Source organism: Dromiciops gliroides, chromosome 5 (genome assembly GCF_019393635.1).
Source record: "Dromiciops gliroides isolate mDroGli1 chromosome 5, mDroGli1.pri, whole genome shotgun sequence".
NCBI classification, from domain to species: domain Eukaryota; kingdom Metazoa; phylum Chordata; class Mammalia; order Microbiotheria; family Microbiotheriidae; genus Dromiciops; species Dromiciops gliroides.
The window spans coordinates 63,315,007-63,891,722 of record NC_057865.1 but is presented as its reverse complement, the minus strand read 5'-3'; the positions used below and the strand labels follow the sequence as shown (position 1 = coordinate 63,891,722).

At 37.7% G+C, this 576,716-nt stretch overlaps 1 protein-coding gene across 1 annotated transcript; it reads right to left on the bottom strand.

The window, feature by feature from the left end:
* Positions 1 to 94,884: 94,884 nt before the first annotated feature.
* On the bottom strand, positions 94,885 to 536,756 carry GPR158 (G protein-coupled receptor 158). The gene is given in 12 exon segments (XM_043967006.1): positions 94,885 to 99,884; positions 102,476 to 102,622; positions 108,649 to 108,754; positions 116,344 to 116,482; positions 135,059 to 135,297; positions 175,474 to 175,499; positions 175,501 to 175,587; positions 276,444 to 276,512; positions 316,426 to 316,631; positions 344,873 to 344,975; positions 505,684 to 505,789; positions 535,437 to 536,756. Coding segments are annotated over 12 exon segments (3,588 nt in total). The 5' UTR covers positions 536,318 to 536,756; the 3' UTR covers positions 94,885 to 98,405.
* Positions 536,757 to 576,716: the final 39,960 nt, after the last annotated feature.

Sequence of the window (576,716 nt, the reverse complement as noted above, 5' to 3'; positions counted from 1 at the left end):
TTTTCAACATTCATTTTCATAAGATTTAGAGTTGCAAATCTTCCTCCCTCCCTTTCCTCCCCTCTCCACAAGACAATAACCAACCTTATATAGGTTATATATGTACAATCCACAAGTGCTCTTTTTATCAGTTTTTTTTATCTGGGAGTGGATAGTATGCTTCATCATTAGTCTCTTGGGATTGTCTTGGATCATTGTATTTCTGAGAGTAGTTAAGTCATTCACAATTGCTCACTGAACAGAACAATACTGCTGTCATTATGTACAATGCCCTCCCAGTTCCGTTCACTTCACTATACATCAGTTCATATGAGTCTTTCCAGGTTTTTCTGGGATCATCCTGTTTGTCATTTCCTATAGCACAATACCATTCCACTACAATTATATACCACAGCTTCTTCAGTCATTCCCTACTTGATGAAAATTCCCTCGATTCCCAATTCTTAGCCACCACAAAGAGTTGCTATAAATATTTTTGTACAATTTTCCCCCGTTTCTCTTTTTCACAATTACTACTGTTAACTGTTTCCCTCCATCCTATTCCCTTCCCCATGATATTTACTCTATTGTCTATCTTCTTTCACCCTATCCCTCTTCAAAAGGGATTTGTTTTTGTCTGTCCCCTCCCCCAATCTGCCCTCCCTTCTTTTACCCCTCTTTCCTTATCTCCTTCCTCTCCTATTTTCCTGCATGGTTAGATAGATTACTCCATCCAATTGAGTGAGTATATTATTTCCTCCTTGAGCCAATTCTGATGAGATTAAGGTCTTTCAGCCAATTCTGATGAGTATTAGGCTCATTTACTGCCCAGATTAAATAGATTATTCCACCCAATTGGGTGTGTGTGTTAATTCCTCCTTGAGCCAACTCTGGTGAGATTAAGGTCTTTGAGCCTATTCTGATGAGTATACAGTTCATTTACTGCCCTGCTCCTTCCTCATCTTTTTCCTCCACTCCATAAGCCCTTTCCTGTTTCTTTCATGTGGTGTTTTACTCCATGCTCCCTCTGACCTTCCCCCTCCCCCAGTGCATTTCTCTCACTCTTCGATTTTACCCTAAAGATGTCATCATGGGGCAGCTAGGTGACACAGTGGACAAAGCATCCACCTCTGACCCAGAGGGACCACAGCCAAAACCCAGCTTCAGACACAAGACAGTCAACTACTGCATGACTCCAGGTATATCCCCCAACTCTAATTTTTTATGGTTCTTTAGGATCTTGTATTTGAAAGTCAAATTTTCCATTCAGTTCAGGTCTTTTCATCACAAATACCTGAAAGTCCTCTTTTTCATTGAAGTCCTTTTTCCTCTGAAAGATTATACTTAGTTTTGCTGGATAGGTGATTCTTGGTTGTAATTCCAATTCCTTTGCCCTCTGGAATATCATATTCCATGCCCTCTGACCCTTTAATGTAGAAGCTGCTAGATCTTGTGCTATCCTGACTGGGGCTCCACAGTACTTGAATTCTTTCTTTTTTGGCAGCTTGCAATACTTTCTCCTTGACATGGGAGCTCTGGAATTTGGCTATAATATTCCTGGGAGTTTTCATTTTGGGATCTCTTTTAGGAGGTGATAGTTGGATTCTTTCAATTTCTATTTTACCTTCTGCTTCTAGAATATCAGGGCAATTTTCCCTGATAATTTCTTGGAAGATGATTTCTAAGCTCTTTCCTTGATCATGGTTTTCAGGTAGAACAATAATTTTCAAATTATCTCTCCTGGATCTATTTTCCAGGTAAGCAGTTTTTCCAAGAAGATATTTCACATTGCCCTCTATTTTTTTTTTAATTCATTTGGATTTTCTTTATTGTGTCTTGGTTTTTCATAAAGTCACTAGCTTCCATTTGTTCAGTCCTAATTCTTAGGCAATTATTTTCATCAGAGAGCTTTTCCATTTGGCTTTTCAAGCTGTTGACTTTTTTCTCATGTCTTTCCTGCATCACCCTCATTTATCTTTCCATTGTTCCTCTACCTCTCTAACTTTATCTTCAAAGTCCTTTTTGAGTGCCTCTATGGCCTGAGACCAATTCATATTTTTCTTGGAAGCTTTAGATATAGGGGCCCTGACTTTGACATCTTCTTCTGAGGGTGCACCTCACTCTTCCTTATTACTTAAGAAACTTTCTATGGTCCTCACCTTTCTCCATCTGCTCATCTTGCCTTTCTTTCACTTGACTTTTAGCATCTTAAAATGGGGCACTGTTTCCAGGCTGCACTGTCCCAAGCCTCAGGAGGTCCCAGGTGGTATGATTTAAGGAAGAGCAGGCTCTTCACTCATATGGTCTGTTCCCTCCTCAATAGATGACCCCAAACCAACTTGATAATCAACCAGCTTTGTGTGCTGTGGTTGTCAGCTTTGATGAGCCTGTGCCTCTCCCCCATTTGGGCCACTGCTACTCAAGCCTATCTCCTGGTTCCCAGCAGGGGTGAAAAACCCAATTCCACCTCAGCACCAGCAGAGACCCCTATAATCTCCTCCCTGCCAAGGGCTCAGCCCTCTCACTATATTGTGAGCTTAGTTCTAGATGACACTGGTGCTGCAGCTGATTCAGAGGCTCTGGGGGTCTCTTTCTCTGGTGAGGCCTTCCTGGGACTGAATCTGTGTCAGCATGACTGTGGGGTTGGGCTTCATTCCTGTCTCAGCACATCAGCTCCCTCCTTCTGACCTTGCAAGCTGTCCTTGGTTGGAAAATGATCTCAGCACATTCTTCTGTGGATTTTTCTGTTCCAGGAATTGTCCTATGGTATTTTTTGGATATTTTTTGGAATGGTTGGTGTCATGCGTTTGAGAGCTCACTGCCTTTCCTCTGATATCTTGGCGCTGCCCTGCAAGTTATGATTCCTTTTTTACCAAAGTAATATGCAAGACAATGTTACATCATGCAGAGATAGGTTGCCTGGGAGAAAGAGATGTTTGGGTTCAAGTTCTACTTGAACACTTAATGTGTGAGATTGGACAGGTCTCAACTTCTCAGTGCTTTAGACAACTGTAGTTACAGAGGAAATGCCAGCCTTCATTGGGAGAGAGGGTTTCCTCACCTAGGAGATCTCAAAACTAATGAAATTGGGGCAGCTAGATGGCACAGTGGATAAAGCACTGGCCCTGGATTCAGGAGTACCTGAGTTCAAATCCTGCCTCAGACACTTAAGACTTACTAGCTGTGTGACCCTGGGCAAGTCACTTAACCCCAATTGCCTCACCAAAAAAAAAAATTTTTTTTAGGGGCAGCTAGGTGGCACAGTAGATAGGGCACTAGCTCTGGAGTCAGGAGTACCTGAGTCCAAATTTGGCCTCAGACACTTAACACTTACTAGCTGTGTGACCCTGGGCAAGTCAATTAACCCCAATTGCCTCACTTAAAAAAAAAAAACTAATGAAATTACAGGTCCAGTTCCTATCCTTGGAAGAACAAAAGTATATTGGAGAAGCCTATGTGCTTGTCTTGTGCTAGGAAGAAGAACACAGCAATAAATACTTCTATAGATAAATTTATCTCAGAATCCTCCCCAAAACTATTTAGAACTTTGTTCAGATGAGTTATCAACTAGAAACATATTCTTTGTTTGGAGGGCTTGAGGGCAAATAGAGTTGATGCCCAATTTTTCTGCATGAAATTAGTTATCAAGTACAAAGAAGGGCTTTTGAACTCCTGAGAAGATGAGAAGCGATAGTCTGAATGTAGCAGTCCTCTCTTCTTTATCCTCTAATATCCTGGTTCTTTTATAATTTTATTTTGCTTGTTCTGGTTGCCTTGGGAGGGGGTGCAGTTTATGTGAGTTTGGTTCAGGTGTTTATGACATAAGAAATGAGGAGAGGAGAGGGCAATTGGAAGTTAATTACTACTTGAAGGAAGAAGGGAAATAACTTCTCTCTTTTTCTCTCTACCTACACTGCAAAGAATTTTCAATATAATTCTTTTCTTTATAGTTTCTGTTACTAGGGCAAAGACTCAAGAAAGCACTACTGAACAGGATCATTCACTGTATAGAATTGTCTGTAGCAACAAAATTGTTTCTATGGATCATTAGTTAAGACATGGAAACAACTTTATTATCTGAAGCACAAAATCATTCATTCTACTTTTCATGATTCTATTTCTGTCTCTCAATTTCACTTTAACCCTGACTTTTTAGGATAGTTGTAAGCTTTTCTCACTATAATTTGTAGAGCACTGTTGTAGTAGTAGCATATAATAGATAACAAATATATGATGGATTTGATAAGCCAGAACCTTCTGTTCAAGAGAGAGATTCAGGAAAACATCAACAGCTTTATGTCTTTGTCTCAGTTCTGCCCACACTCCTTTTCAGACTGCACTCCTGCTTCTTGGGATATTCTCTACTATGCCACAAATACCTTTTCACCATTGAAGTTCATTCATGCCATAGACTTCTCACCTTGAAATCTTCCTATGCCCTAGTAGCCTCTTCCTTTGATTGGTTGGTTCATCTAATATCCTCCATTTTAAGGAGGCCAGCCATGTCTTCATTCCTCTCCAGGTTACACTCTCAACTCCCTGGACTTTCTCTACCCTGCCTTTTATGTGTTGTCTTCTTCTATTAGAAGGTAAGATCCTTGAAGGAGGGACTATCTCTCTGATTTATTGATGTTTCTATCACTTAGTACAGTGCCTGGGATATAGTAAGCATGAAAGAACTACTTGTTGACTAGATAAAAGTATACAGATAAGAGTAGCTTGTCTAAAAATGTGTTAATAATCCATATGATCCACCAAGGGCAGCTTAATTGTACTGTAGTCTATATTCATTGTTGTGACAGTTAGCAACAAACCATACAAATTGGTTTGGCTGGGTTGTAGTCCATTGGCTTGGTTGGTTACAGATACTGTCATTATCAATACAAGTGTACTGCCCCTTCAATTCTTAATTGGTTCTGGGATAACATGATTTGAGCCAAAATGACATTGCAAGGAACAATATATTCTGTAACAACCAAGTTATAAACAGAAAAAGAAATATTACTGGGCAGCCAGAATTCAGAGCATAACATTTTTTCTCAGAGATCTGAATCTATACTAGACCTAGGATGGGATTGGATAGATATTTTGGGATCCTTATAAAAAGGTAGAACAGGGGCAGCTAGGTGGCATAGTGGATAGAGCACTGGCCCTGGATTCAGGAGGAACTGAGTTCAAATCCGGCCTCAGACACTTAATCCTTACTAGCTGTGTGACCCTGGGCAAGTCACTTAACCCCAATTGCCTCACCAAAGTGGAAAAATAAGGTAGAACAATAGTAAGGGAAGGTGGACAGGGAACCTAGTAAGATCAGGGATATAAAACAAAGAATCTGGCAGCATAATGAAAGGATAGGGAAAGCTGGCTGGAGAATGTAGGAACTCTTCCTTAGAAATTATGAACTTTTACTTTAAGACTTACCAAGAAGGGGCAGCTAGGAGGCACAGTGGATAAAACACCAGCCCTGGATTCAGGAGGACCTCAGACACTTGACACTTACTAGCTCTGTGACCCTGGGCAAGTCACTTAACCCTCATTGCCCCACAAAACAAAAGCAAAAACAAATACTTACCAAGAGTAACTCTATTGTTTATACTCAGGAAAGGTACAGTTCAAATCCCTAGAGGAACAACAGAGCATGAACAAAGTACTCGACATTGGTGCCATATTAGGAAGGAAGACACTTGAGTACAATTGGACCCTGGGATTTTAGGAACTAAATTTCTCCTAATCCCACTTCTTTGAGGAGAAATAGAGAAACCAAAGGGATAGCGAAATTTAACTTGAAGTAGCTATGCTAAAAGGTTTTTAAGCTTAAAAAATATTTCCCTTTATTTTATTTTATTTCAGGGCCATTCAGCCTAAGGTCCTCATCAGATTTTTTTTTAATAGTTATATCCTACTGTTGGATCATTTTGATTTTGTAGTCAACTAAACCTTAGGGTTTATTTTGTGCTGTTCCTCAAAATCTCCAATCTAATTATGAAATTGATTTCTAGAAAATCTAAATGTGGGGTGCCAGTTAAATTTCATGTTGATTATTTTGGTCCACAATCTAAGTCTACTAAGATGTATTTTTTTGCCTTGTGATTTTTTACCATTCAATACATTAGCCATTTCCTCTTAGTGTTGTAATACACAGCTGTGATGCTCATCATTCCTTTATCTTCATTAAATACGTTGCTCACATTTTTCAAAGGTTACCAGAGAACAAAACCCTCTGAAACAATACTAGTGATTGCCCTCTAGGTTAATATTGATTTATTTGTCAACACTCTGAGTGTGATTGTTTAGCCAGTGAAGAAACAACCTCACTGTATCATCATCAATACTTATTAATTTTTTGTCTCATTCATACAAATAACATGTTTTTCAAATGTTTTAATCAAATCAAATTTATTTTACCATATTCCTGATCAATTAATTTAATAAATGATTCAAAAGGGGAAGTGAAGTCAGTTAGTAAACTCTTATTGGCTTTTAGTGATTACCACTTAAAGTCCCCCAAAACCATCTATCTAAAAATGTTTTGACATTTTGTGAAACCTTTTATCTCATCAATGTGAATATGCCTTTTCAACAGTGAGGGCTACATCTCTGCCTTCCTATTCTAGATAGACCTTGTCCATGTTCTTCCATAAACTCAATAATCTTATGGCCTTGCTCTACACATGACGTATATACTAACATGGTATGTGACCTATCCATATGTTATTTTTCACTATCACTACCTGATTGTTCCATCTCTTTTTTTTTTCACTTCATCCATTTCATTGATGGTATTCTTTATGTCATTTCTCCTGGGTAGCTCTTTATTGGTAATATGCTATAGCTATTCATGTACACTATGCACTAGAGGAAACAGAGACAGTATACTTTGGATGACCCACAACCTTAGTTTTGGGTTGATTATGGTATTCCATGAGAATAAGACATATAGCATCATCAGAAAAGTATTAACTTTGTTTCAGGGAAAAGCTTGAGGGTCATTAAAGGACAGAACAATATTCAAAATATAATTCAGGGGTGGCTAGGTGGCACAGTGGATAAAGCACTGGCCGTGGATTCAGGAGTACCTGAGTTCAAATCCGGCCTCAGACACTTGACACTTACTAGCTGTGGGACCCTGGGCAAGTAACTTAACCCCCATTGCCCCTCAAAAAAACAAAAAACAAAAAAACACCACCACCACCAACAACAAAAAACACAAACAAAATATAATTCACTTTAATTTCCTATGTGTTATTTAAAATATTGTGGAACTAGGCTGGAATTTCTATAATATTGCTACTTATAAATTAAAGGCTACTGCACCAGTTTTGGCGGTAAGCATTTATTATTAATTAAGATCACACATTAATAAAATATTGACCATGTGTCTGTCTGACTTCCCCATTACATACCCAGCATGGAGAGAGTAAGAGTCCCAGGAAGTGGGCCAGGGAGACAGAGCCAGGGTAAGAGAGCAAGAGCCAGAGAAGCAGAGAGTACATGTCCTCTAGCCCTACATTACCTAATGAGGAGAGAGAGTAAGAATCCCAGGAAGGTGGCCAGAGAGAGAGCAAGGGTCGTGCTCCCAGGGATTTTTATCCTCTTTTTTGGTAGAGGCAGGTCACCACACATTGATCTAAGCTAATTGGTTAGCATCATTCAGCTCCATTGATTGACATGACTTGGGGGGTGATCTAGAGATCAAATTCCAACCAAGAAATGTGCTTCTTCCCTTAGCTAATCAGAAAGGTCAGTCTGAATTCCTTTTGTTCAGCTGAAGGCTCATCCCAGGTTGGTTTCAGAGGAAGGAGAGAGCAGCTAACATGAACAAGTCTGGGTTTCTCCTAGAAATTCATTATTAATAATTATTTTCTCACACCTCTTATTTATTTATTATTCACTATCCATACACATTTTAAAATATTATTTTGAGGGGGCAGCTAGGTAGCACAGTGGATAAAGCACCAGTCCTGGATTTAGGAGAATCTGAGCTCAAATCCGGCCTCAGACACTTGACACTTACTAGCTGTGTGACCCTGGGCAAGTCACTTAACCCTGATTGCCTCACTAAAAAAAAAATAAATAAAACAAAAAATTAAATAAAAGCAATGCCATTTTTGTTGTAGTTTTTGATCCATAAGTGTCTCATTGCATTTTGATCCTGAGCCTGGATCACTGAACTGGCCTGAACTTGTTGTGACTTAGAATTACTAGGAGATATATTGGTAGAGAAGGACTTTTTAATGATGGAACTTTGCTGAATCATGGTGGGTTTTTTTAGTAATCCACAAACAAGTACAGTGGGATTTTGTAATTTTACATCATTTAATGAATTGTTTTAATGTAAAAAATGTGGCCTGTTAAATAATATCATTTGAGAATAATTTGCCTATTCCCTTCCTATATTCTTTTTAAAGATACCGTCAATATGTAAATACATTATTCTCATAAATCTTTTATAGGGATGGGAGAGTAGACATATGAGTCAATACTTACAGATATTGTCTAATTTTTTTATTAATAATTAAGTACAAAACTTTGCACAGGTATTTGTCATCTTCCTCTTTTTAGATCCATGGAGAATCCATGCCTTCAATACCCTAAAAAATATGGTGACTGCCACATAACCTTCCTTGGTGTCTACTTTGCTTAATTCCACTTTTTTACTTATCTTTTTTTCTGCAATATCATTTTCATTTCTTTATAAGGCAGATGCCTGATTGTACTGTTAGAGGCCAGTTGTGGTATTTCTGCTTATCATTGTTGGAGAGACTACGTTGTCATGGTCTTCTAGACAGATCTTTTACATTTTTTTCACCCTGTCGTCTTCCTTCCAATTTCACTCTTAAATAGTCTCTGGAAGATCAGGATTGAGTCTTTCACTAAATATTCTGTAAACTTATTTTCCCTTTGTTTTTTTCTTACTATTCTATAAAGTGACATGATATGATATACCGCCATCCCCCACCATAAAGTTTTACAAATGACTTTATATTCTAAGCTAATGTTGTCCTTGGCTGCTCTATCTTTCCTCTTGACAAAGGTATCAATTTTTGCTGGCAAAGACAGTCTTCCTAGTCTCTTTTCGTCTTCTTGAGGCAACTGAGTAACAGTGTCAAACTTCCTTACAAAAATGATCAAGAATCAATCAGTGAAGACTTAAGCAAATTGAATGTGCTAGGTACTATAGATACAAATATAATGAGATAATTTCTATCCAAGGAGCTTACATGCTAATGACGGAGACACAATTAAATTGGAAGTCCATGTCAATTCATGTTGCTATAGGTCATCTTTGTATTGAAGTCAGTGAATGTTGTTTTAATTTGAAGGGTTTCACTGCTTAGGGGATCAGCATCAATCTCACCAGTTTTTGATATTCTACTTTTTTTGTAAATCAAGACACTTGCACGTTGCCAGGTTTCTGGTGACTCCCTGGGCATCATGATCTCTCTCTCAGACTGCTGAAAATTGAATCTGTGACCATATTAGAACATTATTTCTGTACCCTAAGGGGATAAAGAATTATCTAAACCTGATGATCTGGAATACTTTAAAATAGCTAGTTGTTCAAAGAGATAACATGGAGTTGGGGGAAGAGCATTAGTCTTGCAAGGTCACAGAAGTAGCAAGGGCAGGATTTGAACTCAGGTTATCCTTTTTCTTTGTCACTGGGATTATTTACACTTACATCATCAATCTTAATTTATACACAAATAATTTCTGTGTGCACATAGATATATTTCATTTATAATATCAGTTTGTTTTATTTTCAGGCAAACTCTTTAGTTGTTGGCAATCCTGAGGAATAAATCTTAACATCTTAATAAAGTTCTGCTGATCCCTTTTTCATACCACTCCCATTCAATAAGTTGTCATGTCTTGTTAATTGTACCTCCATGATATGTCTTGTATCAGTTCCCTTTCTCTGTTTATATAATCACTCTTTATCATCTCTCACTGGTACTAGTGTAATATCCTTCTAATTGGTCCTTTCGTTCTTCTATTTTCTTACCTCTTCAAACCATTCACAGGTCTTAAAATTTTCTTATAAACCAGGCATAACTGGGGTAGCTAGTTGGTGCAGTGGATAGAGCATCTGGAATCAGGAGGATCCCAGCTCAAATCTAGCCTCAGACACTTACTAGCTGTGTGATCCTGGGCAAATTGTTTAGCCCTGATTGCCTCTCCCCCTGCAAAAAAAAAAAAAAAAAGCCAACCAAACAAAAAAACTAGGTATGACCATGACATTCTTTTGCTAATTTTTTCCCCCAGTGGCTCCTGATTGCCTATAGGATAAAATACAAACTCTTTACCTGGTCATTCAATATTCTCCACAAATGGTCTATTATCTAACCCTCCAGTCTTATTTCATACTATTTCTGTTTTTGTTCTGTCATTTTGTGTCCTGTCTGACACTTTATGACCCCATTTGGGGTTTTCTTGGCAAAGATACTGGAGTGGTTTGCCATTTCCTTCTCCAGCTTATTTTACAGATGAGGAAACTGAGGAAAACAGGATTAAGTGAGTTGCCCAGGGTCACATAGTTAGTAGCTGAGGCTGGATTTGAACTCAGGAAGAAGAGTTCTGCTCCTGGGACTGAAGGGGCACTGTCCCAAGCTTCTTGTGTCAGGGGCTGTAGGACCTTACTTTTTGCCTACTGCTGCACTAGTGTTGCCCTGAGGTCCATGGGAGATCCTCATGCTGTGGGGCTATGGTGATACAATGGCTCATTTGCTACTGTGCTGAAGAAGTGGGGGGTGTGGCTGGCACTGCTTTGTTTGGCAGTGTTCTGGCAGCTCACTTGGTGCTGTGCTGAGATATGTAGGAAGTCCCAGCACTGGCATCTACCTATTTGCTCAGAGATATGCTGAGGCATGTGAAGGTCTTCTTGTTTGTCTACTTGCCTGGCACCACATTGCAGCTAAGGGTCTCCCACTGATTTGCTGAGGTGAGGTCTACTGTTGGCTTGCCAGGATGCTTCTTGTCTTGGGATGCATTCCCCTTTTACCCAAGTAAGATAGCACTTTCCTGCCAACCCTCCAAGCTTCTTGGGCTAGAAGATTGTTTCATCTTGTCTTTTTGCTGATACTGCTGTTCCAGAGTTCATTTGGGTGGTGGTGGTAGTAGTGCTATTTTATAGTTGTTTGGAGATGAATTTGGGAGAGTTCAGGAATTTTTCTGCCTACTCTGCCATCTTGGCTCCTGAAAATCCAAATTCTTATATTATAGCAAAAATTGGGTTACTATTGCATTTCACGAACTAAACATTGCATTTCCCACATCTGTATGTTTGCACAAGAAATTTCCAAAGGTTGAAATGCACTCCTTCCTCAATGTTTTCCTAAATCTTTGTTTTCCCAAAAGGGTTAACTCAAGTTGAACAAGACATTTCTTAGCTCCAGTTGTTTTCTGTGGCTGTCCCCCAAGCTTGGAATGCTTTTCTTCCTCATCCATGCCTACTTGCTTCCTTTAAGTCCTAACTAAAATTCCATTTGCTACAAGAAGCTTTTCACAAGCCCTCTTAATTCTAGCGTGTTTCCTCTTTTAATTATTTCTTTTTAATCTGTATCTAATTTGAACAGATTTATTTGTTTGTTATCTCCCCCATTAGATTGTGAAGTCCTTGAGGGAACAGAATGTATTTTGCCTCTTTTTCTATCTCCAGCTTAGCACAGTACCTAGAATACAGGAGGCACTATTAAGTGTTTATTGACTAATTGACAGGTACTGCCTTCTCAATAAAGTCTACCCTCAGGCCCCCTCTCAAGTTGTTACTTCCTGCCTTCTCAATTTTCATTATAAATAACATAACCCCCTTCCTCAAATAAAATAGAAGTATTTTATGAGAACAGGTTATAATTTCTGTCTTTGTATTCCTAGTGCCCAGCACAGAGACTTGGATATAACTTTTTAAAAATTAATTTTGTTTAATTTTAGTGGATTAGCACTGAGTCCAGGCATATATCTTCCTGTAATTATGAGTACACTTCTAGCATACACCATCATCAATCCCAGATGGATTATCCATGATAACATCACATACACCTAAAATTCTAACAATACTACAGGTAATAACAGATCCTGAAAATGGTAGACTTTGAGCAGTGGACTGACCAGATAAAACTTGGTCTATATCAGAAAGAAATCTGTCACTGAATAACACATGAAGCCCAAGGGAGGCTCAAACACATCATTCATTCATTATTGTGCTTGTAACTGCAGGATGATTAAAGGGAATCTACTTCACTGGAAGTTGTCAGGAAGCTAGAGCCTGCCAGCAGGGTGTTTTGATGTGTCTTTTGTCCTCCCCTCTTTTTAAGCCTTTTTTTTTTTTGATGCTATGAATCACCTCCCAGTGGACTCTTGATCTTTCTCTTCTGAAGTCCTTCATTAGCAACAGTTTCCTTTGCTTTACATTTCTCATCCAATCACATTTCTCTGACTGTGGGCAGGGAAGCTTTGTATCCAATGCTTGCCCAAGATAAGTCATTTCTGGCCATCAGACCCAAATTTTTAAATATTGTATAACTTTTTAATTTAATGTTGAATAGAGACACGAACAGGGTTCTCCTTCATGTGGACTCTTGTTTCCTGCAACAAAATGGATTCCTTACAAAAGGAAACATATGTAATCAAAGAAACCCTAATTAATGGATCACAAGAACTATTTATCTTTCGTATTTCTGTTTGTCAATGGAAATTATATTTTTTCCTTCTCTGGCATAGGCCACTGATTTCATTTTAATAGCAAGGTATTTAGTGACAATATCCTACTGACTCCAACTATGAAATTACTTTTTGAAAAGTTGATATGAGTATCTTCAATAGTTTTTCCTAAATTCTAAATAGTAGCTATAATGTATTAAGTGCTTTACAGAGTTATCATATTTGATCCAAACAATAACCCTGAGAAGTGATTATTATTATTAGCTCCATTTTACAGTAGAAGTAACTGAGGCATACAGAAGGCAAGTAACTTGCCTGGTGTTACACAGATAGTGTCTGAGGACAGATTTGAATTCAGGTTTTCCTGACTCCAGGCCCAATACTCTACACATGGCAGCACTAGATACCTCTAATGGGAATTCCCATTTGATTAATCCCCTATAGCAATACAAAGCAGCACTTATTTTGCAATTTTCAATCTTAGAGAGTTCCCTGGGAAACTGAGTAGTTACTTGACTTTCCCAAGGTCATATAGTCAGGGTCTGTCAGAGGCAACATATATTCTTGCTAAAACTATGCTGGCTTTTCTGTGATTGTTGCTTCCTTTTCTAAATGATCACTAACCTTCCCTTAAATAAACACTCTGTATAACTGCTAGTAATTGTGATCAATTTCATTCACCTAGTCTTTGAAGACTCCATTTCATTTTTCTTTTTGTTGAAAAGATGAAATATTTGCCTTTTTAAAGTTTTGTGGCATCTCTTCCACTCTTCATATTTTTTCGAACAACACTGACAATAGTTCAGCAATCACATCTACTTATTCTTTCCATACAGTGGGAAATAGTTCTTCTTGGCCTTGTGACTTGAACTTATCAAGGGTAATTAAGTATTCTCTTATGATCTCCATACTTATTGTGGGTATCTACCTCCCATTATCCAACTCTGTTCTGCCTTTTTGCCCCAGAGATTATTTTCTCTGGCAGAGAAAAAAGAATTTAAGAAAAAATTGAGCAACCCTGCCTTGCATGTATCAACTATTATAGTCCCATACACCTTCAGCAATGCCCCCATCATTTCTTTGATCCTCCTTTTTCCCTCTATATCTATCATAGTTTCTGGATTCTGCACTTAACACCCAAGACATGTTTTAATAAAATAAATTTTAGGGGGCAGCTATGTGGCATAGTGGATAAAGCACCAGCCCTGGATTCAAGAGGACCTGAGTTCAAATCCATCATCAAACACTTGACACTTACCAGCTGTGTGACCCTGGGCAAGTCATTTAACCCTCATTGCCCTGACCAAAAAAGAAAAACCAATAATAAAATAAATTTTACTTGAACTTCTGCAAACAATCTGCAGGCTGAAAACTCAAGATCGTAACCTTGGTGTCCATGCTCTCAATTGACCTGTGGTCTCCAGGTGTGATTACTATAGTGGATCTTTATAATGGGACAGAGCATGAGGAAAGCCAAGTGAAGAAATATATTCTGTTCTGTCTGAAATGCTGGGTTCTTGGAGGAAAAAGAAAAAGAAGTTATGAAAAACACAACCATCAGCTAATTTGTACCCAAGGCTAGAATATAAAATTTTGGACTACTCTCCCTTCCTATTGCTATGGCATTCTGGGGATAATAAGTGATAATACTTTCTATGTCTCTTCCAATTCCAAATCTAAAGTAAGGTACTCAGTCACTTCATTTTTGTTGTGGCCCTAGTTATGTATGTCATTTCTAAGAATTTAATATCTATTCAAGAAAGACAGTATTTCATAGTGGACAGAGGACTGAACTTAAGAGGTTCAAGTGACTAATTTTGACTTTTAGCTGCATGACAATAGGCAAATCACTGAACTTCACAATGCCTCCAGACAATTCCCTAAGTGGTTGATCTCCATGGGGGAGAAAAAGTTTTCATATGTGATTTCCTACACTGATAAAATCATTAATTTTGTTCCCCCCCCAAATAAACTTGCTGAGGAACAGAACACATATATATTTTAAACACTGAGAATAATGGAAAAAAACAAATGCAATGCAATACCTCCAAGCTTCATTTTGTTAACTTAATTTAAAAAAAATATTTGAGTTCCAAATTCTATTTCTCCCTCTCTACCTCCTTTCCCCTCTCCCTGATGTGGCAAGCAATCAGATATAGGTTATATATGTGTAATCATGTAAACCATTTCCATATTGGTCATTTTGTATAAGAAGACATGAATAAAAGGAAAAAAAAGAAAAAAGGAAGTGAAAAGTAGCATGCTTCACTTTGTATTCAATCAATATCAGTTCTTTCTCTGGAGATGGATAGTATGCTTCCTCATTAGTCCTTTAGGATTGCCTTGGATCATTGTGTTGTTGAGAATAGCTAAGTCAGGGGGCAGCTAGGTGGTGCAGTGGATAGAGCACCAGCCCTACATTCAAGAGGACTTGAGTTCAAATCTGGCCTCAGACACTTGACACTCACTAGCTGTATGACCCTGGGCAAGTCACTTAACCCTCATTGACCCACAAAAAAAGGGAAAAAAAAGAAAGAATAGCTAAGTCATTCACAGTTCTTCATCAAACACTATTGCTGTTACTGTGTACAATGTTTTCCAAGTTCTGTTCACTTCACTATACATCAGTTCATGTAAGTCTTTCCAGCTTTTTCTGAAATCATTCTGCTTATCATTTCTTATAGGACAATAATATTCCACTAAATCATATACCACAGCTTGTTTAGCCATTCCCTAATTGATGGGCATCCCTTTGATTTCCATTTCTTAGCCACCACAAAAAGAGCTGCTATAAATATGTTTGTCCAAATAGGTCCTTCCTCCCCTTTTTGAATGTCTTTGGAACATAGAAGTGGTATGGCTGGATCAAATATGCACAATTTTATACTCCTTTGTGCATAGTTTCAAATTGCCCTCCAGGATGGTTGGATTCATTTACAAGTTGTAAATCCACCAACAGTGAATTAGCATCCCCATTTTCATACATCCCTTCCAACATCCAACATTTTCCCTTTTTGTCATATTAGCTATTCTGATAGGTATGAGGCAGTACCTCAGTACCTTAGAGTTGTTTTAATTTGCATTTTCCTGATAAATAATGATTTAGACCATTTTCACCATATGACTACAGATAGTTTTTATTTCTTTGTCTGAAAACTGCTTCTTTATATCCTTTGACCATTTATCAGTTGGGGGAATGACTTGTATTTTTTATAAATTTGACTTAGTTCTCTATATATTTTAGAAATCTGGCCTTTTTCAGAGATACTTGTTGCAAAAATTCTTTCCCAGTTTTCTGCTTTCCTTCAAATATTGGTTGCATTGGTTTTCTTTGTTCAAATGCTTTTTAATTTCATATAATCAAAAGTATCTTTTCTTTTTTTTTACATTTTTGTAATGCTCTTTATATCTTCTTTGGTCCTGAATTCTTACCCTGACCATAAATCTGACAGATAAACTATTCCATGCTCTCTTAATTTGCTTATGGTATCACCCTTTATGTGTAAATCATGTACTCATTTTGACCTTACTAAACTTAATTTTTAAAGAAAGATCTGTACTTTTCCATCCTATATTACCTTGTATCTAGTGTGGCAGATAGTCAGATTCCTCTTGCTTCCCATAGACCTTCTATGTTTTATAAACTTCAGCAAAACATGCATTACTGTGGTATAGAGACAGAACTTATCAGCAATTTCTATTTATTCAGAGATTTTCGACTCCTCTCTGAATATTTCCTGCCCCTACTTTAGTGTTCTAACTGGAATATAATACTATACACACACACACACACACACACATGCATATATATTCAGAACACTGACAATCCAAGTGAAATAGATGAATATTTTAAAAAATTAACTTCCTAGATTAACAGAAGAAGTAGAATACTTAAATAAAGCTATCCTAGAAAAAGAAATTGAAAGAACCATAAATGAGCTCCCCAAGAAAAAAAATTCCCAGGAGCAGATGGATTTATAAAAAATACCCAGGAACAGATGAATTATACCAAACATTTAAGGAACAATTAATCTATCTATATACTATAACGTATAAACTGTTTGAAAAAATATACTACATAAACTATTTTAAAAATAGGTAAAAGTCTTACCCAATTCCTTTTTTGACATAAATATGGTTTTAATACCTAAAACAGAGAAAGACAACTATAGACCAATTTCCCTAATAAATATTGGTGCAAAAATATTTAGATATAATACTAGCAAGGAGATTACAGAAATGTATCACAAGGATCATAGACTATAAAAAGGTCAGATTTATACAAGGAATGCAGTACTGGTTCAATATTAGGAAAACTGTCAGCATAGTTGATCATATAAAAAGCAAAATTCATATGATTATATCAATAGATACAGAAAAAGCTTTTGACAAAATACAACACCCATTTTTGTTAAATATACTAGAAAACATAGAAATCAATGGAGCCTTTCAAAAATGATAATTAGTATTTATCTAAAACCAAAAGCAAGCATTACATGTAATGGGGATAAACTAGAAGCCTTTCCAAAATATTGGGATGAAACAAAAATGCCCATTATCACCTCTATTATTCAATGTTGTACTAGAAATGCTTGCTTTAGCAATAAGACAAGAAAAAGAAATCAAAAGCATAAAAATAGGCAACAAGGAAAGAAAACTATCATTTTTTGCAAAAGATAATGCTATACTTAGAGAATTCTAGAGAATCAACTAAAATGAATTGAAATAATGAATAACTTTAGCAAAGTAGCAGGGTACAAAATGAACCCACAAAAATCACCAGCATTTCTATATATTACAAATGAAGGCTAGTAGCAAGAGATAAAAAGAGAAATTCCATTTAAAATAACTGCAGACAACATAAAATATTTGGGAGTCTACCTGCCAAGAAAAATCCAGAAATTATATGAACACAATTACAAAATAATTTTCATACAAATAAAGATATCATAACAACTGGAGAAATATGAATTGCTCATGGGTAGGCTGAGCCAATATAATAAAAATGACAATTCTACCTAAATTAATTTGCCCATATAATGCCATAACAATAAACTACCAAAGAATTATTTTATGGATTTTGGAAAGGAATAATAACAAAACTTGTCTGGAAGAAGGCAAGGTCAAGAATATCAAAAGAATCAATTACAAAATAGTAATCATGAAAATAATCTTGTACTGTGTAAAAAAGAGTGGTAGATCAGTAGAACAGATTAAGTGTACAATATACTGTAGTAAATGACAATAGTAATCTAGTGTTTGATAAACCTAAAGATCCTAGCTTTTGGGGGAGAAAAAATCACCACTTGACAAAGATTGCTTGGAAAATTGGAAAGTGGTTTGGCAGAAACTAGTCATAGATCACCTTCTTACTCTGTATGCCAAGATCAAAATGGTCACATGATTTAGGCACAAAGGATGAGATAATAAACAAATTGTGGAAACATGGAAAATTGTATCTGCCAGATTTATGGAGTAGAGAAGTGTTTATAACCAAACATGAAATAGGATCATGGGAAGTAAAATGGATAATTTTGCTTAAATGAAATTTTTAAAATTTTGAATAAATAAACCCAATATAGTTAAAATTAGAAGCAGGAAACTGGGATAATTTTTACAATGTTTCTCTGACAAAGGCTTCATTTATCAAATATATAGGAAATGGAGTCAAATTTTAAAAATAAGAGCCATTTCCCAACTAATAAATGGTCAAAGGATGTGAACAAGCAGTTTTCAGATGAAGAAATTAAAGCTATCTACAGTCATATGAAAAAATGTTCTAAATCATTTTTAATTAGAGAAATGCAAATTAAAATATCTCTGACATGCTACCTCATACCTATCAGATTGGTTAACATGACAGAAAAAGAAAATGACAAATGCTGAAGGGGATATAGAAGAATCAGGACACAATTGCACTGTTGGTGGAACTATGAACTGGCCCAGCTATTCTGGAGAACAATTTGGGACTATGCCTAAAGCGCTGTGAATACCCTTGAACCAGAAATACTACTACTATATCTGTATCCTAAAGAGGTCAAAGAAAAAGAACGTGTATGTACAAAATTATTTCTAGGAGCTTTACAGTGGCAAATAATTGAAAACAGAGGGGATGCCCATAAGTTGGGGAATGACTGAACAGTTTGTGGTACATGATTTTGTATAAGATGGTGCTATAAGAAATGACAAGTAGGATTGTTTCAGAAAACACCTGGGAAGACACATATGAATAGATACAAGTGAGTAGAAACAGGAGAACATTGTATACAGTAACAGCAATATTAAAATGATAATCAGTTTTGAAAGTTAGCTACTCTGATCAATACAATGATCCAAGACAATTCCAAAGAACTCATAATGAAAAATGGTATCCACCTCCAGAGAAAGAACTGATGAACTCTGAATATAAATTGAAGTATAATTTTTCCTTTTTCTTGCTTTCTTTGTAATGTGGCTAATATGGAAAAGTGGTTTGCATGATTTCACATGTATAATTGATATCATATTGCCTGCCTTCTCAATGGGTAGGGAAGAATGGTAGTGATGAGGATAATTTGGAATTTAAAGTTTTTTTTAAAATGAATGTTAAAAATAAATTATATGTGCATATATACACATGTTATATACATCATATATGTATGTATGTGTGTATATATGTATGTGTATGTATATATGTGTATGTATATATGTATATATGTGTGTGTATGTGTGTGTGTGTGTGTGTATATATATATATATATATATATATATATATATATATATATATATATATATATATATATATAAAACAAATGTATAGAACCAGCTGACACTAAGCACTTCCCAGACTTCCCAAATATGGATGGCAGTAAAAATACAATTTTCAGGGAACTTCTAGGAAATTGGTTAGAGCTGGGTTAGCATCATAGGATGTTATTATTGCCAGCTTCTAAACATGGATATATCTCTAATTTCATCACAGCAGAGAATTCTCAGAATAAACTTCCTCTACTGATGTAGAACATCATCAGAGAATGGATTTGTGCCCTGAGAATTTAAATGACTCAATCAGTGCCACAATGCTAATACATGTCTTAGATAAAACTTGAATTCACATCTTCCTGTCCCTAGGGCTGGTCCTCTATGCTGTATGCAATATCTCAATTAATAGATTATTAAAATGTTACCTCTAAGAGTGTTTGTATACATTACACTCAAGCACCCTCCTTTTGTAACCATATTGAATTTTACTTCAAAATGACAATCCCCAGTTTATGATCTTCTTAGGTATTCTTTTCTATGTCAAATCCTTTGTCTCTTTCACCCAGGCCCTTCTTTATTCTCAGTGCTTGTGACATCCCTGCCCAAGGCCCTGTTCTGACCTTTCCCCAGAGGAAGCTGTCATTACAACCCACTGATGACTCATCTAGGTGACTTTTCACCTCAGGCTTTCAAGTTTCTAACCTGGGAAAATAAATTATGTCCTTCTTCCATGAAGGGTAGCTTCTTCCTCTTTAGCCTTGTCAAAAAAGAATTTCTCCTGGCTACATCCATGATTTTAAATAAATTAACCATATTTCTTCAGAGAGGAGTAGAATTGTCCCATGGGGTAAGATTGAACTGGATCTCTGGTGGAAATGGATGGAAATGTTTGGCAACTCATGGTCTCTTTCACAGCCTTGATTAGTGTTGTGGTACCTGGGAAAAGTTTAGTGATGAAGACAGTATTGTATAGGCCTAGAGGCTCCTGCTAGGAATCCTGGAACATGCTGCCATTGCTAATGACCTCAAATATTTGGTGTGGTGGAGACCCTTGAGCCCAACAGAATGAACTAGGCAGTCTACATGCACTATAGTGCTACAGGTACCATATAGTGCTATAGTTTGGTAGTAGGTAGGGTGTGATCATGATGAGACCTTGAGTGATGGTGGCCTAGTACCATCAAATAAATGGGTATGCATGTATAGCAGGAGGTCTCAGTAGAGGATTATGGGGACAGTGATGAATAACCATGAGAACAACGGATAATTAGGTTGTCAGAATAATTCTGCTTTCCCCAATATTAGCACTCTGGGGCAAATTCTCAATTATCCCACTCAAGTTATCCTTCTGGCCTCTTTGTGGGATTTCTTATCCTTTTCTTTACATAGGCAGGGCTTCTGTCTATGCCATTTTAACTCAGTTCTGCTATGACCCAATGCAGAGGGATAATTTTTCAATGTTGCATATGAGACCTAGAAAGATTAAAATATTCACCATCTGTACTCAGCATAAAATTAAGTGGTGCTATGGTGATTATCTTGTTCATTTAAATCAATTTTTATAGCTAATTTTGAAAATCCAGGCCCCAGAGTGGTTTCTTGATATGAATTATTCAGTTGACTTGTCTATACAACTTAACTTAACCATATCATTTCCAAATCTTCTTCCCCTTTTTTCTACTATATATGACAAGAAGACTAAACAAAGCAGAGAAGAAGTTTACATACTTCCCTTTTCCCTCTGAAAGGTGAGATACTCTCATGAATGCTGACTTTTTTCTTTTTTTTCCATGGAAAGCTAGACCAAATCTTTAGCTTATACCTTCAAACATACGGCAGACCAAGATGTTTAGATGGGAAGAGTCTTTTCCCTTGGCCTTTTGTGCAATGCTAGCCTCATGTTCAAAATTCACCTCTCCAATCAGTCAATAAAGACTTATTAAGAAACTGCTATGTGCTAGATACTGTTTTAAGCATTGGAGATACAAAGGAAAGCTAAAAACTCTGTTATCAAGGAATTCACAATCTAATGGTGGAAACATGCAAATAACTATGTACAAACAAGTTATATACAAGATAAATTAGAAATAACCAACTGAGGGGGGTGCACTAGAATTCAAGGGGGGGACAGCTAGATGGCACAGCAGATAGAGCACTGGCCCTGGAGCCAGGAGGACCTGAGTTCAAATCCAGCCTCAGATACTTAACACTTACTGGCTGTGTGACCCTAGGCAAGTCACTTAACCCCAATTGCCTTACACACACAAAAAAAAACCCCAAAACAAAACAAAAGGAATTCAAGGGGGTCAGGCAAGGATCATTTCTGTATTGTGAGGGACAAAATTATATATACTGAGCATTATTTGGGTGAGTAGCCTTAATATTGGGGTCCCAGAAATATGAGTGACCGTTTTTAGGTTTAATCTCCCCTCTGAACTATTCTTTTTAGATATTTCTCCCAGGCCAATATGAAAAGAACCTCTAAGCTTTAGTTCACAAAAGGATCAGATTTTATTACTTGGGAATTGATTAAACAACAAAGGTGAAACTAATAAAAATCAAAGATAAGGAAATGGGAAAATAGAAATATGGATAGATCTCTTAACTCTAAGCTTAACCTATTTACTCCCAGATCATTCCCAATTAAGCTGGTTCAAAGGAATTTAGGGTTTTCTGTATTAAACTCACCCATGCCTGACCAGTTTGTCTAAAGTTGCTCGTACTCCACCAACTCAAGGGCCTGATTGAAAAGACCAAATTCCGGAAGCCCCTAGCTTTCCAGAAGCAGCCTAGGGTCCTGGAAGTTCAATCTTTCCTCCCCCAAAAGGGGAGGTCCTTCAAAAGCTGCCTATGGAGAGTTCTCCTTCTGACCTTAGTAGCATGCACAACCATGGGCTGGGCCAGGTGTGGCCCCTCCCAAATGATTCAACTAAAACTTGCAATGTTAATCTTTACCACAAATAATTTTTACCACAGTATTAAAAGAATTACACCTTTGAAAAACTCTTATTCTATGAGATCATCACTCACTGAAAGGGTGCAAAGAGATGACTGGGTCTGCCTAACATGATCTCATTTCTATCTTGGCATATAAATAATCCTCACCCATTTAATAGGTTTGCTAAATTCAGGTTTTTGGTAGCTATTTCCTTAAGGTGGGAAACATCTGTGTTTTTATTAGTAAGATAATTATAGGAAGTATATCATTTTCAAATTAAGGACAATAAATTGATTCTTAACATTTTGTAAATTCTTCCACAGTCTGGTAATAATTGTACTCATTAAGGATAGTCCTTCTCCCTGTGCTATGGATCACATTCTCTCTAGACTACTCCAGGACCTAGCACCAGCATTCATCCTCCTCTTTCATACATCTTCAATCTTTTCCTTTCCCGTGACAACTTTTCCTCAGTCTACAAACTTGCTTGGGTTTCCCTGGCATTAAAAAGTCTCCCCAATCCTCCTCCACATCCAACTGCCATGTCCTCACTTTATTCTTCCCTTCAAAGTTGATTTTTTTTTTGCAAAATGTGTCTATACCTTATACATTTGCTTCCTTACTTTCCATTTTTCCTGAACCCCCTGATAACAGTCCCCTTCTCATGAGTTCCCCCCACCTTGCCTCTACTAAAACAACTTTGACAAGAGTTGCTAATAACCTCCCAATCAACAATGACATTTTTTATTTCAGTCCTTGTCATCCTTGACCTCTTTGCCATATTTGAAACCACTTTCCACTTGACTTTTCTTTAGCCATTTCTCCATTGGTTTCATATACTACACTTCTTATATCTACCTCTACACTTTCTCGTTCTGTGGCTTTTCATCCTTTTTCAAATGGATGTTACTCTATTAATAGGCAGTTTTCAAAAGAAATCAAACTATCTATAGGCATATGAAAAAATGTTCTAAATCATTTTTGATTAGAGAAATGCACATTAAAACATCTCCAACATACAACCTCAGAAATATCAAAGGGGGCAGCTAGGTGGCGCAGTGGATAGAGCACCGGCCCTGGAGTCAGGAGTACCTGAGTTCAAATCTGATCTCAGACACTTAACACTTACTAGCTGTGTGACCCTGGGCAAGTCACATAACCCCAATTGCCTCACTAAAAAAAAAAAAAAAAAAGAAATATCAAACTGGTTAAACATGTCAGAAAAGGAAAATGACAAATACTGGAGGGGATGTGGAAAAATTGGGATACTAATGCACTGTTGGGGGAATTGTGAAGTCAACCAATCATTCTTGAGACAAATTTGGAACTATGCTCAGAGTGCTATAAAACTGTGCATACTCACTGTCTCAGCAATATCACTACTAAGTCTATATCCAAAAGAGATTTTAAAAAAGGAAAATGAACTCTATGTACAAAAGTATTTCTAAATAGCTCTTTTTGTGATGGCAAAGAATTGGAAAATGAAGGGATATCTAATCAATTGGGAAATGAGTAAGGAAACTATGGTATATGATTGTGATGGAATACTAGTGTGCTATGGAAAATGATGAGCAAGATGGTTTCCTAAAAACCTTGGAAGAGCTATATGAACTGATACAAAATGAAGTAGAACCAGGAGAACATTGTACATAGTAACAGAAATATTATACAAGGATCAACTGTGAACAACTTAGCTATTCAGAGCAATACAATGATCCAAGATGATACTGAAGGACTAATGTTCAAAAATGCTATTCACATCCAGAAAAACAAATAAAACAAAACGGATGGAGTCTGAATGCAGTTCAAGGCATACTTTTTTAAACTTTATTTTTCTTGCCTTTTTTTTTTCTTTTGGACTGTGTTTTTGGTCCATGACTAAAATAGATATATATGTATATGGATGTGTATATATGTATGCATATATACATGTATGTATATATGTATACAATACATGCATGCATACATACATACAGATATAAAATAGATGCTTCTCAAAGATCTGCTACTGGACTTCTCTATGTAATTTAGTAACTCAATAATTTAGTATTCAAATACCACAGCTATGCAAATGACTTCCAGATCTATATATTTGGTTTCAACTTTCTTTTCTGAATTCAAGGCCTACTTTTACAGATGTCTACCTAGATATTTCCACCTGGATGGCCCACCAACATCTCAAGTTCAAGTTGTTCAAAACAAGTTAACTATCTTTCTACTAAAATGTACTTCTCCTTATTTCACTAATTCTGCAGTGCTATATTACCACTTTCATTCTGTTTCTCATGCTTGGAACATGTGACTTTCCTCTATTTGTCACCTTCATGTATATTCTTATATGAAGTTGCCATTTTCCCCTCTGTACTACTTATCACAACCGTCCCCTGCTCTTACTATAACAAATGTGTTATGGGCCCTCATTGTCAATATTATGTTAACAAGAATATTAGATTTGGATACTGAAAAGCTAGACTTGAATCAAGGTTTTGCCTCTGACTGGCTTGTTTTCTTTGAAAAATTCAATTTACAGGGGCAGCTAGATGGCGCAGTGGATAGAGCACCGGCCCTGGAGTCAGGAGTACCTGAGTTCAAATCCGGCCTCAGACACTTAATACTTAACTAGCTGTGTGACCCTGGGCAAGTCACTTAACCCCAATTGCCTCACTAAAAAAAAAAAAAAGAAAAAAAAAAGAAAAATTCAATTTACCTTTAAAAACCCTATTTTTCCATATGGAAAATGAGATGTTAAATAATTTCAAAAGTCTTTTCAGACATTAAAATCCTACAATACTGTCACTACTGCAATAGTTTCATTAGAGGTCTTTGCCTGGATTTCTTAGGCCTTCTAACTTCAATATAGTGTCATCTTTTCACATATTATCTTCCATTACACTTGTTTTATTCTGTATATGCTAGACAAGCTGGACCAAACTGTGCCCCCTACCTGAGTATACATGATGTTTTCTCATTTCCATGATTTTGCACTTGCTGTTTCTTGTGTCAATGCCTTCCCTTCCCTCTCTTTCTGAATTTCTATCTATTCCTAAGACCAAATCAATGATAGTTTTTCTACAGAGACTTCCCCAGTTTACCCAATCTGTACTATATTTTCTCCAACATTCTTATTTTATAATTATTTTTTATAATTAACTAATGTATTTATGGGCAGCTAGATGGTATAGTGGATAGAGTACCAGGCCTAGAGTTAGGAATACCTGAATTCAGATCTGGCCTCAGATGCTTACTAGGTTGTGTGACTCTGGGCAAGTCACTTAACTCTGTTTGTCTCAATTTCGTCACTGTAAAATGAGCTGAAAAAGGAATTGGCAAACCACTTCAGTATTTTTTTAAGGGCAATGAGGATTAAGTGGCTTGCCCAGGGTAACATGGCTAGTAACTGTCAAGTGTCTGATGCCAGATTTGAACTCAGGTCTTTCTGAATCCAGGGCTGGTGCTTTATCCATTGTGCTACCCAGCTGCCCCACCACTTTAGTATCTTTGCCAAGAAAACCACAAATGAGGTCACAAGAAGTCAAGCATGGCAGAAACAACAGAATGTCAAAAAATGTATATATCTATATATCATATGATATATTTATATAGTAGTCCCAAATAGACTGTGAAAACAGGAACTAGGTTTTTTTTGTTTGTTTGTTTGGGGGTTTTTGCCTGCATTTGTATCCCCAGAATTTGACATAGTTCCTGGAACACAGTAGACACTTAATAAATGCTTATTTATTGAATGCCTGCACTGTGTTTGTCTCTTATCCTTTAACAGTCTCTATGAGTTAAAAAATCCTGATGTCTAAAAAGTGCTCCCTAGCACCTAGGACAGCTACCTGTATACATAAGTAATGTTATTGAAGGAAATGGTTTATTTTGTAAGAATCTTATCTGGGCATATTCAGGTGAACTAGTCTTATGATGTGTTTTTAAATGCACACTAAAAACTCAAGTCATTTTCTTCCAAATTTTGTATTTTTTTAATGTTAAACTAAAATTTAAGTGGAAAATACTTTCCTATAAAGCAAGTTAGTTAATGCAATTGATCATATATTTAGAACTATAGATGTCCTGAAAGGTAATCAAGTATAAACTTTTCATTTAAAGATGAGGAATTTAAGGTATAGAGTTATCATAAAAATTTTTTCAAAGTTACATAGGTAGTTAGTAGCAAAGTCATGATTTGAACCCAGACTTTTCTAATTCTGGCAAATTCAACTATCTTTTCACTTTGTTGTGATTGTAAAATAATTGCCAGGAGGTAGATGTTTAAAAGAGAAGAAATTTTCTACTCTTTGGAGTGTGGGTGGGTGGGAGGACTCTGCATACTATTTTTATAAAAAGTTTTAGAAGCTGTCTACTCCTGTGTGGGAAAAGAGAGGTATTGTTACTCAGTGGAAAGTGCAATAGCTCTAGCTTTAGAGGGACTCAGTTCACATTCCATTTCTAATGCTTATTACCAGTGTAACCTTGGGCAAATTGCTTCAACTCTCAGTCTTCCTTTCTCCATCTATAAAATGAGAGGGGGTACAGCTAGGTGGCGCAGTGGATGGAGCACCGGCCCTGGATTCAGGAGGACCTGAGTTCAAATCCAGCCTCAAACACTTATCATTTACTAGCTGTGTGACCCTGGGCAAGTCACTTAACCCCAACTGCCCTGCAAAAACAAACAAACAAACAAACAAATGAATGAATGAATGAATGAATGAATAGATGAATGAATGAATAAGTAAATAAATAGATAGCTAGATAAGTAAGTAAATAAATAAAATAAATAAAATAAAATAAAATGAGAGGGTTAGAGTAGATAGACTCTAAGGTCCCTTTCTGCACTAGTTCCACAGTTGTATGATTCTATGATCTGATTCTTCCAAATCGCCCTGCTATTGACAGACCTTGCAGTTCTCCCTATTACCCACTAAGGGATGCTGCTGTACCAGGTTAGAGACACCAGGACCAATAGAGAAAGTTAAGGGAAATCAGTGGTGATGAACTCATCTCCTCTGTGTCTCTTTCCATTACTAGGAATGGCTTTTCAATTAAAACACAGGACATAGATGGCCATCACTCATGGGCAGGTCTTTAAATGTGTGTTCCTGAGGCAAGGGCAAGGCAGGAATAGAGCTCTTTATTTTGATGAGGTCACTGCATCATGGAAGGAATGGCTAAAAATAGGCCTGGACAAAATCGAGAATAGGGACTTAGCAGATACTCTGAGCCATTTTTCTTCAGAAATATATTTGTCTGCTTCCCACTCTCTTCCATGCCACTCCAGGCCATTAGCAACTCTATTTTTGTCTTCACAGAGTCTTCATTTCTGACCAGCCCATTTTCCCCTCCTCTTAGATTATCTTCTGAGGGCAGAGCCCCTGGGGCAAAAGCTTTGACATCATAAGTTATTTTTATCACAGTAGATTGTAATAACATAACACTATATATTTTGTAATAACAGAATAGCCCCAAAACCAACAATAACAGCAACAAGAACAATAACAAAGCCACTTCCTCAAAAATGGACTTTTTGTTCTCAAAATGCCTTTCTTGATATGTTATTTACAGCAAGATCTCCTCCAAGAATTATTTTGCTAATGGGACCTAGAATTGATTAGGCCGCGCAGCAAAATGTAAATAACTGAATTGGTGAATGGACTTGCAGTCAGGGCATAGATGTCTCCAGGTGGGGCAATGTCCTGAAGTACCTGAGTATGCCCACGTTCTTTATTTAAAGTTTGCTAAAGCAAATATAAACTGCCCTTAGCACAGCTCAGTAGATTCTTCATCAGAGTTCATGGGCTTACTCATTCATCCTCTAGGAAAAATTGAACCAGGCTTTGAATAGATGGGGTAGACAGCTATCCAAGGGTTACAATTTTCAGGATAGTGAAGGGCTTTATACCATTCCATGTGAGGAGCTGGTGAAAAAACTGTGGATGATTGGTCTGTAGAAGAGAGGAATGACAAGAGGGGGAGGAGGGAGAAATGATGGCTATGTAAAGATACTTGTCATATGCAAGAAGGATTTGACATATTCTCCTTGGCCTAAGAGGTACACTGCCAGGAGCAATTGGTGGGGATTAGTTGCAGTGAGGAATTGAAGTTTGATGTTAGGAAGAAAACAATTTCTTCAAATTGAGAGTTTTCTAAAAGATGAAGGGGCTACCTCAGAGAGGTCATAGGAGTATCTTTAAGCAGAGGCTGGAAGACCACTTGGATATGTTTTGAAGGTGATTCCTTTGCAGGTGGAGGTTAGATTAGATGATGCTGAGTTACAAAAACTCTGAGATTTTGTGATTTTTGTGAGTCAAAGTGATTGTGCTACTTTTGAATCTCATAATAAATCCTGAAAGGTAGGGATCAATCAATCAACCATCAATAAGTATGCGAACACCTACTACATGTCAGATCCTGGGCTTGACACTGGGGATATGAAGACAAAAAGCAAATAATCCTACTCAGAATGAGCTCACATAATTACCATATGTCTTCATCCTGCAGGTCAAGAAACAGACTTTAAATGATTTCTCCAAGTTCATATGGCCAGGAAGTTATGGAAAGAGGAATCAGATACAAATGTCTATCTCCTCTTATTTTCAGTTCTACAACATGAAACATCTTGACTTTGGATTACAAAGTGCTCTGAGAGGAGTAATATTAACATATCTCCAGCCAGCAACATCTTACCTTGTCACCTGGCCCTTTCAGGGAATACAGAAAACAGGACTGGGAAATTTTGATGGAGGAAGAATAAAAGTTCAAAGGGTTGAATGCCTTGTAGTATGGAGGCACAGGGCACCTGGTGAGGAGATCAGATCACCTGCATATAGAGGATAGACTATGGAGGCATTGAATAAAAATTGCCTCCTTCATAATTTTGACTAGGCTGAGCCCTACCCCTATTTACCGAGGAGCACTTTTCATGATACCTTCTATTTCCTGTTTAAAGAGGCGAGATGGTAAAGTAGAATGAGCTCTGGATCTAGAGTCAAAGGACTCCAATTCAAATTCTGGTTTTGCAATTTACTAACTATATGGTCTTGGTATATTCTCTAAGTTTTAATATTACTGAATGCAGGTTTTCTGGCTCCAAATATAGTGCTCTTTCTATAACATTGTGTTATGAATTTCCTTGGGCCCATGTTTACAACAAGGTCAATGTATGATGTATAGGAAGCCATGCTTAGAGTGACTGTCATTGACAGGTCCTTCATTTAGTCATCCTCTATCTTGTTACTTTAAGTCTATATCTTTCCTAGAAGATCAGCAGAAAAAACTCAGAAGGCAGATGTATTTTTTAAAAAATTAAATGCTTCCTATTCTTCTAATCTAGACCAGCCTAAGAAAGTTCTGTAAAATTAGAAATTCTCACATAAATGAGGATTGAGCCATATTTAAGATTATTATTTATTTATTTTTGGTGAGGCAATTGAGGTTAAGTGACTTGCCCAGGGTCACACAGCTAGTAAGTGTTAAGTGTCTGAGGCTGGATTTGAACTCAGGTCCTCCTGATTCCAGGGCTGGCGCTCCATCCACTGCACCACCTAGCTGCCCCTCAGGTTATTATAAAAAAGAAAACTCTAGTGATATTCTGACATATGCATATAAAACCAGAATGCTATCTGGCATACATTATTTCCCCTTATGTTGGAAGAAATACGTTTTCATGAATCACTGAGGATAGTGTGCCCACAAAATAGTACAATGGGTGAAGCTGTGAGTGCCTGTGGGACTAGGTGATATGGAGAGGTAGGGATGTAACTAGAGGTTTTCAAAAATTCATCTTCTAACTTGTGAAGTAATTGGCAAAAAAATTCCAAAATATATTTAGTCAATATTTTTCCTATATAAAAATCTGTTGGAGAAGAAAGACAGAGGGCATGAGCATACACACAAACACACACACACACACACACACACACACAAGTAAGTTTCACAATAGGGAAGAATCTAAACGTGAATTCTCATCCACTTCCTGGCATTTCATGTGTTTAGACTTTTAACGTGCCACAGAATTATAAAGAGGAATTCTGTAAATTCTTACCAGACAGCAGAGGCTGCCCAATCTTTCCCCAGCACTATTCAGTCCAAGCACATTCTCCAACTCTTGCTTGCTCTGCTCTTCTTTCAACTTGCCAGTGAATAGTTATAGTTAAAATTGTTTTACTGTAGCTAATCTCTGGAAATTCCTGGGTTTCAGCCCAGAAATTTTGGTCCATGGAGCTGCACCCTTGAAAACAAAAACAAAAGCATGGCCTATCAGACCAGTCAGTAGAGTGTTTGGTGATTCATCATCATATATTAAGCACATAGATATATAGACTGTAAGCTTATACTTTATACTGATTAATGCAAACCAATCAAATGATCATAAATCTAGAACTAAAAGAGATCTCAGACACCGTCTAGTCCATTTCCCCCAATTTCAGCTTTAAAGCTGAATAAATTAGAGGTCAAATGAGGTGGTGACTTGCCCAAGGTCACATAGGAACTAAATGTTAGAGATGTAATTTGTACTGAGGTCCTCTGACTTCAGGGGTAGTGTTTCCCCCAATCTAACATGTTCCTTTTTTGAACTTAGGTCAACCTCTAGTAGGATCATAAGTTCATAGATTTAGAGTTGAAAGGGACATCAAAGTTCATCAAGCCGAATCACTTCAGTTTATAAATAAGAAAATTAAAGCTCTGGATTGTCTGGTGGGATCATAAGACTTCATCCTTCAAGGAAGCATAGAGGGTACTAAGTCTGAGGCTCTGATTATACAGAGGAAGACACTGGAAGGGAAAGTGGTTTGCATCTAGTCATAAAAAGAAAAGTTCATGCAACCTACCTCCATCACTGCATTCCCATGAATATAAATCTGTCATCTGAAAATCTTTATAACACCCAGTAGTTCAAATTCTAACTCTTTCACCTACTATGTGGTCTTAGTATAGTCTCTGAGTTTTAATATCATCAATCTAGGTCATCTGACTCCAACCCAATGCTTAAAATACCATGATATGCATTTCTCTGCCCATGTTGTTGGCATGGTCTAAATTGTTGTAGGTAGTTTGATAAATAGATGGGTAGGTGAATAGATAGAGAGATAGGGATGATAGATGGATGGATTGATGGATGGATGGATGGATGGATAGATGAATGAATGGATGGACAGAGAGATGACTAGATGGATAGATGGATGGATGGATGGATGGATGGATGGATGGATGGATGGATGGATGGATGGATGGATGGATGGATGGATGGATAGATGGATAGATGAATGGATGGATGAATGGATGAATGGATGGATAGACAGACAAGCATATATGTATAATAAAAGCTAGAATACCAGAGGCAGCTAGGTGGCATGGTGAATACCATGCTAGACTTAGAATCAGGAAGACCACTGTTCAAATTCAACTTCAGACCAGCCTCAGTTTTTTCCCCTCTAAAATGAAGGGCTTGGACTAGATGACCTTTAGGGTTCCTTTTGGCTCTAAATTCTATGATTCTACTGACAACTAGATGGCAGAGTAGAGTCAGGAAGATCTAGTTGTGTTACCCTAAGCAAGTCACTTCACATCTCTAAGCGTCAGTCTTCTTATCTAGAAAAGGGGGGTGATAATAGCATCTACCTCATAGAGTAGTCATAAAAATCAAATGCCATAATATATGTAAAGTGCTTTGCAAAACTTAAAACACTGTACAAATGCTAGCTATTACTGAGCACAATCATTCTCTAAGTCTATAATTCTGGCTCCATTTCTCTGCAATAATATAGTCTTTCAATAAGATCTGGAACTCAGCTGCTATCTGAATATAGATATTTATGGTATTTCCCAGCAAGAGCAATGGAGAATTGTCATTTCCTGAGTCCTATCCCTGGAACATAATCTCAGAAATAGAGAGATTCCATTCTGTGGAGGTCTGGGCAGGTAGAACAGGCTATTTTTAGCTATGTGTCATGTGGTAGTGGTACCAAACAACAGTGTCTTCCCCAATGTACAGACTTCAGGTACTTTATTCAAACAAGGGACAGCAGTGTAACGATTGGAATGACGCCACCTGCTGGAGACTTACTGTAGAAGAGTTCTGCCCATGAAGCAAAGGTCTTTGAGGGCAAGACCGGGCTAGTGGGAGGAGGAAGGAAGAGACTGGCGCTCGGTCTCAGTCTCTTTCCTCTGGACTCTGGTGGAGAAGGGAGCTAGAAATGCGCTCTCCCTTTAATAGATAGGAATCTAGGCCTTTCTCTCTCTCTTTATCAAATTCTTATTCTCCTTAATAAATGCTTAAAAGTCTAACTCTTGCTAAAGTTTATAATTTATTGGCGACCACTCATTAGATATTTTAGACAGACTAGCTAGAATTTTAGCCCTTAACAGCAGTCAGCCTACTTATTTGTTGCCTGGAGTCTCAGTGCTTCTATTGTTGCTTCCTTAGCTGCATCTTATCTGTTATGGATTTCTGACCGATTTTCCTAACTCTGTGGTTTGGGTATAAGACATAGATGACACAGACATAATCCATATTTCCAGACACATAGTCGTCTCTTAAGAGAAAACAACTATATGACATTCATGTTAATATAAAATGAAAATTAAAAAATGATCCTAATAATGATAATTATTAAAAACCAAAAATAGATATACCTGCATGTATGCATTCATTCATGGGAACACACAAAAACTTACATGCACAGAGAAAATTATAAGGAAAGGGAGAAAAGAAAATTAACTTGAGGAGACAGAATAACATGAGACCTGTGGTACAAAAATATCACCAGATTTTAATTGAGAAACTCAATATTCTTTCATCCAACCCCTCTACTATTTCTTTCATTTGAGGGTAATGTTGGTTACCAGGAGAAAGATTTGGTTTCATCCTTTGTCTTCAATATTCAATCAACCAATTAAGTGCTTACTCTGTACCAGGCACTGTGCTAAGTGCTGAGGCTACAAATAAAGCCAAAAAACTAGTCCCTAATTTTGAGGAATTTACATTCTAATAGAAGAGATAATATGCAAACAAAATGTACATACATGATATATGTACATATATAAACATATGCATATATAATATGTGTGTGTATAGCTATAGTTAAAAGGAGAAAATCCCAGTGGAAAAGCAGGTACTTGTTGGGGGCGAGGCAGATAGGAAAAAGGGAAGGGGAAGAAAGAAGCAGGAAAGACCTCATTCAAAAAATGGAATTCAAGTTTGAGACTTGAAGGAAGTCAAGAGGCAGAGGAAGGAGGGATCACATTCCAGAGATGGGAGACAGCCATTGAGGAGGCAGGATATATCATGTTCAAGGAACAGGAAGATGGCCATTGTGGCTGGATTGTAGTATACATGAAGGGGAATAAAATGTAAAAAGACTGGAAAGGCAAGAATGGCTCAAGTTGTGAAGGCCTTTAAATGAGAAAAAGAGCATGTTCTATTTGATTCTAGAGGCAACAGGGAGACAGTGGAATGTATTGAAACATAGTCGTATCTATGTTTTAGGAGTGAAGGGTGGACTAAAAGGAAGGCATATTTGAGGCAGAGAGATAAACCAGAAGGCTATTGCAATAGTTGAGACAAAGAATGATTAAGATAAGAACCAGGGTAGTGGCTATGATACTGGAGAGAAGAGGACATCCATAGAAATATTGCCAGGATATAAACAATAGCATTTGATAATGGATTGGAAATGTGAATTGAGTGTGAGAGAGGAGTCAAGAATGACATAGAGGTTGTGAAACCAGGGTAGATTGTGGTGCCCTCAACAGCAACAGGGAAGTTGGGAAAGGAGGAGAATGTAGGGGGAAAGGTGTTGACTTGTTTTGGAGATGTTGACTTTTAGATGCCTACAAGTCATCTAGTTTGAGATATACAAAGTCAGTCAGTACTATGAGCTGGCTGGAGCTCAGGAGAAAGTTAAGGGCTGCATATATGTGCATGCATACATACATACAGGCATATGTATATCTCCTCTTCATAGAAATGATCATTGAACTCCTGACTGATGAGATCACCTACTGAGGTAGCATAAAAGAAGAGGGTCCAAGACAGAATCTTAGGGACAGGATAAAGAGACAGAAAAGGACATTGAGAAGGATTAAACAAGTACAAGGAGAATCAGGATGGGGTAGTTTCAGGAAAACATTAAGAAAACAGAGCATCCTGGGGAATGGGATGATGAACTGTGCTGCAGTGAGGTCAAGAAGGATGCGGATTTTTAAAGCCTTTAGATTTGGCAATTTGAAGTTTATCAGTAAATTTGGAGAGTGCATTTTCAGTTGAATGATGAGGGCAGAAGCTATATTTCAGAGCATTTAGAATTGAGTAAGGGAGAGGAAGTGAAGCCACCAATTATAGATGACTTTCTCAAGGAGTCCAGCCAAGAAGGGGAGGAGAGATATAGAATTACAGGTAGCAGGGAATGTTGAATAAAATGAAGTTTTCTTAAGAAAGTTGGAGATATGGGAGTATTTGTAGGCAGCAGAGAAGGAGAGTGTAGATAGCAAGAGATCAAATATTAGCGAGTTACTCAGGAGAAAAGATGGAAAAAATTCTCAGAAGGTGGGGAGGAAAGGGAACAATGGTGCTCTTAGAGATGAAAATACTCTCTTTTCTTATTTACCTCACTAACTTTCCTAATGGGAATGTGGTCTTGGACTTCTGAACAATATCACTCTAAATTATAAGGGATTTGGTGTTTCTTTGCTGTTTATTTTGAATTCTAATAATGTAAATACCTTTTAGTTTGAGGTTCAAAGAATCAGGCTCATAGAATGCCAGAACTAGGAAGGACCTCACATATAATATAACCCCAACATTCCCAACTTGCTAGATGAATGAAGAAAGCAAGGCTCAGAGAAGTTTGACTTGCCTTATGTCTAATTCTTTATTACTATAGAGCAACAATACTCACAGGGTCCTAACTATAGAGTTAGAAGTTAGTAGAGGTCACTCTCTATTTGCTTTTTGGATGAGGTAACCAAGAGCTAGAGTTCAAGTGATCTGTCCAAGAATAATAGGTGTAGGAAGTGGCTGAGGTAGGATTCAATCCCCTGCTCTTGGGGCAGTTAGATGGCACAGTGGATAGAGCACTGGCCTTGGAGTCAGGAGGAACTGAGTTCAAATCAGGCCTCAGATAACACTTGGTAACTGTGTGATCCTGGACAAGTCATTTAATTCTGATCCTTTCCCAAAACAGCAAACCAAACAAATAAACAACAACAGCCATAGTCTCTCAATTCAGATCCATCACCGATCACTTTTTTCCCATTGAATTACACTGCCTCAGTTAAATTTCCTTTAGAGCAGCAAATAAGTATAAAATAAATAAAAAGAGAGGCACCATGGATGGTGAATGGATGGGATGCTGGAGTTGGAATAAGACTTGAGTTCAAATCCTCTTTTAGACATTAGTTGCATAATGTTTGGCAAGTCACTGCTCTGTGTCTTTTTCTTCATCCATAAAGTGAGGGGATTGAAATCAGTGACCTCTAAGAACCTTCCCAGATCCAAGATCTTATGACTTGTTACTAAGTGCAGAGCACTAACTCTCCTAGGCACTGGTAGGGATGCAAAATTTAAATAATACATGACCCTAGTCCTTGTCCTCATGCAACTTGTAGTGTAGTAAGGGGATAAGACCTATGAGTAGATATAGTTATTATAAAACAGAGTCACAGAATAACAGAATCTTAGAGTTGTAATACATCTCAGAGACCATCTAATGGATCTGGTATTGGAACAGTAATAACTTGTATATTATCCTAGATGATTAGTCATCTAGCTTCTTCTTAAAGACCTCCAGGAATCAGCTAAGTTTATAGTAGTGAATTCTGGGGCTGTCCATCCCACTTTGTAATTTTTATTAATCCATCAATCAATAGGCATTTATTGGGCATTTACTAGGAGCCTGGTATTGACGTTAACACTAAGCATACAAAGGAGAAGTAAATCCCTGTCCTCAAGGATCTTACATAAAATGTATTATATATTTATACCCCTTCTGTACTATTCCTTCCCCTATAAAAATACTTTGAAATATGTGCTTATGGGTTTAATCTCTAGAAGAGAGGCTATTACCCTGGATTCTATGGTAACTCTGTGAATGGAGATCTACTATGATAGTTTCATAGCCCTTAGTCATGTGCTTGCTAAGGCATTTACTAAGGTGATATGCTAAGAATAGTTGGCACAAAATATTACCAAAGTCTGGGGCACACTCCTACAATTCCATACATTGTCCATGGGAAGAATGGGTTTACTACCATGTGAGGAACATGTGTGGGATACAAATATGACAGTCACTTATAAATCTTTGAGGTACACAAGTCCTGTCTTTAATCCAAAGCCAGTACTCCATTTTGACACAAAGTGGTCTTATTCCTTATAGTTAAGTCTTCTTCCTCAAGTACCTGTCTTTTATCCTCAGTGTGTCTCTCTACTCCAAGTATATATATTATCCATTCTATCACCCTCTGCTACTCTAACAGATGCCATAGCTGCTATCTTGCTGGCCTCTTATAGCTTTAGGAACTCACAAGGTCACCAGCTGGACTTGTCCATTCTGAAGTAGTTAGGAAATATTTTCTTTACATCAAGCTCAATTTCTGCTCATTGCTCCTATTCTTTTTTCCCTTCTGAGGATAAGCAGAATATGTCTCACCCCTTTTCCATATGACACCCCTTCAGATACCTGAAGTTAGCTTTCTTGTCTTCTCTTATCAAAGCAAAGCATCCCTAGTTCCTTTAAGTGATCTTTTCATAGCACAATGTCTAGTCATTTCATAATCCTTATCACCTTTCCCTCAGTTTTCCACCTCAGTTTATTAATGTCCATCTGCATTGAGATCTAGAACTTAACACAATATCCCTAATGTGTTTTCACCATGGATGATACAATGTGATAGTCACTGTCATTCTAGACAATACATCTCTCTTGACTCAACTTAAGATCCTTTTAGCTATTTTTGTGGCTGCCATGTTATCCTCTAGACTAACACAGTCTACCAATCCCCTCAGATTTCTTTTTATACCAACTATTATCTAGCTATTGTTCCCCCATTTTTCTTTCTATTTCTTTCTTTTCTCTTCCTTCCTTCATTCTTTCCTTCTTTCCTTCCTTCCTTCCTTCCTTCCTTCCTTCCTTCCTTCCTTCCTTCCTTCCTTCCTTCCTTCCTTCCTTCCTTCCTTAATTCTTTTTGTACACAATGACTAAAATAAAAATGTTTTGAAACTCAGAACTTTTAAAAAATGTTTAAAAATTGCTTAAATATGTAATTGTGGGGGAAATAAAATATTATTTAAAAAAGAAAAAAGAAGTTTTTGCTGACATTGACCCTGAATTATTCTCATTACAACTTCTACCTTTAATTTACCTATTCTATAAATATCCTTTTGAATAAAGTATGACCTTCCATAGCCCTTAGTCATGAGTTTCCTCCCACCAAATCTCAGTGATACTCGTGGGGGTCAAGTTTGCATTAAGACATCTTGTTCCATTTGTTTATCACCTAAAACTGGCTATTAGCATAGCTATTTGCGATGTGTTTTGTCACTCAATCTTTCTTGGTTTTTTCCTCCTTTCATGTGTCTCAACTATTATTACTTTTTCATTTTTTTGTGGCTACACTCTATAGTAACTAGCTATATCACCAATATTTATACTAGTTCACTTGTGGGGACGGCTGACCACGAAGAGGAAAGCTGAACCTCACTTCTGATCTTCCGGTTGGGTAAGAAATTTCCCCTACCCTTTAAACTGCTAAGTACTGGTGTACTGGCTGTGTTTTCCTTTAAATTTTTTCGAATGGACCTTTTAAACTCCCTAATTATCCTATTTTTGATTTTAGTCTGTTTAACCAGACAAATGGGAGATAAGATCATGTTAATGCTTTGTTTTTGTGGATTTTCTATTTTTCTTTTTATTTTTGTTAAAAGAGCCAGCAACTTACTCACACAAGGAAATATCTCTCCCTCTCCCAACCATGCTTTTTCAGAGAAACCTGTAGAGATTCCCGCAGCTTTTCCCAGTTCTAACACTAATTGTTGCTCTAATTTTGCATGCCTGGAGGCAATGACCCACCCTCTAGAAGCTTTTAATCCCCTAGCACCTGGAGGCAAAGTGGGGGAAGAGGAATCCAGGCCTGAGTTCAAAATCAAGTCTGATTCAAATTGCTCTGGTCCCTCCCCTCCTCTCCAGACCCCACCCTCTACTCCTCCCATGGCCAAGTCCATTGCTTCCCCTGCCTGGGAAGTCCAGAGAACTGATGCGCATGCTCAACTTTCTCTAACTACATTTGCAGCTTCAGGCTCAGCCCTTCCCCAGCCTGGCTGTGCTTCTGAGACAACCTTAGAAAGCCCTTTAAATTCCAGATATACTCGTTTTGTTCATAATTTTGCTAACCTGCTTTTGTCTTTAATTAGTAATCTTATAAAGCATTTGTATGGTGAAAAGACTGACAGACAATATAGAGGGGTTAAAGAAGAAAAACTTAAGCTGAATAAGAATGACAATCATCACCATAGTTCAAGACTCCGCTTCTTTTGCCATGGAAGGGTATATATTGTACAGAAATGTAGAAGTAAGCAGCAAGGTACTGATATGAGTATTGGGGATTTTAGATATCGGAATCAAAAGTGTTCTAAATTCACTCAGATTATTAATAGTATCAGTTCAGAGGTTACATAGGATTTCTATGCTATTATATATACATTTTGAAATTAATGGTATGGGTTTATTTTCATAGAGATTTTCATGCTTTTGAGATTGTGTCTTATACTTAGTTTCTAAAACAAGGAGAATATTTGTAAAGCTTTTTATAGTCATATGATCAAGTTTATATTTTATAATACTCTTATTAATATTAAGTTCATATTCATTTAGATTTCCCTAGTTTGAATTTCATTGTCTTTTATTGTTCCATGTGTATTTTTTTCTATTTATTCATCTCTAATTTTGAAACATTGCAAGATGGTTTTGATTTCATAATACAATGTTAATTCTAGGAGTATTGTGCTCCCATATTCTGAGTTATTTGTTTTTGCTTTTTTTTCTCAACTGATTATTTGATCAAACTCTTTAAAGCATTTCCCTGGCAAATTGTTTGCCATGGCAAGTGTAAATTGATTCTAGAAGTATTATTTTTGATAAGCATATTCCAAAAAAAAAAAAAAAGAGGGGAACATTTGTAAAAGTTTTCTTTTTTCAAAAAAAAAAGTTTTCTTTGAGATTGTGTTGTGCTTTAACTTGTATTTAAATATGTTCAGATTTTTCAAAAAAGTAATTGTATACTAAGTTAAAAAAAGGGGTATTATTTGAAATTGTTGCATAATTATATATTGTGTTCTGAGTCAAGATGTATTCACATTTTTTGCAATCATTTATTATCCTCAATTTTAAATCCATATGAGACTTGGATTATGGGAACTTATCATTTAAGACATTAATTGCCTTTATTCTGAGTTATCAGATGCCAGTTGGCCAAGATGCCATCCAATCACAAGAGGAATACATGCAAGAGCAGACACTGAACTGTCACATGAGGGGAGACATGCATGAAGTCAAGGTATGGCCGAGGGAACGGCTTTTGACAAATGTTGAGGTTGGATTCTCTTGGTTTAATATTTTATTCTCTTTTTCCCCACAATATTGTACAGATGGCTGGAAGTATTCATCCCACCCATCTCACTTCTACACCTGGCTTCTATGCTCCCTCCTATATGCCTGATGCCATGGACATCTCAATCCCATGCATCTGATTAAGTCTGACTCAGTTTCCTCCAATATGTTCGGTGGCATGGACATATATTCCATCCACCTATTTTAAGCCTGGCATACTGCATGGACAGTACATATTGCTCAAGTGTGGGAATGCTCATATCCCATCATTTTTCTGTTCTTTTATGGTAACCCCCATAATTATCTCAGATGTCATGATAAATAACAGTGTTGAATTTGGCCTTGACATCTGTTACCAATTATATTAGGTTTTTTTAATTTCTCATGATGGCATGAGGATAATTAGGCAGATGATGCAAAAAGTGATGAAACAACGATAAAAATTATTTTTAAAAATTAATATGGCAGCAATTGTCTTCTCAATTACCCTCCATAAGGGGGGACTATAGTAATATTATAATTTTAAAGAATGGTTCAATTTTTGTTTTATTATATGTTTCATGTGTAACAACTAAGATTCTGAATTCCCTTAGACATGTTTTTGAGAACTTTCATTGTTTGATTTGATTATTGATAAAGCTATTTTAAAGTTGTGTTAAGCTCAATTTTGTAGGAAGTTTTCCTGGCTGATTACCAGCATCCACACATCAACCCCTGAAAAGACTTCCATTCCACGACTACACCTAGAGGACATCTGGGAAAAGACTTTCAGAGACTTTAAATGAACAGTTTTGATTTGTTGTTTTTGTTGTTTTTTTTCTCTTTCTGTTATAATATACACCATCTGTAACATGTATTCTCTGCAGAGGCCCTCCCTTTGCAAGACTAATGTCAAAGCGTCGGTTCATGAGGACAAAAAAAAAATCGCCCCTCTGGACAAAACTTTCCTCTCTTCCTTTTCTATATTGTTGTTCACATATTATTAGTTAGCAATAGTTATTATATTCTTTTTACTGTTCCGTCAAGGAAACATTTTGTTTCTTGAGGAACAACAGGGGGGACTGTAACGATTGGAATAACGCCACCTGCTGGATACTTACTGTAGAAGAGTTCTGCCCATGAAGGGAAGGTCTTTGAGGGCAAGACCAGGAGTCAGGAAGTGACGCGGACTAGTGGGAGGAGGAAGGAAGAGACGGGCGCTCGGTCTCACGCTCTTTCCTCTGGACTCTGGTGGAGAAGGGAGCTAAAAATGTGCTCTCCCTTTAATAGATAGAAATCTAGGCCTTTCTCTCTCTCTTTACCAAATTCTTATTCTCCTTAATAAATGCTTAAAAGTCTAACTCTTGCTAAAGCTTATAATTTATTGGCGACCACTCATTAGATATTTTAGACAGTTTAGCTAGAATTTTAGCCCTTAACAATTTGAAGGGTGTCTGGTTTTTTTTAAATACTGTGCTTCATTCGGTTGCCCTATGACTTGCCATCACAGAAGAAACCCACTTTTAAAAATGAGTTCACGGGATTATGGTATTGTTTTTCTGTCATTTTCCTTCTGCTTGGCATCTTTGAATGCCACTTTCTAAGCTGCCAAGATTTTGGTCTTTATGTGGCCTATGAAGAATTTCATTCATTAAAATGTATCAAATCATGAGCAGCATTAAGATGGCATTAAAATAAAGTGTGACAAAAGGCAGCAGTCATGGTATAAACTCATGATGCGAAATGGATCCTATATTGGGACCAGAAACAGAGAATCAGAGTTGGAACATCAGAGGTGACCTAGTGCAAATCACGAATGAGAAACCCCTCTATAATATATCCAGAAAGTTAGCATTCTGTCTTTTTTCTGAAAGGGAGGAAACACTACCTCCTGAGAAAGTCCAAGGTACTTTTTGACATTTCTAATTGTTATAAAGGGTTTTCCCCCCTTACATTGAATGTAAATTGATTGCTTTGCAACTATCACTCATTGCTTCAAATTCTCTCCTCTGGGGCCTTGCAAAATGAATCTAATCTCTCTTCCATGTAATAAACCTTAAAAAGTATGAAGAAAGTTATCATGAACTCTTTAAGTATTTGCTTAATCATTCCCATTTCTTTCAATGGATCCTCATTTGGCATTTTCTCAAGACACCAAAGGTAAAGTATGCGTGTATGCACATGTATATGCATATGCATATGTGTATCTATATATCTATATATATGTGTGTGTGTGTTATATATACATATAACAAATATACATATACAGTCTATTAATTAGAATTTAACTTTCTACAGAAATATTCCAGTCTCTCTTGTTCTGAAATATAAATCTGGAAAACATGAATTCACACATGACTACAGATTTTCAGAGAAAGCATAATCTTTTGGATGTTTGTAATGTGAATATGGGCCAAATTGGGTTGGGTACATATTTGACTCATACTTAAAATCCATTTTAATCTTGTGTCTTCTCAGGCACCAGAACCAGTGTGGTGTGGTAGACAGAGCCTTGGGGTTTGGAATCAGGAAGACCTGGATTGAAATCCTTCAGCTTTCATTTATTATCTGTGTGACCTTGGTCAGTCAACTAATGTCTATGTACCTAAAGCCATTGCCTAAACTTGTCTGCTAAGTATTAGATGGATTGTGATCACAGATACTTTATATTTGTCATATTCTATCTCTTTTGATCTTTCCTTGCTTCAAGTTCATATCATCAGAGGGGTATTATCAACCAAGACCTGAAGCACTGGACCTGAAGTCAAAAATGGATATGGGTTTTGATCTCACTTTTGACCCTTATTGTTTGCATAACCATGGCCAAGACATTTCAACTCTTTTATCATGTTTCTTTATCTCTAAATGGATGTAGCAATACCTATAGTACCTACCTCATAAGATGATAGTGAGGCCCAAATGAGATGAGATATATAAGGTTCTTTGCAAACCTTAAAGCACTATACAAATGTTAGCTACCAGTACCACCAGCACTACCATCAGTGTTGTCATCATGTCAGAACAGAAAGTGGTCTTTGAAATTATTTTATCTAACCCCTGAATTTTATGGATGAAGATAGCAACAAAGTGACTGGACATGTGACTTGACCCACAAGGAGTTTGTAGAAGTCCCAGAATTAGAACCTGGATCTTTTGCTCTTTTCATTGAATTACATCAGGCTGGGAACCCCAAGAAATAAATCTTTTAATTAGTCATTTTTTAAAAAAAGTAAGATCTCCTTCTTATAGTCACCCTGCCTATATTACTACTTCCCAAACTTCTTGTTAATAGCAGCCTACATTCTAGCCATCACTCTCATTTTAATACCTCCTACATCTTTGGATTCCAGAGTTGGTTCCCCCCCATTATGATAGCTTACCTTTTACCACATCTTGCCTGGGCCACCATGATATTCTCTGGTCATCGCCATAAAATACACTTCTCTCTTTCTAGAGCCCCTTTATGAGTTGTTTTCTGTAATTAAAATGAAAATATAAGCTTTTTGAGGACAGGGGCTGTCTTGTTTGCTAATCCCTAGCATTTAGCACAATGCCTGGCACAAGTTAAGTGCTTAATACTCAGCCTATCAATCAATCAATCAATCTGTCTATCTATCGATCTATCTGTCTGTCTGTCTATTTATCTATTTATCTATCTATTATCTATCATATATATGCATCTATCTTTCTGTGTGTGATGTTTAAAATCTAAATTGTGGTCGCCTTGAATTAGAAGCTTCAGCACCAGTCTTTGGGCATTAAACATTTATTAAAGCATAGAGGTATTCACAAGTTCAGAAGAAAAAAAAAAGTCCTACCTAGCCTAGAGTTCCATCCTGGTTGGGTTCTTCCTGAAGTCCTCCTCCAGGAGCCTGCTTTAATCAGGAACTCTCTCCAGCAAACTGATCGTGGAAGCTGTTTATAGGTCTGGAACAGAGGCGGTCCTTACACACTGCTTCAAGCTGATTGGTTGGCATCATCCAAATCCATTGGTTCTGAAGGTGTTCTCAAGGTGTGATTACAATCCAGTTAACTTGAAGTAGGCTAATCAGCAGTTAATCACTCTCACTTGATTCAATCAGTCTAGATTAATCTTCAGGTGGGTCTTTGAGTATCTGCTAAATCTCATTATTTCATCACATGTGGAAGCTAGGTAGTACAGTGGATAGAACACTGAGTGGAATCAGGAAGACTCATATTCCTGAGTTCAAATCTGTCTTCAAACACTTACTAACTGCATAACCCTTGACAAGTCATTTAATCCCATTTGCCTCCATTTTCTCTTTTATAAAATGAGAAGGAAAAGGTAAACCACTCCAGTGGCTTTGCCAAGAAAATGGGGTCATGAAGAGTTGGACATGACTGAAAAATGACTCAACAACAACAGCAACAACAAAATTATCTATATATCTGAGTTTCTAGCCTCACATGATGATTATTATAGAACACACACTGACCCTATGCTCAAAGTTGCCCAAATCACATGGGAATGAATAAATACCTCCTTCAGAAAGGAGCCTGCATTCTATATTATTTCAGTAATACAGCTAGATGTCAGATATACTGGGTCTGACAGATGGTGGAATGGAATCGAATCTGGGTCAACTTTGGTTATTTTGGCCTTCTTGTTACAGTCTTCTAATAGATGAAGTTTCCATGGGAGAAATGGATATTAAAAGGGAAATGGCTGGATACCAAGTGGTACATCCAGAATTAGAAAGGAAAGAAATTCTCTGTTTGGGGCACTTGGGGCCTGTGAAAGAAATAGTACAAGTCACCAAAAGTGAATCAGGTTCTGCCTGTGTTAATCATCTCCATTAGTGTAAGAGCCAATTTATTTGAGCAGAGAGCTCCTCTGCTATCAAGAGGAGGCTCTTTACTTCTCTGAAGAAGTCGTGTCTAGGGGGCAGCTAGGTAGTGCAGTGAATAAAGCACCAGCCCTGGATTCAGGAGGACCTGAGTTCAAATCCAGCCTTAGAAACTTGACACTTACACACTAGTTATGTGACCCTGGACAAGTTACTTAACCCTCATTGCCCTGCAAAAAATAAAAACAAAAAAACAAAAAGAAGTTGTGTCGGGGGCTTACTTTATTCCCCTAATCACAAAATGGCAGTATACAGGGTTTGGAGCAAAGGAGGCAACTTAATATAGTAGAAAGAACATTTACCCCAGAGTCAGAGGATCTGGGTTCAGAACCTGCCTTGCTACCTGCATAACTTTGGGTAAGTCATTTAACCTCCATGGGTCTCAGTTTCCTCTTTAGTAAAATGAAGGGGTTCGATTAGGTAGCCTGTGAGACCACTTCCAGCTCAACATTCCTTCTTCTTTAAGATCCTCTGTCCATATTATTCACAGGTTAGTCATTCTGGCACTTCATCAGAAATATTAACCTGGAGGTGGATTTTATAATATTTGGGTATTCTAAGGGCCAGAATATTTGCATTTTTCATGCTAATTCCATCGATTTCTGGCTCTCTAGCCCCTTGGCACTAATATTTTTGGTTGGAATATTCTTGGGCAGTCTTTTTGCACATATAATTATAATAATTGACATTTAAGCAGCTCTCAGAGATAGTGAAGAAAACATAGGATTCTGAATAAGGAAGACCTGCTTTAGAATTCTGCCCTAGACACTATGTACCTTGAGCAAATCCCATCACCCTCTCTCAACTTCAGTTTCCTCACCTGTAAAATGGGAATGATAGTGATACCTACCCTGCAGGGTTGTTGTGGAGATCACATGAGTTAATAACCAGAAAGTGTTGTATAATCTTTAAAGTTTAACACAATGTTAGCTATAAATTATATGTTGGTTTAATACTTGCAAAAAATAACTTTCTGAAAATTATTTCATGTGGTCCTTATGAAAACTTGGAAAGTAGGCACAGTGTGAGATTATTATCTCTATTTTATGGGGAAGGAAATTGATGTTCCAAGAGTTTGAGTGATTAATTGCTCATGGTCACAATACCAATAAATATTAGAGGCAGGATTTGAACCCAGGACTTTCCAGACTCTATTCAACAGCTCTTTTGACAAGGATTATTCTGACTGTCATTAATTCTGACTACTATTATTCTGACTACTATTAATAATTCTCCTCCTCCTCGGCCATCGTTGTCATCGTTGTCATCACTAAAGACCTGGGAGTTGTATTTCTTCCCAGATCAGGAAAAGAAGAAGCAATTATGGGAGTAGGAATGGAGGGAGGGATTTTCTATAAAGTGGGAGTCTAAAAGTGATCTTGAGAGAGAGAGAGAAAGTACATGGAAATGAGGGTAGAGATAGAGCTACATAGAGCAGCCATGAGGCAGTGCCGTCATTAGTGACAACATTGGCAGTTCTTCTCAAACCTACATTTGCGGGAGACTGGAGGGGTAAAAGCTACCAGGGCAGGCAGCAAGGTAGAAGACATTTTTTAAAATTGAAGATATTTGCTCAGAGGATAGGAATCATGAAGAAAAAAAAGCTAGCTAGCATTTATACAGCCTTTTAAGGCTCATTCTTAGAATGATGCTTGTAGGTTAGAGCTATGACCATTTTCTTTATACAGATGAGGAAATTGAGGCAGACAAAGACTTGCTAGGGTCACACAACTAGTAAGTATCTGAGAAAAGACAAAAAAAAAAAACCCAGCAACCAGATACCTTGAGGGGAAACTGGAAGAACTTTAGGTCCTTATTCCCTTCTCTTTAGCTGGGTGTTAACTGGTGTCAAAAGGTTGTTGTTCATTTATATCTGACTCCTTGTGACTCCATGCACCATAGCACACCAATACTGTCCACTTTTCTCAGCAAAGATACTGGAGTGCTTTACCATTTCTTTATCCAGTGGATTAAGGCAAATAGAGACTAAGTGACTTTCCCAGGGTCACACAGCTAGTAAGTGTCTGAGGCTAGATTGAACTCAGGTCTTCCTGATTCCAGTGCTCTATCCTCTAAGCCACCTTACTGACTCCAATGTCAAAAGGGTTCCAATCCTATCACCACTTCTTACATGTGTTCCTTTATTCTGCTAAAGCTTCATTGGACTGATCTCATTTTCTCATAAACACCTGTGGCTAGTCCCATCCTTAGCATTTCATCGTGTTTCTGTGTGTATTGCATGAAGATACAGAACCTCTCTGGGGAACACATAGGGAAGAGTGACTTTTCCTAACAAAGGGCTTATATCCTAACCCCTTGCACACTGTTAGGAAAGTTCTTCTCTCTAACAGGGGCATCAGCATGAACCATTCATATGTTTCACAACTACAGTTCCAAAAGCAGAATTACTATGAATTACTTTTCAATATGCTCTTATCTGACTACATACCTACCCTAGTGATACCTAGTGTTACACTAACCCATGTGCATTCCATTTTATACCAGAGGTAGAGCCTATTGCCACTGAGAAATGTGAAAGGCTGTCATTTGGTGTTTAAGTAGAAAATGAAAATATTATATTTCAAAATATCTCTGTGGATTTTTCCTTTGGGGCCCCTTTGCAGCCTAAGGCCCCCAATGACTCTTTGTCCTGCTTTGGGCTAAGAGAGGGAGAGAGGGACAGCTAGGTGGTGCAGTGGATAGGGCACTAGCCCTAGAGTCAGGAGTACCTGAGTTCAAATTTGGCCTCAGACACTTAACACTTGCTAGATGTGTGACCCTGGGCAAGTCACTTAACCCCAATTGCCTCACTAAAAGAAAAAAAAAAGTTAAAAAAAAAAAGAATGCTAGGAGAGGAGGGTCTACATTCTCTGTAGTGTTTAGCAAGGCCCATGTGTAAATGGAGGTTTTTTTTTTGCAGGACAATGAGGGTCAAGTGCCTTGCCCAGGGTCACACAGCTAGTGTCAAGTGTCTGAGGCTGGATTTGAACTCAGGTCCTTCTGAATCCAGGGCTGGTGCTTTAACTACTGTGCCACCTAGCTGTTGCCCCCCCCCCCCCAGCCAATCATATCCATATTTGATGCTTAGAATGTCAATGAAAATGGAGATGATGTTTTGGGTGCATTTCCTTCCTCTGCCTTTTTATTTCTTATCCTGCAGTCATTGCTTTCCTGATCTAAGCCCTCTGGACTCAAGTTTGCATTTCCTGCCATGCTTTTTCTAGTCCACAGAGAAAATTCTTATCAATAGGGATACAAATAACCTGACTTCCCTGACCCTAGATAGGGCGATTTGCATTTCCCTGAAGCTCAGACCACTGTGCTAATTCAGCTGACTCTGCTAGGCATCTCCAGTCACATGTGGTCTCTTGGCAGGAAGCCCTGAGGTTACTGTGCTGTAGACTTATGCAAGTCAAGGACCCACCTCTTTTGGGGTCTAAGACCAGATCACATGGTAGAAGGAGGGAAGGCTTTCCAGAAGAAGCTGCTTCTTCACCTCTCTTAATCACTGTAACCAGCATTTACACAGTGCTTTAAAGTATGCAAAGCATTTGACATACTTCCCCACTTTGATCCTCATAACAACTCTGTGAGGTAGGTGCTATTGTTACCTCCATTTTGAGATGTGGAAACTGAGAGATGTCAAGACACTTGCCCATAGGTCACATAGCTAGTAAGTATATGAAGCAGGCTTCAATATCTTTTTATTCCAAATACAATTCTCTATTCACCATGCCATCTAATTGCCACTGCTTTTAGAAATGAAAGACACAGAGAAGACTCTCTGTAACCCACACTATAGCCTAAGTACTAGATTTCTTTGGGGACTTTAGGTCATGTCAATTTTGTTTTCTATTTGCAGCAAACATGCCTAAAAGCTACTGAGGGACCAATGGATATGGATTCTTAACACTGAAATATTATTAAAAATAGAAATAGGATCCAGACCTATAATTTCACTAGTATAGAGAACTCCCAGGTGAGGAAACTCTACCAATGTAGGTGAACACTTTGTGGTTTCTAGACTTAGAGAGTGGCTCAGAGCACTGAGAGTTTATGTGACTTGCCTAAAGTTAGGCAAGTTTATATTGTAGATGGGACTTGAATTCAGATCTTCTAGGCTCCAAGGCCAGCTCTCTAGCCACTGGGCCATGTTGTAATAAAAATACAATTATAGGGGGGCAGCTAGGTGGCATAGTGGATAGAACACTGACCCTGGATTCAGGAGTACCTGAATTCAAATCCAGCCTCAGATACTTGACACTAGCTGTGTGACCCTGGGCAAGTCACTTAACCCCTGTAACCCCACGCAAAAAAAAATACAATTATGTTATTCACTTTCTACTTATTTCAGGATTTTAGTGTCAGATCTTAGGCTCATGGGCTGCTAGCTTTTTTTTCCAAGAACTAAGAGGAAGGGGGCAGCTAGGTGGCACAGTGGATAAAGCATCAGCCCTGGATTCAGGAGGACCTGAGTTCAAATCCAGCATCAGACACTTGACACTAACTGTGTGACCATGGGCAAGTCACTTAACCCTCATTGCCCCACCAAAGAAAAAAAAAGAACCTAAGAGGAGTGAGGCCATGATGGAGGTACATCCTGCCCCTCCAAAGCACCTGCACTTGCATTTTGCCTCAGCTCTGCTGCCTGAATATCTGCCCAAGTTGGCCGTTCTGCCCTGTGTCTTATTTATAGGATTGTTAACCTGGAAATTAAGGAAACAATCAATTTAGGAGAAAATAAGGTCTTTAATCGGGGCACAGGAACTAGAGCTCATGGTATCACAAAGCTCAGAAGCTAGGAATACCCAAAGATGGGAACAGAGGACAGGGTTTTTATGGGGTAACAGAACAAAAGGGAACCAAAAGATTGCTCCAGAGTGACATATAGCTATTTAATATAAATGAACCTTTGACAAAAGAAATAATAGAACTGCTCCTAAGTTAAGTATAGGCGTTACTGACTGAATAGAAACTACTTAATGTAGGTGGACCCTTTTTACATAATAACATAAAGTCCGGGAGTAAGGTGGGGAACATTGGGAGGGGATAAGTTGCTTGGGGGAAGGTCCATAAGTCCATCAAGAGTCTGGAAATGGGGCAGCTAGATGGCGCAGTGGTTAAAGCGCTGGCCCTGGATTCAGGAGTACCTGAGTTCAAATCCAGCCTCAGACGCTTAACACTTACTAGCTGTGTGACCCTGGGCAAGTCACTTAACCCCCATTGCCCCGCAAAAAAAAAAAAAAAAAAAAAAGAGTCTGGAAATGACCGTTAGCCACAGGCAATTCATTTGCCTGGGAAAGAGGGGACTGGGTGGGGAATCAGTTCTCAGTAAATCTTGCAGTTCTCAGGATCATACATCTAGAGTCATCTGGTCACAACACCCTCATTTTACAAATGAGGAAACTGAGGCCCAGGGCAGTTAGCTTATTTGCCCAGTGTAGTCACACAGGGAGCAAATATCAGAGGGAACATTTGAACACAAGTTCTTTAGCACCAGAATCATTTTTTCCTCACTATGCTAGGCCTAGCTTGCTTGGTTGTTGTGTGATCTTACTCAATAGCTGCGTTTCTGCTTTGCTGACTATTCTCTTCACCTGGTAGTGTAATTTCTGTTTAAAAGTTCTTTCCCACACTGACTCCAAATCTAGTGCTTTATCCACTATGCTGGATTGCTTGCCACTCAACAGTCTTTGAGATTGAGATAAGGGTTTGTGCTTAGGCATAAGATCTGAAGTCAAATCTATAGAGCATATTATTTATAACTCCTCATATCCCTTCTTAAGTGAACTCTATTCCCTATCTCTGAAGTGTCACAGGTCACTATTATTTATGGCATGGGGCATCTATGAAAATGCATAGCAGATATGTGCTATATCCATATGAATTGTAGATATCTCTAGATGTGGCTCAAAGGTGACATAGATATATACAATGTGAGGACTGAATTGACCTTGCACTGAGGAGGAGGACAGTTTGAAGACAATTATCATATTGGTAGCACGCTCGATGGGGGAAGGAGTAGGTAGGCGCCAGGACCGATATTGAGTCTAAATGTTCTTTTCTCCAGTCTCCGAGAAGGGCAGTTGGTCTAGAATTATATCTACCTGCCCCCCTTGAAATATTTGAGTTCCTCTGACTGTAGCATGGTGATCTCACCAATTTAAGGACTCTATTTGGTGAAGAATACCCTACCATGTTGGAATTATTAAAAAGTAAGGCTACTAGAGTCACAGAGATTACACAAGCTAAGTGAAAATAAGAGAAGATTGACACAGTGGTTTATATCTGTAATTCCTTCTCCTGGGGAGGCTGAGTCTGGTAGATTGCTTGAATTCAGGAGTTATGAACAGAGTAGGGCTAAAGTCAATGGGATGTCTATGCTAAATTTGATGCCAATATGGTGAGACTCTTGAGTATGGAAGGACACCAGGCTGCCTAAGGAGAAGTGACCCAGCTCAGGTCAGGGCACTTTATTTGTTTTTTTATTTTTGTTTTTGGGGTTTTTTTGGTGGGGCAATGGGGGTTAAGTGACTTGCCCAAGGTCACATAGCTAGTAAGTGTCAAGTGTCTGAGGTCGGATTTGAACTCAGGTTCTTCTGAATCCAGTGTTGGTGCTTTATCCACTGCACCACCTAGCTTCCCCAAACAGGGCACTTTAAATCTTCTGTGCCAATTAGTGTTGGGTGTTAAGGGCTAAAATTCTAGCTAAACTGTCTAAAATATCTAATGAGTGGTCACCAATAAATTATAAGCTTTAGCAAGAGTTAGACTTTTAAGCATTTATTAAGGAGAATAAGAATTTGGTAGAGAGAGAGAGAAAGGCCTAGATTCCTATCTATTAAAGGGAGAGCACATTTCTAGCTCTGCTCTCCACCAGAGTCCAAAGGAAAGAGAGTGAGACCGAGAACCAACCAGTCTCTTCCTTCCTCCCCCCACCAGCAAACATCACTTCCTGACGCCAAAGAAAAGACTCCTGGTCTTGCCCTCAAAGACCTTTGCTTCATGGGTGGAACTCTTCTACAGTAAGTCTCCAGCAGGTGGTGTTATTCCAATCATTACATGGGTTTAGGCCCATGAATTTTGCCACTGAATATCCAGTTTAGGAAAGATAGTGAGACCCAGTTACAAAAAAAAGAAAATATGGAGTTTAGGAATAGGGGGAGCTTTCCTTAGAATAATAAACAGTATCTACCTAAAGCCATCAGCAAGTATTATATGCAATGGAGATAAATTAGAGGCCTTCCCAATAAGATCAGGGGTGAAACAGGGATGTCCATTATCACCCCTATTATTTAATATTGTCCTAGAAATGTTAGCTTTAGCAATCAGAGAAGAGAAAGGAATTAAAGGAATTAGAATAGGCAAGGAGGAAACAAAACTATCACTCTTTGCAGATGATATGATGGTATACTTAAGGAATCCTCCAGAATCAAGTCAAAAATTACTTGAAACAATTAACAACTTTAGCAAAGTAGCAGGATATAAAATAAATCCACATAAAGCATCAGCATTTCTATACATGACCAACAAAGTCCAGCAGCAAGAGATAGAAAGAGAAATTCCATTTAAAGTAACGGTAGATAATATAAAATACTTGGGAGTCTACTTGCCAAGAGAAACCCAGGAACTCTATGAACGCAACTACCAAACACTCTTCACACAAATCAAATCAGATCTAAATAATTGGAAAGATATCAATTGCTCATGGATAGGCAGAGCTAATATAGTAAAAATGACAATACTGCCTAAATTAATTTACTTATTCAGTGCCATACCAATCAGACTACCTAAAAATTATTTTATAGAGCTAGAAAAAATAATAACAAAATTCATCTGGAAAAACAAAAAATCAAGAATATCCAGGAAAATAATGAAAAAAAATTCACAGGAAGGTGGGTTAGCGGTACCAAACCTGGAGCTTTACTATAAAGCGGCAGTCATCAAAACTATCTGGTACTGGCTAAAAAATAGAGTGGTAGATCAATGGAATAGGCTAGGCTCAGGAAATGCAGTAGTAAATGACACTAGTAATGTAGTGTTTGATAAACCCAAAGACTCCAGCTTCTGGGATAGGAACTCAGTATTTGACAAAAACTGCTGGGAAAACTGGAAGATAGTATGGCAGAAATTAGGCATAGACCAACATCTTACACCTTATACTAAAATAAGGTCAAAATGGATACATGATTTAGACATACGAGGTGATACCATAGGTAAATTAGGAGAGAAAGGAATAGTATACCTATCAGATCTTTGGAAAGGAGAACAGTTTTTGACCAAACATGAGATAGAGTATATTATAAAATGCAAAATGGATGATTTTGATTATATTAAATTAAAAAATTTTTGTACAAACAGAAGCAATGCATCCAAAATTGGAAGGGAGGCAGAAAACTGGGAAACAATTTTTGAGGCCAGTGCTTCTGATAAAGGCCTCATCTCTAAAATATATAGGGAATTAAATCAAATATATAAGAATCCAAGTCATTCCCCAATTGAGAAATGGTCAAAGGATATGAACAGGCAGTTTTCTGATGAAGAAACCAAAGCTATCTATTCCCATATGAAAAAATGCTCTAAATCTCTAATGATTAGAGAGATGCAAATTAAAACAACTCTGAGGTACCACCTGACACCTATCAGATTGGCTAAAATGACAAAAAAAGAAGATAATAAATGTTGGAGAGGCTGTGGGAAAATTGGAACACTAATGCATTGTTGGTGGAGCTGTGAGCTGATCCAACCATTCTGAAGAGCAATTTGGAATTATGCCCAAAGGGCGATAAAGCTGCGCATACCCTTTGACCCAGCAATTCCACTTTTAGGTCTTTTGCCCAAAGAAATCATGGAAGGGGGAAAGGGACCCACATGTACAAAAATATTTATAGCTGCTCTTTACGTGGTAGCAAGGAATTGGAAGTTGAGGGGGTGCCCATCAATTGGGGAATGGCTGGACAAGTTGTGGTATATGAATACAATGGAATACTATTGTGCTATAAGAAATGATGAGCAGGAAGAGTTCAGAGAAACTTGGAGGGTCTTACGTGAGCTGATGATGAGTGAGATGAGCAGAACCAGAAGAACATTGTACACAGTATCATCAACATTGAGTGTTGACCTACTGTGATGGACTATATTCTTCTCACCAGTGCAATGGTACAGAAGAGTTCCAGGGAACTCATGATAGAAGAGGATCTCCAAATCCAAGAAAAAAAAAAGAAAGAAAGAACTGTGGAGTATAGATGCTGATTGAACCATATTATTTCTTTTGTTTTGGGTGCTGTTGTTATTTTTTTCTATTTTGAGGTTTTGCATCACTGCTCTGATTTTTTCTTTTGTAACAGGATTAATGCAGAAATAGGATTAATGTTATTATGTGTATATATATGTGTGTATATATCTATATGTATATGTATATGTATATAGATATATAGATATAACCTATATCAGATTACCTGCTGTCTAGGGGAGGGGGGAGGGAGGGGAGGGAGGGAGAAAAATCTGAAATTGTAAAGCTTGTATAAACAAAAGTTGAGAACTATCTTTACATGTAACGGAAAAATAAAATACCTTATACATTAAAAAAAAGAAAGAAAGAAAATATGAAAGGAGAAGCCAAATTTGAAAAAAAAAAAAGAGAGAAAAGGAAAGAAAAGAAAAGAAAGCACCAACTAGGGAGATAGAGAAGGTCCTGTAATCAACATCCATTTAGTGGATTTCCAAATATGGAAATATAAGTAAGAACAATGGCCCTGCTGGAGCCCAGGGAGCACAGGAAGGAATATTGTCAAGGCATCCCAGAACATAGGACTCTGGAGTCAAGTTTAGAGGATTTAATAGAGTCCAGCTTTCTCTGAGATGTTAGAAAATGGATATTCTGATCATTGATTGTGTGAGAAAAGGAGCTGGAGACCAGTTGAAAGCTTTCTCCACCCCTGAGTCCTTTTTAAGTTTTCCTCAGGTTTCTATATCATCATTGCCTCCAATGAAGAGGTATAGGAAATTATGTTTATTTGTGTATGGAGCAGAAGATAGCCGTACCTCTTGATTCCTTTATTTTTACTTAGATTTTGTTCATGTCTTTTTTGTTTGTTTGTTTTTTGTTTTTGCAGGGCAATGAAGGTTAAGTGACTTGACTAGTATCATACAGTTAGTAAGTGTCAAGTGTCTGAGACTGGGTTTGAACTCAGGTCCTCCTGAATCCAGGGCTGGCGCTTTATCCACTGCGCCACCTAGCTGTCCCTCATTCATGTCTTAATAAAATGCCTTTCTTTACTTTGGATCAATGTATCTCTTATGTAACCTAGCAATAGAGTATATACTGAATAAAGCTTCTTCCTATGATGTACACACTTGATTCCCCCAAATATCCACACTTATCTTGGGGTAGTGAGAGGTTTCAGAACTGTGTGGCATATATACTATGCTTATAATTATAACCCTTGATTTATGCCTAAAGCTTTTGGAAAAAATTCTCCTTGGTGGTGAGAATGTTAACTCAACAATATGTACCTTAGGAGGGGCACAGTTAGCATGAGAGGTTGGGAGAGTCATTCTTCTTTCTAGCTTGCTTCAAAAAAAGATACACCCATTTCCTGGCCTTCAGAGAGAGAAATGTAGAGGATTCAGTGCCTCAATATGATCCCAATTTCCACTTTGCCTCCTTAGTGACATTAAGGAGTTTCTTATGAGTGAGATTAATCTCTCAGTCTCTCTCTCTCTCTCTCTCTCTCTCTCTCTCTCTCTCTCTCTCTCTCTCTCTCTCTCTCTGTTGAGCTGAGATATTTTGCTACTACTGGGAGAACCCTTTCATTCTGTGTATATTCTAACCTATAGGACTTCTCTGATATATCTGCCACCTTTTTGGATAAATGGTTTCACTTGCTCTTCACTATATGTGGAGGTCTTTTGTGTAACCAACATTTCATGGAAATGAACCAAACCTTCAAGTACAGGCTTGAGGGCACTCCCCCTTTAAAGAATAGCAATCAAGAAAACAGCTTGAAGCTAAGAAATAATCAATTCCCCTAGGCTAGCAATTTTTAGAGAGGCAGACAAATACCTTCTTAGAGAGATAAAAATGGCTATGTGAATCTAGTTTGGCTTCTCTTCTGAGAAGTGAGCCAGCAAAAACCTTCTCACAGTTACATTAGTGGTTAAGGAACAGTAACGCATGCATTGAGAAAGCTTGAGATAATTTCAGAGCTTTACATTTTACTGCTAAAACAAAACAAGGGAGAGAAGTAGAGACTTCAGTCCTTCAAAGAGCCATATTTTTGTCATTAATGGTACCCTCTTTTCTTTATTGTAGCCTTTCAGAATCCAAAATAAATATATGTATGTGTATGTGTATATGTATACACACATATATGTATATGTGTGTGTGTGTATATAAACCCTTGGGGGCAGCTGGGTAGCAAGTCACTTAACCCTCATTGCCCTGCCCCCCCAAATACACACACATATATACACATATATGTACATATGCATGCATACACATACATTTACATATACATACACACAAACATATATATAATGTGCTTCTCTGGGCTTAATTAGGCTTCAGGTGACAGACAATTTGTCACCAGGCTTATATGTGAATTTTTCCTGATTTAGTAGTACCTGCCAGAGTTTGTGAGGTTTTCCTCCATTCCAGAAGCTTTAAAAAATCTAGGATCACTTCCATATTGCCATGAGGCACCTGGAATAAAAGTCAATTAGTGGTTATTTATGTTATAAATAAATAATATATAATATGACATCACAATATAATATATAGTATTATAATGTATAATATAATACACAATATATGATATTGTGTATCATATTTTACATAAATATATAATATGATATTTATGTTATAAATAAAATGTTATCACATTTTATTTCTGTATTCTGAGACAAGGATTACATGACAAACTACCATCTCTGAATTCCCGATCATGAGGATAACATTATAGTCAGTGCTTAGGGATATAAAATAAAGAATGCTAACAGTAAGGTCTTTCAAAAGCACCCAGTCCAAGCCAATATTTCATTCATTATTTTCCAAAGTCTAAAAATTTAGTAAGTAGTAGGAGGTAGCTAGGTGGCTTAGTGGATAGAGAACTGGATTTGGAATCAGGAAGGTCCAAGTTCAGATCTGACCTTAGACCTTAGACATTTACCATCTGTGTGACCCTGGGCAAGTCACTTAATCGCTGTTTAATACACCAGAGAAGGAAATGGCAGACCATTCCAGTATCTTTGCCAAGAAGACCCCATGGACAATATCAGTGTGCTATGGTCCATGGAGTCACAAAGAGTCAGGTATGACTGAGTGACTCAACAGCAAGAATTTAGGAATTGAACTTTAGTTCCCTAATTCCAGATCCCAGAGTTCTTTCAATGATGCTTTCTTTTAGTTTTCAATGCAAAGTTGGATTATTGATGTGATGTAGGCAAAACTCCAATGTATCATTAATTGATACATAATGTGTGATATGTGCCCAATGAAAGGAACCTTATTACAATCATCCACTTATAATTTTTTTTTTGGCAAGGCAATGAGGGTTCAGTGACTTGCCCAGGGTCACACAGCTAGTAAGTGTCAAGTGTCTAAGGTTGGATTTGAACTCAGGTACTCCTGACTCCAGGGCCTGCCCCTCACCTATAATTAATAGTATGAACTATATGATCAGGAAAAGGAGACACGTTCTTAGCCTAGGCAGCAAGGAATTACCAACAACCTATAGAGGAAGCTGGTTCCTAGCCCTTGATATTCCCTTGCCAAGTACCACATCTCCACATGGCTTGCTTCAATTTCTCCTGGGACCATTGGCAGTTTTCTCTGGAAATGGAATTCCCATAGAAAAAACTAACCACCTCTACAATGTAGACTAGAAACATTCCTATGTGTTAAACAATCTACTAAATGTAGGGGAATTTTAAACTTCTACTAAATGATATTCCAAATTTGTTAGGGACCATGATTCCTGGGGGCTTTTTAGGCCTTGGACAGAAGATGAACCTCATAAAGTAAAGTTTCAAGTTTGTTTAAGAAATAGAGAAATGTAAAGGATACAATCTTGCAAAAAACAATTAAGTCAGCAATAAGCATACACATATAAAAATGACTTTTCTATAATAAAAATAGAATCCTTAAGGAAAACCTAAAAAGACGAAAATGCAGTTATTATTGTAACAATTGGAATGACACCACCTGCTGGAGACTTACTGTAGGAATGCTCCAACATGAGAAGAGGCCCTCTGAGGGCAGGACCATGCGTCTTTTCTTTGGCATCAGGAAGTGACATTTGCTTGTGGGAGGAAGAAGGGCGAGGCTGGCGTGCTTGCTTACTCTCTTTCGTGTGGACTCTGGTGGAGAGTGGAGCTAGGAATGCTTTCTCCCTTTAATAGATAGATGAATCTAGGCCTTTCTCTTTCTCTTCACCAAATTCTTATTCTCTTTAATAAATGCTTAAAAGTCTAACTCTTGCTAAAGCTTATAATTTATTAGCGACCACTTTTTAGATATTTTAGACAGTATAGCTAAAATTTTAGCCCTTACATTATCTGAAAGAAAATGAAAATAGATGATTTGTCTTGGACCCAGTTTGGCATACATATATACATACATACATACACACACACATACACACACACATACATACACACATGCATACATACATACAGGAAGCTATTTGGACTTCCAAATTCCTAGAAGGGAGAATGAAGAAATATGGAGGAAATGGAAAAAGGAATAAAGAGAGGAAGAGGGAAAAGAAAAAGAGCGCAAAGTCAGACCTCCGCTTCTTACCTACACTCCAGACTGGAGAAGAGTCAAGATAAAGCAATGTGAGGCCATGGTATTCCTTTATGTTTTCCCAGAAGGGAAAAGATCTAGACTAGAGCATAGCCCACATATTACTATCCTGTTCCTAGCCAGAAAGGAACCTATTTGCCTCCTTCCTCTCAATGGCCCCCATGCTACCATTACTAATACTTTTGCTCAAATAGGGTCACAGATTCCTCATCAGATGTTCCCTCCTAGGTCTTAGGGGCTGTTATTCAGTTCTACCCACAAGGGTATTATACCCTCCTATTGCCAAATGCCAATAGAAGGAGGACAGCCAACACCCAAATCTGGTTCCTCAAACTAGTTCTCATGACTCACTGGTGATCAGAATCATGAATTAAAAATTACCTCACCTATTTTATAATGGAAAATCTCCTCCTCCATCCTATTACTCCTTTGGGAAACATTCTTGTATTTTTGAGAGGTAGTTAGGGATACAGAGAATTCTTCTGCCATTCACTTCCCATTCAAACAGCCAGAAGGTGCCAACTTTCAACTAAGGTACTGTAAGGACTTTAGGTATTGAGGAGACCTTGTCATCACAGTCGCTGCCAGTATATTATGCATGGATGGAGTGGAAGGCCAAGATATTCCCATTATTATGCCCCCAATAAAAGTGAACAGAGCACCCCTTCCCCTGCACTACCAGCCAAGCCTTGGGCCATGCCAACCTTGCAGCCAGCAGCTGAAGAAAATGTGGCCTTGTACCACTTGGATGAGCAAGATGCATTGGCTAGAAGCTAGAAGCTGTGATGTTGTGGATCAAGTGGGTTCTCCCTTTGAGCAAAGAACCTAAGGGTGTGATAGAGATTTTTAAAATCACGGACTCCTAGAACTAGAAGGAACTTAAGAGATTATGTATTTAGTCCAATGTCCTTTGACAGATAAGGATGTTGAGGCCCACAGAGACAAATTGATGGGTTCACAGTCACATAGTGAAATATTGGTAGGAGAAGGAAGAAGGAGGGAAGGAACAAACATTTATTAAGCATTATGTGCTAGGCACCATGCTAAGTGCTTATAAGTATCATCTTTTATGCTCCTCACAACAATCCTGTGAGGTAGGTGCCATTATTATCCCCATTTTACAGATGATGAAATTGAGGCAGAAATAAGTGACTTGCCCAGGGTCACATAGCCAAGAAGTATGAGGCTGTATTTTAATTTAAATCTTTCCAACTCCAAACCCAGTGCTCTATCCTAGTGTGCCACCTAGCTAGGTGGCGAGGAATAGAGATATTTTCTTATTCATAAGTCAGCACCTTGTCTACTATAAGTGCTATAGGAAAGGGTGGGGGGCAGTGGTGTTGGCATAGATGATCTAGGACAAAACTTCTTTTGGGGGGCAATAAGGGTTAAGTGACTTTCCCAGGGTCGCACAACTAGTACATGTTAAGTGTTTGAGGGCAGATTTGAACTCAGATCCTCCTGAATCCAGGGCCAGTGCTTTATTCACTGTGCCACCTAGCTGCCCCCTAGGGCAAAGCTTCTTAAACTATAGGTTGCAACCCCATATGGGGTCACATAACTGAATGTGGGGGTCATGAAAAATTTAGCAGTATATGTTTGATTTATATATCTATTTTATATACCTATTTACCCAGGGTTCCATAAAATTTTCTCAGATGAAAAGGGGTCATGAGTGGAAAAAGTTTGAGAAGCCCTGATTTAGGGAGCTGGCTGGTACAGTGGATAAGGAGCTATACTGGAGTCAGGTAGAGCTTAATTTGAACCATACTGTGTGATTCTGGGTAAGTCACTTAATCGTTCATAAATGCCAATTTCCTGATTGGTAAAATGAGGATAATGATAGCACCTACCTCATAGGATTGTTGAGAGGATCAAATAAAATAACATATAAAGTGCTTTGCAAACCTTAAGGTACTATGTAAATGGGAGCTATTATTATAAGAAAGTGATCTCTGAGGTTTCTTTCAAGTCTAATGATATGAGACCAGAGAAGAGACAATGCCACAGTAGTGTTAAGGGCTAAAATTCTAGCTATTCTGTCTAAAATATCTAATGAGTGGTCGCCAATAAATTATAAGCTTTAGCAAGAGTTAGACTTTTAAGCATTTATTAAGGAGAATAAGAATTTGGTAAAGAGAGAGAGAAAGGCCTAGATTCATCTATCTATTAAAGGGAGAGCACATTTCTAGCTCCGCTCTCCACCAGAGTCCAAAGGAAAAGAGCCCTAGTCAGAGCGCTAGGCTCTTCCTTCTTCCCCCCACCAGCAAACATCACTTCCTGACGCCAAAGAAAAGACTCCTGGTCTTGCCCTCAAAGACCTTCACTTCATGGTGCAGCTTTTCTACAGTAAGTCTCCAGCAGGTGGTGTCATTCCAATCAAATACAGTAGTAACTCCATTGGTTGGGGAAGGCTTCAAGAAAGAGATGAAATCCAAGCTGGACATTAGGTATAAGGGATAGGGTTAGTTATTAGGCATGTGATTTCATCTGTAAAAGAGACTTCTGGATGAGGGACCTCCCTCTATCAATTCAGGTTGGCCCCTTTTCTACAATTTATAGACTTCCCTCTGGAGCACTAAGAAGTTATGTGACTTCCTGTCCAGAATTACAAAGCCAAGGCAAGACTTGGACTCTGGTATTCCTGACTTTGAGGTCAAAATGCCATGTACTGTGCGGTACTGCTCCTCCCTCTCTCTTGGAAAAGTGGAAAGAGATCAAACAGTCAGACTAAGAAGGGGGAAGAAAATTGTCCTTTACTATCATTAAATGGTTAAATATCCACATTCCCACCATCGAATGAGAGCCATGAAATTGGCCTTCCCTGGATAAAATGGTAGACCTCTGAATTCATGAAAGGGACACAGGGCAAATAAAACTTTAATCAGTATATAAACTGCATTTTCTTTCTTTCTTCTTCTTCTTTTTTTTTTTTAGTGAGGCAATTGGGGTTAAGTGACTTGCCCAGGGTGTCACAGCTAGTAAGTGTTAAGTGTCTAAGGTTGGATTTGAACTCAGGTACTCCTGACTCCAGGGCCAATGCTTTATCCACTGCACCACCTAACTGCCCCTTAAACAGAGCATTTTCAATAGCTATATTACTATTTCACTTTTCATTAAAGTGACTGGGCTATTTCTCCACTTGATTTAGAGGAGATTTTTTTTTTTTTTTGCAAAAGATAAGCTCCAGACAAAAATATTCTGACCTCCAATAGGATTAAACTGTAATCTCTGTTTAGAACAATTCTTAATTCTATCATGCAATTGAAAGAAAATTAGCATGAACAATTTGAATTAATTTAGGATAAGCTTAATTCCATAACTTTCCAAATTTGTGTCACTTTAAAAGGAATCCCATCCCCCCCCCCCCCATTTCTTTTCTCATCTCTGCAAGGAGTGTCTCAGCAGAGTTGCCTGGTTACTCAGAATCAGAGACTCCTTGAAATGTCTGTTGATGAAGGAACAGTCACAATTTGGCAATTAGAGCAGCTTGATTTGACATCTAAATGTAGAAATCTTTAGGAAAAAAATAACCATTTAAAGTGTTGCCATGTACAGAATGGAGTGGGAGAGAGATTAGACTGTGCATAATGACTGACTACAGTGCTCTTGCTGGGAATATGAAGATGGCCAGCAGTATAGAAGCTGCATCATTAATAAAGCTTTTAGGACTTAATTTCACATCTGCTTATAAACCACCACGCTGATGATATATGAATTTCTAATATGATTGGAAACTATTTCCCTTCACTGAAAAAAATTCTATGCCAATTAGCAAGGTAAAAAGCATTCTATTCAGTTGGCAATTCAGCCCTGCAGGTTTGAGCTGATTTAACTCCACAAAAATAGCTCCTTTTGAGCAAATTGGGTTAGTTTCTGCCTGGCTCCACCCCCATACCAGACACAGAGATGGTGGAGGAGTCTCATTGTAGGGGGAAAAAATCCCTCCCACACCTGCATATCTTTAATGCTCTGTGCCTAGAAGAATGAAAATAGGCCAACCAAGCTATTTTCTCCCAGCTGGTATGAATACCCACCTCATGGACCTCTTTAATTCCTTTCCCACAAATGTCCCACCCCAGCTCTTAGCAAAAGCTCCACTGCTATGAGTTAAGTTTGCTTTTGGTTTCTCTTCATTCATGCCCCCTCAAAGTTTTCTTTATCTTTCTTCCTTAAAAAAAAAATAGTATGGGGACAGCTAGGTGGCACAGTGGATAAAGCACCAGCCCTGGATTCAGGAGGACCTGAGTTCAAATCCGGCCTCAGACATTTGACACTTACTAGCTGTGTGACCCTGGGTAAGTCACTTAACCCTCATTGCCCTGTCCCCCCCAAAGAAACAAAAAAGAAAGAAAAAGACAAATGTGGCTCAGAGGGTTCCATAATTTCTCTATAGTATGTTGGAGATGAGAGTTGGTTTGGAACTGGCTCAGTGACTGAGCTCAAGAATAATCAAGAAAAAACAAAACAAGTATTTTACCTCATATATTCAAAAAACAACTTATGAAAATTATACTCCCATAGAGTGAATAGTGTCTAACTAATTTCAGGGTATTATAACCACTTCCCAAATGAAAAACAAAGGTTTGAATTTTCAACTTGTTTCAAGGGGAGAAGTGATCATCTATATTCATCGATAGTAGCATTTAATTCTTCCCAGGTAGACTTTTGGCCCAGTCATCTGCCCCCAGCTCTACTTAAATCTAGGCAGCCCCATGCTCTTGTCAAATTCTGTGCCAAATTCACAGAATAGATTCACATTTATTGAGAATAAAAAGGGGCCTATTTGCTGCTTCTTACAAAAGTGACAGAATCATTCATCAGAATCTAAAAGAGCAAATGATAGCCATTAACCTTAGGATCACAGTAAACCAAGTGCCAGAAACTGTACTCTTTTTATACTGGGTTAAGAGACACAGAGATGTGGAGTCAGTGAAAAGGTGTTTAAAACTAGAGTGTGAAGACAATAATGATTCCTTACCTGGGTGCTCCCACGGTATCCCTCTTCACTGGGTGCTGATGAAAAATTACCCATCCCTGTGTGGTGCCACACACCTGTAATCCCTACTGAAAGAGGGGGTATTGATTGATGAGGTTGGTCTAAACCTCACTTCCACCAGATTCTTTTCAGTTTTCTCAGTAACTTTTGATAAATAGTTAAAAAAATGGAGCGGTTGATCAATAGAATAGATTAGGTACATAGCATACAGATGCAACAAACCTACCAGCATAGTGTTTGATAAACTCAAACATCCATAAGTTTAGAAAATATTTTACTCAATAGGGAAATATGGGCCAGAGTTGTAAACAGAAATAAATCTTTAGCTGCATTTAGCTTTATAAATACCTGACCTGTCATATCCCCAAAGTCTTCCAGAGGAGGAAAGACTGCATTATTTAGTGTCATCCCAAGTCATCACAATTGATAATATTGGGGGAAAGTCTCAGATTTGTAAAGAACATTTTCCTACCAATTTCTACTCCCAGATTCATAAATAGGATAGAAAAGCCAGGCAGGGGTTTGTCAGAGGGCACTGACACTGAGAGGGTCTTCGTAGCATTTCCTTCAATAGCAAAGAAAGACATGAGCTTAGCAACAAGTTAGCAAAATAGAATGTTTCCTGTAGTTCCCAGCCACACCCATGTTGAGCTGCCCTACAATCCACCCTACTCTGCTTCCCCACCCCAACAGTCCATTAACAGCCTTGCTTTTCTCAGGATCCCCTCTGTCCCCTGCAAATGAAATGGCTTAGGTGCTAAAATTTCTAATTACAGTTCTGACCACCACACATTCCCCATGGAAATCATGGGCATTATTGAATCCATTGCTCTTGCTACAGCAAAAAGAAAGTGAAGCTTCAAATATCATTGTTGGAAAGTGCGCTGACTTTTCTTTCCAAGGCCTACTTTTGACAAAGGCTAGGGAAAGGACATTGCTTTGGGTAACAGAAATAAAACCACTTATGTTAGCCTCTCAAGAGCCTTAACAGACTTAAGATTAGAAATAACATGGTCTAGATTTGAGTAGAAAATATGAAAGATGAATCAAACATCTGAGTGAGATCCAAGGAACTTTTGCCCAGTAGCAAGCTGAATTCTCAGGTAGGGTCACAGATGGGTGAGTCAGAATCTGCCAGTTCTGAGGTCAGAGGTTCTCCTTTCTCCATAAGCTCATGTTTGTCAACTGGACAGATACACAAAGTGGAGGAGATCCACCCCAGAGGATGTAGGTTCCAGGAGACACTATCAAGCTCATCAAAACCATGGGCTAATTTTGTAGGACACACGCATACTATATATATATGTATGCATATACACATGTGTGCTCATTGTGTACATGTGTATTGTATATGTGTAAATAATACATAAATTTGTGTTCATCTACTCCAGGTGGATGAATCTTGTGTGTGTGTGTGTGTGTGTGTGTGTGTGTGTGTGTGTGTGTATGGGATGGGTGCCTTTCACACTTATGTAAAACCTAGGAACTCCTTATAAGAAGAATGCATTTAAAAATGTGTATGTAACATGAACCTCAACGATCATTTATATGGGACTCTCCTCAATAGAAGAGAGGGGCAGGGAATCAGTGCTCCATACTTTCATAAGAGCAGAGCTGAGTGTAAAGAGCAGTTGTTTCTGCTCTGGCCCAAAACTCTGAAGGTCTTCCCCTCCCACAAGGATTCTTTTATGAAGGCAAACAAGGCCATCTTTTGCTTCAAATCTTCCCTAGCCTTCAATAACTAAATGGACATTGCCTCAGACAAACTGAGACCTGGGAAAGACCCTAGTTTAAAAAGGCCAAGGACTCCCACTGCATCCTGGGCCATCTCCAGTTCTGATCTATGTCTTGCCACTGGACTCTGATGACTCTGGAGGAGAGAGTGAGGCTGATGACTGCACAGCCCTGCCTCACTTAAATACAATTCACTTGAAAGTTGAGGCATCATCTTCCTGACCTCATTGGTCCTCTTTGTGAACAAAGGACAAACAACAACAGCAACCTGGATGAGAGGTGGAGCTGAAGAGAGCTGCAGAGAAGGGAGTGTTCGAGAGAAGTGTGATCTCATTCTCAATAGAACATGTTGGTTTCTTCCCAGAGCCTTTCTCTCCCTGAAGGAACTGATATGTCTTCTCCCTTGAAGCTGGAAGCCAGATGAGCAGAATCTCTCTTCTCTAGCTCTCACAAGCTCTGCCCTGTAATCACTTTTCTACCAATGAGGAGAGTCTCATACAAAAGGCCTTTGAGACTTGGGTAACACTTTAAAATGTACTACATATGGCTACAAAGTAAGCCAATTAAAGTTAATTAGAATCATCCATATTACAGACACACATATGTATATTGTAGCTAGGTGGCACAGTGGATAGAGCTCTGGCCTTAGACTTAGGAAGACTCATCTTCATGAGTTCAAATCTGGCCTCAGATACTTACTAGCTGAGTGACCCTGGACAAGTCACTTAATCCTCTTTCTCATCTGTACAATGAGTTGGAGAAGGAAATGGCAAACTACTCCAGTGTCTTTGCCAAGAAAACCTCAAAATGGAGTCACAAAGAGTTGGACACCAGTTAAATGACTCAACAACTATACACATATGTATGTATGCATGTATATGAATATATACACACACATATATATGCATGTTCATAGACCCCACATTAAGAATATTATCTGATAGATACAGCCTTAATTTATAATTTCAAGTATTATTTTTATGCCTCTAACTAAAATTCCCGAGGATTTTGGCGCCAGGATAGCCTAAACAGACATGGGTAATCATATCGTCCAGCCTTTGAGTGGCACGATCCTAAGACATGGAACAGACCATTCTTTAGGTGCTGGACTGATTCAGAGAGGGAGAGGGTGAACACTCAGAGATATGGCCCACATTCACCTGTCCTCAGCTTGACATCTCCATTCTTCTACCAAACACAGATGCTACCAGAAAGTACACAACACAAGTAAAGACATCTCCAGAATACTGTGTGGCTGCAAATGTCACAATTTCACTAACATCTCAGGAAGGAGCTCAACCAGGAGAAAACATGAGACACTACATAAAAGGCCCATGCCCAGAACCTGAGTCCTGAGTCTCAACAGTCCAACAATGCCCACCATCTCATTTAACTTCTATCCCTTAAACTCTTCATGCTCTGTCTACTTTTTTTTTTTTTTTTTAGTGAGGCAATTGGGGTTAAGTGACTTGCCCAGGGTCACACAGCTAGTAAGTGTTAAGTGTCTGAGGCCAGATTTGAACTCAGGTATTCCTGACTCCAGGGCCAGTGCTCTATCCACTGCGCCACCTAGCTGCCCCAATGCTCTGTCTACTTTTAACCACAAAAGAGATTTTTTGATTATAAAATCACAGAATGGTAGAGCTGGAAGTGGACTTAGTGGCCATAGTGAGGCAGTATAGCATAATAGAAAGGATACTGGTTCAATGGTCAGAGGATCTGAGTTCAAAATCTGCCTCTGATGCTTCCTATTTGTGTGACCTTAGGCAAGTCATTAAAATTCTTGAAAACTGAGATTTTTCATCTACAAAATGAGAGGACTACTTTAGATTGCCTCTGAGATTCCATACAGATTCAAATTGATGATACTATGCTCTATATGGTATTACAGCACAGAGAGCATTAGACTTGGAATCAGAAGATCTAGGTTCAAATCCTTCCTCAGATGCATGACCCTAGGCAAGTCACTTAATCTGTCTCTTTTCTCACCTGTGAAATAGGGATAAAAAGAGCACCTACCTTAGAATGGTGTTGTAAGGATCAAATGAGATAATTTGTAAAGTACTTTACAAACCTTACAATGCTACATAGATGCTCACTGTTATATTATTATTACCTATTATAATTGAAATAGAACCTAAACAAGAAATAGTTGATATAGTTCACTGGGTTTCTAACAAAGTATTTGATGCAATGTCTCATGGTCTTTTTTATGAAAATGAAGAAGGAATATGTACTAGTTAGTAATACAAGTAAATAAACTTGAAACTGGTTGAATAGTGATGCTCAAAGAGTAGCTATTGGTGGTTGAATGTCAATGTTTCTGAAGTTATCCAACAGAGTGTCCCTGACATATCTTCTGAGCCTTCCCATCTTTAACACATCTAACAGTGAATTAGATAAAGGGTATACATAGCACTCTTATCAGAATTACAATTGATTCATGCTTGAACAGAGGCAGGGTTGGGATTGATAAAGACTAGAAGGTAGAGCCTTGATTTGAATCTAATAAGGCAAAATTTAATATGGATAAAGGTAAAATCTTACATTTGGGTTTAAAGAAATCAACTTAATGGTAGTATAAGATGGGGAAGGAATGGTTAATTATCAGTTTGTCTGAAGAAAGGTCTAGGGGTTTAGGTGGATTCTAAGTACAAGATAAGATAGCCAAGTGAAGCAACAGCCAAAAAAAAGGCAAGGTGGGCTGCCTTAAGAGAAGCATATCTTCCAGGAATAAGGAGGAGGGAGGTGTCACAATACACAGAGTGCTGGGCCTGGAGTCAGGAAGACATATTCCTTAGTTCAAATCCAGCTTTAGATACTTACCACCTGTGTGACCCTAGGCAAGTCATTTACCCCTGTTTGCCTCAGTTTCCTCATCTGTAAAATGAACTGGAGAAGGAAATGGCAAACCACTCTAGTATCTTTGCCAAAAAAACACCAACTGGGGTCATGGAGAGTCAGACGCAACTGAAGATCAACAAGGACCATTATACTCTGCCTTAGTCAAACCCCAGCTGGAACGCTGTGTTCAGTTCTGGGCAGAGGAAGGCTGTTAATAACATTTACCAATTATCTAATGGACATTTCATTGCCATCTCAAACTCAATGTCAAAAATAGAATTAATTATTTTTCTCCCCAAACCCAACTCATTCTGAATTTTCTTTTTTCTGTTGAGGGTATGATTATTCTTCTTGTCACCTTATTGTCATCTTTGACTTCTCACTTGCTTCACATAACCAATCATTTGTTAAATAGTGTTTGTATCTCCATAACTTCTCTCACCCATGTCCCATTTTTTTCCACTAAGAAAAAAACAACTCTATTTTTGTCCCTCATCATGTCTTGCCCAAGCCATTGCTATAGTTTTAGAGTTGATCTCCCTCCTTCAAGTTTCTCCCCATTCCAATCTACCTTCCATATAAGTGACTCTTTTGAAGTTCAGGTTTGTGTCACCCCACCCCCAACTTGACTACTCACTTGGCCATCAATGGCCCCCTACCCTCTATGTTCAAATATGAAGTCCTCTGTTTGATATGTAAAGCACTGGACCACCTGGTTCTATCTTATCTTCCCAGTCTTATTACATGTTGCACTCTTCCTTGCACTATGCAATCCAACTCTACTGGCCTTGCCATCCCTCACACATAGCATGCCATCTCCCATATCTGTACCTCTCTGCTACTTGTCACCAAATCTGGAATGCTCATCCTCCTTAGTTCCAACTTTTGGAATTCTGAATTTCCTTCAAGACTCACATTAATCATCCTCTTCTCTATGGGGACTTTCTTAAAGAAAAATGAGCTGAAATACAAAGCAAACATAAGGTAACCTTTGGGGTACTCAATAGGGAGGGTTTTATCACCTGGGGTGGGGAAGAAGGTGGGCTTTCAGTTGAGTATTGAAAAAAGCCAGGGAAACTAAGGAGAAAACATTTCAGGCACAGGAGACAACCAATGACCCAAAATTCATGTTTGACTTATTTGAAATTATTGTTGACAAGTCATTTCGGTCACGTCTGACTCTGTGATCCCATTTTAGGTTTTCTTGGCAAAGCTACTGGAGTGGTTTGCCATTTCCTTCTCCAGATCATTTTACATGTGAGGAAACTGAGGCAAACAGGGTTAAGTGACTTGCCCAGGGTCATACAGCTAGTAAGTGTCTGAAGCTGGATTTGAACTTGGGAAGAAGAGTCTTCCTGACTTCATGCCCAGCACTCTAGCCACTGAACCACCTAACAGCCTATTATTTGGAATACATGCCATATATGGTCCAGAAAACTCCCCCACCCTTAATGAATTTGAATGCTTCATGATGGGCAAATTAAGATCCTACCACACACTTCCCAATTAAAGCAAGACTATTTATATCTTTCTGAAATTGGAAAGGTGAGGAGAGTCATCAGGGCAGATCATATGGAAGCTGATTTTATTTGAGGACACTGGATTCACAGTGTAATTAATATTCTCTTTATCTTTTTTTTTTTTTTTTACAATTTTGACTAGTAGGACTTATGTTCTCCGAAATCACATTCTTAGGGAAAGCATATTGAAACCAATCTGTTGTGAGAATTATTTTCTGTCAGAGAAGGTACAGTATGTATAAATGAATGTACACACTGCTAATGACTTATTTAGGTACTATTGCCACCTTTGAGAATAGAATTGGATTTCATGGAGCATCTTCCACAGTGAGGAGACTCTTGAGGTCCATGTGGAGCAATGAGATGGTAGAGGGAGTAGTTTGGGAGTAGTACTCCCAAATCCCACCACCTCATGCTTTTCTTTTTAAAGTGGCAGGGATGCAGTAATTAAAATGGCAGCCAAAAGAGAAGAATTTGGGAAATAACTCCTCACATAAGCTAAAACCCTCTGAAGTAAGAAAGGAGGGCTGAATTAAGGATTCAATCCCATACTTATTCCCCAGTCTGCCCTCTGTAACCCCAGATAGGCATCTAGGTGGATCTATCTCTTCCCTCTCAGCTATGACGTCATCCTCATACTTTCCCTAGAGTAGTAGAACCTTGAACTTGCCCAGTAATAGGATGGAGTTGTGGAAAGGGACCAACTGTATCTAATAGAGAGACAGGCCCAGCAAAGCACACTGGTCTTCTGGGTCAAAGGAAAGAAAAGGTAGTACAGTGGAAAAACATGATTAATGTGAAGATTGAGGACCTCCTTTTGCTATTAACTCCCATTGTGACCTTGGGCAAATGACTTCACTTCTCTGGGCCTGAGTTTCTTTGTCTGTAAAAACAAGTGAGGGGGGCAGCTAGGTGGCACAGTGGATAAAGCACTGGCCCTGGATTCAGGAGGACCTGAGTTCAAATCTGGCCTCAGACACTTTACACTTACTAACTGTGTGATCCTGGGCAAGTCACTTAACCCTCATTGGCTCCCCCCAAAACAAAACAAAACAAAACACAACAAGTGGGTTGGACTAGATAAATTCCAAGCTGTCCTTCAGCTTTAAATTTCAGCTTCAAAGACTGGTTGTGTGTATCTCTGATAGGCAGTTATTATATGGGATAAAGGGGTGTTCAGGGAAAACTAATACCTCTCTTGTGAGGGCTACTGAAGCTTCTTCAGGGCTGCTCATCTACCTTTGTCTGGGAAAGATGGACACTATACAGCACCATGCTAGGAAACTGAGTCTCTTACGTTTTAATTGTCTTAAGAAGATTCTGAAGATCACCCGGCAAGATAAGGCCATGGACACTGAGGTACTTTCTCAAGCTGAACTGCCAAAAATTCACTGCAGAGAGCACAATTCTCATGGACTGGCCACATTGTTCAAATGTCAAATGTCCATTGGCTTAAAAGACTATTTTATGGAGAAGTCACATAAGGCAAGTGCTCACACAAAGATCAAAAGAAGCAATACGAGGACACTCTCAAGGTCTCTCTGAAAAGCTTTGCCATCAATTATGAGACATGGGAGACACTGGCACAGGACCACCCAGTATGGCATGCCTTCATCAAAGGAAGAGCTGCGTTCCATGAGCAAAGCAGAATTTCAGTAGCTCAAAAGTAGCATGAATGCACAAATTTAGAGACATTTCCACTCCAAATACTCATATGGACTATTTGTGCCTGACCTGTTGTAGCGCCTTCTTGTATTGGTCTGATCAGCCCCAGTTAGACACATTGTACTTTTACCCTGACACGATGATGTCATTTTGGTCCTCTTCAAGAAAAAAGGACCGCAACCCACCCACCAACTGATCTTGTATATCTATGTATGTGTCTCTTCCTCTTATAGAATGTTAACTCCTTGAAGGCAGGGACTATTTTCACTCTTGCTTTGTATCCCCCTTGTTTCGAACAGTTCCTAATACAATGGAAGGTGTTTAATAAATATTTGTTGAATCTTCTTCACAAAATAATGATAGATAGATAGATAGATAGATAGATAGATAGATAGATAGATAGATAGATAGATAGATAGATAGATAGATGGATGGATGGATAGATAGATGGATGGATATATTAATAAATGTGGATGTGGATTGGATAGATAGAGATGGAGAAAGAAATACAGATGTGGATATGGATATAGATATAGATATAGATGTGGATATTGATATAGATATCGACATATGGAGAGATGATATAGATATAGGTATAGGTATAGGTATAAATATGATATTGATATAGATCAGTATCACATAGATGCAAATTGAGAGTTTAACTTCTCCTGTTTCCCCATATATTCTGAAAGGACTTGGAAAGTGTCGTCCTGTCTTCACACTGCATCAGTGGGGCTGGGGGAGAAGGAAACAATTGCAGACATCATAAAGCTTTGCATGGTAGGTCCATTCTGCTCTCCCCTACCTCCCAACAACTAAAGGGCAGAAGCAGAAATAATAACCAGCATACAAACTGTGAAGGATCAAGGATGGGGGGAATGGGCATGGGGTTCCTGTGCTGGGACATCTGAATTTTTTTCCCCGGCTAATGGGCAGGACTGAGAGATTACAACCATCATGGCCTGCATTTATTCATTTAGAAGATAATGATAAACAGGATTGCAGTGGCATTGGGCATCATTAGGAATATAGACCTCCTAGACAGCTAGGGTTCCAACAGTGGTTAATATTTCAATTTCCCCACAGTAGTGGTATGAGGAAACTGAAATCCATGCTCTCAAACTGCTATTCTTTCTGTTCCCTTGTATAAGACATCCTATCTGCCCTCAATGTTTTTGCAGAAGGTGTTCCTCATGCCTGGAATGTTCTTTTTCCTCAACTCTGCCCTTTTGACCCTGTAATTCCTGTCAAAGCTCAGCTTGTGTCACCTTCTACTGGAAACCTCCCCCCCCCCTCTCTGCTTCTCAGAGAGCTGGTGATCACTAACCCTTAACTTCTGCTATTTAGGTAGTAAAGTGGATAGAGTAGTGGACCTGGATTTAGGAAGGCCTGACTGTTATTCCTGCCCCAGATACTTATCTAGCTGTATGACTTAGGGCAAATCATTTAACCCAGAGGAGCCTCAGTTTCCTTATTTGTAAAATGGGAAAAATGATAGTGCCAACCTCATAGGGTTGTTTTGATGAGCAATGAGATAATATATGTGAATTGCTTTGCAAATTTTAACTGTTGCTTTTGTTGTTACCTCATGACATCTCTCATTTCTGTACAATCAGGGGTGCCATCCATCATTGCTTCCCTCTTCATCTCTGCCTTTCAGAATCTTTCCTTCTTCCAAGCATCATTTCACTTCCATGTACCTTTGTTAATCCCTCCAGATGTAACTGATAATAATAAATATCTATGTGATATTGATCTATCTCAACATCATATTTATACCTATACCTATATCATCTATCTATATATCTATAACTATAGGTAGCATTTACATGGCAGTTTGAGGTTTGAAAAAATATTTTACAAGTATTATCTTATTTGACCCTCACAAGATGCTATTATTATCCTTGTTTTACAAATGAGGAAGTTGAGGCAAACAGGTTAAGTGACTTGTGCAGGATCACAGAGCTAGTAAGTGCCTAAGGCCAGATTTGAACTTATCTTCCTGACTGCTGGTCCAGTGCTCTATCCAACATACTATATGAATACCACAGAATTTCCTAGAATATTTTGTCTATAGATCTCCTTTCAGTTTTCATTCCATACATGGCATTTTAATACTACATGTTCATGTCATGCTTAAATTATAATAAAATGTAAGCTCTTAAAGGCTGAGATTGTGTCATGTTTTATTTGTAATATCCCCAGCATTTGGCAAAGTTTCTTGCATATAACCGGTTTGGAATACATTCCTGTTGGATTTGTTGTACTTAATTGGTCTCCCCAACTTGATCATTGATTCCTCAAGAGACAGAGACTATGTCTTCTAATTTGTATTCTGCATGACCCCTTCCTGGGACAATGTTCAGTAAACATTTGTTAAGCTGCACTTAGACAGTATGGGGGATGATGGAAATTCTTAGGATGTTCACTAATAAGCACAACATACTTGTTAGTCAATGGAACACCTTGCATATTTTAGATAACTTTCATGGAGAGAAAAATAGGAGAGAGTTATTCTCCCTTCTCATTATTGAAAGTACAAAGAGATCTTTCATAGAAAATGGTCAGAAGGCATTTTAAATTCTCTTTTCAGAATGGAGGCTGTAAATCATCCCTAGGCTTTCCTCTAAGAAATATTTTCTGTTCCCAAGGGCATTCGAGAACAAAACTGATCTCTCTTCTTTGGAATATGTTTCATTCAGACATCCTCATAAAAATAGAATTTGTATGCTTATTTGTGAGTCATTTTCACCTTTGTAACCTAGAAATACTCCCTGCCCCCCTCCCAAGTTTCCCATTCTCCTCTGAGTCACCATTCTCCTTGGTACTGAACATACTGAATGCATATGGTCTTGTGTCACCTTGAACCATCTAGGTATTAGAAAGTCTAGGCATGAAACACCAGAAAACAGCTGAAAGAGGAGAGATTAAATGAGTCTGCCTTTGGATCATTCTTTGTCAGTTAGATTTCAAAATGTGTCATGTCTTCATGGGACTCGATCCCAAGCATCTTTTATACCAATTGGTCCTTTAAAAAAACACACAAAAAAATTCCAGCTATTTCGTTAATACAGAGATTGTGACAGATTAGCTCATGCTTGGGGTATTGAGGTTAAAAGCAACTTCAGGATTTATTTATTTAATGTTTCATTTTCTTCTCTGTTGCATTGTCCTCAAGTTCTTTTATGTAAATCTGTCTACCCATAAATTAGAAATTCCTCAAGTATCAAGGGCCATGTCTGCAGTACTCAGGGTGTCTTGCATTAAAATGAGCACGAGGAGGTACGCAAAAATACTTGTTCCTTTTACAGAATCACGTCTTACACAGTGCTTTTAAAAAGACATAATGTAAGCAGGTGTAGGTTGGCATATCATCACCACCATCACCACCACCACCACCACCACCGCAGCTAGTGTTTATGAAGTGCTATGTGCCTGACATTGTTTTACAATCATTATTTCATTTGGTTAGTCCTCTTGGCAGGTAGATTTATAGCTATATAGACTTATAGTCATGGAGACTTATGGGTGACAGGGACCTGAGAAGTCATCTGGTTCAATACCCTCAACTAGTAAGATCTGAGTTGGGATTTGAATACAGGCCTTCCTAATTTCAAATCTCTTGCTCTTTTTGCTAAGCCATGATGCCCCTGACAATAGCTATCTCTGCCCCAACTTTTCCTCAGTTCTTTCAAGCATATATTGTGGGGGCACCTAGATGGCACAGTGGTTAAAGCGCTGGCCCTGGATTCAAGAGTACTTGAGTTCAAATCGGGCCTCAGACACTTGACACTTACTAGCTGTGTGACCCTGGGCAAGTCACTTAACCCCCATTGCCCCGCAAAAAAAAAAAAACAAACAAACAACAAACAAACAAACAGACAAACAAACAAAAAAAGCCCATATATTGTGCTTCCCATTCATCTCACAACCCTGGCCATTCTTTTTGAGGTGGACTTGGATTTTTCAGTATTCAGCCAAATGATTTTCTTGCTAGCTCCCCAACTAGAATGTGAGTTACTTGGGGGCAGGTGCTTTGTTTTTCCCTTCTCTTGTGTATTCAGGGCTTAGCACAATGCCTGGTATATATTAAATAATAAATTCTTGCTGAATGACTGATATTAAAATATGGCCCCTAATACTATACCTAATTCCTCAAATGTGTCCTTCCCAGAACATAGTGATCTTCGCTTATCCTTATAGTCTAAGGTTTCGGTGACTTTTCTCTTTTTAGAAGCCATGACACATGTTTGGCTCACACTGAGTTTCAAGTCAATGAAAATTCCCATTTTTTATATGAACTACTGTTCCATCCCATATTTACAACAGCCTTTTCATGGGTTTCTCATTCCCTGCAGCTTCTTAAAGGTGTCTGACATTTGTCCTCTGGTTAGAATTATTTTGTGTTCAGTTCATTTCTGACCCTTGGTGACCCTATTTGGCAGAGATACTGGAGCAATTTGCAATTTCCTTCTCCAGCTCATTGTACAGATGAGGAAACTGAGGCAAACGGGGTTAAGTGACTTTCCCAGGGTCACATAGCTAGTAAGTGTCTGAGGTCATATTTCAGCTCAGGAAACTAAGGGTTTTTTTTGTTTTGTTTTGTTTTGGTTTTTTGGGTTTTTTTTGCAGGGCAATGGGGGTTAAGGGACTTGCCCTGGGTTACACAACTAGTAAGTGTCAAGTGTCTGAGGCCGGATCTGAACTCAGGTCCTCCTGAATCCAGAAGCTGAGTCTTCTTAATTCCAGGTCCAGCAGTCTATCCACTATACCACTGTGTCTGTAGACTTAAACTCATTTTAAATGGCTTCAAATTCTCTTACAATTGCTTCAACTACCTTGGACTTCAATATCTCCTAGTTTCTTTTAAGAGCATAGGTTCTGAGAACTCATTATTTCCTTTCCCTTCCAAATGAATGTGCTCCTTCCCCCTCCATACTGACCAAAACCAAGATATTTACTCCCTAAATGCCACCAATACTCTCAGGTTACTGAAAGAAGCTTCCTAAAAAAAACCAACCCTTTATTCCTTCACTTTACAGGTAATGAATACTTCGGGTAATTGAGCTCTTTTATTTTGGCCTAGTGATATTGCCTGACTCACACTGGATGATTCTCACAGGAAGGCCTGATTTTATCTTTTGACTAGAACTAAAAATAGAGCCTTCAGGGTCCTTCCTGGCATTTCAGCTGTTACATGCTAGATAAACCTGGGCATTGGCATGGCTCCATTAGGACCTTCAGAAGTGGTGGTACAGTTGTATTTTTTCCATTTTAAAAACAAATTGAGGGGCAGCTAGGTGGCACAGTAGATAAAGCACTGGCCCTTGATTCAGGAGGACCTGAATTCAAATCTGGTCTCAGTCACTTGACACTTACTGGCTGTGTAACCCTGGGCAAGTCACTTAATCTTCATTGCCCCAGGAAAAAAAAGAAAAACAAATTGAAGCATATAGGTGGTCTACAATGACCTCACTTTCCATGGTCAGAATGTTGTACAACTGGAATTTGGGGGGAGGGGGTTGTCATGTTTATACCAATCTGAGTTCCCAGCCTCATCTTAATCTCAACTGGCTAAAGTTCACACAATGAACTGTTATCTTGGATGGTCCAGGAATGGAGGGGTCAGAGTAATCAAATATGCCAACTGGGAAAGATGCCATATCCATCACATGTGACTCTCCAATAAAATACAATAAAGAATTAATACTCAAAGTATGCTGGGCAGCTTAATCATTCATTGATGAGTCTGAAGACACTTTAAGACGATACAGTGACTTAGGGCTATTATCACATAAAGCAATTCTCTTTGTACTACCAAAGAGATTGCCAATATCTAGAATGTTGGTTAAGAACTCGGGTGATTTTTGCATAGAATATATCTATAAATATATGTGCATACATATATCACACACATATACATACATATAAAGACACAGAGGTTTCTATATGATGGAAATAGTAATTAGGAATTAATAAAAGGAATGCAAACACAGCTTATTATCCATGTGACCTCAGACATCCACTAAACCTTCCTAGGTCTCAGTTTTTTCAACTATAAAATAAACAGGTAGGACTTGATGACCTGAGAGTTCTGTGAGGGCCAAATCTAATATATGGAAAGTTAATTGACTGACTTGCCAAAATATTGGGGTCCCAGAAATAATTAATTTTAGCCCTTACAGTTCCCTTTCAGCCCTAGTTCTATGATTGAGCATCTTTATGATAGCTTTTCCCTGAAACATGATTTTTTCTCCAGCATAATGTCTTTCAATTTTGACACATTTATTTCAGTCATCTATGGGCCTTTTGAGTTTATCAGAGGAAACACACACACACACAAGTTTGGTTTAGAACCTAGCCATTGTCCATCACACTTTAGTCTGTAATATTCCTGAATATGTACCCCCTTTGGGGGACATTTTAGTGGTCCAAATATGTGAAAATCAGAAGGTGCAAGCTAAAGATTGTATGGTGGATGAATTCTGGAATCTCAGAGGTTGAAGGAAACTCAGTAACTATCTAGTCTAACCTATACCTGAAAAAAATTGCACCAACTGCAGCATACTCATAAATTATCACCTAACCATTGTTTGATGACCTTCACTGAGGGTAAGCTTATCATTTCCTATGGCAGTCCATTGCACATATGAATAGCTCTAATGGTTAGGAAGTATTTCCTGACATCAGTCATAAATTTGACTATTTGTAGTATCCATACATTGTTCTTGGTTCTGTCCAATGAGGCCAAATAGATCAAAGTAATCAATCCATTAATCAATCAATCAACAAGCATTTAGTAAGTGCTTTCTATGTGACAGGCACTGTGCTAAGTGCTGTGAATACAATGAAAAAAAAAATTAAATCCCGCCCCCCCCCAGTAAATTACATTCAAATGGGGGAGACAACATGTAAATAAATATGTACATTCGTAGAGGATAAGGTCTTAGTACCACTTGCACATAGCTCTTCATATACTTGAAGACAACTATCAAGGGGCCAGTAGGTAGCATAGTGGATAGGGCACTAGACCTGGAGTCAGAAAGAATTGAGTTCAAATCCAACCTTAAATTCTTACTAGCTGTTTGACTCTAGGCAAGTTATTCAACCTCTGTTACCTTCAGTTTCCTCATCTATAAAATGGGGGTAATAAAGTATTTACCTCCCAGGGTTGTTATAAGGATCAAATGAGATACTAAGTGTAAATCAATTAGCATAGTGCATGGCATAGAGTAAAGTGTGATTATTATTAAGCCCATCTCCACCCCTGAATCTTTTCTTCTCTAAGCAAAACAATCTTATTCATTTCAACCAATGCTCATATGCCACAAACTCAAGGACCTTCATCATCTAGGTTATCCCCTCATATATGCTCTCCTTCTTACAATATACTTTCTAAGTTGTGGTGCTAAAAGCTGAAAATAACTGAAGTAGGGTCTCAAATTTCAGCTCCTAGATGCACTTCAGGGTTCCTTCTGCAGAACAAGGGTATTATTACACAAGGGAATAACTCATTTTGTCAGGGCATTGTGCCTTTTCAAATAAATCATAAATGTACTGTACCATAAAGAAATTGATCCTAGAAATAATTTCTCCAGTGTTCTGGGTGGTTGTTGTCCTTTGTTCTCAAAGAGGACCAAAATGACATCACTATATTGGGAGTCAAGGAACAGTGTGTCCAATTGTGGTTTATCAGACCAATATGAGCTCAGAAGGCTCTACCACAGGTCGAGCATGAATAGTGCATATGTACATTTGGAGTGGAGATGGCTCTAAATTTACTCATCTAATTTTCTGGTCTTCATAGAAATGCATCAGATCAGTCTCTTCATAATCTTCCCAGCAGATGGTCAGGCTTTGAAATTTTATGGTATGGATAGTATATTGGTCTTGGAGTCAGGAATTCATGGCTTTTACTTCTTGATTCTGATTCTGGTTCTATAACTTTGGGCAGGTCACTCTCTTACCTGGATCAATTTTTTCTTCATCTGTAGTACATTCACACACACACACATACATATATTTTTAGTTATTAATTTCCCACTTACATATAACCAGACATTTTATATTCCTATACAAAAAAATGGAATTGTTAGGCAGCATGGAATAGTACATAAAATGCTCTACTTAGAGTCAGAAAAGACCTGAGTTCAGACTCTGCCTCATACACATACTAGCCATGTGACCCTGGGCAAGTCCTCAAGCTCTCTTTGCCTCAGTTTCTTCATCTATAAAATGAGGGAGTTGGGCTAGGTAGGATTCATTCTAGCTCTAAATCAATGATCAGATGAGAATGAAAATTCAACTCCCTACAAGAAGAATTTTTATCATTTATTCCTCATGGTTTATTTAAAATATATTAATACTTTTAAAATGTCTCATTAAAAATATCATAGAGTCTCCTCATGAGTTAACATCCTCAAAAAATTAAAACTTTCTTTTCACAAACCTCTGACATTTAGCATCTCCTTCAATCACAAATGGAAGTAACTGCACATTATTCTGAGAAGGGCTTCCATTTTTGACATTCACGTCTCTCTTCTCTGAATTTACTACTCAGTGGAGGCAACAAGGTTCACATCCATCACTGCTTCAAGCTACTATCACTCTTAACAGCTGTCTATTGCATCAGTTGAGTGTTGCCTTTTCTGTTCTCTTTTATCTGTCCTTTCTCCTATGCTTCTCTCTTTGAAGGATTTAACATCTATCCACTGACATAATTTTCATATCTATTGGCAGTCCATCAAGGTACAGCTCCCTTTCATGCCGTACCTTTTTTTTTAGGGGGGGGGGGGAGAAGGAGTTGGTGGTATAAAGGAAATGGTTTACCAGACTAAACAAATCACATTTAGACTTTGTCAACCTTCATGACTTTTCTCCACAATGCTGAGTGCTTTGTGCTTCTGGATTCTCAACAATCCCAGGAAGTTGAAGTTCCTAGGTGTCTAATAACTAGGTAAACTAGGGTGTTACTATAAGTAACACAAACAAACCAAAATAATTGTTAGTTGTAGCAGAAAAGAATAGTACAAAGAGGGTGAACGAATGGTAAAATGCTCATTCTGAGGAAGGATTGGAAATAAAATAGAGGCACATTTTTGGGGAAGTTAAGAAAATAAATGGAAATGAGAAATGAATCATTCACACCTATTTAAATTAAATTCAGGCTGAAAATAAAACAATTAGATGATGGTAATTTAGTTGTTTTCTATGAGTCTCAAAATAAGAATATAAGAAGTCACTTGGTAAAACTGATAATGGGGTGGGTGTTATGATATTGTGAATATATAATGAAAAATCAGGGCTCATAGTGGCTGTTGCTTTTAATAGGATACACTGGTTAGAAAAAAAATTGAGAGCTCAGAAGAACTGCTGAGCTGCATAAGCTTTCTAGGCAAGAGGAGATATATAAATTTTAGGTTAGAAGACCAACCCAAAGCTAAAGAAAAAGCCAGAATCCCAAATATGGCACTCTCCTAATAGCTCAGACTCAGAAGGAAAAGATCTTCAAATATCACTTGGTCTGGAGTTTCCTCCAACTTTATTTCAGTCTAACTAGCATTGTACTAATTTGTGTACATGCCATACCCTTTCATTAGATTTTGGGCTCTTTTTGGAAAGAATGTCACTTTTCTCTTTCTCCCTGTTTCTTCAGAACAGGTCTTGTAAGAGTAAGCACCTAACCTAGCCTCCGTCAAACTATGTAGACTATCAAGGCTGATACAAGAGTAGGTCTTCAGAAATTCTCATGGCCATCTCGATTAGGTAATGAAATTGAAGTTTTAACAAAATTGTGATGTCCTTTCTAGGTTATTAAATTTATAAACTGGGTCAGAGCATTTTAAGGTTTTAAAGTTAAATAATCTCCTTAGGTGTCAGTTTCTTCAAATAAAAATGAGAATATGAGAAGTATGAATGGACAGATCTACAAAATCCAATGAGAATTCCTAGTACATTCTTTTACACAAAAGAAGAATTCAGATGAATTTAAAGAAATATCAGATTTATCATTACTAATCTTGATTCATACCAGAGGATGCATGACATCCCCCAAATTAGAAAAGCACTCAATATAATACAATATATAAATTTAAAAAATTAAAAAACACATGTAATTATACCTATAGGCATAGAAAAAGTCCTTGATAAACTCAAGACACAAACGCACTACAAAGAAGAGTTAGAAAAGTATTTTTCTTTAACATAATAAAGGAATAACTCAAGAATTAACATAATATGCAATGGAAAAACATTAGAAACATTCCCACTGAAAATGGGTATAAAATAAGTGCATCTGTTTTTATTTGATGTAGTATTAGGAATTATAGCTATTAAAATTAAGAAAAGAAAAAAATCTTAGTGTGATTAGTATTGGAAATGAAGAGATCAAAATATTATTATTTCAGATGACACTGGATTTACAAAATTTAATTGTCTCCAATTAAAATTAATGGATATGATGAGTTCAACAAGATCACAGGAAATAGGATTAACACACATAAATTGCATTCTTATGTGTTACTAATAAAAATCAAAATGCAAAATAAAAATAAAGCCCACTTTTTGCAACAATGAAAACCATCAAATGATTGTGAATTAACCTTCGTAGAAATACACATGAATAAAAGCAAACTATAATGAGTGAAATAAAGGAAGACAAATAATTGGAGGGATAATCAATGTTCATAAATGGGTCAGATGAATATAAAAATAACAACTCCTCCCAAATAATATATCCAGTGCAAGAAAAGATTTAAATTTTTTTTCTAGTGGTTTATTTTATAGATCTGGATAAAATCATAATAAAATAGAATTGATCTTCCTCAAATCTCTCCCCCTCTCTAGTCTATCCTGATGTAGCTGCCACAGTGATATTTTGAAAACACCCATCTGACGGTGTCATTACTCTCTCTCAGAAGGCTCCAGTCGTTCCTTATTGACTCTAGCAAAACAAATTCTTCACAACCTGGTTCTAGCCAAACTTTCTGGTCTTACTATACACTATTTCCCTTCAAACACTCAAACATAGGATCTAAAATTGCCCATTTCTTACTTGTCATACAGGTCAATCTATTTCCAATCTCTGTATTTTTGAACAGGTTGCTCCTTATACCTTGAATACATTTTTCATCATCATCTTTTCATTTCCCTATTTCCATTCAAAGCTTGGCTCACCTCCTATAAAAGATTTTTCTTCATTCTTCCTATATGCTAATGCCCTTTAAAATTACTTCATATTGGAAGAAACTAGGCATGGACCAATGTCTTATTCCATATACTAAAATGGGTACAAGATTTTGACATAAAGAGTGATACCACAGGCAGATTAAGAGAGGAAGGAATAGTTTACCTGTCAGATCTATGGAGAAGGGAAGAATTTATGACCAAAGAAGAGATAGGGAACATTATGAAATGCAAAATGGATTATTTTGATTACATTAAATTAAAAAGGTTTTGCACAAACAAAACCAATGCAACCAAGATTGGAAGGAAAACATAAGGCTGGGAAACAATTTTTACAGACAGTGTTTCTGATACAGACCTCATTTCTCAAATATATAGATAACTGAATAAAATGTGTAAGAATATATGTCAAGGGGCTGCTAGATGGCGCAGTGGATAGAGCACCGGCCCTGGAGTCAGGAGTACCTGAGTTCAAATCCGGCCTCAGACACTTAACACTTACTAGCTTTGTGACCCTGGGCAAGTCACTTAACCCCAATTGCCTCACTAAAAAAAAAAAAAAAAAAGAATATAAGTCATTTCCAAAATTTTCCAGCTGAGAAATGGTCAAAGGATATGAACAGGCAGTTTTTAGATGTAGAAATTAAAGCTATCTATAGTCATATAAAATATTCTTAATCATTTTTGATTAGAGAAAGGTAAATTAAAACTACTTTGAGGCACCAACTCATAGCTATCAGATTGGCTAATATGACAAAAAAGGAAAATGTTAATTGTTGAAGAAGATACAGAAAAGTTGGAACACCCATGCATTGTTGGTGGAATTGTGAACTGATCCAACCATGCTGGAGAATAATTTGGAACCATGCCCCAAAAGCAATAAAACTGTGCATACCCCTTGACCCCGACATGCCATTACTAGGTCTACATCCCAAAGAGATCATAAAAGGGGAAAAGGACCCATATGCACAAAAATATTTATATTTTTTTTTTGTGGTGGCAAAAAATTGGATATTGAGGGGATGCCCATCAATTGGGGAATGGCTGAAAAATTTGTAGTATATGAATATAATGGAATACTATTATGCTATCAGAAATGATGAGCAGGCAGATTTCAGAGAAACCTGGAAAGACTTACATGAACTGATGATGAGTGAAGTGAGCAGAACCAGGAGAGCGTTATACAGTAACATTGTGTGATGTAACAGCAATACTGTGTGATGATCAACTGTGATAGACTTAACACTTCTCATCAATACAATGATCCAAGACAATTCCAAAAAAATCATGATGGAAAATGCTCTCCACACCCAGAAAAAGAACAATGGAGTCTGAATGCAGACTAAAGCATACTATTTTCACTTTTTTTGTTTCTTCTTTCTTGTGTTTTTTCCCTTTTGCCCTGATTCTTCTTCCACAACCTGACTAATGTGGAAATATGTATAACCTGATTGTACTGTATAACCTATTTCAGATTGCTTGCTGTTTTGGGGAGTGGGGAGGAAAGGAAGGAAAGGAGGACAATTTGGAACTTGAAATCTTACAAAAATGAATGTTGAAAGCTATCATTGCATGTAATTAGAAAAAATAAAATAAAATATTATTGATAACTTTAAAAAATTACTTCATACTAACTTCATATATATTGTGTATTTTCTTCTATGTGTTGATGCTTTCTATCTAGAAAGAATTAAAGGTCCTTGAAGGCAAGTACTGTTTTATTTTTTGTATTCCCAAGGACCAGCACCATTGATAGAAAAATATGTAGACAAGTTATCATGTAAATGAAGAAAAATGGTGTTTAAGATGGTCTTTGATCCCCAGATTTTTTATAATATGTAACAATAATTTTTTTTCATCCACAATATTTGATACTCAGGGGGAAAAAAGCATAGAGAAATAGTCTAATGGAATAAAATAGATATAGCTGGCACCCAACCAAATATGTACCAAAAATAGTGTTTGATAAATGAATAGAAAATGAGAAATAAAGAGAACATTCATTAATTAACAAATGTATTTTGGAAAAGTAGCCATTTGAAAGGAAATGGATTTAGACTCATATCTCTTACCATGTGTCCCAGTGAATTCCTGCTACATGACAAACTTAAGCTCTGAAAAAAGGAACTATACAAAAAACAGAAGAAAACCTAATAGTGTAGTAACTGCAATTGCCAGGGGACAGAGAGCTTTTTAATTGTCTGACAAATAGAAGGAATTAATAGAGAAAAAATGTATGATTGATTACATTTTAATATAAAAAATAAAAAACAATTCTCCATAAAAACAATGCAATTAAAATGAAAAGAAAAAGAGAAAATATTTATGGAAATATAATAGATAAAAACTTGACATCTAAAATAGATAAGAGGGGACAGCTAGGTGGCATAGTAAATCAATCACCGGCCCTGGATTCAGGAGGACTTGAGTTCAAATCCAACCTCAGAAACTTGACATTTAACTAGCTGTGTGACCCTGGGCAAGTCACTTAACCCTCATTGCCCTGCCAAAAAAAAAAAAGGTATTTATAGAAGAGGGCTTGGGGTACTGAGAGATTAAGTGACTTCTCCATGGCCATATACTACAATGTACCAGTGTCAAAAACTTGAACCCAGATCCTCCTAACTCCAAGAATAAACCCTCACTGCCCCTTTGGTATAACCATATAAAAGAAAAGGTGAATAAGAATGAATGGTGAAGGGGTGGCTAGGTGGTGCAGTGGATAAAGCACCAGCCCTGGATTCAGGAGTACTTGAGTGCAAATCTGGCCTCAGATACTTGACACTTACCAGCTGTGTAGCTGTGTGACCCTGGGCAAGTCACTTAACCCCATTGCCCCACAAAAAACAACAACAAAAAAAGAATGAATGGCGAAGAGCAAATTCTGATGGAGACTAAAAAGGAATTCCTGAAAAGATTTTATGATGTTTTATGTATTAGATGAATTTAATGTAAATTGTTATAAGGTAAGTTTTATTAATTGTATATATGTACTATATTAATGATAAATCATTTAAATATATATCAGCAACTGATATCAGAATATTTGGACATATGGTATAAAGAAATGAAATCATTCAATAAACATACTGTCATTTCATTACTTCTGTTTCCTGAATTTGGGGTTGGTGAAAGTTACTTTAGGTAACCTACCAATTTAATGCCCTATATATTTTCTTATCCATTGTTAGGGGCTAAAATTCTAGCTAAACTTTCTAAAATATCTAATGAGTGGTCGCCAGTAAATTATAAGCTTTAGCAAGAGTTAGACTTTTAAGCATTTATTAAGGAGAATAAGAATTTGGTAAAGAGAGAGAGAAAGGCCTAGATTCCTATCTATTAAAGGGAGAAAGCATTCTCAGCTCTGCTCTCTGCCAGAGTCCACAGGAAAGAGAGCGAGTTAGAGCGTCAGGCTCCCCCTTCTTCCTCCCACAAGCAAACGTCACTTCCTGATGCCAAAGAAAAGACACATGGTCTTGCCCTCAGAGACCTTCACCTCATGGCGGAGCTTTTCTATAGTAAGTCTCCAGCAGGTGGCGTCATTCCAATCGTTACACTCTTCATTAATTCTTCCTCTAAATTAAGGATTCTTAGCCTAGGGGTCCATGAATGTGTTTTTACAAACTATTTGTATAAGAGATAGAGACAGACAGACAGACAGAGACAGAGACAAAGGGAGAGAGACAAGGAGACAGAGACACAGAGAAAGAATTATGTTTTAAAAGATTCCACAATTCTGGAATTAATCAGCTTTCATTCTACAGTTTTGTTCTTAGCCTCTTCCTTTGACACTGCTATTAGCACAACACCATCCAGATTCCTATTTCATTTAGAAGAAATGATGGGAGTAATGAGAAAATTTATCCTACACACAACTCCCATCATAGCACAAGCTACCAATAACCCAGTAGGAATGGCTCTGTTATTTGGAGGTGGGAGCTACCTCACCCTTAATTGAGATTCAAACACACTTGAGTTTGAAATACTTTCAAGGTATAGGGAAAAGTATGAGAAAAGGCATATGGGTTGGGGAATTTCAGAGTTTGAATGAATGAAGGAAGGAAGGAAAGAAGTAAGTAAGGAATGGTTATTAAGTACTTACCTGTGCTCAGTACAGTGTTTAATACTAGGTACCAAATAGGAAAGTGAAATGCTTTCTGTAATCAAGAGGCTTCCACTCTAAAAGGGAGAGACAACATATATAAGAAAGTAAAAACATAAAAAGAATTGCATGGCCCAGTAGTACTTAGGTGCAGAGAGGATGGTAAAGGGCAAGAGTCTGTAGGACCCAGGAGGATTCAGAATCAGGATGGATAGCAATTCCCAGGTACCCAGAAGGTACAAAGGCAGGGCAGATGGGAAGGCCAAGTTAGTGGTTGATGGCACCATAGTTTTGTGAATGGTAATGCCAAAAGCTCATCCCTTTGTCCACCAAAACTTCACATCACTTAGCATCTCCTGTTGAAAAAGAAGGTGAAATATTCTTTACTGTGGGAAATCTTGACTGACAGACAGTTGTAGACAGTCATCAGCATCTGTCCTGTTGCCATTGCTATCCATCTACCCTTGCTGTCCCACCCTTCTCAGGAAAGACTAGGGCTGCAGCCATTCTTCCACCCACTCACTCCTACTATAACTGAGCTTTCCCAAATGCCACAAGAAGCCTGGGTGGTGATGGTAACAGTGGAAACTGAGAAGTAGGAAGAAGCCACGATGGTGAGGTTGAGGTAAGTGCTGCTGGGTTCCATGGGGTTGAGGTTATAACTCAGGCTGAAATCTGTTACTATTACCATAGTCATTCCCTTCCTCCCATGGGTAGAACAACCAGCTGCTTCTACCAGCAGCCCTCTCAAAAAAGTTTGGGGAAAAAGTTGTCTCATTTGGTGAAATGTAGAATAAATGTTGGGGGATATTGTGAGAAAGGCAATGTGATGTCAAATTTTGCAGAATGCTTGAATCCCTTATATGTAAAAAAGGGCAGAGTAAACAACTGGAAACAAAATGGGTGTCCCTTGATTAGGGAGTGGCTAAACAAATAGTCACGTATGAAATAATGGAAGAAACAACGTAAGAAACAAGTACAAGTAATTCAGTAATTCAGAAAAAAAATAAAATTAGCAAAGATTCATATGAACTGATTCTGAGCAAAGAAAGCAGAACCAAGGAAACAATATACAACTTATTTCTATCATGTAAAGGAAAAGAATAGAAAAAATGTAGCTATATTCAGATTGATACTAGAATCAAGTTTAATTCAAAAGGTCTTAATGAAACATTTTTTTTTCTTCTTAAAGAGATACACCTTCAGATGTGCTGATGTATTTATTATTGTTTAGGTGATAATCCTTGTTCTCCTTCAAGGGAGTGAGGTGCTGGAGAGAATCCTGAGTTGGGAAGTAGCCATTAGTTTTTAAAAAGTATTGAAAGAGCATTTTTAAACAAGAAAGTTGTCTTTATGCCGTTAGAAATTTGTCTCTAAAGTTCTGAGAAAAGTTAAAAGATGAAAGTAGAAGGTTGAATCATCTGATTGAAGACAATGGATGAAGAATTGAATGAGATTCCCAATGATGATGGTATTAAGAAAGAGAAAAAAAGGACTAGAGATAGATCCTGTAGGAACAAACACATGTGTGTGTGTGTGTGTGTGTGTGTGTTCTAAAGGAGACAGAAGAGATAGAAAAATAAGGAAACTCGTAGTTTTCTAATGCCAATAAAGGAAAGAAGATTCAGAAGGAAGGTGATAGTCAAGATTGTCATATACTGTAGACATCAAGGAGAAGGACTAAAAAAAAAACCATTGAATTTAGTGAAAAGGATATTAATGGTGGTTATAGAGACAGCAGGTCTATTACACTGAGGGTAGAAGTCAGATTGCAGGAGGTGAAGGAGGAGAATGGGTTGTAAGAAAGAGGAAATTTTGTACATAGTTATCTTGTTCAACAGTTTTGCAAATGAATGAGAGGAACCAAATACAATGGTATTGGACTGAGCAAAAGTCTAAAAGGAAGGTTTTCACAGAGTAACAAGTGCATCATACCTTTCACATGGGGCATGTAGACATATACTTATTTTCTGAGCTGTCTTGCTCACTACAATCTGATCTCATATTGTCAGGTCTAGGTTCCCAGAAAAGGCCCACCAAGCAGTAAACACTCAAATTCTCTCTGGGTGCTAAGGATGACCTTCTAGAGGTAGAATATATCTCCCCATTCACCATTTAGCTCATAAGACTCAACAATGTGTTTACATTTACATTAACCCAACCACTCACAATAAAGAACTTTTTAGATCTTAACAAAATGACTACTTAACAATAAGACAAAATCATATCAGATTTTATATATTTATATATTAAAAGGCATTTGTAGGAATAACAATTATATCAAAATTTATAAATAAACTTGAGTAACACTCTCCCACCAACATTATTCAGTTTTTGTTAGGGAGAGAGGGCACACACAGAAAACTGCCAAGGAGGCATGTGAAGAAAAATCAACTCTAGAACTGTAAAATTTTGAGTCCTCATTTTGTCTCAGGAATTTTCCATAAAACTTATTTGATAAATGTAATTTCTTTTTTTTTTCTTAAATTTTATTTTGCAGGTCAATGAGGGTTAAGTGACTTGCCAAGGGTCAGACAGCTAGGAAGTGTCAAGTGTCTGAGGCTGGATCCAGGGCTGGTGCTTTATCCACTGCACCACCTAGCTGCCCCTGATAAATGTAATTTCTATGTTAAACAGATGTTTCTACTGCTAACCTAACCTATACTGATCTACAATGTACTTGACAAACACCTCACTGGGCATGAGGTCTCACTCAAGCTATTAGATCAGCTGAGTGACTTCTCTGATTCCAAGATATTATTCTGCTTAGCTATATTTACTCTGCAATGAAAATTATAGTATATACCACTTGGTATACATCACTTACCTGATGCAGTTCTGAAACTTGTCCTTTCTTATTCCTCCTCTCTTTCAACCTTCCCCCTTCTCTCTCTCTCTCTCTCTCTCTCTCTCTCTCTCTCTCTCTCTCTCAGCTTATTGTAGTAGCCAAGTTTCTACCTTCTACCTATAATCAGATAATTTCTATTTTCCTTTAATCATAAGACATTTCCTTTAGCCATATATCTTTAGGATACTCCAGTGTGTCACATTCAAAAATCAATGAACACCTTCTCTGAGTAACCTTTTTCTTAAAACTCTGCAACAAACTGCCCCCATATGAAAGGGAAGTATCTTACAATAGAATTGGGGGAAATTGAGAATGTTTGTTGACAGAAAGGAACAAGTGGAAAGGGAGAGATTAAAGATGTTGAGGTGTTGGAGGAAGGGAGGAGAGAGACAGAGCGAGAGCAAGAGCGATAGCGAGAGCTATAGCGAGAGCGAGAGCAAGAGAGAGAGAGAGAGAGAGAGAGAGAGAGAGAGAGAGAGAGAGAGAGAGAGAGAGAGAGAGTGAGAGCGAGCGAGAGCAAGAGCAAGAGAGAATCATCTGAGTAATATCCTGATTGAAAGAAGAAGGGATTGGATATCAAGGATGCCAGATCCAGGAACCAGCCTTAGCAAAGAGTATCTATATACATACATACACACACTCACACACACACACACACACACACACACACATATATATATATACATATATATATATTTTTTTTTTCCCTCTTATGGCCTTCTAGACCAGAAGCTTGTTCCTAGGATATATGATATATTGGAATCAGAAGGGAACCCTATGCAAAAATAAAGTTTTTTATTCTAATTTTAATACCTTTACTGTAGCCATCCACTCCATATATTTTTTTTCTTTTCTGTTCCAAGGGAGATATGCTCATTGTTTACATGGCCCAGGGTTTCATTCAGGGGTTTGCAAATGAACAGGCTCTGCTGTGTACTGTTTGCTTTCCACCACCTCCTTGGGATCAAACAGAAATGAAGATTTCTCAAATTAAACATAGCCTTTTGAAACAGCAGCTAACAGCCACCACCAAAGTAAATATGCAAGAGGAGTAGTGTGGTATTTGGGTGGCATTTGGGCAATGTGGAAGGATTTGGGTTTGCTCTTTTCATATATAGTGGAATAACAAACTATAAAGAACATTCTGTGAAGGCATACTAGGCAAATCCCAGGAAACCTTGGGCAGCTTTAAACTGATGTTATTTGTTTTTCATGTTTAAACAAAGTAGGATTTTTTTTTAATTATGGAGAAAGGTCCTAGTAGACAGCCTATACTACTTGCATAATTTCTAAATGATGCTCCAATATATGATGCAGCATTATTTCATTTAACAAAAGATCTTTGGAGTTGGGTATGAGCAGATGCAGCTGCTGAGAATGTGTGGCGAGCAGAATGTATCTCACATTATCAAGACTTCCTGAACAGCTTATTTATTAAGCCTGATATTGTTTCTTTTTAACATTAAAGATCTAATTCTATAGTGTCCTCTCAGTTCTTATCCCAAACCATCTGTACTTGAGCATTTAATTTTGTTTTTGTTTTGGGGAAAAGTATTTTGGATGTTTATTTTAGTTGACCATAATCCGCTTAATTGCAGCTGTGTGGACATGTGCCTCTCTTAGGTTGACATAATGAAAAATCATCTGAAACATAAATACCTAGCCTACTGCAAGGAAGAAAGAGAGGATTACATGTTAATCAGTGAATAAAAACTGGTTGGGTGTTCACTATGTGCTAGGCATCATGCTAAGTGTTGGAGCTACAAAGACAAGGATGAAACAGCAGTCTATCCTCAAGGACCATACATTCTATTAAAGGAAAAACATTTATGAATATAGGTGTAGCACCTCCTCAGGTTTACTTTCCAAGTCCCTCTAGAACTTGCAGGATAGGGTTTTATTTTCTAGCACTATGGCTCACAAACCCCCTTCCATTGCACTCTCCATCACCAGCCACTTAATGGTTAGTTGTCCTTCATTCTCTAAGAGGACCAAAATGATGTCACTGTGTTGGGGTTAAGGTACAGTGTGTAGGGGGGCAGCTAGGTGGCGCAGTGGATAGAGCACTGGTCCTGGATTCAGGAGTACCTGAGTTCAAATCCGGCCTCAGACACTTGACACTTATTAGCTGTGTGACCCTGGGCAAGTCACTTAACCCCCATGGCCCTGCCCCCCCCCCAAAAAAGGTACGGTGTGTAGGACTGTAGCTGATCAGAACTAAACCAGTTACTTAACTATTAAGTATCATTGCTATACCTAGCACTTACATAGCACTCTTAAACTGGTGCTTCTTAAACTTTTCCCACTTGTGACCCCTTTTTGCCTGATAAAATTTTACATGACCCTGGTATATAGGTATACATAACCTTTTACTATTATTTTTTTTTAGTGAGGCAATTGGGGTTAAGTTAATTGGGCTGTGACACCTAGCTGCCCCTAACCTTTTACTATTACCAATTTTTCATGATTTGCACATTCAGTTAGGGGGTTGAGACCCATATTTTAAGATGCTTTTCTCTAAGATATGCTAAGAACTACGTATCTTATCTCATTTGATCCTACAATAATTCTGTGAGGGTTGGGAAGGAAACTAGTCACATGCAAGGATTAATTTAGCTAGCTTCTCTCCAGCTTTCCAATAATCAAAACAGTAGCCTTATCTCTGAAATAGTGGGCTAAGTAAGAAGAATGAAATTCTATGAAGAAGAATCAACTTGCAGGGGCAGCTGGATGGCTCAGTGGATAAAGCACTGGCTCTGGATTCAGGAGTACCTGAGTTCAAATCCGGCCTCAGACGCTTAACACTTACTAGCTGTGTGACCCTGGACAAGTCATTTAACCCCCATTGCCTGCAAAAAAAAAAATGCAAAAGAATCAACTTCCACATTTATCTATCCTCTACCAAATCACCATATATGTGCCTAGTTAATTTGCAACTTGCTTAATTTCTCCATCTCTAATTACAGTTTCAGGTGGGGAGGATAAAAGATTGAGAATTCCTTTCTAGACAATGTGATGCTGTTGCAACCTGTAATATGTTAATGTTGAGGCAATGGATCTACTGCTTGGAACAGGAAAGGAGAGGTCAGAAGGCTCCTTCTTTTGTGTCTGCCTTTTGACAATAGCTTAAGGTAACTCACTTACCTTCATTTGGTTTCAGTGGTCTCTTTAATAAGACTGGTATTGATGGAACTTACTCTTTCAACTACAACTTGGAAAAAGTAGTGAGAAAGGCGGTGTTAAATGTGAAACTTTCTCACAACTAGATTTTACCTTCCTTATGTAGAATACTGTTTCTCTGGTTGCTTCATTCTTACCAAGGCAACTCCTTCACATTTTCCAAAAAATTCCTGAAATGCACTTCCACCCTTGTAACTTTAATTTCCACCTTTATACCATCCTTTATAAACATACGAATCTTACAATTTGCCTTTCTTATCTATTACCCCCAAATATACTTATGTCACTCATTATTTCTTACTATCCACCTTAGCACCTAGTATAGTACTTGTAAATATAATAAAAACATTTATTAAGCACTTCTTTTATGCAGAGTACTAAATTGGTGTTTTGGGGAGATGGAAAGAAGGAAGGAAAGAAGGAAGGAAGGAAAGAAGGAAGGAAGGAAGGAAGGAAGGAAAGAAGAAAACAAGCATTTGTTAAGCATGAACTTGACACCTACTATGTGCCAAGCACTATAAACACTTGACAAATATGTCATTTCATCTTGACAACAAGCCGGGGAGGTAAATGCTTTTATTATCTCCATTTTTCATTTGAGAAAACTAAGGCAGACAGGTTAAGTGATTTGTTCAGTCACACAGCTAGTAAGTGTCTGAGGCCAGATTTGAACTCAGGACCATAAACAGAACATTGAAAACCCATGGGACCTTTCACCTTTCCACAAGGACAGTTCCAGAAAGCATGAACTTGAAAAGCTGGAAAAAGAAAAGGGAAAAAAAAGAATCCCATAATGTCCCTGAATTGCCATGGGCAGAGTTAAACTTAAGCAGTAAGCTGAGAAAAGTTATAAGAGCCCGAGTCCTCAGGACTAAAAAGGAAAGGTGTTCCACAAAGTTTCACCCCAAAATGTGATTAATCTTATAATTGTATAGATGGAATGAAACACACTATTTATTTGAATGTCTTCATTTTACAGGAACAAAACAACTCAAGCCCAGTGAAAAGGCAGAACTAGGAGCCAATGGTTGAAGTGCTATGGAAAGTCTAGATCTTGGTATAAGAAAAACTTCCTAATAATTCCAGACATATATGCAAGTAGATGAATTGGCTGCATCAAGAGGTACTGAATCCTTCAGTAATGGACACCCAGTGAAGGTACCCATTCCATAACCATTTGTCAGAGTTGTTGTAGAAGTAGTTCTCAGTCAAATACTGGTTGGCCTAAATGCCCTTTGGGATTCTTTCTGTTCTGAGATTCTGTGACAAGTTAAATGCTTGCATACAACCCTACGTGAATAGCAATGAGGTGAAGAACGAAAAGGAAGCTAGACAGCTTCGGTGGCCTTCCAACTTCTGCCTTTTTTATACTCACTGAATGTATTTGTGTGTGTGTGTGTGTATATATATATATATATATATATATATATATATATATATATCAGATATATTTATGCTTGTGTAATGGTACATATCTGCTTATACTGATCTACATGTATTTTTTGACATATTGACATTTCTTCAAACATAAGGGCACAATTCCAAGCAATTAAGAAACTAAAATAAATGTAGTAGGTTGTCTCAGGGGTATAGTGAGTGTTTTGTTATTGAAAGTTTTCTGGCTAAAGTGAGATAAACACTTATTTGTGATGTGATAAGGGAGAGTCATACCTTCCATAAGACATTGAATTAGATAGTTCTTTTTTTTTTTAATTGAGGCAATTGGGGTTAAGTGACTTGCCCAGGGTCACACAGCCAGTAAGTGTCAAGTGTCTGAGGCCGGATTTGAACTCAGGTACTCCTGACTCCAGGGCCAGTGCTCTATCCGCTGAGCCACCTAGCTGCCCCACAATTAGATAGTTCTTATGATTCTAAAATGCATTGAGTTCATGATCCAAAAGAAAATGGTAAAATTCAGTTAGGGCTCTAAATCCCATATCTAATGAATCCAACTAATATGGCTACTTAGAAACCCCTGCATCCTTGTCATATCTGAAGCTCTGGCATCTTGTACACACAAGCAGAATTGATTTCTTCTGAAAGATATTAAGTGACTTGCATGGGGTTAAATAGGTGGTATCAAAAGCAGAATCTGAGCCCAAGTTCTGACCCCAGAGTCAGTTCTGGGCACAAATGGCCATTAACCTCAATCCCTGTGTTTGCTCCACTATATTGTTTAGATGGAAAGAAACTTACTTGATAATAGGCAGGCACATAAAAATGGACACAATCCAGCTTAATATAAATGTGCTTTATTGCAGAGAAGTTATATTATTTACATGCTGCAACACATCACAACATAAATCTACCAAATATTTCCTGTTGGATGCTGTAGGTTGCCAGATAATAGTTTTAGAACCACAGAATAAAGTGAATAGACTTACAGTGATATTGACTCTACAACTCTCAGTAGCTATGATGCTAGAAGTCAAACGGCAGTGTTTTCAGTCCTACCTGTCATTGCTCGCATGCAGAAACCTAAGGAGCAAATACAAAAGTGTTGTCGATTTTCCAATCCATATGGCCATCAAAGCGTACGATGGGTTGAGTAATTTATTCATGTCTTAAAGCATTTAATTCTTGCATAAAACATACAAGTCTATTAAGGTTGGCATAAATCTATTTACTCATAAACCTGGATTAGAAACAAAGGAGTGATGATGCAGCCCATACATGCACAGAAGGACAACCTAACAAATGTTTGTAACCTTGGTGTTTGTTGACTTCTTGTTTTGATTGATTCTGATAGTAAATGCTTTAACAATTCTAAATTCTAATTCTCTTGGCTGAACATTACACTGTTGGAGAACAACTGTGGGTCAGAGAATATCACATAGGTCTAATTTAGCATGTCTCTAGACAGATCAATGATGCTTGACTTCTTACTTTTTGGAAGATAAGTTGTAATAAAACTGAGGCATATGAGAAATGACTCATTGGGCTCAAACCCCACTAGCCTAGGGAACAAATGTAACTTTTAAAAAATAGTACTTTCAAGATCCTCACAAGGGCATATCTTGAGTGATATAGTGTGGGGGAAGGGACCGTGCTATGGAGAAAAAAAATAGATTCTCTTAAATTCCACTTGATCTTGGCTTACCAACCTGAGTAAAGCAATAAGCAGACAAATCATCATACAGGGCACATGGATAGTGTGTAGGGTAGTAGAGAGGTCCCTACTTGAGACTTATTCCTGAACGAAAGAGCTGGGGAGATTTTAATGGGAAAGGAAGAGAACACGTGGCTCCTGTGCCATCCCTTTAGGGATAGGCTTCTCCAAGGGCATCCTGTTTCCTGTTTGAAATTCCTTTGTTCCTTTCTTCGTCTTCAATTTTGTCCACATTCCCTGGCTAAATGAAACCCAATCATTTGAGTTAGAAATGAAAAGGGCAGAGTAGGCACTTGACATACTACTATGTTTGGAACAGACAAGGTGATATCTGTTAAATTTTAATTAAATTAAAATACATTTTCAAGTTTTATTTTTTTTTGTAATAAAATAACGCTAAACCTATATGGGAAGCTACCAAGGTCATCCTGGCAGCCAGAAATCAGACCAGAGCCCAGACAAAGCAACTGCGTACTCAAGACAAGGTTTGAGGATTATAGCTGGCCTGTCGCTTGGTGTTAGTCATTCAATCAGCCAACAAGCATTTACTTATTATGTGCTAGACACTATTGCCATCTCAAAGTAACTTTGAGCCTTCAGTATAACACATGGGACTTTATCATAAAATAAACCTCTACATATCCTAGAGATCAATTTTCTGGCATTGAAATATGTGCATTCATAAAAATAATATTATAATATCCCTTTTTGCCCTTCCATACATGTTACACCCTAGGCAACTATTTGACTTGCTTAGCCGCCTCCTGGAGCTTAGCAGCCTAGTGTTTTCAGCACTCCCCAATCCTATGGCCATTAGAAAAGAATGACTTTTAGAAAACATGCCAGTGGAATGTTTTGTCTTGAGGCAGGGCTTTTTATTTTTAGCTCCAGTACAGACATATTACAATGGGAAGTCATAAGGTAGGGAACTTCCTCAGTGTTTAAGAGAATGAAGGACCAACCTCACCTTGTAGAAATTAAAGTAGGGTTCTGAACCTAAGATTGAACTGAAAAAGTGATGTTCCTGGGGCAGCTAGGTGGCACAGTGGATAGAGCACCGGCCCTGGAGTCAGGAGTACCTGAGTTCAAATCCGGCCTCAGACACTTAACACTTACTAGCTGTGTGACCCTGGGCAAGTCACTTAACCCCAATTACCTCACTAAAAAAAAAAAAAAAAAAGTGATGTTCCTACCTGAACAAATGAGGGAGTCTAAGTAAATAAGGTAGAGGAATTGACTTTACATTCAATATGCATAATTAGAAAATATTCATTAAATGATCTAGATGCGAACCCAATTTTTCTTAGCAGTTCTTTAAAAAAATAATCCCTTGAAAGCGCTCTCAGGGAATACCTCCCGATGTCTTTCCTCTGAAAAGGCTGATTTTCTGGTTGTATAGAATAGCTATAACTAGAATAATATCATTCCTTAGACTCTTCTCTTTCAAAAAAATAATTTAAAGCATATTTTCCTCATCCTTAGCTCTTCCTTTGTATAGGGATGCTAAGTATGAAATACTGAGAAAAATAATAGTGATTGAGGATTAACCAGAACAACTGGTTTAATGTCTGGCTTGTGACAAACAATGGATAAGTTGTCCTTAACTCATTGAAATACACAGCTAAGTAGGACCACTTGATCTCCAATATCAATAGAGCTTCTGAGTGCTAACATAGAAGTGCAAAACAGGTAACTTTTCTTGCATAAAAACCTTGAATAATACCATATCAAACTATGAGGTGAAATAATAGAGTCAAACTAAAATTCACAAGATAAATCACAGCCAAAACCAAAGAATTTTCTCATACCAAATTATGGCCTCCCAAGCCAGGGAAAGCTTACTGAACTTCTAGAAATGAACCAAAGTTGTAGATAGCAGGTATGTTGCAAGTTGCAATAACAATTGAATATCTGAAGATTGCATAAATGTGTTGTTGTGTCACATAATATCAAAGTTATTTGCAAAAATTATACAATCTGGAATGCTTGAATATGAGACACAACAATGTACTGAAACATACATTTATAAGAAAATGACAGCAATCAGTAATATAAAATGTATTTTTGGGATGCATTAAGTTAGCAGTGCTATCAAGGTTAAATGAGTAAAGTGAAAAGTTCATTTCAGTCAGCTGCTCAAGGATACAACTTTTCTTCATTTCTTCATTTTTTTTTCCAAACTCTTTCTGTATAATTTAGAATTCCCTCCATTTGTTTCTTCAAAGCTAAATTTCAATGGGTGATGGGGAAGGGTAACAAACATTTCCTTTAAATACATAGTATCCCCCAAAATCTTAGTGTTAAAACCACTAAGACTTTTGGGACGTCTCATATTTGCAACTTTTCTCTATATTATTAAATAAATTACTTTTTCGGGGCGGGGGGGGGGCGTAGAGAGAAGTGGGAAAGTTGTCACTCTGCTATTTGTTCCCAAGGTATCTTTCAGATCTCCAACTCCAAACTCGTCTACCCTTGTTGCAACCTTATGGTTTTCCATTGTCCCTCCTTGATGAACAAGTGCTCCTTGGGAATTCTCAGACCCTCCTAATCTTTTTTGGATGTTGATATCAGGGTTTCTTCCTTTCTCTTTTCCTTTTGCACAACATTCCTTTATGGGCATTCTACACTATAAAAGTGTCCCAAACCTCTTATTTGCGGGCTGTTGGTGTTTTATTTGCACTTAAAGCAGAAGAGGCCAACAAGGCTACGCTTCTCTCGGCATTTGGTAAGCCTGGGGTCTCATACTCCCAGGGACACACCTCAGCTCGGGATGTTAAAGGCTGCTGAAAGTTATTACTTGAGTTAAAAGAGGCAGATGAAAGCACATTTCCCTCAGAGGAAGATGGCATTTTTTTCTGGTCTCCTATTTGGTTGGTATTTTCTTTCTCTGCTTTTGATGCTACAACTTTGGAGGGCAGTTCATCATATTGACCTACACAAAGCTTGGTTGAAGGATGTTGACTGCCATTCTCTCCTTTCCCACCCCCAGGGAGAACCTGAGTCTTAGCATTCAAATGCTGTTTTTCCTCTTCAAACACATACTGTTCTGGGCTCTCCCAAGGGCACACCTCAGCCTTGTCAATGCTTTTCTGATTGGATGGCTGATAGCCTTCATTGGGCTTAGGCTTGTGCTGAGATTTCTCCTTTGGGTGGGGAGGTGTGTTTTTCTCCATTTCAGAAGCTGCAATAGACACATGTTTCTGAACTTTTGATTCTGAAGGCACAGGACCTGGTGTCAAGTCATAAAGCTCCCAAGGACACACTTCCCCAATGTCAAAGTTATCCTTTAACAAGCCTGGGCCTGTTTCAGAATTGGTAGTGGGTGCACTCACCCGGTGTTGTTTCATAATTCCAGATTTGGGGGGTTTCCTTGGCTCTTCAGAATGAGTGGAATTTTTCCAGGCAGAATCTTTAGTCTCTATTTTATCAGGGTTGGAATGTTTTCGGTTGAACTCTTTGCCTTTGAGTGGTGGTTTGGGGGATCTGTCATTTTCTTCCAGGCCTTGAACTGATGTTTTCCCAGTCAAACTAAGAGTCTTCTCCTTGGCACTTGCTATAACACTGAGGGACTTTTGTAACACAGATGTTCTTGGATTTCCAGGCTTCTTCTCTGAACTGAGGTTGTGAGCACTTGCTGACTTACACACCAATGGGACTGACTCCGTGGATGAAGCCTCTATATTTTCTGTAATCCGCTTGTTGATTTTTTTACCTGGAAGGGAGTCCAGCAGAGAGTTCTCTGTGGTCTCTACTTCTTCATTTTCTGTTGGTATGCTATTGGACTCTTCTGACTGGTCTCTAACATGATCATAAGTGCTGTGGGACTTCTTTAAGGAGAAGACACGGTTTTTCAGAGACTCTTCCTTGGCCTTCACAGTGGCACTGGAGGACTCTTGAGGGTTTTTCCTCACAATGATGGCATTTTTGGTTGCATTGTGGTCCATGACCTCCTTATCCTCCTTAGAGCACTGTCTGCTAACTGTTTCTGGGATCTCAGTGATGCGCCTCATGATGGAACGGCCAAGGCCCTTTTTTGAGCACCGCTTTTTCTGGAGGTGTGGATTATTTGTAATCATTTTCTTCCTCTTGTAGATTTCCAGCTGGGCATAGAGTTTCTTTAGTTCATCCTGAGAAGAGAGAAAAGCCAGAGGGTTACAAAATGAAGAAATGATGACAGTCAACTAAAAAAGACAGTAAGTGTGAGTCAAATTAGATTGATCTGGACTTTGTAAGAAAATTACATCTACTGAGTGAAGTGAGCAGAACCAGGAGAACATTGTACACAGTAACAGCAACTTTTTATGATGATCAGTTGATAGATTTGGCTCTTCTCAGCGGTGCAATGATCCAAGACAATTCCAAAGAATTCATTATGGAAAATGTTTTCCACGTCCAGAAAAAACAAACAAACAAACTGTGGATTCTGAATGTAGATTGAACCATACTGTTTGTACTTTTTGTTTTTGTTTTTGTTTTTTTACTTCTTTTTTGATGTTTTTCCCTTGTGTTTTGATAATTCTTTCACAACATGACTAATGCAAAACTATGTTTAATGTGATTGTACATATATAACCTATATCAGATTTGTTGCTGTCTGGGGGAGCGGGGAGGGAAGGGAGAAAAAATTTGGAACTAAAAATCTTACAGAAACAAATGTTGAAAACTATCTTTACATGTAACTGGAAAATAATAAAATACTTTTATGATTAAAAAAAGAAAATAACATCTAAACATATCATGTTATTCCTTTTTTTCTACATGGTTCCTTTTATATATTCCTTCTATATGGTTCTATTACACATTTGTGTTCAGTTAGAGACTGATCTTCAAGAGAGAAATAGTCCAAGGCCTTACATGACACATATCCTGTACTCACTTTTCATTGAGCACTTACTTTGGATTACTATGGTCAAGATTGAATCTGAACCATCACATTATGGACTTTATTGATGACATAACCAAGCACTTCTTTGGATAAATTATGAAATTATTCAGAAAGTGGTTCCCAAGATGTGAGATTTAGTTCAGACTGAGAAGTTTCCAAAATAATATTGAGTAATTACACAACAGATTATCTGCCCAGAAGGAAGATTCTTCACCCAGTTGTCATAACCTGTATGTCATATCAGTTCTTAATAATGTAGCCTTCTATTTTACCTGCCTGATGATGAGATATAATATTTAATACAATAAGATATCTACTGACATCTTTCACCTTCACATCCTATCCATCCATTCATCCATTTACCCAGGTCATCTCATTATCTCTCTATTGCCATTAGTCTGCTTGTCCCTATCTGGCCCAGTGCTCCTCACATTGGGCCAGCTAGGGAGGATTTTCCTGAATCCATGCCTTAGGCTATTGGAAAGTTAATCCATTCATTTTTAGTTCTCCTGCCTAGGGCCCTATCCAATTTTTTGGTGGATGAATGTGTTCAACCTGGTCCATTATGTCTATAGCCTGGTCCTAAACATGAAATGAACCATCCAGACATTTATCAAGGCCATTTCACCTTCTCTTTGCCCCCACATTCCCTCTTTTCCCCTCCACAGAACAAAATGTTCTTCCTTGACCACTTCTTGCTATGTGTGTTGTCTTCCCCTATTTGATGAATAAGGTCCTTGAGACTGGATCTCTTTTTAAATCTTTCTAATCCCCCCCTTGTTTAGCACAGTGATTGGAACAGAATATATACTTAATAAAATTAATGTAACAATAAAGTAGCATTTTCTAAAAAATCAGCAAGCACCTATTAGGCATCTTTATACGCTTTATGGTCTAGTCAAACTGGCTTTATGAGATGTTTTTCACACATGACACAATTCCCATCATCCTTTTGCATTGGATATTGATCATTCCACTTTGTATCTGCTGCTCTGCCTGGTTTCAACTCCATAGAGCATTATGTCCCTCAGCCAGGTATGCCCTAGAGTCTCCTCCATTGTTTCCCCAGCTTCTTTTGTGTGTTGTCTCTTTGTAAACTCTTGGAGGGCAGGGATTGTCTTTCTTTTTATTAATTGCATTCCCAGTGCTTAGGACCGTGCCTGGCACATAGTAGGTGCTTAATGAATGTTTTCAGAGTTGGATTGAACATCACTCATGAGTGAAAAATGTTCTGCCTTCTCATCTCTACCTGTTAGGATTTTTAAACCCCTCCAAGGCTCACATCAAATGCTTTCTTCTGTTTGAGGCCATCACTGCTAATTTCTTCCCTCTGTCCCCCATTACATCTTCCCCAGTAGAATGTAAGCTCCTTGAAGGAAAGGACTGATTCACTTTTGTCTTTGTACAGTTATGCAGTAGGACTTCAAAGTTTATTGATTAATTGATATTATGTGCTGGGTATTATGCTAGATGTCAAGGATACATAAACAAAAATTAAACAATCTCTGCCTTCAAGGGTATTATATTCTAATAATGGTTATGTGTACATGGATAAATTTCAATGGTCAAGTCTGATAAAATATTTGTCAATTCAATTAAAACCAGTTGGTCTGTTTGGGGACTGACTAGGTTATTATAATGATTTTACCCAATGACAGAGCTGGATTATAATACAGTCATATTTACAATGAAAAGGATTCTTTCTTTAGAAATTTCTAATACATATACATGCAAATAAATAGACATACATTCTTTCCTTCTTGAATAGAGATTGGTGCTTGTCGTATACACTGACTTGGTATAAAATATGGAAAAGAAAAAGATCAGGGTTACCCGGATATCTTCAGGGTCCAAGCTGTGCTCACTCCAGGCTGAATTGATACTACTATTCAAGTAGGATCCTGACCGGCCCATGTCAAGCTCATCTTCATATGCTTCTGTTGCTATATCATCTCTTGGATTATTGCTTGAATGTGAAAACTGCAACAAGGAATAAACACGAACTATTGGTGTGAATCCAAATTGTGAATCCAAAGTTCTTCGAAAAGTTGGGGTAGTCTATATTGGAAAAGAATACTGATTTGGAGTCAGAGAACCTGGATTTGCATCAAGGTGGTGAAGGTCACCTGTGTGTCTCTGGACAGGTTGCTTCACCTTTCAGGTTGGATTGACCCCCAGGAGTCCTTCCAGCTCTAATTGTATGTTCTTACAGTCCTCCAAAATGCAATATTTCTGCTTAGGTTCCTCAGGGTTGTCATTGTGGTATGATGGAAAGAGCACTGAAAATTGTTTCACAGGGCCTGAGTTCAAATGTCGACACTGTCCATTAGTACTATGTGAATTTGGGCAAGTTACTTGGTATTCCCACACTGATGAAAATTTGGTCCTTGATGTTCATCATTATTGTGAGAGCCTTATCTAAGCTTTTTGTGCATTCCCTCTTACAGGTTCTTAGTGCTCTTATTTACCCAGGGCTTCTTGTCAGAAGAATAACAAATCTTATAATTTACTGAGATGTTTGTGGGAGTTAATGATAATATAGTCTCCCTCTTAGGATTTGTTGTTATTGTTTAGTCATTTTCAGTCACGTCCAATTCTTTATGCTCCCTTTTGGGGTTTTCTTGACAAAGATACTGGAGTGGCTTGTCATTTCCTTCTCAAGCTCATTTTACATATTTAACAAGGTTAAGTGACTTGCCCAAGGTCATACAGTTATTGTGTCTGAGGTCAGATTTTAACTTAGGTCTCCCTGACTCCAGGCTGGGCACTCTATCCACTGTACCACCTAGCTATCCCTCTTAAGAGTGTTAATGTTTTAAGTAATAGCGGAAAAGAAAACTAAAGGAATGAATGCTTAATGTTGAAATTTCAGATATTGTGGTCCCTGAGGAGGGGAGATATTTGCAACCATAAGGGTGATCCTACTGTCCTTCAAATTATGTCATGTTGGTCATTATGTATATAACTTGAGTTTAACATCAGGCCATAACATAGAGTTTTACCAAAATGAAGGACAAAATATATCATATTACATCTATAATCCACAGCTGTGGTGCAAACTGCATTCAAATATCTGCATGTACATTTAGTACTGCTGGCCTGGAAGTCCATGGGAAATGGTTCCAATCTTGGTTTGGCTATTTGTGTTATCTGGAATGAGTCACTCTGTACTTTTTTTTTACTAAATTCCACATATAGGGTACTGTACTAGTTGAGCTCTCTCTCTCATTGTCCCTCATTTAATTTCTAAAATTCCACAATTCTATGCAAAACTCCAATCCTTAAATGTAGCTGTACTTGTAAAATGTCTTAGCCAAGCCACAGACTAGAAGATAAAGGTAAATATTACATGAGATGTTAATGTCAGGTGAAACCATATTAGTAAATCTTTATTGAGCATTTATTGTTTGGTGACCATGGGCCAATGAGGGTTTTTTTTCTAAGATATATTTTCTTTTTTTTTTTCACCTTTGTTTTTGTAGGGCAATGAGGGTTAAGCGACTTGCCCAGGGTCACACAGCTAGTTAAGTGTCAAGTGTCTGAGGCTGGATTTGAACTCAGGTCCTCCTGAATCCAAGGCCAGTGCTTTATCCACTGCACCACCTAGCTGCCCCCTGATAGATTATTTTCTAATTTAGAAAGTCTGTGATTCTACAGTATGTGCTGACTGGTTGTGAGAGAATAGGAATGAGTAAGTAAGTGAGTAAGTGAGAAGATTTAGAAGAAAATCAACTAAAACTACTATGAATTCTTTTTATGTGTCTTCAATTAATGAATGGAATTTAGATTTAAAAGGAAAAAAAAAGGAAGTTCAAAGTATGCCAGAGAAGTCACTAACAGAAATATTTTAAACATACAGTGTATGCACATAAATACCTACATAAGCAATAGGTATTGTAGACTTGTAATGCTGTATTTTTTCCTTTTCTTTTTAAAACATTTTATTTTATTTTTAATTTATGGAATAAAACATGAATTCTCATAACGGAATAATAAAAAGATGATTGCACATGAAACTGCAAATCTATTAGATACAATTTGCTATTCTTTTCATATATAGTATGTCTAATTACATAGAAGATAGTGATGGGATGTGATTTTACTGGTAAAGGGAATTCCTAGGTGATGAAACCCCCTTTATCAATGTAAGATGGCACCTTATCTACCACTTATTCTTAGAAAGTTCCAGAGGGCACACAGAGATTATTGCCCTGCCTAGTGACACACAGCTAGTGTGTCTCAGAGGCAGGAATTGAACCCAAGTCCTCTTGGCTTGAAGACCAGCTTTCTACCCAATATGCCATGCTCATCATGTATTATAGTACACTGGATGCAATGGATCCAACTTTTATTTATGGAGAGGCATTGTGGCATAGTATATAGAGGGTTGGCCATGGAGTCAAGAAGATCTGGCTTTGAAGACCTGTCTCTGTGCATATCAGTCATCTAACCCTGGGTAAGACTTAACCTATCAACATCTGAGGCAAATCTCTAAATTGTAAACTATTAGGTTATGAAGTTATAACTAAGATTTTAAATTATAGACAAGTTGCCAATCTTCATTGGTGAAAGGAGTTTTCCCATCACAGGTCTATACAAAACGGGAACAAAAAATCTCCATTCTTTAAAAGATTTAAAAATCAGCATCCAAATTGCACCATGATAACCTCATGAAACTCCCACTGAAGTCTTGGGAATGAGTAAGTAGCCTCAGAGGAATCAAAATCCATTAACCACCAAGCCAGTCTTGGAAGTAGGAACCAATATGTAGCAACAAAAAATTCAGCCTCTTGTCTTTTTCAGAGAGAAACAGAGTATAGAGAATGGGTCCAACATTCTGTTGTTTCCCAGGATAAATTATTACTCATCTTGGGCTTAGTGTACAAAGCATGATTTGCAATGCTGATAGTATTTCCCAAGTCATCCAGTCAGAATAAAATCTCAATTCCCAAAATGCCACTACATTTTCTGGGAAGAAAAACATAAATGACAAAATATCTTACCATCTAGTAGTAATATTATTTTAAAAGGAAAAAATACCAATTAAGGAAAAGGGATTTTAAAAAAAGAAAAAAGGATTTGAGAGCTAAGGGACAGGCTACCTTTTTATCCTTAAAAATGTTCTTGGCATTTTTAGAGAATTTACACTGAGTATATACTTTATTCCTACCAATTAATATTACTGGGGTTGAATATTGGAAACAATTGTTGAAAGGAAAGATGTAAAAAGACTTGCATCAAGTCACCCACCTACACAAAACCCATCACCTGCTCCCCATTGCTCATGGGATAAAACCCAAATGCCTGAGTCTGATGTGGATTTGGGCAACCTACTTTCCCTATCTCATCTTTGGCTGTTCTACATCACCCTTTAGTCCAGACAGACTGGTCTCAAAATCTCTGGACCTTGACTTGAAGTGCCTCTGCCCCTTTCTTCATATTGCTCCCCTGCCGTCCCACACTTCTCAACCTCTCTCATCCTTTAATCCCCAATTGAATGGAGCCTTCCCTGAATAGCCTGCAAGGATCGAGCCCTTGTCTAAATTCCAGTATCACTTATCTCCATATGCCACTCATCAGATGTATAAGCTGTACACTGTACTGCCATGGACTTTGTTATTTTTTTTTAATGTGTCCATAGCTTGTCTTCTTAGCTAGTTTCCCAAGGACAGGATTATGCTTTATATGTCAGTCAATGTGTCTATCTCAAAATCTATTACAAAGCATAGTCACTGGGTTGTGATATTAAGGATCTCCAGAGCTTGGAGAACACTGAATCCAAACCATGTCTTTTACAGATGGGGAAATTGAGGCCCAGGGATGTTGTGGCGTCCAAAATTGCATAGTAAGTTCTAGAAGCAGGATTTGAACCCAGATTCTCTGACTTATGAGCCAGTATTCTTTCCACTGGCCTACACTATCTCCACATAGAATAAGCTAGAAAGGACTTTTGAGGTCATCCAGACCAATCCTTTCATTTTATAGCCCAGCAAAATGAGGACCAGAAAGCTTCAGTTTATTGCACGAGGTTCAAATTCCATAGAAGGAGGACATTTGACTCCAAATAATACAGCATTCTTTCCAACTATGCCATGCTGCAATTGTCACTCAAAAACCCCCAGTCATTGATTGACTGAACAAGGTAGGAAAAATCCTTCTGCATTTAGACAGTTGTACAGTATATTACTTTTTATAGAATCATATATTTACAGCTAGGAAGGTTCTTACAGGTCTCCTCATCCAATTTCCTCATATTAGAGAGAAAACTGGAGTTCATAGAGGTTGTGTGATTATCCCAAATTGACACAAGTAGCAGATAGTAGAACTAAGGTTTAAGTCTTCCTACTTCTTTCTCCTTCCATCACACTATGCTAACTCTTCTTTATACTCTGGTTAATGGAAGAATAATGTTTTATTCAGTGTATGAAGTTGCTAGTGTTAAGGATGAGAAGGACTCTTGTTTTTCTCTTATAATTCACTCTGTTCCCCAGCAAACTGAGTTGCTTTGAAAACGTGAGATCTCCTTGTAGTTGAAAACTAAAAGAATGGTCATATAAATCTATTGCTGAGTAGACATATTCCATAATATTCTGAAAAATCTTGTCTTGCTTCTAAATTCATAGCAATTCTGGGAAACTGGATTAGAGTAGGGTTTTAAATAGAGGGAAACTCCTTTGTAATACAAAAATTGGTAAATATAATAATGCTCACCCTAAAAAAATTTAACAAATATAAATGTGCCTTAAACTATAGAAGGCTAAATGTATAACTAATCATTACAATTAGTTATCTGTGCTACATCCTGCTTTTTTCTTAATCCGTGTGGGAACATAATTTGATTAGGCATACATTTGAGCTCTGCTCATAAAGTTATGACACTAATTTTTATAAGCCATATGTGAAAATCAATCTTACTAATTTTCAATTACAGTCTACACAGTACATATACTTATGTATTTCAAAGTTTTATACACTTTTATTAATTTATTTATCTATCTGTCCATTTATTTTAGTTGTTTACCTATCTATCATCTCTTCATTTATCTATCTATTTTTTAATTTGTTCATTCATTTGTTTATTTTTTCAGGGCTGTGAGTGTTAAGTAACTTGCCCAGGTCACACAGCTAGTCAAGTGTCAAGTGTTTGAGGCCAGATCTGAACTCAGGTCCTCCTGAATCCAGGGCTGGTGCTTTATCCACTGTGCCACCTAGCTGCCCCTTTTATATACCTTTAAAAATAAATATTAAGAACAATTGTTATGATAATAGACCAAGACACAAAAAGTAAGGAACAGAAATGGATTTTTAAAAACACCATGAGAATATACTTTTGGATTTTTCAAATCCAGATATGAATCCCAAATGTTCCAATCCAGTTTTAAGTCATGGTGGCTGCAGAGATTAGGGATAAGAAATTAATGTTCTAAATATCATCTCTATTAGAACTGTACTGTGGGTTCTTGAATGTTTTTTTTTGTCTGTCCAACTTCCCTAAGTTAAATGGCATAACAGTGCTGCATTTCAGAAATCCTGGACTCATACCCTGGCCTCTTCTGAGAGTAGTTCTGTATAAATATTATTATGTATATTGTTTACATTTATTCTTAGAAAAATGTCATCATTCTAAACCATAAGAGATAAGCAAAAGCTCAAAAGGATTCCTAGAAATAGCTCTCAAAAGTATCTCAATGACTAACCCAGAGAGAATTCCCTGGAATCCACTCAAATTTAAATATAACAAGTCTTTAAGATACTGGAGAAGTCCTTGGCAAACTAATTTTAGATTTTATCAAAGTAAAAGTTTTTATAAAATCATTTTGATATTTGGTCAATCCAAATGTAGTCAGGTCTCTAGTTTATAGTGGAGAGAATTTTTTACGTAATCCATAAAATATGATTCCCCACACACACCTTTTTCTAGTTCTACATTTTAATGAGAAAAAAAAAAACATTCTAAGTTCCTTCAAAGGAGTGTTTTGCCAGAAAAAGAGAAATTAGAAAAATACCTTTGGAATCAAAAGTAACCCAATGGTGACTGTCACAGTCAAATGGGTATGTGCAAAAAATAGCATCAGCATCCAGTCGGACTGAAGTTTTGAAGCAAGAACAAATCTGAAATGAGAATGCATAAAGTTAGCAATTACCAAGATTATGATGTAAGAAGCTAAGCACTTCAAGACCTTTCCCCCTCTATCTGATCTATAAAATTAAATTCATGATGGAGTCTACTTAACAAAGATTCTGATGTGTACTTTCTCATCTTAGAATGACAGAGTTCATCAAACATGAGCATATTTGCAGATTTTTAAAAAAAACAGGAAATCAGAATATTTTACTCAACTATTAGCCCTTACAAAAAAATGATGAATTCACATTATAATTTGCCATTAACTTTCCAGAAGATGCTATTACATTATGGCCCAGTTGCATCTGCAAAGTGAAGGTGGGGAACAAAAGAGAATCCAAATGAATTACGTATTATTAACTGATGGTTTTAGAAACTCCAAAATGAGAGGCTTTCATGGATGACCAATTTTAGAATAAAGCAAATCCAAATAACTCCTTGATTAAAATATTCTTTACTAAATTAAAATCATTGAAAAATGCTAATCAGAATAAAGCAGGGAGAGAGCTGGTGGTTATCTGCATTTGTGTGTTTCCCAAGATTTAAATGGCAACCAATGTAATGGATGAATGGATGTACTACTTGTTTGCAATTTGCATGATTTTTTTTTAAAGTCCACATTTAATGGGATTTTGAGTACTTCAGTTAACCAGGTTTTTAATTTCAATTTAAATATTTTAAAACAGATTTTTCCACCAGAAACATATGCAATTATGATCCAGGAAAGACCTACTGAAGACACTGGCTTGTGTACAGTATTGGCTACAACAATTCGGGAAAATTCTCAAGTTAAATCTACGGTTGCAAGTAGAAAGTAAAGCTGATTACTAAAGGCCTATTGCCCTTCTTAAGTAAAATCAGAATGGTTTGAATAATATTAATTTTTTCATTGTACTTCCCCTTTTAATATTTCTATATACATCCCCAATTATTCAAGAAGGTTGGGTATAATAAAATTCCGATGGCCTTAGATCCTAGGTATTCTTTTCAGTGACAGAGTGATACCAATTTGGGCACTTAGGGAAAGAAACAAAAATATTTTCAGGGCAAGCAGCCTTATCAGGCCCTCACAGGATTACAGGATCTTAACTGTGGAGCTGGAAGGGACCCTACCTGACCTCTAGTCCAGTTTCCACATTTTATAAATGAAGATACTGAAGGAAAGACAGGGAAAGGGCCTTGCACAGCGTGACACAGGAGCAATTTCCCCCATCCTCTCATGAAATAAAGGGCACGTGACCCAAAGCAGACTGAATATTTATTTTACTCCATGCAGAGATGAGTTATTTCTTACTCTGTACTGTTACCATGTGAGTCTGCTGAGTAAGCTCACTTCACAAAACAGTGTAACCCAAATCATTTTTAGAAGTCATAATTTCTATTGATACTAAGGAAATAGGGAAGACTTGTCATTTCATTAGAGTACGGAAGAACTTGTATCGAAATTCTCTCTATCCATGAAGACAAACTTGTAATTTGTAATTTATAATTTTAGGGAATTGCCTGGGCTACTGACAGGTTACATGACTTACTGATATTTCCACAGCTAGTATGTGTCAGATATTGAAGTTATTCCCATGTTTATCTGAGGCCAGTGCTCTATCTACTACATGAGGTGGCCATGGCACTGGAGTTATATTTGGTAACAGAAACTGCCAAAAATGTACAACTCTAAAGTTGCTGAAATTTAACTTCTATATTCATAATAATAACTAGCATTTATATTGTACTTCAAGGTTGGCTAAACACTTTACAAATATCTCATTTTATCCTTATAACAATGCTGACAGTTAATTTTTTACTCCATTTGTACAAATGAGAAAAGTGAGGCAGATAGAAGTGAAGTGACTTGCCCAGGGTCACACAGCAAATGTCTAAAGCCAGATTTGAACTTCAGGTCTTCCTAACTGTTGGTGCAGTTCTCTATCCACTGCACCATTTAGATGCCTAGTATATGTATTTATGTTGCAGGTCAAGCTGATAAAATTTCTGATACTGAAGACAATGAGATTACAATTAAATTCTTAAACACTCATGGATAAAGATATTCTCTAGTTTTGCATACCAACGGAAGTAATAAACAATAAACATTTTTAGGGAAAACATATCTATATATGTTTGTGTGTATATATGTGTGTGTGTGTGTGTGTGTGTGTGATTCTTCATTACATATTAGTTCATATATCTTTAAAAGGATAATCTCAAAAAAAAAAGAGTCTCATACAAATATCCTTGATGTAACCAATAACATCATGAGTCTCCTTTTGATGATGATGAGACTTTGAACCCTGCAGTCTAGCTAGAAACATTTCAAGTTGGGGGTAGCTAGGTGGTGCAGTGGATAAAGCACCAGCCCTGGATTCAGGAGGACCTGAGTTCAAATCTGGCCTCAGACACTTGACACTTACTAGCTGTGTGACCCTGGGTAAGTCACAACCCTCATTGCCCTACCAAAAAGAAAGAAAGAAACCTTTCAAATCAAGATTGGCTCCAGTCATAAATTTTTGAGCTTCACTTTTCCAACTAAGCTGCAAATATTTGCAAGAGACCTGCAGTTTATCCTACTCTGGGGGTTTGGCTGAGAGCCCAAACTATATAAATGCTTTTGTTATGGTGGTAAAGGGATAGGAAAGAAAAATAGATCTCAGACTTCCCAAAGTTAAGTAGGATCAGTGCTTCAGAGGAGAATAGGCCGAATAGAAAAAGGAGGACAGGGTGTGTCATGGTTTTCTCCATTCTTTCTGAAATAAGAAATTTGATCTAGGATTGTCTTTCTTCCCATGTATCACACATTTTGAAGAGGAAAAATTCATATAAGATTTGAGGTTTGAATAGATAGTCATGGTAATGAATTTTAAAATAGATCCCAAAGGAATACATGTTTTGGTTATATTGAAAGAAAATGAAATTGTGTCCATTATATTGGAAACACCATTGAGTCATACTTAATCCTTAGGAAAGATGACTCAGATGGAAGGAACAGATTTCTTTTTTTTTTTTTTTGCTATCTACTTCTGTTGTAGGGATGGATTTAATTGATCAAATTGATTGTGAGGCATCCCAAAGAATTACAAGACTCAGTGACTCAGTTTTCCAAGTTTTATTAAAATACTGTGAGGCTACAGGGAGACCACCAAGGAGAAATGTGTCTCCAATAGAGAGAGGAAAACGGTTATATTTATAGTGAGAAAAGTAGGTTACTTCCTCATTATCTTATTCTCCTCCTTAGGGAGGTTCATATCCTAATTTGGCATTCTTTGGGTCCTAAGTCATCCTCCAAGGTGGGCCCCTTTTTTCACTAGGGGAGTGTTTTGGGGGTTTAAATGTCATAAGGTGAACCTAGGACACATTTGTTCTTTCTGTGCATGTTCATAAAGATATGTGTAGAATTGTCAGACCCCAAGAGTCTCTGTTTAGGATATCTCTTTACTTTAGGATCTAGTTTCTAGGTGCAGTTTCTGTTTCCTGTCATCTAGGAATATTAATGGCTATTAATGGTTAATGGTACCTGGTTATTGGCTCCTTAAGTTTCTGTTGATGGTGTTGTTTGATAGTACCCCTCTGGTTACTCAGGTCTTAGTTTCCCTGTTAATCCTTGTAGCTACTATTGATCAAATCTTAGGTTATCTGTTAACCCTTTTAACCTCCTCCATCACTTCCTATTCTGGGACTTCACAGAAGATATAGGTATGGCCTATGAGTAGTATATCCATCCACATGATAAAAATGGCTATTTAAACTCACATAGGTATATAGTCATTTTCTTAAATTATGACTTTCATATAACACATAATACAAGTACAATCAATGTATCTAATTTATTTTGGTGTAAAATACTTTTAATTGCTTAGACTGACTTGCTTTCTCATGAATGACATTAGGCAAGTCGCAACTTTCTTGACCTCTTTTTTATGTGTAAAACGAGGTGAGAGTGGACTCAAATGATCTGTTTCCTTCTAGATTGAAAGCTCTGATCCTATGGGGGAAAAATAATCAAGTAGTAATCATTTATAAAAGACCTTCTATGTGCCTAATACTATGTATAAAATGAATATTATATGTGAATGTATGTTTCCAATATGAGAATAACTAATTCAAGTGAATGAATCTCTGAGGCATCTAGCCTGAGATGTGATCCAATGAAGTCGTTAACATTAAGTCAGTTAAATTGAGAGTTATAAATGCAGAGCCTTTTCCTTCATTTGATGTCGGTTTGTCAAAGCAAATATCCAAGCTTCCCTTTGGCTATTTAGCATCTCACTTGCTGACTACTGTGGTGACATGTTTCAACCACTGCTGCAGCTCTGCCTGGCAGGGACTGGAAAGATGTGTTAGCTATACAGTTCATTTAAGGACATGTGGCCTTATTAGTCTAGGAGTCTCTGAAACACATTTTTAAAGTATTGATCAACTGTAGAAATAAAAGGACTGAGTGGTGGAACTAAAGCTGGAGAAGACAAGGTCCACCCAAGCTCTGCAAGTGTAGGGGACTGAGTAATTTTAAAATTTTGAACCTCCAGCACCTAGTACTGTGCCTTAATAATAATAGTTGGTAATAGCTACAATTTATATGTTAGTTTATTATGTGCTAAACACTTTACAATTACTATCTCATTTGTTCGTCACAAAAACCTTATGAGGTAGGAGCTATCATTATGCCCATTTTTATAGAGGGAAACAGAGGTCAAGTGACTTGTTCAAGGTCACACATGGGTCTTTTAATTTTTTTTTAATTTAAAAAAAAATTTTTTTTCCCCCACACATGGGTCTTTCTGACTCTGGGCCCAGAGCTCTATCCACTACACCAAATTAGCTGTCTGATATATAGTAGGTGTATAATAAATATTCTTTACCTTGAACAGCAAATCACTGGTTAGAAAAAGAAAAATTCTATCACATGGCATTTTGGTTTATATATACCATGCAATTAGATATATCAAAATTACTTTTAATAGAATTGGTGGGTGATTTTTAGTGCTATGCAATAAAAAACTCAGAGGCAAGTTAAGAAAGCACAACTGTCGGCATTGAACAAAACATGATCCACAGAATCTTAGAGCTTTTAGGGAACTTTAGAGATTATCTAGGGCATGGGCTTCTTAAGTCAGTGCCAATTAATTTGTAAATTTGGGTTCAGATCTGGCTTCTGATGCTCATTTGCTGAGAGACTACAGCAAGTCATCTAACATCTCTAAGCCTGTTTCCTTATTTGTAAGTGAGAAAGTTGGACAAGATATCCTCTAAAGTCACTTCAGTATCTAAAAATATGATACTATGTTTAATAACCTTCATCTTTAAAGTCTCTTCCTTTTCAGCTATTTCTCTATTTTCAAGATATTTCAAATGATGAGAAAGACATCTTTCTTATTTTCTCTACCACTTTCTGTCCTTCAAAGTTGTGATGAGTAAAACTAAATATGTGGTTGCCCTATTCCTGTCCCAAGTGTGGGGAATTTTAGCTGGGGCTTATCATATAGTTGTTACTTAGAAATTAGAGGCTACTGCACCAGTTTGGGGGCAATAAGCATTTATTAAAGTATATTAAATATTAGTAAAGAGAGACATGAGGAATTCAGAAAGTTTAGAAATCCTACATACCTAGAACAAGGCACACCCCCACCACCTTGGAGTCTTGGGCCAAAAAGAGCAAGTTCCTATGCCTGTGAGAGCTGAAGCTACCTGTGGGTCTGGAAGAGGCAGTCCCTACACAACACTCCAAGTTAATTGGCCATGTGGTAAAATAATGAAATTTGGCAGACTGATTGGGATGGGCCACACCTGGCCTATCCTGAGTGACATATGCTGCTGATGTCAGCAGAAGAAACCACTCTCCATAGGCAGTTTGTAGGACCTCCCCTTTTGGGGAAGGGAGAGTAAAAGCTTGCTGAGGGGTGCTCAGTCTCTTTTCTGGTCAGATGAGCTGGTGGAAGCGGACGAAAGAGAGGCTTTTCTTGGCAGTTTATCCTGTGGACCCTGGCTGCATAGCTGTTTCCCATTGAAGCTACAGACCCCAGATGGTGAGTTAATAAATGAGCCCAGCTCTTTGGAATTAGCTGAGCTGGAAGCGAGTTTGGGGATTGTATAGGCTTTTTGTTAGAGCTAGGGGGATTATCCATTTTTCTTTTTCTCTATTCCCTTGTCTTTGACTTTATTAATTTCAACTTTGCTGTGTATTTTATTCCCATTAATAAAACCTGATTTGTGTGTGGAAAAGAGTCTGTTAATCTCCTTTCTTATTGGCCTGGGAGAAATATCTAAAAAGGCAGTTCGGAGTGGAGGAAGTTTTGGACCTAGAGGTCCCTTCATTATTTTCTGAACCCCAATATTAAGGCGAACCACCCAATTAACTCTCTACAGATTAAATTTGGTCCCCACAGCCAAGATCATCCCAAATCCATTGGTTCACTGGATTTAAGGGCAGTCCATGAGTAGATCATGCTGAGGTCAGAGTTCAGATCCTCTGGCTGGAACAAAGCTTTCAGGTAGGTGTGGTTTTGAGTGAGGTAACTTTCTAATTCTGGGCTGACCTTAAGAAAGATCAGGCCTGGCTCTATTATTAATAGTTTTTTCACAAAGTAAAGAATTGGGAGCTTTTAGGCAGCTTTGCAACAGATTCATTTTGAGTCCTACATTGAAGCTTGCATTCATTTTTTTTTTTAAATATTGAGCTACTATAAAAACATATACAGGGACAAATCCTAATAAAACAACTGATAGAAATCTCCCTTTGTTCATTTCACCATGAACAGTTCCCACCTACCTCCCTTTTATTTTCACCACTGTAAAAGTGACATGCAGTACCAAGGGAAAACTACATTCTCTTATAAAAGAAATGCATGTATCCCTGAATGAAACTGTACACTATGTTCAGCTCAGAAGTCCTAACTCTGCAACACTAGTCCATTCAAACACTTAATGAGATATTCTTTTCCACAGCAATCAAATACACTCAAACCAGTGTGTGTGTGTGTGTGTGTGTGTGTGTGTGTGTGTGTGTGTGTGTGTGTGTGTGTGTGTGTAAAAACTTGTTGAATACAATTTGGGGGCTACAAACCAGTATCCAGAACACACATAAAAACAGACAACAATAGTTCATCTACATCAACCTGAAAATGTTCATTAAATATATTGAACCATTGGTTTACATACATTTTAAATCTAGAAAGAAACTCAACAGAGGTTTTGAAGAGGAAGGTGATAATGTACACAACAGGGGAAGCTGATTAGTTAGAATAGAGAGTATAATTATATTGTATGCATTGCCCATTTCAATGGAAAGAAAAATTCAAGCAATTCAATATATTGGGGTAGCTAGGTGGCACAGTGGATTAAGCACTGGCCCTGGATTCAGGAGGACCTGAGTTCAAATCTAGCCTCAGATACTTAACACTTAGTAGCTTTGTGACCCTGGACAAGTCACAACCCCAATTGCCTCACCAATATATATATATATATATATATATATATATATATATATATATATATATATATTCTTAAATTATTCCATTAGGAAAGCTATTCATTCTTTGACATTTAAATTAAACCAAGATACAGCAGAAAAAAGTAAAACACTTGCCTAATTGTATGGAATATAGCCGAGATAATGAGCTCATTGTGAACTGCAACAGCCATATAACGTGGCTCATGAAATGCTGATGGGACTGTCCGAACTGCATAGCAGAGATAAACACCCCACAAGAGGAATAAAAATTCAGCTGTGAGAAGAACAGAAAGAAATAATTTGCCATTAGTTTTGTAAGATGAAGCAGAAAGTTAAGTTGAAGTTACTCAGCAAGCATTTTAAAGTGTGTGTATAAGATATATACTACTCATTGGAAAAAGTCGTAAGTCGTTCCATTCACATAGCTATGATGTGGTCCTAATAAACTTTTTTTTCACCATTATGCAATAGACCATCAATTTTTCTAACGGGATAATCTTGGTTTATTTATTTACCCAGGACAGTAAACCCCACAGATAGACCATCACTTCTTATCAGATAGAAAGATTATGGAAATTGGAAAATTGGCTGTGGATGTCCTGAGAAGTCTGGCCAAATTCTTACCCAAGTTTGTTTAAGACTGCTGGTGTTAGGGGCAGCTAGGTGGCAAAGTGGATAAAGCACCCACCCTGGATTCAGGAGGAACTGAGTTCAAATCAGCCTCAGACACTTGACACTTACTAGCTGTGTGACCCTGGCAAGTCATTTAACCTTCATTGTCCCGCCAAAAAATAAAAAGACTGCTGGTGTTTATAATACAAAAGAGGCCTTGGATAACTCTGATTGGTCAAGTTAAATAATAATCAAGTCAGTCAATTTGTTAGGTTGAAGTTTTTTAAGCTTATGCCTGATTTGCATCAACTCATCACTATAGCACACTGAGGATTATGAAGTACTTTTCTTGTAATAAACTTCTTACATAAAAAAGCTAGGATTTTTAAAAAAATCACTGAAACTGAATTTTGCAAAGTGCAAACATCCTGAACAAGAATCCCTTTTGCAACATTTCTAACAGTTAAAGGAACTTTCCATTGCCAAATAGTAAATAAACCACTGGTTATTTTCCTTAGTCTGTCTTCAGTATAAGGACTTTGTAGAGAAGCACAGCAATAATCGACAAAATAGTCTGCAGATAGAACTCTGCTACATATTATAGCATTCTCTATACCACAATAGGATTTCAGTTTCTACCAGCTTCTAGGGATTTGGAATAATGCCTAGCATATTCAGTCTTTGTTTAAAGATTCCCAGGGAGTCAAAACCTACTATCCCCCAAGCAATCCATTTCATGTTTGTAGATAGCTCCAGTCATTGTAAAGTTTCCATTTAAATAGGGACTAAATCAGCTAACATGACACATATAAGCATAGGGAAATATATAGTATACATACTTTAAATACTTAAGGGAATCTATGATCTCACCAATGTGGGTACATCCTCTAAAGGGGACAGATTATAACCCATCTCTGCTTTAATTTTACAGATAAGGAAACTGAGTCATGGAGCAGTTAAATGACTTAAATATGGCTGTAGAGCTAGTGTGAGAGCTAAGATTCAAATATTGGTCTCTCCTGATTCCAAATCCAGTATTCATTCCACTGTGCCATATTTTGTTAACTTACTGATGATAAATAATTGAGGCTGTCTATATGGCAACAAAGAAACATTAAGGTAGGAAACTCCCACTCAACGCAGCAGAATATTCTGGTTTTGGGGGAAAAAATCTTCATCTTATTTTTCATGACTTGAATGTTGAAATACTGATCCCCATATCCATGAGCCAATGCTTATCACCTGCCAGAACTCTGGGGTGCTTTACTATCACATAGAAGTCAGGGAAAGTTCTTCCATTTTCTGGAAATTCACTAAATGGCCAAAGGGGTTGGGTGATAATATGGAACCTTGACCCTGAGCAGATACTGAAGAAAAACAGTCTCACTGAGATTATTCAGTGAGATTGTGTTTGTATCAAGATTACCCTTTATGCATAGGCTGTGCTCCACTGGGTAGAGGGACTCTCAAAGGGCTGTCTCTCCCAATTTCTCCAATCATCCAGGCTTGAAACCTCAATTATATCTGACTCCTTTCTTTTTTAATATGCAAATCTAATAATGTCATCCTTTGAAATAGGAATATTTGGTCATTCTTCTCTATTGCTCCCACTCCTAATCAAATCCTGATTTTTACCCTCTCGCTTTTTCCTAGTGGTTCTGCCTGAACCAGCTCTTCCCCCTCTAAGCGATCCTGCAGACAAGCTTAATATGTCTTGGAACATCTCACTGATCATCTTCCTTTATATCTTTCCCTAGAGTTTTCCTTTCAAATGGGTTAGCCTCTGATTTGGTTCCAAAGTTCCCACCTACAAACCTTTAGCTGACCATTCTCTGAAACTGTCCCAGCAAGAAACATACACGAGTCTATATGGCTGACTCAGGGACTTTCTTAGGTTAAAAGTCTCTGTAGCCAATTGCCTGGATGACTTGGTTCAATGCAGACTCCTGCCTTGACTTGCAATATCTGAGAATTTCCTGGATGCTGTCTACTTGCCTGCATCCTAATGGTCAGATCCACTCTGACCCAGTGCTTCTACATGTCAGCAATTCCTCTTTCTTACTTATCAGGTAAATAAAGTCACTTCTTCACATTTCCTTAGAGGGTTAATATATATTCCAAAGATCATAACTCCATTATCCTCATACTTAACTAGACTAGGTGGCCATAGTATAGTGCAGGGCTTCTTAAACTCTTTCTACTCATGACCCCCTTTAGCCTAAGAAGTTTTTATACAACCCCAGGTATATAGGTATATAAAATAGATATACAAATCAAACATTTACTTCCAAATTTTTGTAACCCCCACATTCAGTTACATGACCCATGGGGTCATGATCCACAGTTGAAGGAGTTTTGGTATAGTAGATATGTAAGAATCCTCAGAGTTAGGAAGAGCTACATTTGAATCCTGCCTCTGACACATAATAGTCACAGACAAGTGATTCACTCCCTAAAACTATCTTCAGAGCAAATGCCAATCTGCAGAGGTAGAAGGACTTTTCCCATCAAGGAGTTCCCTATGTCAATGACATCACAGTTCATGGTCCAGGGAGATAATGTGCTAGACACTATTCCAAGTACCCAGAAGTTGGTAAACACTGAAATCCAACTGTGGTATAGAAAATGCTATAAAATGTGGCAGAGTTACATTTGCAGACTATCTTCTGTCAATTTTTGCTGTGCTTCTCTATAAAGTCCTTATACTGAAGACAGACTAAAGAAAATAACCAGTGGGTTATTTACTATTTGGCAATGGAGAGTTCCTTTTAAAACATGCAAGAACAAAAAAAAAGATTTCTCATAATAGTTAAGCTCAACATTAAAATCATTTCATTAGTTACACCAAACAATGCATTCCGAGAAACAATTTATTGTTCAAGGTAGCAATTAGATAGACAATGTAATATATAAAAGTTGTACTTGAGTAAAAAAAATCAGTTTCATATAATTAACTTCAGACTAACACTGCAATTTGTAAAGAAAATATGCAGATGTTACTAAATTTTGCTGTATTATTATGTGGGAGTCAAAATATGTGTTGTGTTTCTGTTTTAAAAAATAATCTTAACATTTTTGGTGTTAAATCATCCTGATGTGTGGTTTGGGTATGTTAAAAAGAAGAAGTGAGTTTATTTTTAAAGATGCAAATGAGGGTATGGGGAATACCTCTGTGAGGGGGGGGGGTTATTTTTAAACTACAAAGAATTATATGCTATTTTAAAAATAGCAACCACCACCATTTTAAAATTTGTTTTTCAATTCCATGAACTGAAATTTCAAGTCATGAGGAGACAAACTGTGCCATCCAATTAGTATTGGTCTTTGACCTGCCTCATATACTCCAAGTTCCTGACTGCAGCCATTTTAACAGGGAGGATAGAGAGTCTCATGCATCAGAATCAGAAGAAAAGCAGTAGTAGAATCTTCCTATTGTAGTCCATATTGTTCCAGCAATGGTGCACTGTGGTGTATTGTTATATGGGAATTCTTCAAGAGTGAAAGCTTTGGCATTTATCTCATTCCTCTCAAGTCAGAATACTACCACTACCACCCTGACCATCGTGTTCCCCCAAACCCTAATGAAGACAGTCCAGAACTCTAAACCCAAGAGTGTCCTGAATGACAATGCTTCTGGTCCATATCCCTTAGCCATCACCTTGGGAAGCATAGCCTATAAAATGCAGCCTATTGTCTGCTCCTGCAAATGTGACAGTCACATTTATTGAAGACAGAGAAAAGACAATTCTTGCCACCAAAGTTCTTTGTTCTGTCAAATGGATGGATATCAGAAACTGATATGATTTTATCAGTGGAAATGACATTAAATAAAATACATTGCCACTTACTTTACTACTTTGACATAAGGATCATAGAATCAATCCAACTTGCAGGTGGATCCTTCCATGTGTATTCTTTTTCCAATTAGAATGTGAGCTTCTTGAGAGCAAGAATTGTCTTTCCTTTCTATTTATATCTTGACCTAAGGCTTAGTATAGTGCTTTGCACATTGTAAGTTCTTAACAAATGCTTCATTCATTCATTCATTCGTTCATTCATTCATTCATTCAATCATTCAATCACTCAATTATTCAATCATTCTCAAGTGATATGCCAAAAGAAACTTTTAGCAGGAACCTTTAGCCTTGCTTTGGTGAAGTGGATCATATGACTGGGCCTGAAATGAAGATATGAGTTCAAATTGTACCTCTAACACTTACTAACTGTGACCTTAGGAAAGTTACTCAACATCTCTGAGTCAAGTTTTCTCACCTCTAAAATAAAGGAATTGAAATAGATGGTTCTAAAGTTCCTTCTAATCCGATATTTATGAATCCAAAATCCATTCCTTAGGTATTTAAAACTTTTTACTCTTTTATCCCTATACATTTTCTCCTTGGAGGTTATAAATTGGGTAACTGAGAATTTATTTTTTTTAAAAAAGGTTTTATATTTCATATGAGAAGTTTTTAGCCTTTCCTGCTATGGAACACCCAGAAGCAGTATCACATCATGGTTAGAGAGCTAGACTTAGAGTTAGGAAGATGTAGATTTGACTCCATTAGTGGGCATTTACTAGCTTTGTGAACCTGGGAAAATCCTCTAGCCTCTTTCATCTTCAACTTATTCATTTGCGATATTTAAAAAGGTTCAAGAGACACAGTTTCTGAGTAATTTAATTTTATTACTAAGGCCAGCATGTTATTAATAAAAGGATGTCATTTGATCATTTCTTTTAGACCAAGGCAATTATGGCAGAGGACACACAGTTTATGTACTCTTCCAGTGAAGGAGTGTTGTTACCCATCATCATGTCACCCTTGGACAGAGAAAATCTGTCTTTACCAGATCACTCTTAGCCTTGGGTTATCTAGCTAAAAGGATGTGTCTCCACTTAAGCTTAAGTAGAACACAATGGCCTTCCCCATCTTAGATTAAATTCCTTATAAGTTTGGGTAGAATCTGAGGAAGATCAACTTCATTAAAAGTAATGTCCTTCAAGATACTGAACTGATACAAAATCAGGAATTTGGAAGAAGGGGAGAAAAATGAATAACCAAGATATTGGTTCTTAATAATAATTTCTTAAACATTTGTAAAATGAGGTAAAAAAAATCTTTGTAAATCAAAGTGCTTAATACATGTCAGCCTTTATTATTACCTGTTTTGATCCTTGTCAATAGACAAGGTAAACTGAAAGTTGGGCCACAGAGAGAAATGAGGTTTGAAGTAGCACTTCAGATTTTCAAATAAGGAAGTCACTATGCTTACTTGTTATACAGGAAAGGCTACATTTAGCAAATATTTTTAAAAGCTTAAAAATAATAGAGGATTTCACAAAAATCTTACATTTTATTTGAAAATTTCTAACATCTCTTTATTCTTTTAATATTGGGACAATGTTTAGTCTCTCTTGTCTCTGTCTCTTTCTCTGGATCTCTCTGGCTGTCACTCTTACTTGCTACCTGTTGCATTGTCTCTTCTCTCTCTCTCTCTCTCTCCCCCCACTCTCATATATGTATACAAATTGTTGTTGTTCAGTCATTTTTCATAGTTGTCCGACTCTTTGTGACCCCATTTGGGGTTTTCTTGACAAAGATACTAGAGTGGTTTGCCATTTCCTTCTTCAGCTCATTTTACAAATGATGAACTGAGGCAAACAGACTTAAGTGACTTGCCCAGTGTTACACAGCTATTAAATGTCCAAGGCCAGATTTGAACTCAGGGAGATAAGTCTTCCTGGCATACATATGTGTATGTATATATACATACACACATTATATATGTGTATACACATATGCATACACACACACAATCACTCAGATTCTCAGAGTTAGCAAGAACCTTGGAAGGTGTCAAGTTTGATCTTTACCTGAACAAAATTTTGTTCTACAACCTCCCAAACAAGACTTCATTCATCCTCTGCTTGAAAATTTCAAGTAGTGGGGAGTGAACTGCCTACTAAGACAACCCATTCCATTCTTGGAAACATTTGTTAGATTGCAAACCCCTTGTGTTTGGTTTAATTTTTGTATTTCCAATATATAATTTGACCACCCATTTACAACAAATACCAATTAAATATTTTTGAGTTGAATGAAGTTGAAAAGAAGTGAGGTTAATGTGTGAAATTATATGGATAAAAAGTCACAGATAAAAATTCATAAAGAAAAATCTAAGTCCTTTGTAGACCAAAACTAATCTATTCCCTCCCAATGCTGATTGCATAGTGCTTACTTACATTAAATTTCATCCTGTCATAACACAGCCTGATCTTCTAAGGTAATTATATTTAAATCTTCAGGAACTGATGCTATTTTAGTTTTTCCTTGCATAACCAAGTCTGTTACCTTATTTTTCAGTCACTTTTAAACACTGGCATACTATCTAATTAAATAACTGAGCAAACCACTTTTGTGCTTCAAAAATGTGGTATTTGTGGAAAGAGAGAGATGAGAGTGTCAATATGGTAAGAAAAAGCAAAGATAATGTAGTCTCTTTTGGATTTTTGGTATGAAAGGGAGCTGTCCAAAGAAGCTAATTAGTACTCTTGATTCTGAGGGCAATTTCTCTTTGCATTTACTTAAAACACAAAAATGTACTGATATTCCTAAATGTAAGGGAAACCTAAGACTATCATACTTGATTCATTTAGTTATCTCTTAGTCTTTTCTATATCTCTTGTTTATCTTTCTAATTCAATAAATATAGGTGAGTGGCAATGGTGACCTAAATTCAAATTGTAATTTATGATTCTAAGATCATGAGAAATACTCACATCACAGTGAAGATCTCACTGCCATAGAAACACTGCAAAGATTGTGGCTGCATGAATATGATAAACCTGGGGATTGGGATACTACTGCTAAACCATCTCAGTGGCCATAATGCTTGATTTCTTTAAAAAAAACACACTTAAATATTAAAAGATATAAATGCGGATTAAGAATATTTTGCCAAACTATGATATCAGTGTATGTGAAGAGATAATTATTTAGTTCCATGGAAAAATACAAATTGAAGTACTTTTTCTCATAAGATATGATAAAAAGACAAGCCAATATGTTCCCAGACTATTTTTATCATATTTCACTCTTATGTGCTTATGATATTCTAAATCGCATATTAAATCTATGTTTGTGTCTTACCTCCCCTATAAGACTGTAAGCTATTTGTGGGCTGGAGCTATGCCTTCATTTTTCTGTCTCTTCCCACCCCTATGACAATAAATTGCACAGCATAATACTTAATAAATGTTTGCTGAGTTAACTTCGTATGGAAGACACTATCAGGCAGTTTATGTCACATTACAATGTTATATGTATATGCAGGGTTTGGCTGATAAGTATGGTTAGTTAGGCACATGTATATCCTGGGGGAAAATGGTAGGACTGAAGCAAAAGTCTTTCAAGAAGATCTTGTTAGGTTCAATAGACAAGGTAAACTGAAAGTTGGGCCACAGAGAGAAATAAGGTTTGAAGTAGCAGTTAAGGCAAGCTCTGAGGAACAAAATCTTGGATTTGTTTGAGGAAATGTCCCTTTTGGCAGAGTTGGACACTTGAAACAATACCAAAGAGTGTTGCCACATGATTGGGGACTAATATTATCAGGATAGAGAGTATCTGTCAGAATTGGCCCTGACATAAAACCAAGAAGAATTCCTACCAATTTGAGAACTAAATTCAAAACCATGGACAGATCCAGGAGTTAGTCTAAATCTAGTACAAAGCAAGCCCAAAGAAATTGTGACTTGTGCATTGTCATACAGGCTGTAAATGTCAGGGTTTGAGTTCTAGACCAGCTCTCCAAATCCAGTACTCTTTTAAATATACAACATCATTTCAAACTTTCTTCTTTTAGAGCAGAATAAGATGAAAATGGCTTCTCTATCAGGTTTTTTTTGTTGTTGGTGGTGGTGGGTTTTTTTTTTGTTTGTTTTTGTTTTTTTAGTGAGGCAATTGGGGTTAAGTGACTTGCCCAGGGTCACACAGCTTGGAAGTGTTAAGTGTCTGAGGCTGGATTTGAACTCAGGTACTCCTGACTCCAGGGCCAGTGCTCTATCCACTGTGCCACCTAGCTGCCCCTCTATCGGTTTTACAAGCTCAATTTTTAATGGATTTCAAAGAAATCTTACTGATCAATAATTTAATATTACAGAGGTTCAGCTTTTTCATATGTAAAAATAGGTGTATTAATGCTGAAAATACCTAACTTACATTCACAGAATTGTTGTGAGGAAAGCACTTTGCAAATATGAGTGCTACAAAATGTGAGTTACTATTATGAGTATTACTAATGCTAATTTAAGTCTTTAGATTCTGTTGTGATCCATAATCATCACAAAATATATCATGACACTTCAATGAAATCATAAAAATATCATCAATTTAAAAATTTATTCATTTTAAGAATAGGACTCTTAGGAAGAAACTACTAGAAAGGTCCAAGACACTCATAGAATTAGAATACTATGAATATAATATGCTACAGGAAAAGTTTCCCAGTATGCTTCCCAAGGAACTGGGAATTTAAAAGGGGAATATGGATTCAGTCATTAAAACATTCATTTGTATCCTCAGTGCTTAGCACACTACCTGGCAAATAGTAGGTGCTTAATAAATATTTATTGATTTTTTTGATTGATTGATTTGAAATTGTTCGGTACCTTTTACTTTAAGGGGAAAATGGAAGAAAAGTTTGAGCATCCAATCAGTGTCCTCTAGCCAATTGTACCTACTGCTAGTGGGCTATACTAATTATGTAAGGAATGAAACTTAACAGTAAATTCAGACTATACAGAGTGCACTGCTAATGAGATACTTAAGTGTTATCTATTAGTTCTTGCCAGGAGGAAAAGGTTTTTTGCTTTTTTACAAAATTGGTGGTAAGCATAAACTGTTTATGATGCAAGCAGATGGCCAAATGATTTTTACTCATCAAAATGTATTCCAATTTGTTCATTTTCCCTTCAGAATTTCTCTGATCCTTAACATTTTTTCTATATTTCATGGAAAGATCTGCTTTTTCGGAATTTGGGGTATAAAAATGAATTGTTGAAATTTAATACTATGTAGCACTGAAATGTTAATTGCCGACTTCTCATGAACAATGCCTTCTACAGAATGGCAGCATACTAAAACTGATAGAGAAGCCCTTGTTGTTTTAGCATCATAGATTTATATGATTTATCATATATCATATGATTTAGCATCACAGAATGGACCTTAGAAGTTACCTTGACCAAACCTTTCCTTTGATAGATGAAGAAACTAAAGCCAAGAAAAGTAAAGTGACTTCCTCAAGGTCACACAAGTAGTAACTGACAGATCCATAATAGACCAGCTCCTCTTAACCTTGAGGTCATTAGACAACTGTTGTTCTATTAATGAAGTCATTATTTCCTTTAACTTGAAGAGTAGTTAGAGGAATATTCCCACAGGAAATAGTTTCAGGGTATCAAAGAGTAGGCAGAGTTGTATATTATAAATTAATTGTTACAATATCTTGGTGTGCTAATTGCTATATGCTTTGCTGCTAACACATTTTTTGTGAACAAGTCTCCTGACTATTTGAAGAACTAGAATTATCTCTTCTATTCAGTGTATTCCTCAACTAGTATAATTTACTCTATACCAAGAAAATAAATTGCCAAAATAATATTATTTTATTTTTTTTTTTAGTGAGGCAATTGGGGTTAAGTGACTTGCCCAGGGTCACACAACTAGTAAGTGTTAAGTGTCTGAGGCTGGATTTGAACTCAGGTACTCCTGACTCCAAGGCCGGTGCTCTATCCACTGCGCCACCTAGCTGCCCCCAAAATAATATTATTTTAAAGTTAAGTACGTAGAGTTTCATGTCATGTATTTGTACTCAAAATTATGATAACAAAATGACATCTCAATATTGTTTAAATGTTGGACTGAAAAATGAATATATAATGTCCTTTATCCAGAATCTCAACTGTCCAGACTGGTCTGACCACATTTAGGGTACAATGTTCAAGGCAGGACACCCTATTTTAGGATAAGCATTGAAAGCCAGAGAGCAAAGGAAGGTGAACCAGGATGGGGAGAGGCCTAAAAATATAGAGGAAGTTCTCCCCAGGAAACCAGGATCAACCAACCATCCCAGAGAAGGCTGTTAGTCTCCGAAGCTACTAGCCCTGGCTTCCTACCTGACTGAAGACATTTGGCAATACTCTTTTAGCACAGACTGCATAGGAAAATGTTATGGTAAACATGCTACTTAGGGAAATATGTATACAAGGAACTGAAAGGGGGCATATGCTACATACTAGAAAATGTTAAATTCAAGGAAGCTAAATGTAGCATCATTTGGATGCTATCTTGATGGAAATAGGACAAAAATGGAAAGTAGACTGCTGTGTGAATGCATATATATTACTAGCACTCAGAGCTGGTCTTCAGAAGACTCAGAGTAGGAGGACAACTATCACATGTGATGGAAGGGGTGTGTAAGGAATTAATTGGGATTTGGGGTTTTCATAACCCTATCTTTGCTTCATTGTGGTCAGACTAAAAAGAATGTAGGCTTGAAAAGCCTGGGGGAATATGGGTGTGTACTTTGAGAGATAATTGAACAAACAAGAGGAACTCTGACCACAGGGAACATTTATTGAAACTAAGTAACTATGCCTTCCTCTAATAGCTTTCCCATGCCCACATGGGCCTGGCTAGATTATAATGGGGACAGCTCATGTGGGTGTGCTGAGCCAATCGGAGACTCAGCATGGCTAAGAACTGCCCCTCCCCTTCCTGTGGAAAGGTCAGTTAGAGATACATTTGAGGTTCAGTTAGAGGGGTTAGAGATTTAGTGAAAATGCAGTTAGTTAGAGAGGGTTCTGAAGGAAACAGGGAAGGAAGGCAGACATTTAGAGGAGCTGCTGGTGGTTGACCTTTGGACAAAAACAGAAGAGACTGCACAGCTGATTCTCCTTAAAGCTACAGATTTCAGGTGTGGTGAGTTTGGTATTTTTAGGCAAAGCTACCTCTTTGGAGTTGACTGGGGTGGAAGCAGGTTTGGGTATCTGGGGCCTTTTTACCTCAGAGATTTATACATTGTTCCTAGTTTTATTAATCTCACTTGTGTGATTCAGATATTGTTTTAAACTTGTTCCCATTAATAAACCTCTTTGTTTTTTGAAAGAGGCTGTTTCTTTCCTTACCCCAATATTAAGGCAGCCACCCAATTAACTCTTCCATTACTAAATGTGGCCCTTACAGGTGCTAGGTACGGTGTGCCCCAAATAGCTCTCTACCACTTGCCTCTTCCACTCTCCAAGAAGCCTGTATTAAATGCAAATAAGGTCTCATAAGTAAACCCATTAGTAAAGACTAATTTAGTAGCTAGATGAAAAGAAAACCATGTTGAAATAGAATAAAATACAAGAATTTGGGATGGGGGAGATATTATCATGGAGTGGGGGGAGGCAGAATGAGACCAAAGACAAACTTTCCTTAGGTTCCAATTTTGCTTGGTTTTGTTGGTTTCTTAATTGTCTCAGTTCCAAACAGTTTGAAAGTTCTCTGTGGAGTAGATAGAACTGAACTCACAGAAGAATGGAAGAGACCACTCACTTCATTAAAGGACCATAATAGCCTCTGATTATGTTTTCCTTTGGTTCTGAATAACTCTACAAAAATGAAAAAAGTCTTCTCATTTCCCTTTTGCTGGTGGCAAAACACCAATGGCCTTCTCTGGAGAATTCGATTTCAGAGGGATGTGAGTCAGTGAAGATAGGCTTTCTCTCACTGCCAAATCCTATTGCCATCATTCTAGTTTCTTGTCTTTTCCCAGGGCCTTGGCTTCGATTTCCTCATTACGTGATCAGCACAAATACCAGTGTCATGGTAGCAGCATAAACAGAATGAACTAGACCAGAGCATCTTAACCTTTTTCCACTCATGACCCCTTTGGACCAAGAAATTTTTATGCAACCCTGGGTATATAGGTATATAAAACAGGTATACATAATCTTTTACAGTTGCCAAATTTTTTGCAACCCCCATATTCAGTTATGCAACATCCATATGGGTTCGTGACCCACAGTTTAAGAAGCTAGGAACTAGACTCTACTGGGTGTTCAGCCAACATTTGCTAAACAGCTAATAGAATGAAATTAACAGTGTTGGTTTGGTTTGATATGGTTTGGTTTTACATTACTTTAGCCTGAGGTTTGCTGATACTTGGACCTAGCTAATCATAGTAAAGATTTAGTTCTAGGGCAGCTAGCTGGCATGGTAGATAAAGCGCTGGCCCCGGATTCAAGAGGACCTGAGTTCAAATCTGACCTCAGACACTTGACACTTACTAACTGTGTGACCCTGGGCAAGTTACTTAACCCTCATTGCCTTCCCCCCCCAAAAAAAAGTCTTTAAAAGGGGGCGGCTAGGTGGTGCGGTAGATAAAGCACTGGCCCCGGATTCAGGAGGACTTGAGTTCAAATCCGCCCCCAGACTCTTGACACTAGCTGTGTGACCCATGGTAAGTTACTTAACCCTCATTGCCCTGCCAAAGAAGAAATTAGTTCTATATATGTATTATATGCTAGGAATAGGGAAACCTTTAAGTGAATCTCCATGAAGGCTGCATCTTGCTCTTGACAATTTCATCAAACCAGCAGTACAAAGAGGAGATCATCCCACTGTTCATCTACACTGTTCAAAACACAAGAAGACTTTAATTTATCAGTGATATCCTAAAGGGTCATAATATGGGAATAGTAGTCTAGAAAAACCTGGTTTTGTTGATTCACACTATCTCTGTGTTGTCACTAAATCTTTCTCTCTCTTTTTCTTCTCAGCATCTGGGAATATTTAGCTGTACACCTCTCTGTCTCATCTACTGTATCCAGGGTTTCTTTTTTCCTTTTTTTCTCTTCAATCTTACATGTGATATCCCTTTCTTTTTCTAGCTCCCCAAATTAGGTCTTCATCTCTTTCTTAACCAACCCTACAAAAATAAAACATATCAAACCCTAAATTTTATTTTTATTATTTTCTGCAATTATTTGATTCATCCAAATGCTACTAGGTTAAGTCATAAAACTGTTTTCAGAATAGAACACTTATGTACACAAAAACCTGTCATGTTTTCCTTCTCTCGACTGAACTGAGTTCAATCTTTGCCTGGCTTCCATAGGCCTCTGTGATAAACCACTGCCTTTTCTTTTTTTTTTTTTAGTGAGACAATTGGGGTTAAGTGACTTGCCCAGGGTCACACAGCTAGTAAGTGTTAAGTGAGGCCAGATTTGAACTCAGGTACTCCTGACTCCAGGGCCAGTGTTCTATCCACGGCACCACTTAGCTGTCCCACCACTGCCTTTTCTAATCCATTTATTTACTGTTTTTTCTCTGCCTCCAAGCTTGGCTTTAGTCAGTGTTTCCTCTGTCTGAATGACCATTCAGCTCTATGTCTTTTGTTTATACCATTTCCATCACTTACAATACTCTTTTTCTTCTGGCAATCTAAATTTGACCAGTCAAAGTCCAGATTGAGTACAACTTCTGTTGTCTCTTTGGTTTATATTTCAAAGATTTTACGCAGATCCACTTGTTTTTTTTTCAAACCAGAAATGCTTGAAAGTCTTATGTAGTATCATAGATCCACTTTTTACTCTGTGGCCTTACATTTGGTTTTTAGGGTATTTTTTGCAAGGCAATGAGGGTTAACAGAGGGTCACACAGCTAGTTAGCATCAAGTGTTTGAGGCCAGATTTGAACTCAAGTCCTTCTGAATCCAGGGCTGGCGCTACCATCTAGCTGGCCCTGGGGTATTACTTTTTTTTGGTTTGTTTTTTTTTTTTTTTGGTTTGTTTTTTTTTTTTTTTTTTGCGGGGCAATTGGGGTTAAGTGACTTGCCCAGGGTCACACAGCTAGTAAGTGTTAAGTGTCTGAGGCCAGATTTGAACTCAGGTACTTCTGAATCCAGGGCCGGTGCTCTATCCACTGCGCCATCTAGCTGCCCTGGGGTATTACTTTTAAGTGGAAACTTTTGCCTTTTAGAATATCATGTTCCAAAATGTCTCTTCTTTAAAGTGGTTTCAGCATAGTTCAGGGAGTATAGGGAATCTACTATTCAGGTAAACTTTTCCCCTTTCTAAACTATATAGAAACATTCCATTTGTCCCCTTGAAGGCTCTAATTTAATTTTTTTTATTCTTCAGCTTAATTTCTTTTAATCCTTCTTGAAGTCTTTGTGGCTAAAACATTATTTCCTCCAAGATTTTACTTGTATTTATTGTAGAGTTACTGTTGTCTTCTGGGATTATCTCTTGGGCTTCTCAACCCAGAGTAATTTTCATTGAATTTACAGTTTTCTTCTCTTTACTCAAACCACTAGTCTCAATTCCTAGATTCTAACTTTGGTTGTATTATTTCTTTAGTATAGATATTACAGATGTTGTATTTCTGAATGAGGTAGCTGGGATCAGGCTTTGCCTTTTTGCAATTCCTGGCTTATAAACTTGTTTCCTCATGGTCCAGTGTGACTGCTGGCCTCATCCCATTTCTCTCTCCTTATCTATGTATTATCCTCATAAGAGAGTAGGTCAGTTAGATGTTGGAATTCAATCTGGTCTTGGGCCTCCTGGAAGGTACCCCAGAGCATGAGCTGCTTGGGATATATTCTGGCCCTTTCATCTGTTTTAGTCTCAGTAGCAGAGCAGCCTTCAGGCCTCTTCAAGGGCCTCTAGGGACAGGTACAATGATAAGACCATCTTGTGAACAAGTGACTAGATGTTGGGGTTCTGTCCCTCACTCTGGCTCTAAAAGATCAAAACCAAGATTGCACTGGCTTCAGTCTCTTTATATGATATTAGCTTTTTCTCACTGATCCCTGCAGAGGGTGTCTCCTCCAAGCACTTGCAGGCTTCTGGCTACATCCTTACAGTGATAATAATAACATAATTTATATAGCACTTTAAGCTTTATGAAATATTTTGCACATTTGGTCACATTTGATCCTCTTAATAATCCTATGAAGCTGGTGCTATTATTATACCCATTTTAAGAATGAGAAAACTGAGGCTGACAGCAGTTAAGTGACTTGTCTAGGATAACACAGCTACTAAGTGTCTGAGGAAGGATGTTAATTTCCTGAATCTCTTTCCTTTGGGCTACCTAGCTACCATTTTGTTCAACCCTGAAGTAGATGGAAGTGCTTCCTGGTGTTTCTCTTTAAATTTCTTGATCATTGATTTATCTGCTGCCCTTTTAAATATTTATTAGCATGTTATTGAAAGAGTTGGAATCCCTCAGGTGATTTCACTTCAACTTCTTAACTAGAAGTCTCCAACAAGCTTCCCATGAAGCCTTCTTTGTCCATTGCAGTATATACTGATGATGTTGCATTTTATTCTAGTATTGCACTGATAGTCAATGCCATGTCAATTAGCCCTTAATTATGCTCTATTTAGTTTACACATATTATTTTTTCTCCATAATTAGATTACAAGTGCTCCATATAGAAGGAATATGTATACATACACATATATCACTCATAGCTCCTAGCACAGTGTTATAATACATAGTAGGTTCTCAATAAATCCTGATGATTAATCAACCAGTGCTTGTTGATTGAATAATTGATGTTCCTAATTTAACTGATGAATAGAATGTTATCTATTTATAGCTTTTAAAAATACACCAACAGTTACTTTAAAAATTGTTGTTTCAACTGAATTCTTTCCAATGGGCCAGAATATATTTTCCCTCACATGACTGTGTATTATATAAATATAGATACATCTTGTTTTATGCCTTCTGAAAAGTTGATTTTTCAGCATTTCTGTAATTCAGAATTTCTTTTACTATTGGTTCCACCCCATCCCTTTTCCTGTGATGGGGAGGAGAGTTTAGAGTCCCTTAAGAAGCAATCAAATTGGAGGTGCAAGGTGGCATAGTGGATAAAGCACCAGCCCTGGATTCAAGAGGACCTAAGTTCAAATCTGGTCTCAGATACTTGACACTTACTAGCTGTGTGACCCTGGGCAAGTCACTTAACCCCCATTAGTGCTTCTCCCCCCCAAAAAAAAAGAAGCAATCAAATTCCTAACCTGGTTGCTTCAAGCCTCAGATCAGGGACTACCTTGTATTACAGCTCTTTCTTGATTCCCCAAGTATTAATAATCTCACCTTCCAAAGTTATATTGTATGTAGATAGATAGATAGATGAGAGAGATAGAGAGATGAGAGATAGAGAGATGAGAGATAGATAGATGAGAGATAGATAGATAGATGAGAGATAGAGTTAGACACTATCAATATATGTATTATTTTCCCCAAGTAGAAATATAAGACTACTTCCTCTCTTCTTTTTGCCTTAGAATTACTTCCTCCAACACCTAGTATAGTTCCTTGGTCATAGTTGCTACTTAATTGAATTCAAATTTTAGTAGCATGTTCCATGATAGAGGTTGTTCCCCCAAATGATCCAGAGTGTATTTCCAAGATACTTTCAGTAATTTAAATCTCTAAGAAATTTAAAAAATGTGATATAGAGAAGCTATTTCTCCCTTCCAATTCCATCCCCAATCCCTCTGATTTCCAGAACTCTGTGAAAACAGAAAGAAAAAGAAAGATAATATAGGGTCAAGAGTCTGTCTGGAATTGTTGTGTGAAGATCAGCAGGTCATTTCTAGAGAGGAAAAAGAGTTCCTTTCCAGTGGAATTTCAAATTAAGACATTGATTAGCATGAAGGGAAGTACTCTCAATTCAATACACATTTGTCAATAAATGTGGGAGGAAAAACTACAGAGAAACCAGAGTTTTATGCTTTACACAAACATGCCCTTCATAATGGAAGACTTTCTTTATACTACCTTCTACCATAGAAAGAAATAATAAAATTTATAATTTTCTTTCATTCCTTGTAGGGCTTCTGGACACATGAGATTAAATAAATCCAATATCTGATAGCAGTAATATAAAATTCATGGCTTTTTTAAGTCTCTAAAGATTTCTTTTTCACATTTTCATAAATCTGGTACTGCCTGAACAACCTGTATTTACATTTTCACCTCAAGCCAACACATTAAATATAAATGGTTCTTCTTAAAGTTCAGTTATCCCCCCCCCACCCCCACCAGCCAGCCACACACAGCTGCTTTTGGCAAATAGTATGACCTTGTTGTTTGGTATCATACCCTCAGAAAGTCACTAATGTCTTTACAATTTAATATTGGTCAAACATAAGTTTAGCAAGAAATTTCTCTTTGTTCGTACTGTTGGACGATAAGATCTTTTGCTCAGCAGACCACAATAGTGAACATTAATCATGAGAAAAATACTAGTATGGTCCATTTCTTCCATTCAATAGATTAAGCTGAGGGTATGCTGCATGCTTTCCACTTGTCTGAACAAAATAGGCTCCCTGTAACACTGTACAGATAGCTCTTCTAAGTTAAGGGGCAGCATGGAAAAGAAAATCCTTCATTGGCATAAACTGGAAGTTTAAAGGTCACTACAAAAGTGTTTCCATTTTTTCAAAGTCCTTTCTAACTGATTTAATTCTACCATTTCCCCCTCCTTAGGAATGCTATTATGATTTTGGGGGAGAAGTATGCAGAGAATTGATTTTTTTTTCCTTCCTTCCTTCCTTCCTTTTTGGGAGGCAATTGGGATTAAGTGATTTGCCCAGAGTCACACAGCTACCAAGTGTCTGAAGCTGCACTTAAACTGAGGTCCTCCTGACTCCAGGGCCAGTGCTCTATCCACAGTATTTCCAAGTTGTACCCAGATTTCAATGGTATTGAGAACTCATAGCTCTCATTTGACCAATAAAGAGCAGAAACTTTTCTTCAACTTATAATAATAGAGAGTACATGTCAAAGGCAGTATTTGAACTCAGATCTTTCTAACTTGGAGGCCAATCTCTCCATATATTATATCATGCTATATAATGTTAAAAATAAAAGTTTGTATCCTTCTGCATTATTTTAATCTGTACTCTTATATATATATATATACATATATATACATATATATATGTATATATATATATATATATATATATATATATATATATATATATATATATATAATGGAGTGACCTTAAAGTCTCTTTGTAAAATAGTGAATAAGCATTTAGCTATCAAACTTAATTATCTATGAGATCACATTTCTTAATACTACTAACAAGTCGTCTTTCATCTTTTGAAAAAGAAACAAAGGAGGGGAGTAAAATTTTTGAAAATAATCATATAAAACAGTAACATACCAATTGCTGTCATGTAATCCCAGCGGTCTATGAGGCACATGTTAAAGATGAGGTGGTCTGATGTTCGCCCCTGTCCAATGAGTGAGATGTGCCTCTCCAAATTTTGACAGACAGCTGAAGTCCAACCAATGAGAAACCAAAATACTATCAGGAGAATTACTGCCAGCATCCTCATGACTCGACCACCGGTCATATAGGGGATACGCTGAGCTGTTCGTGAAAGGAAAACCTTCAAAACCCTGGAAAAGCAAATGATAGCAATATTATATGGTAAACTATGCCCCAAAATGCAGAAATTGGGTGGCAAAAAGACTTTCTAGAGGAAATTAGGATTATGGGATTTAAAGCTAAGAAAGATTTTAGAGATCTAATCCCATTCTATTACAGAGAAGAAAACTGGGGCCAAGAGAGGCCAATTGACTTGCCTAAGGTCACACATCTGACTAATAAATAGCAAAGCCAGAGTTCAACCTAGGGCTTTCTATCTCCAAATCTAATATTGCTTTTACTACATGCTTGGCTATTTCAAAAATTAAGGACCACCTCTTCAGAAGAAGTTTGCTGTTGCTACTTTTTAATCCAAGTAAGATAAAATATGAAGACTTAAATATCTCTCATTACATTTGATTCTGATTTCTTTTTTTTTAATAATGAAATAGGGTATCTTGTGGGGGAAATTTTAAAGTATGTCACAGACTTCCTTTTGTATGTTTTGTTCCTTCAGGCAGAAGATACCAAGAACTTAGACAAATTCACAGGCAATTATTGACACTTACACAATTCTTCTGATTATAATATTTTAAACAATGGAACATTGCTTTCTTGGATTTTTCTCATGTGCACAATTATATGCTGCCCCAGCCTTTTGGCCCCAATTTTTGAGAGCTTTCTGAAACTCATTCACAAGATACTCCTTCAAGAGCATTTTACATTATTGCCAAAAAACAATTATGGAAACAGTCAATGGTCTATTTAAACACTAACTTTGTGTAATAGACTATACCATTAAGAAGCTACACTGAATCAGCACACAGATAATTGGTTCTTTTTCTTCCCCTAGGAAGAGTTCTTTACTCAATTTAAGGAAGGAATCAGTTGTGTTACCAAAAAACCCATTGGGATCCTTCATTTGAAAAGCATCAAGTCTCCTTTCCAGATGCCATTACTTTTCTGTTCTCATTCAGTGCAGGACAGTTACATAGCTTCTTAGTCTAGCTGCTCTGTCTCCTGAACACATCACACCTGTGAGTCACAACCCAACCTGCATCTCTTTCCCTAGAGACTTACCCAGATACCTTTCAATGCTCAGATTGTGGAGTGAAACCACAAATAAATCAGGTTAAAAGAGAGGAGGAAGAAAAGGAGGTACTTTACAAATATAACATCTGAAGTGTCTTAACAAGGTTATGTTTATCCACTATTGGCAAATTAATAGATTGTGCCTATGTTAATTCTACTGGATTCAACTCTATAGTTTATTTAAATGGTGGCCATGGGACATGAAGGGATGAATGTTAGCTCATCAAAATGGTATTTGTCGAATCTAAGAAAATAATATTTTATTTGCCATTTATGTTCTTAGGTTTGCTAAACATTCATTTTGTAGAATAATGAAGCAATAAATCATTATAACTAGCATCTCACATGTATCATTATATTATTTTTTCTTTAGCTATTAAAGTGTGTTGGAATTTAAAAGCTACTGAATGGTTAAAAGGGGTCTTTATTCTTTTCAAAACTATCTTAATATTTGGCATGTCTTTGATGTGGTTGTCACACTCTACTTTGTAGTAATTTCTTTGTGTGTATTTTTCTCATTACCCTTACTAGACCATGAAAACCCCTGAAATCTGAATTTCATGCGAGCAACCCCCAGGGAACTATTATATCCAAGTTTTCTGTTCTTCTGGCTAAATGTCTCTAATTCCTTCAACTGACTCTTCTGTCACATGAACTACATAGGCCCTCCATCACCATAGTTACTTTCTATTAGCTACTCTCGGGTATATCAATGTCCTTCCAAAATATGGTACCCCAAATTGAAAATAGCAGTCCAGAGTTAGTCTGACCAAGACAGAATATCTACCAACTAACAAATATTTCTTAGGTACCGACTATATTCTCAATGCTGAGCTAAATACTATGGAGGAAGTGCTTAATAAGTATTAGACATGTTCCTTCCCTCAAAGAACTTCCAGTCTAGTTGGGGTGATGAGAATGAAACACATGAAATAAATGACAGGAAGGAGGGAAAAGTGGACATGATGAAAGAGTCCTTGCCAACTCTGATGTACAATATTGCATAGAGACAGGGATCTCTACCACCTCCAAACACAACAGCACACAAAGCAAATGCACAGAGATGTCAGGAATGCAGGGCAGTGTTCTGGGCTTACCTGCCCCCTTCAGTTATGGTGTAACAAAAGTATTTTCAAGCAACACTTAACACATCTCACACTTAAAAGACCTGGACTCTAGCAATGGTTTTGCCAATAACAAGTCATGTGAATCTGAGCCGGTCAGTGAATCAGAGAAGGAGCCCTGAAAAATGTCTATTCTGACTCCTTCATTGAATAAACAAAGAGGTCCGGCAGATCTGTGCTGTCTGCAAAATGACAAGAGGTGTTGGTAGCAAATGTGGAAATAGAATTGAAGTTTTTGGACTTGTAGTTGAGAATTATTTCCCTCATTCAAACCACTTAAGAGCTCAAGGGCTTGGTTTCCTTATTTGTAAAAGTAGGATGCTAATACCTGCCTTGCTGAGGTCATGGGACTGTTGTGAGAATCAAATGAATTAGTATCACATTATTAGAGTTGAAAATGACTTTTAATATCATCTAGTCCCATTTCCTTATGTTATAGTTGAAAAAACAGAATCAGAGAAAGGAAGTAATTCTGCTGTAAAACACAACTATTAAGTGACAGAGCCAGATTTTAAGCCCAGGTCTTCTGAATCTCTTAACTCTATATCAAATATTGCTCTCCTTACAAGCTCCTCATGAAATTAAGTCAAAACCAATCAAATATGGAAATTTAAGATATCTCCAAAAGGGCTTTGGGGTTATATCAGTTGTTCATCTCCAGTGCCCTCACTGTTCTGCCCAGATTGTATTATAAGGACTTTTTGAAGATTTGTTCTTTTAGGTTCAACATCTGATTTCATCTCTGAATTCTTAGAAACTACTACAGTTCCTTGGACATGACTAGTTATTAATATGCATTTGTTGAATTTGAATATCATTGTTAATAGAGTTTTGGAAGGTTTGGAGAATACTTGTATATGTTTGCTTTATCCTTAAAAAAGTAATAATCTCCCCTTTCTAGATATTCTTCCCCAGGGAGCACTGTTAGCCCTTTCTAAGTCACTACTTTTGTCCATTTCTATCAACTCCCTCTCTCACTTCTCTTATCTTTCTAGTAAGTTCTCAAGTCGCCTCTCCCTCCACATTCCTACCCTGCAAAGCAGTTGCTACTTGTACTCTCCTTCCAACTTCCATTTCTCCCTTCCTTTCTCAGTTGATTCCCCAGTCTCATCTCTATGTTTTAATGGGCCTCTTACTCATATGAGTAGAAGAGGATGGACCTCCACAAAGGATCACAAATTAGCTCTTGAAGGAGCACTGAATGTCATCTTGACCAATGTCCTCATTGCATAGACCAGGAAATTGGATCCCAGAAAAGGTTAACTGATTTGTCCCAGGTCTCTGACCTCCAAAATTACTTTTCACTTTTCTAATTTCATTGATATTTCATTTGATTGATTCATAAAGCGGACCTCCCCTTGCCGACTTAAATCTGAGATCTATTTGGGCAGAGGACAGAATCTGTTGCCTTACTTAGATGATTTTGCCCATTGCTTAAATTTTTCAGACAAGAATTTGTGAACATATTGGGGCTTTATAAAGAACAAATATTTATTTCCTTATAACTTTTTTATTTCCCTTCAGCACAAAATAAATTGCAGTTTTCTTTCCCTTTTTTCCATCTCATAATATCTAGAAAACAATATCCATTTCCTCTCACAAAAATCCCCAGAAAGTCCATAGTCATAAATGGCCAGGGCTTTGATATTTACATCTGCAATATTTTCTGCGTGTAAATCTCTACTAGCAAAGAGTGAAACCTCCACTCCCATTCCTACCCCCATGCTTTCTCATATTTTGAAATGCTTCATCTTTCCATAAATCTTCCACAGGGAATTCAACACACACATTGGAGGCCTTCCTCTTGTTGTTTTAATATTAAATCTTGCAACAGCACAATGCCCCAGCCATCCATCTGTTCTCACTCTCCCTACCTGTCAGTTTAATCTTAGTCATCTTTGCCTGTAAAGTCCCTTTCAGCTCTGAGATCTTGTGATTCCTAAATGATTTTCTAAATGTTATTGTAATTGTCCCTAAGATTAAAAACAATCCTGACTGGAATTTCAAGTCCATTAAAATCTGTTGCTAAATGCCTACCTTCCCCCTGCAAACCATGATTTTATTTTATTTTTGTTTTTATAGGATTTTTAGTTTCAATTTTTTCTCCCACTCTCCCTTCCCTTCCTCCTCCCCAAGATGGAAAGCAATCTGATAAAGTTTATATATGTACAATCACATTAAGCATATTTCTGCATTAATCATGTTGTGAAAGAAGAATCAGATCACAAGGGAAAAACCTCAAAAAAGAAGGAAAGGGGGACAGCTAGGTGGCACAGTAGATAAGGCACTGGCCCTGGATTCAGGAGGAACTGAGTTCAGGTCTAGCCTCAGACACTTGACACTTACTAGCTGTGTGGCCCTGGGCAAGTCACTTAACCCTCATTGCTCCGCAAAAAAAGGAAAACACCAGCCAAAAAGTAGAAACAGTATGGTTCCATCTGCATTCAGAATTCACAGTTCTTGGGGCAGCTAGATGGCGCAGTGGTTAAAGCACTGGCCCTGGATTCAGGAGTACCTGAGTTCAAATCCGGCCTCAGACACTTGACACTTACTAGCTGTGTGACCCTGGGCAAGTCACTTAACCCCCATTGCCTGCAAAAAAAAAAAAAAAAAAAAAAGAATTCACAGTTCTTTTTTCTGGATGTGGAGAACATTTTCTATCATGAGTTCTTTGAAATTGTTTTGGATCATTTCACTGCTGAGAAGAGCCAAGCCTATCACAGTTGATCATCACACAATGTTGCTGTTAACTGTGTACAATGTTCTCCTGATTCTTCTCCTCTCATTCAGCATCAGTTAATATAAGTCCTTCCAGGTTTCTCTGAAATTCTCCTGCTCATTGTTTCTTACAAAATGCCTACCTTTCTAAATTGATTTCATCTTACTCTCCCTTGTATACTTAGAGTTCTAGTCAAATTGGGTTATATGCAGCTCCCCCAGTATGATATTTGATCTCTTATTGCCAGACCTTTGCAATAGAACCCATAACCAGACCCATGCCTAGAACACAGAAACATCTCAATTGCTCTAGCTTCTCCTGCCCTCCCTTCCTCAAGAAATTATTTTGTATATAATTTTCTGTGCAAATGCATATGCTGTTTCCCCTTCAATAGAAAATAAACACTTAAAAAGGAGATGCTGCTTCCTTTTTGTCAAAGTATCCTTAGTACCTCAGTACCTATCTTGGCATGTGGTATGTAGAAGGTGTTTAATCATTATTGTTTGTTGTTTAGCCCTTTCAGTCACATCTGACTTGTTGTGACACCATTTGGGGTTTTCTTGGCAGAGATACTGGCATGGTTTGCTATTTTGTTCTCCAGCTGATTTTATAGATAAGGAAACCTAGGCAAACAAGGTTAAGTGATTTTCCCAGGGCTGCTCAGCTAGTAAGTGTCTGAGGCCAGATTTGAACTCAGGAAAATGGATCTTCCCAATTCCATACCCAGGACCCTATCCACTGAACCACCTACCAGTCCTTATATTTAAAAATAATAGCTAGAGGGGCAGGTAGGTGATGCAGTGGATAGAGCATTGGCCCTGGATTCAGAAGGACCTGAGTTCAAATCCAGCCTCAGGCACTTAACACTTACTAGCTGTGTGACCCTGGGCAAGTCACTTAACCTCAATTGCCTCACCAAAAAAAAAAAAAAGAAAGAAAAAAAAAGAATAGCTAGAATTTCTATAGTGCTTTAAGGTACACAAAGCATTTACAGATAGTGTTTCATTTTCTTCTCATAAAAGTCCTGGGAAATAGGTGCTATTATTATCCTCACCTTGCAGAGAAGGAAATGAGGTTAAGTGACTTGCCTAGGGTCAAACAACTAGTAAGTATAAGATACCAAATTTGAACTCATGATTTAAGGTCTAGTGATCTATCCTAGTGTCTCACAAAAATATGCCACCTAGTTTCCTTACAATAATGTCTGTTGAATGTTTAATGAAATTTTAATGAAACATTGAGCAAATCCATCATTTCATAGTTCATAGAATCTTACATTATTTTAACGTATGCAAAGGAGATTGCTTTAGAAGAATCTCCTGGTTCTACATTTTGCTGTACCAAATCAGCACTTTTATGGAAATAGAACAACAATGGATTTAAAAAGGTTTTTAGATTCTCCACATTGGTCCATTATTTGTTTGACTATATGTGTATATGTATACACACACATACATATACATATATTCTGTAGAAATTATGATAGTCTATTACCCACTTCATGTTTTTATTAAGGACAACTCTATCAATGTGTGCACAGATTAGAGAGGATATTAGGAATATAGATTTAAAGGTAGAAGACACTTCAAAAGTCAGTTATTCAAATTAATTCATTTTATGTTTGAGGAACTGGAAACCTAGAATGGTCACCTGACTTTCTTAAGGTCATACAGACCCAGATTGTAAGTGGGGATAAGGAAGTGACAAGGAAGACCTAAAATTATCTTTTCTATGTTGGTGATTTTCCCATTTTTAAAAACAGGTCATTGATTGGATTTCTCTCCAGTGTCACGTCAAAGTTTGTCATTATAAAAAATCAAGTGAAAGTGCTGACTTTTGGAATCTTCTCTAAGATACATGGAAAATCAATCCTGTAGTAGTATCTTTAATTCTGGCACTTCCAACGTGATTCTCTGGCTTTATATTTTTAGGTCAAGTCGCTCTTACCCACTTCACCTTACACAGTGCAGTCCTTTTTACTCTCTTACATAATATACCAGGGACTGAAGTGAGAAAGTCCCAATGTGTTAGGCTTCTGCATCATAGATGATTATATCAATGATTATATAATCCAAACCCAACATTTACAGATGGTGAGACCTAAAGCAAAATAGGTTTATTAATCTGCTTAAGGTCATGGAGTTAGCCAGGACTTGCATTCACATGCTCTGGCTCCATATTTGATGTACTCTTCCAAGCTGTCTTCTGCTGTGGACTGTTACTTATTCTTCCTCTTTAAAATTTCCACATTTCTGGGGGCAGCTAGGTGACACAGTGGATAGAGCACTGGCCCTGGATTCAGGAGGACCTGAGTTCAAATCCAGCCTCAGACACTTAACACTTACTAGCTGTGTGACCCTGGGCAAGTCACTTAACCCTCATTGCCTCACCAAAAAAAAGGAAAAAAAAAAGGAAAAAAATTTTCCACATTTCTTAATTAATAGAACACTGAAAAGAGGAAACTCTTTTATCTGGCAACCTCTTCTTTATCTCCCTGTTATCCTAAGTCCCATCCTCACTTACTGGTTTACAAAATGAAGTTGCCTGTAATGAAACCCAACTCCTTGATCTCCATTTCTTTGCAAAACAGCTCTTGGTCTGAGAGTAGGACTGATCAAGTACTTTATGGTTCAGATCTCAAAGAGCAACTCATTCAAACAGTCTTGATCCAAGTAATTCAGACAAGAGAAAGAAATCTCCAACTTCTAATAGGTTTACCAACTGGATACCATAAAACCAGACCAAAGATTGCATAATCAAAGTACCATTATAAAGGTAACTTTGGTTCTATACCAACTGGTTAGGTTTGTCTTGGTTAATTAATTAAATTATGATGAGCCAACATTTTAATAGGGAAAGTGTTTTGTTTTGTAATCTTACCTGAACTATTTGGAAGAGGGTAGAAACTAAAATTTTTTCATATGTACCATGGAATTTATCAGCTTGTTTTTCTTGTTTGTTTATTTAAAATTGGATAACTGTAATTGATTTCCTTTGTAATATTATATATTTTATTTTATTCACTTAAGAATATTCTGAGAAGGCATCCACAGGCTTCACAAGTCTCTCAAAGGGGTCCATGACACAAAAAGATTAAGAATCTACAACATGTTCAGTGAAAATATAATTACCAACAAAAGCTCTTCTTGAATATCTACTATATGGTACTGTCCAAAGCAGTATAGGTTTTGAGAGGTGAATGTGGGGAGAAGAGAGATACAAAGAAGCACAATCTATAATCTGTGCTCTTCAGGAGTTTACATTCTAGTTGGGGTTATAATAACATGTGCCCTAATATTTATAACACAAAATAGTATAGGTGGCAAAAGTAGTATAGGCAGTACTATCAAACACATTCTTCTGTCTTATGTTTCTATTTGTATCCCCAAAACTTAGCACAGTGATTTGTACACAGTTGATAAATGCTTCGTTCATTCATCCATTCATTCAAAGGCGGTAATTCAGTTTAGGGAATTTCTAAGGTTTGAAGGATTTACACATTTACTCTCCTCTCTAACAGTCTTTAACCAGTTACTACAAAAGGCAGCTCATCAGTGGCAACTCTCTAAAGACCTGTTTGAGTTGTCATGAAGACCCCATGATCACTTATTATATCCTTCCAATTTGAATGTATTTAAAGTAAAGTCTTCCTGTCTCTAAGCCCAATACTCCATGCCCTGTGCCACCCAGCTGCCTAAGGTTTCCAGCTGTTTTCTTGGCTGGGCTCAGCTACGGTTAGTTAAATCAACATACACTAAGAAAGACACCTTGGCAGCGGGGGATCATATTTAAAGAAATTTTAAGGGTTTATTCATTTATTTTCAAAGCCAAATTAAGGAGAAGATGAATAATAAGGATTTACTGTTTCTATTCTTTAATCCTATCAGAGCATGACTGAATCAGTTCCCTCTGAGTAAGAGGCATCAGACTAGTTCTTTTTTTTAATGACTTTAAAAAACAAATTTCCCCAGCCACATGTTGAGACAATTATTTTTTTTTTCAGACTAGTTCTTGATAAGAAATGGGCCTGTGAGAACTGTATCATCTGCATCATCCAGCAGATCAAGCAAATCCTTGACATTAAAGAGTATTCTCCATAGGTCTATTAGGGAGAAGGGAAAGGAATAAACTAAGTGCCTACTATGTGCCAGGCACTGTGCTAAGCATTTTATAAATGTTATCTAATTTGATTTTCACAACAACCCTATCAGATAGGTGCTGCTATTATCATCTTCTTTTCATAGTTAAGGAAACTGAGGTGGACCCAAGTTGTGTAATCTATCCAGGTTCATAGAGATAGTCAGTGTGTAAGTCTGGACTTCAACTCAGGTCTTTCTGACTCCGGGCCCAGCACTCTATCCACTTAACCACCTAGTTTTCTCTCTTATATTCAACTTTTCTAAAATTTCATTCAGGTCACTAAATAATTATTAGAAAGACAGTGTGAAAATAGTGCTAAGCTTAGATCATAGGATAGATCATAGAACTGGAAGGGAAAAAAATCTTTGAAGTCATTTAATTAGGTAATCTGTCAATAAGCAAGTGCATTAAGCCAGACACTGTTAAGTACCAGGGATACAGGGAAAGGCAAAAACAGCCCCTGCCCTCAAGGAACATACATTCCAAATGGGGAGACAACACATAAATAGCTAAATACTACAGGTGAAGGGTAATCTGAAAGGAGAAAGTAGGAACAGCTGGGAGGAGCAGCAGCACAGTCCTTCCAAAGGTGGGATTTGAGCTAAATCTTGAAGGAAGTCCAACTTCCTTGTTATAAAGATGAAGAAATGAAGAAGTAAAATTGATTTGTCCATTATCACATGGGTAACTACTGGCATGACCCAGTTTTGAGTCCTGTGGTTCCAAGCTCATCTATTTCCTGTTACACCAGGCCACCTGCCAAATGGAATAATAAGAACTGAGATGCTCTTCTCTCTGTGCCTTTGGGCAAGTCACCCAAGGTTGGGTGCAATATTGCACTTTCCTATAAAAGTTCTATATTGCATTTCCCTCATCTATAAAAGGTAAGGATCACACACCACATACTAAGATACATGGTTACATGATTTAGACATAAAGGGTGATATGATAAGCAAATTAGAAGGGCATGGAATATTTTGCCTGTCAGCTTTATAGATAAGGGAAGAATCTAGGACCAAACAAGAGACAGAGAGCATTAGAAGATGTAAAATCAATCATTTTAATTATACCAAATTAAACCAGTTTTGCACAAACAATAACCTTGTATCCAAGATTAGAAGGAAAACAAGAAACTGGGGAAAATTTGTAACAAATTTCTTTGATAAGTGCTTCATTTCTCAAATATATAGAGAACTGAGTCAAATTTATAAGAAAATAAGTCATTCCCTAGCAAATAAATGGTCAAAGGATATTGTAAGAAATAAAAATATAGGACTTTCCCTTTTGGTGAATATATGAAGGATTTATTACATTCTTGCAAGCATGGGCATGCACTATAAAAGAGACGTATGCTTTGCCACAACAAACTTCTCTTTTTATCCCTAAATCTAATGCAAAGTTCCTCCCCTCTTCATCATTGGTTGAGGACAAAGAGATGCACATTCTTCCAGAAATATCTCTATTTCCCCCCAAAATGTCCCTCTTCTAGTTTCATACCACACGTGAATTAAAATGAGCCTTCTCCCCTCCCCAGAGGTGTTTCAGCCAATATATACAAACTAATTAAGCAAACACAGCCCAAACCAACCAGACTACTGCACTTGAGGCCTCGATACCCTTCTTGACTTGAGATTAATATCCTTTTGTCTCTGGTTGAGAAAACAGCATCCTGTCTCCAGTTGAGATCAACATTATTTTGTCTCTGGTTGAAACAACAATATTCTGTCTCTAGTTGAGATAACAGCATTCTGTTTTTATTTCTCTCAGATATGAACAGGCAGTTTTCAGAAGAAGAAATCAAATCTACCTTTTTTGTGGTTGTTACTCAGTCATTTAGTCATGTCTGACTGTTCATGACCCCATAGCCAACAAGCCCTTCTATTATTCACCGTCTCCTGAAGTCTGCGCAAGCTCATTTTCATTTGTTTTGACACTATCCATCTGATCCTCTTTTATCCCCTTTTCTTTTTGACTTTAATCTTTCCCAACATCAAGGTCTTTTCCAATGAGTCTCATCTTCTTATGTGGCCAAAGTATTGAAACTTCGGTTCCAGTATTTGACCTTCCAGTAAATAATCTGAATGAATTTATTTAAGCATTGATTGATTTGACCTCCTTGCTGTCCAAGGGATTCTCAAAAGTCTTCTCCAGCACTACAATTTGAAATCACTGATTCTGCAGTGCTCAGCTTTCCTTATAATCTAACTCTTACAGTCATGCATTGCTACTGGAAAAGCCAGAGCTTTGATATCAACCTTTGTTGGCAAGGTGATGTCTCTGCTTTTTAGTATGCTGTCTAGATTTACCTTCATTTTCATTCCAAGAAGCATGACTTTTAAAATTTCATGGCTGCAGTCACAATCTGCAGTGATCTTTGAGCCTAAGAATATAAAATCTGAAACTGCTTCCATTTCTTCTCCCTTGATTTGCCAAGAAGTGATGGGACCAGTTGCCAATATGTTAGTTTTCTTTTAATGTTAAGCTTCAGGCTAGTTTTTATACTCTCTTATTTCACCCTCCTCAAGAGGCTTCTTAATGCTTTTTTTCATTTTCTGCCATCAGAGTGGTATCACATGCATATCTGAAATTGTTGATCTTTCTCTTGGCAACCTTAATTTTGGCTTTTGATTCATCCAGCCTGATATTTTGTATGATGTTTTCTACATGAAAGTTAAATAAATAAGGTAACCATATCATATTCCTTTTCCAATCTTAAACCAATCAGTTGTTCTATGTTCAGTTTTAACTGTTGTTTCTTGGGCCACATACAGGTTGCTAAGGAGAGAAGTAATGATCTTGTACTCTCATCTCTTTAAGGACTTGCCATATTTTGTGGTGACCCACACAGTCAAAGGTTTCGGTCTAGTCAATGAAGCAGAAGTAGATTTTTTTCCTGGAACTCCCTTGCTTTCTGCATAATTCAGTGAATTTTAACAATTTGGTCTATAGTTCCCCTGCTTCTTTGAAAATCAGCCTACTTTTCTGGTAATTCTCAGTTCAGATATTGCAGAAGCTTAGTCTCCAGGATCTTAAGCATACCCTAAAATGGGTGCAATTGTTTAGTAATTTGAAGAATCTTTGGAATTGCCATTCTTCAGGATTGGGGTGTAAGTTGATCTTTTCCAATCTAGTGGACACTTTTGAGTTCTCCAAATTTAATATGGAATACAATATTTAACAGTAGCATCTTCTAGGATTTTAATCAATTTAGGTGGGATGTTGTCACCTTCACTATCCTTCATTCTTCAGGATATCTGTCTTTAGAACAGTACCTGCACCATAATAATAATTGGTGATATTAATATCTTTCTTGTATAGTTCTTCTGTATATTCCTGCCACATCTTCTTAGTGTCTTATATTTCTATTAAGTCCCTAACATTTTTGTCTTTTGTCATATCTCCTTTTGCATGAAACATTACCTTAACATCTCTATGCAGTCAGTTAAAACAAGACCTCATTACCACCTGACACCTATCAGATTGGCTAATATGACAAAAAAGGAAAATAATAAATCTTGGAGAAGCTGTAGAAAAATTGGAACACTAATGCATTGTGGGTGGAGCTGTGAACTGATCCAACCATTCTGGAGAGCAATTTGGAACTATGCCCAAAGGGCTATACAGCTATGCATACCCTTTGACCCAGCAATACCACTATTAGGTCTTTTTCCCAAAGAGGTCAAAAAAAAGGGAAAAGGACCCACATGTACAAAAATATTTATAGCTGCTTTTTTTGTGGTGGCAAAGAATTGGAAATTGAGGGGTTGCCCATCAATTGGGGAATGACTGAACAAGTTGTGGTATATGAATGTAATGGAATATTATTGGGTGGTAAGAAACAATGACCAAAACAAATTTCAGAGAAACCTGGAAGGACTTACATAAGCTGATGCTGAGTGAGATGAGCAAAACCAGGAGAACATTGTACATAGTATCAACAACATTATGTGTTGATCAACTGTGATAGACTTGATTCTTCTCAGCAATACAATGTTCCAAGATAGTTCCAAAGGACTCATGATGGAAAATGCTCTCAAAATCAAAAAAAAAAAAGAAAAGAACTGTGGAATCTAGATACAGATTAAACCATACTATTTCTATTGTTTTTGTTGTTGTTTTTCTTTTTTGAGATTTTTCCTTTTTGCTCTGATTCTTCTTTCACAGCATGAATAATGCAGAAATATGTTTAATGTGATTATACATATATAATCTATATCAGATTGCTTGCTGTCTTGGGAAGGGGGGAGGGAGGGAGAAAAATTTGAAACTAGAAATCTTATAAAAACAATGTTGAAAACTATCTCTACATGTAATTGGAAAATAATAAAATAATTTTATGAATGCTATAGGACCTAGCACCCCAGAAGTTCTCTGGGGTACATCAAAGAACCTTCTCCTTGAGAAACTAAACCAAAGAACAGACAGACCAGAAAGAGAACAGAGTTAGCTCCGGGACCATCATCCTTCATTCCACTCTCCCTCAGCCCTGGGGAGATAAGATTAGGTGTGGCTGCTGCCTTTGTGGCCTGAGGAGCAGAGAGATGACTTGAGAGATTCACAGTCACCCCTCACCCAAACCCTCCAGACACCACCAGTGGGGGATGCTCCTCCTTCAATAAGGGAACTTTCCATAGTCAGATGATCACCCCCATAAGTCCTCTATAAAAGTATCTGCCTGTCTCCTGCTCGAGGAGATTGGTATCTCAGAGCCACGCTCTGTGCCATGCCTTTTCCCCATGAGAAATCCAAGGATTTCTCTCTTGGTTTCCTTTCCCCAGTCCCTAAATAAACTATTTATTATCTTATTCTATTGGATTTGTGTACAAGAGGGTATAATTCTTTAAAGAGGAATTCCTAAGGACCCCAAATCCCTACCCCTATCCCAAAACCCCTACCCTATTGTCTCCATAACATGAAAAAAATATATGGAGCTCTGAAACCAACTTTGGGGTGGGGGTGGGAACAAGACCTCAGGATGACTATGGCTCAGATCATAAGCTTCTTATTCCAAAATTTACACTTAAATTGAAGGAAGTAGAGAAAACATCAGACCATATAAGTAGAGCAACAAATAACATCCCTTATGAATATGAAGCAGAACTTATGAATAGGTTAAGGGATTACAACTGGTGGATTGAGTGCCTGAAGAACACAGTTCCCAATATTGTATAGGAGACATCAACAGCAATAACAACAAACATTCCAAAGAAAAAGAAGCAAGAAAGCAAAAATGGATGTTTGAGGAGGCTTTACAAAAAGCTGAAGGAAAAAGGAAAGCCAGAGGGAAAGAAGAAAGGGAAAGATATACTCAACTGAATGCAGAATTCCAGAGAATAACAAGGAGACATAAGGTTTTCTTAAATGGACAATGCAAAGAAGTAGAAGGAAACAATAGAATGGGAAAGACAAGAGATATTTTTCAGAAAATTAGAAATATCAAAGGAATATTTCATGCAAAAATAGGCATGATAAACCCTACCTATAGTCATATAAATTGCTATAAATCACTGCTGATTAGAAAAATGTGAATTAAAATTATTCTGATGTACTATCCCACATTTCTCAGATTGGCCATTATAACAGAAATAGAAAATGTTGAGGAGTTTTGTGGGGAAAAAATGGAAACTTATGCATTGTTGGTGGAGTTGTGAACTGCTCCAACCATTTTAGGAAACAATTTGGAACTATGCCCAAAGTGTTATAAAACAATGCATACCCTTCGACTCAGCAGTACCACTACCAAGTCCGTACCCCAAAGAGAACAAAGAAAAAGGAAAAGGACCTATATTTACAAAAAATATTTATAGCAGCTCTTTTTGTTGGGGGCAAAGAATTAGAAATCAAGGGGATGTTTATCAATTTGGGAATGGCTGGACAAGTTGTAGTATATGATTATGATGGAATGCCCTTCTGTTATAAGAAATGATGAGCAGGGGGCAGCTAGGTGGCACAGTGAATAGAGCACCGGCCCTGGATTCAAGAGGATCTGAGTTCAAATCCGGCCTCAGACACTTGACACTTACTAGCTGTGTGACCCTGGGCAAGTCACTTAGCCCTCATTGCCCCGCAAAAAAAACCCAAAAACAAAAAAACTTACACGAACTGATTCAAAGTAAAACAAACAGAACCCAGAGAACATTGGACACAGTAACAACAATATTGTATGATGACTAACTGTGAATGAGTTAGACATTTTCATTAATATAATGATCTAAGACAATTCCAAAGGACTTGTAATGAAAAATTCTATCTACTTCCAGAGAAGATTTATTTTTTTTTGGTGAGGCAATTGGAGTTAAGTGACTTGCCCAGGGCCACACAGCTAGTAAGTGTCAAGTGTCTGAGACTGGATTTGGACTTAGGTCCTCCTGAATCCAGGGCCAGTGCCCTATCTACTGCATCACCTAGCTTCCCCCTTAAAACATATTTTTTAAACTTTATTATTCTTGGGTTTTTCTGCATTTTCTTTTGTAACATGACTAATATGGAAATGTTTTGCATGATTGCATTGTGTAAGCTATATCAAATTAATTGCTTTCTCAATGAGGGACAAGGGGAGGGAATGAGGAAGAGAATATGGAACTCAAATTTTTTAAAGATTTTGTTTATATGTAATTGAGAAAAATCATAAAATTTCAATATGAAAAAGAAAGGTAAGACTAGATTAGTTCAAAGGTCCTTGCCAGTTATACTTTGTTCTTCTGATGTTAATGATACTCTGTAAATTTTCTGAATTATGATTTATGAACTATGGCATAGGATCTGGTCCTTGTTAGTGAGTTTACAGTATAATAATAGAACCTTATTCTATAGGGATTTTTGATTGGCTCAGCTCCTTATATTCTAAAATGAAGTACAACTGTCTGTATATGCTGCTACACATGTTCACTTTAACAATTTTCATTATCATAATACTTAGGTATAGGGGCAGCTAGTTGGCGCAGTGGATAGAGCACTGGCCCTGGAATCAGGAGGACCTGAGTTCAAATCTGACCTCAGACACTTAACACTTACTAGCTGTGTGACCCTGGGCAAGTCACTTAACCCCAATTGCCTCACTAAAAAAAAAAATACTTAGGTACCTAAGGCTGAGTTGCTAGTTCTCTAATATGTGCATACTTGAGCTCCTTATCAGCAAACTGCCCTTTTCTGGAAGTTACAAAGCTTTCCTGTAAGTCTTTGAAAAGAGCCCATACAAGTTCCTTTATAATATGAGAATTTTGAGCCTTCAGTTTTAAGTGTCAGATATGAAATTAGAGAATTTTCGAACAGGCAGGGAGATTAGAGATCATCACATAGAAAGCATTAATTTTTCATGTAAAGAAACTGAGGCACAGAAAAGAGTTTTAGGTAAGTGATAGGCAAAAGTCCTGTAGTTAGAGGCAAAGATGAGACTAGAATTAACAACTCTGAACCCCTAATTTAGTTCTCCTGACATAAAACCACAATGAAATTCCCAACTTCTTTGGGTCACAGTTTCCCTAATTGTACAATGAGGAATTTGGACTAGATAACCTTCCAGCTATAAATCAATGATACTCTGATCCTACAGAACTTTCTGATATGTTTTTGCACAATTTAATGTGTTTACAAGAGCAAACAGACACACAAACACATACATACCAATCTAGCATGTCAAAGCCTTACTATTTTCCCCTATCTAAATGCATCTATATTATTATTATTTTTGTTGTTGTTGTTGTTGCTAAAAAGGAGCAGAAGGATTTCTACTCACCATCCAATGGTCTATTGCAATCCTGTTCCTTTCTGTCCATTTAAACAGTAATAATCAAAGCCAGACAAAAGGCAGCAGGACCCATATCTGACCTAATGTCTATTAATCTCTTAGGCTTCAGTGACATTCATGAAGATTAAGTGGGAGTGTTAAATGTTATCAGGTTATGATTATCCTGTTGTAAAATCTACAGCCACTCAATTCCTCACACTTATCAAAAGAGCTTTTAGAAAAGAACAACACAAAGGGGACTGAAGGTCATTGCCTATATCAGGCAGTTTATCTACATTAGAGATCCACCAGGCTGCCAATCTACCTAATTCAATGAAATCGTTATCACTTTCTTTGAATTTCACTTTTGGAGGAAAATTGAAGAAAATATTTGATGATTGGATAAACTGTTTGATAGGCTTTATCATATATATGCTCAAAAAGGAAATTGTTACTCCTTGGACAAAAGTAATTTTTATTTTCTCCATGTGAAAGTTACAGAAGATTTTTTTTCTTCTGTGTACATTAATGTTTTTACTATGGGTAAAGAGGGCAGGAAGAAGTCACACAATGACGACTATCTCTAAAAATTTATGTTTGCTATTTTAGGCCAATAGTGGGAGAAGTTCATTATTACTTGATTGAAGGGTGAAGAGTTGAAAGCAGGAAGGAAAAAAGTATAGGAAAGATCATAAGTTCCCTTTGAAATGTGCAGTGGAATGAAAAGGAAAATTCTAGAATGTGAAAGAGGCAAGGGGCCTTACAGATCACCTGAGCTAATTTCCTTTTCCAGTTTTATTAACTAAATAATTAAGGTCTGAATGGGGTTATGACTTGCCCAAAGCCATTGGTTGATGGAAGATGCTAATTCTTGGTGTCCACATTATACCAAAATTCAACTTGATAGTATCTGTTTCAGAGTAATTCACTCCAAGTCTATTGGCTTCTCTCTTTCTTTAATCTTTCTCCTCCCATCCTCAACCCCCTAATACGCACTCTACCACATCTGTCTCCCAATTATACTTCTTTTCCTCTCCATAGCCACCTGTCAAGGTTTCACCCATCTTTTGAGATGCAGATCAATGCCATTTAACCTTCATTTCCTTATAGTATTAATTTTATTTCTATGTGTTAATACAGCTTGTCTCCACAATTAGAATATAAGCTGGCTGAAGTCACAGGCTGTATCTTGGTACTTCTTTGTCTGTGTTTTCCACAGTACTCAAGGAGCTATCATACTTTCTCTCTCTCTTCCTTCATAGACAATATAGAAAAAAGCTGTCTACAAAAGCTTCCTCCACTTTCTCACTTCCCACTTCTTCCCCATCTCTTTGTAATCTGACCTCTGACTCTACCACTGTAATGAAATTGCTTTCTCCGTGGAAAGAAGACACCTCTATGTCCTGGACTATCTTCTCTTTTCCCTCAACAATCACTATCCTGTTAACATAATCAACTCACATAGATCTAGTTAGTATCTGAATGTAGAGAAAACCCAAGTCTATTGTCTCTAAGTTGCTAAATCCAATGAATTTTTTTTTTTTGGTGGGGCAGTGAGGGTTAAGTGACTTGCCCAGGGTCATACAGCTAGTGTCAAGTGCCTGACCAGATTTGAACTCAGGTCCTCCTATTTCCAGGGCTGGTGCTTTATCTACTGTGCCACCTAGCTGCCCAATCCAATTAACTTTTTTTTGTGTGTGTGTGAGGCAATGGGGGTTAAGTGACTTGCCCAGAGTCACACAGCTAGTAAGTGTCAAGTGTCTGAGGCCGGATTTGAACTCAGGTACTCCTAAATCCAGGGCCGGTGCTTTATTCACTGTGCCACCTAGCTGTCCCCAATCCAATGAACTTTTAAAAATTTTTCATACTTCTTGACCTTCTTACAACATTTTATCTGTTGGTCAATTTTTTTTTTTGGTGAGGCATTTGGGTTTTTATTTTATGTTTTATTAAATTTTTAATTTAATTTTTAATTAAAAATTGATGCCTTGGGGGCAGCTAAGTAGTGCAGTGGATAGAGCACCGGCCCTGGAGTCAGGAGGACCTGAGTTCAAATCCAGCCTCAGACACTTAACACTTACTAGCTGTGTGACCCTGGGCAAGTCACTTAACCCTCATTGCCCTGCCAAAAAAACCAACCAACAGGGCAGCTAGGTGGCACAGTGGATAGAGCACCGGCCCTGGAGTCAGGAGTACCTGAGTTCAAATCCGGCCTCAGACACTTAACACTTACTAGCTGTGTGACCCTGGGCAAGTCACTTAACCCCAATTGCCTCACTAAAAAAAAAAAAAAACCAACCAACAAAAAACCATAGAATCAAAAGGAATAAAAATAAAATGCAGAGTAGCAAGGAAGGCTACTCTTAAAAAAAAAAATTGATGCCTCTTGTTTTTGTATTATCTTTATTTTAGAACATAGTCCTCAATTCTCCCTTTTCCACTGATATATCCCTTGTAACAAAGAATTTTTAAGAAAGAAGAAAAAAGCAAACTGGTCAATACCTTAACTGAATGTGAAAGAACATGCAATGGTTTTTTTTGCCCAATATCACCCAATTCTACAGAGAAGGTAGAAAAATACATTTTCTCATCTTTTTTACAGTGCCATGCTTGGTCAGTATAATTAAAGAACTCAGAAGAGTTTTTTCTGTATATATTTTTATTATTGTCATAGTGTTTGTTTTTCCTACTTCCTCATTCTGCATCAGTTCATCTGTCTTCCTAAACTTTTCTGAATTCTTCATATTCATCACTTCTTACTCCCTCCCTAGGTTTTCATGACATTATCTCATGGTTCTCCCTCCTACCTGTCTGACCATTCTTTCTCAGTCTCCTATCCTGGAGCATTGTCTGCTCCTCTGTTGTCTATGACTAGGTATAACTCTAGGTCTTTATCCTGGGCCATCTTCTCTTTTCCCTTGACAATCGCTGTCCTGGTGATCTCATTTGCTTCCATGGGTTAAATTATCATATCTATGCAAATAAAAACCCAAGATATAGATAGATAGATAGATAGATAGATAGATAGATAGATAGATAGATAGATAGATAGATAGATAGATAGAGATAGATATCTACCTCTATTACTCTCACCTCTTTCCTGAGCTACCCTGCCAGAAATATGCAGGGTCAAGATAATAGCCAAGCCAGCAGGTAGCTAGTGCAATATTTGGCTAGTGTCTGACCTACAGTAGGAAAAGAACAAAGGAGCCCCTGAGAGGCAAAAGACAGGTTTTTCAAAAACAGTTATTGTAGAGAAATTGATAGTGCCTGGTTGAGGACTGTCAGGATCACAGCAAAGGATAGAGAAAACTATGGGTTTGGAAGTTTTCAAGGATAAGAAAACTGAGAAAAGCATGAGGCCCAAACATAAAATGAGTGACCAAAAGACTGAGCCCAAACCCAGGAATTCCTGTAAAGTTCAGAGCCTTATTGTAGCCAGAGTATACAGAACCAAGCAGGACCTGCCCACTCTACCCAAGAGTGTGGGAAAGAGCAGAATCTAACTCGGGCACAAAGTGCTGATTCAATGACTGAGGCAAAAATAAGAGAACAGAAGAAAATGCTGAACAGAATGGGGAAAAAATACTGTGAAGTGAGAGAAGTCCAACAGAAAAGAATAAATCTGTAAATTCAACTACAGTCTCAGAGAAAAGAACAACCTGATCATAAAGAGTACTTCTAAGAGCATTTGGAAGAGTATTTGCAAGAGATTTTTAAAAAAAAATGTAATAGTAAATGAAATATCACCTACCTCAGAAGGTTGTTTTGAAGGTCAAATGAGATAACATGGGTAAAGTGATTCATAAACATTAAAGTGCTACATAAATGCTTCATACCATTATTATTAGCCAACTAACTTTCCCCTCTCCTTATACAGTTACCAAATAATCATCACAGTACAAAATCTGACCAAAATATCCCCTGCTCAAAAACTCCAATACTGACTCTAAGATAAAATATAAATAATATCTAATATGGATTCTGCTCATTCTAATTCCAGCACAGAACTAATGGAGTATTCAATAAGTATTCTAAGGGAAAGTTGAGAAGAACTTTGAAGAGGGAGTCTTGGCGTTCTAATCAAGCCATAGTCTATGGATGATGTGCTGATAGTGGCCCCAGGCTGGCTGATAGCACCATTATTGAAATGAAGCAATTAAATGGCAAGCTCAGAAGGTTGTAGCCTTCATTAATTGCATATTTTCCTATAGCTTAGAACAAGTCTTAATGTCAAACATTTTGACTTAAGATGAAATTGATCTTCTCTCAGCATTATCAGAATTTATAGTTTCTTCCTTAAGAAATGATAGATAGATAGATTGATCGATGACCCAATGATGTTAATACCTATTCTCCATGAAGACCACCAGGGAAAGTATTTTTATCCAGTTTCCTGGCTAACTGGTATTTTTAGTCTAAATTAGACTGTTTCTGGTATGATGAATGAAAAAGTTGCTTCAATTTCTAAGGAATGACTTAATGTTACCTCCTCATGGCTTAATCCTGAGTACATCAAAACAGTACATTTAATTACCTGGCCACTGGCCAGAGCACACAGGATCTCACCTCAAATCCTATTCTTTGGAAACATGAAATCACTATTCAGCTTGAGTACAAGGACAAGGGAATTAGCAAGACCTATTTAATTCCCCAAGACTATTCAAACAATGAACAGTTGTTCTTAAATTTTCTGGGCTATCAGTTATCTTTTAAAATCCATTAAATGCCTTCTAATTAAAATTGTAAACAATCCAAATTTATATGCATATATGCATACATGTCTATATACCACACATACATAATCTTCATTACATATAACAGGTTGAATAAGGGGAAATCAGCTGATCCAATGTATTGGAGCTCCTCCCATGGAGTTGAGTATGGATCCTCTCATTGGTAGTCAGCACTTGATTTCAAGAAGATCCCATCTTGCCAGTTTGGAACCACTAGCAGCACATCATCCACAGGCTGTAGCTTTATTAGAAGGCTAAAACTCCCTCTTCAATGTTCTTCTCAACTTTCCCTTAGAATACTTATGAAATATTCCATTAGTTCTGCATTGGAATTCAGGCTCCAATCAGGGGTTCTTAGCCTTTTTTTATGTGTCATGGACCCCTTTGACAATCTTGGTAAGTCAGTGGACCCATTCTCAGAAGAATATTTTTAAGTGCATAAAACAAAACACATAGGTTTACAAGGGAATCCAATTATGTTAAAGAATAGATCAACTTTTTTCAAGTGTATAAATTCCAGGTTAAGAATCCCTGCCTTAAATGGAGTTCACCACTCATTTTGGGTTGCATTCCAAGCACCCAGACTTTTACAAAGAAATAAATAGAGAAAAAGTTGCTTCTCTTCACTTCCCCTTATAGTTTACTGAGTGGGCAACTCTTTCTGACTCAATCATCAATCATCTTTGATGCAGTTACATAGTCAACAGGGTACAATAAATGATTTCTGCATCATCCCAAAGGTTGTCTTTCAGTACCAAATCAGTGTATATGATCTCTCCCCAAAGAACTAGAGCATACATTCCCAACTCCTTGGCAGATACCCCGGTCCAGCAGGGGGGCTCCCCTGATCATTCATGTTGCACTCTCCTGATTACCTCTATTTCATATGAAAGAGGTGCTAATGATAAATATTCTTAATGAGAAATGAATCACTGAACCAGTTGGAAATTCTCAGAAAGAAGGAACATTTAATTGTATGCATCAGCTCTTTAAATCTTCTAAGGACAGTATTGTACAGGTTATTTCCATGAGCACAATCAAAAATTATTTCATATAGGGCTACAAAATTAGAAATGTATAGACTTCAGGCAAGTGAACTATTTCTTACCAGGTAATAGATACAGTCAGCCATGACCTTTATGCTAATCCCATTTTCTTGCTCATAAGTCTTGATTGTATAGAGGAAAAGAAATTCATTTCCATTTTTAAAAGAAGCTTTGTCCACATAAAGCAAATAATTTCAACAGAGAATGAAATTAGGGATGCCAATAATCTTACTAAGTTATCAACTGTGCTACCACCTGAGGTTAGATAACTAAAATAGGTGTCGAAAAGTCTGTCCAATAAAGCTTATGCATTTGTTTCATAATATGATAAAGTAGGGGGCAGCTAGATGGCACAGTGGTTAGGGCACCAGCCTTGGATTCAGGAGTACCTGAGTTCAAGTCCAGCCTCAGACACTTGACACTTACTGGCTGTGTGACCCTGGGCAAGTCACTTAAGCCCCCCCCCATTGCCTGCCAAAAAAACAAAAACAAAACATAATATGATAAAGTAGAAAGAATTCCCTTTTAGGATTCAGATAACTTGGATTTAAATCCTGCCTCTGCAATTTACAACCCTTTTGACCTTGTGAAAGCCATTTGACTTCTTTCTTAGCTTCCTTATCTATAAAAAATAAAGATACTAAACTAGATGACCTCTAATGTCCTCTAATGTCTGCTAGCTCTCTATATGATTCATATGTCATCATTCAGAACCTCTTTACTTTTACTTTACACACTGTTTATAAACCTGTTCTACTTCAAAGAATTCTTAAATTAGCCTCTATGATCACAAAACACATGTTCTATTTCTCCAATGAATCTACTCTGCATCCTCACTATTACATCTTATTACTTGATCCCACTCATTTCATTCAATCGATTACTCTTCTAGATTTCACTTACCTCTGATTTCTTTCCAATACCTTAGATTTTCTTTTTAACGATCTCCCTATTCTGTGAATCCATAGCCCTAAATCACTTTAATCTAACATTTCTCCTAAACTACTAAATTTTTGTAGAAATTGCACATCTATTTAAATTTGGCAAGGCTCTTACTGGTTCTCAGCAGTCCTCTTATTGACTCCCTATTACATTCCCCATGTGGATTGTTCTGGACCTTTCCCATTTGCCTCATTCTTACCCTCCTCCCTTGATTCTCAGTATATGTATTTACCTCCTACTTTTACTGAACTTAGAAGAATTTAGCAGGAGCTTCTCAACTCCCATCCCACACCTCACAACTTGTCTGAATCTAAAACTATCCTTCTCTTGCCCTCAGGAGAGGTGATTGTCTTCCCTTTCTAGACTCTCAAAACAAATTCCAACTACTCATCCTAACATAAAGGAAAAGGTGGGAAAGCGGATACCCAAATGGGACCTGTGTGAGGAGACAGCCAGGAAGTGGCATGGAATCCTGAGATCTGGCAAGTACAATATACGTTAACCACTAGCTGGGACCCAGAGTGAGAGTCTAAATATTCAGTGGGTTGGAGATGGTTGAGGAGCAGGGCAATGGTAAGAAGGTAGCAGGGGAAGGCAGGGGAGATGAAGAAACTGAGGCCCATAAAGACAATCATAGGATCATAATGTAGAACTAGAAGGGACCAGAGAGATCTCCTAGTCCAAAACTCCTTCATTTCAAAGTCTAAGAAACTGAATTCCAAAGAAGGTAAGGGACATGCCCACCATCACGCCGGTAGCAAGTGTTGGGGGTAAGATTTGAACCTCATCCCTCTGACTTTTGAGCCAATGTTCTTTTTCCCATGCAGCTCTAGTGTTTCGAGAGGACTCTGGTAGATCTGAGTTTCTCAAAGATGCCATGAGATCAGCATACTCGGAAAGGTGCATTACAGGGGATAGTCCCATAGCTTTTGCATCCATGTTGGGGCTAAAACAATGCAATGTTTCCTGTTGTATTTGAAACTAGCCTTCACTATATTGCTGAAATCAAACAGGTATGAGAGGCAACATGGTCTTTAGGAAAGAGAATATTAAGACTTGGGTTCTAGTCCAACTCTGCAATTTACTAACTGACAAACATATTATCTTAACAAAGGCATTCACAGATTGGTTCTATCATTGATTCTTTTTTGTGTGTGAGGCAATTAGGGGCTAAGTGACTTGACCAGGGTCACACAGCTAGTAAGTGTCATGTGTCTGAGGCCGGATTTGAACCTCAGGTCCTCCTGAATCCAGGGCTGGTACTCTATCCACTGAGCCACCTAGCTGCCCCCTCTATCCTTGATTCTTTCAGAAATCTTATGTCCCTGTATATGTCTGTGCCTGTGTTCATGTTGCAAAGAGCTTTGATGTAATGATGGTAAGAAGGTATATGTATATACAAGTGTATAGAAATAGATACACACAGATGTATATCATATGTCAATATGTACATGTGTATGTATTCATATGTATATATGCATATGTGTTTATGTGTGTATACATAAATATATACACAGAGATGGATATTATATATAGATGACATATATACATTTGTTGTTGCATAGTCAATTAGTCATGTCTGACTCTTCATGACCCTATTTGAGGTTTCCATGGCAAAGATACTGGAGTGGTCTGTCATTTCCTTCTCCAGCTCATTTTACAGATGAGGAAACTGAGTCAAACAGGGTTGTGACTTATCCAGAGTCACACAGCTAGGAAGTGTCTGAGGCCAAATTTGAACTCAGGTTCTCCTGACTCCAGGGCTGCCACTCTATCCACTGCAACACCTAGCTGTGTATATATGCATATATTTTATCAAACAGAAATTGGTGGTCATCTGCTCTAATCTCTAGTTTAATTCCTTTTCAGTTGTTGCATTATTATTTGATTCTATAAGTGTGAGGAGGAGAAGAAGGGAAGAAGTCCTTAGGATTCCAATGATGAAAAAGTATGGCTATGATGGTGGGCAGTCTCTGAGTATTTCCCATCCTGGTATGTCTGTTTCTGTATGGCATACCTTCTCTTCATGGCATGTATTCAGAGAGGTATTAAGCTGCACATTTTCCACTAGATATATCAATAAATGACATATTGGGTAAAACCAATGGTGACAAAATTCAGCTTCTGACAGTGACACTAAAGGATAATTTGTGAAAGAGTGTGGTTGTCTTGTATAATCTTAATTGATAGAAGTCAGGTATGGCATCCAAATTTTTATTTAAGAATTTGTCATTTGATAAAACCAATGCAACCAAGATTAGAAGGAAAGCAGAAAGCTAGGGGAAAATTTATAGTTGTTGTTTCTGACAAAGGCCTAATTTCTCAAATATATAGAGAACTGAGTCAAATTGATAAGAATACATCATTCCCTAATTGAGAAATGGTAAGGGATATGAACAATTTTCAGATGAAGAAATTAAAGATATTCATAGTCATATGAAAAATGCTCCAAATCACTATTTATTAGAGAAATTCAAATCAAAACAACTCTGAGGTACTACCTCATACCTATCAGATTGCTAATATGACAGAAGAGGAAAATGAAAATGTTGGAGGTGCAGAAAATAATTGGAACACTAAGGCACTGGTGGGGGAGCTGTGAACTGATCCAACCATTCTGAAGAGTGACTTTGGAACTAAGCTCAAAGGGCTATAAAACTGTGCATACCCTTTAAACCACCAATACCACTATGAGGTCTGTATACCAAAGAGATAATACAAAAGGGAAAAAGGACTCACATGTACAAAAAACATGGCAGGGGTTTTTTTTATGATGGTAAAGAATGGAATTGAGGGGAATGTCCACCAATCGGGGAATGGTTTGAACAAGCCATGGCATATGAATGTAATGGAATACTATTGTGCTATAAGAAAATGATGAGCAGGCAGATTTCAGAAAAAACCTAGGAAGCCTTAATGAACTGATGCTGAGTGAACTTTGTTGAACTGGGAGACCATTGTACCATAATAACAGCATTGTGCAATGATTAATTGAGATAAAATTAGATCTTCTCAACAATGCAATCATCCAAGAGAATTTGAAAAGACTCATTATGGAAAATGTCTCCACATGCAGGAAAAGAATTATCGAGTCTTAATGTAGAATGAGGCTAGTATTTCACTTTTTTCTCCTGTTTTTCCCTTTTATTCTGATTATTCTTTCACAACATGGCTAATGTGGAATATATATAACAAGATTGTACTATATCAGTTTGCTTGCTATCTTAGGGAAAGAGAAAAAGTTGGAACTCAAAATCTTACAGAAATGATGTTGAAAACTATATTTACATGTAATTGTGGAAAATAAAATACTATTAAGATAGAAGAAAAGAATTTATCATTTGAGGCAGTCAATATGGCAGAGTAGAAGGAAGCAGTGCAGCTGAACTCCTATCCACATCTTCTCCAACAGATCCATAAAATATAACCGACAAATCATGATGGAGAAAACAAACAAACAAAAAAATCAGTGAGTCCTTTTCCAGGCCAGTTTCAACAAAGTGAATGACAGGGAGGGCTACAGACACTGAGGCCATGATCAAGGCAGGAATATGTGGTGAATGTAGAATTACATTGCCCAGGGAGAGGTTGTGCATCAACACAAAAGGAGGTCCCAGAATCATATTGGCATCCTCAGACCCATACCCTGGCACTACAATTGGGACCGGTGCCAACTGGCAGCTTTGTTGCCTGCTCCCCAACCCTGGGTTGCAGATTTTGAATAGAATATGAAGAGGATCTAGGGGCAGCACATTGCAGCAGTGGTATGCTTTTCCCAAATAGGGAGATCCTGGGTGGTATACTGAGAAAGATGGACATTTAAAAGCCTGCAACATTAGTGATATGGCTCAGATATCCAAGTCTGGAGCAGGGTCTCACTTCCAGGAAATCCATACCAAAGGGCATCCTACAATTTGGCCACTTTGAACCAACAGGGTTTTCCAGTTAACTGAGAGGAGCAAAGTCTAGCAGAAAGACCTACACCCAGGTCAAGAACTTGCAGAGCTCAGATCAGGAGAGCAGTAATCATACTTTCCCTTGAATAAGACCCCTTTGAGATCACTTGGGATCACTTTGGGAAACCTTGTAAGTCTCCAACCTGTCCCTGAGATCCTGGAATAACACAAACATCTACCCTAAGATGGCAGCAACAGAAGCAGCCCAGAACTTCCTTCCAGAATTGCCATACAGTCCAGCTCTAACATCAAGTACAAAGTCAGGAAATAGGCTGGAATAATGAACAAATAAAAAAGGAACCACATGACAATGAGCTATAATGGTGGCAGGGATACTCAAGACATAAATATCAAAGAGAATGACTCTAAAACATGTAAAAGCAATGCTTAAGAGAAAAGCACAGCTTGGGCACAAACTCAACTAGATGCCTGGAAGAGAAGAAGCAAGAACTAAAAAAAAAATTCTCAGTTCTTCCTGACTCCAAGCCCAGCACTCTTATCTACTGCCCATCATAACTGTCTTGAAAGAAAGTTTTCTGTTTTTGATCTAATATTCATCTTGATTACAACCAGCATTTTTGCCAGGGAATGCTTTTGGGAAAAACTTAATAATTAGAGTCCCTACCAATACTACTGCCATTTACACTACAGTCATACCCTGATGATTCATCATAGCATAAACGTCTGTCAGTACAGAGCAACCCTGGCAAGTTCTAACAAAATTAAATCTTCCATTATGGGCTTGGGCATAGTCAACATGATTTTTTTCACTCTATCATCTCCCAAGATTTCCTTCTTTGCCTCCTTTACTCCCTGACTTCCTGTGGCTATGCAATCTCCTAACTATATCACCTTCCCATCAGGTAATTGATTCCTGGAGATATTTATGACCTAATAGCACTAATATCAGCCACTTTGAGGGAGAAATTCATCTCCATCCACAATGTCCTCCAGATTACCTTGTTTATGGGGCAGGCACCTCTAAGCAGTATAGGGGAGGGTGATATGCATTCCACTCTAATATATGCTCTGGGACATTTATACCTTTCTCTTAGAAGATTGATTCATAGTGTACAAGGCATAGCCATTTTTCCTGAGAGATGAATTACAGTTTAGCACCGTAGGAGGTACAAAAATAAAGAGTTCTTGTATTTGTTCTACCACTCAGGAGCTGGATAACTATGGACAAGTGACCACTTCTCTAGGAATTTATTTTATCACCTATAAAATGACAGGACTGGATTACATGGGGCTTAAAGTCCCTTGAAGTTGGGTCATTCTATGATTTTGTCATTCTTAAGAATTTCAAATGTGCTTTTCTATTGAATTTTTAGGAGAAACGTGAGGTTACTGGGGGTCTAAAAATATAGAGCTTTCCTTTGTAGTCTCATTTTTCTACCAAGTTTGAAAAGCAAAAAAGACCAAAAATTAGAACACAAACAAAATTATCCAGAATGTCCTTTGTGATGCTACTTTGCTGTAGAAACTGAGCTATAGGGGGCAGCTAGGTGGCACAGGTAGATAAAACACCAGCCCTGAATTCAGGAGGACCTGAGTTCAAATCTGCACCTCAGACACTTGACCTTACGAGCTGTGTGACCCTGGGCACAGTCACTTAACCCTCATTGCCCTGCAAAAAACAAAAAAACAACAAACAAACAAAAAAAAGAAACTGAGCTACAGATGAAGCAAAGGGATTTTGAGAACTATGCTGGTGGTGGCTGTCCATTGTACTTCATGTCTAGAAGGATCTGGATCTGTCGCAGATGTCACATAAACCCAAGTGCATATTCCATCAGTGACATTTAGCGTCCATGAGAGATACCTCATTATTTACATGATAAGAGAAGACCCTGGAGACAGGGTTAAAATACTGGTTTTGTAAACTACGAACGCCAGCTCCTTTGGACATGTGAATAAAGATGTTGATCGCAGACCCCTGTTTAACACAGTTTTTTTCTAGTTTATATGTGTTATAAATGAACTCAAGCAGAGTAAATTAGAGTCAAGCAACCTGATGGCATCATTAGTAAGAATGACCATCTCACAATATGGCCTAGTTAGAATGTAAGCTCCTTGAGAGGAGGGATCATTTTAGCCTATATCTGTATCTCTATTGCCTTACTGTCTTTGTCAAATGGTAGGTGCTTAATAAATACTTTTTATTGATTGATTCTTTACTCTCCTGAGTCATAAAACCAAAGGGCAGCAATATGCACACCAAGGAATTGTTTAACTCATTTTGGTGTCAGGTCCTTTCAAAGGTGATGAAACCCAGATCTAAGTCTTTCTCTAGTCTGATCATATTCCTCTCCCTTTTGCCTCATTTTAATGTACAGGGCATAGGAACTTTTGCCTTGGTTTCAGAAAATCAGGACAAAAAATTGTGATTCTGCCCCTGCCTTTACATAACATATACAGTATTAGATTCAGTTGGGCAGCTAGCTGGTGCAGTAGATAGAACACCTTCCTTGTAATCAGGAGATCCTGAGTTCAAATCCTGCCTCAGACAATTACTAGCTGTATAATTCTGATCAAGTCACTTAATCTTGATTGCCACCCCCCCCCAAAAGAGGATTAGAATGTAAATCCCAAGATTCTCTGGTTCAAATCCTAGCTTTCCTACTTCTGACCTATGTGACTTAGGAAAAGCGACAACCAGCCTCAGGCCACAACTTTTGTTCTGATGTTCTGCTCCTAAGGCAAAAATTTCTGGGTCCTGTACATTAAAATGAGAGATCTTAGGAGAAAGTAAACAAGAAGAAAAATACAGCAACAAAATATAGATTTTTAAGTATGAGGAAATCATTAAAAGCAAATTACATGTAAGAAAGCAATATATCATAATGATATAAGTTAAAACAGTATATCAAGAACAGGAAATGAGTTCTTTTTTGTTTGTTTACACTTCTGCTTCCAAGGAACATTGCTTAATTGAGAGGTTCCTTGTTACATTCAGGCCTGATCTTGTCTGTTAAATGAAAGTTGGTTGCATTTTATGTGTGCCCTTGTGTTTCCTAAGTTTTGTTTTTCACAAGTAAGTCAGCCTCAATAAATATTGTCAAGAAGTAATGTCTCTGATAAAGTCAGAGGACTGTATTTAAACAAATAACCCCAAGAAGATAAATGTGTATAAAAATACAATTAATAATTTGGTTTGCTTTGAGAATTTTGTAATTAACATATAGCTATATATTATTCTGTAATTTAAATCATATTCCATAAGTTTCCGAGGGAGGAAAAAATTCCTATTCCAGAAATTTGTATTTCTTGGTAGTTATTAGTGAGTTTTACTCTGAAAAAAAATTAATACAGAAATATTGTCAGATAGCCAATTGACTCTATTTTTCTTGAATACCTCAGTTGGTTAGTAATACATAGATAGAATATACACATACATATAAGAGTTTGGTGACTCTGACCTCAATTCTATGAGTGTTGAGGGGTACAAATCCCAACTTGCCTATGCTGTATAATCCCGTGTGACTATTATCCTTTCCCTTCCTTAAATATTTTATAGGAGGTCCATCGGTATTCTAGAATTCCTCTAGAATCCAACCTTATGTCTTCTGATATTACACAATGCTAGGGCAGCCTCACTACCTGTCTATCTTGTTATCTCTAATTTTCACTAGATCCACCTCTTCTCTGTAATATCTACTCATAGCTACAGGGAGCCAAGCATAAAAGTATATCTATTTTTTCCACATGACAAGCTACTCTTCTAGTCTACTATTTTTCTAGATTCTGACTCTACATTTAGTTTTGGTAGTTATCCCTTTTCATATCCTGGCCCTTACATATTTAACAAGCAGTCTATCTATATTTATATTTATTCATTGATTTAACAAATTGAATAGCACAGGTGAGGCACAGATCCCTGAGCGATTCCACCATACACATATCTCTAAGTTAATGCCAGCTAACCAATAATGATTCTTTGGGACCAGTTTTTCAAATGGATTCAAATCCACTTAACTGTACTATCACTGAGCCTTTATCTATTTCCATGTTATCCAAAAGTAAGTATAATAGACTTTTATCACGTTTTACTACAAAATCTCAGTATATCATGCACATCTACTGGTCTTAGGTTTTATTTTGATTTGTTTTGTTTTGTTTGTGTGGGTAGAGATAAGGAGGAGGGAAATAAGACTAGGTCCAAATCTATGATTCTATTTGTGGAAGGAAATCCTGGTGATGCAACTGCCTTTACAGGTGCAGTAGTACCCGAACAGCACTGTTCTGCAACTTAGTCTTAGAAAATTTTCTCTGTAGAGAAGATGTTGTAAAATTGGAACACTAATGCTCTGTTGGTGGAGTTGTGAGCTGAGCCAACCATTCTGGAGTACAATTTGGAACTATGCCCAAAGGGCTACAAAACTTTGCATACCCTTTGATTCAGCAATATCACTACTAGGTCTGTATTCCAAAGAGATCATAAAAAAGGGAAAAGAACTCACATGTACAAAAATATTTATGGCAGGGTCTTTTGTAATGGCAAAGAATTGGAAATTGATGGGATGCCCACTAATTGGAGAATGGCTGAACAAGTTGTGGCATATGAATGCAATGGAATACTATTGTGCTATAAGAAACAATGAGAAGACAGATTTCAGAAAAACCTGGAAAGTTTATATGAACTGATGCTAAGTGAAGTGAGCAGAACCAGGAGAACATTATACACAGTAACAGCAAACATTGTGAAATGTGAAAACTATGACAGCACTTAGTTCTTCTCAGCAATACAATGATCCAAACAATTCCAAAGGACTCATAATGGAAAATATTCTCCACATAGAGAGAAAGAACTATGAAGTAGGAATGAAGATTGAGCATACTATTTTCACTTGTTTGTGTTTTTTCCCATTTTAGTTCTGATTCTTCTCTTCACAATATGACTAATGTGGAAATATGTTTAACATGATCATACTGTATAACCTATATCAGATTGTTCACTGTACTGGAGAGGGGAGATAGAAAGGAGGTAGGGAGAAAAAATTTGACCTCAAAATCTTACAAAAATAATGTTGTAAACTAATCTTGATATGTAATTGGGAAAAATAAAATACTATTAAATGGAAAACAAAAAGAAAATTGCCTATGAACCTAGCACTTCCTGACTGTGAGCTATCTCTCAGATACTATGCCACACTGGCCTTTTAGTTACCCTGTGAAAAGAGAAATGGTGTTGGTTCGGGTGTGACGTTTTCTTGAGGAAGCCATCTCTTGTGATCATTGCTTCCACTTATTCTATTGTTCATGAACCACCCTTTTAACAAATACCCTCTAGAATTTTACCAGGAATAGAACTCAAAGCCACTGGGCTAATAGTTTGAAAACTAAGATAACCTTTAATCTTCTTCAGCCCTGCAACTTTTCAGTGGTACAGTGAATAAAAGTGGGTTGGGCCTGGAGTCAGAAAGATTTGTAGTCAAATTCAGTCTCAGACACTTACTAGCTAAATGGCCCTGGGCCAGTCACTGAACCTCAGTTTCAACATCATACAATATGGAGATAATAAAAAACACCTACATCTCAGGGTTGTTGAGAGTATTGAGATAATATTTCTAAAGTGCTTAGCACTAGTGCCTGTCAATAGATATGTATTATATAATGTTAATTATTATCCTCAGTATTAATTTATTTGGTATTGGTGACATTAGCCATATCACTTAACCTCCCCACCTAGAAAACTCTCTCAAGACTATAAACTGGAAAGAAATTACCATATCTCCCTTCTGAGTTTCTATACCAGAAATTCCCCTACGCAAATAAATCTTTTTAACCTCAGTTTCCTCATCAAATTGAAAAGAACTGGACAACATAGCATTTAAGATCCTTTCCAGCTCTAACTCAGTAATCCTTTTTTCTATCACTCTCAAGTTCAAAGAGCCCAACTCATATTACAAAAGAAAAACATGAAATGAAGCCACCTACTCTGTGTCAGTCATTATGTTTAAGTGCTGTTTTTCTTTCTTATAATTTTTATGTAATTTGATCTTTACAACAATATTACAAGCTAGATAGTATTATTATCCTCAGTCCTACAGTGAGAAAATGGAGGCAAACAAATATAAGTGACTTGTCCAGGATCATATAGCTAGGAAGTTTTTGAGGCCAGATTTGAACTCAGGTCATCCTCACTCTAGACCCAAATCTCTATGCACTGTAACATCAGCTGCCTCATTGTTGATGACTGTTTTACATCCTTCCAGTCTTATTTCTGATTTAAATATATCCATATTTATATGAGAGTTTATTATTTCATACAAACCCTGGATTCCAACTTTCCCCTAATGTATGGTCATTGGTTCCACATATCCTGCACTCTTCCCTTACCAGGGAGAAAGCAACAATTTCAGGTTCAATAGAAGCACACTGAATTATTCATAGTGGTTGCTACTTACTATGGGAATCGGGCCAACCCAAGAGACTCTCAGCCATTTCTTGTTTTTGTGACTTTTTCATTTGGTATTGTATAGAAGCCTTTGGATTTATTGATCTGGAAGACTCCTTGGTTTGGAGGAGAGGAGATGCGACAGAAATATAGATTGCCAAAGTGAAAAGTGGGAGAATAACTTGTGTAAACAGATGAGGCTTCTGAACCCAGTCAATGAAATCACATCCTTGATTAAGAAAGGTACCTTTAGTGAAACAAATGGTACCCTCCTTCTTTCTTTACTTAGTTCAGTTTGTTTATATAATAATAAGTCAAATACTTGACAGAATAGGAAATCAAGGTAGAGACATGTATCCAATAACTTTTACAAAGCCATAAATAGTCAAGGCAAAAGTCAGATCTGCAGACTTGCTTCCAGTCTAAGCCTATACTAGGATTACTAATAAAAAGACAGAACAGTAGAATGAAAAAAAAAAAGTCTGGAGATGTAACAACCCATTTGTAAGGCTTTGGTTGACTGCCTACACAGGGACTGCGTCTCTAAAGACCTTGCGAGTTTAAAAAAAATTTTTTTTTAATTTTTTTAATTTAAAAAAATACCTTGGGAGTTGTTCCAAATGTGGGAAGTTCTCCATGTGGGAAGAATGAGATTAAGTGAGTTAACCCAAGAGCTGAATTGAGGATGCGGTTCTTCTCTTTACAGAGGAGTTTTAGGTAAATCTCTTTTATGTGGGAGAGGAAAGAGAACACGGAGAAGAGACAAGGGAGGTGGTGGGGTGAAACAATAGCACCAGTGTTTGTTGGTCAGTGACATCTACAATTCCCTTTCTTAATCAAAGCCTCCAATTGAAACCAGGTAAAAAGAAGCTCTAAAAGGACAAGGGAAGATGTATATATGGCTGTTTTGTTTGTTCTTGAATCAACAGAAAAGCAGACACAAGAAACCAGTGTTCCTTACCCATATCCCCAAATCCAATGGTTCCAATGTGGGCTTGTTTTCTAACCACGTTCTTTCATTCTTTTAAAGTTTCATCTTACTGAGATCTATCTTAGTTCCCATAAATACCTCTGGTGTTTGATTCTCTTTGCATTTCTCCATGGAGCATCCAACAACTCTAGGAAACCACACAAGTAAAAGTGACCTTTCCTAGGGATGGGCTGAGATCCCAATCCCATCTGTTTCCTGTCTAATTAGGAGTACCATTATAAACCACCAATACACTACAATTCCAAGGGCTGGATTACTAAGGACTGGGGGCCACTTTGAATCTGCCTCAATATCTAGGGTTCAACTTATATTCAGGAGGCCTAGATTTGAACACTAGCCTTATGATTACAGATAAAGTGTTTCATCTCTCTCAGCCTCAATTTCCTCATCTATAATTTTGGACTACTAGCATATCAACTTCCAGGATATTATAAAGTATTCTGTAAACCCGAAAAAGCTGTGCAAGAAATACAAGTTGTTATTATTATTTATATTAACAATATTTGCAGTTGACTTGCATTTTTACAAGGAAAATTAAATTATGTCACTTAGGGAACTAAGTGAGATCATTTAATTTTCCTTTTAATTTTGAAGGTGAAATGGCATGATTTCCCCTAAGAAAATTTCCTGAGAAATTAACTCATAGCTCAGGACAACTATTCTTGGTATATCATCTGCTTTCCTTCAAGAATCAATAAGGAACAGAGAAAGAATTGATGGAGTTTGAATACAGATCAAAGCACACTTCTTTATTTTCTTTATTTTTCTTGGGTCTTTATTTTGGTCTATGGGTTCTTTTACAATGTGACCAATACGGAAATATGGTTTGCAGGACTACACATGTATAACCTATATCAGAGAGGGAGGGAGAGAATTTGGAACTCAGTCTTTTAAATGAATGTTGAAAATTGTTTTTATGTATAATTGGGGGAAAATAAAATACTATTTTTTTTTTGGTGAGGCAATTGGGGTTAAGTGACTTGCCCAGGGTCACACAGCTAGTAAGTGTTAAGTGTCTGAGGCCAGATTTTATTTTTTTTTTTAAAGAATTAATAGGGGCAGCTAGGTGGTGCAGGAGATAGAGCACCAGCCTTGGATTCAGGAAGACCTGAGTTCATATCCGGCCTTAAACACTTAACAATTACTAGCTATGTGACCCTAGGGAAGTCACTTAACCCCAATTGCCTCACCAAAAAAAAAAAAAAATTAATAGGGAGAAAAAGGCAATTCCCTATTAGAAAAACTCATAATATACTGGCTCACTGAGTATATGAAAAAAAAGTTCTGGACTTGACTCAAATGACCTCACTGGTTCTAACTCTATGATATTGGGCAACTCATCTGAGCTTTCCAAGTCTCAGAGATGTCACCTGAACATGAAGATAGTTGTGTCATAGATTCAAATGAAACAATGGGGATGCCTTTATAGGTATGAGTTGAAACAGATAATCATCAATAAGATCCCTTCTAACTCTGAAATTCTTAACAGAAGAACAGTTTTTTTGAGTCTAACCTTCTGTAAGCCTTAAATTCTATACACGAAATCTTTGCCAACCGTAGCTTAATTTCTCCAATCTTCTCCATGGGCATAGTACCAAATATGAATTATTTTATTTTTTTCCCTTTTCTGTACTTCTCCCAGTTTTTATTCCCTCACATGTTTTAAAGCCCTGAACTAGACCCCTATAGACAAGGAAAAGTAAATCTAGGACTTCAATGTGAAGATCACCACAAAATACTTCAATGAACAATATTCTCAGAGATATGCAAGAGTAAAGACTTATAATAGCAGTACTAGCCTTGCCTCCTTACTTACTTACTTGCTCATTTACTGGGGTAGTAGTTCCCTTTGGGAAAAAATAAAAATTAAAAGATGCACATAGATTGAAGGCAATTTTGTGCAATCTAATCATTTTGGATACCATGTCTGACATGAGCCACCTGTTGATTGTGAAGTTTACAAACTCAAATGAATTGTTTTTCAATTAAGTAAATCCAAGTGGCATTGAGGCTGTCCCCTAGACATATGGTTTGGAAGAAATACTGAGAATAATTCAGTTCATTAAATAAAAGTAAGTTTCTGCTCTGTTTAAGCCTTCAGAAGGATAATTCTTCACTGTAGTGTTTTCCAAAGGACACACTGCCACAGGGGAAACACTTCAAGCTTTACTTACTCATTCAGATTTCCCACTTGAAAAGGGCTTAGAATTCTAATCCTAGTATAAGAAAAGAACTATAGATCATATAGCTCAGAGTAAGAGAGAGAAAGGTAAATGGCACTACTTTTTATTAAATTGTCTACAAGGTTTTGTTCATGTTCTGGCAAGGACTAGTCCTTGGGAAAAGGGTTTCTAGGTCTATAGATAGCATTTTCTTTTTAATGCCCACCATAAACTCTCCTATATTGCTAAACTCTCTTCCCAATCTGAAGTGCCTATTTTATGTTTCTAGTGTACCTCACCACCCATACTACATTTCAATTTAAGTTTCCATGGCTAGAATAAAAAAACCTTTAAATATTGGTAGGAGGAAATAAGAGGGCATTGAAGAAGAATGGGGAGGCAAAAAAGAAAACCAAATGGCAAAGGTGATCGAGAGTAGATAAATCAATGATTTCCAGGGCAGGTAAAATGGCAAACCATGAATAATAATTCTGAAGGCAAATCCTAGTAATTAAATTCACATATAAAATGGGTATAGGATGGTCAATATCCTAAGTATTCTTATAATCTGATAATAAATGTTTATTGATTGATTGATTTGATCAATGTTGTTATCTGTTCCCCCCAAATAAGTTCTTGTCAGTCTTAAAGAAAACTATACTACTTACAAGGAGAGATGGAGATTATACATTATGTATACACACATGCATGTATGCATACACATGTGTGTGAATACAAATACATGTATATATGTATACATGTATGAATGCATATGTACGTATATATTCAGAAATCCAGGATGAACAGTCACATGAGCTATATATAAACATGTTATTGAAATATCACAGAAATGCATTAGCTCAAAAAAAATGGAAGAGAACATCAACAGTCAAAATTTAAAATACTGACTTGTTCAGGATTTCTCTATAGGAATGTGGTATTTGCTTATACTGGAAAAGCCTATACAATATGTTCTTTCCATGGCTTACATCAAGCAACTCGTTGTAAAGACAAGTACAGAAGATGGAAGCAAGCTCTAATATTCAAGGAGATAACTATAAAAATATGGCAAAGTCCTAGAAAAAAAATATGATTGATACTCCAAACCAACTGAGTACTGGTGATAAAAAGCTAAGGGTCACTCAAAAGGCTAATACTCCTATGTATGGCGCTCCCAGCACTTAGAGCAAACTTGTGGTGGAGGAACCATGGACCAGGGTTGCCTCACAGTACAGACATTCATGGTAGGTATAATGTGATTAGATTACCACAGTATGGAACAAAATGACACTAATGAGATCACAAATTCATTGTATTATCAGACTACTGATAAACTGAAAAGGATAAGTGACAAGATCTTTAGGGACCAGAGATTCTGGCCTACTGTGAGTGTGTTAAAGAAGTCAATGATATTTAGCCAGAGAGCAAATAATAAAAAATAAAAGAGGGGGGACAAACTAGCTTCCAGTATTTGAAGGGACTTGTCATGTGTAAGAGGATTTAAACTTCAACTGTTTGGTCAGCAAACTTAGGAAAAAGGCGAAGAATTTTAAAGGGGCAAATTTATGGCTCAATATAAAGAAAAGGCTTCTAACAATTATACAATTTTCAAAGTAGAATAATGTGATATGAGGCATGAAATGCAATAGTTTGAACTTAGATACATCTTCAACAGATCAGTCAGTCAATAAACATTTATTAAGTACCTGCTATGTGCCAAGAACTATGCTGAATGGAAGGGATACAAAGAGAAAAAGGCAAAAGACAGTTTCTGTCCTCCAGGAGTTCAAATCACCTAAACCTTCTGCAGAATGTTGTTGCTTTGGTTAATTGCTTCTATAACTCCCCTGTATATTCTTTTTTTTTTTTGGTAGGGCAATTGGGCTTAAGTGACTTAGTCACACAGCTAGTAAGTGTCAAGTGTCTGAGGCTGGATTTGAACTCAGGACCTCCTGAATCCAGAGCTGGTACTCTATCCACTGTGCCACCTAGCTGCTCCTCCACTGCATATTCTTTACCAAAAAAAAAAAGAATAAATGATCTAACCTAGGCAAACAGTTTTTGGAATTTTACCTTTCCTAATATTATCAAGGTAAAAACCTTGGTAATCCAAAAATCCCATGAGGATTGTAAATGTAAATGATTACTCCTTTTTTTTACCTTATTTTTTAAAAATCAGTCAGCAAAAACAAGTACATATGCTACTCAAATGTAAAAAGAAAATTCTGTTTATTCAGAACTTGATGAATAAATTTCCTTGTTAATATAGGTAAGCTGTACAGAGGTGAAATTTGGCTCAAGGCAAATAGAGCTTTGTCTCAGAGTGAGGAAATCCCCCTTACAGTGACTGTAGTTACTGTATCTCATGGTACAGTTATCCTGCCAGCCTACAATCACTGCTATTTCTTTCTCCTAATCCCCCATGAGGACAAAGACTAGGACTTTCCCCTTATCCTAGTACTCATGATTGACTTCCCCTTGAAGTACTATCATCCCTTCCCTTGAAATGATTTGCCTTTGGTGAAAAAAATCTCAGTTATGGATCTACTTTGTATGAGCTCTTAACTTTTTTCCTAGTTCCATAATATACACAGTCAAAATGAAATAGGCCAGATTCTTTTGGTTTTGGCAGGGAGGGGGGGGCAGGGCAATTAAGGTTAAGTGACTTACCCAGGGTCACACTGCTAGTAATTGTCAAGTGTCTGAGGTTGGGTTTGATCTCAGGTCCTCCTGAATCCAGGGCCATTGTTTTATCTACTGTACCACCTCACTGCCCCCAGTAGGCCAGGATTTAGAGTGAGAGGAGCTGTTGTTTAAATTCTAGGTCTAGATATTTATAACCTATGTGACCTTAGCCAAGTCAATTAATATTTCTGTACCCCAGCTTCCTAATCTTTAAAATGAGGAGATTAGATTAGATGACTCTAGAGTCTCATACCTTCACTATATATGCATCCATTTTAGTAAATATTCACACAAAAATACTGCCTAGGGAGATTTTTGTTATATTCTGCTGTTATTTTCATCAGAAAAGCTTGAATGAAAATGAATCAAGTCATCATTTAAATTCATGACACTATAATAGTTAGATAGCAAAATCAGTTTCCAATCCATACTGAAATAAGGCACTGGGATCCTCCCACAGCAGGGGAAAGTAATAAAATTTGAAATAACCTGTGAAGCTTGAGAGTCACAGTTCCAATAAACAGTAGCAAAGCCCAGAAGAGCGAACCCATCTTAGAGGAGTGCGAGCGAAATGTGCCTGTGCTCAAAATATAAAATGATAACCTATGGGGGAAAAAAGAGAAAGATCAGACCTTCAGATCAATTATGTAATGGAAAGAAAAAGGCTGATGGTCTGGCCACAAGAATCAATAAGCCACGATGTAATGTCTTAGATGAGAATCTGCAATTGAAATCAATAGCACTTCAGACTCAAATCTTACATGCAGCTATCAAGATAATCTCTTTCAAGTATCATTTTAATCATTCACAATCCCTGTTCAAGAAGCTAGTGGTGGCTCCTTATTGCCTGTCAGTTCACATCTAAGTCCCCAAGTTTAGCAAAGTTCTTTCAGCAACTCTCTGGAGCAGTAGAATAGAAAGCAGCATTGAATCTGGACTAGACTTTCAGTCTAGAGAGATTCATGCTCAGATACTTGCCTGCTAGTTATAATTTATCTAACAAGGGAACAAGTCTGTCTGTCTGTCTCTCTCATCTCTCTGTGTGTCTCTCTATACTCTGTCTCTCTGTCTGTACTGTCTCTGTTCTGTCTCTCTCTTTTTTTTCAGGTTAATGAGCGTGATTAAGTGAGATTGCCCAGTATCACACAGCTAGTGTCAAGTGTCTGAGGCCAACATTTAAAACTCAGGTCCTCGTGAATCCAGGGCCAGTGCTTTATCCACTGTGCCACCTAACTGCCCTCAAGGGACAAGTCTCTTAACCTCCCAGGACTCAGTTTTCTCATCTGCAAAATGGGAATGACAACAACAACAATTCCAGTGCTGGAATGAAGTTGCACTTAATAAATGTTTGTTGCTTGCTTGCTTTAATTATTTCACAGGTTTGCTATGATAAGGAACATATCATGAAATGAGATAAAATGCTTTCCAACCTTAAAACATGACACAGATGTCAGCTATAATTATTATCACCTGTATGAATATGAGACTCACAGACAGAGTGGGAGAGACAGAGAAGGGTTCAAAGACAAAGAGATCGTTATGTACCTCTCACTGTATTCGGTTCTAAAATTTGATGATGAAGGATTTATAACTTTATTAGTTTGGGTACACCCTCTACCAAATACCAACAGATCATAACATCTCTACAACTTGGTAAAGATCTTTGAGATTTGTCATGACTACATTGTGATTAGACTCAGGTTAGCTGGAATTCACTTAGACAAGAGAATTTTAGTTTATTATCAGACCCATGTTAAGTGTTATAAGAGAAACAAATTAAATTGAAGGTGTAAGTTTTACCTTCAAAGTGAAATCAGTCTAACTTGGAAGACAAGTTATACATCTTATCTAAGAAAATCTTACAAAACAACATAATCTTACAAAACACTAGAGGGTACTGTCCACAATATGTATAAAATATCCCCATAATAGTTGAAGGATCACAGAGTTAGGCAACTCAAGGAAACAATCCTGAGGAATAATCTATATCTGTTTATATATTTATATATATATATATATGTCTACATCTATATCTACAACTATATCTTTATCTGTATTTACCTGTGTTAATACCTACATGTTATGTCTGTGAGTTAATGATGGCATAGAAGACAGAGCATCAGCCTTAAAATCAGAAGGACCTAAGTTCAAATTTTGCCTCTGAAACACACTAGCTGTGTGACCTTAGGAAAGTCATTTAACCACTTAGTGTCCCTAGCAATTCTATAATATTATAAACTGCAGAGGAGTTAACAATCTGAGTCAATGGATATTGATTCCATCTCTCTCAGCTACTTTAAAAAATGCTGAAAAAAAGCTTTCTTTTAATTAAAGAAATTTTAGTAGTGCTTTAGCAGAGGGAACATTTGAAAGAGATATTTCTATACTTCATTTCTTATTTTCTTGACATGTCTCTACCAATCCACCCAACCAGGTCCTTTTTCCTTTAAACAAAAATTACTTTGCAAACATCTACAGATTACCCTTATTCTATGGGAGGTCTCTTGTAACAATATGTAACCCAAACTCCAATGCCCATTGGCACACGACTCTCTCCATATTGGTGGAGATAATTGTCCTATGCCCATGGGAAGGGTGGGGTGGGTGGAGCAAAAGGAAGGAGAGATCTCTTCAGGTTTTTCTGGCTTGCAGGTTTAAGAGAGAAGATGGAGAATTCTAACCTTTGAGCAGAAGCAAAAAGGAGAGGAACTGGAAATCTCCATGTCTCTAGCCCCAGTTTGCTATACTAAAGACTTCAAGGAATGTCTACTTTGGGTGAGATCTGGGACTCTCTTGGTTGAGTTGACGTACCTTGCTCCCAATGAGAGAATGCTTTCATTCTATATAAACATACATACATACTTGTATATACATACATATATACACAGACATATATTCTCATATGTATACTTTCTCTGATTTCTCTTTTTGCTATTGACTTGGATACAAAAAGATATGGATAAAAATATTAAATGTTAATATTTCCAACGTGTGTCCATTGTGAAACTGTTATTTAGGGGGAAGGAAGACAAGCCTTGGATATAGAGCTTTGGGTCCTCCCTTTCCCCATTAATAAATAATAATTTGTAGCTTAACTTGAACCTTAAAATTATATCCTCTAGAAAAATAACATTTGAGAGCAAATAGATATAGTATCCCATTACACCCTCTCTGAAGAGTGCCAGAGTGGCCAACCTCTCATACACATATGCAGGCATGTATACATACATACATACATGTGTGTCTGTCTATATGAGACAGGCTTATTACAAAAATAAAACCAGAAAAACTAACAATGTTGTAAACTTATCTGAAATGTAACATTCCACATCTCTAGGACCCCTTACCTCTCTACTTTTAATTGCTTTTTGATGAACAGAAATTTATTTTTCTCTCCTCCCCTACCATCCAACCCTTTAAATCCTTAAACCATTTAACAATTACTTCTCAATGAGGCCCATTTTCCCTATCCAACTCAACTTCTTCACCACTCTTTATCCTGCGTGGCTTGTTCTTCTCAATCGTTTGCTATATCTGGAATGTCTCCTATTGTCTAGCTCTCTCCTAAAATTTATTTACCACTTCGGTAACTGGTTCAAGACTAGCCTTCCCTAGAAAGCCTTCCATGATTCAACCAAACTGACCCATGTCTACTTAGTTTTCTCTCAGGCTATATCCTCACAGCTTACGAATAAACAGAACCCTCCCTATAGTTTTACATCGCTTTGCAAATATTCCCTCCATATTTTCTGCATTGTAGGTAGGTCATCTCTCCCAACTAGACTGATAGCTCTCTGAAGACAAGAACAGTACCTTCACCTTCATTGTGTCCCCCTACAGTACATAATATCCACCAAACAGTCAGTGTTCAATGGATGTTCCTTGGTTAAATTTTGAACAAAAGCCCTGATTAGTTTGACAGGAAATCTTTGAGGGGCCAGTGAGATAAATCTCAGCAGAGTTGTCTAAAACATTGTCATAGCAAGAAAATAGACTCTCTCTACTACAGGGATGACAGTTATTTAAATTGTTTTTATATCATGAGTATGTATATTAAGTTAAATGAAATAGAATTGGGAAATATGATCTTTTGCTGAGTAATTTTCAGTCAGGTCTAACTCTTCATGACCCATTTGGATTTTCTTGGCAAAGATACTAGAGTGACATGCCTTTCTTCTCTAGCTCGTTTTATAGATGAGGAAACAGGCAAACAGGGTTAAGTGATTTGCCCAGGGTCACATAACATGGTCACATACCACATAGGGAAAATATGTAGAAATGATTATTTGGGGGGTTTATTAAAAATATATGTAACAAGTATATAGTAAATCTATTTTAAATAATAAATAATATAATAGTATAAAATATATTTTAAAATATATTAAAAGTATATAAATATACACTAGCTCTTTTATGGGCAGCTAGTGGCACAGCAGATAGAGTATCAGGTCTGGAATCAGGAAGATTCATCTTCCCTAGTCCAAATCTGGAATCAGACACTTATTAGCAGTATAAGCCTAGGATCACCAAGAGTCAGGCATGACTAAAACAACTAAACAACAAAAATCAATTTTACAGATGAAGTCATTCCCCTGAGTCCAAGGACATACCGTGAATGACATTCCTAGTAATTCTATTATATATTATTTTCCCTTAATTTTCTATCAAAGATTTTGGCATTAATCCCAGAATTAACTCTACAAGGGGGGAGGAGAAAGACTTGGGAAACCTGTAGGTAGAGATCACAAAAGAAGATCAAAGATTGGGCTCTAGGCATAAGAAACTGACAATCAATCCATCAACAAGCATTTATTAAGCACCTACATAAAGTTGCCTTCGTATACCCCAAGGCTCCAAATCACTCAACTTCTATGTTCAGATCCTTTATTTAAAAAAAAAAGCCTAAAATACAGATTTTATTTCTATATTTTAAAATTCTTCTAACTTGATCATTTGGGTTAAATCAAGAATTCCTAGAAACTTGTTAATATTAATCACCTTCAATGAACAAGTTATAATCTTTTTCCTAATATTATTCAGTTTTAATATAACAACTATATTTCTCATTTGTTTGGCTTTATTTAGAGGCTCTGAAAGTCACATATCTATTGTTTTTTTTTTTAATTTTTGTGGAAATTAGGGATTTAATCTCTATAGGAACTCCTAGAGTGAAATGTGTTTTCACAGATGCAAATTGGCAGTTAGCTTGTGACCTATAACCTTAGAGATGCCATGGAGCACTGAGAGATTCAATGACTTGCCCATAGTCAGAAAGTTATTGTAGGTCAGAGGAAAGATTTGAACCCAAGTCTTCCTAACCCCAATGTCAGCTTTCAATCTACTACACTGTGTTGCTTCTGTTTGATGCTAAAGGACTTGTTGTTCTTGTTTGCCCTTCTTTCTGAAAAAGGACCATGACATCAGGGTGATGTCATGACTTGCAGTGAATTGGATTTAAGTGAGGGAGGGCTGTGCAAAGTCACAGCCTCACTCTCTCCTCCAGAGCCATATGGGTACAGTAGTGAGATATATATCAGGACAACTAGAGATGCCCAGTATATTTTTGGCAATTAGGGTTGTGACTTTCTCAGGGTCACACAGTATGTGTCTGAGGTAAAATTTGAAATCAGGTCCTCTGACTCCAGGGCTAGTGCTTTATCCACTGTGCCATCGAGCTGCCCCTTAAATGGAAGGGGAAGAAAGAAGGACTATGAAGGATTTAGAGAAAGTAAGTTGTGTTATATTCCTCTTGTGTTGCTCATAAGTAAATTGATGAGCTTCTCATTCAGTAAGAAATACCAGGTTGGAAGAAACAGAAGATCATCAAGAAGGGAAGGAAAAGATGAAAACTTTTGGTAGGAGAAGAAAAGTATGGGCAGACCTAGAAAAAAGAGACTCTGAAAATCAGCTCATGCTTCACTCCCTGTAGGAAAGAGCTTCTAAAGAAGCAGGTAGAATTTTTTTTAAATCAATGGAAATAGCCTATTGATAGACATTATTGAGCATTTAGTGAAATGGAACATACTTAAGTGTATGCGAGTTTTTGGTTTGGTTTACTCTGAAAAGTATTGTTATTAATTACATTCCATTTTCCCTGTGAATTATCTTTTGATTACTCTAGCCAGAAAATTTTTCTTCCTTCCATTAAACTCACATGACTTTACCACTTAACACCCACTACTTTGTATTGTAATACAGATAGGTACGTGTCTAGAGATTGCCGATTGGTGCTGTAGATAGAGTGTGTGTAGAGTTGGTAAGGCCTGGGTTCAAATGCCCCCTTAGATATTTACTAGCTGTGTAGCCCAGGACACTCCAAGAATAACATTCTTAGTAATCCTATTATATATTATTTTCCCTTAATTTTCTAGAGATAGTCTATCAAAGATGTTGGCATTAATCCCAGAATTAATTCTACAAGGGGAGGAAGAAGACTTTGAAAACCTGTAGGTAGAAATCACAAAAGAAAATAAGTGACTGGCTGTAGGCATAAGAAACTAACAATCATTCCATCAATAAGCATTTACTGAGCACCTATACAAAGTTGCCTTTGTATATTCCTCACTCAATCTCAGTTCCCTCATCTGTAAAATAGGAATAATAATGATACTTATCTCTCAGGACTGTTGTAAGGATCAAATAAGGTAACAGATGTGTTTTATAAACCTTAAAGTCCTATATAAATACCAAGTGACATAATATATTAACATATTGTACAATATACAAATCTATAGAAGTTAATCTATACAATCTATTAGTTATATGGGACTTTATATCATATTATATTAATCATGTGCTATACTATATTACATTGTATTATATTATATTTCATTTTAATATATTTCATTATGTTAATCATTTTACACCAATGACCTAGATTAATTTATACTATGACATTATTACATAATGACGTTGTTATTGTTGAGTCATTCAGTTGTGTCTGATTCTTCATAACCCCATCAATTATACTGTCTGTAGGGTTTTCTTGGCAAAGGTACTGGTGTGGTTTGTTATTTCCCTCTCCAGTGGATTAAGGCAATCAGGGGTTAAGTGACTTGCCCTAGTGTATGTCCGAGGCTGGAATATTATTGTTATCATTCCTCAAGTGCATAAGCTCCTAAAGGGAGCTTTTGTCTTAATCTTATTTGTGACCCCTTAATTCCTTGCACAATGATGTGACCCTATGAGTATTTCTCAAGAAGTAACTCAGATTTTAGTTAATTCAATAAGGGAAAACTAATTGTATAGATACCTTGGATCTGAGGCTCACTATTTGGGATCATTCTATGAGGGTCTTACTGCTCAGCTTGTATTGGTTCACTGCTACTTTGAGGCCACAGAAGTAGCTTTCAGGTGAAAGAAAATTATTTGTCTTTAAGACCCATTGCATTGGATGGCAGAATTATGACAACTTTGTGAAGCTTTGCAAAATGTTAAATGAGAGGCAGGGAGGAATCAATGATAAAAGGATATAAAAGAATGAAGGAGGAATGAGGAGGAGAAACAGGAGAAGAAATGAGTGGAAGAAGTGACTACGTGAAGACAGTAGAAGAAAAAGAGCCAGAAAGAGAAAAGAAGGATGAAGGGAGTCCCTGATCTGATTGATTTTATATACTATAATTCTTTCACAGGAAGAGCTGATTTCATATATATATGCATGTATGTGTGTATGTTAATGTATATGTGCGTATATGTGTACGTATGTATGTTTATATATGCATGTGTGTATACATATATACACACAAAGGGCTGGATTCAAAAGAGATATACCTTCATTTGCTCTTTCAACGCTAAATAGTAATAATAGCTATAAAATATTATAACCTGGGAGCTTTAGAATGCACATGCAATGCTATATTATTCAGTTTTCCTAAGAGGGTTCCTAAGTATGGAAGAAAAATAAAGGCATAAATGACTTGTTTTGTTAAAAAAGAAATTCTGGAAGGTGAGGGAGAGGGAGAAAGAGAGGGGGAGGGGGAGAGGGAGAGAGAGACAGAGAGACAGAGACAGAGACAGAGAGAGACAGAGAGAGAGAGAGAGAGAGAGAGAGAGAGAGAGAGAGAGAATGAACACAAAAGAGTGGACAGGAGAATGTGAGAGGGAAACAGAGAGAGAAAATGCTGGTGGACTGGAGAAAGAATGGATTCCCCAAGTGTTGGTAATTAATTCTTTCCTGAAAAGAGTTGAAGAATCACCTACTAAGACCTTGAAATATGTCTAGGTTCTGAGCCATTAGTTCTAAGAATGAGATTTCAGAATTAAAGACTAATGTGTCTAAGTGTCTATATTGAATTTTTTAGTTAGATTCAAACACACACACAAATACAAATGTACTGGATGAACACATGCATGTATGATTTACATATGTGTATTATATGTGTATGCCTGTATATACACAGACAAATGCACAAGTATGTATATAAACATAAATGTATATGTTTATCACAAATATTCACAAGTCACTCTCAACTTTAATAGCAGAAATTGAGTTGCAGACTTACATTTTCAGACAATTTTTTTGGCATGGAGAAAATTAAATCAAGGGCTAGGGATATCATCTCATGTTCCTTGCTCTAAATTTTTGATTCTCCCGAGGATAAATCTGAACTACACTTTCACCCCCAGTTACAAAAGTGTAGTGTTTTTAAGTTGGTTTTTGAAGTCTGCTTTGACTCTGAGCACAATCACTGAGGAAGAAGAATCTAGAAGCAAAGACCATTAGGTTTTTCTACAACAGTGAAATAAGGAAATTTTCTAAGTAGAGCAATAAAGTGTTCCAGTGTAGACACGGGCCTGGAGACATGCAATTAAACAGTATTATCACTTTTCATTGGCAAGAAAGGAACATTATCTGGGAGCTTCAAGATGAGGGATGCCTAGGAAAAAAAAGGAGTCCAGGGGCTTAGCACATCACGAGATTATTTTGTCCTGTTAGTTCGTATTGTTTTTCAAACAACTGTAGAGTTTTTCATTTAGTTCTCTTATTTTAAGGAGCCAGGTAGGGAATTCATGGAATGGAGCCTGCCAAACACCTCTACTTTTCTAATAGTTCCTAAAGTGATGTGTCTCTGTTGAATGAAACTGGTTGTAAATTGCACCACTTTTATATAAAGTGAAATTTAGAAGTTGTTACAGGCTCCTAGTTTTCAACCAGAAGATCCTAGGAAAATAATTTTTAGCTATTAATTTGAAGGCATACTGGGCAAAGGGAGTAGGTCTTGAGTGAACCAGGGGCTGCTAAGAGTTGCCTCTTTTTTCGTTTGTTTGTTTGTTTGTTTTGTTTTGTTTTTGGTGAAGCAATTGGGGTTAAGTGATTTGCCCAGGTCACACAGCTAGTAAGTGTCAAGTGTCTGAGTCCAGATTTGAACTCAGGTCCTCCTGAATCCAGTGCTGGTTTTTATCCTCTGCACCACCTAGCTGCCCCCAAGAGTCGCCTCTTTTGATTATGGTACTTGATGGATGGATTCTTACCAAATGGAACTTTGAAAGCTGTCTAGTTCTTTAGGATCTGGGGTTGGGGGATCATATATCTAGATCTGAAGCAAACTCAGGGACCATACAGTCCAACTTCTCCAAATTCCAAATGATGAAACAGAGGCTTAGAGAGGTTAAATTACTTGTTCAGGTCACACGAGTAGGTAGTAAGCTTCTCAGAGGCAGAGACCATATTTTCCTGTGCTTAGCCACAGTAACTGGTATATAGGAAGCATTTAATAAATGCATACTGAGGCACTGACAGTTGGTTTTAAACTGGCTTATGGGGACATCCCAGGAGATACACTCAGTCTCTCCTGAAAATTCCTGAAAATTCAAGAGCAACTAAACATTTGGAGCAAATAGAGGGCAAGGAACCCTCCCTCCACCCCCTGGAGCTGAAGACAAAGTGATTTGAAGCAACACATTTAAAAGAAATCCCTTCACTACTGGCTGAGCCAAGGAGCTGATGACTAGCTGGATCTTTTCAAAGAAGTGACATCTTCTATTTCCCTCTCCTTGTTTTGACTCTCCCGTGTTGTGTGTCTGTTTCTAGAGTCCCTATTAGTCAGATATGAAAATGAACTCTTCTCTTTCCTCCTACTCAGTGCAGGTCCTATACAGAACATGATTCAATGAACCAAGCTTTTGTCTATGCCTGTGGCTGCCTTTTCATTTGGTATTCCTACTCTTGGGTTAATGATACAATGATCAACATCAATGTGGATGTCTTGAGACCTTGTTAGTTCAAGAGGTTTAGACATCCTGAGATCACTGAGTGAAGCTGCCTGCTATTGAAGGAACTTTTCCTCATCAGAGAAGATAATCACCAGTAATAAGAGCATTGGCCACAGCCTTGACCTTTTTTTTTACCAACAGCCATGTTTGAATTGCACAGAGCCAAGGGGAAATGTAAAACATATAATCAGCTGTCCTGCAAATTGGTTTATGTTCTATTGAGGCTTAAGTACTGACATCCCAGTTTACAATACAATTGGTTATGTATAAGTCCTTGTTAGTTACTTATAATATATTTATAAATTATACTTACATATATATATATATATATATAATATATATATATAAATTTCTAATCCTTAGAGGTCAAATTTCTGAATTCTGTTTTAAATTATTCTCCCAAATTCATCCTGTCTTCCCTGTTTTACATTTCTTCTGTGTATTGGAATAGATACCTGTAAAATACCCAATTTGTATTGTACATTGAGTATCCTTTAACTTCCCACTTTGGAGAGAACAATAGATGTGAGCAAAACCCCAAATTTTAAATAATTATTTTTCTGCTGCTCCAGTGTTGGGAACTTATGAACTGAAGTAAGTGAGGAAAGGAGCCTAGCCCCTTCTCATTGTATAACAGGATACCCCATATCTGAACCCAGTCTGGACTGTGTACCTCAGTCCAGAGCAGATGGGCCCCTTCCACAGAGGAAGTGGATGCCACATCCCAGTTCCTGTGGAGCCAGACCTAGTTCCTTACAGCTAGAGAAGTATCAGAAGCAGGACTTGAACCTAGGTTCATTGACTCCAGCTCCAGTGTTCTTTCCACCATACTACCTTTAAAGCATCGGAGGATTAATAATAATAATAATAATAATAGTTTATATTTAGATAGCACTTACTATGTGTTAGTCACTGTGCCGAGTGCTTTACAATTATTATCTCATTTTATCCTCACAACAACCCTGAGAGGTAACTACTATTATTAGCCTCATTTTACAGATGAGGAAACTGAGGCAAGCAGAGGTAAAATGACTTGTCCAAGGTCATACAGCTGGTGTCTGAGGCCAGATTTAAAGTCAGGTCTTCCAGACTCCACATGTGGCACTGTATCTATCTGTCCCCTACACACATAACCCAAAGGAGGTAGAGAACATGGTTCTTGAGGGCCTAAGATAAGGAATAGATTGTGACAAGCAATTTAAAGGGAATGAAAAGGACAAATTTTGGGCTTTGCTATTTAAAAAAAATTATCAACCTATGTTACCTCCCTTCTAAATATGTGGACTACCTGGGAATGTTACATTCAAATTGGATGGGTATTCTTAAAATTAAGGGGCAGGACAGAAAGGGAATCCTTTCAAGGATTGGCTATATGCCTTTTCAGTAGTGTTGTGGGAAAAATGAAAAGCCAGGAATTAAAAGAATAGCTTTCTAATCTCTCATTGTATGACTTTAGACAAATGCCTTAACCTCTTTGAGACTCGATTTGCTGGTTCCTAAAATGAAAAATATTGTATCATTTGATCTCTACAGTTGTCTCTGGATCTAAAAGTCTACAAATTTTCTTCTATGACTGAGGTTGGCATATCATCCATTGAAAAAAGGGGAATGAGAGGAGGTAGGTGGTGCAATAAAGTATTGGCCCCAGAGTCAAAAGTACCTGAGTTCAAATCTGGCATCAAACATTTACTAGTTGTGTGACCCTGGGCAAGTCTCTTAACCCCAATTGCCTCAAAAAGAAAAAAAAAAGAAGGGGAATGGATTGGAGAACACAGAGAACACTAAGTTTCCTGGTAGCAGAAGCAGAGTTATTACTATCCTTTTGTAGAGAAGAAGGCAGGGACTCTCCTTTTAAATGTATGAAAATATTTAGTTACCACTCACATCCCTAAAGCCAATGGAAATAAGAAATAGGAGAAAGAATTCCATCCTTTCCATATCCCTGTTACTATCACCTGCAAAATTGTATGTCATTATCCTAACTCTCAATACATATTTGAACCTAACTCATAATGATCCTCTCCACCTCACATCCCTTTCCCTTATCATTTGGGGGATTTATATATATATAAACACATATATACATGCATGTATATGTGTATGTGTGTATATATAAATATAAATATTCTGTGTGTATATATGTATATATAAACACACATATATACATGCATGTATATGTGTGTGTGTGTGTATATATATATATCAAACACAACTTAATTAAAATCTCCAAAGGGCAGATAGTTGTTCAAGGTTTTAGCACCAATCACTCCAATTATCTTGCTATAAAGATGATCCTGGCCCTCCTCCAACAAAAATGAATTTTTTTTAAGTCTTCTAGGTACAAGTCACTTGACTAGATATATACAGTCTTAGATGGGTCACTTATGCACTTATTAGGTACCTATTGTCATAGATCCAGAGCTGGAAGGATCAGAGGTCATTTAAGCCTAAACTTCTCATTTTAGACATAAGGAAGCTGAGGCCTAGAAAAGTTAAAGTCCTTGGGAAAAGTTGCTAAACCCCAAGTCCTCCATTTTGTCACCATCTATTGATTGTGTCCTCAAGCCCTTGAAGTCTTGGCATCATATTACTTTAACAACTGTCTCAAAGGTAAGCAATGTCCTCTGTATTGGCAAATCAAAGGACAATAGGAGAACCTTAGGGAAATTTAGGAATTAGCTACTCTAAAGCTATGGACTGAGAAAGAGATCCAGGAAAATAAAATGAACTTGCAAAAAATAAACAAACAAAAATCAAACAAAATAAAATGAACTTGCCCAGGATCATATGGGCAAGAAGCAGAAAGCCAAATTCCAAACCTAAGACTTGTAACTCCAAGTCAAGTCCACTAAGTTACAATAGAATCTCATGTTTGAAACTTTGGACTTATCTTTGTCTTTTCATTCTCCCTTTTCTCTCATTTCTAATCAGTTCGCAACATAGTCAGCAAGACCTGAGTTCAAATTCTGCCTCAGATGCTTACTAGCTATATGATGTTGAATAAGTTACAACTTCTCCCAGACTCAGTTTCCCAAAGGGTTGTTGAAAGAATCAAATGGGATAATACATATGGAAAGTCCTTTGTAAACCTTAAAGCATTATGTAACTATTGTTCTTTCTCCAAATCATCTTTTATGTCACCATTGCTTAAATCTGGTTATGTCATTCCTCTACTAAAAAAAAGTCTTCTTTGACTCTACAGTGCCCTAGAAAAAAATTCAAATTCCTTTGCCCAACTTTTTATAATCTGGAACTCCCCCTAATTTTCCAGTATTATCACATATGATGTTGCTCCAAAAGGTGTGGATTATACTTCAGCCAAATTATCAGATCTCTCAGGATATGCCACTCCTTCAGGCTTTTTTTTTTCCCTCCATTTTTTTTTCTGCGTTTTTTTTCCCCTGGCTTTGCCTGTTGGATTCCTACTCCTCATTTAAAACCCAATGCCAATGCCACCCCCTTCCTGAAATCTCTGATCTTCCATCATGATAATAACATTTCTTTGGGCTTTACATAGCACAAATCTATAATATCTTAAGGAAATATTGTACATTACTTATTTATTGCATTGCCATAAACTCCCTGGCAGAATTGAAATACAATGAAGGGAGGAAACAGGTCTTATCTAAATTCTGCAACTCCCCTACCACTCAGTAGCAGGGAATGCTGTATAGAACAAGTATACATTTCTATTTTATAACAATAGAATACAATACAATTATAATAGAATATATAATAAAATAAAACATTATAAAATTTTTATTAAAATTTTGTTAAAGCCAGATGCTGCTTTTTAAAAGTTCAGTTTTTTCAGTGAATTTTTGTACTTCTTTTACCATTAGGCTAATTCTGTTTTTTAAAGTGCTATTTTCTTCATTATTTTTGGTGTCTCTTTTACCAAGCTATTAATTATCTCTTTGTAATTTTCCTTCCTTGCTCTCATTTCTTTCCCCAACTTTACCTCTACCATTTTTACATTTTTATCGCTTTCTTTAATGTTTCCAGGAATTATTACTATTGGGCATGGGTCCAGTTAGCATTTTTCTTTGAGGTTTTGTTTGTAGTTGTTTTCACATTGTTGTGTTCTGAGTTTATGTCTTGGTCTTTTCTGTCACCACAGTAGCTTTTTATGGTCAAGTTATTGTTGTTGTTTGCTCATTTTTTTAGCTTATTTCTTGACTTTGAATTTTATATTGATGTTAGACTCTGCTGTCCTGTGGGTAGGGAGGCACTGTGCCAATTTGTACTACTGTTTTCAGAGCTAGTTCTGAGGTTCTGAAAGTTTTTGGTGCTTCCAAGGTGATGTTATCCTTGGAGAAGTGTGGTCACTGCTTTCCTGGTCTGCGTTCTGGTTTTTACCCAGGAAGGGCCACTGGTGCCCTGCAGCCACAAGTACTAACATTTTCTTTGTCTTGGAACTGTGACCAGGGTCCCTGCTTCCTTGTGATCAATCCCCAACACTTCTCCCTGCCCTGGAACTGCAACCCAGAACAAGTATGGACAAAACAATTGCCGCCAATCAATGCTGATTACAACCAGGTGTACACAGTGTCAGCTAAGAGTCCTCTGTAGTCTCTTTCTGACCAATATTATGACACCCTTACTGTCTCTGGACTGAGAACTTTAAAACTTGCTTCTGTGGCTGCTATTGTTGCCACTATGTATGGGAGATCTCAACTTTGGTGTCCCAAAATTCTGCTGACCTCCTAAATTTTCTTAGCCCAGAAAAATGTCTCATCCTGACCTTTTGTTGGCTCTGCTGCTCCAAAAAATTGATTTGAGGCATTATTTAAATTTGTTTGGAGGGGAATGTTGAGAGAATACAGCTGGATTACTTTTCTACCCTGCCATTTTAGGATCTATTTAATTTCTGGGGTTATGATTTGAAGGAAAGGACAATATGAGACAGAATTAGGATCACAATAAATACATAAAAGGAAAATTAATCCACAGAAGCTCTGCCCCTTTAACAGAGTCTGTCTTATGAAATGGTTCATACATAAACTGGGACTTATTGTACATAAGTTATGTCTGGTTATATCCAAAGAGATTAATGGTTCATCAGCTGTAATTTTTAAAATATTACTTCATGGAACAAGAAGAGTAATATGATATAAAGTGGGCTGGGAATGACTAATGAAGAACTGTCTTTTTTTTTCCTTTTAGGTTAATGTATTGATGTTTAAACTTTGATAAAGAAAGAACAGGAAGGAGAAGGGTTGTGGCAGAATTTTAGGTAAATCGATCTCCTTTTAAAATTGCGGGCAGGGTTGAAGTATGCCAGAAGACACTTAGCTGTGTTCAATGGCCTATGGGTTACTCTGGATTGTTTTAATGGGGGGGGGGGGTGTGAGTGCACAGAAGTAGCATCCTAGAAACTCTAGAAATAACTGGCATCCTAAAAATTAATCCAGTTTGTTCAGCATTAGTACTCCAACCCAGCCTGCAGGAAGAACCTTCAGCGAGTCTAACCATGAAAAAATAACCTATGATTGAAAAGGGTTAAATGAGAAGGGAGCTAATGCTAAATGGGGCAACTCAGTGGCATATTGACTAAAGTATGAGGCTTGGAATCAAGAGTACCTTATTTTGAATCCTACTTCAGATACTTACAAGCTTTTTGACCCTGGGAAGTTATTTAATCACATTGAGGCTCAATTTCCTCATCTATGAAATGGGGATAATAATAGCATCTACCTCACAGGGCGGATCAGATAAGATAATGCATGTTAATTGCTTTACAAACCATAAAAGGCTACGTAAATGTTGGCTATTATTATCATCACTATTATCATCATTATTGCCAAAGAAAGAAGGGTTGCATGCTAAAGGCAAGGGAAACTCACTGGAAGAAATGCTAAGGGGAGAAAAATATAATGCATAAATACATTAATATTTGCAGGACATAGGAAAAGGACTTGAAAAGGTCTTAACAAATTGGAATAACTCAAAGCTTCTGAGGAAAAAGAAAGAAATAACACCACACATTCAATGTAGGGGGAGTAAGACTTATAAGAGGGAAGAAAAAAATTTTTTTTCATGCTTCAGCACTAGTACAGAAATAGAAAACAGACCTGGAAACATCATGTCTTGCTGACACCCACTTGTGACAGGTCTATCATAGCAAACCAGAGGAAGAGCCAGTAATAGCAGCCAGTGATTCCTGTAGTATTAGGAAAGGCTATATCATTTAAAAATATGATGAAAAAGTGGGAAAGGTGCAGATAACCAAAACAGGGAAAATGAAGCATTACAAAATAGGCATTTCATAAAGTGCAGTCTTTCTGTCCACACTGCCTGATGCTTCTATCTATCCCGACGTTGTGTCTGTTCTGTATACCTATGATTCAATGGCTCGTTTTCTCAGGGAACCTTCTTCTCATGTTTTCTTTGGAAAATAATATCCTTCATTATCAGGGGTTTTGACCTAGAGTCCATGAATTTTAAAAAATATGTTTCAATATAAATGTCTCCTTTTTAAATGTTATGTATTTTAAACTATCACCCTAAGGAGAGTTTCATTGACTTCACTAGACTGCCAAAAAGGTCCAAGACACAAAAACTGTTAAGAATTTCTATACTATAGAGACCAAACATGCTCATTAATGAAACTCTATTTAGGTACCGATTCTTTTTGGGTTTTGGGGGATATTTTTGTTTGTTTGTTTGTTTTTTGCAGGCAATGAGGGTTAAGTGACTTGCCCAGGGTCACACAGCTAGTAAGTGTCAAGTGTCTGAGGCCGGATTTGAACTCAGGTCCTCCTAAATCCAGGGCCGGTGCTTTAATCACTGTGCCATCTAGCTGCCCCCTTAGGTACCCATTCTTAACCATCCCTCCACTAGTGCAAGAGTAAGAAAAATGAATATGATTTATTCACTTTCTATGGCAGGACCATAAAGATTCACTGCCCCCAACCTTTACTTCTCATTATTTAATTTGAGAACAAGCTTTGGGTGATTCTCCCAGATGTTTTAAAAAATCTTCCTCTCAGTGGCAAATTATCATAACAAACATGGAATTTTTATCATTAGGGAATCTGCTTTGCTAGCCTGACTCAGCCTCTGAGTCACTACCTCACCCTACTTTGAAAGGGCACATTTCTGTATTCAACTTCAAATAAAGGATATGAAAATAAATATCTAAGTTTAACTGTAGGTTGCCATATAGGCTCTGCAGAATTTCCTTCTTGGTGATCAAGGGCAAGTAGCTTTTCTCAATATACAATTTTTCGCCCTCCCACTACTTAGCCTTCTACTCCAGATTCTCTTGTTCAATCCACAATAACTATTGAGGAAGAGGAGGAGCAATCTCCCTTTACATGAATTAACCACTTTCCAGACTCTGCCTATCTTATCCCTGATATTCATATTTAGGTTTGGGCATTTTGGGGGTTTATCCTTATACAGAGGCCAATGAGACATTTGATTCAACTGTGTTGGTGCTATGCAGAAGTGAGAGACAAGGAACTCTGATCAAGATGAAGGAAACCATGGTAAATTTATACTGATCTCTTAAAATCTCTCTTTCATGGAAATGGAAATGAGCAAGTCAGTGTGTTTTCAAAAGTAGGAAGAAGGTACATTCTGAAAACTGGCCAGTAAGCTTGCCTTTGATTTCTAGAAAATTTCGAGAATGTCTTCTCAAAAAGTGGCTTATGAGTAATTAAAACAGAAAGTAGTGATCACTATAAGCTAGCATGGTTTCATAAAGAACAAGTCATTCCAGATTAGTTCATTGATGTTTTGAACAAAGTAACTAGAGAAATAGACATAGAATACCTGGGTTTCTACAAACCAAATGTCAAAGTATTTTATGATACCCATGTTGAAAAATAGGTAAGAAATAAATGAAAGATAATCCAGGCAAGTACATTTAGAACTGAATCCTCCTCTCTCCCCAAAGCACATATTAAGATCAACTTAAGAGAGAGGTCTTTTGTGGAGGGCCATAGAATTTTGTCCTTAACCATGTTGTGTTTGGTGTTTTTATCAATATCATGGATGAAGCTATAGAGAACATATTTTTCAAATTGATGGATGATGGGGTGAGAAAGGAGGTCATAAGTTTTATTTTTTTCTTCCAAGTATTGGGTATCCTCCTCTCTTTCAGATATCTTAAGAATTAATTCTTCAACAAAGTCAAATATGATTTTCAGCATGGACTGTCTCTATGTATACTTGGTCTAATCTAGCTCTTCTCATCACTGTTGCATTTACAGTTATTTTTATTTTCTTATGCAGTACATGGGGAACTATAATGTTAAAGTACAAAATAAGATAACCCCTACTGTCTCTGAATAAGAAGAGAATAAGAAGTTGTTAAATAGATATTGATACATCTATTTCATTTTCAGATAGTATCCTCATTCCAGTTTCATATTTATACATTCTCTAGATGATGAGACATCTCTTCCTAAGCTTTCTGTAAATTTATATGTCACTCCATGGTATTTCACTGTCTTATGAGGCAATACTGCACATAGTCTTCTTTCATCTTCTTTCCTAAGATTTTATATATGAATTTATATTCTAAACAGTGCTGTTGTTGATTATCATATCTCTCCACTTTTCATGTTGTCTGAGTCATTGTGGCAATTGATTTACGTTAGTTAAACTTCCTTAGGAAATACTTCTAGTCTACATTTATATCTGTTCTTTTAGCCATTTCTCAGTTTTAGGTATCATCATGTTTTTTTAATGTCAGGTTGGGATTGCTTTATTTACATGCTGCATTTTCTAATTTTTTTTCTTATTTGGTGTTGATTTTGATCTTTACTCTAAGAAGCTGATGATTTAACTATACACAGACAATTGATTCAGAAATAACTCATCATAAGAAATGATCAATTTCCTGTTTGTTAAACTATAATTAATTTCCTTGTCTAAAATATTATTTGGGACATGCCATCTCTTCTGGTTCTGTTCTTAAGGCAACTATAATACAGAGGTATCTTGGTTTAGTATATTCTATACACATTTGACCTATCTCATTTCTTACACCCAAGATCTTTGTCCAGGGGCCAGTGAATAGATATATTGCCAGAGAAAATGAATCATATCAGTCTTTCAATTCTCACTATAAATGCTACCAGAGCAAAAGAAAGTTTCAGATAAATGAAGGATGGCTTTATAGTTTTCCTTGGAGAGGCAAATAAAATGATTTGTTGGGAATGTTTTTATTGCATGTCCAAAGGATACCAGAAACATCATTTAATTATATACTCGGGCATCTCAATTCACTATTAATATAATTATTTGTAAAATTGGCCTACCATGAAGGCAATTTTTTAAAATGTTGAGTTCCAAATTCTTAGCCCCCCTCCTGTCTCTCCCCTCTCCTTCAAAAGGCAATCTGATATCAATTATACATGTGAAGTTATATAAAACATATTTCCATATCAGCAATGTTGCAAAAGAAAACACAAAAACAAGGAAAATAAATTATAAAAATATATTTCAATATGCACTGAGTTAATCAGTTCTCTCTCTGAAGGTGAATAGCATTTTTCATTGTAGATTCTTTGGAATTGTCTTGGATCATCATTTTGATCAAAGTAGCTAGGTCCTTACGGTATTGCTGTTCATGTTTACAGTGTTCTCCTGGTTCTGTTCACTTCACTTTTCATGAGATCATAAAAGGCTTCCCAGGTTTTTCTTAAACCATCCTGCTTATTATTTCTTATAGTACAATAGTATTCTATCAAATCATATACCACAAGTTATTCAGCCATTCCCCAACTGATGGACATCCCCTCAAATTCCATTTATTTACCACCACAAAAAGAGCTGCTACGGGGCAGCTACATAGTACAGTAGATAAAGCACTGGCCCTGGATTCAGGAGGACCTAAGTTCAAATCTGGCCTTAGACTCTTTGACAGTCACTAGCTGTGTGACCCTGGGCAAGTCACTAAAGCCTCATTGCCCCACCAAAAAAAAAAAAAAGAGCTGCTAGAAATATTTTTGTACAAATAAGTCTTTTTTTTTTTCCTATTCTGTGATTTCTCTGGGGATACAGACCTAGTAATGGGATGACTGGGTCAAAGGGTATGCACATTTTTATAATTCTTTAGGTAGTTCCAAATTGTTTTCCAGAGTGGGTGGACTAGTTAATAACTCTACCAACAGTGCATTAGTGTTCCAATTTTCATGAAGGCAATTATTGATTATATGCCAATATTTATTACTGTGGATTATGAAAGTAGAGAAAATCTACAACCAATAAGAAATAAACAAAAAATTAATACAACCCTCTAGTTAAATTGATGCATATTTTAGTTCCTGGTGATGTCCTAGTGGTATAGGGAATGACCAAAAGAAGCATAGAAAAATCTGGCTTAGTGAAGTGACAGCAAATGCTTATAAAAACCAGTGTGAGACCAGTGCCATACTGTGCTTTTCATGATGGATGTAGGATATAACAGGCTGAGTGTTGGTGTTTCCCTTGTTTCCAAGGAAGTATTATGCTAAAGGGAGGACATTTGAACTCTCATGTAGGCTCCCAACTAGGCTCATCATTGTCTGGAACAATGTGAAATGTGCCAAATTGACTTGAGTGGGCACTTTGCCACTGTAGCAGATGGTTATTTCTACATGTTTAATACACGCACACTCTAAGGCTATAATATCCTCATGAATATTTCCTCTAAACTAGTTAGGTACAATGAAATTGAGCTCCATCCAGGTATAAGCAGTGCATACTAAGGTCTATGTTTACTTGCACAAGATATTGTAAAATCATATGACTAATTTTCTTATGTGGAATGAAACTTGGTACTAAAGAGAATTCCAAAACAACAGTGAAAAAATGCATTAAGTAATAGTATTCATTCCAACGTCAACCGTTATTCAAATGTATATTTGTTATTGATTTTTAGTCATATTATTTTTGGACATAACTTTTAAAATGGCTACTTTGGGCATTTTAACATTAATATATTTAATATAACTGAACATATTTTTGGCGGTGGGGCAATAAGGGTTAAGTGACTTGCCCAGGGTCACACAGCTAGTACATGTCAAGTGTCCAAGGTCAAATTTGAATTCCAGTCCTCCTGAATTCAGGGCCAGTGCTTTATCCACTGCATCACCTAGCTGCTCCCAAGTCAATACATTTTTGCCCAACTCTTTTTGGCATCTGTCAACAAGGAGCTAGATTCTTGATGGAGATTAAAAACAATGTAACAATACATTACATATAGAGATATACACACATATATATCTATGTATATGTGTATGTATACACATACACATACACGTATACATGTACTCATTGAAGCAGAGGTTACAAAGATGGTAAGGCATCTGAAATAGCTCCTAGAAAGAGTTATCTTCTCTTGTTGTCTCTATCTCCTCAACATTCACGCACTTCTCAATTCCTTACCATCAGGTTTCTGACTCCACCACTCTATTGAAAATGTTTTCTCTAGGTTTGCCAGAAATATCTTAAATGCTTAACATTATGATCAGTTCTCAGTCTTCATTCTCCTTGACTTCTCCGCAGCTTTTGACACCATTAATCAACTGTGCTTCCTTGATACTCTCCTTCCTTCAGTGATTCTGTTTTCTCTGTTATCCTGTTATCTATCTGGTCATTATTTCTATTCTTCTTTGCTTGTTTGCTATTCATCTTGTGAGAAAATAATGGGTTTTGGAATGCCAGAGTGCCCCCCCCCCCTTCAAGAGGATTATATTAAGATTGATTGGATTGACTTTGCTGATTGACTCACTTGAAGTTGACTTGATTGAAACCACACCACCTGAGATGCTGGCTCTCAAGGGGTGGGTTCTCTGACCTCAGGACATTCTGCTCATGGACTGCCCTCAAGTCTAGTGAACCAATGGATTTGGGAGATGCTAACCAATTATCTTGAAGCAGGGTATAAGGGCTGCCTCTCCTCCAGACTGAGAGGAAGCTTCCACTCTCAGTTTGTCTCTCAAACAGGCTTGTGGTAGAGGACTTGGAGGAAGAAGCAAGCCAGGCTGTAGCTCTAGGCTGGATAGGCCTTTTCTTAACTTTCTGACCCAGGTGTTCTCTTTTTACTAAAACTTGGTGTGCTTTAATAAATGCTTAATGTCCCAAAACTGATGCTAAAGCTTCTAATTTATAAGTAACAAATATATTAGAACCCCCAGCTAATTTTCCCTAAACTTGTGACAGAAAGGTGAACACATTAAATTTTACATGTCGCAATCTCATGCCCTTAAGTGTGGGTATTCCTCAAGGCTTGATCTGATGTCCTTTCTGCTTCTCTAATGCTAACACCCTCTCTAATGGTAATCTTATGGATTTAAAAGAATCTTTGTATACAAAACCCAAATCTATCTATCAATCATCTATCATATATATATATATATATATATACATACATACATACATACATACATACATAAACACACAGAGCATTTATTAATAACTTACTATGTGCAAGGCACTATGTTGTAGTGCTGGGAATATAAATATGAACAAAAGAGATAGTGTCTACTCTTAGGAAGATAGTACCTACCCTTATATTCTAATAGAGGAAATAACACATAAGATGGAGTGGAAGAAAGTCCAGGGAGAATACCAGCCTGGGGTAAGGTAGAGGAGAACCAGGGTATAAATGAAAATGAATGACCTGAGAACTTCCTAAAATCATGTACCCAGATAATAACTGGCCAGTCAGAAGAACAGACTGAATTTATCTCCTAATCCATAGTCCCACATTTCCAATTTTCTTTTGGATATCTCTAACTGGTTATCTCATCCACCATCTCCAACTTAACTTATTCAAAATGAAAATTTTCAGCTTCCTCCTTAAACCTGTCCTTTGTACAATTTCTCTTTTTCTGAGAAGGTACTATCATCCCTCTTAGTCTCATCCCTCTCCAGGCTATATAACACAAAACTACCAAAGTATTTTTCTATACCTCATATTGGATCCCAGTATTCCCTTCCTCAAAAATCTTCAATGGCTGACTGTTGCTCAAGGATAAGATGCAACTTCTTAGTATGGTATATAAAGCCCTCTACAATCTGCCTCTAATCTACCCTTCCAGAATTATTTCACATTACTACCCTTCACATATCAAATGTTCCTGTTAAACTAGACTACTAACATTTTTTTAAGTATGCCTTCCATCTTATGCCTCTATACATTTACAGAAACTTTAATCTATTCTTAAGCTATATTCCCTACGCATCTGTACTTCTCTAAATCCTCATTTTCCTTCAAGGGTTCAATTGAAGTATTATAATATTGCTTCATCCATGAAACTTTCCTCCATATATCTGTTCCTTGGGTTGTTGATGTTCCCTTCATTCTTATATTTATCTTTTACTGGATTATCAATTTATATATTATATCTCTACTAAGAAAATACCACTGCCTTCAGGGAAAAGACATTTAGGGTCCCTAAATGTGTTTTGTTTTATTTTAGTTTGTATCCATATAACCAAGACTAGGGCCTTGCTTGTGATTAATGGCTAATAGACATTGAATTATATTCAATTTGTCACACATTTCTTATAATTAAGATTTAAATAAGGAAAGAGTATAGTAGGTCACCCTTCAAGTAATGGTTCCTGGCTCAAGATTTCTGATGCTAAAGTGACCGGTTTTTAAGTTTTTGGTAGTAGTTCATGATTCTATTTAAACTCTAAAACAGATTGTATGAAAACTCATAGAAATATAAGTAAAGATGGAGGGAAATATTGGCATATAGTATTCTGGTTGGGGGGTTGAGTGTTGAAAATATTTATGTAAAAGGCACATCTGGTAGCACTTAACTAAAATTCAGCTCATTATTATATAGACTTAAAAATAATATGGATCAAATATGTGATATATTATCAGTCTTTGCATCTAACATCAATACTATAAAAGAGTACCTATGCTTTTCCCAATTTTTTTTTAAAGAAATGATGGTCAGTCTAATCTGGTCTGACTGATTTAATCCAAATTTAAGATATAACTTAACAGTACACATTGGTTCCAACCAGCACAAACCATTTGAGTTGAAATAAGCTCAAACTAGTTCTAAGTATTTCAATCCAAGTCAAGTCAGTCCTTACTAGTTTATTTCAGACATGCTCTAATTTTATCCAACTACAAAAATACAGGTCAAACCAGGGATATTTGAGTTAATCTGTGTCTGACCAGCACAAACTAGTTCTGACCAAACATTTCTTAAACCATCATTTCCTGGTTCAGTCTAGTCAAAGTAGCTCAAACTGTTTCTAGGGGCAGTTAGGTGGTTCAGTAGATAAAGCACCAGCACTGGATTCAGGAGGAGCTGAGTTCAAATCCAGCCTCAGACACTTGACACTTACTAGCTGTGTGACCCTGGGCAAGTGACTTAACCCTTATTGTCCTGCAAACAAAAACAAAAACAAAAACAAAACAGTTTCTAGCTCGTACAAACAGGTTCTGAGCTACTCAAATAAATTCCAATCAGCTAGACCCAGTTGAAACATTTCCAAATATCTGAAGTATGTATGAGCAATGTGAACATATTCCAACAATTCCAACTGTCTACAAATAGGTTCAACCAATTCTAGCCAATTCAAAATGATTTCAATGGGGGGGGTGAGGGGGGGAGAAGAGAGAGAGAGAGAGAGAGAGAGAGAGAGAGAGAGAGAGAGAGAGAGAGAGAGAGAAGAAGAAGAAGAAGAAGAAGAAGAAGAAGAAGAAGAAGAAGAAGGAGGAGGAGGAGGAGGAGGAGGAGGAGGAGAAGGAGGAGGAGGAGGAGGAGGAGGAGGAGGAGGAGGAGGAGAAGGAGAATGGAAGGAAATGCACAGTTAGTAATCATAACTGTAAATCTGAATGGAATTAATTCACCCATAAAACAGAAGCAGATAGTAAAATGGAATAGAAACCAGAATCCAACAATATGTCATTTACAGCACTTGAAACAGAGACACACACACAGAGTTAAAATAAGGAACTGGGACAAAAACGATTATGCTTCAGCTAAAGTAAAAAAGGAGGTAGCCAGTAGCATAGTGAATAGAGCACTGAGCCTGGAGTCAGAAAGACCTGACTTCAAAGGAAGCCTCAAATACTTCCTTACTGTGGGCCTCTGAGCAAGTCACTTAACTTCTGATTGTCTGACAAAATGGATCCACTGAAGAAGAAAATGGTAATCCACTCCAGTATCTTTGCCAAACAAACCCTAAATGGTGTCACAAAGAGTCAGTCACAACTGAAACAACTGAACAACAACAAAAAAAGGAAGGTGTAGCAATCTTGATCTCAGACAAAGCAAAAATAAAAATAGACCTAATTAAATGAGATAAGCATGGAAGCTACATCTTGCTAAGAGGCACCATAGACAATGAAGTTGTGAAAAAATAATTATTAATGATGGATTTCTAGGAGAAATCCAAAAGCTGCTTTCCACCTCCCCAGCCTGGGAAGAGCCTGCAACTTAGCAAAAGGAATGCAGATTGACCTTCCTGTCTTCCTAGGGAAGTCATGTCAATCATTGGAGTTGAATGATACTAACAAATTGGCTTGGATCAATGTGTGGTAACCTGCCTCTACCTGAGAGAGGATAAAAATCCTTGGGGAGAGGGGGGATCACTCTCTCTCTTGTTGCACTTGTCCCTGATATTCGTTTACTGCTTCTCTTACCCTGGGGCTGACTCTCCCCAAGTCCCCCCACCCCCCAAATCCAAGCTGGGTGTACACAGGGTCAAATTAATAATAAATGGTTGCTGCCAAGACTGGTGCAACAGCCTCTAATTTATAAGTAGCAATATATTAGAAACCCCAGCTAAGTTGCCCAATAACTTAGATAGAGACAGGCTTCCCTCCAATATTTCAAATGACACAAAGTAATATCAATGTAAAAGATATATGTACCAAATGGCATAATGTTGAAATTCTCAGAGGAAAAGGTAAGTGAATTACAGCCAAAAATAGACAGTAAAACTAACTGCTGGGGGACTTCAACTTTCCCCTCTCAGAGTTAGATAAATCTAACTGTAAAGTTAATAAAAAGAAATTTATGTGATTAATCAAACTTAGAAAAGGTAGATATGATGGACCTCTGAAGAAACCAAAAGGGAATAAAAAGGAGTATATCTAACCTTCAAAAAATGATTATATGTTAGGGCAGATAAAACTCACAAACAAATTCAGAAAAGAAAAAAAAAATGCCCCCTTTTTTTAGACCGTGATGCAATAAAAGGTTGTAGAAACACAGATTAAAAATTAATTAAAACTAAATAATATAATCCTGAAGAATGTGTAGGTCAAAAAACAAATCATATAATCAGTAATTTCATTAAAGAGAGTGACAGCATCTATTGTTATAATCATATGATTTTGTTTTTGTTATTGATATGGCCAATTATGCTTATGGTTTTCCTAATATTGAACAAGCCCTGCATTCCTGTTATAAATCCTACTTGGGCATAGTGTATGATCTTTGCACTATATTGCTGTAATCTACTTTTTTAGTATTTGATGTAAAATGTTTGCATCAATAAACATCTAAAAATTGGTCTATTCTTTCTCTGTTTGTGCTCTTTGGGGCTTAGGTATCGCAACCATGTTTATGTGACAAAATGAATTGGGTAGAATTCCTTCTTTACTATTTTTTTTCAAATCATTTATATAGTATTGGGATTAATTGTTCTTTAAATGTTTGGTAAAATTCATTTGTAAATCCATCTGGTCTTGGGAATTTTTTCTTAGAGAGCTAGTTTATGGCTTATTAAATTTCTTTTTTCTAAGAAAGAGCTATGAAAGTATCCTATTTCCTCTCTCAACAGTTTATGGTTTTATAAATATTCAACCATTTCACTTATATTGTGAACTTTACTGGCATAAAATTGGACAAAATAGCACCTAATAATTTCTTTAATTTAATCTTCATTAGTTATATAGATGAAATTTTCAAATTTTCACTTTTTATATGGGTAAATTTATTTTCTTATTTTTAAAAATCAAATTAAGCAATGGTTTATCTGTTTTTTTTTTCATAAAACCATCTCCTAGTTTTATTTATTAATTAAATGATCTCTTTTTTTTCTTTAAATTTTATTAATCTTTCTTTTGATTTCAGGATTTCTGTTTTGGTGTTTAGTTGGGATTTTTAATTTGTTCTTTTCTCATTGTTTTAGTTGTTTGTCCAATTCATTGACCTGTTATTTCTTTCTTTTATTGATGTATGGGTTTAGAAATATAAATTTCCCCCTAAAAACTAGTTTGGTTATTATAAAAAAAAATTACTATTGATAATCTAGTCTGGAAAAATTATGTAATTGGATTTATGAAAAATTATGATTGTATGAAAAATGATAAGTTTTAGAAAATTATAATTGGGTCGTAAGTCCTGTTGCGGTCGCCATTTATTGTAGAAATATTTTAAATGACTGGGGCTAATTTGGGGGGCTAATGCTGACTGGAGGACTAAACTGGGGACTGTTGACTGTTTGGCTATCTGACTGCTATTAATTTTATGTGGGCTGTTTATAAAGTTCCACCACACTGCTGCACTCCCAAATTGATAAGCAAAATATTAAGAAGCCTCTTAACTAAATAATCAAAGCGGAGTTTATTTATGAGATACTTATTAAAATTAAGAATACAGGGAAATAAAATGTACAACCTGACTGCATTGCAGTGCATCTCTTTCCACTGCGACTTTTTCCCACCTGCTGCACTTTGAACTTTTTTAATACCATAAGGGCCTTAGCCACCTCTCACCTCAGGGTATTTTCACTTGCTCAGCTACTTTCACTAACTCCGCCTATACCCTTTCACTTCGTAAATCCCCCTGCTTCTAACTTTCCTCTCCTTACTGCCACCACTAAACCCCTGTGTTTCTCACCGACCTTCTGTCTGTCTGCTCTGTTTGCCCTCTGTCAGTTTGCCCTCTGCCTCCTTCACCACCCCTCTAATCTTGTCTGCCTCTCTTAATCTTATCTGTCAGCCTTTCCTCCTTGCTCCTAGTCCCGCATTACTGTTTTTCTCCTCCCCCATCCTCTTCTCAGCCCCATCTCCTTGTCCGAACCTTTCTAAACTCATCAGCCGCCCCCCTGAGTCTAACTCCCAGGTCCATATATACCTTTTCTTCTATCCACTCAAATCTCGGGGCTTTTTGCACCCACACACCAAGCTAATCTGCTAGCCAGGGCTGTGGCTGGTGGGGAGGGGGGGGGTGTGCCTCAGCACAGGCTATCTGGGATCTTTAGCTCTGCTCAGGTCAGAGGGAGCTGGGGGCTTTCCCCCCCAGTTGTCTGACCTGGCTTCTTGTAAAACCCATGGGGCTTTTTGGCTCAGCTGAAGCGGAGGGGGAGGGACACCAGCACCTCCCACACAGAAGAGACCCTGAGGGCCTAAGGCTTTCTAATCTCAGCCTAAAGGTAGGGTCCCCAAATCAAAATAAATTTCCACACTATGATCCCATGAATGCTAAGAAATAGAGTGGAGGATCAGTGGAATAGATTAGGTACACAATACATAGTAGTAAATGACCAGAATAATCTAGTGTTTGAAAAACCAAAAGATCTAAGCTTTGGAGGCAAGAACTTACCACTTGAAAAAAATTGCTGGGAAATCATTTTTGCAGAAACCAATATCTGATACCATATACCAAGATAAAGTCAAAATAGGTAAATGATTCAGACATAAAAGATGATATCATTAGTAAATTACAGGACCATGGTAAAATTTACCTGTCAGATCTATAGATAACAGAAGAGTTTGTGACCAAAAAAGAGATAGAAAGGATCATGGGAAGTAAAATGGATAATTTTGATTACATGGAATTTAGAAAGTTTTACACAAACAAAACAAATGCAACCAAAATTAGAAGGAAAGAAAGAAACTGGGGGAAATTTTATATCAGCTTTTCCTAATAAAGGCTTTACTTTTCAAATATATAGGACACTGATACAAATTTGTAAAGAGTCATTCCCTAATTGACAAATAGTCAAAAGAAACAAATAGAAAGTTTTCAGAAGCAGAAATCAATACTCACATGAAAAAAATGCTATAAACCACTATTGATTAGAGAAATGCAAATTAAAACAACAATAAGATAGCAACTCACACCTATCAGATTGACTAACATGACAGAAAAGGAAAATGACATACAGGAAGGGATATGAAGAAAAAGGACAATAATGCATTGTTTTTGAAGTTCTAAAGTAGTATAATGTTTGGAACAAACTGCCTCAGTTTACCCAAATAACTCGAGGAGACCGCCAAATCAAGCAGAGACAGATTTATTACATCCTCATAAGGACGGGCAAAACGGCAAAACCCAATTACACACTGAAGTCTTGCAAAGATATGCCCAATCTTTTAGGTTTTTATAGTAATCTTGAAAAGGACTGTCCCCACATACACCTAGGGTGGATGAGCTCACAATCTAACATCCAATCCTGTCTCACCCAAGGTGCATGCCCAGCTCGTGATCCATGTATGGAGACATGTCCAAGAACAAAGGGGAGAAGGGGAAGGGGTAAAAGTCTGAGGAATGTCAAAGAAAGAGGGAGGCAGAAATCACTCCCTTATCTGACTGCAATTAATCATGACAGGGACTGGGGTTTTGACATGTGAGAGGAGTAAGCTGACTATTCGGAGACACGATTTTTATGACAGGCCATAAACCAAGGTGTCGCTGGCATGTGGAAACTAAGCAGAAGTAAAGTAAATAGTGCTAATTGGTAGAACTGTGACAAGTAATAAAACTTACTGGGGGACTGGATATCTTCCAGACCCCATCCCCAAAGTTTACAGAACTGTCCCAAGTCCATTATCTCAACAATAAAACTTAAAGGAGACAGTGAGAATTTGACAAGCAATTAACTTTTAAGCAAAGCGAGAAGCTATTGGGGGGGGGAGGGGGGCAGGGCTAGGTATCTTTCATACTCCATCCTCAGAGTTTAATCTGACTCAAATCCATAATTGTCCCACACATATAACTATTCTGTAGAAAAATTTGAAACTATGCCCAAAGAGCTAAAAAAACTATATATACCATTACTCAACAATACCACTAATACATCTGTATACCAAGGCAATCAAAGAAAAGGGAAAAGGACCTATCTATATGTATACAAATATTCATAACAGTTCTTTTTGTGGTGGAAAAAAATGGGAAAGCAAGTAAATGCCCATCAGTTAATTAATGGCTGAACAAGTTCTATATTATTGTAATGGAAGATAATTGTGGTATAAGAAATGAGAAGCAGGATAGTTTCAGAAAAATCTGGGAAGACGTGAAATGATGCAAAGTAAAGTGAGTAGCACCAAGAGAACATTGTAAACAGTAACAGCAATATTATAACAACAATCAACTGTGAAAGACTTAGCTTCTCTACCCAATACAATGATCCAGGACAATTCCAAAGTCACATGATGAAAAATATTATCTACCTCTAGAATTAGAATTGATAAATTCTGAGGACAGGTTGAAGCATACTTTTTTATTTTCTTTATTTTTTCATGCTTTTTTTGTAATATAGCTAATATGAAAATATCTTTTTGAATAACTTCAAATGTAAAATTTGTATCATATTGCTTGCTTTCTTGATTGGTGGGGGTTGGTGAGAGTTGGAAAATTTGAAACTCAAATTTTTGAAAATGAATGTTAATATACACACACACACACACACACACACACACACACACACATATATATATATATATATATATATAGAGAGAGAGAGAGAGAGAGAGAGAGAGAGAGAGAGAGAATTAATTCTTGTTTTTGGTTTTTTTGCAGGGCAATGAGGGTTAAGTGACCTGCCCAGGGTCACACAGCTAGTAGGTGTCAAGTGTCTGAGGCCGGATTTGAACTCAGGTCCTCCTGAATCCAGGGCCGGTGCTTTATCCACTGCACCACCTAGCTGCCCTGGATTCAGGAGGACCTGAGTTCAAATCCGGCCTCAGACACTTGACACTTACTAGCTGTGTGACCCTGGGCAAGTCACTTAACCCCAATTGCCTCACTAAAAAAAAAGAAAGAAAGAAAGAAAGAAAATTAATTCTTAGCTCACATATATTTAAAATGCATTTTTCCTTTCTATTGCTAGTTGGGACTATGGGTCACATTCTCTCTCTCTCTCTCTCTCTCTCTCTCTCTCTCTCTCTCTCACACACACACACACACACACACACACACACACACCACCACCACCACCACCACCACCACCACTACAACCCTGTCCTATTCCCTTAAAGGATTAGGACCTTTTCTATTGCTCCCTTTGTTTATATTCCCCACTGCAACTTTCCTTTCTCCTAATCCTTTTAATCTGATCTTCAAATGTAAAATGTGTTCCTTCTTTGGTTTTTTGATATGAACATCTTTGTTGCACTTATATTTCATATAAATACCAAATAACTATATGGGCATTAGTGGAACCTCTTATCCTTACAAGTCTTGAAAGGTTTGAGTCAGTCACAAATTTTGACACAGCATGCTCCAAAGAAAGCTGGGAGGGTGTACAGACACACTAGATGCTATAGACACCCTGGGGCATCCTTGTCACATTCCCTCATCCAGCCCAGTCTTCAACCAAGGACATATCTTTGCAAGAGCAATCTCTACAATTCAACAGTGTAGTTTATGAATCATAATGCAAATAACTCAAGCTAACCAACCCAGAGACAATAAAAATAATGCCATAAATGGCATTTGGGCTCCTACTTTTGCATGATTTTCCGAACACTAGAGCTGCTTTTGATGGTAGCTAAGTTGAAGAGATAATTGCCAATGTTCAAATATAGCTGAAAATATAAACAAAGCTATGGGGGCAGACATCAGCAATCTAATTAACCAAAACCAGCAACTTCAGTTTATCCTCATTCTTTTCACTAACACACTCAGATGTCAGCACTTTTCATCCTATAGACAAAGAATAGCAGGGAAATCATGATCTAGAAGGTTGTCATAGCAGACACTGAACTATCTTCTCATTCTACTTCTGCTTAGAGTGAGAAGATCAAGTAGACTAGGTATTTCCCATAATTCCAGCCAACCAGGTCTGTTTAGGAGTATGAGAAGCCACCGCTGCTCCCCCTCCCCAATTCTAAGCTAAAATCATATATTTTTTAAACTCACAAGAGTAATTCAATTCCACAAGCAGTTATCGAGCACCTGTGTCACACTGTTCAAGTGCTATGGGGGATATGACATATAAGACCCTGTCCTTGCCCCATAGAGTATCATTCTGAAGAGATATGGCATCCATATGAGAAATAGAAATGAAATTATTAAGAAAATATTCATGAAAAATTGTGATATAGACATTAAGTGTGATGCTTATTCCTGAAATGGAGGAAAATCAACAAATAAAATCACCTAGGGAATTATAATTATTTCTAGGGATGCTAAGTTAAGGATAAGTGTTAACAGAAGCTTTTGAGGCAGTTATATAGTGTAGTGGATAGAATGCTGGACCTGGAATGAAGAAGAGCTGAATTCAAATCCTGCCTCAGACACTTGGCGCTTGACCCTGTGTGACCCTTGGCAAATTATTTATCCTCTATTTGCATCAATGTCCTCATCTGTAAAATAGGAGTCATAATAGCACCTATCTCCCAGAATTCTTGTGAGGATAAAATGAGATAATATTTCTAAAGCAACTTGTAAACCTTAAAATAATAATAATTATTATTATTCTGTACATGCTAGTAATTTAATCACTCTATGGGCATGAATAATGAGATATGAGGTCTAGTTGCTCTCATTTTTAAAAACTAAATTTACAATTTTTTTTAAAAAACAAGAGTTATCATAAAAATACATAGATTTGGAAACACAAAAGGAACAAGATTTTAAAGAACAAATATCAGTCCAGATATATATGCTTCCTTAAATTTCTACTTTTTCATATCCTGGACTAAACTTGGTAGTATTTCATTTGATGCTTAAATTTAGGTAAGCCCTTAACTAACACTCCCTCTCTCCCTCTCTCTCTCTCTCTCTCTCTCTCCCTCTCTCTCTCTCTCTCTCTCTCTCTCTCTCTCTCTCTCTCTCTCTCTCTCTCTTCCAGGCAATGAGGGTTAAGTGACTTGCCCAGGGTCACAGATTTGAACTCAGGTCCTCCTGAATCCAGGGCCTGTGCTTTATCCACTGTGCCACCTAGCTGCCCCACTTAACTCTCTTTTTGATAAAATCCTCTTGTCTAATCATTTTGTTTTGTAATTGTTCCTTCAAGTCAGTATAGATAGGAAAAAAAGCTACTGGAGATCTCCAACCCCTATGATCCACATAAGTCTAGCTTAACCTTGTGGTGATTAAAATGTAAACTCTCCAAGTAAAATGCAAGCTTTCTGAGGGCAGGAACTGTTTTTTAATTGCCTCTCAAGTGCTTAGCAGAGTTCACAATACAAAATAAGTCCTTAATGGATACTTCCTTATTGACTTTCCATCTGAAGTTTTAAAAGGCAGAGAAGTTCACAAAATATGTCAACCACAGAATAGCTTAAGAATTTCAATGCCACACAGTTTGGTTTGTACATATTCCTTTGTAAATAAAGCCCAGAAAACATCCCTGTGGTCACTGAATGTGTAGAGACAGGAGGATAAAAAGGAAAGGGATTATAGATGCCAGAATCAGGTATTTATTTATGATTTGTGGTGACAGTGAGAAAGGAATTAGAAGAAATTGGAGATCAAGTACAAGACTTCTCAGGGTCTCAGAGACCAGACAAAGTCAGCGAGCTCAGAGCCTTAAAGTCTGGGTCATAGACTAACATAAATTTGTAAATAGGAAAGGAGGAAGTATGGGGGCAAGAGGTCCAGGATCCAAGCCCAAAAGCCTGGATCAGAGCAGAGGGTTTGGTGTTCTGGGAAGCTTGTGGGAGAGGTCCGAAGCTTTCTGAATGGAAAACAGGACTAAACCAAATTTTTATCTCAAACACAATCCCCCTGCAACTTCCTTCCTAATTATCATGAGGATTCTTCAGAGGAGAAGCTTAAAAGTCACCAACATGGAAAATGTTCTCTCTAAACAGAAGCTTAGATTCTATTGAAGTGCTATCTGGCAGCAGTATGAGAACCTTAAGGAGTCTCCTCTGGGTTTATGAGCCAGTTCTAGGCCTTGTTTTTTTGGTTGGTAGACAACACAGTTCACAGTGTTACTACCTGCATGGTAGTCATCACACTGTTCTGTTATCTGCAAGTAGCAACACCATAGCCTTTGTCTCTGTGCACATGAAGGTCAGGAATAACAATCAGTCACTCGTTAAGCATTTATTAAATACCTAGTATGTGCCAGGCACTCACATACAAAGAAAGGTAAAAGTAAGTCTAATGGAGGAGACAACATGTAAACAACGACCAACAAAAAAGCTAAATATAGGCTAAGTAGGAAATAATCCACAGAGGGAAGGAAACTAGCATTAAAAGGGATTGGGGAAGCCTTCCTGTAGAAGGTGGGAGTTTAGTTGGGACTTGATAGAAGCCAGAGGAGTCAACAGGCAGAGATAAAGAGTGAGAATATTCCAGGCAGGAGGAAAAGCCAGAGAAAATTCTGGGAACTGGGAAATGAAGCATCTTGTTCAAGGAAAAGCAAGACAGCTAGTGGCTCTGAATCGAAGAGTATGTTAGGGTAGGGGGGAATGTAACATGGAAGGGGCTAGGCTAATAAGGTCTTTGAATGCCAAATAGAAGATTTTGTAATTGATCCTAGAGGTAAGAGGGAGCCACTGGAGTTAATGAGTAAGACTATAACAAGGTTGGGCCTGAGTTTTAGAGGGGAAGAATGTCACTGAAAAGACTGATGTGGGACTCACACTCCTTTGCCATGTGCAAAGTTAATGCTCACTCTCTCCTTAAGGCAATATATGTGGCCCTATTTTCAGAGCTTCCTAATGTTATAGTTTACTTTTAATAATAATAACTAGTATTGAAATAGCACTTTAAGGTTTACAAAGAGCTTTAGATCTTATCTCATTTAATCCTTACAACAACCTTGCAAAGTAGGTGTTATTATTAGCCTCACTTTGCACAAATTAACTCACTCAAGGTCATAAAGGTAGTAAGTGTCTGAATTCAGGATTTAAACTCCAAGTCTAACCCTTCTCTCTATTTTATGTTCCACCTCTTTTCTTGCTTTCTGTACTAAACACTGAATTGCTTCCAAAATTGTTGTTGTTGTTGAGCTCTTTAAGTTGTGTCTGACACTTCATGACCCTATTTGGGGATTTTTTTGGCAAAAATATTGGAGGATCTTACCATTTCCTTCTCTAGATCATTTTACAGATGCGAAAACTGAGGCAAACATGGTTACATGAATTGCCCAGCGTCACAAAGCTAGGAAGTGTCTGTGGCCAGATTTGAACTCAGGAAGATGAGTCTTCCTGATGTCAGGCCTGGTACCCGACCCATAGCACCACCTAGCTGCTTACTTGTTATCAGGCAAGCCTTTCAATATGCAGCTCCATGATGCAATAGCTTCTAACAAATGATGGTAGCGCAGAATCAGTGAATGACATTGAAGGAAACACTGTATGACCAGATGAACTTTAGTCATAACCTTAAGACATGGGTTAGTTGGACCAAGGCATTCTCAAGTGGTTCAATTTCATCCCAGATTTCATCCTGCTTTAATTCAGTTTCCCTCAGAGATTTAAGATTAATTCTGATCTACTCTGCAGCAGGCTTGGGAGGTCAAAATAAGACTGAGGTCCCACAAACTTACCTCATAGTAGATTTTTTTTGGGGGGGGGGTGAGACAATTGGGGTTAAGTGACTTGCCCAGGGTCACACAACTAGTAAGTGTGTAAAGTGTCTGAGGCCGGATTTGAACTCAGGTCCTCCTGAATCCAGGGCCAGTGTTCTATCCACTGTGCCACCTAGCTGCCCCTCATAGTAGATTTAAATTCCTGAGAAAGGTCCAAAACAGGTCAAATTAATAATACTCAGGAATCAATCCTAGGTTTAGACTGGTCCTTTTATGTGTTAATTCAGAAAACAATAGAGAGGGCTATCCTTGCAGCAAGTCCAGGGATGAGGATCTTTCAGAAGGTCTTCAAGATTCAAACTATTTTCCTAACAGTACCAAGAATTTTTCATTTCTAATATGGCAAACATTGATAGATATAGCCTACAAAAACAAAAGTTCCTGGGGGGAAGGGAATCTTCAATAATTTTTAAGAGTGTGAAGTGATCCTGAGATGAAAAATTTTGAGAACCTGATTACATAATGGATAACACACTGGGCACAGAGCTTACCCTGAGCCATAGGCTCAGCTCTGCTACTATCTTGCTTTATAACCTAGGTTAAATCACTTCATCTCTGGATCTCATTTTCTTTACTGATAAAGTGGAGATAATAGGACATGCTTTGTCCTACCACCCAATGTTGCTTTGAGGATTAACTAAGATAATGTATGCAAAAGTTCTTTGTCAACTCTAAAGTGCTGATACAAATATCAGGGGACATTTTCACTCATGTGACCAAGCCTTTGTAGCATGCATAGTGATCACAGAACATCAGAAATGGAAAAGACTTTAGAAATCATCTAGTCCCATTCTCTCATTTTACAGAGGAAAGAAGTAAGGTCAAGGAAAAGAATGAACTTCTCCAAAGTTATGTCAGAAACAAGTCTAGAACTCAGATTTCCTTATCCTTGGCCCAATGCTCTTTCTGTGGAGAATCTTTAGGCCATTATTTCCCTTTCTGGCTTATCTTTTAATAGATTAGTAACTTTTGAAAGTTATAGTTCTTATAAAAGGATGCCTTGCACTCAGTAGATAGCTGCCATTTGACTCTTAAATCCCAAAAAGCAATGTCACACACACACACACACACACACACACACAAGCATATAATGGCAATGGAATCTTTTAAACACTCCTTTTTTTTCTTGAAGCCTCTTAATAATTTTATTTTACTACCTCATCTTATTCTTCACCAATAAGTATTATATCAACCAAATACTTCCATAAATAAGTGGTCTTATCAGTGATATTATTAATGGAATTCCTCCAATGGGGCTGATCTCAATCTGCTCATGCTTGACCATCCTATAATTCTGGCCTATTTTCCTTGCTAGAGCCCTCATAATCATCCTACCCAAAGAGGCCTTCTTCTTTTAACAAGTGTTCAAAAAAGTCAGCCATGACTACCAACCTAGGGTAGAAGCAAAAAGGCTGGTGATGTTTCAACAAAACTAATAAGAATGAGGGCAAGAGGGGCGGCTAGGTGGCTCAGTAGATAAAGCACTGGCCCTGGATTCAGGAGTACCTGAGTTCAAATCCGGCCTCAGACACTTGACACTTACCAGCTGTGTGACCCTGGGCAAGTCACTTAACCCCCATTGCCCCGCAAAAAAAAAAAAAAAAAAAAAAAAAAAAGAATGAGGGCAAGAATCAGCCTACCAGTGTAGTACTCAGGATATCAATCCGTCATCCCTTGCTCCCCAGTTCACAACCTTTTCCAGTCAATTATTTCCTAGAAATATCTTTTGTGCCACTTCTTTATATGCTGCAGTTGACTTTGTACTTTCTAGTCAACTCCCCATTGCCCTTTGGTGACATAGCAAGTTGGTAAATTTCAAGGCCATGGCAAACCATACAACACAAGGGCCTCCTGAATTAGTGTTTTTAAATCTAACGGTACACATGCTTATACAATGTGGCAACCACTGCCTAGTTTCCAAGTGACAAATTCTTTCACCAATATTTGTATCCCTTCCATATACCCCACAGAGCACAGGTAAATTTTATAGTACAGCAGGTCAACATATTATTCCTAGTGACTTGTGGAACAATATGCACTTTTGCTCCTTTTCTATGAAGGGGTAGGAATCAGCAGGAAGCTTTAGCTTTGGCATTTCTGCTTGGGGGAATCAGGCATCATGGACACCCTAGTGACCTAATGTTCTATGGAATTTTACCAGTTGTTCCTTTCATTTAGACTGTCTTGCAACAAGACAAAGGGGTGGAGTGGGGAGGAGGGGATAGGAGAGCATGGATTCTTCTGTCCAGATTTCTTAAACTCCTGTCCTTTCCACTTTTCTTTCTTTCTTTTTTTTTTTAAGTGAGGCAATTGGGGTTAAGTGACTTGCCCGGGGTCACACAGCTAGTAAGTGTCAAGTGTCTGAGGCCGGATTTGAACTCAGGCACTCCTGACTCCAGGGCCAGTGCTCTATCCACTGTGCCACCTAGCCACCCCTCCACTTTTATTTCTTCCTAGTAGTTGTTTGAGAAACACTAATCTGTTTTTGGGATTGATGGACTGAATATCACTGTTGCTTGCAAAGTCTTTCCTCATTTTTAATTCTGCCTGTGAATATGGCCCTGTGCCAAACACAGCTGGGTACCTCTAAGCAAACTGTTTTCAGGAGAATAAAATGTCCAAATGATTCCTGAATTAATTTGAACCCACACAACAAGCTAATTTTTTTTCTCCCACTTTCTCCACCTTGCAGCAGTTTCATTTATATGCCAATACACTGCCATGTATGATAACTCTGCAGCTGTGGACCCTACTCATTTATCAGTCACTTCATGCTGTGTACCTCTCCAAGATGTAAAAGCATATATTTGTCTCAGTGTAAACCCAATCAAGGCTACGTGTAGACAGAAGCAATAAGCAAAGAATGGTCCACTGCTGATGTATTGTCTTAACCAATTTTGTGTTACTTAAAATAAAACTCCCATTGCATTAAGATCGACCAGTGGATAGAGACCACTGCCAAGAGGTCATGTAGTTGAGTTCTGAAGCAATTTAACAAAGGCACTGTCTGATTTCAGGATTTCCAAGGGACAGAAATACAATCTGAGATTCCAATTCTTCCTTCTGTTTCCACACTCATCTAACAATCTTCAGGTATTTTTAAAAAATCAAAGGACACAAATCACAAGAAAATGCTACCACAAACTTGAATAAAACAGCAATACCAGGATTTCCTTCCTCAGTCACTTGCAGAGCAAATGGACCAGGAGTCCTTTTTTTTTTCTTTCATGGGCCCCTTTGGCATTCTGATAAAGCTTACAGACCCCTTCTCAGAATAACTTTAAAAATCATAACTGAAGGCAATTCTAAATAGTACCTAGATGTTAGAGAAAATGAAGAAGATTTTTTTTTTCTAATTTAAGCTCATGAGACCATAAAATCTATCTAAAGACCCTTTGGAGGTCCACAGACCCTAGCTTAAGAAGCTTTTATGTGGACTTTAATTTTATAATTACAAATTAAAACTTTTACACATATTCTTTGGTCTTGCTCAATCATTTCAATTCAATTCAACAAAGATTAATTAACCATTTATTGTGTGAAAGACTACTATGATTAGCCACAGGGGCCAGAAAGACAAAAAAGAAAAAAAGAAAAGAAAAAAGAAATGGTTCCTACAATCATGGAATTGCCATTATGCTGAGGGAATGTATATGTACCTTAAAGTAATACAAAGTCATCTCAAAAGGGAGGGAAGGAGAGAGGGAGAGAGGGAGGAAAAGAGGGAGAGGGAGGGAGAGGGAGAGGGAGAGGGAGAGGGAGAGGGAGAGGGAGAGGGAGAGGGAGAGGGAGAGGGAGAGGGAGAGGGAGAGGGAGAGGGAGAGGGAGAGGGAGAGGGAGAGGGAGAGGGAGAGGGAGAGGGAGAGGGAGAGGGAGAGGGAGAGGGAGAGGGAGAGGGAGAGGGAGAGACTGAAGGTGGGAGGTAGCACCTGAGCTGGGCTTCAAAAGATGCTAAGGATTCTAGGAGGTAATGATGAGGAGGGAGTGCATTACAGAGATGGGGAATCCCTGCTATGAAGATATGATATTGAGAAATGGAATGTCATATAAGGGGAACAGCAGGCACTTTGCCAGCAATAGAGAGAGCATAAAGGGAAGTAATATGAAATAAGACTGAAGTACTATATAGGAAGCTGATAATGCAAGACTGAGTACTAACCTGAAAATTTTGTTTTTTATCCCTAGAAGGAGAGATTTACAGATGAGGATGACTTTTAAGGTCATCTAGTCAAATTCCCTCAAAAGGATTGTCACTTGTTGAAACAAACACAACTGTCCAGTGTCAGAGCTGGGATCTCAACACAGTACAACTGATTCTAAATCTAGAGTTCTTTCCACTTTGTTGTTCAGTCATTCAGTTGTGTTCAACTGTATGTGACCCCGTGGACTTTCGTTCATGTAGTTTTCTTGGCAAAGATACTGCAATGGTTTGTCATTTCCTTCTTCAGTGTGCACCTATTTTGCAGATGAGGAACTTAGGCAAATAGGGGTTAAGTGACTTGCCCAGTATCACTTATCTGATAAGTGTCTGAGGGAATAAAGAAAAATGTTCACATGTGAAAGAGATTGTAAAGGTAGAATTGACAAAATTGAGCAACTGATTGAACATAAGGTGTGAGGAATAATAATGTGGGGTCAAGTATGACTCCAAGGTTGTGAAGGTGGATGACTTCAAAGATGGTGGTAAAATATAACCCCCCCCCACAAAGATGGGGGGGGAAATACAACGAATTCTATGACAGATATGCCAAAGAAAGGGGTAAAGAAAGAGACTGGGGAGATATGTAAGAAATAATAAATCTGAAAGGAAAAACACAAAGGAAACTTATCTCTTAGGTGAAAGGTTGGAGTGCAGTGCTTTCTGTATGCCTTAGTTCACTTGTCACTCAGAAGGATCTCCTTGAGTGGGCTATCATTCAAACAGATGACCTAGTCCATAGGAGTTCCCTGCTGTTCACAGCCTAGGAAGACCTGACTGCAGCTGGCTTTGCCCTATAGTCCTGTCATGGGATGGAGTAGGAATAGAGAGCTTTAAGACTACATTTGGGAAAGTAAATTGCCTCCTCAAACTCATGATGAATGTTTTCCAAACTCCTGAAATGCCAATCTGTTTGTGGAAATAGATTGCTCCAGCTGAGTTCTACTGACATGAGAATATTATGGGAAAAGATGGAAAGAGAAAATGAACCACATGTACCATATCCACTTTCCCCCGCTTTTCTTCTGAGTCCATAATCTTCAAGCTAAAATGAAAATTGTCTCAGTTAATTTAGACATTTCTACGCTTCCCATTTCTCTGTCTTCTTGTGAACTGAAATCTGTGTAAGACAAGTCTAAAATACCCCAGTTACCCTAAAGTAGCTGTTTTTCACAAACCCTGAGAATTATCTCAAGTCCTCAGGGCAATAGTCAACATGTGGGCACATGTTGTACCCATGCAGGCACATTTCCAATGGATTTCTAAAGGCTTCCTCACTGCAAATGGTCTCAACTTGTTGAAATTTGATGACTTTGGACATACTGCTTAAATATGGCATTGCTATTCTGTACTTTTTTTTTTTTTAGCGAGGATATTGGGGTTAAGTGACTTGCCTAGGGTCACACAGCTAGTAAGTGTTAAGTGTCTGAGGCCGGATTTGAACTCAGGTACTCCTGACTCCAGGGCCGGTGCTCTATCCACTGCGCCATCTAGCTGCCCCTATTCTGTACTTTCTTAAAGTGTGGAGTCACCATATCATGTGGGTGAAGATGGATTAAAATTCTAAGACATGGGGACTCTCCCTACCACCCACTCTGAATTAAGGAGTCAAAAATGTCCATATTGCATGCTGTGGGTGGGTTATTAGTCAAATTTGATGTCCACCTCCACTACTAACTACCATAACCCAGATCTCAAAGGAGGAAAGGAGCCAATTACAAATACTGGACAGCAGTAGGTGAAACTAGATCCAATGTTGTACAAATGTCTGTAGATTTACCTTCAGTGTGTCACCAAAACATCTGTGGTTATATGAAGCTGTGTCTTTTTTACTTTATTCAAAAGAAACAAAAACTTACCCAACAACCTAAATCTTGTTTTTTCAAATAGCTCCAAAAGTTCTGAGATGCCCTCTTTATCAGATCAAAATGACCAAGAGTTGTCATCAAAGGACTGTTTTATATTTGTTTTGTTATTTACTATGAGATTACTTGGAAGAAATCATTTAATCTTTATGCCTCTGTTTCCTCATCTGTACAGGGGGTGAGAGGGTGGGGGGGGGGGAAGGGGTGATGGGAGTGTCCCCAGGCATCCATGTGCTCAGAGAAAACATTTGATGAAATGCACCGAAAAACTGATTTGTGTGTGAAATCTAGCCATAGATTACAGATAAAATGAAGAGTTTAGGTTAGATGATCTCTAGAGACCCTTCCTAATGTAAATGCTATGATTTTATGAACCTCAGTGACAATTAACAGTGTATGAGCACAGACATGACCTATATAGAATCATACTAATAGTTTCTTAAAACTAAGAAGTAACCTTAAGAGGTCATTTAGTATGACCTATACCTGAAACATGAATCCTCTGTACCATAATGATTGTCCGCACTGTAATTAACCATCTCCATTTATGGAATAGTCACTACTTAAAACAATCCATCCTGCTGTTGGACTTTTACTGATCACTGGAAAGTTTCTCCTTATGTTGAAATGACACCTATATCCACATAAATTCCACTCATCGATTGCAATTCTGCCCTCCATAGTTAAGCAAGTAGAAGATCTTTAAAATATTAGACAGCAATCATGTCTCCCACAATCCCTGGCATGTCTTCTTTTCTCTGATCAGAAATCACTAGCTTCTCATTTAACTTGATTTTGAATTCTCTCATTATATTAGTGGCCCTCTTGGGAAGCCAAGCCAGCTTTTCAACATCTCTCCTAAAATCTGATATCTACAACTGAACACAATAGACCAGGTGTGTTCTGACCAGGTTATGGGATAGTAGTGCTGTTCTTTCCATTCTACATATCATTTTTTTTCTAATAGTGCCATTTAATATCACATTCACTTCTTGGACCATCATGTTACACCATGTACTCATACAGCATGTACTCAGGGCAATTAGGTGACATAATGGATTGAGTACTGTCCTTGCAATCAGGAAAACCTTAATTCAAAGTCAGTATCATATGTGTGTGTGTGTGTGTGTGTGTATGTGTGTGTGCTATGTGACCTGAACAACTCACTTAACTCCTCATCTGTAAAATGAGGACAATCATAGCACCCACTTCATTGGCGTTTTTTGTGAGGATCAAATGAGATAACATATGTAAAGAACTTTGCAAATATTATATGTAGGTGCTAGCCATTACCAGTATTTTAAACCCAGCATCATCTTCACATGGTCAGATTTCTAGCCAACTCTTCCTCATTCTATATTAGTAAACTTGTTATTTTTTAATCAAGGCATGGGACTTTATGTTTATCCTTTCTAAATGTTATCATATTAGATTCAGTCCATTGTGGATCTTTTTTTGCATGCTATTTATGTCATAAAGTCAAGTCACTATAGTTCCCAGCCTTGTGCAATCTGCTGATTTCATAAACCTGCCATATAGGAGTTATCCTACTCGTTATCAAGAGACATCCTAGAGACATCTTTTAAGGTTGGATCCAGTTAGTTCTGAATCTGCCTATTATGAAATCCAGCTCTCATCTCTCTCATCCAAAAGGCAAAGTGAGTCACAAAAACTACTGTCAAACACTTTGTTGAAATTTTGGTATAGTATGCCTCCAACATTCCTGGGATCTACCAGTTGTAAGGGGCTAAAATTCTAGCTATGATGTCTAAAATCTACTAAAATCTCATGAGTGGTCACCTTAAATTAGAAGCTTTAGCAAGAGTTTAGACTTTTAAGTATTTATTAAAGGGCATAAGAATTTGTTGAGGAGAGAGAAAGAGACCAAGACGCCTTCATCGATCTATCTAAGGGAGCCAGCATCTCTGCTCTACTCCACACAAGGTTCTGGGCAAAAGAGAGAGCCCTCCTCCTGGGCTTCCTCTTAAAACCTCCCACAAAAACGGAAACAGGGCCATCCATACACACACACACAGCTCCAAGCTAATTGGTTGGCAGCCCTGATTGACAAGTTCCACAGGTAGTTCTACAGAAGTGACATCTGGACGCCAGGTTGACCTTCAAAATCCCAGAAAAGGTCACTTCTGGACACTAAAGCCACATGGCTTGTCCTCAGGCCAGAGCTCACAATGTTCCTTCCAGCAGGGGGCATTATTCCAACTCTCACAGTCTAGAACGATGGTTCTCAGTCATTTGGTCTCAAGACCTCTTTACCACTCTTAAAAATCATAGAGAACCCCTCCCCCAAAGGATTTTGTTCATATCGGTTATACCTAGTGACATTTACTATATTAGAAATTATAACATTTTATGAAATTTATTTTTTACCTCACAACCCCTCTTAAAGAGTTTCACAGACTCCAAGGAGTTCCTGGACTATATTTATAAAGCTGCTAATCTAGAACATACTCTCTCAAAAGAGGAAATGAGGTTAATTTGGTATTTCTTTAATGCATATTGGCTTCTAGTAATCACTTTCTAAATGATCTAAAACACTCCTTTTAATGATCCATCTTAAAATTGTTCAAATTGAGAAACATTGAGCATATTGGACACTAGTTTGTAATAGCCTCCTTGTTTCCCTTTATTAAATAAGGAGATTTGAGCATAGCTGTTCCTGAAGAATCCATGCTATTCTTCTCAAATGGTGTCTAATATAATTAACAGTAGATCACTGGTTATGTCAACCAGTATGCCGGCCTATAATGTGTTCTTAACATAGCTATTTGGTTTAAATACTGAACTTTCAAACAGATAAAAGTAATCTTGATTTTGTTTTGATAGTTTGGGAGCTGAAGAAAACCCTTTTCTTGAAGAAAAGCACTTTACCTTCCCAAGAATATTCCACCCCCTTCAATACCAACAATGGGAGCTTAAAATTCTAGTTTTGGGAGGCAGCATAAGATTAGTGGGAAAAGGACCAGAAGTGATGTCTAAATATGTGGATTTAAACTCTCATTTATGAGCTGTGACACAGTGGGAAAATTACTTAACTTCCTTAAGATTCAGTTTCCTCATTTGTTTAAAAAAAAAAAAGATATATGGATGACTCTATAGAAGAGAGAGGGATACTGGGGAAACCTATAGTAATGAAAAACAAAAGACATCGATAAAATTTTGTTAAAAGATATAAAAACAAGCTTCTAATCTCTTAGGGTTGTTATGAGAATCAAATGAAATATAACCTATGTGATATTTAACACCAATTCAACTCAATTAACATTGATCAAGCACCTCTTTTACACAGGACCTGTCCTAGGTACTGAGAAGCATAGAGATAAAGAGAGGGTAACTCTTCAAGCATTTGAGGATCTAACAGAGGAGAGATTATAGCCTATTCTATTTGTCTCCCTTCTTTTCCCTGTTAGTGGTCTTGCTTCCCTTAACCATTCCCCACCCCCCTATAGCATGCCATACTCTAGAACCGTCCATCTCACTTATATCTTAGCCCAACAGAAGCATGCTATGTATGGCTCTCCTGTCATACCTTAGCCTTAGACAGTCCATGTTCCCTTAGTGACCTGATTCCTTAGCATACAGAGAAATATAAAATCCCTATTGGACTCAATCACCTTCCCCCTCATTTTTGTCTGCCTCCTCAGCTTACTCCAAAGCTCTCTTCTGTCTCATTTCATACTGGCATCCCTTTGTTCCTCTTCATTGCTGGCCCCCAAAGGCAGATGTAAGCACCATGGATTCCTAGGCTCAGAATGAAGGATCTCTTCAGCTCCATACACTAACCACAGTCACCTCACTGAGGAAGGGGTTATCATCCAAGTGAAATTCAATATATCTTTTCATACAACAATCTGTGAATTTATTCATGATAATGAGGTTCAGAGGGGAAATGAAAACATTAAATCCACTAATAATTTGAAATTCTCCATTCAGCCTTCACTTTTATTCCCCCATCCCCAGCTCCCACAACACACATTCACACCCAAGCTTTTCCTAGCACTTACTAGGAAGCTGGGAGTAAAATAATGATTGGTGTCCCTCCTCATTTCCTTTGCAATGCTCAGAAGGTATGGATGATGACAGAAAAAAATAGTTTCAAATGAAAAGAAAGAAGCAATATCATAAAAAGACAGGGCAAATCAATCAAAAGTCTGGGTAACCAGCTTCTGAAATATCAAACATGCCTTGAACCTCTTTCTGAATCTCGAGCCATCATACAACCAAATGTTTTGAATGGTGGGAAGGATTCCAGGATATTCCTCTGATTTTCTTGTGGTAATTTTAAATATAAACTGTGCCCCAATCTTCTTGCTTCCTATAGGAATCAAAAGAGCAATGAATTGCAGATACTGGTTCAGTCAATCAGTATCTCAACAAGCATTTGTCATGCCCCAAGCACTGTGCTAAGTGCTGTCAATGCAAAGGAAGACAAACGCATGGGCCCTGCTCTCAATGAAGTGACATTCTAGTTGGAGAGACAAGATGCAAAAACACAAAAGCAAAAACAACTCTTGCTATCTTCACATATGTAAGAATAATCTAACTACAACATATGTACAGTATAATGGAATGTCTTTTCAGAAGGAAGGCACTGGAGGTAAAGGAGGAGCAGGAAAGCCTTCCTAAAGAATATCAATTTGGGGGGGGCATGGGCAGGGCAATGAGGGTTAAGTGACTTGCCCAGGGTCACACAGCTAGCAAGTGTGTCAAGTGTCTGAAGCTATATTTGAACTCAGGTCCTCTTGAATCCAGAGCCAGTGCATTATCCATTGCACCATCTAGCTACCCCCAAGAACATCAAATTTAAGCAGTCTTGAGGGATCCCAGAGGAGCAGAAAGAAAAGTGGAGGAACAACTGGATTCTAGGTATGGAGGAAAGGTGATGAAAAGGCATGGAGTCAGGAGATACAGAAGGTCAGTGCTCCTAGATAGTAGTGTATCATGGGGACAAATTCTGAAAGAATTAGAGAGGTGGGAGAGAGGAAGTTGTGAAGGGCTTCAAAGACTAATCTGAGAATTTTATATTTGATCCTGGGGGTAAAAGGGAGCTGCTCAAGTTTATTGAGCAACAGGTACCATAGCATTTCTACACTTAAGCAGTGAGGAAATAAAAATTAACCCCCCTGGCAGGCAACTTATTCTCACTATACTTCCTAAACAATATAAATAAGAAATGGTTCAAAGAATCATCCATAAAGTGTCCGACTGTTTTTGTTTTGTTTTGTTTTTGTTTTTGTTTTTGTTTTTTCCGGGGCAATAGGGGTTAAGTGACTTGCCCAGGGTCACACAGCTGGTAAGTGTCAAATGTCTGAGGCCGGATTTGAACTCAGGTCCTCCTGACTCCAGGGCCAGGGCTTTATCCACTGCGCCATCTAGCCGCCCCCAGGTTGTTTTAAAGTCAAGCCAATAATAGCCAACATAAAGCACAATATTGCTTCGAGGTTTATAAAGCACTTGATGTTGATGATAATGAGGAGGAAGACTGGCATTTTCTCTAGCACTTTAAGGTTCACAAAGAACTTTAGAAGTATGGCGTGATTTGCTTCTCACAATAACCCTGGAAGGTAGGTACTATTATTATTTCCATTTCACAGGTGAGAGAATTGAGGTTGGAGAGAGGTCAAGTGATTTGCTCAAGGTCAAACAATCAATAAATGTCAGGACTCAAACCAACATCTTTCTTAATTTCCATTTTAGTCCCCGTTTCCCATGATACCATGCTTCCTTGTGTTTTTAAACCCATAGGTTCATATTAAAATGTCAAAATTCAAATAACTAGGGGCGGCTAGGTGGCACAGCAGATAGAGCACCAGCCCTGGATTCAGGAGTACCTGAGTTCAAATCCAGCCTCAGACACCTGACACTTACTAGCTGTGTGACTCTGGGCAAGTCACTTAACCCCAATTACCTCACACATACAAAAATTCAAATAACTGTATTTAGTGCTAATGGGGCATTGAGATAATTTAGTTTAGCCCAATGACTTTGTAGATGAGGAAACAGAGGACCAGGAAAGATAGATAACTTGCCCAAGGACACTTGGGGAGTAAGTAGCAGAGTCAGAATTTACACTCAGGTTCTTTGATTTCAAATCCAGGGTTCTTTCCTCTCTGTCACCCCTCCTCTAGCAATCATCTCCCCTTTCAAGTGCATTTCCAATCTGTCTCATAGATTCCTTTCCCCCACATTATGTTTTATTTTTAAAAATTATTGAATAAAACAAACATTTCCATAACATAGTATGATAAAAAGATGATTGCACACGAAACTACAAATCTGTTATCTACAACTTGCTATTCCTTTTAAATATATAATAAAGTTGCCATGTATATTTCTTTTTCAAATCTTCCCTCCCCTCATTCTGGGGATGGCTACCATGAGACACAAATAGGTATGTGTGTATAAAATTATTCTGTATATACTTCTATATTTCAGTTCTTTCTTGGGATGAAGATAGTGTCTTTCTTCAAATGTCTTTTGTAGATTATTTCACTATTTATAATAGTCAACATGACTTAGTCACTCCAAGTCATTCTTAAAATAATATTGATGTTACTATATACAGTGTTCTCTTGGTTCTGCTCATTTCACTCTTTATTATTTTTTTGCAAGACTTTCCATGTTTTTCTAAGATCATTTCACTCATCATTCCTTATAGCACAGTACTATTCCATCACAATCACATACCACAACTTGTTCAGCCATTCACCAATTTCCAGTTTCTTGCCACTGCAAAAAGAGCTGCTATAAACATTTTAGAACATAAATGTTCTTTTCCTTTGTTTCCTACTTGTCTTTGGAAATAGACCTAGGGCTGGTATTGCTGGGTCACCCACCTTCTTATAAACATTTTCACATATTCTCAGCCCTTAAAAACAATAAAATATTCCCTTGACCCTCTTCTTGATTCAGCTATTGTCCTATTTCTCATCTCTGTTCTACCAGTAAACTCTTGAATATTTTTCTCTACTCAGTATCTCTACTTTCTCATTACCAACTCTCTATTCAAGGAACATTTTGGCTCTTGTTTCAAATGGTGCTAATAATACTTGAACTGCCTGGACAAAAGTCTATTCCCAGTCCTGACACTCCTCAATCTTTGTGCATCCTTAGACATTGTTTGACACTCCCCTCTCTTGGCTTCCTTGAGACAAAACAGTGGAGATAATGTTATCTCTAGAATAATAGGATTTGGGTTCAAATGCTCCCCCTGATGCTTACTACATGGACAACTATAGGCAAACCTGTGGACCCATTTTCTTATTCATTAAAATGAAAGAGTTAGACGAGATGTTTTCTGAGGTCCCTCCCAGCTCTAGAACAAAAAAATCCGATGGTTCTCCTCTTTACTGCTCTTTTTCTGGCTTTTCCCCCCATTCTCTTGATTTTTGCCATTTCCCTGACCACTGGCTGGAAGGGATCCATGTTTGATCTAGCTGTCATCATATCCACAATTTTAGAGCCTTCAGACTCAAGTGGTAAGCACTCATCCGTAGGCTCAGTTCCCTATCCTGAAAGGAATGTTGGACATCTAAGCACTTTCTGAATAACCCCCTGACCCAGATATTGAAAATCCGACAATCTAAATGAAGCCACAATAAAACAACGCTGTATGCAGCTAGTGTGGGAGAAGCATTTGCTCTGACCTAGCCTGTCACACTGTGTTTAATCTTTCACAACAGGCTGGTCTGCTCTGTCTCCAGATGGTTCTCCTGAAAGGTAAGAAGAAAGAAAACAAAACAAAACAAACAAAGCCCCCCTACCCAACCTGTCCTTCCACATGGATTTAGATAGAGAACCCTTTTGGAAAACATTTCTTTCAGTAAGCACCCTCAGACTATCCCCCTCCATGAGTGACATTTATAAAAAGCAGCATGGAGCCTATCTCAGTAACACAGAGATAAACTTGGATAGCAAAGAATGGAGCTGGGTGGCATAAAAGGACAGGAATGGGGTGAGTAATGCTGGATGCAGACTGAAAAGGACAAAGGGAGAGGAGCCCAGGGCCTTCATTACCATTGTCTTTGAAATCTCTTCCCTGGCAAGCAGAAACCCAAAGCTGAGCTCTTCAGCATTGCTACAATAAATGAACCTGTGGTTACATAGAAAACACACTCTTCCCACCTCCATTTCATTAAATGGCTATTTGTGTTGAGGCAAAGCTAGGAGACTTCTTAGGGACACGGACACACACACACACACACACACACACACACACACATGTGAATAGGATTCAAAATTCTGTTTTAATTCCACTAAACAGTCAATTTGGTTTGGTTGGTTGTTTGGGGGTTTTTTGGTGAGGGGATGGTAATTCAATGCATTTTCAGTATTTGTTAAAGGCAGTACATATACAAATTCAGTAATTAATTAATCCCAAATTGAAAAACAGAAACACAAAAGAAGACATTTACCTGTGGTCTACAGATTTAGCTTTCTGACCCATATAAACTGCAGACATCACAAACTGAGTTTAATCTGGGCTCCCACCTACCTTGCTGGTCTTTTTATCCATAGCCCCTTCATGCACTGTCCTAGTTAAATCAGACTTCTTGCTCTTCCCTCTAGTCTAAGATATTATTCTACTTTCCTCCTCCATGTGCCTTTTGCATAAGTGGTTGCCCTGACCTGAAACCCATTCCCTCCTCACCTTGCACTACTAGAATGCTTCACTCAGGTGCTACCACTTGGAGGGAACCCTTGCTCAATCCCCCAAGGGATGAGTATTCTCCCTTTCTTGAAATACTTTTGGATTACTTTTCACATATTCTGTATTTACTTACTTGGGGACATGTATCCCTCTAGTGGAAGGAATCCTTGAGGGCAGCAAAGGAGGCATCTTGGTGATAAGAAAAAAGAACTGGATTTGGAATAACATGAATAATGCTTGAATCTTCTCATAGTTCTGAATCCATTGACCACTTGCATAAACTTGAACTTCTCTCCTGGCTTCTGTTTCATTGACTGTAAAATGAGGTTATAGCCTATATGGTCTCAAAGGTGCCTTCTAGCTTGGAATCTTTGATGCTATGATTCCTTAGGAGAGAGGGATATCTTTGCACCTCTGTTCTTGGAACATCATTTCTCAATCTAGAAGCATTTATTCAGTAAGTCACTTTAATTGCTCACTGCTCTCTAAGAGTATAAGTTACAGAGGAAATACTAACTGGCATTGCTAGAGGGAGTTTCTTTACCTGAGAATTCCCTATACTAAGGAAATCACAGGTCCATCCCTATCCCTGTTTATATCCCTATTCCTATCCCCAACCCTATCCCAATGTAACAGGCACTGTGTTAGCCCCTGGGGCTACAAAGTTAAAAACAAGTAGCTCATATTCTACTTGAAATTGAATTGAGTTTCCAGTCACTTGTAATAAGGCATGTCATTATTGCATGACCTTAGAAATCGTGTGTCTGTAGCCCTCTCATTTGAGATGTCTTAGTTCTTTGCTACAGTTTATCTTCTTGCATACTCATCTCCATAGTGTATCAGCCAAGAACTGTGAATGTGATATGTGACCCAAAAGTAATGTCATGGGGAGAATGGGGTACAGAGTTCGGGTTCGGGGTTGGGGTTCTTAGGAATTCTTCTTTGAAGAATTACACCCTCTTATGGGGCAGCTAGGTAGTGCAGTCGATAAAGCGCCGGCCCTGGATTCAGGAGTTCCTGAGTTCAAATCCGGCCTCAGACACTTGACACTTACTAGCTGTGTGACCCTGGACAAGTCACTTAACCCCATTGCCCCGTAAAAAAAAAAAAGAATTCCACCCTCTTGCACACAAAAGCAGTTAGAATAAGATTCATTTAGGGGCAAGGGAAGGGAATGGAAACCAAGAGAAATCCTTGGACTTCTCATGGGGAGAAAGGCATGGCACAAAGCACATGGCTTTGAGATACTAATCACCTCAAGCAGGATACTGGCAGGTACTTTTATAGAGGACTGATGGGGGTGACCATCTGACTGTGGAAAGTTCCTTTAGTGAAGGAGGACCATCCCCCACAGGTGGTGGCTGGAGGAGTTGGGTGAGGGGTGGCTGCAGATCTCCCCAGCCATCTCTTCAGGACACAAAGGAAGCAGCCACACCTAATCTTATTGCTCCAGGGATTCCAGAGACTGCTTATCTCTCTAGGCTTATCTGTCCTCTGGTTTAGTTTTTCAAGGAGAAGGTTCTTTGATGTGCCCCAAAGAACTTCTGGGGTGCTCTGTGCCCATAACAGTAACATTAATTTGTGGCATTACTAATGAGGGAGTAACATGGAAATTAGTCTCATTCCTTTGCGGGCCACCTACATGACAGAAACAAATCCTGCAACCTTAATGAGTAGTCCTCATCCCTGAATATCTCTTTTAACTGGACATAACTGGACTAAAGAGGTCTGGCCCAGAGTGGCACTAACGGTGTAGTAGGAATTCTACTTGATTAAGATGTAAAGAACCAGATTCGAATCATATTGCTATTTGACTTGTTATGTGACCTTGGACAGCTCATTATACTTCCTTGAATTTTAATTTCCTCCTCTCTAAAATGAGGGACTTCCATCAGAAAATCTCTAAGGTCCCTTCCTAGGCAAACATTCCATGATGCTATGTAACCTTTTAAAGTCCTTTCTATTTTTGTGAATCTATAAACTCATATTCACCTAATACTCTAATGAATATGGAACAGTTATCCTCATTCCTTAATAAACCTTTATTGAACACAGAGAGATGCAGATTGTATCTATATAAAGCCAAAAAGACCACTACAACAATTCAATGCAATGACTGTCCCTACTGGGATACAGTCTTAGTTACATAATAATAACTACAAAATTTACTGAGAACTGATTACCCCCCCTCCCCCCTTCCCAGACAAATTAATTTCCTGGGGCTAACCAGTCTTTGTCAATTCCAGACTCATGATTGCTTATGGATCTCCCCCAGACAAACTATCCCCTCCCAAAGATTCCCAAGCTTACTTCCAGGACTTTAGGTTATTATGTAAAAAGATTCATTTACATTAAATAGTTTCTGACTGTGAGAAACTTACTTTTCCCAAGGGCAGTTTCATAGTTAACTCTGTTCCGTTACCTCATAAAAACCCTGTCCTCCTTCCCATCTTTGGGTTTTCCTAGCTTCTGAGCTTTGCAATACCAGGAGCTATAGCTCCTCTGCTCTGATTAAAGACTTTATTTCTCCTATATTGATTGTTTCTTTAATCTCCAGGTTAACAATGCCTAATTTCATAAAGTAAACCAGTCACATAGATAGGATAAGAATTGCGAGCTCCTTGTTTCTAATAGACTATTCTTTTACCAGGGGCTCTGACTTTTTAGAATGAATGCATGCTTTGCCCACATAAGAATTGGGGGATAGCCACAGAACAGTTTGCTTACAAAGTTAGAGCTTTTCTACCTAGAGAATGAACAAGTGAGGATGTCATTCTTCCAGAGAGGAGCTGACAAACATTTCTTAAGTGCCTAATATATACAAGGTACAAGAAGACCCAAATAGGGGCTAAAGATGATAACCTCAGCCAGTACTGGCTGGAGATACTGGAACTTCCTAAGACACAACCTCAAGGCTCAGAGTCTAGGAATTAGGGTCTAGAGCCCATAGTGGAGAGAACAGAAAGTGATGGGTTTGCTTTGATTCTGTGCACATCTAAGAAAATAACATGCCTGTGACCCATTATGACTAGATAATTTGTACCCTGAATACATTTTTTTATGCTGGGGGGAAATTTTAATTATGTACATCAAATGTGTGATGAACTACAATGGATGAAATAGGAAAACCCTGCTGGAGAAAATAAAACGAGTGAGGAAAATACTAGGAACCAGGTATGAGTTCATTGAGGAAAGCAATTGCCCTCCTTTTTTCCCATGTGTTGAGTGGCATTGAAGGAGTGAGTTTTCAAGAACTATTTGAGAACTATCAGAGATGTAATGGGAAAACCAGCTGGGATTTGATGTTATAATCTTTTTCAGTATAGTTATTTTGGGAAATGATTTTCATAAGAAGCAAAGGCTTACTCAGTTCTCAAATACAGAAATGGATCTGTAATCTCCTCAGTGTGGCTATCCCCGCCAAAGATATAGAAAACAGATCATTCATACCTACCTGCCCTTTCTGAGTGATACCTGTACATGCCCTATGATGAAGGGTCCACACTTCCTCATTTTCTCTTGGTATCTTATGAATTCAAATGGAGTACAGGGGTGAGCCACTGGCTATTTGTCACTCTTACCACAGGATCAGTTACTATCTTTCATGTATATCTTTCTCTGCTATCTTTCATACCATTTGAGAATTATTTGTAATGTCATGCAGCCAGCTCACACCCATTAAGCAAACTCTTCAATTCCCTTTGGGTGATCATTAATTTTTTTTTGTTTTTTTGTTTTTTTTTGCAGGGCAATTGGGGTTAAGTGACTTGCCCAGGGTCACACAGCTAGTAAGTGTTAAGTGTCTGAGGCCGGATTTGAACTCAGGTACTCCTGAATCCAGGGCCTCTATCCATTGCGCCATCTAGCTGCCCCCTGATCATTAATTTCAATCCATCAGAGACATAGTTTACCATGACTACCAGACAACTACTGTGTGAATTTTCAGTCTCAGGAATAAAAAAGAGAGGGGGGGGGTAAGGAACAAGCCCCAACAGGATAATTGTTTCATGTTTGTTAAGCATCCTTAGATCTAAACAAAAAGTGGTATAGCTGTGACAAGCATTGTATTCCGAGTTTATATAAACATCATTTCGAGACAACAAGGTGAGAGGGACATATGGATATGACCCTCCACTGAGATGGAAAGTGCACCCCCCTTCGGTCTAGTGATCTGATCTCAAAGTCTTAAAGTCCCTTAAAGCCCCCTATTTCTCTCTCTCTGTTTTTTCTCTAGAGAGAGGCAATAATGGGAAGCTACTATCCCCCTTTCTAAATATAGGCATATCAACTTAAAAATTGCTTCATAGGGTCTGCACTGAGACATTATGTAGATATGATAAATTGTTGCTGAAACATGAAATTTTGCAAAATAACCTATGGCTGAACCCCTGAGGTTGGGGCACTCTGACCCAGGAGAGAGGGACTTATCGCTGAACATCCCAGGAGAAAGATTTATTGCTGAACCCAATTACCACATTTTGCTCAAATTAGATGTCTGTAAAAAGTATAAAAACTGCTTGATTTCTAATCCCGGTGTGTCACACCTCCTGGTTGTCCCAGTGAGTGTGGTAAACCTTTCTTTCAAAAGAAATAAAATCACTGCTTCGGCCTCCTTTCTCCTCGAGTCTCTATTACAGGGGTCAGTGGGTGTACTTCCCATCCCACTCAAAGGTGTAATAGAGAACCATAGGTGACTCCTGCCTTTGAAACATACTGGCAATTTGGTGCTGGAAAGTCATTTAGCATCTCTAAGACTGTAAAGTGCCTTGGTATTTCTTCATTGGCAGTTCCTGATAACAACAAGGGTCACAAATCTACTCCAAAGAAAAAAGGCACCCTGCCTCCGCCCCCCCCCACAACCCCACAAAACTATTATCAAGTTGCTTTATTTTCTATTTAAAATCCCATTTGTTTGAGTTTAAAAACAAGTAAACGACATAATATTTCCATAGATTTTATAATCTAAAAAATACATATATGCTTTCCTTGTAATAGGGCACTGCTATCCTATAAAGTAGCTTATTAGGTAACCCCAAATTTACTGAGAATTGACTAATCCCCACCTACTCTCTCCATTCCCAGGCCAATGAATTGCCTGGGGCTAACCAATCTTTGTCAATTCCAGACTATTGATTGACTTATGGATTTCCACCCCCCCCCCAAAGATTCCCCACCTTACTCCCCAGACTTTTCTTATTATGTAAAAGTATTCATTTACATTAAGTAGTTTCTATTTAATTAAGTAGCTTCTATACTTAACTCAAGGGCAGTCTTATAGTTAGTTCCCTTTGTTCCCTTACCCCATATAAACCCTGTCCTCAGTTCTCATCTTTGGGTATTCCTAGCATCTTGCTTTGTGATATCAGGAACTATACTGCCCCATTAAAGACTTTATTTTGTCCTATATTGATTGTTTCATTAATTTACAGGTTAACATAAAATATCATTATCTCCATTTTGCAGATGAGGAAAACAGAATCAAAAAAGGTAATTACTTGTCTATAGATATATCATTAGAAAATCAAACTTAAATCTCCTGATTACAGGCCCAGTAATTTCCCAATCATGCTAAAGCTTCTATGGTTGATAAAGATGGATACTTAAGCCTGAGATATCATTTTGCTCTATATTCACTGTTAGTTTAGTTTTATTTGTTCAGACCTGTGATCTCATCACTACAGGGAGTTCCTTACTAGGAACAAAAAGGATTGGCACTTTCTCCTTGGATTTAAAACATTGCCTGGGGCACTGAAGTGTTGAATAATTGGCCCAGAATTGCATTGTCTCAATTTTACAATACTACCACTGAATTGAATTTGCAAACAGCTATTGTTCCTGAATGAAAAGTAGTACAGAAAATTCAGCACCAAGGTAAAATAGTGTAAAAATTTAAATTCATTGTCTACATAAAAACAAGAAAAATTATTTCAAGGGATGTTTACACCATTGGTGGGGAGCACAAGCAAAATGATCAGCATGATGATAATGGCAAATTTTATGCCAATATGTGCTGCAAAAGATGATGTGGAAATGGAATTCTATGAAGATCTTGACAAGATTCTCTCCAAAGTTAACAGGCACCTGCTATGTGCCAAGCACTATACTAAGAAATAGGTATACGCAAACCAAAGAGATCAAAGGAAAACGCCTATATGTACAAAAATATTTATAGCAGCTCTTTTTGTGATAGCAAATAATTGGAAATGGAAGGATACTCATCAATTGCGGAAAGGCTGAAAAAGTTGTGGTATACGATTGTGATGGAATATTATTATGCTAGAAGAAATAATAAAAGGATGGATTCAGAAAAAAAAATACAAAAACCAACCCTGAATAGACTTATATGAACTCATGAAAAATGAAGTGAAAAGATCTAGGATAACACTGTACTTAGTAACAGTAATATTACAATGATAATCAACCAGGGAAGACTTAGCTATTCTGATCAATACAATGATCCAAGATAATTCTAAAGGACTGGTGTTGAAAAATGTTATCCACATCCAGAGAGAGAGAGAAAGAAAACTAATGGACTCTAAGTGCAGATTGAAGCAATTTTTACTTTAAAAATTTTTTCTTGCTTCTCCTCCCTCACACATACACACACACACACACACACACACACACACACACACACACAATAGCTAATATGGAAATATGCTTTCCATGACTCCATATGTATAGATGAGTTTCTATTTCTTTTTTTCTAAATGGGTGAGGGAGATGGTGTAAGAAGTATCACAGGGGAAATAGGTGTTCTTAGGTATTCCTCTTTAAAGAATTACACCCTCGGGGGCAGCTAGATGGCGCAGTAGTTAAAGCACTGGCCCTGGATTCAGGAGTACCTGAGTTCAAAGCTGGCCTCAGACACTTGACACTTACTAGCTGTGTGACCCTGGGCAAGTCACTTAACCCCCATTGCCCCGCAAAAAAAAAAAAAAGAATTACACCCTCTCCCACAAAAATCCAATTAGAATAAAATGGGCTTTTATTTAGGCACTAGAGAAAGGGACCAAGAGAGAAGTCAAAGACTTCTGTTGAGGGGAGAAAAATGGCTTAGAGATCACATGATTCTCTGAGGCACATTTCTCTTCAAACAGAAGAAAGCCAAAAGCTTTTATAGATTGTAGATGGGGTGACCACCACCTCACAATGGAAAGTTCCCTTTGGAGGGTGGGAAAGCTTTCTGAGAGGCTGGGGGTTTTTCTTTTGGAATGATAGTTCTGACCTCTGGAGTTATCTCTGTCTCCTAGCTCAGGTAGTAGCCATGTCTAACTAACTGACTTTCTTGCTATAGAATTTAACCTCCCCCTACTTCCTAGGTGTGTCCATCCTGATAGCTAGTTGGCCAGTTTCCCAACTCTCATGTCAGAAGAAAGAGAATTTGGAGCTGAAAATATTTTTTTAAAAGAACCAAAGATACAAAGAAAAGCCATAAAAAATTCTTTGTCCTCAAGGAGCTCACAATTTAATGAGAGAGACTACATATGGCTAAATACAAAAAGATATAGATAGAATTTTTAAAATCATAAGTGTTTTATTTTTTTCCAGTTATATGTAAAGACAGCTTTTAACATTTGTTTTCATAAGATTTTTAGTTCTAAATTTCTCTCCCTCCCCCCCTTCCCTCCTTCTCCCTGTATGATATGATTATGGATTTGAGTCAGATTAAACTCTGAGGATGGGGTCTGGAAGGTACCCAGCCCTGCCCCAGTATAGTTTGTTTAGAAGTTTATTGCTTGTCAAATTCTCACTGTCTCCTTTAAGTTTTATAGCCAATTAACAGTATTTTTACTTCTGCTCAGTCTCCCCACTTGTCAGCTACATATTAATTTTGTCTGCAACCCATCATGTGTCAGAACCCCAGTCAGTGGGTCAGGGAGTTTGCCCACCAATTCAATACTCGGGACTCAAGAAGAAAGGACGGGACTCAGCACAGGATGCAGCAATTGAGTTGAGACCAGATGTTAAGTGACATTGTTTTTTTTTCTCAGAGCAGAATCCCCTTGACCCTAGGGTCCCAACAATGGATTATTCTTTTCTTTCCAACATAACCGAAGATAAATTTTAACCCTGTCATCCTTATCTTTAGAGACAGGGGCCTAGAGAGGGGAGTCAGTGGGAACTGTGAGATGTGAAACATCTGACTCTCACTCCCCTGTTTCCTTTTCCTTTGGTTTGACCTTGTTCCCCCTCCCCTTTTTCCCCCTTGTTCCTGGAACATGTATGCATGTCTCCATACATTGATCACAAGCTGAACACGCACCCTGGGTGAGACAGGATTGGATGTTAGATTGTGAGCTCATCCACCCTAGGTGTACGTGGGGACAGTCCTTTTCAAGATTACTATAAAAACCTAGAGGATTGGGCATATCTTTGCAAGACTTCAATGTGTAATTGGGTTTTGCCCGTCCTCATGAGGATGTAATAAATCTGTCTCTGCTTGACTTGGTGGTCTCCTCGAGTTATTTGGGTAAACTGAGGCAGTTTGCTCCATACATCCCCAAGACAGCAAGCAGTCTGATATTTTATATATGCACAATTACATTAAACATGTTTCCACATTAGTCAAGTTGAGAAAGAAGAATCAGAATGTTATGGGCCCAGAGCACTGGGGTGCATCAAAGAACCTTCTCCTTGAGAAACTAATCCAAAGGACCGACACACCTAAAGAGATAAGTAGAACCAGATCCTACTGAGCTAGCTCTGGGACCCCCACCCTTAATTCCAGTCTCCTCCACCCCTGGGGAGATAAGATTAGGTGTGGCTGCTGCCTTTGTGGATGGAGGAGGAGAGATGACTTGAGAGATCCTCAGCTACCCCTCACCCAACTCCCCCAGCCACCACCAGAGGGGGTGGTCCTCCCTTAATAGGGGAACTTTCCACAGTCAGACCACCATCAGAGCTCTATAAAAGTATCTGCTGGCCTCCTGCTGGAGGAGATTGGCATCTCAGAGCTATGTTCTGTGCCATGCCTTTCTCCCCATGAGAAGAAGTCCAAGGATTTCTATCTTGGTTTCCTTTCCCTTGCCCCTAAATAAACTACTATCTTATTCGATTGGTTTTGTGTGCAAGAGGGTATAATTCTTTAAAGAGGAATTCCTAAGGACCCCAAACCCCTACCCCTTTCCCTAACCCCCTACCCTATTTCCCCCATGACAAGAACAAAAGGGAAAAACCGCAAAACAAAAAACAAAAAAACAAAAAAAGTTGAAACGGTATGGTTCAATCTGCATTCAGAATCCACAATTCTTTTTTCTGGATGTGGAGAACATTTCCCATCATGAGTTCTTTGGAACTGTCTTAGATCATTGCATTCAAGCTAGATAGAATTTTTTTTTTTTTTAGTGAGGCAATTGCGGCCAAGCAACCTGCCCACGGTCACACAGCTAGCAAGTGTTAAGTGTCTGAGGCCGGATTTGAACTCAGGTACCCCGACTCCAGGGCCGGTGCTCCATTCACTGTGCCACCTAGCTGTCCCTAGATAGAATTTTTTTAAAGAGATAATTTCCAAGGGAAGGCTTTAAGAAGGAAAGAAGGAATGGGAAAGACTTCTTGCAGAAGACTTTAGCTGCAATGTGAAGGATATCAGGCAATCCAGGCAGCAGTGATGAGGACAGAGAAAATTCCAGGCATGAGGGATAACCAGTGAAAATGACCAGAGTCAGGAGATAGAATCTTATAAGAAACAGCATGGAAGCTAGTATCACTGGATCACAGAGTAGATGGAGGGGAATTAGGCATATATAGAGGAAGGTGGTTTTTTTGGGGGGGGGTAGTGGAAAACAGACAGCTCTTGTTTAGCAAAAACCAAAGCTTGTAGACTGCTCAGAAGCCTCACATTTATACATCATGAACACTTTCTCAAAGTATTGATCATGGTGCATTCTGAAGTACATCATAAAACCTGAAATTGACTATATTTTAACAGACAGGAAACTACAGGTTACTGATATAGGAGTCAGATCTGAATTAACTCTGGGTATAGTCAGACAATCAACTAGTTAGAGCAAAGATGGAAATCAATATCACATGATAAGAGTGGACATGAGAAAATTATACTGTGAACTATTGCAACGGTTTCAAAATGACTTACTCAAATGAGACCCAGACCAAGAAATAGAAAAAAGCAAAGAAATTCATCTTGATTATCACTTCTTCCTATGTTTTAGTGGTGCAAGATAACCACTATAATAAAGATGACAAAATAACCCAGAAACCACCTTAGCCTATAAACAATTACCCTTCTCACCAAAGAAATTTGACAGTCATAGATAACGCTGGTTTAGAAGATTAAAAGTAGTATCAGGGGCAGTTAGGTGGCACAGTCGATAGAGCACTGGCCCTGGGTTCAGGAGTACCTGAGTTCAAATCTGGCCTCAGACACTTAACACTTACTAGCTGTGTGACCCTGGGCAAGTCACTTAACCCCAATTGCCTCACTAAAAAAAAAAAAAAAAGTAGTATCAACACTTTGCAACTGAAGCAAAAACAAGATATTAGGCATGAAACCCAAATAATCTATATCATCTCAATATCATTCACAGATGTAGTTGGCAAGAGGACCACAGACATGAAATTGAATAAATTGTCAATGTTTCTATAATGATCTATTTTTCATCATTAGCAACAGGGAAAATACCACATTTGGATCCTAACACATCAATATCTAACGTTATACAAAAAAATTAGAATGGCTCTTAGACCCATTGAGAAGAATCTAGACCAAGGACAAACTGAAGAAATATGTTCTGGAGAGGACACAATATTGAAGTTACTTAATAATTTATCTCAGGGTGGGGAAGAAACTGAAATAAAGGAGAAAATAATAAATGATATTAACACTGAGAAAATATAACAATGAGAATATTGAGAAAAACAGATTTGTATCCCTACTTTCTAATCCCTTGGAAATCTCTATGGAAATAAACTACATGTATATCAAGGGTAAATCAGTAGAAATGTGAGAAGGGAAAATGTAGAGTTTTGCAAATGATTCTCTACAGCAGACCACATTTTTACAAGTACAACTGACTGAAAGGTGAAGAGAATGAATACAAAATCCCACTGAGAAATCCCCCTGAATTGTCCCCTTTAGAGAAGTTCTCCAGGCTTGTTTGCAGATGTTACTGAATTGATTTCATCAAGTTCCAGAAAATGCCTGGACCTCCTCAATGAGATAAAGATTATTCTTTTAAAATAGTGCTATTTCATTAGTTTTCCTATTACAGTCAGCACAAATGCTGTTTACAGATGGTTCCTGATGGTAATGTGCTCCCTAGGAACATTTGAAATTTTTTTCATTTTCATCCATACAAGACATGACAATGAATGGTGGTCATTTTTCCTGAATTAGGGAAAATTTGGAATATTTGGAGATTCTATAGAACTTGTCATAATTGGAGGGAAAAGGTACAGAATAAACTCTGCCTCAGTGGATTGTAATTAGACCTAAACTCTACACTTGATGAAATTTGTTGAATTTAAGGTGAACTACTATAGTGGATTTTTGCTGAACCTCCTTCTTCCATTAGTAACTTTACTGTTGCCTCTAAATACCACTGGTAGGTTTATGTCCTAAAGACATCCCCAAAAAGAGAAAAAAGACCTAATTGTACAAAAATATTTATAGCAGCTCTATTTGTGGTGGCTAAGAATTGGAAATCAAAGGAATGCCCATCAATTGGAAAATGGCTAAACTGTGGTATATGATGGTGATGGACCTGGAAAGACATGTATGAAATGATGTATTGTGAAGTGTGCAGAACCAAGATAACAGCAATATTGTTTGATGAAGAACTGTGAATGACTTGACTATTCTCATGTGGCTAAGATTCTAGCTATACCGTCTAAAAATCTGAGTAGTCACCAATAAATTGGAAGCTTTAGCAAGAGTTTAGACTTTTAAGCATTTATTAAGGAGCATAAGAATTTGGTGAAGAGAGAGAGAGAAAGAGGCCCAGATTCAGCTATCTATCTCAGGCCATCAGCATCTCCTGCTTCACTCCCCACTGAGGTCCTCACGAAAGAGAGAGAGAGAATGAGCCTCACCCCTTCTTTGTCCCACAAGCCTCCTGTGAAACTGGGAACATCCCATCTATACACACACACACACACACACACACACACACACACACACACACACACACACACAGCTCCAAGCTAATTGACTTGTAGCTTTGATAGACAGTACCCATGAGCAAACATCACTTCCTGATGCCAAGGAACTGACCTTCCAAGCCACATGGCTTGCCATCAGATGCCTTCTCCTTATGGTGAAGCTTTCCTACAATAACTCTCCAGCAGGTGGTGTCACTCCAATTGTCACACTCCACGATACAATGATCTAAGACAATCCCAAAGGACTATTGATGAAATATACTATCCACCTCCAAAGAAAGAACTGATATTGATGGAACAGATTGAAGCATGCTATTTTTCACTTTCTTTCATTTTTTTCTTTTAATCAAGTTTTCTTGTACAAAATGATGAATATGGTAATGTTTTATATAAGCATACACGTATAACCCATATATGATTGTTTGCTGCCTCAAGGAGGAGGGAGGGGAGGGAGAGAAAGAGGGATAAAAATTAGAACCCAAAACAATAAATAAAAATATTACATTTTTTGAAAATGGACATAGATTATTGAAGTAGAGGGATTCTCTTTGTTAAAACACCATATTTTGTTGAAATTTTATAATTTCATTTATCTTTCCTCATTCCTAATATTTCAAACTCCCCATCTCTTATCTAAAGATTTAAAATCACAGAATAAGAAGTGATCTCAAAGTTCATCTAGTTCAAGCTTCTCATTTTACAGATGAGAAAACAAGGAAGGTTGATGACCTGCCCAAGCTCACCCAACATAAGATGCAGCATTTGAACCCAAGTCCTTTGATCAGTCAGTGTTCTTCCCCTTGAACCACACCGTCTTGCCTATTCAAAACATTTCAAAGGTAAAAGAAAACTTTAGCAATCATCTGGTTAAATATCATTTTACAGGTGAGGAAACTGAGGAATGGAGTTGCTAAATGACTTTCCCAAAAACACAAATGGTGAGCAAAGTTGGGAGAAGATCCTAGGTCTCCTAACCACTACTATGCTTCTCTTTCCCCAACACATATCCCTTATTTAAAAAAAAAAAACCTTGACATTTTACCAATTTGCTGAAATGTAGAATTTAGTTTTAGTGTAATTTTAAAAAAATAGAATGCATGAGAAAATGAGTGGAGCTGAGAGAAGTAAAAAAAAAAAAAGAAATCCCACATATCAGCTATGCCACAGGGTCTCAGCCTACACAGCAGTTCTTAATAAAAACTAGAAGTTTTGATGCTGTTGGAAAACTGAAATAACCCAAACTACTTGAACTGACATTCTCAAAATTCATATGAGAAAAATCATCTTCGGTCCTGACCATTCTTGTGATTATCTAATTGCCATGGGGCCAAGCATACTGAAAGACAATAACTAAAAGGGAGCACTGACTGAAAGCTTACAATTAAATAACAATGACAGGCATTTTTCACAAACACCATCTGCATTTTGAGCTGAACAATAAGGATGCTGCTCTCTGCCCAGCTTTATTACATTAATGTAGCCCCAGTTAGAATTTCAAAGATACTTTACTTGGCTCAATTCCCTGGGCCTCTGACCAGATGAATATTCTTAAACCTACCATATTCTAACCACTAAATTAGAGCATCACATTTGCAATAGACTTTCACCAGAGCCATAGTCAACCTGGGGTGAGTAGGGATTTGCCCCAGGAGGAATGAAACTTAGAGGATAACCATTGGCATCCAGCATGGGGAGAATGCTTAATAGTCTGTGCAACAGAAAGTACAGTGGGCAGAACAGAAATGTCAAGGCTCCCACCTCTTCTGGTGATCTAGCACTGCTCTATGATCTGGTAAAGTCAGAAACATATTTCCCATAATACTCACAATGATGACTTCGAGAACCTGTAAAATCTCCAAGGACCATCTGAATCACAAAATATGAATGCAAGTGTATAGTTTTATTGTTATTTTATTCCCAATCCTTGAAAATTGGGCATCCAAGTAGGGTATGTAAATATTTATATAGCAATAAGCTTAATCCACCTTTTAAGACAAAATTCTTTTTAAAGTACCTCTCAATTCAATTTCAATTTCTGTGTGTTTCCTTCTGTTTTTGCATGTGCATTTATGATGTGATATGTGTGGGCATGTGGAGAATGGATCTGTTATTTCATCAGTATATGGATCTCCCTATAATAAACCTCCACTACCAATGCAGATGTGCAAAATTATCTTAAACATATAGTTTTAGACTCCTGGAGCAGTGAGAGGTTAAGTGACTTGCCTGAGCTCACATAAAGAGTTTGTTTCCAAGCTGAGACTTAGACTTGGGGATTCCTGACTCCAAGGCAAGCTTTCTTTCCACCACACCTTGATGTGTCACCATATGTATGTGTGTGTTCCCTGCCATTTGAGACTGAGGGGCTACAAATAACTGTTATGGAAGTCTTCTGTTTGGCTGAGGAATTGAAAGAACTAAAGACTCAAGAGGGGTTGAATTGGGGTAAATTGTTAGTTGGGGATTATCTTCCCACCCAGCTACCATGTGTCCATAAATGCATGATACCTCTGGTTTTTTTTTTTGCCACTTAGGTTTATTCTTTCCTGACCTTTAGGGAATAAACATCTGTAGTTGGAATAGACCAGATTATAGCTTTTTGAGCTTTAAAGATCTGAAAAGCTATCAGAGGTCCCCTTAACAACCAAAGCTAATGGTAGAGACAACCAGAGCTAGCAGCAGCAGTGGTTGAGTCTGGGGAAGAGCTGGTTCTGAGAAACAACTCTTCTGATTTTGAAAAAAGCTTTTCAATTTCAAGTAATCAAGGTTATCTATTTTATCTTTTGAAATTGCCTCTATCCCTGATCTGGTTAAGAATTCTTCCCATAACCATAACTATGAAAGGAGTACAATCTGCTGTTCCATTTTTTTGTGGCATGATTTTCAATATCCAGGTCACATTAACACTTTGAATTTATTGTGGAAAATGATATAAAATGTTAATCTAAGTCTAATTTCTACCAGAGTGCTTTCTAGTTTTCCAAATAGTTCTTATAAAATAGGGAGTTCTTTCCTTTGAAATTTATATTTCAGATTTATCAAACACTGTGTATTTGAGTTCAAATATTTCTGATTCTTCCTCATCTAATCTGTTCCATTGATCTATTTTTCTGCAATAGCTTTCTAATTGGTCTTCCTGCTTCCAGACTCTCCCCTATGCAATCCGTCATACACAACAGGGCTGCCAAAATAATATTCTGTAGGCAAGTGACCAAGATGCTCCCCTGCTAAAAAACCTATAGTGGCTGCTCATCATTTCTAAAAACAGGACAGAATACAAAATAACAAGCTTGGCATTTAAAGACTTGAAGGGTCTGGTGCTGGCTTACCTTTTCATATTTATTTTATATTATTCTCCTTCACATATTCCAAGTTTCTAGCCATGCTGGCCTCCTAGCACTTCCTACATGCCATCTTGCATTTCCCTGACTTTACAATATCCCCATGCCACCCCACCTCTAAAAATCTCTAGTTGTTTTCAAAGATCAGTTCAGGTGGCACCTCCTACAGGGGCCCTTTGCATAATTCTCTCCAGGTGTTGGTGCCTTCTACCTCCAGAATTTAGCTACTATTGATCTGTTTACATGCAATCCTTCTGCACTTGTAGTATACAAGCTCTGTTGCTAGGTTGTGGGGTTTGTCCCCCCCCTTTATCTCTAGCACCTAGGACAGTGCCTTTCCCTCTGAAGGTATTAAATAAATGTTTTTACCCCACATTGAGCAGAAGCAGGGACATTTTCAAACTAGTTGGACAGCTTGAATTATCTGGCTATTATTGAATCATTTTCAGTTGTCTGAACCTGGGGTTTTTGTGGCAAAGATGCTGGGGTGGTTTGCCATTTCATTTTCCAGTTCATTTTATAGGTAAGGAAACTGAGGCCAAATAGTGGTAAGTAACTTTGCAGAGAGCCACAAAGCTAGTAAGTGTTTGAGGCCAGATTTATCACAAAGATGAGTCATCCTAATTCCAAACCTGTCAATCTATCCTAGCTGCCCTCTTGAATTATTAGAAAATGAATAAGAATCATATGCCAAAGGTGACACTGACCTAGCCAGATGATAATGTCTACAATTATGGTTTCTTGGAATTCTGCAAATGAAAAGAAGAAATCAAGGGGAAACAAGATACTTTGGGAAAGGAACTGAATTAATCCAGATCTAGGCTCATTTCCTATCAATTTGATTCCAGGTGAAATGGGCCACTGATGTACAAAGATGTGATTCAGCAAATCAAACAGACAGATGTCCCTTGACTGACTTCATCTGAACAAGCTTTTGCTCTTTACTGCATTTTCTTTGCCCCACCTAGCCCTGAGACAAACACCTGAATCATTCAGAACCCACGAGGAGGATGCCTTGGGATGGTAAGCTGGAGCTTCTCCATGGAAAAGGGGATGTAATAAGCAAATCTGCAAACTAAAAAGCATACCAGTCATGAATATCTCAGTGCCAGTTGCTTACTTCTATTTGAAAGAAAGAAAGAAAAAAGATTTTTCTACTGCAGTTTTTGTCAAGAATTGCCAGGCTATTGGAAATTTCCACCTGGCCTACTAAATATCTGCTCCTACATATCATGAAAAACATACTTGAAATTAATCTAACACCTCTCTTCCCAGGAGTCTGAAGCCTTTGGAAAAAATGATGCATTCATTTTCACAGCTTTTAACAAGGTGAACAGGTGGGAAGTTGCCATCCCCTCTCCTTATTTGGGGGTGGAAAGCAACCCTGGATTCTGAAATGAAATAATAAAGCCTTGTCTTTTGTCTAGCACTTCCTGATTTTCAGCATGCCTTTATATATTTTTTCACTGGCTCCCTACTAGAATCCAGTGAGGTAGGTAGAGAAGGTATTATGATGAATCTTACTATGGCTTTTATTTCTAAAATAGTCTTACTCTTATTACCTTTATTAGGCAAATAAGGAAAGGAAGGTACAGAGAGGTAAAAGCTACTTGTTCAAAGCTACTTAACTAGTTAAGTACCTAGCAAAGATTAGCATAGTTTCCTTGTTCAGCTCTTCCTTTTTCTATATCTTGTCTCCCTCATTATTTTAAATTAGATGCTAAGGAGGAAGAAAGAGGTCAAGTAAAGAGTTATCCCAGAGAGATAATGAATCAGGGGGAATCAGTGCAGCAGGTTGGAAGCTAGGCAATGAATCAAGGAAGCAGTCAATAGAAGAAAAAGAGGTGTTTACTCTGCTGGTCCTAGAAAAAATCAACCCTAGTTTCCCAGTTCCTTGCTATTCCTTGGTCAAGACATTTTATCTCCTGACTCCAGGCATTTGTCATTGTTGTCTCTCCTGGATGGGATACTCTCCCTCCTCATTTCCTCCTCCTAAGTTCCCTGACTATCTTCAGGTCCCTAATAAATTCCAACCATCTACAGGAAGCCTTTCCCATTACTTCTGGATTCTAGTGTCTTCCCTCTGTTGATTATTTCCAATTTATCCTATAGCTTGTTTGTACATAGTTGCTTGAATATTCTCTCTCCAATTAGACTGTGAGCTCCTTGAGAGCAGGGACTATCTTTTGTCTTTTCTCATACCCCCAGTGCTTGGAACAGAACCTGGCACATAGTAGATGTTTAATAAAAGATTATTGGCTGACGGTTGAATGTTATATAAGCAGCCCCTCTACCTTTATCAAGCAAAATAGGTGAGCCTACTTCCACACCCATTTCAGGCTTCTCTGTTATGATAACTTTGCCTGATCAAGCATCCTTCTGTTATATGCTTTCATGGAATTTCTTTTATCTAAAAACATGAAGGGTAGAACAGGACTTTTAAAGAATGGAATGTCTATTGAATTGGAGATTTGCACTGATCTAAGTACCTGTATTTCCTCCATAGTCCCTTGGTTATAATTAGATCTACATTTTAGTGATTATTCTATAGTATTGGGTGGAACACCAGCTCACCCAATGGTCGATCCATATGCTCTTTAATTGGCTAAAAATGAATCAGAGAACTCTGATTTGACTCAGATGGACATAAATACTCTCAAAATGGTTTCCAGAAGCACTTGTTCTTCAAGGAGGAAGATCTCAGAGATCATCATTTCTACCCTTCCCATTTTATTGATAAAGATATCGAGGTCCAGAGAGGTTGTGTTTTGCCTACAGTCACAAAGCTACATTGGAATAATATTCACTCTTCCTGAAAGAAGGCTGGGGAGCCCTTTACTGATTTAGGTAGCCCATATAAGCTCCAAATGAAGTGAGGAGTTTCTGGAGCTCAAACATTGTGTTTTCCTGAAATAAAACACCATGCTGTTTAAACATTGCCCAACAAATAGTATAGTTTGCCAACTATGATGAGTAAATTTTACTTTCCAAGTCCTATTTAAACAGTGTGAGCCAAGAAGAAGGAAAAAAGGAAGAATAAAAGTCAAAGGAAAGAAACACCTAAATAGCTACCTTAATGCTCTAGGAAAGTTTCTATAAAAGGGAACATGGCCAACAGCCTCTAGAACATTCTGAATTCCTCCACCCCACAAAAAATATATTAAGAAGTTCATTAACAGACATCAATTCAATCTAGGGCTCAAAGAACCATTTTGACAATCTATATTGAAATGGTAATTAATTGTCAAATTTCCACTTAATTCTGTGCTTCACAGAAATTCCCTAAGTATATCTTTGTACAATTACTTCCCACTAAATATACATAGCCTGAAACATTTCTAGAGTCTCATTCAGTAGAATTTCATGAGCAACACCAATTACCAATGGTCTCTGATTAGTTGGTAATAATTGAACCCTGAATAGTATGCAGAAATAAAGGGTATAATCATAAAGCCAGACAGAGAGCACATACCATACACATACACATACTATAGGATCATTATCATAAATGCTGAGAAGATACAACCAATTATTAATGTGTCAAAGCTTATTTGCAAGAGTGCCCAACACAAGATGTTCATTCAGGGATTTCCCTTGAGGTACTATGTCTTTTGGAAGGTACTGAAGAAGAAGAAAGGGAAAGCATGAGAAAACAAAAATCACAGAAAGCAAAAGTTGGAAGGCATCTTAGTGATCATCTAGTGCAGGGCTTCTTAAACTCTTTCCACTCATGACCCCTTTTTACCCAAGAAATTTTACTCAACCCCAGGTATATAGGTAGATAAAATAGGTATACACAACCTTTTACTGTTGCCAAAATTTTTGTGATCCCAATATTCAGTTATATGAGCCCATATGGGATGGTGACCTACAGTTTAAGAATCTGGGTTCTGGGGCAGCTAGGTGGCACAGTGGATAAAGCACCAGCTCTGGATTCAGAAGGACTTGAGTTCAAATATGGCCTCAGACACTTGACACTTACTAGCTGTGTGACCCTGGGCTAGATTCTAGTCCAACCCATACACAAATGGAAATCTCACTATAACCTAGCCTTTTCCACAGAATTATCTAGGAAGTTGGCTCTTTTCCAAAACCTAACACATGAATTAGGGTGCACAATAGGTCTAGGCCTAGGAAAAATAGGGTGTTTGTCTTTAGAATCACCTGTCTATCCCATCCCCTGTGGGACCTGCCCTCTTTATGGATATAAAAAGGCATGCCATGGTCTCTAACTTTTCAGGGCTTCCATAGGGCAAAGCCATAACTAAAGTAGAGTAACTCAGACTTTGTACCAAGGCATTGACATATGGCATGGCAGGGGTACATGAGTGGGTGGGTAAGGAAGTGCTACTCCTCTCTTGGAACCCACCATTCCCAAGTTTGAGAATCAACCTTCCCAATTGCACCTAACCAAGACACAATGTTTCCATCACAAGTCACTAGACCTAAGGACTCAAAACATATAGGACCCCCAGTACTGGAGATAGGCAGCAAATACTGATCTTTCCTACAGTGATCCCAGGGTCTGTCCCCTCAACTTTTGCAGAATTTTTTCCAGGTTCCAGAATTCCTAGCTACAGTTCAGTCCCTAAGTAGCAAATGTGTGATATAGACAAAATTCAAGTACTGATCTATGTGCTAGACTCACCTCTACCCATTTCCCTAATTAAAATGTGCCTATCCCATATCTCACTCTCTCCAGGCTATGTTCTCAACTAGCTTCCAAATTGGCATATGGTCTGACAAAATCATCTGCCCAAAGGTATTAATTACTAACAGGGACATCATGAATATTAGAACTGAAAGGGATCATTAGGGTTAGCATTTCTCTCTTCTATGAACTCTAGCAGGGTTGGGTGGTTTTTTTTTTTTTAACCTCTTAAGAATACATCTCATTCTACTTTGTATTACAGTTATTTATGTAAAGTCTCTATTTCCCTTTTCAGATTTTAAGCTTCTTGAAGACAGAATGGATCCTATTTTTCTTCATATCTCTCTCGTTTCTTTGCACATAGAAGGATAATCAGTCAATAAACATTTATTAAGTGCCTACTATGTGTCAGGCATGGTGCTAAGTGCTAGGGATACAAAGTAAGGTAAAAAGACAGTCCCTGTCCTCAAGCAGCTCACAATCTCATAGGGAAAGATAACAAGTAAATAACTGCACAAACAAGCTACACATAGGACAAATTGGAAATAGGCCCAACTCCTCCTCCGGGGGCACAATGAACTCATAGAATATGAGAGCTGGAATCAACCTTAAAGAGCATTTAGCCCAATTTCTTCATTTCCAAAATAAGAAAACTGAGGCACTGAGAGAAGTAACTTGTCTACAGGTAACTAGCAACAGAGCTACATGATGATGTCTTAAATATATTTTATTAATTGTTGAATCTAGTTCAAATACTGATTCCAGAGACTCACATAATAACAAGAGATGAGATTAGTACCCTGGACTTCTTACTCCTGGGGCAGCATTCTTCCTATTATAAATTGCTGGCTAAATGCTTCACTACTCCAAGAATATTTACACTTCAGTTGGAGTATTCCCACATTCATAAATTATAATCCAAAGGAATGTATGGGCATCTAGGTAGCACAGTGGATAGAGTGCTGGGTCTGAAGTCAGGAAGACTCCATTTCCTGAGTTCAAATTTGGCCTCAGATACTTGCTATCTGTGTGATCCTAGGCAAGTCATTTAAACCTATTTGCCTCAGTTTCCTCAACTGTAAAATGAGCTGGAAAAAAATGGCCAGCTATGCCAGTATCTTTGCCAAGAAAACTCCAAAATAAGGTCACTAAGAGTTTGGAATGACTGAAATGCCTGAACAACAACAACAATGACAACAAGAAAGGAATAAATACCCAAAGGTATAATTTCAAGTCAGCTAGCATTTATTAAGCACCTACTATGGCTATGGTAAGAGAAAAAAGCAAAAAAGCAACCCCTGCCCTTAAGTAGTTGCTAATTTAATTTTAGGAATCATATAGTCAGTACTAGTGAAGATACTTGGGGACTATAGGAGTTTTTCTAGTACTTTCAAATAATACTCATTCCCTGGTTGTCTATATCTATGCAAAAGGTTAATCTTAGAGTATTACATCATAGCAGTAGATATTTTCAGATGATGACCATAGGATCAGAGACATGGAGCTAGGAATGCAAAGATAGTGCTCTAGTCCAAACCCCTCATTACAGAAATGAGGAAGTGAAACTCAGATATATTAATAGACATCCATGCCTAGATCATACAAAGTAGGAGTCAAAATTTGAATCAGGATCCTCTAACTCCAAACCCAGTCTTCTTGCCACTGCTCCAAGGGAACATTACAATAAGCAAGATAACCATGTGGTAAAAACTGTATTGACCAAGTACTTTTCTGTCACATGTCATGCCCACATGGTATTGTAAACTCCAAGGCATTGTATTTTTTTTTTCTTTTCACAAAGCTCTACATCTCCTTTGTTGAGATTCAAATAGGAGTTCTTCAAAGAAGTTTAGCCTGGTAGAATATTGTTGTCATTACATGGTCCTTAGATGTTTTCATTTTTCTTTTAGATTTAACACTGAGAACCCTTCTACTCTCAATTTTAAGCATCACACTAGAAAAAAAAGTTTGCCATTGTTGAACCATGTTCACTGTCTAATTTAGCTTTTCTCCACTTTTCTTCATTTGTGTGTATATTTATATGCATACATTCAACTGGTTACTGAAAATGTGTGAAACTAAATGTAGGACAAACAAATGCCATCAGTCTTCCATCTGTTAATCTCCTCCCTCTGTTGAGTTAGGTCTTAACTGACTGACTTCAGCTGAGTTTCATCTTTCACCTTCTTCCTTGAAATAGAGTGACTATACCCAAGTATTAGGGGAAGGGGATAGGTTTGAATAAGTCGATATTATAATGTTTGCATGTATTTGTGTCAAAGAAAACATTTTTTAAAATCATAATTAGAAAGAGATATGTGAAAATACCATAGTATTTTACTGTATTTTTTTTGGGATCCCCTCCCTTAGGGAGAGAAGCTAAATTATTGGCCAAAATATCCTAATTTAGAATTCATAAATAAGAATAAATTATAACAATTTGTCATTAGTTTAAGGGTGCATCATGATGCCAGCAAAAGTATAGGGATAGAAGGACAGGAACATTGGGTTCCAAAGTTTGCAACATGGAAAGGTGAAGTTGTCATGCTATGAATACCATTTATGCAGAGGGCAGAACCAAGGAGAAGGGGCAGAAGGTACTGAGCTACAATACTTAGATAGACTGAAGTAGAAGAGAAAATTTCAACAACAAAGTTAAAGCAGGTAAGTAGATTCTGACCAGGAGAATTTGTTTCAGGAAGACTACTTTGAGCAATAATATAAAAGGTCAAAGGGATCTTGTTGCTGTTGTTGTTATTGTTGAGTCATTTTTCAATCATGTCCGATTCCTTATAATCCTATTTGGGGTTTTTTGGCAAAGATACTGGAGTTATTTGCCATTTTCTTCTCCAGTTCATTATACAGATGAAGAAATTGAGGCAAATGGGGTTAAGTGACTTACCCAGGGTCATACAGCTAGTAAGTGTCTGAGGCCAGATTTGAACTCAGGAAGATTTGTTCCTGGTTTCAAGCCCAGTGCTCCATCCACTGTACCATCTAGCTGTCCTAAAGGTATCATAGGATCACCAAATTTGGAGCTGGAAGAGACTTTGGAAATCATTCAATCCTACACTCTTATTTACACATGAATAAATAGGAAGCGAAATGCTTTCCCCCAAAGCCACACTATTCTATAAACAGAAGAATCTAAATTTGTTGGGAGAAAGGAACTTAGTCAATGCAGTTCAATAATTTCATACTATCTCTCCTGTGAGGATTAGGGTTTGGAGTAGAATGGTTCAATCTATGTGCTTACACACTGTCACTAGAGAGAACATGCAATCTTCCAGAGGGCTGGAGCATGGACATGTTTTAGCACAAATATTCTTCTGGTGGTGGATATTATGGACTATTGCCATCTCTGAAGCTGCCCATGCAAAGGGCAACAGAAAAGAACATGGTGGTTATAAGAAGCCTTGAACACTTTATAAGGAAGGAATAAAACAGAAGAGGCAACATAAAGGCTGCCATCAGGAAGAGAAATATGTAATGGGGAAGAAAAGATAAGACAGTCACATAGCAAGAGTTTGAATCCTACCTCAGATACATTATAACTATGTGATGCTGGGAAAATCTCTTACCTTGCTAATCCTCAGTTTTTTCTTTTTTTTTCTTTCTTTTTTTTTCTTTCTTTTTTTTTTTAGTGAGGCAATCGGGGTTGACTTGCCCAGGGTCACACAGCTAGTAAGTGTTAAGTGTCCGAGGCCGGATTTGAACCCAGGTACTCCTGACTCCAGGGCCAGTGCTCTATCCACTGCGCCACCTAGCTGCCCAACCCTCAGTTTTTTCATCAGTAAAATGGGGATAATAATAGCACCTACCTCCTAGGGTTATTGTGAGGTAAAGCACTTTGTAAATCTTAAAGCATTATTTAAACAGCATCTATTATCATTATTGTATAATAATAATAATAATTATTATTATTATTGGCAGGGCAATGAGGGTTAAGTGACTTGCCCAGGGTCACATAGCTAGTAAGCATCAAGTGTCTGAGGCTGAATTTGAACTCAGGTCCTCCTGAATCCAAGGCTAGTGCTTTATCCACTGTTTTTTTTTTCCAGGGCAATGAGGGTTAAGTGACTTGCCCAGGGCCACACAGCTAGTACGTGTCTGAGGCTGTATTTGAACTCAGGTCCTTCTGAATCCAAGGCCAGTGCTTTATCCACTGAGCCACCTAGCTGCCCCTGTTTTTATTATTAAAAAGCCCCTTTTTCTAAAAACAAAAAGTGGTAAGAATTGAGGAGAACCTGGGTTCAAATCACAGTTCTCCCCCCTTACATTCTGTCTGATTGATCAAGTCCTAAGGATCTCTCTGTGCCTTAGTTTCATGCTCTGTAGAATGGGAGGGTTGTACCAGAGGATTTTTAGTATTTCTTCGTGCTATAGATCCTATGCTCCATGGTATAATGGCTAAAGATAAGTGCCACCAGAAGTCAGAGATAAAATTTAGCAGCAGATATTTACTATTCTCACTCCTTGTCCATTAAATTAAGAGAAGACTAGACTCATCCAGAAAGTGGATCCAAAAAGTCTTGTATCCCATCTCCCTTTTCCTTGTGAAAGTGCATTTCTCAGCCACTACTTCCTAAACCCTTCTTTTAAACCAACTAACCATATAGTCCATTGGCCACATGTGAATCTATGTTATCAATGTGTTCTGAGTCCAGAGAAATATGTTATATTGTACCCAATATTAAGACAGGAATGTGAGAGGAATCTATTGAACAGATACAATTGTTAAATACAGGTTTTGCGCTCTCTCTCTCTCTCTCTCTCTCTCTCTCTCTCTCACTCTCACTCTCACTCTCACTCTCACTCTCACTCTCACTCTCACTCTCACTCTCACTCTCTCTTATTTACCCAAGCCTATGCCTTTATCTGTCACAGAGAAATAAATTGGCCAGCCAGCAGCAAGTGCATTCATGTATGCAAAAGATCCTGGATGACTCTGCACACTCCTCTTGGGGATAAAGACTAATGGATGCTAAACATAAGGGTGACTGAAGCTGCATCTCAGTCTACATCAAGGAATGTGCCATTGAGTGATTTGGAGGGGCAGCTAGGTGGCACAGTGGATAGAGCACTGGCCCTGTAATCAGGAGGACCTAAGTTCAAATTTGGCCTCAGTCACTTAACACTTACTAGCTGTGTGACCCTGGGCAAGTCACTTAACCCTAATTGCCTCACCAAAAATTTTTTTTTTTAAAAGAGTGATTTGGAGAGCTGAAAGCAGAATCTCTCAAAATGTCTTTGATATTCAGACTTTCAGAAATACTACACTTAAATCTTTACCATGTTATCTAAGCATGAGTAGGTATTGTGTCGATGTTGTTGTCTTTCCTTTAACATCAAAAATGAAAATGTCATAAGGCATCTTCTCTCTAACTCTGTAGCATCATGGCTAAGAGATTTACTAGGATAGTGTTTGCTTTCACATACATATATGTGTGACTTCCCACATGTGAAGGCAAATACCATTTTTATTAAGTGTGTTATTAAAAAGTAATCACAGGGGGCAGCTAGGTGGCATAGTAGATAAAGCACCAGCTCTGGATTCAGGAGGACCTGAGTTCAAATCCAGCCTCAAACACTTGACACTTACTAGCTATGTGACCTTGGGCAAGTCACTTAACCCTCATTGCTCTGAAAGAAAAAATAATCACAAATGTCAATAAAATTAAGTAAACTTGCTTTCTAGAAATTAATAACAACATTAATGTCAACAATTTAACATAATATTATTATGATATAATAGCAATGGCTAACATTTAGATAGCATTTTAAAGTGTGTAAAGTACATTGAAATTGTTATTTTGGGGCAGCTAGGTTGCGCAGTGGATAGAGCACTGGCCCTGGATTCAGGAGGACCTGAGTTCAAATCTGGCCTCAAACACTTAACACTTACTAGCTGTGTGACTCTGGGCAAGTCACATAACCCCAGTTGCCTCACTAAAAAAAAAAAATTGTTATTTCACTTGATCCTTACAATGAATCTGAGAGATAGGTGTTATTATTATCACCCCATTTTAGAGATGAGGAAAGTGCAGCAAACAGAGTTTAGGTGACTTGCCCAGAGTCATGCAGCTAGTAGGTGTCTGAGGTAGAATTCAAACTCTAGGTCTTCCTGACTCCAGATCTATCATTCTATGGATAGTACCACAGAGCTGCCACAATCTAAACTAATTCATTTCAATTCTCAAATTAGAACAATTATTTTAATCACTTCCTATAAATATTATATCAGAAGACTTTACCTATTCATTTTCATTTTTTTCCTTGTGAGAGAAATTATTATTTCTCTTTCATACTTAATAACCAATTATTGAATTCAGGACCAATGTCCCCTCCCTTTTTACTTCCTCATCCAGAAAGCAACTAATGTGTGAAATCTTGGGCAAAGACTGTAGAGCTTGGGCTTGAGAAAAAGTGGAGTCTCCCTTTTGTCAGAAAGGTGATATGGAAATTAATAAGTCTCTTTGACCAAGACTTGGGTGATCCAAGTCACTATCTCAAGGACTGTCATTGTAATATATCCCAGCCTTTCATTGTAATATTCATTCTCTCATTCATTGTTAAATAATCAGAATTTATTGCCACCCTCAGGAACACTCACTCTTCCAAGGGCATGTAAAGTATAAGCTCCCCACTACAAGGGGTCTTTGGCATTTGAGAATGCCATTGACCTCTTTTTATTAACAAACATGGTAACCTTATTAATAAAATTATTAAATTACCCAGAAACTATGTCTCTCAAACTTTTTACATGTCACACTTGTAAATGCCTAGAATTCACAGGTACTCTGTTCTGCTGTTTTCTGCTTTGTAATATTTCAAAAAGGTCTTTCCATATTTCTTTATATTTCTCATATCTGCATGTCTTAATTGTAATATAATAGTCCATGTGCCATTATGGAAAGAGCTGGCTCTGCATTGGGAGAAACTTGGTGCAACTCTTCCCTCTGATACTACTTATGTGACCTCAGACATTGGTTCTTGGACAAATCATCAACCTCCCTAGTAAATGAGGGAATTGGACTAGGTCCCTTCCTGCTCAGATCTAAGATCCTACACTATTGCCTTAATATACCATGATTTATTTAACTAGTCACCTATTATTGACCATTTAGCTTGTTTCCAGTTTTGTTGTTGTTATTGGTATTTTGCAATTACATAGGGTGCTGCTCCGAAAATCTGAGGCAAAGAAGGTTTTTTGTTTGTTTGCTTTGGTAACATTTTAGGGATTTATTCCCAACAATGGAATTATTGGGTCATTGGCTTTGATTACTAGTATAACTTTTAGTGGGTGCTATAATATTGTTCTCAAAAAAATTCAATAAGCAAAAGAAAAAACACTCAAATTCCAACTGAATTTCAAAATTATATTCAAAAACATTGTAGCTACAAGGAAACTTAGTTCGATGCCCTCTTTTTTTCAGAAAAAAAGATGATGTGGCCCAGAGAGATGTAATGACTTGCAGGAGATCATACAACCAATGAGATGAGCCAGGTCTCATAAAGAGGTAATTTTGGACACCCCTTCCCCACCCCTCTCTCATCAAGGATGGGTATGGAGAACAGACAGCAACTGGATCTGCTCTTTGATAAGTATACAACAGAGCAACTGAAGCCAGGAGAACTATTTGATAAAAGCTCTTGCTTAACTTTGAATGATATCCCATGGCCTTGAGTGACTCTTAGAGACGCATTAATTCAGCATGTAGCCATCAGGAGCCTGGGGTGCTTCCCCAGGAGAAAGGATGATGGAGAGCTTATAGGGCAAAGAGGTGGAATATCAAGTAGTAATGGAATCTGCCAATCTCAGCCATAGCTAAAAGCCATAAGGCACTTTTTACTTAGGAGCCTTCAAAACTGAGCTCATCCTGATCCTACAATTGCTAGCATTTATTCTCTCCCAACCTCAAAATTTGTTTTGCTTATAGTTTTCATATATTTCAGGCATGTAGGTGGTACAACAGACATAGTGCTGGACATGGAGTCAGGAAGACCTGGTCAAAAAACTTAACTAGCTACGTGACATTGGGTAAGTCACTTAACTGTTGTCTGCCTCAGTTTCCTCATCTACAAAATGGAGATAATAATAAGACCCAACTCCCAAGGTTGTTCTGAAGATAAAGTGAGATAAAAAAGCATTTTGTAAAGTACTTCAAAAACCCTAAAGCACTATATAAATGGTGGTTATTGTTACTATTGTCTTTATGATGATTTTGCATATGCATATTGTTTCTCCTGAAGCCCAGTGAGGGTACAGGCTTTGTAACCCCAGTACTGATACATCAAAGAACCATTTTAATTTGATATGGCCCATCCATCTGTGGATGAATGATTTTTATGAGTATTGCCTTCCCCAGAGTGTGAGCTCCTTGAAAGCAGGAATATATATTTTTTTCTATATGGTGGAGTTGTTTGGAATGAAGTTTTTATTTCATAAATAGGATCTTAACTCTGCAATGTAGACAGACTTGTGGAAGGAAATGAGGAGTGAAATCCAAAGAGAATTGCAGAATCTGAGAGCGGAAGTATTACAGGGCTTGAAAACAGATGAAGATGGAGATGGAGGTGAGGTGGGCTGCTATCCCCAACCACATAGGAATGATTTGTGGTTTAAGACACACACACACACACACACACACACACACACACACACACACACACACACCCTAACAAAAAAACAGAAACAAAACCAACTTCAGAGAGCTGTCCACAGTCAGGAAAGAGGATCTTTTTGCTGGTCTTGATACTTTGCCATGCCAGGAACTAAAGCACTCCTTAGCTTCAACAATGTTTATGCCTTCTTTCACCAGGCCAAATGCCACATTTGCAATCCAACCAATCTTGGAAGCCTATTTTTAAAAAAATTGAGAGCCATTTGTTTGGGGCCCAGCACTTGCCATGGACAAGATGCCAGGAACAGTATGCCTCAGAATTATGTTCTCATCTGCAAATTTCTCCCCATGGATGGATTTGCCACCAGTTCCATTATGGCCTGTGAAGTCATCAGCTTGGCCCATGAACTTGGAAATAATTTTGTTAAGGCAGAATCCTTTATAATCAAATCCCTTCTCTTGAGTGCTCAGAGCATAGAAGATATCTGCTGTCTTCAGAAACTTGTCTACAAATAGCTAGAAGATAATTCAGCCAGGGCTTCCTTATCAATAGGAATGTCAAAGTACACAATGAGTTTGGATTTGGCTGCAGGTGACTGGGCTGAGAGAAGCAGCAAAGGTAGTTGAGGCAGTGGCAGCTTGGCTTTATCTGGAGGATCCAGCCAAGTCCCAGGCTTCAGGGGCTTAGCAAAGAGTTCCCATATAATCAGTGTTTAATGAATCTTCCTTTCTTCCTTCCTTCCTTCCTTCCTTCCTTCCTTCCTTCCTTCCTTCCTTCCTTCCTTCCTTCCTTCCTTCCTTCCTTCCTTCCTTCCTTCCTTCCTTCCTTCCTTTCCTTCTTTCTTCTTTCTTTCCTTCCTTCCTTCCTCTCTCTCTCTCTCTCTCTCTCTCTCTCTCTCTCTCTCTCTCTCTCTCTCTCTCTCTCTCTCTCTCTCTCTCTCTCTCTCTATTTCTTTCATAGAGAACTACCAGTGAGGAAATATCCCTTACTAGTGTAGACAAGTATTTTAATAGTCTTAGAGATCTGCATGAAACATCAAGAAGTGACTTGCCCAAGAACACACAACCATGGTATGTCAAACATAAGACTTGAACCAGGTCTTCCTGATTATGAGGCTATTTCTCTGTCAGTTGTTCCCCATCTGTAAAATGAGGATACTAATAACACCTAACCCCCAGGATTTTTATGAGGATAAAATGCCTCCTGTGGCACAGAGTAGGAATTGAATGTTTGTTGATTGATTGATTGATCTAGTGCAAGGACTCCCACACAAGGACATCATCACCATAAGTATGAATGTCTTCCTACACAAAGCACAAAAATATTACCAAGATGCTTCCTAACTCTAACCTGTCAGCATTTAGACCCTTTAGCAGATAGGAGTTCTTCACCTTTTTGTGTATTAAGAGTTCTTCATCTTTTTTGTGTATTAGGGATCCCTTTGGTTGTCTGGGGAAGCCTGTGGACCCCTTTTCAGAACATCCTCAACTGCACAAAATAAAATACAGATGATTGTTTTAAAATAATTATACCAAAATGTAGTAATCAAAACATTAAAAACAAAAATGAAAACCAAGTTTACAGACCCAGGTTAAGAATCCCTGGATGAATATTCAAAGATAGCAGTGAGCCATCAGTGTTAGTAAGCAGTACAATACAGTTCAATTTTTTTACATTTCTATCACTACAGTTGATGAACAGAGAATTGTACTCCTACCATAAAAAAGAAGAAAAATTAAATTCCTTTTGTCTAATATAAAGAATGAATAAAAACTTTTCTTTTATTAGTAGTGGGGTTTGAATGAAAATATCACCTGCTTTCCCCTGTGTCTTTTTGTTGAGACGGCTGAGGGAGAATAAGAGATGGAGAGAGAACAAATGCACATTAATAATTCATGTTTACATAACTTCATACAAACAGGAAAAGATCCTCAATATTAAATTTTGGTTTGGGATACGGAATGTGCCTCGATTCAGATATATAAAAAAATTTGGTATAGTACTTCTGATATTCTCAATATTATGCATGTCACAGGATATAGTTGCCATTTTTTTCCCTTACAAAGATTTATATTGTGGAAAGGTGTTCATTCCCAATAACAATTCATACCCTGTGTGAGGTGAACTAAAAAGAACAACTCTGCTGATACACATTTCATTTATGCTATTATTTAATGCATTCTGGGAAAGCTTTTGTTCCTTTCCCAAAATTTGTTTTGACCTTTCTAATCTTGGCTTTGGGTTCAAATGCTTTTCTTCTGATCATTTTTGTAGCTGGCTCTAGATCTGTTTTTAGCTCTATATGAGTATTGTTTCTTTATCTTTCTCCTGTTTTGCTCATTTTGTCCACAAAGAATGTATCCATTTTTTTTCAAGATATAGTCCATTAGAGACAATACATTCTGCAGCCCTTGAGATTGAACATATGATTTGTCTTGTCAAAACAGTGTCATACTATTTCCCCTTAAGAATATTTGAAATCATTTATACATACTTCAAAATCCTCTTTGGGAACTTCTCAGCAGTCTTGTGCTGGGAATTATTTCTCTGCAATGTTGCTACCCTGAACTTGCCTTTGCATACTAACACTCATCACTCTACTTTCATATCTTTACATGACTCTCAAATATTTCTTTCTAGGTACCTTGATGTCTTAATCTCAGCTCTAAAGAGTATAAACTACTCCAAACCTTGGGAATCCCCTTTGACTCCTCTCACTGACCCTGGCTTCTTTGACATTCCTTTCTTCTGGTTATCCTACAATCTGTCTGACTTATCTTTAACATTCCCTTTTGTTGAGTTGTTATCACTTTCCCATTCCCTAAGGATGAGTGTCCACCAAGGCTCTTTAGTTATCACAGATAATCTTCTTCCTAACCAAAAGACCAATCAATCCTAACCCAGCACTCAAGTTTTTTCTAGACTCTTAATGGTAGGGAGGCATTTGGTATAGAGCAATAGTCTCCAACATTTTTATCATGATACACCCCATCAGCAACAAATGGTTTGAGAGGGGCAGCTAGGTGGCGCAGTGGATAGAGCACCGGCCCTGGAGTCAGGAGTACCTGAGTTCAAATCCGGCCTCAGACACTTAACACTTATTAGCTGTGTGACCCTGGGCAAGTCACTTAACCCCAGTTGCCTCACTAAAAAAAAAAAATGGTTTGAGCATGAAACTACAGTATGTGTATGATTATGTCATATGCATGTAGTATTATACTACAAGTAGACAGATCGTAAAATGCACACAAAAATACAAATTATAAAAAGGTGAGGTAAAATTTGACTCCCTGAATAATTATACAAAGATAAAAGTGGGCCATCAGCATTACCAAGTAGTTCCATACATTATTTTTTTTCTAATTTTTCTCATTACAATTAACTTTCTTTGGTATCTTGCCTAGTGCTTTGAATGTATTAGAATCATGGAATGTTAGAACTGGAGAACATTGAGCCCAGGGGTTCTAAATCTTTCTTGTGTCATAGGGTAAAGCACATACCTTCATTCTCAGGTACGTCCTTTTCTTTTCTTTCTTTCTTTTTTTTTTTTTTGCAGGGCAATGAGGATTAAGTGACTTGCTCAGGGTCACACAGCTAATAAGTGTCAAGTATCTGAGGTCAGATTTGAACTCAGGTCCTCCTGAATCCAGGGCTGGTGCTTAATCCATTGCACCACCAGCTTCCTCAGGTACCTCCTTTTCAAAAATAATTTTAAATGCATAAAATAAAATACAGAGGATCACAAAGGATACCAGCTATGTTGGGAGTATAGATAGCAAAATAGTTTTAAAGTTCATCTCTCTCAGTTAAGAATACCTGGACTAGAAGATATTTTTAGCTCCCTTCTAGTTCAATATACTTTGACCCAAGAATTTGCTTGCTATGAAACCATGGTGAAGTCACTGAATTCCTTGAGTTTCAACTGTAAAATGTGAATAATTGTAGCTGTCCAGCCTTCTTCATAAATCCTGTCTTGAGAGTCAAATGAAGAAAAACAAATGCAAAGGATATTTTTTTACAGCAAAGCCTTATACAAATATAAAATATTATTTGTAATACTATTTTTTTAAAATATGGGCACCTTTTGTCTTTGGAGAGAAATGGGCCTGGATTAAGAATTTATTTACTATAGTTTCAGAAGAAAAATTTATCCCTTTCCCCTTAGGGAATTTCTTAATTTTTATCTTTAGTGTATTTGGACATTATTATTAAAGAAAGAACAGGAAGACAGAAAGTCAGCCAGTGTCACTATCTTGCAAACATCAAATGAGTTCACTTCCAATGGGGGGGGGAATACTTTTGATATCTTGGCTTTCAAAGGTCCTTACCAGCTTTGAAATCCATCAATGAATCTCATTCTGAAAGAACATTTATCTGTGTTTTGCTTTTCCAAGGCATTCCTTGGCACAGTGGGAGATAGAACTGCAATATAACATCTCTCATATTCCCCCTAATTTACTACTCAGCCCCTTCATTTTTTTGTTCATGACAGATTTAAAGTGAAACTCCATAAAGACTGAATAGTCTCTCTATGATGCACTTAAAAAAGACTGCCTGATGTCACTCATCTCATTTTTTCTTTAGAGTATGCTATATTTCTCAATGGAACAATAACAAAATAAAATAGATTATTAGGCAACAATATTCTGGGTCACTTGTCACTTAATTTAAATCCCACATGGAAATGATTTTTTTTTAGTTAGTAGTTTTACTGTTTCCTTTAGATCTGTGTTTGGTTTGAGGTCCTTACCTATAATATACTCAAGATCTTTTATTATTCTTGGGAAATTAGGGGGCTTCTTTAGTTACCTGGGAGGGAAGAGGAAAGAGAAGGGAAAATTTGCATCAAGTCAGGGAGCACCCACTTCTGTCCCAGGGTTTAAAATAGCTTGGACATGTTTCCATGGGCTGGAGAATTTGAATAATCACATTAAATCCAAAAGTGGGATTATACATATCAGTGCAGTTACCATCAGGCAGAATAAATTAGGGAAATCTTTTGAAAGGATGGGGGACTTCAAAAAGAAACTAAATATAAGGGGCAGCTAGGTGGTGCAGTGGATAGAGCACCGGCCCTGGATTCAAGAGGATCTGAGTTCAAATCCGGCCTCAGACACTTGACACTTACTAGCTGTGTGACCCTGGGCAAGTCACTTAACCCCCATTGTCCTGCAAAAAAAAAAAAAAGAAAGTAAATATAATAGATTTTTTTAATATAATAGATTATTAACATGAACCTTTTAAAGGCTTCTGTGAGGATCAAATGAGATAATATGGCATTGTTCTAGTGTCTCTCCACACACACAAACCCCCCTAATTTGTCCCCCCAAATAATTTGAAGATACATTTCTTATTGTTTGTCCCAGGACTATTGTATACTCCTTTGCTTGCCCCAAGTGCAAAATTTGCTAGTTATAGTGGTGGTCCCTGGACAAAGAGCTTGCTAGTTATTCTTTTGTTTTTTCAGGGCAATGAAAGTTAAGTGACTTGCCCAGAGTCACACAGCTAGTAAGTGTCAAGTGTCTGAGGCTGGGATTTCAACTCGTCCTCCTTAATCCAGGGCCGGTGCTTTATCCACTACACCACCTAGCTGCCCCTTTGCTAGTTATTCTTAAGCAAATAGTATTTCTGGAGCTGTCCAGCCCTCTTCTCATAAAGGAATAATATCTTTGCAAAAATAATGATGGCTAGCATTTATATAGAGTTTTAAGGTATAGGAACATCTTTGTATTTATTACCTTATTCGATACTTACAGCAACCCTTTGAAGTAGAAGCTATTATTATTCTCATTTTATAGATGGGGAAACTATTATTATTCTCATTTTATAGATGGGGAAACTGAGGCTGATAAAGGTTAAGTGGAACAACTTCTTTTCTACTTATTTTTTCTTCTCCTGCCTTTCTCATATTCTATCACAGAGTTAATCTAAACCACCCCTTTTGTTACTCCAGATTTTTCTTGAAGATTCTTCCAATGTAGTTCATGTTTAGAGAAGTTATCTTCCTATTTCATGAGCAAAACACTGAATTTCAAATGAAGTCCCTCAGGGACAGTGTCTTCCCATGAGAGAAAGACTTATTTCCTACTTTTCATATAAAAACATAATGGTCAACAAGGGTGGTCTTGAATTCGAAAGCCTAAAAATAAAGGATACAAGTCTCACAATCTTTCATTAGTTATTTGCTAGCATGTGACACAAGAGAGCTTTCTAATATGTTTTCACATAACTTGAAACATAGGTGTAGATTTAGGGGGAACCTCAGGGGCCATCTAATTCAACTCCTTCATTTTACTGAGAAGCAAACTGAGGCCCAGGGAGGTTAAGTGACTAGGCCTGGGTCTATATAGGAAGGACCAAAGGCAAGATTTGAACCCAGGTCTGTTGACTTCACCAGCAGGGTTTTTGCCCATTGTGCTTAAAGTACATTGGAGCCAAGAATTTGATGTCCCTTTTCAATATGAAGTGAGACTCCATAACCTTCCCCATTCTAATCAGGGCCCCCTTCATGAAAAGGCTAGAGTCATCTTTATGGCTGGGCAGTTGACTCAGACTTTGTCCCCGTGGACCTAAATTCAGCACTTGCTATTCATCTGTTGCTTAGAAACAATCAAGTTTAGAACAACTGTTTAGCATTTACTTAGTAGGAATAATTAGTTAAAATAAGAAGCTACCAGATGTCTCTCTTCCTGACACTTCCTTGAACAGCATCCTCTATAGCTTCCTCCCTCCCGTGGCACCCTGACCAGGTGACCTCTGAAGCAATGCCTTCCTGGTATTCCAGGCTCTTTGCCTATGGATGATGAGTATCAGATCTTCCTTTCACAAGGCGGTGTCCTAACTGTCACCCTGTTCCACTAAATTTGTCCTTTGAATTAGAGCTAGCCAGTGATGCTTTATAGAGAGTCCTTGTCCTGAAGTCAGGAATACCTGAATTCAAATCCAAGCCCAGACACTTACTAGCCACATGACCCTGGGCAAGTCACTTAATCTCTGTTTGCCTCAGTTTCCTCAACTGTAAAATGAGGATAATAATAGTAACCTACCTCACAGGATTATTGTGAGGATCAAATGGGATAATATTTGTAAAAAGCATTTAGCACAATGTCTATCAAACAATAGGTTCTCTATACAAATATTTGTTCCTTTCCCTTCCTAAAAAATTAAATAAAAATAAAAGATGATCTGAAGGCACATTTCTTGACCTTGCTCTGGGTACATTTTTTGTCCTCCTCTCATTAGGATTATCTGTTTTGTGAAGAAAACAAAGTCAACAGTCATCATCAACTCTTTTTAAAAAAATTAATATAGTGTGATAAAGCATTAAGTTTTATGAGTCAGACTCTACCATAAGGAAGAAAGCAGGGCAGCTAGGTGGCACAGTGGATAAAGCACCAGCCCTGGATTCAGGAGGACCTAAGTTCAAATCCAGCCTCAGATACTTGACACTAACTAGCTATGTGACCCTAGACAAGTCACTTAACCTTCATTGCCCTAAAGAAAGGAAGGAAGGAAGGAGAAAGAAAGAAAGAAAGAAAGAAAGAAAGAAAGAAAGAAAGAAAGAAAGAAAGAAAGAAAGAAAGAAAGAAAGAAAGAAAGAAAGAAAGAAAGAAAGAAAGAAAGAAAGAAAGAAAGAAAGAAAGAAAGAAAGAAAGAAAGAAAGAAAGAAAGAAAGAAAAAAAGAAAGGAGAAAAAGCTTAGGGAGGTACATAGAGAGTTGGAATCTGAGTTGACATTACCTCGGTTCAAGTCTCACCTGTGACAGGCAATACTCTAAGATTCTAAACTGCAGAAAAGGTGCTGATCTGAAGTTCCCTATACAATGTAATCAGAGCTTCAGATTTTTTTACAGAAAGATGTCAATCTTAAAACACAGTCAAACAAATGCACTTTTCCTTTACGTGTTTGCTATTTAAATAGATTTTTTTCAATTTCATTGCAGTGTGAACAGTTCATCTTTTCAATTTATGTCTTCATTCTACTTCTCATTTTTTACCTGCTGTCCTACTCTCATCTCAATATTACTGAAGGTCTTACACACAAAAAGTCAGTGATTAAGCTAAAACACAAGGATGTAAGTGTTCAAGAACTTTGAGTGTTCAAGAACATAGGTGTGAGCAGTAGATTTTTAAAAATAAACCTATGGCTCTGCAATGTGAGCATTTGGTCCTATCTAACCAGATAACCAGACTATCAAGCAGCTTTCTGCAATGTGTTTCCCTTTCCCCCTTTCTAGAATTGTGCTATGTGTTTTCTCCCCACTTAGAAGAAGCTCTATTAAGGCATAACTGTCTAGTTTGCTTTCATATACAACCCTAGCTCCTTACACAGCACCTGACACATATTAAGAGTTTGCTTTATGTGTCTACAGTGAGGGGATAGAGTAAGACTCAATGGTATGCCACAACTAGTTTAGATGCCAGGATTGGGAACTTCAGCCAATAGCAATCTTGCCCACAAAAGTTGAGAAGAATTATTTTCCTATGTCATAGAAGGGCACATTGGATTAATCCCCAACAGGCAGGCCAGATGACTGTAGGATCACAATTTCATGCAAAGGCTGGAAAGGAATTTAGAGGGAACTTAGTCCAATTCTCTCATTTTACACATGAGGAAATAAAATCACAGATTAAATAATTTGAATGACTAAAGCATTAAGTTTTTACTACTGCTAAGTGCTAGGGATATAAACAGAAAAGACAGTCTGCTCTCAGAGGTTCACATTCTGATGGGGGAGACAACACATGGAAGCTTTCAGCTATAAGTCAGATGGAAAAGTCCCGTGGTCCTAAGGATGCAGAGGCAAAGATGATGTTGATGCTGCTTCTTTAATATAATTCCAACTGGTAAAATAATGTGCATTTCAGGTTGAACGGTGTGACCAATGCCAAGGATTTTGAAAACAAGAACTTTGTTTGCTAGGTCCTCAATATATCTGGCAGTAGCACCTCCAGGATAGTTGCCAGGCTGCATCTCCATAGGAGTTGTTTCCCAGGATGATAGATGAGGGAGTTATTATTCCCAAGACTCTTGGGTTCAGGGTGCTTCACTCTCCCCACAAGAATATCAGGGAAGATGGTGGCTAGGGTGGCAGTAGTGCTTTGACTGCTCAGCATGTTCTGCCTCCTGTCTCTCCCCCAGGATGCCTTGTTGCATTAGCTGGCCTGGCTTGCTCTTATTGGTGGCAATGCATGAGCAGTTGGTGGGGATGGCTGGCCCCATCTCCACAAGAACCATCTTCCTGGGTAATTATTGTGAGGACTGAACTGGAAGAAGGCCCTTTGGTGCAGAGGAGTGCTGATACTCCCAGGGCTCTTGTTCCTTCCAGATTGCTAGTGGCAATTGGTCAGCAGTTGTTGCTGCTGCTGGTGGTGATAGGGAAAGTAATAAAGTGAGTAAGAGAAAACCCAAGATAGGAACCTAAATCCTCAGACTGCAAACATTGCTCCAAAAATACTGCCTCTCAATATTAATCAGCATGATTTTATGTTACATATTTAGCCTTTACAAAAGATCAGCATGAGAACTATCAGTTTAAGTAGTGTTTCTCTGCTCTCTGTTTCTTAAATTGCTATGCCTTATTTTGCATTATTTTTAATTTTATAAGCCAATCCGAAATCCTTCAGGCAGCTGGTGGTTCATAAATCTTACATAACCAAATAAATAGACAAATAATGGAAAAACAAATAAATAATCAACTGAGTCAGCCAACTCCTTCCTGTAACATTTATAATTCATGTTAGTTGTCCTTTTTGTTTAAAGTTTTAGGTGATAATTTGTTAGTGTCAATAGAAAATAATCATTTGTCTGAATAAAAAGTCTTTTTAATCATTAAACAATACTTTAAAATTCTGGATCATTGGTATTGGGGGCATGAGATTTAGCACTTGAAGGAACCTTTGTGTGCTATCTTCCATCCTGTCCATTAAGAGGTATTGGTTGTATTTAAGCCACATCATCATCATAAATCTTTTAGTCAGACTTCTTACTGTTTTTTATTGTTTGTTTTGTTTTCTGTATAACTTTAAATGCTAATAATCAAGAATGTTTTCAGAAAAAATAGAAAATATTGGATGCTAGAGGGGAATGTGGGAAAACTGGGATGCTAATCCACTGTTGGTCAAGTTGTGAACAGATCCAACCATTCTGAGAAGCAATTTGTAACTATCCCCAAAGGACTATCAAAGTGTGCATACCCTTTGACCCACCAATACCACCTTGAGGTTTATATGCCAAAGACATCCCAAAAAGAGAAAAAAACTATTTGTGCAAAATATTTATAGCATATCTTTTGTGGTGGCTAAGAATTGGAAATCAAAGGAATGGCCATGATTTGGGGAATGGTTGAACATGCTATCGTGCATGATAGTGATGGAATATTATTGTGCTATCAGAAATGACAAACAGGATGATTTCAGAAGGTCCTGGAAAGACATATATGAACTGATGTATAGTGAAGTGAGTAGAACCAGGAGAATGTCATGCACAGTGAGAGCAATATCATTTGATGAAGAATGGTGAATGGCTTAACTATTCTCACAATGCAATGATCCAAGACAATCCCAAATGACCAATGATGAATCATACTATTCACTTCCAAAGAAAGAACTGATATTGATTGAACACAGACTGAAGTATGCTATGTTTTCACTTTCTTTCATTTTTTCTTTTATTCAAATTTTCTCATACAAAATGACTAATATGGTGATATTTTACATGATTGTACATATATGACCTGCATCTGATTGCTTGCTGTCTCAAGGAGGGGAAAAGGGTAGGAAGGAAGGAGTAATAGAATTTGGAATTCAAAACTTTAAATAAAAATGTCTATTATTTTTAAATTATTATAAAAAATAAAATAAAGTCATAAAATACATAAGAATTCAAAGAAAAAAAGAATGTTTTTAAGAAAGAAATTATTTTTCAAAGCAATCTCCTTCTATATGTTGAGTATATTGGAATCAGTGATCTAATAAAAGAAATTCAGAGCCAGCCCTTATCTGATGGTACCAGCTTCCTGGGCTCACCAACCCTCCCTTCCTAACTGAAGTGCCAAGGGACCTAGGTTGGCTCAACTCTCCTCTTAGCACATTTATCCATGAAGACAACATGGTATAGTTCAGTAGTTCTCAAAGTGGGGTCCCAGGACCTCTGAAGGTACCTAACCTTGCATGAGGTCAATATTAGTTTCATAATAATACTAAGATATTTTAATTTCTAATGTAGTAAATATCAACAAATAAAACATGTATAAGTAAAAACACTTTGGGGGGGTCCTTAATAATTTCTAAGAGTATAAAGGGGTCCTGAAGCCAAAAAATGTTTGAGAACCATTGGGTAGTGGAAAGAAAAATCAGCCTGGAATTCAAAGCATCTGGGTTCTGTTCTTAAAACATTAATTAGCTGAATGATGAGTCTGGGCAAGTCTTTTGCCTATTTGCTGAAGGATTTTTTTTCCTGGATTTCAATTTTCTCTTTTGTAAAACATGATAATGAGGCTACATGACTCCTAATATTACTTTGCATATTCACAGGGCTTCTTATTTGTAAGACTCAGTATAGTAAACTAAAGGAGTAGCATAGGGATAAAGAAGTAGGGGTTCCTTTTAAACTTAAGCACTCAGCAGAAATGCAATCAAATCATTTAATATTCAAATAAAAAAATGAAGCCTTCAGTAGAGCTGCTATTTTTAACTGGTCATCAATGTAATACACACACACACACACACACACACAAACACACACACACACACAATAGCTCTAATGAGGTCTGCATCTAGTTAACATTTTTCTGACATACCCAATACCTTCTAGCCAATTTGATTGGTTGAGTGGAAAATGGTGAATCTGATCAAGGCAATGAAAGAGGACATGAGGTTCTGGACATCTTAACAACCTGAAAAATTTTCTCTCCCAAAATGTTTCTTTACTATTATGGAGACCAAAGAAAAAGAGTACTGAAAAAATAGATGCTTTTCTCTTCCTTTTAAGAAATACCAACAAATTATTATGAGATAAAAATATTAATCACTTTTTCAGAATTATATAGGACCATCAAACCATAGCTTTCTTTTGAAATTCTCTAAGAAAATGTTTTAAGTGCTTCAACTCTCTAAGGCACAATTATAAAAATGCTAAATTTAGCCAGACTTGTCCTCATCTGCACAAATGGTGATAATCTTACATTCAGACCCTCCAATGCAAGCATTGTTACAAAATAATAAGCAGTATTAAATTATTTTTAAAACTAACTTCTTGCATCAGTAAGCAATAATAAGCAGAATTTTAAAAATGAATAGTGTAATGAATAACTGAGCACCCACAGAACAGTATATAACCCCTAAACTTCTCAGAGAGCACTATCATCAGAAAACACTCTTGCCATGAGAACAGTTCCAATTTACTCTTTGATTTTTTAAAATACAAATTGTAATTCCCAACATAATTTACCCAGACACCACCATTATGTCATACTGGCAACAGACTTAAAAAATAAAGTCTTTCCTAATCTTCTCTCCCCTCAATGCTTCCCCACACTGGAGTGCTGTTAAACTCAAACAAGATAATGTATGTAAAGTACTTTACAAACCTTAAAGTGCTATGTAATTGCCAGACATTGTTGTTGTTTTTACTATCATTGCTATTATCACTGCTCCTAGTCACTAAGTGACTTCATTTCCTGAACCATGTTCACCACCTCTACAGAGCCCAAGCAATACACATAGAGTAATACAAGGGTGTGTTGGGAAATATTTAATCACACAATGAAACATTAGAACTTGACACAGGACTAATCACACAGTGAAACCCTAAAGAACATTTTTTTTTTTACTTAAACTCTTGCCTCTCTTACTTAAATGGATATTTTCCTGTTTTCTTTTTCACCATTGTATACACAGTTTATAACGTCCACTTACTAAAGGAGAGTGCCCCCTTTAGCCTCTGTTAATGTGTCACTCAATTTCTTTTCTCTCTTTTCATGTAAGGAAACAATGTTTCTTCATGAAGCACAGTGTGAGAATCAGGGTGCCAACCCCTGTTGAGAAAGACAATGTAAGAACCAGGGTGACACCCCCCTGAAAAGAAAGCATGTGACTAGCATCTGGAAGCTGCCTGGTGTCTGGAAGTTACGTCTATTCATAGACCACCTGTAAGTCATGTCAATAAATCGACCAGCCAATTAGCTTGGAACTGTGTGTGGGGACAACCCCTCTTCTGGTCCTTCAGGAAGCTTCCACTGGAATGGACTGAGGATCATCCTTTTTTGTTCTGGAACAAGCTTGTGGTGGCAGGGGCAGGCAGAGTAGACAGATTTCCTAACTTTCAGAACTTCATGTGTTCTCTTTGGAAGTGTGAGCTGTTAGGTGAAGGTAAGGTTTTCTCTCTGTCTATCCTGCATAGATCTGAGCTAGGTTTTTCCAATCTTTAAGAGATCTGTTCTCACACTCTCTCTCTTCACTAACTTCTAATACACTTTAATAAATACTTAAAAGCCTAAAACGTTGCTGAATTTATCAGTAAATCTTAGCTAATTTCTCCCCCACACTGGGGTCAGGTAAGGCAATCACACATTAGATTTCATACATCACAATTTGAATTATAAAGCCCAACACAACTAAGATCTAATCTACCTCTTTGGCCTGATTATATATTATTCCCCTTCATTGAACTCTACAATCCAACTGCACTGGTCTTCTTATTGTTCTTGACGTGGGACATTCTGACCCCAGCCTCTGTTTTTGCACTGACTTCCACTTGCCCACCCCAACCCCTGCCTGGAAGGCATTTTTTCTTCCCTGCCACCACTTAAAATCCCATCCTGAGCTTCTTTCAAGGTCAACTAAAGCACTACCTTCTAGGTGAAGTCTTTCCATATAAACCTGAGTTACTAGGGTTTTGACATTTCCCACTAACATCTTCATTTTGTGTGTAACATATGTATGTATGGGTATGGGTATGTATATGTATTGATGTGTGTACATACACACATATATAATTATATGTTTTATAACAATTATATAGAATACATATTTGTGCGTGCTGTGTATGTTTGATATATAATGTTTTATTTGTATATGCTATATATGTGTATATATCATGTATGCATGCTTTATATACACATTTTACATATGTATATATAATTGAAATGTACATGTTATCTCATGAAATAAAACATAAGTTCCTTGAAGGGAGTGTCTGCTGCATTGGTCTTTGAATCCCCAGTGCCTAGCACAGTGCCTTGTGCATGGCAGATGCTTACTTAGTGCTGACAGATGCAATGATTGAATTACCCCTTTTCCAGATTTCTAAGAGGATATATTAGAATCATTCCTATATAGTATAGTGGAAAGTGTTGGCTCTGGCTATAGAGGATCTGAATTCAAATTACACTCAAGAAAATCAGTTAACTATCTCAGCCTCAGTTTCCTCATCTGTAAAATGAGGCCAATAATAGCACCTGCTTCACAGGGTTGCTCTTAGGAACAAATGAAATACATCTTTAGAGTGTGTTGTAAAGCTTTAAATGCTATATGAATGCTAGCTGCTGTCATTATAATAATTCAAAATTAATAACCATTCAATAAGTAGAGAAGGTAATGTGCTAGAGATTGGTAATAGAAAGACAACAATGAAACAGTCACTGTTCTCAGGGAGTTTATACTCTATTTGAGGAGACATCTTGTGTATGTGTAGGTAGGTAGATAAGCAGATAGACAGACACACACACAATATAAAAATAAAGAAATGGTGTCACTGGTAAGGTTGCTAGCTCTGCAGATGCAGGTCTCAGACTCTCCACATGTTAAGCAAGGAATATATGAATTGCTTTGACAAAAATTTAGAGAACGATAATCAATCATCTGGTAATGACTCTGCACTTAGTTACTTAGGCTGCTTTTTAGAAGACAGAGTAAGCATTGTGGCTGACATACAGTAGATACTTAATATATAGAGAAATTACCCTTTTCTGGGCACCTAACAATGTTCATCAATCTCATCTTTACAAACTACAGTGTCTTATGTCAACAGAGCTACCAAAGACTTGTCCAATAACATGTCAACAATACCACCATATCTTTCTAGTTTGGTAGGTTCTGCCAATGCTTTTGTTGCACTAGCACTGGCCTCCCAAACTCTTGCCATGGTGAAGCATTAAAGTAAGATTTTAATGGGCGCTGACTATCCATACTTAACTTCATTACTTTACTGGCATGCCCAATATAAGAAGGAGGTATGCCAAACCCATTTTATTATCCCTAGCATAATAGAGTAGGGCTAGGGAAGAGGAGCAGACATTATCAAAAACAAACAAACAAAAAAATCTTTCAATAGCATAAGATCATTTAGATTATTTAATTCTTGGAGAGAATTTATAATACAATTCAGTAAACATTTAAGTGTCTACTTCATGCCAAGCATTGTGCTAAGCAGTAAGGAAACAAAAAGAGGCAAAAGACACTTCCTGCCCTCAAGGAACTTATAATCTAATGGGAGGCAGGGGGAAACACAACATACAAATACATACAGAGCAAGGCATAGACAGGATAAATATTAAATAATTAAAAGAGGGAAGGTACTGAAATTAAGATGTGGTTAGGGAAGGCTTCCTTTGGAAGGTGGGATTTTATTTGGGACTTAAAGGAAGACAAGGAAGTCAGTAGTGAAAATGGAGGAGGGAGAGCATTCCAGGCATGAGGGACAGCCAGAGAGAATGCCTAGAGATGACAAATAGAGTGTCTTGTTCATGGAACAACCGGGGGACCAGTGTCACTTAAACAAAGATTACATATCAAAGAATAATGTGTAAGAAGATTGTAAAGGTAGGAGGGTACTGAGTTATGAAGAGCTTCTTTCTTTCCTTCCTTCCTTCCTTCCTTTCTTTTTTATTCAGGACAATGAGGGTTAAGTGACTTGTCTAGGGTCACACAACTAGTAAGTGTCAAGTGTCTGAGACCGGATTTGAACTCAGGTCCTCCTGAATCCAGGGCTGGTGCTTTATCCACTGTGCCACCTAGCTACCCCATGAAGAACTTTCAATATCAAACAGAGCTATTTGTATTTGATCCCGGCAGCAATAGAAAGCCACTAGAGTTTATTGAGTAGGGTGAGTGACATGATTGGACTTTTGCTTTAGTAATATCACTTTTGTGGCTAAATGGAGGATGGATTGCAATGGGGACGGATGAAAGAGGTGGATGAACTGGAAAGCTAATTCAATAGATCAGTGTAAGGTGATTAAGAGCCTACACCAGAATGGTAGCAATGTCAGAGGAGAGAAAGAACTATATTCAAGAGATGCTGGAAATGTGAAAGCAACAGGTTTTTGGCTACAGCTTGGATATGGGGGTGAGAAATGGTGAAGAATCCAGGATGACTCAGGTTGTGAGCCTGAGGGACTAAGAGGATCTAGGTGTTACCTAAATCAATGAGCCCCACACTGACAAAACTAAGGCTTGCAGAGTGTGTTAAGACAATGGTTTAGCAGATAAACTGATTGAATTGACTGGATTAATGGCTGGCTTCTAGTTAACTAGATTCAAAGCACATCTGGCCGGTACTTGAGAGTACTTAAGAAAGCATGGTTCTCAGAAGCTAACGATTTTGAACTTTGACCACCTTTTGGCCCAGTCAACCAATCAGCTTGAAGAGCCTCTCATTTCTGGGAGGGGACAGGAAGAAGGAAGCTGAGCCTGCACAGGGAACTCACTCATTTTGGCTTCGAGACATCGGCTTGGTGGCAGGGAACTTCACAGGGGAGTTTGGGAAGGCAAGGATTTCAGGCTATAAGAAATCTGTTCTCAATCTTTCTCTTTCTTTTACTATCTTTCAATAAATGCTTACAAAGCCTAAACTCATTTACCAGTGATTTTAGTCAGTTTCCCCCCAAAACTGGGGGGGGGGCAGATTAGAACTCACATTTAGAAATTTAAATTATACAAGAGAATCTTTGGAAAGCACTTAGCATAGTGTTTGGCTCATTGTGAATGTTTAACAAATGCTTGTTCCCTACCTTCAGTAGCTGGGTATGCATGCACATGCATGTAATCCCTGATATCAGGTTAACTGAACTCAGGAACTCTGAGCTGCAGTAGAGCTAAAGCTGATCAGATCTCCACCAGATCAGATAAGATCTGACACCAGTATGGTGAGTACTTGAAAGAGAAGTCACCAAGATGCTTAAGGATGGATTAATTGATTCAAGTAAGAAGTAGAACAGATCACAGTTTTGTCAGTCAACACTGAGATCAGACAGAGAGTGGCTGTTACACTTCCAGTTTGGTTGAGAGGGGCAGGTTCAGTCTCTAAAACAAATAAAACAACAAACTGAGGGTCAAAGGGATGAAATGACTCATACAAGATGACTCCTGAACTCTGATGATCTCAAACTATCTACATCTATCTGTCCCTTGTCCATGGACTGCTCTAAAAGCACAGCAGCAGCTCTCTCCAATGCATTGGAGACATTTCACTTATTCTCTTGACCTTATGTGGAATCAAATAAATGGCAGGGGGTCTCCAAAAGTTGGCTTTCATTTTTACTAAGTAACTGACACATATTTTATAATTCTGCCTGGCTATGTGACCTTAGGCAATTTATTAAACTGCTCAGCTCTCTGGGTTAGTCTCTAAGACTATAAATTGCAGAGAAAGTTCCAACCTACCCAGTAGAAGGAGCTTCCTCATCTAGGAGGTCCCTATACCAATGAAATAACAGATCCAGGACCTATCCCTAGCTTTCACTTCTCTGATGGTCTCCATTATGCCTTGGGTTACAAAAAGAGTAAATGATTGAGTTGAGGTTGTATCATAAAAATATATAGATATTCAGGGATTCTTTGACAGATACTGCTGCCCATCATACTTATCAACACACAGAGGCATTTTAATAACTGGTTAATTATCTTCTCAGAGCACAGTCCTATGTAACACAAAATCCAATTGGGCATGAATAACATTTCTAAAAATTTGATGTAGAACAAGGTAAGATGGATTCAATTGGAATTTTTACAATATGCAAAGGGGAAGGTAAAGATTTACACATCAAAGAACTGGCATCAGAAAGGGAAGATCTATATCAGTCAAGTTAATAAACTGATCAGCAAATAATGAAGCTAAAGCTGATATCTCCATCTGGAATTTTACTAACAGGCAGAGCAGGAGCTAACCAGATAATGCCAGGTTTATAACTGACATCTCATCTTAATTAAATAGACATAAAAAAGTAGAGCTAGGAATTCTTCTATCACTAACTTGAACTAAAGTTTGATGCCACCACTCAATTCTGCAAGCTCCATCCTCGAATGTGAACAGTGGTCTTTTTAAAAAGGCAGCAATACTAAAATTTTCTTACAACAGTACAAATGGCCAGCATCCTGTAGGGTCCTACATCTTGTTTCTTAATCCAGTACTAGCTTCTGTTTCCTCAATCTATATTTCTGGAACCAGTTTCTCATTTTTGTTTTAGCCCTGTAGAATTTAATGCCTAGAAGAAACCTTAGTACTATCCAAGTCTGAACTTTTTGATTGATTCTTGTATTCCTCCTGTCCCAAGGAAGGACTAGATCACAGATGTGCAAAACTTCAGAAATAAGAATGATTTTTACATTTTCAAACACAATAAAACTTTATTTAGAAATTAAACACCATTGTTGTGGCTTACAAAAACAGGTGGCAGTTAGATTGCCAACTCTTGATCTAGGCTTTCACCAAATAGAAAATTTGAAATTTTACCCTATTCCATTTAATAATATGAATTAAGACTATTCTTTCTTCTGTTCCCCAAAAGTTCTTTTTTTTTTGGCAGGGCAACAGGGGTTAAGTGACTTGCCCAGGGTCACACAGCTAGTAAGTATCAAGGGTCTGAGGCCAGATTTGAACTCAGGTCCTCTTGAATCCAGGGCCAGTGCTCTATCCACTGTGCCACCTAGCTGCTCCTCTCCAAAGGTTCTTAATAGGTTTAGTTCTTTGGGAAGACATTTGAAGAGAAGAAGAGATGTAAGCCATGTCCTTATATCCTACCTGAAGGTTACCTGGCAATAACTTAAAGACATGGAGAAGAGAGCTAAGTTATTAAGAGACAGTGGGCAGTGGGTTCAATAAAAAATCAATACTCTGAAATATCCTAATGTTCTTGTTGGCAAGATTTGTTTGGTAAATATTCAATTACTCATTATTCTCTGTTTCTCTTGGTCACATTAAAAATTATTGAGCTAAAGTGCTCTTCTCATGATTTCTGCAAGCTTTCTTTTCCTTCCTCCACTATGATGTTCTTTCTCATTTATAGTCATTGACTTAGTCACCAAGACCCCAGCCGCTACTACATTCTCCAAAATGGATCCAGTTCTTAAGGATCTTTGATCATGACTACAAACTTCAGTAGGTCTGCAGCTTCGAATTCTTTCAAGTGTCTTTTTTCTTAAGAGAAGCTTTTTCAGTTTCTGCAGGCTCCAGACCTCAGCCAGGAAAATTTGGGGCCTGAATCCATTTGTCTTTCGAGAGGGATAACCAACAATTGGCTTTTATTTTGCTGTAAATTCGATGATGCTTCACTTCAAATCAAACTTAGGGAGATGATTTCACTAAGGCACCATTTCCCAAATGGAAACTAAATCAGTTAAAATAAATCCAGGATCCTTTTCTGTTTAACTGGTGTAAGGCACAACCCACAACAAATGAGCAACTCTTTGTGATGCTCTTGGAAATATGTACTGGCCCATGGAATTTAGGGTATGTTCAATGTGTCTGTAGATAAAGTTCAAAATCAACAGCAATGACAATGACAATGATAACAACAAAATCTTTTCAACAGTCATTAAAAGAATAGTAATAGGACAGCAACCTGTCACAGGTCAGTTTCTATCTCTGTAGCATATAGAGTAAGAATTAGAATAATCCCAATGACCAATGGTGATGATGTCAACAACAATAGCAGTGTAGTACCATGGAAAAACCATTGGATTTTACATCAGAGCATGTGGGTTCAAACCCTGCCTCTTGTTTTTTTTTTCCTTTCCTGACTATAAATGTATGAATGTTTGCCTGCATTACCTTGAAGAAATTTTGACTCAAAAACATGTATACTGGTGCAGCTATGTGGCTCAGTGGATAAAGCACCAGCCCTGGATTCAGGAGGACCTGAGTTCAAATCTGGCCTCAGACACTTGACACTTACTAGCTGTGTAACTCTGGGCAAGTCACTTAACCCTCATTGTCCCACAAAAAAAAGATTAAAAAACCCCCACATATACTGACCTCCACATCAAAATTTCCCATTTTATAATTTAGTCAAATCAATGTAGACAACTACATCACTCAGCCACATTCCATTTTTTTTAGTAGGAGCATTAGAACTTTCCATAAAACCAGATCCTCTACTTGTACCAGTATCAGCAGTCCCATTCCCTCCATTCCCCATTTCATCTTGCTGTCCCACTTTCTAACCATCTTGGAGTTGAGAAGCACCAAAGACCTTTCAATTACCAGACTATTCAGAAATCCTTAGCAGGATCCCCATGACAAAATACAAACTGTGCAGTATCATTTTAATTATTTCACTCAAGCCAGAAACTTTGTTTCTTTCCATGTAATAGCTGGTTCTTCATGTTCTCACAAACTGATGGGTATGTATCCAAAATTAAAAAAAAAACTAAAATGAAAACTATAATGATAATAACAATAATAGTAATGAAATGGAACAAACCATTGTAAATTAAGAGTAAACCTGAAGTGGGATGCAAGATCTGGGATCCAGATTCTGAGACACAAGGGCTGTGTGACCCTAGACTTATCATCATTTAACCTCTCATTGTAGTAAAGTCTAAGGGTATAAGGTATAGAGCAGGTACTCAAGTATATTATTAGAAATTCTTTACCCAAATGAAGTCAGAGGTCCAACCAAAAGTAGTAGCACCTTTCTAGAGTACTTTAAAGTTTGTAAAGAACTTTGCTTATTTCATCCCAATTGAGATTCACATTAAGTATTAGAACAAAAAAGTAAAAACAATGATCATTCCTTCTTAGTTTTTCTTTTTGTTTCCTGGTTCAAATTCCTTTAAATGAGCATGGCAATGTCTAAATGAGCTTGGCAATGTCTAATCCTAACTTAGGTAGTCATATATAGGAGATGTTGATATTGACCTAGAAGAAGAGTCCAACTGATAACAACTGAAGAGTTACCAACCTACCCTTATAAGGAAAAAGGTTCAGCCACTGGTCAATAGGAGCTAATATGATCATACTGTGGTCTTAGAGAGATGGGCCCCAAATTACAAGTCTGAAATAATTCCCAGCAAAAATTACAGAGACCAGTAGGTGCCAACTATTTTAAGATCTGCAGAGCAACGCTCAGCTGAGACAAAGTCACCGATTATCATCAGACCAATAGAGACATATAGAGCAACATGCACAATGGATATGCCATGTAACAAACAGAGAAATAACCACCTAAGACTACCTGCCTCTGTCTAACAGCCACCACAAGACCAGTGAGGCCATGGTCCCAAAGGAAATGCCATCCCTAGTAGGACACAGGATCAGGGGGAGAAGTGGCCCAATCAATGATCAGAAAACATCAGTGGTCCTACAGTAATATTCAAGATGTGAGCTACCCTCCTCACAGGCCACATATGACCCATGAGTATATATGCATGTGTCCTTCATGTGAGAGTTCCATGTGAATCCACTTTCCTCTGGCATGTTTATTTGGGAGAATCGTGCCTAAGGTTTATTGGGGAAACATTCTATTATAACTTTTCTTACGATACCATTTGATGAAATGCATTTGCTTTTATTTAATTGCATCCTCAGGATGACTAGAGAAAAAGCAAAACTGTTGATGGAAGAATCTGTGAGCTACAGTTTGGAGTAAATGCAGACCAACAGGATTCCTTGATTTGAGGGTAGATTATCTTACAGTCTAATATACAAAAAAAGGAGGACCAAAGGTTCTACATGTATATGTAACCATTAGCATATTTAAAACCAGCATCTTTCATCATCAACATTTTAATACTTCATGTTTCCAATGCTAAGTGAAATGTCCAATTAATTTAAAATAATAATGTTATAGAATCATGCAACTCACTGGAAAGTACAGTAGCAGAGACCCAAAAAGAATTGTTTCCAAAAGGATCAGTCCCGATGCTCTGATGCTCTAGAAAACATAAAGAAAACCAAAGGATTTACTTGTGATGTTACATATAGAAATACATTATGTATAGAACTCAAAGGTGAGCTCTACAATGTCATTCTTCCACAAAGTAACAATAGATCACCTTTCTATAGTACCTTAAGGTTTGAGAAGCCCAATTCTCACAAGAATATTGTGAGCTCTGCCAAATAAGATAGATGGTTATTGCCATTTTATAGAGTGAGACAGAGTCATTGTTTCTTGCCCAGGGTCACTCAGCTGCAAAAGGTCAGAGCCAGGAAATGAATCTAGGTCTCCTGATTCTGTGTCCAGTATTCTCTCCGTTGGAGCATAGTCATTTAATATATTGAAATGATTTGTATATAGGTGAATCATCAAGGAAGATTTTTTTGGGTGGGGGAACTTGAATGCAATGCTAAGGATTGTGAAACCTCACAACTCCATCTTAAAATGCAAAACCAACAATGGGGAAAGCATGGGAAAAAGACTCTGCAAGGCACTTCAAAACTAAAAATTTTATTAAAAATATGGTACTTGACCCTATGTTTCTAGAATCTGTCTAAGCACATTTCTCCTGTTCCAATTATGAGCTTTATCCCCAAATCATTTCCCAAACATCTGATGAATTAACATGAGGTAATGACATGATATTGTCTTAATGATTTCATTTAACAGCTCCCTAAAATTTCATCCAACACACCACATGTGAATTTCAAATTTCATTAAATAGCAAAGTTACCTCTTTTCCCTTACAAATACACATGAACTTTACTCTCCAAAGGTATAAGCTGATAGAAAAATTAAAGGTCTCAAGTATTTGAACTCTGGTTAAGCATAAGAGTACTTAAATACTTTTAACCTTTTTTTTTTTGCTAGATTCAAACAGAAATAGCTCCCCACAGCAGTGTGTTTAGAGCCATGGGGCAAGAAAGAAACATGGGATTTATGTTCCAAACATAAAGCTTGTTTCAGTAAGTTGAACTGTTATTATCTAGTAAACATGTCAACAAAAACCAAAAAATATATAATCACAGCATTCCAACTTCCTTGTATTTTCACAAGTGGGACACCAAAAGTGACTTGTCTGTGGTTATAGGATCAATGATTTATAGACAAAAGAGACTTTAACAGTTTTCTAATACAAACATCTCCTTTCACAATGAAGAAAACTGAACCCAGAGAATGTGACTTACCTAAGGGCACATATATAGTGACAAGCAAATCAATTCCTGAAGCAATGTCTTACTTTAAAGAAAAACCTTTCAAAATAGCTTAAAATTGAAGAAAGAGAAGGTAGCAGTGGAAGAACCAGGCTACTATGGTTCATTAAAAACAAACAAACAAACAAAACCAAATACAGTTAAGTAAGAAGGAAAATAAAATCTCACTTCCTCTTCTGGAATACTGAATTTGGACATTGTCAGATTTCCATATTGGCTCCAATTAGTTCTGTAGAATGTCTATCACAGAGATCAGGGGTTCTGAATTATTGTTTTATTTAAGCAGTTATTTTTGCTTTTCTTCTGGTCTTTAGACTGTAATTTCCAATATGGCAGTCACCCTGGAAAGTATCATGTGGTGTCCAACATAATTTATTAAATATAACTATCATCTACAACCTATTAGCAGAAAAGCAAAACAATACTTGGTTTATCCTGAATGTAAAAAGTACTGGGAAATTTTTTCCCTTAATTCAGCGAAATTTTGGAAGCATTTCATGTGAAATTAAATGTACTATCTTCTAAAAGTAGGGTGGTGCCTAGAACATTTTGTTTTTGAAGAAAAACATTGGCCAGATGCCATCTATAAATAAAAAGTAATACTACAGTAAATAAAATGAATACAGAACAATCTCCAAGTAAAAGAGTAAAAATAGGCATTGGTACCAGGTAGGAGAATATAGAATATGAGCTCATAGCTTATAAAGGGGCCACTTAGGCAGCAAGATGTTACAATGAATGGAATGTTGGGCCTGGAGTCAGGAATACCTGAGTTCACATCCAGTCTTAGATACTTTCTAGCTATGTGACTCTAGGCAAATCACTTAACTTCTGTCTGCCTCAATGTCCTCAACTGAAAAATGAAGATTTTAATAGTCTCTCTATGTCCTAGAGTTGTCTTGAGGATCAGATGAGATATTTGTAAAGCACTTAGTATAGCAACTGATACATATTAGGTGCTTAATAAATGTGTATTCTTTTTCCTTGCCCACTATTAACTAAATAGTCTTTGAAATACTTGAAAGCCCGAACAGTCACCAAATACAACAGAAAATAAGCATCCACTGGTGGTACAAGGGTGGGACCACAAGAACTTTATCCTTGGGTACTGATATTTAGAGCAAGTTTAAGCACCAAATCAATTAAACTAATTTTAAAAAAAAAACCAAGCTACTACATGTCAAGCTTCCTCTCAGGCCTGTTCATGTGTCAGGTGACTTCCTCTACAGTCTGACCCACAATCCCCTTTGTCCTTCCACCCTCTTGGTAGCAGCTCTCCAACAGTCACTCTGGTATCTGTCTCCCCCACTACAGAGCAATGTCTTGGAGTAATTCAACTCAATTCAATTACCTTTTGGACACAAATTTCCATTTGTTGTTCTGTGACCATGAGTGTCCCCTTCCTCTGCATTTTATTTTTACTTTTTGGACACTTGCAGATGCAGTGGACTTTAAGCTACCACATGTCTACAGCAGCAGCCCACATAATTACACCAACCCTCTATACACATATTGCCTTTTCCTCAGATGTTAACATTACCTAAGACCCAACTGCTTCATTCATGTGAGGGGAGAAGGCATCACTACTTATATTATTGGTAATTTGATAAGTAGTTTCTTGCCTAAGGGTAAGAACCGTTTGTAAGAAGCATTATGTTCCCAAAATGCCTTAGATGTAGGCTATATTTACAGTATTCAGTAAGGTAGTGGGGTTGAACTAGATGACCTATAGGTCACTTCTAGCTCAGAATCTATGATCTTATTCATCAGTGATATAGGCAATTATGAATAATAGCATAACTTCCCAAGAGTGTGCAATTAAAGGTCCCCTCCTATTCTCACCCTGCCCCACCCTCAGTTACCCTTTACATAATCACTGATTTTCATATTTTATTTGATTTCAGAGTTACAGAGAAGAGGCAAATTGCAATAGCCCCTGGAGAGGAAATAAGGTATAATTCACACTAAGGAAACTAACAGATATCAATTGTTTCCTTAAAGGAAGATTAGATGGGAGAGGAAGAAGCATGGGAGAATCTAGAAAGGTAAGCCCACAGGACCAAAACCTCAAAATATACTTGTCAGTTTTGCCTTGAATAATACTGTTGATGTAGAACTATTTTCACTAACATACCAGACTGGGAAGGATTCAGTCCCCCTAGATTAACCTAGTAGATGATCTGTACTCAAAATTATATTTTTGAAGTGATATTAACCATCAAGGCCCATGATATTCAAAACATGTGTACACTAGCACACACCTACCTGAAATATCTTCACGGCAGTAATTTAAATACCTTCTATTGACAGAGCACCAAAAACAATACTTTTGAAATACCAAAAGAATATGGCGTGGCATACATTCAAGCAGGAAGGTAAGTAGCACAGTGGGCAGAGAGTACCAGGCCTGAAGTCAGGAAGACCTCAGTTCAAATCCATCCTCAGATATTTCCTAGGTATATGATCCTGGGTAAGTCACTTAATCCTGTTTACCTCAGTTTCTTCATCCATAAAATGAGCTGGCAAAGGAAATGGCAAACTACTCCAGTATCTTGGCCAAGAAAAGCCCAAATGGGGTCATGAAGAGTTGGAAATGAATGAACAACAAGGTTCAAGGGATGCTTAGCTAAAAGGGACATAAAGATCTAAAGTATTTGAATACTTTCATTTTATATGAGGAAACTGAGCCCCAGAAAAGTTAGAGAATTAGTCCAAAGTTGAACAACTGGTTAATGGTGAAGCCTAGATTAAAATCCCATGTCTCATTATTCAGAACAGATGAACACCATAGGAAAAAAACACTGTTTCAATTCTAGGAATAGTCATTTCATTTTAAAAGTAGGTAACCATTTAAAAAATAGTTTTATTTATTTTTAGTAGGTAACCATTTAAAGAAGATATTTATGCAAACAGCTGTTATTCATAAAGTGATTATTCAATTCTTTTCTCCTGGAATGGGGAGCAGGGAGAGTGAATTACACTTCTCTCATCAGGAAAGAGCCTTAGAAGTCAGGAAGTCCAGTCTCATTTTTTGATAGATAAAAAAGATGAGACCCATAGAATTGAGTGACTTGCCCAAGGTCATATAGATTATAAGCAGAGGAAAAGTCAGGGCTCTCTGCTTATTAGTCTCATATTCCTCCCATTGTACCAGACTACTTCACTACCTGTAAGTCAAAGAATCAATCCAATTATGAAATATTTGACTTTTTTAAATGGAATTACCTCAAAAGCAATTTAAAAATTCCATAATCCTTAATATACAAATTATAGATGTTGTAGAGGAACAACTTGATGTAGATGAAGGAGTGAATCAGAGAACCAACAAGCATTTATTAAGCCCTTACTGTTTGCCAAGCAGTGTGCTAAGCACTAGGAATACAAATCCAAGCAGAAAGAAAGAGGATCCCTGCCCTCAAAGAACTTACATTCTAAAGGTGAAGACAACACTTAAGAAGAAGTTGAAAGAGAGAAAGAGAGAGATGAAGGTACACTGTACAGGATGTGATAGAAGAACCTGGAGCAGTCTGCAGAGTATTGAGATATGGCTAGCCCGAGTGCCCTCCTTAAATGGATTTTCTGGAGGAGCCATCCAATAAAAGGGAAAAAACCACATAGTGGAAAGAACTTCAGAGATGTATGTGAACTCTGGGGCTAGAGTAAGAAGTCTCTGGAGTTGGTACAGACCATGCAGAGTAGAAGAGTACAAACTAAGCTTTGGGAGCATTAAGACCAAATGCCAGGAGATTCATATTTGAGTTCTGGCTCTGCTCTTACCTAGCTGTGTAACTCTAAATAAGTTTCTTTCCCTTTCTAAGATTCAGTTCCCATATCTGTTAAAAAAAAAAATTGATGGATTCAGAAGGACCCGAGTTCAAATCCAGCCTCAGATACTTGATACTTACTAACTGTGTGACCCTGGGCAAATCACAACCTTCATTGCCCCAACCAAAAAAAAAATGAGAGATTGGACTCTAAATTATCTCTAAGATCATTTCAAGGTGGATTACTTTTTGATTCTTACCTGATCAGATGAAAGGTAGTTAAACATTATCTAAAAGGGCAGCACAGAGAATGAGCCAAGTGAGAGGAGAAGGAGGGCAAAAGAATAGGAACATTGAGGGCTATATTTCCCCAAAGAATAAAACAGTCTTCTATAATGTCCTTGATTTCTACTGGGAATATTTCACAACTTCTGGTGAAGAGAAGACTTAACTTATTGTTTTTTCTCATCTCTGGGGAATCATCAAATATCTCTGGTGAAATAATGCGACTTTCTGAGAATTTTCGATTAACACTGCCTGGCTAACTCAGATTCTTTTGGTCTAAAAAGGAAAATACTGGCAATATTTTAGTTTCTTCATATCCTATAACTTGAAAATGTATTTGGGGGCAGCTAGGTGGTGCAATGGATAGAGCACCAGCCCTGGAGTCAGGAGTACCTGAGTTCAAATCTGGCGTCAGACACTTAACACTTACTAGCTGTGTGACCCTGGGCAAGTCACTTAACCCCAAATGCCTCACTTAAACAATAAATAAATAAAAAGGAAAAAAAAAAGAAAATGTATTTGACTAAGGTTAGAAAGCACTAGACTTAATACAGAATGAGGTAGCCTATCATGATAAAGCAAGATTCTCCAAATCTGAATCATTTGCAGAAAAAAACAACTGCATTAATAGAAAGTGAATAAGCAGATGTGATGCATTTTTTTTCCTTCAACTGGATGGGAAAGACACAAAAAAGAGACCATAAAGGAAACTAGCTACCCACATGATGAAAGACTAACACATCAAAAAGCTGGATGCAAAAAGAAGAAAAAATTGTCATGAAAAGAAGTTAGGAGTTGGGTGGTCTCTGGAGACTGCTGTTCAGCATTTTTATGAACCATCTGACAGATGGGTGAGTACAGAGAGTTGGCAGACTTTGTTAAGCTATTTAGTTCTCAGAAGCACTACGGGGGAAAGCTGAAGAACCAATCAGAAGTAGATAAGGAGGTCAAAGGACAACCACCCAAATTCAGCATGTGGTCAATTAAAAGTGGCCAGACATTCTAGTGGGTGTGCAATCATTTCTATTTTTTCCAGAAGGTATTTTAGCATGAAGAGGGTCATCATAGTTGTGGCATATGGTCAGGGCAGAGAATCAAAACTAAAATAACATCAGTTTTCATTCCATATTTAGGTTCATAGAATTATGAAATATAAATGCTTTCAGGAAACTTAGGAATTGTTTTGTCTAACTTCTTCAATTCCCAAATTAGAAAACTAGGTACAAGAGGACCAAATTAGAGACCCAGAAAAAGGAAAGGACTGGCCCAAGGTCATGTGGGTGCTTACCATATGTTACCATTCTGTGTAACTCAATAAATTAGTTGGGAAGCATTTATTTAAAATATACTGACTACCTAGAAGTATGCCAAGTGCTGAGGCTACAAAGACAAAAATGAAACAATCTCTGCTCTCAAGTTCAATACAACATGTGCCCATACAAGTTTTTTAAAAATATACCAAAAAAGTACAATGTAAATTTTTAAAAGCAAAGCTGATGATTAGGTATGTGTGGGAGGGAGCAGACCACCTCAAGTCTTCTTGTGAATTCTTCACAAGGGTGCTATTTACCCAACATACTACTGGTATTCTTCTGGAATTTGAGACATTATGGGAATTGCAATGAAATACATGGAAATGTATGGCCATCTGTGATCATTTACTCTGTCACTTTGATTGGCCTGTCTTCTCTTCAAATTCTATTACTTTTAGATGATATATATATATATTTGTTTTTATTTATTTTTATTTTTTATTTTTAATTAATAAAAATTTTTATTTATACTTTTGGGTTCCATTTTATATTCCTCCTTCCCTCCCTACCCTCTCCCCTCCTGAGGTGGTAAGCAATCAGATATGGGTTATACATGTATGATTATTTAAACATTATCATATGAGTCATTTTGTATAAGAAAATTTGAATAAAAGAAAAAATGAAAGAAAGTAAAAAATAGCATGCTGTGTTCCATCAATATTATTTCTTTCTTTGGAGGTAGATAGTATGTTTTATCAATAGTCCTTTGGGATTATCTTGGATCATTACATTGTTGAGAATACTTATATCATTCGCAGTTCTTCATCAAACAATATTGCTGTGTCTGTGCACAATGTTCTCTTGGTTCTGCTCACTTCACTATACCTTAATTAAGGTAAGTCTTTCCAGGTTTTTTCTGAAATCCATCTCCTCATAATTTCTTTTAGCACAATAATATCCCATCACCATCATATACTACAACTTGTTTATCCATTCCCCAATTGATAGACATTCCTTTGATTTTCAATTCTGAGCCACCACAAAAAGAGCTGCTAGAAATCTTTTTGTACAAATAGGTCTTTTAAGATAATATATTTTAAATTGCAATTGGTGGGAAATTCTTCATACCATTGAGCTACAGTATTTTTGTTCTATCCCAAGTCTTTATATGACATTTGGGTTACAATCAGCTTTAATGCTTGAGAGAGAATAAATATATTAAATCACTAAGAAAGTATTGGTGTTAAAAGGTGACCCTATGTTTCAGAAAAAAACTAGTGGTTATTGAAAGCACCATGATTTTGTAATTTTTAAAATGCAATTTTATCTACTTTCTACCTCCTATTCAATTCTGGGTCCACTTCATTGCTCAACTTCATTGTCTATCCAGAATGTATTGTATTGGTGTGTGTGTGTGTGTGTGTGTGTGTGTGTGTGTGTGTGTGTGTGTGTGTGTGTGTATACATACTAAAGGACAAGCTTGAAGAGCTATGAATCCAATTGTGTAGCATAATCTGAACAAAAAGCATTCTTCCATTTTCTTCTTCTTTTTCTCCTCCTCCTCCATCTCATTCTCCTCTTTTCCTCTTCTTTCTCCTTCTTGTTCTTCCTCTATTTAGGCAAAACACTTGAATGATTATAAATTTCATGTAGAAGTCACTGAAATAATATGAAGCTTGATGTAGTTAGCAGAATGCATATATGATAGAAGTACCTGGAAGACCTCACTATCTATATTGAAAACCATTCTTCAATTAAAAAAACCCTCTGTGGTGGATATCCTCCATGATGATGACAAATACCATTATCAACCTCATTTTTCCCCTTTTTATACCTTCCCTGATGCTATTAATCAAAGAGACACTGAATCAAATTCTTTCTGTTATATACTTTAAGAAATTTTGTATGATTCCAAAATAGGTATGGGGGAACTCTAGTAGCAGCTTTAGAGCAATGTTTTTCCTGTACCAAATCAAATATATGTTTGTTTTATTAATCAACAAACAAGAGCCACAGTGATATCTTTTCTGCCTTACATCTCTCCAACAATTGTATGACTGTAAATATGTTGTCTGTTATAGAATATAATTTATCAAAGCCTACTTTGTCTCTTCTTATACCTTTAAAAATGTATTGATTGCACAAAGAAATTGTATTTTGTAGATGGGAAAATAGGTTCAAGAGTTGCTTCTTGTTATTTTCTCAACTGTCTTTTTTGGTATTAATAACATCTGCGATTATTTTCAATAAGTTTAGTATCTTCAGACTCAGTCTCTCAATTACCTTAAAATTATATCTCCTTTGGCATGAATCCTATGTATATTCAATTTAACCAATGTATTCTTCTCATTTTTGTGCTCTTTAGATTATGCCTCTTTTCTCATAGAGCACATCATAGAGCTCACTGGGAGTAGCTTCATTGTTATTGAGGAAGAAAATAATTTGTTATAAAAAATAGACATATAATTTCCATTTCCCACTGATTTCTTGTCCTGCTCTTAGTTTCTTCCTTAAATCCTAAGTGAATTTCTTGAAAAGTTTTCCTTAAAATTGTTTTTTATCCTTCCATTGCTTAGTATTTTATGAGGTGATACTGTTCATAATCTTCCAGCACTCTCCTTCATAAAATCTTGCAAACAAGTTTATACAAAAAATTTATATTTCCCTTTACTGTCATCTTTGCCCTCTTGACAAGGAGATTATTTCCTGAATGAGGCTGTTTCTAGGTAACTCTTTTATTCCCTTCATGATGGTAATAGATTTATACAAGTTAGGGAATGTCTGTGTCAATATCTATTCATTTGTCAATTTTCAGCAATAGCTTATTTAAATAGGTCATTTTGGAGCTGCTTTAATTTAACTCCATGCTGTCTCATCTTTATTATTTATTCTTAGTTTGTATTTATTTTACTCTTTAAGAAGTTGATAGATTGTTCACACACCGATTCAAAAATCATTCTAATAACAATAATCAGTAATTTCCTCCCTGTTAAAATATAATCACCATTTTTGACACTATTTGGTGGTCAACATGTTCAGACCCTCCTGACTCAATAAGTGAAAAAATATTTGAGATGTTTAGGTGTGAAACTTTTATATACTCAACAACTTTTTCAGCTATTTCTTAATCTGGACCCAGGTTTTCCAACATACTTTTTTATTTTTGCCACTTTCCCTATATCTGTCTTTGTGCTGAAGTTACAGAGTATACAATTATATTGATTTAAGTTGAATGTTCTTATCAAATTCTTTGTTGACTGTTCATCCACTGCAGGAGATACTGAAGAAAAAAGTCATAGTATTCTTTATAATTTTTTGCAAGTGCTCATCATGAGCCCTGTAGCATAAGATGGCCAATCAGCCCATGAAAGAATATGCCTTATTGCCTTTTGGATTGGTAATAAAACTGAATTCTATGAACTTTAATCCTATAAGCTTTCTTTCCATCTATTTTTTCCATATAAACATTTTATTATTTTCCAGTTACATTTAGAGATAGTTTTCAACATTTGTTTTTATAAGATTTCTAGTTTCAAATTTTTCTCCCTCCCTCCCCAAGACAGCAAGTAATCTGACATAGGTTATATATGTACAGTCACATTAAACATATTTCTGCATTAGTCGTTACGAGAAAAGAACCAGAGCAAAAAAGAAAAACCTGGAAAAAGAAAAACAACAACAAACAATAGAAATAGTATGGTTTGATTTGCATCCAGATTCCACAGGTGTTTTTTTGTTTTGTTTTTGTTTTTGTTTTGGTGGGGCAATTGGGGTTAAGTGACTTGCCCAGGGTCATACAGCTAGTAAGTGTCAAGTGTCTGAGGCCGGATTTGAACTCAGGCACTCCTGACTCCAAGGCCAGTGCTCTATCCACTGTACCACCTAGCTGCCCCTCCACAGGTGTTTTTTTTTTCTGGATTTGGAGAGCATTTTCCATCATGAGTCCTTGGAATATAACTTAGTGCTGCTCCTCACATATGGTATTCCATCTCCTGACTCTGTGTCCTTTCAAATGGCTGTGCAACATCCTGAAATGTTCCTCTTCCTAGCTTCAAAATACTACTTTCCCCATCTTCCTTCAATACAGCTCAAATCCCACCCTTTTCAGGAGTCCTTCCTTGCTCCTCTCCCCACAGCCCTTCTATCATACAATTATTTTTCATTTATACTCTATATAACTTGTATTTGCATATTCATTTGCAAGTTGTCTCCCTCATTAGAATGTGAGTTTCCTGGCAGCAGAAAATACATTTTTTGTCATTCTTTGTATATCCATTGCTCAGAACAATCTTTGGCACATCATAAGCACTTGAGGCAGCTGGGCAGCACAGTGGTTAGACTGCTGGACTTAAAATCAAGAAGACCCAAATTCAAATTGGCTTTAGACATTTAGTAGTTTTATGACCATGGCTAAGTCACTTAACTTTGGTGTGCCTCAGTTTCTTCATGTATAAAATGGGGGTGATAATAGAACCTACTTCTGAGAATTGTCGTGAAGATCAAGTGAGACAATATTTATAAAGAACTTCACAACCTTTAAAGCACTGTGAAAATATTATTTGCCACCATCATCATTATTGTTATTATTATAATTTTCTTGTTTATGGGTTTAAACATCCATTAGCAAATCACTTTTTTGTCTGTTTTTTTTTTTGTTATGGTTTGTTTTGTTTTTGCGGGGCAATGAGAGTTAAGTGACTTGCCCAGGGTCACACAGCTAATAAGTAAGTATCAAGTGTCTGAGGCTGGATTTGAACTCAGGTACTCCTGAATTCAGGGCCAGTGCTTTATCCACTGTGCCACCTAGCTGCCCCAGCAAATCACTTTTTTTTAGTCTTCTCTCAAAAAAGTCATCATATACATATTAAGAAAAAATTAAAACACCAACAGCCCTCCAAATTTATAGGACAATTATTGTGCATAGTTATATATTCTTTGCAAAAGCACCTACAAATATCACCCAAAATATCTATAGAAACAAGAAACTGACATAATGTCTGATAAGAAAAAAATGGCATGGTATGATAAAAAAAGTCTCAGTGGTATATGAAGCAAATGGTTATTCAGTGATAATTTCTAATTTTTGAAAAAGCTTCCCCAAAGCACCATAACATTAATAACACCTTTATTGATTATGAAAAAATTTTTTATTCAAGCTCATGTATCATTCCTCTATTGCAAATATATAACTATTCTATATTTAAAGGACAATTGATTTAGCTTATGTTATGATTCCAACTCACCTAAAACCTATTATATCTCCTGAATAGAATTATGTATGGTTTCTAAGTCAAGTGAATTGCACTTGAACTTTGTATTAATCACTTTATCTCCATGGATGACATTATACAGCTCCACTTAAAAATACATCAAACATCATAATCTCACAGAAACTTTTTCAATTACATCAAAATGTCAGGTGGATTTGATGAATATACAATTCTTAATGTGCACCAAAGAAAAATAGAGAGTAAAGGCTTTGAGCTTGAATTCAGAGGCCAAACAGAACCAATGGGTGAAGTTGAAACTGACTAATTCCTTGGTTTTCTTCATGCAAAATACAACAAGCATAAAGTTACCAAGACAAAAGCCATGGCAGTGTTTGCCAAGAGACTTATTGGTATCCTGAAGTCAAAGCTCAATAGGATTAGCAAGTTGAGAGCAATGATCACAGTTACAATATTTATATTATCATATAGTTTGGAAGAGTAAAGTGGTAACTGACTTAGAACATAATCCAACTCCCCCCCCCCCAGTATATTAACAAAAAAGGGCCTTATCACTCAAATACAGATAGCTTTAGAAAGAGTAATACTTCCTTGTCAAAAATAACGGAAAATGACTCATAGATATTCTCAGATAACATAATAAGTGAGTTAATAAATTACAGAAATACTTCTTGAACAAAGAGATGCCACTTCACAGATCAATAGTAAATGTGGCAATCAGCAGAGTTGTATAGGTCATTTGACATATTCAATATAAGCAATACTAGTTTCCCTCAAGAAAGAGTCTTTGAAAGAGCTAAGATCTAAGAGCCAGACTAAAAGGATGTCATGAACAATGTCAAAATGACCTTAACCAATTTTATATGATAACATGAAGTATCAAAAAGAAATGATTGAGGGATACATGTTTCAATGTAGAATTGGAGGGGCAGCTAGGTGACACAGTGGATAAAGCACCGGCCCTGGATTCAGGAGGACCTCAGTTCAAATCTGGCCTCAGACACTTTACACTTGCTAGCTGTGTGACCCTGGGCAAGTCATTTAACCCTCATTGCCCGGCAAAAAACAAACAAAAAAAAACAAACAGAAATGGAGCGGTTTATGAATGTAATTCAGTACCAAGTAATTGTCATCAGAGATTATGACAAAGTTTTTTCTGAAGGAATCTGGCTTTATAGGTTGATGAAGATTTTTTAAGGAATTGGAAAAAGCCGTGCAATCATTCAAGTTGCGTAATCAACCAATATGAATACCTATTATGTGGCATGTATGGTGATGGGGGCTGAGAATACAAATACGAAGAATCAAACAAATCCCAAATTTCATGAAGCTCAAGTTCTAATAGGAGAATCCATAAGTGCTTATAGAAATACACAAAGTAAAAATTTTATATAAACATATACAAAGTAGTCAAATATGACTGTAGTTTAGGAGTATAGGCCCTAAAAGTTGAGGAATCAGAAAAAGTTTCATGCAGAAGATGGTACATCTTAAAGGAAGAAAAGGATCATCTAAGGCAAAGATAAGGAAGGAATGTATTACATGCATAAGAGATGACCAGTGCAAAGGCATAGAGATGGGAGATGGAATATTATGTTTGAGGAACAGAGAGGACAATTTGGCTGATCATAGATTAGGAAAGAGGGAAGAAGAATACCCTTAATTTCTAGTTCCTGCTTTCCTCCAAATCCAAATTACCTTGTATTTATTGTATCTATACATGTGCAGATGTTATCATCCCTGATAAAATGTAAGTTTCATGAGGGCAGAAACTATTTCATCTTTGTATTTGTATCCCCAGAAACTAACACAGTGCCTGAGATGGAGTAGATGCTTAATAAATGTTTGTTGATTGCTTGATCATTTCTATTTGAGCTCCAGCAAACATAAAGACTAGATTTAAATAACAATGATAAGTAAAAAATTATTTGATCCTCTCAATTACCTTATAAGAATGGTAACAAAGATGTTATTATTACCATTTTACAGATGAAAGATCTGAGGTTATGTAACTTGCTCATGGACACATGATTTAGTAAATGTTGGAAGTATAATTCAAAAGGAGGATAGGCTCTATGTGGGACTAAATCAAATTACATTAATTTCTCTTGAAATTACCTTAATTTCTATGATGACTATAATTAATAGAACCTATTTAAAGTGAAGAAAACTTCCAGTTTATGACAGATTAATGGGACGATAGATGAGTCCTGTTGGATAGATAGGCATGGATTGATTGTATTAATGCATTGCTGGAGGAAATGTCTAAACCAAGAAGATCCATTTGAGGCCTTGAATATTTACATAGTGATAAAGCAATATATAGGACACATACATTTCCCACATTCACCTGACTGTTAGACCAAAGAAATAGTGATGGGGTACCAAAGAAGCCTATCCATCCTTCCTGCTAAAAGGATACACAATCTCACCGCCCCCCTCCAAAAAAAAAACAAAACAAGCTCACATAAGTATTTTTCAAGAAAGAATCTTTTAACCAAATGTGAATAACTGTCTAATCATAGTTACAGCATCTTTCTCCCTCAGCTGGCTCCTTGAACCTTTTGGGATGAATCTAAATAAGTAAATTTTTTCTCTTTTTTCACCTTTTTTATTCTCTTTTAGGCAGCAGTTTGAACACTAAGGAAGCTGCCAGATTTCACAGCATGTAGTGTAGGTGGAACACTGGGATCCAGGGTATCAGAACAACAGTTCTACCCTCCCCTTGGTCTGCCTTCCCTTCATTGTTAGTCTTTCTTTGTTTCTTGGCTATATTTTTAAAGCTGGAAGAGGTTAGAAATGCAGAATAGCAGGTTTAGGGAATAATTACCAAAGGAAGGAGGATGTGAGCAGCCCTAGGCTAGATTGTGAAGTAGAAGAAAAGGGTTTTTAGTATCTCTAGTTTCTCATTCTGTCCCCTTTTCCTTTTTTGGAAGCAACTCTACCTTCCTCTTTCCTCGAGTGCAAAATGCCTTCATGTTTCTGTCAAAAATCTACTCTCAGAGAAGGACCTGATAAACACATTCTGACAAAGATATAAATGACTGATAATAACTCAAAGGGTTATTCCTCCCATGGAGCATTTTCATTTTTATGTAAATAATGACTTAATTAATACCAAGAAGATCTTGCTGAAATTTCAAACATCTGCCAATAACTAGGACAGAAGACCAGTGAGGCTCCCCTGTCATCCATAAAAACACCAAGAAACTGGTCAGTTTCCTATTCTATTTGTTAGTCAGCCTTTGTTCCTTGCAAGTCTTAGAGTGCTATGCAAATGTCAGCAATTATTGTATAGACTTTATTATGCTGATACACAAAAGCAAATATACTTGCTGACATTTATATACATCTATTTGCAAATTGATATGCTGACAGAGTTGGTTCTTCATTTTAACAAAAATATTAAAAATATGATTTTACATAAAAATCATTTAGAGGAAGGATTCACAATAGAATTCCTATAGCCAGCTCTCATAGATTTAAGAAGATTCTCTCTTTAAGAAACAAAAATCAGGGGCAGCTAGGTGGCACAGTGGATAAAGCACCGGCCCTGGATTCAGGAGTACCTAAGTTCAAATCCGGCCTCAGACACTTGACACTTACTAGCTGTGTGACCCTGGGCAAGTCACTTAACCCCCATTGCCCTGCCAAAAAAAAAAAAAAAGAAACAAAAATCTACATATTCCAGGAAAATACTTGATACCTAAAGCAAAGCATACTTGTAACTATGTTTACACTTGAATCTTTGTCTATTTTTCAAAGTGGTTTAGAATGTCATAAATACAATTTAGGATCCGGAATGTAGGGGATGGGGTGTGGTCCAGGACCCTGATGTTATTGACTAGGAAATTCCAGTAGGTAAACTCCTTCAGCAGTCATTATTACTTTGTACTTTTAAGGAGTTGCCTGAGGCATTGTGAGGTTAGGTGACTTGCTCATATTCACATGACCTGTATGCTTCAGAAGTCAGACTTAAACATAGGATTCCTGACTCCAATGCTGGCCCCCTCTTCTCCAAAAACCTTCTCTCTCTCAGATTGCAAAATAATACCTAGAAAACAAGAGATTCTGATGTGTTTATCTACATAAATGAACAACCTGGAGGGAGCTGTCAATGTCTAATCTTATATAGAATAATCTTTCTCTCATTGAATTTTATTGTTTTGGTTTATATTTGAAATGACACAGTTGGTGACCTTTCCCCTTGCAAGCAACTTCAGATTAGGTGTTAAATCTAAAGATTTTTCCATCAAAAAGGATTAGTAAAAATAAGGAAGGTTAGACTACTTCACCCCATTTGTCTTAGCTTCATTTTCTTAAGCAATGTTGGTGGACACAAATTCCTGTTTTCTTTATTGCCAGTACAGTAAAATACTGTCTTTCCTTTAGCTGCCACACAGTGATGCACTATAAAAATCAATATATATTTCAAACCTATTCAAGAATTCTTTCAGCGGACACATTTTTTTTTTTACTGTAACCTAATATAACAAGCAAATAGGCTGGAACTCAATTTGAACATGCCAATTATGAAGTCATTAAAATAGAATGTTTCTAGCTTATTTAATTAAAATTACTGTAATCACACATCTAGTCATTAAATATGTTTAATATAAGGTAAGCTGATCACAAGCTTGATGAGATCTAAAAAGGTCTAAAATCCAAACCAAGGACAAGATGATAAATTATTTTATGATTTCCAAAAATCATGAAAGAAGGAAATTCGGGGGGGGGGGGAAGAAAGAAGTTCAGAAAGAAGAAAGGGAAAGGGAGATGGAGAGAGAACAAAAGAGGAAAGAGGGAGGGACTGAAGGAAGAAAGGAATGATAGATAGAAGGAAGGAAGGAACAAAGGAACGAACGAAAACATCCATTAAAGCTTGGTTCAAGAGAACCTAATCTTGAAAACAACTGTTCGGTTATTTGTCACTACCCCTATATGTTCATGGTCCAAAAGTTATAAGAGAAAAGGCTGTTCTCAAAAATCTAGTGCAAAATTTACAAGTATTTTGTCACTCTGTCTCAGGTTGAGCTGTAAATAGAACTGAGTATTTATTTTAAGGCATTTAAGCATTTGTTCTCCTGATCCCAGCCAGAATCAGGCAGGAAAAGGGACATAAAACTAATGATTAACTCTTCTTGTCAAATACCTTTTAAAATGCACTTTGATTTAGATTCAAGGTTTATATGAAGACTTATTATAGGGTTGACTTTATCCATTCCTATTCCTGAAAATAATTCAATACCAGGATCATAAGTAATCATGTACTTACTATTTTGGGAATATGTACTTTTGATGAATTTATGCTACATTATTTCCTCCAATAATGGTAACTTCTCAGCTGTAAACATGGCAAAATATCTGAATGGGTATGGATAAAGATTGTTTTATTGAATATTAGTCACTAATAAAACACCCAAAGTTTGAGTTTACACACCAAGTACTTTAACTTACCTTCCAGGTATACTAGACAAGTCATTCAATCAATAGCATTTATTAAGTGCCTACTACATGCCAACCACGATGCTAAGTGCTCCTGGAGGTGATAGGAAGTCATTGGAGTTTATTGAATAGGAGGGTAACATGATCAGACCTGTGCTTTAGGAAAATCATTTTAGTGGTTGAATTGAGGGTAGATTGGATTGGGTTGAGATGAGACAAGAAGAAACATTCAGTTTGTTTCTAAAAGTAGTTTGGGCCATTAAAGTAGCTTGATATTTGTTAAAGGCAATCCATCCCATTTTCCTCCTCTTTAATCATAAATCCAAAGCAACTCATTGTCTATTTGTACTATGAAGCCCTTCTTGATCACTCTTAATTCTAAGGTCTTTCCTCCATTGATTATTTCCAACTTATTCTATATATAGACTGTTTTGACATGGCTATTTGAATATCATTTCCTTTATTAGATTGTGAGCTTCTTGAGAACAGGGACAATTGTTTACTTTTCTCTTCATCCCCAGAGCTTAGCACAGTACCTGGAACAGAGTAGGTTCTTAATAAATATTTATTGACTGACTACCTACTCATGTATATGTGTTTATACATTTATGTAAATTGACATGTGTATATATGAACATATGTACATATATACACACTTGTATGTGCTCTATACATAGACAAGCTCTAATTATGCCTCATAATCTAAGCAAGTGACATCCCTCATCCACTTCATTTTTCTTGTGTGCATGAGTAAGCCAAACTCTTTCAGATGGTCACAGACCTACTCAAGAAAGCATTACAATATTCCAGGGCTTGATTCAACCAGCATGACATCATCTACTGAAAGAGGCACCAGTAAAACCTCAAACTCTATAGAGAAATCCTCTTCAGAGAAGTCTTTGCACCAGAACTGCTCCATCACAGTGACAAACACATTTACTGAGTATGTCTCCCTGATTTTTGTCTTGCTTTATTATTTATGAGTTTATGTTATTTATGCATTGTTGGGTCTCTTTTTTTCTCCCTGTGATAATAATTGATTTACAGTAGTTAAACTTCAGTATGGTATTTATTATGGTCTATATTTATATTCTTTCTTCTATCTGCTCCTCATTTTTCAGTATCAATTCCTCATTTGAATAGGTCAGGATTGAGTTGTGTCAATTGTATATTATATCTTTTTCTCATTTTTGTTCTTCTGGCTTTGTATTAATTTGTATCTTTTCCCTAACAAATATGTGGCCTGAGTGTACAGAGATAGCTAATTTGGGAATGCCTCCTAACTCAGTAATGCCAGTATGCTCAGAAAATCATACATGATTATCTCTCATTAAATTTTTCAAGGAGTCTCAGGTTAGTATTGATGTCTGTGTGGGAGACAGCTTGTTGGAAGGAAACCTTTAAAGCAACATTCTGCTCTACTAAATCAAATTCCCTTTTTATAATCAACATACAGCCAGAACTGATGGAATCTTGTATTCTCTGCATCTTTCACTCAAACCCATCATAATAATAATGTGGTCCCCTGTGGACCCTCACTTGTGAAAACCTGCATTTTCCATACAAATAATTATCTTCATTAAGGATCAACTCAATATACACATAGATCAGAGGTGTCAAACTGCAAGTAGGCTGCAAAACTCCAGTGTGGACTAGAACTAAATTAAAGTGTAATTGAGATATGTGTATCAAAATAAATAAAAATACAACATACATAATGTTAATGTGTGCTTTTCTAAGTCAGTATGCTACTGGTAAGGATCCATTTCTCTTTGAGTTTGACACCATTGCTGCAGATAATTCTTATTTTAAAAAAATTTTATATAAGTAGCTAATAAATATTTTCCCTTATTTTTATCTTCTACTTGTGAATCAATCTTTCAATATCTTCACAATTGTGCTGCTTCCATCATAGATGTCCTGCATGTACACATGATATAATCCTGCTGATTTTCCCATCTTTATTCTCTTTTAGGGTAATTTCTTTCTTTATGAGTACATCTGGAATTGTGTTGTTAGAATACAAATAGAATGGTTCTACTATCCACCATGATAAATACAGTTTATTATAAAAAAAAGTTTGTAGATCTTTTCCCTTTTTTCTTTATTATTTTCCTATTTACACCATTAAATAACTTTGGCATGACTTCGTTTAGCTGGGTCTCTCACTAAAATTTCTTCAGACTGATTTTACCCTTGATTACATCTCTCTGCTTTATGATATGCCAAAATTCACAGTTCAGTTTAGAGACTAAATTGGTATTACCTTTGATTATTACCCCAACTTGGGGAATAAGTTAAGTGCTTATTGACTGATGTGTTTTTAGGCTCTTTTTTTCTCAGTGCGGTAATAATTGATTTACATTAGCTAAACTTCAGTATGATATAATTATGGTCTGTGTATATGTTCTTTCTTCTGTCTGCTACTCATTTTCAGGTTCAATTCCTCATTTGAGTAGGTCAGGATTTAGTTGTGTCAATTGTGTATAGTATCTTTTGCCTATTTTTGTTCTTCTAGCTTTGTATTATTTTCTATCTTTTTCCTAGCAAATTTGTGGTCTGATTGTACAGAGATAGCTAGTTTGGGAATGACTCCCAAGTCAGTAATGTGTCTGAGGTCGGATTTGAACTCAGGTCCTCCTGAATCCAGGGCCCATACTTTAGACACTGTGCTACCTCCCCGCCTCCCCACCTCAGCCACCTATAAGCAATATGGTAATATACCAGTCATTTATCCTTCCTGTGCCTCAGCTTGCTAATCTGTAAAATAATTGAGTTGAATTTAGTAGCTTCCAACATCTTTTCCAGCCTTAAGCCTATGACCCAATGATCCTCTGGGAATTTGGAGGGTCTTATCAAGGCCACCATGTAATTGCTCTTCTTCTTCATCCTCTGTAGCAAATGGACAATGGTGTGTAAGCTGTACTTATTTTCATGGTGGTCTTTCTGCAGAAACTGATCATGAACACTATAATCCAAAGTGACCAAGTGTCCCAGGCAATTATATTCCCTGTGTTGGGAGCATGAAAAAAAAAGTTCTACTACTTCCTTTTCTTTCTTCTCCAAGGAAAACTTGTGAGCCATTCTATCATTCAACTTCCTTCTTTTTTTTGTTTCATTATAGGGAGAATGGGAAGAATTAAAAAACAGTCTTACCTTTAAAAGTATGTCACCTTGTTCTCTGAACGGTGATCTCACATTAAGAGTATAGCACTCAAGTTAAAATGTATCAATTGTCAAAAAGTCGTGTGATACTTAGCACCCTCTTCTCACTTTCTGACTTCTAGGCTACTGTATTAGCAGAAGACAGCACATGGGACCAGTATTGTTTTCTAGATCACTGATGAAGTAGCTTGTTGAGAGACTTTAATTCTGAACTGGCAATATTCCTCCTTCCCTCTCTACCAACATGGCTGTTCCCGCCAGGGAGGATAAGGGACTTGCTCAAAATCATGCACATAGTAAGTGTCAAAGACAGGATTTGAACCCAAGCCCTCTGACTCATGTGCCAGTGTTCTTTCCACTGTTACCACACTTCCCTTCATTTGCTGTTATTTCAATTCATTTAGAATTCTCTTTGGAGTAGCCTGAGGGTAATCAGAATTTGAGAAATTAATATCTATTTCAGCCCTTGTTCATATGCCTTCTTGAGATTCAGTGGAAAGAACAATGAATTTGGAATCAAAACCTGGGTTCAGTTCCCAGATCTGCCCCTTACTGCCTATGGCACCTCTGCTTCACTTCTATGAACCTCTGTATCCTCATCTATAACATGAGGAATTTGTACTGGGCAACCTCTGGGGTCCCACCCAACTCTACAATGGTGTAGACCTATATGAGTTCCATTTCTCTATTCCCGAGTCAATCACAGTCACATAACCACATCAAAAAAGTGTTAGTGACTCTACAGTGTAAAGATAAGAACAAGAGAGATCTCCAACGTCCACTTTCCAGGGATATGGGGCACTGATCTCTTTTAGTGTTTATGTCCTTGTGTGGTGCAGCATTACAAACCACTGCATTTGAGATCAGAAGACAGAAGGGTTTAATTCTCTAACACATCACTGGCTATATGATGAGGAACAAACCACTTAAACTTTGTGAGTGTTATCTGTAACATGGGGAAGGGAGTGGTAGGGGAGGGAATAAGCATTTATGAAGCACTCACTATGTACCAGGCACTGCGCTAAACACTTTAAAAATATTATCTCATTTGATCCTCACAACAATCCTAGAAGGCAGGTATTATTATTATCCTCATTTTATATTTAAGGTCACTGAGGTAGATAAAGTTTGCATGACTTGCCCAGTCTCACATAGCTGGTAAGTTTCTAAAACTGTATTTGAACTCAAAACTTCCTGACTCCAGGCCCAGTCCTCTATACACTGTGCTACCTAGCTACCCCAATGAGGATTATAACATTCATGGTGCCTAATTCATACAGCTATCAGAGGAAAAGCATTTCAAAACTTTTGTTTCTATGTAGTCGTTTTTCAATCCTACTCTTTATGACCTCTTTTGAGGTTTTCTTGGCAAAGATAGTGGAGTGGGTTGTCATTTCCTTCTCTAGTTCATTTTGCAAATGAAGAAGCTGAGAAAATATGGTTAGATTTCTTGCACAGGGTCACACAGCTAGTGAGTATCTGAGATCAGATTTGAACCCAGGAAGATGAGTCTTCTTGACTCCAGGCTCTATCCACTATACTACCTCCCTGCCCTTTAAAATTTTAAACTTTTATTTAAATCTGAATTATTATCACTACCACTGTCCCCATTTTATAGATCAGGAAACTAAGACTCAGGCAAACTATAAGAGATTGGCTTGTGGTCATATGGTACATGACAGAAGTAACATTTGAACTCAGGTCTTCCTAACTCCGAGTCCAACATTGCTAAGTCCATCATTTCAAATGGAAAAGCCTATCTGGAAGAATCAGAATACAGCTCTTCCTGACTCTATGCCCAGTACCTTATGTAATACACCACAGTGCCTTTCAGAAAAGCCTTCAGACATGGCCCCATCCTATTTTCAATGGTGAAAAGGAGGTCACATGTTTTAGAATTAGAATTCTAGGTCCTGTCTATTAAGAATTCATGTCCTGATACTAAAAATAGTCTCCATTACTTAAATGTCAAAAGTGATCACATTGGCATATCATCTCCTGAAAAGAGAAAAATTCACAAATCTCTCAAAGACCTTAATATGCACTGCAAGCCATTAGTTGTGTAAATCAAATGTTTTCAAGGGGGAAAATTAAAATTTAAAAAAAAACATGTAAGATAAAATTAACTAGAAAGGTAAAGGGGATGGGTAATCAAGCATGAAAAAGATTTCACTTCTCTGTGATCTCTGACAGCTCAGAAGTCACCTCTCCATTAATTAGCATTGACTTTTTGAACAACTTACACTCTTGGAAACAGTGAAATAAGGGTTTTCTTTATGTTTCAAAAACTGTGAAGAGATGAGAAATAGAAGAAACTGGTGGGAGAGAGCTAGAAAGCTTTGACACCATAACATTGCCATCCCCAATAAGTGGAACTTTTTAGCTTTTGGCAGAATTCCAAGGGATAAGGTGTCACCTGTGAGCAACATGCAGGTGTTGTTACAGGAAGTTGAAAGGGGTAAAGATGACACAACACTTTGTCTTCCTCTTTTTCAACTATATCTTCTAATTGCATTGTAATAAGCAATGACAAATGATCAAGAGACCGTCTGTTCATTTTCATTGTGATACTTGGAGGGAGAGGGACAAAAACAAGCATCCTCTATTGTTTTGGGAATCTAGCTTGGTCTCTCTTCTCTGAACCTAAGAAGTATGGTTAGTCCAGGTTAGTCCTGGAGAATAATGACAATGTTCACCCCAAGTCCTGACTCAAAATTCAGTATAGTTATGTCACATTTTGTTCCAGAATACCATTTTCTGATGGCTTCTCTCCATTTTAATTGATTGCAGTTTGGAGGAAGAAAGAACTACAGAGAGAGTGGGGAAAGGAGGAAAGAATCCATAAGAGAATCATTCTTAGAATGGGATTCAAGAAGAATTCATCTACTCCAGGGTGATGGAAACAAGAAAAGTTATAAAGAACAAGATGGCATTCACCATAAAAAATAGTATTATATAGTATACTTTACATATGTAGTATACTTTACATGTGCATTGAGTTGTTAGGAGAGAACAACTATGCATGAGACAAGAAGAGAAAAGGGTCCACCACTGGAAAGTAGATTATCACTTCAGATCTTCAAGATAAGAACATCTTTCACGGTTCAGCTATTCACTTCAGTCCAGATTCTCTTTACCCTGATTTCAAAGTCCCCTCTAATACTATTATTCTGAAACCACACAAGGAGAACAAAATGCCTCTCCAAAGAGAAGACGGCTAATGGTCTTGGGACAATGACAGAGAGCAAACAACCTCTCATACCCTCGAGAATCATCTTCTGAATTCTGGTTTAAGAAACACTCATCTAGAGAAGCAGCAAGGTATGGTAGAGGGAAAGTAGACTTTGGAGACAGGAAAACCTGGGTTCAAGTTCTACATTGAATATGTGCTGGATGTGGGACCTTGGGAGAATCTGCTAACCTCTCAGTGCTTCAGGCAACTTTGCCTCCCTTGGCCTCAGTTTCTTCATCAGGAAAAATAATTGATGTTGATACTAAAAGGATGGTAACATTCCACTGTCCTCTTAGTATCATAGTTTAGCTATAGCAGAGAGAGAGAGAGAGAGAGAGAGAGAGAGAGAGAGAGAGAGAGAGAGTTTGTATACTACTCTTTATTGATTTTAGATATTTTGCCTTTTGTGTTTTGATATTAACTGACCCCTCTATGATCTCTTCCAGGTCTAAATTTGAAATACTGTGGGCTTTTGAAGAGGATAAGTTATGGAACAGTTGCCAACTTGTGTTGGTAAAGGAGGTTCCTTGACCACAAGTCTCTTAAAATGATGAAATCACCAGTCAATATTTAAAAAAATTAAAACAATGACCTAAATAGGAATTTAAGAGATTCCAAAGTACACAAGATGGCAACATTCTTTCAACTCACACTTTTGCTGAGCAAGATCCTCTCCCCAAACCACTGAAACAGCTAAAAAGGACTATAAATTAGTCATGGACCATGAGCCTAAGGCCCAAGAGAAAATAGATTACTATAAAGCAAAATGTTTAATATACATTCATATTAGGATACAAAACAGTCATACTGTTAGTTTTTTTAATTATCAAAAACATCATCACCAGGGTTATAGATGACTACAGGGAGGTCTAGTGAACATAGAATAAGCTGGTAGTTTTTCAGAAGTAGTTGAGGGGGTGGGGACAGCTAGGTGGCGCAGTAGCTAAAGCATCAGCCCTGGATTCAGGAGTACCTGAGTTTACTTGACACTTAATAGCTGTGTGACCCTAGGCAAGTTACTTAACCCCCACTGCCCCGCAAAAAAAAAAAAAAAAAAAAAAAAAAAAAAAAAAAAAAAAAAAAAGTAGTTGGAAGATTTGGATTGGCAAAGCTACATGTTTTAGCATGGTAACAGCCAATGTAAGTTAAGGACAAAGGGATGCAGGTTCCTTCTACCTCTGAGGTGCTGTGATAGGGTAAATACACAAAGTTAGTACACACTTAGGGGTCTCCGCTGACTAACTAATATAAATCCATCTTTAATAACAAAAACAACCCTAGCACTTATATAGAATTTTATTTACTTTTTTTTTGTTTTTGTGGGGCAATGAGGGTTAAGAGACTTGCTCAGGGTCACACAGCTAGTAAGTGTCAAGTATATGAGGCCAAATTTGAACTCAGGTCCTCCTGAATCCAGGGCCAGTGCTTTATCCACTGTGCTACCTAGCCGCCCCCTACTTTTATAGCATTTTAATGTTTACAAAATTCTATACAGATGTTTCTCATTTGATCTCTTCAACAACCCCTGAGGTAGGCTCTATTATTATTCCCATGTGAGGATATGGGAATGATAATATTTTAGGTAATAAAATGACTCATGGTAGGGGCTCAGACCTGGGTTTAATGTCCCTTCACCATCTCAGATGCTTTCCTATTTATTTATTTATTTGTTTGTTTGTTTTTATCTGTCTATCCATTTCTTGGTCTGTTTGTTTATTTATTTATTTATTTATTTATTCATTTAAGTGAGGCAATGGGGGTTAAGTGACTTGCCCAGGATCACACAGCTAATAAGTGTCAAGTGTCTGAGGTCAGATTTGAACTTAGGTCTTCCTGAATCCAGGGCTGGTGCTCTATCCACTACACAACTAGCTGCCCCACTTTCCTCTTCATGTATATCTTACAACCTCCTTTCTAAAATGTGATGCCCAGCAGTAGACACAATACTTCAGATGTATTCTGTACAGGGCTTTCTCCATCTGACTGTATTTCTGTTCTCCTGGGATCTAATCTGGTATAGCATTTTCAGCTGAGGGCATGCTAAAGAGATCAGAATTCATGTATTACTATTTTTTGAACTTAGGCATTCTATCTTTGGCTATTAATAGCATATCATTTGAGGACCTTAGTAATCCTTTTATTTACTCAGGACCAGGGAATGCTTCTCAATAGACTGCTGGCTATGCATGATTAGCTCAATGGTTGGCCCTTCGATCCCTTCATTCTTTCACTTCTGGGAAGGTATGGAGAACAGGGGAACATTAGACTTCCTGGTATACATAGCACTTTCCACCAACAAGGCAGGCAGGCCAAATGTCTCTGGCTCAGACAAATTTGGAGGGGGGGGAGGGAGAGAGGGAATGTGTGTGTATATAGATAGATATAGAGACAGACAGACAGACACAGAGAGAGAGAGGCAGAGAGACAGAGAGGCAGAGAAAGTTGGGGGGGGGGCAGGCAAGGAGGGTTAAATGCCTTGCCCAGGGTCACACAGCTAGCAAGTGTCAAGTGTCTGAGACTGGAGTGTATTTTTTTAAAGTCCAAGTTTGCTTAATTCATGCTGTAGTTGAATTATAGTACTAAAAGCTGGATGGAATGCTACCACCCTTTTGGTACCATGGAAAGAGCACTGGGTTTGGAATCTGGGGTTCTGAGCTTGAATTCCAGCCCTCAGTGTCCTTCCTGTATCCCTTTGGTTCTATCATTTAATCTCTCTGGGTCAGAGCTTCCTTATATGTAAAATGAAAGAATTGGATGAAATGACCTCAGTTTTATGGGAAAACTTGCTCAAAGTTCTAAATGGGAGTACCACATGCTCTTCCCCTTCTCCCTTCAGTAGGGACTCTATCTTCAGCAAACTGAAACAGCTCTGGAGAGACTTTGGGACAGTGGTAAAGAGGCTGGAAGTGGAACATATTTGGAGAGAGGACAGGTTGGGGTTACACTGAATCTTTATTGGGCTGGGAGATTGGATACCTTGTATCTGAAGGGAATAGGTAGCATGATCTCCAATGGCTTTCAAGGGTACAAGCAATCTAGTAGAGAAGACAGACAAAGAAGCAGATATCAGAGTGGTGATTATTTTCCCTGTCTATATGAATCAGGGTGTGTGTTAGGTGAGAGGAGATGAGGGGAATTTCTGCAAGTAATGGCTTCCAGTAGTTCAGAGATTCTTAGAAGGTCAAGAGTAACAAGAAGGACTGGGATTTTGTGGGAAGGAGAATCTTGGAATCAGAAAGAGGAGGAGGAAAGTAGTAGCAGTGTATACGTATAGCTTTTTTCTCTGGCCAGTGTTTGCTGAAAAATGCTTGTGTGGTTATTTATTGATTCCAATAATATTGTCATGACTGCAAATATTTTGGAGACTTCTCATTGGGATCTGCATCCAGAACTTATAATACATTATTTTGACTATCCTACATGAGAGAGAATCTTTTCTTTTGTGGGTAGATTCAATTTTCAGGAATAGAAAAGTCATTCAGGACCAGGATGAGTGTTGGAGGGGGTCAGGATAATATGTATGATAAAAGTGAATGTTTCTGCTTGGATAAAAAGTGAAGCGTGACCATAAAGTCACAGTTCATCTTGCATCACCTATACACTGACAACAATGATGATTCCCACAAAGGATTAAGCAAAGGAAAAAGAACCTGACCATAGACAGCTACTTTGGTATAAAAGAGTCCAATAGATGTTGTGAGTAATGCCAGCATCACTGGAAATATGTAGAACATTCCAAAGTAGCTATTCCGAGGGACCTCTGTTTATTAGGATGTAAAATTTCTGGTGTGCTTGTTAAAAAGAGCACTTGCAGAATTTCATTACTTTATAGTGACACCTCATAATTAGCTAGCAAAACACCCCTGCTACACCATTATATAATACGTCTTATTTGCTTAGTTTGGAGAACATCACTCTGTTTTAATTACAAGAGTCACCAATGGTTCACAGTGTGCTCTTGGGCACATCTCAGGGCATCCATTTTTCCATTTGTTTCTGAAAATTATTGTTTTCCTTCTTCCATGGGGATGAAGGAAGCCTCATATACATTAATATTGCAAATGTATTTAGAGACTTTAAAGGAGAAAATTCCTATAAATTGTTTTTTAAATCAGCACATAATAAAAGGGCACTTGTAACATTTTTTACACTTCCTCAGGAGAAATGAATTCCTATATAAACACGAACATCATTCATTGCCCACATCAGTACTTTATTATTTAGCAGGCTATTCTAGGGTTTGTTTTTGAAAATAGACATAGGTAAGACTCTTTTAGAAATATGTAAACTATTGCATATTATTAGTGAATGTATATTTAAAAGGAAGATGAGAGCTTTTTGAAAGCATTTAAAAATGCAAATGATAAGTATTACATCAAAACTTTTATTCCACAAAAATATAGCTTTGGATACATTAACAAAAAATAACTCACTTGGATGCACCTAAAATTTTACCTATTGTCTTTCCAATTTGAATTTAAGTTCCTTGATGGAACGGGCTGTTTATTTTGCCTTTCTTTGTGTTTAATAAAGGCTTGTTGACTGGCTGACTACATGCTACTGAGTTTTGTTGGAATGAAAATAAACACTTCTGAACCATAGAATTCTCAGGAAAAGGATGGAGTTTCAGTTCTCAGTATACACACACACACACACACACACACACACATATATACATACATGGATATGGATATGAATATGAATATGGAGAGAAAGAAAGAGAGAGAAAGATTGAGATAGAAATAGAGATAGAGATATCTGTTATGTGGTCTATAAATGCTGAATGCTCCCCATAATTTGTAATTTGAATTGTTGCCACCATCTAGCATAGACATCTAAATGGAGCATGAATTCCAGAATAATAGGCACTCTTTCTTTCCCTAAGGAGTATGACTCCTCTTCAAATGGCATCTCAAACACTTAGAAGCATACCAAAGGGATTGTATCTATATCCCATCTCCCTGCATGGCATGCTTAACAAGAATTTAAATTTAAGCCATGGCAGTCAGTGGAATGAGAAAATCTGGTCATTTCCATTCAGGTTATTAGATCCAAACAATCTTTGTATTGGCCATTAACTTTACCAGGCTGTCTTCTACAAAACCATAATTAACATTAGTGCTGATGATGACAACTTAGATTTGTGTTGTGCTATAGGGATGGAGATGGGAGACCCATGATAACATTAGTGTAGGAAACTCAGTGAAGAAACTCCCTTTGCCAGCACATTTGGACATCTCTCTCTGCAAGGCACAGTCACAGAGAGTTGCCTTCATCATTGTCTCCAGGAATTCATCACCCTGTAAGATCTGATCAACTCTGAAAATCACACTTTTTCAGTAACCCCTAGGGATCCTCCCTCTGATTGGAGAGCGTGGAGGATCAACACTGGAGACCTCCTCCCAGATCCTCCACTTAAGCAGGGGTCCCAGTTTATCATCTGGTCTGTAGGACTTCAATATCCCCCCACCCAAAGTACCTTCTTCCCCTCCCCATTTTTAGCTTCTTTTTACATGTTTTTAGATTCTGATCTCCTGGATTGTTTCCTGTTTCTTTGTATCTTCAGTGCTTAGCACAGTACTCAGCATATAGTAGGTGCTTAATAAACGTTTATTGACTTACTGGAGAATTAAGAGGTTAAGTGATTTGCACAGGTATATGCAGTGTATCAGAGGCAAGACTTGAATCCACTATGCCAAGATATCTCTCATGTAGCACTTTAAGGATTACAAAACATTTCCCCTACAACTCTATAAACCAGATAGTATGAGTATTATTATTCCATTTTACAGATGTGGAAACTCAGTCTCCAAAAGGTTATTTGTTTTGCCTATGGTCAAACACCAGATATCCAGTATTGGAAACAGGATCCCAACAAAAGACTGACAATTCCAATTCCAAAATTCTTTCTACTATTCTACATGATCTCTATAAAATGGTTGGAACTGATTTCTTCACAGTCTGTCGCCAAATTTGCCTGTATTTGAAACAAGTTTAAACTAAAGAATTACCTGCTTTATTTTTGAGTGAAGAACAAAGCTGTGCTCTCTCTGTCACCCTGACGATGGAATGCTTAGTCACCAGAATAGATTAAAATGTCTAATTTCTAATAATAAAAATAGCTTTTAACAACATAAAATCTGCAACACAGAGATGAGGTGAGTGAGCTCTGAAAAAGGCAAAGATAGCATTTGAAACTCAGAACTTTCTCTTACCAGAATGAATTCAGGACTCTCTTGGGCTTTGCTCCATTTAACACTGGCAAAATGATAATTTATTGATGAAAATAAATGTGTGTGCATGCATGTGCCTATGAATGTACACACACGTGCATGTGGTGGTGGGGGGGGGAGGTTTGGGGGTGGAACCTTTCAAAAAAGATGAAATTACTTTGAGAGTAACTTAAACTGAATACCTTTGGGGGAAAGAAAGGGAAAATGAATACAGATTGTAAGTACTAAATTTCATTTGAAATACACTTAGGTTTAAGCATTTGGGGAAAAGCACCTGTCACAACACATTTTAGATTATGTCAAGCTCAAAATATTTGAGGACAAGGTAGCAGATCTTGCAAAGGGATGACAGCCCCCAGAATCATACCCCTATTGGAAATGTCATGTGCTAATCTGAAGAACGCCTGGATATTGATGTCATGTTTTAGGAAGAAGAATGATCACAGAGCAAAATTATGAAACAGGCCAAAGGTGCCTCATCATCCCTTGAGTATCTGAAGTTCATAAAGTGTTCTTAAGAGGCAAAGGGTAAAATTATGATGTTTGAACAATAGCCAAGTGGGTTGATAATTTGGGATATGTTTCTCTCTAAATTATGTCACACTAATCCCTATAATTTTAAGGCTGCCATTTTTAGAGTCACAAAATTATTTCCCTAAAGTCTCGTCATGGCATGGAGGTTAACCTCAATTATTGAAGGTTATGCCAGTAGATTATAGGTCCTTTAAAAACTGAAAAGTTTTAAGCATAACTTAAAGGCAAATTGTATACCTCTTACCCAAGAATCAACCTGTTTGGCAAAGCCAGAAACCACGTTGACCACAAAGTAATGAATTTTTCTACTGTGCCAATACTCAAAGATTATCTACCAGTTTGCAAAGGTGCTATAATTTGCATTAGTGAAGGGAATGCTCATACTGTTGAATTCATGGCTTCTTAAAACACTAAATATTAAGTGCTAGAGATGATTATTTGGCAATAATATGGTGGGTGCAGTCCCAACTCATTATTCAAAGTTATGTCCTAAATGAAAAACTTTAAGGAAAACAGAAGACATTCAAATAAATACTTCATAGGACCACTACACTTTAGAGTAGGAAGAGACTTGAAGATCTGAGTTAAAATCTGGTCTCAGATATTACTAGCTGTGTCACCCTGGGCAAGTCACTTAACCTCTGTTTCACTTAAGACACTAGAGAAGGCAATGGCAAACCACTCCAATATCTTGGCCAAGAAAACTCCCAATGAAGTCACAAAGAGTAGGACGCAACTGAAAAGACTGAATTACAATGATAAGCTCAAGGCAATCAACCACTTCATAAGGATTTGGTAAGTGCCTCTTATTTGTTAGCCACTGTGCTCCCAGGAGATCAAAAAATATTTTGAACAATGGCAGATGAAGAAAACTGAGGCTCAGAGATTTAGTGATTCATCTAATGTCATACTGGTAGAAAGAAGATATGGGATTCTGATTCTAGAATTCATCTCCTCTGATTCTAGTCACCTTTCTACTATACCATGCTTCCTCCTCATAATGAGACAGAAAACTGGATGTATCTGTCATAGGACTAAAATCCAACATAAAACCTAAAGAGCAACTTGGGGGGGGGGCAGCTGGGGGCACCAACCATCTTAGCTGTATCCTCTTTATCCTCTTCTCTAAGAGGCATGCAGAGAAAATGCAAGTGAACATCTGGCAGCTAACTTTGGCACAAGCTCCCAGGAACAAAATTCATAAACCTTCAGGGTTGGAAGCCCTGTCCTGATTAGAATATAGTCCAGAGAAAAGTTTTCAAAAATAAGAAGGAAAGACAATTAAAACCAAGGTGGGTTTTTTTAATAGCAAATAACACAACTAAAGAATTTTGTTTGATTTTTGCCTTCTCCATTTCAAATGTTCATTCCTTATGCAAAGAATTAGCACTTGCCTTTCTAAGCCATGGCTTTGGCTAGTCCTAACTTTAAGAATCTGTAAGAGGGGTCAGGTAGGTGGCACAGTGGTTAAAGCACCGGCCCTGGATTCAGGAGGACCTGAATTCAAATCCAGCCCCAGAAGCTTGACACTAACTAGCTGTGTGATCCTTGGTAAGTCACTTAACCCTCATTGCCCCCCCCAAAAGAAAGTAAATAAACAAATAGATGGATAAGTAAATAAATTAATGACTGAACAAATGACTGAATAAAAACATCAATAATCAAATAAATGGATAAATTATTAAATAAATGTTTTAAATGATTGCTAATTGATAGCATTTATATATTTGATTACTGTGCTGTTTGGAAAGAAAATTAAAAATAATATCTTCTTTTATCCTCACTTCAATCCTGCATGGTAGGTGCTATTATTATCTCAAATATACAAATGGGGAAACTGAGGCAGAGTGACTTTCCCAGAGTCACATAGATAGCAAATGTCTGAGACTGGATTTAGATTCAGGTCTTCCTGATTTCAAGTCTAGCACTATGTCCATTAGACCACCTAATGTATGCAGGACTTAAAAATAACAATTTCAAAATTTAACGAGTTTAACAAGTCCTCCTTTCGGAGAGTTCAATTATCCTTTAATCAATAAAACAGTGCCCCTTTTTATATTGGCAGAATTTTACTTAGTAAATAAAAGTATATTTCATGTTCAGCTAGAAACTCCAACTCTGCTCAAGTCCTGCTGCCTCACTGTGATGCAGAGATAACTGTGGCTTGCTGAGGGTGATGCCAGTAGAACAAAGGCTGTGGTAGGTGTATTCGATCAAAAAAGGCTTCATGTACAGGCCTGGCAATAGGCTACTGGCCTCTGGTCCAAGGATCAACTTATTGTTTTAAGAATGACTTTGTGACAGCTAGGTGGCACAGTGGATAGAGCACTGGCCCTGAACTCAGGAGGACCTGAATTCAAATCTAGCCTCAGACACTTGACACTTCCTAGCTGTGTGACCCTGGGCAAGTCACTTAACCCACACTGTCCTGAAAAAAAAAATCACTTTGAGCAAATAAGTCATTTTGACTATTATAAATAGTCAAATTAACTGTAAAGGATATATGAAGAAAGACGCTATCTGCATCCAGAAAAAGGGCTGATAAATAGGAGGATATATGGAATAATTTTACATAAATATACACATATATATGTAAAATTATTCTATATATCCTTTTATTATATATGTATGTATGTGTGTATACATATATACATACATACATACATACACATATGTGTGTGTATATATATGTATCTAATGGCAGCCATCTTTAGGAGGAAAGAAAAAAGGGGGGCAATTTAATGATAACTTTATTGTATTTTTTTTGGTGGAGCAATGACTTGCCCAAGGTCACACAGCTAGGAAGTGTCAAGTGTCTGACGTTGGATTTGAACTCTGGTCCTCCTGAATCCATTGCCAGTGCTTTATCCACTGAACCACCTAGCTGCCACTATTCCTTTTTTTTTTTTAAGGGCAACGAGGGTTAAGTGATTTGCCCATGGTCACACAGATAGTAAGTGTCAAGTGTCTGAGGCCACAACTTTATTGTATTTTAAAAAGGAATGGGGGAAATGAGGAAAGTCAGAGAGTACAGTTATTGGTGCAATGGGGAAATTAATTGAGATGTCCTTACTGAGAATTTGGTCTGATTACTATTTTAGTTTGATTTCCGCTCTCAGAGATAGAGTTGGAAAGAATGGATAGAACGGTGGAAGGGGGAAAGAATGACAGGCTATATGTGGCACAGAGATCATCAGAAAGGGGCATGGTTAAGCCTAGAACAGGGCATGATAAAGTGAGATGCTCATCAACCAGAGCCAAGAGTGGGACCCTCAGTTCTAAATAGAGGTGGAGGCTAGAGCTGTAGGTAACATACATCTTAGATGTGTTGGTGGTGGTGGTGGTGGTGGTGATGATGACTTAGAACACTAAGAACTTCTTAAGGTGTCAGGTTTGCCTTTTTAGGGAAGGTCTCGGGCTCGCAGACCACAGAGGTAGAAACAACAATCCGTCTACAAACCTCCTTCTCGATGGTATATAGATTTCCTAATTAAAGTGAGTACAAATTCTTTTGGGTTTGAGATTGTCTGGGTAATCCTACTCTCATGAGTTTTTGATGTAAATAGAAATACCAGAATTCCACACTTGGAATCACCTTTCCAAAATTCACTACCTCCCTGCCAACAGCTTCACCAGCTGGAGTCCCAAAAGAGATGTCAGCCTTCTTACCTGGAGTTTTACTTAGCTTATGTTCTAACAGCTGGAGCTACAGGGATGGGTCAATGAATAGCAATTACTACCTAGTTCTTGGTTAGGATAATCAAAACCCTCCACTTCTTTAGTCCTAAAAGAGAGTGGAGAGTGGACTTCAGCATCATGTCAAGGTCAGCACTGCCACATTCATTCTGTTGGAGCAGAATGAAAGTTATTGCTTGTACCATTCATACTTGTCCTATCCCCAGAACAAGTTTATTCCTTCTATCCAAATATTCCTACCCCTCCTGGAATCTATTGTCCCACTTCCTTACTGCTTTTGAGTTTGAATAACTCAAAAAGAAAAGGTAAAGATAAACAAAAGGAAACAATCTTAATAGTGAAATAGTACACACAAATTATGGTGCATATTACTTAGGACAAAGGAGGATATCGGGTTAGCAAAATCATTTCATTGTTTCATTGAAATACAAAACAAATTATAAACCTATTAGTGGAAAATGTTGGCATCTCCATCTGTGTCATTAGAGTGGATATTAAAATGTCATCATTTACTTTTATAGAAATTAATAAGAAAAATTAAATCTCATATTGTATTAAAAATCTCATTTTCCAAGCCATAAATGATCACTGTTGGCAGATTTTTTGTCTATTAAGACCTAATTTAAGAACAAAAAACAAAACTAGTTACTTGGTGAAAAAAAATAGAATAGTAAGACAAAGCAGACAGGGCATGTTCACATTTTTTGTCACAATCAAATCATTTTTTTTAACTTGTAAACTCGAAAAGAAAGTGTTAAATTAACTCAGAAGAAGCCCAGGAAAAGATTATTTTCAGAAATGTAATAAATTGCTATTGCTCACAGTATATGTCCCTTTTATTCAACATCTAGTCCAGAAATAAATTGTGCTAACACCTAACATTATTAAGTTGTTAGAAATCATGCACTTGCTTCTGAATAACTAATAGAAAATATGTTAAGTGTCATAACATGTGGTATAAAACCTGTAGAAATAATTTCAAAATATTTAATACCAACATCTTATAAATAAAAATACAAATATTCTTTTCCTTACAAAATAATTACTTTGCCAGAACACCTCCTTTTCTCAAAAGACACAATTCTCTATCTACAATTTACTGACACATCTTTCATCCAAGGCTACTGGGATAAACGCATGTCATTAATGTATCTATCATATTTAGCCAAAATTTAGAAGATATATAGTGCTCTAAATTTTACAAGGCATTTTATTCAGAATGTTATTGTGAATTAGGCAATGTAGGCAGCTAGGTAGCACAGTGGAGAGAGTGCAGGGTCTAAAGTCAGGAAGGCCTGAGTTCAAATCCAGCCTTAAACACTTAACAGCTATATGACCCTGGGCAAGTCACTTAACCACTGTTTGGCTGTTTCCTCAATGATCAAATGAGGATAACAGCACCCACCTAACAGAGCTGTTGTAAAGATAAAATGAGATAATATTTGTAAAATGCTTAGCACAGTTTCAAGAACATAATAGGTGCTCAATAATCAATAAGTAAACATTCATCAATAATAATAAATACTCCCTTCCCTCCAGTTCCCTATTATCCCCACTTTACAGCTTAGGCAATTAAGACTTCTATATGCTATTATCTGACTCCAGGCCTTCAATCCCAAGTTGTCATGAATAGATTTCTATTTTAAATCAACTAGGAGTTACCTACAGGATGAAGACTTTTAAATGAAGTCAGAGGGAAGTATTTATCAAAGTAGTCAAATGTCTTTTAGCCTCAGAAAGGAATTCAGAGAACATTTCACCCAACCTCCTCTTTTCAGAGATGAGAAATCTAGGAGCCAGAGAAGTCAGTTGATTTATTCAATCATACAGCTAATCATTGCACATTTCTCTCCTCCCCAAATGAAACTTCTTTAATGCCTCAAAGATCTGTAATTTCATTCATGTTTTTTACTTTTCCCACCAGGGACTTAATAAATACTGACAGAATGGAATTTAATGCAACTCCATCTATCCCATATGAAGGGGGTCTTTATGAATTGCTGCAGTCACAAAAAATCATCACCTGGTCCACACCCCATTGGTGGCTAAACTCTAAATTTAACAAATCACTCTCATTCCCCCATTCTTCTTCCCCTACCTATGGCTGATCTCTTTATACCAAGCACATAGCCCATCTGGAAGAGATATAAGCCTTACCAGCCCTCTGGCATAACTTTCAAGAACACAGGTCATCTCAGTAATCTAAACAATCATACATAGTAAGTCTTCAGTAGAAGCTTAAAATAAATCTAATTATAGTATCGAGCTCTCAAAGGCTTCATTTCATTTTACAGGTTAAGATACTGGAAACTGGAGAAGTTGTGACTTGTCCAAGGTCACAAAGTAGTAATAGCAGCGCTGAAATTTGAACCTAGGTCTGCCAACTCCAATATACGCCCTGTATTATACAATGTTGACCCTGGCAATACTGGATTAATTTTTTCCCACCTGTCACCTGTTAGTCACTTTACAAGACTGTATAAAATTTAACATGTATTTTGTTGCAAAGGAATACATAAATAAATAAATTAATGAAAGAACAAATAAATGAATAAGTGAATAATAAATAAATGAATGAATGGATGGACAGTTAAATGAATGAATGAATGAGTGAATAAATAAATAAATGAGCAAGTGGGTGCATAAATGAATAAATTAATTAATTAATGAGTGAATGGATGAATAGATAAATGAATGAATGAATAATTGAATAAACAAACTAATTAATGAATAGATAGATAAATAGATAAAAAGATGAATGAATAAATAAATGGGTGGATCGATAGATCGATAGATCGATAGATCGATAGATCGATAGATCGATAGATCGATAGATCGATAGATCGATAGATCGATAGATAGATAGATAGATAGATAGATAGATAGATAGATAGAGATAAATGAAGGGCGAGTCTTCATTAAATGAACAACAATTTGCACTTCCTAAGCAGCTGAGAACCTAATTTTAATTTACCCCTGCATGCATCTGGTAATGATACTGTCTATTTAAGATAGCTATTAAAAGTCTATATCATTTACATAATGGGAAAAACCTCATTGCTTCTCAGGGGAGTTCTCTTATATTAACATTAGGGTCCATCATAGATGCCAATTCCAAGAGTTTTTCTCCATAATGGAAATACTTCCTAAATTCAAAGAGCTTTATAATTTGAATCAATTTGAACCATTTTCAAAAACAATGAAAGACTATAATAAATTCAGTAGGGCAGAGGGAAGAAAACTTTTGACTGCTATTTTCTCCCAGAATTTTAGGGTTTTTTTTTTAGATTTAGAATTTTTATTTATTCTAAAAAGACTCTCACTATTCTAACCCAAAACTTCTTACGCTGTGGGTCACAACCCCATATGGGATCATATAAGTGAATGTGGAGGTCATGAAAAATTTGACAACAGTATATACCTATATACCCAGCATCACGTAAAAATTCTTGGGCAAAAAGGGGTCGGGAGTAGAAAAAGTTTAAGAAGCTCTGTTCTAACTGACAAAGGCCCCAAAGTTTACAAAAAGAGTGACTGGCTGGACAATGCTATTTAGAGAGCTGCTCATTTCCATGATATGCAAATACCTATGGTGGCAAGCATACTCCAGAGAGTTACAACCACAGGCTTATTGTTCATCTTGTTCTACATGTCCCCAGAAAAGATCCCATTGGTTAATATCCAGAAAAGTCAATAAGAGTACTATCTGGGATTACTATTATCTAAGACACTAGAGCAAGATCTCCCCAAATTCTCCAAATACATCTTCCCAAAATACAGATGCTCAAAGTACATAATTATCCAGGTACCATCTTTAGTGATGGCTCAGTGAGTTCCTAAAGAAAGGATGAGAAATAGTTGTTGGAGAAGTTGTGGAAAAATTGGAACACTAATGCATTGTTGGTGGAGCTGTGAATTGATCCAACCATTCTGGAGAGCAGTTTGGAACAATGCCCAAAGGGCTATAAAGCTATGCATACCCTTTGACCCATCAATACCACTTATTAGGTCTTTTCCCAAAGAGATCATAAAAAAAGGGAAAAGGACCCATATGCTCAAAAATATTTATAGTTGTTCTGCTTGTGGTGGCAAGGAATTGGAAATTGAGGGAATCCCCATCAATTGAGGAATGGCTGAACAAGTTGTGCTATATGAATGTAATGTAATATTATTGTGCTAAAAGAAATGATGAGCAGGCGGATTTCAGAGAAATCTGGAAGGACTTACATGAACTGATGATGAGTGAGATGAGCAGAACCAGGAGAACATTGTACACAGTATCAACAACATTACGTGTTGGTCAACTGTGATAGACTTGATTCTTCTCAGCAATACCATGGTCCAAGATAGTTCCAAAGGACTCATGATGGAAAATGCTCTCCAAATCCGGAAAAAACCATCAACTGTGGAATCTAGATGCAGATTGGACCATACTATTTCTATTGGGGTTTTTGTTGTTGTTTTTATTTTTTGAGGTTTTTCCTTTTTGCTCTGATTCTTCTCTCATAACATAACTAATGCAGAAATATGTTTAACGTGATTGTACATATATAACCAATATCATATTATTTGCTGTCTTGGGGAGGGGGGAGGGAGGGAGAAAAATTTGAAACTGTAAATCTTATAAAAACAAATGTTGAAAACTATCTCTAAATGTAACTGGAAAATAATAAAATGTTCATATAAAAAAAGAAAGGATGAGAAACACACCGATTGCTTTTCACAAGTGAAAATGTTAGTTATTTACTTGGGTGGAATAATCCATCATGGCCTTATTTCACTGAACATGCCAGCCAGTATGCACTGAATATATAAATAATATATAAAGGGCTATTAATATACATATATGCATTTGTGTGTATACACATGGAGTTGTGGGGATCAAATGAGAACATATTTGTAATGCATGTAGCATAGTATCTAGCAAATAATAGGCATTTAACAATATACAATCAATCAATAAATCTTAATAATAAATGATTTTTCCCTTCACTTCCCTAAATATTAAACATATACTCAGAAGTATTTCTCTAGAAATGACATTATCTTTAGAGGGAAGCAGGAGGAAATGAGCATTTTAAATAGACCTACTATGTGCCAGGCAATATGTTAGGCACTTTGAAAATATTATCTAATTTGAGTCTCACAACAACCCTGCAAGGCAGGTGCCATTATCCCCATTTTATAGTTCAGAAAACTGAGACCAGCAGAGGTTAAGTGGCTTGCCTAAGATCACTTACCTTGTAAGTGACTGAGACCAGATTTGAACTATGGCCCAAAAGAGAGGGAAGTCTTTTGGGGTCTGAAGCAATCCAGTTCTTGTTAAATATGGGTAAATGCTTAAGACAATAAGACTTTAAGGAATTAATGAAATATTATTGCATTAATCATATTCCGGCTGGTAAGTAAAAGGAAGGATGCCTAAATCAGTCCAATTGTATGTGGTATTGTAAGAAAGGGAAAGGAGCAGCTGGTGGTGCAGTAGATAGAGTGCCAGGCCTAGAGCCAAGAAGACTCATCTCTCTGAGTTCAAATCTGGCCTCAAACACCCACTAGCTATGTGACCCTGGGCAAGATACTTAACCCTGTTTGCTTCAGTTTCCTCATGTGTAAAATGAGCTGGAAAAGGAAATGGCAAACCACTCCAGTATCTTTGTCAAGAAAATCCCAAATGGAGTCATGAGGAGTTGGACAGAATTGAAAACAACTGAATAAAAAGAAAGGGGAAAGAATTGATGTGCTTTGTTGTAAAATACTGGGAAGCAAAAGATATATAAGATACTGGGACATGCCCCTACACTTCTCTGCCTCCCCAACTACCAGTCCCCCATATGGATTGCTCCATGGGTATTTCCAAGTACCTTTGCTTTGCGAAAGTGGTAGACAACCAACATGCTAATGAAATCAAGCAGCATACACAGGATTTGGAAGGAGAGAATGGCCAGCCGTAAATACTTGTCCTCTTGGGCAGAGCAAGGTCTGTCATCAGCACAAAAGGAGCAGCCTTCCCTGCATGGCAAGCAGATGTGGACTTCCTCCAGCTTCTCATCCCCAGGAAAATGATGATCTGAAAGTTCCAGAAGAGACAGAGTTAGCAGTATGGCAGATCAAGTTAGCAAGGGAACCCAAGTTTTCCACCCCTTCATTCCTGCCCCTTCTTATCCATTAAGACCAAAATCAGGCATGCTACTCCCCAAGAACACTCTGGAGTTTCACCCTAAAAGAATTCATTTTTCATTATTATTTTAAATAGACCAAATCTGGGTTTTCTCATTGTCTCCCAGTTGTCTTCAAATGGGTTTCCAGAGTGAGTGAAGATGATTGGCAACATGCAACAAAGGAAAGAAAATTCCCAAGGAAAGGATGTTGCAAGACATTCTTTCCTCCCAGAGTCCTTCCTATCCAAGGCCTGGGAGAGACTAGATATTTAGTATTTACTTGCTCATTCATTCATTCATTCATCAAACATTTATTGTTTATCAGTGAATGAATGCTTATTAACCAACTGATCAAGAGCAGGGAGTAAGTAAGGGAGCCGATTATGCCCACATTGCAGCCAAGAATATCCCATGCTGCTGGAGCTCCTTGACCTACATGGCACTGAATCTGAAAGGAAGCTTTGATTGCTCTTTAATTCAGAAAAAAATGCCATCAACTAAGTTCATTAGTTCTAAATTGGATAAAATGGTACTTAATCAACACTTGTTCACTATGCAATTGCCTGATGATGGTGTATCCCTTGCCGAGAGCACAGTCCATACTTATGGACTATTCATATAATTCCCCCCTTTGCTTTCCCAAAGAACACTTCCCGACTATAACTGACTGCTATTGATCCTCAGAATACAGATTCTTGTATCTCAGTTATCTAACAAATTCTAGTCTTGATCCAATAAGCAGTGAAGCTTTTAACTGGTTTTAACTGGTATCCTACATAGTTCATTAATATCAAATATTCAAAAACACTTTGCATGAAACATACACAGAAATGTGTCTGTAGCAAATATAACACACAATAGAACCTTAGAGCATTTAGTAGTTCCAAGAATGTTTTAACATTTAAAAGTAGAATAATAATTTTTTTCAATAATAGTAATTCCCTCTATTTTCCATGTTTAACATATGCTCTTCTCCTTGTCCCTTTCCTGCAATTGTATATAATAAAAATTACTTTGTATCAGAATGTTTGAAACTGCAAGGTACTGGTGTTACATGGGGAGATACCAGAGATTGGGATGAATATTCACTGAGTAAAGACCATGCTCTGGAAATTGTTTTTAAAATGAAGCTCCAATATGCATGTATTTTCCTGTATTTGTTCCTTTTTCTAAGAGTTTAATGCACCTGAAAATACCCTGGCTCACTGATGTTTTGCAAACAAAGCCAAATTTGCCTTTCTTGCATTTTTGTAGGCATGACCCCAACTCTACAACAATGACTTTCTAAAATCCATGGACACTTCAGGAGATAAGCAAATCCATAACTAAAAGTACAAAGAATTTTGAATAGATTGATAGATAGATAGATGGATGGATGTATAATGGATGATAGATTAATAGATGAATAGATAGATGGATGGATGACAGACAGATGAGAGAGAGAGAGAGAGAGAGAGAGAGAGAGAATGCATTTTAAAGTGCTTACTACATGCCAGGCATTGTGGTAAATGCTGGTAGTAAACATACAACAAGAAGAAAGAGAGACCTCACACTTAAAGACTTATATTCTAATGGGGGAATATCACACATACACACACACACACACACACACACACACACACACAGGATCTAGAAAGTGAGCAGGAAGATACTTCAGGAGGTGTCATAGAGGCCTGACCCCCTGCAAGATAGGGCAAAAAGCTCGCCTATCAGAGTTTAGGATTCCGATGGGGTAGAGTCCACTGGAGAGTTAGGGACATTAAAATGGGAATGACCAATTTGATCCAACAGGAACTTAATACTTATCATGTGCTGAGGCCAGAGCCAGGCACTGAGTATATTTATAGAAAATTTAAAAGGACCATTGGGAAGGACACAGGGTCATGTTTTCTCCATTTTTTATATTCTTAAGCCATTTTTCCTTGCTTTGTATTATTTGACATCTCCACCTTTCCTAATATTTTTCATATTTAACATTCTCAGTGACATTACAAGTTGTATGCTATGTTTCACATTGGGTTTACTCTGCATTTGCATAGACTTCCATTTCCATGTAGGGCTCCTGGTTGGAACCCAGTTGACCCTGCATCATCTGGAGGCAAAACAGAGATTCAATGTTCACTTTCACTTATGTTCATCTTGGGCTGTTCCCTTGGATAATAAAGAAAGCTCAGCAAGGAATTGCCAGGGTATAAGAGGTGGAAAGATATCATGGCCTATTTGAGAATTTTTTAAAAAAAGTTTTGCTCATTTTTATGTGTAAAGTATAGCCTAGAAATTTGATCTCTGTCACTTGAGATGTAAAATTGGCCGGTCTCCTCATGCGGCACCCTCCCTGCCATTTTCACCACAAGGTTCTGAGTGAATCCTAGAGTCAATCCCCAGTGTTTATAGCATTTCACCCAAACAAAGACATTTTTTATTTTAATAATACTAGTCAGCCTCTAGCAACAGCTTTAATTTCCTTTGTATTTTTCTCAGACTTTAGAAGTATCATATCAGGCCTTTGCAGACCTTTGAATGAAAAATGCACTGATAGAATATTTTCTTCTTCCTATTTAAAGTTTTTTGGTAATTCATTCCTGAAAAAAAATCATCCCTTCCCTAGATTCCTACTTCTGTGTCAAAGATATAAATAAAAATAGTTCCCTCTCAGTATAATTTCTAGTCCCCACTATATGTCTATATACCTATTATCTTTGAATAAAACAGCTGATAAGCAAACAGTCCTGTCTCACTCACTAATCATGTGAACCTGTGCAAGTCACTTAACCTCTATCAACCTCAGTTTCCCATCTATTAAATGGAGCTAATAATAGCACCTACATCATAAGGTTTTAAAGGATCAAGTAAGTTTTGCAAGTCTTAAGGTACTATTTAAATGCTAGCTATTATTATTTCCAAAATCCAATGTCTTTGGTTTTTGAGGGTGTAAAATTAGCCAATCTCAATAGCTGAGGTTCTGGAAAGTTCATGTGGAGGTCAACTATAGATGTCCACTTCTCAGCCTAATTGAGTATGGGCTGGGGGGAAGGGGGAAGGTCAGAGAGACCAATCTAAAAGCAGTTTTATTAACATAGCATCAGTTATAACCTCACCAAGAAATGATGGCCTGGACCCTGGCTTATTCAGAATAGATCTTGTGAGTCATTTCTCCTTTTCCACACAATAAACATAATAATACTTACAAAACACACAATAACATCATTCACATCCCCAAATTCTTCAAAACTTTGTAAGGGTCTTAGACTCTTCCACAATCCTAGTAGTGTACCATCACTACCTGGACATTGCTTCAAAGGCATCCCACCCTCTTATATTATTGCATAATGGAAGAAAAAAATCACCACTCCCAAACTGCAAGTGAGCATTCAAGCAAATTTGATCAGATTTGTCTCTTCCTCAGCTTCCCCTTTTCTACAATGAGCATCAATCAATCAATTACTATTAAATGCTGGCTGTAGACTAGAGATTGTCAAATGTGGGGGTTACAATTTCTGATGTTTAAATCAAACTTTTGCTGCCCTTAAGAGGAATACATTCTGTAAGGAGAGAGAAGAAGACCTACACACAGATTAAACAGATAATGTGACAGATAGATGATAACTAGATGATTGATAGATAATAGAGAAAATATGTAGATACAAAAGCAATCTAAAATAAACATGGTTCTCTTCTTACACAGATCACCCATAATACAACTTTTTAGGCTTAAAACATATCTGCACAACTACTTTCTTTGCAAGTACATTAATTCTATGTCTCTTTCCTCTTGGGACATAAACAGAATCACGTTTTTAAGGAACAAGAGTAGGAAACTGACTTTAAGCTATCTCTTTCTAGATTCATTCTTTTGGGTATGACCATGACTGCAATCTCTTAACTGTCAGGGCTACCCCAAAAAGCCCATAGACCCACAGGAATAGCCGCTGTGTTATCTGAGAAAGTCACATAAACAAAGGGGAAACAAACCACCAACCTGAAAGTCCTGATAATGGGACAAAAAAAGAAAGATGTGTCTACTGCCAGGTTTTTGTCAATTCAACCATGATTTTTACATTGTTGACAGTTTTTAGGGGATCTTTATAAAGTGCCACAATTTTATGCAAACCTTCTTAATATTGCAGGGAATTTCTCCTTACTTCAGATCAGTTATTCATTTCCATCAGCTTTGTGATGGAAAAATATGCATGCAACAGAGAACCAGGTAGAAAAATATCAAGGAAAACAATTTTTTTCTCTCTTTTCCCAGATTAAATGCTACTCAAGTAAAGCAGGTTTTCTTTATTTGAAGTTAGAAAAAGAACATCCCCACTCCCAAATTTCTATCTCTGACACTAGCTCAGCTGACTCTCTTCCTTTTTTCCTCTTACTAGGAAAGCTTATTGTCAAAATCAGTTCTAAGCACCATTTCAAGATCTACACCCAGATCTACATTTCTCTCACCATCTCAATATGATTCCTTCTATAGTCCTAATTCTGGTCTCCTGTGTTTCTGGATCCCCACCATTCCTTAATCCCAAGGTCCTTGATGCAGTAGGGAGATTTATCAAGCTACCTGAGATCACATAGATGATAGAGGACACTGCCATGGAAAGCAAGAGGACGTGTGACCTAGTCCACTTCTGCCTAATGTTTGACATCTACCTCCAAGAAACCCAGTAAAGCTTAGATAGATACAGGAAGTGACATTATTCTGTTAGCCTTTTGCTGAAAGTTCCATTGTCACACTGAGAAGCCATTGACTAGACCTGACTTAGTTTGCCCCTCTACCTGGCACTCCCTAGAATTTATAATCTCTAATTCTCTTAATTTTCATATGTTGCTGGGTTGCTCTGCCAAAGTTTTAGGTTGCTTTTTGTCTTTCTATTTCAGTGTTGGGTGTTCATTTGTTGTGCCCAAATGAACTATAAATGCCTGAAGGTCACAGACCAAGTCTTTTAAGTTATTTGAACCTGTCTTGTCTCTTTTCCCTCTCAATAGCCCCATACAGTGCCTCATATTTTGTCCCAGAGAGTACCATTTTAAGTTCAGAGAGAAAATACAGATAGGCAAAATTGTGAGATATATAATGCAGTGCCTCAGATCTAAGCCAGTCATTTACCCTGTCAGACTCAGTTTCCTCATTTGTAAACTGAGGGGACTAATACACTACCTATCTCACAGGGCTGTTGTGAGCAAGGAATTAGATCATTTGAGTCAACATTTATTAAGATCACAGAATTGGCAGGGTCCTTGGTGGACAAAAAGTCCAACTCCCAGAGGCCTAGGAAGATTGTGACTTACCCAAGGTTATATATGGAACTAATTATCTGAGATGGGATTTGCTGTCTCTGAAGCACAATGCACGGTACAAGGCAACATTGGAAAAGTACTTACCTTCAAAGAACTTTTATTCCTTTATCTAATTCACTTTATAAAAATATAAGGTGTTATGTATTCATGAAGATGATGATAGTTTATGATATTATCTTCTCTTCCCTTCTTCCTTTTTCTTTTTTTGTGAGGCAATTGGGGTTAAGGGACTTGCCCAGAGTCACACAGCTAGAAAGTGTTAAGTGTCTGAGATCAGATATGAACTCACATCCTCCTGACTCCAGGGCCAGTGCTCTATCCACTGCACCACCTCTTCCCTTCCTCCTTAAAGAAGAATTAGAGTCCAAAGCATTGACTACTCTCAGACACAAATATCTTTGCCAGCTGGCCTTCACTTCTCTAGAATATGTTTAGGAATCTTGTCATCTGTCCCAAAGTGATTTGGCTAAAATCCAAATGTTACTAAGGCACTGGATCTTTCTCAGGTAGTACAGAATTCAATGTGTCTATTCATAAGAAATGTTTCTATTTATAATCTAATAGCAGCAGGTAGAAAGGAAATTTTGAAAATGTTTCTGCCACTGACTTAGCTGTATGAAATCAAGTGCAATTATAAATCATTCTGATACTTCTGCTTCCTAATTGGAATAGTATTAATTTCTAGAAGTATTCGAAACCCATGGTTGAAAGGTATTTTGTAAAAGTAGGCTAGGACCTCATGACATGCTGGCCTTTCCACAAATGGTTGTCTCTAAGCAAAAATTGGATGGCCATTGGCCAGATATGCATGAAAAGTACTGTTGTTCAGGTGGGGATCAGTCCCTATGGACTCTCAGGTCTATTTCAACTCTGAAATCTAGAATTTTGTGATTATTCATTCTACTGAACACTAAGAAGTGGATATACAAATGTCAAATGTTAAAATATACATATTAGTAGATATACTTGTATATTTTATATAGTCTTGTTTTGTATATTAAATACATTTGTGTTGCATGAAACTACAAAGATATAGTTTAGATAGATGCAGGAAGTGACATCATTCTTTTAGCCTTTTGCTGAAAGGCCCATTGTCAAACTGAGAAGCCATTGACTAGACCTGACTTAGTTTACTCCTCTACCTGGCACTCATGTGCAGCATTAAAAAATTATTTGATATGCGATCTGGCTCACTCCTCTTTAAGAGAAAATGCAATTTCTGGTTTCAAGGGGAACAAGAGGAGGTCTATGACTAGATACCTGTTTCTTCCTTCATCTACCTTCAGGAGAGGCTTGGGGCTAGAATTATATTTATCGGAGCAGCTAGGTGGCGCAGTGGATAGAGCACCAGCCCTGGAGTCAGCAAGATCTGAGTTCAAATCTGGCCTCAGACACTTGACACTTACTAACTGTGTGACCCTGGACAAGTCACTTAACCCCAATTGCCTCACCAAGAAAATAAAAATAATTTAAATAATAGAATTATATTTATCTTCCATACTTAAGAAAACTCTAGTCCAAGGGTATAATACTTGAGAAAGGGAGTCTCAATATATATACAGATACACAATTTTTCATTACTCTTAAACAGAGCAGGTAATAGTTTGCTATCCCCTGCTTAACTCTCTTCCTCCAAATGCTATTTACACAAAAGACTTTCATGAATAATGAATATCAAGTAAATCTATTTATCCAAGCAGAACAGTAAAACAGAAAGGGAAGCTATATATATTAGAATAGGTCATGGTTTTCAACATTTTTCTGAGTCATTGAACCCCTTTGGAAATCTATTGAAGTCTATGGAACTCTTTTCTGAATAATGCTTCTAAATGCATTAAATAAAATAGGATTATAAAGGAAGCCAATTGTATTGATATATAGTTATAAAAATATTTTTAATAAAAAACAAATTTACAGACCCCAGGTTAAGAACTCTTAGAATAGGCCAAAGAATAAACAACAGTAAAGGATTTCTACTACAGAGAAATAAAATATCTCAGATCACCAAAGAAGAGGGAATGATCTCACCAAATAGAGTACATTTTCTGGAGTTAAAAATACTGTCAGTCAAGGGACATTCTGGGGCCTAGCTTCTCCACATCTGGCTCTAGGGATTCCTATTAGCCATTTAAAAGTTTGCACATTATCTCCCTTGACTCATCTCTCCCCAACTCTTTCTTGTAAGTGTCCTGCAGTATCTCTTCTGGGTGCCACCCCCTGCTGAGAAAGACATTGTGAGAACCAGGGCAACACCTCCCTGAAAAGAAAGCATGTGACTAGTTTCTGGAAGTTGCCTGGCATCCAGAAGTTACGGCTATTCATAGACTGCCTGTAAGTAATGTCAATCAATGCTACCAGACAATTAGCTTGGAGCTATGTGTGGGGACTGCCCTGCTTCCTGTTTCACAGGGGCTTCTGGGAGAAGCTACTGAGGATCACCTTTTCCTTCTGGGACTTTGGGTTGGTGGCAGAGAGAGAGGAAAGGAGATTGGCTTTTCTTGCTTTACTGTACTCCATGTGTTATCTTTGCTCTTTAATAAATGCTTAAAAGCCTAAACTCTTGCTGAATTTATCAGTAAATTTTAGCTAGTTTCCCCCCAAAAAAAACTGGGGGGGGGCAGGTCAGGACACACATTAGATTTTAAACATCACAGTTGGCAACCATGATGGGATTAAAGAATCTACTAATCACTACCTGAAAGATATTCCAAATTGAAACTCACAAGAATATTATAGTCATTTCCAGAGCTCCAATGTCAAAGATAAAATGCTCCAAGCAGCCAGAAATAAACCATTCAAATGCCAATAGTAGTAGGCAGTAAAAAAAAAGGGGGGGGGAGGAAGTCTAAAAAAAAAAAGCAGTGGTCAGAACCAAACAGACTTAAAAGAAGGAATTGTATAAAGAGAGATAGACGAAAAAGAGAAGAGAATTGGATAAAGGGAAATGTACAATTAATACTCATAACCGTGAATATGAATAGGATGAACTCACTCATAAAATGGAAACACAGAGCAGAATGGATTAGAAACTGGAATCCAACAATACATCATTTAAAAGAAATACACTTAAACACACACACACAGTTAAAATAAAGGTCTGGAGCAGAATTAATGATGCTTCAACTAAAGAAAAACATGCAGGGGAAGCAATCATGATCTCAGACAAAGCAAAAGCAAAAATAGATCTAATTAAAAGGGGTAAGAAGGAAAACTACATCTTGCTAAAATGTACCATAGACAATGAAGTAATATCCATGCTAAACATATATGCACAAAATGCCATAGCATTCAAATTCTTAAAGGAAAAGTTAAATGAACCAGAGAAAATACACAGTAAAGGTATACTAGTGGGGGACCTTAACTTTCCCCTCTTTGAGCTAGATAAATCTAATAATGAAATAAATAAGAAAGGGGTTAAGGAGGTAAATAGAATCTTAGAAAACTCAGCTATGATAGATCTCTGGAAAAACTGAATGGGAATAGAAAGAAGTATACCTTTTTCTCATATATATATATATATATATATATATATATAGAGAGAGAGAGAGAGAGAGAGAGAGAGAGAGAGAGAGAGAGAGAGAGAGCACTTTTGAAAAACTGACTATGTATTAAGGCATAAAAAACCTCACAACCAAATGCAGAAAAGTAGGAATGTGAAATCATGAAATAAAATTATATTCAATAAAGAGCTATAGAAGCATAGGTTAAAATTAATTGGAAACTAAATAATCTAATTCTAAAGAATGAGTGGGTAAAAGAAAAAAATCATAGGAATAATCTATAATTTCATTAAAGAGAATAACAACAACAAAATCACATTCCAAAATTTCTGGGATGTAGCCAAATCAGTACTCAGAAGTAAATTTATATTTCTAAATGCAGACATCAATAAAAGAGAGAAAGAACAAATCCACTATATGACTTTTAAAAATGAAAAAAAACTAATTAAAAATCCCTAATTAAACACCAAAATGGAAACCCTTAAAATTAGAGAGATGAATAAAATTGAAAGTTTAAAGAAAAAAGACCATTGAACTCATAAATAAAAATAGAAGCTGATTTTATGAGGGGGTGGGAAATAATACAGATAAACCAGTGGTTAATTTGATTTAAAATAGAAAGAAGAAAATGAAATTAACAGTATCAAAAATGAAAAGGGCAAATGCATCATGAATGAAGATGAAATGAAAGCAATTATTAGGAGCTATTTTTCCCAAGAATATGCCAGTAAAACTGAAAACCCTTAGGGGCAGCTAGGTGACACAGTGGATAAAGCACAGGCCCTGCATTCAGGAGGACCTGAGGTCAAATCCATCCTCAGACACTTGACACTTACTAGCTGTGTGACTCTGGGCGAGTCACTTAACCCTCATTGTTCCACAAAATAAATAAATGAATGATAGATAGATGGATGAATGAATGAGTTAATAAATAAACTGAAAACCTAAGTAAAATACCCAGATTAATAGAAGAGGAAATAGAACACTTAAATAACCATATCTTTAAAAAAATAAAAAAGAAATTGAACAAACCATCAATGAGCCCTCCCAAAAAAATTTCCCAGGACTAGATGAATATACAAATTAATTCTACCAAATATATGAGGAATAATTAATACTAATACTATATAAACTATTGGAAAAAATAAGTAAAGGAGTCTATAAAATTCCTTTTATGATGCAAACGTGGTTTTGATATATAAACTAGACAGAACAAAAACAGAGAAATAAAACTATAAACCAATTTCCATAATAAATATTAATGCAAAGATTTTAAATAAAATACTAGCAAAGAGATTAAAGCAATATATCAAAAAGATCATACTCTATGACTATGTAGGATTTATACTAGGAATAAAGGATTGGTTCGATATTAGGAAATCTATTAGCATAATTAACCATATCAATAGCAATAACAAAAACAAAAAAATATATATGATTAGAGTATATCAATAGAGCAGGAAAAGCCTTTAACAAAATATAACACACATTCCTAGTTTTAAAAATATTTATTAGAAAGCACAGAAATAAATGTATCCTTTCTTAAAATGATAAGGAGTATGTATCTGAAACAATGCCCCAAGAGCTATAAAACTGTGTAATAAACTAATGGGTCTATAATCTCAAAGAAAATGAAAAAAAAAAGCAGAAAGGACCTATTTGTACAAAAAGATTTATGGCAGTTCTTTTGTGGTGGCAAAGAATTAGAACTGAGGTGACACCCATCAACTGGGGAAGAGCTAAACAAGTTGTGGTATATGATGGTGATGGAATACTATTTTGCCCTAAGAAGTAATGGCATGCATTATCAAAACAATCTAGCACTGGCTAAGAAATAGAAGGGTGGATCAGTGGAATAGAATAGGTATGGATTACAATATAGTAAATGACCATAGTGATCTAATATTTGATAAACCCAAAGATCCAAGCTTTTAGAACAAAAACTCATTATTTGACAAAAATTACTGGGAAAACTAGAAAACAGTGTGGCAGAAACTATGGATAGACCAACATCTTATACTGTATACCAAAATAAGGTCAAAATGGGTACATGATTAGGGGGTAGCTAGGTGGCGCTGTGGATAGAGCACTGGCCCTGGACTCAGAGGACCTAAATTCAAATCCAGCCTCAGACACTTGACACTTACTAGCTGTGTGACCCTGGGCAAGTCACTTAACCCCAATTGCCTCCCCCCTCCAAAAAAATGGGTACATGATTTACACATAAAGGGTGATATCAAAAACAAATTAGGAGAGCAAAGAATAGTTTACCTGTCAGATTTATGGATAGGGGAATAATTTAAGACCAAAGAAGTTATAGAGAGCATTACAAAATGTAAAAAAGATAATTTTGATTATATAAAATTAAAAAGCTTTTGTACAAAAAAACCCCAATGCAACAAAAATTATAAGGAAAGCAGAAAACTGGGAAATAATTTTTGTTTTTGTCAATGTAATAAACATTTTTATTTATAGTTTTGGGTTCCGATTTTTGTCCCTCCTTTCCTCCCTCCCTTCACCCATCCTTGAAGTGGTAAGCAATAAGATATAGCTTCTACATGCATGATTATGTAAAACATTACTATATTAGTCATTTTATATAAGAAAACTTAAATAAAAGAAAAAATGAAATAAGTAAAAAATAGCATTCTTCAGTCTGTGTTCCATCAATATCAGTTCTTTCTTTGGAGGTGGATAGTATGTTTCATTGATAGTCCTTTGGGATTCTCTTTGATCATTGTATTGTTGAGAATGTCTTTTACAGAGGGAAAGAATTTTTGAAATAAGTATCTCTGATAAAAGCTTCATTTCTCAAATATATAGAGAACTGAGTCAAATTTATAAAAATGCAAGTCATTCACCAATTGATAAATGATCAAAGAATATAAACAGGCAGTTAGACAAAAAATCAAAGCTATCTGTAATCATATGACAAAATGGTCTAGATCACTATTGATGAGAGAAATGCAAATTAAAACAACTCTGAGGTTCTACCTCACACCTATCAGAATGGCTAATATGACAAAAACAAAAAATGTTTGAACTTGGAGGGGATGTGGGAAAACTGGGACGCTGTTGGTAGAGTTGTGAACTGATCCAACAATTCTGGGGAGCAATTTGGGACTATGACCAAAGAGCTATAAAACTCTATACCCTTTGATGTAGCAATACCACTCCTAGGTTTATATACCAAAGACATCCAAAAAAGGGGGGAAAGGACCTATTTGTACAAAAATATTTATAGCAGCTCTTTTTGTGGTGACTAAGAATTATAAATCAAAGGAATGGCAAGCAATTGGGGAATGTCTAAAAAGTTGTGGCATATGATTGTAATGGGATATTACTGTGTTATAAGAAATGACAATCAGGATGATTTCAGATAAACCTGTAAAGACTTACATAAAGCGATGCATAGTGAAGTGAACAGAACCAGGAAAATATTGTGCACAGTGGCAGCAATATTGTTTAATGAAGAACTGTGAATGACAGCTTTTTTCAGCAATACAATCCAAGATAATCCGAAAGGACTAATGATGAAGCATATTATCCACCTCCAGAAAAAGAACTGATATTGATTGGATAAAGACTGAAACATACTATTTTTCTCTTTTTCTTTCATTTTTTTTCTTTCATTCAAGCCTTCTTATATAAAATCACTAATATGGAAACGTTTTGTATAATTGTACATGTATAACCTGTATCTGATTACTTACTACCTCAGGGAGGGGCAAGGAGGGAAGGAAGGAGGGATAGAATTTGGAACTCAAAACTTTAAATAAAAATATTTTTTTAAAAAAGAAATAATAGGATGGTTTCAGAAAAATCTGGGACTTATATGATCTCATGCAAAATGAAGTGAACCAAATCAGAATATCATACACAGTAAAAGCAATAATGTAAGGATGATCAACTGTGAAAGACCTAGTTACTATGATGAAGATAATTATCCAAGACAATTCCAAAGCACCAATGGTAAAGAATGCTATATAGCTCCAGAGAGTGAACTGATGAACTCAATGTATATTAAATCATGTTTTTACAATTTATTTTATTTTTTTCTGTGTTTTTGTTTGCAATATGGCTAATATGAAAATATGTTTTTATAATTTCCCATGCATAATAGATATAAAATTTATTGCCTTCTCACAGAGGAGGAAATGGGTGGGAGGTGGGAGGGAAAGAATTTGTAAGTCAAATTTTTTAAAAAATGAATGCTTAAAAATTTTATCTGTAGTTGAGTAATTTTTAACAAAATAAATACAAACATGTTTTTTAAATATCTGATCAATACAATGACCAGCTACAATGCTGTTGATGAATCAGTTGATCCACCTCCTAAGAAAGAAGTCATAAATTCAAGATGCAGGAGACATAAATTATTGGATGTGGCCAATGTAGGGATTTGTTTTGCTTGACTATTCAAATTTGTTACTCCTGTTTTTCTTTTTCTTTTTTTTTTAAATGAAGTATGGAAAGGAGAAAAGATAAATGATTGTTAATTGAAAAGTAAAAAATATGTATATGTACTATATTCATATATAGAATATGTATACATGTATCTATGTTTATATAGCTATATACATAGATATAGATATTTATATATATCAACCTCAGAGATTGACCCTCTATCACTCAAAAATTTCTAAAGGCTTTGAAGTCTTTGAATCAGATTTTAAGTGTCTGTTTGGGCAATTTCATGGCTTATATTGTGCTCCTCACCCAAAAGGCTGGTGCTGAATCATTACTCTGTGTGATTGGCCTTTCTGTCATGTTGGTCCTGGAAACACACTAGAAAAAAAGAATTTGTGATCAGCTGCATCTCACCTCCTGCCCTTCTCGGAAGCCAACCCTTCGTCAGTCAGGTGGCAACATGAATTTTTTTAGTACATAGTCTGCTTCCTTATTTCTGGTGATGAGGTTTAATAGTTTATTTTGGTGGTTTTCCAGAAATGGTGACAATCCTTCAAATCCAGACAGTGTGAAGATAGTTTCAAAAAGTAGTGACTTTGAGGGTTTTTCTTTCCAGAATACATCATCAACCAAGTTTCTACCATATTTATAAATAATGCCCTCAAGTTAACTGCATGTTCAGAGCATTTCCAAGTCAAACAACATTGGTGGAAGTGGAGGTGGTTTCCATTAAAGCTTCTTAAATTCAAGCAGCTTGCAATCTCACAGATTCAATACTTCTAGGATTTGCCTTTCCTTTGGGCTCGTACATGTCATTACTTCTTCCACCAATAAAGTGGAAATTTCTGTAGAACTTCGTGAATGGTCTTTGACCGATGTTGTGGAAGAAAAACTCATCCCCTTACAGCAAATCCAGTGATGAGTATCTTACTTATTTTGCTTATTTACCTTGGCTGGGCCTCAAATAATAGATATAAAGTCTATCACTGCAATCACATTCAGAGCTTTTCTAGCTTGATCGGCCTTCACAGATTGTGCTCTACTAGAATAGACGTCAAGGATCCCAAATGTCATCAATGCAATCATGATGCACCAAAGTAGAATTTTACTAGTTTCAATCACCCACCATCCACTTTCTAGGTATCTCAATAAAAATTGTCCCTGACCCATAGCAGATATGGATGGTTGTTACCATCTTAGCTAACTCTGACCAAACTATACTTTCGGGAAAAATACCTAATCATTTTAGGGAATGGAATCAGAAATAATTTTGTATAATAACAATTCTTCAGGGAAATGGAGAAAATGATTCCTCTCCATGAATTTTCATAGCATAGTAGAGATAAAGCCTTGTCGTATTCCCACACCTTCTTCAGCTGCCACTACCACCTGTTCTCTTCTCTCCAATCCTCCTACATAACACTAAATTCCAGGCAGTGGAAGAGAGAATTGGGGGCAAACAAAAGCTGTAACTCCACCTGGAAATCACAACAATGGCATTTAGTAGAGCAGTAACTCTTAACTTAGAATGTTGGAGCCTTAAAGGAAATTTGTTTGCAGAATTTGGAAGGAGAAAAAGAAGAGCAGATCATTTGTGATCTGCAAGGCCTCAGGTTCTAATGCCTGCTGATATATATCAGTATCTTTATTAACCCAAGAAACATCCTTGAAAGGCATATCATGGGTCCCCAGACCTGATAGCAACACAACACATCCCTATAGTATACAATAATCCTGAAAGAAGGGATTGCCCCTCATTCTGAAAGGCTTTGCTTACATCTTCAGTAAAAAGTAGCAGGGGGACAGGATATACAAAAATAACTGAAGGTGGGGACAGCTAGATGGCACAGTGGATAAAGCACTGGCCCTGGTTTCAGGAGGACCTGAGTACAAATCTGTCCTCAGACACTTGACATTTACTAGCTGTGTGACCCTGGGCAAGTCACTTAACCCTCATTGCCCCACACCAAACAAACAAACAAAAAACCTGAAGGTAACCATAGGATATGGGTATGACAGTGACTAAAGCCCATGGGTAGTAAATCTAGACAAGATGAGGAATTGGGGTCTATCTTCCTGGGTGTCAGTGCTCTGGATCAAAGCTCTAATCATCCCTCCCTAGTTAACGTGTCTGGAAATCAGTCCCTATAATTTCAGCCTCATCTCTAAAGTCAAACCTTTACTACCTAATGTTCTAGATTTTAAAAGAAAATTAAGGCTCCAAAAAACATCCAAATAACGCCATAGGAAAATGCCCAGAGCAGCAAAACTCACAGAAAAATGTGCTGAAATCATCTTCTAACCAAGAACAGCTTGGAAGGTTAGAAAGAGGGAGCTGCTGTGCTAATACAGGAGTCGAGCCCAACACCACAGTCACCCTGACGCAGATCCAGTCCCAGGAAGGCGTCACCAGAGAAGCAGACCCCCAGAGCCTCTGAATCAGCTGAAGTACCAGTGTTGTCTGGAACTAAGGTCACAGTCTGGTGAGTGGGCTAAGCCCTGGGCAGGGAGGAGACTATGCTGGTGCTAAGGCAGAACTTGGATTTTACACCCCTGCTGAGAACCTCCTGGGTCTGGTAGGCTTGAGTAACGGTGGCCCAGGTTGGGGAGGGGCACAGGCTCCATCGGATCTGACAACCACAACACACAAAGGTTGTTGATTAGCAAGTTGGTCTGGGGTCATCTAAGGACCAAGTGAAGAACCTGATTCTCCTTAAATCATACCACCTGGGACTTCTTAAGCTTGGGATACTGAAGCCTGGAAACAGTGCCCCACCACTTTAATGAGCTAAAAGTCAAGTAAAAGAAAGGCAAGATGAACCAATACAGAAAGGTGAGGACCATAGAAAATTTCTTCAGTAACAAGGAAGAGCAAGGAGCACCCTCAGAGGAAGATGTCGACATCAGGGCCCCTATATCCAAAGCTTCCAAGAAAAATATGAATTGGTCTCAGGCCATAGAGGTACTCAAAAAGGACTTTGAAGATAAAGTTAGAGAGGTAGAGGGAAAAAATGGAAAGAGAAATGAGGGTGATGCAGTAAAAGACATGAGAAAAAAGTCAACAGCTTGAAAAGTCAAATTGGCCAAATGGAAAAGGAGGTACAAAAGCTCTCTGATGAAAATAATTGCCTAAGAATTAGGATTGAACAAATGGAATCCAGTGACTTTATGAGAAACCAAGACACAATAAAGCAAATCCAAATGAATAAAAAAATAGAGGGCAATGTGAAATATCTTCTGGGAAAAACTGCTGACCTGGAAAATAGGTCCTAGAGAGATCATTTGAAAATTATTGGTCTACCTGAAAACCATGAACAAGGAAAGAGCTTAGACACCATATTCCAAGATATTCTCAGGAAAAATTGCCCTGAAATTCTAGAAGAAGAAGCTAAAATAGAAATTGGAAGAATCCACTGATCACCTCCTGAAAGAGATCCCAAAAGGAAAACTCCTAGGAATATTATAGCCAAATTCCAGAACTCTCAGGTCAAGGAGAAAATATTGCAAGCTGCCAAAAAAGAAAGAATTCAAGTACTGTGGAGCCCCAGTCAGGATAGCACAAGATCTAGCAGCTTCTACATTAAAGGACTGGAGGGCGTGGAATATGATATTCCAAAGGGCAAAGGAAATGGGATTACAACCAAGAATCACCTACCCAGCAAAACTCAGAATAGTCTTTCAGTGGAAAAAATGGGACTTTAATGAAAAAGAAGACTTTCAGGTATTTCTGATGAAAAGACCTGAACTGAATGGCAAATTTGACTTTAAAATACAAGACCCTAGAGAATCATAAAAAATTGGAGCTGGGGAACATACCTAGGGTTGTACAGTGGGCAACTGTCTTGTGTCTAAGGCCGGCTTTTGCCTGGGATCCCCCTGGGTCCAGGGGTGATGCTTTGTCCACTGTGTCACTTAGCTAGGTGATGACATCTTTAGGGTTAAATTGAGGGGTGAAGGGAATTCACTGGGGAAGGGAGAAGGGCAGAATTGAAATCCTACATGAAAGAAACAGGAAAAGGCTTATGGAGTGGGGGAAGAGATGGGAGAGGAGCAGGGCAGTAAATGAATTTTACACTCATCAGAAAAGGCTCAAAGACCTTAAACTCATCATAGCTGCCTCAAGGAGGGACTAACACATACACACATACACACACACACACACACACACACACCCAACTGGGTGGAGTAATCTGTTTAATCTGGGCAGTAAATGAGCCTAACACTCATCAGAATTGGCTCAAAGATCTGAATTTCATTAGAATTGGCTCAAGGAGGCTCAATTGGGTGGAGTAATCTCTCTAACCCTGCAGGAAAATAGGAGGGGGAGGGGATAAAGAGAGAGGGGCAAAAGAAGGAAGGGCAGCTTGGGGAAGGGGACAAACAGAAGCAAATCCCTTTTGAAGAGTGATAGGATGAAAGAAGATGGATAATAGAATAAATATCATGAGGAAGGGAATAGGATGGAAGGGAAACAGTTAACAATAGTAATCATGAAAAAGAGAAAAGGGGGAAAAATTGTACAAAAAATATTTATAGCAACTCTTGGTAGAGGCTAAGAATTGAGATTCAAGGGAATGTCCATCAATTGAGAATCAAGGGAATGATGGAAAAAGCTGTGCTTTATGATTGTAGTGGAATGGTCTTGTGCTACAGGAAATGACAAACAGGATGATCACCAAAAAACCTGGAAAGACTAATGAACATCGATGTATAGTAAAGTGAGCAGAACTGGGAGGACATTGTGCATAGTGACAGCATTATTGTTCAATGAGCAATTCTGAATGACTTAACTACTCTCAGCAGTGCAATGATCCAAGACAGTCCCAAGGAACTAATGAAGAAGCTTACTATGCACCCCTATAGAAAGAACTGATAAAAAGAACACTTGTGGATTGTACATATATAATCTGGTTGCGATCTTGTGGAGGGGGGAGGAAAGGGAGGGAGGGAGAAAAATTTGGAACTCTAAATCTTATGAAAATGAATGTTGAAAACCACCCTTATATGTAACTGGAAAATAAAATAAATGTTTGTTGCTATGAAAAAAAAATTAAAATTGACTATTAGTGTAAATACCCCATGTCATTTCTTCCCATGTATGTTGAATTTCCCATTTGAAAAGAAAGGTGAGTAATTATCAGTTGCTGCTTGGAATTCATAAAACTCTGATGGACTAGCCTTGGAGAGAGAAAACAGCTACTATGTTTTTAGTACTTCAAAGCATATACTTCAAGGACCTAAATCAGAGATTCCTAAATTTTCTTGGTTCACAGTTTCCTTAACATCTCAGTAGTTTTTTTCCACAGTACTCCTAAATCAAAAGAAATACTTAGTGTTTTCTTTTACTAAGTACTTAGGTACAAAGAAGATTATACATTTTTATGCCCTACCAATTTAGTAGCCAATTTGAAAAACTAATATAAATAAAATGAAAGACAAACACTATTTTTATTTCATTCTTAAATAACCATACTTACTCATGGGATTAATGTGCCTTTTGGGTATTACAGAGCTACTGAAACCCTGGAACCAGACTGGACAATGTCACCCTCATTTCCCATTCTATATTGATTTTCATAAGGTATTTGCTTTTTATCACAGCAACTGCTCTGAAAACTGAGCTTCACAAACATATGATATCACAAATGAAAACATTTAAGAAGTTACTGATGGAGCCAAAAGTACAAGGAAACAAAAACACATCTCAAGCATTCAAGACTGTGATAAGTTGACTAACTGAAAAATAACAATAATTGTTAGTTATCTGGTACTTGATAAAAAAAAATAAAGAAGTGAATGAATAAAATAGATTAGATAATCAAAATTTAGTAATAACCTATTTTTCAAAAAAACTAAAAAGAATACAAACTAGAGAAGGGAGTATTTGACAAAAAAAAATATTGCTACAAAAACTGAAAGACAGTTTGTCTAAATATAGACTTACATTAGCATTTTAAATTTTCTACTTCAGTAAATTCCAAACAGGCAAGCTAAATATAAAAACAAATATAATAAAAATGGAGGTTATATCTTTTACAACTATGGATAAGGAAAAGATAGAAGAGATGATAAAATATAAAATACAAAATTAACAAGGGAAAAATCTTAATCACAAAAAAAGGTTAGAAGAAATTATAAGATATAAATAAATTATCTTATATAAAATGTAGATGTTCTTACAAAAAAATTAAACATAACCAGAATCAGAAGAAAAATATGGGTTGGGAGAGGTAAAATGTTGCATAAAATAATTCTGATACAAATCTTACATTCAAAATTTATGAGGAATTGATAATACTAGGAATTTACTATTGCCCAATAGACAAGTGTTCTAAAATATAAATGGTTTCCAGATAAGGAAATATGAACTTTCAATTACAATCTGAAGAGATGATCAGAGAAATGAGAATGAAAACAACCATGAAGTATTAATTTTCACCTAATAAGGGAACAAAGATGTCAAGAGATGGGAAAATTCCTTGCTGGAGGAGCTATAGAAAGACAGGCCATATTATTCATGGGTAGCAGAACTTTGAAATCTGGAAAATGATACACACGTTTTCAAGAAAAGGTACTAAATTGTTCATACTCCTTGACCTAGAGATTCTATTTGGGACTATATCCCAAGAAATATATTGACATAAAAATATCAGTATGAGCAAAGTATTTTCAGCATTAGTTGTCATAAAAATGCTGAAAAAATATCTCCAAAATTAGAAAATAGCTGAAAAACTATGGTATACAATAGAATATGACTGTCCCAAATGGAATGACAGATTTGAAGAATTTAGAGAAACAATAAGAAGTCATATATGAAGTGATACAAAGGAAAGAAGGCAGAGTCAAAAGAAAAGAGTGAAAAATGACTATGCTAATGTAAATGAAAACAACAATGCAAATGGACACATAAATGGAAGAAAATTCAGTTAAATGACAATGGACATTTTTGGTATCCTACCACCAAAGTTAAAGGATATATTTCTGTTTCTTTGGAAAGCATGTGTTATGTCAGAACAAAATCATTAATAAATTTAAGGAGAAAGAGATAAAAAACCACATTCCTTTGAGTCCCCTTCTCCAAAATCAATAAAGTCTGAATAAAAAGAGCTACTTTTATATTTCATATTAGTTGACCAGCCACTGCAAGAAAAACCAAACTATAGTTAAGACATCACAACATACCTACAGGTATTCAAAGATACAGAGAATCACCAAGTAAATTCCAAAATTCTAATCCTAAACTTGTTGAGTTCTTTGGATCTTGAAAAGCATTTCCCCATTGAAACAGAACACCATTTCTACTAAACCTCTAGAATGTTATTTGAAAGGTATTCCACTGGTAATCATATAATGGGATAAAATGAACAAAAGTAGAACAGAATGTGAAGATGTAGATAGACAGTACCACAGGAAGGGGTATCCACAGTGATTCATCAAAGTAGGAGTAGAGTACTGAGATCTTTTCAGAATATCTTGTTTTTCTTTCCATCAGGGCTCTGCTAGGTACCTGGCTAGCTAATTTGATATAATTATTTGGTTTCAGATATTAATAACTTCTCATGGACTCAGTACCATTCACTTCAATCAACTTTCTCAGCTCCCAATCCTGGCTCTCTTTACTATGCTACTATTCTTCTTCCCTGTCTACAAGAATTATTGAAGAAGTAACCTTTTCTTAGATGTTTATGTAGTTAGATGGATGATTCAGAACTGGTTGAATGACTGGGCCCAATGAGTAGTCTTATTAGAAGGTTTTTAGTGGAATGTTGAATTGCATAGAAAAAAGTTTATGTGGTCTTCGGCTTCATTGAGAGGTACAGTGCACAGGAGATACATATAAAAGAAAACAAGGCACTCCCTGCCCTCAAAGAACTTAAATTCTAATAAGAGAAAATACCCAAAGGCAGGAGAATGGTGAAGAAACTACAGAGAGTTGATGTGGTGGCCTGGATCCTAGCCATTCAAAGCAAAAGGCTCACTCATCAGATCTATGAAGCAGACAGGAGTGGAGTCCTAGTTTTTGTTTTGTTTAGTTTTTTGGTATGGGAGGAGAATGGCTGGAGAGTAATGACAGTGGTGCAAAAACTAGGTGAGATAGCCTTGTTCCTTAGTACATAAGGCAAAAAGCTCACTGATCAAGCCCATGGAGAACCATGGGTAGTAACATGGTCAAGGCTGTGGTTTAAGAATACTCATTTTGTCAGCTGTGTTGAAGGAGAGTTGATGCAAGGACAACAATTAGAATTCTATTGCAATGGTCTAGTGAAGAGATGAGAGGAAAGCAATTGGGAATGTTTAGCCAGAAGAAGAGATTGAAAAGGCAAAGAATAGCTGTGTTCCAGTATTGGAAGGATTATAATGTACAAGAAGCATTAAAGGTATTCTTCTTGACCCCAGAAGACAAAAGTAGGAACAGAGAGAGGAAGTTTGGGGGGCAGGGGAGGAGAGGGGGTAGGCATTTTTCATTTTTCACCTGGGTGAGAAGAGAAACCTACTAAAATTTAGAGCTCTACCAAAGAGGAATGGGCTTCCTTGAAAGCCCAAAAGAGGAATAGGCTCCCCTAAGGCTAGAGATCTTAAACCAAGACCTAGATGAATACTAGTTGGAGGTGTTGTAGAAATGTTCATTCTGATTGCAAGTCAAATCAATAGCTTCTGAGGTACCTTCCAATCCTAAAATTTGTTGTGATTATCCATATAACATACATCAAGACCATATACTAACAAATGAGAGTTAAGTTTCCAGAGGAGCACACAAAACATTCATTTAATCCGTAAGGTAGCTAAACTATAGTACTAGATTGAGTTCTAGATCCTGGGAGCAGTGTCACATAGATAAAGGGTAGGAAAGGGAGATTATAGGCATTCTCCCATTTCCTGGCACATGACCAGCCCCAGTCGAAATTTGGCAATAAGTAAAGTTTGTCTTTCTCATTTCCCTGGCTTACTTTCTGTGAGCCTCTCTCCAGACCAATTCCAGATGCCAAATACCTGAATACTGATCTAAGTCCTTCATTGCATTGCAGCACCTGACCTAGGCCAGTCCTACCTTCCAAAGTGTTCCAAGCTTCAAAGTTGGCAGCATCCCTTATCCTCCCATCCCCCATCCAAAGTCTCACTCCCTCGATACATAGGAATTCAGACAGTATAAGAATTCAAAATCCATACAATGAAAGGGATGATTTTATTTAGGGCTGGGGGTAGGAAGGGAATCATTACCTATAAATAGGTACCTAGGAATCCCATCAGCTGGGTCCATTTTTCACAGGTTCTTCCCTTCCTTGGTTTCTAAAACCAGATTCTTCAGAGTGGATGATCTTTACCTTTTTGTGTAATGGGACCTTTTGATGGTCTAGTGAAGACTATGGACCCCTTCTAAACATAATGTTTTGGAAAGAAGGTCATAATTAAAGGAAAAGCTAATTTTCAGTTAGAAGTTAGTGAAAATAAAGATATAACTTTATTTCCCATTCAGGTTCACAGACCCCCTGAAATCTATTGCATATGGCACAGGGACTTCAAGTTAAGAAACTCCACTCTATGTGATGAAATAGTACTGAGCTGTAAGCAATGATAAGCTGGTTGATTTTAGAAAATCATGTAATAACTAATATGAAATAATGAAAAGTGAAATGAGCAGAACCAAGAGAACATTGTATACAGTAGAAGTTCGAAGAACAACTGGGAATGACAAAGTTATTCTGAGTATTATAAATATTCAGATCAACTAGAAAGGACCCAGAGAGGAAGACACTGTCCACTTCCAGAGAAAGAACTAATAAATAGAAGTATGCATAGGATGGTTTTACATATATAAATATATATATATATATATGTATGTATGTATCTGCATATAGATATAGATAGATAGATGTGTGGTTGCATATATGTACATGTCAAATGGTGACCCTCTGTAGCACAGTGTGAGGAGATAGAGAGGGAGACAGTTCAGAACTTAAAATGTAACAAAAATAAATAAATAAAACTGAATTTTAACAAAAGAACCTCTGCTCTAAAAAAGTTTCACATTCTTTCCCAATAGCTCCTATTACTGTGACAACTGGGTCAGGGAAGCTATTTGTATGTATCAGTTGCTTGCAAGCCAGGTATGTTTGTAAGACACAGACTACCTTGAAATATATACCAGTTGAAACCCAGCTAAAAGGCAAATCAATCTGGATTCCAGTATTTCCCCTAGAAAAGTAAGGACATTTCCATTGAAAACTGAATTTATCCTGAGACAGATAGGGACACATGAATAAGGTAGGGTTGTCACAAGGCAGTCCCTCATTAACCTGGGAGTTAACAGTCCCAATTGGAAAAGACATCTGTATATCAGCACTCAGTCATTCTGGAATCCTGGTGCTATACACATGTCACATTCCATTATCTTAGCCATGACCCACAAGTTTAGGAGAGCTGCCAGAAGCAAGGTCCCTAAGCTGCAGGTACAATGTTTTAACATGTCATTTGAACATATCTTTAATAGTTTACACAAAACCTTTGGATCACAATAGCCCTAGAACTGAATAAAGGTTTTAAGTCATTCATCTTCACATTTTTAGCAAAGGTCACTAGAGTAATATTCCCCACATGTCTAAGGAATTTGGGGCCATATCACATCTTCTTTTACTTGGACCCAGAAAGGTCAAGCACAGGGCTGGTTCTATGTAAAACAACAGTATAGACCAGGTTTCTCTTTCCAGTCTTAGATTCTGGCAAGCTGTGTAACCTTTGGACAAGTCATTAAATTCCATCAGTCTCAGTTTCCCCATCAATAAAATGAGACCCATAATACCCACCTACCTACCTACCCACTAGAGTTGTTGTGAGGATCAAATGAGATAATATCTGTAAAAGCACTTCACAAACCTTAAAGAACTATGTAAGTGCTACCTATTATTTTTTCCTTATGTTCCTTTTTCTATGGCCTTCCTCCTCCCTTTTTATACCTCATGTGAAACACAATACTGTCTTCCTGTTGTCTCTCTGGCTGTTGAAGGGCTTCATGAGAAAAGGGAGTGTGGAGGGTTTAGAGTCTGAAAGACCTAGATTAAAATCCTATTTCAGACATTTACTAGTTGTGTGACCCTGGAAAAGTCACTTAACCTTAGATCCCTTATCTAGAAAATGGGAATAATTATACCTGGGATAACTCACAGGATTTATGTAAAGATCAAATGATTCCATAGAATCAGAGATTCACAGCTACAAGGGACCTTAGAGCTCACTCAGTCCAACCCCTCATTTTACAGATGAGAAAACTAAGGCCCATAGGTGAAGTGATTTGTCTGACTAGTAAGTAGTTGAGTCAAGACTTGAACTCAGGTCCAGTACTGTGTCATGTTCTGCTCCATCAATGTCAGTTATTGTTATTCGTTATTATTTTCATGCTGCTGCAAAGCTTTTTCCTTTAAAGTGTATTTACCCTGTATTTCTTTCCCTTAGGGCTCTACTAGGTGCCTGCTAGCTAATCTAAAAGTTAATGGAAATTGAGGAGTTAATGACTAATGACAAAACCAGTTCTTTTCACCTCTAGGATCAGAATTCTTAGCTTCGGATCCAGCATTAGGCTCACTTTATCAAGCTGCTTCTCCTCTTTCTTGTATGTGAGCCTGATGGAGTGGGAATTCCTTCGAGTCCAGAGAAGCTGACTTTTCTCAAATCCTTTAGGCATGAGATTCTGAACCTTCTTTTTATCATGGATCCTTTTGACTGACCGGTGAAGCCTATGGAGCCCTTCTCAGAAGAATGGGTTGTTGTTTTAAATACATAGAATAGAATGCATAAGATTATAAAGTAAACCAATTATACTGAAATATAGTTATCAATTTTTTGTTTGTTTGTTTTGGGGTCTTGGGGGGATTTTTGGTGGGGCAATGAGGGTTAAGTGACTTGCCCAGAGACACACAGCTAGTAAGTGTCAGGTGTCTGAGGCTGGATTTGAACTCAGGTCCTCCTGAATCCAGGGCTGGTGCTCTATCCACTGTGCCACCTAGCTGCCCCCAATTATCTATGTTTTAAACAAACTCATAGACCTCAGGTGAAGAATTCTTATGATAAACCTTCTGAAACAAGTCCTCCTCACTCAGAGGAAAAGAAAGTAGATCTCTAAACATTAAATAAGGATGGTGATTAAAGAACAACCAGTCAATTCTAATGGCGTTGAAATCTCTCTCGCTTACTCTTGCTCTCTGTCTCTGTCTCTGTCTCTCTGTCTCTCTGTCTCTCTGTCTCTGTCTCTGTCTCTGTCTCTCTCTCTCTCTCTCTCTCTCTCTCTCTCTCTCTCTCTCTCCCCCTTCTCCTCTCTTCTTTTCCCTTTTCTGCTCTCTCCTCTCCTGTCTCCTCTCTCCCTTTACCTCTCTCTCAAAAAAGAGCAGTGTACTCCCCACATGGGATGTCTGAGATGGCACTTGTATAGAGAAGTATTCTTTTTTATTAAACTTGCCTGACATTAATGCCTGGGACATGGCAGACACTTAACAAATGCCTGCTGGTTGAGTTGTGGTTGCATGCCCCAAATCCAAGGAACAAAGTTAAAATGTATTCAAATATTATTGCAAGTTCTTACATCTTTGAAAGGTTGTGGAGATCAATAAGACTCCCCAAGGTGAAGTAGGCTTTGAACATATATAAATGTGTTTCATGAATCTCTGAGGAAACTGCTTTAGGATAGCTGAATCCCTACCACATTGGGAATTTGGGGAAAACATTTGGTTGGACCACTTAACTTAATGACTCCATGGGGCCATAGTTGCGAGAGTTAGAGGGTGTTTTGAATAAATATAAGAGGAGAGACAGAGGAGATAGGAGGTGGAGAGGGAGAGAATAATGAGATAAAATAATTCATTCTAGTTGTTAAAAAAAAAAGACAGGGTTGGGGACACCCATCCTCTAGACCAAAGAAGGAGTTCTTAGCCTCAGGTGCATGGACACTTAAAAATACATGGAAAGATTTCAGAGGTTCTAGGAACCTTGATGAGAGGAAATTACATTAATTCTCAGAGGGGTGTACTGGAGTTAGGGAAGTAGAGAAATAGAAAAATCCTTAGGAAGAAAATAAGATTTGAGCTGAGTCTTGAAAGAAGCCAGGGAATCCTGGAAATAGAAGTGAGGAGAAACAGCATTTCAAGAACTGGGGACAATCAGTGCAAAGACAAGGAGTATGGAGATGCAGTGTTGCATGAGGAACAGCAAGAAGTCTGGTGTAGAAGACTAGAAAAGTAGGAGGGGGCCAAACTGTGAAGGGTTCTCAAATGCATCATATCCAAGACAAAACCCATTATCTTTTTCCCAAAACCTACCCATCTTCCCAACTTCCCTATTAATGTTGAGAACACCATCATTCTTGTAATTACCCAAGTTCAGAACCGTAATGTCATGCCAGGCTCATCCCAGGATCATCCCTCTTATTCACCCCAGATATTAAGTGAGTTGCCAAATCTTGTCATTTCTACCTTTCCAAGACCTTTCAGGTCTTCCAGACTCCAGGCCTGACACTCTATTCACTGTACCACCTTGTTGTCCCAATCAATCCTTAAGTGTCCTCAAAATTCAGTGTAATCTACATCTCCCATTGTTGCCATCAACCTTAATATACTACATGGAAATGGTTATCTCTAAACAGTGACAGTCTAACATCTACTCCCTCTTTCCCTTTGTATATCTCTCTGTGACACACTCTGTAAAGGAATACAGTAGCTTTTCCAGGGTTTATTGATAAAGGTGAATATATTAATCCCCAAATAATATACCAAAGTAAGTTAGTTAGAACTTAAACACACAAGAAAACAATCTGGTTTTAGGCTTTTCAGCTTCCTAAACTAACCTTAAAATCAATTTCCTCAGACATAGCTTGGCCCATTACCTTTCCTAGGTTAGAAGGGCCATGCTGATGAATCTTTAGAGGTTCCCTTGTGACTTCTAAAGAGAGTAGTGCCTCCTACCCAAGAATATTCCATTCTTTTGCTGGATTGCCTCACCTCAGAAATTAAGAATTTAAGATTAAAGCACTAGAAAAGCTGAGCAACCAGGAAAGAGTATATCTTTGCAAATATGTAGGAACTTCATGTACTATTACTATTGAAATATCATTAAGCAAAGTTAATAAGATAGAAGCATATAGGTGAAGTAATGTAAATTTCATACATTATTTAAATTACAATGCTGAAGTGTTAGGATCTTCTTAGAGATCATTAAAAACTCAAATTAGCAAGCAATATGGCCATGACAATAAAAAAATTCCAGTTTTCCTTGACTCAAAGCAGAGAGCATTCTAGCAGTAAGACAAAGGCAGACCTAGTCCTAAATCTGGACAAATTTCTTTCTCCAACTTTCTCTCCATAGGGAGATTATAGACCCCAAGCTTCCAACCTGCACTAATTTTCAAAGTGCCCTGGGTCATGTTATCTATTTCTTGATAGTGCAAAATGTCTCTTCAGTGGTTATTCTTTATTAATCTCTATTTTGAAACTGTAAAGAAGACACACAAATCCTTTCTTACTTCTACTATATTTTAAATAGACAAAAAGGATTTAAACACAAGCAAACAGAAACCAAAGGACTCAATTTGCACTAGAAAAATGGCAAAATAAATTTTAAGTTTATATTTGTAGCAAAATCTCCCTCTCCTCCTCTATGAGCCAACTTCCCCCCACCAAATAAAATGATGTCCAATTTTTTTTCTTCCTAAGGAAGCTAGGTTTCTTTTCATGTTGTTTTAATTTATTTATAAATAAAATATACTTAAAGCAGGTATGTTTTATTGAGTTCTCAAGAGTCTCCTGAATGACAAACCCCAAGCTAAAACTCCTTAAGTGATTATATAATTCCAGAGTTGCAGGCCACTGGGAATTTACTATATAACCCTGACAAGGATAAAGGGAGGATTGAATTATTAATGTTTTCCTTTTTAAAAAAAATATACACAAGTAAAAGGCACTTACTCTGAAAGCTGTTCACTGAAAAGACACGGGGATGATAGAATCCTGCTTTGCAATTGCACTTATAGGCTCCAAGCACAAATCCAAGGCCTTTAATTGGTATGCACTGTGGGAAAGAGAAAGAAAGCAATTCAGATGATCATAGTGTTTTATGGCATAAGAATACATCAATTTCCACTCCAGCAAACATAAGCAATGCAGAATTTTTGGAAGATGGAGCATTTGTTTCTTGTTTTGTTTTAATTTGATTTTGCTTTGACATTTATCCAGTGAGCTTTACCTGGAACCACTGTGTTTTGTTTCTATTCTGGAAATTTTTATTTCATACAATTGACATGAGGAAATAACCTCTTTCTTAGCTTGAGATTTCACCAATTCCTTCTATAATCAAGAGAGTTGTCCTCTCTCCCATCCAGCATGGTCCCTCTGTTTCTATTTCTGTTTCTATCCAGAGGCAATATGAACTAGGTTATAAACATGTTAGTTTTGCAAGGTTGGAAGAGTCCTTACCAGTCCCCTAAGCAATCTTGGTTAGCAGAGATCACTAGAGCCACAGCAAGGTCTGAGGGGGCAACTTTGAGGCATGACCACCTTGATCCAGTTCAAACATGGATTAGCTAGTTAGTTAAGATACCATGTCCTATAATAAGATGGACCAGCTGAGCAAGGGAACAACTTGTACACTGACTGCTGGCACCATGTTGGAAGCACACTTGGTAGGGGCTTCAAAAAAAGAAAAATAGGATTCCTAGGAAGAGCATTTGTGTACTGCCCCTTGGTCCCACAAGTTCTTCCCAGGTGCATCTGACTACCTGTAGCTTTTAAGTATGAGCCCATCTTCCCCAAGAATCAAATTGTGCATAGGGGAGATACACTTACACTTGCTTTGAGAAATATATTTGTTCTCTCCTTGTCATACTTTTCCAGGAAATATCCTTTTGTAAAATCTAATTTATATCAACTGATTAATCATATTGAGGAAAGTGGATTTCATGGGAGCTCATGGGTAATTAGGAATCCAAGTTCCTCAGAATTATCCAGTGATAGAACTCTGAGGGGAATTTAGTCAAACTACTCTCTGGGAAACCAGTCCAGCCATAGAAGTAGGAAGTGAACCAACAGATCAAAGGATGTTACCCTTCTTATTGAGTTAAGATACATTCTCAAAGTAAATATTATTTGTTTATTCATTCATCCATCTATTTATTTATTTATTCATTCATTCATTTGTTTGTTTATTCATTTATTCATTCATGTATTTATTGGTGGGGTTTTTTTGTTTATTTATTTGCTTGTTTGTTTTTAAGAATTATTCATGTGGAGGCAGGCAAAGCCACTGCTAGTCAGTGGATTACATGATTAGAGATGTAGAAATCATAGTTCTGTCATCACCTGAGACCATCTCACCCTGGAACATATCACCAATCTCCTTCTACTGGTGAGGCACTCCTGGACCTCCATTTTAGGGAACCAGCCAACCCCTCATTGTCCTCCCAGCTCTGCTTCTGGCTTTCCAAACCTCAATACCATGTACCCACACAAGTATCTTCTCCTACCTAATCCACTTTTTAACTCTTGTTTTTGGTGTGTTGTTTCCCCAAACACACTTAGAATATAAGTTCCCTGAGAGCAGAGATTTTATTACTTTTTGTTTCTATTTTTCTTCCCAGTGCTTAATGCAGTGCCTAGAACATAGTAAGTACTTTTTTCATAAGTACTTAATAAATATTTGTTTCCTTGTTGCCTTGCTGCCCTCCTTTGATACAACCAATCCAAAATGAATGGATGACAAATTGAGAGGCATCATGGCATAGGGGAAAGAGTGGTGGATTTGGATTTGGAGGATGCCAGTTTGAATCCTTTCTCCAGTTGTATGACCTTGGGCAAGTCACTTTATCCTTCTTGGCCTGTTTCCTTAGCTGTAAGATAAGGGTGTTGCAGTGGCTTTACCCATGAGTTCCTTTCTAGTTCTAAATCTAAGACCCTATGATTCTATGGCTTAGATTAGACAGGGGAAAATAGCTAAATCAACAAATGAAAGGTTCTAAGGACCTAATGATAGCTTTGAGGTTTACAAAATGCCTTCCTCATAGAATTCTTGTTAGGAAAGCAGACTTAATTAGTACACAAAAGCAAAAAGAGCAGCTTTACTACCCAAGCATAAGTGATCTGAATTAAGACATACATCCTTCAGGAAAGAGAGAACTCATGGGCTTACAAAATTTGAGGAAGCTGTTCTTCTGGAAAGAATTTGGGCTTTAGAATCAGAGGACCTGGATGAAGTCCCAACCCTGCTACTCTGTAATCCTAGGACAAGTTATGGACCCTCTCAGTTTCCTAGTCTGAAAAAATCCCTTTTAGCTCTAAATTCTATAATATAATGGAGAATATAATATAATATAATAAAAATGACAATTCTACCTAAAATAATTTACTCAGCATCAGACCATTTAGACAACCTAAAAACTATTTTATAGAGCTAGAAAAAAATAATTAAATGGATAACAAGCTAGTAGCAGAAATGGCAAGCTTCAAAGAACTAAATCTACCATATTTGGATTCCTTTATATCAAAAACCTAATCAATTCCTATATACAATAGAAAATAAAAAAGAATAAAAAATAAAATAACAATAAAATAGAACAATAACAATTAAAAAAGAACAAAGTCCTCTATAACAACATGGTTGTTCTATGCTCTCCACTCAACCCCACCTCCAGCCATAGGGGTCACACAGTGTCAATATCCTTCCTTAAATATAGCGAATCTAAGACAATTGAATAATCTAAATGTGGTCTGATCAGTACACAGTAGAGTGAGACTCTCAGCCCTCTTTCTAGAGATTTTCACATTTTAATTGAGTCATTGCCATTGTTTAAATGTCTCTATATAATGAATACCCAGGCTACTGTGCCACTGAGTTTCATTTCCTGTGCCATAGGTTGCCAACCCCTGGCATACATAATTTACAACAGCATAGTGTAAGAACTATCAATCAGCAAGATTCATGTGGAGATGCTAATGAACAACAAAATTAATATGAAAGAGTTGTTACAAGGAGAAGAAAAAGTAAAGTCTGGATTTTTCATTAATTAATTCAGCCAAATAGAAACACCTAGAAATTCCTGCTATAAGTCTACCTGATCATCCCTGCTTTGTACATAATCAATATTTAGCTATCAATGAACTCCAACTCATTTTTCCTACTCCCAAATAAATGGACTCCAATAATAAGCAAAGGGACAAACAATACTATGTTGGAATGAGCCATGGTCCCTGCTGCTGCACTAGGCTAATTAACTATGCCTCAATACTTTCTCATATGGAGAGCAATAATATAAAAATATGTCATAAAAAGTACAAGTAGTAAGCAGCTGGGTCATTATTAGCACAGCAGGAGAAGTCAGGCAACTGAAGTTCAAGTTCAAGGGCAGGAAGGAGTAGGTAGACTTGCATTGATTGGAAAGTTCTAGATGCTTTCACCTTTGGTGTTGATCTTTTTAATTTAATACTAGTCCATGTAGATTTTTAGCTGTCAAAGAGAGAAATATGGTGGAGAAAGAAAATATGTATCTGGGTAGGGAAAAGAAGAAAGAAAGAAAGAAAGAAAGAAAGAAAGAAAGAAAGAAAGAAAGAAAGAAAGAAAGAAAGAAAGAAAGAAAGAAAGAAAGAAAGAAAGAAAGAAAGAAAGAAAGAAAGAAAGAAAGAAAGAAAGAAAGAAAGAAAGAAAGAAAGAAAGAAAGAAAGAAAGAAAGAAAGAAAGAAAGAAAGAGGGAAAGAGAGGGAAGGAAGGAAGGAAGGAAGGAAGGAAGGAAGGAAGGAAGGAAGGAAGGAAGGAAGGAAGGAAGGAAGGAAGGAAGGAAGGAAGGAAGGAAGGAAGGAAGGAAGGAAGGAAGGAAGGAAGGAAGGAAGGAAGGAAGGAAGGAAAGGAAAGGAAGGAAAGAAAGCGAGAGAAAGAAAGAGGGAGAGAGGGAAAGGGAGAGAGGGAAAGGGAGAGAGGGAGAGGGGGAGAGGGGAAGAGGGGGAGAGGGAGAGAGGAAAAAAAGAAAGGAAGGAAGGAGGGAGGGAGGGAGGGAGGGAAGGAAGAAAGGAAGAGATTTATAAAGCACCTGCTATGTGCCAGGCACCACAAATATTATCACATTTGATCCATTCATCAACCCTGGAAAGTAGCTTCTATTATTATCCCCTTTCTACAGTTGAGGAAACTGAATCAGACAGAAAGTTAAGTGACTTGCTTAGTGTCACACAGATAGTAAGATTTGAACTCAGATCTTCTTGAGTCCCTAGAGCTCTATCTACTCCACCACTAACATACATCAATGAGGTCCAGATGGGGGTCCTTAGTTGCTTTTCCTTTTGCATCCATGTTAGAACCTTTGGAGAATGCTTCAGGAAGGCATGTTCTGTGTTCTTATAACCCCCAGTTAATTGCCTGCCTCCCCAGAAAAGCAGCACTGGACTTTGGGCATAAAGAGAGAAATGAGATTGAGGAGTCTGACAGTCCACATTTATGTAGCATTTTAGAGTGTACAAGGCACATTACATACATCATTCATGTGATCCTCACAACAACCCTGTACAGAAGTCAGGGCAGGTGTCATCCACCTTCTACAGACAAGGACAAGAGTCCCAGAGAAGCTCAACGACTCACTTAAAATCACCTAACAAGTGAGTGGGAGGAGCAGGACTCAATCCCACCTCTCCTGACATGAAATCCAGGGCTCCTCCCATAATTCCACACATAATTTCACTAGCTCTTTCTACAAGATGAACCAAAAAGCTGCATCTGTTCCTCCCCTTTTCAGGGAGAGACTAGTGATAAGATCTTAGGTAATCTTGCTACCAGGGTAGGCTAGTTCCTCTAGAAACACTTATCAAGGGACTGCTCGTGACTCACTTTCAAGCTATTCCAGAAAATAAAATAGTTTCCAAAAATCAAATAAAAGTTGTAATCATGAACAAATCTGTATATCCAGATACTTGTAATATATTCTTCAGTTCCCCTTCTGATCAAACAGAGCCAAAAAGAGAGGAATTTCTGGTCCAAAGGCCCAGACCTACGGGTAAAGCTATCCATCAATCAGCTTCAGTAGTGATGGAGAGGGATAGAAAGCTCTTGGGAAAGTTTTTTGCTCTAGGGTCCAGAATTTAAATCTAAACAACTTCTGAATGCCTTTTCCAAGGTGAATTAAGTTTTGATTCATTCACTCTGAGAGAGTCATATGCCTACAACATATTTTATGATTAAAAGGAGAATTCTGCTGGTTCTTGCTCATGGAAAAAGAAATGACAGCGATGATTCTCATTCATCAGGCTCACTAGGGGAGTTTTACCGTGTCAAAGCTTTACCATGGGGGCAGCTAGGTGGTGCAGTGGATAGAGCACCAGCCCTGGAGTCAGGAGTACCTGAGTTCAAATCTGGCCTCAGACACTTAACACTTACTAGCTGTGTGACCCTGGGCAAGTCACTTAACCCCAATTGCCTCACTAAAAAAAAAAAAATTAAAAAAAAAATTAAAAATTCTCGTCTCCCTTCCTGCTCATGAAATGAGTCATATTCAGGTGGAAAGAGATAGTAAAGAGGAAATACACTCTTTGATGCTTTCTTTTTTGGTTGTTTCAGTCAGGTCTAACACTTCATGACCCCATTTGGGGTTTTTATTCCAAAGATACCAAAGGGGTTTGCCATTTCCTTCTCCCGCTCATTTTATACATGAGGAAACTGAGGCAAACAGGGTGAAGTGACTTGCCAAGGGTTATAAAGCTGGTAAGTGTTTGAGGTTGGGTTTAAACTCAGGAAAATGAGTGTTCCTGACTCTAGGCCCAGAACTCTATCCACTGCACCAACTAGCTGCCTATTAGGCCTTAGTAGACAGTTTTAGTAAGTTTTTGTGACGCAAAAAACATTTGTCATCTGCTAGCTAACCCACTTTTTGGTGATGAGTCTCTGGAATTTACACACAAGAAATAGCTTTCAGATGACTTATAATCTGTTTTCAGGCCATACTTCTAGTCTTTCGAGCTTGGCAGGATCTGCCAAAATTTGTGCTTCATTGACATACCTTGGAAAACCAGAGTTGTCTTTGCCAAATGAAGCTCTAAATAGTAGGAAGGAGAAGGAGGAGGAAGATAGGAAGAATAACTAGCATACTCCTCCTAACATTTATGTAGTGCTTTAAAGTTTTCAAAGAGCCTTACCTATAGTATTTTGTTTGATTTTCATAACCATTTTATGAGGTAGGTGCTAATATTTTTTTCCATTTTATAGATGAGGAAAATGAAATTGATTGAGTTTGTCATTTGTTCAGTCTAAGTAGGATTTCAGTGAAGGAAATTCAGGGCATTGTTTGAAAAATCTCAGATGACTTTAAGTTGCCTGACTAATCTTGGGCACTATTATTTTCCCCTTCAAGGTGAGAGTTAACCCCATAACAGAATAAAATCTTGATCTCCAACTCCCCAGATCTTTCTGTGATTCCAAACATTTAAGCTTCCTTTCTGAGTCATGATTGCAGTGATGAGTCATGTTGCTGAGGGAATATCATGCTGTTTTAAATAATAGTATTAACCTCTAAATTTCAGTGAAACTCCAAATTAAAAGTATACCACTGAGATTGTAGTTCCAGCCAATAAATCCTTTGTGGTGGGAGTATAATATATGTGACTTACTACAAATTCTATGTGTTGAGCTCACAACAGTTGGAGCTCATTAAACAAGGTGTTGATTAATAGTATTATCTTCATTAAAAGTAAGAAAGAGTATGTCATCAAGGACAGAGAGCCAACATCAAAGTCAACAAGATGTAGGCTCAAGTCCTTCAGATGACACATGATAATTTTATAAATTGAAAATTAAATTAAATAATGAGCAAGACTTATGTACAGACCAAGATATTCCCTAGCAATCCAGGCTGCTACTGAGATTGGCCATTTAGGCCCCATTTAGGTCATTAAAACAGCAAGCCTGGCCATGTCAAGAAAGCCTCTGTCCAATGTAAATAGCATTGTTAATAAAAATGATCAAAGAAGGACAAAAATCTTAGAGTGTTCCCTAACTTGTATAATCAAAACCAGGTAAGTTCAGAAATCTGTCACTAGTTTTAGGGTTACCTTTAATTATGACCATGAGTGTAATGGGGAGGTAAATAACTTCACTGTTATATGTATATGTGTGTACATTCAATCATTTTTTTGTTTGTTTGTTTGGGGGGTTTTTGGGGGGGGCAATGAGGGTTAAGTGACTTGGCCAGGGTCACACGGCTAGTAAGTGTTAAGGGTCGGAAGCCAGATTTGAACTCAGGTCCTCCAGAATCCAGGGCCAGTGCTTTATCCATTGCACCACCTAGCTGCCTTCACATACAATCATTTTAAAGCTCTTTAAATTCGAGCTAATTATTATATTTTTTATACTCTGCTATGAATCTATTTGTACAACTAGATGGAAGATGACTTGTTGGCAAATAACAACAATATTGATTTAAGCACATTACAATTATTCCAAAAATAAATTGAGACAATATGGATAAATAATACTATCAATCACAAGATTCATCTTCACCAGGAAAAAATGGATTTAGAAGGGGAAAAAAATGACTTTTTTCCCTTTTCTTCTTTTGGTACTCAAGGAAATTAGTCATTCTGGATTGCTGGATTTCCTGGATAGCAGAGGATTTATTTCATTAAGCAACATATTTTTAAACTATTTTGGTTTCGGGTTTTGGGATTTGGGGTTTTTTTTTTTAACTATTTCAGATGAAAATCATCCTTAAGTATATTGTGAACACCCCAGCATTCTAAAATAGAGCATATCAAACAAAAGTTAATCTTTTCTTGGTGGCTCAGGATTCTAATTATGAACATGATTACTGAGAAGATCTTTCAGAATTATGTAGGGATGTTTGCCCTATACTAAGTGAATCAGGATTACCATAGTTTGGGATTCTCATTTCTTCTTTGTATTCAGTAGGCATGTGGATGGAATGGTGAAGTGAAGCTGGGATACACAATTTCTAGAATAGCAGCAATGGAATGAAGTGTTAGAAACTCTAGCTGAAGTACTAACAGCTAAGACTAAGAAATGTTCAATGGCAAACAGTTCTACACACTGCAGTATGGGAATGACATTGACAAGTTGAGGAGTGTCCAGAGGAAGATAAGCAAAATGGTAAAGGACCTCAAAATTATGCCATTTGAGAACTGATGGAAAGGATTTTGAGTGTTAAGCCTGAGAAAGAGGGGTTTACAGAAGACATGGGAACTTTAATCAGATATTTGAAGAAATTTTGAGGGAGTAAAAGAGGCTGCAGAGGGAAGAACCAGGAACAATTAGCAGAAGGTGCAGAAGCGGATTTCTCTAGTAAGTAGTACAGTGCCTGAAACATAGTAGGCTCTTAATATGTACTTGTTCATTAGCTAAATGATTTCACCTCTATGGAAAGATAAACTTCCTTTACAATTAGAGCTTTCCAAAAGTAGAATGGACTATTTCAAGAGTCAGCGAGTTCCTCTTCACTGGAGATTTTCAAGGGAAAACTGAATGAACAATTATTGGGGATGCTTCAGAGGGAATTCTCAATCACATACAGTTTATACTTGATTGCCTCTGAGGTAACTTTGTACTCCAGGATTCTGTGGTTTGGACTTGACCTTGTCAATCACAGCTGAGTTCCAGAGAGGTGGAGGTGCCCTGTTACTAGGTTCCAACTAGAAAAAATTAAGAGAATTCACTCCACCAACATCCTATAGATTTGATGTAAGGTACTATTCCTTTGTGGTAATGCCTTTTTATATGGTATAAGTTAGTGCTGAAAGGGTCAAGGAAAAAAAATACTTCTGACTAAATAAAAGCAAGAAAATCAAGTAGCAAAGGCAGCTAGGTGGCACCATAGTGCAGAGTGCTGGGCTTGGAGTCAGGAAAATTAATCTTCCTGATTTCAAATCCAGCTTCGGACACTTACTAGCTGTGTGACCTTGGGCAAATCTCTTAAGTCCCTTTGCCTCAGTTTCCTCATCTGTAAATGAGCTGCAGAAGAAATGGCAAACCACTCCAGTATCTTTGCTATGAAAACCCTAAATGGGGTATGAAGAGTTGGACACAACTGAAAATGATGGAACAACAAATAAAGTAACAAGGCGGATTGTAAGGCTTTGCATCTTTTATATATGAATAGTTTGATGCCTGGTTTACCTTATTTAGAGAGTTAATGTGAGCTGTTATGCTGAAAATTCTATGTTCTACAGTCTGATTGGATGATGCACTGTCATGGTGAGCAAAGAGGTAGTTGGGCTTGTATTGACCAGAGAAAGTCAGCCTGATGAACTCTTTGGGCTTAAAGGGAATTGATGGATAAATTAAGAGTGTAACATTTTCCCAACATCTTTTTAAGAGTGATTAAAAGGTAAGACAGCCTAAAAATGCTTCATTAGTTCAATAATAAAGGAGAAAAGGGTTTGCCCCAGATGAGGAGAGGTGAGAACCAACAGACAATCAATTGGCAGAAGAGCTCCTTTGTGTGGTACAGGTGTCCCTGAATGTATCAGTGACATACATGACTGCGTTCCAAAACTGTGCTTCCCTAAGCACATGAATTTTTCTTCCTCCTGTGATTCCCTAGTACTCCTCTGAAAGTGTGTACCCACTCTTCAGATTTTTAGTGCGCTGGTATAACTGTATGATCCAGGTTTATGCATAGATTATGGTATACTTCATTATCTGCATCTGCATTAATATTTGTATATTTGTAGTGTTATTTCTTTGGCTTTATTTCTAGGTAAATGATCATATCTAAGATTTAAGTGTCACTATGTGTGGTTGTTTCAATGGAAGTGCACTAGTGGAGGCTCAAGCACTCAAGCTGTGAATAGGGAAAGTTCATTTACCTACAACAGGGTTGTCCCCTGTATCCTGAGAAAGTTTGAATGACAGTATTTCTTCTCTGGGAACCTATAGCTGCCAGTGTGATGGCAGCTAACAATTGGCACACCTTCCCAGAGAGTGACTAGGTGTCTACAAAACCCATGTGAGAGGTGTTAGGTGCTCCAGCATGGATGAACACACCACACATCAAGCTTACACCAATTTATTTCTACTATATCTATGCAGTGCTTATGACCCTAAATATTAAAAAAAACATTGGTCATTCAGATAAGGTAGCCCTTATCCCACACTAGACAGGAACACACTCAGATTTTAAAGAAAGAATAAAAGCCATAGCCCTCAAGGTTACAATCCCAAGGAATCCAGGAGGTTCTGACATCAGTCCAATTCAACACTTTGGGTCTTCTTTGTTCAGTGGTGGCTCAAGTCTGAGCCAAGGTTCTTTTTATTTTTCCTGACAGAAGGTTTATCTGATTCCAGAAAGAGATTCCTGTTGTATTGGATTTATTGAACTTTATTCACATATTCAAAGGTCACAGAGCAACACCATGGAGGCATGAAGAAGGATGAAGGGCTGACATCAGAAAGATGAAACAGCAATGAAGACAATTCAGACGACCTAAAAACTGTAGCTTTTTTTGTTTTCTTCCTCCTATCTTTGTAAATAACTTCTGAAAGCATCCTTAAGACCTTATAATTGCACAGTAAAAATGGTTTATTGGGAATCTTTGGATTCTTTCAGCAGTCTTGATTAGCTCATACCATTAGATGTGAGCTCCTTTAGGGCAGGGATTGGCTTCTATTTCTTTTTGGTATACCCAGCACTTACTACAGTGTCTGGCACGTAGTAGGCACTTAATAAATGAGAACATACTAAGTAGTGACTTTTTTCCCTGATAGTACTTGAAAATTTACTAAAGCAAAAGAAAAAGGTTTGTTTTTTTTTTAAGTAGGGTTTGAAGTGAACTCTAAGCAACATTGGGGTACATGCATGTTACCCACATAGTCCATCAAATAACCCCCCAGCAAAGTAAGGGCTCACAAATAACAAATGATGCCATGTTTTCACCAGGGAGAAGAGAACCAGCATTTTGTCTCTGTTATTCAACAGCTGCCAAAAGCTGCTTTCCAAAGAATGATGGATCAGAGGAGGGGTTGTTGGTTGTTTTTTTTTTTTTATCCTGACACAGTTAAAATTTTTAAAAGCAACTGTTTTCTATTATTAATTTTTTTTAAATGTTCTCGTTATATTCACAGCAGTCAGCTCTCACAAAGCAGCATCTGGTCCAGACATATTACCAGTCTGCAAACTTCAAACTGACACACAGCAAGATGCTTTGCGGGGGATGAAACTGACTCAAGAAAAACGTCAGAATTGCTTCCTATCTGAGTGAGTGAGCCCGTTTTACTAGACCCTACTGCAGAAATTGCCCCAGAGGCTTGACAAAAGTAAATACTTAATGCGTTTTTTTAAAGTCACTATCTTAACCAAGCCACAAACAGATTGTGGCGTATCAATACACTACCCTTCTAAGCTTTCATATTTAGAAACAACCTTAAAGCTTGACGGACTTGCTTCCATGCCCATTTCAATTCAGCATGACCCTGTGAAAGGATGCAAAGTAGAAAATAATTGTCCTTGTCTTCAAGAAACTTCAAGAAACACAGACACACAGACTGACAGACACACACACATCACCAAAAGAGTACTCGCAACCAAAAAGAGACATTTTCCTTTCATAGGAGTTAGCTAGAGGGTTGGGCTTGGATTCATCAAGACCTGAGATCATATCCAACCTTAGAAACTTACTAGCTGTAGGATCCTGGACAACTTAACCCTGTTTGTCTCAGTTTCCTCATCTATAAAATGAGCTGGAGAAGGAAATAGTAAAATACTCTAATATCTTTGCAAAAAAAATGGGATCATGAAGAGTCAGACACAACTAAAAAGACTGAACAAACTTAATTATCTCATAATTATCATTATGGTTTTGGCTAAAGGTTTTGGCTTTGAAATCATTGGAGGTTGGGAGGGCATCATTGTGTAGAGAGCTATTATAGGCTGTCAATACTTAAAAAAACAATAACTAAGAGTTATAAAACACTCTAAAATTTGCAAAGCCCTTAAGTGGCCTCTCATAAACAAAGGGGTACAGGCATGTCATCCACATATTTCATCAAACAATCTTCCAGGAGAACAAGGGCTCACAAACATCTTCTTTAACTTTCACAATCAATGAAATCTGGCCATTTTATCTACATTTGAAGATAAGGATAGTGAAAAACAGAAATTAAGTGACTTCAAAGAATCTGATAGCTGAGAGGGACTCCAGGGCCATTTAATGTGACCTGTACCCAAAAGGTATCCACTCTATTATGTGGCTACTTCTGGACTTGCCTATGGTCATTTAGCTCGTATGTGTCAGAGACAGGATTCAAATCCACATCTTCCCGAATCCTATTCCACTATGCCACACTGTCTGGAAAGCTATCAAGATCTCAAGTACCATTACAAATTTGAAAACATTTCAAGTAAGTCCCTGGACTGCAAGCCTAATGTCAATCAATAGTGTTACATGGTAGTCAAAAAAAAAAAAAAGGAAACTAATGAAATTTTAGCCTTCATTAACAGAACCATGGCATCTAAAATGAGGAAGCTGGCAGACTTGCCATACCCTAAGATAGTTAGGTCATGTCTAGAGGACTGTATTGAGTTGTGGATACAACCGCACTCTAGAAAGGACACTGAAAAGCCGTACTTCATCCCAATAAATGTGAACAAGGTGTCAAAGAAACAGAAATCCATAGAATGTGAGAATCCATTAAAGAAACTGAAGATAATTAGTGAAATGTAAGTTCCTTGAGGGCAGAGACTTTTTTTCATTGTCTTTGGATTTCCAGTACCTTGTACATTGTAAACTCTGGGAAAGCTCAAACTAATAAAATGCTTTGCACACCTGGAAGTATTCTATAAACACACAGTAGTAATATCACTATCACCACCCTAGTAATGTGCTGCTGATTTCAGTCCCCATCATTGTTTTAGCAGTTGGGAAAGAGAGGGAAATCCCCCTCCTCGCCCCAGAATGGAGATCTGCTCTGGTCTGGAACTCCAAAGTGAGAATATGTGTGAAAAGTCAAACTGGTAGTTCAGTTGACTTTTATATACCCTGGGAGTAGGACAACTTTTCTGAAAAGAGATCACACCCCTTACCCACCATTAATCTCAGTTGCCAGTCATCTTGGAAATAAACTCAATCACTGGTAGTTTCTTCTTTCCCTTTGGAATGGTGCTAGGGCACACCCCATATCCATAGGTAGTGTCCATCAGACAAAGGTCCATCCATTCCCCATAATCTCATCAAGGTGATTAGGAAACTCATTAATTTGACCTTGTGTTCCTCAGATCAAATCTACCCTGCAAAAGAATTCCATCAACAGTGTCTCAAAATGATATTTAAGCTAAATAACGGTCCACTCTGAGGTACAGGTGTTTGACTGGGAAAGAAGCTGATTTTGGTTTAAAAGGACAACAAAAGAGATTTCCAAAGGAGGTAGCCAGAGGTTAATTTATTGCACTACTATAGCTGGACAATTGTCCACTTTGATCCATGATATCAACATAATATATCTTCATCCTATTTTGGCCCCATTCTACTTCCTTTCTTGCTTCTAAATGAATTGCCATCCTTTGATGGATCTTCCTTACTATGTGGGCCACTAACAAATGAGGAATAATTTGTTCCCCATCCCTATTACCAAAATATCAAACTTGTCCTCCTTCCCTCGTTTAGACCTTTCTCAGTTTTTCCTTCAAATCCCTGCAGTAGGGGAAATTATCATTGGGATTCAGGAAGCCATGCATTACCATGCCTCAGATACCTACTAGCTGGGCAAGTCACTTAACCTCTCCACCTCACTTATGTCATCAGCAAAGTGGGGATAATTATAGTGCCTACTTCACAAAGTTGTTGTGAGAATCAAATGAGATGTTATATATGCAAGATGCTTCATAAACATTAAAGTGCTAAATTAAATAAATGTGAGCTTTTCCCTTGTTTTGTCTGAGTCACCTCTTATTCTTTGTTCTATTTTCTTCATTTTTCATTCCTGCATGAATTTTGTGGTCTTCTGGTGTTTCTCCCATACAGCAAAATAATAACACTCTCAATGTGTGAAACAGGGTTTGGATTGCCATCTCTTTACAATCAGATATTCCTTCATTTCTGAGTTCTTTTATTTCTAGAATCTAGGACACTGTGGAATTACATCTTCTTGTGTCCACTCCTGTCATCTTCTTCATATGGCTACAGACCATTTTTACTGGATGGGGCAGGACTCTTGCCTTGAAGCTTCCTCAGGGAAGATCTCTCCTGTCAGAGCTGATCCCTAGAACAAGCTGAGCTGAGGCTAGCAACAAGAACAAAGGAAAAGAAGAATAGAATGGCTTCATTAAAGCTACGTTGAGGATAATGGTTTAAGGACTGGACCTGAAGCCAGAAAGATCTGGATTCAAATCTCATCTCAGATATGTATTAGTTGTGAGACTCTGAGAAAGCCACTTAAATATTCTGGGCCTCAGTTTCCTCATCTCTAAAATTAGGAGGTTCAACTCAATGACCTCTAAAATCCCTACCAGTTCTAAATCTATGATTTTCTGATACATTGATCCTAATTAGGTCACTGCTTGAGAGAGATGTGATGATATTAATATATAACAAGAAGTAAAGAGAACAGTTCAGTTCTTTGCTTCTGGTATACATACATAGAGAGAGAGAGAGAGAGAGAGAGAGAGAGAGAGAGAGAGAGAGAGAGAGATGATGAATGGATGGAGAGATAATAGATAGATAGATAATAGATAAATATGTAAATGTTTGTATGTATATATGTGTGTGTGTGTGAGTACAAAGATAATGATGACATTCACACAGAAAAAGAAAGAAGATGGTTAATCAGGAATGTCAAATAAGTGAGGCAATAGAAAGGGAATGCTACTTTTTATAAGATCAAACATCCTAGCCCAAATGGATTATATTTCTTTTAGAGCTTATAGTTTCCATGGATGATATTTGAAGACTTCTGGAAATCAGGAGAAGGGTCTGAAGGCTAGAGGCAAGTAAGTAGTGTCTCCATTGTGATTTTCTTCCCTCTTTTCAATACTAGATAGTCAGATAGATAGATTTTTAAAATATAGCTAGCTAGCTATGTATAGCTATATATATATATATATATATATATACACGTAGAGATATGCATAGAGATCTATGTATATATACCATATATATGTGGAGAGAGAGAGGGAGAACAGAAGGTGCTAAAAATGCTTGTTTAATTTAATTAGTGAGCCCTAAGAATCTACTACTCACTTCCCTTAAGATACGGTTACTAATGAACTGGTAAATCAAGGAAATGGCACAATTAGTGTATACCTGGGTTTAAGCAAAGCTTTTGACAAAATATCTCTTGTTATCTTTGTAGACAAGATGGAGATGACAGTACCATGGTTCAAATTTTGAATTAATGAAAAGAGTATTTATTTATTAATTGATGTCACCTTTAAGGTGATCTCTGCTAGAGTTCATTTAATAGGCCAAATATTTATTAAAGGACTATGTGGCTAGAACACTATAGATGATAAAAAAGATATATAATAATGTAACTCTTACTTTCATGGAGCTTACACATGAACAATGATAGGACAGATACATGGATATCTGGGATAATAATCATGACAGTAATAACTATCATTTAAAGGTTTGTAAAGCACTTCACACATATTATTTCACTGGATCCTTACAACCTCCTTGGGAGGCAGGTGCTATTATTACTCCCATATTACAAATGAGGAAACTGAGGCTGAGAGAGGTTCAATGATTTACCCAGGGTCAAAGAACTAGTGAATAGCTCTCTGGCAGGATTTAAACTCAAGTCTTCCTCATTCCAAGTCTAGCACTCAATCCACCAATTAGAATCATGAGAATCTGATGTTTATAAGAGGTACAAAATATGTGTTATACAAAAAAGCTCTTGTTGTTTGGTTGTTTTTTCAATCATGTCCAACTCTTCTTGACCCCATTTGGGGTTTTCTTTGGGGAGGGGTTCTTAGTGAAGATACTGGAGAGGTCTACCATTTCCCTCTATAGCTCATTTTATAGATGAGGAAATTAAGGTAAACAGGAGTAAGTGACTTGCCCAGGGTCATACATCTGGTAAGTGTCTGAGGCCAGAGTTGAACTCAGAATAATGAGTCTGCCTGACTCCAGGCCTCTATCCACTGTACCACCCAGCTGCTCCAAAAAAAAGGTCAGAAGATGGCAAAAGGCATTTAGGACAGGAAGAAGTAGACAAAGTTTTAGGAAGGAGGTTTCTAATGGCCTCCTACAGACCTGTGTTCTGTCCTATTCTGTTCTAATTTTTTTCTTCACAACTTCAAGAGACAAGTAGTTATATGAAAGGATCAAATTCCAACAAGGTTTAGCAGGTTGGAATAGTGGGCTAAATCTAGCCATAATATTTAAACAGCGATAAACACAAAGGCCTACACTTGGGTTCAAAAAGGCAGCGATATAAACAATGGCTAGAAAGCAATGCATGTAAAGAAGACTCATGGGTTTGAGTTGACTCAATATGATGTAGCAGGCAAAAAAATCTAACTCTCCCTTAGGTTACATTAAAAGACGTATAGTGTCCAGCACAAGGGATGTGACCATCCTTTACTCTGCCTTTGCAAGACTACTAGTAAAGTATCACATCACTTTGAGTAACATATTTTAGTCAATACATTTACAAATTGGAGCATATGTAATAGTGGATGAGGGGGTTTATAACCATGTGATTGGTTAAAGGAATGGGAGATTTTTAAACTGGAGGTAAGAAGATTTAGGAGAGATCTGTGAACTGTCATCAAATAGTATGCATGGTCACATGGAAGACGGATTCATGTAACATCTCAAAGAGTACAACAAGATTTAATGGGTAGAAGGGAAGTAGATTTCAGTGCAATGGAAGGGAGAACCTATAAGCTATTAAAGTTGTCCAAAAGGATGATAGACAAACTGATGTAATAAGCTCCTTATCAAGGTATTCAAGAAAAGGCTCTATAGAGATGTATCGAGATGATTCATGCTTCAGGTCAAAGGTTAGACTAGATGACGTCTATGGCCCCTTCCGATTCAGAAATTCTATGATTCATGTAGACAAGTTGTCCATTCTGATAAAGACTACTTGAAATTCTCCCTAATTTTCTTTTAATGGAGTCCTGGAAATAGTTATAGAGAACATGCAACTGTAAGTAAATATGTAAGAAGAGAGAAATATTTCACAGGGTATCTCCCAATGGGAAATCATATGCCCTAGTGTAGTTACAACCCAGTCTAAGAAGAAAGAATGAAAAGAGAGGTAGGAAAGAAAGACAAAATGAGAGAATTGGTAAATATAAGAATAATGGCTAACATTTATACAGCATGAGGTACCAGGCACTGTGCTAAGTGCTTTATGATTATCACACCATTTTATCCTCAAAGCAAACCTAATAGGTAGGTACTATAATTATATCCATTTTATAGATGAGTAAACTAAGGTAAGCAGAGGTTAAGTGACTTGCCAAGGGTGACACAGCTACTAAGGGTCTGAAGCCCTATTTGAACTCAGGTATTCCTGATTCCAGATTCAGCACTCTATCCAGTGCACCACTTTTTAATGAGATTACTATGATGCTTTGGGCTAGGGTTTTTCCCTCTTTTAATCCAAGGAAACTGAAGCAAAAAGGAAAAAAACTCTGAAAAGAAAGGAAGCCATAAATGGAAATCTTGAGCATTCATCTTCACCCATAATGGACACCCCTAAAATAGATTCATTTTCTCTTTTGCAAGAAGATACATGTTAACAACTATAGAACATTTGGGAGGAATTGAAAATTGCATAGGATGGGGAATGGCTAACAATGACCTCTTTTTTTCAGTAGTCTCTAGAATACTGGGTATTTTCCTAGAAAAGAGTTAATTCAGACAATCCAATTAATTCTGGTACCTGATACTAACAAAAATACTGAAGTGGAAAATCTTAACATTTAGCAATCAGAAGGTAAATCTTTGTCACCCTTTCCATCATCTTCAGTGGACTTTGCCCTGTCATATTTGGAATAGTCAGAAACTTTAATTCCTTTTTGCTAATGCATATGAATTAATATCCACAAAAGTAGCTTCTGCATAATTAGCACAATTATATGCAATAGCAGAAAACTGAGAAATATGTTTAGATGCATTCGGTATTTGGCTCCTATTTAAGTACTTAGCATTTAAACACACAGTTTCATGAACTGATGCCAAGTGAGATGAGCAGAACCAGGAGAACATTGTACACAGTATCAACAACATAGTGTGCTGATCAACTGTGATAGACTTGACTCTCCTCAGCAATACAATGGTCTAAGATAGTTCCAAAGGACTCATGATGGAAAATGCTCACCAAATCCAAAAAAAAAAAAAAAAAAAGAACTGTGGAATCGTGGAATCTAGATGCAGATTGAACCATTCTATTTCTATTGCTTTGTTTTTCTTTTTTGAGGTTTTTTCCTTTTTGCTATGATTCTGCTTTCACAGCATGACTAATGCAAAAATATGTTTAATGTGATTGTACACATATAACCTATATCAGATTGCTTACAGTCTTGGGAAGGGCGGGGAGAGGAGGGAGGGAGAAAAATATGAAACTAGAAATCTTATGAAAACAAATGTTGGGGAAGCTAGGTGGCACAGTGGATAGAGCACTGGCCCTGGATTCGGGAGGACCTGAATTAAAATCCAACCTCAGACACTTGACACTTACTAGCTGTGTGACCCTGGGCAAGTCACTTAACCCCAATTGCCTCACCAATAAAATAAAACAAATGTTGAAAACTATCTCTAAATGTAACTGGAAAATTATAAAATACTTTTATAAAAAAAAAACAAAAAATAATAAACAGTTTCATTTCCCCTCTTAAATTTAAAAGGATGGGAGACAGCTAGGTGGAGCAGTGAATAGAGCACTGGCCCTTCAAATCCGGCCTCAAACACTGGACACTTACTAGCTGTGTGACCCTGGGCAAGTCACTTAACCCCAATTGCCTCACCAAAATAATGATAATAATAACAAATTTTAAAAGATGATGTAGTAATAATTAGCAGATTTGCAAAGCAGATTCCCACAGGGGAAAAATATCCTTAATAAGGAACCAAAAACAAGGTAAGGTGAGATACATCACAAATTCATTTAGTTTACCCAAGTGATGTCCATGTTTTCTGTTATTAGCTGAAAAAAATAAAATAATGCCTTTTCCTGGCATGAAACTTAATGGCCATCAGCAGCAGCTAAAGAAATGAAACGGTGTCACTGAGTCATCTGGAAGACATGATATTATTTCATATTTGAGTAAGGCTTGTCCCTTATTCCCAGAAAGACCTTCCAAGACACTTAAATGCTTTCCACTACATTGATATAGTGAAACTACACCGGACTTGGAAATAGAAAACCTAGGTTAAAATCTTGGCTCCCCAATTTACAGTGTGACCCTGAGCAGGTCATCTCACTCCCTCTGAACATCAGTTTCCTCACATGTCAAAAAGGGGTAACGAAGCTTGTACTCCTCATAGTCTAAGTTTTTAGTGCTAATAAATGCATCATTTTCATATTGGTTTGACTGCAATAATAGGATATGTTATTGTTGTTGTTGCTGTTGTGTTGTTTCAGTCATGCCCAACTCTTTGTGACCCCATTTTGGGGTTTTCTTGGCAAAGTGGAGTGGCTTGCCACTTCCTTCTCCAACTCATTTTAGAAATAAGGGACTGAGGCAAACAGGGTTAAGTGACTTACTTGCCCAAGGTCACACAGCTAGTAAGTATCTGAGAACAGATATTTTTTTTCATACTGGAGTTTCCTATGCCAAATAAGTCACAGGCCTAGTCTCTATATCTGTATTAATTAAAGCAGATACCTCTAAGGATTTCCCCTGCTTACATATAACTCAAAGTCTAGTAGTAAAACTACAATTCTTTCAAACTTTCATAATTCAGATTTTTTTTTCTATTTAAGACTGGTAAATCTTCCAGAAAACTTTTATGAGTAAGTTCTGGTATTCATTTTATTATCTCACATTTAATATTCTTTTTTTGTTGTTTTTTGTTTTGGGGGTTTTTTTTGTGGGACATTTAATATTCTTTTTTTTTTTAAGTGAGGCAATTGGGTTAAGTGACTTGCCCAAGGTCACACAGCTAGTAAGTGTTAAGTGTCTGAGGTCGGATTTGAACTCAAGTCCTCCTGACTCCAGAGCCCGTGCTCTATCCACTGCGCCACCTAGCTGCCCCCGACATTTAATATTCTTTTTTTTTTTTTTTTGCGGGGCACTGGGGGTTAAGTGACTTGCCCAGGGTCACACAGCTAGTAAGGGTCAAGTGTCTGAGGCCGGATTTGAACTCAGGTCCTCCTGAATCCAGGGCCGGTGCTTTATCCACTGCGCCACCTAGCCGCCCCCGACATTTAATATTCTTAAAGATAAAAATGTGCCTATGTTTTCAATGTTACATAAGGTGCCATACAATCTTTACAATTTTGTCTAAAATGATCCTTCTCACCATTTCAGTCAAACTGGACTACTCTGTCAGGTGACTATGGCCAGCATCCCCACTTTCTGCCTTTGAACATGCAGTTCAGAATCAGGTAATGTCTTTTTTACCTCTGGTCTCCCAAATTAATTTCTCCTAATCATTTAGGGTTCAAATTCAAATGCTATCTCTTCCCTTGGAAGAAATCTCTTGGATTTCACATTGCCCTTTGCTCATTGTGTCTCGAATGTAATTATAATCTGATATTGCATATGATATGGTATGGTTATTATTTAAAATATTTTATTTGCTATTACTTTTCCAAAAAAAACCACCTACTCTCTTCTTGTTTTTTTTTCCTTTTTGACTTTACTATTTCTATTTAAAAAACACCCCAATTTACTGAGTCTGCATTTTCTTTGACCTTTCCCTCTCTTTCACTTTTCATATTTAACCAGTTCCTGAATTCAGTCAATTTTTCTTCCCCAATGTTTCTGGCATCTGTCCTCTCCTCTCTATTTCCACTAGCATCATCCTGGTAGAAGCTCTCATTGCCACCAACCAAGCATTGCAGTAGCCTTTGAATTGTTTTTCTTGCCTCCAGGCTCTCTTTCCTCTGATCCAACCTCCATACCACAGCCAGGAGAACCTTCAAAAATATCCAGTGACTTCCTCCTGATAACCAAGAATTAAAATTCATCAGCCAGTCATTCAAGACCCTCCATTGTGGGATACTCCCCTTCCCTTCCTGTCTTCAGCCTGTTGTGGTTCCTTCTCCACATTCTGTACTCCAGGCAACCTGAGCCACTTTCTTCTCCAAAACTGCCCAGTGGCTTGTTGTTTTGGTGTCTTTGTTCACACAACCCCTGCCTCCAGTATCCTGTCTCCATTCGTATGCTTACTGAATTCCTGTCTATGACGATCACTGGCTCCATAAAGCATTCTTTGGTCCCTACTGCAAAGAATGAACTGCCCTCTTAAATCTTACATAACAGGGGCAGCTAGGTGGCACAGTGGATAAAGCACTGGCCCTGGATTCAGACATACTTGAGTTCAGATCCGGCCTCAGACACTTGACACTTACTAGCTGTGTGACCCTGGGCAAGTCACTTAACCCCCATTGCCCTGCAAAAAAAAAAAAATCTTACATAACACCTTCTTTTGTACATCTATAATATACTCATGCACTATTGCATATTATAATCATAGATACGTATATATGTATGTATATGTACATACATATTTATGTCTTATCTCCTCTTCTAGTATGTAAGTCCATTAGAGCAGAGACCAACCATATCTTATCTAAATTTTGCATCTTCCTAGAACCCATCACAGGCCTCTGTCCATTCCAAGCACCTAATATGGGCATGTTTGCTGAATTAAACTGAATTGCATCTATTTACCTTTCAACCTTTTTTTCAGTCTTTTTGTTTGTTTGTTTTTTCCACTGCAAGGATCCAGAATCCTTGAGTTCTTTCCTCTGCTATTTAGCCTTAATAAAATGAGTGCCTTCATCACTCTTCAACTATTAGTGGAGAGCTGGTGGCTATAATTGATGCTGGCCTCTAAGAAGAGACATGTGATTTAATGTGGATTCTAAGAAATTCTGTGTTAACACAATGTGAATTTCCCATTCTATTACCAACAGCTAAGTTAGAAGAACCGCCCCCCGCCCGTGCCTATTTTATATATATCCTTGATCATCTACAAACATTAGTAAATGAATTGTAATAATTAATTGTTTTCTTTCATTAAAAAATCCATTAAAGAAATGTAATTTTGTGTGATAGGAAGGACATAAAGGTGATCTTTTTAATTCTGGTTACAAATCAGCATTTAAGATACTCAGTCCACATAGTTGAATATTTGAGTTAGTGAAAAAGAAAAAGAAAATCATCGTCACAGAATCTGAGATATACAGCTGAAGGTGCACCAGAAGCCATCAGTTTGCACTCCCTTCTTTTACATAGGAGGAAACTGAGACCCAGGGAGGTTAAATGATTTGCCCAAGATCATTCAGTTAATAGCAAAGCTGAAACAGAATTAAAAGCCTTTGTTATTTATATGTCTGACTTTAATGACCAGAGATTGAAGTGGTGGACACTAGGATTAGGGAGGGAAGGGATGTTGCTGATGTGCTTCTGAATGGTGAAGGCATGAGTTATGAATGCCTCTGTCACTACAGAACTGAAAAGGTTAATCGTGCACTTGAATGAAGAAAAATATCAACCATCATTTGTTGTACACCTGCTATGACCAGGGACTGTGCTATATGCTGGGGATACAGATACATAAGTGAGATGGCTCTTGTTCTCAGGGAGTTTACACTCTAAGTTCAGAGTAACTGTAGAACCTTGTAAGTGTAATTCACAGGGAAGGGCAGCTGGTTTGGAATAATGGCTCTGTAGCTGACTCCTTGTGTGACCTTGGACACATCACTCACCATCTCTGAGTCTTATTTTCCTTGTCCATTAAAACAAGAGGGTTGGACTAAATGCTCTCTGGGTTCTTTTTTACTTCCAATTCCTCTGATCCTATAAATAATACCCATTAAGTTTCATAAGCCACCACACAAGGGACTAAAGAGAAAGTATACAGCCAAAAGAAATGCCCACATAGCAAGCAGAAAAAAATATATGCTATGGCATTTAATGTAGATAAACCAAGAATGAAGCTTAATACAAAAATAACACTACACAGGTTATATGACAGTGACAATTGAAACCTTTGTTAAAAAACAACAACAAACGGCTTTGCGTTGTGATTTCTATAGAATTTTTTTCAGGATTTTGAGGAACCCTTACTAAAGACAATTAATAGGGAAAATCATCAGTATTCCACAAGACACAGCTCTGCCTCTGTTTCCTGGAATGGGCAACAGTGTCATGATTCTAATTATGCTGATCCACCTTACAGAACTATGCTGTGCTAAAGAACTAATTAATCATTGTAAAGTACTTTTAAATACCAAGAGCAACATAAATGTTAAATAATAAGGCTTAAGCACTACAAAAATTAGCTAATAAATAAAAGATAGCATTTTCTTGGAAGGGAAACGGCTCAGAGGCAGAAATCTATTTCTCCTATATTATAGATAGCTTCAGTCATTATAACTGCTGCAGAATTTTAACAAGGTTGATTAACTAAAGTAATAATAGATTCTATCACACCACTGACAGCAATGATATTGAGTCCAAAAACTATAAGGCAAAAAAAGGGTCCAATATAAAAGATAAAAGAAATCCAATTGGATATTGTCTATTCCTTTTTAATTTGTATAATACGTTATATATATATGTGTGTGTATATATACATATACATCTGTCATGTTTACTTAACATTTTCAACATATATAGACAATTGTGTGTACATATCCTATATTTATGTCTAACATGCTCTACCTGTTTTATGGTTTTGTAATAAATACCAGTTTAAATAAACATAATGCTTTAGGGCAGCAGTTGTCAAGGTATGGTTCAGGGACCCCAGGAGTCCCATGAGATTCTTTCAAGGGGTCTATGAGGGTAAAACTATTTTCATAATAATACTAGAATGCTTTGGCTTCTAATATGGTTAATATTGATAGAACTACTCTATATAAACTAAACCCTTTTAAGTACTCAATAATATTAACAATGTAAAAGAATTCTGAGACCAAAGAGCTTAAGAACTACTGCTTTCAAAAATTGTACATATTTATATATACACAAACATACATATATACACATATGTATATACATGTAAATAGGTATAGAAATATACCTATTTACATATATATCTACACACATGTCTGTATTTAGATATATAATGTTATATGTGATAATATGTATGATAATATATAGTTATATGGTATATTATGATATATAATTTATATAATATAAATTATATATTATATAAAATTTAATGTGACCTTCACAATGGCCCTATGAGGTAGGTAGTGTAAATATTATTCTATGTCATAGATGAGGAAAACTGAGGCAAGAAGGATAAGTGATTTCCCCATTGTTACATAGCTAGTAGGAAATTTGCCAAGATTCTAACCCAGAATATTGTCCATTTTTGTCTATAGTCCATTGCTGTCTCTCTTCCCTATGCCAAACAGCTAATAAACAGCAGAACAAGAACTCCAACTCCTATCTTTTGATTCCAAATACAGAACTCTCTACTTTCCTATATCTGTTTCACTTGACAAATCCAATCCAACCCTGAGGAGTTTTAGAGAAAAGCAAAAGATGAAGGAGCAGATCAATACAACAGGAGGGAAGGAGAAAGAAGTTCTATAAATGTTTTGAAGCCTATGGAAAATTTCAGTAGCAATCAGGATTATATGTTGTCTTGGCACTCTGTAGATTGAAATAGCTAGCCTTATCAATTTGCCAATAGAGCATACAGGGAAAATGACTGAAATTTTAGGGAGTTGCCCAGAGAAAGCATGGTTGACTAATTTCAAAACTGATTCCCTGGCTGTTTTAGTTTTCTAAAATCTAATATCTGAGAAGAAAAAACATCAACTCAATGCAAAAAAGTTGCTTTTCATAAGCAAACTAAACTCTTTATAAAAACACCAGTAAAATCTGACTTTTAAAGAAAATCTATAGAAAATAAAATAAGAAAAATTAGAAAATACTTCTTAGGTATTTTAAGATGCCTTACTTCCATTGTTTCTTCTTATCAGCACTTGTTATAAGTAACAAGATTTAAGACAAAGTTTCTTAACCTGGAGTCCACAGTTTCTCAAGAGGTCTATGAAATTGGATGGAGGAAAAAGACATCCTTATTTTCACTAACCTCTAACTGAAATTTAGCATTTCCTTCAATCATTTAAAAACATTCTGAGAAGGGGCCCAAAGGCTTCACCTGACTGATCAAAGAAGTCCATGACATAAAAAAGGTTAGGACCTCCTGATTTAGGATAATTCCCATTTGCCTTTCCCATTGTACCTTCTGTTTCTGAGGAAGTGCCTATAAAGCTGTTCTTGGTTAGAATTTGATATGAAGTTTGATTTGCTACTCTTCAACCTTAAATTCTTCTTTGTGGGTATACAGTATTTATACTCAACAAGAATGAGAATCTTGCTTGTTTCGATTTCCCAGCTAATTCATAATAGGGAAAAAATGAAAAAGGCAAGAAGATGTTCCCCAGGCTAACCTTTGCCTAAAGAGGATGGTTATATCCAGTTACTATCCAATCATCCAGTAGTCCAAAAGCCTGACTATGGCCTTCCTTAGAAAATCACCTACTTTTGAGCCCTGTTGATGACTATGTGAAAGTATTAAGTCATAAGAAATCCCTCTGTGCAATTTTACAATCTACATATCCCCTAATAGGATAGGCCAGCTTCTCCCTAGTGAGGGACTGTGTGCTTTATAAGTTTTTGTCCAAAAAACCCTGCATATTCTGGAAAACCAATAATAAATCAAATAAATGCCAATAAACATCTACCATGTCAAGTTTATTATCTAGTAGCTAGAGGAGGAATGTGGTATCTACTCACTTAGAGATCAAACTCTGTTGACACTGAAATCTTCCTTGGGATGTACAACCACAAAGTGGGCCAGGCATATTTCCATGATACCAGACCACTAGGCAGAGTTCCAGATACAAAAGAGCACTCTTACATCCCTCTTCTCAACCAATTCTGGCAGATCCATTTTTCCCTTGAGTCAACTCAGAAAATAATATATTTCTCCCTGAGATCAATGAACCCCCAAATCAGCCTTCTGATGAATTTTTACCAATTGAGATGCCCAGCAAGACCTATTATGAAACTTGTTGCTTCTAAGAGAGAACTGGACCTAAATTTCATTAGAACAGGGTATTCTTGATAATGCCAATGCAAACTGGCATCTGTCCTGAAATTTATAGTCTTAGAGAGTGGTCAGGGGCACTGAGATGTAAGTCACTCGCAAACATTCACACAGCCAAAGAAGGGACTTTAGCTCATGTCTGCCAAACTGTGAAGCCATTTCACTATGCACCATGCCACATTGCTTTTTTTCAATTCCAAACTGGCCCTAAAGTCTCTTCCTGGGATGTCATTTCTTATGTGGGGCTCCCTACAGAGAAAGGAGATTACTATGGGATAGAGCAGAATCTATTGAGTGGTATTACTATTTGAAGGGTTCTCCTTATTTTGGGCATACCAGGATTGAACTTCACTAAGAGAAGCTCTGGGTTTCTATTTTCTGGACAACATCAAATGCCAAAAGCAATCCAATAGTATTCATTATTATTATTATTATTATTATTATTATGATGATGATGATGATGATGATGATGATGATGATGATGATGATTATTATGATGATGATGATGATGATGTGTGTGAGGCAATTGGGGTTAAGTGACTTGCCCAGGATCACAAAGCTTGTAAGTGTTAAGTGTCTGAGGCAGGATTTGAACTCAGGTCCTCCTGAATCCAGGGCCAGTGCTCTATCCACTGTGTCACCTAGCTGCCCCATATTTATTATTCTTGCTAGCTTTTAATGCCAGTAGCCCATAGTCAGCCCCTTGGAGCAATACCACTCATATTTTTGTGGCTGTTCAGTTGTTTCCAGTCATGTCTGACTCTTTGTGACCCCATCTTTGGTTTCCTTGACAAAGATACTGGAGTGGTTTGTCATTTCCTTATACGAAACATTTTATAGAAAAGGAAACTAAGGCAAACAGAGTTAAGTGACTTACCCAGGGTCACACAGCTTATATCTGAGGTCAGGTTTGAACTCAGAAAGATGAGTCTTTCTGATTCCAGGCCCAGCACACTATGGTGCCACCTAGCTCCCTTGCTACTCATTCTAAACTGCAATACTTATTAATAGGGCCCTAAATCTGAGTTTATTTTTATTATTTGAACAACAAGAATGGTTGGCTTTATGTAGTCATTGTTGGACATTTTTTCTCAGTAACTATACAAATAACCCTTAATTATTATTTTTTATTTCCACTAAATGCCATCAGTTCTGAGATGTACAAAGGAATACCCAGAAGAAGAGACTAGTTTCCTTACAAAGGGCTCCCATTCAAGCTAAGTGATCTTCAGATTCATTTATATACTCAGGAATTCCATCTACTTATTTGAAAATGGAAATAACTCCACCTACCAACATCCAGCAATGTTTAAGAGCAGGAAAAATACAAGTACTCCCATAAGTAAGATTGGGGCTATAGCATGTATTTTAATTCACAAGGTCCCTGAAGGTTCAAATATAGGACTGATCAAATACAGATCCTATGCAAAACTACAAAGAAGGTAAAGTATCTCTTGGGGTTTTTTCCCCAGCTTTTCTTTTCTTTGACCTTCCTCTTCTCTCTTTATACCTCTTTCTAAACACCCTTGTGCCCTCCTATTGTCCCCTTGGCTGCCAAGAGACTCTATAAAGCATGGAGTAATGGTGGGTTTAGAATGAGAAAGACCTAGATTAAAATTCCAGATCATACATTTAATAGTTGTGTGACCCTGGAAAAGTCTTATAACTTCTCACTTAACCTCAGACCCTCATCTGTAAAATGGGACCAACAAGACAGACATAAGGATTAAATGATTTCATAGACTAAGACATTCAGAGCTTCAAGGGACCTGAGAGCTCACCTAGCCCAGCCCTCTCATTTTACAGATAAGGAAACTGAGGCCAAGAGGTGAAGTAACTTGTCCAAGGTCACATAACCTCTCCATGACTGAGTCAAGACTTGAACTCAGTGAGTCTCCCTGACTCCAACCAAGTCCAGCACTCTGTCATGCTCTGCAAATGTTAAAGTGCTCCATAAAGATCAGTTATTGTTTTTCAATGTTATTTTCATGCTGCTGCAAAGCATTTTCCTTTAAAGCATTTCTGCTCAGGATTTCTTTCCCTTGGAGTTCTGCTAGGTGCCTGCTAGCTAATCTGAAAAATTAATAGGAAGTGAGGTGTTAATGGTTAATGAGAAAAATCTGTGCTTTTTGCTGCAAGGATTGGAATGCTCATTTCCTTGGGGGTCTCTTATTATGTTACTTCAAGTCTTCCTGGTCTGGAAGCCCAATTGAACTAGAAGTCCCTCATAACCAGGGAAGCAGATTTTTTTCTCCAATATATAAGCCTTAGTTTCTTTACCTTTTCATAACATAGAGCCCTTTGGCCGACTGGTGAAGTCTATGGATTCCCTCTAAAAGAATGGTTGTTAAATACATAAAGTAAAATCCATAGGATTACAAAGGAAACCAAAGGTGAGTGAAAATAAAACTCAATCTTCTTTTAGTTCCCATTCAGGAATCTCTGGAGCCCAGCTGAAAAACTCTGCTTTAGGGAAAATTTGGAGTCTTGTAGCCTTCTTGGGCAGTACCACTTAGAGAGCTAAAAGGTGGGCCTGAAAGGTGATGCACCTCTCAAATCACTAATTTACTCTTAGGGAGTTAGAATATACCAGAAATACTTAATCAAATGGTAGTTATACCATAAAAATTTACACTTTCATGCCCAGCTCTCCCTTTCTGTTTTATTGCATATGTGGAAATCTCAATTTAGTTAATATTTAAGTTCAGAAGTTTTTAAAAACTAGAAAAATAAATTAAAGTTTAGAAAAATGGAGAAAAGGAAAGTTACCTAATAGCTATTGTATATTTAAAAGGAATAGGGGCAGCTAGGCGGCGCAGTGGATAGAGCACCGGCCCTGGATTCAGGAGGACCTGAGTTCAAATCTGGCCTCAGACACTTGACACTTACCAGCTGTGTGACCCTGGGTAAGTCACTTAACCCCAATTGTCTCACCAAAAAAAAAGGGGGGGGGGCGGGGACAGAAAGTTGTACATAGCAAGTTGCAGTTTTACATACAATCATCTTTTTGTTTTCTACTATGCTAAGGAAATGCTTATTTCTTAAGTTCAGAATAAAATAAATTTTAATGTTAAAATAAATCAAAATAATTTAAAATAGTAGTATTGAGAATAACAATGAAGTCGGAGTTCAGTCAATGTTTGATGATGATGACGATGGTCTCATAGGCTCATGAATTTAGAGCTAGGAGACTTTAAAGGTTATCTAGTTCAAAGCCCTCATTTTACAGATAAGGAAACTGAAACCAAGGAGAGGAAATTTCTTGTCCAAGGATGGTGACAAAGGCAGAATGTGAACCCAGCTCCTCAGACTCCAAAATCACACCCCTTCTAAATGATGACATCAATGTGATACAATAGAAAGAATGTTGAACTGATTGTCAGGTGGCATAGACTGTAGCTGCAGTTCTATCTCAACCAACCCCCCCAAAAAACATTTATCAAGCTCCTACTGTGCGCTCCACCAGGCACTTGGGGTATGAAGACAAAAACAAAACAGCCCTTCACTTCATGGTTCTTACATTCTAAAAGCATCCAGGAATTCTGCCTGCTTTAGTTTGCTCAATTGTAAAATGAGGGTAATCATGAGGCCCAGACTCCTAAGGCAATTATGAAGCAAAAGAAAAATGGCTATACTGTACTATATGTCTTCATTTGGTATCCAAATTCAGATGAATTAGCCAGCTAATTTTTCTTGGTTTTTTGCAGGGCAATGAAGGTTAAGTGACTTGCCCAGGGTCACACAACTAGTAAGTGTCAAGTGTCTGAGGCTGGATTTGAACTCAGGTCCTCCTGAATCCAGGGCCAGTGCTTTATCCACTGTGCCACCTAGCTGCCCCTTAGCCAGCTAATTTTGATTTTAGGTGGAGAAGTCTGGCTAATAGAAAACCTTTCTAAGAACAACCAGAAATTGTTAACGACATTATCAAATTAGTACTGGGAAGGGCCAGCTGTTATCAGCATTTCAGGGGTTTGGGGGCCAACTCTACAAGTGTGCCATTTTACCAGAAAGCCAAGTTTCTTCCTGGCAATGCCTCACATTAGGCATGGACTTAATCCATAATGTATTAATATTTTCTTTGAAAAAAGAAAAGGGCTAGGTACTTGCCAGCAATCAAACATCTTTGCCCAAAAAAACTTGATTTTTTTCCCTCGATTTGCATTGCTTCTTTGTACATGAAACATTCCACAGCTTTCCAAGGGGCTACAAAGCCTTCTTAGTCTTCTGTTCTGTGCCAAAAGCCAGCAGTCTTGTCAAGAACCTTGTATCTCACAGTAAGATGTACAAGAAAGGGGTCCCCATCAGAAGCAAGCTTAGCAACACTCCCACTGGTCCTTCCAGCAGGAGAGCCCCTTTCATGTCTCCTTTGGAAAGTGACTGGTTATCAGGGTTACTGAGGAGGCAGGGCTTGTTGTTCTGCTGTGGTGATGCACATCCAAGACAGAGCCATGTGTTTTCTTTCTCTTTTAGTAAAACCAAGCAGGGCGTCTGCTCCAAGGCAGAGCCACTTGTTAGCAGACTGAGTGAGCTTCAGTTTGGGGCTGAGCTCCTTTAAAATAACAGCTCTAAGTAAAATAGGCATTTCTATACTTAATGATGGTATAAAACATTCACTGTTGAGACATTAGAGTTTTTTAAAAATATGCAGCATTGGAATTGCTGTCTCTGTGAATAAATCAACTCATAAAAGCAGGATGGAGCCTTGTTTCCTAGAATATCTTTAATGTCTTTGGCATCAAAAAAAAGTTTGCTTTGCTTTGTTCCTCAAAAGGTTACTGCTTGCTAGGTGGTGCAGTGGATCGAGCACCGGCCCTGGAGTCAGGAGTACCTGAGTTCAAATCTGGCCTCAGACACTTAACACTTACTAGCTGTGTGACCCTGGGCAAGTCACTTAACCCCAATTGCCTCACTAAAAAAAAAAAAAAGTTACTGCTTTGTGGCTTCTTAAAATCATTCCTTGTCAGTTAATACATATTTTCAGATCTAGCTTGCATTTGATGTTGCAAATTAATAGTAATAATGATTACAATAGTTTGCAATTATGTAGTGCTTTAATATTTACAAAGCTGTATACATATATATGTGTACATGAGTATTGATGAATACAGATATAGATATAGACGTTATTGTTGTCCTTTAGCCTTTATCAGTAGTATGCAACCCTTTGTTACCCCTTTTGAGATTTTCTCGGCAAAGATATTGGAGTGGTTGGCCATCTCCTGCTCCAATATACATACATACACACATACAAACATATACATAAATACACTATATGTAAATTTTCATTTGATCCCCACAACAATCCTGTGAGGTAGGTGCCATCATTACCCCCAATTTACAAATGAGGAAACTGGGACTGTGAGAGGTTAAGTAACTTGCCACTAGGGTCACAAGGCCAAGTAAGTATCAGAGGCAAGATCCAAAAAGAGTTTTTTCAGCTGAGAGAAATTTAAGAACAATTACTTGGAGCTTTGTTTGGGAAGATGGCAGAGGAAAGGCAGTGAGCTCTCTAACTCATGACATGATCGCACCAAAAAACATCCAAATAATGCCATAGGATAATGCCTAGAGCAGCAAAACCCACAGAAGAATGTGCTGAAATCATCTTCTAACAAAGAAGGGCTTGGAAGGTTGGAAGTAGGGATCTGCTGTGCTGAGACAGGAGTGGAGCCCAACCCCATAGTCACCCTGACACAGATCCAGTCCCAGGAAGGCCTCACCAGAGAAGGAGACCCCCAGAGCCTCTGAATCAGCTGAAGTGCCAGTGTTGTCTAGAATTAGGCCCACAGTCTGGTGAAAGGGCTGAGCCCTTGGCAGGAGGGAGATTACAGGGGTCTTTGCTGGTACTAAGGTGTAACTTGGGTTTTTCACCCCTTCTGGGAACCAGGAGGTAGGCTTGAGTAGCAATGGCCCAGGTGGGGGAGGGGCACAGGCTCATCAGAGCTGACAACCACAACACGCAAAACCAGTTGATTATCAAGTTGGTCTGGGGTCACCTATGGACCAGGGAACAGGCCAAGCAAGTGAAGAACCTGATCCTCCTTAAATCATACCACCTGGCACTTCTGAAGCTTGGGATACTGCAGCCTGGAAACAGTGCTCCATTTTAAGGAGCTGAAGGTCAAGTAAAAGAGAGGCAAGATGAGCAGACAGACAAAGGTGAGGGCCATAGAAAGTTTCTTCGGTGGCAAGGAAGATCAAGGTGTACCCCCAAAGGAAGATGTTAACATTAGGGCCCCTATATCTAAAGCTTCCCAAAAAAATATGAATTGGTCTCAGGCCATAGAGGCACTCAAAAAGGACATTGAAGATAGAGTTAGAGAGGTAGAAGAAAAAATGGAAATAGAAATGAGGGTGATGCAGGAAAGATATGAGAAAAAAGTCAACAGCTTGAAAAGTCAAATTGGCCAAATGGAAAAGGAGGTACAAAAGCTCTCTGATGAAAATAATTGCCTAAGAAATAGGATTGAACAAATGGAAGCCAGTGACTTTATGAGAAACCAAGACACAATAAAGCAAATCCAAATGAATAAAAAAAATAGATGGCAATGTGAAATATCTTCTGGGAAAAACTGCTGACCTGGAAAATAGGTTCTGGAGAGATCATTTGAAAATTATTGGTCTACCTGAAAACCATGATCAAGGAAAGAGCTTAGACATCATCTTCCAAGATATTCTCAGGGAAAATTGCCCTGAAATTCTAGAAGAAGAAGCTAAAATAGAAATTGGAAGAATCCACTGATCACCACCTGAAAGAGATCCCAAAAGGAAAACTCCTAGGAATATTATAGCCAAATTCCAGAACTCTCAGGTCAAGGAGAAAATATTGCAAGCTGCCAAAAAGAAAGAATTCAAGCACTGTGGAGCCCCAGTCAGGATAGCACAAGATCTAGCAGCTTCTACATTAAAGGACTGGAGGGCGTGGAATATGATATTCCAAAGGGCAAAGGAAATGGGATTACAACCAAGAATCACCTACCCAGCAAAACTCAGCATAATCTTTCAGAGGAAAAAATGGGACTTTAATGAAAAAGAGGACTTTCAGGTATTTCTGATGAAAAGACCTGAACTGAATGGCAAATTTGACTTTAAAATACAAGACCCTAGAGAACCATAAAGAATTGGGGTGGGGTGGGGGGACATACCTGGGGTCATGCAGTGGGTGACTGTCTTGTGTCTGGGTCCGGGTTTTGGCTGGGATCCCCCTGGGTCCAGGGTGGATGCTTTGTCCACTGTGTCACCTAACTGCCCCATGATGACATCTTTAGGGTAAAATTGAGGGGTGAGGGGAATGCACTGGGGGAGGGGGAAGGACAGAGGTGAAATCCTATATGAAAGAAATAGGAAAAGGCTTATGGAGTGGGGGAAGAGATGGAAGCGGAACAGGGCAGTAAATGAATTTTACACTCATCAAAAAAGGTTCAAAGACCTTAAAACTCATCAGAGTTTCCTCAAGGAGGAATTAACACACACACACCCAACTGGGTGGAGTAATCAATTTAATCTGGGCAGTAAATGAGCCTAACACTCATCAGAATCAGCTCAGAGATATCAATCTCAGCAGAATTGGCTCAAGGAGGGAATGACATACACACTCAATTGGGTGGAGTGATCTCTCTAACCCAGCAGGAAAATAGAAAGGGAAAGAGATAAAGAGAGGGGGGAAAAAGAAGGAAGGGCAGATTGGGGGAGGGGACAGACCAAAGCAAATCCCTTTTGAAGAGTGATAGGATTAAAGAAGATGGATAATAGAATAAATATCATTGGGAAGGGAATTGGATGGAAGGGAAACAGTTAACAATAGTAATCATGAAAAAGAGAAAAGGAAGGAAAATTGTACAAAAATATTTATAGCAACTCTTGGTGGTGGCTAAGAATTGAGAATCAAGGGAATGTCCATCAATTGAGGAATGACTGAAGAAGCTATGGCATATGATTGAAGTGGAATGGTCTTGTGCTATAGGAAATGACAAACAGGATGATCCCAGAAAAACCTGGAAACCCTCATGAACTGATATATAGGGAAGTGAGCAGAGCTGGGAAGACATTGTGCATAGTGACAGCAGAATTGCTTAATAAGCAATTGTAAATGACTTAACTACTCTCAGCAATGCAATGATCCAAGACAATACCAAGGGACTAATGATGAAGCATACTATCCACCCTCATAGAAAGAACTGATAAAAAGAGCACTTGTGGATTTTACATATATAACCTTTATCAGATTGGTTGAAGTCTTATGGAGGGGGGAGGAAAGGGAGGGAGAAAAATTTGGAACTCTAAATCTTATGAAAATGAATGTTGAAAACTACCCTTACAAATAACTGGAAAAATATAAAATAAAAAAATAATAATAACAAAAAAAGAACAATTACTTGGGAGAAAAATACTCAGCTACTACCTTATTTATGCTAGTGTTTTCTACTCATCTTGGATAAGAATCCAAGATGCATTGTGGCTCTGTTTGCTGATAAAATGCTTGATGAGTTTGGGTAGGTCACTTAAATACTTAGCTCTTCACTTTTTCTACCTATAAGACTCCCCCCGCCATACCTCGCAAGAATCATAATGAAGATAATTAAAGAGGTCCTGAGATGGTAATCATAGCATATAGATTTATATCTTGAGAGAGCCCTAAGGGTTAGTAAGTACAAACCCTTCAATTTACACAATGAAACTGACACTGAGAAGTAAAGCTACTCACCTCACATAGACACATAGCTAGTAAACTGAGGCAGGATTCAAACACATCCAGATCTCTATCCACTATGCCGTTGACTAGCATGTTGGAGTAAATGTAATATATTGTCATTGCTTTCTTTTAAAGACAAAAAAGTTTAACATGGTACATATGGGAACTCACTTATTTGGGGTGCTTGGTAACTTTGTATTTAACCAAAATACAGAGGATCATTTGCTATAAATATTGCAGAAGGGAGTCCAGCACTGACTCAGAGATTGGACTAGCTGACCGGAGAGTTCTTGTTCAATTCTAAGAGTATGATTATTGTTCTCAAAATTTTTTCATAGAATTAAGCTCCTGGAGGGAGCTGACTCTGTTACCTTTATATTTGTCTTTCCAGTACCTGCTATATAATCAGTGCTTAGTAAAACCTTGCTGATTGGTTAATTGCTTGTGAAATTATCAAATGAGAACTAGGCTTTGTAATGGAAGACCTGGCACTAGAAGCAGAAAAACTGAGTCACTGAAAATCTATCCTGCAGCAAATCTGAATGTTGTTAGTAGGCAACATATAGTCAAGGCTAAACCAGCCCTTTGTATACCATAATCACATATACTTTATCTAAGCAGGAGAGTGCTTAAGAACATTTTGGAGAGCCGATTTGCTCAATTCCTTCCTTAAATTGTGAGCAAAATTTTATCAGTAGAAGTTTCCAGTTTCCAGAGCATCTGATTAACACCTTAATCTTCAAATCAAAATACTCAGTTGCTCAAAGGCCTATGTGAGCTCATCCATGCAGATGTTCTTTCCATTACAACCTAGCCATGCTTGCTCATGCATAATCACCAAAACCTGTGAGCAATCCAGAAGTCCTTAGATGACATACAGGTCAAATAAAATCAAAGCTGACATTTGCAGACTTTGAGCTTTGCAAATAACTTTACATACATCATCTCACTTGACCTTCCCAAAAATCAGGTGTTATATTATCCCAATTTGATAGATGAGGAGATGGAGCCCTAGAGAGACTCAATGCTTTGATCAGGGTCATACAGCTAATGTCTGCTACCATGCCCAGTATTCTATCGTCTGCATGACACTGCCTATCTCCCAGCACGTATGGTATATAATGACTAATTATAGAATCTCGAGTCACAGAATGCCAAATCTAGAAGGGACCACATGGATTATTTAGCTCCATACTGCCATTTTGCAGATGAGGAAAGTGAGATTCAGAGAGAGGAAGTGACTTGACCAAGGTCATGGAGTTAACAAATGGCAGAAAATTGGATAAAACCAACTTCTAGGAGTCTGATGTTCTTTCTATAATTTCATAGAGCTTATTATGTTAAAACCATATGATAGAGTGAAGTAAATGGCTTTTCAAAAGGAACTTAAACAAGGAAACTTTCTCAGGACCTGGCTTATGCTTGCCATGCTGGTTTTCCTGTAATGTCCTATCACTCTACCTGGGTTCTGGGAAACAGAGAAGGTTTTTTATTACCTAATTTGGCACTCTGCCTTCTTTTTAATCAGGTTACTGCCATGACTCTTCTTTTCCTTTAGCATAGGCTCTGAAACTTAAAAGTCTGATGGGGATGGAGGAATGAGATTATTCCTTCCCATCCTCAATGCTTCCATAAATCTAGATTTTTAAAAATCTACTGGGATGTTTTCTGTCCAAGAGATTTTTTTAAAAACCTCTTTAGGTTCAATTTTGTGTTTTTAAATCCTTGGGAGTCTTAGCTTTGGGGTAAAATGGGGCTCAGACAGACTCTTTGAATCTGAACTAAAGTTTCTGAAACTTTGAAGCTGAAGAATGTGGGCAAATACCAATGGGGTCTCAAGTCACTGTGCAATAATCTTGCTAGTATGGATGGTAAAGTCCTTTGTCTGCCCTGGAATATTTTCCCCAGTCCTTCCTCTCTTCATCACTAATCCTTCATTTCCATCAAGCTCTTTCTCAGTCTCTGTCTTTCTTTGTCCCTCTCTTTGTCTCTCTGTCTCTTTCTGTTTCTGTCTCTGTCTCTCTTTGTGTGTGTGTGTCTCTGTGTCTGTCTCTCTGTCTTTCTGTGTGTCTCTCTCTGTGTGTCTCCTGACCTGTCCCAGTTGTATCATTCCTTTATTCTACATGTCTTCAGCATGAATGCTTACAGTATTTGGGACTTGCTTGGATATGAACTTGTCAGTGTTCTGTACTCACTTCACAGGATCATTGATCTAGAATTGAAAGACACTTCAGAGGTCATCTAGCCCAATCTCTTCATTTTACAGACCAAGACAATGAATCTCAGAAAAGTGAGTGACTCATCTAAGCTTATATAGGTAGCAAGTATTAAAGGTAGAATTAGAACCCAAGTCCTCTGATTCCAGAATCAGTGCCATTGTACCTTACTGTACCTTTCCCTAATTAGATAGTAGATGAAGACAGAGACCATTTTTGCTCATCTTGTATCCCCCATAGTACTTACCACAGAAGATCCACTACATTGGTGAATGAATGAATCCAATTAAAAAATGAGAAGGCAGGATATCAGGGACATAATCTCACTTTCTCATGCCTTCTTGGAGAATTTTGGAACAAGTTATTAATAGCTATTCATACCTGTAAAAATCAGTAACCAGGATGCACCTATTTCACTAAGAAGGTAATATTTAAAGAGACAATCTTTGTAAGACAAAATATCCCACAAACACTGGATAGAAAAAGGAGCATCTATGACGCATAGATAAAAAGTAGATGAAGAGACTACAAAGGTCTCTCTATTATGTAGATGTAGCCATCAGTCAATGAAATTGATAACCTTGTGACATCAAGGGAATAGGAGGAAGGGAAAGAGGGAGGGAAGGAAGAAGGAAATATGCATTTATTAAGCACCTGCCATGTGCTAGGCATTGTGCTAAGCACTTTACAAATATTATCTCATTTCATCCTCCCAACCCTGAAGAAAGAGTGCTATCATTATTTTCCTAATGAGGAAATTGGGACAGAGGTTGTGACTGCCCCAGGGTCACACAGCTAGTAGGTGTCTAAGAACTGATTTGAACTCAGGTCTTCCTGACTCTAAGACCACCACTCTATCCACTTATACAACCTGGCTTGTCTTATTATCCCCATTTTGGAAACTGAGGTTGAGAAAAGCTTAGTGACTTAACCATGGCAAGTAACTGTCAGAGGCAGGACTCAAAGGTATGTCTCATATTGAATCTAGGTCCACAATGTATCATGTCTTTCTTATCTTTACATCTCTAACTACAACTAGTAGTGTTTTATACATATATTTGGCAAATGGTTGATAAATAAATGTCTGCCTTGACTAATTGGGGCAGCTAGGTGGCACAGTGGATTAAAAAAACAACAACAACACTAGCCCTGAACCTGACTTCAAATCTCACTTCAGATACTGGCTGTGTGACCCCAGGCAAGTCACTTAACCCCAATTATCTAAAACATCTTGGGCCATCTCCAGTCATCCTGATATATAGTTTGCCACTGAACACAGATAGCTCTACAGGAGAGAGTGAAGCTGGTGACTTTGTACAGCCCTCCCTCACTTAAATGCAGTTAGTTCATTGCAAGTCATGACATCACCCCAATGTTGTGGTCCTCTTTGAAAATGAAGGACAGACAAAAAACAACAATAAGCCTTGACTAATTGAATGAATAAATGAAAGCACTAATAGAGAATGCTATACCAAGAACAACTGAAAAAAACGAGGGATGCAAATGTAGGAGAATAAAAAAATTAGACTTATCTCTTGCCTCAAAGCTGCTGACAAGAGTAACACAACCATGTTGATGAGATCTACTAGAAATTTACACAAACTGATTTCAACTAAACTCTCACCGTTGCACGGCAATTCTTCTAATCTTGTCTGATGGACTCTGTCATAGTCCCTATTCTAAACCTTCCCTTCACTCTGCAAGTTCCCAGGGCCAGCCTCACCCTTTACACAGTCAGGTTTGATAGTGACTCCAAAGAGAATCATCAGGAAGGACTGTCCTATGTGTTTTATATTGGTAATATCTTTTAAAGAACCCTTTGCCTATAACCCCGAATTCATAATAACTCCTTTGCAATGATGATACTAGAAGGAAAACTTAACAGCAAAAACATTGTATTTATCCAAGACCATGTTGACTTTCATAAATAAAATTTATTTCTTAGTATGTTCCCCAATTCAATTCCTTAAAACTACATTTGTTTTTGTAGCAATTGATGACCTGACAGCAGGTCTATAATTTCTCTATTCAGCATATACATTTAAAAGACTTAGCCCAGATCAATTCTTTTATTCCAAAGTCTCCTCATGAAGTAGGCAGTTTTCTGCTCAGAAGGCATTTCTGAAGAATTAAATTAAAATGGGATCATTAAGATAATGCAGTACAAAATAGCCACAGTGCTATTTGAAGAAGAGTTGTCAAATGCTCCTGGGTTCTGAAGCAGCATTTATACAAGTATTTAAGCCTTCAGAGGAGCCAGTATTTTTATAAACCAGTTATATTATTGTGTCATTTGCACACTTTCCAACAATAAGCCATTAAAGGAAAACCGCCAATGTAATTAGCAGCCAATGGAATGACAAAAAGGAAACACAGTACAAACATTTTCTTTTGGATCTTAAAAAAATACATAATACTTCTTAACGTTACTTCCCTTTAAAAAAAAAAAAAAAAAGAAGGGGCAGCTAGATTGCGTAGTGGTTAAAGCACCGGCCCTGAATTTGGGAGTACCTGAGTTCAAATCCGGCCTCAGACACTTGACACTTAACTAGCTGTGTGACCCTGGGCAAGTCACTTAACCCCCATTGCCTACAAAAAGAAAAAAAACAAACAAACAAACAAACAAAAAAGAAGAAGAAAGAAAACAGTACCAGATCTCAAACTGTAATATAAAGAGGGAATTATCAAAAACCAATCTGGTACTGGCTAAGAAATAGAGAGGTAAATCAGTGGAATAGAATAGCTACAAATTACACTACAGGAAATGACTATAGTGATCTAATATATGATAAACCCAAAGATGCAAGGTTTGGGAACAAAAACTCATTATTTGACAAAATGACTGGTAAAACCAGAAAACAGTATGGTAGAAACTAGGTATAGGCCAACATCTCACATTATATACTAAAATAAGGTCAAAATGGATAAATGGTTTGCACATAAAGGGTGGTACCATAAGCAAATTAAGAGAGCATGGAAAAATTTATCTATATGATTTATGGATAGAGGAAGAATTTAGGATGAAAAAAGATATAGAGAGCAATACAAAATGTAAAATAGAGAATTTTGATTATATAAAATTTAAAATACTTTGCATAAACAAAACTAATATATCCAAGATTATAAGGGAAGCAGAAAACTGGGAAAGAATTTTTGAAACAAGTATCTCTGATAAAGGCCTCATTTCTCAGAAATATAGAGAAGTGAGTCAAATTTATAAAAATGCAAGGCATTCCCCAACTGATAAATGGTCAAAGGATATGAACAGGCGGTTTTCAGACAAAGAAATCAAATGTACCTATAGTCATATAAAAAAAAATGCTCTAAAAAACTATTGATGAGAGAAATGCAAATTAAAACAACTCTGAGGTATCACCTCACACCTATCGGAGTGGCAATATAACAAAAAAGGAAAATATTGGATTTTGGAGGGGATGTGGGAAAACTGGGATGCTAATCCACTGTTGATGGAGTTGTGAACAGATCTAATCATTCCGAAGAGCAATTTGGAACTATACCCAATGGGCTATAAAGCTGTGCATACCAGGGGCAGCTAGGTTGCACAGTGAATAGAGCACTGGCCCTGGATTCAGGAGGACCTGAGTTCAAATTTGACCTCAGACACTTGACACTTACTAGCTGTGTGATCCTGGGCAAGTCACTTAATCCTCATTGCCCTGCCCTCCCCCCCCAAAAAACCAAAAACAACAACAACAAAAAAAAAAAACAACACAAAAAAACTGTGTATACCCTTTGATCCAGCAATACCACTGCTGGGTTTATATCCCAAAGACATCCCCCAAAAGAGAAAAACACCTATTTGTACAAAAATATTTATAGCAGCTTTTTGTGGTGGCTAAGAATTGGAAATCAAAGGAATTCCTATCAATTAGGGAATGGCTAAACAAGCTGTGGTATATGATAGTGATGGAATATTATTGTGCTATAAGAAATGACAAATAGAACAATTTCAGAAAGGCCTGGAAAGACTTATATGAACTGATGTATAGTGAAGTAAGCAGAACCAGGAGAACGTTGTGCACAGTGACAGCAATATTGTTTGATAAAGAACTGTGAATGACAACTGTTCTCAGAAATACAATGATCCAAGATAATCACAAAGGACTAATGATGAAGCATACTATCCACCTCCAAAAAAAGAACTGATATTGACTGAACATAGACTGAAGCATGCTATTTTTTTACTTTCATTTTTTTCAAATTTTCTTTTACAAAATTATTAATGCAGTAATGTTTTACATAATTGCACATGTATAATCCAAATCTGATTGCTTACCACCTCAGAGAAGGGGGAGGGGAAGGAGGGATAAAATTTGGAACTCAAAATTATATAAAAATGTTTATTATTGCAATGCAGAAAGAGAAGAAAAGAAAAATATTCTGTCTGGCTCTAAAAAAAATGTTTTCTGTCTCCTTTCCAAAAGAATTGCCTTCTATGAAATTCCTACTCATCCAGGATAAAAGTAATCATATTTCTTATGGGGAGGGCATTCTTGGGAGAGGAGAGTTTGAAAGGTATCTCATCCACTTTTACTTTTTTTTTTTTTTTGCAGGGTAATGAGGGTAAAGTGACTTGCCCAGGGTCACACAGCTAGTAAGTATCAAGTGCCTAAAGCTAGATTTGAACTCAGGTCTTCCTGAATCCAGGGCTAGTGCTTTATCCACTGTGCCACCTAGCTGCTCACACTTTTACTTTTTTAAGACTTGAAAATAGTAAACAAAAAGGGCATTGAATTGGGGCAGCTAGATGGCACAGTGGTAAAGCACTGGCCCTGGATTCAGAAGTATCTGAGTTCAAATCCGGCCTCAGACACTTGACACTTACTAGCTGTGTGACCCTGGGCAAGTCACTTAACCCTCATTGCCCTGCAAAAAAAAAAAAAAAAAAAAGCATTGAATTCTTTAAAGTTTTTCAGTTATGTTTTTTCTCTCCCTCCCACCTCTCCCTAAACTAAATACTTGGAAAAACACTGATTTTTTTCTTAAACAAATGAATATGTTAGGGCAAATTCAGTCCCATCTTCTATCTTCTAATCATTTCTGAATCAGCTCTACTATAGCTATCACTTATGTACATAATGACAGCCTTTAAACACTTCAAAATTCATAGCTAGAGTGGGATTTGAAGACAGGAAGACTCAGATTCAAATTTCCTCTGTAATCCTGAATAACTGTGTAACAATAGGATAGTTTATTTAAAATCTCTGGGCCTCACTTTTTTCATCCATAAAATGGGGATAGTAATACCTACCTCATAGGATAGTTCAAATGAATTAATAGATATAAAGTGTCTCTTCCCACATTTCTCTAGTCATTAAGGAACAAGCAGCAGTTTTCTTAGGCATCAGGTCTGTGATCCATTATAAAGTCTGTTGTAATCTCAGCAATGTACTAGTTCCATCTGTGACTGGCTCTTTAAAAAATAAATATATTGAGAGGGCAGTTCAATTTAGGTCAGTAAAATTCAGATAAATAGCTCAATCTCAAAGATTTGGGGTTTTTTTCCTATGTGAACACTTATTACAATATCATGAAGTAATGATGATACAACAAAGAAGCCTGATTTGTGAACAAAGAACAAAGTTGGCAAATCCCAAGTAAATAAAAGAAAAAATATTAGCATCATTTGACCTATAATCTCAGAATAGATGGTGGAAAAGGAAGGACACAAGTATTTCTATAACACCTATTATAGGCCAGGTACTTAACTAAGTACTTTACATATATTTTCTTATTTAATCCTCACAACAACACTGCAAGTGAGGTAGTATTATTATCTTCATTTTACTGTTAAGGAAACTGAAGCAAGCGCTGATTAAGTGACTTGCCCAAGGTCACACAGCTACTATGTAATTGAGGTCAAATTTGAACTCACGTCCTTCTGACCCTAGGTCCAGTACTCTAGATACCCTTATTAAAATATACGTTCTATTCTCTTAGCATTTACAACTCCCTAGATAGAGAGGAGAAAGAGAACTAAGAGAGAAAGAGAAGGGGGGAGAAACAGAGACAGAGACACAAAGCAAGAGAAAGAGACAGAGACAGAGACACAAAGCAAGAGAAAGAGACAGAGACAGAGACACAAAGCAAGAGAAAGAGACAGAGACTGATTTGATTACTGGACATGAACAATTACTTCCTTCAGTATTTGATAGAAAAGAAGACCAACACAGCTAGTTTTACATTCTCAAATAATTACAAGGTTTCACAAATGGAGGCAGCTAGGTGGTGCAATAGCTAGAGCCAGTGAGAAAGACCTAAGTTCAAATCCAGCCTGAAACACTCATGTGCTAAGTGGCCCTGGGAAAGTGGATCTACCACTATCTGCCTCAGGTTCCCCATCTGTAGGATAATAATAGTGTCTAACTGCCAGGGTTAATATGGGGATAAAATTAGATAATATTTATAAAACATTCTGTAAACCTTAAAGTGCTATCTACATTCAAGCTATTAGTAGTGATATTGACAGATAAATTCAAGACATGAACTACACATATTGATTAAATGCTTTTCTTTGGTCTTTTCTTGGGGACAGAGGAAATGGAGCTGTAACTGTAGATTTACACTGTACTAGCTTTTCCAAACTATGAATAAATAACATTTAATGTACAATAAAATATTAATTAAAAGAATGTAGTTATATCCTTGGTGTCTGATCAAGTATGTGCCATTAAGACACCTTGTATTTATGCCCCCCCCAAAAAAAACCTCATACAACATACATTTGCTTTCTGCCCTATTTACTAAAAATTCACAAGTCTGCAGTAAGTTGGCCTAAAAGCATTATGCAGGCACAAGCAATACTGGGTTCTGAAGTATGTATTCTGTGACCTCCTTAAACCCTGAAAAAAAAGATTTTTAAAAAATATTTGAAATGATTGGGTATTACAAATTCTTTTTTGACATCCCAGAGGTTTGGGCAATCTTCCTTCCAAAATAAAATTTTGGAGAGAAAAATGAGACAAAGAAATATAGATCTGGGTTGACCTTATCTAGTGAGCCAGCTGTTTATCAACACATCCTATTGTCCTGACCTTTCTTTTGCATTGATCTGGCTTTTTACTTTAGTGGAAAAGTACAAACCTGAATGGTCTATTTTTTTATTTCAAAAATAAAAAAAGGTTTAGGGCAAATGGCTAAGGTGGGGACTTAGGCTCCTAATTTTATTTCTCATTAGCAGAACAGTTGCCCCCCAGGCAACTCCATGAGATTGTTATAGCTAAGCTGCTCACCTGCATTAAGTAGAAATAGATGGAATCAATCAATTAAACATTTATTAGGTCCCTACTATGTATCAGGCACTCTGCTAGACACTTGAGATACAAATAACCAAAAAAAAGAAAAATTAAGACCTATTCTCAAGGAGCTTATACACAATTCTAAAACTGTACATAAGACAATTGCATTATTATCATCTCATTGGTAAAGAAAATGAGGAGGAAAGAAGATGGGATACTTGTCTAAAGTATTGTTAGAACTAAAATTAGATAGAGTCCTAACTCATCTCATTTCATTTCTTTCCACAATTCCATGGGTCTTCCACAGAAATGGAGGCTCTGTTTCTAGCTTTGTATCCTGAAAGACACTGAGCTACAAACAAGATATAAGTTTATTTCTAACTAAAATTGTATAACTAAGATTTTGATGACCACTCAGTTAGTGTAGTCCTTTGGGCTTATGGTGGTAACTTCTGTCAGGTACCCTAAGACATCACACTGACAAGGGAATATGCAAAGATCTGGAGTCCACTTTTCATAGTGGGACAAATGTGTTGACAATAGAGTTTGGAGATATGGCAAAATATGCTGGCATTGAGGCTACAATTTAAGTTTCTTGTCCTAATGTTCCTTCAAACTCTAAAGTTCTATTCAATATAATCCCTTTATAGCACTCAAAATCATCTTGCTTGCCACAAGGGGACTAGATCTTATTGGACAAACATTTTCTTTTCGGTGTGACATGCCAAGAGTTGAATTAATATTCCTTTCCATTTCTGGTTGTCATTTCATATCATTTCCTCTCAATATACTCTAATATCTTGTTTTGATAGACAGGAAAGAACATCCTCTACATTCTCTTAAAACAATATTTTTCAAAGGTTTCTGATAAATGAAAGTAATCTATTTCCCCTATAGGAAAGTCATTGTATTTAAGTGTAATGCATTAGCTCTTAGGAAGGTTAAAAATAAAGTGGAATCAGAGATATCTTTTCAAGTCTGCATAAAGAAAGGTGTATAATATAGATATATGGAGAGAGGATGAGGACGAGGAGGAGGAGGAGGAGGAGAAGGGGGAGGAGGAGGAGAAGGAGGAGGAGGAGGAGAAGGAGGAGGAGGAGGAGAAGGAGGAGGAGGAGGAGAAGGAGGAGGAGAAGGAGGAGAAGGAGGAGGAGAAGGAGGAGAAGGAGGAGAAGGAGGAGGAGAAGGAGGAGAAGGAGAAGGAGGAGGAGGAGAAGGAGAAGGAGGAGGAGAAGGAGAAGGAGAAGGAGAAGGAGGAGGAGGAGGAGAAGGAGGAGGAGGAGGAGAAGGAGAAGGAGGAGAAGGAGAAGGAGAAGGAGAAGGAGAAGGAGAAGGAGAAGGAGGAGAAGAAGGAGGAAGAGGAGGAGGAGAAAGGCTTAGTCTCCTTTTTCTTGATCAACCTTTTCCCATTCATTAAGTGTGTGTCCTTAAAGACTCTATCAGAGGCTGTTTTCCTATTTTCCCCCTATACTCTCTCCCTTGGTTATCTCATTCTCTCTGATGAGTTCAATTATCTCTTCACAGGTAACTCCCAAGTCTATGTATCTAGTTTCAATCTCTCCTAAACTCCAGCTCCATATTGCTCAATGCCTAAAGGACAGCTTCATCTGGGATGTCCCATCATCATCTCAAACCCAGTATGTCCAAAATAGAACCCACTAAATTACCCTCAAAACTCACCTCTGTCCAAATGTTCCCCTTCCTATACTCTAAATTCTCAACCTTGAAGTTATCCTTGTGTTGTAAGGGAATCTCTATTTAAAGTACTATATAAATGTAGTTTACTATCAAAAAATGATGAGCAGGATGCTATCAAAAAAGCCTGGAAATACCTACATGAGCTAATGCAAAGTGAAATGTACTGTATACAAAATAACAATATTGTAAGATGATCTGCTGTGAATGACTTGGTTCTTTTCAGCAAGGCAATGATCCAAGATAACTCTTAAGGTCTTATGAAAAATGTAATCCATCTATAGGGAGAGAACTGATGGTATCTGAACACAGATTCAAGAATAATTTTTTGTTAGTTGCTTTATCTGAAGTTTTGCTTTTGTCTGTTTTCTTTCATAAGCTGGCTAATGTGGAAATTTTTTGAATGACTGCTCATGTATAGCTTATTTTTAATTGCTTGCGTTCTGGTGGGGGTGGGGAGGGAGGGAGGAAGAGAATTCAGAACACAAAGTTTTTTTAAAAATTGATGTCAAAATTTGTATTTTACATGTAATTTGGGAAAATAAAATTCTAAATTAAAAAAATGTTCATAGAAGTTGTCCTTAGCTCCTCCCTCTCTTTTACCTTCCATATCTGGTATCTCTTATGTGAATAAAAATAACCAAATCTCATGTGCCATTCAACTACTTACTTTGTTTTCATCAAAGATTCTCTCAAAATATTCTTCAAGATAGAACATCCAAATCCATATAGTTTAGATGAATGGCATTTATATGCATGGGCTGTGTACATTATGTTGGGGTGGCAATTTGCCACCCATCTCTCATTTTTTGAGATTGTTTTAAAAATTATGTTGTCTAATAGTCTTTCACATCAGTGAATATCCATTTTAATGAACTAATTAATTAGCATTTTCTATTTGGGGAGGATCATGTTTACAAACTACATGTAATAAGCAATCAATATGCTCAGTGAATTTCATTCATTAAAGTACACATGTCATCATAGGTTATGCAAGAGAGAAAGCTTAGTGCTTTATTAAAAATATGTTCCCACAAAGAATATCAGAAACAGAAACTAGCCATAATCAAGCAGGCTACATTTTATCACAATAAAAAATTCTCTCTGTGCTAAAAATTCTCATTTGCAAATAACATGTATGAAGTTGCTCAAAATAAAATTCCCATACTCAGTAGCCTCTTGCTCATGAGCTACTTCATTGGTCCTTAGTTCCATTATAGCTCAGATGTCCAATAATTTTAGCTTATCATTGTTTCTCAAGAACTATCTTTGAAAAATCTGAATGATACACCACCCTCATTTAAGTCCTAGGAAACACTGGGCATTCAATTCACCAAATTCGATTGAACTCATTTATTTATTAAGTGAATATTTTGTACAAGACATCATATGGGTCACCAGGGATACAAAAGCAAAAATATAAGTGTTTGTCCTCAAAGAGTTTACATTCTATTAATTGGGGTGGGTGTGGACATGATATACACATGCTTTTATTTATGTATTGTCTTTCCCCATTAAAATGTAAACTTTTTAACCAAAATCATATGATTATCTCAATAGATGCAGAGAAAGCTTTTGACAAAATGCAGCACCCATTCCTAATAAAAACACTAGAGAGCATAAGAATAGGTGGAGCTTTCCTTAAAATGATAAGCACTATATACCTAAAACCATCAGCAAGTATTATACATAATGGAAATAAGTTAGAGGCCTTCCCAATAAGATCAGGGATGAAACAGGGATGTCTATTATCACTTCTATTATTTAATATTGTACTAGAAATGTTAGCTTTAGCGATCAGAGAAGAAAAAGGAATTAAAGGAATTAGAATAAGCAAGGATGATATGATGGTATACTTTGAGAATCCTAGAGAATCAAATTTTAAAATTACTTGAAACAATTAACAACCTTAGAAAAGTTGCAGGATATAAAATAAATCTACAAAAATCATCAGCATTTCTATACATGATCAACAAAATCCAGCAGCAAGAGATAGAAAGAGAAATTCCATTTAAAGTAATGGTAGACAATATAAAATGCTTGGGAGTCTACTTGCCAAGACAAACCCAGGAACTCTATGAACACAATTACAAAACACTTTTCACACAAATCTTCTGATGAAAATATCAAAGCTATCTATTGCCATATGAAGAAATGCTCTAAATCACTATTGATTAGAGAAATGCAAATTAAAACAACTCTGAGGTACCACCTGACACCTAACAGATTGGCTAATATGACAAAAAAAGAAAATAATAAATGTTGGAGAAGCTGTGGAAAGATTGGAATACAAATGCATTGTGGATGGAGCTGTAAACTGATCCAGTCATTCTGGGGAGCAATTTGGAAATATACCCAGAGGGCTATAAAGCTGTGCAATACCCTTTGACCCAGAAATACCACTATTGGGTCTTTTTGCCAAAGAGATCATTAAAAAGGGGAAAAGACCCACATGTACAAAAATATTTATAGCTGCTCTTTTTGTGGTGGCAGGGAATTGGAAATTGAGGGAATGTCCATCAATTGGGGAATGGCTGAACAAGTTGTGGTATATGAATGTAATGGAATACTATTGTGCTGTAAGAAACAATGAGCAGGTAGATTTCAGAGAAACCTGGAAGGACTTACAAGAACTGATGCTGAGTGAGATGAGCAGAACCAGGAGAACATTGTACATAGTATCGACAACATTGTGTGTTGATCAACTATGATAGACTTGACTCTTCTCAGCAGTGCAATGGTCCAAGATAATTCCAAAGGACTCATGATGGAAAATGCTCTCCAAATCCAAAAAAAAACCCAAAACAACTATGGAATCTAGATGCAGATTGAACCATTCTATTTCTATTTTTGTTTTTGTTTTTTTGAGGTTTTTCCTTTTTGCTCTGATTCTTCTTTCACAGCATGACTAATGCAGAAAAATGTTTAAAGTGATTGTACAAATATTACCTATATAGGATTGCTTGCTCTCTTGGGGAGGGGGAGGGAGAGGAGGGAAGGAGAAAATTTTGAACTAGAAATCTTATAAAAACTAATGTTGAAAACTATCTCTACATGTAACTGGAAAATAAGAAAATACTTTTATGGGGGAAAAAAGAATGTAAACTTCTTGAGGGCAGGGACTATCTTTGTCTTTGCAAGTATTTTTATCAATGCCTGGAACATAGTAAGTGCTTAATTAATGCTTGTTGACCTGATGTAACTACATAAATAAGTAAAGTTATACAGGTTAATGTAAAGAGGAAGAGAAAACTGAAAAGGGGGTAGTGAGAATCCATGAAGGCTTCAAGGAGAAGATAACATATGACCTGAACTTAAAGAAATACAAGAATTCTAAAAGATGGAGGTAAAGAGGGAGTAGATTCCAGGCATAAGAAATGAAATGTCAGTTTTACGGAATAGCTGGTAGTAGTCCAGTGTGGCTAAAACATAGAGAAACAATTAAAACAGGAAATATGAGAGGTAAGAGTCAGATTGTGGAAAGCTGATGAGGATGCATTTTAACCTAAAGACAATAGGATATATGGAAAGTTTTCCAGATGGGAGAGACGTGGTCGGACCTTTGCTTCAGGAATATCCTTTTAGAAGCTAGATAACCTGTAGATGGGAGAGGCAAGAGACTCGAAAGAAGGGAACTCTATTAAGAAGCTATTACAATCATCCAGCAAAAGTTAATGAGATAATGCAGCTGCTGGTCAATAAAAGGCTACAAGCTTCAACTTGGTCCTATTGTCAGAACAGCAAATCCTGCTCTCTTCTTAAAGAATCTTTAAACAAAAGTGACCTTTCCTTTGAAATGTCAAATAAAAACCTTGATGTTGGTGAACAGTTAGAGCTCAATAATTTGGGGAAACTGATCTTCTAATAGGTCCATTCATGAAAGAAAATGTGATATAGGAAGCTCAAAGTAAAGACTAAATGAGTACGAAGTCATAGATTGAACCTGTTCTCATAATTACATAATATTTTTCATTAAAATATATCCAAAGCTGCCAGGAATGATTTCCCAGTCAAAAGAGGTAGGGTAGGGGGAGGGGAGAGTCTCATTTCAGCATAATAATCTACATTGCTACAGTTCTATAAGCTTGACAAAATACACAGTACTTACAAGAAACATTGTGAAGTAGTGCATTATCAATCACTACTTTATAGATGAGTAAATTGAGATCCAACAAAATGGAGTAGTGATCTTCCTGGATCACACAATTCCTGAGTCAAAGTCAGAACCTTAAGACCATAGATTTTCCCTTTTCTTCTGTCTGCCTCATTCATGCATGGGTCTTCAGCATGAAGGTTAAAAATACAATGCAGGTAGGTGGATTTAAAATATAGTTTCATTTCTTAATCAAACTTCATAAGAATGTGAGACAATTATCTGACATAATAATAACAATAACAATAATAATTAGCACTTATATGCTACCTTGAGTTTCACGATACACTTTACAAATATTGTCTCACAGATACACTTTACAAATATTGATCCTCACAGAAACCCAGAGGGGGAAGGTATCAATAGCTTCATTTTACAAATGAGAAAATTGCCCAGAGTCACAAGCTGGTCAGTATAAGAGGCCAGATTAGCACTCAGGTATTCCTGATTTCTTTGCCTACTGTTTTAATTCTTAGTTTCTCATGTACCTTCCATACAAATTTTCTCTTGCATTATGTGTGTAATGCAAGAGCAAATAATCATATTTAGCAAAAGCTTGAAGAAGGTTATTTCTTTGTATCTGCAGTGCTTAAGGCAATGCCTGACACCAGTTGACAGACTGACATCATATCATCCACATTTAACAAAAAAAATTATATTTATGTATATATATGTATATATGCATACCCACACATATATATGTAATGTGGCACTATTTTATACACACACACACACAGATAGATAGATAGATAGATAGATAGATAGATAGATATAGATATAGATATATAACAAGTGGCATTATAATATATAAAACAAGTAGCATTTCTAACAAAAAATAAACCGTGCTAAAATTGTCTCAGTCTCAGTCCAACAAGTATATGTGCTTTGAACTACATATAATTTAAGGATGAGAGTTTTCAACCCACCACTAGTGGTTTATAACTTATTATATTTCTTGTGAGTTTGGGGTAAAGTTTAACTATGCAATATTCACTAAAAAAAGTTTGGGGGGTTTTCTAAGCATATTGAGAAAGCAAACATTTCTTCTGGGAGTATGTTTAACCCAAGGACTTGAAGACAAGGCTCACAAATTAATGCTGCTAATTTCAAATAAGCTTATTCATTAAAGCAGGACCTGACAGTGTAGTTATTGCAAAATGCTTTGTTGAGAGTTCATCCTACGTACTATAGATATTTGAAAACAAAACAGCATTGAAAAAACAGTCCATATTCTCAACATGCCTTCTCCCAAGTGGTCTATATTAGTTATGTTTCACTGCCTAACAGAAGCCATCTGTCAGAATTGCCTTTTTTAATGTGGAGAGGCAGCATGGGGTACTGGGTAAAGAGCTGGGATCAAAGCCAGGAACACCCAGGTCCAACTCTCGCCTCTAACATATACTGATTATATAATGATAAGCTGCTGAGCAGTTGCTGACCTTCATTGGTAGAAGGAGTTACCTCACATGGGAGCTCCCTATGCCAATGAAATCCCAGCTCCAGTTCTATTCCATCCCTAATACCTAAGTGACAACTAATGTTCTTTCACCCATTTTTCATGCTTCACTGTCCATATTATATGAACATCATGACCAACATTTTCTGAATGCCTATCATAAGCAAAATCCTAAGGATGCAAAAAGGTAAAAGATATGGTCCCTGCACTCCCAGGGCTTGCAAGGCAAATGGAAGAGACTAGATAAGCTACAATATAAAGGAGGACATGCTACGTGCCAAAGGATACCCAGAAAAAGCCTATGGGAATTCAGGGAAAGGAAAAATCACTTGGGTTGGGAGTGATCATAGAAGACTTCCTGGAAGATACAGGACTCGATGAAAGGGTAGAAATTAGGCTGATATTGTTGAAGGAAGGGCATTTAAAGCAGGGAAGATAGTAGGAGCAAATGCATAGAAGGTAGAAATATGCATTATGTATGTTGGGGCAAGTGAAGATGTTTGATTCTGCTAGAGTAAATGATTTGTATAAGGGAAGAAATGGTATTACTTTGGAGACATAGATGGTGGGCATTGTGTAGGGACTTTGACATCCCTAGATATGGAGTTTGGTCTCTTTCCTGTAGTTCAGAGGGAACCCCCGAGGCATTCTGAGTTCATTTGACTGTGTAAAATGGCATTTTAGCATGATTAATCTGGCAGTGATGTGCTGATTGGATTGAAGATGGCAGAGATAAAGCAGAAAAACCAGTAACAGGGCTAGACACACCTTGAACTTTCTTAAAAGACAGTGTAGATCTAAGCAAATGTGTTCATAAGCCTAATGAGTCCTATACTATCCCATAATCTCAAAACCTCAGAGTTGGAAGGGACAACAGAGGCCACAGGGGCTACCTTGTATATGGAATAAGAATTCCTTTCTACAAGATCACCCACAAATAAGTCACTCATTGTTCACTAAAAGCCTTCTAGTAAAAGAGAAACCACTCCTTCCAGAGGCAGCCTATTCATTCCACCTTTAGACACTTCTAACTGTTAGGAAGTCTTCCTTATAATAAACTAAAGTGTGTTTCTTAGCTACTTCCATCCGCATTCTTCGTTCTGACTTCTGAGGCCAAACTGACAAATCCTCACTTCCACATTGTGGTCTTTCAAATATTTGAAGATGGAAAGTATGTCCCTTAGTAAATAACAAATATTTGTTGTATTGAATTCCTATTTTGTAGATGAGGTGACAAACCAAAAAGGGATGTGCCCAAGGTAACAAGAGCAGTTTGACAGGTGGACCACTTCTTCATTCCCCACAATAAATGGGATAACAATTCGGTTGTTTTCTAACCACTTGAAAGAATAAATCTCTTTTTTCCTTGAAGACACTCATGATCTGGCGACTTTAACACTTAAAAGTTTCTACAATCATCTACCTTCCAATTGGAATGTAATAAAGAATCAGTTCTCTTAGCTTCAGCAAATTATCTGTACTGAGTCATTCTACGATGTTTCCTTCTTGGTATACTGTCAGCACTTAGCACTATAGCGCAAGTATATGTCCTAGGGTTCAGTGCCTGTTGTGATACAGGTCAGCTGCATTGGCATATATATATATTTCCTTTCTACAAGTCACAGTGTGGCAAATTGCAACTGTTCTTTAATACCTGTAATACTCTAAATTTACCACCTCCTTCATTTTGTGCACTGACACCACTTGGAGAAATGTCACATTGTGGGGTCTCTCAGGGATGGAAAAAAACACATTCACTTGTACATCCTTGCCTCTGGATCCACATGTAATGGTTTCTCAGCAATCAAAATCCATCCTCCATGAAATCTAGACATCTAGCTTTGATCCAATCTTAACAGGTGTGAGTGAATATTAATTGGGAAAAGGGAAAAACCACATTATTATCATCATTATCACACCAGCAGATAAAAGATCACGTACCAAGCTTCATAATGATTTCTAAATCTCCAAAACCTATGAGGTTGTTCCCTCCTCATGAAACCCCAGACAGTTTTGACTGAAATCAATGTCCTTTATACAACACAGATTAGGCAAGTATCACTCTCATCCTTGATTAGTGCAACACATGACTTTGGTGTCACCAAAGAGAAGTCCAGTCAACAAAAGCCTACTTAATATTAGGCCAGTATTATGTGCCAGACATGGGGCCAATAGTCACTTGTAGTAGTCCACTTTGTGTCCGGGAGAGAATTGGAAATCTTTAGTCCCTTGTATAGTGTCAGTCAAACAAAAGATCCAGCCCAATTCCCTAAAGACTTTTCATGGATTACACCATTCACATGTCACACAACCAAGATTCCAATACTATATGTTAAACCTGGTTTCACTTGGGAAGGACTCAGTGTGAAGGTCTTTTTATCAAGAGTTCCAGGTTGTAATATTCTGTCTCTAAAATCCAGCCTGGTTCTTCACAGCAAGACATTCTAGAGAAACCAAGCTTCCTCTCATCATATAGACCTGTCTGATTGTAACCCAAAGTATAAGACATCTGGTTTCCCAGGATGGAAGGGTACTGGCTGATTTTTGTCTCATATATTTAGGTGTTTAAATATCTATGATGAAAGACCCTACGTGTCAAACTGTCCTAGATGCATGATCAATTATAATTAATGTATAAGGCAACAATGGACTTCAAAATGCAGAATATAATGCTAGGTACTAGAGGAAATACAGTCTACAAAATACATTGCCTCTTTCCCCCATGGAGTTTATAGTCTAGTAAGGAAATAAGACACAAACATAGTTAAAGATGTCACAAAATAAGTGCATTAAAGAGGGCAAAACAATGGACTACAATGAAGAGAGAAGACAGGGAAGATCCAACAAGTGTTTATGGAAGAGGTGGCATTACTGTTAGATTTTAAAGGCAAAAAGAGAGCTTATACAAACCAGGCATAGGAAACAGTATGAACAAGGGCATAAAGACCAGAAAGTACAGGGAATAAAAAGTAAGATAGTTTGGCTAAAGTATAGGGTATGTGGAAGGGAGTAATAATAATAATAATAATAATAAGGGAGTCAGGCTGGAAATGTAGGGTATTACAAGGTACTGGATGCCCTTGAATGCCAAGCCAATAAGTTAGACTTTTATTTATAAGTTAATAGGGAGACCTTAAAAATTTTTAAGCAAGAGCATAGAATAAATAGTTTTGTGAATGAGAAATATCTGACTCAGCAGTAATCAGTCAGTAGGTTAACAAGCATTTATGAAGTACTTACTTTGTGGAAAGTATTATGCTTGTAAAGGAAGACAAAAATAATATTTGCCCTCAAAGCATTCACATTCTCATGGGTGAGACAAAATGCAGGTAACTATGAGCACATACACATGCATGATGTATACAGGTAGATGGAAGGGAGGGCATCACAGCAGAAAGGCACTACCATTAATGGGGCCTGGGAAGGCTTCATATTGAAGGTGGTCCTTAAAGTGATACTTGAAGGAAACCAGAAAACCCAGTGACAGAAGCGAGGAGGAAATATGAATTGGATAGATTGGAAGAATACATAGTAGAAGTAAGAACTCTAAGAATGTTATTTCAATAGTCCAAACAGGTAGGACTGAGGATATGAAGTAGGATGGTGACAGTGGGATGGGGGTGGGAAGGAATAGGTAGTTGTGGAAATAGAATCAATAGGACTTGGAAATAAAAGACAAGGGGGAGATGAGTCAAGTATACTGCTGAGGCTTCAAATATGGGAGATTGGTAGTGCCAATGACAGAATTAGGTGTCAGAGAGAGGAGTAATGTTATCTTTCCCCTTTAGTGGAAAAGATAAGAAGTTTCATTCTAGTGTACATATCCCCTAGATGCTTGGAGATGTGGATATGGAACTCAGAAGAGAGAGAAAGACTGGAGATAAAGATCCAAGAGTATCTGAAGTTAATGCTACAGGAGTGTTGACATTGCAAAAGGAGGGGGGGTAGAGAGAGAAAAGAACAAGGACCGAGTCTTAGAGGAATATCTACCTTAAAAGATTTGAATAAAGATGAGGAGTCAGAGCATTGGTTAGAGAGATAGGCACAGTATCAATAGAATGGGATATCTCTGAAGACAAAGGAGAGAGTATCCAAGTAAATGTGCCCAAGCCAAATCCTACAGAAGACATCAAGGGGAATGGAGTTCTAAGATGGGTGTTTGATTTGTTAGTTAGGGTACCACTGGCCACCTTTGAGAGTAGTGCTAGTGAAGTGGTGCTGGAAGAATTGAGAGGGTTGAAGTAGAATTCTGTTGAGGTCTAAGGTTTGTGCATGCTGGGGTATGAATGAAATAGAGTTAAAAATTGAGTGAGAAAATTGTCTGAGCTGGTCATTTGAAGGGTCAATGTGAATGCTGATATCCCAACGATGATGGTAAGGGACTTGAGTGGGGAAAAAGACTGCATTCTAATTCTTTGAAAATATTTAACCTCTTTAATATGTGTATTAGTCCTTTGTTAACCAAAATATTTGATTTGTCTCATAGCCTAATTCTAAGACCAAAGAAGACCTTTCCATAATAGCTTAAAATATTCAAGGTGACACAAGACAAACTTTTTTTTTGCAAGGCAATAGGGGTTAAGTGACTTGCCCAGGGTCACACAGCTAGTAAATGTCAAGTGTCTGAGGCTGGATTTGAATTCAGGTACTCCTGACTCCAAGGCCAGTGCCCTATCCACTGCGCCACCTAGAAGACATAAACTTTTTTTTTTAATGTATAAGGTATTTTATTTTTTCCGTTACATATAAAGATAGTTCTCAACTTTTGTTTATACAAGCTTTACAATTTCAGATTTTTCTCCCTCCCTCCCCTCCCTCCCCCCTCCCCTAGACAGCAGGTAATCTGATATAGGTTATATCTATATATCTCTATACATATACATATACATATAGATATATACACACACATATATATATACACAATAACATTAAGACATAAACTTTTAAAAGATCCCAGTCCTCTTCCAAATGACATTGTCACTGTAGGAATATCACTTTCCCCCCCCCCCAACATTATATGTTAGGGCATTCTGAGTTTAAATTCGACTCCCATTCCCCAAATTATCTGTCTTTCTCCCATCTTTTTTTGCAATTTTGTAAACTTTTCAGCTTTCAGTTAAATACTGTAGTTAAAAATGAAACATATAGGTGATTAACTCCCACATGGATAGTGATCGCTATAAAATATTCAGTGCTAATTTTAAATATGCCCCATGTTCCCGGCTCTTTCTTTTTATCCCACAGAATCATAAATCTCAACTCCCCCTCCCCTGCCCTTCAAAATTCAATGCCAGTTGCAGATGGAGAGGTTTTATTTCACCTGGGAGGTGAGACAGTCAAGTCATTCCATGGGGGGGAGAAGCAAGCAGAGCCAGCCTTGTATGAACCATTTAACTCAACTGTTCCCCTGTGAGGTACTTCCTTGGCCCTGGTATAGCTGATGACTGAAATGCTGCCTAGCACAGCACTGTGTTAGCCATTTGTGGGCCATTATATTAGCAAATAGTTAAGGGCCATGGAAGAATTCAATGAATCAGCAGAATTCAGTCATGTGGATGACTTTGAATCAAGGATTCAGCATATTTCCAAAATAAAAAGAAGACTGCCTCTGAAATGGATTACAATCAGAAGCAGAGGTTGGGCAAACTGTGGGAAAATGGCATGCCAGATCATTTGGGAAGGACTTTGTGTCATTTTTTTTTTGGGTGTCTGTTAGTAAGAACCAGACCCAAATGCTCATAACTGAATTTTGCTATCTTCCTTTCCTAATCTCTTTTACTTCTCTTATCTTTTTTTCTTTCCTTTTTCCTTCCTTCCCCAGTTTAGACCTAGTACATGATACTCAGAAGGAAAGGATGAAAGAAAAGGACCTATTGTTGGTTGAATTGGATTGCTCAATATGGAAAGAGAAATAAATCTAAAAATCGAAAGGCAAGCATAATAGACAGCTGACTTTAAGCACAAATGTAAGACTGATAAAATTTGCTTTTGGTGCCCATTCATCCGACTTCCCCTTTTTCCCTTGCAGCACTGCCTCTAACTACCCCATTCCCTTATACACATATATTTCTGACATAGCCCAGCACCTTCTTATTCACTCCTCCTCTGGACCCCAGTGACCCATTCCTACCTTCCCTCTCCTAACAATAGCCCAGTGACATTTTCATGAGCCTTCCCAACCTTCATCAAGATTTATCAATTTTATGTCCTATTCTGTCAAGACTTTTACTCTCTAGTAACTTAATAAAATAAACCACCATGTGTGTTAATATATAATCTCTATAGAAACATTCTAGGAAGGACTTTCAGTGTTTTACCCTAAAGGGAATGACTCCTCTTTGAGAATTCTAGTTCCCATACAGGTTGGTAGGACCAGAACCTATTCAGTATCCATAATGCCATATCTCATATGCATCCACCTGTTCCAATTGCACATTTGTTCTCATTTGTAAATTGCTTTGAGAGCTGGGTTAACAGATGAGCCATAGGTAGGAAAGTTTGGTTGTCTACAATTTATTCCTGGTTCTTTTTCCATTTTAATATTTAACCTGCAATGATGAGGAGGAGTTCAGAGAAACCTGGAGGGTCTTGCGTGAGCTGATGATGAGTAAGATGAGCAGAACCAGAAGAACATTGTACTCAGTATCATCAACATTGAATGTTGATCTACTGTGATGGACTATATTCTTCTCACCAATGCAATGGTACAGAAGAGTTCCAGGGAACTCATGATAGAAGAGGATCTCCAAATCCAGGGGGAAAAAAAGAACTGTGGAGTATAGATGCTGATTGAACCATACTATTTCTTTTGTTTTTGGTGCTGTTGTTTTTCTATTTTGAGGTTTTTCTTCATTGCTCTGATTTTTCTCTTATAACATGACTAAGGCAGCAATATGTTTAATGTTATTATGTGTGTGTATATATATATAGATATATAGATATAGATATAGATAACCTATATCAGATTACCTGCTATCTAGGGGAGGGGGGAGGGAGGGGAAGGAGGGAAAAAATCTGAAATTGGAAAGCTTGTATAAACAAAAGTTGAGAACTATCTTTACATGTAACAGGAAAAAAAAACTTTATTAATTAAAAAAATACTTAACCTGGCCCAAATTACTCAATGTTTCTGTGCTTCTATTTCTTCTATTATAGAAAACAAAATTTCCTTTTACGTGCCAACTATCACATCATCAAAAATAATCCATATTGTCTTGGACCTTCCTTCTAGAATTTTTATCTTTATGAAATTCCTTAGTGTAAAAAGTAATATAATTGGTTACTGTTGTAATTCCATCATAGTCAATTACTGTTTAAGCTAATTCAATATTTTGAAACTGTTCCAAACTAATGGACAAATATGTGAAGCTTCTGAGATTTCATCAACATAGGTAATTCCCAAGGTGAAACTCTTTTTCACCAATATATGGTACAAACCATCCAAGATTCCACACATAAATCCTATGGAATATCTTGAAATAAATAGAAGGAACTTTCTCAAGGCCATATAGTAAGTGCTGAAAGCAGAATTTGAACCCCCATATTCCTGATTTCAAGCCAACTTTTCTATCCACTTTACCATTCAATTGTCAAATTCATACCCACACCAAGTGAGTGTTAATCTACAAAAGATGAGGAATCGACATGGGGTGACACTCTCTAGATCTCAGATGTATTGAATTCACACAAAATATCAGATGCTAACACCCCTTTCCTTTGTCAATTACAAGACTTTTTTGAGGGGGATAGTAGCTTCTCATCAGCTACATGTATATTGTAAGGTTTGTGTGTGTGTGCATACATATAGACTGTATATGCATATATATAAAATTCTTACCCTAACTCTCAATATAGATCTACATATAGACTAGATATAGATATTGATGGGACAATTAGATGATATGGTCTTTAAGATACTAGACAATTGCATTGGTAGTCAAAAGATGCAGATTTGAATGACAGCTCTTTAACTTACCAGCCATGTGACCATGGACAAATCTAATTGGGCAAGAAGGCAGCCCCTCTCTGGGTCTGTTTCCTCATCTTAAAATTAGAAAGGTAGACTTAGTGCTTTCTAAGGTCCTTCCCAACTCTACAATACTATGGTTTAGTCTGCGCAGAGATGGACACTAATGTCATACTCAGGTTTTCCATCACCACAGTATAATCTAAGCAGCATCACAGTGTATTTGCCACCCCCAAATCTTTCATCCTCTGCTATACTATGGTGCTTCCCTCCTTACCTACTTGCTATAATTCCCATCATTAAGGTCACCAGACAGTTTAGACAACAAAGTCAGAGGTATCCTCTTCACAAGGACAACAATGACATTTTTTTTGGTGAGGCGATTGGGGTTAAGTGACTTGCCCAGGGTCACAAAGCTAGGAAATGTTAAGTGTCTGAGGCTGGATTTGAATTCAGGTCCTTCTGACTCCAGGGCTGGTGCTCTATCCACTGAGCCACCTAGCTGCCCCAAGGACATTCTTAAAAAATAAATTAGCAGGCTGAAATGCCATGTTCAACTTTTCTCTTTATCCCTTCTTTAAGGATACAAGGTAAATGTTCTCTACTGAGAATTGACAAAGTGAATGATGATTAGGCATACCAAGACCCATCACGAATAACTGTTTTAATACAATAAAAAATATTCTGTTTAATGGAATCCTAATCTCTTTTCATGTTAAATGTTTTCAGATCAACCCTTCTACATCCCTACTTCACTCAGGCCTCATGGAAATTTATCTGATTTTAATTGGCAAGTTATAGGATCGCTGAGCTAGAAGAAACCTCAAAAGGGATCCAGTCTGCCCCTTCAATTACACCTTGATTTCAAAGCTATTTAGATGTAAAATTAAGACTACAATCCAAGTTTCCTGATGCTCTAATCCAATGTTCTTTCCATTATTCAATGCCAGACTTTGAGATACAAAATGAAATTTTATAAATTTTCCTGAATTGCATCTATTTTGTAAATCAAATGATAACTGGTCCTGTGTAAATTAGTACAAATTAATTATTTTCTCCCTAATTAGAAATGTTGAAGGAGGTCCTCCAAGGATTAATATATTTCCAGCCTATTTCAGAATACAGGTTTTGGTTTGATTTATCATACTTATCAGGTAATTTGACAAGATCAGAAATCCTGCCTGCTTGACAATATTATTTTTAGAAATTATATTTTAATCCAGAAAAAACAACACTGATCTGTTCTTAGGCATGACACACAAATGACATTTAAAACCTTTGGATCAGTTAGGGGAAAGGAAACTACTTATATGTAGATCTGGGAAGAAAGGGATACATTGCACTCCACTGGTAAAATTAATGTGGCTCTTTCCCTCCATTAGATTGTAACCTACTTACAGGTAGAGACCACCTTTTTGCTTATATGTATAGTATACCTCCAGTGTTCAGCACAGTACCTGATAGGGCAGCTAGGTGGTATAGTGGAGTGAGCACTGACCCTGGAGTCAAGAGGATCTGATTTCAAATCTCGCCTTAGACACTAGCTGTGTGACCCTGGGCAAGTCACTTAACACCAATTACCTTAAACATCTGGGGCCATGTCCAGTTGTCCTGATGTATATTTTGCCACTGGACCGAATGGCTCTGGAGATGAGAGTGAGGTTGGTGACTATAGACTATATCAAAGTTGTAGAGGAATTTAAAATCCATTATATTTTATCCTAGAAAAGGGGAATGATATGGTCAGATTTGTGCTTAAGGAAAAACAATTTGACTGTTCTGTAGAAGATAGATTGGAGTCAGGAGTTCCAAGACAAGGAATCTCAGAAGGTCACTACAATATCTCAGGTAGGAGGGGCAGTTAGGTGGTGAAGTGGATAAAGCACTGACCCTGGATTCAGGAGGACCTGAGTTCAAATCTGACCTCAGAGACTTGACACGTACTAGCTATGTGACCTTGGGCAAGTCACTTAACCCTCATTGCCCACCCCCACCCCCCAAAAAAAAAAAAAAAAACACTAGCTCAGGTAGTGAGGACCTGAACTGAGGTGGTGACTATATGAGTATAGGGAAGGGATCTACTCTCTCTCTGGAAAGAGCAGACTGCTCCCTACAAGAAAGATGTTTTGGAGGTAAAACCAAGATTTGGAAACAAGATTTGAAAATTGATTGGATATGTGGGTTAAAGAAGAATGAGAAATTGAGGCTCACATTGAAGTTATTGATGGTTTTCTTTGAAAGAACTCATACTATAAATCATTTTATGGATTACAATGAACATTCATATTCAACATTATACATAGGCCCTGCAACAACCCTGTGAAGGTATGTCTAAGGCGAGATATCTGTTCTTGCCTAGGTGGCACAGAGGATAGGGCCCTGGGCCTGGAGTCAGGAGAACTGAGCTCAAATCCACCCTCAGACAGACACTTCCTATCTGTGTGACCCTGGGCAAGTCACTTAACCTTATTTGCCTCAATTTCCTCACTTGTAAAATGAGCTGGAGAAGGAAGTGGCAAACCACTCCAGTATCTTTGCCCAGAAAACCACAAATGGGGTCACAAAGAGTTGGACACAACTGAAATGATCGAACAATAACAACAAACAAAGGATAAGTCATGACTTGGCCAAAGTCTCAGAGAGCTAAGACTCAAATTCAGATCTTCTCACTTCAAATCAAATCCTCTTTCAGCCACACTGAAATTCTGAATGGCTGCTATTTTGAATGACATACTGATCCATCTATTGTCTCCCCCCCAAAAAAAAAACATGGTTTCAAAATTTCCAGAAAGACCTCCTGGCCCAAGGGTCACCATTCCCTGGAGGAGGTATTGGGCCTTTATAGAATTTCAAAGAAACTACCAATAAATGGCTAAGCTTTCTTGTGGTTTCAAAGTGACATTATCAAAGGTAATTTAAATTCTCTATTCACCTTCACCAGGCAAGCATTCCAAAACTCAAATGCGAAACCTCTCCCATGTAGAAGGTGATGAAAAATTGATATTGTGTGGTTGAAAGTCTCTTTCATGAATAAGACATGATACAAAATATTTTTAACTTGCCCAGCAGAATTAGTCCTGCTTGTTCAATACTATGTGTGATTCCATCTAAAAAGTCTTAAATGTTATGCTTTGAGAACGTAAATCTAATTCTTTTCTAAAACAGATTTTTCCCAACTCTGACTTTAGAGTAGCCCAGAGTGTCTCCAGATACCTGAAGGAGTATTCCAAGATTTTTCAGGAATGACTCTCATTTTAATTATTTCAATAAGTATAACTTAAGCATATGCTATGTGAAGGCACTGCTCTGGGCCCCAGAGATAAAAAGAGATTTTTTTTAGTCTTGCCTTCAAGAAGCTTAACTTCTACTTTTTTTAAAATTTGTAATAAAGTATTTTATTTTTTCCCTTTACATGTAAAGATAGTTCTCAACTTTTGTTTATACAAGCTTTCCAATTTCAGATTTTTTCCCTCCCTCACCTCCTTCCCCCCTCCCCTAGACAGCAGGTAATCTGATATAGGTTATATCTATTTATCTATATAGATATATAGATATGCATGATAACATTAAACATATTTCTGCATTAGTCATGTTATAAGAGAAAAATCAGAGCAATGACAAAAAACCTCAAAATAGAAAAACAACAGCACCAAAGACAAAAGAAATAGTATGGTTCATTCAGCATCTATACTCCACAGTTCTCTTTTTTTTTTTTCCTGGATTTGGAGATCCTCTTCTATCATGAGTTCCCTGGAACTCTTCTGTACCATTGCATTGGTGAGAAGAATATAGTCCATCACAGTAGATCAACACACAATGTTGATGATACTGTCTACAATGTTCTTCTGGTTCTGGTCATCTCACTCATCATCAGCCCATGTAAGACCCTCCAGGTTTCTCTGAACTCCTCCTGCTCATTGTTTCTTACAGCACAATAGAATTCCATTATATTCATATACCACAACTTGTCCAGTCATTCCCCAATTGATGGGCATCCCCTCAACTTCCAATTCCTTGCCACCACGTAAAGAGCAGCTATAAATATTTTTGTACATGTGAAAAAGACCCAAATATCTTCTACTTTTGATTAATCAATAGATGAGAAACTGAAACAGAGGAAGGTTGTTACTTGGTCAAGGTCACACACCTACAAATAGAACACAAACAAAAGAGCACAGCCATGAGTTAGAGGCTATGTGAATATAAGGAAGATAATACTTGGGGAATATAGACAAAGCACAGAGAAAGAATAAGGAGGGGGGCTTAAATATTATCCCATTTCAGCCTCACAACCAGGAGAGGTGGGTGTTGCTATTATCTTCCTTTACAGATGAGAAAACTGAGGCAGACAGAATTGATTTCTGAGTTACACAGAGATTAAGTGCCTGAAGTCACATTTGAACTCAGGTCTTCATTATTCTGGGACCAGAGTTCTATCCACAGCACCACACAGCTGTCTCATTTTGAAACCATTTCCCCACTGAAACAATATCATAATCAGTGTTTTGAGTTCTGAACCACAAAGACCTATTTAACCCATAATGAAATATGGTAGAAAATGGTGCTGTGGCAGCATTAGTAATTGAAATGGAAAATCAATGATATTTAGTAAGAACTTTTCCCCACACTTATTTGAATGCTAACACATACGCATGCTCACTCTCTCTCCTAGCCTCTAAATGAATATTTCTTAATCCCCTACTTTGTACAGAAAATTGTTCCTTCCTTGTGGGAGAGATGTAAACACAAATCAGAAATGTCTCCTATTAAGGAATACACAATTTGGTAAGGACAAATGACTTTGTTCATCCTTTATTTCAAAGAGGACCAATGACATCACAGTGTGATGTCTTGACTAGCTCATGAATTGGATTTAAGTGAGGCATAGTTTGAATTGGGTTAAGTGAGACAGAGTTGCACAAAGTCATCAGCCTCACTCTCTTTTCCAGCATCTTTAGAGTCCAGTGGCAAGATAAAAGTCACATAACTGGCAATATAGGACCTTAGCTTCTTCAATGTCTGACTAAGCTCTTAGCCTTCCAAAGCATCTGCTTTCAGCCACCTTCATCGCCATTAAAACAAATTGTTCTCACCCACCCATTCTGCTGAGGAAAGTCTCAACATGCTTGAAATAGACATCCCCCTAAGTAGTCAACAGGTTTGAGGCCTGTCAGTTACCCTTAAACTGGTTTAGCCGAACCACCAAGACGATTTACTAGAATGTGACTGAGGCCCATGCCACAGCTTCTAGGAACCACAGGTGAGACCTGAGTACAGAATGGACATCAAAGGTGGGTGAACAGCCCTGAAAAGGGCCTGACAAGCCCCCACACTCGAGGCCCTAGTCCTCCCTGAAAACCGCATTGATCTATGGTCCTTCCCTCGCCAAAGTGTTCAGTGATCATATACACAATGTCAACCCAACAGTTGACAATATGAGTGCACAATTTCTTCCCACCAGCCTTTCATGCATTGATCCTAATTCATTTGCCATTACTCCTGCCCCTGCCCTCCCCACCCTCCCCCACACAATGCTCTCATCCTCTCCCAATATCCTAGAATCATTTGTAATAGATCAAGTACTAGATTTGGACTCAGGCAAGGCCAGGTCCAAGTCTCACCTAAGGAATTTACTAGCTGTGTGACCTTAAGCAAGTCACCCTGAAAATAATAAAATAATAAATAATAATAGCACCGATGTCATAGGGTTGTTGTAAGGACTGAATGAGATGACGCACACAAAGAGATCTACAAACATTAGTGATATATATGTATATTATATATTTGAGTTATTATTTTAATATTGTATCATCATCAATTTAATTATTACGTGATCATCATTATTATGAATGTCCTTTGACGTCCATTCAAGATGACCCCTTCTTACTCTCACCCCCTTGCACTTTGAGAGACCAAAGTTTTGTCTATTTCAGCAAAAATATTAAACAAAGGGCAGAATTTTTGTCATTGGGCAGGCATACTTTATAAATACACTAATGTAGAACAAAGGCTCCAAGGCAGAGGCCGATACCCCACTAGCTTTACCCAGCCCTTTTTTTCTTACCTCTAGATTTGTTCACAAAACCAACAGGAACTTCCTGAAAGCTGAGGGAGCCACATCAGTTTATCAATGCATGGCTCTTTTTGTGTTTTTCTTGAGGGTAGTGTCCTTGAAATGGCTTGAAAGACACAGATAATTGAGAATCATGGATTTTTCAAGACCCTTGAAAGAAATTTTCTAACTCAAAGTCATATAGTTGGGTGGGGCCAGGGACTTGTAACAGCAACCAGAAAAGGATTATTCAAAAGGACAGATAATTCTACATTAAAGATTTCTGAAGCTGGCTGGCTGCCTCACTGAATGCAGCTCTCTTAATATGTGACCTAAAAAAGATTAACCCTCCTTATCTGCAGTTGTAGCCCCAGCAGATGATAGCACAGAGAGGAGAAGGCTCCTGAAGAGATTGAATAGCAAAAGACCAGTAACATATGACACAGCTCGGCAAACACTATAGCTTAGAAACCACTGGAGATTCTCAGCAGGGAATAAGCAATGTCCAAATGGAGAGTAGATGTGAACTGCCCAGCAGAGAGCAGTAAGGCCAATCAATCAAACCAATAGTTCTGTCCCACAAATTTTCTCAAACTTAGGTTAGCTTTCTAGGACCCAATGTATTATATGGGTCCCTGAACACTACATGGGCTTTAATTGTGTTGGTCCAGTTTCCCATTACCTTATAGTCATCCCCTCCCAAAGCACCACCACCCAGGGAAAATGGTAAAGGTTAAGTAAGGCAATGTCCTCTCCCCTGGGAGAGTTCTCTCTGTATGATACAATGTAACAGTCACTTATCAAATGCTTCATAAACATTTATTGACTGATTGATTACAAAGATGAAAAATTGCCACAGCTCATGCCCTCCACAAACTTACAGTCAAAGACTTTTCATAAACCTAGAGCTGAAAGGAACTTCAGAGACCATGTAGCTCAACCCCTTCAAGTTACAGATGTAAAGCAGAAGTAAAGTAAAGAGACTTATCCAAGGTCACATAGGATCAGAGACAGCATTTGAACATAGAACCACACTATTTTAATCCATTATCTTACAGACTATGTGTTTACCTCTATAGTGACAAGTATAATACAAGAAAAGGAAGGTACTTTTTTATGATATGAGGTGATAGGACAAAGGAGAATTCAATATAGAAGGATCTTCAGAAAAAGCAGGGAAAGTACACAAATGTAATGCATCTTCCTTGTGTATTTACTGGGCTAGGAAGATGAGTACAAATGGCCCCTGTCTCCCCAGCCCCTACTTTTCTTGAACTCTCATTCAGGGGACTATTTTAATTTTTCCCCCAGGGCAATAAGGGTTAAGTGACTTGTCTAGGGTCACACAGCTATTGAGTGTCTGAGGCTAGACCTGAACTCAGATCCTCCTGAATCCAGGGCCAGTGCTTTATCCACTGAGCCATCTAGCTGCCCCCCAGGAGACTATTTTAATGTGAAAAAAGAATAAAAGCATCTCACCTTCCCACCTCTGACCTGCTATGTTCACTGAGCAGGGGAACCCAAACCAGCCCTCCACTCTTCTTCCTGCACCATCGCAGGCATACAAGAAGTGCTCAATAAGGACTATAATCCCAGTTATCTCAAGGTTAATATTAATCATCTTTCATCAGACTAGTTGCTTGTGACAGAAGCAATTAGAGTGGTCCAGAATTAAGGAAGCAGCCAAATAAAACTGACTTACTGGAAACCGAAAGCCAGACCAAACTAACAAGAAACTATAGAGTCATTTGAAATGAATTATTTAATATATAAAGGAAGGAAGGAAGCTAGACTTGGAAGAAAGTACTAGACGTTGGTTTCAAGTATACCCCTCACTATTTTCAGCCTCAATATACAACTACACATGCTGTTGCCTAAACAAACATTTAAAATGCATACTAATAAATGGCTCCATGATTTCTCATGGTTGATATTTGCTAGCTCCATAGCCCAGGACTTCTTCCTCTGCTAAAGGAGCAAAAGACACTAAAAATAAGTATATGAATCTATTGCATGGAGATCATTTCTCATCAGAAAAACTGAGAAGCTGCTGTGATGATATCAATGGTATTTTAAAGTTACAGTTGCCAGTTTGGTGACCTTTCTGTGCCTCAGTTTCTTCAACTGTAAAATTGGGATCAAAATCATGATAAAAGGACAGGTACTAGACTTCTGATTTCACTTGTAGAGGGAAATTGCTGGTGAAGAAATTCTCTCTACCAATACAGGTTAGCGCCTTCTCTGCAATTTATAGTATTAGAAAATCACCTAAAACACTTAAAAGGTCACACAGTCAGAATGTGTTCAGAGGTAGACTTTGGGGCTACCTCTCTCTATACATACAACACTGTCTTACTAATGATTGTAACTGGCATCCAAAGTCTTTCATGTAATAACAATTCCCACAGCTCTGGGAGGTAGGTATTCTTATAAGGTAGGTATTCTACTTGGCATTTTTTTTTATTGAAATGGTAATAGTTACCTCAAAATGATAATAACAATAATGACAATACTTACATAGCTCTTTGAAGTTTGCAAAGTGCAACATATATGCTTACCGTACATTATCTCAATTGATCTTCACAACAAGGTTATAAGGTAGGTACAACATTTTACAAATGAGGCAACTGAGGCCGAGGGAGGTTAAGGGGCTTACTCAGAGTCATATAGCTAATAAGTGTCTGAAACAGGATTTACTCTCAGATCTTCCTGATTCTACCTCCAAGACTCTATCTACCATGCCACCCAGTCACCTGTTTAAAACAGAGCTCATTATTTTTCCTCCTTTTGATCTTCCCTATTTCTGTCAAGGGAACCACCAGTCCTCCAGTCATCCATGTTCATATACTCAGAGTCTTCTCTGAGTAAGGACTCATCAATAACCACTTGCCAATTGACAACCAGTTCTCAATTCTACTTCCCTAGCACTATTTGCATTCTTCTCCTTCTCTTTACTCATGCCTATATTGTAGTAGTCCAACAGGACTATTGCAATAGCCTCCTCCTACTTGTTCTTCCCACCTCAACTCCCTCCCACCTCCAATCTATGCTCTATAAAGCTGCCGACACAATACTCCTAAAGAATGCAGCTGACTATAACACACCCAGAGGTAGATCATCCAGATATGGAGACTAGTCTATTGCCAGGATAGAGGCAGAAGAGTTTTAAGTAACAAATAGAGGCTCATATAAATCAAGTGTTATGGGTAAGACTCAAACACAAGCCTTCCAAACTCAAAGTTTTGCGCCCTTTTTACTGTTAGTTATTTTTGTTAAGTAAATTATCTTATATTTAATAGAAATCAATCTCTTGGGGCAGCTAGGTGGCACAGTGGATAAAGCACAGGCCCTGGATTCAGGAGGACCTGAGTTCAAACCCAGCCTCAGACATTTGACACTTACTAGCTGTGTGACCTTGGGCAAGTCACTTAACCTTCATTGCCCCACGAAAGAAAGAAAGAAAGAAAGAAAGAAAGAAAGAAAGAAAGAAAGAAAGAAAGAAAGAAAGAAAGAAAGAAAGAAAGAAAGAAAGAAAGAAAGAAAGGAAGAAAGAAAGGAAGGAAGGAAGGAAGGAAGGAAGGAAGGAAGGAAGGAAGGAAGGAAGGAAGGAAGGAAGGAAGGAAGGAAGGGAAGGAGAGAGGGAGGGAGGAAGGAAGGAAGGAAGGAAGGAAGGAAGGAAGGAAGGAAGGAAGGAAGGAAGGAAGGAAGGAAGGAAGGAAGGAAGGAAGGAAGGAAGGAAGGAAGGAAGGAAGGAAGGAAGGAAGGAAGGAAGGAAGGAATCAACCTCTTTTCACAATCTTATACAATAACCCTGGATACACTGGATTTTGCAATCCTGGTCCAGAAAGTAAATATCACCTACTTGTGACCTCAAAGCACCACAATCTCATTGTATGTCAAGGAACAAGTATAAGTTATTTCTTAGAATAATTAATACACAGGGGAAAAAAATCTGACCTTACTCAAGAGCATGGTCAAAATGTAGGCCAAGGTCCCAGTTCTTTAGAGTAAAGGAATCAAGTGATGGCAGAGTTAGGCAGAGGGAAACATTCCCCCTCCTCTCCCCCCCCCCACCCAGCGTCACCTCCACCCCGAAGAGTCCCTAGTTTCTTCCAAAGATTTGCTCAAATACTAGCTCCTGCATAAGGATTTTTCTGATTTCCCCAAGTTCTAGAGCCCCTCCCCCAATGCCAAAATGACCTGCCATTTACTTTGTACATATTTGGTATATCCTTATACATGTACATGTTGTTTTCCCAAAAAGATGCTTCTTGAAGACAGAGATTATTTCATATTTTCCGTTGATTTCCAAGGGCTCTGGCATGAACATTGGCAAACTATCCTCCCTCCCTCCCCATTTCTACCTCTTTTTACAAAGCCAGTGAGCTAAGTAGGGTTTTTACATTTTTAAATAAAGTTTTATTTTACTTAAAAATGTAAAAACTATTCTTAGTTTGAGGATCATACCAAAAGGATCATGAGTCCAGCACACAGACAATAGTCTGCCAACCACTGCCTGAGTAAACGGTGGGCAGTTAAAAAAATGGCCTCTTTCTTAATTGATTAGTAGTCTCTGCATAGTATGAGAAAACATACAAAGAAACAAAAAGCTTTTGGAAACATTACAAAGCAGCCATATTCCTTCACCTTGTTTACTTGAAAATGTTCAGAGGGATCCATCTGCAGAGACTCCAAGGAATATATCCAGTTATGCCACTGTCATTGTAACAACTCAGTAGAAAAAACACTCGTTTCTGATTGGTCCATTTCAATTTTAAAAATGGCCATTTGTTACTTGTATAATTCCATTCAGAGGGAGAAAAGGGAACCCCAATATGTATGGAAAGTTTAGTCCTTGTGCTCTTGGTCAGGAATTGTGTGAGATAAGAAAAATCTGCACCGCGGGCAATATGTCTATCCCTACTTCAGTAGTATTTCTGTAACTGATCAAATCTTTCACCCTTTACATGATGGAAAGGATTTATATCTAACTCATTGTACTGGAATTGTTTTCCCAGTTCCTTCGGTTATCTCTGCCATCAACTACAACTCTACTCTGTGCTCTCATGCGCTCTCGCTTCTCTCTCTCTCTCTCTCTCTCTCTCTCTCTCTCTCTCTCTCTCTCTCTCGCTCTCGCTCTCGCTCTCGCTCTCGCTCTCTCTCGCTCTCGCTCTCGCTCTCGCTCTCGCTCTCACTCTGTCTCTCAGCATTGTACACTGCAGATAAAATAGTGATAGATGGGCTGGAAGTCTTATTCTCAGAAAATTTAGGGTGACTCACCCAGCAAAGCCAGCCTAGTGAGTCACAGGAATGACTCAGAAAACTCAGAAAATGACTTTTTTTAAAAATTAAAATCATCTTGCTAATCCAAGGAGGATTATTCAAAAAAGGGTTTTCCTTCCCCCCTTCCCTCCTTCCTGCCATCCCTCCATCCCTCCCTCCCTCTCTCTCTCTCTCTCCTTCCCTGTCCCCTGCCTCCCCCACCTCTTACTTCTTCCTCCCTGTCTCTCCCTCTGTCATTCTCTCTCTGTTTTTCTCTCTGTGTCTCTCTTTTAATTGCCAGAGAACATTAAAGTTAAGGCACGAATTTAATATTGAACAAAAAGATGCCCTATTAAATAGTGACTCACTGGCTTTCTCCCACTGGCCTCCCTTTAAAGACATCTATTTGTTTACTCCAAACCAACTCTCCTTCTCCTGGCTCAGATAACTGGAACTGCATTAGTCTTTTCTGAGTTGATTGATTAAATGTACAATTCCAATATGGATGTAATTGATGCAACAACAACAATTGGACAAACTAAAATACAAATAAAAATGGTAGAAATAATCCAATCAAGTTTTAATTAGATAAAGGGGCAACTAGAATATCTAAAGAACTCAGCAAAATGTATCCCAAAGTCACAGAAGCAAAATGGTCTATAGACTAAGCTAAATAGACCAATTCACTATCATATATATTGGAGTTCAGGGGAACTTAGAGATATTAGGATCATAGGGTCAGAGAACAGACCTTAGGTACCTATACAGCCCAGCCCTCTCATTAGGTAGATTAGGGTATGGAAGCCAAAGAGTTTGTTTGGTTAATCAACAAATCTCCATACATACATACATGCACCAGTGCCATTTGCAGATAAAGAAATGGAGAACCAAAAGGGTTAAGACACTGATGGCCAAGGTCTTACAAGAAATTAGTGGTCAGAAGGATCATACCTAGAAGCCAAATCTCGTAATAGCCAGCCTAGTACTCCTTCCACTTGTTGTCTTGTACTTTGTTCTTGAAGAGGACCATGATGTCAGGGTGATGTCATGACTTGAAGTGAATTGGACTGAAGTGAGGAAAAGCTGTACAAGGTCAGCAACCTCACTCTCTCCTACAGAGTCATCTAGGTCCAGTGGCAAGATATATATAAGGATGACTGGAGATGGCCCCAAATGTTTTAAGGCAATTAGGGTTAAGTGCCTTGCCCAGGGTCGCATAGCTAATAAGTGTCTGAGGTGAGGTTTGAACTCAGGTCTTCCTGATTCCAGGACCAGTGCTTCATCCACTGTGCCACCTAGCTGCCCTACTCCTTTCACTATTCCACAGTTAGAATGGTAACTAAGGCAGGGTAAGTGAATGTTTTCAGAGAGAAAAAAAAGTTCACCATGCATGACTTTCTACCCCACTATTCCTGTACTCTCCAGATCAGGAAACTCAATGGCCCCCACTCTCTTATGGACCTCATTCATTCATTATAGTACCTATCTCTCAGAGCCCACATTTCTGTAGAGCATCTCATTCTAGGGACTAGGGTTTAGTAAGTCATCGTGCAGGGAAGTGGGGTAGACTTTTTATGGGGGAAAGCCATCCCCTCAGCATAACTGTACCCAGTTGTGGCAGACTATCCTGGAAACCCTAATTATGACTTTCACTAGGATTTCTCATGCCCCTTGTTGTATTCATAGAGGAAACACTGATGGCCTTGGTCATCCCATTTCAGGGCACATCCTGAGGTTTCTATCCCCACTGCATCTTGAATCCAGAAATCCCCACCTCCCAATGTTCACCTGGATTTGTCTCTAATATTATAATTCCTAGTTACATTTCTGATCATATTGCCTTGCAACTTACCTTCTCTAGACCTTAGTTGCTTTTCCTTCATAGTCTGGAGAAAGTTACCTGGTAAAGTAGAATCCTTTAACTCTTCTTTGACTCTTATGACTTTCAATTTCCTGGAGGCTAATTACCACCATGTAGAGAAACGTCACAATTCCCCCAGCCCCAAACTCTGGTTACCAATTTTGAAAATTGTATGTGTCAAGGAAGTCCAAGAGAGACATGTAGATGGCTCATTGGAAACAATGGAAAAATATGTCATAGAATTTGAATCAATTGCTGATGGCGGATGGAGCTGTAGCAACACATAAAGATGAGAGCTCTTTCCCTTTTATCCCTTAATGACAGTCTCAAAGGGTTCCTTTGGAAGTCAATGATATGATGTTCTTGGCCTGGAACTATAGTGAGGCAAAGATTTCTTGGTCACTAGCAAGAGTTTATCTTTCTTACCATTTTTATTAATCAAAGCCCTCTCTTTTTCTGGCAGAAAGGTTTACATTCATCACAAAGGTGGTCTTTTTTTGTATTACTCCTTTTTCTCATTTCTGACCTCACCAGTCACCATCACCATGTAAGATAGGAGAAAGAGACCCAATGCCTCAGTTTCTTCATCTATAAAATGAAGAGGTTGGACTGAATGACCTCTGAAGTCTTTGTAGGTCTAAATCTATCATGCTATGGGGATTACTCAGATCTCTCAACTGTCCAGGGATGCCTAAACTGACATATTTTTTTCTTGATAAATTTGCTTATATAAGGCAGGAGCATAGACAAGGAAACTGAAGAACACAGAGGTTAAATGATTTGCCCAAAGTCACACAGGTAGAAAGTGAGATTAGAACTGAGGTTCTCTGATTCCAAATTTCTTTCTATACCCTACTAGAGTCTCCCACTATCTGAAAATTATCTTCACTGCCCCCACCACAACTATCTCCTAGGAAGAATGGCAAGAGTTTAATAAGGCAATTTCCTCTCGGCTGGGAGAGTTTTCTCTATCCAGTTCAATAAAATAAACATTTACTAGGTGATTACAAAGATGAAAATAGCAGTTCCTTACCTCAACAAGCCTACCATTAAAGGATCATAAATTTACAATGGATAGGGACTTCAGAGGCCATCTAGTTCAAACATTGTCTACACCAATGAACAAAACTCTGGGAAGTCCTGCCAATGAATCTCTGAAGCCCAGCAATTCTTTTTTGTTTTTTGTTTTTTGTTTTTTAGTGAGGCAGTTGGGGTTAAATGACTTGCTCAGGGTCACACAGCTAGTAAGTGTTAAGTGTCTGAGGCCGGATTTGAACTCAGGTACTCCTGACTCCAGGGCCGGTGCTCTATCCACTAAACCATCTAGCTGCCCCTCCCCAGCAATTCTTGAAAATCAAAGGAGTTATGATCTGCATCAATGGAGGGAGTGTCCACACGGATAAAATTAAAGATACTTGATATATTAAAGAAGTATGTTTCATCCATAAAATATCAAAATTAACCTCTATTCTAAAGGATCAAGTAAAATTATTGTGTTAAGTAAATATTTAATGAATGCATGCCCTTGCTAGCATATTAGTTTTAAGCCAATTTTTTTGACAAAGCAGTATCTCATTTTTTAATGTTCTATTGATATATTTTATAATATAAACTGAGACCACTTATATGATCAATATGTATAGTGAATTTCTCTCCATTTCACAGGACTTATTGCATAATTTTAATGTTAATTTATGATAATGGTTTTGAGTTATATGTCTTTTATGCAATTTTATTTTTCTGATCTCTGATGTAATTGATGCCAAATCCCTGGTTAGAAAAAAAACTCCCAATTGCTAAATTGTTTCCATGGGAAAATGGGATCTGTTTTAATAACAATATCCTTTACAAAATGGTTTCAGAGTATTCCATTTAGCAACTGTGTAGAGGATAGATTCAGAAGGGACAGACTCTCCTGTATGATTATGATATCATTGCATACTTTTCCATGATTTTTAAGGTCAGTTTTTCAATAAGCATTTATTATTATGTGCCTACTGCATGCTAGACACTATGCTCCATGCTATAAAGTCAAGGGGCAGTCCCTGCTCTCAAGGAGCTTACAATCTATTGGGGGAGCCAATGTACAAACAACTATGTAGAAAGAAGCTATAGACAGGATAAATTGGAGATAATAAACAAGAGGGAAGGATGGAACTTGGATCTCTCAAGGTGTCAGTTTCTCATCAAATACTCAGGAGCATACATTAAGCATTTACTATATGCCATGTCAAATGTTTTGTTAAATGCTAGGAATACAAAGGCAAACAAGAAAAATGGTCCTCCCTGTCAAGGAGCTTACAAGTAATATTAAGTGCCAGGCACTGTGCCTTTAAGCACTTTACAAATATTATTTCATTTGACCTTCATATCAACCCTAGAAAATGATGCTATTATACCCCTATTTTGCAGCAGAGAAAACAGGTAGACAAAGGTTAAGTGACTTGCCCAGAGTCACAGAGCTATTAAATGTCTGAGGCTAGATTTGAACTCAGGTATTCCTGACGCCAGATCCAACACTATGCCAACTATCTGCTATACCTATTAATTAGGGAATAGGTGCTAGTCTACATTGGTAGAAGAAGTTTCCTCCCTGGAAGTTCCTTACAGTGAGAAAATCACAAGTTCGAGCTTTAAAAAAATGTTTAACTTCACATTTTGTCTGAATGTTACATGTGCTCACTGGCCTGGACTTTCCTTCTGAAATCACAAAGTGTTTTCTTCATACTCTGCTCTGAGAGCTTTTTCTCCTAGTCTGTAAATAAGACCTCTGGGTCTTTTCTTTCCTAAGATATACCCCTAGCTTTTTTAGTCTCACATCTTTTTCTCCAACCTCCTTATGACTCAGACCCTCTCATCAACCTGTCATATGATCTTTTTGCTCTGTTCTTAACTCTGGAGGTCAATCCTGGAGTACCCAGGATTTCAAGTGAATTTACACAAAGGCAATCATAGGGCTAAAAGCAATGAAGTCAAGGAACAAAAAGAATTCAGATGTTGTGCAAATACTTAAAGGGCCAATATTATCTTGAAGTTTCTCTAATCCCCTTGGCATGTCAATGGATCCAGAGTTGAGAGGCCACATTACTCATTAGGCAAGGCACTCGACTTGGAGGCATTTCCCTCATCTATAAAACGAGAAGGTTGAACTCTATAGCCTCTAAGAGCCCTTCCTGCTCTCAATCTATAAGCCTATACACTACACTTCCACCATTTGTTCCAGTCCTTATCCATATCTCTCTGCAAATATTCCACTGAGGATGCATTCAGCACAATCAGGGTTTTCTTCTGATTCTTTTACTATTTCAAGAGTACCAGAGGAGGACCTTGGTTGTCCACATATTATTCCTCAGTCTTGTTACCTGACCAACCCACCTCCTTTTCAAGACATCTAGGACACCCTATGCCATTTCTCATGTGTGAAGTCATTGCTGGCAATCCACTCCTACTTCTTGATACCCAGCATGCAGCTCACCACTGCCCACTGAACTACTTAGGGTGGTGGCACTTCAGGTATTGTGATGTTATTAAATTAGCAATTATATAAAATTGCTAGGAGTAAGGAGATGCATGTTTGAGAGTTAGCTTTGCTGACTGATCTTGCGTAAATCATTCACTAGGCCTTAATTTGCTCTTCAGTAGAATGAGGCTAGAGAAGCACAGCATAGTTCAAAAACCAGCAGATTTAGAGTTAAGGTCTTGGGTTTGAATCCTGGCTCTGTTCTTTGCTACCCATGTGTTCTTGCACAAGTTACTTCTCTGGGCCTTAGTTTCATCATAATTAAAATAAGACAATTGAATAAAGTGATCTCTAAGTCCCCTTACAGCTTCAGATCCTACAACTAAATGTTGATTTTCTTCTATTTAGGAGGTACTGAAAATATTCACTAATAAGGTTCATGATAATGAAGGCTTGCCACCAATTTAGTAAAACTCATTTATATTAAAATTGATTGTTCCTGTTTGTCTCTCTTTTTTCAAGTCTATCTCAATGCCTTATTGAGGGCATTTTAATCTAGTTGACATTTAATCTACTTTCTTTCCATTTATCATCTATTACAGTGTGTTATGTCTCGCCCAAATCCAAAACAGTTTTCTCATATTCCCTTGATGTATGACATCAAACTTCATAAACATGAACAGAAGAAAGTAGGGAAGAATGCTGAAAATTGAGACTCTTTGCTTCAGTTAAATAGCAAGCTAGAGACAGAGATATGGCTAACTCCCGCAAAGTCAGGAGAGAAGACAATCTCTTAAACCCCAACTAGCCAGAGCTCACGTAGCGTATCAAATAATGAAGCTTGCATAGAACTTGAAAAAAATGTTACTGCAATAGAAAGTTTCCACAATGCAAAGTTTTAGTCAAAAACTAAGGGGTTGTTAACAATAACAGGGGTTATTGAATTCCAAACTGCCATCTCTGGGGCTATTGGCTTCTCTTCTGCCTATACCCAAATGGATATTTTGAATTGTATGAGACCAGTCAGATTAGATTCCATCAAAGGTTAGACCTCAGGACTGTGCAGAATGAGAGGTACCCAGTTGACCTGACTTTAGCCTGTCAATGATGTTGACATAGAAATTACCTAGAGATGGGACAGGATCATAGATTTAGACATGGAAGGGGCCTTGGAGCCATTGAGTTCAAACGTCTTATTTTATGAGTGAAGAAACTGAGATGCCAAGAGCTTAAAGTGGCTTTCCCTAGATTACATAGTTAATAAGTCCATGAAGCAGGATTTGAAGTGAAATCTTCCTGATTCTGAGTGCAGTACTCCATCTGCTCTGCCACCTCTGTGCCTCCAAGGATGATTTGCTAAACTACAGTGTAGAAATAAAAAGTACACAAAATAAGACTGTTTGAGGCATATGCCGATTGCCATAAACTTTGTCCACTAGAGTCCCTCCGTGCCTCATTGTGGTGAGGAAGTCATCCAAGGCAATGGCAGAGCAGCTAGGTGGCACAGTGGATAAAGAACTGGCCTTGGATTTAGGAGGACCTGAGTTCAAATATGACCTCAGATGCTTGACACTTACCAGCTGTGTGACCCTGGGCAAATCACTTAACCCTCAGTGCCTCATAAAACAAACTAAGGCTATGGCAGAGGAATAGAAGCTTCAAGAGTTCTCCCAATCCAGAAATGCTGTTCAGGTACAATTCTGGCAATAGACTGTTTGTCATTTGAAGACTTGTATAACTGAGTTTTGAAAGATCCATTATCAGAAAGCTGACAGTCAAGTGACAATTTTTTCTGAACATGGCAACTTATGAAGACAGTCCATGTACTAAAGGTAGAAAGGTGGCATGATCTACCCAGGTGAAGGAAAGAAGATATTTCAAAAGGTCTATGATTTCATTAACTCATGGATCTTTTGAAATACCTTCCATCATTATGTAGCATGGGTTAGTGAAAAGGGAGTTGGATTTGTCAGATGATATGGGTTCAAATCCCTGCTCGACTACTTACTCTCTTTGTGTCCTTGTACAACCTTATTAGTTTCTCTGTCTTAGTTTCTGCATCAGTAAAATAATTGGGTTAGGTAGTATGGTCTTTATCATCCTTTTCCTGTCTCAAATTCTATGACTTGAGGATTACTCAACCTGTACCACTTTTTTATTTTTAACCACTGGCAGTAATTTTGTGGGGTAAGTGAAAAGGTAGAGGGGTAGAAAAGCAAGGAGGTATTGGCAGAGAGTGCAGTCCAGACTAAGAGATGAGAACTTTCTGGGTAACATAGCCATACCTCCCACAAGGACCTTCTCCATTTTCACATTCCACAGTGAAAATGATGATAGAATGGATTTCATTTGCATTCATGTTCCCTCCTATCTAGTCCTACTGAGGAGGTGATCTCATTGTACATAGTTTAGCTGACTGGTTGAGTCTTTTCCCACTTTGTGCTGAGAATGTACAAACAATAGTTATTAAACCTAGAGGTCCTTGCTTAAGCATTCCTCCAATGACCACTCAGCATTTTGGTCCACTTCTCATTTCCTCTCATTACCTTTATTAGATATTATACCTATTCAACTTTCCATAATAACCCTCCACAATTCAATCTGCTCTGTTTATGAACTCCCATGTTTTGATGGCTCACCAGTTTGGCTAATTATAAAGATGACTCTACTCCTATTCCAGGGGAGGCAAAAATTCCTATAATCCCTCCTAGGCCCATGAAGAGTAAATTGATTCTGGTGTTAAAAACTAATGACAGATCAGCATAATTTCAAATGACACAGAAAAAAGGGAACATCCCATAACGGATCTGAGATTTAGGATATAGAGCATGAAAACCTCCTGTTTCCAGACAGTCTTAATGAAAATTAACCTAACAATTTTTTTTTTGAGAGGGAAAATGGGTCTTCATATTTGCCCCAGACTGGAAATGTAATGGTCACCTAAACTCTTCCTTTTTTTCCAACTTGGGCATTTCTAATTTCCTTGTAGAGCCTGGTATCCCTCTCCCCAACTCTCAAGGGCACACCCTATTTGTGCTAAACTTCATACAGACATTCAGTCAGCTTTTGCCATACTACAACTCAGAGCTCCTAAACTCAAGCAATTCATTGGCCTCAGTGTCTCCTAGTAGAAGGAATTAGAAGCATGTACCGCCATTTCTAGACCCTTCCAATTGAATATTAGTAAATATGAATAAAATGGAACCTCACTCTAACTTTGAATTGTGCAGTGCTTTGCCATTGTTCAAAATTTACACTGAAATGTCACAAAGTTAGAGCCAGAAGGGACCCATGAGCTCATATAATTTATTTAATTTTATTTTTTTGCAGGGCTATGAGGGTTAAGTGACTTGCCCAGGGTCACACAGTTAGTAAGGGTCAAGTGTCTGAGGGTGGATTTGAACTCAGGTCCTCCTGAATCCAGGGCCAGTGCTTTATCCACTGTGCCACCTAGCTGCCTCAGAGTTCATATAATTTAACTCCTGATTTCATGGATGAAGAAACAGAAGCTTAGAAAAGTTAAAGAAATTGCCTAAGGTCACATAGTTAGTAAAAGGCAGAACCAGGACTCAAACATATCCTCTGAATCAAAATCCAAGACAATTTGCACTGGACTCCACTGATTGAATGTCTTTGACTTCTATATTAGTATACAAAATATGAGTTATTAAAAGATTATCATCATAGCTATTACTATATTCATGGCTTATGTAATTTATAGTCATATCAAAAAGAAATGATGAACCCTTGAAGCAGAATGGTAGCCATGAGGGTAGAGAAGGAAGAACAGATAAGAGTTATTGTGGGGCGGGGGGGGGGGGCAGCTAGGTGGTGCAGTGGATAGAGCACTGGCCCTGGATTCAGGAGGACCTGAGTTCAAATCTGGCCTCAGACACTTGACACTTACTAGCTGTGTGACCCTGGGCAAGTCACCTAACCCTCATTGTCCTGCCAAATTTAAAAGAAAAAAAGAGTTATTGTGGATATGGAATCAATAGAATTTGGTAGCTGATTGAACTATCCTGATATGTGAGAGACAGAAAAGATTTAAGAATAACTCCAAGTTTTCACCAGTCTATAGCAAGATGGTGTTACTTTCAATAGGAACAGGGAAACTGGAAGAACAGGTTGGAGATAAGGGGGCAATGATGAATTCAGTTTTGTTCATGTTGAATTTTAGGTAGCAGAAAGATATCCAAGTTAAAATGGATTCAGAGAACTCTAGGGTCCCTTCCAGGACTGATTATCTATGACTGTCTGTCAAACAGTTGATAATATGGGACCAAACACAGGGGAAAGATTAAGATTGATTGATCCAGTGCTGAATATGATGAGTACAATAGGACAGTGTCTGAAAAGCATGTTATGAAACATTTGAAGAGTGATAAATCACCCTGAGCTAGGGGAGTCAGTGGCAGTCTCATAGAAGATGTAGCATCTGAGTTGGGTCTCCAATGAAGAGAAGGACTTCTAATAGTGCGTACTAGAAGGAAGGGGAGGGAAGTCCATTCCAAGTAAAGAAGATGAAAAAGCACAGAAATGAGAGTGCAGTGTGAGAAAATGGATGACAAATAGTCTGATGGACTTGGAACATAAAGGGAGAAGTAAATGAAGAATGTATAAATAATTCAGTAAGCATGAGGAACAACAACTGAAGGTTTCTGAGGAGAAGAATGATGTGATCCAAGAAGTATCCTAGGAAGACTATGTGGGCGGTAATATGAAGGGAGACATTAAGACCAGTTAAGAGTTTAGTATATTGACTTAGCTGAGAAGAGATGAGAGCCAAAAGGTAGACTGATAACAATAACAAGTACATTTAGTGCTTTAAGGTTTGCAAAGTGCTTTACACATTTTATGAAAGATATGAATGAAAAGAGACAATATGGAAGCAGAACCAATAAGACTTGATCAGAGATTGGATATAGTGATGGATGAGTCAAAATGGAACTAAGATTTCAAGGCAGATGGCTGGAAAGATGGTGGTGCCATCAAAAGAATTAGAGAAACTACGGTAAAGGGCAGATGGGGTAATGTCTGTGTGTGTCTGTTTCTGTGCATGTTTAAGGGGGGGACAGGAAAGTTGTATTCAAATTTGGACATGTTCACTTTGGAAAGTGAAACAGAAACTGTCTTTTTGTGTGTTTGTTTCTATTTGAATCATCACCTCTTAGCAGTTCCTGGAACATAGTAATCACAATGCTTGTTGACTTGACATGAAACTCAGGTGTGAGTAGCAAGGAGAAAGTAGGGAATATAGGACTGGAGACCTGTGGAGAGGTTGGTTGGTGAAGGGGATAGATTTGAATAAAAGTAATCTCTGAACCCTTAAGAATGAGACCACAGAAAGAGAGATTATAGAGAGGAGACAGGCACAGGATTTTTATTTTTTTGGGGGGTGGTCAGACAATGAGGGTTAAGTGACTTGCCCAGGGTCGCACAGCTAGTAAATGTCATATGTCTGAGGCCAGATTTGAACACAGGTCCTCCTGAATCCAGGGCCAGTGCTTTATTCACTGAGCGACCTAGTTGTCCACAAGGACAGGATTTTAAGGGAATCCTACATTTCAGGAATGAGAGAAAAAATAAAAATCCAACAGTGAAGACAGAAAAGGAATCTTTATATATATATATATATATATATATATATATATGTATAAATTTTTTAATGAGGCAATTTGGGTTAAGTGACTTGCCCAGGGTCACACAGCTAGTAAGTGGCATGTATCTGAAGCCAAATTTGAATTTAGGTCTTCCTGACTCCAGGGCCAGTGCTCTATCCACTGTGCCACCTACCTGCCCCTGGAATCTTATATTTCTTATTGAATTTACAGCCTTCCTTCTGTTACCTATGTCCCCCATTCTGCACCCAGAGTTTCCAGCCTATATCATAAAATATTCTTATTAGTGGTATGTTCCATCCTGTCCAGTGGTTTGAAAACTGTCTTCAAGTTGCAGGACAGTTGCTCTGGGCTGTTTCATGCCTTAAGAAAGCCAAGGACCTGGTTCTTAAACTAAAAAATGACTTGCTCCTCTCATTTCAATTCATTCACATGATCAGACTATTTCATAGTAATCATGAAAATAAATGCCCCATTTCCAAGTATCCATTATTCTGAACCTTGGGCAAGTTCAGCAATCGGAAATTAGACATTCTACAAGAAAGAGAGTAAGTGGTGAATTTTTCATATAGCAGATTCCAAAAGGGAGCAAGGGAAATGGTCCAGTGCCTCTTAACAGCATGTGGGTGGACTTTGTTCAGGGTACAGTTGTGCTAGCATCCACATTTTAATCAACTGAATTCACACTGATCAGTGTTATTACAGTGAATGCTAATTAAATGGATTGTGCCTTGACACCTCAAATAAAGTGTTACCAAATTCAGCTCCAAGCTGCTGGGATCTAATTCTTCTGAAAGCTCCAATTTGCATAGAGGCTCTCTCAATAAAGAATTGTTGTTGTGCTGTTTTCCTACAACAGACAATGAATAGAAACAGACCTGGGCAAGTGGCAAGACTACAGGGAGGCATAAGCAAGAGTCAACTGCAGAGCCATTTGCCCCTTTGCCATAGGAAAATAGAGCAAATGTTAATGAACAAACCCCTGGGCTGAGAGTGAGGAGAATGGAGTTCCAGTTCGAATCTGATCACAAATGAGCTCTATGGCCTTGGGTAACTCACTCCTCTGAGTAACTCACTCCTCTGAGTCCCAGTTTTGCAAAATTAATACAATGACAAGGTAAAACTACATCCTACCTAAGGTTCCTCCAGCCTCCTAATAAATATGAGACTATGCTGTCTTCTCTTTGTACAAGCAATGGTGGCCCTGATACCTGGAAATGATTTCTTATATGTCCTAAAGTATTGTTTGTTGTGCCTGGAATTTATGGAGAGCTTTAAGGTTTGCAAAATGGATTGCATGGATTATCTCATTGGATCCCCACAAACACATTGGAAAGTTAGGTTCTGTCATTCTACCCAGTTCAGAGATGGGAATCAGGATTGGACCTGTGATTTTATTAGTATGGGGAACTTCCAGATGCTTCCTCTGTTGGTGAAGGTGAACCTTCTCTTCTACTTACAATCCTAGAGAATTCCCCTAGAGCACTGAGAGGTTAGGGTCAAACAGACACTGTGAGTCTCACACCCAGGTCTTCCTGGCTTTGATGCCAGCTCTCCATCCACTCTGCCATACTGAGTTTCACCCCCATTTTACAGATAAGAAAACTGAGGCCCGGAGTTTATTTATCCCAAGGTTACGCCAACAGTGAGTAGTGGACCGAGGATTCCTATTCAGGTATTTTATTAGGTGTCCTCAGAAGAATCTTCCCACTCTGATTCTGCACAACTGTTCTGTGAGTAGATAAGACATTGTTATCCTCATTTTATAGATGAGTGATTTCTCCAAGGCCATGTAGCTAGCTAGCAGTAGATCTAGTGCAAGAATTCATCTTCTAATTATTAGCTGAACATTTTCAATATTGTTCTCAAAATAGATTACTTGTCACCTCACCAACCATACTATAAACTCTTTTCTCAGAGAGAGAGAGAGAGAGAGAGAGAGGAGGGCAGGGAGGGAGGGAGAGAGGGAAAGGGAGGGAGAGAGGGAGGGAGGGAGAGAGGGAGGAAGGGAGAGAGAGAGAGAGAGAGAAAGAGAGGGAAAGAGGGAGAGGGAGGGAGGGAGGGTGAGAGAGAGGGAGGAAGGCAGAGAGAGAGGAGGGAGGGAGGGGGGGAGGGAGGGAGAGGGAGAGAAGAGAGAGAGATAATAGGATAATAGGATTAGGATCTGAAGGAGCCTTAGACTTCATCTAATCTGACTCTCTCCTTTTACTGATGAAGAAATTGAGCCCCAGGAAGGTGAGGCAGATTTCCCAAAACTGAGTGGAAAAAAAGAAAGGGAATAAGCATATTTATATGGCATCTATTATGACAGGTACTGTGCTAAGCACTTTACAAATAATATCTCATTCAATTCTCATAGCAACCCTTTCAGGTAGGCATTGTTATTAGCCCTATTATACAGTTGATGAAACTAAGGCTAAGTGACTTGCCCAGACTCACACAGCTAGTAAATGCCCAGGGCTGGATTAGAATTCAGGTCTTCCTGACTCCAGACTCAATGCTCAAAGCACTGAAGCACCTAGCTGCCTCTGCATGTTCACCTGAGCCAACACTCCTCTGAACTTGAAAGCCATAACCAGCCTAATGGATTTCTGGGGCACATTTGGTTGGGCTGGATGGTGAAACAGGACAGTTGCATGATGGGTTTGACTGACAGTCAGGCAGCCTATCTCCCAGACCATCCTGCACCTTACCTGAAAAGGTGATAAGAATACCCCCCACCTCAGAACAGGGACATTATTGCCATGAAACCCTTTGGGTGATATTGAAGATGGCAGAGAAGGTAGCTCTTTGTTCTTCCAGACGCCCTCCAGGATAATTGTGAAAAAGTAAGGCTCTCACCCAATGTCACTAACTCTGTGCTAAATCCCTGAGTGAGTGATGGTCCTGGATGTCCTTTATTACTTTGGGTCATTTCCTTTTCCTCAGAAACGCTCCTACCACTCAGTAAACTAAACAAAGTGCCTTTCGGTTCAAATATATCAATTTCTCAACTATTCAATATTCCCTCTTCCTATTGAACTTGAAAATAAGTTGAATTATTTACTAAGTTCATTTTTAAATTCTTTTAAAATATTCAATATGAAATATGCATGTTTCAGCCAAAAGGAAGAGAATAATTAAACCCCCTGGACCCTCCTTTCCTTTTCTCCAAAGAGCTTCTCCTGAGATACTTAAGCAAAATCCTTGTTTTTGAATGAATAAAATTATGTTTAAATGAAAACTTTGCTTTACCATAAAAAAATATGATGGCCATGTAGTCTCTTATTTTCTGGCTTTGTTTCTTTAGTCTTTTGCCCAATACATCCTTCCTAGCATCCTAATGTACGATTTCATCCACTAGACCAGATGCCTTCACGCTGTGGGCATGGAACCAAATGGCCTTCGGGGTCCTTTCAAATGAAAAGATTCTGAGAACCAGCGCCTTTAATGTTAATAAGAAAATAACAACATCATCCATGGCATTTTACCTGAGTTTCTTTGTCTTTCCACGTACACTTCACACACACACACACAAACATATATATATATATTTATGTGTTTACATATACATATGTATGTATGTGTGTATGTGTATATATATATATATATATATATATATATATATATATATACACACACACATATATGGATACTCAGGTCCTCCTGAATCCAGGGCCTGTGCTTTATCCATTGTATCACCTAGCTGCCCCTGCCATTAACTCTTAATCATGAGATTTACTAAGCAAGAAAGCCAAAGCAAGAATAGCTATTGTGTAATCTTGGGTCTTATGCTTCCACCAATGCACAGGGGGAGTGGGCAAAGAGGCATATGAGTGGGGAATCTCATATGGCTGGAACAGCTCACATTTCTGTCCTTTTGGCCTTGGTGTCATTGCTTTCCTTGGGAATCAGCCCGATAATAAGTAGGGTTCCTACTTTTCTGGACTTCCCTAGTCTTACATGCTTAGGCTACTGGAGCAGAGCCAAGTTCTTTTAGTGACAAAAGATACCCCAACTCTGGGATCTACAGAGTTATTCGGATAAAGCTCAGTTTTCTTGCCTGGATTCTGAGGTAGTTATTAGCTGTCTTGGCAAAACAGTTCTGTTGTGGAGGAAATTGGTGGGAGTTGGTCTTGGGGGTGTTGGGGTTTCTTAGGAATTCCTCTTTAAAGAATTACACCTTCTAGGACACAAATCCAAATAGAGTAAAATTATATTTTTATTTGGGGGCTCAAGAAAGGAAACCAAGAGAAGTCCTTGGACTTCTCATGGGGAGAAGGCATGGCACAAAGGCGTGGTTCTCTGAGATATCTATCTCCTGGAACAGGAGAAAGGCAAATACTTTTATAGATGACTGATGGCAGAGGTGATCATCTGACTGTGGAAAGTTTCCTTATAACCCCAGGGAACCACTGGTGGTGGCTAGGGGAAGTTGGGCAAGAGGTGACTCCCATATCTGCCCCCAGATCCCACAAAAGCAACAGCCACACCTAATCTTATCTTCCCAAGGGGTGGGGGAGACTGGAATGAAGGGTGGTGGTCCTGTCACTTATCTCTTTAGGTGTGTCTGTCCTTTGGTTTAGCTTCTCAAGGAAAAGGTTCCTTGATTTCCCCCAGAAAACTTCTGAGGTACCCCAGGTCCATAACAAGTTTTTTATAAGTTCAGAATCTGCAGGGCTATTCATGTCTGTCAACTTAGCTGGGCTATTAGGGGTTTCCTTCTTTCTAACCATAAATGGCAGTGCAAGGCAAAGCAAAGAAGTTCTTTCTCCAGACAGCTCTGTTGAACAGTAAAGAGTTCTTCTGGGGGCAGCTAGGTGGTGCAGTGGATAAAGCACTGGCCCTGGATTCAGGAGTACCTGAGTTCAAATCCGGCCTCAGACACTTGACACTTACTAGCTGTGTGACCCTGGGGAAGTCACTTAACCCCCATTGCCCTGCAAAAAAAAAAAAAAAAAAGAAAAAGAAAAAGAGTTCTTTCTCCAGTCAGCTCTCAGCAGCAATCCTTTCCCTCCAATCAGTTCTAATCAAGAAAAATTCCTTCATCCAGCTCAGAATTGGGGTAGTTTAGGTGCATGCCATTTTTCTTAGCTATCTGTTTTTCTGTGAGCCACTGCATAGCTGTGTTCATTTGGGCTTGACTCTCTTCAAGCATCCAGGAGAAGTGTCCACTTCTTCCTACTCTTCTCTTCCTCTGCCTCTCTAATCTCTTTCTTCAGTCTCCTTTAAATTTGGTCTTAGTCTTAGTTTCTCTCAAATCAGACTGTCTTTGAAATAACATACCTATGTTTGAAATAACACACTTCTACCTTAAATTGAGAAACCATAGTTCACATTTCTGTTGTATGTGCCACAGATGGGTTTGATATACAACTGACCCATAGTTGCCAAAAACAGATTTATCAAGGTTTCCCAGATTTGTACCTCATATAATTTAGGTTCTGTTTCATAAGACACTTGGCTTATCTTTGCCTTTGTTGTTGTTCAGTTGTTTCAGTAATGTCTGAGTCTTTGTGACCCCATTTGAGGTTTTCTTGGCAAAGATACTAGAATGGTTTGCTACTTCCTCATTTTACAGATGAGGAACTGAGGCAAATAGGGTTAGATAACTTGGCCAGGGTCACATAGCTACTGAGTGTCTGAACTAGTTGGCGCAGTGGATAAAGCACCAGCCCTGTATTCAGGAAGATCTGAGTTCAAATCCAGCCTCAGACACTTGACACTTACTAGCTGTGTGACCCTGGGCTTTTGCTCCACAAAAAAACAAAACAAAACAAAAAAAACCAAGCGTTAATGGCATCATCATAAAATAGGAATACAAAGTACACAAGTGGGGGGCTCAGGAGCTATAGTTATAAGTAGTATATATATATATATATATATATATATATATATATATATATATATATATATATATATATATATATATATATATATATATACACACACACACACACACTGTGGTAAAACATACGCCAGTTTTTGAAGGACCACCCTTTCGGGGAGGAGACCAACAGCCGTGCATGGGCTACGCATGCCAGCCCGGCTGCTAAGCACTCCACTTCCGGGGTGTGAGCTTAAAAGGCAAGGAGAGAACGGAAGTGAGGTCTTTTGCCTGCTCTCCTGGTCCAATGGCTGCGCTGCTCAGACAGACGCTGACTGGAGTTCGACTCGGCCCAGCTCGCTGTTAGCAGCATGTGCTTGACGCCGCTCTCCCCCCAAAGGTGGCCTTGGGCTTTTGGTGAGTTTTATACGGAATAGAGACTAAGCTTAGACTTAAGACTATTTGTTTTGTATTTCTACTTTCCTATCCCTCTAATCAACATCACCTTGTAACTACCAAACAATAAAAGCTCTAACTAGAGACCAGAGGCTTCTTCCATTTACTAGTCTGGGAGATAAATTAAGGGAAAGGTTAAAGAGGGGAGATTAATGCTCTAGTATCCAATTTTAAATCCCACAACACATATAAGCAGTATATATAAGTAATGTGTATTAATTATATATACTACATATGTATAAGTAATATGTATTAATTAGATATACTAAATATATATAAATAATATATATTACTTATATATACTACATATACATAAGTAATATATATTACATATATACTACATATACATATATAGTATGTGTGTATGTATACTTAAATGTGTATATATGTATACATGCACGTGTATGTGTGTATCCATGTGTATTTATATAGATATATATTTATATCTATATGTGATATATGTGTAATACATAGACATGCAGCTGTCCCAACACCAAAGTTACCTCTAGGACCTGACATAAATTCATTGTAGCAATGTGGCTACCCCTTATGGGGAAAGTTCTATGACCTGACAGTGTAGGTCCAGTTTGAGATAAGAGAACAACCCAAAGAGAAGAGGGAGGGGTTGATAGTCAAATGTGCATGTGACACACGTACATACTACACTTAAATGTCTCAGTTTATGAGCCTCTGCCTGCTTACCGAAAGGGTAAAATAATTGTTTTCAAATGAGTTTACTTAGCCCCAGTGTGTTAATGAGGTTTCTCTAATTACAATGATACACATATGCATGAAATTCCACAATTTTGGATACTCAGCAAGTAACTCAGAAAAATTGGTTTTAAAAAAGACTGTCCTAGGCATGGGGGGGCAGGGCGGGGAGGGAATGAAAGGAGAGAAAAAACCAAACAGATTTTCCTCTAGCAACAACTCACCCAAGCCCTTCACCATTTTAAGAAATGTTGTCATTTGTTGCTCTTTGCCTTCCAATCAGCTCAACACCTTTCCTCCAGATTAGTGCTCAGCCTCTCATGCTTCTCTCCTCAATCCCTGATTGCTGTGTTTATCCTAGGATATTCTGACTGTTTCTATTTCAATTCAATTTTGTATGGGAGAACCAGCTTCTGTCTTGATGAATGAATCTCCTGAGAGAAATAAGCATTCTGGAGAGGTAATTTACTTCTCAAAATAGAAAACTGCCATTTCTACATTTTTTTGAACAGTATTTATGGATTTAGTTGGGGTTTCCACTCTTTTGTAAAAAAGTATATTGTGCAGGAAAGAGAGGGAGAGAGAAGAAGAGAAAGGAGTGTCATGCAGAGGAATGATGGAAATAAGAAGAAAGAGAGGGGGAGAGGAGAATAAGAAGAGGATGAATTTGGAGAAGAAATTGACACTGGATGCTAAAATATGTGAATAAAATCTATATATGCCTTCTCTGTAACATAGAACAAATGGAAGAGTAAAGCCCTACCCATACTATCAGCAATAAACACCAAAGCAAGGTTCTTCATACTTCACAAAATGCTGTAAGTCCAAGGTGGTAAAAAATACAAGTTGAGGGCAGCTGGGTAGTGCAGTGGATAAAACACCAACCCTGGTTTCAGGAGGATCTGATTTCAACTCCAGCCTCAGACACATGACACTTACTAGCTGTGTGACCCTGGGCAAATCACTTAAGCCTCATTACCCCGTAATAATTAATAATAACAATACAAGTTTGTTTTAGGAAGTATAGAAAAATCGTGTCTAACTTGACAGTGTGATTATGTCACAGAAATGTCACCAGATTTCCTGCCTGGGTTGCTCTATGGGATGGAAATCCAGAATTGGTCACTCTGGGTATCACTTGCACTGACTCATCACAGTTGGCCTGAGTTTCAATTAGCTCCTTGACAAGCCATTCTGTAGGTGCCTGTCATGAGACAGCTTGTTTTGTGTTCAGCATGGCTAAGGTCTGATGCAGATCATTGGACAGCCTGGCCACAGGGCCAGGAGAGGTTACAAAGGTTAATATGTCATCATGTTTCTCTGAGCACCATTTCACCTCTAATTGTGGCCGCTGTGTAGACCAACTGTCTTAACTGTGATCATCCCAGCTATCTCACAGATGGATGTCTTTGGTCACAATTGGTATTACCAGAGTGACAACGGATCAGTGCAAGTTCACTGCCTATTGGGAAACAATTCCAAACATATGCCTTACTGGTGATGGTCCAATATTGTCATCTTTGCTAAGTTCAACAACAGATCATTTTAGTGTATCATCTAGTTAGTATGCAATAGCACCAGCATGTTGTAAAGAGAGTGCCCCATTTGGAATCAAAGCACCAGGGTTCAAATCCCAGCTCTTCTAACTGCTCTCTGTGTGACCTTGGTAAAGTCACTTTACCTCTCTCAAAGTCAGTTTTCTCATCTGAAAAATAAAGGCATTAGACTAGATGACCTTTGAGGGAACCTCTAATTCTAAATCTATGATTCTATTATAGGCATCCTTGGGTACTCCAACAAATTTCCATATGATTTCACTTTAACTGACTCAAGTCTCTCCACTGAGACTGAAAATCAAGGACATTTTCTAAGGAAAATTGGTACAGTCAATGGCACCTCAGAGAAACTGATTTGTGATGCATTAGGCTAACATATTGAGTTAATTTACATAATTTCAGACAGGAAAAGAGAAAAAAGTCACTAGATAATAACACTGTCTCAGCACAGTGGAATAAACTCTAAATTATCTTGGTGTTATATCTTAGAGAAGATTCTGAGTGCCTTCCTAAAAGGTCAAATCAATACATTATGCCAGGGCTTCTCCAAAAGGTCCTTGAAACAATAAAACTTTCCCTTTTTTACTGCAGTATATGGCAAAGGGTAAATAAGCCTGATTCAGCTTGTTGGAGCAGCAAGTTGGAAATTTGAATTTCTTGACAATAGAATCCAAGAGTGCTTTCAGCTTCTAGCATTTAAAGAACCAAAGAATCTCACATTCCAAAGGCATCTAGTCCAATCCATGCTTGGGCAGGAATCTTCTCTTGAACATCCCTGACAAGCAGTCACTTAACTTCTTGAAATCTTCAATGATTGAGAACTCACTACTTTCTCAGGTAGCCAATTGCATCTTGTGGCTAGAAATGCCTCTCTTTGAGGCAGCTACATGGAAGAGCAGATAGAGCCCTGGGTCAAGGCGGGAAGACCCAAGTTCAATTCTGACCTCCAACACTTACTAGCTATGTGATCCTGGACTAGTCACTTAACCTCTCTCTATCTGCCTCGTTTTCCTCAAATATAAAATGAGAGTGATAATAACTCCCACCTCCCAGGGTTGTTGTTAGGATCAAATGAGATATTTGTAGAGTTTAGCATCATAACTGGCACATTCCTTTTTTCAAAGCAAAATCTACCACTCTTTTAACTTCTGCCTATTGTTCCTCATTCTGACCCTGGGACCCAAACATAACGAGCCAAATCTCTTTTCCAGATGACAGACTCTTAGGAATGTGTCCTGATACACCAAATTTGGAGGCAGAGCACCTAGGTTCAAATCTAAATTCTTGGTCAAATCACTTAATCTCTTAGCCTTAGCTCCCTCAACTATAAAATAAGGGGAAGGGTGTTGGACTAGTTGACTTGGAATGTCCAATTTAAATATCCCTTTAGTGTTTACAAAATGCTTTTGTAATAATGGCTGGCCTTTGTACAATGCTTTAAACGTACTATTTCATTTGGTCTTTTTTCTTTTTCTTTCTATTCTTTCTTTTTTTTTCTTGAGACTGAATCTCACTATTCCATCCTCTTACACTGAGTCTCCCACTGCACCCAGACTGGAAGAGCAGCAGCCATTCCCCACCTGATCCCACAGCTGAGCAAAGCATGGAAGCTTTAATCTTCTCTGTTTCTTACCTGACTCATTCACCTTTCTTTAGGTGAGTCCACTGCTAGCATCTTACCCATTCTGGTTCTAGGACAACTGTGAACACCTGATCAGCGTCAGCCCTACTGCAGGTCAGAACTTCTCTCAAATGATCCACCAGACTCAGCTGCTGACAGTCACTGTGATTATTACATAGGTGTACACCAGAGGTGTCAGACATGCTGCCAGTGACCACATGGGGTCCACACCATTCTCAAATGTAGCCTCAACCAAATTAAATTGTAATTGGGAAATATGCAGCAAAATAAATAAAAATACAATAAAACATAGAAAAATTTAAAACTGAGTCAATATGTGGTGCACAGATAGTGCTCCCCATTTCTATTTGAGTTTGATACATGGGATACACTCTCAGGCATCACATTTGATCTTCACAACAATCTTATTACAAGGCAAATACTAAAGATATTGGAATCCCTATTTTAAAAAAGAGGAAGCCAAGCGGCAGAAAAATTAAATGGCTTGTCCAGAGTATTAAGAATAGGGACAGCTAGCTGTGTGACCCTGGGCAAGTCACTTAATTCCAATTGCCTCACTGAAAAAAAAAAAATAGGGACTGGACCTATGATTTCACTGTTATTGTGAGTTCCCAAATGAGGAGACTTCCATTAGCAAGGCAGATCTCAGCCACTTCCTGTCTTAGAGTTGCCTGAAGCACTGAGAGGTTAAGTGGCTTGTCCAAAATCACACGGCAACTATGTGCCAGAGTTGAGACTTTAAACCCAGGTATCTCCAGACTTCAAGACTAGTCATTCCACTATCCCATACAAGATAGCTATCACATTTCAGCGGGCTTTTTTTCTGCCTAGTAAAGATCCCTATTTTTCTTCAACAAACCCTTGCACCATTCGGATTCAAGTCCCTTTCACCATTCTTGTCTTTCCCAGGTTGCCCTGGTTTGCAAAAACCACTGGTAAAATGTGGTGTCTAGAACCGAACATCAGACCCTAGGTGAAGTTAAGCAGGACACTGGAAACAAAAATGTTTCCATTACAGCACAAATAGTCAAGTAAATGGCATGCAAAAAAAGGCCTTTTCAGAGGTGGATAAAAGCCTTTACTGTCCCCAGAATCTTAGTAAGACCCTTGAAAAACAACTCCTACATAGAACCTCAGTCTACCACTATTGCCATTGACCCATTTTACAGCCTCTATCAAAAAGTCAGATAGTAAAACAGTCATGGAAAACACATGTACATTTCATTTATAATGCTTTATTATTTGCAAGAAGCTGTTATCCTAACAGCCCTGTGGAGTAAATGGTGGCAAGTGTTGTGAGAAGCAACATGGAGTAATAGATAAGTGTGATATGCTTAAAGTCAAGAAGAGAAAGGTTCAAATCACCTCCTTTGACTCCTACATAGCTTTGTGACCATTCCCCTCCCTCTCAAAATTTCCATTTCTCATTGTAAAATGATGGGGGGGGGGACCTGTAGCACCCACATAAAAGGTTGTTGTGAAGACCAAATAAGATGATGCAAAATGTGCTGCTCTTATTAAATCACTTTAGGGGAAAAACTGTGCTATACCAATGTGAGTTATAATTATTCTTTTAAAAGCTGGAATGAATATCCCAGGCTAACTACACCAACCTCCTCCGTTTGTACATGAGAAACCTTAGGTCTATAGAAATTAAGTGACATATTCAAGTTTATACATATAAGTATCATAAATGTAATAGGGTTTGAATGAGATAGTAAGTGCTTAGCAAATTAAAACATACCATAAAAATATCAAAATGATATCTATTATTAATCATAACAATGTCATATGTAACTTATTCATTAAATTTTTGTTGTTGTTGTTGTAGTTCCTATTTTCCTGATCAAGAAAGGAAGAGGTAAACAAACAAAAAAACCGTAGGGTCGGCTAGGTGGCGCAGTGGATAGAGCACTGACCCTGGAGTCAGGAGGACCCGAGTTCAAATCAGGCCTCAAACACTTAACACTTACTAGCTGTGTGACCCTGGGCAAGTCACTTAACCCCAATTGCCTCATCCAAAAAAACAAAAACAAACAAACAAACAAGGAAAGGAAGAGGTGAGCTGACTTGTCCAGCCAGGTTTACACAGCTAGTAAGTGCCAAAGACAATATGCTTCTTCCAAGTCCATTGCTGCTTCATTCTACCATGCTATGCCCTTATTTTATTTTTGGAGAGTATAACATTCCTTTACATTCATTTTTATTAAATAACTCATTTTCTTCTTTCAACGAGGGCCTTTAAATTTTCACTACACCCTGTAACATCCTTGTCTCCCAATAACAGTTCCAGACCTTATATTCTTCCATAAAGGTGACAATCATCAAAAGTATTTGGCAGGGCAGCTAGGTGGCACAGTGGATAGAGCACTGGCCCTGTATTCAGGAGTACCTGAGTTCAAATCCGGCCTCAGACACTTAACACTTACTAGCTGTGTGATCCTGGGCAAGTCACTTAACCCCAATTGCCTCACTAAAAAAAAAAAAAAAAAAAAGGGGGCAATGGTTAAAAATAGAAAAGTAGATCAATGGAAAATACCAGATAAGAAATCATCAGAAGCAATTGAACTCAATTACAGTGCATTTGAAAAACTTTAGCACATACATTACTTGGAGAAGAACTTATTTGGAAAGAAATAAAGGGAAAACCAGAAAGTTGTTTGGTGGAAATTAGGTTTATACCAACCTCTTACACTATATGTCATAATAAACTCAAAATGGATATCCATCCTAAATAATAAAAGTCACATTTAAAAAATGAGATGATGAGACCAGGCACCTCTCAGAGCTGTGACTAGGGGAAGCATTCTTAACAGCCAAGTAAGGGCTAGAGATGATCACAAAAGGTAAAAAAATAATATTATTTTAACTAAATGAAATTAAAAGGTTTTTTGCACTAACAAGCAATATAGTAAAATATAAAAGGAAGCTTCAAATTAGCAAAAAAAAATCTTTACATCAGTTATCTACCATCAGAGTCTGATATCCAAGATATAAGGGAACTAAAACACATCTATAATACCAAAAACCACTCTCCCCCAATGGATAATTGGTCAGAGGACATCAACAAATAGTTTGCAAGAATTGTAAATTATTGACAATCATAAGAAAGATTGCTCTTAATAGCTAACAATAGAAGAATTACTAATAAAAACAATGCTGAGATTTCACCATATATCCAGCAAATGTTTAATCCCAAAGGTGAAAAAAGATGAGAATTGTCAATGTCGGAGGGATTGGGAGAGTCGGGAATTGTTCCAACCATTTGGGAAAACAACTTGGAACTATTCAAAGAAAATTACTAAGTAAGGAATAAGGAACTTGGTTCAGATGGAGAAATGAGAAAATGGATCTCCCATTCTTCTGTGAAGGGGGATGAGAGACCAGTTGTGGAACATTGCATATATTGTCAGACTCCCCATTTTAATATTCTTTTTTTTTTTGCAGGGCAATGAGGGTTAAGTGACTTGTCCAGGGTCACACAGCTAGTAAGTGTCAAGTATCTGAGGCTAGACCTGAACTCAGGTCCTCCTGAATCCAGGGCCACTGCTTTATCCACTGCACCACCTAGCTGCCCCCTAGATTCCTCATTTTAGACATGGAAAAAAAATGAAGCAGAGAAGGATTGCTATTAAAATCATACTTTTTTATTTGTTTTGGGTTTTTTTGTTTTTGGTGAGGCAACTTGGGTTAAGTGACTTGCCCAGGGTCTCACACCTACTAAGTCTCAAGTGTCTGAGACTGAATTTGAACTCAGGTCCTCCTGACACCAGAGCCAGTGCTTTATCCACTGCGCCACCTAGCTGCGTCAATCATACTTTTTTAAAACTGAAAGAGCTCTTCTGGATCATCTAATCCAGCCTCATTTTCCAGATAAGGAAACTGAGGCATGGTCAAAGTCACACAGAGAGCACAGAGCTAGCACTAGAACCCAGGTCTCTTACCTCTTAAACTGCAGCTCAATTAGGCTTTGAAGCTCAGAGGATGGAGTGACCCAGGTACCACCCCATATTCCACTATCCCTAGGCCTTGCCAAGACCAGACTGCTCCAACCTTTTCCAACCTTGATTGTCTTTTAACTAATGACCTTGGAGTGTTCCCTGGCAGAAAAGTAGCTACTGTGATTTCTTTAAGTCAGACAACACAATCCTGTTACTGCTATGGTAACTTATGCTCAAGCATCATCAAGAAGCAGTTGGGTGGACTTTAGTGAGGTGTCCACTCAGACTGCATTTCCAGGATACACTCTTTGGGGAAGCCAGGTCCTCCACATGGGAACACTTCCAGCAGTCAGACAGCTGTGCCCCAGTTGCACATCTGGAGATCCCAGAGCTGACACTGACTTCAACCTTCTCCACTTCACATTTCTAATTGAAGTAAGTGACAGGGGGTGGGGGTGGGGGGTGAACAGGCACATCGTATCAGTAAAACTGAGTGAGTGACAAGTTAAAAATATCTAAATTCCCTTTAAAAAAAACCCACAACCTCCTGTTTCTTTTTAGTCCTTTTATAGCATCCTTACTCACAGCCTTTCAATCAGCCAAGCACAAGAATTTTCGTTTCTACCAGTTAATATGAGAAAAATGAAACCCTTTGCTTCTAGATGTAAAAGAGAACCCTGAGCTCCAACCACAGACACAAAGTGAACAGAGGTCACATCTCCAGGAAGAGGCTTGTAAAAGGGAAAGGCACCTTGGTGTCCGATGACACATTAATGAAATTATGAATTTCCAGGCACTAAGCACTATCCGAAAAAAGAACGACAATATTTTCAACTGCAAGAACAGGGGGAAGAGGTGCATGAAATAATAGTTATTTTAGATGCTATTGGTGCCCTCTGTCAGTAATGTCCCCCTGTTCTACTTCTGCATCTCTACTTCCACAGCAGAATGTGAATAACTCCACTTCAGAGTAGAGTAATGGGCCTCGGAACCATTCATTGAAATGCAAAAAGGAAGAAAAGTTCAAGATGGCAAAAGGCAGAAAGGGAAAGGTAACTGAAAGACAATATCAATTACATTTTTTTTTTTTTTGGTGAGGCAATTGGGGTTAATGACTTGCCCCGGGTCACACAGCTAGTGTTAAGTGTCTGAGGCCGGCTTTGAACTCATGTCCTCCTGAATCCAGGGCCAGTGCTCTGTCCACTGTGCCACCTAGCTAGAAGGGGAATGAGCCATCAGTTGAAATCAAATAAACCAATTCAAAATAGATGCCGGGGTTCAAATGTTTCCACAACTGGAGCATAAAAGAATCTCTCTTCTAGAATTATTCTTTCCAAGATCACTCCCACCTTCATATCTAATGTTTAAGTGCCCACCTGCTTGTGGCCCTTCAGAATAAGCATTTAAGCACCCGCTATAGTAATCATAAGGACAAATCAAGCATGCATAAACCTCCCCTAACAAGCTACTATGATACCTTATACTGATTCGGGACTGACACTGGATTCTGGAAAGTTAGGTTAGGCAGGCACGGTCCAGCTGACCTGGAAGGGCTTCAAGTACAGACTAAGCATGTCTCATCTAATGACCTGTTGAGCTAAGCTGAGGGTGATGTATCCCCAGAATACCTGCCCCCAAGTCCAGGGCTCTTTCCACACGACATAATGTCTAGCTACTATAACTAGTCAAACAGTGGGGGATTCCTGCCCTCTAGATGTTTCTAAAGTAAAGGGAATGATTTCTCTTCCATTCACTTAGCTTACAAAGAACATCTCCTAAGGTATGGGATGTTACCCTCTGTGTTGCAGAAGAAATATTAAATCACAGATCCCTAAAGGATTAGAATAAGTTGATATAGCATTTTACCCTTAGGAAGCACATAAATGCATAATCCCTTTTGATCTTCTTAATACCCCTAAAGAAGGCAGTACATGCAAATATACCTTCATTCAGAAATAAGGAAACCAAAGCCCAGAGAAATTAAGTAATTTGTTCAAGGTCACACAACTAGTACTAGCTGGCACAGTAGATAGAGTGCCAGGCCTGAAGTCAAGAAGACCTGAGTTCAAATCTGTCCTCAGATGCTTACTAGCTATACAACTCTGAGCAAATTACTTAACCTCTACTTGCCTCAGTTTTCTCATCTGTAAATTGGAAATAATAAATAATAACATCACCTCCCTCCCAGAGCTGTTGTGAAGATCAGATGACATAATTATTGTAAAGAGCTTGGCACAGTGCCTGGCACATAGTAAGTGCTATATAAATGTTAGGGATGCTGATGATGGTAGCGGTGGTGATGTTGGTGTTCATTCTAAATCCAGTGTTTTTCCACCCAATGATGTCTCTGTACTGTAGTTAAACATGGAGGTGGGGGGAAGGCAGTCCCTGTCCTATATAATCTTATCATCTTAAAGGAGACAATATTAACATATTCAAAGAAAGTGTTCCGATCACATTAAAATGGCAGAAAAGTATTTTTAATTTCTCTTTATTCAAAGGAATCCAGTCCTACTAGAGACCCAAAGCCTGTGCTCGGATTATCTGCTGACCCATATCACTCAGTGTTCTTGCCTACTACCATAAAGATGCTCCCAGTTCTCCTCTGAATGAGGCAGCCTTCCCTATCCCATTTCTACAAGACCACCTGACTTACAATCAGAGCTCTCTGTAGCCAGATAGCATTAGCTAATATTCTTTTTTTTTTTTTAAGTGAGGCAATTGGGGTTAAGTGACTTGCCCAGGGTCACACAGCTAGTAAGTGTTAAGTGTCTGAGGCCAGATTTGAACTCAGGTACTCCTGACTCCAGGGCTGGTGTTCTATCCACTGTGCCACCTAGCTGCCCCAGCTAATATTCTTAATATAGGAGTCTCTCAACAACAATCTGCCCCTCCACAGTGGGAATCGCCACTACACAGATTCCACCACACCAGGGCCCATTGGCTGTGACTGCATCCTCCACATCTTATCTTCTATCAGGAACCAGAAACCCTATTCACCATTAATTCCTGAAGGAGTCCTGCTGGAAGAGAGAGAGAGAGAGCTTAAGTGTAATGGGAAGATAGGGAAAGAAAAGGGATGTTGGACCTAACCTTTTGAGAATCCCAAAAATTCACAACTAGGGAGAACAATCAAGGCCAGGGTTGTCACCAGCTCTCTGACTGGAACATGCAGCTAATTCAGACTTATAGCATCATTGTGTAGAATGTGCTTTGAAAACTACAGAGCACTATTTAAATGGGATATCTTGTTATAATTTATTAGATGGTAAGCTCTATGAGGGCAGGGACTGTCTTTGGGCTCTTTTTGTATCCTAGCACTTAGCACAGTGCCTAACACATAGTAGGTGCTCAATAAATATTTATTGATTTGATTGATCATAAACAATTATAATAATAATTAATATTATTGTTAATGATGATGATAATTCTGTAGCTTGATGGTACCGTGAATAGAGCACATGACTTGGAGTCAGGAAAACATGAGTTCCAATCCTGCCTCAGACACTCTCTATAGCTGGGTCACCCTGAACATTATTTAACCTTTCTGTTCCTCAGTTTCCACTTGTATAAAATGAGAATAATAATATTACCTTCCTTCCAAGGTTATGAGGCTCAAATGAGTCAATCTATGTAAATTGCTTTGCAAAATTTAAAGTACTATATAAATGCTTTCTATTATTATTAGCTCTTAATCGTAGATTTGGAAGCGACCCCGGAGGCCATCTGGTCCAACAAATGCCTGAACAGGAATCCTCACTGAATTGTTCTTGATAAGCTTATGCTTCAAGTCTCACGAGGAGGATCTGACTAGCTCCATACCCCCTCTCATTTCTTTCTTGGAAGTTCTAGGATTCCTAATTTCATAATTGGTTTTTTTACTGATCTGTTTTATTTCTTTCCTTAAAGTAGATACACAAATATCACTAGAAACTCCCTGCCTATTACTGAAGTACCTGCTGGTCAGTCAAAGAGAAATCACACCTAGGGCTGCATTGGATTCTTTCAGACTTCCAAGTAACTTATGCTCTCTTACAGCCAGGATTCAGTGACAATCAAGTTTGAGTTTATGAAAGAGATCAAAAGGAATTTAATTTGATTTTGTACCTAGAAGCATATGTAGCATCCCCTCTGGGATACTCCCTGAACTTCCACTCACAAACGCACAGTGAGTCCCCATAGGACTACTGCTTCTTCAAGTTCTAGAGGTAACTTGGATCTGTATTTGCCCAAGCCCCTATCTGTGAGCTTCTAATTAACAATCAGGGAGCAGACTCAATTAGTTCTTATCAAAAGGCATTTGCTCAAATGTCATAGCCAGAATAATAGTTACAAAAGGTTTGCCCCATAAATGAGGCAAATTTTTTCACAAATACACATAATAAATATCCATTGGAATGAGGGTTCCAACTTAGAGGATACTGATAGTAGGGCATATATATAGGATACATGTATCACAGCAATAGTTTATAAATCCTGGTACTATAGGGCCTGGAAGTCATTTCTCTTTTCATAGAATCCATATCCTGGGTTGTTGGAGGTTGAGCTCCTTGACACTGTTTCCTACTTGGATTGGTGCCTCTCTGTACTGATGTCTATACGGCGTATGTGTCTATATTCCCTACTAGATGAAACATTTAGTACTTCAACAGTAGTTTTCTTAAAAGTTAGATGTCCAATTTGGGAGACAAAAGAAAAATTCCTCCCTTTCTACCTACCCCATACATACTATATCCCCAAAACAGGATCTCTTCAATAGGCAAATCCTGACTTTCAATCTCCTCTTCTCTCAAACTGGTCTGCAACTTGACTGTCTTAAACTTCACAGTGCACATCTATTTACAGTTCCTGAGGCATTGAAAATAGGTTTTCTTATCCAATGGGGTTTCCCACTTCTTGACTCAGGTATTCATACTTCATAAAGGAATTCAGACATAGTTACAGCTTTATAGTTATTTTAATACCTCATTCACACTTTATATTTATATTCTGGGCTATCCCAGAGGAAGAGGCACATCTCCCTCTCCTTTACAGATGGATTTTTCAGTTCAGCCACTATTTGGTTTCCAATTTAATATTCATATAGCTGAAGTCTGGATATGCTATTCTATTGCTTAGAATACTCTAATAGACTCAATTACTTCCAACTTTTCAAATTCTTATTTATTATATATATATACACATATACATATATATAGGTGAGGCAATTGGGGTTAAGTGACTTGCCCAGTGTCACACAGCTAGTAAGTGTCAAGTGTCTGAGGCCGAATTTGAACTGAGGTCCTCCTGAATCCAGGGCTGGTGTTCTATCCACTGTGCCACCTAGCTGCCCACTGCCCCCAATTTAAACACAAAGCAAAAAACAAAAAACTTCTGTTTGGCAATTAACACCCTTCATAATCTGGATCCAGCCTCTTTTTCCAGGCTTATTTAACTTTCTTTCCTATACTCTACATTCAAGTCAAATTGATCTTCTTTCTGCTTCACACACACAACATTCCATCTCCTACCTCTGATTTTCAAAGGTTGTACCCTCCATATCTTAAAATCAATCCATTCTTCCTCCTGCCTCTTAGAAAACTTCACCTTCTTCAAGGCTCAGCTCAAGAACAATACTGAAAACAAGTTTCTCTGACCCCTCCAAATTACTACTGTCCTTCCCCCGACTTTACTTTGCATTTATTTGGATATATTTTGTATTTGCTTAAGATCAAAAGATCACAGACTGAAAGCCAGAAAAGATGTGGAAGGTTATCTGGTCCTACTCCTCATTTTACAAGTGAGGAAACTGAAGTCCAGAGAGGTACCCAAGACCTCCCAAGGTACTAAGCAGAGCTGGAATTTGAAACTAGATTCTCTCTCTTCAAATCTAGGGAGTTGGTTGTTTTTCATTGTATCACTAATATATGTACAGTTTCTTTTCTCCCCAATAAAGATAGTTCCCTGAGTTCTGTGACTTTTCTTTCCCCCCCCCATCACTGGAACATAGTAGGCATTTAGTAAATGTTTGTTGAATGAAGGAATAAATGAATGAATGAATGAACACTTATAGCAAAAAGGATTAAAGCCTATAAAATTATGATGCAAACAGGCCAGTTCTCCATATTCTAAAACACTAAAACTAGATGTAAATCCTTTGAGAGGTTCAAAAGAAGTACAACTTTTTCATGATGACTTAATTTGGGTAACACCAACTGAAGATATAAATAAATTTAAGAAGACTTGAGATGATTTCATAGAGAAAGAAAAAGAAGAAATTTAGTGAGCATATATCCCCATCCTTTAGAGTTTAAAATCATAGTGGTCAGCCATACCCTTTCATAAGCCATTCTTTAGGGTTGCTATCAGAGAAAACATTAAGTTGAAATGAACTCAAGATAAGGTCTGATCCAATGTGATATTTTCTATGTTCTTATAAATCAGTTGTTTTATTCCACTCCATAGTCATAAGCAATTCCCTTAACCTCAGCCAGCTGTCATGTCTATACCTGTTGTGATGTTTAAAATCTAAACTGTGGTCGCCTTAAATTAGAAGCTTTAGCACCAGTCCTTGGGCATTAAACATTTATTAAAGCATAGAGGTATTCACAAGGAGTTCAGAAAAAAAAAGTCCGACCTAGCCTAGAGTTCCAGCCTGGTTGGGTTCTTCCTGAAGTCCTCCTCCATGAGCCTGCTTTAATCAGGAACTCTCAGCAAGCTCCTTGTGGAAGCTTTTTATAGGTCTGGAACAGAGGCGGTCCTTACACACTGCTTCAAGCTGATTGGTTGGCATCATCCAAACCATTAAGGGCTAGCCAGGTGTGATTACAATCCAGTTAACTTGAAGTAGGCTAATCAGCAGTCAATCACTCTCACTTGATTCAATCAGTTTAGATTAATCTCCAGGTGGGCCTGTATATGAATCAGATCTAATCTATCACCACCACTGGAAAAGAGTATATCAAAAGTTATACTCTTTAGGTACATCAATGATATCATGTCTGTATATGAAAGACATGTAGTATGTTGTTGAATAGTGTGATATTATTGTTATACTTGATCAATCAGAATGTAGAAACATCATAAGGACATGCTTTTACATATACCCCAACAAGGCCCTGGTTTAACAAGCAACAGTAGCAAGGCCACAGCTACCAACAGAACTATCTGATATACAATTAGCTGTCTTGGAAAACATCCAGAATGAAGTCAGTAAAGCAAAAAAGTCAAGGTTGCAGACAACCACAGGTATTAATTAAAAAGCAGATCTCACACATAACTCATGAGACCATATGTTGGTCCTTTTCATTGTTCCCAGATAAGCATAGTAAATGCCATCCATAGAAGCACTATTTAATGTGAAATAAGAGATGGTGTCTGTCAGAACCATCTGACTATTAGATTCTGCAAAATACATAATCTTGCCAAGCTTTTCCTCTGTATCCTGCCTCACTCTGTACTGATCCACAAATATAAAATACTAAAAAGTTACTCGAAAGTTCTTTCCAAGTTTGGCTTTGTTTTGTTTTGTTTGTGGTCACTAATTAGCTATGTCATACAACGCTTCCCTAGGGGAAGTTAGAATAATTATCTTCATTTTAGAGAACAGTAAGCAGACTTCTAAAAGCTGACTTCCCCAAGGCCATGCCAAAATAGCTGAAATTAATCCTTAGAGCACCTTACTGTCAAATCTGGATGTTGATTATTAGACATATAAAGTCTGGCTCTCCTAGTAGCAAGAGAGGCAACTGCTCACCTGGGAAGAGTACTTCATTAGGGAGGAAACAAGACCAGTTCACTAAAATTGTCTTCCCTGACTCAGTATACAAAACTCATTGCTCCTTGTGCTGTCCATCCCGTGTGCTACACAAGACAATGACTCCATTGGTAGAACTATGAATTTGCCTGACCTTTCTAGAAAACAATTTAGAATGGTATAAGAAAAGTGATACAAGAACTCATACTTTTACCCAGCAATCCTACTTACAGACATATGCCTATAGGAGGTCAAAGACAGAAGGAAAGATCTTCTGAACATCAAGAGGGTCATAGCAACCCTTTTTGTGGTAACAAACTGTCTTAGAGATTAGGGAATGAATGAATGAACTGTCACATCACTGTGAAAATGACTAGGAAGAATTTAGGGAAACTCAGGAAGATTTGGAAGAACTGATATAAAGCAAAATAAGCAGAACAAGGAGATTAAAATATAAAATAATTACAAAAACATATACAAAAATGACTTAAAATGGAAGATAAACTGAGTAATTAGAATGAGCAATCATGGTTTCAGAGAACAGATGATGAAACTCCCTTTCTTTGGTGAGAGGAAGAAGGAGGAAGATAGCAGTGGTATATACACTGTCAGATATTGTTCACCCCATGAATTTGTTTTGCACAATTGCTTCTCTTTGTTACAATGAAAGGTTTATGAAAAGAGGGAGGTAGGTCAATTTTATTTTTGTTGTCATAGCCTCGGTGGCATAGCACTGTGGGGAGCCTACAGTAGATGTTTAATAAATGCTTGTTAGGTTGAATTGTTGAATGAGTGTGATATAAAAACTTTTAAATGTCATGAAACCTTTTTTTCTCAAGTCAATAAAATTCTAGAAAGTGAGAAAACAGCCTGTCTTATAAAGACATAACCCACGATTACTTACATAGACAAAAGTCTCATGATTTTACAGTGTGTCACCTTTCCTTGGAAGCATTCTAAGCCTTTTATTAAAGACAGGCATAACAGAGACCATTTTAATAACATGCCATGGTCAATTAACCTCTCTTGACCTACTGCAGAATATAGTGACAGGAATTTACTTCTGCCTTCCATTACATCTGGTCTAGCTCTTGTCATTCATTTTTTCATTCTCTCTCTGCTCTAAGCCCACCCCATTCTTAATCCTTGTAAGAATAGTTATACCACTTACCATGCTTAAACTTTATATTATTTGAAAATTTAAATAAAGTGCCACTCTGGACAAGTCTGTATTGCAATGAAATAGAATATAAATTATGTTTAATCTATTATGCAAAAATTACATCATTTTTCCTATACCCAGCTATGCATGATCCAAACATCTCACCCATGCATTTGCTAGAGCTATGAGAGTAGCCCATCAGAATTAATTAGCAGAGGTGACATTTATACTAAAAACTATTTCCCAGAAGGACAAACAAAACCATTTGTGTTGCATGAAAAGTAGAGAAATTAGAAAGTTATAACAAAAACACAGATTGGCTTTTTTTTAAGGTACCATCCACCTGACTAGAGGTAGTATAGCTTCCTCCCAAATATCCCATTAGAAGACATTAGAAATATATTCATGTAGCTAGGTGATAAAGTGGATAGAGTGCTAGGCCTGGAGTCAGGAAGACCTGAGTTCAAATCCAGCCACAGACACTTACTAGCTGTGTGATCATGGGCAAGTCACTTGATACTATTTACCTGAGTTTCTTTATCTATAATATGAGCTGGAGAAGAAAATGACAAACCACTCCAGTATCTTTGCCAAGAAAACACCAAATGGGATCACAAAGAGTTAGACACAACTGAAATGGCTGAACAATGGCAATATGTTACCCTACTGCTGGGAGTTGATAGTCTAGAGGACAGACAAAGCACCTTGCCAAAACCAACTTGAAAGCAAGACCCAAAATAATACTCATTGGGGCAGCTAGGTGGCTCAGTGGATAAAGTACCAGCCCTGGATTCAGGAGGATCTGAGTTCAAATCCAGCCTCAGACACTTGACACATACTAGCTGTATGACCCTGGGTAAGTCACTTAACCCTCATTGCCCTGAAAAAAAAAAACACAAACAAACAAAAAAAAGAATACTCATTAATGAAGTAATTTAATAGGTGCTGAAGAGAATCACCAAGCAATCCAACAAGCACTTATTAAGCACCTACTTTACCAAAGGCATTATACTAGACTCTAGAGCTAGACAGATAGAACAGAAGAGCAACTCTCAATAAAACTTTCATCCTATAAAACATCAAGGACCTGTTCTTTTGTTGTTGTCATCTAACCAGCCTGATTAGAATCCATCTTCTAACTCACAGTCTTAAAAAGTTACCCAAGCTTCAGACAGGTTAAATGATTTGCCTGTGGTCACACAGCTAATAAATATCAGAAAGAGGTGAGAGACAAATCCAGGTTTCCCTAATTCCAACTCTAATACTCTATCTGCTATTCAAAACTGCTTCTCATGGGGATATCTAGAGGAACAAAACGTAAGCAAATCCTGCTTTGCATGAATATACTGTGTCATCCTGGGCAAGTCACAATCCCTGAGCTTCTATTTGCTGGAGGAAAGGATGGGACTAGATGACTTCTGAAGTCCCTTACAGCTTCTAATTTATGTCATATCATTATATAATCAGGTTTATATATCATCAAGGTACTTACAGACTTATAGTCTAGTGGTGGAGTGTTTTACACATATATAAGGACCTGTGTGTATATGCATATACACATATATGTGTGTATATATATATATATATGTATATGTGTGTATACACACACAGTCACACACAAATATGGCAGCTAGATGGTACAATGGATAAAGCACCAGGCCTGGTGTCAGAAAGACCTGAGTTCTAATCCAGGCTCAGATACTTACTAGTTGTGTGGCCCTGGGCAAGTCACTTAACACTATTTGTCTCAGTTTCCTCATCCGTAAAATGAGCTAGAGAAGAAAATGGCAAACCACTCCGGTATCTCTGCCAAGAAAACCCCAAATGGGATCACAACCAAAATGACTGAACAACTACATACATATATGTGTGTATATATATATAGTCACATACACACATATACATATATGTTACACACAAATAGATATTAAAAATAAACATGGAATATGATAAGTGCTACAAAAGGTCAGAGAAAGAAAGATCATTCCCACCTAGGAAGATCATGGAAGATTTCATCAAGGATAGGACATCTGAACATCTGCCTTAAGGGTGGGTAGGATTCCAATTTTAAAAAGCATGTGAAAAGAAATGAAGGCCATTCTAGGCCCAGGGAAACATGTAGTCAAAGGTATGGAGGCAGTGGATGCACATTTATTTCGTTGTCTCATTCACTGAGGTGAAGAAAGGAACAGCAAGTCATTCTCAATAGGTGAATCACAGGGTACACAAAATGAAATGGTGAAAGAGAAACCTTAAAAGATCCTTGGAATCCTGGGAAGACTCATATGAAATGATAGAATAAAGTGATCAGAACCACAGGAATAATATGGACAGTAATAACATTGTAAAGAAAAACAACTTTGAAAGATTGAAAAATTGTAATCAACACAATGACCATTACAGAGGACCAGTGTTAAAGTATGCTATCCTCTTTCTGACAGAGAGGTGTTGGTCTCATGATGGGAAATGAGACAGAAATATTTTAAAACATGACCAATGCGGAAATGTGCTTCACTTGACTATGTATATTTGTTGCAAGGGTTTTGTTTTTCTTTTTGTTTCAATGGAAGAGGGAGAAAAAATAGATTTTTATTCATTGAAAATTTAAATTAAACTTTTAAAACCATAGCTTGGACCCAGACTATGTAGCACCTCACATATCAGACTAAGGGATTTGTACTTTATCTACTAGGCAAAGTATAGAAGTATGTCTTTTGTGATTAGAGTCAGAAGTCCTAGATTCAAGTCCCAATTCCAGCACTTACTAACTAGCTTTGGGTCCCTTCTTTAAAAATACAGTGTTGGGGGCAGCTAGATGGCATAGTGGATAAAGTACCAGCCCTGGATTCAGGAGGACCTGAGTTCAAATCCAGATTCAGACACTTGACACTTACTAACTGTGTGACCCTGGGCAAGTCACTTAACCCTCATTTCCCCACACACAAAAAAAAAGATAGTGTCAGACATGAATTTTAAGGTCACTTCCAACTCAAATGCTCTAAAATTCTGTGGCTCTGTGGTTCAATGGATTGTCATCAAAGTCTTTTGTGAAGAGATTGACATGATCAGAACTATGTATCAGGAAAATTAGTCCAGTAGCAGTTTACATTCTGCCATGTACATACAAGGTATAGACTGTATAAATGGAAGATAATTAGAGGGAAGGGAATATCAATAAGTAGGGAGAGGAAAGACCTTCTGAAGAATATAGTATTTGAACTGAGTCTTGAAGAAAGCCAGGGAGCAGAAGTTTGGAAGCAGAGAATTCCACTTATGGGGGATAGCCAATGAAGAGGCATGGGGTGAAGGAGATGGAGGGCCTGTGTGAGCAACAGCAAGAAGGCTCGTGTCTGGTTCAATGAGTAAACTCTCTGGGAGAGATGTTCTTTTGAGGACATCTCAATTCCTATACTTATAGCCATGGAATTAGGTCCATAATAGGTTGGCTCCAACTTATTGGTGGAACTCTCTGGATGTTAAAGAGTCCACACCTATATAAACAGACTTAATAGACCAGAAAATTATTTTCATTCTCCCAAGAGAAGTATGTTGTATGGAAGGACCAGTAGATTTGAAGTAATCGATAAGTTTGAATACCAGCTCTACTACTCAGTATCTCTGAAAACTGAGAAAATTCACATCACTTCTTTGGGCCCCAGTTTTCTCATCTGTAAAATTAGGGTATTAAACTAAATTATCTCTAACATCTTTTCCATCTTGAACTACTATGAATTTTAATCTCTATGTCAGACAATAGGGACTGCATTGGAGTTCCTCAGAGGTGTCCATATTTCCAAAGAGTCCATTAAGGTGATTGGAGAAGAGAAAGGGGTAAGGAAAGCACCTACTAGTTTGTTTGGCAGTAGAGGAAAAGGAATATGGGATTATCTTCCTTGTCATCACATAATAATCTTCATTAATTTTTATCAGAGGCATGGATCTACCACCTATGCCTCCTTTACCAAGCTGATAGAAGACAACATTGGAGGGAGATGGGGTGAATTTTATAGACCAATACCAGTATTATTTCTTGGGGACATAATCCTTCTAGTCCACCAAATAAAACAGTTGCATCCTGTGGTTCTAAGAACTCAGGGTTTGATGGATCTCACATTCATCATCTTCACTCATATGAACTGTACAATGTCATAAACTGCAGGTGTGAGTCATGGCCAAGTGTATTAAAATGGAAAAAACAATGGAAGATTGGTTACATATTCACAGGATCAGGTAAGTGAAGCTTAAAGGTCATGGGTTGATTACTTTAACCATGGAGAAAGAGTTTCTACAGTAAAAAAATAAATAAATAAATAAATAAATTTTAAATTAAAAAAAAAAAAGTAAAGCAATTGAACTTTAATGGCCGAAAGACACCAGCTGTTCTGAATAGCCTTGAAGATGCCAAAAGTTATGAATAGCCTTGAGTAGTAAATCAGCCTCTCTTCTTTTCTGGGACTACTGGAAGCCAGAAGAAAAAAGAGTTTCTTTGTTAGCGTTTTATAGGATGGACCATTCTATTTTGGTTGTATAACTGATTGTTCTTCTTTTTTTTTTTTAAAGTGAGGCAATTGGGGTTAAGTGACTTGCCCATGGTCACACAGCTAGTAAGTGTTAAGTGTCTGAGGCCGGATTTGAACTCAGGTACTCCTGACTCCAGGGCCGGTGCTCTATCCACTGCGCCATCTAGCTGCCCCTAACTGATTGTTCTTTTTTTTTTTTTTTTTTTTAGTGAGGCAACTGGGGTTAAGTGACTTGCCCAGGGTCACACAGCTAGTAAGTGTTAAGTGTCTGAGGCCAGATTTGAACTCAGGTACTCCTGACTTCAGAGCTGGTGCTCTATCCACTGCGCCATCTAGCTGCCCCCTGATTGTTCTTAAAAGAAGGAGAGCCAGTTGAAAATTATTCCTAGCTGACCAATGATGTTTTATGTCCCTAAGTACATTTCCTTATGTATATTTTCATTCCTTCATGTATTATATACCTCTGGAGAAGGACGTGGGTTCTAAGGCATACTTTCTAAGGTCTCAGACATAAAAAAAAAAAAAAACCACAAACAAAAGAAAAACTTCAAAGTATTTGTGGTAATGAATTTATGCCTTAAGCTCAGCAATAGGTATGAGATATATACATATATATATATATGTACATATTTATACATAGACACATACACACATTTATTTATTTATTTATTTGCCAATCTGCTAGGTGTGAGGTGGTACCTGAGAATTGTTTTAATTTGCATTTCTCTACTCAGGAGGTGATCAGTTGATTCTTTCAGTTTTTCTTTTATCCTCTGGTTATAGGATATCAGGCAGTTTTCCTTGATAATTTCTTGAAAGATGCTATCCAAATCCTTTTTTGAATATATCTTTCTGGTTGTCCAAAAATTCTTAAATCATTTCTCCTGGATCTATTTTTCAGACAGCCATTTTTCCAGTGAGATATTTTACATTGTCTTCTACTTTTTCATTCTTTTGATTTTGGTTTGATTGATTCTTGATGTCTCATGAAATCATTAGCTTCCACTTGCCCAATTTTAATTTTAGATTTTTTTTTCTAGTGAGGCAATTGAGGTTAAGTGACTTGCCCATGGTCACACAGCTAGTAAGTGTTAAGTGTCTGAGGCCGGATTTGAACTCAGGTACTCCTGACTCCAGGGCCGGTGCTCTATGCACTGCGCCATCTAGCTACCCCCCAATTTTAATTTTTATGGAATTGTTTTCTTCAGTTAGCTTTTGTACCTCCTTTTCCATGTGGCTAATTCTACTTTTTAAGAAGTTGTTTTCTCCAGTGAATTTTTTTTACATCTCTTACCATTTTTGTGCTTCTTATGCCAAGCTATTGACTTTTTTATGATGCTCTTGCATAATTCTAATTTCTTCTCCCATTTTTTATTCCCCCTCTATTACTTGAGTTTTAAAATCCTTTTTGAGTTCTTCTAGGAATTCTTTTTTGTGTCTAAGACTCATTCATATTTTCCTTTGAGGTTTTGCATGTATGTGTTTTGACACTGTTGGCTTCTTCGGAGTTTATGTTTTGATGTTCCCTGTCACCATATTAGCTTTCTACTATATTTTTTGCTCAGTTTCAAGCCTATTTTGTGACTTTTAAAGTTGAGCTCTGCTCTTAGAGTACAGGGGACACTGTCCTAAGATTCTTTTGCAAGGGACCAAAGGCATGGTCCTTGGCCTGCTGCATCAAGGTCTGTAGGCCTAGTCACTTGCCTGTTATACTAGAACCATCAGGCCTGACTGCTTTCCTGCTGCACTGGGGCCACTGGGCCTGCCAAGCCAGGCTTCTGACCTGTTGTCCCAGGGTAGAGGCCTCATAGCTGACCTTCTGTGTTGCTGGACTTCTGTACCAGGGCTGTGGGGCCTCAGTTGCTGACCTGTGCTAAGTCTAGGAGCCTCCTCCTGGCTTGCCCAAACACTGCCCATACTGATCTATACTCCCCTTTCACTTGACTGAGATAGACCTTTCCTATAATCCTTCTAAGTTGCCTTGGGATGGAAAACTGTTCCACCCTGTCCTTGTGTGGGTTCTGCCTCTCCAGAATTCTTTTTGAGGTACTATTTAAAGTTGTTTGGAGGAGAATTTAGGAGAGCTCAGGCAAGTCCCTGTCTTTTCTCTACATCTTGGCCCTGCCTCAATAAATGTGTTCTTGATAACACCTTCTGAGCACTTCCATGGCCTCTTGCCTATGCCTTTGTCAAAATCCAAGAACCTTGAAAGTCAAAAGTTAATTACAGTACCTGGGTAGAAGGATGCAAGCAGTCATTCATCTAAGTTTATTTTTCTTGTTAACTCTAGTCTTCTGGCTACCTCTTGTAGAAATCTTTAGACCATTCCATACAGAAGCTTTCCTAAAGGCCAGTGTTGTCTTTGCATGTGGCTTTGGTATTATTACAATGACAGCAATAATCATAAGAGCTCACATTTATACAGGGCTTTGCAATTACCAAAGTCTTTTTTCCCCTTGCAACAACCCTGTCTGTTAAGCAATGCAAGTGTTTTGTTCCCATTGTATGCAAAGAAATTGAGGCCCAGAGAGGCATCATAATCATATAATGACAAGGAGGTTGGCCTTAATGCTCCTTCCTTCCCATTCCCAATGTCCCTTATGGCAACTAATGGTACAATGGGTGTTGTGCTGGGCCTGGAATCAGGAAGACCTGAGTTCAAATCTGGATTCGGATACTTACTAACTATATGACCCCATGTAAATCAATTTACCTCTGCCTCAGATTCCTCAGGTGTAAAGATTGGTTGTGAAGATCAAATGAGATAATATTTGTTTAAAAAAAAAAGCTCTTAAGAGAATTCCTGGCACATAGTAAGTGATATATAAATGCTTATTCCCTTCCCTTCTTCTAAAGTATCCTTTAGAAATTTAGACATTGGAGGCAGCTAGGTGGCACAGTGCATAAAGCACCGGCCCTGGATTCAGGATTCCCTGAGTTCAAATCCGGCCTCAGACATTTGACACTTAACTAGCTGTGTGACCCTGGGCAAGTCACTTAACCCTCATTGCCCTGCCCCCCCCAAAAAAGAAATGTAGACATTAAAAAAAGAAAAAGAAAGAAATGTAGATATATTGACTTTCGACATTCATTTTTTAACCTTGAGCTCCAAATTCTCTCCCTCCCTCCAGCTGTTCTCCCGCCCATTGAGAAAGCAAGCAATAGGATACCCATTTTACATGAGAAGTCATGCAAATTATATCTATTGACTTTCATTTCAGATCTTGATCTCTAACATGTATGTGCAAAGGCATAGCATTTAAAGCTGAAAGGAACCTCATAAATCATTTAGTCCAATACCCTCACAGCAATCTATAAGACAATTGTCATTTTGCTGCACACAGTGGTAATCCTGCAAAGTCCTCAAGAGCCTTCTGAGTCATATGAAGATGACTGAATTAAGCTCCATGTGCATTGAGTAGTGAGCTTATTTTCATAGGATTACAGATAGAAAAGACCTTAGGTAATATCAAAATGAACCCTCTCACTTTAGAGATGAGGAACTGAGGCCTGGGAAAGGGTACATTACTTGCTCAAGGTCATGCAGATTGTAAGCATGGGAAAGAGTACTGAAATTCAGAGTGCGGGTCCTTGGACTGCAAACCCAGCACTCTCCAAAGCCCCCACAAGGGATAGCCTTTTTATTTGTCATCTGGTAACCAACATGGCTAAATACAGAAATGCCTATCACCAGTTTGACCACATCAACTCATTAAGACCACCTTAATTACAGAAGGGGTTATGCTCTGGACTAACAGAGGAAGAACCCAAATTAATTAAATTAGAGATTCTGGCAGTTTTGAATATATTAAAAACTGTTCATGAAAATAAGTTGTCTGACTTCACATTCAGTGAAAGCAAATATTTTATTAACCAGAACTTTCCCATTTCCCAACTATGCTGAATAAAATCTTTAATATATATTTAAATAAGAAAGCACAATGTCAATGACTCAGATTTTGGTAGGCAAAATAGTTACTAGGCAGCTCTTATTATCGAGACTTCTGCATTAGAATCACAGGATTTAGAGTTCAAAGGGATCTTGGCTATTTCTTCATTCACTGACATCTTACAGATGAGAAACTGAGGCTCTAAGAAGGCCCATCATTGCCTAGCAAAGTAGTAAAAGCTGAGTCAAGACTGGAACCCTGTTCTTCTGACTTTAAGCCTAATGTCATTTGGGCCAATAAACTATAGCTGACTCCGCTGTTGTGGAATCTAGTACTGATAGTATCTACTCTTACGACCACAAAGTGGTCCTTCCTTAGCCTCAGATTCTTCATCAAAAATGTCTGGGTTTGACTGGATGACTTCCAAGTTTCCCTCCTGCTCTAAATCTATGGTTCAAAAATCCAAAGATCACACTACATATTACTCCAGTAGTCACTTAACCAGAGCAGTCTCTCTTCTCACCCTGCACCTCCCCTGAAACATTGTTATGGTTGGTAAAACAGGAAATAGGATCTGGCACTAAATAGAAAGAGTAGGTGGCCAGCAAACGAATCAGACACCCATATCCCATGCAGGTCTTGATTTCCAACTACTAGCTTTCTTTCACCTTCACCCTCGACCTGGCACAAATGAGAGCAGGTCTTGACCATGCACAGAAAAGAAAAAAAAAAAAGCTCATTCCAATAATATGTGATACATGAGAACTGATAGACATCCACTTTAGCTCTCGTCTTGCCGTCACACAAAAAGGTAGCCATATGATGTGCTGGAAAACAGTGAAAGCCTTAAGGGAACCCGAGAGAAAACAAAAAATCAGGCACCATTGTTAGTTGTCTGTCTTTGGCGCAGTATGGCGCTGTTGTTGTTCTCACATAGAGGGACAGAATAATTTTACATGAGTGGAGAGGCTGATGAAAAAAGCATCCAAGAATAGCAGGGAGCCCAATCCCATAGAACACTTGATGACTTTACAAAACCAATAGCAAGAGTTTTCAGGAAATAACCTAGTCTAACCCAGCATGATTAAAACTAGGACTCTGTATATAAATTACAAGTTCTTAGGATTAAGAGTAGCTGATTTGTGTTTCTCTGTAGAATAGACAATAATAAGACTCAGGTTCATTTTTCTCTTTTCTTTTCTTATAAAGGGGACTTTTTTCTCCAATAGCTAAAAGCTGAATGTTTGTAAATATATATGAAGAGGAAGAAATCTGAATATAAAACTGTGTTGAGTATGATCCAATATTGATAAAAAATGTCATTATGCCAATATTGGATTATTCAAAGTGATCTACAATTCAAAACAATTAATGTTCCCCAGACAATCAGATACTCAGTTGTTCTTTAATGAAAGATATTGAGAAAAAAAAATTTTAAAAAAAGAAAGATATTGAGATGACATAAACTCCGACTTATTCTTCCAGGCCCTCAAATTTCAAATAAATTAAGTTTTACTCTATTGCCTTAATTAGAAATGGAATTTCCTCAAGACTCTTGCTTAAACTTCCAATATCTAAAATTTTAATGAAGATCCACAATTAGATGATATCCAGAGGCAGCTTGATAGCACAGGAAATAGATGGCTACAGCTGGAATCATGAATACCTGAGTTCAAATTCTGTCTCAGATATTTACCAGGTGTGGAAACTTAACCTCTTTCAACCTCAATTTCCTCATTTTGGCCATAATAATAGTACCTCGAGAGAGATTTGTGAGGATCAAATGATAATATAACTTTGAAAAATCTTAAAGCACTAGGTCACTTTTAGCAATTATTATAAGATTAGTGAAATGAGTTCATTCTTTTATATTTTTAGAACTTTCCAAGGATGCAAAATGACACAATAATTTCTTTTCTCAATCATTGTTGTTCTCTTATTTTCAAAACACACATCAAAAATTTTCTAATGTAATGTTTTAAACTAAAAACAAAAATATTTTTCTTAAACCTTTATGGTTTATTTGGAAGTTGGAAGAAAATTGTTGCACAAAATACTACCTCCTTCAGTATTTTGAGACAACCAATTTTTAGAGTTGTTATTGACACATATTTCTCAGTAAATTCATTTGCCCTCCATAAGAATGAAAAGCCTTTTTATAGCAATATCCCCATCCACTGACGAAAAACAACAACAAAAAAAAGCCGAATGGGGAAATTCTGGCTTAAAATAACATGATCTTTGGGGGCAGCTAGGTGGCACAGTGGATAAAGTACCGGCCCTGGAGTCAGGAGGACCTGAGTTCAAATCTGACCTCAGACACTTGACACTAACTGTGTGACCCTGGGCAAGTCACTTAATCCTCATTGCCCTGCAAAAAATAAATAAATAACAAACATCATCTTTAAAGATAAGACTTGGATTTCTTAAATTATTGGCCAAAGTTCAGTATTTATCTAAGTGATAAGTCATGCTTCAAAATCCTAAGGACTCCAGAAGTTTCCCCATTTTAAAGAATCCTATATTATATAATGAATGGTAGGCAGGATTGAAAGTTCTTCCATTAAGAAAAAAAAAGTTCTTCCATTCATTCTCACACTGCATTTCTCCATATGTTAAGAGTTAAATTATTCTGATTGACAGTAACTATTTGAAATTGTTCCAAGGTAGAACCAAGTGTATGCTAGCTATCATTATACCCCTCATCCATAATTTTTATAGTCACTAAGTTTCCAAGGAACAGAAGCCAATAATCATTTGTATGGCTTTCTTCCTCCACTAAAATCCACATTTTTCTTCCAGTAGGAGGGATTTTTCCCTTGCAATCTCTTCAACCTCTAAACAGTCAGGTCTTGTTTATTATCCCCACTAATTTAAGTATGGCCAAGAAGTCATCAAAGAACCATGTTTTGTTTTGTTTTATTTTGTTTCATAGCTTTATCATGTCTCATAAGCTTACAATGTATCATCCACTTGACAAATCTATCACAGCCTAACAATGTCTTTTCCACAGTAGGTTTGTGAAAATTAGCATAATTGCTATAATTATAGTCTTCCTATGTCAGGGAAGATATTGAATATCATTACCCAAGACAATGGCCTTCTACATACCCTACAAATGTGAATGGAATCCTAGATTTAGGTCATTCATGAAGGATTTCCCACAAGATCAGATTTTCATCAATTTGAAAATAATTGGGACAGCTAGGTGGCGCAGTGGATAGAGCGCCAGCCCTGGAGTCAGGAGGACCTGAGTTCAAATCCGGCCTCAGACACTTAATACTTACTAGCTGTGTGACCCCAGGAAAGTCACTTAACCTCAATTGCCTCACCAAATAATAATAATAATAATTCATTTGTTCACAAAGCTGAGCTATATTTTGTGGTATTATGATGGTGTCTTGTTGGTTCTCCCCATTAATAATTTTGATTTATGCCTTTTTAAATATTTAAATCATTTCCTAACTCATGACCTCAATGTATCATATCTTGTAAGAAAGACAAATCTGAATAAGATCCAAAGGATAAAACAACTACATATGGTGGTATGTGCCACATTCTATACTCAATCATTCTCCATCTCTCCTCTCTTTTCTAAAAGGCCAAGACTAGCCTTTGAAATCATCTGAGTGCTGTAGCATTTTAGTAGTTCTTTTTAATTTGCATAATTGTAGTAGTGTACACTTTTCTCTTGGTTCCATTCTCTTCACTTTGACTGAATCCAAACAAATCTTCTAATGTTTCTCTGAATTCTACATGTTGACATAATAAAATGTCATAGCATTTATATGCCAGAATGTTTTCATACTTTCCCCAGTGAATGACCAGCAAATTATTTTTCAATGTTAATATAGATACTTTATCAAAAAAGTCACCAGATGAGCAATGCATTACCCTAAACTTTTCATGGGAAAAGTCAAATTTTGAAGTATAATAATTAAGGCTAATTAAAGAAATTTGGTCTTGTGTATTCTTCATTTTGCATAAGTTCAGTCCAAAATCAAAAGATGCCTCGATGAGATAGATTTTTGCTAAGATGCTATCTGAATATCACATCAATTGATACATAAACTCTTCCTAGTGCTTTAAGGCTTACAAAATATGTTATACCAACAATTTTATAATGGCATAATGGAGAATGTGCTATATTTGCAGTCAGGAAGGCATGGATTTAGATATCATTTCTAACACAATAAAACCATGAGCAAGTCAATTAAGCTTTCTGAGCCACCTTTTCCTCATGTTAAAAAAAATGATAATATCACCTACCTCACCAGATTGTTGTGAGGATCAAATAAAAAATTATTTGTAGGGCCAGCTTGGTGGCACAGTGGATAGAGCACCGGCCCTGGAGTCAGGAGTACCTGAGTTCAAATCCGGCCTCAGACACTTGACACTTACTAGCTGTGTGACCCTAGGCAAGTCACCTGACCCCAATTCCCACACGCAAAAAAAAAAAAAGAAAATTATTTTTAAAGCACATTCACAAACAAAATGCTATATAAATGTGATCCAGGTGCAGAGCTTCCCACTATACCACTCTGGGTCAGAATTGTCACCTCAAGAGCACAACTAAGCAAACTCAGGGATGGTAGGAGTGAAAAGGAAAAAAGAGACTATTCAATTTTATAAGAAGTTTAGAGTTCCACTTTGACTTTAGAATATGTATCATTTATAACCCTCCTCTGGGTTTCTAATACTGTAACAAGTTGGACCTTCTTGGTCTCTTCCACAAATGGTTTCCAGGCTTTGACATTCTAGGACTTTGTTATTGTCTGTCTGATCCTGATTCCTGCCGTCCCCTTCCAAATTCAACATGGTGTGGATCTTTTAAGGGAAATGAGATTCGTTTGGGGTTTTTTTCCCAAAAGTTTTAGAAGAATTTTCAACAGCCTTTGAGAAAACCTGAGATGCTCTGGGACATCACAAACAGGGGTGGACACATACATAAAAATAAAACCATTGTCCTTCATATTCGCCCTGTATGCCAAAAATAACCCAGAATTGGCATTCATACCACACCTCCTTTTTCCTGCTGTAATCAACAGCCACCTAAGCTCATAGGCCAAGCTGGGGGAAATAGGGGAGAATCACAGCATCTGGTATTTTCCACTTAGCTCCTAACACTGGTTAATGAAATGGAGTGTTCATCAGGTCTCTTTCTGTTATTTGTCAGCATTATTGAATGGATTCCACTAAGGGGATCTAAGTTGTTATCTGCTACCAACAGCTGCCACCACCAAATGGACCAGACTTTTGACAAGTTCTCTGACAACTCTGCAAACCAGCAAGCATCCTTGGAGATGGCAAGATCTCAGAAGGGCACTGTCCTCAGGAAACTGATATTTTCTCTTCAGATTCCCAATTTACTTGACAAACATTTATCAAAGTCCTTAAAGCAGGAGTTCTTAACCTGGGGTCTTTGAATTTGGTTTAGATAGGTAGATAGATAGTAGATAGATGGATAAAAAACAGACAGACAGATAATTATTTCAAGATAATTTTTCTTTGTAATCCTACATATTTCTTTTTATGCACTTAGAAACCTTATTTTCAGAAGGAGTCCATAGGCTTCAGTGGATTGCCAGCAGGGTCCATAACTCTCTATCCCCCAAAGTGTTAAGAATTCCTGCTTTAAAGCAAGGCTAGAACAAGAAAATGATGGAGGAGCCTAGAAGATTTCATAATAAAAGCTTTCTTTCTTTGTCTGGAAGGATTTCTCTTGTCCTATGTACTTGACCTTGATATTTTTTTTTACAATTAGATTACTTTGTGCCTTTCACATCGATTTCATTGCAGGACCTGTATCAAAGTTATAATTTCATCGTATACTGGTATATACAACAACTCAATTAAGCCAACATTTATTAAGCACTGACTATGTACAAGGCACTACGCTACAGACTGAGAAGATAAGACAGAAACAAAATAGTCTCCATCCTCATTCTATGGAATGGTGGGGGTAGGAGGAGATATAATACATACACGAGTAAATAAATACCAGATGGGGATGAGATGGGGTGTCATGGAGATGTCTCCTGGCATCTAAGTTGTTCTTTGAAGAAACTATCCAAGCAGAGGAGAGAAGGATCTGAATTCCAAATATAGGGGACAACTTGTGCGAAGGCATGGAGGTGGAAAAACAAAGAACCCAAAGTTGTGTGACAATGGCCCATTAGTGATCATACTATACCATTGTATTATTTTTTTTTATTTATTTTCTTCTCTAGCATTTGGAAGGGACAAGTAGTAATTTTTTATTCATAACAAAATCCATCATTCATTTCTTGATCCACTCAAATAATTGGAATGAAAATATAAATTTTGACCTCTTTTTCCAGTGGCAAAAAAATCAAACAGTTATGTAAACAGTGAAATGGGCAGATTCTATCACTTGGGCAATTCATTTTAACCTACACTGAACTGAAAGTCTAATCTCAGCTATTATCTTACTAGTCTCACAGTATCGTGACCATATCTGCTTTATCTTGCCACCTCAAAAGGTTGTTAAGTTCTCAGAGGGAAAGGGTCATGGTGGCAAAGTCATTGACACTGCCCTAACCTGTATGAGGCTCAATGTCCTCTTCTGCAAAATGGGAATCATATTATTTACAACAAAGACTTCACAGGGTAAATCAAATGAGATCCAGTAAAGAAATGTTAGCTCAAATATTAAATCCTTTGTTTGTACAATCCTCTATACCAGAGGTATCAAACAGGCAACCAACTTCTCCATCATGCAACCCAAACAAGATTAAAATGTAAGTGGGAAATATTTAATGAAATAAATGAAAATACATCAGAACATAGATAATGGTGATGAGTATTTTTCTAAATCACTACATGTATGATTTAGTGCCCCATTTGCTTTTTAGCTTAATGCTCCTGCTCTCTAGCACCTAATACAGAATCTGGGCTCCTAAGTATTCAATAAATTCTTACTGAATTAAATTAAATACTAGTTTAATTATTGTCTCCTTTAGGGGCATGGGGATGCAAAGTCCTCTGGAAATTAGTAAATGACAGCAAAATAGGTCTGAATCTAGAACTGAGCCATTCTATTGAAGTAGAACCTGATATCCTGACATAAATACACTGCATCACAGATGGACATTTTGCTGAGAAATCTAGCCAGCAGAGTAAATTATCTTGGTTGTTCCTTACTCTCTGTCATGCCCTAGCGTTTCTGCTCAGTTTAAGGATATGTATCTGCATGTATTCAATCAGAGCCAGGTCAGAGCGCAGTTGTCCACTCTAAGCTTGCTCTAAAGAAGCAAATGCTCTGCAAGAAAGAATGTTCCTAAATCAAGTTTAAAAATAAAAGGGGAGAGAAAGGATGACTATTAATCGTAAACCATGTGCAGACTTACACAACCATAGAATTTCAGAGTTAAAAGATACCTCTTGGGGGCAGCTAGGTGGCACAGTGGCTAAAGCACCAGTCCTGGAGTCAGAAGGACCTGAGTTCAAATCCAACCTCAGACATTTGACACTTACTAGCTGTGTGACCCTGGGCAAGTCACTTAACCCTCATTAACCCTCATTGTCACCCCCCCCCAAAAAAAAGGACCTCTTTAGCCAAAGATGGTGATAATTATGATTCAGGTAACATACTAAGCTACTATCTTTCTGACTAAAGAATCTGATAGATAACTCAACCATACAAGGGGAAAAAAGGGGGGGATGAGGGGGTGAAGAACACACACAATTATTGCATGTCCTGAGTCATTTGAGTATCATTGTTAAGTGTCAGGAATGCAAAGACAAAAATTAAAATAATCCTTGTATCTTTGGAGATTATATTCTACTTGTGGAAAACAATCTATATACAGCTGAGCAAATATATTATTAAAATCTAATTTAATTTTAATTTTAAGTAACTCCAAAATTAAATTTTAATTTTAAAATATTAAAGTCATTTTGGTGGGTAGCCTAACATTTGGAAGATATACCAGTATATTGCTTTAAAAAAAAAAGAATGTATATAAAGTATGTAAGGAATACACTAGCATTAAGTCCATAAAGTAAGAACAATCATTTGAGAATCCCAATCAGTATAGAACCATTAAATATTCATGATCATTGCCACTTTCACTGTTTCAATGTCCAATTTTCAGGGTGCTCTATTTTCCTTAACAGCATTATGCATTCACTGTGTGGTTTACACACAGTTAACACCAGGGAAATTGAGTCTATAACCGTGGCTAGAGTTTCCAATTTTATCCATTGTTGTAGATTGATTTCCTTTAGGGCTAAAGCCCAGTGTTCAAAGCTTGTATGGCTGAATTAAATGTGAGGTTAACTGAGTAACATGTGAAATCCTTAACACTAATAGCTGTCACTACTCCATAAATATATTATTCCACTAAGAATGTTTAGGGAAAGACATAATAAAGATGTACAAAAGGAGATAGAGTTAACATGAAAGAACATTAGCCTGAAAGACAGTTCCCTGAGCCAAAGTGGATAAAATGGTCGAAGCTACAGTTAATAGTTCCAAAGACCACAGAAGCTAGACCAGCATAGGTAAGCAGAATTTCTATTGCTGGAGTTTGAAACTATCTCCCATAATGTCACATGAAGAGAACTATACTTTCCTTGGATAGAGAGGGAAGCAAATGGCTAACACCTCATTTTAGCATGTAGCAGCTAAGTGGCACAGTGGCCAGAGCACCAGGCGCAGAATCTGGAAGACCTGAATTCAAATCAGGCCTCTGACACTTCCTAGCTATGTGACCCTTGGCAAGTCATTTAACCCTGTTTGCCTCAGTTTTCTCATCTCTAAAATGAGGTTGAAAAGGAAATGGCAAACTGCTCCAGGATCTTTACCAAGAAAACCCCAAATGGGTTCATGAAGAAGAGGGTACAACTGAACAACATCTTAGCATTGCAACAGATGTCAGAAGGTGAATATTTCTTTGGGTTTTTTCACCTCTTTTCTATCTGTAAGTATATTTCTAGCATGCTGTGAATGTTCCTTTGGGGGAAGGGGCAATGAAGATGTTTTATGTGCCAAGACCTACATTCAAGCTGCCTAAGATAGAGGGCATAAAAAAACAACAAAGGGATTTGACTACAACAAAACTGTTATAAGGTCAGTGAAAACTGGGCCCTCAAAAGCACCTTTTTAGACACTCTTTAGACTTGACTATTTCAGGGGATCAGGACACTGATAAAAGTCATAAAGTCTGGATGAGAAGGCCCCTGAGTTATTACCCATTTTTATCTTGCAAATTATTTATATTCTATGCCATTATATGATCAACAGCATGTCAAAAGGCATTGAGATATAGTATATAGATGGTTGGCCCCGGAGGAAGCAAGATTAGTCCCACATCTGACACATACTGGCTGAATGACCATGAGCAAATCTCATAACTTCTTAGTGCCCCCAAGCAGTTCATGAAGGACATAAATTGCAGAGCAACTTATATATCAAATCGGGTCCTGCTCCATGTCAGTAAAGAGAATTTCTACACTGGGAGTTTGCTATATCAATAATATCATAGATACAGGGGCAGCTAGGTGTCACAGTGGATAAAGCACTGGCTCTGGATTCAGGAGGACCTGAATTCAAATCCAGCCTCAGACACCAAACACTAGTTATGTGACCTTGGGCAAGTCACTTAACCCTCATTGTCTTGCAAATAAATAAATAAACAAATAAATGAACGAATGAATGAATGAATAAATAAATGAAATACTACAGTACAAGAAAAGTAATCAACTACAATTGGTTTATGCAATATATGGAATTTGACGTCAGAAAGCAGTTACTACAACAACACTCAAACCCAGTATTCAGTGCTTAGCAAATTATTTTTGATGTGGTAATTATTTTAATGAGTTAAGAGACTTTCAAAAATTGAGATTTCCTTTCCATTAAAAGTTTAAAATTCCAGCAAGCCACAAGTCTTAGAGTAAAGGCAGAAGTTGAATATTCCCCAGGGTTCCCCTAAATTGTCAGAGTTCACAGGAAAAGTAGCCAGACCCTTTCAGAGATCTAGCCTACGATTTTAAAACAAGGCAAATAAGTCATATGGACATTCCTACTGAGATGCCCAACCTAGGCATGAGATGAAAGAAATGGGAGCCTTTACTCTTGTGGAACTATATTTTTTTAAATCTATATTATTTCTCTAGAAAACAAAATAGTTCTCCATGATAAAACCCCTTACTGTCTTTTCCTTTTTAGAAAAGCAATTAGAACAAAAGCAAATGCCTTTCTTAGAAATATGGTTTGTCTGATTCAAACATTTTGTAGAGCAATTTGGAACTATGGTCAAAGGACTTTAAAACTGTTCATATTCTTTGACCTAGCAATACCACTACTAGGTTGGTATCCTAAAAGAGATTTTCAAAAAGTTGACTTCAAAATTGGGGTGATGCCCATCAATTGAGGAATGGCTGAACAAATTGTGGGATGAGATTAGAATGGAAAACTATAAGAAATGATGTGCAGGATGCCATCAGAAAAGCCTAGAGAGAAATACATGAACTGATGCAAAGTGAAATGTACTATATACAAAATAACAGCAATATTCTAAGATGACCTGCTGTAAATGACTTAGTTATTTTCAGCAATGCAATGATCCAAGACAACTCTGGAGGACTTATAAAAAAATGCAATCCATCTACAGAGAAAGAACTGATGGTATATGAACACAGATTGAAGTATAATTTTTTGTTAGTTCCTTTTTCTAAAGGTTTTTTTGTCTGTTTTCTTTTACAACCTGACTAATGTGGAAATGATTTGCATGACTACACAGGTGTAACTTATATTGAATTGCTTGAGTTCTTAAACGGTGTGGGGGGTGGGGAAGGAGGGAGGAAGAGAATTTGGAACACAAAGTTTTAAAAATTGATGTTAAAATTTGTTTTTACATGTAACTTGGGGGAAAATTCTAAATAAATAAAATATATTTTTAAAAAAGAAATATGGTTTGTAAAACAACTCTTTTCTAGATAAAGTTCCTTTCTTATACCTACTGTGACTGGCAGTAGAACCTACCCATTGGATGTGCTCATTTCCATTGAAAGGGAAGGACCCTCTCCAACTCCTATTCTATATAGATTCTTGATATAGATCTCTGGAAGGAGTCCCAGGGGGATGATCCTCAGAGAAATAGGTCAGGGACTTCTGAATGTGATCATTGAACTGTGTTATTTCGTACTGTGATATTTTTTCTCTGAGTTCTTATAAGCATTATCTAAAATTGTCATGGAACAGAGAATCCTGTCAGAGGGCAAAGGGAACTATGCCAGTTTAGATAGCTATCTCTATTTCTCCAAGCTAGAAATGCTTAGATATTAGTTTAAAGATTGTTTCTGGGAAACTTGAACCTAAAATGCATAATGTAGTATTAGTATTAATGTTTTTCTTCAATGCTTTCAAGAGGTAGCCAGCATGGGAGAGGGGTAGTCATACACAGGGTTGTCTCTAAAATTGAATGAGCTTCCAGCTACAGTAAGGAGGAGAGGAACAAACTCGGGAATTCTCGCTTGCAAACAGACATCTGGTAGCCTCAGAAAAGTTAGCAGAAATCTGGAGCAATGAATAGGAACTCAGACTGGATCTGTTTTTGGCTTCAAAATGCTCCACTTCTAGTCCAAAATGTACTATTCTAAACCTAGGTCTTAACGTCTAGGCATTTCTTTACCAGGAACCATTATTAGAACACATGACCCAAATATTCTTGAAATCCAATCTCACGAAAAACTTTTCAGTCTACCCAAAACCCAGTGTTTCCAACACTTCTCATAACTACTACACTAATATAGTATCATGGGAAATGCAAAGATTTAGGTCAACTGAATAATATAAACTCAAATGCCTAATGATTCACATTTAGCATTTATTAATTACTTCCCAGCTCTAAATCAATTAACCTGGATCCCCAATTTGGGAAGTTCCAAGCAGTGAAAGACAAGATCTTAGGAAAAATTCTTATTGTTTTTTTCTTCCATGATTATGTAGTCATCTATGCTATCCCTCTCCTCTCCCATTTGATTGACTATCAAATGATACTAATACACTCAAATGCTTCCTGTGGGCATAGATTGGAACAATAACATACAAAGAGCTGGAGGAGGAGGAGGAGGACAAATTTCTATATGTATCATCTCCAAGTCAGAAATAAATTTAATTGGAACTTACCATATGCCTGATATTTAAAACCCAAGGTTCTTAACGTTTCCCTTACAACAGAGAAGTCAACATACAGAAAAGGTTTTCAGTTCTCCTTTGCTGAAACAATTCAGCAGATTTAGTCCCTTCTCCCCCTCCTTGCCTGTAATCACTCTACTAATCTCCTTTCGGTAGTTCCTACTAAGTCATGAGGCTGCTGGAACAGGGGGCCCCATGAAGACACAATGAAATCTACCAGCCAATTTTGAAACCATGCCCAGTCAAACTGGGCAATTATATTCAAGGAAACCAGGGCTCAGAAAGGTTGTATTGCTTGCTCAGGGCTAAAAAGACAGCAAGTAGCAGAGCAGGGATGTGAACCTAGACCTTCTTACTAGAAATCTATCTTACCATCTCTATCATACAAAAGAAACACCAAACATGGCCTACTTCATCCCAGATGGCACAATTGGGAGCAGGAACTCAAAGTTGCAAAGACATAAAATAATCATTAATGTCAGACGGGGAAAAAAAAAGCAACTTATCAATGTGAGCTATTCAAAAGCAGAATGGGACACCTTAAGAAGAGGTGGACTCCCTTCCACAGGAGACCCCTAAGCACAGGTTGGATAATCATTTACTGGTTACTCTCTTATAACAATTGATAATAACAAGTTACTCTTTATAGAGCATGTGAAGGTTTACAAAGCACTGCATATGTAGGGATCATCTGATCCCTACAACAACCCTGTGAGGTAGGTGGTATTATTATACTTATTTTATAGATTAGGAAAACAAGGCTGAGGAAAATTTAGTGACTTGACCTGGGTCATGCCACCAATAAAAGTCTGAGGCTGGATTTGAACTCAAGTCTTCCTGATGCCAAACCCAGTTCTCTTACCCACTGCACCTCTTTGATGACTCTCTTATCCTATCCTCCAGGTCATTGATGATTGGAAGGTTTCAGAGAAACCAAAAGGAGCTTCCCACAAGGAAAAAGCTGAGGAATTCCTGATATAGAAAAGAATATAGAGCCCACTTTACCCTAAAGGCCTCATATATTTCTCTGAGGGAAATTCTAGCCATTTAATTGAATACAGAAGAGTGAGTTCTTACTGTATAATGGAGTCACCAGGCACACAATTGTAATCAAACTTTTTTAAAATTTAGCTCCCATCATCCACTGACCTCTCTCCCTTTTTCCTCCTCCTCTCCGACCAGGGTCTAATTTTGACATGTGACATACTATAACCAAGAATTTGATGGACGTAATTCTGTGCTTCATATTTGATTTTAGATTTCAGGGATGCTCTAATTGATTTTTTCCATCCACTCAGAAACCACCATCGAGAGTCTTAGAGTAGAGGGCATCAGACCACAAGAATTCTTCTTCCCCTGAGAATGCAAACTAAACTGCATCCACCAGAAGCATTTGTCCATAGGTGTGCCACCAGTAAATCCCCTACCTCATCTTCTCTGAAGAACTTTGGAATTGACTGCATGACATGGGAGACACTGGCACAGGACTGCCCAGCATGGAGAAGGCCCTGTATTCTATGAGCAAAGCAAAACTGAAGTGGCTTTCCAGAAATGCGAGATGTACAAACTTAGAGAATCCAATCTAAATATTCACATGGACTATTTGTACCCGACTTGTGGTAGAGTATTCTCAGCTTGCATTGGTCTGATCCCTCACAGTCCAACACACTGTAACTCAATTCTAACATAGTGATGTCATGTGATCTTCTTCCAGAAAGAAGGACAACAGTCAACTACCCTAAGGCCCCCTAGATATTGACATTAAGCCTCCTATTTCACCTTAAAGACCACAAGACCTCCCCATTCCCCCTTCAGCTAAAGCCTCCAATATGTGTTATCATCCTCATTTATATCATGAGGCCTTTCAGAGCAGGAACTCTCTGTTTCCCACTTGAATTTCTAGCACTCAACACAGTGCTGGACGTATAATAAGTACTTAATAAATTATTTTCTATTCTAGTCTATTTGGATGCCACTGACATCCCATTAGCGTAGGAAGAGTCACTCTACTGACCTGCTCGCCAACAAGGTAAATGGAGGTGGATTCTACCCAGTCTTCTGGGCTGCTATATTCTAAAGATTTCTTGCTGAGAAGTAAATCATGATGTAACACCCAAGAAGAAATAGAGTTTCTAGATTCCACCACATTCTTGGTTTGGATCACAGGAAGGTAGATTTGGAGTTAGAGATCATAGAGGTCATCAGATCCAACTCCCTCGTTTTACAGACAAGGAACCTGAGAACTAGAGGTGTGAAATGATCTTCCCAAGGTCACACAAGTAGGATTCAATACTAGGTCCTTTGATTGTAAATCCAGCATTATTTCCAGATCATTTTGCCATTAGTCTATAAAGTTCATGAGAATAACCAGTCTCTCAGCAACCAGCCCCATGTCATGTTATTCTTGATTGTTTTTTCATCCCTGGAATATGTGTATATTGAAGCAAGGAAAGTCAGGGAGGGAGGGAAAAGTTGGGTAGAAGGGATGTCAACAGGGACATAAAGGAACACTGCAGATAAACACTGTCTGCTCAATAAACACGCCAAGCACCAAAGCTACCTCAAAGGAACCTCAACTTATTCTATCCTACAGATGGTTGGAATTAAGACACAGGTTTCATCAAACATTATTTGTAAAGTTCTCTGTTAAGGGGATTGGGGGGAAAGTAATACTATTGAATATACCACATATTCATTCATACCTAAAAAATGGCAAAGTATTTGACAATGGGGAAAGCAGAATAATCACTAGGCAACCTCTAGTCACCCACACAAAATTCTTTCCACCTTTGTACATGATGCATCTATCACAAATGGAAAACAATAGAAACTCAAACACAGAACTAAGCTGTTATGAGCACACTCATAGTTTTTCTTATTGGATTCTGAAATAATGGTCTCTGATTATGGTATTTATGATAATACATTTTCCCTAATAAGAATCAAGATGATTATTTTTAATTGGCTTGCTATTCATTTTTAATTAGAGCTGCTTGCACCAAGTTATGTGAAGTAAAATCTAAGGCACGTTAAATTAGGGCCAAAAATCTGCATGTATAAGAATGTTTGCAGAGAAAACAATTTCAGGCACCTAAGTCTTACTGAGTTTTCCTCAACATTATTTTCTCCAAGGGCAGGGAGTGAGAGACCAAGGAAAAACCTATTAAGGAGCTGAGAAGCAACTTACCCTGTTCCTTCTAATTGTTTTTGGCATGTCTATGAAATCCCTAATCATAAAAGATGCTCTAAGACATGAGGATAATAATAAGCATGAATAAGATTCAAACACGAACCTCAAATATCATGGACAGTTTTCACAATTCAGTGACATGATAACAAAGTACCAAATAGTTTCCAACCCTCCCCCAAATGTCAGCCACATGCTAGTTGATGCTTGAAATTCCTTTAAAGTATAAATGATTGATGTCTGATCCTTTTCCTAAAGATCCTGCAAGACAGCACATTTGGGTTTTGTGAAGGAGGGGAAAGAGAATGTGGAAAATGAGGTCATGGGGAAGTATGGCTTCCTTAACTGCTAGCCAATTGTCTTCCCTGTATTCCCAGCCCTAGTGAAACATTTCCTGTGTAGTCATTCTCTTCCAAAAGCAAATAAAAGATACACAAGACTACTATAAAAGAGGCGGAGAAAAACATCGGATGTGCCTTTGCCTCTTTCACAGAGACCTCATTTGGTCCCAAAATGTCAAGTGAAAACAATGGAACTTAGGAGGTTCAGATTCTGCCAATTAAAAAAGAGAGAAGAGTTTGTTGCTGTCCAGCCTTCCAGCTGATCAGAGCACAATTTCGGTCCAATTAGCACAATAAAATTGGAAGACATTGCCTGAATAAATCCTTGTGTTGACAACTAAACACATGAATTGCTGCAGATACACCCCAGTCAAAACAGACACACTTCTTTTGGATATTCTCTAGTGTCCCAGAATTGAGACATCTCTTGATTTCAGGACAAGGAAAAGAGGTTCTATGCCTCCACTTCCAACCTGAATGGAAGCAGAAAAATGTATGTCTAACCTAATGATGCTATTTTGATTCGATTTCCTGAAAGACAAGTCAAAAATGAACTAGGGAATAGTGATTGATAAGCCAATGTCAGTTGCCTTTGAAATATCATGGTAAATACAAGAAGTGTTATAGGACCAGAGAAGGTCAAGTATCTCATTTTTGAGAGACAGAGAGACAGAGACAGAGGAAGAGAGGAGAGGAGAGGGACAGAGAAAGAGAAAGACACCTGAAAATTATAAGCGAGTTTAACTTCATTCGAACAAACAAAAGTCGAGAGAGAGCTTCATCAAAAACAGGTCAAAACCCAAATTTCATTTTTGACAAAGCTACTAGACTAAATGGGGGAATACCATGTATACATTTAACCTAGATTTTAACAAAACATTTCTGGTCTCTTAAGTGACTCTTGCAGATAAGATAGAGAATTGACATACAATAATATAGTGAGGTGGGTTTAGAACTGACCAAAGAGTGATTCATTTTCAACTTGGAATGAGTACTTGAGGGCCTATCCTTGGCCTCAAGCTGTTAGATATTTTTATGAATGTCTCAAATAAAGAAAAAGAAGGGTTGCTTATTAAGCTTACAAATGTCACCAAGCGGGGCAGCTAGGTGGCGCAGTGGATAAAGCACCAGCCCTGGATTCAAGAGGACCTGAGTTCAAATGCGGCCTCAGACACTTGACATTTACTAGCTGTGTGACCCTGGGCAAGTCACTTAACCCCAATTTCCTCACACAAAAAAATAATAAAGTCACCAAACTGGGGGGGGGGTATAGTTAGTATGTTGAATGACAGAATTAACATTGAAAAAGATCTTAACAGGCTAGAACAATGAACTGAATCTAATAAGACAACATTTAATAAGGCTAAATATAAAGTCTTACAATTTGGCTTAAAAAATCAACTCCATCAGGGCAGCTAGGTGGCACAGTGGATAAAGCACCAGCCCTGGAGTCAGGAGTACCTGAGTTCAAATCCGGCCTCAGACACTTAACACTTACTAGCTGTGTGACCCTGGGCAAGTCACTTAACCCCAATTGTCTCACTTAAAATAAAATAAAAAATCAACTCTATCAATAAAACTGAACAGCAGTTCATCTGAAATGATTCAGGAATTTGAATGGAATTCAAATTTAAAATGAGTCCAAAGTGTGACCTGGCAGACAAGAAAGCTAATAGGATCTCAAGGTTGTATGGAGATGCAGGTAGCATCCAGATTTGCAGAGATGATGCTGCTACAATCAATTAATCAATCAACTAAGTATCAGTTATATACCAGGCATCATGTTAGGCTATCTGTATGGGGAGAAAAAGTATTCCCTGTCCTCAAGGATCTTACTTTTTTTCCTGTGGATATATGTACATATTTATACAAAATATATTTAAAATTAATATAAGGAAATGGGGAGCATTAATCTCTAGAGGAAATCAGAAAAGGTTTCAGGTATAAGGCTATACTTAGGCTGAATTTTGTGGTCAGAATACATATGTAGTATCATATTTAATGTAACAGTTGCTACTCTGGTCCCCCCCCTTCCTAAAACTCAGTTGTGTTACATTTTATCATTACATCAGGATTCTCTAGAACCTTAAAAGGATTTAATGGTATCTAGGCTCTCTGACAATGTTTCTAGACCCAACTGATAATGTTCCCTCATTTTAGAAAAGGGTCCCCTATATCCCAGTTCCTTTTACTTGTAAAATTAGCTCTTATAAAGGAACATTTCCTTTAAAGGCATAATAACAAATATACAAACATACTCTCAGACAAATGGGACATGATCCTTCCTTGTAGCACCTCATAATTTGGAGAAGAAGAGGAAATTAAATTCACAGTTTAGCTCAATTTACACATATGTATATATATGTATGCATGCATGTATGTATGTATGTTTGGGACTCAAGTCCACTGAGGTTTTTGGACTTGGAATTTGGGACTTAAATAGATGGTTAGATAGATAAATAGATAGATATCAATAGATCTCAGTCCCAAATTCCAAGTCCAAAAACCTCAGTGGGCTTGAGTCCCAAACATTTTGGCTTCTTGGAGCTTCCCTGCCGGTTTATCTGCTGCAACATCCAGCCTAGAATCCTGGCTCCAAGGTTGCCATGGACACAAAGGAAAGAGCATGCTGGAAAAGATAAGGGAGTGGGACCAGTCTGGCAGTCTTCAAAGATGCAGCCTGTTCTGACCATGCAGCCAATAGGGAGAGGCTATTCCCATCCACATGGTAAAGAAACACAGAATCTCCTCTTGCGGAAGTAAGGTGTCTCCACATTTGGTCATCTGGGTATGATCCAATACCTTGTTCTATTAATTCTGCTTGCTACATGTTTTGGAAAGATATTGATAAGCTGTACAGCCCCCAGAGAAGAGTGCCCAAGATGGTAAAGGCCTTGATATCATGCTCTATCAGGTTCAGATGAAGGAATTGGGATTGTTTAGTGCAGAGAAGAGAAGACATGGGGGCATAAGCTATGTCTAGACATGGAATCCATGACATCTAAGTTTGAGTCCTATCTTTTAATTAGCCATGTGACCTTGGGCAAGTCACTGAGCTTTTCTGGTCTTCAGTTTCCTCATCTGGAAAAATAATGGAGCTGTACTGGATCTCTAAGATCCCTTTCCAATTCTGAAATCCTATGAAGTCTAACTTGAGGAAACCGAGGCCCCAAGAAGTCACTACCTTAAGGTCACATAGCTAGTCAATTCAGATCTTATGGGTTTTTTATAATATTTTTAAAGTATTTTATTATTTTCCAGTGACATATAAGGATAGTTTTCAACATTTGTTTTCACTGGATTTTTAGTTCCAAATGTTTTTCTCCCATCCTTCCTTCCTTCCCTCCTCCCCAAGATGGAAAGCAGTCTGATATAGGTTGTATATGTACAATCACATTAAACATATTTCTACATTAGTCATCTTGTGAAAGAAGAATCAGAGCAGAAGGGAAAAACCTCAAACAAGAAGGAAGGAAAACAGTCCAAAAGTAGAAACAGTATGGTTCAATCTGCATTCATAATTCACAATTCTTTTTTCTGGATGTTGAGAACATTTTCTATCATGAGTTCTTTGAAACTGTTTTGGATTGTTGCACTGCTGAGAAAAGCCAAGTCTATCCCCATTGTTCATCACACAATGTTGCTGTTACTGTGTACAATGTTCTCATGGTTATGCTCCTCTCAGTCAGCATCAGTTCATGTAAGTCCTTCCAGGTTTCTCCGAACTCCCCCTGCTCATTGTTTCTTATAGCACAACAGTATTCCATTACATTCATATACCACAACTTGCTTAGCCATTCCTCTATTGATGGGCATTCCCTCGACTTCCAATTCTTTGCCACCACAAAGAGAGCTGCTATAAATAATTTTGTACATGTGGGTCCTTTTCCCTTTTCTATGGTCTCTTTGGGATACAGGATTCAGATCTTATGTTACTCCATAACAAAGACAAATGAAACTATTAGGGAGCTAGGACTTGATCAGGAGCTCTTCTTCCTGACAGGGATGGTTGTAAAGTATGCCCTTGCTCAAAAAGCATTACAAAGGAATAATGAGTGATCTTCTGCCATCAATCAATCAATAATCAGTCAACATTTATTAAGCACCTACTATACACCAGGCACTCTGCTAAGTGCTGGTGATACAAAAAGAGGCAAATGACAGTCCCAGCTTTCAAGAAGCTTACAATCTAATGGGGGAGGTGATGTGTAAGCAAATTTAAACAAAGCAAGCTATATACAGGATGAATAGGAGATAATTAAAACTGGGAAGGCACTGGAATTGAAAGGGGTTGGGGAAGGCCTCCTGTAGGAGGTGAGATTTTAAATGAAACTTAAAGGAAGCCAGTGAGGTCAGAGTCAGAGTGGAGGAAGAAGAGCCTTCCAGACATAAGACATAGTCAGAGAGAATGCCTGAAGACCAGAGATGGAGTACATTGTTCCATGAAAATACCTAAGAATGCCCAGATGTCTAAGAAAGTTTAAAGGCAGCCCTTCCTGGAAAGCAGAGAGATGCATCTCTGGAGATATCCTCCAGCTCATTTATTACAAAACAGGGACTCAACCTTGTGTGTGTGTGTGTGTGTGTGTGTGTTTCCTGGATCCTTCTGGCAGTCTGAGGAAGCCAACAGAGCCCTTGTCATCATAATGTTTTTAAATGAATAAAATAAAATGCATACGGTTATGAAGGAAAGAAATGAATTTAAAATTCAACTATCAAAATATTTTAAAATAATTTCATAGACACCCTAAAGTTGCACCCTAGATTAGAACCCTTGCTCTAAATGAACATTCCTTTCACAGTCACAGATTCTAATATCTTCCAACTTTTCATGAACCATTTACATAAGACTATTCCACCAGTATTTGGTCTTTATATGTCTTCACAATTGGACTCCAATGTATCAGTTTGGACTGATTTCATAGAGAAGGGACTCCCTTTTCCACAGTCTATGTTCCAGTCCCAGTCGAAGTGAACTATTTCTCTTCCCCTTTTATGACATTCCATCTCTTGCCTTCATGCCTTTGCCCAGTTTCCCTCTCCTGTACCTGTAATGATCTCCCTTCTCATCTCTACTTTTTAGAATCCTTACCTAAGCTCAAACCCTTCCTTGGATCCTCTCCTGATCCCTCACATCCTTCGTATTCTCTCTCCCTCTACAAGAAGGATAATCCTTGCCATCACTTTGCAAATACTATTAACGTATTGTGTCCCAGTCCACCTCTCCAAAAGAAAGTAAGCTCTTTGAAGGAAGAGAGTGAGTTTTGGTAATGCTTTGGATTGTTTTTCATTCTGTATTTGCATCATTTTTGCACTTTCACTACCTATCACAGTGCCTAGTGCATAATAGGTGCCTGTTGAAATGAATAGCAACAGGGGCAGCTAGATGGCACAGTACATAAAGCACTGGCCCTAGAGTCAGGAGGACCTGAGTTCAAATCCGGCCTCAGACACTTGACACTTACTAGCTGTGTGACCGTGGGCAAATCACTTAACCCCAATTGCCTCACAAAAAAATAGAAAGAAAGAAACGAAAAGAAATTAAATTAAATGAATAGCAACACCTAAGACAGAGTTGTGGGTGAACTAAGGGGCAGAAGGATCCAAGGACCTCAGGTAGAAAATAATTGGACAAAATGCATGCTTGCCCATGACTTGAAAGGCAAAACTATTTTCAAATCATTCCAATACTTGCAGTTCTACTTAGATCATAAACCACCCACTCTTTCTCTCTCAATTCTAAACCCTTTGGAAGGCAAAACAATAATGAATCAAAACCTGCCCAGGATGAATGTAAGCAAAGGACTCGGTAAAACGCCCCGGAAATAAGAAGTGGCTGGCTAATGCTTTCAACCTTCAAGGAAAGACATCAAAGAATGGAGTTTAATTTTTGTATGATATTGTCACTTGGAGAGCTCCTGAAGCCAGCCAAAAGTTGTAGCTAAGCAACATGGCTCACCATTGTCCTCCAAAGTGGGCTGCAAAGCCTTAGCAGCTTTACCTCCCACAGAAAGCTTTGACAAGCCTCCACCATATTTGATATAATTGTAGTTGAAGGAGTGCCAGATCAGATCTGATTTGCTGTCATAATGGGACTTTTCCCACATAAACTAATGATGCAAAGCTATATTTAGCAGCAGCAACAACAAAGAAAAAAATCACCCTTAGGCATTCAGCGTATTTTTTGATTGCTTCTCATACACAGAATTGGACAAGTAGCAATTTTTCAGCAACTGACTACAACAAAAGCTAAGGTTTGATGGATGCTTTTTTTTTCCCCGACTGATTGCATTAAGGATTTAAGTCCATTTTCTAAATATGTTTACTGACTTCATATTCTTTCGGATATATCTTACCCCAAACTCTCCTGCTCTTTTCAGGTCAACATTTTCATATCATGTCTAGGAGGGAAGGGACACAGTGAGACAAGTAGCTTCTTTCTGTCCATGCCAGTCTGTGGAACAATTCTCTCTTTCTCTGTATATATTTGAATCCCAGAACTGCTAGGCATTACATTTTAAGACTTATAATTAATTTCAAGTTCCAGATGAATAGAGGAATGAAAAGTCCAAGTCACCTAAAGTAAATGCAAGTATCTAGTTCTATACCCTAACCAAAAAATGTTAATACATGCTCTGAGGGTTAGGAAAAAGAAAAACATTCAGTCACTGCCAATACACTTAAAGGAAAATCTCTCTCTGGCCCCAAGTTTGAAGATAAAGTCAGTATTAATTCAAAATCAGTCTGAGGACAGGATGCATCCAATCCTACTTATACCCCAAGCTACCTTTTACAATCAATTTTATTTCTGAGTTTTCCCTTGAATCCTAAGACTTTAACTGGTTGGGGTGGGGGGGAAGGTTGTTTTTTTTTTAGGAAAAGGAGCGATAAAACTTGACTATTGACTCTGTCTCTCAAATTATTCATGGAGTACCTACTACCTCTCTAGCACCGTGATGGGAAATTAGAGGGAAAAGGGAAGGAATACAAAAAAAAATGATAACTAGAGCTCTGTCCTTATGGTACTTACAATCTGGTCTAGAATATTAAGAAACATGACAAATCAGAAAAGAATACAAGATAATACAAAGTGCTCAACTCTATACATATATACATATATGTACATATGTATGTATATTCATGGGGTTTTCTTGATTTTGCCCTCACCCACTTCTCTTCCAGTCTATCTGCTTATTCTCCATGTCTTTTGCATTGCCATCTATATCATCAGTTCAACAAGCATGTATCAAGTGCCTACTATGTGGCAGGCACTGTGTTAAGTGCTGGAGATAAAAAGAGGGGGTCAGTAAAAGACAGTTGCTACCCTCAAGGAGCTCATCATCTAATGGAGGCAACAAGTAAACAAATATATACACAAGTTATATACAATATAAAGAGGAATAGGAAATAATTTAAGGAGAGCACTAGAATTACAAGAAATAGAGAAAGGCTTTCTACAGAAGGTAGAAATTTAGTTGGGAACTGAAGGAAGTCAAGGAAATCAGGAGGGGGAGCTGAGGCGAGAGAGGATTCCAGGCATGGGGAACAACCAGAGAAAATGACCGACGCTGAGAAATGGAGCATCTTGTTCATGGAACAAGGAGGCCAAAGTCAGAATAAACATGGAAGATAGTAAGGTATAAGATAGTAAGGAAGAATGAGGATTGAGAAAAGACCATTAGATTTGGTCAAGAGATCATCATTAACTTTGAAGAGAGCAGTTTTAGTGGAATGAGGAAGCTGTAAACCAAATTGTAGGGGATTAACAAGAAAATTGGGGGGGGGGGAAATTAGAGGAAACCATTTAAGATGACCTTTTCAAGGAGTTTAGCCACAAAGGGCAAAAAACAAGACAATAGTCAGGAATAGAAGGATCAAGTGAGGCTAGGGGAGACATGTGCATGTTTGTAAGTTGTAGGAAGGATCCAGTGGACAGAGAGAGATGGAAAATAGGTGATAGAGTGAGGATGACAGAGGAGGCAATCTGTTGGAGTGTAAAAATGGGAATGGATTGGGCTCTGCTGTGCAGGTAGAAGAGTTTGCTTAGGTAGGATGTCAAGCCTCTTCTTCACGTGAGACAAGGGTGAAGGAGGGAATAGTGGCAGAAGATATCAGAGTTATATGAGACGAGGAAGAAGGCAGAAGGAGGAATTCACAGTGAATGTCCTCAATTTTTTCTGTCAAATATTAAGCAAGGTTATCAGCTGAAAATCCTGGAGGAATAGTAACCATAAGGGGTTTTAGTAGGGATGACCAGATTTGAAAGAACCACTGTTGAGAAGGGGATAGTGAGGTGATAAAGAAGGCATAGGAAAATCGCCTAGCAGCACAGAAGGCTCAATTGGGCTCAACTGGGATGGCCACATATTCAGTCTTTAGAGGATTTTTCTACTTTCATATCGCCCCTCTGCCCACATCAAGGTCTAGCACTCTCCTATTAAGCAGACCATACCAATGCTAGCTAACAAAGAGTATTCCAACCATTTAATTATGAAATCTATCTGTAAAGTATTTGTAGAACCCTATGATCCAAGACTAGCTTTCTTCTTTCACTCGGCAACTGGTATTGCAATTAACAAGAAAATGACAACCTAAATTTCACACATCATTCTTCCTCATTTTTTACCCTACATCCCCATTACCAAAAAAACAAGCCCCCCACAGACAAAACTGTGTGATCAGTTGCCAGAAAGCAATTCACAGCCTGATTCATACTGATCATCTTGGCAAAAAGCATCTTCCCATGACACCAACCCATCTTCTAAATGAATCCACATGACAACAATAAAAGTAATGATCATCATGGTGATGATAACACCCAAACTTCACTCATGACAAGTTTATTATACTCTCAGTTCTAAAGGTAGAGTTGACATTTAAAGATGGCTGCTATGTTTTTGAGACCTCATTTAAGCTGTCAGGAATTCTAGGGACCCCAATTTTCTTGCCATCATTTTCCTATGACTCATCTCAATGTGGACATTGACATCATGAATTTTGCAGTCTTGAGTTTATTGCTAAATAATCTTCATCTAAGTGCCAGTTACATGACAACCAATACCTTTTGTCTTCAAAATTTCCACCACCCCCCTCCATCCAAAAAAACACAAGAAAATGAAAGAAGGATGGAAATTATTTCAAAGATGCCTATTTTTTTAAATGAAAGATAGAAAGAGAAAGATAGTGGAGAAATCAGGCAGTTCTTAAGATAGATGTATAGATGAATAGATAGACACATGCATACATACATATTTAGACATAGATGTGTGCAAATACATTGGTATAAAATTTGTATTTAAAGATCAACCTTAAAATTCTAGAGTTAGTGCTCTAATTTGTGCTGAACTCATATCAAAAAAATTATCTCATTTGACCTTCCCAACAACCTTGTGAAGTAAATGCTACAGGCATTATTAGCTCCACTTTACTGATAAGAAAACTAAGGCTAGGAGAGTTATAGTGATTTGCCCAGGGTCAAAGAAAATAAGTGTATGAAGTAGAATTTGAACTCATAGGTCCCAGGTATTCTATAATCCAGGCTATTTATCTGAGCCCCTAGATGTTACCTTTGGAATTGAGAAAGGAAAGAATGGAAAGAAGCAACTAATTATTCAGGTTTTTTTTCATTGCTACTTCCACAATATCTTTTTTTACCCATTTCCTCCTCTCTCTTCAACTTGCTACTATCCGGGGATATTCCCATATTATCATCCCCTTAGACTATTCCTAGTAGCTTTTCTTCTTCCAATCCCTTTACTATGCCATTAAATCTTGCCCATTTAGATAAGTATGGTCATGTCATTTCTCTACTCAAAAATTTCCCAATTGCCTAGCATGTATAAACTTTTTTAAATGGTCTACAAGTCTACCCACAATCAAGTACTATCCCACCTTTGTAGCCTTATTTCATGAACGACTCTACCACATACTCTCTCCTCTGGCTGAAACTACTTTGTTCCTTGAACACATCCAGCATTTTCCAAACAATGTGCATTTGCTCACAATATTCCATGGGCCTAATTTTTTTACCCAATTTCTTTCATCTGTTGAGTTCTTCATACCTGGAATGGAATTCTCTCTACATATTCATCCAACTCAAATGGTACTTCATCCCCTCAAGTCAATACTGTCTTTCCTTTATTCAGACCTCACATAGCACTACTTGTACCTCTCTCCAAGGAATGTATTATGCATTATTTTGCAGCATAATTACTTGTGTATGTTATCAGATACTACAACTGAGACTATAAGTTATATGAGGGCAAGTATCATGGCATATCCAGCTACAATCCATAGCCACAGTAGCAGGAACGAAGAGAAGACTCAAAGGAAATATGAAGTATTGTGTGTGGGAAAAGATACTAAATTTGGAATTCAAAACCCAGTTCTGCTGACTTTGATTGGTGTGACCTTGGGCAACCTTGAATGTTGCTGCTCTGGGCAGTTTTCTCATCTCTAAATTGAAGTTAAGCTAAAGGATATTGGATTTCTTCCAGCTCAAGGCTACAATCCTATGAAATATCTAAATCTCAGGTGAGAGGTAGGCAGTCAGTGGTTTCAGAGTCAGAACCTACCAATGGACTTCAAGAGTCCCTAACAGATACTTATGCCATCAAATGTAACTACGGGTTTCCTACAAATGACAAAAAGCATATAACATGCCAAAAAAAATGATCCATATAGGCAAACTCAAAGGATTTAATAAATCCTCGAGTTCTGTTGTATGGATGATCTTCTGAGAGGAGAAATAGATTTGGTTGTTTCCAAAATCTCAATGTAATAGAACATGGATTATCAAATAAATCACTTCATAGAGTCCACACTACAGAACTCTGAGTTTGCGTAGATGTTGTTTCAGAGCACCATGTTCAGAATGCTCTTTGACAATCCTAAATCCATAACATTAAAGGACAGTACCCAAAGAGACATCCAATCAGAACAGACACTAAATATCTATGTCCCCATTCAAGTAGAGCCACTAAGTGTGAGCCAAGTTAAACCTTCATATCTTGGCTCCCCCGATATATTTCACACAAAGTGATGTCTACATCTGGCTCCCATCAAATTATGCTCCCTAGGCCACTAATGGTCCTGCTTCCTAGACCTGCAAATGAAGTAGAAGCTCAGTTGGGGGAAACAGCTTCTCTCCTTTGGAGTCCTGCCCTAGTAGCAGACAGCAAATAATGTTCATTCACAAGCAGAATCTCCTGAACCCAGAACCTTAGACCTTTAGGGAGGGCTGGACTTCTCTCCCCACTAAGACAAGTCCTGAACAGTCAGACCAGTCACCCAAATGGAGTCACAATGCCATAACAGCCCCTACAATAGCATCTGGTATAAATTGAATCTTAATGAGTTTAAATGCCTTGTGCAGAATTTCATAGCCAATAAGTAGGAGATTCTGAATTTGAACAACTCTCCATTCAGCCCTTTGTTTTTAACACTACACTCACTACCTTTGTAAGCTACCAAATTCACTCAACCACCAAAACCTAGAGCCAATGGTGGTTTCAAGGTAACACTCCTACTGTGACCTTTGCCCTTAGCCACAGCTAATTTCTTTTACTTCACTACACATTTAATTTACTTCATTTCTTTTCCCCCCTCATATTCTTTTATTTTTCAATTTTGTTGTATTTTTTCAATTTTAATTATTTTCAATCATCATTTCAATTTTTTCATTTTTCAATTAATAAGCATTTATTTCATAAAAATGTTTCTAAGTAATAAATTCATTTTGAGGCTCAATCTACAGTTTATTCTCATAGGAGTCAATAAATGTGTTGAACTGAAGAGAAAGCAAAGGGAGACTCACCTATTTAGACTTTTACCTATGAATTCAACAGCTTCCTAATGCAGCCAGGAAGTACAGGGGAGAGTGTCCTTGAGCCAAGAAGACCTGTGTTCAAATTCAGCCTCAAAGTTTAAGGTACTATATAAAAGTTATCTATTACTGTTGTTGCAATAATGAACCTCATGGATTTATTGTAATGAAATATCTCTTTAAAGTACTATGTAAATGTAGTTAAGTATAAAAAAAAATTATGAGCCAGATACTATCAGAAAGACCTGGAGGGACCTGAATGAGCTGATGCAAAGTGAAATCTACTGTATATAAAATAACAGTAACATTGTGAGATGATCTCCTTTGAATGACTCAGTTATTTTCAGCAATGCAATGATCCAAGACAATTCCAAAGGTCTTATGAAAAATGCAATCCACCTACAGAGAGAGAACTGATGGTATTTGAATACAGATTGGAACATAATTTTTTTGTTAGTTACTTTATCAGAAACAAACAAAAAATGATGAGCAAGATGCTATCAGAAAAACCTGAAAAGACCTACATGAACTAATGCAGAGTGAAATGTACTGTATACAAAATAACAGCAATAGAGTAAGATGATCTGCTGTGAATGACTGACTAGGTTATTTTCAGAAATGCAATGATCCAAGATAACCCTGAAAGATTTATGAAAATTGCAATCTATCTACAGAGAAAAAAACTGATGGCATCTGAAAACAGATTGATGCATAAGTTTTTTTGATAGTTCCTTAATCTGAAGTTTTGTTTTTGTCTATTTTCTTTCACAACCTGGCTAATGTGTAGATGTTTTGCATGACTACTCATGTATAACTTATATTGAATTGCTTGAGTTCTTGGGGGGAGGGAGGGAAGGAGGAAGAAAAGTTGGAACACAAAGTTTTTAAAAACTGATGTCAAAATTTGTTTTTACATTTAATTTGGAAAAATAAAATTCTAAATAAAATTTTTTTTTAAAACAATAAATTCAGCCTCAAACACTAACTAGCTGCTTGGCCCTAAGCAAGTCACTTAATTGCTGTTTGTCTCAGTTTCCTCATCTGTAAAATGGGGTTAATAAGAGCACCTACCTCTGAGGGTTGTTGTGAGTATACTATGAGATCTTTTTTTTATATATAAATCACTTAACACAACACCTAAAACATAATAAGTACTTCAGTAAAATTTGTTTCCTCCTTCCTTGATGTTAATCCAATTTAATTTGGCAAATGTTTCCTAAGTGCCTATATGCCTTATCCCTGGCAGGATTCACTGGGAAATGTGGGAGGTGGGGAATACATTCAAACACCTCCATTAATTTTCTGACCCTGAGCTAAGATAGTTTAGTCTATCCTTCTTCCATCCTGCTATTTCACTGTGTCTATTCCAATAGTTCCTCCCTTTCTATCTCTCTACATGCCTTGTATGCCCTAAGGCTGAAAACTCCAGGAGTTTTAGGTAAAAGCACAGTCAATTTACTTTTAGCTCAACTGAGAGAGGGATAAGTTGTTCCCTCTTCTTCATCTACCTCCCCCCACCTCCATCCATAAGATCTGTTGCATTATCTTTTGAGGAGTGGCAACATTACATAATGGTCAGAGTACTGGACTTGGAGTTAGAAAGAGCTGGGTTCAAATTCCCCTTCTGACATTTATCAGAACAAGTCACTTAGCATTTCTAAGACTAAGTTAGAGATGGGTTCCCATAGGATAAAAGCTACCACCACTTCCCAGTGATTGCTTTTTACTTCTAACTCCTCCTACCACTCCCACCCCACCCTCTTCAACTCAGAAGCACAGAAATGTCCTGTAACATTTCTGAACCCTAAAACTCACTTTAAACATCAAAATAAAACCACAAATCCAGATAAAGCTCCTTGTTCTCATTTCTGGCATAAGGAGCTAGAGGAGAGAAATCGTTTCTTATCTATTATTATCATATTGCTCTTGGAAAGAGAGCAGGAAGGATGATTGGATTTTGAAAATTACATTTATATAGGGCTTTAAAGTTGAAAAAGTTTTCCTCAGGACAACTCCTTGAGAGTACAGTATTGTTATCCTGATTTTACAGATGAGGAAAATGAAGGCTAATTTAATTTCCCAAATCTAATTCTCAGAACCCAAATCCCAACCTCAATTTCCAAACTCCCAACTCCACTGCTCTTTCCCCTTACCCCATGCTGGTTGAAAGGAATGGTAAGGACTTTGCCCTTTATGTTGATCTTTTAGCACAGTTAGCCTCATACATAGATAAAGTCAACTGATACAGTTGAAAATTCTGGGTTTCCTAATCAAGACAATGCTAAGTTTTCAACTAGGAATTCATACTTCATGGCCTCCAGTGGAAGCATACTCTTGATGCTCTCTCAAACCAAAGGACAGTGAAATTTTAAGGCTTGGATGCATAAGCCAGCCTCCTACTCCGAGTCTGGCACTAGAACACAGAATGAGGACTTGTTTCTATCCCTCTACTGAGCAGAACAAGTACACTGCAAGTTCCCTGAAGGACAATAATTCTGTCTCTTTTATCTTTGTATCATCAGTGCCTAGAATGGAGCTTTGAATAAAGTAAGTGCTTAATATTTGTTGAGATGGAGGAGGAAATATTGAAACTTAGCATTTCTGTATAATTTGAAAGTCTCAATGATAGTAATCCATCCTACTAAAGCTTCCCCGGAATATGGCAAAGTGGTTCATTCTATACAGGGATGTGAAGTAGATAGAATATACATAAAAAGGTGCTCTCTCTATGCACCAAGTGTTTGTATTGATCTATTAGGTACCCATGGTCTTAGATCCAAAAAGAGCTCAACAAACAAACTTCTCAACAAAGGAGCAAAAATGAATGATGTTTGAGAGACTAAACTGATCATACCCTTGGACTCATCAATTCCATGACTGGACATGGATCCCAAGGAAGTCAAAGTAAGAAATATACTAAACTACTTTTAGTAGCACATTTTGCTATGTAAAAGAATGAGGGGAAGTGCCTATTGACTAAGGAATGGCTAAAAATGTGATACATGAACATAATGGAATATTATTGTGTGGTAAGAAAGGAAAGACTTGGGGAAGTCAGAGAATAACTGGAAGATGTACGTGAACTAATTGAGAGTAAAATGGGTCCATCGAACCATAATATATACAACAACTCTAAAGGTATTGATGAAAAGGCTATTGAAAGTAAGTACCATTCTGAGTAAGTGAAAAAAACAATAATGGTCCAAAAGAACAGATGATACAACATACTACTCTCCTATCCAAAAACAGGTGGTAGATGATGAGATCAGAATGCTGTATATAATATAACATAGGTCCATGACATCAATTGTTTATCCTTAGCTTAATTCTTTTCTTTTCTTTTCTTTTTTTGACTACAAGAATAGAGTTCAGTTCTGGGGCAGAGATGGCATGGGAGAGGTGGGAGGATAAAATAAGAGGGAGAGTAGACTATTTCCAGAAATGACTATGATGCAGAAACACAAGGCATCAATAATCCTATTTTTGGAAGTACAGAGAATAAAATTTTAATGTTTACTACTTTTAAAAATAGTGTTTAGCTCCCCAAAGTGAAAGAGGAAAAAAACCAAACTACTCATAAACATCATCTCCATTTCATTTGGACATTAGCACATCAGAGATTCCCTTCTCAAGAACTTTTTATTTCCTTGTGCATCCTCAAAGTCAAAGTTAAGCAATTTCATAAGGAAAGGGATAGCCCCGTGTTGATGACAATTTTGGTCTGTTAAGAGTCTTATGAGGCAATGTTTATCTCTCAAATCACAATGCAGCATGCTCCACTGGCAATATTTTCTACATTCCTTTGCTCCAAATACCTTTTCCTGAACAAGAAGTCAAGGAGTAGGGTGATTGAGTGGGGTGGGTCTAGGGTCGAACATTCACTTATCTGAGAGACCAGATAAGTACCACTGCTTTTCAAGGCAATGACAGAGAATTTTGATCCAACTTTAACAGTCCTGAGATGATTATGTATCTAGTCACTCCCAAGGAGTGTCTTAATATTCTCAAAATCTCTTAAATATTAATTTTATTTCAATCCACTTGAGACAGAGTAGGCAAATCACAAAATCCAAGTAAAATGGGCTAGCATCCTGCCACAGCAGGAAAGAAAAAAATATTCTGATGTCAGAATTCCTGGACTTCAACCTTGATTTCATTGTGGAGTATTGAGGCCTCATTTTTTCATCTGTGAAATGCAATAGTTGTGCTAAGAGACCTCAAAGGTCCTTTTTAGTTATATAAAAATAACAGGAAGGAATCAAAGATGACAGTCACCCCACTGAACTCTCACAACATTTCCCTCCAAACAACTTTAAAACAATGCCTCACCTGAAGGAAAAAAGACAAGGATAGCAATCATTATTTCAGACAAAGAAAAAAACAAAAGTAGAACCACTTAAAAGACATAATCAGAGAGACTTCATTTTTCTAAAAGGTACCATAGAATATCAATGAATATCAAAAATTTGTACAGTGAGTTTCTCTGATATTTCTCACATATTCACTGAGTATAGAACTGGGTGAAATTTACAAAAATAAGGGCCATTACCTAATTGATAAAGGGTTTGAGGATATGAACATTTCTTCAGATGAAGAAATCAAAGCTATCTATAGTCATATAAAAATATTCTAAATCACTATTGATTTGAGGAATGCAAGTTAAAACAACTCTGAGGTACTATCTCATACCTATAGAAATGGCAAATGCTAGAGGGGATGAGAGAAAAATAGGTGCACTAATGAATTGCTGGTAGCGTAGTGAACTGGTCCAACCAATCAGAAGAACAATTTAAAATAAGGCCCGAAAGGCTATAACACTAGGAATAGCCTGTTAAGGGCTAAAATTCTAGCTAGTCTGTCTAAAATATCTAATGAGTGGTCGCCAATAAATTATAAGCTTTAGCAAGAGTTAGACCTTTAAGCGTTTATTAAGGAAAACAAGAATTTGGTAAAGAGAGAGAGAAAGGCCTAGATTCCTATCTATTAAAGGGAGAGCACATTTCTAGCTCCGCTCTCCACCAGAGTCCAAAGGAAAGAGAGCGAGACTGAGCGCCAGTCTCTTCCTTCCTCCTCCCACTAGTCCGCGTCACTTCCTGACTCCTGGTCTTGCCCTCAAAGACCTTTGCTTCATGGGCAGAACTCTTCTACAGTAAGTATCCAGCAGGTGGCGTCATTCCAATCGTTACAGTCCCCCCTGTTGTTCCTCAAGAAACAAAATGTTTCCTTGACGGAACAGTAAAAACAATATAATAACTATTGCTAACTAATAATATGTGAACAACAATATAGAAAAGGAAGAGAGGAAAGTTTTGTCCAGAGGGGCGATTTTTTTTGTCCTCATGAACCGACGCTTTGACATTAGTCTTGCAAAGGGAGGGCCTCTGCAGAGAATACATGTTACAGATGGTGCATATTATAACAGAAAGAGAAAAAAACCAACAAAAAGAACAAATCAAAACTGTTCATTTAAAGTCTCTGAAAGTCTTTTCTCAGATGTCCTCTAGGTGTAGTCGTGGAATGGAAGTCTTTTCAGGGGTTGATGTGTGGATGCTGGTAATCAGCCAGGAAAATTTCCTACAAAATTGAGCTTAACAGAACTTTAAAATAGCTTTGTCAATAATCAAATCAAACAATGAAAGTTCTCAAAAACATGTCTAAAGGAATTCAGAATCTTAGTTGTTACACATGAAACATATAATAAAACAAAAATTGAACCATTCTTTAAAATTATAATATTACTATAGTCCCCCCCTTATGGAGGGTAATTGAGAAGACAATTGCTGCGATATTAATTATTAAAAATAATTTTTTATCTTTGTTTCATCACTTTTTGCATCATCTGCCTAATTATCCTCATGCCATTATGAGAAATTTAAAAATCTAATATAATTGGTAACAGGTGTCAAGGCCAAATTCAACACTGTATTTATCATGACACCTGAGATAATTATGGGGGTTACCATAAAAGAACAGAGAAATGATGGGATATGAGCATTCCCACACTTGAGCAATATGTTCTGCCCATACAGTATGCCAGGCTTAAAATAGGTGGATGGAATATATGTCCATGCCACCGAACATATTGGAAGAAACTGAGTCAGACTTAATCAGATGCATGGGACTGAGATGTCCATGGCATCAGGCATATAGGAGGGAGCATGGAAGCCAGGTGTAGAAGTGAGATGGGTGGGATGAATACTTCCAGCCATCTGTACAATATTGTGGGGAAAAATAAAATAAAATATTAAACCAAGAGAATCCAACCTCAACATTTGTCAAAAGCCGTTCCCTCGGCCATACCTTGACTTCATGCATGTCTCCCCTCATGTGACAATTCAGTGTCTGCTCTTGCATGTATTCCTCTTGTGATTGGATGGCATCTTGGCCAACTGGCATCTGATAACTCAGAATAAAGGCAATTAATGTCTTAAATGATAAGTTCCCATAATCCAAGTCTCATATGGATTTAAAAATTGAGGATAATAAATGATTGCAAAAAATGTGAATACATCTTGACTCAGAACACACTATATAATTATGCAACAATTTCAAATAATACCCCTTTTTTTTTTACTTAGTATACAATTACTTTTGTGAAAAATCAGAACATACTTAAATACAAGTTAAAGCACAACAGAAACTCAAAGAATTTTTTTTTTGAAAAAAGAAAACTTTTACAAATGTTCCCCTCTTTTTTTTTTTTTTTGGGAATATGCTTATCAAAAATAATACTTCTAGAATCAATTTACACTTGCCATGGCAACCAATTTGCCAGGGAAATGCTTTAAAGAGTTTGATCAAATAATCAGTTGAGGAAAAAAAAATAACAAAAACAAACAACTCAGAATATGGGAGCACAATACTCCTAGAATTAACATTGTATTATGAAATCAAAACCATCTTGCAATTTTTCAAAATTAGATAGATAAACGAATAGAAGAAAATACACATGGAACAATAAAAGACAATGAAATTCAAACTAAGGAAGTCTAAATGAATGTGAACTTAATATCAATAAGAGTATTATAAAATATAAACTTGATCACATGACTATAAAAAGCTTTTACAAATATTCTCCTTGTTTTAGAAACTAAGTATGACACAATCTCAAAAGCATGAAAATCTCTATGAAAATAAACCTATACCATTAATTTCAAAATGTATATGTAATAGCATAGAAATCCTATGTAACCTCTGAACTGACATTAATACTCTGAATGAATTCAGAACACTTTTGATTCCGATATCTAAAATCCCCAATACTCATATCAATACCTTGCTGCTTACTTCTACATTTCTGTAAAATATATACCCTTCCATGGCAAAAGAAGCGGAGTCTTGAACTATGGTGATGATTGTCATTCTTATTCGGCTTAAGTTTTTCTTCTTTAACCCCTCTATATTGTCTGTCGGGCTTTTCACCATACAAATGCTTTATAAGATTACTAATTAAAGACAAAAGCAGGTTAGCAAAATTATGAACAAATTGAGCATATCTGGAGTTTAAAGGGTTTTCTAAGGTTGTCTCAGAAGCACAACCAGGCTGGGGAAGGGCTGAGCCTGAAGCTGCAAATGTAGGTAGAGAAAGTTGAGCATGCGCATCAGATCTCTGGACTTCCCAGGCAGGGGAAGCAATGGGCTTGGCCATAGGAGGAGTAGAGGGTGGGGTCTGGAGAGGAGGGGAGGGACCAGAGCAATTTGAATCAGACTTGATTTTGAACTCAGGCCTGGATTCCTCTTCCCCCACTTTGCCTCCAGGTGCTAGGGGATTAAAAGCTTCTAGAGGGTGGGTCATTGCCTCCAGGCATGCAAAATTAAAGCAACAATTACTGTTAGAACTGGGAAAAGCTGCGGGAATCTCTTCAGGTTTCTCTGAAAAAGCATGGTTGGGAGAGGGAGAGATATTTCCTTGTGTGAGTAAGTTGCTGGCTCTTTTAACAAAAATAAAAAGAAAAATAGAAAATCCACAAAAACAAAGCATTAACATGATCTTATCTCCCATTTGTCTGGTTAAACAGACTAAAATCAAAAATGGGGTAATTAGGGAGTTTAAAAGGTCCATTCGAAAAAATTTAAAGGAAAACACAGCCAGTACACCAGTACTTAGCAGTTAAAGGGAGAGGGAGGGGAAATTTCTTACCCAACCAGCAGATCAGAAGAAGACTGAGGGTTAGCTTTCCTCTTCGTGGTCAGCCATCTGTTAAGGGGCTAAAATTCTAGCTAGTCTGTCTAAAATATCTAATGAGTGGTCGCCAATAAATTATAAGCTTTAGCAAGAGTTAGACCTTTAAGCGTTTATTAAGGAAAACAAGAATTTGGTAAAGAGAGAGAGAAAGGCCTAGATTCCTATCTATTAAAGGGAGAGCACATTTCTAGCTCCGCTCTCCACCAGAGTCCAAAGGAAAGAGAGCGAGACTGAGCGCCAGTCTCTTCCTTCCTCCTCCCACTAGTCCGCGTCACTTCCTGACTCCTGGTCTTGCCCTCAAAGACCTTTGCTTCATGGGCAGAACTCTTCTACAGTAAGTATCCAGCAGGTGGCGTCATTCCAATCGTTACAAGCCTTTAAATCAGAAATATCACTATTAAGTCCATATTCCAAGAACCTCAAAGAAGAAAGAAAAGGACCTATATGTACAAAAATATTTATAGCATCTCTTTTTGTAGTGGCAAAGAATCAGAAATTAAGGAGATGCTCACCATTTGGGGAATGGTCGAACAAGTTGTTCCATAGGATTGTGATGGAGTATTATTGTGCAGTGGGAAATGATGAGAGGGGTAATTTCAGAAAAATATGGAAAGACCTATATGAACCAATGCAAGATGAAATGAGAAAAACTGGAAGATCATTGGGCACAATGACAGCAATGTTGTAATGATGATCGACTGTGAAAAACTTGGCTACACTGATCAGCACAATGATCTGAAACAATTCCAAAAGACCCATGATGGAAAAATGGTATCCACTTCCACTCTGAGTGCAAATTGAAATATAACTTTCTCACTTAATTTTTCTTGGGTTTTTTTGTAATATGGAAATGTGTTTTGCATGATTTCACATATGTAATTGATATTATATTGCTTGCCATCTCAGTGGGTGTGGGAGGGGAATGGGAAGGAGGGAGAGGATTTGAGACTCCAAATTTAAAAAGAAAAGAATGTCAAAAATAAATTAGAAATTTAAAGAGAAAAAAATAAAAACAAAAACAACAGGACTTCAGTTTCCAAAAGCATTTGGGAATCACTGGCTACTGAGGGTCATAGATAACAGTATTATACATTTCTAGAGCTAAAAGACACCTTAGATGATGGTGACCACTCCTTGTCTCTCTCCTTTGCTGGATCTGCTTCCAGATTATGCCCTGCAACCATAGGTATCCCTCAGGCTTCTGTTCTGGGCCTCCGTACTACTTCACTTGGTGATCTCATTAGCTCTCAGATTTAGTTAGCATCTTTCTGCTGATGATTCTCAAATCTACCTATCCTGCCCCAAACTTGCTGTTGAGCTCAGTGTCCAGTAGACATTTTAAACTCAGTCCAAAATGGGACTCATTATCTTTTCCCCAAAACCTTTCCCCACTTCTAGCTTCCCTCTCGCTGTATAGGGCAACACCATCCTCCCAGTCCCTCAGGCTCCCAACCTAGGAGTTACTCTGGATTCCTCGCTGTCTCCCACTCCCCATATCCAAACTGTTGCCAACACCTATCAGTTTTATCTTTCCATCATCTATCAAATAGGCCCTCTTCTCTCCTCTGTGCCACTACTCTAGCGTAAGCTCTCTTATCACCTTGTGCCTTGATGACTGAAGCAGCCTGCTGGTGGGTCTTCCTGTCCCAAGTCTCTCCCCACTCCAATCCATCCTTCATTCCGCCACAAAAGCAATTATCCTAAAGCTTAGGTTCTATCATGTCTCACCCCCTACTCAATAAACTCCAGTGGCTCCTATTGCCTCCAGGAATAAATACAAAATGCTCTGTTCAGCATTCAAAGCCCTTTGTAATGTAACCCTCTTTTTCCTTTTCAGTATTGTTATGCCTTACTCTACAATATGTATTCTTTAATCTAGTAATGGGGGCCTCAATTAAAATGAACGATAGATGGACTCTCCCTGGGCAACAGCCCTTTTTCCCACTCCATAAGTGAGCCATCAGTCCTCAGTGGATGAATTTAGTATCTGCTGCTGATAGAAAGTGGGTCACAAAGTTTACTTTCCTCTCTTCCAGATGCAAGTTGCAGTAATTTTAGAAAGTTTATTTGGTTGGTTATTTTTTATTTTAGGAGAAAGGAAAGATAGGAAATGAGACTCATAGGTAGACCAGATTAATGAAAGAAATGTTCTAGCTATGAAGCAATCCATCACCTACCCCACTATAGTACAGAAGGCTGGAATTTCCTAAGTAAAGGATAAATTCTTAAACTCTGGAATTAGGTATGAAAACGCCTCTGGAAGATATAAGGGATTAACAGGAACATATTAAACGTGCATATAATTGTTTTTCAATGAAAGGATCATAGATCTAGGACTGGAAGGGATTTCAGAAGTCTTCTAATACAACTCTCTTGTTTCAAGGATGAGGAAACTGAGGTATAAGGGAAGTTAAGTGACTGGCCCAAGGTCACACAGGTAGGGAGTACTAGAGGTAGGATTTTAATTCAGGTCCTCTGGATTCTGGAGCTAGAGTTCTTTCCACTGTAACACTTTCTCCAAATGTTGTTTTTGGTAGATGCAAGGTATTAAGTTCCCAAAAGGTAGAGGGAAATGGGGTGTTAAGGATAGGATTATTGATCACCTATTCTCTCTAGTCAGCAATTAGTCAATAAACATTTATTAAGTGCCTACTATATGCCAAGCAGGGAAGCAAGGTCACTCAGTGCATAGAGCAGTGGGCTTGGAATCAGGAAGACTCATCTTCATGAGTTTAAATCTAGCTTTAGACACATAATAGCTGTGTGACCCTGGGCAAGTCACTTAACCCTATTTACCTCAATTTCCTCTTCTATAAAATGAGCTGCAGAAAGAAATGGCAAAACCATTCCAGTATCTTTGCCAAGAAAACTTCAAATAGGGTATCAAGAGTCATATATAGATGGCACAGTGGATAGAGTACCGGCCCTGGATTCAGGAGTACCTGAGTTCAAATCCAGCCTCAGACACTTAACACTTACTAGCTGTGTGACCCTGGACAAGTCACTTAACCCCAACTGTCTCACAAAAAAAAAAGAGTCAGATATGACAGGAAAATGACCAAACTGTATTACAGAAGTTATAAGGCAGCTAGCTGGCACAGTAAATAGAGTGCCCAGCCTGAAAGTCAGGAAAACTCATCTTCCTGAATTCAACTATGGACTCAGATATCTATTAGCTGTGTGACCCTGGGCAAGTCATTTTACCCTATTTGCCTCAGTTTCCTCTTCTATAATATGACCTGGAGAAGGAACCCTACCAAGAAAACCCCAATGGGGTCATGGAAGAGTCACACAGGACTGAAATGACCAAATGACAATATGCCAGGCACTGTGTTAAGGGCTAAGGATACAAAAAAAAGACAAAAGACATCCTTTGCCCTCACTGTGCTCACAGCCTAATAAGGAAGACAGTACACAAAAAACTAAGTACAAAACAACCCGTAGATAGGATTAATTGGAGATAATCAACAGAGGGAAAGTACTGGCACATGAAAAGACATTGGGAAGGGCTTCCTGTAGAAGGTGAGATTTTAGCTAGAGCTTGAAGGATGCCAGGGAAGCCAGGAGGCAAAGGCAAGAAGGAAAACAGTCCAGGCTAGTTTAACCCCTTCTAGTGAAGTATAACAGAAAGAACACTAGGCTTTTCATAAATGAGACCTAGTATCGGTTTTGGTTCTGGCTCTGATTGTAGCTTCACATTATATTTAAATGTTTATTTATTTAAATTGATTTTATTAATTATTAATATTTTCTAAATTAATATCATATATGTACTTAATCAAGTCATCCAGTGATAAAAGAAAATATTTTGATAGTTTAGGGCTTCTTAAGATCCATTTAATTTTTGCATCTTATGTTGGCACCACCAGAAATCAGAAATTTGGACCTGAAATAGCCCCATAAATCATTGAATGATATATCTAAAACTGTATCTTCTACTCCAGAGGTGTCAAACATGGGACCCACTGGCCCCAAGAAGTCTACACCATTCCCAGTGTAGCCTCAGCTCAGATTCAAATGTGATTGGAAAATATTTAACAAAATAAATAAAAATACATACAAAAAATCAATAAGTTGTTTTCTCAGTCAAAATGCATGGTTTAATGTTTTTGTTTCTATTTGAGCTTGACATTTTTCTAGTCCAATCCCATGTAAATAAGAAGAGTCTCAGAAAGCTTGGGTGATTTTTTCATAATCCAGTAGCTGGTAAGAAGTACTTCGGTGCAGGAGAATGAGCACTGCCCCTGAGGTCAGAGGACATCGGTTCAAATCCAATATTTGATGCTTTCCCCCTGAGTTACCTTGGGAAAGTTCCTTTACCCCTCTGGGCCTCACTTTTATATAAGGCACAGAACTGGAAATTATGGTCCCTGAGGTCCCTGCCAACTCTACATCTATGAGCCTTTGAGCCTAATATGGCCTATACTAAACAGGTTCATTGGTCCTCTTGAAACGAAGGACAAACAACAACAACAGGCTCCTCAAACCCTCCCTTCTCAAGACTCGTCCACTCCTACAGTAGCTTGGGTAGGCCCATGTTCACACATCTCCCTAATGCTTGGTTCTGGCCAACTTACCTACTCAAAAGAGACAGACAGACAGAAAGAGACAGAGAGAGAAAGAGATGGAAGGTAGTAGGAGAACCAGGAGAGGGCATTGTCTTCAAAATCCAGAGAAAAGGGCAGCTAGGTGGCTCAGTGGATAAAGCACTGACTCTGGATCTGAACTCAGACACTTGACATTTACTAGATGTGTGACCCTGGGTAGGTCACTTAACCCTCATTGCCCTGCCCCCCCCCAAAAAAAAATCCAGAGAAAATAAGGTCTCTAAGAGGAAGGGATGTTCAACAATGCCAGATGCAGGAGAGAGATCAAGAAGGATGAAAGTTGAGAAAAATCTATTGGATTTGAAATTTGAGAAATCACTGATACCTTAGAGAAAGCAGTCTCCGTTGAGTGGTGACATCGAATGCCAAATATCAAGGGCTGAGGAATGGGAAGTGAGAAAGTATGAGTGCAAATGGTTTGGGTTTTTATTTAGGGTTGGTGTTTTTTGGCTATGGAAGGCAGGATCACAGAATGATAGCTTGAGGGGATGGTGATGGTCTAATGAAGTATTTTAAGGATGGAGTAAATTGACCTGGGAATGTTTATAAACAGTAAGAAAGGATCCTTTAAATAAAGAGAGATTAAAATTTGATGGGGGAAGGAGAGAGATTATCAAGGGTGGGGAAAGCTCCCGGAGACAATGGGATCGCAGGGCAGAGTCAAGGCATTGGCACTTGCGGAAGATTCAGACCTTCCTCCTATACTTCGGTGAAGGAGGAGAAAGTGGGGAATAATGCTGGGATGATCTAAAGTATAAAACTAGACAGAAGAAAGGACCTTCAATAGAAGGCTTTGGCTTTTTATTTTGTTTTTGTTTACAGTTAAGTATAAGGTTAGGAACACTGTTGAGGAGAGGAAGGGGAATATAGGTGGTTTGAGGTGTGTGTGTGTGTGTGTGTGTGTGTGTGTGTGTGTGTGTGTGTGTGTGTGTGTGTTTAATAAAATAAGGGCACTGAACTAGATCAGAGGTTCTTCACTTGGGGTCCATGAACTTGGTCTCTTTAAAAATATTATGATACTGTATTTCAACATGATTTGTTTCCTTTGTAATCATATTTTATTTGTGCATTTTAAAAACATTATTCTGAAAAGGAGTCCATGATTCAAAACAATATAAGAACTACTGGTCTAGATGAACTCTAGGGTTCCTTCCTCTCTCATTGCTATAACACTTCATTCTATAAGGAAAGAAAGGTGGGGGTGGGGTGAGAGCTAGTTAGGCAGGTAGATAAAAAGGAGCGATTGAGAGAGACCAAGAGATCCAGTGAATAAGAGAGAGATGCGTGGGTGGATGCTAGGTGACCTCGCAGTTCCTGTGGTAATGCCTCTTAGCAAAGCTACCAAGTAATTGTTGTGAGAAAAGCACTTTTTAAATTCTGAAGTTCTGGGAACCATCTTTATGGTAAATACTCCCAGGGCTCCTGCCACAATCACCAGTTACTTAGTTTTTCTATTCCTGCCATCTCTCACTGGAGAAGAATAAATACACCTGAAAACCCGGGGAAGGTTACCTCTATGTGACTTTTAAATTCTTAACCTCCTCTGATATTTAAAATAGAGTAGCTTTTAACCTTACACAGTCTTAAATACCGAGAAGAGAAACCATACATTACCATGGCAACCTAATCTCTGTTAATCAAAGCGAAGAGTCTTATTTTTCCCCCTCACATAATATGATTCATTTAAAAGCTTTAAAGACACAAAGCCTGAAAAGTTAACATCCCTTAGTCTGAGCTACCATCAAATTGATCTTCGAGCCTAATTCAAACAATCCCCCAGCGTGACCATTTGGTTAAGTAAACAGAGGCCAGAAGAGAAGTAGCCTAGGCTTTCTGGAGTCAGGTAGAAGATGATTTAGCAGTCAGAAGAGTAAATCTCCCCTTGTTTCCAGACAGCCTCCTATTGAACAGCCCCATGGAACCTTGGAACAAAACTGCAAAGAAGTAATATACACAGATCGATACCCACAATATGACACCCATACAAAAGCTCTACTCTGGTCAATGGACAAAGATCAGCTAACAGGGGGCAGGTATCAAGGCAAAGGTACCTGATGAGAACAGGAATTCGAGACTGAGTAAAAATGCCAGTCATGACAAGGAAAGTAAAAGCTAAGAATTTTCCAAAGAATAATCGAATGAGAAAAAAATGAAAATCAAGAAGGCTGATTTTACATGACTTGGGAAGGCAGAGGCAGAAATAAGGCTTAGACAAGTAGGACAGTTTTGAAAGCTATCAGTTGAATTTAGTATATGCTTTAAAAGAAAAGTGAGCTATATACAGTATAAGAGATCTACAGTTTATGCATAATTCTCTTTTCTCCATTCTATGATACATAAGCAAAGAATCATTCTATTTGGTATTTATGAAGTTTGGAATGAAAATTAAATTTTTTTTATATTTTTATTGAATAGAATTTTATTTTGAAAAGTATATGTAAAAACAAATTTTAACATCAATTTTTTAAAAAATTGTGTTCCAACTTCTCTTCCTCCTCCATTCCCACCCCCCACCCACTAACAGACAGAGGGGGACAGCTAGGTGGCGTAAGGGATAAAGCACCAGCCATGGATTCAGGAGGACCCGAGTTCAAATTTGGCCTCAGACACTTGATACTTACTAAGCTGTGTGACCCTGGGCAAGTCACTTAACCCTCATTGCCCTGCCCCCCCCCAAAAAAAAACAGACTTGGAAAATTAGTAAAGTCTAGAAATTGAAGTACTTCTATACAAGGTGGTACCAGAGGAACTCTGCATAGCAGACTATAGAATTCTGAATTTAAACTTACCCCACATTTAGATTGCCACTATATATACTTTACATACTATATAGAGATAAATCTGCATATATGTCTATATGTAGGCTGTGTATGTATATGTTTATGTATATTCAGTGTACATACCCAAATACCTTTATGTACCTAAAGATGCATCCCCGTCAGGACTTGCCCTTGCTAATAAGATCACAGGTCCAGTCCCCATCCCATTCCCATGAGTCAGACGTGGGATTTGAACAGGTAATGCCGACTTGGCCTTCTATGTGCTTTCCACAACACTATTTGTATTTGTGAGGTAAGAGCCAATTTATATCTGTCAATCTTAGATCTCCAAGTAATACAACATAAGTTGGCATGGACTCACTAAAATCTTCTGGGCACCTGCCTGTCTATTTCCATCTTCAGCACAGGTTTAATTTGTGATGGTCAGCTTCTTAGCTAGTTACAACTGAGGTAGGTCCAGTTGTCTGAGATGGCTAGAAAGTAAGTATTAGTGAGGCCTAGGCCATCGATCATTGACTCATGGATTTAAAACTGGAAGGAACATCAAATGTCATCTGGCCTAATCCCTTCATTTTACACATGAGGAAACGGAAACCCATAATTACATAGGCAGTAAGTAACAGAGCTGGAATTAGAACCCCCATTGTCTAACTCCAAACCTAATATTCTTTCCATTAGCAACACATTCATTGTTTCATTGGCATAATGTCAACTGACATGGGTCAGTGAGAGGTAACATTGCAAAATGGATAGAAAAAATGGCTTTTGAGTAAGAAAGACTTGGGTTCCAGTCCTACTTCTGATATACCGGTGACGTGACATTGGGCAAATCACTTAATTTTTTAGTGCCCCAGGCAACTTTCTAAGAATATATGCTACAGAGAATGGAGTCATGAGATGGTAATGTTAAGTGCTTACTATGAACAGAATCTGTTGGAATGCAAGTAGAACAATGGAGAGAGCCCCCTGATCTGAAGAAGTGCTCTTTCTTTCCCACCTACCCTCCAGGGGCAATGAGGGTTAAGTGACTTGCCCAGGGTCACACAGCTAATAAGTGCCAAGTTTCCGAGGCCAGATTTGAACTCAGGTCTTCCTGAATCCAGGGCTGGTGCTTTATCCACTGTGCCACCTAGCTGCCCCCCCAGAAGTACCCATTCTAACAGAGGGCGATAACCCATAAAGGAGGCTTTAACAGAAAGTCAGATATTAAATATTCCACAGTCCTTAGGGTACAATAGCTAAGCATCTTCTTTAATATCTCTTTCACTGTTAAAATCATACCCAATCCTGATATCCAACCATTTGACTATGCCAAGGACTTTCAAGCGAGAACTTTCTTTCCTGGGTTTTTAACTGTAGATTCTGAGGAGGTGGGGATTACAGAAGTAGAAGCAATTGCTAAGTCAAGTCTCCAAAGAGGTCACTTCTACCCAAAAAAGAAATTTATTTCCAGGACTGAACTGGAAACCAATGGTTTGTAATGAGGCTTAGAAAGACAACCACTCCTGGGGTCTCTTGAGTTGAACTGCCTGCCAGTGGCGGTTGATTAGCAGCTGGTGTTGGTGGTTCAGAGGTCCACCCATTCACCAGACTTATTGCTCTCCTCATTTTTAGCTGTGAGGACCTGAACTGGAATTAGGGTTCTTTGTCTGAGGAGCATTACTATTCCCAAGGCTCTTGAGTTTAGGTTGAGAGAAGGTGCTAATTTATCTTAGCAGAAGACTGTCCTCATCAAGACTTGCCCCTGCTAATGAGATGACAAGTCTAGTCCCAATCCTATCTGCAGGAGGCAGAGGTGGGATCTGAACAGGTGATGCTGACTTAGATTTCAGTGTGCTTTCCACAGTACTATTTGTAGCCCCAGCACTTAGTGCAATTTGGGGCTTAAGCACCTAAAGGCTTTTCCATTCCATCCCCTATTCTGTACTGCTGTGTCAGCATAAATCCACCCTCACTCCTGGAGAGTGTTTTCTCAGTAATAGCATCATACACACAAATTATTCCCAGGAAGGGACAGGGTAGTAAAAATTGATCAAAGAATTAAACCTGCCCTAGGTTTACCAGTCAAGGGGGGGGAACAGGATTCCCCACCGAAAATAACAGAACCTTACTTTATTTCAGAGGAAAGGGATTTCAACAAAAAGAAAAGATTACTTAAAAGTCCAAGATCAAATAGTTCAATAAAGGAGGTACATAAATAAGAGAGTGATTTTTAAACTCACACACACACAAAGCCAATGCCTGCCTACCCGCCCAGATCTACTAACTCATATCAATGAGTTGGAACAATAATACAGATTTAATTTCACCAGGAATGTGTGGCCTAAGATCATATTTTAAGGAATTTTTTTGAACCACACATAAGAAACAGTAGATAAAATGTAACCAAGGAACCAAATAACAATGGCTGCCATTTGTACGGTAAATTCATTTTGTGAAGTTCTTCAAACATGCCTCATTTGATCCTTTCCACATCCTGATGTTGTACAAGAATCATTATTTCCATTTTACAGGTTAGATTCAAAGAGATAACATGCCTTGCCCAAGGTCATGTCAAGCATCATTCCTAAGGGTCAAAGCCAAGATTTGATCTCACATCTTTGGATTTCTATTCCAGCACTTTTTTCCACTTTTTCTTTTAAAATAAAAACAGTGGCCAATCAAAGGATCATATATCAAGAGCTGAGGGGACCTCATATGCCTCTGAGACCAACCCTTGGGTTTATATTTTATAGGTAAGGAAACAGGCTGAGGTCCAGGCTTTAGGCTGAATGACTCACCTAAAATGAAACAGAAAGTGTCAGAATCAGGATTAGAACTCAGTTCTTCTGACCTTCCACCAACAATGAATTCAGGTTTTCTGACCTTCATTTGTAAAAGAGGGATAATTATAACACCTACCTCCCAGGGTTGCTGTTAGGATCAAATGAGATCATTGTAAAGCACTTAGCATAGTGCCTGACTACAGGAAACGTTTTATCATCTATCTATATGTTAGTTATCATTATTGTTATTTCATCAAGTATACTTTCCTACTGCCTCTCAAATGTAGAGACAGAAGAGACCTTGTATGATATTGCACAAGGTGAGAGAGAGAGATAGAATCAGAATTCCAACCCGGGTCCTCTAACTCGAAACCTAGTGTTCTTTTCACTGTAGCACGTGGTCTCAGACAGTTCCCATCAGTCTTATGCACATTCATAATGTATAGTAAAATTAGGTCAAATGTATTACAAAATCTCTGAAGGCAAATTTCTACAGATTAGGATACACTGTACACAGCTTCACTTACCCTAAGAGACTGAAATAAAACAAACGCCTTCACAGTTAAAAATATGTTCTTCTCTCAAACACTTGGTCTACCTTTTTCATTCTGTAAAAAATTAGATTCAATTTCTGTAAAAACTTTGGAAATTAAGTTGAACTCTGCTCCCTCCACCTCCACCTCATCTCCAGCATTTCTTTCACAGTAGAATCATTATTCAATATGTTATCCATGACACTCTTGGTCCCTAAGGATAGGTCTGATTATCAAAAATGAAATCATTAGGGGGCAGCTAGGTGGTGAAGTGGATAAAGCAGCGGCCCTGGATTCAGGAGGACCTGAGTTCAAATCTACGCCTCAGACACTTGTCACTTAACCCTCATTGCCCCGCCAAAAATAAATAAATAAAATTATTTTAAATGAAATCATTACATTGTTATCATTTGTAATCTGCAAATAAACAAAGGAATCTCATCTGCAAGAGCACATTATAATGACTTGCTTCACTTTGCCTGTTAATTCAAGCCCTACTCCTTCTTAGACCACTGGGAACCTAAATATTAGCAGCACAAAATGATAGTCATTCTCCTCTCTAGGTTCCCATTGGATATTTTGTCCTAGCTCACCAAAATGTCCCATCATGCTTTCTCTGCTGCTTTGTAGCAGATGGCAATGTGTCAAAATGAATACTAGTACTGCCTCAACGAGTAGAGTGTCATACGAAGCTGTGCTCAGCCTCCCTGACCTGTCTTATGGGCTGGTTTCTCACTTTGGGTTTATTTTAAACTTCCAGTCTTTGTTAAAGAATTTGCTTAGTCTTTGACTCAACCTAAACTTCACAAGCAATTTTCATTGCAGTCTTCTCTTGGTTCCTTAAGGGACTGTTCTCCTTTATCCATGCTGTTAGCATCAACTTCATTGCAAAATGTTATCTCCATCAGCCCTGTACAGAATAGAAAATGGCACCTATAGAACTTTTGGGTAAGGGACTTAATGAACACACTGCATTCAAGAGAAAGCATTTCATTTTTCAAAGTTACTTCTTTTCAATATAATTATTTCATACAACATCTTACCTCTGAACTGTTCAAATGGCATTTATGAGTTCCTGAAAACCAGCCATCACTTGAACACTGGTCAATGTCCACCTTCTGAAGACTTACGTCAATTTTCATGACACCTCTGAGAGACAGAGACAAAGACAGAGAGATGGAGAGAGAGAAACAGGAGAAAGAGAAAACACAAGAATTAATATGGGCATCGAAGCTTTCAAATTCTCCATTCAACCCTTTGAACCAGATATAGCAATATAAAGAAAACTATTGACAAAGGAGAAATCATCTAATTTGCCAAAAGACAATGGTATCACAGGGAAAGGAAAACTAAATTAGAATTGACGTAAAGACTTTGCAAACCTTAAACCACTATATAAATGCTAGTTATTATAATTATTATTGATATTATTTTTGACAGAAGAAATTCCCAATTTGTAATACTTCCAATGTTTATTTGGTATTTATGAAGGGGCAGGTGTTTTTTGGCATAGTGAAGACATGGCGGCAATCAAGGGGACAGGCTGGGTAAAAAGAAGCATGGCCACACACAATTTCCCACCCTACCATCACTCTGCATTATAGCCATCTAGGAAAATCAATGCTAGATCACTTAGAACCACAGAAGTGCAGACTTGGAAGGGACATTGGAGGTCACATAGTCCCACCATAATAATTTTACAAATTAAAAACTTTTGCTTAGAGAAATGGCATCATTTTCCCAAGACCACATAGCTGATTAGTGGCAGAGCCTGAACAAGGGTCTAAGACTCCAAACCCAAGGTTCATGACATCCTCAATGCTTCCAACCCTCACCTTTCCCAACTTCTTGAGAAAATGGAAAAGAATCACAGCATCTTTTTGAAGTGAATTGGAAAGAACATGTATATGAGCAAATAAATATTAAAAAGATTATATAAATGAACTGGTAGATGAATGAATGAATAGATAATAGAGCCAGCTAGGTGACAGTGGATAAAGCACTAGCTGAGTTTGGAGTCTATACTTGAGGAAACTGAGGCAGACAGAAGTAAAATGACTTGGCCAGGGTGACACATCTAGTGAGTATCTAAGGCTGGATTTAAATTCAGGTCTTCCTGGCTCTACCACGTTCACCACTTGGATTTACAAAAGACTATTCTCTAGATCAGTGACCTAATCTAAATCTCTCACGTGTTTGCAAGAAACCCAGGCCCAAGAGGTGAAGTCACTCCTCCAAGGTCACACAGGAAGTACATGGTGGAGCTACAACTCCATGTTCAGGTACTATGTCTAATGCTCTGCTGCTTCCCAACTAGAGCATCTGTTTCATCTTGATCCTGCCCCAGATTAGCAATGGGATTCTGGATAAATCTCCTTACCTCCTTTAGCTTTTGATCCTTACCTATTTAATTGACACCATAATACTAATGATGAGAGGCAGCTGGGCATACCAGCCTCCAAACCTTAAAGACCTGGGTTGAAGACCTGCCTCTAACAAACAGACACCTACTGACCGTGAAAGCCTGGGTAAGCTAATTACTCCACGCTCTGGGCAACTCACTGGGGCAGTGAGGTGGCCCAGTGGATAGAGTACAAGGCCTGGAGTCAGGAAGACTCATCTTCCTAAATTCAAATCTGGCCTCAGATACTTACCAGCTGTGATCCTGGGCAAGTCACTTAACCCCATTTGCCTTACTTTCCTCGTCTCTAAAATGAGCTAGAGAAGGAAATGGCAAACCACTACAGTATCTTTGCCAAGAAAACCCCACATGGGATCACAAAGAGTCAGGCATGACTGAACAACAATTAGGGAACTCTCTAAGCCTATAAACTTCAGAACAGGGGCTGCCCTACATTAGGAAGGTCACCTCACTAGGAGTTCCCTATGACTCAGGGGCAGTCAAAAAGAGGGAAAAAACCTTACTAATATTACTTACTGTACAAGGTTGTTGTAAAGAAAACACTTTGTAACCCTGAAAGGCTCTGTGCAATTCAATTTCTATACCAATAATCTGGGGCAAAATTTTCCAAGTAGTTTATAAGTATTCCAACCTAAACATGAAAATTTATCACTACTGACAAAAAATAAAATAAAATCCTCACATAAACACATCTTTTATTTTAGAATCTACAGACAACTAGGGGAGATAGGACTACATAATTCCCATGGGGTGGGACTCATAAACATAGCAGAACAATAGACTTTGGGTTGAATAACATCCAAACAGACAGTGTCCTCTGTTTTTCTTCACTTCCTCTTGTTTCATTAACTTCTCTCTGTTTGGAATCCCTGTATGTTTTCAGACTCCTTTTTTTGTAGTCTCTTTTTACCATCATCCTGCCCCCGGCTTATCATGGCCAATCAAGCACTCCCACCTCCTATCCTGCAAAATCTCCCATGGTCCAGATCTCCTCTTATCCTAATGGAAATATTTTGTGTATTCCCTCCTCCCCCACCTTGTTGTTGTTTTAGTATCCTATCATCTTCTAGGCCAGAAGTGTCAAACTAAACCAAATGCCCCAAACCAGGTTAAAATTTAACTAGGAAATATTTAGCCAAACAAATACACATACATACATACATGCATACATAAATACATACATAGGTGAATGAATGAACAAATGAATAAGTAAATGACTTAACAAAATATACATAAATAGATGAATGAATTGACCATTTAATGTGTGGTTTTCTAAGTCAATATGGCACCTGCAGGGATCCTTATATATGGTTTAGTGTCCCTGTTTCTGTTTGAGTCTCCACTGTTGTAAGTCACAGGGAAATGAGTTGTTAATGCAATAAACAGATGCCTGCTAAGGGCACCAGCTAGCTAATCTCCTACATATTATTTTTTTTGTTATTTTTTTTTTAGTGAGGCAAGGGGGGTTAAGTGACTTGCCCAGGGTCACACAGATAGTTAAGTGCCAAGTGTCTGAGGCCGGATTTGAACTCAGGTACTCCTGAATCCAGGGCTGGTGCTCTATCCTCTGCACCACCTAGCTGCCCCTCTCCTACATATTATAATGCCTTAACCTAGTTATCCTAACTTTTGACTCGAGTGGGAAATTTTAGACACCATGGCAGGTCAGTAAAAGTTTGCACTGGGAAGTTAGCTGGTCTTTCTGTTCCCTTAAAAATCGCACCATGTGAATAATTATTGTCTCTCCCTTTATATTGGTTCTGCTGAGGATGGAATCTCATAAGTCTTAGTTTGGTTAGGGTGTTAGTTTACCTGGAGCAAAGGAGCCAGAGTAAATGACCTCCTTAATTTCTGGGCTATAATTCTATGACCTGGGATAAGTTTTGAAGAAGGTGGAAAGCATATAGACCTTGGTAAATTCTTGTTAGGCATTAATCTCATTTCTAATAGTTTTCATCTTTAATATCGACCATAAAAAACTAGAATAAATCAATAGCCAATTTTCCTGCTATCATAAATTACATTATAAATGGCTCTACCTCCATCTACTTCACTGTGCACCTGAAATGTCCAGCCACAGAGTAGTTCTCCCCCTCCATTCTGCCATATTTCTGAGATGGCAGTAGAATGTGAAGAAACTCTGCAACACAGGCAAGGTGTGGCTAGCTCTGAGACCCTCCAGCTTCCTTCATGCTGATGATCATCCTTTGATTGCCCCTGGAATCTCTGCAGAGAACTGGGCTCCACAGGAGTTGGGCATCCAGGATGAAATCTTGTGCATACTGCTGACTGTATTAGGGATTGCTCATAGAAAAGCCAGGTGGTCAGTTCAGCCCAAGGAGTCATCATGGCTTACTCTGCTATATTTGGCCATCTTCCGTGGCTGAGAATCATATCCAGAATCTATATAAAGGTAATAAAAAACTCAAATAAATGGCATTTCCCTTTGTCCTGCCTGAGCAATGATTCATTGACTAGGGTAGGAAGTGTCCCTAAACCGTCTGATGAAATTGACCGCTAATTGCATAGAAGGTGTAGCACAGCATCTGACACACAGTAGGCACTTACTGAATGTTTGCAGATCGATAGGTTCTCTCAGGAGACACCACATAAACAAGAGCCACCAGAAGCCTGGTGTTTGTCAGGGTCCTTTCTGTGGAGAAAATCACTTCAGTGATTTGTCAGTGGGACAAACAGATTGGCAGCTTCTTGGGGTGCGTTTTGTGCCCAGCCTGAGTGACCTAACCTCAATAAAAGGCTCAGACTTCCATCTCAGTTCATGAAAGATTTTTTTTTTTTTCTCATTTTGTTTTTGCAGAAAATGAGGCAAGGTGAGGAGCTCTGGTTTCCCAGCTGAGAAATCAGATGCTGACTCATCTTCATTAGAACTGCAACTCACCACACCTGGGAGGATTTACAAACCCTCTGGGAGGACAGGGCTAACTTCCTGTTAGAGGAAGTGTGGGATTTGGCTTTTAATTGGTAGGAAAGGAGTTTCTGCCTTTTTTCTTTTCTTCTCTTTTTACCCTGGAGAGGTAAATGCTCTGCTCAATGCTTCCCCACAACCAAAGCACAAGAAGCCTTTTCGAGTCCTCTTCAGGGCTATGGAGTGGGGTTGAAGCTTCTCATTTTGCCCTCTGAAAAGACCAGGTCCTGGGGCAGCTAGATAGCACAGTGGTAAAGCACCGGCCCTGGATTCAGGAGTACCTGAGTTCAAATCCGGCCTCAGACACTTGACACTTACTAGCTGTGTGACCCTGGGCAAGTCACTTAACCCGCATTGCCCTACAAAAAAAAAAACAAAAACGAAAAGACCAGGTCCCACAAGGAGGCCTGACCCATGGGAATAGGGTTACCAGCTCTGGAGCCACTGCTGTGATAAAGATGCAGTAATGGTGGTAGAAAAGGTGTCTTGAGAGAGGATGGCATAAGGATTGGGAAAAGAGATAAAAGAAAGGCATCATTTCCCAGGAAAAATAATACCTGGGGAGAGCTGCCCCCGAAGTTAAACCGAAGGCATGTGGATGCAGGATGGCTCCAATAGGAGTCTTCCAATAGTTTCCAGGTGGTTGCTGCTTATAGTGGGAGGAAAATGAGTCCTATAAAGAGTCTCCAGTTTAGGGGTAGTTGGTATTTAGAAGGTACTTTCCCACATAAATAAGTTGTAAAGAGTGTCTCAGTTACCAGCTTAGCCCTCAAAAAGCTAATTAAACTAAAATTTACCTGAAGCATGTTAAAACAATCACCTGCAATCTGGGAGCAAAGGAAACCATTATATTAGAAATCTTTTAGAAAGAATATGTTAGGGGAAGCTAGGTGGCGCAGTGGATAGAGCAGTGGCCCTGGATTCAGGAGGACCTGAGTTCAAATCTGGCCTCAGACCCTTGACACTTACTAGCTGTGTGACCCTGGGCAAGTCACTTAACCCCAACTGCCTCACCAAAAAAAAAAAAAAAGAAAGAATATGTTAGAGAAGTGAGAGAAAATGCATTCCCCAAACGTTTCCAAGATGCAGAAATGGTCTAGGTAGAGTACTGAAAGGGTAAAGTTTGTCTATGATACTCTCCTTCCTCCCTTTCTGTGTTCTTTTATATTCCTAGGTATCCAGTATTATGATATACTATCCTTGCCCAACCAAGCCTTGACCTATGGCCTAAGAGCTTCATACTCCCCAAATACCTACTTCCTTTTATTGACATGCACAGTTAAGTCACAAAAGGCCATTTTTAGGGTAGCCCAAGCCATGGAAAGTCTGAACGTATCATCTGTAACTAGAAGTGACTACCATAGTTCAAGGAATTCCCTTTAATTAATTAATTACTCCCTGTAAGATTCTTAAATGTTCCTCACACAGATATTCTTTTCTACCTTGCCATTTAAGAAAGTTTTTCTGTCTGATCTAACCAAAAAAAAAGATAAAATCTCCATTTGCATTCCCTACCTAAAAAACAGAGACAGAAGAGATGGGGGAAAGGGAGAAGTGGGAAGGGGGGTTTACTTGCTTAGAAATATCCTTACATTCCAGAAAGGACCATATCTGAAGTAAGATTGTTTTTTTCCCAAGCCTCTATAGGAACTATTCTACAAACAAGGCTGTGGCCAATTAAAAAGCTGAAAGATCCAGAAAAAAGAGTGAAGATTCAGAAGCAGGGAATAAAAGAGCACTTTTACCAATTAAAATGCTAGCCAATTCAATGCCGCCTCTGACACCTACCAGCCGCACCATTCCAGGGCCAACAACTTAACCACTCATTCCTTTTGAAAGCTCACTAAGGCTGAAAGTTGAAGAAAGCTGCTGACCTGCATTGGTGGAGGGAGTTCCCTACATTGAAAAAGTCACAGGTCCACTTCCTGTCACTATCCCTATTCTTCACACATGATATTGCATAATAATGTCTAGTATTTACAGTACTTTAAGGTTTGCAAAAAAGCTTTACAAATATTATTTCATTTTATCTCCTTATCACCCCTGGATGATAGATGCTATTATTATCCTCATTCTATAGATAGAGACAGATAGAGAGGTTAAGTGACTTATCCAGAATCATACAGCTAATAAATATCTGAAGCAGAATTTGAAGTCAGCTCTTTTTTTCTTAGGCAATCAAGGTTAAGTGACTTGCCTAGGGTCACACAGCTATTGTGTCTGAGGCCACATTCAAACTCAGGTCCTTCTGACTCCAGGGCCAGTGCTCTATCCACTGCTCCACCTAAATTCCCCTAAGTCAGCTCTTAACTCCAAATCCAAAATTCTATCCACTTCTAGCCACCTAGATACCTAAGAATAAACATAGACTTTTCATTTCATTAACATAGATTATGTCAATTACTAAAAGCTTCACAACTGCCAAAGTATATGACCACAAGTTTTAATAATTAATAGCTAACATTCATCTAGCACTTTAAGGTTCACGAAGTGATTTATGTATACTTATATACATACATGAAATAAAAATTCTGTGCCTAAACATATATACATATATATATGCATATATATAAAATTCCTCCTGAATTCAGGGCCGGTGCTTTATCCACTGTGCCACCAAGCTGCTCCTAAGCATATTTACTTTAAAAATACAGGTATACATGAAAATGTATATATACATATACACATCTCAATGTGCCCTCACAACTCTGGATGGTTAGTGCTATTTATTATGAGTCCCATTTTACAGATGAGAAAACTGAAGCAGGTAGAGGTCATGTGACTGCCCCAGATCACCCAACTAGGAAGTATGTGAGATGAGAAGGGAATTAAACTTATCTTCCTGACTCCAAGTCCAGCACTCTATCCCACTAGACCACCCAGAACCTTGAATTAGAAGAATATTCAGGGAGCAGCTAGGTGGCACAGTGGATAAAGCACCAGTCCTGGATTCAGGAGGACCTGAGTTCAAATCCATTCCCAGACACTTGACACTTACTAGCTGTGTGACCCTGGGCAAGTCACTTAACCCTCATTGCCCCAAACAAAAAAATAAACAAACAATGAATGTTCAGGCATTATGAAAAAGTGAAATGAAAAAGTTAAAGAATCATGAGAAGACAGGAATTTGATATGTTTTTTCTTCTGGGGAAGGGCCTGGTATTTCATCTCTTTCTCCTTTTCACATCTCCTTCTCTTCCTATGCTTCTGGATGCTCCAGGAGACAATAACTTCCCCTTCATTGGCTTTCAAGTAGAAGCCGGATGGCTATTTGTTGAATGTTGCCAAGGGAATTCCTGTTCTATTACAGTTTGGACTAGATTGCTTCTCGGGTCCTCTCCAAATCTCAGCTCCTGTGATTCCATTCACAGTAGTTGCTGTGGCAGTATAGACCTGCTGGGGGTTCTTTGGATATATGAAACAAATAATCATTACCTTGTCTGTCTTCCCCTAAGGCTATGGTTTGTATTTTAAGAAATGATACATTTTTAAGCCAATTGATGGGCCAGTAATAAATGATATAGTCACTACAATCTCTTCTAGCATTCAAATGATGTCCCCATGATCATAATATATGTCCTGATTACTGGGGCACTTTGATAGTTCACTTCCCCAATGCTTCTCAATTTTACTCTGCCTAAGCAATGTTCTGCCTAGTTAATGAAGTCTACTTAAATGAGACTGCTACTTTTGCCTGTTTTCAGCATGTTTCAAGTACAGCATGCAAGGAACCTGGGAACAAAAACAAACAAACAAACAAAAAAAGCAACACTATACCTTTATTCCTAAATCAAAGAAGGAAACAAGAAAGAGCTTTATTCTTTAGTATGTTCATAGCCAACAGGTTAGAAGGAATCCATAAAATTGTATTTTGTAATCACTAAATTCTTTTTGAGTGCCAACCCCTGACCAAAGTGGTGGGGGTAGGGGAGAGGGAGAACCTCTACAAGTTTTATAAGGCAATACAGAAAAAGTGTCAATTGAGTAAGGACTGCCAGCCAAAAGTGCTACTGGAGTTTAATCAATACCAGTGAGAAAAGACAATTGCTAAAGCAAGGGTACCCCAGTATTCCCCACCTCCTTTTCCTGACTGTAAATTCCATGAAAGCTCTCTAATCTAAATTTTCTCAGCAATCTAGAACTAAGCCATTAATAAAATGATCACTTAATTATATATAGAAAACAACTTTTGTGAACAGAAATAGCCAAAATCTAGGTCCCTTAAGCCTTTCAAGCTAAGAGAGAAAGTATAGACAAGAGGTTCTTAACCTTTTTCTAGTCATGGACCGCTTCTCACAATAATGTTTTTAAGTCCACAAAATAAAATACTCAGGATTGCAAAGGAAAAAAACAACCATTGAAATGATGTAATTATTTTCCTATCCAAGTTCAAAGATCCCCTCAAATCTTTTCACAAACTCCTTATGGAGGGAAGGGTCCATGGACCCCAGGTTAAGAACCACCACCACCGCTCCACCACACTGTGTACTGATTAAGGATTCACATTATCAGGTATAGAGACAGAAGAGATACAGAAGTGGGGAAGAGAAGAGAAAGTGGGAGCCAAATTATTAAGGGATTTATACTCCCAATTTATAGAGCAAAATTGTTTCCAAAACAAAACCAGAGGGACTCCATTCCCACCCTTTTACCCAACAAACCTTTTCCACCTACAAACCTTGGCCTTTAATAAACATAGGTCATTTAGGTGAAAGCTGACTTCATTGCTACTTGATGTGATTTGGGGGGTAGATGTTTGTGTGATCCTGTCTTCCAGTAGGTGAATTTTTTGCTTCCCAAGTAATCACTGTGAATCCCACTAAGTAGGCCCACCCCCAACCTCCCTTCTTTCATCTTTTCCTACCCAGACACTATAAAATGGGCAGTCCAAAGTCAGTGAGTACAGTAAAGAAATTGGTTCCTCTGGTGATATAATAAAGGCATGTGACAGCATACACAATGTCCATTCTTTTCCTTCCCCACTCCTCTAACTTCCTGAGGCACATTCAATACCTGTTGGTGCCTTTCCTACAAAGTCCTCAAACCATTCCTCTCTTCATCAATGACAATGCAATCAGTCCTGAAATAGAACATCATGAGATTTGGAGTGAAAGTTGTTTTGCATTCTTCTTTTTAAAACTTCCATTTGGAGATACGATGCTTGATGTAGCTAAAGCAACAGAATAGACTTTGAAATTTTTCCATGAATTCAAAGTGGAATTTGCCATTACTATCTTAGCATTCATGTAAATATTAATGATGATGATGATGAATAATGATGACAAATACAACCTTCCAAAGAAGAATGCCAGTATGTATATACCTAGTTACACACACACACACACACACACACACATATGACTTTATAGTATACTTATTGTCATACGGAGTTATAGTACTTATTTTTTTTCTGATCTGTTTTAAGAGGAACAAGTAAAGTATTAGAGGAGAAGGATAGCATATGGTATAAAATGCTGGGCTTAGAAAAAGGAAGACCTGGGTTCAAATTATGCCTCTGACATTTACTGGTATAAGACCATGAGCAAATTACAACCTTTCTGAGTCTCGGCAACTCTTGTAAGACTTATCTACTAAGTTACAAATGTGCCAAGGTTTCATTAGAAAATAAGAAGTAAAATGACATAAATGACAGTTCCTGGCAATGCAATAGGTGTTCTAAAAATGCTTTATTGATTGAAGTAAAGTAATATCACTAATAGTAGCTGTAACTTGAATCCCAAAGCCCATGGGTATGTGATTTTGTCCTTGTTGATAGAGATCAATTCCCCAAAACTGTATAAGACAGAATTGGTGAGAGTCGAGTTACCTTGCTCCCCATGGGAGGACTATTTGATTCTGCATTGTCTGGTATATATACTCCTATATATGTCTCCTCTGATTTGTGTTTGCTATAGACTTGGATAAATGGGTTTCTTTACTACCTGCTATGTCTGTTCATTGTGGAATGGGTATTGGGTAGAAAGGGAGTCAAGTTTTGAATATAAATCTTGGAGTCCTGCTTCACCCATTAATGACATAGCAGTCAGAAGTTAATTTAAACCTAAAAGCCTCATCCCTTAGACTAATGGTATATAAGGGAGTAAATATATATAGCTCTAGTCCAATGTTCACTGTCTCTGAGAAGAGCAAGTAACCAAACTTCTGGCCCCACCATCTTGCTTGGAAGGAATTAACGACTCCCTTGGGGAAGTGTGTTGGAGGTTAGAGGTTAGAGATGTCTATTCTGCCTCCTTTCTAGTCACAAATGACACCCCATACTATATATGGGAGACAGTCCTCATTATAGGGTATCATCCAGAATGTAACTGATAGGTAAGGCAACATTAAAAGCAATGTCCACTCCTGAAGTGTTCTCTTAAACATTTGAATAATACTCCTTCTCTTTCAAAACCCAATCACTCTCTCATCCCTGCTTTTGTAACTCCCAAGAGAGAATTGGTTAATCCCAAATGAAGACTGACCTAAGTCACCTTCCCACTTCCCCAAAACTCTAGGAAACAAAAGTGCCATAGCATGGCTCAAGGTCCACCAAGAGGTGTCATTTCCCTAGATGTTAGGATTACCTATGGATTCAGAGAATCACAGAGCTAAAAAGAACCATAAGAAGCCCTCTGATCCAGTCCCCTGTTTCCAGGAAGATCAGTTACTCAATGAATTAAGCAAAATGCTCATTCTTCATTTTAAAGTTCTCTATGAACTCAGTTCCTTTGGTTTGTTTGATTCTGTGTTTGATTATACTTCCTATAATTGAATGATGGTTAGCTTTACATTCAACCAAATTCTCTATCCAAGTCTTGTTTGCCCTGAGTCAAGGATACTCATATGATCCTGAAAGATGCTTTATCTGTCCACACATGTATCACCAAATTAGATATATAGCCATAACCATAGGTTATGGTTATTTCTAATATTTTAAAATAATTCTCCCCAAACTTAGTGAACTGCTTAGAAATAAGTTGAGCTCTGGTACCTGGAAACCAGCAAGAAAAATTCAAATGTCAACAGCATAATAGAAGAAATTGGCTTGTCAGCATGGTGTCAGCTCAGCTGAACCAAATTGTAACCTGATTGATAAGTTAAAAATAAAATTAATGGTAATTACAGACTATCTGGCGACCAAGCATGGTTTTTCCCATTGGAAACTAGTCCTTATTAAGACTGGAAATATTTTGTTTTCTCTCCTTGTTTTGTAATAGTGACATGCACTGTTTTTTAAATGTGATAGGTCACATTCCGTTGTACTGCGTTTCTACAAAAAAGAAATGCTTTTGAATTAGGTTTGAAGGATTCCTGTTACAGAATGTCATCATAAAAGAACTTGTACCTCATAAGAAAGTCTAGTTTAAGTGGGAGGTCTTTGTGAAAGTCATCTCCTCTTCTATCTCTCTTTGTTAGCAGTCGATCTTCTTCAAGGGACACTGCCAGGAATTGATTTAAGCTTGTTTTCCCAAACTCTCAGCTAGTTTTAAACATGGCAATACGTCACTATAGCAAAAGGAGTTGTAAACTCTGCTCTCCCCACTCCCTAATCAAAAAGATCTTGAAAAAATTGATAACTGTACCACATTCTCAAACACAAAGAAACTCTTCTCCCCCAGGCTACCTTTCAACAGCCTGGTCCAGAGATACTTGCCAACACTTCACACGGTGACAAACATCTTCTGTCTGGCTCCATGTTCTTGGAAGGCTTTTTGGCAATCAGGTCCAACCTTTTTTAGGAAGACCTATATAATCTATGTGAAAATCTGAAGTGTGAAACAAGGAGTGCCAGGTGCAATCTAATAATGAGAATGAAAGTCAGAGGATTTGCGCTCAAATCCTGAAGCAGCTGCTTATGTGACCTGTGTAACCTTGGACAAGCAGCCCCATGTCTCTAGTCCTCAATGTACCAATCTGTAAAATGAAGGAATTGCACCAGACCTGTAAGATCCCTTTTACCTCTAAAGCCTACAAAGGTGTTTTTTTTTCCAATCTTAATAGTATTTTATTTTTTCCAGTTACATATAAAGATAGTTTTCAACATTTTTTTGTTTTTGCTTTGTGGGGCAATGAGGGTTAAGTGACTTGCCCAAGGTCACACAGCTAGTAAGTGTCAAGTGTCTGAGGCCAGATTTGAATTCAGGTTCTCCTGAATCCAGGGCTGGTGCTTTATCCACTGCACCACCTAGATGCCCCTCAATATTTGTTTTTATAACATTTTGAGTTCCAAATTTTTCTTCCTCCTTTCCTCCCCTCTCTCCTCCCCAAGACAGAAAGAAATCTGATATAGGTTATATATGTACAATCACATTAAACATATTTCAGCATTTGTCATATTGTGAAAGAAGAATCAGAACAAAAAGAAAAACTTTCTTTTCTTTTCTTTTCTTTTTTTTTGGTGAGGCAATTGGGGTTAAGTGACTTGCCCATGGTCACACAGCTAGTAAGTGTCAAGTGTCTGAGGCCGGATTTGAACTCAGATTCTCCCGAATCCAGGGCCAGTGCTCTATCAACTGCACCACCTAGCTGCCCAAAAAAGAAAAACTTCTGAAAGGAAAAAAAATAATAAGTAGAAACAGTATGGTTCAATCTGCATTCAGATTCCACAGTTCTTTTTTCTGGATATGGAGAGCATTTTCCATCATGAGTCCTTTGGAATTGTGTTGGATCATTGTATTGCTAAGAAGAGCTAAGTCTATCACAGCTGATCATTACAAAATGTAAGCCTATAAACTTTTGAAAAACCAATGGTTACCAAGAATAATCAGAACACACTCATCTCAAACACAGCAAAACCTCAATGAACAGGAATGCTTTAGGAAATAGTTTAGGAGGAAATTGTTCAGGGTAAGGATATCCATTGGTGCAGTGGAATTCAGAGTCCAGATACAGTGATATGAAAGGAGAGGTGTATGGAGTCAAGACACCTGCCTTCTAATATGCTAATATGGGCTGGTCACTTCAGTTCTCTGAGGCTCAGTTTCCTCTTCTGTAAAATGAGGTGGTCGATTGGATTATAATGACCCCTAAACTCCCTTCCATGTCTTAAATATCTGTTTCTATGAATGTTTTTCTGATAAGAATTAGACAAAATAGACTTAGCAACTTGGTTTGAGTATCCAACATCTATATTGGTAAATGATGGTCAGAAGAACAAATCTGTCACAGTGCAAGAACAGACAGAGAGACAGATTTGGCTTAGAGACTAGAGTTTGCTGGCCCCTTTAGAGGCACAGATAATCTGTCTGTTCTATTATCCCAATACTCCAGAGGAATTGACACTCAAAACTAGACAAGCGCCATCTCCACCCTCCATTTTCACAAAATTTTCTGATTTAATTCTAAAAGCCTTTGGTTTCTTGAATAGATATTTAGCCTATGGCCTCTGGTAGAAAGAACACAGGATTAGGAAGAAGGAAACTTGGGTTCAAGTCCTAGCTATAATACTCACTAATACCGAATCTTAATCTGTAAAAGAAAAAGTAATATTTATACTGAGTCAGCTAGGTGATACGGTGGATAGAGTGCCAGTCCTGGATTCAGAAAGACATAAATTTAAATCCGGCCTAAGAAACTAGATGGGTGATCTTGGGCAAGTCACTAAATCCTGTTTCCCTCCGTTTCATCATCTGGAAAATGAGCTGGAAAAGGAAATGATAAACCACTCCAGTATCTTTACCAAGAAAACCCCAAGTGGGGTCAGAGTTGTGCATGACTAATTGACAATACAACAACAATAATATTCATACAACTTACATCACAATATCAGGTCATTGTTAGGATAGCATTTCATAAATCCAAAGGCACTGTGTAAATATGTTTTAGCATTATTATGTTCTCTGACTTTTTTATGATTCTCCTATCTATTTCAGTTCCTCATACAATTCATTTATCCACTAAGAATTCATCTTATCCTTATGATCTTTATTTTTATCATAGTCATGTGTGTCTTATTGGTGCCCTTTTTTTTATTTTTATTTTTAGTGAGACAATTGGGGTCAAGTGACTTGCCCAGGGTCACACAGCTAGCAAGTGCCAAGTGTCTGAGGCCGGATCCGAACCCAGGTACTCCTGACTCCAGAGCTGGTGCTCTATCCACTGCACCACCTAGCTGCCCCGAAAGTCTTTTTTTTTTTTTTTAGTGAGGCAATGGGGGTTAAGTGACTTGCCCAGGGTCACACAGCTAGTAAGTGTTAAGTGTCTGAGGCCAGATTTGAACTCAGGTACTCCTGACTCCAGGGCGGGTGCTCTATCCACCATGCCACCCAGCTGCCCCTTATTGGTGCCCTTTTTATTATATCCTTAGCGGAAAAAAAAAGTTGTAAATTCAGCAAAGATTTGTTTCAGCCACCCAGCCTCCCTTCCCTAGCCTCCTTTTTCCCATTCCCCAGTACCTTTTGACTTTTTTTTGCAGGGCAATGAGGGTTAAGTGGCTTGCCCAGGGTCACACAGGTAGTAAGTGTCAAATGTCTGAGGCAAGATTTGAACTCAGGTCCTCCTGAATCCAGGGTCAGTGCTTTATCCACTGTACCACCTAGCTGCCCCAACCTTTTGACTTTCTGTTGCATACCCTAATGTCCTCAGATATAGATCTAGAGACAGATAGGCCATCTAGTTTCATTTTACAAATAAAAAACTGGAAACTAGGAAGGGTAAGTGACTTATCTAAGTTCATATAGTCAAAGGTGGGATTCAAACCTATGTCCTCAATCTCTAGAGTCAGTGGTCTTTCCAGTGTGTTTTACTGATTTCTATCTCATTTATCTTTGACTTACCATTCCCCATTAAAAATCAGCTTCCCCTTAAAGAAATTTATATCATCACTTTTAGTGCACTGTACCTTAGTGTTTATGTTTATCAATCAGTACATCTCCCAAGAACATTTACAATTTAATGTTTAATTGTTTAAAGAATGTCTATATCTCCAGGATAAGGATTTTCAAGGTGGAGATTTTCAGATAGGGATTGGGCAGTAAGGAGACTTGTAGCATCCTATAATCACACAAATAATTAGTCAGCCGCCTAGTCTACCTAGCTAATACTGCCAACCCTATTCCTTCAAAGAACTTTGATTGTTTTGTCCCCTCGACCTGCTTCCCAGGGATTCTTCCTCCTAATTTCCCTTTGCCCACTAAAATCTGATTTCTTAATATTCATGTTCTACCCAGCACACTAAATGCTACTTTATTGGGCCACACTCAAAAAGAAAGAGGACTAGAAATAGAGATAGAAACAAAGAGAGACAGACATAGAAAAGAGGCAGAAATTAACAAACATATTACCCTCTGTCTTATGATTCAGGCAGGGGAAGTTTTATACACCATTGCACATGTAACAAGAAGCAAGGGCTCTTTTCTAAGAAGTAAAGGTCAATAGTTAATGACCGGATTCTGCTTTTATGGTGAGGTGGGATTTCTTTATATTACTTCTTGAAAGCTAGAATTCTAATTCTCAGTTGCTAATGTCCCTGACATAGAGTTACATAGCCCCACTGCACCCCCACCCATAGACATCTTTTTTTCCTCCTAGACATACAACAAATGCTCCTCTGCTGTTATGACACAGGTGTTCATTTTTCTATTCTCTCCTTGCCTGTGCCTTCATTTGGCTGTTCATCCAGACATCCCCTACCCTTGAGGTCACTGAACTAACTGCAAAAGGCAAGAGGGACCGCGTGGCATGAAATTATGGATGAGAACAGTCCCCCGTCAGCCTAGAAAAAATCAGGGACCTATAGGGTTTCATCTCAAGTGGCAGAAATCTGGGGTCTGGGAGTCCCCCCCTCCTTTCATTCTTTTCACCTATTTTCCATGTATTTTTACTTTATAGATTTAACCCTGTATAGCAGGAATGTACCAAACCAAGTTAAGTGCAGGAATCTTTATTTCAAGCCTCCCCCTCCTCCTCCATTTTTTCTTCCTCCTCCTCCTCCTCCTCCTCCTCCTCCTCCACCACTACCACCTCCTTCTCAAGTTTCCTCATTTCTTTGTTTGCTTTTTATGACTGGCAGGTGTGAAACGGTTAGAAAAAGATTAAAGTTTATGCTTTTACTTTAGCTGAATTGGCACAGATACAAAACTGGAAACCTCATGCACCAGAGCAGAGAGAAGAATGGTTCTGTTTAATGGTAGTCATGGAAAGAGAGAAGAGAAAGTGGCAACTGAAATGGGATGATTAAAAGAAACTCTGAGGCAGAAAATCCTTTTAATATAAACCTAAATGACATATAACAATACTGGTGCCAAGATTGATGTAGTGGGTTTTTTTACAGTGTCTCCAAAATAGCAGAAGCAACAAACATTCCCTGAACTCCTACTGTGTGTCGCCACTAGACTAGATACTTAGGATACTAGGAAATACCAGAAATATATTCCTTGCTTCCTTGGAGCTTACAAATAAATAATCATTTTCCAGGAGGTCACTCACCATTAATATCAGCCATGTTTTAAGGGTTAGAAAACTGAGGCAAACCCAGGATGAGTTCAGTGGGGGGAAAAAAGTCTACAGTACAATAACCTTTTAACCTGTGCCCTGGACTTTCTCTGGGTGAGCTGTCTTCCAGTAATAGGCAAGCCTATGGTGCTGAAATGTTCCTTCTCTAGAGACACAAAAACAGCAAAGAGCTAATCCAAAGACTTTCCCTATCCATCTATCTATTCATCTGTAAGCTTGCATCCACCAAGTGAAAACTCCAGGACATCTCAAACTTCCAATCACCAAAAATTTCAGTAGGGAAAGATGGCAAGCCACAGAGTTTATTTTAGGGGAAATTGTAGCATTATCACTCCTCTTCTTTAGGACCAGGATTGTTGGTTGTAATTACTCAGCACTCAGTTTTGTTGTTACATTTTGGTAGTCATTGTGTATATCATTTTCCTGGTTTTCCTTGCTTCACGTTTCATCAGTTTATAAGTCTCCCTATGTTTTTCTGTATTCTTCAAATTTTCTGTTACATATTACAAAAGTGAAATCTTTTATATCTTTAATCGGCATTGAGCCAAAGCTAAGGGTACCCTCTGATCTTTCCCCCCCTACCCAAAGATGCTTTTCCATACCTCTACCCTACAGAAATAACCTTATACTTATTTGGAGCATATAATATAGTTACTTACATGTGTACATGGTGTTTCACCTGAAAGAATGTAAGATCATTTAGGGGAGGAACTGCATTTATATACCCACTGCTTAAATGCTTGATAAATGCTTACTTTACAAAAACCCTTCAGATGAGAAAGTCTAGGTACCCTAATTGGGCCACACATGTAGTATAACAGTGATCAGTGGTTTTATTTGAATCAGAATCTGTAAATAATTTATGCAGATATCTTTTTCTGAGCCTAGATGTCACAGAATATCTGTTCACTAGTATTTCATTAGTTCATCAAAATTGTCCTGTTCTTACCCTTTTCAAGTTGTATCTTGACCTCCTTTTTCTCTTGGTTAGCATAGCTTTCTTATATTTTTACCTTGCTTTTTCCCTGAAAGAGGCTTGCAATCCACACTATAGGACTCTTGCAATACATCCAAATGCATTTTACTGTATATACATAGTGAAGAGCAAAGTATTATAGTTTAGCTTGTCATTGTACTAATGACTGCCCAGCCACTCCCCCAAAAAAAACCCAACATCATGCCATTAGTGTGACTGCAGCTCAACACTACTGTCTCATGAAGCTCTTGATGCAGGGAGGACTTTTCTGACTCTTTTCAGTCACTGTACAGACAGCAGTCGTTGGTGTTCCATCAGTAGAGTACAGTGATGCCCATGAGGACTATGAGGTGGGTGGTACTTTCCCTTTGACTGCATGCCCCCCAGACCTGTTCTAGTTGGTATTTCTTCTGTCACACACCTCATTGATACCTGCTGGGATTAATATGGGCTCACCCCTCTGACTGAATAGTCCTGTTCTTTGGGGCTATTCTCTTTCATTTTCTTTGGTATCCTCCCTTGTGGCCATCTCAATTCTCTGCTGTCACTTCTCATCATTGTCAGTAGGTCTGCTTCTCTTCACCCTTGTCACTGCTTCCACTCTCCCCTAACCACTACTATCTACTTTCTTCTATTTCTCTTTTTTTCTCATTTCTATTCTTCTTGGCATTTCTTTCTCCCTTTCCTTCCTCCTTGAATTTTTGGCTTTGTAAGAATTTAGTTGCAAGTGAACAGCAAGTGAAAATACTCCTTTCATGGTGGTCAGCAAACTGGCCAGTCACAAAATCAAAGAATCTCAGAGTTGGAAGGGATGCCAAAATCCATCTAGTTCAAACCAGAGATGGAAAAATAATCATTCAACCTATAACCTTGTCAACCAGCAATCTTCTAGTCTTTGTTTTAAAACTTCTGTGGGAGACAATCTCTCAAGCCAGATATGTTTACTTTTTTCATAGATTATTATATCTAATTATCAGAAATCTTCCCTTGCACAGAGCCTAAATTGGCTTCTCTACAGCTTCCACTCTTTGCTATGAGTTCTGCCCTGGGGTACCACACAGGAGAAAATTTATTCCTCTTCCACATGACAATCCTTCAAACATCCAAAGACAACTATTATTTCTACAGCTATTATTGGAAATGGGATTGATCTACAAACTAAATGTATCTTCATTGAAACATTATCTCTAGACCTTCCTTCATCTTGTTCACACTCATGTTCACTGAAGTTATCAATGTTCTACTAAAAATGTCATGAGTAAAACTGTACAATCCTCCAAAAAATGTCTAACTAAATGTCAGTTTTGCGAGTTGTATTGAAGAAATGTTCAGTCTCTCCTGCCTAGTCTGCAATACTTAATAGCAAATGCACTCTAAATGAAGAGCTACATATTAAACTTTACTACTGAACCACTGAAAGGTAAGAGCAAACCCTAATTCATATTTTACATATATTCCAGTGAGTTTTTTTTAAAGATATATGGAGAAAATTCATTGTTTCTGACATTCATTAGTATTTTCTTGATCTGACATTAAAATTTTGGTGAGAGCTGATGCCCAGGGTACAGGAAGCTGAGTTCGTCACTAGCCTTTCTTAATTCATTATTGATTTTTTGGACAGCATGACCTTGACACATATTTGATATCCTCAGAAGCCTTCAACACAAATGGGATGCTAGCTGGCTGGAAGGCCTATCCTTGGCTGCTTCTCCAAATTAGCTAATACTTACCTCAAAGAAGCTATGATGCATTGTCTTAGGGTAAAAGATTAAAGGGAGAGGGGAAAAGTGGCAGAGTGTGAACAGTAAGACTTTTTGCAAAAGTTACAAAAGGGAAAAACAGTTGAATTTTTAACAATCAAACTAAGGGTTTACTAGAGGTTATGATGTATTTCAATGAAAACTATTAAGTCAAAATTATGATATGCTAATTAATATCAGTATTCCTTGCACTTAGGAAAGAAATATCCAAGAATGACTATCAGACTAGTGGTTCCAATATAGAATAAATGGGTCTTTCCCTCCCAATTTTATTTTTAATAGGCAAATTAGGCCCTTCTTTGCCTCATTTCTGACCTACCCTTAATCACTGGATAAGCATTGCCTCCAACAAACTGAAACCTGAGAAAGACCTTAACTTAAAAAAAAACCAGTCTCCCACTACAATCCAGGGCCATCTCCAGTCATCCTGATCTATATCCTGCCACTGGACTCAGATGGCTCTGGAGGAGAGAGTGAAGCTGGTGACTTTGCACAGCTCTGCCTCACTTCAATCCAATTTACTTGCAAATCAAGACATCATCCTCCTTATGTCATTGGTCCTCTTTGAGAATGAATGACAACAACCAGCAATGAATGGATCCAATCTCATACAGAGGTTTGGTCCATAATTTAGTCTTCCTTCTGCTATTAGGATTTCATATAGCAGTGACCTCTTGGATCATATAAAGCACTGGCCATTCAAAAGGCCACCCAGAACAGCAGGACAGAATACAGCGGAATTGTCTCCACCCTAGTCCTAGACACTATCTCTCAATGAAGCCTCCTATAACATTAGCTTTCTTGGATGCCATGAATCACCCTGTTGATTCATGTTGGGCATACAGTACACTAAAAGACTTAGATTTGTCTACATATACATTGCTGGCTAGGTCCATCTCCCTAATCTCTACTTATGAAACTGATTTTGTTTTTTTTGGTGAGGCAATGAGGGTTAAGTGACTTGACCACGGTCACACAGCTAGTAAGTGTCAAGCGTCTGAGGTCACATTGGAACTCAGGTCTTCCTGACTCCAGGGCTGGTGCTCTATCCACTGTGCCACCTAGCAGTCCCAAGTGTAACTCATTACTGTGCAGTGGGAAAGGGACAGGACATGCTTTTCCAAGTTTAAGGAACTCCCAGAGAGAACATTGCTATCAATGTATATCTGCAATTGCTTTGCAATTTATCATTTCAGAGAGCTGCCTGGGGCACCAAGCAGTTAAGTGATTTGCCTTCAGTTTCAGAGTAGAATGCAAACTTTAGCCCCTAAAAGCCTGAAAAGTTCCTATCTATCCTTTCCGTGAGTCATTTGAAATCTGCTCTCCCAAAATCAATACTCTGGACATCCCTTCACCATCCTCTCTACCACTTCAGCCCCAGATCAAAAATTATGTCCTGGAGGACATAAGCCTTCATATCTAAAAGGGCTACTGCAGGATTTGATTTGTGAGTGCCTTACATGGCTTCTTCTATCTAGCCAGCCCCAGTCATGATGGTCTTTATTGGGGAATAGCCTTTGGTCTTACATATTTCTTTAGTTTCCTATATATCTTATATATCAAACGATTAACAGAGATGTTTGATTTTTTTGTTAATCTATACTGTGCTTCTGCCAGGAATAAAGTGTTGTTGTTGTTTAATGGTCCTATGATTTCATCAGCACAAGGAGGTCCTAGAGAGGAACTTCACCTATGATTCATATTGGCACCTTCTCTGCAATTTAAATTTTCCAGATATGCTTAAGGTACTGTTCATGTGACTTGTCCAGGATCACATAGATAGTATGTGTCAGAAGTGGGACTTGCACCTACATCTTTCTGAGTCTAAGGCCAGCTCTCTAGCCACAATTTCACAATGCTTTATATGTAGACTTATACATGCACAGAAAAGAACAGAACTTCAGTAGGAATCGCAGACAAAACAGCTTTGGAAGTAACTTGCAGAATTTGTTGAATACTTAAAATGAAAAATAATCCATAATTGGTGCAAATCTGTGGTTACACGTAGAACTATGAGGTTTACTTGGTATTTGTTAAGTTCAGAATTTTTTAAGTAAATTAAAATTTTTCAAATAAATATGCTAAAAATATTTTCAAAATGAGGGAGCTAGGTGGTGCAGTAGATAAAGCACTGGCCTTGGATTCAGGAGGACCTAAGTTCAAATCCAGCCTCAGACACTTTGCACTTACTAATTGTGTGACCCTGGGCAAGTTACTTAACCTTCATTACCCCACAAAAATAAAATAAAATAAAAATAGATGATTGATAGATAGATAGATAGATGATGGATAGATGGATGGATGGATGGATGGATGGATGGATGGATGGATGGATGGATGGATGGATGGATGGATGAATGGATGGATGGAATGATTAATGAATGAATATGCTGCTGGGCATGGTAGTATACACCTGTAATCCTTGCTACTGAGTAAGCTGAGGCTTGTAGATTTCTTGAGCTGGGAAGTTTGAGCTTCAGTGAGCTGAGCCCATCAAGTGTCCACACAAAGTTAAACATTAATATAGTGAACCTTGTGGGAGCTGGGGACCACCAGATGGCTTAAAGAAGGTTTGAACTAGTCAGGTCATAAATTTAACAGGTCAAAGATCCCTTGCCAATCCAAATTAGACAGTAAGTAGCCACTGGGTAAGAGAGAGGGAAAAGAAGGGGGTGTTCACAAATAAATAGATGAATGAAAGTATGAATAAATGAAATATAAATTCAAGAAAAGCCTCTTTAATGGGAAACCAATGAGGATTTCCGCTTAAACTCCAGTTAACCTGAAAACTCAATTTATGTGAACATCAATTTCTCCAAGCATTCTAGTTAGCTAAGATTTTACTATAGAATTCATTATGTCAGGGAACAATTGCTTCATTTGTGAGTATTTAACTAAGAAACCCATGTAGAAAAGCTCTGTTAGCGATAGTGGGAAAATGGGGGAGGGGGAGCGGGAGGAAAGAAAAAGAGAGGAGAGGAAAGGAAAGGAAAAAAGGAGAAGAGAGGAAATAAGGAAAGGAATGGGGAAAAGAAGAAAAAGACTAAAATATAAATAAAGGAATCATTGCTCAAAGAAAATGCCAGGATTATACACAACCAGTACCCAATAAGGCTATTTACAGCAAAGTCTATTCTCATTATCACTATGTTGCCTCTTTTCAGATGGTGGCAATTACAATGTGAAGGTTATCATGATCCTGATGCACTGTGAAGCTATTCTGCTTAAATAATCATACAAACACCATCCCGGGACTGAAAAGAGTTAGCACATTGGATCCACCCATTTCTGCAGTGAGATAAAAGCCATCAGCGCTGTTATGCTGAAGACACATTGGTCTAAAGAATAATTGCAGTAGCCACTTCTTGACATCTCTGTATTACAATGTCATATTAAAATACAGAATAGGTTGAACTTAATAGGGCTGTTGGCCCTAAAATGAGAAATCCTTAAAACCCTGAAAAGTGCATAGTAAACTGAACTGAAAGCAACATGGGCTTTTCTGGCAGTTGGAACTATCAAATCAAATGAGCAACAGTTCCAATTTCTTCTCCAATGGAAAAACCTATACTTCTCAAATAAATTTCACCATTTTGGAAATCCCATTTCTACTTCCAAATGCTTGTTCCAGCAAATAGCAAGATAGTGTATTTATTGTCCCAGCTTCTGGGTGAAAAAACAGTCTTTGGAAATCAGAAAACCACCCAAATTGGCTGAAAATGTAGTAGTCTTTAAAAAAATAAGAAAGTTGAGGCATTCCAAAAGTGTTTCTACAGTTATCTTGAGAGACGGTTTAGATGTTTATTGTAGTCCTTAGATCAGAAATCTATGAGGCAACAACTTTGTGTTGGCCTTGAGTAAATTTCAGCTGACTTTTACCGATGTAGAAACTGAGGTTTTATTTACTCTGCCTGAATATTCTTATTTATAAGTGGAATGTTTGATTCTATTAGCAGCCACCTGACCCAATATAGTGTATGGGGAGGGGAGGGGGCGATGTTTGTATTTAAAGAAGTAGGTGGTTAAAATTGGAAAACAAAGGTATTCTCATCAATTGGGGAATGGCTAAACAAATTGTGGTATATGATGGTTATGGAATATTATTGTGCAATAAGAAATGACAAACAGGATGACTTCAAAAAAACCTGGAAAGACATGTATGAAATGATGTATTATGAAGTGAGCAGAACCAAGAGAACACTGCACAGAGACAGAAATATTGTTCGATGAAGAACTGTAAATGACTTGACTATTCTCAACAATACAATAATCCAAGACAATTCCAAAAGATTATTAATGAAATATACTATCCACCTCCAAAAAAGAACTGATATTGATGATATAGGTAGAACAGACAAACATGCTATTTTTCACATTCTTTCATTAAGTGATGATGTTTTGTATGATCATATATGTATAACTCATATCTGACTGTTTGCCACCTCAGTAAGGGGGAGGGGAGGGAGGGAAGGAGGGATAGAGATTGGAACAGAAAAATATAAATAAAAATGTTTAACCTGAAAAAAAAGGAAGTAGGTTGGCCAGGGTCACTGTTTTCACGAAGAAAAAGAGAGGATAATCCTTTAGTAAGCAAGCCAAAGAATATTGTAGACAGGTTTGTGTTTCTAAATTTCTTCTCAATTCAAAGTTGTTTAATTAAAGTTCAAAGACACAGGACAATTTTTTTAAAGTGTGAATTGAAACATTTATACCTGAGGGTTCCTAAGTAGTAGAAATATATAGCTTCCACTGTTTTGGAAATCCCATTTCTATTCCCAAATGCTTAATTCTGGCAAAAGCCCCAATAACACATTGCCTCAGCAGCTATTGGGCAAAAAAGTCCTTGAAAATCAGAAAATCAACCAAAATGGCTGAAAATATGGTTGCCTTTTTTAAAAAAAAGAAAGTTAAGACAATTCAAAAATGTTTCCATGAAAATTCAAGGAAAGGGTAACCTCACTGTTAGACAGTCCTAAGTAATCTTTCATCCACTCTTCTCACTGTAAGCATAAGTCAACCATACTTAGAGAGGACCCAGGGAGAACATTATATCACTTCTTTATCAATACATTCAATCAATGTAGCACACTAATATCCAAGTTGTGAATAGATGACAAGGTGATTTGAGCAACAAACTACAATTACAAACATTATAAGATTTAGTGTGATAATCACATAAAACAACAAAGTTAATCTTATACGCATTTTTGTGTGTGTGCAGTGAGGGTTAAGTGACTTTCCCAGAGTCACACAGTTAGTGTCAAGTGTCTGAGGCCGATTTTGAACTCAGGTCCTCCTGAATCCAGGGCGGGTGCTTTATCCACTGCGCCACCTAGCTGCCCCTAATGTTATACACATTTAATGATATTATATATTATTATTGTGCTAGTATATATTATTATTAGACTCCGTGACAATTGGCAAAAAAGATCAACAGTTCACATAAATTAATTATTGGGTATTACTTTTATTCAAACAAATCAAGCATTACCTGAGCCAACTGGAGACAAAGTAGGATAGATGTGTGAGAAAAACTAGAGGAAATATAGGAAGTGGTTGTAAGGTACCTCTGAAGACCTCTGAATCTGTAATCCAAAAGGACCAGGATGGACAGGACCTCTTTTTACTGCATTGGGGTTTCCCACAGACTAGGTGTTTAGGAAGCTACCAGCTGCCCACCCCACAGGTAATAAGTTACAGGAAATGGCCTATGTTGGGATATGCTTTGTTTAGGGACCCTCTTCTGCAATGGGAATTGCTCCCCTTTATTGAGTATGAAATGCACCAAGCAAAGCAGTAAGTCATTAAATTATATCATGATAAGAATAGGAGTCAAAACTTTTTGCAGACACTATTATTCTCCCATAAGTTACTTAATTAGTAGTTCATCTATACTGGTCTGACACTCAGCTACCACTTACTGTCTACCTTGGTCTGATGTGGGCACCTTGTCACCATTACCCCCTCATGTTCCAGGCCTGATTATAACTATTGAGGATAATTTAACTGTCTGGAAATCTATACACATATAATTATTAGAAGGACCATTAATCTTCATCTTCACTGAGGGGAAAAAAGAAAACCTGAATGAATATTGTACTAGGAGGGATTTAGGTTAAACATGAGAAAGATATCACAATTCTATGATTCTATGATACCCATGATTCAGGAGCTTCAAATTTTCTTCCAAAGTTTGACAATTAATTTTAGATGGCACCTCGCTTGTCTCTTACCTTCAGAAGAGTACCATTTAGCATCATATAGGATTTTGAAATGACACTCACATCCAGAAAGAATTGTGATCCAAATGGGCCTGCTATCTATCTAAAAGTTGCTTATTTACTCAACCAGAAATGACCTAATGTTTACATTCAGGTTTCTTGGGGTAAAAAAATGTGTTTTGTTAACCCCAAATCCTGCTATTGATACTTGATCATGGACTGGAGAAAACAAACATGACTAAATTGCATCAACAATCTATCACAATCTAGGAAGAAGTTAATTTCAATTACTATTTTTATACTACTGTTCTCATTATTGAATGGCAATTTCTAATCTTCTCTTGTGCCAAAATGGATGTCATTGAGCCTCCCTGGACCCGAATTTCCTCAACTACAAAAGGGTTGGGACTGGATGGCATCTAAATTTCCTTCAAGTTCTAGAGCTATGATTTTATCTAAGGAATCAAAAGAGGATCAAAGTAAAGGGCACATTATTATTATTATTATTATTATTATTATTATTATTATTATTAATATCCAGGTGGTGAAATGGATAGAGCACTGAACCTGGAGTCAATAAAACCAAGTGCAAATCCAGATTCAGATTTTTACTAGTGATATAATCCTAAGCAAATCACTTAACAGCTGTCTGCCTCAGTTTTCTCTTTTGAAAAATGGGGATACTAATAGCATCTACTTCCCAGTGTTGTGAGGATCAAATGAGATATTTATAAAGAACTTTGAAAATATTAAAGTTCTATATATAAATACTAGCTACTATTATTATATACTCTATAAGATTATGCTGTGAGAACTATATCTAATTCATTTTACATGTCTCTTCCTATATCTACTGTTTCTAGCCCAGGGCTTTCAACATACTAAGTGCTCAATTAATTTTTGCTGAAATGAATTTAAATGTGCTCATATCATGTGTCCATAATCAATGAATCAAGAGACATTCAGTTGAATGGAATTGCATGCAAATTTCTGGAATGAAAGGGAGATAGTAAATTAATGTCTCCCTCCTCATCTATGTTCTAAACTGGATGTTGAATCTTCTGTTATTCATATCAAGAAAGGAGATTTGTTTGTATATTCCTTAGAGTTTATATATTCCTTGAGTAGTTTTTCAACTTTATTTTAAGATTTAATGTTTTATATTTACTTCCTCTACAAATAATATGGTCCAAGTGGCTGAGTCTTCTAAGTAAAGAAAAAAACATTGTGGACTATCAAATGAAAGTTAAAGTTTCAAAGATATTTTGTTGACTTTTCCTTCATTAAATATTGTATGTCATTTATCAATAGATTTTTGTTACAGAAATATTTTTCAAATTCCTGAGCTACAAAATACTCTTTTTTAACATAATGCTTTTAGTGGCCTCCTAGTTTCTAAGAAATGATTCATTTGAGTCTCACTGTATTATCTTTTGTGTCCATATCTCTCTGCTGTTTTAAAGAAGTGAAAAAAAACAACCCACATTAGATGACTAAGAGTTTGAAGTGACTCTTCCTTTTATGAATTTAGAGATCAAAAAGAGAATGAGCCTCATATAAACATTACCTTAAACATATAAAACAAACATTTATTTTTAGTTCCATTAACTGTTTCTCATCTCTTCTTGCCCTAAAAGATGCTTGAGAATTAAACATGTGAATTGAACATAATATTTAAACTGTCCAGGTTCCAGGAATCCATGGAAAGGTACTTTGGCTATGTATCAAAACGCCACCCCCATCAACCTTTGGAAATCAGAGAATATGATGCTAAAGGGTCTATGGGAAAAGAGGTATCTTGTTCTGTTACTCGGATGACCCCTGCTGGCTAACTTCTACTTTAAATTCGACCTGCTTCATGCCTTTAAAAGCTGACCAATGACTATCAGTGAGTGCCCTATTCTCAGAAACAGTTCTCTAAACCCAAGCAAAAGAATAGGGAAAATTGCATTCTGCTGCCTTACTTAGGGCCTTCTGCTTTCTCAGCTTTGGGTCTTGGCTAGTTAATGATCCCAGGAATATTTGACCTGAGTTCTAAAAATCTTTTTCAACACAAATGTTTTTAAATAAAGACCTGAAACAATCTGGAATCCATAACTGAGAGTACTGTAAAAAGCAGGTATGAGGGGTTTGTCTTTCTAAGATTCCAGATACAAGGCCTGCCTCTCTGTCATAAATATTCTTTGAAAAATTCTTTTGAGTACAAAAGTTTGATTCCAACTCAAGTATCCCTGAGATTCCTTTGCCTTGAATGCCTTGGGAAAGTGATCTCCTGCAAGCTACACACTAGGAACTCACAGTACCTAACTGATCTTTGCACTTCCAAGCAAATTATATGGCAAGGAGCTTGCACTTGGGCTTAGCTCTTCCTAATAGGATTAGTGTCTAATCGAGAAGCAATGAGATGATCCCTTCGAGTAGTAAAGGATTATTGGGGGGATGTTGAAGATGTAAAAAGGTAGGGGAGGAGGAGGATGGAGGAACAGGGAGAGAGAGAGGGAGAGGGGGAGGGGGGAGTGAAGGAGAGAGAGAGAGAGAGAGAGAGAGAGAGAGAGAGAGAGAGAGAGAGAGAGAGAGAGAGAGAAGCACATAAAGCTAAAAAATCTGCATAGTTAATAGAAAGGAAATCTGAATTGTTTTTCCTCTCTAGTACTATCACCTATGGGAGAAAGGAAAGGGTTCACAGAGAACAAGTCGCCGATTTTACACATAAGGACTCTTAAGGTTACATAGCAAGTTCATGCCTAAGACCCAGACTAGAGCAAAGCTCTCTTCCAGTCCAGGGCTTCCCTCACTACATCTTATTGCCTGCTCTCTATCAGTTCAGCTGTCTGCTCTCAGCTCTTTTATAATAATAATTCTGTGGCTTCTGACTCTATTACCAAAAAAAAAAAGGAAGAAAGAAAGGAAAAGAAACAACGTAAACCTCCTCAGGAAGCCGAGTCTCAGGAATTGGGAGAGGGTCAAATTGAAGGGAATGTGTGTCAAACTCCAGATCCTTCCTGGAACTTCCTACTTCAGCCCTGTCTCATCATTCTCCACTCCCACCCTTTCGAGACTGTTGTTCCGAGATCGGGTCATTCGAGGTTAGGAGCTTCAAAAGTAATCAGCTATTTTTTCAATTTCATATAGTTATCGAACGCCACAGTTTTAAATAGTGACAATTCCCATTCCACAACATTCAAACCTCCTAAATTCAACTTGAATCTTTCCATCCCCTGAGCTAATTCAGAGCTGTAAAAAGCAGGTGTGAGGGGTTCATCTTTCAAAGATACGAGATTATAGGCAACGCTGGGTCTGAGTTAAGAGCGCAGAGGGAGTCCACTGATCAGAGGGCGATGTTCTCTACCCTAGAATCTATTTCCTTAACAAAATCTTGGAGGGAATTGTGCCTTTGTTATTTATACGCTCTGGTAACTAACTAATGACACGTCGGCGAGTCAATCAACACTAGAAGGAGGCAGAGGTTACAGACTTAGGAGTGACGAAGACAAGAAACTCTCTCGCTGACGTACCCTCCTTCCCCGGTCCCTGCCACTTTTATCCTCTGGGATACCAGAGGCTCTCTCCCTTGGGCGCTTAGGCAGGTACTCGCTACGTTCACTTGACTGAGGAAAGCAGGGTTTGATCAGAACTCCTCAATTCAACAGGAGCTCCCCTACCCTTCCCCGAAAACCCTACCCAAATGAGGGGAGATGGGATACACCCCATATTTCTTCTCTTTTCCCCGTACAGGGAGGGTGAACAGAGAGGGGATTTTTTCTTGAATAGTTAGGGTTACAAGTGGGGGTGGCATATTCTTCCCTGTTCCTGTCATGCTTGCATGAAGGGTCCCCCACCCCGTCTCTAGGATGGGGCAGGGTAACAAAATCATAGTAAGTACCCCTAACACGCGCAGGCGCGCGCGCATGAACACAAAATACACACACACACACAAACACACACACACACACACCAAGCAGCATGTTGTTATTGGTTTGGGCTTTTTTTGGGGGGGGGAGGGGTGTCTTTTTTTTTCCCTCTGCTTCCTCTTCCTACCTGAATTCGGGAACCACGTTAGGCTGGAACCGGTGGAAAGCTGCGGAGAGAGTGACCAACCAGCCAGGTTTGTAACTCCCGTTCTCGCACTCCAGGTACGGCAGAGACCATCTGACCTGGTTCTTTTCCCCCCATGAACTGTCCCGGAACCTCCAGCTGTGGCCCAGACCCCGGATCCCCAGGTTGGAACCTCGGCGGTGTAAATGGGGCCTCCATTTGCGCCTCAGGCCGTGAAACCATTCGGTCTCCAGGGTGGAGTTGGCCAAATGGTGAGCAGAGGAGGACAGGTTCTGGAGGAGGATTCGACTCTCCCCCCGAGTGGCCTGAAGGAGAATCTGGGGGGCTGGAGAGGACAGTGACTCGGGGCTGAAGGTAATGGCTGCCCGTGAGATGCTGGGCTCATCGTCAAAGATGCTCCGGATCAGCGCTTGGTACCACTCCAGGTCCTCCTGCAAGTTCTGTTCTAGTGACTTATTGATCATGTTGAGGAAGTTGGTGGCGTAGATAAGCGTGTCCATCGCCCCGTGCAAGGAGGGGTGCAGGCTGACCATGGCGGGGGACTTCCCCGGCAGGCCTGCTGCCAGCTCCAAGCGGCCGGAGCAATTGGTTCGCTTCAGTTCATGGGAGTCCCCAGTGTAGAGGTAAGAGGCCACATCCGTGGGCACCTCCTCGGAGAGTTTCTGCGCCAAGATGGTGCTGTCGATGGACCCGCTCCAGAGAGTCGAAGTGTCTGAGGCTCGGGCGGACTGATGGCCATGCTGCTTCCCTCTAAGGGTCCTTTCTCGATGGGGCTCCAGGCGCCCTGGTGGGTCACGGCTGGATCCGGCTGCTCCCAATCCCAGCTGAGCAAGCAGGAAGCAAAGGAGTAAGGGGTAAACCATGTCTCTTGTCTCTCTCGGAGTAAGGGGAGCAGAGGTGATGGGAAGTCACTTTTCAATTTTTATTAATAATCGTAATAGTATTTTTATTGTTAATCTTCCTTCTACAGATGGTATCAAGGGGAGGAGGTGGAGGTTTTTAAAATAAGAATTTTTAAAAATAGCCTGGATCTCAAAGCAACTGTAAGCAGGAAACCAAGTCACCTGTGGCAATGCTGACTGCGATCTCCTCTCCACAATAGGCTAACCCTGGGGATTACGCACCTCGCAGCCTTGATCTGAGCAGGTTACATCCCATCTCGCTACACAGCAGCTATAGTTAGCCTGCTTACGTCTTTATCCCCATCCGTTTCCACTGCCGCTTTCATTGAGGTGTGTTAACGAGATGCTTCTGCTGCTGCCGCCTGCAAGCGCCGCTCCATCATCTAACCAGTGGCGAGTTCTCCCCCTCTTCACCCCCCTCCCCAACTCAAGCTCCTCCTCATTCACTTCCCACGGAGGCTCTGATTGCGCGCGCACAGAGAGAGAGAGAGAGAGAGAGAGAGAGAGAGAGAGAGAGAGAGAGAGAGAGAGAGAGAGAGAGAGAGAGAGAGAGAGCACTGCAAGGAAATCTGAAGAAGCAAAAAATATATTTTGGAGAGAGAAGGGGCGGGGGGAGATGTGCTTGTCTATGGAGGAGAGGATGCTTAGTTAATTTAAATACTGAAATACTTTGGTTTGGCCAAGAAAACTCTTTCCTTCCTCCCTCCAGTCATGGTCGGGGCTGGGGGGGGGGGTAGGAGAGAGAGAGAAGAGGGTCTGTTAACTAGGCAGCTTGACTGCAACCAACCCCTTATTAGCGCTCAGAGGGGGCCTTGTAGGTCGGCATCCAGTCATCTAGCTCCCTGAATGGTCGATCCATCTGTCAATCATCACGCTTCCTTTCGCAGGGCTGAAGTGGGGAGCTGTCCAGTGCTGAACCTAAAAGGACACAAGCGGCTGGGAGGAGGGAAAACAGGGAGAAGAGAAGGGGGGAAGAAGAGAGTGGGAGAAGGAAGAAGGGGAGGAAGATAGAGAGGAGGAGGAGGTGGTTGTGGAGGAGAGGTGTTGATGGTGGTGTTGGTGGAGGTGGAGGTAGAGGTGGAGGAGGAGGAGGAGGAAGGAGGAGGTGGAGGAGGTGGAGGAGGTGGAGAAGGTGAAGGAGGAGGTGGAGGAGGTTGAGAAGGTGGAGGAGGAGGTGGAGGAGGTGGAGGAGGACTTCCAAAAGATATGGTACCCTAGGGGAAACAGCAGAAATTTTGTAGCTTGCCAAGCAAATCTAGTCTGGAAAATAATGTTGATATTTTCATATTTTCAGTTAGAGCAGTCTTTTGCTCTGGGGTTTGTGTCTAGGGACATAGAGGGGAATAATAAGTAGGCTTGCGTTTCTACCTCAAAAAAAAAAGAGGGAAAACAGTTTCCAGTGCATCTGCTCATTTTAGGCAAATTATTAAATCATCTTCCTTAGTTTTGGTTAAAAAATAAAAACAACTACTTTCTGGAGCTGGTTCTAACTATGAGGGAGTAATGGAGACACCTGGTGGCAAAGCTTAAAAACTGAAATTTAAGAATATTCTTAGACAAGGGGTTGGGGGTAGCAAAGAAGACAGCAAGAAGTTGTAAGGCACGGTAATTATCATAGAAACAGCATTTTTAAAGTGTGTCACTGTTATAGGGGAAATTATTTATTATGCTTTTCAGAAAAAAAAATATTGTACTGTTTAAATTCAACCTTATATGATTAAAGGTTCTCCACACCCAGAACGTCCCTTGGCCCCAGTAACTTTCTAGGAATGACAGAGATGGCTACAAGGTATTTCTGATTCTCCTAGGCCCTGGATCCACCCAAAGCATTCTTGTTTTGGGTTACCATACCACAGAACTCCAAAGAGGTCCATCCCAAGCTTCTATTTGGAGTTACAATTACTCATATCTATCTCAATCTGCCTTGCTTTCAGGTTGCCCTCCCAGCAAAATTGCTTAAGTGCATACATGGAGTTCCTGTTTGGGAAATCTTTGCCAAAGTCCTATATAATGTAAATCTTCCAGAATCTGGAGAGAGCTCTGTTTCCTTTCTGGCTCACTCTCCTCTACTAAAAGACCCAATAAATATTTTTCTTAATTTATTTCAGATTTGGGGGTCAGTTTTCATAAGCAATAGTGTCAGTAGTTGTCACTACTGCTACATAAGAGTGTAAAATAGGGTGATATAATGGAATGAGGTTTGGATTTGCAATCAAATAAACTGGATTTCAGTCTTAACTCTGCTACTTACTACCTGTGTAGCCTTGGCAAGTCACTATAGATATCTAGGTCTCAACTTCCTCATCTGTAAAATGAGAGGATTAGTCTAGGTGATCTTTAATGTTATTTCCATCTCTAAATCTATGGTCCTATGAAATGTAGTGGAGCATCAGAATTGGAGTCAATGACCTAAGTTTGACTGAAAGAGTTTTTGTTAAATGTTCAATGTTAGAATGGCAGTAGGTCTCCAGTAAAGCATCTAAAAGATCTGTGCCTTGCCCTGTGTTGTTTAACATTTTCATCAATGATTTGCATAAAGGTATAGTTGGTATGTACATCATATTTGTAGATGGATGACACTAAGCCAGGAAGGATAACTTCAGATACATGTGATACTGAAAGTATAGATAGATACTATTTGTTCTGAAAAAGATATGGGAGTTTCAATGGACTGCAAATGCAATATGTTTCATTAGTATGACGGGGCAACAAAAAAAAAAGCTAATTTATTCTTGGGCTACCTAAAGAGAAGAATAACTTCTGGGAATAAGGAGTTAATAGTTCGCTGGACCTCATGCAAAGTATTGTGTTCAGTTGTAGGCACTACAGTATCAGGCTACAATGTCCAGAGGAGGTCAACCAGGTTAGTGAAAATCTTTGAATCTTGACATATTTGAAATTAAGCATATTTAGCCTGGAGAAAAGAAGACTTAAGGAGGGACATGATAATCATGTTCAAACATTTGAAGGATTGTCACATAAAGGAAGAATTAGACCTATTCTTTTTGGCCCCAGATATAAAAAAAAAACAGGAGCAATGGGTATAAGTTACAAAGAATATGGTTTCATACTTGATATTGTAAGGACTAAAATTCTAGCTATACTGTCCAAAATATCTAATGAGTGGTTGCCAATAAATTATAAGCTTTAGCAAGAGTTAGACTGTTAAGCATTTATTAAGGAGAATAAGAATTTGGTAAAGAGAGAGAGAAAGGCCTAGATTCATCTATCTATTAAAGGCAGACCGCATTTCTAGCTCCCTTCTCCACTAGAGTCCTCAGGAAAAGAGCCCAAGTCAGAATGCCAGCCTCCCCCTTCTTCCTCCCACAAGCAAATGTCATTTCCTGATGCCAAAGAAAAGACACATGGTCTTGCCCTCAGAGACCTTCTCCTCATGGCAGAGCTTTTCTACAGTAAGTCTCCAGCAGGTGGCATCATTCCAATTGTTACAGTATCAGGAAAAGCTAAAAATTTAAACGATTAGATCTGTCCAAAAGTGGAATGGATTGTCTTGGGGTCAACAAGTCAAACAAGCATTTATTAAGCAATTACTATGTGCCACATGCTGTGCCAAGGACAAAGAAAGGCAAAAACAGACTCTAACCTCAAGGAGCTCACAATCCAATGAGAAAGACAACACACAAACAACTATGTAAAAATCAGATATGTACAAGATAAATTGGAAATAACCTTAGGAAAACTACTAGCATCAAGATGGATCTGGAAAGGCTTCTTACAAGAGGTGGGATCTGGAAAAAAAAAAAAGAAGAGGTAGGATCTGAGGTGATTCTCAAAGGAAGGAGAAGAATTCCAAGCATGGAGGAGAGCTAATGAAAATACATGTAGTTGGGAGATATAATGTTACATGGGATTAACTGCAAGGAAGCCAGTTTCAGTGGACCATAAAGAATGTAAAAGGAAGTAGGGTGTAAGAAAACTGAAAATATAGGAAGGAACCAGGTTGTGAAAAGTTTTAAAAGACAAACAGGATTTTATATTTTATTCTGTAGATAACAGGCAGCCAATGGGAGTTATTGAATGGTGGTAGGGGAAACATAATCAGACCTACCCTATAGGAAGATCACTCTGATAGCTGAGTGCAGGATGAACTGGAGTAGAGAAAGACTTGAAGTAGGAAGATAAACAAGCAAACTATTGCAATAGTTTAGGTGTGAGATGATTATGACCTATACCAAAAAATAATAATAATAATAAAATAATCTAGAGAAATAAAAGGTCAAGGATCTCAAGGAGAACAATGAAAAAGTAGAAAGGAAGGGGACCTTGTAGTAGCAGAACTCTTTACAATATAATACACACCATACCATACCATGCCATATCATAACATACATTTATGTTATAACTAGGCTCTAAAGAAGTAATCACTGAAATAATTTGGATCTGGTTAAGAAATAGAAAAGTCAATCAGTGAAACCCAAAGTTGTGGTAATGTCAGAAGAGAAAAGGAGTTGTTTACAAGAGAGGTTGTGAAGGCAGAATTGACAGGATTCGTCAAGGGAAGGTGAGAGAGAGTGAGGAGTCCCAACTCAGATTGGGAGCCTGAATGACTGAGATGATTGTGGTGCCCTTGACAACCATGGGGAAGTTAAAAAGAAGAGAAAGATGAGGGGTTGGGGTGGGATATAATGAGTTTTGTTTTGGACATATTGAGTTTAAGATGTTGTTGGGATAGCCAGTCTTAGATTTCAATAAGCATATAAGGAAGATATAAGTCTGAAAGTCCAAAGAGAAGTTAGGACTGTAGAATAAATCTGAAAATCATCTGAATAGATATGACAAAAGGTGGCAAGTCCCCCCTTCATGGGCATCTTCAAGCAAAGGATGAATAATCACTTGTCTAGTATGTTATATTAGGGATTTTTTTGGTATTTTAATTTATCTAAATGGCCACTTAATTCCCTTAAAACTGTCAAATTCTGTAAACCCTGACTTTCTAGCTGTACAGCTATGGGAAAGATACTCAGCCTCTCCAACCCTCTGTTTCCTTACCTATAAAATGAGTCCATGCAATCTGACAGGGTAATTATCAGGAAAGTGTTTTGTAAACCTTGAAGAAATATGTAAATGTAAGCTCCTGTTAATGAGACTGTTTCTATATTATATTTTCTATAAGAAGGGAATGCCTGTAAATAAGTGGTATCAAACTCAAATTGAAATTATTTCAGCCAGCAGCATAGTAAATTAGAAAACCACAAATTCACATTATCTACATTGCATTGTATTTTTATTTATTTTATCAACTATTTCCCAATTACATTTTAATCTGGCTTCTGTCAAGCTAAGTTTTAAAAGGTGGTATGCAGGTGGCAGGCCATGGATTGACACCTCTTTTGAAATAATGGATAAGAAATTAGAAGTTCTGGTTAAGAACAGGGATAGTTACCTCAAAAGAACAGAGAGAAAATAAATATGCCAAACATTAAAAATATGTTCAGAAATTGTCACTTATTTCTTATTCGTTTGTAGGTTTTGCCTTCTTGGAAGCCTGAGGGCAGAGATGAGAGTTGGATTTACAGATATGTAGCTTAAAGTTGTTGATCTTCAGAAGACTTCTCTCAATTCACATCTCTAAGTAAAGCCAAAGATGGAATTATCAAATTCCCATCACTTTCCAGGTCATTCCTTGCCAGGAAAAGGTTGGACAGAACATTTGAAAACTATTGTTTGGACTCTCTATAAAGACAATCTCTCAAAAAAGAAACTGTTTAACTTGAAGGTGATACAGATGAGACTCATTTGTTAAAATGCATATTCTCAACCAAGCAAAAATGTCTTCTTGATATTTTGGAAGAAGGACCATCAGAGTATCTAATTTTCTAAATTGTAGTATAATTGTATTTGCACAGCTAAAGAAAGCTTACTTTTTAAGTTTGTATTTATCCTCAAAGTAAGGTTCATATGCCTGATCTACTTTTCATTCAAATAAAGTTTTGTAACACACGTGTATGTACATATATATGTGTGTATGTACAAACATACACATGTATATGTATGTCTAATAATCTACATGCTTAGCCATATGCATGTTATCAATAAAGGCAACATGCACTTATTTTTTTCATTTTGTTATCACATAAAATGTGACATTTATTGGCCCACTTAAAGAGTAACTTGTGTTTGGCACATTCTTTGGTACATTATAGCTAACTTTTTTAAACCTAAGAGATTTCTCAACAACTTTGAAAATACACTAAACATAGAATTTTAAAAGCAAGATACAGTTCCACTAACATCTTCTGCTCTCATCCTTGCCATTGACCCAACATGAGTCAGAAAACCTGAGTTCTTAACCCAGTTTCATCACAAATAACCTTGGGTAAGCCACTTAATGTTTCTGTCTCCATTTCCTCATCAAAAAAGGATAACTATTGAGTATCCCCCAATAATTCTGTATCCCAATGTCCTTAACCACAAATTGTGGGTTAATATATTTTCTATCAACACAGGATATAAAAGAAGATAATTTATAAAATCCTTTGAGCTCTGTAAATTCATACTTTCCAGGAATTAGAGCTAAAATGACTAATACGGTGATATTTTATATAATTGTACATGTATAACCTATATCTGATTGTTTACCACCTCAGAGAGGGAGGAGGGGAGGGAGGGAAAGAGAGATAAAAATTGGAACCCAAAACTATAAATAAAAATAAAATATAATGTGAAAAAAGGCAATGAGGACAGTGGTAGGCCAAAAAGGCCAACATTAAGATAAGTTCTGGACCATTATTGAATTATTGAAGTTTTACACAACCTCAGGTACATGGGTATATAAAATAGATATATATAAGCTTTTACTGTTACCAAATTTTTCACGACCCCTACATTCAGGTGCTTGACCCCGCAATGGGGTCACAGCCCACAGTTTAAGAAGCTTTGTTCTAGATCACATTCTACAGGATTTTTGTTCTTATTTAAGCACAAAGCCCCAGCTGTGGAGTTAAAGTGCTGGTAACATGGTATAACTTATCCATATTTTGCTGGTCTTTGTAGTTGGTCACAGAGATAGTCATCAGCTTCTACCCAGTGTTGAAGAAATGCTCAACTCACTTCATGGCAACCTATAACTAAAGACTCCATGACTATTAAGAATCAGAAGATGGGGCAGCTAGGTAGCGCAGTGGATAGAGCACCGGCCCTGGAGTCAGGAGGACCTGAGTTCAAATGTGGCCTCAGACACTTAACACTTACTACCTGTGTGACCCTGGGCAAGTCACTTAACCCCAATTGCCTCACTAAAAAAAAAAAAAAAAGAATCAGAAGACTGCTGTGACACTGAGATCAAATCTAAGATATTGTTGTGATTTGTGGGGAATTATCTTTCCAAAAGTAATGGAACAATACAGCCAAAAATATGATATAGTGTCAGAATTCACCTACTACTATGAGCACAAGGTCTTAGACACATAAAGAATGAAGCTACCAAAGTAATAATATGTACCTCTTTACAAAAGTTATATATTTTTTTAAATCTTATGGTATTCAATGATATGATGAATAAGCACCAAAAACACAGGCAAGTAATTTTTCAAAGGTTTTATGTTTTCCCTGTTATTTTTGGTGAAACAGTCTCTGTCTCTATCTGTTTCTCTTCTCTCTCTCTCTCTCTCTCTCTCTCTCTCTCTCCAGGCATCACACAATTCACTGTCCCCATTGTATAAGTCCTATGCTGGAATAAATGCTTTAGGGGCAGAGGTCCAGACACAAATGATCTTTGGGGCCCCTTAGAACTCTGAGGTCCTATTACTCTATCTGCCTCAGGTCAACCTATAAAATCTCATGGACTTAAGGAAGGTGAGGCTGTGTGTTTCAATCTCATTGGGGGAGACATTTGTCACAATTTTATCAGGGATGTCAATATATAGATAAAATCCTCCCAATTAAAGTCCCACACTAACTCAGATAGAAAGCTTTGAAAAGAAACAATGAGAATTCCAAGGCTCCTTCAAGGTCCACCTCAAGGTCCTTCTACAAAAAACCTTTCCTGATACCCTTAGTTGTTACTGCTCACCTCCTCTTTCTTCTCAAAATAGCATGTCTAATTACATATATGTACAAACACCTATATATATATATGTATGTATAAACATAACAATATTACTAATTATAATTAAATATTTATGTGTATGTGTATATCTACATGATAATACTACAAATTAATTTGCTTATTAATGGTCATACCATCCAAATTACCAAAGGATTACTTTATAGAGCTAGAACAAATATAAAAATAAAATTCACCTGGAGAAATAAAAAGGTCAAGAATCTCAAGGGAAAGAGTGGGGGTGGGAGAGAGTGGAAAGGAAAATGGCCTAGCAGTACTAGATCTCAAACTATTGTATAAAACAGTCATCTGAACAGCAAAATTCCTAGCTGCCTTATTAGGGGACTTTCCCAACTGACTTCCCCACCATATCCCAGGAAGTTCATTATTAGGATAACCTAATCATGCTGTAAAATCTGAAAAGACTTGGTCCTCTACCTCATCACTACCCCCTGCCTCTCTGATTGGAGGGTAGGGCTATGAACTCCCCAATTCCATTTAAACCTTCTTTATGTTGTGTTCTCCATCAGATTGTAGGCTCCTTAAGGGCAGAATCTGTCTTTCTTGCTAGACCAGGATGTCCTTGAGGGCAGAAATTTTTTTTTATCTTTTAAACACCAGTGCTGAACACATTGTAGACTCTTAATAAAGATTAATAAATGTTTGTTGGATTAGATTAGAATAATACAGTAGAATCACAGTATGCTAGGGCTGCTTCAAGAGCCCTTAATCTAATTTCCTTTTTTTTCTGTAGATGACAAAACTGAGGGCCAGAGGTGAACCAATTTCCCCCAGGTCTTGAAAATACTTTACCCTTTTCTATTGATGTTCATTACTACTAGTCCTGGTTTCGTATCATAGAAGCTGCCCCCTGCCATTTCATCATGGTGCCACAGATAGAGAAAGTGCTGGACTTAGAGTTACGAATCAATCAATGAACATTTGTTAAGTACCTACTATGTGCTGGGCACTGTGCAAAGCACAAGGGATACAAAAAGAGGCAAGGAAAATCTAGGTTCATATCTTGTGCCTGACATTTACTAGGTCTGGTACTATAGACAAGTTATGAAATTTCTCCAAGTTTCAGTTTCATTATCTGTAAAATGGGGATACTAATATAAGTAGTACCTATCCACAGGGTTATTATGGTACTCCAGAGTAATGCAAAGTACTTTGCAAAATTTAAAGCGCTATGTAACATGTCTAGTATCATTACATAGCATAGAAAGTTAATGCTGGGGCAGCTAGGTGGCACAGTGGATAAAGCACCGGCCCTGGATTCAGGAGGACCTAAGTTCAAATACAGTCTCAGACACTTGACATATACTAGTTGTGTGACCTTGGGCAAGACACTTTGCCCCACCAAAAAAAAATTTAATGTAAATTTTCTAAATATATACATTTTTCTATTAGTAGGATGGCAATATGTAAGGAAGTGGGGGGTCTATTATGCTGATAAAGTTTTAATGTAGTGATGATTATAAAATGGAAGAGGTGGTACTTTTATGCCTTTTGGTGAGAAGAATGAAGAGGAAGCCAAAGTCTTCAACTGTAGTAAAGGTCAGCTAGACCAATGATGGCTGCTGCTAACATCACATTTTTCTATGTTTTATAGAGTTGAGTTATAGAAATAAACGTGCTATTTTTTTGCAGGGCAATGAGGGTTAAGTGATTTGCCCAGGGTCACACAGATAATAAGTGTCAAGTGTCTGAGGCCAAATTTGAACTCAGGTCCTCCTGAATCCAGGGCCGGTGCTTTATCCACTGTGCCACCTAGCTGCCCCTAAACATCCTATTTTAAAACATTCTGACTTTACCAAAGAGTAGGGACATTTCACACAAGAAAATAATATAAGGTAATGAAAATGGTGCTAAACTTAGGGTCTGGAGAACTGGGTTTAATTGCCTAAAGTCACACAGATAGCTAAGTGATGCTATTCACCAGATCTGTGGGAAATCTCTTTACTTCTGTGAATATCCATTTCCTCATTTGTAAAATTAAGGAGTCATCCTACAAAATCTCTATGGTCCCTTGCAGCTCTAACTTTCCATGATAAGGATACAATAATCTGCAACCCAAATAATCTAGGGTTGACTACATGTGTTTGTTATCAACCTTGAACTTCTTCAATGCTTCTATAATCAAATAATGAATGTTAACATTGGTTTGAGCAATGCAAGATGTGGGGAAACAAAATGACAGTTGGCACAGCCCCCATTTAAAGCACTGAGTAAGGGAATATAACTCACAAGAGAGACAGCACAGTCTGTCATTACAATACAGGAAAAGAAATTAAAAGAGCCAGTTTCTATTCCTATCCTTACTGCTGACTCTGAATTGCCTTGAGCAATTCACATAACCTATTTATGTCTCAGTTTTTCCATCTGCAAAATGGAGATCATAACCCTTGTCACTCTAGAGTGATGGAAAAGTACTCCGAAGTGCTGAGACAAAACCTTACTATGAAGAAGGAAAAATAAAACTGAATGAAATGAAAACACTGCCAAAGAAATTTTGCACTTTCACTTCCAATTTGGATGAGAAAACCTAAGTTCAAATCCTGTGCTCTAATTCTTAGCTATCTGTGTAACTTTGGGGAAGTCATTTAATCCTTTTGGCCTTGGTTTCAGTTTCTTTATCTGTAAAATTAGGGACTTTGACTAAAATATTCCTAATATCCCTTCAAATTCTAACTCCATGACCCATAGAACTTTAAGAGGAGGAGGAGGAGGAGGAGAGAGAGAGAGAGAGAGAGAGAGAGAGAGAGAGAGAGAGAGAGAGAGAGAGAGAGAGAGAGTGAGTGAGAGAGTGAGAGAGTTGTCTGTGTCAACTGAGGTGGTGGAAGAGATTACTGCTGAAACCCTCTAAGGACAATCTCTCTCTAGCTTGTCTTTGTCATTTCTAACTTAGATAGCATTCCAAAGATGCCTCTGATTTACTTAGCAGTTTATTCTCAGCTGCCTCCAGTTTAGCCTTAACACTCTTAATCCTTGTCAGCTCACTTCTAACAACACTCCATCTCTTTCGAGTCATTTCCTCTTCTCAGTCTGGACTAAAGCTGTTCTTCATTCTCAAAAAAAGTTCTTTCTCTGTAAACATACTACTGAATGTACCTGGTAAAGGGTGGGGGTTAGAAGGATAACAATGTCCAGGTCTAGATTTGGGGGTCAGGGAAGAGAAGGTTGTTCATGAATTACCAGTATTTTCCCCTGTGGCCTTACCAGCTGAAGACCACCTGAGAAGAATCCAATAACTGTATTAAAAAATCCAACAGGGAATTCATCTGCCTGGAAAAGTCCTGTGTGCGCTCAAGGCAATGAATCTGTCCAGAAGAACCTTGAAATGTTGGCTAGATCCCTAATTCTGCCCTAATGACAGTCCAGTAATAGATCAAAGCCAGAGAGTAAAAGTTAAGAGGGTAGTTTGCCCAAAATCATATCACCATATTATGGAAACCCCTTGCTATTTCTCCATTCAATCTCAAAACCTATTTTCCTCTCTTTTCAAATGAAGCAAAATCTAGAAGAAAAAACCTTTTATGGAATAAAAGGGGAAAGTGGATTACTTTTTGTCTTTGGTAGCCTTGTCTGTTTTCCTCATTAGGAGGTATGCAACTGATACCTTACATTGTTATATCTCTAGATTCCATTTCCATCTGTAGCTCACCTGCTCAGTCTGAATGCTCAGGCAGTGCCAAGCTGCGATAGTCCCATCCCTCATATAGCACATGAAGTTCTTGAAAGCTTGGTCCTTGTTTTTTGTATTTGTCTCTATATCACTTCTAGAAACTTCTTTTATGTGCCAAGCAAACAATGTGCACTCAACACACATTAATTTCTGATAACTTATTTATTGATGGAGAGTAGGGATTCACAAAAACAAATAATTGGTGGTGGGAGTGGGAATGGTCAAAGTAGCAATCCCCTTGTAAGGTCAAGACAACATGAAGACCTAAATGCCTGCAATATAATATTTCTAATGATATATGTGTGTGTGCATATATATATACATACATATATACATATATATATATACATATATGGTGTTAAAGTAAAACTTTTGTAGAAAAACCATATGACTTAAATTAACAAATAAAAAATAACATGTAATCCAAAACTATTTGTTTTCTCTAGATTTCCAGAAATCATTCATGTTGGAAACCATATGAGAAAACAGACACCTCCAAAACAGTTTAATTCTATTCATTAAATGCTCACAAGCAAAGAAAACATCAGGGGAAATGACTGGGGGTATTCTAGTGAACATGAGATTGTCCAAAAATGGGCAAGCAAAGGAATGAACTATGAAAACATTACTTTTTAAAGTCAATCTGGCAGTATTGACATTTTATTTAAGTACTAATGTTGTAGGGATGAGCCAGGAGAATATTTTTTTTCAAATTACAGGTGCTCAACTCAGTGTTAATGAAATGTTTCTTTGCAACCCTTGACTATGATGCCTTGTGAGGTTTGTCTCTCTAAAGACAAAATAGAAGTGTTGGGGGCGGGGATTGTAATAGCTTTTTAAGTCCACAGGAAGTTGTCTATTCTAAGCCCCTACTGTATTTCATAGATGAGGATACTAAGATACACAAAGGTAAAGGTGAAAGTGCCTAAAATCAGACAGCAAGTCTTTCTCTTTCTGAATCATCATCTGTGGGAAGATATCAGTGGGAAGGATGCTGGAATCAGAATCAATAGAGATCTATCTGGCTTTGAACAATACCTCTACCATTTATGAACTGTGTAGCCATAAGCTAATCATTCAGCCTCTCAGAGAATCATTGCCCTCATCTTTAAGACCAGGATAATAATAGAGGCAGACAGTTCTGCTGTAACTCTATATATTTGTTCCAAAAAAAATACCACAATGTGAAAAAATCATGCAATAAAGCCACAGGCCTCTGGGGGAGATGGGGTTAGGGACATAAAATTTAAGAATTTCAACAGCAACACATAAAAAAGATAGCAAATTAATTTTCAAAAATAAAGAAAGGTAGCATGGTTTTATAAATGTTACATGGTTAAGAAATTACAAAAACACTACAATAAATAGTGGCCCCAGGCTGCTGCTGCTCAGCCTTCCCTCTGGGCCTAGCAAGCTGAGCAGGCTGCAACTCCAGGTCTTGAGCCTTCAATGTAAGTGGATTGATGAGTGGGGAGTTGGAGGCTTGTAAGACCAACCCTTCTCCTAATGACACCTCCTACTACACCAGATCTCCTACAATAAATACAGCACTTTACCTAAACAATGTCCTGACATTTTCAGGTGGAAGTGGGTTCAGGAGGGTTGCAGCTCGTGAGTTATTGTGAAGTGAAACAATTTTATGAGTTTTAGATGTTTCTTGTTCAAGAACAAACTTGAGAATTCAAATTTACATTATACTCAAAATGTTGCCTAATATATCAATTGAGCAAATTTACATTTTTGAAACAGGCATTATAGAAGAATTGACTTTACTACCTATCTGATGAGCCAGCTAGGTGGTACCCTAGACAGGGTGTTGGACCTGGTGTCAGAAATACCAGTGTTAAAATCCTCCCTCAGATACTTCCTAACTGGGGGAATCTGGGCAAGCCACTAATGGATGCAGTTATCTCAGCTACAAAATGGGGGTAGTAATACCACTTACTTCACAGGGTTCATATAATGATCAAATAAGTTAAGACCATAAAGCACTTTGCAAACCTTAAAACACTATATAAATACTAGTTGTTGTTATTATGGGACTGTTGCAGAATCAGATGCATGCAAAGTGCTCTATTAAGTCTTTTTTTTCTTTTTCTTTTTTAAATTGTATTTTCTTTTTAATTTATGAAATAAAACAAGCATTTCCATAACATAGTATGATAAAAAGATGATTGCACATGAAACTGCAAATCTGCTATGGACAACTTGCCATTCCCTTCAAATATACAACAAAATTATCATATAAATTTCTTCTTTTACTTTTTTCTTCCCTCCCCACCTCCTTTTTTAAGATTTAAAATGCTACACAAACATCACCTGTTATTACTTGTGTCCTCTCTCTCTCTCTCTCTCTCTCTCTCTCTCTCTCTCTCTCTCTCTCTCTCTCTCTCTCTCTCTCTCTCTCTCTCTTTGGCTATGTGTCTCCTTTTCTAATAAACATTATTTGGAAGGGCTTCAAAAAGTCAGATAATCACAGAATATTAACCTAGCTTCAGAGTGAATTGACTCTCCCCAGCCTGACCACATCCCAGACAGGCAGAGAGTAGGGAAAGTCTGCATTTCCTTGGAGTTTATACTCAGGTTTACGAAAAATTGCTTTCTCTTTGGAAAGCTTCATTTTTAAACACTGGAGTGGATTTCAAGTAGAAGCCAAAGTCCTGTAGCATGTAGAAAACATTTCAGCTTGTCATTGTGATTTGCCCTTGGGGGAAAAGAGTTTCAGGAAAAGCTCTGCCTGAGGCTTGTGGAAGAGACCCAGCTCCTGACAGAGAAAGGCTTCAGAGACTTAGGGACTTAAACATTCAGGGTACCTCCCTTATTACTGTCATGGAGCTTTTTTGAATGATGTAGCAGAGGCAAAAATGTCCCTAACTATTAACTGCCTCTATCAAACTCCTAGGGAGGGATGGTATGGATACTTTGTATAGTTACATACTCAAGAGAAAAGCAGTCAATAGATGAGGTAGGCTGACTGCATGTGAGCCCAAAAATGGCACCAGTGAGAGAAGAAAGCTGATAAAAGTATCTGAAGTATTATATCCCTTAATACAGAAGTTGACAATAACATTCTGCATCTCCAATAATAAATAAGAGAAAATTTTCGAAAGGAAGATTATAGTGAGCAAGAATTTTCTTTCTTTATCTCTTTCTTTTTTGTGGGGCAATGAGGGTTAAGTGATTTTCCCAGGGTCACACAGCTAGTAAGTGTCAAGTGTCTGAGTTCTGACTTGAACTCAGGTCCTCCTGAATCCAGGGCCAGTGCTTTTATCCACGACACCACCTACCTAGCTGCCCTACAAGAATTTTCTTAACATTGATTCAATAACTATTTGTTAAGCAACTAGCACAGGTTAAAAAAGGGAACATGGATAATCTCTTTAATAAGAATGATAAGAATGGGCTAGCTGAATTGAGTTAAATACAGCTGTGGCTAGAGACAAACTAACTGATGCTCAGAAGGAAACCTGGTTTTATGGAAATCTGAATAGTCCCAAATGGATCATTCCCACTTGGATCACTAAAATAACCTCCTAACAGGTCATTGCATGTTTCCTTTCTGTCATCTCTTCACATTACTACAAGAATTATCTTCTTTTGGCATGGATCTGGTCATGTCATTCCTCTGCTCAAAAATTCCAAATGGCTCCTGATGACCTGCTAGGTAGAGTTCAAACTTCTTTTTCTTGCATTCAAAATCATGCTCACTCTGGTGCATGTGTATGTACACACTCAAGTGCATGTACACACACACACACACACACACACACACACACACACACCTCTTTAAAAAACCCTCCAAGGAAAAGCAGAAGAATGGATGCAGAGACCACAGGATTGGTATTTGATTTGAGACCTCCAACACAAAAAAAGAGACCATTCCCCTGCCCACCGGCCTGCATGTCCCACTATATTCCTCCTCCTGATCTACATGTTCTGTCTTTGGCCCTTATGTGTCTTTGAACCATGTGCTGGGCTCCTCCCTCCATGGGTGTGTAGTCCCCTTCTTGCTCCTTTTTGTCCTTACCCACATACTCAGACAAATTTGCATTATTTAAAAAATACTTTTTGTAGAGATCTGTAGAATGGTCTACTTAAGTAAAGCAAGAACTATCTCTACTCCTTTCTATTTCCATTATATATTCTTCAGAGGTTTTTCTTGCCTAACTTCTCTAAAATTCTAATCACCTTAACTTCTTTCTTGTTTATTTTATGGTTAGATTTATCTAGGTCTGAAAAAGGCAAATTGAAGTTCCCCACAATTATAGTTTTGCTCTTTTTTCTCCTGTAATTCATTTAACTTTTCGTTTAAGAATTTAGATTCTATACCATTTGATACATCTATGTTAAGTACTGATATTAATTCATTGTCTATGGTAACTTTGAGTAAAATGTAGTTTCCCTATTTAGCTCTTTTAGTTAGATGTATTTTTACTTTTTTTGTCTGATATCACTCCTACTTTTTTTTTTTTTACTTCAACTAAAACATAAGAGATTCTGCTCCAGCCCTTTATTTCAAGTCTGAGTGTATCTTTGTTCCAAGTAAGTTTCTGGTAAACAGCATTGTTGTATTCTGGTTTCTAATCAATTCTGATATCCTTTTCCATTTTATGAGTGAATTCATACTATTCACATTCACAATTATGAATGTGAATATTCTATTATACTTATCCTTCTCTTTTTTGTTACTCTGTCCCCTCTTTAAAAGTCTTTTACTTCTAACCACAACCTCCTTTAACCCACTCTCTGACTTATTCTGTCCCCTACCACTACCCTTAACTCCTTTCCCTCCTACTTCATTGTTGGGTAAGATAAATTTCTATACCAAACTCTGTGTATGTGTATGCTTCCCTCCTTGAACCAGTTCAGATGAGAGTGAGTTCAATTGTTATACTGTCCCCTCCACTGTCCCCTTCACTGTATAAATTCTTCATTAAATGTCTCATTTATGTGAGATAATGCTCCCCATTCTTCCTCTTTCTCTCTTCTCCCCTCTCCCAGTGCATTCCTCTTCTCCACCCTTACATTCTTCTTTTGAGACCATTGAAACAAAATAGAATCACACCTAAGCTCTTTGTCTAGTTAGACTCCCTCTAAGACCCCTGGTGATGATACATTCTGAAGGGTTATATGTATATAGTTTAACACTTTTTTTGATCCTTATGATTTGTCACCTCTACTTACCTTTCTATGCTTCTCTTGAGTCCTGTGTTTGAATGTCAGATTTTCTATTCAGCTCTAATAATTTCATCAGGAATGCTTGAAAAACATTTATTTCATTAAATATCTATTTTGCCCCTGAAGGATTATATGTGGTTTTACTGGATAAGTTATTCTCCATTGTAATGCAGGATCCTCTGTCTTCTACCATATCATATGCAAAGCCTTTTGTTCCTTTAAAGCAGTGGCTGCTAAATTTTATGTGATTCTGATTGTGGCTCCACGGTACCAGAAAATCTTTTTTTCTGGCCTCTTCCAGTATTTTCTTCTTGACCTGGGAGTTCTGTATTTGGGCTACAATATTCCTGAAAGTTTTCATTTTGGTGTTTTTTTTAAAGAGGTAACTGTGGATTCTTTCCATTACTTTGCCATCTGGTTTTAAGACACCTGGGAAGTTTTCCTTTACAATTTCTTGAAATATGATGGCTAGGACCTTTTGTTTGTTTGTTTGTTTGTGGTTTTCAGGCAGACAAATGATTCTTAAATCAGTTCTCTTCCATCTATTTTCCAGGTCAGTTGTTTTTTCCATCACATATTTCATAGTTTCTATTTTTTTCAGTCTTCTGACTTTGTTTTATTATTTCTTTATGTCTTTTGAAGTCATTTGGACAGTTCTAATTTTTAAGGAATTATTTTCTTTAGTGACATTTTATGCCGTTTTTACAAAGTTAGTTTTCTTTTTGTAACTTTTTCGGATAGCTCTCATTTCTTATCTCAGTTTTTTCCTCTACAACTCTTATTTGGTTTTTAAAATCCTTTTTAAAAAATTTTTATCTCTTTCTTTAACTCTTCTAGGAATTCTTGTTGGGCTTGCATCCAATCTGTACTTTTTTCTCCCTTGAGACTTTGCCTGTAACTGTTTTCAAGTCAGTGTCTTCTTCTGTGTCTGTATCTTGAGCTTCTTTGTCACTATAGAAGCTCTTTGTCATCAGTTTCTTTTTTAGTTTGTTCATTCTTCGAGCTTAATTCTTAACTTTGGACTTTATGTTAGTAATGGACTTTGCTCACTTCTAGAAAAATATCTGGTCTGAGCTTCTGCTGCTTTCACAGCTCAATCTGAAAGCCTGCAAGTTTTCTATAGTTACTATTTGTGTCTAATGGTAGGCAACTGTAAGGCAGAAGAGAGGGGAGGGAAGAAAAAAAGGAAAAAAGAAAGTTACATGATTATTATATATTTAAAAGTAATAGTAAGTTATACAAAATAGATTTTCGATTTCATGTACAATCCTCTTTTTTATTCTACTGTGTTATGCTTGTTTTATTTATTAAGTTCAGAATAAAATAAATAAACATAGAATATATGTATATCATATACATATGGAATGCCCCCAACCTAATATCCACTTATATGACTTTATCAGGTTTTCATCACCTCTTACTCAAACTAGTACCAACAGCTTCCTCATTGGGCTCTCTGTTTCCAGTCTTCCCCTTCTCTCATTGGACTTCCACAAAGTTGCTCAAATAATCATTGTAAGGCATAAATCTGACCATGTCACTGTCTTACTCAAAAACTTTCAATGGTTCCCTAATTCCCAAAAGGCAAAATACAAACACCTGAACCTGACATTTGAAAGCCTCCACAAGCTTGTTCCAACCTACTTATGGAGACAATTCATATTCTGCTTCTTCCCACCCTCTACATCCAGAATTCTTAATCTGGGGTCTGGGACTCCCCTTACACTGCCCCCTCACTGAGTCAAAATAGATTTCATAGTTTCTGTAAAAACAATTGTCTTTATATCCTTGATACCTAACAGTATTTCGCATATTATAGGTGCATAAGAAACATTAATTGAATTGAAATATTAATTTGCCTTTACTAATTTATTGTTTACTATGTTCCCCTAAATGGATTTTTTCATCCTCTTATGGACTATAATCATCTTCAGATCTAGTACTGCATCCTCACATTTTTAAAAGCCCTCTAAAGTGACATATATAAAACCTTATATATATTCTCAACTGATTTGCTCACTTCATTCATCTTCAGTTTTAATATAATGGAATTTCAAAAAAATATTTTTGTATCTGGAAGAGAACTTGGAAATCTTTTGGTCCAACACAGACATCTTTTTTTCAACAGAGACATCTTTATGGATAAGGAAACAACAATAATAACTGGCATTTAAATACTACTTTAAGATTTGAAAAGTGCATTTCCAAATATTACTCTTATTTTAGCCTTTCAATAATCCAAAGATGTAGATGTTATTATTAATCTCCACTTTACACATGTAGAAATGGAGGCAAACAGAGGTTGACTTGCCCAGACTCACACAGCTAGTATCTAAGATCAGACTGAACTCAAGTCTTCCTGATTCCATGTCCATGTCTTTTTGCACTTTGCCACCAACCTGCCTAAGGACAAAAGTAGTAAAGTGACTTGGCCAAAATCACACATTAATAATTTTCAGAGACAGAATCTGAATTCAGGTCCTCTATCTCTACATTCATGACTTTCTCCTACTTTAAATAAACTTATTCTCAAATATTTCTAAGGGGGTTCTTATGTTTCCCATGCCTTCCTGGATATATGCTACCACTAATATTGAAAAAAGTTTCCTGGGGGCAGCTAGGTGGTACAGTGGATAAAGCACTGGCCCTGGATTCAGGAGGGCATGAGTTCAAATCCAGCCTAAGACACTTGACACTTACTAGCTGTGTGACCCTGGGCAAGTCACTTAACCCTCATTGCCTCCCTGCCAAAAGTGTGTTCAATGGTAATCATCAAAACAATGGTACTGGCTAAGAAATAGAATGGTGGATCAATGTAATTGATTAGGTACACAATACAGTACTAAATGACCATAGTAATCTAGTGTTCGATAAACCCAAAGACCCAAGCTTTTGGGACAAAAACTCCCTATTTGATAAAAACTGAAAAATAGTATGGCAGAAACTAGGTATAAACCAATGTCATATCATATACCAAGAGAAGATCAAAAGGTGTTTAAATCAAAATGAATTTAGGGATAAAGTGTGATACCATAAATAAATTAGAAAAGAAAGGAATAGAGGGCAGCTAGATGGCGCAGTGGTAAAGCACCGGCCCTGGATTCAGGAGTACCTGAGTTCAAATCCGGTCTCAGACACTTGACACTTACTAGCTGTGTGACCCTGGGCAAGTTGCTTAACCCTCATTGCCCTGCAAAAAAACAAAAAAAACAAAAAAAAGAAAAAGAAAGGAAAGGAATAGTCTATTTGTCAGGTCTATGGATAAGGGAAGAATTTAGGACCAATCAAGAGATAGAGAGCATTATAAGATGTAAAATGGATAATTTTGATTATATTAAATTAAAAGGCTTTGCACAAACAAAACCAATACAATGAAGATGAGGAGGAAAGCAGAAAGCTGGGGAAAATGTTTACAGCATCTCTGATATAGAGGTATAAATATAGAGAGAACTAAATCACATATATAAGAAGTCATTCACCAATTTGATAAATGATCAAAGGATATGAACAGGCAATTTTCAGATGAAGTCAAAGCTATCTATAGTCTTATGAAAAAATGCTCTAATGTACTGTTGATTAGAGAAATGAAAATTAAAACAACTCTGAGGTACTTGTTCATACCTATCAGATTGGTTGATATGACAGAAAAAGTAAATGATAAATGTTGGAGAGGATGTGGAGAAACTGGGACATTAATGAACTGTTGATGGAGTTCTGAACGGATGCAACAATTCTGGAGAGCATTTTGGAACTATGCCTAAAAGGTTATTAAATTATGCTTACCCTTTGATCCAGCAGTACCACTACTAAGTCAGTATCCCAAAGAGATCCAGAAAAGGGGAAAAGGATCTATTTGTACAAAATTATTTATAGCAGCTCTTTTTGTGGTGGCAAAGAACTGGGAATTGAGGGGATGTCCATCAATTAGGGAATGGCTGAACAAGTTGTAGTATATGATTGTAGTAGAATACTACTGTGCTATAAGAAATGACAATCAGGATGATTTCCAAAAAACCTGGGAAGATTTACATGGACAGATACAAAGTGAAGGGAGCAGAAGCAGGAGAACATTGTACACAGTAACAGCAATATTGTACAAATATCAACTGTGAATGACTTAGCCATTCTCTGCAATACAATGATCCAAGACAATTCCAAAGGGCTCATGATGAAAATACTATCTACCTCCAGAGAAAGAACTGATGGAGTCTGAAGGCATAGCAAAGCATACTATTTTTTTCATGTTATTTTTTTCATGGTTTTTTTGTCTGTGTTTTCTTTTACAATATGATTAATATGGAAAATATTTGCATCATTGCACACATATAATCTATATCAAATTGGTTATGTCTCAGGGAAGGGGCAGAGGGAAAGGAGGAGGGAGAGAATTTGGAAATCAAAATTTTTAAAGAATGTTAAAAAATGTCTTTACATGTAATTGGGGGAAGTCAAATATTTTTGAAAAAAGAAAAAAAAAACAGTTTCAATATATGTACTCTTAAAAGTTTTAATCCATAGCATTCTTTTAATAATGAATAGGTAGTAAGATTCTGAATTTTGTATGATAGCAATGCAAAAAGCAAAGCAACTTACATGAATTTTGTGGAGCTCATAATTAACTTCATAGTTATATTTTAAAATTTATTGAATGCTTTCTGATTCTACATATGGGAGAAATGAGGGTGATAAGAAAAATTGCCCTGTTTTTTTAAAAGGGATTGTTTTCTAAAAGTTTTTTCATTAATTCTTTGGAACTTTCAATCACATTGTAGGTTCAATAACTTGTCTTGGGATATTATACTCCACCTGGTAAGAAAGTTATGAAGCAGTACTGGGTTGTCTACTCTCCACTGCAGCCACTCCTTATTGACTTCTGGTTACCTGGTACATGATAAGAAAGGGGTTTAATGGTTCATGGAGTACTTCTCCCCAAGACTGAAGCTCTGGCATCCCTGGGCAACATAAGCAAGGAGACAAGGATGTGGAAGCCCAAGGAGAATGGATATCCCTCAGAGATGATAAGTGAACTCCTTCATTCCAGCACACAACTGAGTTCATCATATATACAGGAGTCATCAGATATTTGCATCTATACATCAAACACTGTCTAGTATTTTACATATGTCCTTCATGTGAGAAATAACTTGGGCACTTCCATGAATGCATATATGTATAAAAATCCAAAATTCAAGTGATGTATGCTCATTTTAGAAAAGTTATTGTCACTTTGGCTTCCAACTGGTATTGCTTTCCTTGAGAAGTGCTCTGTATCCTCATCCCATTCCCATGGTCATCAAGTCTGTTCTCTGTAGCATTGTCCCCATCTGACCCCATTTCCTAGCCTATGCCTCCATCTGGCTATTATTTTATTCAATTCAGGTGCCTCTCTAGCATTTCTGGAAACCTTTAAGAACTTCTGTCAGTAGCCAAGACACAGCTCACCCTTACATTTTCAGCTAACTCAGTTTATGCTCCAAAGAAATTATTGTGAATTAGGCATATGTGTGAGTGGAAGCCCTTTCTAAACTTGGGATTTTAATTTAGGCTCTAATTGATGGAGTCTACTCAGAAATATGATCAATTGAGAGACTGGAAGCTCACCAAGTATAAGTACCCTAAGCTACCACAATTACAATGTATTGTCATTGATTTTTTTTAGTTTAAAAATAAAAGTAGGGTGGAACCAAGATGGCGGAGAGGAATCAGCAAGCTGCCTGACCTCTCCTTCTGTTCCCTCAAAAAAGAACATTAAATCAAGCCTCTGGACAGATTCTGAAACTACAGAACCTGCAAAGAGGCAGAGAGACACAGTCTTCCAACCAGAGATAAATTAGAAGATTCAGGAAAGGTCGGTCTGACTCAGGCAAAAGGGAGGCGCAGCACAGGGCAACAGCCCAGAGCTGAGGGGGTTGATACAGTCAGCAGGAAGCTACGGGCCACAGCCGAACAACTGAGGCCCCTGGATCCTGGCTCAAAAATCTGGTGGCCCAGCAGGACAGTGGAAAAACCTACCTGCACCAGCCAAGAGGGCAAGTTGCCAACTGGAGGGCCATGAACAGGATAGGTGCAACTAGGCCCACTGATCCTAGCACACTCATACAGGAAGTGCAGGGCGGGCAAACTACACAGACCATAAAGGCCTCAGTGTAAAAAGCTGGTCACACAGCACCTATACCCCTGCACAAGAAGCCCAAAACAGGGACCCTGGTGCCCCCAGAGCAGACCTCAACTTAAAAAATAAATAAATAAGCTGCAATAATGAGTAAGGAGCAAAAAAGAGCCCTCTCCTTTGAGAGCTTCTGTATCAACAGGGAAGAGGCAAACACAAACTCAGATGAGGACAATACCCTCAAATTGCCTACATTTGAAGCCTCAAGAGGGAAGGTGAATTGGAATCAAGAACAAAAAGCCTTCCTGGAAGAGCTCAAACAGGATTTTAAAAATCAATTGAGAGAGGTAGAAGAAAAAATGGGGAGAGAAATTAAAACAAAACAAGAAAACTATGAAAAAAGAATCAGCAGCTTGGAAAAGGAAGTACAAAAATTGACTGCAGAAAACAATTCCTTAAAAAATTCATCTGGCCAAATGGAAAAAAAAGGTGATTAATTTCACTGAAGAAAACAATGCCTTAAAAATTAGAATTGGACAGTTGGAAGATAAGGAATCCATGAGACACCAGGAATCAGTCAAGCAGAATCAAAAGAATGAAAAAATAGAAGAAAATGTGAAATACCTCAATGGAAAGACAACTGATCTGGAAAACAGATCCAGGAGAGACAATTTGAGAATCGTTGGACTGCCTGAAAGCCACGATCAGAAAAAGAATCTAGACACCATATTCCAGGAAATTATTAAGGAAAACTGCCCTGATATTATAGAATCAGAGGATAAAATCATCATTGAAAGAATCCAACGATCACCTCCTGAAAGAGACCCCAAAAGGAAAACCCCAAGGAATATCAGGTGAAGGAGAAAATACTCCAAGCAGCCAGAAAGAAGCAATTTAAATATCATGGAGCCACAGTCAGGATTGCTCAGGACCTGGCAACTTCAATATTAAAGGACCACAAGTCTTGGAATATGATATTCCGGAAGGCAAAGGAGCTTGGATTGCAGCCAAGAATCTATTACCCAGCAAAAATGTGCATTCTCTTTCAGGGGAAAAGATGGACATTCAATGACATTGGGGACTTTCAATATTTCCTGATGAAAAGACCAGAAATGAATAGAAAATTCAATCTTAATATACAAGACTCAAGAAAAGTTTAAAAAGGGAAACAGAAGGGGAAAAAAAGTTACTCAATTAGGCTAAATTATTTATATCCCTACACGGGAAGATAATACTGATAACTCTTAAGAATTGTAAATGTATTTGGGCAGAGAGAAGGACTTTATACAGAGGGTACAAATATAAATTGTCTTTGATGTGATGATACAAAGAAAATTAAGGGGTTAAAAAGGGAGTCTATGGGGAGGAAAGGAAAGGGGAGGTGGAGTGGGGTGAATTACATTATATGAAGATGTGAAAAAAAATCTATTACAATAGAGGGAGAGAAAGGAGGGGTGAAAATTGTTTCAACCCTACTCTCATTAGGTTTGATTCAAAGAAGGAATAACATATATGTTCATTGGGATAAAGAAACTTAACTCATTCTTTAGGGAAGTAAAAGGGGAAGGGAAAGGGGGGGACTAATAGAAGGGAGGACAAAAGCAAGGGAGAAAAGGGTAAAGAAAAGGGAGGACAGATTCAGGGAAGCAGGGGTATGAAGCAAAACAGCAATGAGGAGGAATAGGGTGAAAGGAGGGAGGGAAAGTACAAAGGGGGTGAATAGAATGGAGGGGAATAGACAGTCAGTAATAATAACTGTGAATGTGAATGGGATGAACTCTGCTATAAAACGGAAGCGAATTGCAGAGTGGATTAAAAACCAGAATCCTACAATATGCTGTTGACAAGAAACACATTTGAAGCAGAGAGATACACACAGAGTAAAGGGAAAAGGCTGGAGCAGAATATATTATGCTTCAGCTAAAGTAAAAAAAGCAGGGGTAGCAATCCTTATCTCAGACAAACTGCAGGCAAAAATAGATCTCATTAAAAGAGATAAGAAAGGAAACTACATCTTGCTAAAAGGTACTATAGATAATGAAGTAATATCAATATTAAATATGTATGCACCAAGTGGTATAGCATCCAAGTTCTTATAGAAGAAGTTAAATGAGTTACAAGGGGAATTAGACAGTAATACTATACTAGTGGGGGATCTGAATCTCTCCTCTCAGCATTAGATAAATCTAGATGAAAAATAAATAAGAAAGAAGTGAAAGAGGTGACTAGATTACTGGAAAAGTTAGACATGATAGATGTCTGGAGAAAGTTCAATAGGGATAGAAAGGAATATACCTTTTTCTCAGCAGTACATGGCACATTTTCAAAAACTGACCACGTATTAGGGCACAAAAACATCATAGTCAAATGTAGAAAGGCAGAAATAGTAAATGCATCCTTCTCAGATCATGATGCAATAAAAATTACATGTAAAAAAGAGTCATGAGAAAGTAGAATGAAAATCAATTGGAAACTAAATAATTTCATTCTAAAGAATGAAAGGGTCAAACAACAAATCATAGAAACAATCAATAACTATATCCAAGACAATGACAATAATGAGCCAACATACCAAAATCTATGGGATGCAGCCAAAGCAGTGCTTAGGGGAAAATTTATAGCTCTAAATGCTTACATGAATAAAAAAGAGAAAGAGGACATTAATGAATTGGGCATGCAACTTAAAAAGCTAGAAAAAGAACAAATTAGAAATCCCCAATTAGATACTAGACTAGAGATCCTGAAAATTAAAGGAGAAATTAATAAGATTGAAAGCAAGAAAACTATAGAATTAATCAATAAAACTAAGAGCTGGTTTTATGAAAAAACCAATAAAATAGATAAAATATTGGTTAATTTGATTTAAAAAAAAAGAAAGAAGAAAACCAAATTACCAGTATCAAAAAATGAAAAGGGTGATGTTACCACCAATGAAGTGGAAATTAAATTAATAATTAGGAATTATTTTGCCCAAATGTATGCCAATAAATTTGACAATCTAAATGAAATGGATGAATATTTACAAAAATACAAACTGCCCAGGTTAACTGAAGAGGAAATAAAATCCTTAAATAAACCCATATTAGAAAAAGAAATTGAACAAGCCATTAATGAACTCCCTAAGGAAAAATCCCCAGGGCCAGATGGGTTTACAGGTGAGTTTTACCAAACATTTAAAGAACAATTAATTCCAATATTATACAAATTATTTGGAAAAATAGCTGAAGAAGGAGTTCTATCAAATTCATTTTATGATACAAATATGGTCTTGATACCAAAACCAGGCAAAGCAAAAACAGAGAAAGAAAATTATAGACCAAGTTCCCTAATGAATATTGATGCAAAAATATTAAATAAGATATTAACAAGGAGATTACAGCAAGTGATCACCAGGATAATACAATATGACCAGGTGGGATTTATACCAGGAATGTAGGGCTGGTTCAACATTATGAAAACTATTAACATAATCAACCACATCAATAAAAAAAACTAACCAAAATCATGTGATTATCTCAATAGATGCAGAGAAAGCCTTTGACAAAATACAGCACCCATTCCTAATAAAAACATTAGAGAGCTTAGGAATAGGGGGAGCTTTCCTTAAAGTAATAAACAGTATCTACCTAAAACCATGAGCAAGCATTATATGCAATGAAGATAAATTAGAGGCCTTCCCAATAAGATCAGGGGTGAAACAGGGATGTCCATTATCACTCCTACTATTTAATATTGTACTAGAAATGTTAGCTTTAGCAATCAGAGAAGAAAAAGGAATTAAAGGAATTAGAATAGGCAAGGAAGAAACAAAACTATCACTCTTTGCAGATGATATCATGGTATACTTAAAGAATCCTAGAGAATAAACTCAAAAATTACTTGAAACAATTAACAACTTTAGCAAAGTAGCAGGATATAAAATAAATCCACATAAATCATCAGCATTTCTATACATGACCAACAAAGTCCAGCAGGAAGAGATAGAAAGAGAAATTCCATTTAAAGTAACAGTAGATAATATAAAATACTTGGGAGTCTACTTGCCAAGACAAAACCAGGAACTCTATGAACACAACTACCAAACACTCTTCACACAAATCAAATCAGATTAAATAATTGGAAAGATATCAATTTCTCATGGATAGGCAGAGCTAATATAGTAAAAATGACAATACTACCTAAATTAATTTACTTATTCAGTGCCATACCAATCAGACTACCTAAAAATTATTTTATAGAGCTAGAAAAAATAATAACAAAATTCATCTGGAAAAATAAAAAATCAAAAATATCCAGGGAAATAATGGAAAAAAATGCACAGGAAGGTGGGTTAGTGGTACCAAACCTGGAGCTTTACTATAAAGCAGCAGTCATCAAAACTATCTGGTACTGGCTAAGAAATAAAGTGGGGAATCAATGGAATAGACTAGGCACAGGAAGCACAGTAGTAAATGACACTAGTAATGTAGTGTTTGATAAACCCAAAGACTCCAGCTTCTGGGATAGGAACTCAGTATTTGACAAAAACTGCTGGGAAAACTGGAAGATAGTATGGTAGAAATTAGGCATAGACCAACATCTTACACCTTTACTAAAATAAGGTCAAAATGGATACATGATTTAGACATAAGAGGTGATACCATAGGAAAATTAGGAGAGAAAGGAATAGTCTACCTATCAGATCTTTAGAAAGGAAAACAGTTTATGACCAAACAAGAGATAGAGAATATTATAAAATGCAAAGTGGATGATTTTGATTACATTAAATTAAAAAGTTGTTGTACAAACAGAAGCAATGCATCCAAAATTAGAAGGGAGGCAGAAAGCTGGGAAACAATTTTTGAGGCCAGTACTTCTGATAAAGGCCTCATTTCTAAAATATATAGAGAACTAAATCAAATTTATAAGAATCCAAGTCATTCTCCAATTGAGAAATGGTCAAAGGATATAAACAGGTAGTTTTCTGATGAAGAAATCAAAGCTATCTATTCCCACATGAAAAAATGCTCTAAATCACTAATGATTAGAGAGATGCAAATTAAAACAACTCTGAGGTACCACCTGACACCTATCAGATTGGCAAAAATGACAAAAAAGGAAAATAATAAATGTTGGAGAAGCTGTGGGAAAATTGGAACACCAATGCATTGTTGGTGGAGCTGTGAATTGATCCAACCATTCTGGAGAGCAATTTGGAATTATGCCCAAAGGGCTGTGAAGCTATGCATACCCTTTGACCCAGCAATACCACTTTTGGGTCTTTTCCCCAAAGAGATCATGGAAAGGGGAAAAGGACCCACATGTGCAAAGATATTTATAACTTCTCTTTATGTTGTGGCAAGGAATTGGAACTTGAGGGGGTGCCCATCAATTGGGGAATGGCTGGACAAGTTGTGTTATATGAATGTAATGGAATACTATTGTGCTGTAAGAAATGATGAACAGGAGGAGTTCAGAGAAACCTGGAGGGTCTTGCATGGACTGATGATGAGTGAGATGAGCAGAACCAGAAGAACATTGTACACAGTATCATCAACATTGTGTGTTGACCTACTGGGATGGACTATATTCTTCTCACCAATGCAATGATACAGAAGGGTTCCAGGGAACTCATGATGGAAGAGGATCTCCAAATCCAGGGGGAAAATAAAGAACTGTGGAGTATAGAGGCTAAATAAACTATACTATTTCTTTTGTTTTTGGTGCTGTTGTATTCCTATTTTGAGGTTTTCCCTCATTGCTCTTATTTTTCTCTTATAACATGATAAATGCAGAAATATGTTTAATGTTATTATATATATATATATAAATATACATATATCTATACACACACACACATGTATATATATAAAATCTATATCAGATTGCCTGCTGTCTAGGGGAGGGGAGAGGGAAGGGAGGGAGGGAGAAAAATCTGAAATTGGAAAGCTTGTATAGACAAAAGTTGAGAACTATCTTTACATGTAACGGGAAAAAAATAAATAAAATACTTTATTAAAAAAAAAAAGAAATGATGAGCAGGTTGATTTCAGGAAAACATGGGAAGACTTGAGTAAAATAACCAGAACCAAGAGAGCATTATATACAGTAATAGCGATATTGTTCAAGGAATAAATGAACAGCTAAGCTATTCTGAGTTATATGAATATTCAAATCAACTACAACAGACCTATGAAGAAAGATGCTATCCACCTCCAGAGAAAGAACTGGTAAATAGATGTATGCATTATATGATTTTGCATATACATATGTGTATATATGTATGTGTTTCTGCCAAATGGGGGTCTTCTCTAGTGTGGGATGGACAAATATGGTAATGTTTTATGTAATCATACATTTATAACCTATATATGATTATTTGCCACTTCAGGGAGGGGTAAGAGGAGGGAGGGAAAGAGGAATAAAAATTGGAACCCAGAACTATAAATTAAAATGTTTATTATTTTAAAAAAGGAAAGAAAGAAAAAAGAAATTTAATTTCATTTTTAAAATAAAACTTTCCAGTATTTTTTTAAATACAGAGCTCCCACATGTAAAGAATATAAAGGGTGAGGTGTCTCTGTTATAAATACATAGAAAGTGACTCCCATATATTGGGTTTAAGGAAGAATCATCACACATATTAAGGGAAGTAAGGATGGTATAGGGCATTACCAAGAGAGTAGGTGCCAAAGGAACAGGAGAAATGGGAAAAGAACATAGACCAAATCATTTAAAGGAACACTTCATGTAAGCACAGAGCTCTAGTAAGTCTAGGTGGTCAATTTACATTTATATTATTAAAAATTCTCCTGTTTATAGACATTTGGGCTGGTTTAGGGATATTATCTCTGTTGAATTTGGGACTTCTAAATGGGGAAATTATCTTTACCCTTACCCTGTCCCTCTGGATAAAGTGGGGATGCTTCTCTCTACTCATATGCCAAGCTTCCCCCTCCAAAAAAAAAATCTCTTAGCACACCTGCATTAATCACACAACAAGGATTAACCATCAGCAAATTTCCTTTTATATAAAGGGGAATAAAATGATAGCAATGAAATGCAGTAAGAAATAGGAAGGGAACAGTTCATTTAAAAAGGAATCATCAATTGTTTGTTGTCCTGACCTCAGTGACAAAAATCACCTGCTTCTGAGAGAGAGAGAGAGAGAGAGAGAGAGAGAGAGAGAGAGAGAGAGAGAGAGAAAGAGAGAATCTTTTAATCTTATTTCTTTGGAATATAGGCCTAGTTGTGGTAAAGCTAACTCTCAAGATAACCACAGTTTGGTAGTTTTCTGGCATAGTTCAAAATTGCCTTCTAGAATGGCTGGACCAGTTTACAGCTCTACCAATAAGTGACTTGTGTTCGTTTTTTCCCCTAGCTCCTCCAACAGTTGTCATTTTCTTTTGTATCATCTTTGCCAGGCTAATGAAACCTCAAAGTGGTTTAATTTGTATTTCTCTAACTATTAGTGATTTAGAACATTTTTTTTTCCTATGGTTGTTGATGGACTGAATTCTCTCTAACATTTTCCCTGCTACCACCTCCCACTTACTCCAATGGGAAATGTAATCTTTCTCTTCTCAAATTTCTTGTAGCATTTTTGCCTGGACACCTCTTTGTACTTGTATTCCTAGTATATAGCACAGTGCTGGCATATAGTAGAACCTTAATAAATAGTTGTCAATTGATCAATTATCACATCTCATTTTTCTTTGAATAAGAGGTTTTGTCTAAAGGCTCCATCGGTCCTCCTCCTCTCAGCTCCAAATGAATTGCAAGGTTCTGGGGGGCACTTTATGTAATCACAGCAATTATGATATCCCCAGCACTATGTGCCTTATGCATATTAGGTTCTTAGAAAATGTTTGTTGAATTCATTTAATTGAACTACATAAAGCAATAAATCACACATCTTATGTACTTTCCATTTTCTATATCTGTAGTAACCCCAGCTACTGGGTCTAAGCTATTATCTAGGTACCATCATTCATCTGGTGATGGCTAACCTAAATACAGGTATGGTTGGTTCCTAGGATGAATTTATCTGCTTAACACAAGTCTTACACAGCCTAATTCCAGAACATAAATATTACCAATTTCCCTGAATCTCCAAAGATCTGAAAACCAGAAAACTATGTTTTGTTTTATTTTTGAATAAAACAGTCTCACTTCCAAATGATTTCTTTTTTTACCTTTACTTACTGATGGGTTCTCAAATAACTTGTTTACTGAACATCCTTCATTTCAAATGTGTTATTTACTTCCCATATCTTTCCATGCTTCATCATTCCCTCTGTGTCTTTCCAATGCCTAACTAGACATCACCAGCATCCTCTGTAAAACCTATTCTTTGCAAAACAGCTGTCATCTGTCACCTGCCCCAATTCTGTGTCTCATCTTTCATATGGCTCTCCCCAGGAGAGGGCTGCCTATTACCAATTTTCTCCTGGCACTCTTTCAATCTCTTTTCTCCTTTATATTCTTTCTTTCCTGTTTATTTTTATTCAACCAATACAGAAATCTGTCAGTTTGTTACAATATACCAAATCCTTTTCTTCCATATCCAAACATCTCAGATTGCAATTTTTTAATAATGACTCCATAATTCCCTAGAGCAAGGCATTTCTGGGGTCTATCACTGAACAAGATTCAGTAATAACAAGATTCATATCCCCAGATTGCTTATTGCACCATCCAATGCCATAACAATACTTTATGACCCACTGATTATTTCTCTCTACATTAGATAGGTCTTTGCCACCCTTTGAAATCATTCCCTCCCTCCAGTTCCCAGCCCTATCTTTCTTCTGTTGGATCCCTTTGTCCCTAACACTTTTTTCTTTTTTAAATCATAAAAGTATTTTATTATTTTCCAGTTACATGTAGAGATAGTTTTCAACACTTGTTTTCATAAGATTTTGAGTTCCAAATTTTTCTCCCTCCCCCCTCCCCAAGACAGAAAGCAATCTGATATAGGTTATATATGTATAATCGCATTAAACATATTTCTGCATTAGCCATGTTGTGAAAGAAGAATCAGAACAAAAGGGAAAAACCTCAAAACCAAAAACAAAAGTAGAAATAGTATGGTTCAATCTGCATTCAGATTCCACAGTTCTTTTTTCTGGTTTGGAGAACATTTTCCATCATGAGTTCTTGGATCATTGCATTGCTGAGAAGAGCTAAGTCCATCGCAGTTGATCATCACACGATGTTGCTGTTACTGTGTACAATGTTATCCTGGTCCTGCTCACTTCACCCAGCATCAGTCCACTTAAGTCTTTCCAGGTTTTTCCAAAATCTACCTGTTTGTCATTTCTTACAGCACAATAGCATTCCATTCCATTCATACACCACAACTTGTTTAACCATTCTCCAATTGATGGGCATTCCCTCCATTTCCAATTCTTTGCCACCACAAAGAGAGCTGCTATAAACACTTTTATATGTGTGGGTCCCTTTCCCTTTTTTATGATCTCTTTGGGATACAGACCCAGTGGTGGTACCACTGGGTCAAAGGGCATGCACAGTCCCATACCTCTTTGGACACAGTTCCAAATTGCTCTCCAGAATGGTTGGATCAGTCTAACACTTTTTCAAGACAATATCCCTGGGGCAGCTAAGTGGCACAGTGGATAAAGCACTGTCCCTGGATTCAGGAGGACCTGAGTTCAAATTTGACCTCAGACACTTGACACTTAACTAGCTGTGTGACCCTGGGCAAGCCACTTAACCCTCATTGCCCCGGAAAAAAAAGGAAAAAAAAGAAATGATGAGCAGGCAGATTTCAGAAAAACCTAGAAAGACTTAAGTGGACTGATGCTGAGTCAAGTGAGCAGGACCAGGAGAACATTGTACACAGTAACAACAACATTGTATGATGATCTACTTTGATAGATTTAGCTCTTCTCAGCAATACACTGATCCAAGACAATTCCAAAGGACTCAGGATAGAAAATGCTCTGCCCATCCTGAAAAAAGAACTGTGGAATCTGAATGCAGATTGAACCATACTGTTTCTACTTTTTGTTGTTGTTGTTTTTTTCTTTTTTGAGATTTTTCCCTTTTGTTCTGATTCTTCCTTCACAACATGACTAAGGCAGAAAAATGTTTAATGTGATTGTACATAAATAACCTATATCAGACTGCTTTCTGTCTTGGGGAGGGTGGAGGGAAGGGAGGGAAAGAGAAAAATTTGTAACTAAAAACCTTGTAAAAATAAATGTTGAAAACTATCTTTCTGTGTAGCTAGAAAATAATAAAATACTTTTATGATTAAAAAAAGAAATATTTGTTGAGCTGAATTGAAATGAAATGAAAGAACGGGATAGTCAAGGCAAGTTTAAATAAAGGAAAGGAAGGGGGAAAGATCAGAAGCTTGGAGTATTTCCTAAGAAAAATATGTCAGAATATAATGCCACAGAGAATAAAAGGGTCAGGCTGGAAGGTGTTTTAGGTACAGTTCCTTGGCAAGTGGAGATTGAATTATATGGCCCAAGGCTGACAGTGATGAGAAAAATATAAGAGCTCAGCCAGCATTTGGTGCCTGTCTCTTGCTGGAAAGGGCATAGTGTTGTGGGCAGGGTGATTATGGATTTTGTCCTTGCTGACCATCATGTTTTGGGAGAACTGTTATGAAACAGGTAATAAATGCCAGACGGATAAATGAGGAAGAAGATAAAAACCCTCAGGCTTCCATAGCTCAGCTGGTCCTATAATAACTGTCTTGGCAGGAAGGCTTGCAGCCAGGGTAACAAAAGTAATATTATCCTGAGCTCAGGCATCTTGAGGCATCAATATGTTTATGCAGCATCTTAAGTGATGCAAGTCTTAATTTTTAGTAGGTTGTGTTTCCAGTATTTATGAAGAATTTTCTGATTATTTTCCTTGAAATAATTAGTCATAGCATTAGTAGTGAGGAATAATGTTGATATTTATGGGAGCACAGAACATTTGCTCTACATGTATCTTATATATACTTAGTTGTTTACATGTTGTCTTAAAATGTTACATACATTTTAATGTATGTTTCTTGAGGGTAAAAATTGTTTTTGCTTTTCTTTATACCCCAAAAGCTTAGCATACTTCCTGGCACACAGTGGGCACCTGATTAATGCTTGTTGACTGATTGACTAGGACTAGGAAGGGGCTTCAAGGATCATAAGAGTCCACCAACTCATCCATTTTACAGATGAGGAAACTGACATTCAGAGAGATTGTGACTTACCCAAGGTCACATGAGGAGTAAATGTCAAGAGGTGTGCTTTGAATCCAGGTTCTGATTAGAGTAAGTGGTCTTTCCTCTGCGCCACATGGCCAAATGTTTTCTTTAGAAGTTATTGATCAATCTCTCTTTCTCTTTCCCTTTCTCCAACTTCTCTACTCTGCCCCCTTTTAAATCAGACCCATGATGGGGAAAAAATTTAAAGTTTGAGATAGAAAATGGAGGTCCTAATAAGAAGAGCTTAACTGGATAACCACACAAAGGGTCAGAAGAGATTTGTCCAAACTGTGTGTGTCAAACAAGATTTTTGTCATTAGTTAATGGATACATGTCTTTTTTCTCCAACAATAGGTTTGGAACTGGGTACTTGAGTGCTACTGTGCCTAAGACAATATCTTATATGAAGGTGATACTTGAGGTTTTGTTTTTTTCATTTATTAAATTTTGACCATGGCATTAGAATGTCACAAAGTTCCTTATGTATGTGTGTGCCTTGTTCCACAGGCCAGTTGACTTCTCTTAAGACTGTTAGTGTTTTAGTCCAAGAAATAAAGGCAACAATTCAATAGGTCAAGGAAATAAATAGTTCTTAAATTTAGCTCATGTCTAGAAAAACAAGGCTTCATCTTAAGGGAATGTAAGAAAAATGTAATAAGTCCATTTTCCCATTCAAAATAAGAAACACATCACTAAATCACAGTAACAAGCCCAGAGCAAGACTACTCTACCTCAACAAAACAGGTCAGACATAATCCCATGAGACCAGGACTCTGAGTAGAGTTTCTAGGCTACTGCTGCTTCTTCTCTTCTCCCAGTTTCCCTGCAGGCAACTGATCAAATACCCAAGTGCCCTCTGGAGCAGTATGCCCCTGAATGAACCATCACCCATCTGTATTGTCAAATAAAATGTAAAATGAAGACTTTCATTCTTATAGGAAGCATCAGCATTTGTTCCAGGGAGATCTGGGGAGAAAGGGCAGTCTTTAGTCTCCTAGATAAACCCTAGGGTTTAGAGGTAATCTCAGATGACAAGACCTCTATTCTTATCTGGCTGAGGAGGAAATCCCACCTTTCCTTAAGCAGTGCTGAATGAATATGCATCCTGTGGGAAGTCTCTATTCTTCATTCTCTTAGCTAGAGAATAATGAAACTTGATTGTTAGAAAGGACCTCAAAAGTCATCCAGTCCAACCAATATTGGGACAATAATCCTTTTATCTAAGATAAATGAACATGTAATTTCCACTGTAAGTCTGAATCGAGAGGAAACTCAGCACCTCCTGAGGGAGCATGGTTCTAATAATTAGGAAGATTTTTTTCATATGCTTCAGTCTTTGCTCTTTAATTATTTCCTCTGTTGTCTCACCCACTGCCTTGCCAGAGACCCTGACCTAGAGGAACCTCTACCCTGAGGTCCTGTTGTCCTGATTGCCAACTGCCTTTTTCATTCATTATTTATATTAAGCTAGATTTTCAGCCGTTTTCTTTTTCTTTTTTTTTTCTTGCAAAATAAAAAGGGATATTTATTAGGAGAGAGGAATAAAGGCCAGGGTACAGATCACCATGGTGACTGTCCCACTGAAGTAAGAGAAGACCTAATAATTTGTATCTTTACAAAACAAAGAAAGAGAAAGGAATTACAAGGTAAGGGGAAATGCGAAGACTGGGGCCTTATAACTAAGAGGGGATTTTTGATAATGGGGGATCAGTAGGATATACAGCATCCATCCATATCTTGCATATCCTCTTGCAGACCTTAGTATTGCTTATCAGCATACTGGGGTCATGTCCTGCCACATCTCATACCTGAGATGGGAGAGAGAGCTGCTTTCCCCTCCATCTTGTGGGCTGGGATCTTTAGGGTTTTGGGGGTTCCACTGCATTCCCACAACATTCCCCCCTCTCCTTATTTCTGGGGAGAAAGGGTTGAAGGTCCATCTTCTGTAGCTTCTTCAAGGCTGAAAAATGGGGTGTAGAGATGTGCCTAGAGTTAGACTCAGAATAATATCAGTTAACAGTTCCTTAAGGTCTTAAATAGCAATTGTCAATAATCAGAGCTTCAGGTGGATTCAGCTCTCAAGGATCACATATCCAGATAAGGAGATGCCTTGGGCATTCAGCTTCCAATTCTCATCCTCCAAGCAATTCCAAGCTGTATATACCAGAAACATGGAGTTCGAGGGTCCAAGCATGGTTCAGATGTCTGTTCAAGCTTTTGGCGAGGGAGGGAGACCCAGGCTGCCCATGCAAAAGCAGACCACCTCTACCTCTCTGTGACTCAAATGTGAGGTCAAGTCAGAGAGAGAAAACAAAACAAAACAAAAAACAGAAAGGGAGGTTCCTACCTCCAGGTTTTGTGTGGTTAAGAGGAAAGAGAAATTTCCCATACCCTACAAGATTGGGCACCAATTAGGTTATGGGGGAAATTGTTGGGGATTTGGGGTAGGGGTTCTTAGGAATTCCTCTTTAAAGAATTACACTCTCTTGCACACAAATCCAATTAGAATAAAATAATCATTTATTTAGGTGCTAGGGAAAGGAAACCAAGAGAGAAGTCCTTGGACCTCTTCTCATGGGGAGAAGGCATGGCTCTCTGAGATACCTCTCTCCTGCCATTCCCAAACCAGCACTCCTGTTTTTGCCCTTTGAAGCACAGCAGATCTAAGCTAATTCTTCTTCAATGTGACAGCTCTTCAAATACCAAAGGACAGTTGTCATGTTGCCTTTAGGTCTTCTGTCTCCAGATTCAACATCTCCACTTCCTTATAGATGATATATTATTTTTAATTACCTCACTCTCCTTCGGAAGAGGATTTATCCTTAGAATATATTTCAGCTTTTTGAGGTTCTTCCTAAAATGTGGAGCCCAGAAGTGAGCACAAAACTCAGGACATGATCTGACTAAAGCAGAGCAGAGTAGATCTATCACCTCCCTTGCTCTGGACATCCGACATACTTTTATTAATACATCCTATGGTTATATAGATGAAATGCAAAATCCTGCCTGACAGAAACTAGGATGTGCTCTAACCTGTTCTGTGAAGTACCACATCTGAAATTAAATCACTGACGTGCTTGTGGAAAGGTAAATCAGTGGTGGCCATTTGCAATATCTCCAACAATTTTCTGGGAGTTGACTGCTAGAAACCCTATAGATTACACCATTGCATTTTAAAGGACATCCCAAGGTTATGGGCCCAAATTCCTGTCACTCCTTGTACCTGACATTTTTTTTAGCATGCCCACTAGAGATATGATTCAACCATGCCTGGTTTAAAGACTTTCAAACTCAAGACTCCATCTGCATATCTGGCTGCCTTTCCTTTCCATCTTGAGAGGCAGTATAGTATGATTTAGTAAAAGAAGAGATCCAGAATCAAAAAGATCGTGGTTTAAATCCTGACTGTCACATACTATTGTATGCCTGTGCACCAGTCATTTTAATTTCTTGTCTAGAAAATGGGGAAAATAGTACCTATCTCACAAAGTTTATTGTGACTCTCAAAGAAGATAATCTGTCAAGTGTTTTATAAAACAAAATATGATATAAATGTCAGCCACTATTATTCTGGATGGACAATGCTGTATTGTTGCCAGAAAAGATAGGTGCCTGTTAATTGAGGGTGAGGTGATACTATCTGTGAGTCTAAAGAGTATTTGAGGGACCTCTGTAATGAAGCAGAGATAGAATGGGGAGTAGAAGTAGAATGAATAGATGAGAAATTTAAGCAGGATTTCTGGCTATAATTTTGTTTGAAGTTTGGGGGTTGTTGTTTTTGCTTTTGCTTTTGTCTTGGTCTTTTCATCAAGATCTGTGATTTTTCATTCCCATAGGGAAACACCCAGGGAGGAAATGAATGCAGATCATTAATTGACCAAATGACATCTATTTACTCCCTTTCTCCTTCTGCACCACTGAATGCCACAAAGATTATTTCCACAGATAACAACTTACAGTTCAATCTTAGAGATTTGCCTGGCACTCGGAGAGGTTATGTGCCTTGCCCAGGGCCAGTATGTGCCAGAGGCAGGACAGGAATCCAGATCCTTCTGACTGAAGTCAGCTCGGCAGGAAGAGTCCGTATAGACTTAAGGGATGCTGGAGGACAAAATACATGAGTCATCATTTCACTAATGTTCTACTAATTTCTATTTATTTATTTGTTGTTTGTTTTTGGTGAGGCAATTGGGGTTAAGTGATTTGCCCAGGGTCACACAGCTAGTAAGTATCAAGTGTCTGAGGCCGGATTTGAACTCAAGTCCTCCTGACTTCAGGGCCAGTGCTCTATCCACTTTGCCACCCAGCTGCCCCTCTAATGTTCTACTAATATATGAAATGAAGATTTCCTAAGTAGTTCACCAAAATAACTCAGTTTTAATTAATATTAAGTTGAGCAAGTTGTTTAATAATGTAATCATTGTCTTCTCTGATGCAGGTTTATCCTGGTGGAAAACTGTAAAAACTAAGCCAAAAGAGGGGGGGGGAAATCCCTGGTTCCTTGCCTCTAGGGGAAAACTGAAATACAAGGGAGAAATGGAGAAGTATTCAAGATTCTTTGGGAAAACAAGCAGAATTGTCTCCTTAAAAGAGTGAACAATGGGTGGCCAGCTGGAAGTATATTCAAAGTCTAATGTTTGTTCCCATTGACCAGATGGTATTCAGAAGGAAAAAAAAATCCACAAGGGAATTTCTCCATTTTGTGCAAACCCCTTTGGAAATGTTTATGAAAGTGAAGAGCAACCTCTGTGATTAGAACTCTATTAAGTGTAGTAGAATAACCAGCCTGGTGGGGAGTGTTTCTCATTTGGGTAAAAGCTTTTACTTGAGATCATTTACATAAAAAAGATATCTCTTTCTGTGTAAGCAACCACAGAAATTATCTTTGGCCCAATGTACAAGTCAGAGGATGGACTTTGAACACTTGGGTGTGATCTCTTCCCCCTTGCCACCTCCCCTGGTGGCACTTTAGCACTTACTTTGTGCCTTTATATGGTGTGTGTTTGTTTAAACAACCTCCTATTGAAGTGGTGAGACCATGGTTGGAGTCAAGAAGATTTAGGTTCAAGTACTGCCTCTGACACATACAAGCGGGGGTGCCCCCAGCAAACTCCCCAAAACTCTAATTTACAGGTAGTTTACCAAAATGCCTCAATTCCCAAAGTTTTCACACTGGGAGCTCCCATATCAATGAAATCATAATCCTGGGACCCTTTACAAATTATTGTAATTTGGTTTTCTATTTTCCCTTAAGAGATGGTAGATTCAAGTTTTCTTGTACAAAATGTCTAATATGATGATATTTTACACAATTGCACATGCATAATGTATATCTGATTGCTTATCCCTTCAGGAAGGGGGGAGAGGAGGGAGGGAGGGATAGAATTTGGAACTCAAAACTTTAAATAAGGGCATATTTACTGATTTGAAAAAAGAGATAGTGGAGTATGGTGGAAATAACACTGCACTTAGAGTTAAAGGAACCGGATTCAAATCCCTAAACCACTATTAACTACCTGTGTGACCCTGGGTAAATTACTTACTTTCTAGGGAGCTCAGATTTCTCAATTATAAAATAAAGGGGTTCAATTTAATAGTCAGAGATGTAAATGCCCAGGTGGTCATTTGGGAATGGACCAAAACTGTCATCAGTAGTTACAGGAGTCCTGAAGTGACCAAAGAGCAATCTTGAGATGGACAATGGACATGCCCTACGTAGCAACCTTGTAGGCACTGCAAGATGTGGAGACGTTACAAAATGGAATCTGAGCAGTCCAACTAAGCACCAGAGCCTGATGACACCTAGTATCTTCCCTCTCCATATAACTTCAGAAAGGGAAAGAGTGGCAATGAGAGTGGTCAGGGCCAGTGACAGCAGAAATGCATGCAAATAGAGGTAGAGAGTTATCCAAAAATTGTGGTGATTTCAGAGAACATGGTACTTGAAATGACAACTATATCCTCTAGAAAATCATTAACTTGTGTGACCCTGGGCAAGTCACTTAACCCTGATTGCCCTGCAGGAAGAAAAAAAAAAGAAAGAAAAAAGAAAAAAAGAAAAGAAAATCATTAACACTCAGATCCCATACCTTCTTTACTTCTGTGTCACAGAATCAC